General features: G+C 40.9%; 6 protein-coding genes across 22 annotated transcripts in view; 2 read left to right on the top strand and 4 right to left on the bottom strand.

Annotated features, from left to right (window-relative positions):
* The window catches only part of EIF5B (eukaryotic translation initiation factor 5B), a 35,878-nt gene extending 26,718 nt beyond the window's left edge, over positions 1-9,160 (top strand). Inside the window, exons 16-24 of the mRNA XM_027641891.1 lie at positions 1-173; positions 301-462; positions 2,715-2,846; positions 4,103-4,234; positions 4,343-4,419; positions 4,543-4,707; positions 5,668-5,806; positions 6,368-6,529; positions 7,379-9,160. The exon at positions 1-173 is cut by the window's left edge and continues 10 nt beyond it. Coding sequence (XP_027497692.1) covers positions 1-173; positions 301-462; positions 2,715-2,846; positions 4,103-4,234; positions 4,343-4,419; positions 4,543-4,707; positions 5,668-5,806; positions 6,368-6,529; positions 7,379-7,486 — 1,250 coding nt within the window. The 3' untranslated portion in view covers positions 7,487-9,160. The remainder of the gene's footprint in view (positions 174-300; positions 463-2,714; positions 2,847-4,102; positions 4,235-4,342; positions 4,420-4,542; positions 4,708-5,667; positions 5,807-6,367; positions 6,530-7,378) is intronic.
* REV1 (REV1, DNA directed polymerase) overlaps positions 1-68,094 on the bottom strand; it is a 71,664-nt gene extending 3,570 nt beyond the window's left edge. Inside the window, exons 1-24 of one of the 6 annotated variants that reach the window (XM_027641799.1) lie at positions 67,911-68,094; positions 53,024-53,090; positions 52,136-52,268; positions 50,222-50,390; positions 44,125-44,274; positions 41,217-41,929; positions 39,311-39,418; positions 37,694-37,810; positions 32,958-33,090; positions 31,851-31,979; positions 31,036-31,190; positions 30,085-30,204; positions 28,479-28,699; positions 27,294-27,466; positions 24,692-24,794; positions 22,405-22,561; positions 21,838-22,040; positions 19,792-20,025; positions 15,622-15,730; positions 14,358-14,569; positions 14,029-14,188; positions 13,084-13,186; positions 11,474-11,540; positions 716-999 (exon numbers count right to left, since the gene is read on the bottom strand). In XM_027641799.1, the coding sequence (XP_027497600.1) occupies positions 841-999; positions 11,474-11,540; positions 13,084-13,186; positions 14,029-14,188; positions 14,358-14,569; positions 15,622-15,730; positions 19,792-20,025; positions 21,838-22,040; positions 22,405-22,561; positions 24,692-24,794; positions 27,294-27,466; positions 28,479-28,699; positions 30,085-30,204; positions 31,036-31,190; positions 31,851-31,979; positions 32,958-33,090; positions 37,694-37,810; positions 39,311-39,418; positions 41,217-41,929; positions 44,125-44,274; positions 50,222-50,390; positions 52,136-52,268; positions 53,024-53,080 (3,885 nt within the window). In that variant the 5' untranslated portion in view covers positions 53,081-53,090; positions 67,911-68,094 and the 3' untranslated portion in view covers positions 716-840. Of the gene's footprint in view, positions 1-715; positions 1,000-8,601; positions 8,733-11,109; positions 11,541-13,083; positions 13,187-14,028; positions 14,189-14,357; positions 14,570-15,621; positions 15,731-19,791; positions 20,026-21,837; positions 22,041-22,404; positions 22,562-24,691; positions 24,795-27,293; positions 27,467-28,478; positions 28,700-30,084; positions 30,205-31,035; positions 31,191-31,850; positions 31,980-32,957; positions 33,091-37,693; positions 37,811-39,310; positions 39,419-41,216; positions 41,930-44,124; positions 44,275-50,221; positions 50,391-52,135; positions 52,269-53,023; positions 53,091-67,910 lie in introns of those variants that run through there. The other 5 variants (XM_027641809.1, XM_027641818.1, XM_027641828.1 and 2 more) reach the window with 5 other exon arrangements.
* Positions 68,095-95,101: 27,007 nt separating this feature from the next.
* On the bottom strand, positions 95,102-422,445 carry AFF3 (AF4/FMR2 family member 3). 3 transcript variants are annotated; one of them, XR_003527462.1, is made up of 22 exons: positions 422,331-422,445; positions 371,518-371,638; positions 365,399-366,253; positions 269,566-269,610; positions 228,222-228,308; positions 222,732-222,768; positions 216,287-216,338; positions 185,503-185,554; positions 170,538-170,578; positions 140,039-140,204; positions 131,865-132,902; positions 130,518-130,642; positions 126,750-126,951; positions 124,065-124,192; positions 110,864-110,927; positions 108,090-108,226; positions 105,941-106,012; positions 104,270-104,363; positions 100,183-100,232; positions 99,838-100,052; positions 98,231-98,457; positions 95,102-97,635 (listed from the first exon to the last, which is right to left on the bottom strand). XR_003527462.1 is itself a non-coding variant. In XM_027641860.1 (21 exons), exons 1-21 carry the CDS (start codon positions 422,381-422,383, stop codon positions 98,336-98,338), a joined length of 3,756 nt encoding a protein of 1,251 aa, XP_027497661.1. In that variant the 5' UTR covers positions 422,384-422,445; the 3' UTR covers positions 95,102-98,335. The 3 variants fall into 3 exon arrangements, 2 of the variants coding, with proteins under 2 accessions (XP_027497661.1, XP_027497676.1); XM_027641860.1 differs by having other exon boundaries at positions 95,102-98,457; XM_027641875.1 differs by having other exon boundaries at positions 95,102-98,457; positions 170,538-170,575.
* A 60,672-nt stretch (positions 422,446-483,117) lies between these two features.
* Positions 483,118-518,573, bottom strand: LONRF2 (LON peptidase N-terminal domain and ring finger 2). Of its 3 annotated transcripts, none has more exons than XM_027642077.1 (12): positions 517,539-518,559; positions 502,405-502,523; positions 499,173-499,295; positions 497,983-498,144; positions 497,341-497,566; positions 495,273-495,369; positions 494,795-494,909; positions 493,388-493,584; positions 492,679-492,837; positions 489,537-489,699; positions 487,369-487,518; positions 483,118-487,013 (listed from the first exon to the last, which is right to left on the bottom strand). In XM_027642077.1, exons 1-12 carry the CDS (start codon positions 518,287-518,289, stop codon positions 486,855-486,857), a joined length of 2,421 nt encoding a protein of 806 aa, XP_027497878.1. In that variant the 5' UTR covers positions 518,290-518,559; the 3' UTR covers positions 483,118-486,854. The 3 variants fall into 3 exon arrangements, 2 of the variants coding, with proteins under 2 accessions (XP_027497878.1, XP_027497888.1); XM_027642087.1 differs by having other exon boundaries at positions 493,388-493,509; positions 517,539-518,542; XR_003527476.1 differs by lacking the exon at positions 489,537-489,699 and having other exon boundaries at positions 486,897-487,013; positions 517,539-518,573.
* Positions 518,574-540,435: 21,862 nt separating this feature from the next.
* On the bottom strand, positions 540,436-557,956 carry CHST10 (carbohydrate sulfotransferase 10). Of its 4 annotated transcripts, none has more exons than XM_027641713.1 (7): positions 557,604-557,956; positions 554,427-554,512; positions 552,676-552,812; positions 549,787-549,884; positions 546,823-547,057; positions 544,909-545,014; positions 540,436-543,005 (listed from the first exon to the last, which is right to left on the bottom strand). In XM_027641713.1, the coding sequence occupies exons 3-7, from the start codon at positions 552,785-552,787 to the stop codon at positions 542,468-542,470; spliced, it is 1,089 nt and encodes a 362-aa protein (XP_027497514.1). In that variant the 5' UTR covers positions 552,788-552,812; positions 554,427-554,512; positions 557,604-557,956; the 3' UTR covers positions 540,436-542,467. The 4 variants fall into 4 exon arrangements, with proteins under 4 accessions (XP_027497514.1, XP_027497509.1, XP_027497522.1 ...); XM_027641708.1 differs by having other exon boundaries at positions 552,676-552,810; positions 554,315-554,512; positions 557,604-557,955; XM_027641721.1 differs by lacking the exon at positions 554,427-554,512 and having other exon boundaries at positions 552,676-552,810.
* On the top strand, positions 557,127-576,107 carry NMS (neuromedin S). Of its 5 annotated transcripts, none has more exons than XM_027641737.1 (12): positions 557,127-557,466; positions 559,690-559,851; positions 561,467-561,564; positions 565,109-565,230; positions 567,992-568,311; positions 568,450-568,505; positions 568,887-568,937; positions 570,384-570,443; positions 573,140-573,175; positions 573,611-573,652; positions 574,613-574,643; positions 576,005-576,107. In XM_027641737.1, the coding sequence occupies exons 4-12, from the start codon at positions 565,217-565,219 to the stop codon at positions 576,019-576,021; spliced, it is 627 nt and encodes a 208-aa protein (XP_027497538.1). In that variant the 5' UTR covers positions 557,127-557,466; positions 559,690-559,851; positions 561,467-561,564; positions 565,109-565,216; the 3' UTR covers positions 576,022-576,107. The 5 variants fall into 5 exon arrangements, with proteins under 5 accessions (XP_027497538.1, XP_027497546.1, XP_027497552.1 ...); XM_027641745.1 differs by having other exon boundaries at positions 560,864-561,564; XM_027641751.1 differs by lacking the exon at positions 561,467-561,564.
* The last annotated feature ends 609 nt before the right edge of the window (positions 576,108-576,716 follow it).

Here is a 576,716-nt window from a genome sequence, read left to right as displayed (position 1 = left end):
CTGCCTTGTTTTATGAGAATAAGGATCCCCGCACTTTTGTTTCTCTTGTACCTACCTCTGCTCACACAGGGGATGGCATGGGAAGCCTGATAGCTCTTCTTGTGGAGCTCACGCAAACTATGCTGACTAAGAGGCTGGCTGAGTGTCAGGAGCTGAGAGCTCAAGTCATGGAGGTAATCCGGCAACTCTTCCTTGAAATTCATACAGAAATTTCTCCCTTCCCTGCCCCTTTCTTTCTGGTAAAAAATTGTATGTTTGAAGTCCTTAAATAGGGAGTAACTTTTTTCCCCTTTCATTCAGGTTAAAGCTCTGCCAGGCATGGGCACTACCATAGATGTTATTCTGATTAATGGACGCCTGAAAGAAGGAGACACCATTATAGTTCCTGGAGTAGAAGGTCCTATAGTGACTCAGATTAGAGGTCTTCTGCTACCTCCTCCTATGAAGGAGCTACGAGTTAAGGTATGGCAGCTGGTTTTAGTGTACTGGCATTTAAAACCAGGAAAAAATAAATCATCTTTATGAAAAATGAGAATGTAGTAGAGTTCAGCTATATTAGCAGTATCTAAGGGTGGCTTCAAGGGAAAGACAGCACACATCTGGTGTTTTTCTGTGAATGTACTTGTATGTACCTATTGGGGTGTGTGTGTTGTTACGATAGTGGCAAAGAAAAGGATCAAGGAATTATCTTGCAGTGAGGATTAGGATGTGCATGCTTTAATTAGGGATTTGAGCATGTGGCTACATGTGAGAGGGAGATACCCATCTTAAATGGAAACTGGAATGTACTGGTACAGTGACTTCTGAGTTCAAGTTACATCATTAGTGAAAATGTTTTTTTTAGTAACAAAAATCATATACACTTAGGTTTGAGAAAAGTGAACAGGTGAGTTTCTGGGGTTGGTTGGTGAGTGGCAGTGACCAGGACTTCTGCAGAATCTGTAGCCTCCTGGCATTTTTAAGAGTTGTTGGAAGTTTTGCTGCCTTAGTCTTAATAGCCTGAGGAGAGACACTGAAATAAGGAGGTGACACACAAACAAAAGGCTATAAATAAATTGATAAATATATTAAGATTCACGCATACAATTCAAACATGATTAAAAGAGCTGCTCTGATTTTTCCTGCTTAAAAGTGTCTGGACAGGTTTTGTTTAAGGCAAAAACTCCATAGATAACCTAGGTGAATGTAATAGGATAGGCCTTAAAGGTTTGGTTCAGAGGTGTAAAAGTAGTGTCCCTGCAGACTGCTGTAGTCCTTGGTGTTTAATCTAGTTCCATCCTGCAAATGTAGATACTCTTGTAAGTAATACTAATAATTGTGGGGCCCTGGGTTGACGTTGGTGTTCTCCTTCTGCTGTGAGATTGTGTTGTTGCCTCAGAGGTGCTGAAGGATGCAGTATTGGTGCTGAGGTGGAATCCAAGCAAGATCCTCTTGACCTGCTTTAAGTAGAAAGACAAGCCCTTCTTTCCGCTTGGCCGGCTTATCGGCTGTGGGGTGGGACAGTTGCCTTGGCAAATCTAAGGCTTCCTGCTCTGGAGCGCAGCTTTACAGTAATACCTTACAGTAATGGCTACAGAGGGACAAAAGGGAAATGGATGTTTATGCTTAGGTTTTGTTCTCTGCTTGGTTGGAAGCTGGTGAATGTTCTTCTACCGTGAGGAATGAATTGAAAGCGTTTCCACCCATTTGCTTCCCTTTATTTGAAAGCAGGAGATAAATTGGTGTGTGAAACGCCTAGAGACTCCAGGTTTTTTTTGGGGACTGAATAGCAAGGTAACGTAACAGGTTCCCATCAACAACATCTTCAGATGATTTTCTGTCCTTTGGGAGATGGAGCACAGGGTATCAGCATCATGCTGAACACTGGATTTGGGAACCTAGAGCTGGGCAAGTAGATCCAGGGTAGCTGTTGGGGTTTTTTGAAGCAGACAGTGAGAATGCATTTTGATTTAGCTTGTTTATGCAGAATTGTCATCCTTGAAATACGACTCAAATTTTGGGGTGGAGGGCTAAAGAATAGAGGCTTGCAGAAACAAAGTGCTTTCTGAGGAAGGAAGCTGCCTTGCAGTTATAAGAAAAGGATTGGATATGTAAACAAAAGAAATGAAGAAACAAACCAGAAAACACTTCCAACATCGATTTAAAGATCTTCAGAAATAACTGTTTTTGTCGTGCCTTGGGCCATGCCCTGAGTGTGAAGAGATCTTCAGGGTTCCCCTGGATGGGGAGGAGCACCTGGGAAACTGAGCGTGGAACTATGCTGGACGAGAGGCCTTTAGTGGGAGAGTGAGACAGCTCTTCCTGCACAAGCACTTGGGCTGTGTATCAGCTAAGCTTTAGTGCTTTTGTTGAGCTGTTGGCATCTTCCCCTCACTTCGCTGTTGGTTTATTAGCGAGTAGCTCCCTATTGCTGCTTGCACTTTTCTAGCCTATGTTTCTCTTTGGCCCCCTTCTCTGTTTTTAGAGGAATTCCCTGTGCCCTGCCCCCCTTAGCAGTGGTGCAGGAATATCTGAAGGGAGAGGAGCGTGCAGACAGGAACATGCAAATGCAAAGCAGAGGCAGTCACTGATGAAAGATGGGAGGTGCTGGACTTCAGCGTCATGCTCTCAGCTGTGCTTGTGGGTTGCAGTTTCTTCAGCTGCTCAGCACTGCATTGTGTTGCTGTGCTCCATTGACATGAACTCTTTGCTAGTGTGTATAATCTCTTTTTCAGAACCAATATGAGAAACACAAAGAGGTTGTTGCTGCTCAAGGTGTGAAGATTCTTGGGAAAGATTTGGAAAAAACGTTGGCTGGTTTGCCACTGCTTGTAGCTTATAAAGAGGATGAAGTCCCAGTCCTCAAGGTGAGGTGGCTAATGTTGAAATACAACACACCGAGGGTAACTTGAGTTCTCTGGTGATGAAACTCATTCAAATGTTGAGAGCTCAGTACACAAGTAACTGGCTTTTTTGGTTCCTTTAAAAACTGCTCTAATGTGCTGTAGCCTTGTGCCCATGTGAATCTTTAGTGATGAGATGTCTTTAGTGTCTTGACCATTAGCTTTTTCCCTGATATTTTGCTGGGGTGTCTCTGCTGGTAGAATGAGATGTGAAAACAAGTATCATGGCATAGTTTGACTGTTAATTACTGATTTTGTATTTGTAGTAATTTATGCATATATTCTAATTACATTATATTAGGTACGTATCTGCTAGTGGAGTTCTTTAAACTGTCATAATTGCAAAGCTGATTTAAGACTCGTGTAATTTCTATTGTGACTTAAAAAGTTGTGGAGAGGATGTAGCTATCCTAAAACCAAAATTGTGGTGAGATGCTACTGTTCTCCAAAGGCAGGAAATTATTTTGAAATTACTAACACACAAGGTTTCTTTTACTTTTAACCATAGTTTTACTTTAGTCTTCTGTCTACTTATTTGTGCCTCTAAAGGGAGGTTAAACTTTTTGGATGTCCAAACACAGACCTAGTTGCTGGGTACATACAAGAATGTATATAAAGTGTACTGCTAGGAGTGGATCCGTGGTGGCCTCAAGTAAATGGCAACACCCATTTATCTGCCAGAGGAAGAGATGGAAGTGCTTGGGTTTAAAAGGCATGGGCTCTGAAAAATGTGATTTTTGACTCCTCTGAAAGCAGCAAAATGGCCTTGCTGCTCTTGCATCCCGTTTTGTACCCAGGCCTAAAGAGAGTTCAGGGTCCTTTCCAGCTCATGGCTTTAGGAGTCAGCTTTTCCTGTTAATCCTCAGGCAGCCACAGGCATCAGCACACACGGAGTGTTTGCTCAGCCCTGCCAGCAGACAGGGGAGAGTGATGTGCATTCTGCAGACTCCCAAGATGGGCATTTGCTCTGTTTTATATGATCACCTTCTTGCAAAATCCTCAGGTCTAGTTCAGCTCAGGCTTTTCTAATGCCAGAAACAATCACAGTGTCTCACAGGGCTCTGTATGACTTACACTGCAGGTCTGAGTTGGGACCTATCAGTATGACTGTCACATACTTTCACCAGCTCATGAACAGGAAGATTTTGTATCCTGAGGCATAAATAGCAAGAGAACTAAAATTTCCTTTTTCTCTCTTTTATTTTTTTTTTCTTCTAAAGGATGAACTAATACATGAACTGAAGCAAACACTGAATGCAATCAAATTAGAAGAGAAAGGTGTTTATGTCCAGGCTTCTACTTTAGGCTCTTTAGAGGCATTACTTGAATTTCTTAAAACGTCAGAAGTGCCAGTAAGTACTTCTGTGCTGTATCTGATGTTGTTGGTTCTGTGTTTTAGTCACTGTTTCCTTTTGACTTGGCAAGTTTAGTGACTGGATTTATGTGGCTTTCTTCAACAGTATTCAGGAATTAATATAGGTCCTGTCCATAAAAAAGATGTTATGAAGGCATCAGTTATGTTGGAGCATGACCCACAGTAAGTAACTTTGCTTTACTCTGTTGGTAAATGTGTGGTGGTGCTGCAGGAAGGCCCAGTGCCCTCCTCAGCTCTGGTTCTGTGCTCTGTCTGGTAACCTGTTGGGCTCACTCTTCCCTACAGGTATGCTGTCATTCTGGCATTCGATGTGAGGATTGAACGTGATGCACAGGAAATGGCTGATAGTTTAGGAGTGCGTATCTTTAGTGCTGAAATAATTTATCATTTATTTGATGCCTTCACAAAGTATAGGCAAGACTACAAAAAACAGAAACAAGAGGAATTCAAGTAAGTATGAGCAATTGTATTCTGGATGGTTCCCAAGTAAGTGTGTTGCTTATTTTAGTATACATGAAACTGCATTTTACCTCGTTTCCTTGTTATTACTTAGTGATGGGAAGGAAGGGGAGGGTAGAACTATAAATTTTCAAGAATTCAGCGCTCCAGACTAACTGTTTACATCTGAGTTAGGCATAGTAGGGTAGGAGCTGTGAAAGCTGTGCAGCAGGTACAAGATTCAGCTAGAACTGTTATGTAACATGGAGTGTTTTTATTAAGGTTTACTTTCTATACTTGGCTTCTGTTCCTAGTTTCTGACAGATGGGTTAGCCTTGCAGACTAAGAAAATAAAACTGAAGGGATTTGGATTCTGTTGTTTTATATTTATGCAATACCAGTGTAGAGGGCTTCATTCTGACTGCAGTAACATGAATATGCAATCAGTTAAGGATTTATAGGGACCCAAAATAAATTTTTGGAATTGTGTGTCACTGGGTGATCGTCAGTAAACTAAGACAGTCAAAATAAATTAAAATGTATTTCATTTCATATTGATCCCAATTCGAGTTTGTATACTTCATGATTTAAATGTATTTGTTCACTTTACAAACAAAAATCTTGAAATTTTTTGAGTCCTTGTTATGGGTTAAGGCAGCAGTATTTCTATTCCTGTGCTCTTCTGCATTGTTATTATACTGTAAAATTCCTACTCCTTCAGTCGTGGTCTAAGTTGAGCACCCAAGCCTGTTGAAGTAAAATCCATGCCAGCCATGCTTGATTATTGTTCCCTGTAGTTCTTGAAGATCAGCTATTGACTGGAATTAGCAAGTTTGGAAAAGAGATTTTTTCCTGCTTGATTTTTTTTCCCCAAGTGACACTGTTAGAATAAATACCCAAGAATTGTGGGAGAAGGCAGAGGTGTTAATGCTACATACGCTGTTCCAAGTGCCTTTTCTTGTCATCTTCCAGGCACATAGCAGTGTTTCCGTGCAAGCTGAAAATCCTCCCTCAGTTCATTTTCAACTCTCGTGACCCAATAGTGATGGGTGTTGTTGTGGAGGCCGGCCAGGTGAAGCAGGGCACTCCCATGTGTGTACCAAGCAAAAATGTAAGTAAGCACCTCTTCCCAGGGGATGTTTGATCCACCTGGTAATTCCTGAGATGAGGCACCGTGGAATGTTTGCGTGCCTTTCCCCAGTGTGCAGATTTCTGGTAGGAGATGAGGTTCAGACTTGTAGATCAAATCTCTCTTCTGGGGATCAAGAACCTAATTGCTCTCTGCCAGCAGAGTTGAGCCCTGCAGCTGGACACAGGAAGTGTGGCTGGAAGGTACCTGCCTGAGAGCCGTCCTCCTTCCCCACTGCCAGTTCTGTGCTCGAGTAACGAGCACAGTTGACTTCCCCCCTACTTAGCTACCAGGAATGACAACTCCCACCACCTTGAGATAACCAGCTGATATCCCAGATGAGCTGTGGGTGGCTGATGTTGCTGCCCTTTTCGGTATGAAGCACTTGCTGTGCCATGTTTTGCTTTGCCCTCGCTGAGGCAGCAGCTCCACCAGTGCTGTGCTTCCTGCAGCAAGTCTTGTGTGTATAAATGGGAGCTTAGGGAAGGGTGTGTGCACAGGGGGTTTGTGGATGTGTCCTACAGCTGCTTCATTGCATTACAGTTCGTTGAAATTGGAATAGTTACAAGCATTGAAATAAACCATAAACCAGTGGATGTTGCAAAGAAAGGCCAAGAAGTGTGTGTTAAAATAGAACCTATTCCTGGGGAATCACCTAAAATGTATGGACGACATTTTGAAGCAACAGATATCCTCGTCAGTAAGGTAAGAGCAATCTCTGTTCTTGGAGAGGGCTTAGGACAGAGTGGCAGCTTGCTTGAAGTGGAACTGTTGCATGAAGCCTAAAAAACATGCAAGGAGCTTCCCCTTGGAGACTGACAGACACAGTGTGTGTGTGGCATCATTCAGCCAAGTTCCCTGTAGCCTTAGTTTGAGGTCTGTAGTGGTGTCCCTGGAGAGGCCTGAAGGAGTGATGGGCTGCAGCTGAAATACCTTGTAGCTCCCAGCACCCAAGAGGGTAAAATGCTACACTCGCTATTCGCAAACCATTTTGTGTAGCTGGTGCTCAGCAGTCCCCCAGAGCATCACAGCTGGTGTTGGGAATTGTGCAATAAATAGCTGCTTTAATTCTGGAACACTGGACTTGGGTGGGGAGATGATCACTTGCTCAGTCTTTTGCTGTTGGATGCAAAGCCACAGTTCTCCCCACTCCCAACTGCTTTAGTCACCATGTTTTAAGACACCCCCTGCCACAGACATGCTGGGGGCATGTGCCCGCAAATGAGGGGTGAGTAGGGCCTGGGGTAGGGACAGGGAGGGGGTGCTGGTCCTGTGGGCCCTGGTGGAAGCAGGAGACCTCTCCAGTTCTTGCCTTACTGCATAAGGGTGCAATTGTCTGTCCATCTGCAGAGGCAGACCACACAAGGGATGTGATGAGAAGAGAAATGAAGGGAAATGAATGGGATGGTCACACAGTGGCAAACCTGGGATTAGAACGAACTGGCCTGCTGTGCAGACTGATGCCCTTTCTTCAGATTGTTTCCAATGTACTGAAACTGCCTTTAATACACTCACATATGTGCGTTTCTGATGGGATTGTCTTGTGTGTTACAGATCAGTCGTCAGTCCATCGATGCTCTGAAGGACTGGTTCAGGGATGAGATGCAGAAGTCTGACTGGCAGCTTATAGTAGAACTGAAGAAAGTGTTTGAAATCATCTAGATAACTTTTTACAGCAACGGGGAGGCAGGAATAAATGCACTCTTCCTGTTCTAAAAAAGTTACCAACAAAGTCGTATATTAAAGACAGTGTTGGATATATGTTTGGGAGGAAAATATGTGGGTAAAATGTTTTCCATGAGAAACCAAGAAATTTACACTGGTTTGACAGTGGTCAATTTACATGTTCCCATGGTTCCAATGTGCCTGTTCACCTCTCCTACTGCCCTTCCTACTACTGGCTGCTGTTTTAAAGTTTGCCCTTCCTTCTCTCACACCTTCCTTCCACCCTTTGTCCCTCCCTCTCTCCAAAATAAAATAAATTGAATTTTTATTACAGAACTAAAGCTCTTTCACTTTTCTACTGATGAGAGCAGTACTGCAGTATTTGATTAACCAAGCTTCTGCAGACTTTGTGATTCTCGGGACATTTTTGATGTAAGAAGTACTTCTTTATTTATGCATACCTCTTCCCTTGACTTTCTTTTCCAACATTCTGCTTTGTGCCTATAGAAATTTTTTTAAATAGAAAATTAGGCAGTTGGATATCTCTGTATTTGCTTTGTGTGAAACAATGTTGTAAAGCATAGCTGCCCACCTTTTACTGCTTGTACAGTTCATGGAAGTCAACCTGTAATCATTATAATGCAGAGCCACAAATAAAGGAGATGGACAGAGTGTAGCCCATTTGTTTTACAGTTTGCTTCAATAATCATTTTCACTCCATGGGCTGTGGCAGATGTGGAAAGGCCAGGAGGGGCCCTCTTGCCTCTCTCTGCTTGGCAAAATGGTGGAGGCGCATTCCAGCAAAGGTGTCTCTTCCCTCTGGCTGCACTTCCCCCTGCAGTGTGTGCAGGGTGCTGATGTCACCGTTCCTGAAGCACTGGAGTGGCAGGCCAGGTGTTTAGCACGGCACAACTCCCAGAAGAGTTCAGGGCTGGCATCTCTTCTCCAGCTGCTGCTCAGAGCGGTGTCAGCACCTGCGAACAGCTGCCTGCCAGGGCGCTGCGCCTGGGGATGCTGCATCAGAGCTGTTGGGGCATCTGACACCGTGAGACTGAACCAGCTCCGAACTGGATGATGTTTGTCATGACCAGGAGTCAGCCTGTAATCCCAGCATTTTCCTACCTTACCTTCCCCTCTACCGCCCTTCTGGATGACAGCTTGATGTATTCCTACGCAGGCTGTCTGTGGGTATCGTACAGCTCATGCTGACAGGAGCAAAACAAGCACTCTTCAAAAGCACAAACTGAAACAAAATCAAGAAGGATCTTTCACACAGCCGAGATTTTTAGCATTTAAGATATTTATAAGAGTTTAACTTGCAACAAGCAGTTCGATCAGATTTCTTCTGTCACTTAGATTACTTTTTTTGTTGGAAAAATCGGAATGTTATAATTGGGATTGTGTGGACTCCATTACAAAGGAACATTTAATAACTCACCTCCTTTGCAAATGGAATTTAATTTACCAGAAATTTTTTTTGTTAGACTTCAAACTTGCCATTGAAAAGGACCTTTTCAATATGGTTGGTGTGCGGTGCAAATTCCCATCGCTGGGGGAACAGAATTATCAGAGGGAGAAGACTGCATTTATTTAATTGTTAACATTTTCTTTTGCAAACTATGCAATCATGAAAACTACACTAATAAAGTTCTTAAAAACACAGATGTCAAACACTGTGGTCTTGATGTATTCTTGATTGTTTCCTCAAAGGTGGAAGGGTGTTCTTCCCACAGGTAAAAACTCTGGGAAAAAGACTGTGCTACTTTGGTGGCTTCCTGCTGGGGAACTTAATAAAATATGTAAAATACCTTCACTAAAAGACTTAAGGAAGCAGATGACTTGTTACATTTAAGGGCTTGGAACAGGGATCACAAAGAAAGGAAGTATAACTACAACTATCCTGATTTAGCATTACTTAACTGAGTCTTTTAAAGATGGGACTCTGAAAGACCTAAACTAGAAACTAATGGAAACTTAGATAACTTGGTTTAGATAGTGTAGACATGTATCTGCAAATTGATTCAAGTGTTTATATACATGGATCAGATCCCCCCAGCCTTCCCAAGGCTGAACGGTCCCAGCTCTCAGCCTCTCCTGGTATTATGGAAGAAGCTCCACTCCCTTAGGCACCTTTGTGGCCTGTGTTGGGATTGCTTTGTATGTGCAAGTCTCTTGTACTGAGGAAGCAGCACTGGACACAGCACTGCAGGTGTGTCGTGCCAGTGCTGAGCAGAGTGGAACAATCTCTTCCCTTGGCTTCCTGGAGATGTTCTTTCCCATGCATCCTCAGAGGCTCTCAGCTGCCTTTGGTGCAAGGGACTCTCTTCATCCCAGACAACCCCAGGGCCTTACATGCTGAGCTGTTCTCCAGCACCTGGCCCCCAGTGCTGGGGGTGGCTCCTCCCTGGGAGCAGAACCCTTTGCTGAACTTCACAGGGTTCCAGCAGCCCGTTGGTCTCTAGAAGCAGCACCCCCTGCTCTGTCAAATTGGCCCATCTTGTGTCATCAGCAAACGTGCTGAGGGTGCCCTGCCCCACCATCCTGGTCATTGACAAAGATGATGCATAAGACTGACCTAGTGCTGACTATGGGCACCACTTGGGCCTGGCCTCTAATAGACTTTGTGCCCTGACCACCACGACAGGGCCTGCCCACAGGCACAACCTAAAGCTAAAAGCTGCTGTCACTCCTGTAACCTGTCACTGCAGTGGCCTCTGCTCCAGCTGCACTGTCAGCTGTAGCTAATCTGAGTGCAGCAGCTCCTGCCCTGTGCTAGGGGAGATGCTTCCAACTAAGCCAGTGGTGCAAATCCTGCTCCTGCTCCAGTTTGCATTCCAGCTCTCGATTCTACACCCAGGTGGTCCCCCCCACCTTGAGGACTATGTTGGATACTTCTCCACAGCTCTGTCATTTCTTCAGAAAATGAAGAGATTTTTCCTACCACCCAGCTTTTCTTCAAGTGGTCTTCATTTTTTCCAGGCACCTGAACAGTCTTGCTTCTACTGGGCCAAATACAACTGTACGAGGTTGGTGCACACCTGGCAAAAGCAGACTTGCCCCAAAACACAACCTGCAGAGATGCAAACACACCCCCTACCAGGGACACAAGAGCTGGGGCAATTTATTTCACTTCTGCTACTCACTACAACCTATTTTGCAATGTTGCAGAAAAGAAACGCAGGCTGGGAAGAACTGTGGTATTGTGTAAGTGGCTCTTTTGAGCAGGAGCAAGGCAGCAGACAGATACAGCTTAAACAATGCTCCAGGTCAGCTATTCCCTCACTCCTTCGCAGTGCTGCTTTTGGGTGCCTTGTTCTCTGACAGAAGCACATGTGTCCAGAGGCTTCAGCAGACACTGTGTGCTTTGGGAGAGGCTGGGCCACTCTGCTTTGAGTCTTTGAAGGATGGAACTGAAAATGAACTAATATTCTTCCCTCAGCTTAAAATCTGTAATAAAGTCAGTGTAGAAGAAACAAAACGTGGCCAGGTGCACGTACAGCAGCCTCCTCCACATGTCAAGGCAGTACCTCTGTGCAGAACTTTGTGAAATTAATCAAAGCTGCAGCTTCAATAAAAGGAGTTCACTACATTCAAACTGAAGCATCACAAAATAGAATCAGTACAAAAATATACATACAGTTCTTTATTAAACAACTGTAAACACTTCACTGTAAAAATCCATAAAACTTTATAAACAAACATTTTGTAAATAGATTCTATACTACAATAAAAGAATTTTAACACAATTATTTACATGCAATACTGACAAATTTGGCACTTTCTGAAAAGAAATGTACAAAACACTTTGTTGTTTAAAAAGAAATTTGAAATTATAAAAACTCAGGGCATTACTATCATGCACTTTGCAAATACCTCACAAGCACTTATGGCACAGCTAGCAGAGAGCTCCAGGCTCTCATCAAGCTCTTTACTACAAGTTCAGATAACTTTTAATGTGCTTCCGTAAGTTTGTTGTAAAACTACCTGAACATTGTCAAGAATGAAGTCAAATGCCATATTCCAAACTGATTCCACAGATGACTGCATTAACCTGAAGGAAGAAGAGAGTGAAAATTACCGTTACAGAACCAGTCTTTTTTACAATCAGCTTTGGTCTTCACAAGGTCATAGCGGTTCACCACAAATGGTATTTTCATTCAATTCTGGTAAAGCCCTCCCTATTTAAATACACCAAATCCTACATAATGCCACAGACTCCTCTGCCACCCATTGGTGAAATTTCTGGTGTGGGCAGTGTCACAGCAGGTTGTAAACACTCACATTTGGCAGTGCTGTGAGCCTGTGATCGGGTGACCTTCCACCAACTTCATACTGGAGATCAGAAATTACAGGCTTCTGGACCCTCATCCTTCCTTCCTCATTCCAAGACAGAAATGCTATTTCTCTTTTTCCAACAAATGCCAAGAGCGATGGACACAATTAAATAACAGGTTTTGGGGGCACTAACACTGTTTACTGCTAAGAACAGAACGAAATCATGGAGGCCCATGGAGAGCTAAGAGTTACCTCTATGACAGCTGCCACCAGAAGCACATTAAGGAAATGCCCAAGGAAAACAAAGTAGCTCTGCACTCTCAAAATCTCCTTCTAGATCACTACATTGCAGGAGAGCAGAGGGTTCCTACATTTAGAGCTTTAGAGGACGTAACATTGGTATCATACGGACAAGTGCACATCATCCAGCTCCTGATTCCTTGTCCTACACTTATTACAGGGCCTTGCAGAGACACACTGCCATCGGTACAGAGCCCATATACAGGGACCAGGAATGGGACATGATGCTTTCTGAAGAGCTTTATAAAGAATTTACTATACAACATTCATAAAACAGTTCATTGCACTGTGTGTTTTGCATTTTCTAGGGCCTAAAGACTTCCCCATAATACAAAAGCCTGGTGAAGTTTCTACATTGCTGTAGTCTTTTAGGTATTGATTATTCAGTGAAATATATATTTTTCAGATCTAAAACACAGAAAGCTGAGCTCCACAGTTAAGCACCAGTAAGCACTTAGTAAGCAAGTCATAAATGCAATTTGGACCTCCTGACTCATGGGAAGAGTAATAACAGCATAATAACTGTGTAACAGGAATCAATTCAATAAGTTGGAGGTGAGACAGGATCTGGATACAGCAAGAGAATGAAGTCAGGTCTAAGGTGCCATGAAAAATTAACAAAAACAGGATGAAAAGAAGGGATAATGCTGATGAAAACTACATCCTTTGTCTAGAAACAAAAGACTTGCCCAGAGAGAAGTTATGGATGCCCCATCCCTGGAAGTGTTCAAGGCCAGACTGGATGGGGCTTTGAACAACCTGGTTTAGTGGAAGGTGTCCTTGTCCATGGCAGGTGATTGGAACTAGATAATCTCTAAGGCCCCTTCCAACTCAAACCACTCTGTGACTCTAAGAAATACTACTAAGTGCTACCCCAGTTTTTAAATAAAATTTAAGCTTAAAATATTTACACTCATCAGTGGAATGTCCAATGGGCTTGTGGCCTCACAGTGAAGCATCTACTGTATAAATATTAAAAAACCAGTCTAAAATGTCACAACTACTAGCAATCAAGTTACCTTTTCATGTATTTAACAACCAGATCTAACTTTTCCAAATCTTTTTCTTCTATTAGATCAGTACAATACTTCACAACCTGTAGAATGTCTTCTTCCATAGGATCTGTAATACAAAATCATTAAAAAAAATGAGATCTTTTGTCTAAGTATACTCAATATATAATCACAGAATAACGGGAATGTGACAGAAAGAAATTCTGCACTGTCAGGGCCTCAGGGGCCAACCTAACAATTGCTGTATTCCCACATGACCCCCCAACATCAGAAGTTGTGCACATCACAGGACTGCAAGGTCCTGAAATATCTGTCTCGTAGACATCTTTTTCTTCAGTCAGAACAACTGACAGCCAAGCTAGCACTAACCAAAGGGAAAAGAGACTGGGATTTAGAATGGAGTGGTTGTTTTGAAACTTTTAGAATTATAATGTCCAGGGTATGAAGGTCAGATTTCCAAAGATATAAAGGAGTTATTTGTTTCACATAATGTTAAAATTCAAATCACAATGTAGCAACAGTGTTACATTTTGGCACTTCCCTTTTTTCCTAGAGTTCTTTCCAGCATTTATTTTGAGAAAAAATAACCCTCGTTCCTTTGCCTCTAAAATTACATTTTCATAGAAGAGGAATTTCCTTTCAAGAGGTTTCATCCCAGTGGTTGTAATACATGTGAAAAAAAAGGAAAACCTCCAACACAAGTAATAGCAAGGTATAAGACACATGGGTTAAAGACGGAGCATGCAAATTTTCATGCTGTTAAGCAAGACACAGGAGCTGGCAAGACCACAGAGTAACAACTGATAGAAAGAATCAAGTTCCTCCAGGACTTCCAAGGCAGTAAGATTTCAAGATTACCAAGAAAAAAAAAGGAAGAAAGTACAACAAGTCTACTAAAAATAGTTTTCCTTGTGTTGTATGCAAGATTACCACTAGCATGACACCCCGCACCTGAAATAGTTGTGATCCATTCCTTCAGCAACGCCTTCACATCATTGAATTCCACAGCTCCAGCGAGGTTTGGTGCTTGAGGCCTAAACGAACCTGGCTGCTGGTGAGTCTGCAGAGCTGAGGGGCCTGAAGAATCTGAAGTTGATGGAACTGCTTCTGGCTGTTCCAAACATAAAAGTTGATAATGCTCTGACAAATACGGTAAAACCATGTATATATACACAGATAATTGTCTAGTAAGGAATCCAGTAAAGGACGCCAGCTGCATTTGTGAACATGAACTAAGTCTAAAGAAGCACACATAGCTTCACTGTTAGTATGGAAAGTACCTGAGCAGCAGTTCCTTCTTGTTTCAAGAAACCATCTATTAGCTTCTGTGGGCTTCCAGATGTAGCTGGCATGTTTTTTGCAGGGCTACCGACATGTTTGTTTTTCAGAGGACTCTGAATCTTTTTTAAAGGACTGACTGGATTTTTTTTCCGTATTTTTTTCTTATTTTTCACAGTTGTATGCTTCAGGTTTAAGAAAGGATTTTTTGACACTGAAAAACACAGGAATAGTCAGTGGTTGACACATTCAAAATTTAACACTTTTCCATTGAAAGGGGAACTCTGTATTTTCCACAAAAATCTAAGGATCACTTGGGAGAAAACAACCTAGATAAAGCAACCTTAACATTCACATGCCATTCTAAATCCTGGCAATGTTTTAAGTATTTGAAAAGCACTGCTAGACATTACTGTACTCAGAGGATACTCAGCTATTTGTAAGCCTTTAAATATGGAGCATTGCAGTACTTCAGTATAAGCAACTGTTGAAATCTGAAGTCTATTGGACAAATTGCTCAGTCAGAGCACTGTCCCATCAGCGGTTATTAGCAAAGCCAGCAGTGTAGAGCCCCTTCCCCAGTGCTTTTATGAGAGTTCATGAAGGAAGCTGCTCTCATTCCATCATACTCACATATCTGTACTAGTTCACTGGCTATGAAATCAAGGTGTTATTATAATAATGCAGTATTTAACTGGCAATGAACCCAATGACATTTCAACCTATTTTATGAGAAAGCACGTTCACAGGGTATTAATCTTATTTCTTTCTACTGATTAGAAAAAGGAGACCTGGATGATCAGCTCAGAGTAAACCCTTCTGACTATCAGACACACAGTGTGATGTAGCCTATCTCTCACTGCCCAAAACCCATACCAGTGTTTTCAGTTCCAGAGAACCATGAGAACGCTCTCCGAACACAGTTTAACTAACGTAGGTACTGAAGATGCAATACTTTAAATCACAAGACATATCAAGTTTAGATTCTATTCTGCAAACATATGGCTGTGGCTAAGTAGTGCCACAGTCCCCATGAATTGAATTAATTACCCATTTGAGTAAAGCTGGGCATCTGTTTGCAAACTGAGACCACAGCTGGTTGTAACTGACAGTCTGTCAAAAATAAATACAGAAATTCAATTGAACACAGCATCTTCACAGAAGCTTTCTTTAGTTCTATTTTCCAGTTTATTTTTTAGGGTCGCGTAACTGTTTGAATAGTAACCAACCCCTACACAAGACTGCTGTACAGGTACATATTCTCACCAAAAGTGTTAGCAGGTTGCTGCTCAGACTGCTTTTGCCTTTGATCATAGGCATCTTTCAGCTCTGCTTGCAATTCAGCAGGTAGTGCAGCAAAAACCTCGGGGTCCACCTGAACAGGAACAAAAGATTCATTTGATTATTTTAATAGTGAGCAGCACTGTTTGCTTCCCTCTAGGTCACTCACATGAGAAAGGTATTTACATTTTATGCCAAGGAAAAGTAAACGAGATATAACTGAAACACTGTAAAACGTTGTACACTTTCTTTGTATGTTTTACTTTGTAAAAGCAACCATTTTTTCCATCTAATATTACTCTACTTTAATTATTTCATAAAATTAATCTTATGAGCCTCTAATATTCTAGCCATCTTACCTACTGATACTGTATTAACAGCACGTTTAAGCCTAACTCAAAGAACACTCCATTCAAATTTCAAAACACAAACACTGTGACAATGAGACTTTTGTTCCTCCTCTTCTTTTGATACTTCTGTTTCCTGGAAGCTGCTACACAATTCAAAATATTCTTGGAAACAGTCTCACTTCTTTAAGGACAGAAAAAGCCAAGTCCAGCTATGTCTTTAACTAGCACAAAGAAGGTTTAATCTCTTTCTTCTAAAGTTGTCTGTCTCTTGTTCGACTAATAAAACCACAGTCCCTTGCAATTGTCCCAGGGACTTGAATTCTAGACAGGAAATAGTTTGTTGCCAATTGCCAGACACACTCATATGGACAAAACAAAATTTCTTTTATTATCAGTTATCTTTCATCACTGCGTGTCTGAAGGAGGAAATTAGTGACAGGCTAGTCTTGGAGTTTCCCACTGTTATTGGACAGTGTTTTCAGCTCATAATCAGGAAAATCTAATTCAAAAAACCAAACCTATCATTTAGAGAATTAAATCTGCCAGTGGGAGAGTGCCCTTCATTTCACTAGTAAAACTCAGAGATGTGCACAAACAACAAAAAATTAGTCAAAACTGCAATTACTATTCTAAGGGCACAATACACTTTCTATCATTATCTGAAATACTGTATTCCTGACATGTACATATGCACACGAATTAAAATTTTCCTCCTATTTTCAATAGAGATTTGATTTTTTAAAAACCAAAATATGTATGCTATGACAGGAAGGTACAGTGTGCTACTGACATACATGATGTCTAAATTATACAGATCATAAACATGAATGTGCTCCTATAGCACAAGTTAAAATTCATCAATGTAGCACAACCTTTCTTTCCCATTTTTAGAACTCCAACATGTGTGCCAACACAAATTTTTCACCACACAAAATACATGCTAATTAAAGAAGGAAAGGGGAACAATTCTGATCTTGTGCAGAACATTGTGCACATACATTGTGCAGAACAAAGCAGTGTAGTGGAATGCAGCCTATTACATCCAGAGGTGTAAATTGGTTTTTTAAATACAAATTTTATTTAATAAAGTTGTTTTAAAAAGGTTAGTGTTCGCTGTTTAAGCATTCGTGACTCAAGAATTTGGTCTAAATTGGCACTGGTTTTTGTGTACATCACCTACTAATTCATGCAGAAATAATTCACTACAGGGAACTGGATGCACTTTTATTCCCCCTATCACTGCCCTCTCAGAGCGTGACATGTAAAAATTCACTTAGAAGAGCCATCAGTCAAGTTCATATGAGTTCTATACTAATAATTGGACTTTCAGATAATTTACTGTACAGACAGAATCTCCTAACATAGCTTTCACAAACCTGTATGATACTCAGATTATGGGGAACCTTGTTTTATAAATTCATGTATTACCTCAGCATACAGCTACCAGTATTTTTGATGTGCTTATATAAATTTCCTTAGGAAGAATCTATACCACGTTAAGACAATGTGAGGATGAGATGAAAATCTGCCACCACTAATTAATGCCACTACTACAAATCTCATTCATTTCTAAGCATCTGTAATCTTTATTTTTTGCATCCTATGCTTCTACAGAAGTAAGCTGCTACAGAGATATACAGCTGTTCTAAATTTTAAGATTACTCCAGCAACTGATGGAAACAAACACAACCTATCTGGATTCCTTTTACAGGAGAACCTTACCCAACAAGAGACATTTCCCACACATTTTTTAATGAATAAATTACTATCAGCCAATTAACTTTGCACCTAGTGATAAAAACACAGTTCACACAAAAGGAATGAAAGGTTGAAAACCAAACCTAATTAAGCTATAAAAAGATGGCAGGGCATAATTTACATCTGCTGAGTTGATGTAGCTAAAGTACTTCATTTGGAGTGGCTGGCTATATTTCTATACCTGAAACCTAATACCACTTATTTCACTGCATCATTTGCCAGAAAGTAATTCTAAATGTTTGTGTGCAATCACAGAATATACACTCCCACAAAGACTTTAATAGAAAAATATGTGTCAAACTATATTTAGAGTAAGATGGTATTTTTGAATTAAGTTCATGTTTGATTTTAACACAGAAAAAAATCCTCCCATATTAATGAACTGGCTGTAGCATTTTTTTTTCACCACGCCTAAGGGAAGCTATTAAACCATACTATTCTAGGTAGTAAACTTGTACCTAACTCAGAAAATGAAAATTGTAAATCTTACTCCTCTTTTTGTCAATAAGGAAAATCTGAAGTACAAGCATAAAACACTTTAAAATAGATAGTATGGATATCCCTGACAAATAAATAGGAAGTAGCCAATTCTTCTTGAACTATATCTTCAAACAAGAAAGCTGCTCTGCTAAGCTGCATTCTTGGATCAGAATCACAAAATGCACTGGGAGATTGAGACAGAAAAGCCAATGTATTTGAGTGTATAAATTAATGTTTCTAAGAAAACTCCAAAAAGTAAAGCTGTTATAAAAAACCAACAATCGATTTCTGACTACCTAATTAACAGACAGATAAAGCACAAGCACAAACTAAAAGGGATTTCTGTAGAAAGCCATATGCAGTTACAATTTACCCCAGAAAACTGTACTGAGTGGTATGACAAGTGTGGAGGGGTGTAATTTAAAGCACAGTATAATTTAACACACAAATCCAAGACAAACTCCTGTTTAGAGATAGATGTAACTATATAATTTAAAACAGTTGGGGTATGGAAAACTCAGATACTATTTACACACTAATCCATAGGGAAAAACAAACTTTGCAGTTCAGGAATAAAAACTAACAACTGTTTCTGAACCAATGAACTTGAATCAAGGTGAGGAACTTTTAGATATAGAACAAACTACACATTTTTTTAATAGCAATTATGCATTAACTTTTTAGTGAAAACAGGACAGGAATTTCTACCTGATTTTCTCTGGATTCTTTGTCAGCTAAGCAGCATTATTGCCTTAGAAACAACAACAAATATCTCTCTATAAATGTGATTAGGTGATATCACTTCATTTGAGAGCAGCAATGACACAACAAACAAAAATAAAAATACTGCTCTGTTCTAAATTATGCATATGCAAGATTTTGTATCTCTGGGTAACCCAATCTTTCATTTTTTAAAAGATTTTTTTTAATTTTTACACTACATTTGTTCAGCACCATCTTGGATTGAACGGTGGAATAACATCAGAAGCATCATTACCGTTACCTGCTGCCCCATCAGGTCCCTGTTTTGACAAACAACTTTGCACTTCTCTCACCCTGGACATGCTATATATTAGTCCATTTAAAAACTATGGAGATAAGCATGATCTTTAGCCATGACTGCCCTTCTCCCAGGAATGTGATACAACAAACAACCACATCTGCAGAAGAAACTAGTAGAGGTTGGCTTTACCTCATCAGAACATACACTTAAACAGAGTGAGTCTCCCGTGACTAGCTAAGCAGATTTAGGACTGCTTCAGACCTATGGTGCAGTGCAACTCAGCTGCAATGCAGAAAAAAAGGCTCACTGCAAAGCAAACCATAAATGATGAGGCTTTACATTAAACAACAGCAAACCCACAGGCATACTGATGACTATAAATCTTTAATAAATATTGTCATATCATGTCTGTGACAGATAAAGTAACATTTGGCAGAGTTTTAATTAAAGGATCATAAACAATTTTGGGATGTTACAGGTTCTAGTTAATGCTGTTTCAAGAAAGCCTGTTAACTTCCTATAGATGAGAAGTTGTTGTTTACTGACACCATGCAAACATCTTACCTGTGAGAGAGCTGGCAAAGCTATTACATTGATTCCCATACTGGTATTTGGTTCTTGGAGCTCTGGTATTTGTAAAAGCACTGTTCCTACTGGTTGTGACAGAAGTGCAGTGTTACATCCATTTATTGGCTCTTTTTTGCTATCTCCATAACTCTCTCCTTGTTGAATGGTGCATATTTGCTCTACTTGTTCTCGGAGATCAGGTGGCAGAGCTTCTAGCACAGACTTATCTATCTACAAATGTAGAAAAGCTTTTAGAGTTTTCCAAGGAATATATAACAGAATTATTTTAGTGAAAAAATTAGTTATACAGCTCCTGAATTTTTCCAAAATCCCTTACATTTTAACCTGTGTATGCGAACACTTAGGAACCTGACAATTACACTCCGCAGCAGCAAAATATCATTTAAGACTAGAGTAGCTCAGTAAATATGAATGCTCAGTTTTATCTTTTCACAATGTTCATCACATTGTTCATCTCATCACAAATCACAGACAGGGTTTCCTCCACAGTTACTTAGAGATAAGGAAACCCAAATTCTGAGTTCAAATTATACAAGCAACATGCTGATATGAATACTGAAGTGGTATTTGGTACAAAGCAATTAATCTCTTTCTTTATACAGTTCTAGGGTAAATGTTACTGATTTACTTTAATGGTATTATGTATGTTTGCATACTGTCAGACTCTTGTCATAGATTTTGATAATGAAATAAGCTTTTACTTAGTATCAATTATTGACTCTAAACAACTGAGAAGATCCCTCAGTGTCCAGAAGTTGCTGTATACAATGACAGCTGCACCAGTGACTGTATGAACATAACTGACAAGCAGATGCACAGCATAATTTTTCTCACAGGTAATATTTGAGTAAAAACATGTAGATAAATGCCAGTGTTTGCCTGTAAGTTCTGCTGAATAGGACTCCGTAGCAGTGTTAGAACACTTTATACTTTGCCTTTAGGAAGAAGATTCGGAACTTAAGACCAGATTCTGGATTTACAGAGAAGAACCACAAATACCCAGGAAAATCTACTTGCCTTATGCTAACTGAGAGATTTTGATGAAAACTGTGGTATTGTTAATCACTTCAGTTACTCTTCTACGTTCTGTTTGTGTTCACTCGTTCCAAATTTGCTACATATATAAAACTCTACAAATATTTTCTGGGAATCCTGGGTGTAAAATACCTTGCTGCTGCTTTCCTAGCACACAGTACACAAAAAGCAGGGTGGCACTAACCTTCATCACTCCTTCCCTGTACCAAATTTCGTATTATATTCTGTATTATAGTATGGTTAAAAGCAAAAGGAAAGATGAGCATATCGTGCCATAAGGCCACCAAGGTTTTAGAAACTCTACTACACAGCCAGTGCACTTTGCACTTGTTTATTCATATTCCCTCTGTAGCAGTCTGAGTGTACAGAGCTTCGCACTGTTCAGTCAAATTACTTTTAGATCCTGAGCTGGTTTGATTTTTGCATTATAGCAACAACTTTTCTGCCGAAAGCGTAATTTGCTTCTTAAAAATGTATAAATATGTGGAAAAGCTGTTATAAGAGCATCAACAAATGCTTTTACAGATTTAAATTACAGAAATTAAAATGACAGACTTTTACAGAAGAGCAAGTAAATCTGCTTATACCTAAAATACCTACAAAATTCAGTGCAGCTGGTTCACAGCAGACCCTTCTAACAGATGTCTACTTGAATAACATGTGGAAATAAAAGGCTATCCATTTGCTAAAATGTACCAAAAAAAAAAATCCCCCAAACCCTTAGAAATATTTTACTTCAATAAAGATTGTCTTCCTCTCATATAAACAGTATATCCTGTACAAATGTTAAGTGTGCATCTTAACTTCAACATTACTTATTTTATTAAGGTAAAATAGTTTTGCATCAATAACAGTTACTTACTGTGCATCATACTCTACTAGAACTCTTTTTATTTAAAAAGAGCTCCTTTTCAGTCTATCCAAGTAACATGGACAATCCCAAGTTATTACAATACACTGCAGATCTTTAATATTCTCAGGTTTTACCTGGGAAGCAGATGGAACCTCAATACTCAAATTAAGCCTGGATTTTACGCTGATGGGAGAATGCATGCCATTCCATTTGACAGCAGACTCGGTGGTGTTGGCATTAGAATTGAGACCAGGTGTGAGATGGGTACCACGAGATGGAAGAAAAGTGCAGGTTCTTGAATTAGAAGATATTTCGAGGTCCATAGCAGCCACAAATACTATATATATGAAAACAAAATACCAAATGATCATCTAATAGTTAAAAATACTCTGAAGATTCAAGACACAGTGAAGTTAGTTTCCAGTGTTACTTGCTAAAGAGTTTACACAATACATAGCATAATTATAACACTTCCTATTTCAAAGTATCCTTTGTTACAATTAATTAAAAAAAGTTTGGAATAACCTTATACAAATATTTATTAGTAGCACTTTCATTTGCAGCAGCGTAACCCACTCTCAAAAAGTTTGTTAAATAATTTATACTGGTAAAATATTGAATAAGCATTCCAAAGGTTAATCTGTGTTGGAGTCCTTCAGAACTGATCATTATCACACGTGCCAAGTACAAAGCTTACTGACCTTCCTTATGTTCTTCTTCTGAGTGTTTTTTTGCTTTCTGAACATGAAAAAGATCAATAACTGAATGTGATCCACCAGGTAAATGTCCAGATTGTACTGCTGAGTGAGCCGAAGTGGTTTTACTGATGGGAACTAACTGTTGTACCTGAATTCCAACCTAAATCCAAAACATAAATACACTCATTTGAAGAAGTTTAAAATAAAAAAAAAAATAAAGTAAATAAAAAAATCTGTAATTCTATCACAATAGCACTGCCTTCTTTGGAATTGGCTGCTTGTTGTGTGTGGGGGAGAGGACAAATAAAAGTATGCTGAAATACACACAAACGGCCACTAAAAACAACCCAAACAAATCCCAGGATCATCCAGCACAATCCGACAACTAAGAAATAACAATGATAATACCATCTTCTCTGATATAGAAAAGTGCTCTCAACAGGATCATGAAACAATGTGTTTATTATGAAATTTCTTAGACACTAAGAGATATAGAATTAGTGACCAGGAAGTGATTAGTATTAAATCTGGCTACCCACACAAGAAAGCAATGTTTTCCCTAAGGACAATGTATATTATATCCATCACTTAAGTCTATAAATGAAAAAAATAATATTGCTTCACTTCTAGACACGGTTTTCAGAAAGTCTCAATGGATTAAAGTACCCTGGTGGAAGTAGTCTTTTTCCAGACAACCTAATTTTTCATGTAACTTCTAAATACCAAATGAGCAGGGGTTCAAAAACAGGGTCCAACTAAGAATGCACTGGTACATTGTGTGAGTGTATTGCAAATCCTCTATAATTTTTAAGAAAAAAACTGGGCACTTAAAAAAAATTGTATATAGGACTCAGAAAGCATGAAGGAGCTAGTGTATATTTCTACCAGGTCTTCTTCTATAATTACATAGCAGTAATTTTTTTATTAACAGTTTCTTAGTTGCAATAATGGGAAATGACCTCATCGCTGTAAAAAGTTTTTCTTTGTGCTTTTTGTTTTTGCTTTGGAATATTTCTAGGTTTGAGTTCTAGAACTTAAACAAAGCCTCTGGAATATTGTATTTGATGTGTTGAACAGCTTTGCCTTGGGTTTTTTTCTGACTTTTAGGACAAGAGCCTGAGTTCAAGTGTTATGTGAAGTCCATGGAACAAGTGAATGCATTTATCTGCCCAAGTGTGGGCACAAACAACTAATGGTATCAGTTCAGAATCTTTTCTAGAAAGACAGAAAAAAGACACTGAAGCATGGCTCACCTCATGTATAAAGCTTAAGGGGACTAGCTCCTGCACAGACATATACATTGGGGGTGTCTGAAAGGACAACCACTAAGGGATCCTGGATGGTTCTGAACTTTTTTTTTTATAATCTAGAACTGAATGGCCCCTCCAATACTCAAGTGAGCCACCTGGTCAGAAGGAGTACACTGTTTTGCAAAACAACATGTCCAACATCCAGGGGACAGTAACTCTAAATTAGAATCCTCTTAAAACAAGGGTTAAAGAAATCAGGTGAAATAGAATGACATAACAAGTCAGCAAAGATAGCAAAGGAGACAGACAAGAAACTAGAAAAAGACAGGGACAGGAAAATAAATATTTCCTCACCTCCAAGCCAGGGGGCTGACTTTGTAAGGCAACACTGTGAGTCGAAACCCTACTTCTATATCCAGATGACCAATAAATACTCTGTGCTCCATTTTAACAAATGGTTGATGCCAAAATAGACTTATCATGTGTTCACATTGCTATGACAAAACCACTGAGATAAGCAAGACTGTTCTAAAATAAATTACGAATTAAAAGAACCAGCAAATCACCCGCAAACAAAGGCCACACTACGGGCTGGTAACTTTTCTTGCTCTAAGACCTGCAGTCTAGAACAAAATCTCCTCTATCTATATCTCTGATTGGTATTACAAGCAGTATTTATATTAGTTACTTAACTAATAGCTCTGCAAAAGTTCACAGAAAATTCTATGGCAAAATAAAATTTACATGTGCTAATCGAACTGTAGAAGATACAGTCTAACTTTGCTACCTTAGGCTGTTTCAAGTTGTGGATCAATTCATACCCCAGTAAAATTTTTTTTTTTACATCTATGACTTTTTAACCATGTTTTTCAAAGGTAAATATAGCAAACATAGCATGATTGTGTAGCCTACATAAGCTTTGTATTATCTACACTTCTGCTTAAGTTTGGTTATCATCTACCCTGGGGAACTGAAAATTTATGAAAGACAACAAAGAAGGTTCATAAAGAGAATAAATTTCAGTTTTTCCATTAACTCACCCCTCGCATATCTGAAATGTTCAGCTTCATTGTGTGAAACATATTTAGAGTTTCTTTCCCAATTACTTTTGCACTGTCTGTTGCATGGTCTAGAGTCACAGTCCTAAAAAGAATAAACAAACATGGTTAAAAAAGAAACTGTTTCACAATCTTAAAGAGAAGAACAATTATGTACTTATTCCAGAGAGGACCTCCAAGAAAGATAGATCATAATATCTTGGCATACAGAAACTGAACACTGTTTTTTGTTCTGAGGTTCCTTTCTGGTCTACAGAAAAAAAAGCAAGTTACTTACTAATTGAACATTCTCAGTGTGCAGTCCACACGTTAAACTGTCAAAAAAAGTATATATTTATACACGTGCTACCTAGTGAAGCCAGAAAAAAACCTTTCACACAGAAATGCACTCATGAATTTCTATCCTTCACTCAAGCTTGAGTTTGTTCAGTATTATTTCAGCTGTCAATCTTCAAACATCTACAGCAAGAGTTTCAGAAGGAACTCAGAGGGAGATGCAGATAAAGGCACATGCATGTGGATTACAAACAATAAAGAACTCAGATTAATGGTAAATCAAGTGTCACAAAATGACCTGGTTGTTAAGTTTTACAAATTGCCACCTGAGAACTTAGCAGGGCAGCAGAAGTGCTTGGTTGTTCGAGACAGGTAAGGACAGAATTTCAAGTGGCTAATCAAATATATGTGAGTGATGTAAAACTTCTCACTGAGGTAACCCATGCAGTTTTAACTCTGATGGGGTGAGCTTTATGGATATAAGGTGCCATTCTGATGGTGTTACTCTATTTTTTAATCTGTTAGAAACCACAATGAAAAGCAAGTAATCTCCAGAAAGGTCTAGTTCTGCCAATATGAAAATGAAAATGCTTCCTACTGAGAGCAAGATGAAGATCCCCCTAAGCCTTAGATGATAATATTTTTAAGAAAAAGGGGATCAATATCAGTGTGAGTCTAAAGGCACGCAACATTCCAGAAGAATATTTTAAAAAGGTCTATGCTGTACTATCAGGACTTGATTTCAAAGATGCGGTAAAAATACCATTAATGCCTCAGAAGCTGAATTTTTTTTTCATTTTAAGTGTGTCTGCAAGTCTGAATCCTTTGTAGTACTATGACTATTATTCTAGGGAATCTTGACCTGTAGGATAAGAAAACATAGCAACTCATTCACCTGTGAGGTGAAGGAGCAAGAAATGGGTCATGAGCTATAGCTACAAAGCAAATTTTAAACCAAAGAGAAAACCCGGACACTTGAGGGAACACCACTCTGAGATTGTAATCCATTTGCTTGGAACCAACCTCTCGTTTACTCTACTGCTGCTAAAAAGCTTTTCACTGGACTGAACAGAAATGCTCTAACAAAGACAGGAATACAATACCTATACCATCAAATAGCATAACGATAACATCATCCAGTTTATCAATAAAAAACAAAGATCAATCAGAAATAAAAAATGGGTAAGAATAACAGCACTGCTTGTGGAAGCTGAAGCTCCTACTCCTTTGACGGTAGCCTATCAACTGACTACCCAGGCAGAGTAACTGGCTTATCCCACTTCCCCACAGACGGGCAGCCATTACAGGGAGCATCTCAACAAGATCAACAGTGCTAAGGGGAGACAAAGTAGGAGAGACCTTATCACAGGGATAAGGATCCACAAGAAAAAAAACAAAGGCACTTCTGATAAGGAACTTACAACTACGTGAAAAGATCTAAGTGTGAAGGTCAAGAGACATGAACAGGTTGCCTGCCTGAACAGCTGAAATAAGGGGCACAGTCCTTGACCTTGAGATTTTGAGATTCAACTTCCTAAGCTCCACTTTGAATCTTGTCTTTTCTAGGACCAAAAACTTCTCTGCAGACTTACTGGTAAAACAAGAAGAAAGACAAGATTCAACTCTAACAAACTGGTTTGTACTAAGACAGATGACTGCAGTTCAAGGTGTCGGATGCCAGTTCCAGTCTTCAGAATCCTAAGTGGCCTCTCAGTCTTCTGCAGCAAATCATTCTGCAAATACTGTCCCAGCACCCATGTCTAGAGCTGGACAACTACTGAACTGTCAGACATCCTTCTTGACAAGTACAAAGTGCAATTTTCTTTGAGAACTGACTCCAGCTGTCACAACCAGCATGTGACCAACAACCTATCAAGGAATAGCAGAAAGCCTCTCTGGGGAAAGTACCCAACGTCACACAGTTCAAGGAGAGAAAGCAGTATGCAGCAGCAGAACCTTTCAACTTGGCTGGTCACTGGAAGAAATAAAAATGCTGTTGTGTGTGTGCTGTAGTGCAGGATGTAAATATGTCTTCTACAAGCACTACAAGAAAACCTCCAGCTCAGTACTATACTCAGTACCTGTGGAAAGGTACACCAACAATATATATATGTACATATGTATTACTGATGACCAAAACACCACATATGTACAACCCAAACAAATAGGACTTTTGATACTACTTCTTATTTCACTGCAAGTTTGATACACAGACATAGGTATCAAGAACTTTGAAATTTCTGTCCTTTCTTCCTCTAAATTTTGGTGCCCAACATCCTGCAGAAGTGTGTTCATGCCTAGTAGTTACCTGGCAATATTATCACAGATTCCATGACCTCCATATTTTGCAGGCTCCACTGGTGCTCCAGCCTTTCTGACCATAATTTTAAGGGTCAATCGTTTACCCTTCATACCAGCAGCTTCAAGCCTACGTTGGATTTCTTCGGAGAGGCTGAGAAGGAAAGCTTCTGCTTCCTTAGGCTGAAGAGAAAAAACAACAGGTTTAGGTAATTAATAATTTTCAAATATTAAAGGTAAATCATTAAGGGTTAATACAATCCAGACTGTGTAAATTGAAAAGAGCAACCTGATTCACTGGCAATGGTCTTATTTAACTTCAAGTGTTTTGTTTACATTGTAGGTCGCTGAAGTTAGGTGAGATGGCAGATTCCTATCCTAATGCTGAAATACATGTACAGTAAGTCCTTTTGGAAATAAGTTTTTAAAAATTGTATTTAGAAACCCCAACACAGAATTCCAAGTCTAACTTTTAGCACAAACCTAGAAGATGAAGAGTGTAGGGCTTATAAGGAAAATCTTTTTCTCCACAAGGAAAGTCAAGCAGTGGAACATGTTGCTCAGGGAAGTTGTTCAGTCTTCATTCTCGGAGATTTCCAACGCCAGACTGGATAAAGTCCTGAGCAACTGCTCTGATTTCATAGCTTCCCCTGCTTTGAGCAAAAGGCTGGACTACACAACATCATGAAGTCTCTCCAAACCTGTTGACTTTTATCTATAATTCCTATAAATACTCAAGTTCTCAACAAAAAGCTGAGTTACTTTTTAAACACAATTTTGTCAACAACACTCCCCCCACCCCGACAATACTTGTAAGAAGTCTAATAAAAATGCTGTACTGGAGCAGCTGGTGATTGTTTCAGCCATTGGTATCTTCAAATAATCAGCATTTAAATGAAAGAGAATGCTAGGTGCTGACAAACCTACTGCAGTTCTCTTTTTCTGTACCAGACTTGTATAACGAATGCAGAATAGCCAGCTAATTTTGTGCAAGCTTCTTTTCAGTCCAATACTTTTGCAGTCTCTCCTCCCATTTTATCGTTTGGTCTCCTACTTCTTCATTTTCCTCATTTCTATTTCGTGGCTAAGATGGTGCTCTAACAGATCAAAGTGTAAGTGAAAATAATCAGAATATGAGAAGACTCTTCTACAGCTGAAAGAAGTCACTGCAGAAAAGAAGCAATTTAGAATTTACCTGTGTAAACCTTATTCCATAGTTGATTTCTGCTGAAACAGATTTTCTTTCTTTTTCTGTACGAACAGGTCGATCATCCAAACCACGACAAAATCTGTAGAGCATTTGCCCTGTTTTTGGACCAAATTCTTTTTGTAGTTTTGACATCGAAGCACACTGCAGATCTCCACAGGTTTTAATTCCCAAAGAAGCCAGCTTAGATTCCATTGTCCTGCCAACTCCTAACAACAAAGCAGTTAGTTCTGTTAACCCTATGCAATTCAGAACTAGTTGAGTTTTGAAAAAATAAATTTTTTCTTTTTAAATCTACACTAGGTTGTGTCAGATTAACAAATAAATATATACCATACAAAATAAATTCAGCTCCATAAAACATGGTTTGAATGGAAACTTTTGCTGTCTTCACATTTATTTCTTTAATCTGTTTCATATTTTAGTTTTGGATGTCATACTGCAGCAAGTCTCTTTATTTCTGGGTAAAATGTGAACAACTCCTACTTGCAAACTGTCTTGACAAGGTACTGCCTGTTACAGGTTATATAGCTCTGAATCCTCACAACACTCAGTCCAAAGAGAGTGTCCAACATGTAATATGTTTTCCATCATGTACAACTGATTTAATCTAAAAGAAAGCCAACAAATATTTTGACCACTGTTCCACTGCTTCCTGGGTAGAAAAATAATATTTCAAGTAGAAGTGATAGCATACCTGTATTACTTGTGCTTTGAATTACCAAGCACTGGAAATTGTAGGTATCCATGGCAACAGCACATATGTAAGTGTGATAAACTGAAGTATATTTCTGGGTTTGGAGAGGTGGCCTGTTACTTCCAGAAAATAGTAGTCCTATGTATTCACACTACCAAAGTCAGCAAAAATTAGAAATCTCAGGTAATCAGATTCTATTTTTGATAATCTGTTTCTCTGTCTAGGTGGCATTATTGATACAAACACTAAAAAGTTTTTACTATGAACCTACAAGTGAATTCTGAAAGCTTTAAATCATTCTGGAGAAGAAATACCTTCTGTAAGTTATGCCAAAGAGAAGAAATGATACTGTGCTGTAAATTGTGTTAGGCCATGGAAAGGGTTACATTAAGAGAATTTCTGGTAAACCTGCATCTGTCTATGGATGTTGTTCCTACCACTCTTCCATTTCATTGTCTACTGCTGCCTATTTTTTACTGCCCTTCTTTCTTTTTTTCCTAAATAGGTAAAAATACTACTTTGAACATTTAATACTAAATATATGTGTGTATACATGCAGGCTGAGGTCAGCTGATCACTAAAAGCATAAATGAGTGCTTACTCAGCACTCTGTGCACCATTCCTGTGTCCCATTACACTGCATATGTGCACTGAGTAACAACACAGAGCTACAGAGGCCAGGAAACACTTTATGTTACAACTTTATATTCCTGAACAATAAAAATACACAAAAAAGCCTGTGTTCATACAGTTGTATTTTGTATATCTTTACTGTTTATCACATTTTGGATCATAAATGTGCAATAGCATCTAAACTTGTTTGATCCAGAAAGCAGATTCGTAGCTGAAATTGGTTTAATATCAGGAGGCAAAATGTCCTCTAAAAGTCAGGAGTACCTGGAAGGCTGGTAACAAGTTGTCCTCTGATAAAATCATCCACTTCTTCAGGTTTTAAGTGATAGTGTCCATCTGGTTTTGCTTTACGAGTTGCCATTCTGGCCAGCAGAATATTGGAACCTGTAAAAACAAAATAAACCACATCTGTGGTAACTTCTGTTGATTTTCTAGTAGAATGCTGCAGTCCAATACTCAAGAAAAAATGCAGAAAGTATAGTCAAATTCTTTAACTTTAACAAAGAATTTAATGAAATATATTCATCTATATATTTGCAGTGTCTACTTCCAAAGTATAAGCTAGCAGTATGTGTTATTCAGCAGTGAAACTATAGTGGTAGCTGCAATTGCAAAGTCAGTAAAGGAAGAATTCTGCTTACAGTCATGATTTTCCACAAGTGGATTACATACACTTACAAGCACTCAGTATAGGTATTTACACATACTCAACTCTAGTATTAATTAGGGACAAAAACAAAAGAGAAAGGAAGGAGCCAAGTGAAAACAAATCACGAAAGTCTTTTCAGATGTGTGATTTCATATACAATACCTACTACAAATCACACAGATCCTTGCTTTCAATACCTTCTAATAATTATGCGAAATCACGTCACCTTATGAACTCTTGCTGCTATGTCCATCAGGAACACAATTTGTGCTCATTTTTCTATTTGCTGGAAAAATACAGTCACATTTCATAAAAATAAATGCAAGAATATCATACAGATGGAATTTTAGCATACTGTTTAGATAACAAAGGAGACATGATAGCGATTTTATACATTTTTGCTTAAAACTTTCCACTTATGAAGATTTTCTTGCATTTTTATTCACACTAATTTAATGTAAATGGCAACATCTTCCAAAAACACTTAAGAGTTCTAGTAAACTTACACAGCTTTGATACATTAACAAAAGCAGTCACTGCTTGTAAACAGAAATGAAGTTACTTACCCATCCCAACAGAAGCTGTGCATTTAGTTTGGTCTCTGATTTCGGTGCGGATAGCATTTGCAAATTCATCAGGAGTCAATCTGGTCTCTGTAAGGATTTCAGTGATATCTACTAGTGCTTCATCACAACTGACTGCTTCGATGTTATGAGTATAGCTATCAACACAAAGTAAAGGAGGTGAAACACCAGCAACAGCTCACCATCTGTTAAAACAAATATGTAGCAAATAAAGTCTTCCCTTTGTGGTGGCATTTCCCCGCTTATTTTGTATCACACATTACTTAGACATTAAAAACACTAAACCAGTAAACTATAGTAATGTTATTAACGTAGGACTAATTTTGACATGCATCATGATTTTAAAGGAACAGCTAGAAAAGTTGAATATTTATTTTTCATTGACAATAACAAATTTTTAGTTTTTGTTCAAGTGCATTTTAAACCAGAAAATAGCTTCTAATAGATGTTACTCCAAGAACCTGTTCTTAAGTTACTCAAAAAACACCTCTTTAAAGGATCTCACAACAAAGCAGGGGATCTGCTTCTCGTGGTGTAATCAGTAAAAAATTTAACTTTTTGGAAGTCAGATGTTGATTGTTTACAGGATTTGACGTCAAGATAAAAGAATGCTCAGAAGCATGGTGCTCAAAGTAAAAATTACTACAAAGGAAGACCTCAAATAGGAATAGGTTTATTGAAGCTGAAGAGTAACATGGAGATGAAAATATAAATTGAACAACAGCATTCAGCAATGGCAAAGAAAATAGGCTTGATAATCCTACCATGAAAGATCACATAAACAAACAGCAAGTTACCTTGCTAATATTTCATATACTGTTCGTGCAACTTCTTTGTACGCATCAAAATCATATGAAACCGCTTGAAGATTTGGACACAGCTTTTTTGCTTGGCCAAAAAACATTCCATTCTTTATGCCAACTTGTCTGAAATTAAATAATAAAAAAACCTCAAGTAAACATAGCGAAAACTTTTCCACAAATTAATAGGGAATATTTTCAAATTAATTATTTGTCTTTTCCCCAAAAGATGGGAAATGGAACTCAGCCTAACTGCTAGCAACTTAATAGGTAATAAAATAACTGCAAACAGAGCATTTGAATCAGCTGTGTAATATTCAGCCATGGAGCATGAACAACCTGCCTTTAGGCAAATGCTGAGGACAAAGACACCAAAAAGCACTCCTTGCTATCTTCTGCCTCAAATTAAAACCACACATATGCTACAGTGACTAAGGTAGCTGGATCTTATATTCCAAGGTGCAAGCTTACATAATTAGGCTCCTGTTAATAAATAAACTTTAACTTTTTGAGATATAAATAGAAGCCTGCCTATCCTAGCAAGCTCAAGAAAGGTTCCAATGAAGAAATAATTTCTGGAGTATTATTTCCATCAGAGAAAAAGACTGTATTTCTAACACTGTGCTTGTATTTATAAAAGTTGTTTCATACTCTAAAGATTTATGTTATTGGAGATGCTCAGCATAGTCTCTGCAAGGAATGCTTTTAAGTTTAGTAGTCACACTTTCTGTCTTATTTTAAGTAAAACCTTCCGTATGTGTCATTAATTCTATAAAATAATGCAATTTTGATATAAAGACATGGAGATAACATTATGAAATCAACAGCATCACAGTGAAAAGCATAAGGTTTTCTTTAATGGGCTTTATTTCAAGTAACATGTAGGTTGAGAGCTATTGAGCAGCATGTAAAAAGAAGCATCATCCATAGGGAAGACTTTCTGTTAAATTCTAACCACCTAACTACTAATTCTAACTACAACGTCGAACACATAAAACTTCCTCTCTAGATAAATTTAAAGAAACTAACAACTGCTATTTTTGGACATCTTATGCCTATCTGTATGAGACTTTTCAAGCAAACTACTGGGTAACTTTTACCTACCTGGCTTCATAACTACAGGAAGCTATTTCAGCCATGGACAGAACAGTGAGATCAAAGTCAGCTCCATTTAAATGTGCGGAATCCGGATGCTCCCAGACTGATGAGTCCAACTTATCAGGTACTTTAATTTCTGCTGGGAAAATAAAATTTATCTTTACGTTATTTTTCCCAAGAATTCAACAGAATGAATGTAAAGAAAATAAAAACTATGCATTTTATTTTACAATTTCTATACTGTTACCTATTTATGAAGAGGTTCTCAATTCTATATTGATTCATATCATGGACCAGAAAAAAACCAAGACCCCTTCCCCCGTAATGTCTCTCTGCGGATAGGTCTGTACATACTACTAAAAAGAATATCAATAGAAAATTCCATTTCTATTTTCCCCCAAATTACTAGATAGCAGCTTGTTGGTGACTACATACATCATACTGTAAAGTAAGAATGATTAGCTTTAGTGACTATAAAAATAATCAAACACCTGTGACTAACTGCTACAACCATAACCTGTAAACAAATACAAGACACTAAAAAATTTACCAACTGCTTGGCTAAACAAGAAGACTTAGTTATGTTCCTTTTTACAAAAAGCACACCTATCACCAGAACACTGAAATTGCACACAGAATAAAAATCCACTTTTTATCATACTTAAAATTATTTTTCTAATAGTCTAAATACCAAAAGTGATTTTTAAGAAGTGAAATAACCAGAATGCTAACTAGGTTAAATGCAAAAACACTGGCTAGAAACTTATATTTCCTTTAACACTCTTATGGAGATATTAATTAAAAGAACTTCTGCTTTTACTTACTAATAATTCTCTTATTAGGATATGTCAACTTCTTTCAAATATCACCATAAATTTATCTCAGATTGAAATGACACAATTATAAATACTGCAACCCCAGACTTTAAATGAGACAGACCGACCCTAATTCTGTAAAACTTTACTGCCTGTTCTTATATAAATTTTAAAGAATCTCCAGGCCCACTAGGTACTAGGTACTAGACAGAATTCCACGACACTGAATAATGGGAACAAGTAAAGGATTTTGCATTTATTTCTATCTGGGTTTTCACAGTATGTAAACCTCGATATACTTGTTATACTCTAAATACAGATCAGCTTTAAAAAAATTAATAGATGCAAAAACTATTATGCTCTCCCAAACTCCCATTAGAATCAAAACAACGAGGTATCATACAGAAAAAATACTTCTATTTATTTAAAATGAAATCCACTATGCAGTTCTTTTTCATTACCGTAGTCCATTGAATACCACACACCCTTGTAATATAGTAAATGGGGACTTTGTTCTTCAGAGTGCCACCATGCCAAACTGTATTCCACAGGACTAACAACTCACACACTGACAAGCTGACTGAAGGAAACATGGTGCTACGTGCACATACGAGTAGCTATTAAACCAGAGAAAGTGGTGTAATGAGTGAGTGGAGATAGCTGGGGTAGAGCCTGATTCATGTGAAAAACTGCTTTTATTCAGAATTTCTGCTAAATTTCTGCACCTTTTTATGTCTTAAATATTTTAATGTATGATGAGCTCAATAAGTTACCTAAGATGTCTGCAACTGAAAATTAGAGCAAAATTATGCCCCAAATAAAGATAAGAATGACAAGAACAACTTCTTTAGTCCATGCCTTCCTGTGCCCTGGCCTGAGATGTTGCTGTCATCTTGTCTATCTTCACTGGGTTCGTCGACTTTTTCCACATCGCAGCAGAGCAGATCCCCCCATGAGCTGATGGAGTCACTTCATGTGAAATTCAGGGCAATGCAGAACACATTGTCCTCAATAGAAGGCAAGGTAGAGAACCTCTCATCAAAAGCTGGGAAACTAGACAGGCACATGGTGAATGTGGAGCAACGGATGGAGAAATCAGAGGCCAGGACCCAAGTCTGTGAAAAAGAAATCGCTGAGAATAAATCTGTGACTAATATGATGGTTTAAATCTGCTGCTCTTTAGAAGGAAAAGGGAGATACTAGGGTTGAGGGAAAGGAAGCCTAGAAAACATTCACATCTTGGGCATCCTGGCCATGGAAAAGAGACCCCAAACTATGAATCCTGATCAACATATGTTAATCTTTTTTCTTTAGAACATGAATGTTAAAGATGGCACGTAAGTAGAGAAGTAATTTCTACTACCCCGAAAGCCTATCTCCAATTTGGCGACTTAGGGTGAGAATGACAGCAAGCTTTTAAATTTAAAAGTTATGCATTTTTGGATGAATTAATACAAGAAAAAGAAAGTATTTCATAAAAGAGTCAAGATTCTATTGGCACTAGATATTTCTCTTGCAATGCAGATCAAAGCCAAAGTATCAGTATCACTAAAGAAGTAATTTACAAATAAATAAAAAAAAAAAAAGTAGCTGAAGCAGCAGAATTCAGTATTTGGTCAAAAGTGATTCATAAGGATTTGGGGTTTTTTGTTTGGTTTCTTTTGGTTGTGTATTTTTTGAGGGGGTGAAGTGCTTTGTTTCTGTCTTTTTACTTGGTTTTTAATTTGGAACCTTTTTTCAAATAAGCAAGACCTGGAGAAAGCAAAATCAGAGAATACCTGGAAAATATGAAGCACAAAAAACCAGTGGGTTCCATGTTGAAGCATGGATGTAAAAATGTGCTCATGTTCTGTTGCTCCCAACTATCTTTTCATCTCATTTTATAACACGTTCCCATTGTGTATGTTTAATGGCCTAATTTAGCATTTGTATTTTTGATATTTTAGAAAAAGCATTTTTCCATGCAATACATGTGCCTACTGGACCGTGTATCCCTCTGGCATGGCACAGTTAAACATATGCTGTGAAGGGTCAGTGGTGTTTGAGAAGCCTAATCAGCAATTCCACCTTTTCATCTAAGACCACAACTAACTGTAATTTCTTTGCCCCAAAAGGAAGACAAGCCATGTACTTATGAGAATGCAAGCAGAAACAACAGGTTGGGGTTTTTCTGTTGATAAAACCATTGCACATGGAGATAAAAATTAACAAAGAGACTAAAAAATATTATGGACTGCAGCTAATGAAATAGAGACTATAAAAAGAGTGGTAGGAAAAAATCCTTTCACCAAAACAACAGGCTGCACAATCAGCCTAAGTATCAAGAAAGAAAGAGCTAGCTGCCTGCCTGTGTGCAAGCCAGTGAGATTGGATGCTGAAGTTAAAGAAATGAATGTGTGGATATCCAGAAAAAGCTGCCACAGTAAGAAACTGAGCTTGTTACACAGTGAGGTTGAACTCTGTGTAACCTTAAGCAACACATACAGTAGAAGAGATACTACTGAATTTGTGAATCATAAAGAACATCCTAGTATCAGCTGAACTTCTGTAATTTCACCACCTCACTCTCCAAACATCACTTGATTGTATTAAGTCACACCCTTATCCAGTGTAAGATCCTAATAAAAGTTAGGTAGTCACTGTATAAAACTGAACCACCAATGAATACTTCATACACAAGCTATACTACAGAAAATCCAACTCTAAAAACCACAGCTATTTCTGCCTGGTGCATACTGAAAAGTCCTTAAAAACTTAAAGGTCAATGGGTTCCACATAGATATATTCTACCTCAGTTTTGAAGTGTTCTTAAACTACAGCAAAACCACAAAGAAAATGGCATCACTTCCAGTAATATGTTGCTTCCAAATGCCTTAAAAAAACCCCAATCCAAACTGGAAATTTCCAAAATACTAATGTTTCATGATCAACCATGGAAGAACAACCTGCCTTTTCCCCCCTCTTGTATCACCAAAATAACTCACTGAGGTGTAAACTTTATAACAACAATATTTGTTATGACAAGGTTGGTAAAAACTGCATATACAAAGGAGAAACTCAGCATCCAAATCTTAACTGAAATTAAATAGCAGCTGCCCCTTGTATACACACTTCTACCAACCTCGTGTTAAAAACTAAGCTTCAAGATGATTAAACAGAATGTTGTTGGCCACTGAAGTTGCCAATGTTTAGCAATATACTTTCTCATACTAAATACAGTTCAGGCAGTATAATAATAAAACTTGTTAATAAAACTATGGTTTGTTTACATTAGTACACTACTACTTGAGGACACAAAAAGTAACACATTTCTAAATTACTGCAGGCAAGTATGGAATTCTCAAACTACAGTAGATGCCCTGGTTTTCAGGAAACAAAGTACCGAACAAACAGAACTCACGGAAGTTGCACAGACTTTCCAAAAACCTAAAATGCTCTAAGGACCACCCAAATTAACTCATTGTACACAGATATTCTACACATGCAACTCAAAAGCCAACTTCAATCAATTTCTCACTGGCCATATGCTGTTGTTTCTAATTTCACAGTAAAAAAACTGTAGTAGATTTTTAAAATTTATTTTGTACATTCTTCTCTATAACTAACTTTCTGAGAAAAAAAGTGATCCTGGACAATCTGTATTTATTTCTTATTTTAAATAACTACTTAACATTCATCTTAACCTCAATGGAAGTGAGTAAAACCTAAAATTACCCTAAAATAATTTACCCATACTGAGCAAAGCTAACTAACAAGAAGTCATGGCACTGTGCTATTCCTGAGGCCACAGTGCACCATGCTGTCCAAAGGTATTTCTTTTCTGAAATCCCCCAAATGTATCCATGGTGCACTTTATTAATAGTTTTTAAGGAAAAAGTCTTTTATAACAGCAGTTAAAAACATACAGACAGACAGACTTATCTGTACCTGCTTTGCCATTCAATAGCTTATTCTGGTAATATTGCTGTTCAAGCTGGGGGTTTGCACCAGGGCGCAGTGGTGCTTTTCCTGCACCTCTGTTGCTAGTGACAGCTACTGGCTTTCCTATGGAAAAAAAATGCATATACTTAAAAGTCAACATCTATAATAGCTTACATTTTAATAACAGCACAACTAGGATAAGATCATAAAGCCTTTTAATTTATTTTTTATAGTTTCTTTCAAGCTTATATGCTCCTACAGCATTAAAGAAGAAACAGGTATGAAAGTGACTTGGAATTGTGACAACAAATCTGATGTCTTAATTGCAGTCACGTGTAAAAAAGAAAAGTTTTCCAGGAGTGAAAATACAGCTGTAAGAGTCTGCCTCTAGTAACAAGTACAAATGGAAGCTGTGAAACTTCACCAACAACCTAATGATTCACTAGTTAGATACAGCAAATATCGTACTGATTTTAAAAACTTCAACATGTTTATTAGCTAAGTAAACCAGAAGAATACCAAAACACTCTGTTCCACTTGTTTAACTGTACAAAATCAAATCTTTAGAAAACTTTTGACTTTTCTGTAGTATCAACACCTCCATGGTGTTTTTAATGGAAGCTAATTTACGCACTGGAAGTTCTGGCAGACTTCTGTGGAACAGAAAAAGTATTTGCAGAAAAGTCCTACGTTCTTTATATTCCAGTAATGGAATTTGAAACTTGGCAGGAAATAAGGTTTTAAAGTTCCAAATGTAGCAGGAGTATCTTTTTCCTGCCTTTGGACAGAAGAGAGCAGAGGAATCATATGTACAGCTTACTCTTTTTCCCAAGGTCTGTGACAGTTGGGTGTGAGATGGTCACCACCGCATCGAGTCTTCAGACTTGTGCATCACTGAAATCCAGTGTTTGCACCGAACAACTAGGATCTCCATTTCTGAATGGTAAATTTGTAATAAACAAACCCACCAAAACTTGCTAAGGTGCTCCACTAACTCTCCTATGTCCTAAGGATGATCATACAATTCAGGCTTCTAAACGCCTTCTGAATTGTTCAGCTTCAGGTCTTATAACACTTCACATGTAAGACAGGAAAGGGAAGGAGAAGCAAATTTTCCTTGAAAAATATGCATCAGGTAAAGAGACAATTAATTCTCAGCCTTTACCTTTCCACTTTCCTAGTTAAACAAAGCTTCCTAAACCACTTCAGGAAAATTATTAGGACATCTTTTTTTTTTTTTTTTTTTTAAAAACAGAGAGTGACCAAATCCCATTTTTGGTACAACTCAAATTTGATCTCTGATTTCTAATATGGTAAATACAAGACTCAATAAGATACGTGCAATATCACAGAGAATAGTTACTACAGATTTTACTTCTCTCTTCTTACTTTAGATACTGAAAGGAGATAGCAAGGAGAGTTCCAATTCTCTCTCCACTTGGTTTTTGGATTGTCAGAAAGTAAACGGGACAGAAACAATAAGCAGATATGAAAGTTGCATAGTCTGACTATCAAAGACGTAAGAAAAATTATTAATATGCAAAGCTAATTTTGTAAGTGTACAAGTTTGGTTTTTTAAAGGCTCAACTGAGTAAACTGTGACACACAGAATTAAGTACTGACCTTTGAGATCTGGTCTATTTCGGATAGCCACAGACACAAAGAAGCAATCCATATCCACGTGCATTATACAGCTCTGTGGCTTGGCTGAGCTCGCAACAGACACATTACCTAGTATGAAGATATACCAATAGAAAGCTTGAACCCTAATTTATACACTTTGTTACTACTCACAGTAGTCATCAAGGACTATTACAAGTTTTTACCACCTCTAAATCATAAGTATTTTTGTTTCCTCTCACCAAGAAGGTATTTACTCTGAGAAAGGTAAACATAAACAGTTCACAAACAACCTAAACAATGCATTAAACTTAAGAGTTTCTATTTTATTTTGTTATAATTAACACCTTCTACCTAACAAGTTCCCCCAGTCCAAGGAGGTTAACACATGTTGTGGGCACTGGATCTTAATTTCGCCATGTTAACACTGAATCTGGAAGAGAGAATTTTACTCCTTTTTGTTCATCAATCAAAAGAATTTTTGAAAAGATAAAAATAAAGTTTAGTTGCACTAAGAGCTACTGTTATTCTTCATGAAACACACCAAAATAAGTTGAAAACCTCCCATGCATTTGGTGCTGTACCTATACTCACATGAACATTCAGCAAAGATGAGCGAGATACCTCCAGACTGAAAACCTTACACGCCTGAAGCACTACAAATACTTCCTAGAAGTTGCAAGTCTGCATGTCTATGTTGCTGACTTATTAGAGAAGGCAATAGCTAACAAAAAAATCTTAATCTGAACAATGCATAAAGTGCAACAGTGAAAAAGACTTCAATACATCAAGTGACTGTTCGCTTAACATGTGAGTTAATTACTGAGTAATCAGAAAAATGCTTTCCTGTTTTAAATAATGTACAATTTGAACTCATTCTTTGAAAAATAAGGACTATCTGATAATGGGTGTATTTACAAATAAAGTAATCAGGTTAAGAAGCTGCAACTTGTCAACTGAAATACAGGCATTAACTATTTCAATCATCTAGGCCAAATCAAAGAGAAAATAAAAATATATTACCTAATACCATATTTTGATTAAAAATATACATCTAGGTAGTTTATAAGGTAACATGCTTGAGAACTGGGGTGTCTTAGCACAAACACAGAATCAGTTAATTGATTATCTAACAATTCTTTTAGATGTGGCAATTTATCGTCAATATATTCGTATGATTACAAGCGAATATTTTTACAGTACAAGAGTTGGAATCTCTTTAATGGTAGACAGCTAACCTTTTAATTGAGTAAGACTGTAAACAAGGGATTCTTAAGATGCAAAATACTTTATCTATATTTGTAACACTTTGCCTCTTATGAATTACACAAGTTTTTTCACTTCGGCCCTTGATGCAATAACATAAAACAATTCTCTTCAAGGCAGGTTCAGAAGTCTCATATGACACCACTACCCATTTAAACAGACACAGAGCTATATAAAACTCTTACTATCAAAAAATTTTTAATTTTAACTCACTTCCAAATGTTACTCATCTTTTAAATTTTCATGCTGAACAATAATATTTTTTCTTCTGTTTTTTCCCTACAGATTTTCACACACCAACTACAGACTCGTGTATGTTTAGATATAGATAGATATATATTAGTATTTTTTCCCCTTGATCAATCCACATATTTGGTAAAGTCAGGAATAGTATTTCTATGAGAAAGAATTCAATATAGACCAGAGTATCACATTAAGTCACATTTTAAGTTAAAAAAACCCAAACAAAGCCAAAAGCAGTTGGATCAGTTAGTTTTCACTGCATCCAAGTCAGCAAGTTTTTCCAGATAGTCTGACTGTAATATGAATATTGAATACTAACCTATGTAGTCTCATTTAGACATTTAATGTACAAAGATATAAGGCATCTTCTCAACATAAACCTCCTTAAACAAGTATCTACCTGTGTCAGTTTTAAGTGCAGACCTGCCTGCTTTCCATTTTTTTAATTTTTCCCTTCCTGGAAAGACACCGCTGTTTTTTCTCTGCAGGCTGTTGACAAACTCTGTCAATTCACACTTCCACGTTGATATATGATGCAGTCTTGAACGTGAATAAAAATCAGAAATAAAACTACAATCTGAAGGTTTGGACACAGGTAAGGAAGCTGCCTTGCTAGGAGCAGGTACAGAAGTGCTTTTTGTGCTTGAAGGCCCCTGAACAGTGGAGTGGTGAGCACCATTTATTTTAGTATTACTGTGCAAAAATGAAGATGAGGATGAGTTACTCATAGTCCTGTGTGGACTCCACGAAAAGTCTGTATTTTTGTTGCTTTGCTGCAACTGCTGCATTGTGCAGTCTCTAAAGTCAACCATGCCTTTTTCAGTCTTCCCCTCCTCCTGCACAGGGCCTGGAGAGAACCTGCTTGCAACACCGTTGCCGGAGGGCACCAAGCAATCCTGTGTCTTTAAGGCACTGGTAGAAGTGTGTGTGTGTCCGTTAAAAATGGCAGTGCTGTCTTTATGAGACTGAATCCCATTTTGTTTCCGTATGGGAAGAATCTCCTCCAGTTCTGTAAATCCAAAATCGTCACTTTCTTCTTCCTCTTCTTCATTCCAGCTACTTATTCCATTGGGTGTGATCTCATTTTCCATTTCGCACTTTTTAATATGATTTCTGAAACAGATACAATGATTAAATACTGTATCTTTTATAAATAAAGGCACATTTACAAGTCATTTCAAGTGCTAAGTATTTATGTTCCTAATCATTCTCGGTATATACTTAAGTATTTTTTACATTCCAAAGACAATTATCTCAAACTTTGAGCCACATCCTCTCAATGGCACAAAATACTGTATAGCCATATCAAAGATTTTGCAGATTTCATCTATTATTAACAGCACTACCAGGAGTTTACATGAGAGTGACCATGTTCACATTAGAAAAGCTGCTGACAAGGCCTTTAATTTGGCAAGAGGTCTCCAACTGGACTGCAATAATTATTTATGTGTTAACAGAACTGTACTACCATGCACAGCATGAATGCTGCAGGAATATGCAAACCATCAGAAGGAGTTGTATTTTTATCAAAAGATGTGATTTTCCTTATCTAGTTACAAACAAACAAGAAGAAAGGTATACACAAAAAACTCTTTTTTAGAGAATTATTTTCACAGAATCACAGAATATTCTCAGTTGGAAGGTATCCACAAGGATCATGGAGTCCAGTTCTTACGTGAATGGCTCGTACAGAGATACCACCTAAGACTAAGGCATTTTTTACGTTTTTTCCTCAATGAAAAAAATCAAATATGTTCTTAGCTTTTGATAAAAAACAAACAAACTACTTTCCAACTTTTAAGCATATAAACCAAAGTATTCTGCCACAAGTGCACTGAAAATTTACATTTACTCTGACAGTGTAAAGACAAAGCTTTCACTCAAAAAATTAACTCTGGGTATTAAAACCAAAGCTTTCAAGAGTTGTACAAACTCTTGATCTGCTGAAAAAACCCAACAAACCCAACTATCACTCCCAACTCCCAAAGCTAGCAATTTAAATACACAAAAAGAGGTGGGAAATAGTTAGCTATCTTGTATGGTAGTTAAACCAGAAATCCGATTACTTGTGACAACAATTTGGTTAAGATTATCAGAAACATAAATTATATTAAACACATTATTTTTGAGGAGTTGCATGGTTGAAAATAGTATATTCAGTGGCATATACTCAGCATCAGTGGATAGGGTAGGATTTTAAACTCATGTTTTTCAGACTAAACTGATAATTTCAGAAGTCTGAATATTCTCGTCATAGAAAAAAACTTTAACAATGCAATAATAAGAGGTGATGGTGATTGTACCACTCATGGTTTAAAATACTGGTATGAAATACTGCTCAGGGTATTTATTTTGTGGGACTGATTTTATTTTTCCTAAATGTAAACAAATCCCACTCATGTAGTAGAGTCTCCTCAGCATTATGCATAACTGGATTTTAAATAAATCAGCTGACTGTGGAAGAACTCAGTACAAATCAGAAAATACAGTATCTTGTACAGTATCCTTGGCCCAGTTTGAGCAGTAGCATTGAACCAGATGACATCCAGGTATCTTTTCCAACCTAAAACATTCTATAATGTTATGATTCTTGCCTCTAAAGAACAAACATGTACTTCTGAAAAAGGTGCAGGAACCTTTTTACGAAAAGAAAAAGAAATCCAGAGAAGAGTTCAAGTGGAATGTTTCTTTCCAAATTCCAACTCCTCTGCCAGTTAAAAAGTTCCACCGGTGCTTTCTGTTCTAGTTTCTTTCTCAAGGTCTTAGGCCTTTTAGGACACTTTTTTTTTATATTGTAATTTCATTTTTTAATCCATCTTCTCTCTCAAGCGTGACTTAAACCTTGCTGTTAGCATATGTAATGTATGCTGTGACTTTTTTTTTTTTTAATGACACTAAAGAAAGAGCTTAACAACTAGTATACATTTATATTCATTCCTAGGCACCTTTAGCAAAAGTAGTCAAATGATACCAGTTTTTTATTTTTGCAATAAAAACCTACTTTTCAGTGTCACTAGACATAATCCTTTAATGTATGCCTGTTGCCTCCATACAGATATATTATATCCTAGGACACCTAGGTGATATTATCATGCAAACTGTAGTCCACAGACTAGAGACAAGGCTTGAAGTCAAGGTAACTGTAGCTCTGCCCTCAACTATATAGCTACAGCTTACTTTTAAATTTCAGTGCCTCAGAGCTTCCCTCATAAAGCTGAAATGAACTTTAAAAATGCTATATAGTTATAAATGCAAACCCATCATGGGTGAATGATGAGCATCTGCATTGCAGGATCTAAAACACTTACACCCTGTTGAGATCTTTAGCTATATTGCTTGGACCTGGCATGGCATCTTCAGGTTTGCATATGCTGTTAAAGTTGAGACCTTTTTGAACACTTGACTGCTTGGTGTAAAGCTGATAGGGAATGTGCGAGAGGAGACGTCCAGCTTTAATGCTGAAACAAAAAAAAAAAGGAACAGGTTACTGTCTAAGAAATTTTTAAAAAAACCCAACCTTCTATGCTAAAAAAAAAACCCCTCACGTGCAACAAACTATTACTTTGGTCACTACCTTTTGCTGTTCAGTCGTACTTGCAGTTCCTTCCACAACCCCTTTCCCACCTCTAACTGGATTGAACTGAAAAGTAATTTGTGATGTGGTGACTGGTACTACAAAAGATATTTGCACAGTAATGTTGTTCTCTTGTCTACATCCATTTCTCTTTCCAACTGACACATACAAAGCACACAAAAAGCTTAAATATTTAATTTAAACCCCAAAATAAACAGTCAAAAAAGCCATGATGAGTGGTCCAGGTTATTCCACCTGAACAATGTTGATTGAGCTCTTTAGCTTGGAACAATGCGAATGCACATGTTCTAACCAAATTTGGGTAGAATTTGAAAAAAGTCAGCTAGGATGTGGTTCACTATTAAAAAAGAACTACTTTTTCCATTCCACAGGGCTAATTACCCCTTCTTGTGAGAAAAAACACTGATGCAAGCTAGACAGAATAATTTCTAAACACACTTTCCATAAATATCTACAGCAATCATTCCAGTTATATCCCGTTGTGTTGCAATGTATCTCCCTCTTCTTTTTCTTCTTCCACTGAAACTGCAATTATATTTAAGTAACTGCTAAATTCCTTAGGGAAGTCACACACTTAGAAGGGATGTCATCTCAAAAATACACAACAGTATTGTTGCTGGCAGTAGTTCACTTCTTTGTATACAACTCTTCACACTGAACACTGAGTCAGAGATGCTGAAACTTCTTAGAGCAGAGGAAGCTCTCCCATATCAAAGCAGATTAATAGTAGTACTTAGTTTTGAAGATACAACTGGATTCAAACTTTTTAAGAGAATTTAGCTCAGTGGCAGATACTGTTCTTCAATACCTGAATTCTTTCTCTCGGAGATGTGCTTTTTAACTAGCTCAGATCTGTACTACTGCCAGGGGAGCTGAACAGTAGAACAAAAGCCCTTCGGAGCTTTCTTGCTGCAATTAGAGAAGAATATAGTGGGAGATCACATTTCCCAGTTAGATAAATTAAAACTAGTTACGCATATACAAAGAGACCTGGTAAGGTTTCTCTGGAAATAGGATAGTAAGAACAGCCTCAACAACTCACCAATTAAATATTGTTTGATACATACATATATAGCATTCATAAAGGAATATAATTTACATTTAACATTGCCAAACAGAGTTAAAAATACACAGGTAGAGTTCAAAAGCTTTCTCGTACAGAAAGTAGTGATGCAGCAACTAACGCCTGATTAGACTTTTTCTCCTATCACGTAATATTTCAAAATAGTTGCTGCAATTTCAAGATGATTAAAAAGCCCACATTTATTTAAGAACTGGTTCATGACTTCAAGATTTTAGCTACTGGAATAGCTGCATTACTAGATGAATCCACAGTTGTTTTTTACCAAACTGTAATTAAGATACAGCAATAGGAATCCTATTTTAGATGTGTCATTCAGTATCTTTCCCTGTTTCACATTCCCTGGATCACAGAACTCAATCACTGAAAAATTTAGGTTGAAAAGGACCTCTGGGGGTCTCTAGTCCAAACAGTGATCAAAGTAGGGTTATCTTTGAAGTCAGATCAGCTTGGTCAGGGCTGAGTCCACCCAAATGCTGAGTATCTCCAAGGGCAGAAATTCCACAACCTCTCTAGGCACCTGTTCCACTGCTTACTCTCTGTTACTGTGAAAAATCTTTTCCTCATACTCAGTCAAAATTTTCTTCAGTGCAACTTGTGACTATTGCCTCTTGTCCTTTTGCTGTGCATCTTGAAGATCTGGCTCCACGCTCTCCATAACCTCCATACAGGTAACAAAAGGCAACAATCAGATCTCCTCCTAGTCTTCTCTCCAAGTATAACAGAACCAGCTTCCTCAGTCTCTCGATATGTATCATTTTTCAGGCCTCTATTCATATTAGTGGTACTCCTCTGAATTCACTGCAGTTTGTGAATATCTTTCTCCTACTGTGAAGCGCAAAATCAGACACGGAACTCCAGATGTAACTTCAGAAGTGTTGAACAGATTGGAAGAATCACTTCCCTTGACCTGCTGGCAACGGTCTTGCTAATGCAACCCCCATATGCTGTTAGTGTCTATCTCCACAGGGGCACAACTGCTGCTCCGTGGTCACCTTGTAGTCCCCCTGGATTCTTGAGTACTTCCCTACAAGGGTGTAAGTGAGTCCCTAGCCTGTCTGGTTGCATGAAATAAATTCTGTCTCGTGTTCAGGATTCCATATTTTATTTTGTTGAATTTCATCAAGTTTCTGCCATCCCATTCCTCCAGTCTGTTGATACTCTCCAAAGGGCAGCCCTGCTCTGCAGTATAACCAACTGTTCTCTTCCAAGTCATCCACAAACTTGCTAAAGGTACTTTTCAGTGCATCACTAATGTCCATGTTTTAATGAAGACATTAAACTGCATGTGCCCTCGGTATCAACCCTTCAGAAATGTCCCTTGTAAGCATTTGCTAGTTTGACTCTGAACTGTTGAGCACTACTGTCTAAGTGAGGCAGTCGAGCCAGTTCATCACTCAGCTAGCAGCCCACTATCCAACTGGTTATCTCCCCAGTTTGTCTTAAATAATGCAAGAGGGAATTGTGTCAAAAGCCCTAGTGCAGTCAAAGCAAATCTACTGCTCTCCCATTGTTCAGTCACCTCACCCACAGAAGACAACCTGGTTGGTCAGGCATGACTTGCTACCCTAGACAGAGCTTTCAGAAAGGTATCTTCCATTCTTCAGTGACTGTGATGACGCTGATCACACTGAACTTCCCTAGATTCCCTGTAACCTTCCTTTGCTTTTTGAAGACAGTGTGACATTTGCCTTTTATCCGGTCTTCTGGAAAACCTCATCTGATTGCCGCGAATTTTCAAAAATGACAGAGTGGTATAGCACTGGTATCAGCCAACTTCTTCAGCTCCCTTGGGTGCATTTTATCTGGTACGGTAGAGTGTTTCCTTAAGTGAACCGTAATTTATGCTTCATATACCTTTGGTAGCATTTCTCTTCTCCAAACTGCCACTAGACATACAGGCCTTCAAGGTGTGAAAATAGACCTTGTCACTAAACACTGAAGAAAAGGCAGCATTGAATACCTCCGCTTATTCCATATCCTTTGTCATGAGGTTGCCCCACTATTCAAGAGCAGGTCTGCTCCATTTGCTTCCAATATAGCTATAAAAGCCATCTCCTTCCCCTTCAGCTTACTATTTCCCCACAAAAATTACTGTGCCAAAGTAAAGTGGCATCTCTTTCAAAAGCTGTACTTTTCTAAGACTGATAGCTTTTATTTATTCAAGAGTCATACCAGACTAATATTTTTTTTAATTATTTTAAACTATTTTCTTCACATTTTTGTTAGATTAACACAGTTCTTTACAAAAAATATTCACTCAATTTGAAAATCAAAATATGATGCTAATTAAACCGAAATTCTAGAGCTACTTGCATTTAACATCAGGTTTATTGGAGTCTGACTTCAGACCACAGTTCATATTAAGCAAAGCTTTTAATGCAGCAATAAACTTCAACATATGCCTTACCATGCTTGGATAAGTTACTCTGAATAATCTTATCTTAAATAGTTCCCACAGTGTATTCCGAACTATTAACATTTTTGGTGGTTTACATTAATGTCTTGGTGGCTCTCAAATAAAAAATGAAAACAAAAGCCATTGTAATAAAGTGTTGTGGTAAGTTCATTAATCTTTGGAAAGCAGACAGATGTTATAGTGATAAGCACCAATAAAAGACAGGAATAATTCATTCCATTATAAGCAAAGAATTCAAGTCACACGCAGTAAGTAAGGAACATGGCTACAGAGTCAAGAAGCAAAACCCAAGTCACTGTATTAGCAGTCTGCAACCTGAACTCAGTCTTTTCTGTTCAGAGAATGTGGCAGGTACCATAGTGAAAAGAGACAATATGTGATTATGTGATTATGTAATTAAGGACTAAATCATAATCTGTGCACATAGGAAAAAAATCAAAGTTCCACAGACAAACAGAACTTTTCATTTTGCAATCTTGGATGACAAGACTGAATATCTAATGACACTGCTTTTACCAGCAATTTGTGACAATAACATTTTAGGGTTGATTCTTAACCAAATTAAAAAAGCCCAAACTCACCATATTGCTTACAAGAGAGCTAGAGAGGGGCTTTTTACAAGGGCATATAGTGACAGGAACAAGGGGGAATGGTTTTAAACTGAAAGAGGGTAGGTTTCAATTAGGTATTAGAAATTCTTCACTGTGAGGATGGTGAGACACAAGCAGGTTGCCCAGAGAAGTTGTGAATGCCCCATCCCTGGAAGCGCTCAAGGCCAGGCTGAATGGAGCTCTGAGCAACCTGGTCTAGTGGAAGGTGTCCCTGCCCATGGCAGGGGGGTTGGCACTAGATAATCTTTAAGGTCCGTTCCAACCCAAACCATTCTATGAAACTTGGAACCTCTATACCTACAACACATATTTCCACCAACTGATCTAAAGGGGAACATAATTTCGTATGCCATATACAGAGATGTAGTTTTTAACTACTGAGCATTCTTTAACATTGTTGAAGAAAAAAAAAAGAGGTGATGATTGTGAAATTAGCTTCTATTCCAGATTCTGAGATGAACCCTGTTCTACTGAGACAGTTAATTCCTTGTTTCCTTGTGCCCAACACCCTTTATCTGTCTATAGTCTGTTCTTCTGACTTACTCTGGAAGCACCACCTTCCAGAACCAGGTGATGCAGAATTGAACACAAGACATCATCAAAGAAAATTTTAGATTTCATACATTAGGTTCTAGCAAGTCTCTACTGAATGTATACAAACTGATTTTTCCAACTTGGTTAAAAAACCATAACAAGCTCTAATGACACCAATGACAACACCCAAATCTTTCCAATAAAACCACAAATACAATAAATTTTTCAAGTCCTTAAACTCAGGGGTGAGGCCCTAAAACTGTTTACAAATCTATCTAAAATCTCTTTGAAAGAAAAACTTGTAATTTCTGACTAAAGTTTAAAAAAATTACCTTAAAGATACATGATATGAAACAACTGAATCCAAAGGACTGAAAATGAGCAAACTGGAAACAGGAACTGCAAATAAGATTTCCCAAGTACATATGCAGAACAGTTCCCTGCGTGTTTCTGCAGGTCATCTAGGAAAGAGGCTAGTCAAGAATAGTGTGACACTGACAGAATCATTTCCAGAACATATTCCTGCCCGTTCCATTTCCCATAGGTTCCTCAGATGGAAGCAGACAGATACAAACCAGATTAACTGCTCTGAGCTTGGCTACCATCTTTTCAAGGATCTAAGGACAACTTAATTGATCTTATATCTTCCAGTGGAGGAAACAAAGAACATAAGTTCTTTGTAAATAAAATGTGGGGTATTATTTTTTATTTTGCTTTGTTACAAAGTCACAACATAATAAATGTTTAGATGCATTAGTTACAATTTTATGAAAATGCTTTTCAATTGACATCCTTCTTTATTTACAGATGAAATGACACTTACGCAATGCACAAAGCAAAAAGTTAAAAACCAATCACCTAATACTTATTTAACTGAGATGACAGCTGGTCAGCTGGTTGGATACTAAATGGAATCACTAGGATAATGTTCAGTTTCCTGATATGCTTGAGACTTTTTGACTGTTCTTAGTGAAGTTTCTCACGAAACAATTCCCAAGAAGCAAATCTTCAATGTAACAGTGATATTTTTACAGTTGTTACAAAGACAGATTAATTTTAAACTAACCCATAATCTCAAAAGGCAATCTTCTGTAAGGTTTTTTTTTCAGATTTTTTTTTCTCGCCCAAAAGGAGAAATCTCCAAATGCAATAGACTTAAACTCACCTTTCCATGATCCACTCTGGTCGAACTACTTTTTCTCCTTTCAGTTCTTTTATTTTGGCATTTGGAAGATTGGTGGCAATGATGTGAGTTGTTTTTGATCTGGAATAGTACACATGGTATTGACCTCCATGTAACATCATTAGCCGTCTTAATTCATCAGCTGAGGGATCTATAAAATTAAACCCAGAAATATTCCTGTTTTGTGTCAGCAAATACAATAAGAAAATCAACTTTAATTCATAAATATGATGCCACAATCAGAAAGAGTGAAAACCACTGTTTTTCTCCTGAAAAACCTTACAAGTTCTTTGAAGAACAAATCAGAAAAACATTTTTTAAGAAATGTAGAAAACTGTCTTTTTTAAAAGACTGATTCAAAATGTAAACATTCTACTTGCTATAGAGGATTGTCCTGGACCTTCCCACAGTACGTTATGGTGGAGGGCAGGAAAAAATAAGTAAATTTAATCATAACATAACATCTACGTAACACCAAATTAGATTAACTCACATATCTTTTCACCAGAGTACGAGAAACTAGTTTATATCCAGAAGTAATAGAAAATAAATACTATTAAAAGGGTTTAGCAAATTTTACTATAAAAATTCTGCTTTACTGAAGCAGTTAACTCACTCTTTCCTCACCAGGTTATTCATGAATTGTTTTTGGGAACAGTGAATATCTTAAAAACTAACAACTCTTCTTATCTCCTGAATAGTGTTAAAAAGGGTACTTCTTCTGCAAGCAGAGGTTGGGGGAGGAGCGGGGAGAAGGCAAGAAGTTTCAGCTTTGAAAACGTTTGCAGTGGTGTCACACTGGCCCCAAAAGGTTTGAGTCAGTACAAACAATACTTGAATAGTGAATCTAGCTTAAGGCACTAAAAAAAAAGTTGATCAATACAGGAAGGAAGAAAATGTTTTTAAAGTGTACAGTTACAATTTTTTCCAGTGGTATATTGTCAATTCTCAAAATATGTCTAACATTTCATTTTACCTCTAACTTATAAGTAAAAGTAGCACACATTTTCTCCAAGTGTTATCTTTCCTACTCCAGCCTTTTGGACAAATGTCTTGCAGAGCTCTATTTAGGCACTTCTACCTTGAAGAATACACAAATGCCAGATTTTCACCAAAAAACCTGCCCGTACTAAATAACAGATTCAGACATATTAGTAGTTTAACATGTCCACCTTAACCTATTTCAGTCCGTTTGAGCCCTGTGCTTAAACCAGCATTAATCCATATCACAGAAGCTGTACACATCAGTTACATAACAGTCACAACATTCCTGGCACAGATCCTTGGAAAAGGCTTCTGGGGAGTTTAAAAAAGGCTATTAAGCTGCTTTACGGAACCCAGGAGAAGCATGAACTTAAGTAGGGTAGATTAAAAACCTTATTCCAGTTAACATGCCCTACCAGTCCATCACAGATAATGCATATATGTCTTACATCTTCCCTTGTTCCTCCTTCCACTATTAGTGGGTTCTCTGTCTCAAGCACTATGCCACTCTGAGAAAGAAAACCCCAATGTACCCACCCAAACAAAGATTTAAAGCATGCAACCCAACCATCAATATTTTGGAAAATTAAAAATTTAATATATGTAGGAATATGGAGTAAGTTAAAAGGTTTCATTTCAAATAATAAGATCATGGAACATGGAAAAATCTACTCCTATTTCTAGCAGTCATCTCTCACGTAAATGATTTAGTAAAGCAATATTTATATTCAGAATGTAATTTTATATTGAAAACCTTAATAATGAAAAACAAAGGAATATACAAAACATATACAGTAATTGTCACGTATTTTCTTAGGTGCAAACTTACGTATTTTACAGTTTTTCACTCCTATTAGGATGATAAACATTAGAACAACACAAAACAGATCCTCAAAAAAAAAAAAAGTTCACCTGTCAGGCCATTGACGTAGATGGCGACTCCACTGAAGATACTTGATGCATTTCCATCCCTCTGCTGCTGTATGACTGAATCTGACCGGAACTGATCCTCCAATTTCTTAACCTTTGCCGACATGTACCCACCCTAGTTTTTAAGTTAAAACACAACCCATGAGGTTACTCTTGTTTCCTAATGTTTACATACAGAAACTGGTCAATTATAAGATTGGAAAGGTAAGCAGCATTCCTTCATATTGAATTTGGTTGACACACAAAAGACATTCATTTTCCAAATGAAACACAGCAAATCCTCCACCATAAACTCTTATCTAGATAACTGCATCTTGTTACCAACATGGTAGGATTTATTTCATACTTCTTCTATCTTTTTCCTATAGAAAAAGATTCTATCTATATAAAAACTTATGGAATAACAAGAAAGAAGAAATAAGGAGATAATGCAAGTTTGGATGCTAAATTGGGGCTCACTGCCTAGAGAAACAATGTAGTTCTATGTATTTTCAGTTCTTAAATATACATGAGACAGTAGTAATTTATGTAAATTAGGTGCCTCAGTTATTGTCTGTCCAACTACAGAATGTGGTGGAGACAACCATAAATAGTTTTAAAATTACTTAGTGTATTTTTTTAAATGGTGATTTAAAGCTATTCAAGGGTCTGCACTTACTAATAATGCAATTTAGTGGATTATTGTGAACAAAGACTTCAAAACTTCGTAACTCAAAAATTTCTTTTGAACTTAATTATGCATTTTCAAGCAAAGCAAAAGCATTTCATTTACAGCATCCCTTTAGCACATATAAAAAAAATTGTAAAACCCTTTTAACCACAGTGCCATTTACCTCTTTAAAAAGAAAAGACACTTTGTTTTGAACATACCCATATTCCCCATCCATCGCCCTCGGCAGCCCGTTTCCGCCATCCACCCCGCCTCATCCTGAAGCTTCTGCATAGAAAGAACAATACTTGATCAATTAAATGTTCAGCATTTCAGGCCATTTACAGATAATCAAAAATATTACATTTTTTTCAACAGGCTTCACTGAAGTATGTGAGTTTCACAGCCAATCTAGAGATGCAAAAGTGCATAAAAACTAATTCCTCAGTTTTGTAGTAATGCATACTGTAGTTCCTTCTATGTATCAAAACCCACACATGTACATTTTACTGTATTCTCTCTGAACACAAAAAACTCCTTACAATGTTCAGTTTTCAATACAAATAATTAGATTCTTCCTGTTCACCACACATCTTCCATAAAAAAAAGGAGTAATAAAAGGTTCTTAAACACAACTGCTAACATTCATGCAAAGCATTGCCCAAGTCATAAACATTCTTTTATTTCCTATTTGATACCATATACATGGTATGATGCAGGTAAACTCCTCCTGGTATTAGAGACTGGATTAATTTCACCAATGGATTTACAGCTGCTTATAAAATGTCCTAAGACTTGCTGCTCCAATGCAATACAACACACAAAAGCAAAAACACCAAAGGCTGTGTTACGGTCAACAAAAAGCCAGTTGTTTAAATGACCTAGGAAGATCTATAGTTAGGTTTGTGATGTGATTCTTCGGGGCTTTTTGTTTGTTTGTATTGCTTAATAATAAATAAATAAACACAACCAGCCAAACTGCAATTTTCCTTTATGCAAGACACTTATCCCTGGACCACGAGTGGAACACAGCAGTGTCCCCAGATAAGCTATTAGTTGGTTGGAACAGAACTCTTGGATAGAAAATGTTTGGACTGTGGCCAACTGTTCCCTGCATCCAAGTGATTCACATTTACTATAGCTGCTGTAACACTGATTTTAAAATATTGATTAATGATGTAATAAGAGGTCACTATTACAGAGTTGACCTGTAAGAGGCCTGCTATTAAATCTCTCGCTTTCTAACCAAACTCATTCTCTAAACAAAAAGACTATTTTGTCTTTTAGGTCTATCAGCTCTTAGAGTATGAGGACAGGACTCTGAAATTTAAAAAAAAACCCAAAACAAAACAAAAGTGACTGCCATAAGTGTCCTATTTCATTAAATATTTAATTTATATACCCTTATCTTCCATAAAAACGCAACACATTCTGGTCATTTTCCTGTCCAGGCCTTCTACTGCCCTGTTCTGGAGACTGCCTCATTTATTGTATTAAAGTTCTGTTTCCTATGAACCTGGTTGAAAGTGAATTCTAGCTTCTCTTAAAACCCTTTTGTCCTAGAGCTACCAAACAGGCATACTCTGAAAACCAGTTAAACCATCCTGGATTGCAGGCAGGTTTGACTGCAAAACAAGACACAGCAGCAGAAAAAGTTTTTGTAAGTATGATCGTTTTCATGGACTACTGCAAATATGCCAAATTAGGTAACCACGGAGCATAGTCAAAGCAGGTACAACTATCTTGAAAAGACAAGATCCTGTTTTATGTTTCAGGACCTCTGCAAACACAAGAAGATCATGATGCACCCGGTTCTATTCTTATAGTTGTTGTAGCTTGATACATAACCGACACACATGTATGTAATTATGAAGATTAATCACATGTCAAGGAGATGAACTCTACACCAACAACCACAACAAAGCAACCCCTCCTCAGATTACTGTATTTTCTCTCTAGGTACCTGCCTTTCTTACTCAGAGACCTATTTCCAAGACATTGGGCCTTCTGAAATTAACTTCTAGTGGTTTCGATTATATGTAATAGATACCACAGAACTCTTAAGAAGCACTGAGAAAAATGAGAGGAGATGACCACATAAAATACAAAATTGACTTTTTTCCTGTAGAGGACAGTATATACTGGAAATGGCTTGATGATTTCTTTCCTATTGAAAATTTGCATTTTTCCACAGCTGAAGTCAACTTTGACATCTACCACTTCTGGCTAAGAAATTCTTGAAGAAAAGTGCAAGTTCAAAAAAACCCCATCCATTAATGAAGATGTCATCTGTTTTTAGATACTACAGATATCAGTGTACGAGCTCATAAGAGACACCACAATTTTAACTACTAATTACCCTTTCTCTCTCTTAATAAAGGATGACAAAGTGGCTACAAAAAGGAGAGAGGCTCTGTCTTCATAAGGAGCCACACGGAGAGGACGAGAGGCAACGGATACAAGCTGCACCAGGTTTCTTCTTGACATAAGAAAAATATTTTTTGGTGTGAGAACACTCAATCACGGGAACACAGGGACATGGTAGAATCCTCATCACTGGAGATTTTCAAGTTGCAATTGGACAGGGTGTTAGATAATCTCATCGAGGCTTCCTTACTCATAAAAAGTTGGATTAGTCTTTTGAGGTCACTTCCAATCTGGGCTGTTCTATGATTCTATGTCTATCAAAAAGACCTCATACAAAAATAAACTCTTACTCTGAAAAAGGCCAAAGACTGTATGAAATGCACACTCTGAATCCCAACTCCAATCACCAAGAAGATAGGATTTGATAGGTAGTTAACTCTGACCCCTAATCAGGCAACCTCCTGCTTAAACTAAACTGAACTAACTAATGCCTGATAAACTGAAGAACTGCCTTCATAAGGGTAAGCTTTTCTGAAATCTTGAAACACGTTTAATTTTTATTCAGGACACAGAGGAAGAAATATCTCTAGTCTAAAAGCCATTAGAGCTGAACAACACAGCTAGTGAAGGCCAATCCAAATAAGAATCATGGGTATGTGCCTAGTTTGATTAAAATCAGAAATGGGACAAAAAAAGCTACTTTAGGTCAGTGTGCCAAAAACATGACAAATCAACTGCTCAGAAGTCGTCTTCCTAGAGCCTGAAAAACTAGAGAAACTAGGCTGTAATGTCTACTGAAAACATCTAATAATGATATACCATTTCCTTGGTAGATGTGATTTTTTATTTAGTCCACTTAAAGTCTAAATATACAAGTTAGGAATACAGTGCTTCAGTGATTACTAGACGCCTCTGGCTCAAGTCTTGAGGGTCATGGCTTATTTTCTTAATGCTGATATGAAAGAAAACCAGGGAAACTAACTTCTCCCTTTGTAGTTCCAGAAACTGAATGATGAGTCAAGGTTTCTAGAGACTACAAAGACACCTCATTGCTAAAGACTTGCACTTACAGTGCAAATTTTTCCTTGAAAATGAAGGTAACCTCTACAGCTGTGTGATGGTTTCACTCTAGGCCTTCCTGGAGACCAGCCTGTGACCAGGAAGGAACTAGGAAGGTGATCACGGAAGTATTCCATGCTATTCCTTTACGTAACTGGAGGTATAAATAAAGCCAGCAGGAGGGACCTTGCTCTCTTCCTTTCCGGTGAGGTTTGAGAACGGGGGGTCCCTGTCTCGGTCTGGCTTATCTGGAGCTGAGGCCTACAGTGACTGCTGTTATCTGCCACGCGTGAGGGGAGAGTGCTGGGCTGTGTCTAACCATCCTGCTTGTTCAAAGGGAAGTGGTGAGATTTTGCTAATTTACCTTCAGTTGTCTGGTTGCTTAGATTGTGTAGACTTTTTTTTGGTCTTAGTCCCTTTTTTTGTCCTTTTCCCTTCTCCCTTCCCGTCTCCCCTTTTGGGGAGCTATTTAGGATTTCTATTGTGGTGTATAGCATTCTCATTGTATATATCTGTCTCATATAAATATATATATATATTTTTTGCTATAGCTTTGGCTGCTTAGGTCGGTTTTTTTTCCTTCGCTCTCTGGGAAAGCAGGTCCTTGTTGTCGGGTTTCGGGGACTTGGTGGGAAGCCAGCTCGAAACTTGTACAAGCTGCCTTGCTGAAATCTAAGGAACAAATGAGCATGAGAGATATCTTGCACAGGATACGTTCAATCAGAGGAAAATTTAAGCAAGATTTTAAATATGCTCACTGTGTCATGAAATAAGAAATGCAAGGAAGGTATGATACTCCCTCTACAGGAATCATGATGAAGGGATAAGTAAGAGAAATGCTTTGTAAAGAACCCTTGAAGTACGGGGTGGAGAAAGTGTGGGTGACTGGAAATCAAGATGGGACTTCAAACACCCATCACGAGCAGGCCAATTTCAGACAAGAATTCATTTTCCTTGTAGTTCTTTCTTATAGTATCTAACTTGTTTCAGAACAGTTTTCTCTGTTTTCACAAATTCAAGAGCACAAATGTATAGAGACTCAGTGAAAGTGAACCACCAGTTACTAGTTTTTAGGTTATTTCTAGAGCCTGAAAGACAAGGTACACAGCAACCCTCTGCCCAGAGAAAAGCTTTCTAAATGCTCATATTCTGGACCTTTGAATACAAAGAAATCTTCAGCAATGAAAAAAAAAATCCCAACAAATTCTTAAACTCCACAAAAGCCTAGAAAGACAAAAATATTTCAAAGGAACAGATTCCAGGTTTTCAGTGCAGGAGAAACAACGTTTCAAGAAAAAAAAAAAGGTCAAGTTAAGAACTCCTGCGGTCAAAATTAGCGTAATTTGGTCCTGTACCTCTTTCTAGACCACGTACAAATGGCAAAATCTTATCACTCTATCAAATACGGTTAATTAAAATTCAAATTTTTACTGGAAAATCCTTTTCAAAACCAGAGCTAAAAAAGAAGAGCTTTGATGCTTTGTACATCAGTAGAGGCTAGAAATACTCAATATAGCCAAAAGTATGTAACATCCCTTTGCATACTGCTTCACAGGCCTAGCATTATACTTCCCAATCCACAACCACTTAATCCTCTTAATAAAGACTGTTAATCAAAGCCAGCAGATCAGGTAATGGAATGAAATATTAAGTGTACATTTTATGAATTCTCTAAACATGCCTGCATGTGTAGAAGAGTTACAGAGCAAGGAACAGAGATGTGAATGTTGACGTTAGTATTTGTTTTAATCTCATCTGTAGCCCATACAGTCTCATGCAGGAAAGTTATTTCTTTAAAATACTCTAAATTCAGGTTGGTGTGATTGTAAGACAGTGGCTTTCCATTATCCTGGGCAGCTGGGATAACACGGATAAGGGACTAACCCAGACCAAACCATGTGTTGTGGGGAAAAATGGTTGGGAATATAGAATGCAGATCTCAATGACCCTGCTAGAAGTGAACACGGATCCTCACAGGCTTTTTAGTTCTATATCAGTACCAGTCCTGCCCAAACTTGAGTTGTTTCTGCCATACTCTTCTGCAGTGTCTTTGCCAAGTACATATAGTGCAGAGGTATTTTTGCTGCCTCTTCAAGTAGCCAATTTGAATCTGGCAGAATATACATTTCATAGCTCTGCACTACAAGAAAGTATATCAATTATTTCCAAAGAAAAAATAAGGCTGCAGTGTGACTCAACAAACAACCCTCCCAAAGTTGTGTCTAAATACATGGCACAAATAATGTTTCATTCAGATAATCTAATTTTAGGTAACTGAAAGTTGCATGAAAGTATAACATGTTGCAACAGCTACTCTGCACTTCTGACCAGAGTAGACATGCTGTCACTGTCCCCTAATGCAAAAAAATTTGATTTAATTAACATATTCACACCCCACAAGTCTTATTCTTGAAGGTGTTACTAACAGAAATATGGGTGTCTCACGCCACAGATGATGAGTATCAGAATCTTTTGCTTGAACTGTAGATTTGACCCATCCCAGCTCAGCAGGGCTTAAAAGTTGTTTCCATCAAGTGGGTATTTTGTGGCTTGTTTGAGTTTCTTACATCTACATTCCAGCTCCCACATCAAACTCACCACTCTACTTGGCAGTAGTCTGCAAGCTCTTTGAGGAAAGAACTAACCTACATGTTTACACATTTCTCAGCACAAGAGAGTCCCATTCTTGGCTGAGTCTTCTGGAAAAGAACTGCTGCTACAGGGTACAAAACTGTTTTCTACCACATATTGAAAAGTTCAGAATCCAGCAGATGAACTCACACAAAAAAAGTTCAAAAGCTTTTTTAAAGATACTATATGCTTAAATGCCTGTGATTTTAGAGAATTCAGAGCTAACACTGTACTGCAAAGCAATTGAATTTTATTCTAAGTGGGAAATAAACTCTCAGGGTGAAGTTCCTTAGAACGGTTGAGTCAACTTGATGGTTGACTGTCACCAAAAGGGACGGTTCTGCTCTTCAACCTTTGCTGGTCTAACAGGCTTTATGCCTTCATCCCAACCTCTACACTGCTTCCAAGTTCACAGGACCCCTATGTTCACATCGGTGCCACATGCAATTCAGCTCACTAAAAAACCCAGAAGTATGACATAAAATTACTGGTTAGTTAGTTTCCTGCAAGTTCAGCAAGATGAACTGACTTAAAAAAGCTTAAGACAAAGCCAAAGCAGACAGGTCAGAAAAGAGAAATAGATGGGATCCTAATATTAGCCATTAAAAAACAGCTAATAGAAACCAACTTTCAGGGTCATGTAGATACAGAGTCACAATGAGCTGACCAGAGCTGCTCATGTTCTTTTCCCCCAACAAACCAAGGGGTAAGCTACCTTACCTTTTCCATTAGGATAAGGGTTTTAAAGAACATTACAAACAAACAGCTCCCCATTTTAGGCCACATATGCCCATATAATAAGTACTCCCAACTACAAGCACCTTATGTTACAGGGTCAACCAGCAAGTTCTATTCTGAAGTTCAATCTTTGATGATATTTTAAAGCAAGATAAAAGAAATTAGCTGAAGGACACTTGCAACAATAGCTGTCGTCAAAAACACCCAACACCACCTCCATCTTTGGTGAGTAAACCTAAGAGTATAAATTAGGAAAGAACAAACTTTAAAATCTTAGGCAAATCAAATATTAGACACAAAACAATCAGCACAAGAAATTTAGATGTAGCATTTTTCTAAGATGTGAACATCCACAGCATTTGCTAGAAAGGTGAAATACCATACAACTCACACAAAGCATGGGAAACCCCCAGTCCTTCAGAATCAACTCCTTCTGTGCAGATGACTATTCTAAAACTGTGTTCTGTGTGCACTTTAATTTGAGCTTGGCAGCAAAGAAATGATACTCTGACCTTCATTTCAAGCACTCCCCTAGAAAGAGATGCACGAACTCTTTCCTAAACTAATCCAGTTTCCAAAGTGACTATTTTTGCAACTCAAAATGGTTTTTATTTCCAATCAGTCTGGTTTACAATCATGGACTAAATACTTTACACACAAGTAACAACTAAGAAATATCAATTTCTTTTGCTAGCTAAACGTCACAATGACATAAAGCAGTTGTGCAGCAGGTAACCATCTATATGAGAGTGGTACAAAACAGAAGAGTTTATATCTTTTTACAGCTTATTTGGAAGTCCAGGGTACATGATTGTTTTAGTTGTCCCAGACTGAGGAAGCATGAGCAGATGGTCCAGAAACCAGTATCACTGCACAGTCTGCACCAGCTTTGAGCACTCTCTTTTCAAGATATCCTTTCTGCTTTTATACACGGCATTTGAGATGGCTAGTTCTTTGAAAAATAGCAAGACAGATTCAATTTGAGACCAGCTGTCAATGTTTCATTCCCCTCTAGGAATAACACTCAGTAGCAGCTCCAGTCCATTTAGAGGTTGTCACAAGTAGTGGTTTAATTTGGTTAAATTTTTCTTCTGCTTACAGAAAACTCTGGCCTTCAGTTTCAATGTTTCTGTATTTCTCAGTAAAGTCATGACCTCCTCAGCCCCTTCAGAGTTCCTCAGTGATGACTGGCTTTTCATCACAAATTTTCATTGCCATATGTAACCATGTAGCTCAATTCACTTTTTAGTTCAAATATCACCTCTGACACATCTGCTCTCACTGTCATAATACACTGGCAAGTTTCAGCAAACTTTGATTGGCTTCATGATTTCTTTTCTGTGCTTGCTTTTGGGGCTTCAAACTCAAAGAGGACTTTGCACATTCACTGTCTTTATGCCATCTTCTAAATGCCTAGAATGCAGAATAAAATCCATTAAGGAAAATCAGAACAAGAAGCATAGCTCATGGAATTAGGACTCTCTATAGCAAAATAGTAAATGGATTGTAAATCACCAAAAGGAAATTCTCTCTTGGACTTGAGTATCTGAAACAATAAATGAGAGGAGTTTATACATTGGGTAGTTTTCCTTCAAGTCCCTAAGTTTATCTATCTATAGTATTTGAGAACAGAGAACTGTGTTAATTCTTTTCTTTGGAAAGGAGGACTGGGATCTTCATTTTCTACCTAATAAACCAACAGAATTTGTTCAGGAAGTTTTTAGTTTGTGCACCCAGTCTGACAATCCAGTCCTACAACTCCTGTCTTACCCAAGTAGCCCATGCTGAGGTGCAGGTCAAGAAGTCAGCAGGTAGCATAATTAAACCACGATCCCTCCTCCCTAACAACAAGAAGAGTTGCTGCTGCTGCTGAATGATTTAGGACTTTCTAAGACTTCCTAGAAACAACTGAAGGAAGCATCCTTGTAAACCTAAAGAAAAACTTAAGTCAGGAAATGTGGGTAAGTGGAGGTAAGACTATTAAAAAATAACTTGAAAATTTTCATGAGGTGATCAAAGGAAGGAATCTGTGAACATTCTGAATTTATTAACATCAAATTCAGAGGAACTGTGCTTTTGAAAACCTCTGACATATACTACCTTTAACTTCCCCAGACTTCAGCCTAGCAGACTGATGAAATCCTTCAGAAGAGAGTACATATTTTTGATCAATTTTACGTATTTGTTTGGCTATACACACGTGCGTGTACACCTGTGTGCACATGTATGTGTCTATGCACACAATACACCGACCTTTGCTGCTGACCAGTGTGATTGCTCACTGCCCAGATTACCCACTTTGGCAACAGTGAAGGGCAGAGAAACAAACCCACGCTGTGGGCCAGTGCGCTGACTAACGCAATGAGAAGGCAACCGAGGAATAACAAGACCAAGGGCAAGGTGCTGCACCCGGGCTGGGGCAATACAGGCTGGGGGATGAGCAGATCAAGAGCAGCCCTGAAGGACTTGGGGGTGCTGGTGGATGAGAGGCTGGACATGAGCCAGCAGAGCACACTTGCATTCCAGAAAGCCAATCATATCCTGGGCTGTATCAAAAGCACCATGGCCAGCAGGTCAAGGGAGGTGATTCTGCCCCTCTACTACACTCTGGTGAGACCCCACCTGGGCACTGCATCCAGCTCTGGGGTCCCCAGTACAAAAAGGACACAGGCTTGTTGGATCAAGTCCAGAGGAGGGCCACCAAGACGATTAGAGGGATGGAGCACCTCTCCCATGGAGACACATTGTGAGAATTGGGTTTGTTCAGCCTGGAAAAGAGAAGGTTTAGGGGTGGCCTTATTGCAGCCTTTCACTACCTGGGAAAGTACAAGAAAGAAGGAGAGAAGCTATTTACAAGGGTAGGTAGTGACAGGACAATGGGGAATGGCTTCAAACTGACAAAGAACAGATTTAGATCAGATATTAGGAAGAAACTCTTTACTGTGAGAGTGGTGAGGCACTGGAACAGGCTGCCCAGAGAAGATGTGGATGCCCCATCCCTGGATGTGTTGAAGGCCAGGCTGGATGGAGCTCCAAGCAACCTGGTCTAGTGGAAGGTGTCCCTGCCCATAGCAGGGGGCCTGGAACTAGATGATCTTTAAGGTCCCTTCCAACCCAGGCCATTCACTGATGAACTGGGTTTTTTCAGGAGACATGCCCAAGGCAGTTGTGCTTTATGGTCAACCCAATGCTATCACTGAGCAGGCATTGATACAGCCCAGGCTTTTCAGGGAAAAAGAGAGATACAGGCGTTCACTTTGCAAATGTTAGATGATGTCAGATACCAAAAAGGACCATCTCTCTACGCATACACGGGCAGGAAGCCTCTAAGAACTCAATAACTTTACCAGCAAAAGCACTGATGACTAAAGATTCAGTATTTAAACAGACAGATTTTCCGTTCATAGCAGCTTTTGAATGACATTACTTAATTTTAACTGACATTGCATAGTCAAGTTCCCAAGTGTTTTTCTGAAATTGTCTTTGAACCTCTAAAAGCTGCAAAATCTTTTTTGAAGTAAAATCTTCACAACATATGGCTTCTATGCTTAACCTTGAAGTTTTGAGTTTTCCATGTCTTTTTGTTAGTTTTCATCAACTCAGAACAAGATTAGGAAGAATCAGATGAAACTAGTAACTGGAGAAATCAAAAGAAATAGAAATATTTTTTCATCTATTGCCTAGTTTATTTGTAGATTCTCTGACACTGGATACCAAGGATGCTAAAAGTCTATATTAGTTGAATAGATAAATGGAATAAAAAGACATCATACTTTTTTTAAGGTAACAAACTACAGAAACTAGGTAACAAACTACAGTATATAAAGGGAAAATATTCCAGTATGTTTATTATTACTGAGGCAAACTTCTGAGCTGATCCAATATATTTCCAAGTTTCCTCCTAAATACAGAGAAAGATAAAAAGACAGAGCACAGTGGTTCTGTGTTTTCCAGGAAAAACACAGTTTTAAGTTCTTGGGACAAAATAAAAATGCTTTAATTCTTTAGGATACTTAAATTAAACTCAAACCTGAATTGTATTGTTGGCCTAAAATGGTTTTAAGTTGGTATTTTAACTACCTCTGACATCAAAACAACAATATTACACTACCACTTAGTGGAGACAGATTGATACAAAATGGCCACAAAGCACAAACAGCTTATCCCAACCCAATACAACATTTGCAGAACTTGGGTTAAAAATCAACACAGAAGTTACAGGAATCATTATGGAGGGGCAATACTTAAAATTTCAAATCAGCCAGAAATTACAGTGAAAAGTCAGACCTCTCCTCCCATACTGTTTTATAAAGAAAATTATTGGAACCACTTACCAAATCGTACAATTTCAGCAGGAAAACAGAGCAAATAGTGACTGAAAAGGCACTACTAGAGACTAGTGCTCTAACGTTTCCTGAAAACAACAGGCAGATTCAGAAACCAGGAAGAGTATCTTTTCAATACAGATCATTATTTTAGTTCTTTACTTCAAATGGGAGTTGCATTCAATAGCACAGAATGGTAAAATACATTCACTCTACTTGGAAAACTGCACTAATCATTTACCTTACATGCCACAGGGTCAGGGGCTTTGCTATTTGTAAGAATTATCAGCAATTTCATGAATTCCTTTAAAAAGCAACAGCTTCTAAGTTTCCAAAATGATGTAAGTGGAGTGCAAACACTTGTCCAAGAAGCTGACTCATCATGCCCTGAACTAACAGCTGATCTGAGTCAGCTCAAAAAGATGAAGTCATGAACATGGTGGACAGAATCTTATTTTACTTTCGATATTCTCTGACAACTAGAAGTTGACAAAAATACTAGCAACAGTCTCCAGGATCCTGCCAAAATACACCACCTACCTCACCTTGCGAGAAGACTGTCAATCTCTAATTCAATACAGAAAAACCTGAGAGCAGTTCTTGACCCTACTCTGTGTGGCTTCAGCACTGCTTTGTTGCCATTTGGTATTCAAACCAATCCACCTGCATTTGCAAGAATGACTTTTCAAGGTACCTGAGCAGTGTCTTCTAAGCAAAATCAGCTTTCTCTTTTTCAGAATTATTTCATAAAACAAGAAGCTGAAGAGATGTGCATGAATCGAGGCAAACCAAATAAGGAGGTTACAACCAAGAACTCCTTCACGCTGGGATCTGGTTAAAGTATTTACATGTATTGGGGAACAGAAAGCAAAACCAACAGAAGAGTTAACCACAATATGGCTGAGCTCTACCTATGCAAGCAAACGAACCACCAGCTTAGCACTACTGAATAGTGCTGGGAGACAGGAAAGGAGTCTGTCCCCATGTCTCCTGACCACAAAAAATAATTAATAAAATAGTGCTTTCCCCAAAACCTAACACTGAAATTCAGGGACCACCATCTGCCCAGGCATGTAAAGCAAAGAATATAGAAGATACAATCCTTGCTGTGGATATACCAAACTAAAAGCATCTCCTTGAAGAATTTCATGGTCACAGAATCCTTAATTACAGTAGCAGCAGTTCTTCAGTCAGTTTTGAAATAAAGGCCACAGAAATGGAAGATATCATTACATCCCAGAATTTAAAGCTGTTTCGCACACTCACCTCTCTTCTGCTGAAGACTGAGAAAGAAAAGGGTTTCCTAATTCTGACTTCTATCTTATGAGTTCTTTACTCATAAGAGTAAAGAACCACCAGCTACTCCCCATGAAATACGGAAGTGAGGAGATCTCAGACACGGAGGCTCTCTTCCCTAAAAACGTTTGTGTCTCCAATTCAAAGGCTGTCTGGTTTCCCCAACAGAGCAAAAAGCTGTTGTTAGGGTAAAGCCCTACAAGTATCTCTCTTAAAAAAACCCACGCTTCTGAAAGTATAATATGACACGTCTGAGAATTCCTTGTGACTTTTTGCATCCACTTAGATTTGCTCTTACTTCCAACTTTTTTTGCAACTCTACAGCCACTCCCGTTTCTATTTGTTTCCAGTTTTTCCTCATTTTGCTATGCTTTGGTAAACACACGGCACTATCACCAAACTAATCTACATTGTATTCTTGAGGAAGGGTTTCAACATTTGGATATTTAGGTCCCTATTTATATCTATACCAGGCAAACATGCTGCTAAGAGCTGACAGAGATCTCAGTGATATTAATATACCCCCCTTTGATTAACCCAGAAAAATGTTGAATAAAAAAAAAATCATTCTTCATGAAATAAACAATAGCTAACAAATTACAGAGGGAAAGCACACAGCAGGGTCAGGCAAGTTATTTTTCCCTGCTTGTCCTGAACAACTGATTTATTAAAAAAAAGGTCTGTGTAATCACGTTAATTTTTTTCTTAATAATTTTTTGCTACTTAAAACCGGATTTCATTCTTATTTTTTAAAATCTCTCAAGTAACTGAAAGGGATGGTAGAAATATTGAACATTTGCAACGAAACTTCTTTCAAGACGTCATGTGGGTCAAGGGATCAGAAACGAATAATCAAAATTGGCACCCAGTTACAACACACTATCACTGCATCAGAACAGACTGTAAGTAAGAGTATGTATGCAGTATCCAAAAAGATGGACTGGTTTGAAGGGCCCATTACTGAATGACTTAATCAAGACACGTATACTATACAAAGGAAAATATACAACCAGTTTACTACTGAGGCTGGAAATATTCTACTGTATTTTTCTTATTAGAGCTTTGCTTTTAGAACAACCTTTCCTAAACATCAGTGAGTCACGAGGTGGGTGCTTGCACTGTGCCTCTACTAACACTGTCCTACCAGTGACCTCCAGCAGTGTGATATCTTGGGATTATTTACTAACAGGGATTTGGTACATTATGCATTGGAAGAAATGGACTGCATGAAAGACCAGTATGGTGGGAATGGGTAATACCCACATGCCTGAGGCAAGATGGCAAAGAATCTGTCGGAGATTTGTATTTCTGTGTTAAATACCATAAAGCTTAGTAAAACGGGACTATTCCAGAAATAAATTTTAACTGTAAGCTCTTGCAACTAGTAGTAATCAGGCAACTCTTTAAACCAGTTCTATGCAAGCAACAATTGCATCTAAATGAATAATGAATTTAGATCGTAAAATTACAATCCTCTGTGTTTACTTCTTTAGACTACGATAGCAAATTTGAGGCTGGACCTGGATTTCAGATCAAGATGCACAACAAACATCAACTCATCCTTTCATTAAGACAATCATTAACACGAGCAGAACATCCACAGCCCTGTGATTCTAAAGACTGTAACATTAATCTTAAAGCATCAGAAATAACAGGATATTACAGCATACAACACACAGGTTTTCTACCAAAAAAACCCCCCAATAAACGTGCTTGTGATACTATCTTCCTCCCCCTTCTTAAGGTTAACATGACATTACCACGCATTTCCCATCAGGAGCTTCTTGCTCAGTATCACAGGTCAAGTCGGTGGTAACTGTATAGCAAAATGCACCACAATCATACGGGGAAGGGGTGAAAGAAGCATCAGGGAACGCATCTGTCTCTCGGTGTTTGTAAGCACGGGCTTACTCATCAAGCACAGGTCCTCCCTCTTCCCTTCAGCACACCGGTTATACCCAGCACTATTGCTCAGCAAATACAACTTGTCACAAACAGGACGGGAAACCGCAGGCAAGGTACACGCTGCTACATCGCGGGGAGCGTTCAAGAGGGCACGGCCGCGCCAGGGCTCGGGTTTTCGCTCTCCTCCCCTCCAGCCTATTTCCCTGCAGTGACCCCTCGGCGCTGGCAGAACGCTGTGACACAGCCTCGCTCGCCCCGGCTCTGCCGGGGGGGGACCCGTGTTGTGTCTGCGGCGCAGGCCCCATGTGACAGATACAGACAGACACGCACACAGACAGACACACGCACAGGTGCGGGGAGGGGCGGGTGACCCGGACACGCGCACACCTGGCGCGCACCCGCGGTGTCTCGCGGGGCGGGCGGGGGCGCGCCCAGGGGTCCGTCCCCGCGTCCCCCCCGCCCTCCCCCGCGCGCGCGCGCGGGCAACCGAGGCCCCCACGCGCCGGTTACATAACGCCGCGCGCAGGCCCCCCTTCCCTTCCCTTCCCGCCCCTCGTTCCCGCGCCGGGAAAAGAACAGGGAAGGCCCAGGCCGCGGGCCCAGGGAGGGGCTGAGACAGGGCAGCGGCTGCGGGCCTCGCGCCTGCCTCTCCGGCTCCCCCTCCCTCCCTCCTCCCCTTCCTGCTCCCCGTTCCCGAGCCGCCCCCCCCACCCCCCCCCCCCCCCCGCCGCGCCGTGAGGAGGAACGCGCCCGCTCCGGTAGCCCCGCCGCCGCCGCCGCCGCTCACCTTTTGCCGCGTCCCAGACGCACATTCCCGGGGGCGCCGCCGCCGCCTCCTGCCCTGCCGGGCCGTGTGTGCTTCACATCGCGGCTCCCCCTCCGGCACGGACGGACGGACGCACGCAACCGCCGCCTCCCGCCCGCCTTCTTCCTCTTCCTCCTCCTTCCCAGCGCCAGTCGCCCTCTCCCCCCGCTCTCCCTGCCTCCTTCCCTCTCCCCCCCGCACGGTGTCCCCGGCACGGCCCCTCCTCCTCCCTCTCCCCCCCGCCCCTTCCCGCGAGCGCGTCACGGGAGAGTCTCGCGCCACCAACCCGCCGCCGCCGCGCGGTCAACAAACGGCGCGCGCCAGGCGGGCAGGGCCGCTGGGCCAGGGCGCCCCCTGGCGGGGCGTCAGCGCACGGAGCGGGGCTGGGGGGCGCGAGCACCGCGGGGCACGTGACGGCGGCGATGGGCGGGGCGCGGCGCGAGCAGCTCTCGCGCCTCTCCCCGCGCGCCCGAGTGGGCTGCGGGGTGGCGGCGCCCCCTGGCGGCCCGACGAGCGCGCCGCAAGCGCAGGCGGGCGATTGGCAGCGGGACGGGAGCGGAGCGCAGGGGGTCGGTGTGCCCAGCACAGCCCGCACCTCCCGCTTACGGGGGTCGCTGCTCAGGGAAGAAGCGGGCGAGGAAGGCACGAGTTGGGTTGTGGTAGTACCAGCGTCCCTCTCCCGGCCTCGACCCCGGTAGGAGATGGCGTGAGGGGGGTCACGGCCCGGCCCTGGCCCTGCCTCGGCTGGGTCCTGGTGGCTGAAGTGGGTCTGAGCCAGGTTCAGATCTCCGCAGCCTCACTCCTGAACGGATTCCTTCCGCAGGAAAAGGGCCTGCTTGTTCCTCTCGCTTGCTGGACATGGGCCTAACACCCACTGGCTCCTCGCATGTGGTTATGCATTTTTATTTACAGAAATACAGAATCACTTAGGTTGGAAAAGACCTCCAAGATCATTGATTCCAACCTTTGACCAATAACCACTTTGTCAACTAAAGCACTGAGTGCCATGTCCAGTTGTTTCTTGAACACTTTCAGAGACAGTGACTCCACCACCTTCCTGGGCAGATCATTCCAGTGTTCAACAACCCTTTCCATGGAGAAATTCCTCCTGATGTCAACTTGAACCTCCTGTGGCACAGCTTGAGGCTATGTCCTCTTGTCCTGTCACTGGTTGCCTGGAAGAAGAGACCGACACCTGCCTGGCTACAACCTCCTTTCCTGTGGTTGTACAGAGCGATAAGGTCACCCCTGAGCCTCTTTTCTCCAGGCTGAACAACCCCAACTCCCTCAGCTGCTCCTCATAAGACTTGTGCTCCAGACCCTTCACCAGCTCCGTTGACCTTCTCTGGACACACTCCAGCACCTCAGTGTCTTTCTTACAGTGAGGAAGACAAAACTGGACACAGTACTTGAAGTGTGGCCTCACCAGTGCCAAGTACAGAGGGACAATCACTGCCCTGGTCCTGCTGGCTGTGCTGTTGCTGATACAGGCCAGGATGCCACTGGCCTTCTTGGCCATTTGAGCACACTGCTGCTCATGTTCAGTGGCTGTCGACCAGCACCCTCAGGTCCTTTTCCACTGGGCCACTTTTCAGCCTCACTTCCCCCAGCCTGTAGCACTGGATTGGCTTGTTGTAACCCAGGTGCAGGACCTGGTACTCGGCTTTGTTGAAGGTCAGACAATTGGCCTTGGCCCATGGATCCAGCCTGTCCTGCCCTGTGCAGAGCCTTTCTACCCTCCAGCAGATCAATGTCCCACCTAGCTTCGAGTCATATATGAACTGACTGAGGGTGCACTTGATCCCCTCATCCAGATCACTGATAAAGACATCAAACAGGACTGGCCCCAGTACTGAGCCTGGGGCAACATCACAAGTGATTAAGAGAAGTGTCAGGGTGCTACCTGTTCTTGCCTGGTAACTTTAAAATCCAGTGTCCATTTCAACCCAGTCTGATGAAGGGATCTCAGACTCACCATTTTGAAGCTTTACAAGTTTCATTAGAAAGAGTGGCAGTGATGTTGCATGAGAGCTCAAGGTAACTCACCTGCTGAGCTTTCTATTGACAGCCAACGTATTCCAGTGCCAGGCTGGTCACATCATGTGTAGGCACTTCTCCAGTTCTTTTCCAGTTGTAGCTCCTGGGAGAACATTTGAGATACTTTGAAATGTGTCCATGGGTAGGCTGAGAAGAAGGGAAGGCCAGTTGTGGGGGAAGGCATAGGGTATGTGGACATCCTTGTATAGGAAAGGAAGTGTAATAGTGGTAGGAGAAATAAGACAGAAATCCTTAGGAAAACCAGCCTTATTAATTGTGCTGCTTAGATAAAAATTATTACTGAGTTACTTGTTCTAATTCTGTTATATGCAATTTGTTTTATAAAAAGCAAATAGCTCCAGTCCTACAACTGTGTTTACGTAGATCTGCTAGGAGCCATCACTGATATTAGACAAAATTCCATTTTCTTAGAACCACATCAGTTGACCCACATGGGCCCAATTCCAGGGATGCAGTGGTACATGTCTGTCACTGTAAGACAAGGGCTTATGTGGAACCTTATTTTCTCTCCCTGCATTGCCAGAGCAAAGCAATAGTTGTCCTATTCTGTGAAAAATGTTACAATTTCAAGTATTTTTGTGCTCTACACTGTGCAATAAAATCAAGACCTTTGTGCACGTTCAGACTTTCACCCATGGCTAGTTACATACTGCTCAAGGTATTCATGTAGGATAAGAAAAAGTCGAGTTTGGGTCTGCATAGGTCAGTTGACCATCAGCTGTTTTAGCCAGGGAGCAGTTTCTTCATTTCACTTGGAGAAATACTTATAGGAAACCTCCTAGCACCTTCAAATATTTGGCTTTCATTCAATATTTCAATGAAACTCCTCTTCAAAATGTGGGTGTTTCCTGCTAGAGGGAAGCACCAACTAGAGTTTTGATCAGCTTTAACCTGCCATATTTTGGAGACATTGCGGCTGGCCACTTTCAGACTAATTTCCTCAGCAATTATATCACCCCATCCCCTCAAAAAAAAAAAAAGTTCTGAAAAACACTTTCTTCAGAAAAGAAATATATCTGTTTCACTGGGCCAGCATTTTCCACTTTTTCTGAGAAATGTCTCTACTAATCCCAGTCCTTGCCAGTCTGGAGCAAACTGTTAAAGTATTGCGTGACTGGATGTGTGCATTATTTTTTCCTTACAGAGCTATTTCTCTAGGGGGCAGTTGTGGAGCAGAAAGGCAGAAAGACAAGTGGAATAGGGATTAATTTAAGTTAGCAAGAACAGCTTTAAAATGGTTAGTCAATGATTATATTTTATTTTTAAATAGAAACTGACATATAAGCAAATTATAAGAGGAACCAACAATTATTTAGAGAGGCATATGGGGATAGCTGTTTTGTTTTGTGAAATAAAGCTGGGGTAAGAGTTACCAGCGAAAAGCCTTGAAGTAGCCTTACTATACTTTCAGCAAAGAATACATACAGTTACTTAAAATAGGCCAATATTAGATTAAGAAGAAACAGAAAAAGGAAATAATGTCAAAAAGAGAATAAAATAGGGAAGTTTAGGAAAAGGGCCAAATATTAACAATAGTAAATTATTTTCTCTGTCCTGTAACACCCTCATGCTGTAATGCATCTGCACCAGTGAGCTCCTGAACTGACAGAGAAACATCTTAGGTTATAGTAGCCAGACTGGGAACCGGGTCATATGCTTATTCACTGGTAAATATTTACAGAGTGAAGCTTGGCTCAAAGCGTGCTGACTTCAGTAGAAGAATTCTTGCTGTCTTCACTGAGTTTGGAATCCAGTGTGAGGCTGGGGAGAGAGGCACTGTATGTTCTGTGGGACTGCGTTCTTAGCTGGGCCATCTCAGCGAGGTCAGTGTGATTGTTGAGCAACCTTTCCCTATAAATCTCACTTTCTGAGTCAAAATCTGCTCCAGCTTACAAAAAGTATGTCTGATATAATTTCAGTAGCTTCAACACAAAGGCATTTTCAGGTGAAATACGAGAGGCTCAGTGTCATGCTACTTGCAGCCTAATATGGGAGGCGTGACTGAGCCGTGACTGTGGCTGCTGTGGCCTCTGAGGGCTGCTGTCATAAATATAGGACAGCTCTGGGTCTCTTATTGTGAGAAAAGGTATGTAAAGCCACCACCAGATCTCTCCCCATACTGATATTTTTGTGTATTCTTTCTAGTCTCATGTGTCAGAGTGACGTTGGGCTGTCATAGTACACACACATGAGGGTCAACAGAGAACCAATCTTCTGGTATTCCACAGAGAAAGGAGAAAACTTAGCTCTGGCTATTCCATTGCTTGCCATTTTGCTAGTGTACAGGTAGTGTACTTCCAATTGCTTGGCTCTGCTAGAGCCAGCTGATCGTCTAGTAGAAGGCATCTCGCCACCCTCATCCCATTTCCAAACAAAGAGGCTCCATAAGGTGAAGCAACCAGTTGCTGCTCAATATTGTCCATAGCAGTCACCTGCCAGCCGATTCTGTAGCCCTTACTCTGTGACAGCAGTCCCTTGACAAGCAAATAACCCATTGAGAATGGCTACAATGGACCTTTCCCTTGTTCTCTGGTAGGTAGGTCCTTACTTCTCACTCTGCAGTTTTCCTGCTTGAGGGGCTCTTGGAAGCGTCATCTGTTCGAAATTCATGCTGGGGGGGAGACTCCTCAACTCAGGTTTTCAGCAGTAAATGCAGAGGTGTTTTTTATTCGGGCAGCGCAGGGATGAGGTCAGAGGGCACTGATTTCACCTCAAAGTGTTGACTGGGCTCCCTGGACCCTTTCATAGCAACAGGTTCAGCCCTGTAATTCAGGTATTTTTCTCCGCCCAAGCCACGGGAGGCTGTTCAGCACAGACGTGCATAATTTATTCCCGAGCACACCCAATTCTCCTGCTCGCGAGTCGCTCCGGCTGTGGCCGCCGCCGTGGTGCTGTTTTACGCGCAAACACGCGTGTACACACGCACCTCCTGCAGCAGCCACCCGCATATCGGGGGATCGGCACGGGCCAGCCCTGTCCCGGGGCGGGGGTCGGCCCAGGCCAGCCCTGTCCCGGGGTGGGGGTCGGCCCAGGACAGCCCTGTCCCGGGGTGGGGGTCGGCCCAGGACAGCCCTGTCCCGGCGTGCCACCGGGCAGCAGGACGGATGCGTGGCTGCCCCTGTCGCCGGCAGCAGCGCCGCACGGGGAGGCAGCGGCTCCGCTGGCGTCTCCCGGCGAGGCGGTGCTGCATTGCGGGCACATCCCGCCCCGCCCGCCCCCCTTCTCCCGCTTAGAGAGCCCTGGTGACACCCCCGCCGTGCCCCTGTCCGGGAGGTGTCGGTCGGAGAGCCACAGGGAAAGGAAACGTGCTCGTCTGCAGTTTCGCGTATCTCTCGCAGCGTAGAGGCAATTACGAACGGCAGAGACACATTTCACAACTCCTGCAATGCTGTACTAACACAGCCTGCTGTAGTGATGCCCTAAATATTGACATGTAAAAGCTGCAGGATTATTGCAGTGGTTTCCTGACCAGGCACCATTGTTTCATGGTAACCAGTGAAACTGCTATTGTTAAATTTCATCTGCAGTGTTTGGTTGTAGCATCGATATGTTATATATCTTTACCTACACCTACTTTTTAATCATGATGCCAGTTTTCATTAGCTCCTAAAACATAATGCACTTAGATATTTTTAGGTGCAATATATGTTTTATTAAAATTATGATTAATTAGTTCTGCTAAGCAGAGCTGCTCTTGCTCTTTCAATAGTGAAAGAACCTAAGGATTTCTAGACAGGGATAGAAATCTGTGTCTTTCTCACATGATTTTTAAACATCACAGAAAAAAACCCAGCCGAACAAGAAAACCCAACTTCTGCAGGATAATCTGCACTTGCAAACAATCTTTTCTTTTTCTCAGCGTGTTACTAAAAACAGTTCTGAAAGGATAAAATAACATAAAATCAAAACTTGCAGAGAGCAGCAGTCTGCATTTGGGCCAGGCTTTAGGGGAAATGGCTGTAGGGCTCTTTGCACAGAAGGCATTCTCAAGGCAAGAATAAAGACCCAGGTAAAAAATGGTGGGAAGAAAAGCAATTATGAAAAACAGACAGACAAAGGAAAGGCTGTTGGAAAGAATCAGAGCCATCAGAATCAGTTAGCTTCAGGCATTTTGCTAATGATGGAGCAATATGGTTGTTGTGTTCCTGCTGCAGTCCACAGGACCAGTGTTTGAAAGGAAAGTTGTCACCAACAGATACTTCTCCTGTGAGTTCAAACTGCTCGACTAGGAAGAGTAAAAAATGCTGGCATGTGAGCCTGTTCCCATGGCTTTATTTTGCCAACCTACTTTACCCCCAGTAGTCATTCTGGAGAGGTGCAATAGTGTCCAAAATGGAGCAATGCGTCAGGCCTATTTTGTACAAAGTGTGAATGTACTGAAGAGTCTAAAGATTCCTCCGTCCTCTTTTCCTCTTGCTCATTACTATTGGTGGGTGTAAAACTCTTTAAGTGGTGCAGATTCTGTGGACGCAGCTGAATGGTGAAGAATCCTCCCCCAGTCATACAGCAGGGCTGCATCTGCCCTTGGAACTGGGAGGAACATATAAAAATAAGTTTTATTTTGGCTAATTTCATGCTGAAGCAGTCTAGGACACTGCAGTGGAATTTATTTTAGATGAAAATTGCACATCTGCAAAGATTTCTACATCATCCCGATACTGCTCTGGTATCTCCATTTCAGCAGTTCCCTCCATGCAAAATTGGTTTTGTGAAGAGCAGATATACATGAGTGGATTGCCATCTGCAGCACCATTTATAATGTATCTGAAACTGTGGCTCTGTACTCAAAGATATTGTTAAATAATAATATACTATCCATATATAGATCCAATGTGTGCCTTTATTTCACTGACCTTTTATTTTCATTGTCTTCCTAGGCTAACACTCACTGATAATAAGTTTTGAATCTCTGCTTCAAAGAGAAGTTGAAATTGAGTCCTTGATCTCATTTGGTGTGATTCTTACAGTTTCTTCATCATTCCCAGCTGAGCTGTGAGCATTGTTGGACACAGACGTTCTCTCAGAGTTTTGCCTAAAGCAAGTGCTTGCTACAACACAGGACAGTCTATTCAAAACAACAAAGTTACCATTAGGCAACTGGAAAAGACCTCAAATCAACAAAAAAACCCTAAGCAGGTGTATTGGATCATGATAATATAAAGAACCAGCCCTCAAGCTGTGTCTCTCACCTAACTCCCCAGTTTCTTCATATTCAGAAATGTGGTTCTCTTCTCCACAGCAGATAGACTCCCTGCTGACTGCAGGACTTTGCAGGACCTTGTTCAGCTGTTTGCAGGTTGCACAAGAGGAGAGTTCTTACTCTCTGGAATATTATTTTTCTGCTGTAAACTCCAGATATTTGTGTTAAGGAAAGGGAAAGACTTTTCTCATACAAGGTCAGTTACCTCCAATTCTTCTCCCTTTTTCTACTTGGAGTCAGTGTCTTCTTTCTTCTCAGAATCATTTGAGATCTTAGTTATATGGAAGTCTATAAATTTTACTTCCATTGAGTGCTGTCAGGGGTTTTCTTTATTGCCACTGTGATCAGGGATTTAACGGACGCCACTGGCAGCATTCAAACAGACTTACATATTCTCTTCTCTCTGCACAGAGGGCCAGGCATTATTGCTGGGGCTCTTTCTCTGTAAAGCCGTAGCAGAGCTCAGCTTCTCCGTGGTGGAGAAGTGTCAGTGTATTTTTTCCATCTCTCAGGGTTTGAGGTACCTGAATAACAGTGAGTACCATATCTGGAAAAAAAGTTACAGATTCTATTGCAACTTGCAGATAACAGGCAGGAAGGATCCTGAAATACTTTGGAAGACAGAGCTGCACTCTGGCATAGCTTTGCATGTTATGTCTCGCGGTATCTTGAAGAATGCGAGTATTGAAAAATGCCGTTGACATCAGTGAAGTGGATGTGGTGGATTTAGTGAATGCAAATACAGAAGATGCAATTGGAACCAGGAATGAAGGATTGAATTAATTTCTCCTAATTTAGCTACCCAAGGTTGAGCTAGCCTTGAATGTGCCTGTTTCCACTGACTGTACAGAGACCCTAGGGTGACTAGCTCATATGTAAAGGTCCATGCTCTGATATTAACTATGACAAATCTTACTTGCAAAAATCAGTCTTGCATATTCTTCTCACTTTTTTGCCATGCATCATGGTCTTCTTACACTTTATCCTTTGGCTATTCTGGGCTACTGGGAAACATACTGACAGCTCTTGAGAAAACAGCCTCTTGGGTGGGTCTGGCCTACTCTGGCTCTCAGCCAGTGTGGAGTCCCAGAGTCAGAATTGCCACAACACTTAAAGAAGAGATAAACAAGTAGAAAGTGGATAGTAACATGAGAAAAAGAGGACAGCATGCCATCAGGATGAAATGGCGTGAGTGTTACAACCAAGCTAGTAGTAGAAAGCAGTAGAAAAAAAAAAGCTTCTGCTGAGACTAGATGTAGGAAAAAATCTGGAGCATGTTTGTGAGCCAGAGACTAGTCAATACAGGTTTGGGGTTTTTTTTGTGGTTTTGTTTTCTGTTTGTTTGTTTTAATGTAGACAGAGGCCTCTGCAATTCTCTTGGAGAGAATTTAAATTGCTTCAGATGATGAGATAGAACAAATCATACTTTCATTGTGGGGACATTGGAATCTCCTTCCCTTTTTGCAAAATTCCTGTCTTAAATTCATTGGATGCAAATTTACCAGAAGGGAAAGCAAGACTGAGGGTCTAAATGTTATGATAGAGAAGATTTTCATAAGTTCCAGTGAATTATATAATATTACAGATGCATGCTGCAGTCACACTCCTGAATTCCAGGCAGTTCTGTGAGGCTGCGTGCTGCACAAATCATACAGCTGTGATGAACAGAAACAGGTCTAAACCAGATTTCAGGAGTTTTACTGTTTAAAAATGCCGAATATTGGTTCTTCTGGAATGCTACCTCTTCAGACACGAAACTAAGTGAAATTTGGCTTGGAGATTCATTCTTTTATTAGAGACATGAGACTAAAAGGAAGACTGTGAAAAATCTTTCTACTCATGCCTGTGATGAATTCTTCTGACTTACATATTAATAAAGAATGCCATGAATTAGCAAAACTCTTTTCCTACCACTCTGTCCTAGCTGAACAGAGGATATGAGTGTAGTATGGAGTGAATGCTAATTTTTCCACGTTCAGTTAGAGGTAAAAATTTTTTTTCAGAAATGCTGAGCATTTAAAACTCCAGCTGATTTTAAGTGTGTGAAAAGTTTGGGATAAAAAGTATTATATCCAACCACAGCCAAGGGCAAGTTATTTTGGCTGGGTGTGCTGGTTTCCTGCCTGAGAAAGGCATAGCACAAATTATTTCCTCTGACATTTGTAGTTTATTAAGGATTTATCTATGTTTTGCACTCCTAACTAAAATCACCATATGAAAACACTATAAAAGGCAGCAGCAAGTGTTGTTTGAAACCAAGCTTGGTCTTTCTGAACGCCAAGTTCAGAAAATCAATGAACTTTAAAGAAAAAATACATCATTTTATGTGTGGACCCTAAAACAGCTGCAAAATGTTACACTTTCTGAATTAACTACTCTGTGGTCATTTTCCACATGAGTAAATTATTAAAAAATTTGCAAGCAATGCACGAGTTGTCTAGTTCTTCTCTTACCTGAGTGTATCTTGGATAGGCAACTGATAATACCTCAAAAGTGTGTGCGATGCTTTCAAGGGAGGACCAGAAAAGATCATCCAAAAGATTGCTCACTCCAGGTAATCCAAGACATTTTTTTCCTTAAATGACAAACAAAACAAGGCAAAGGCAATAGACCAGCAAGTCAGGCTTGCTAATGCTAAGACAGAAAAGAGTTTCCAAGAGAACGCCATGTGGCTCATATTTCAGCACAGCGTAAGGCTTGCCCATAAACACTGCTTTAAAAGCATCAGTGCTTAGCCTGCACTATTCTTGTGTTCAGAGCTGGGAAAAGAGTGTCTGTCCCTAGCTGACCCCTGCTTCTTACACATACATCTGGCCTTCCACGCCTGGGACATTTCCTGAGAGGTTTCAGAACAAGTTCATAGAATCGTAGAATGGCCTGTGATAGAAGGGACCTTTAAAATCATCTAGTGCCAACTTCTTGTTGTAGGCAGGGACATCTTCCGCTAGACCAGGTTTCTCAGAGCTCCATCCAGCCTGGCCTTAAACACTTCCAGGGATGGGGCTTCTACAACTTCTCTGGACAACCTGTTCCAATGCCTCACCACTATCACACAAAAAAATTTCTTCCTCATATCTGATAATATCTGATAGTCCTAATATCTTCCTAATATCTAAATTTGAAGCCATTCCCACTTGTTCTGTCACTACCTGCCCTTTAAATAGTCTCTCTCCATCTTTTTGTATTCTCCTTTCAGGTACCAGAAGGCTGCATTTAGGTCACCTCAAAGCCTTTTTTGTGCTGGCTTTTCAGAAATTGCACTCTTGGGCTGAGAGGAAGTTGATATTTTTGCCTGTAGGGATATAGCGGTGCTGGTTTCTATGTGGGTGAAATCTCATTTTGTTTCCATGTTCCTCTTTCTTTTTCTGCTTTCTCCATGTGCACACATGTGTAGACACACACAAACAAACACACACAAACAGGACATGGTGTGAGGAGGAGATGTGGCATGTGCCTCTTCTTCCAGGACTCATTGTGGGAGCTGTGAGGTGGGCAGCGGAATATGTGCTGATTCTTGGTGTAGGCACACCAGGTGGGGTCTCTAAAAGCTGCAGCAAGCCCACCTTGGTCTTGGATCCCCATTGTAAGACACTTGCCTTGCACTGTCCTCCAGCATGGGGCCTGAGCCTTGAAGCCATCCTTTATCTCAAGCAACCTCAACCTAATTTTTGCTGAAGCTAACCCTTCTTTCATATATGAATGCAGCAAGTGGCAAATCCAGGCAGCATACTCTGCCCTAGGTGTGAGAAGATCCTGTGGATTCCAATGTCTCTGCTCCTGTGCCTCAGATGAGAACTGTGTACGTGAAATCTCCACTGGTTGGATGGTAAAACTGGAAGCACAGAAAAGCGATAAGGAACAGTGCAAGCAGATTCAAAAGGAATTTGCATCATTTAGTTGATGAGCCAGCAGATGGCAAATGCTGCTTGGTGTAGAAAATGAAAAGTAATTAGTCTGGGAACAAAGAGCAAATGTAGGGAAAGGGTGTTACATCCAGCACACTGATCAGACAGAGAAAGGGGTTACTGTGGAAAAAAACCACAGAGACACTGTCACTTCAGTGCACAGCTGCAATAAAAAAGGCAAACAAGACACTAGATCGATGGAACAGTGAGCTATAATGCACCATGAAAGAGGCAATACAGTCCTCTGGAAGATGGTTATTAGGCCCCTCCAGACTACTGCATGGAGCACGGGTCACTGTCTCAGGAAGGTTATGTTTGGAGAAAGGTGCATTATAAAGCAACTAAACTCTAATGGTTTCAGTGATTTCAGTTCTGAGGCAAAGTTAAGAGGCTCATTCTGAGGTGTCAAAGAGACCTTATAGAGATTTAAAAATTACAGTAATGATCAGTACAGTTACCAGACAATACTCATAGTAATACAAGATTATAAAAATTAAGGAAGTGGTACTGAGCAGAGAGCAGAAACTTCACAAACTGCTGCACAAAAACCAGGACAGTTACCTTCTGACTGCACTGAGTTAGCTGAAGTGGAATAGAGCTTCAGGAACACATACCTCAGTCAAGTGAATGATTCACAATTACGTGGAACTGTCCTGTGGAATAAGCAGGAGGACAGTAAAGGTCCAGATAAAAATAGGAAAATGATTTAAGGGAAGAATCCCTCCCCAGGGATTTAGGGGCTGTTTTAATTTGGATTCAGTTCGAGCAGATTCCAAAACTGTATCTATTAACCTGCTAATAGAATGAACAACCTTTATACACAAGTCATAATGGATGTAGGTTCCCCCAAACCACATTCAAAGAGGAGAAAAGAGGAGGGGGAAGCTAAATGTTGCCCTGCCTTCTTGCCGGGCTAGATTCAGGTCTAATTAAGACAGAGAAAAGTTGTTGGGCTGATGCTTATGAAAAGTTGCGACAGCAATAGGCTAAATTTGAGGTCAGCAGGTAATTTACCAGGCTAGGGAAGGAGGGAAAAACTGGAAGCATGTGTATGTGCAAAAGAGGATGTAAGCACTAAAATTGCAATTAAGCAGGTTTCAGGCACCAATGCCTACCTAGAAAACTACCAATGCCTAGAAAAATTGTGCGTGGTTGTGCAGGCATTAGAGAGGCACTTGGAGTAAGTTTACTGACATGTACTGTGGTGCAGATACAGAAATGCTACCACTGCAGCTGGGCTGAGCTGGATGGAGCCCATATCTTCTCCTTAGCCCTGAGGTCCTGAAGCTGGTAGATACGGTTTAGAGCATATGGATTAACTACATGGGCCTTGACAGGAAGCCAAGGCTCCTTTCATTTAGCGCCATGGCCAGAGAAGACAGTATATTCCTTCTGTTTGGGGTATATCATCAGGATATAGGAGGTTCATATGCACAAGCCTCCTAACAGAGAGCTTGCTACTGGATTAAGTCCTGATCAAGCTTTGCCTTTTCTGTAAAAGGGAATGCAAGACAGGGAAAAGGAGCAGGCAAGACTGAGCTTGTTTTTGGGATGAAGTGAGGAAGGTAGCGAATGCTGTCACTCCATGTCTACAAGGCTGCAGCTCCACAGTTGTAGCCACCCTATGATAAAGAAAATTGAGATGATAACACCTTGTGCTGATTAACTACAGGTGGTGCCATGACTCACTAGTGGAAAAATGCGGGTTTGAATTTGCTGACATTGTTGCAGCTAGACAAAGGTTTTCAGTGCCTCTGAAGTTTATGTGGAAGTGGGGAAATAGAAATTGTGTAGTTCATGTAGACTGATGATCTGGCCTTAAAGTGAAACTGCTTGCAAAGGAGATAGAAGGACCTCAGAGAAAGATGTAGGATAATCTACCCTTACAGAAACCTAATTTTAATTCTCCCATAGTCAGGTACTGGCTTAAATTCTAAAAGCCTGTCTTTTTACTTTTTCCAAAGTTTAGCATAATTGTTCTGACTGGATATTCCTGTGATCCATATAGCCATCCAATCCTTCTTTGAATCCTGCACTGTTCTTGACCTTAGTGCTTCCTGTGGTGATATCTTCCACTGTCCAATTACACATTTTGTGAAAGAGAATTTCATTTGATCAGCTTTGAATACATGAGGTCTTCATTTCATTGAATGTTCCTTTATTCATCTGTTATGTGGCAAGGTAAAGAGAAGTGTCAGATACTTCTTCTCTAAAGTATTTGTTATTTTATCTCTCTGTGTGCCTTCTTATGTGCCTCCTTTCTGAGATAAACAAATCTCATTCCTTTCAGTCTCTTCCAGTGATAGTCTCTGCCTCTGCCTTTATTCCTCCCACTCCCCAATTTGCTCATTCTCATTCTTACTCTCTGACCTCCACTTGTTTCTGCAAGATCTTTTAAAGCTTGGGAAGGGGCATGAACAGTATGCCAGAGGAGAATTCAGCACTGACTGGTATAAAGGAGAATATTTTCTGCATTATTCACTGTCTCATTCACTGAGTAGCTGAACATCTAGTTAGCTGTTTGGGTTGCAGCTGTACCCTGAGCAGATGTCTTAGTTGAGTTGTCTGTACTGTTTTTTAGACAGTTGGTGCTGAGCTCATCACCTCAGACCTTAATCACTGTAACCAGCTCCTCTCTGGCATCTCTAACATTCATGCTGTTTCATTTCATTTGGCAGATATCTTGCTACCCAGGAAGTCTGCATTATCCGGTAACCTGACCTTATCTCACCTTCCTAAATCTTTTTTTCTACCACATTAAGAAGAAAGGTCTTACCCTTAACTGAAAGAGGCCTTTTCATTGCTTCTTTTTGCTATCTGTCTGCTTTTATGCCATCCTTAAGCTCTTCATGGCTTCCTTTTCATGTGTTAGTAGTTTTGACATGCATTGCCCACACTGTCCATGCTGTCTCCATGTAAGAGCTTTTCTATGCTGATCTGCAAGACCATCCTAAAGTGTAGTTTTCTGGTAATACCTCCAAGATGTGGTGAAGGGTAGTAAGGCAGGTTCATTTGGAATTCGTGTGTGGTATGTCTGTAAGATGTGCCTAGATCTGAAAGCACAAACAGCATGTTGAAGGTGGAGCTCCCCTTGATATTTAGCAGGAGGTGTACCCCTTCCAACCCCCTCAACACAGCTTGATACATGGAGTCATAGCACAATCGAAGCCAAATTGTGCCTTCTGTGTCAAAAGAACCACATCTACTTCACCATATATGTGTTTGCCTGTATGTGCTAAATGCTCTGGTATTGTGGCCCTCATTTTCTGGCTATACTTCCTTGCTCGTGGGGATTGCTCCTTGGAAAAGTCGTAGATAATTCATGTCACATTAGACAGTGACCTCCAGGGCTGTCGGGGAAGCCAGGCACTAAAACTGTTAAATAGATTATCCCACTTTCCATCCTGTTATGACTCAGTGCAGAAAGCTTTCTTAGAGTTCTGGAGCTGAAGGTGTCTCTCCCATGCAGCTCCTGTGGGCTGTGTTTTTTGTATGGGAGGTCTGTTTGCAAAGTTCTGTGTTCTACTACTAAAACTCCAAACATTCTTTAAGCAGAAAAAGGAATGACTTTCAAGTGTTACTTGTTTTGTGAGCCTACTTCATACCAAGCTAGCTGTGTTGGCTAGATAAATATGTCTTTCCTATTAGTATGTAATATTGGAAATTAATAAATTATCACAGCTGTGAGTGAACTGGAAGTTGACTGAATGTTGTTCAGGAGGTATCTGAAGAATATTATCTGGGGAAGTGCCATTGAGAAGGATACATTGTGCTGAAATCCACGAAGATTTTGTTTCTCTATTCTTATATGAAAAGGAGCTGCAGTGGTATTAGGATCTGTCCAGTTTATTTTAGAGAGGGCAACTAGAATGGTGGACAATTTCCAACAGTACTTAAAATTGGGAAGACACCATTTAGTGGAATCTTTTTCTTACTTTAATAACACTTTAATAAATACAATGTAATCTGAATGTCATCTCTTCATTATGAGCCAGTTGGGTCTGACTCTTTTAAATTGGCACTTGTAAGGCAAATGGAAAAGTGAATAGAATAGCTGAGCTGAGGAAGCAAACCCAGTTGGGTCACTTCTGTTTCTTTGGTGTAAAATTTTCAGAAAGCATGCCTGATAAAGGTATAATCAAAAGAGAATTTTGGATTGCTTTCAGGGTTCCAACTGCCTTCCATCTTCTCAAAGCACCTATTCACGCTTTCACAGGAGCTTTATGAAAGCATGTGAAGTGGGTATCAATTTACCCTGTCTTATGCTTGGAGACAGACCATATAGCTTTATCCTCTTCTTGTGGCTTTGTCTGGATGATGATGATGAGTTTTGTGAGACTGACCTAAAGCAGCAAGACAATAAAAAATAAATTTTTGTGTATACCTCATTCACTGTGTTTAAGCTTAAATCCTCTACTCTTGCAGTGTTTTGACTCAAACAACTTCATACATAGCAGAGGATTTGACTTGATTTGATTAGAAACTATTAGCTCGAGCTAGTTACAGGACCTAAGCCTAGATACTTAAATCCCTGCATAGTCAAAATTTATGTTCTGATGAAGCAAGAACAAATTGTCTGCTCCATCTAAACCTTTTTATTAAACTTCTATTCAGCATCATGAAGAGAGCTATAAAAACAATCCACTGAGTCCAGATTGGCCAGGGTGCAGTAACTTGTGGAAGCAGATGACACCTTGTTTATGGTTTTGTGTCCTTGAAGTTTAAGCAACTTTTATCACTCTTAGCTTCCTCTTTTTTTTTTTTTTCCCAGTTCACCAGTGAGCTTAGGATGCTAGTAAGAACTACTCTATTGATCACACCAAAGGACCATTAAGACTAGTGATTTTTTTTTCTGACTGCTGCTAGTATGAGATGTGCAAAAACAACATAAAGATGGAGCACACATGCTGTGGTGGAACAGGCCCCAGGCCCTTACCAGAGGGTATGCTGTGGCTGATGTTGGGACTGTGGAGCCTATTTTGGGAGTTTGATTTTCTGTAGTTATTTTTCAAACACCAGTATTAAGTATGTGGCCACAATATTCGGCTTGGAGTAGGGTCTCTTCCTGAGAGAGGACCTATTTAGTTTAAGAAAGGCTTGCTTTCAGGCTGTGACAGATAATCCGCTATATTGACCTGAAAAAACCCAAGCAAATAGACAGAAAACCAAAAAACACTGAAACTATTGCCCTCTGGCTCCCCTGTTTCCTAAAGGATTTGCTCCGTACCCTGAAGAATACTTGTAGGAATGTACTTCGCCTAATCTGGCAGGGTGGAAGTCTTGTCTGAGGCCCTGTATCAGGCGCTTGGTGATTTAGAAGGGACTGGAAATTATTGCTCTGCATCGGGACTAGTGCCTGGATCCAGGAGCTCTTCCCTCAAGTGAAGGTTCATTCAAGCCATACAGATCCCTCCACATAGTACGTAGGGTGGCCTGGGGCCTGACACATTTGGGGCCAGGCACCTGAAATGATGTATCTTGTTACAATGCCTAAATGCTTAACTAGCATAGCTGCAAAAGCTTGCTCTTAGTACTCCTTAAGAGGGCAGCAGTGAAAGGGCTGGGGATATCTCTCAAGGAAATCTGTCAAAGATGAGTACCTTTTCCCCAGTGGCTTTACAAAACAGATATACTCATTATGCTTAGTGTCCATTCTCTCTGCTTTACCTGGAGGGATTTGTAAATCATAAGCTGTCCATAGCACTGTGAGGCTAAGAAATTTTTTTCTGGGGAGCAGAAAAAAAAGGAAAAAGAAAGATCTGTATCTATAGGACTGTGTTCCCCATTATTTTAAACTGGGTATAGGCATATGTACTGTACTCTCAAGTCACAGTTCTCAACCTATGTAACCTTAGCTTCTTATAGCTGATTTGTAATACTGGTTTTTGAAAAATGACTACAGAATATCAAATCAGTACAAATTCACACTGTCAGAAGTTGCAAAATGGTCTTGGGAGACACTGTAACGGTACCTCTCTACTGATCAGTAATTCTTTATAGGACAAATTTCAAACTAATAATCTCTATCCAGGCACTTGGGTAGCCTGGCTTTAATCTTATGGAACATCCAGACATACTGGTTGTTCCTATTCTTAAATCAAAGAAAATGTAAGAATCACATTATTATGAATGTGAGCCTGATGCAAATGAAGTGAAGGACAACAACAGGGTCTGCATTTCAGCAGGACTTGTTCCGATGTTTCCTTTTGTGTTTTGTCTTATGGGCTTGCATGTCTAGTGAACAAGATCACAGCCGTTTCAGAATAGCAAATACCACGGCCTATGCATACTTTCCTCAAATTAGGAGCAGAAACTCCCCTAAAATGCAAAGTTTCCCTCTATTTTTTCCCCTTTTTTTCAGTACACATATTCCATCTTCAGATTTGGAGGTTTTTTTCTGTTTGACTTTGCAGTTGGCTTGATATCATTCAAAGTGAAGCCCTGGGGCAGAATTTTTAGCAAATAACAGTCAAAGAGCTGTGGTAAATTCTTCATTGCTCTGTGTCTTTAAATCAAGATTGGGTGCCTTAATAAAAGGTTAGGCTTCTCTTCATCAAGTTATTAGCCTTTCATAAAGGAATCCCTTGATGAAATGTTATGGCTTGTGTTTTCCTGGAAAGTAAGACTAGATCATCATAATGGGCCCTCCAGGTCTTTAGCTCAGTGGTGCCTGATTTTTTTCCTGACCTTGAATTGCACTGAGAAGAGGAAGTTTAAGAGTAACAAGTCAGGAAGTAAAATTCTGCATGAATATTTTGCAGGATTTCCATCAAACTCCTGACATGTTCAGGGAGACAGGCAGTGCTAAAGCAAGGAACTCCATTAACTAGCAGAAGTTAATGGAGCTGTGTATGGTGCATAGGACTGAACCAGCATTGGTGTGGGAGATAGCAGTGGACTCACTCTGAACCTCAGTTGTCTTGTAAAACACAGCTATGGGCAACTGTATTCCTGGTGCAAGGTATGTCAGCTCCTCAGCCACTGCAGGCAATGCCTGGGGAAGCTCTCTCCATCTTCGCATGATGGCAGTGCCTGGGGAGACTGTTCTTTACCTGTTTTCCTGTCCTAACTGAAGTAGCCTGGCAGTGATTTGGGGCAGCGATGCCATGTGTCAGCCCATCATGAATCACAGCATGTCATAAGACTGAACTTGTTCCTGAAATACATTCCCCACCCTCAGTAGCAAAATCTCTCCGTTTTTGTGCTTGAACATGTGATGGTCACAGTCCATTAAAAGCACAGGTTTGTGTATGGTGGTGAGTCATGAAAGTGTGGAACATTGTTTAGGAAGGTCATTTCTTCTGGCCTGCACCTGAGATGTTCAGGCAGTACCTGCCCCAGCTGTCAGATGCTGCTTGGGAAAACAGGCCTTCCCCAGTAAGAAGAGGGAAAATATTCAGCCCCTGATTCCCTAGGTATTGATCAAGTAGAAAAGATCCACAAGATGCTAAAATGGTCATGTTAAAACAGCAGCATTCAAGTTTTGATGTATGTATGGAATAAGTACTTCTAAGAGATGGTAATCCTATGTGGGAGGAAGATGTAGGAATTGGGAAATAGTTGGTGAACAATGTGCATGTGTGTGTGAGGATAGGGGAAGGCAGGCTGGAGAGTGACTTGGTACTTGCATTTCTTGTGGATTTATCATAATAGTGGCCTATGCATTGTGAATTGCTGCTCTGCAACTGCTGAGATTGTGGCTGTCTTGGCACTACTTAGAAATGTCAGTGGCCTTTAGGTACAGGGGCTTGTCTCCTACATCTGCATAAAGAAAAGTTTGGATTGGTGATGTGCTCATCCTGTGCCTCATTAGAATGTAGTAGTGACTCTGCTCTCCTTTCCCCAGAGAGCGGCATCTTTCCACATCTTTGGTTCTGCCAGACACCCCAGTTAAATCTGGTACCCTGCTAATGAGATCTGCTTTGGTGACTGAGCCTTTCCTCCTTCCTTGTAGAAAGGTTGCAAATGAGCTCACCCATGAAGGAAGTGTGGATAAAGGTAGGTGACTTAGGCAGGAGCAAAGGCGACTGCAATAGGAACCAAAAGCTGCAACAGAAAACCAGGCAATTATTTCCCTCAGAAAAAGGTTTAAGAAAGAGACAGATGAGGCATAATTGAGACAGAAGGATGTTGAATTCATGGTTTATTGTCACATTAAAAAAGTAATATTACTGATGAATTAATATTTGCTTTTTAATATAAAAGTGCTTATTCTTACAAATCCTTAAGGCTCATTCTGTTACATTACAGTAGGATTTTTCACCATCCCAGAAACTGTGCTACATGAGTTTTATATGAACTGTGGACATAGCAAAATCTCCAAATGGTAAAACAAGTCATTAATAATTTCGTTGCCTTTGTATGCATTAATCTGTTTAATTGTGTAACATAATTTAACATGAAAACAAACAAATGAAAATTTTTTTTGTATCTTCTAGTTTGACTTGGAACTGATCCCTGAAAGATTTGTATTTTGCTTGAGTGAATGGAACAAATACAATTGGTTCTGAATCTCAATTTTTTATTTGTACAGCAAAAGGGAAGGAGTGAGAGGAGCATTACAGATGTAGCATCTACCTTATGTTTCTTACTAAAGAGGAAAGGAATGACTACAAAGCACAAGTACTGTTTATATGTGATATATTTATTTTTGTAATGTCCCTATGTTGTACTTTTACTTAGGTAAAGCTCCCACTGAAGTCAATGTGAGTTTTGCCTGAGGGAGGAATAAGACCAGGGCTCTCACGGGGAACATTTTACATTAAGTAGTTTATTATGTTTTTGTCTCACAATGGAAGAATGAAATAGGTGGAAGTTACTAAAGCTCTTGTTTGTATTGATCACAAGTGGAATATGATTTCTGGCATATACTATGTTACACACATAAGAGTATACCACATTTATTTGTAATCATAATCAGAGCTATATTAGTTGGATGGGCAGTGAATATGCTATTTCTACTTAAATTTTAGGTATTTATTCACTGTAAAGACTTTTTTTTTTATAATAATTGGGTCAAACTGCAGCAACTAAAAAAATACCTAATGCAAAAGATAAAAATAATTTAAAGTATTCTGGAGCAAGGGGGGAAACGCTAACCGATCTAATAAATAAGGCAGTTTAAAGCATTTGTGACTGCTACCGTGATATATGTACATACTTTACAGCATAAATTACTGTACAGAATACTCTGTTTATTAACCTGTGTAAACAATATTGCCTGCTGTATGGGGACCTATTGTGGGATTGTGGTCAGCAGAAAGAGAAAAACTGCTGTAGCAGAGTGGGGGAGGTCTCAGGTAGCACATCCTCAGAGAGAAACATGAGCAATATTTTATGAGCTGCAAACAAAGCCATCCCAACTCGAATAATTTTACAAAAAACCTGCTGGCGTTTGTTGCTGTAAATGAAATATGGAAATGAATCTCTGTGGTTTGTTACAAAAGTAATTCTAGTCATAAACTGGTCTCTGTGTACCTCATCTGGCCAGGGACAGTCACATAGGAGTTCACTGTGTGAAAAGGGGAGATGGGGAAGAGTTGCAATGCACCAACATCTCCCCAGGCACTGTCTGCACTGCCAGTGCACCTGTCAGGAGGATGGTCAGTGGCTGGATCCCACACTGGGATTGCCACACTGTCTCTTCAGCCACTGGTGCAGCATGGGAAATTGGCAGGGGTCTCTGTGATTGTTGCAACTGGCCGGAGAAGTAATGACAAATTTAAGCATCCTGTTATTTTGCTGACCCTGTACTGTCTTTTACACCTATTTGTTTCCCTCACCCACCCTCAGCATTGTTTGGTTTTGGCTTCTGCATTGTGGCAGCTCCATGGAAGAGAGTCTCTGTAGGACTCTGTAGGACTACTGCAACATAGCACTGGTCAGCAGGCACCACTGCAGTCTAGGTTTCCATAAACAACATGCCTATGAAGGCAGGGAGTTGCTGAAGGCAGGGAGTTGCTAAAGGCAGTAAGTGTGTGTGCAGCCATGATTTGTTATACCTGTTGTTGTCTCCATTTGCCATGGTCAGCATGGGGCATTGTCCCTGCACAGGAGGACCAGGGATTAGCCTTGGGCAGTTCTCACACTGCCTGGCTTCTCTGCTTTGGCTCCTCTGCTTTGGTTCCTGCCCCTTCTGTTGCCATCCATGGAAAGAGACAGCCTACCAATGGTACTGCAAGCACATCCTGACCTGGCTGCTCTGAAGCTCTCAATGTACCACTGCTCTTTCTGCCTCCACTGACACCAAGGGAAGGCAGCACTAGGAGTTGGTAGAGGACTGCTGGTCTGCAGGCAGGCCACAAGCTTTAGGTGTTCCTGTGTAGCCTATAGGCTGTTCATCATGGATAAAATTGTCATTTTCACATAGTGAATTGAAAAATGACGCTGAATTTCCATAAAAAAGAGTAATATTGGCCTCATGTGGGCTCACAGCCAATCTCATCTCTTTCATCACCTACAGAGAAACTGTTTCTCCTTCTTTAAAGGAAGCCAGCTCTACTTCCAGGCAGCATATGGGAAAAGTGCCTGCAAGTGTTTAGTAAAATGTAAAATATATTTCCTTGATATTTCAGTAATCTTAGTAGAAGAAAGATGCTCAATCAGTTCTCAAGGAACTACTTTGGATTTAGGCCCAGTGAGTTACAGAGTGGTCAAGAGATGGTCCAAGTCTAAAATGTATGCTTGAAATAGCTCAGAAGGAACAGTATTTACTCCATACCTATTTTCCTGCATATCTGCTCTCTCCCAACACGATCTCAGCCCCATCCTGCCTCAGCGCATCCTACGATATTTACCAATTTCATCATGCACTCTTGTCAGCAACAGGTATGACTGTAAACCTGGGGTGGGATTTATGGCACCTCTATATCTGAACTCATCACCTAAATTCCCTTTGTAGCCAGTGGACAGAAACAAGCATTTCTAGGGTGTGATTCATTGTGCTTATTTCAGACCTTCCGTACAAGACAAAGCGAATCCCAACTTCTGTGTTTAAATCAGGACCTTTTTTCCTCTCCTATTTCACCCTCTCTTCCTATTTAACAAGGCTGTTGTGTCCTTAAGAGCCTAAAGAAGGTCGTTGCACAGGTGTGAGACCCCCAGCTCCTGCTCATTCTACTGCAGGGCCATAAAGTGGCAATGCTTACTCAAGCAGATCAGTAACACAGTGTCAGGCCAAGGTGTTGGGCCTGGAGATGCTGCTGGAACCGCTTCAGCTGCACTTCTGTTTCACACAAGGTATTTGAGTCACCAACACATTCCCCAGATTAATGCTCTCCCCCATCTGCTGCCTTTCCATGCAGAGGAGAAGAGCTGTCAGAAATTGTGCATGAAGTCATCAGCACCCACTGTCTCTTCCTCAAGAGGGAACTGAATTCTCTTGCTAGGAATAATGGGATGAGGTGGGTGCCACTCCCACAGGTAGGGTGGGAATGAGAAGAAAGCGGAAAAGTCCTGAGCTGCTTGGAGTAGCTCTGCACTGACTTTCACCTTTTCCCTGTGACTAATTTCAACTCTAACTTGTCCTGCGTGTCACAAGCCCAGGCTGGGAGATGGAGTTGAGGAAGAAAATGTCTAGAACTGCAGGACGGTCCCCAAAGGGACCTTGACATCCACAGGGACCTAGACAGACTTGAGGAAAGGACCCATGTGACTCTTATGAGGTCCAACAAGGCCAAGTAGAAGGTCTCACATCTGTGTTAGTCCAAGTCCCAGTATCAATACAGACTAAGGATGTACGGATTGAGAGCAGCCCTGCTGAGAAGTACTTGCGGGTGCTAGTGGATGAGAGGCTGGACAGGAGCCAGCAATGTGCACTTGCAGCCCACAAAGCCAAAAAAGCATGACCAGCAGGTTGAGGGAAGTGACTCTCCCCCTCTACTCTGCTGTCATGAGACCCCCACCTGGAGTACTGAGTCCAGATCTGCATCCTCAGTACAGGAAAGACATGGACCTGTTGGAGCAGGTCCAGAGGAGGCCATGAAGATGGTCAGAGGGCTGGAGCACTTCTACAAAGACAGGCTGAGAGAGCTGGGGTTGTTCAGCCTGGAGAAGAGCAGATTCTAGGGAGATCTTACTGTGGTCTTTTCATACAAAAAGGGAGTTTATAAGAAAGGTGCAGAAACATTTTTTACCAGGGCCTGTAGTGACAGGACAAGGGGCAACAGTGTTCAACTGAAAGAGGTTAGAGTTAGATTAGATCTAAGGAAGAAATTTTTACAATGAGGGTGGTGAGGCACTGGAACAGGTTACCCAGAGAAGTTGTGGATGCCACATATATGGGAAGTGTTGAAGGCCAGGTTGGATGGAGCTTTGAACAACCTGGTCTAGTGGATGGTGTCCCTGTCCATGGCAGGGCGGTTGGAACTAGGTGCCTTTCAACCCAAACTCATCTATGATTCTATGATAAATCTAAACTGCAAATGAAAATACCCTTTTTCAATAGAAATATATTCCAAAATGGTAAATATCACCTATGTCTAGCTAGTTCCTGCAGGAAGTGTTTCCTTCGATGTCTGTCGATAGGGTGAGAATTCCATATCTAAGAATGCCAAGTGGAGGAGCAAAGGTATTTAGTGCTAAGGAAGGACTTGTTAGTATTGACTGAATAACATGAACCACAATAGAAACATTTTGTTGATTTGACTGATGTTCAATCCTTGGTGAAGTGCTTTATTGATGACTTCTACATGTAATGTGTCAGAAAAGAGCTGAGAGTTTGACTTGGGGATGCTGGCTAACAATGGTGTGATTTGGGAAGGTAACTACCATATTATGCTCCCAGTGCATCTCTTCCCCGTTCAGTTACTCGCAATGTGCATCAGACACATATTTTCTTATGAGAGACTTTTTTTTAAATGTTTTGTTAAGCAACTAGTTCTCTCTGCAGTGCAGTATTCTAAGAGAAAATTTCCATTGATTTGAAGTTATTTGAAGCTGGATTTGGAATAACAAATATTTGAACCCTTCTGAAGCTGTTACGAGAAACACACTTTGTACAAATTTCTTCTGCAGAAATACAAAGTGGCTGAAAGCCATAAAAAGATGTGAAATTCTTCGATGGCCATGCAGCACTTGGCAAACCTATGCTGTTTGTCCCCTTATGTATGCTTGTAATTCTTGCTCTCTACCAGGATCATAGTTATAGGTACTATGGGAATGGCAATTTCACCTAGCCTGTGACTCCCCTCAGCACTAAGCAAAAGTTTTATTCACTCTGGTGCTTACATCAAGAGCTTACACGGTATTTAAGGATTTTGAGGGTCTTGTAGCTCTGGACTCAGGGGCAAAATTCATCCAGTGTACTTAGCAGTTTTTTCCATAGCTCTTCTACAGCACTTTTCTTCTGAGGATACAAAGTGATTTGCAAACATTAATTAATTTTCATAAAGCCCTATGAGGCAGATAAGTGTTAAGTATCCCCGTGTTAGTATATACGAGAAACATGAGACCTGAGTGCCTTATCATCCATGTTGTTCACTATATTCGCTCCCAAAAAGGGAATAAGTGCCTTGGGACAGAGGAAATCCCCCCTTTTTCCCCTAATTCTGTTATTTCCCTTGGACCCTCTGGAATCCTTCAAGGGCAGCAGCGATGAGGCTGGGCTTCAAGCTACGATGGGTGAGATTCAAGCTCACAGATTGAAAAAGCAAGTGAGCCTTCCTGTATTTGCTGCTGGTTTGGGGGGCAAAAGCAAGGCCCTTTATGCAACCTGTGAGTTACTTGCTCTGTTCTCCAGCACCTCGTTTGAAAGGTAGCTTGGACTGCCAAAGTATCAAACACCCCTGAAAGTGCAGGCATACTTGTGGGCTACCAAGAGCAACAGAGCCAGACAGCAAATGGAGGGAGAGGAATAGCCCCAACTGAAGAAGTAGCCCCAACTGGATCCCACCTGTCTCACTGAGGAAAACTGTAGTCTTTTGAAAGAACAACAGAGCCCTGGATGCTCTAAATCTTAGTGGTTTTCCTCTATGTAGCTTTAGTCAGGTTAGCACAAACAGGGCCTAAAGTGACTTTCCCAGTTTGTTAATTAATCTTAGGAGCAATTTACAGCACAGCAACCAGCGATGCTGGAAATGGAGTCTTGGCCTTACTGAGGGCAAACGGCAGCTATATGAGACACATCAAAGTAGCCAAATTTTCATGCTAACAATATTGGCTGAGAGACGTTGTTCTGTATTTTTTGAGACAGATCATCCAAATGCTTTTCTGAAAGCATTCTGACAAATTTTCTGTGGTTACATGCCTTCCCAGCCCTTGGTGCACAGTACCAATGTAAAAATTATAATCATGATACTCGTCAGACCAACCAGGCCTTTTTAAGACATGAAAATCAGACTAATTCCTTAGTTTCAAACACAGTGAGTTCAAATATGTGTACGCTAACAAAAATATACCAAAATGAGAGGCATGTTAGGTCTGCATCAGCCAAACTTTGGTTGTTACATTAACAAGTCCATATTCTTCAAGCATTGTTTGTATTTCTAATGTGCCAGGAGATTTTATTCTTCAGTTTGAGGATTCTCCCTGAATGGGGGAGGGAAATGTTGCTATCGCTCTGAAAAAGAAACATTTCTTACTGACATGTTAAGCATTAAGAGGATTATGTAAAGGCAAGGCATATTGCAGAAGGAGATGTTCTCAATATAGTTTTTACTATGAACCCATGACCCACCAGAAAATTTAGGAGAGTTAAAAAAACATATTGCTTTGACAATCTTTTAATTTTAAAAAATCTTCTAGTAAAAAGATCAAGGAATTCATCCACTGTTATTTACATAAAATTCAACCTTTCCTGCCTAAAATCATGAATCATTTAATGTCACATCTGCAAGATCTCTTAGGCAGATGCCATTAATCCAAGTCATTTTGCAAATTCCAATTTCATTTGGATTAAAAACTACTACTAAGTCAATGAATAGTATATACTGTACATGCATTAAGGCTGGTGACTGCTAAAGTCTCTTGGGTAGATAAACTAAGTACAGATTAGCCAGGTCTAAGTATATGTTCTCATCTAGGGAAGAAAAGATATCCTGACATTTCAGTGACGTAGATTTGAATCAGTAGCCATGAAAAATGGTTGAACATTTGTATTACAAAAGAGATACTATGGCACAGTCCCAAAGGTGCATTTTGTATAAATTAATTAGCTACACAAATTATTTTGACAACAGCTACTGCACTTCTGAGGTGATATGGCTGCTCAGTGATGAGTACTTGATGATCAATGGTAGGCACTAGTCATATCCTTCATGCCGAGTGACTTTTATGACTATTTAGATTTACAGTATATACATATGTGTATCTACACTTAGGGCTTGATCTTCTTAACCTCCTTTACCTATGGTCCTCTGTTCACTATAATCTCTTCCTTTGGAGCCCTGTGGTATTTGGACAAAAGAAATAGGCAAACAAGAGGTTTGGGTATCCTGTCGTGTGACAGGGAGGACATGTCTGACTTTTGGCCACAATTGAACCTCTGCATATGCTTTGTTCTTACCTGTCACTCATGCCACGATGGAATACTGTAAAGGATTAAGGCCAAGGAGTCTGTATGATCTTGCTCTCTGTGAGGATCCTATAGGCTGTTCTGCATTTGTCACATCCACCTGCAATACCTAATTCCTTTGAATCTGTCCCATTTCTTTACCAACCCTTACTGCTTCAGAAGCCTCTGTAACAAATTTCTCCTTCCAGGCATGATCTGGAAAAGCGGAGACTGAGGGGAGACCTCATTGTGGTCTTCAACATCCTCATGAAGGGACTTCGAGGTGCAGGTATCGATCTCTTCACTCTTGTGACCAGTGACAGGACTCCAGGAAACGGCACGAAGCTGAGTCAGGGGAGGTTTAGGTTACTTATCAGGGAAAGGTTTTTCACCCAGAGGGTGGTTGTGCACTGGAACAGGCTCCTCAGGGAAGTGGTTACAGCACCAAGCCTTGACAGAGTTCAAGAAGCGTTTGGACAATGCTCTCAGACACATGGTGTGATTCTTGGGATGTCCTGTGCAGGGCCAAGAGTTGGACTCGATGATCCTGATGGGTCCCTTCCAACTCAGCATATTCTGTGATTCTGTGATTCTTCTGGATTTGTATGGAATGACTTCTTACTTTCTCAAAATGAACCTGGACATTGCTATGGCACAAAGAAGCCTGCATATTCCCAGACTTTTACAACAGACTAAAATGAGTCATTGTTTTTCATGGAGCCCCAAAGAAAGACAGTCTCCTCTGGTCCTATCCAGAACACACTGAGTGTCTCAGTGTGAAGAGCCTAATATTATTCAGGTTCTTAAGGTGGAGCATATGCTTAACTGGACCAGACCTAAAAGTCACATGCAGTTTTTCAGATCAGGCCCTAAGAAGATCAAATGAAGTGTTTGTTGTCACCATGCCACATTCAGTCATCTAATCAGCCACAACCCTCAGGCAAATAGCCTGAACAGAAGAGTATTCTAAATAACCTTACCAAAATAGTATAGCTGCAAGAAACCCTATGGAGAGAAAGCCAAAGTCTCTAATCCATTCATCCTGTTGAACCACCAGAAATTAAGGCTCAGCATTCTCATCAGACAACACAGATGATGCTCGCACAAACACTAAAAACCAGTGTGTTTTTCCATGGAAACAATGAGTATTCAGCCAAAATAATTCAATATGAGAACAACATACAGGAAAGAACAATCATCTGCAAGAATCCTTAATACTTGGAAATGTTACAACAGAACAGCATTAATTCTTGCATTTCTTTGAAGTTTCTTGACATATTATATACATATAAAGAGTTCATCATGATTAATAAAAATATCCTGATCTTAGTAAAATAAACATGCTTCAAAGTTCCATATTTGAAACTCAAATGCCACATGTGCAAGAAAACTAAACTCCATTTAAGGCAAGTAATATATGTCACTTCTAAAATTTCTCAACATTAAATAGCAGAAAGGGCTCCCAAAACCCCAAACTTATCTGAAGATAAACATCATAGGCACCGTCAAAGAAAACAAAAGCTAATCTAACTGGAATTTCACTTTCCTGATCTGAGGGGAAATTCCACAGTACCTTCATATGGTATTGAAGCAGCTGACAGAATCTGTTGCTACTAGTCTAGTATATCCTGACAGACTTCCACAGCTGGAGATTAGGCAAGTGATAAACAGAAAGGCACCGATCAAGTTCTCCACGATACTTGTGACAAAACAAACTGTGTTCCTTCTGGGATGGGTAACAGCCAGGGTTAAGAGTGACAGGAGGACTCAGAGGTTGTGTATTTTGTCATTTAAAGGCATGTATGTGTTCACTCTTAGAGCCAGTCACCCTCTAACACTCAAGTCCATACTAAGAGGTGACCACAGCTGAGCTCAGGACTTCTCTTGTGGGGGAAGTATCTGAGCACTGATGGGCACATAAATATTGTCCCAGGATGTTTTGGGGCTGAGCAGCTCCTTGGTAGCTACCCTGCTGAGCTGCTCCAAAGAACACAGTGAAGGCTCTGAGCCTGAGCAATAGCTGGAGTTATGCTGAGGAGCCTCGCCAAAATCACAGCTATGTGGGGCTCAGGGTGCTCACCAGCCCACTCTTTACATACAGCCTGTGCTACCGAAGACATTTTACTGAGAAATCATGCTGCATTGTTTGGTACCTTTCTTCAAAATGTAGCTCTTCAAAAATGGGGGAGATAAAAAAAGGCAGCAAGGACCATTTAATCAACCATTTATATCAGTAGCTACTTCTACCTGTATCTTCTATTGAAAGTGTCTTTTGTACTCAAATTTCCTTAATATGTATGTAAATGAGATCAGGAGACAATAATGAAAGGGTCTAACTAGTGACTCAGACAAGAACAGTCCATTGGAAGTCACTGGAGCTGATGATTTGAGTAAAGGCTGCAAATCTGATTGCAAAAAAATTATATTTCCAATACAGAAAAACACCCCTAAATATGTGAAAATCACTTAAAATGAACAAAAATGCACTGAATGCAAGCACAGTTGATATGAACTGGCCTTGACCTCAGCTGACCCAAATTAAACTCCAATTATTGTGGGATTAATTCTTCTGGCATGAAAAACACAGCCTGTCAACAAGAACTGAAAACATCCCATAAATCAAGAAGCGTTAAAACCTAGTTGAGGATTATGCATGGAGAGTGAGAGGATTATGATAGGAAACAGTTCTTAGCCTGATGAGCAGCAAACTCAGCTTCCCAGATAAAGGAAATTGCATGTAATGCTCCCATACAGCTTGGAAGAAAATGCTGCAAGCTTCTGCTAGATGAAAAAGATATGGAAGTCAAAATCTGCAGGATGGAGCCTTCCCATGGAAAGCCAACAACTGTTATAAATATCTGTCTCTGTGTGTGTGCAGCTGAAATTAACACATTTTCTTTCCTAAGTGGATTGCTGTTTGCCATATTTTTTCATTATCTATTTACTGTCAGTAACAAAATGCAATTTTCCACTGTCTCTTTTAAGTTCTTGCTATCAGCATATCTGTTTTCAGGCCTTTTGCTTGATACCGTAGGTTGTACTGTTGGTGAGGAACTGAACGAGAGATAAAGTTACTTAAAAAGACAGGAGATAAAGAAACGCATGCAATTTGTTGAAACTTATTGCACATGAAGGAATGCCATCTTTGTCTGACTTAATGGGGCTACGCAACTCCTCTCTGTGCTCCAGTGGAGAAGTAACAGGGAGATGGCACATTAATACTGAAACTTCTGTGACGTGCCCATGCTCGCAGTAAAAGTTCTCCATGTCTATAATTTGCCTTCATTCATTCCAGTTCAGGAGAGCCCTTGTGTATGTGCTTAAGCTCTGCTGAAGTCATCAGGATTTCAGTACCAGCTTAAAGTTAAGAATCTATTCTGAGCTTTCCTGAATAGGGATCTGTGCTTATTGCACTCGGCTCAATCAACCCATGAGATTTTGGTTTTTGAGTTTTTTAGTACAAGAATAGAAAGGGTATGTTTTGTGCATCAAGGTCAGTTCTTTATAGTATTTCTAGTGTATGAAAATGTTTGGACAGTGATGTAGAACAAACAATTCATTCTGAAGAGACATCACTGTATATTGTACTGCCGCACACATACATGTCTACAGTCAGAAAAATTTTGCTCAGTATTGAAGAAATATTCACCTTTGTTTGGATCAATGCTGTGGCTGACTATTTCTGTAGCACAGTGTCCAGAATAACTGAGTTATCCATGAAAGGTATACTGTCCATGTGAATGGCAAGCAGTCATTATGACAAGTGAGCACTATTCCGCACCCAGTGAAGTCCTTGCTGAGTGTACTGAACTAAATGCTCCATACTGCTGTGCAAGGTGATAGGTCCCATCAATGCATCCAAATCATTAAAAAAATCTGCAGGAAAAAAAAAGATTCAGCATCAGAAGAGTGAACCTTTATTTGCTACTTGTCACCCTTTAATAGATTTTATTCTCTTGCAAATTGAGTCAAGCTGAACATTTCATGGGAATGAAAGTTTAGCGCTGGTGAGATTAATTTTAAAGCGCTGTGGTTCATGATGTTACAGGCTGATGCACAACAATTTTCTTTTTAAAGAACAAAACAGTTCTTCAGCTTTGCTTTTCAATAATTTCCATTGAGTCTTGATAAAGCAAACAGATGCTGGGCAAGATTTATTCTGAGATTAGGGACAACTAAATCAAAAAGTCTACAGACAAGTGTCTAATGATACATATGTGATATGCTAGATATTTAAGCTACCGTGACAGAGAAACAGAGGCCTGTACAACATGGTAAACTCAGCCTAAGGAGTAATTTGGCTAACTAGACACTAGGCATTAAAATAACAGAATGGTTTGGGCTGGAAAGGACCTTAAAGATCACCCAGTTCAAACCCCTGTGCCATGGATAGGGACAATGCAATACTCTCAGGCAGTTGATATGTACAGCCTGGACTGGAGATCTAACCTAGGATGTACAGGAGACAGAGTGGCAGTGCAGGTATGGACCCCTCAAATGGCATTGGGTGGCTGTGGTTAGCCACATGGATTGTATCTCTGTCTCCCTTTCAGGGTGAACTGAACAGCACTCTGAACTCTGCTGTTTGTATTGAACAAAGCTCCATCAATTGCAATGGGAGATGAGCCCCCCAACTCACAAGTACACACCTACACTTAGGTGTCCTGTTTTGACTTGAATTCTGCCCTTGTCCCTGCCTTAAATACATAAATTATCCTGAAAACCAGGGAATGATTTACCATCAAGTCAGATGCTGAGGCACGTGCTCACAGAAACTATTTCAGAAGAAAAGTTTGCACTGAAGAGGGAGTGAAGCACCTCATTGCCATTTGTGTACGCTTTGGATGGGGGGAGGGCTAGGGGCTGTTCATTCCTTCTGCAGAAAGAAATTCTTCTCCTGCTTTTTGACGTGGTCTGGCTAAACACATCTCATCCACGTCCGCGACTTTGGGGGTAAGAAGCTCTTTCTCTCCAGAATGACACAGATGGCAGTGAGTGCCACCCACAGCTATGTCTGCAACTGGTCTGTCACAAGTCCTGGCCACCCAAATAAAGGAAAAAATTAGATTCTTCTAAGTGAGATAGCAGTCAAAATTACCTTTTTGGGCTGTTTTGGAACAGACTATGAACAGACCAAAGGAGAAAAACACCCCTGCATCCCTACTTTGCAGACAGGTTTCCTATCAAAATAGTTATTTTCCTGATCCAAATCATGTAACAGTCTTCTAAAATAGCCCATTGCCTTGCCTTGCTCACCTCTGTTTTCCTTGGCCAAGTTGTCAGCCATCTCCCAGTAGTCGTAGCTGTGAAGGATGCTGTTGGTGATGCTGACGTGGTTGGCGGCCATCTGATGAATGCGCTGAGGAATGCTGATGATAGGAGATGGGGAAGGGGCCCCTGTGCTTCCCTGGGATCCTACAGAGCTGACTGGAGATGGGCTGGGGGACATAGGTGATGGAGTTCCTGTGCTCCTAGAAACAGATGTTAATACAGTTATTTAAAAGGTGTTGGGATTAAAATCACCAGAGTATCAGACTACACTGCAAGTAAGAAAATATGATTTCTGACTGCCAATCTGATGTAAGTTTCTGTGCAACTTACTTTCCACTGGTACCCCAAGGAGACGGGTTCTGTGCAGATTTTGATGAATTCTGGAAAGGAAAGAGTAACTCACAATGCATATAATTTATATAAGACTACAAAATGAAAACATTAAAGAGTGTAAAAATACAGAAATGTAAAGAAAATGAGGCAATTGCATCTCACGATGCAATAAATCCAGTCAGCCTTTTTTTGGTATTGTGATGAAGCACTGCTGCAGAACAGACTTGAATCATAGTCTATTAAACATCCTGGGATAGGGGCTGATTAGGAAGACACATTAGCTGAAATGGAACTTTTCCACAGAAATCCTGGGAATTCAGAAAAGTGATGTGAGGACTCTGTGAAGTTTAGGCTGGAATTTCTTGTGATGGAAAAAATCAGAAAGCTTTCCTCCTACTCTCCTGCCCCCACTGACAAATGTCATTCCTCTAGGACCTTCAAGACTGCAAGTCTGCTCAGCTTGGCTGACCACAGGGATGTGAATCGGGGCTCCCTCAGCTCGGGTAGGTGTTCTAACCACAAGGCATAAGAATCTCCCTCACCATTGCTCCTCTTGAGCTGTTTCCCTTGGTCTGAACACAGCAGCATTCACAGGGTCAGAGAGACTGCCTGTGTAGACTAGTGGTTTTCCTAGCTGAAGGATTCCCCCCAGAACTCCTCAGAAGGGGACATTAGATCATTTAGTGTATACCTGGAGTCATTAAGACTCTATCTGGTATACTTCCTTAGACTAAAGAATTTCATTGCTTGCGGAGAGACCACCTTGTACAAGCACTGCATATACAGAGCAGGATAAATTGAGGTATCAGCAGTAATGGAGACTGGATACATAAAATGATTCTTGTATTTAACCTGCAAGAGCTGAGGGGAATTTACTCGCAGGTTCCTGCCCACTTGACTTGTGGAAAAACTCCTCCCCTCTCTCAAGTGCAGTGACTGATTTAATCCTGGGCCTGTGAGACAGAAGGATGTAAAAACCAGAAGTCTAAGAAACCAAGCTTTGCTAGTCCATCCCATCCACAGCCTCATATTCAGCAATGGCCAGGCTTTGACTCTTTAGAGGAAAGCAACCTCCTTGCATTCTCCCCTGAAACCGTGCATGCAGGTAATTGTGTGCTGGAGAACAACCTTCCCTTCTTGACATCCATGGGAGAACAAGCAAAGTCCTGCAGCTTGAGATCTGTTTATGGATATTGTTTTAAATGCAAGGCTGCAGGTGTTGTAAACTGCAGGAGTTACAAGCAGTAACAGAAGTACAAAAACTCTTGGTCTCTCAATGGCTTAGGAAGGAAAAACGGTAATCAGACGTTCATGGATTTCAAGCCAGGAGTAATCCCCCAGGGCATGTACTCTGCAATTTCTGCTTTCCACCAATCATGGAGCTTTTACAAGAAGCTAAATTACTTTTGAACTTTATTTTATTCTTTTTAGAGGGATAGCTAGCGATATTGAAATCCTAAGACACTATTTATCTTCCTTGTCCTGTGTCCTATTTTAGTGTTTTAGTGTTTTGCAGGCCTCATAGTTAGAAAAACAGACACTGTTTCTCAGTTTTAAGACTGAATTTTCCTAACTTCAGTGCTGGCTTTTGGATTTTGTTGGTCCAATGCCAGCAAAACTGCATGTCACTTGGTATTATCAGTTCCACTTCCATATGCACAATGATTATATCCTCTCTTAATCTGTTCTGCACTAAGCTGGATATATCTCCTGAGCTTCTCTTCGAATATGTTTGTTGTCTCGCTTTTGATGTGTCCTCTGAATTGCCTCTTGGGTTCTCATATCTTTCATGGGCACCCCAACATTGGCTGTATTTTAGCAGTGATCACACCAGTACCATGTGTGCCCTGGCATTCTTCCTGCATTTTGACACTGGCCTTCCACGTCTCAGGTAAATGATATGAGAAGTTAGCTTTTGGGTTTTTGGAGGTTTTTTTGGCAGGAATGGCTAATGTGTGAAAAGAAATGGAAAAGTTTTCATTTACCATCCTAAATAGAACCAGCGTGGGAATCCTTGGCATTTGTTCTTCCTGCAGAATAGTTTCATTTTTTCCCCCCTTTCTTTTCTGATCTGTCACAGAGCTACTGGCCTTCATCTTTCTAGTGTAATGGAAACTGAGTATACTTGCAGAGTTGGAGGCAGGAAAATACGGAAATCAAAGTAGAGTCAAGGATACTTCCACTGTACATGTAACCAACCCTGCCTTACTGTACAACTTCCCCCACATCTTTTTTTCTCATGTTTTAGGTATATTGTCCAGCTTTATCTCAGTTCTGCACCAGAAAGGTGGGAGTAAGGATTCGAAACAGTGTAATGTTTCGAAGGGACCATCTCTTATCCCACTTTGCCTACTGCTAACCGTTCTCCTGGTTTCTTTATACTTTCAAATGTGCCTGCCCCCTGAATATCTGTGCCTTCTTTTTAATTCTCTGCTGCATTAGTTTTTTTTAGAATGGAAATAAAACACTTAAAAGGAGATTTAAATAATAATTTTTTATTTTCTAAAGGAAAAGTGTGTCTAATTTTCCCTGCAAACGTGTGTGACAAGGTTTAAAATCTTTCTTTGATTGATAATATATGTGGAAGTTCTTAATGCAGTCAGCATTTCATGTAACTTGGTTTTGAAAGCTTTTAGATACCAAATATGAAAGGAGTAGAGAATTGGCTTGTTTTCCACTGAAAATTATAGCAAATGGATTTTTTTTCCATTTTTACTTTCAAAGGTGAGAATACTTTCTGATGTGAAACTACGCTATCATTATATCAGCAGGAGCTCTGAAAAAAACCAAGCTCTTCTTGACTACAGCAGAGTGTAAGTCCATTTTATGTTTTCTGTGGAACAGTTTCTGTCTGCTAGTAGGAGACATTTTACATGGTTGAGAGCCTGACCATCCTTTTCTTAATGCAGCTATTCTCTGAACTGGTAAAGAAAAATAAAGTACTGTAATAGGCACATATTTCTTTCCCCTGAAATCAAGTCATTGTTAGAGAAACATAACATGTTGAGTTATATATCTTGCAAAATTTTTTAAGCAATTACACTGACTTCAATTTCTATTTGACAATAACGGATCTGTCAATTCCGTTCACTGTCTTCACATGTTCAGAATCTGGTCATGAGCGTTCGTGCTTGTATTTGAATTTTTTTATTAACAAAATGTCAAAGGATAGATGTTTTTCATTTCGAGATTCCTCAGTCTGCAAAAAAACCCACTAGATGAGCCCTGGGTTCAAAGACTGTTCAGGTCCCCCAAAGCAGTTTGTCTTAAAGTACTTGTATGTTCATACTTTTTTTAAAAATCAGGATGATAAAGGCTTATTTTTGTGTTTGTACATCAAACGCTGGATGGATTGACTGCTAGGTGAGCTCCACTTGGAAGGTTTTGCTCTTGACGTGCTTTCCAGGGAAAGGTTGCCTGTCAAAATATATTAAAACACCTTGAGGGACTTCTGGTCTTTTTCAAAATAATCAGTGTTTGGACTTGGCAGAGAGCGAAAACCAGAAGCAGGGGAAGCAAAGTAGGAAGGAGAAGCCAACAGTGCTGTGTCAAGTACATGGCAGGTGGTCTTTTTGCCCTCTGATGCTTCTGTACAACTCCCACTGAAGACAGCGTGGGCTGTTTGACAGTTGCTTGGGTAAGAAGATGGTCCCACTGCACTGTTCTACCTATTGATCCTGCTAAGTGGAAGCCCTGCACCTGAGGACTGATCTAAATCAAAGTCTTCAACTCACAGGTAGCCTAGTGGGAGGTGTTATCCTAGAGGGGATTCTCAGAGCAAAATCTGCAAAACCTATTCACAACAGAGCAGGACAATTGACCAAGAATAATCTGAAAGTACCTGTTTGTTAGTACAATACATTTATCATCCTTTGTGAAGGGACACAGTATGTATTTTTCAGAGAGGGGCCCTTGTGAAGACAACAGACCTGACTAGAGATCAGGTGTTGCCATGGGAGTCTATGGTAAAACACCACTGACTTCACAGGGGAAAAAACTCAGCCCAGCACAGCTACTGTTTTAGTACAATGCTCCGTCCCCTGTAATGATACATTGATCTAAACCCATGCCATAAGTAATGCACCTTGAAATACTCAATAAGCGCTTTTGAATACTTGACCGCGTGGTCTCTCTTGAGCCGGAACATCCTCCAGTACAGAAGAGCCAGGCAGCGGTAACTAGAATATAAGGGAGAGCAGAAGGTAAAGGGTGACCCCTAAACAGAAATCCCAAAGGATTGGCAAGTGTGGGAATGCCCCACAGTAACACCACTTTCAAAGCAAAAACCTAGTGTGTTTTGCTTTTCCTTTGACAGCAGAGGCCTTATTTTAAAAAAACAGTATTTAGTCCTGGAGCCAACCCAGAGCAGCAGAAGGTGCCTTGAGTTTGGAAGTGCAGATCTCTCCCCACCTCCCCGAGGCCAGGAGCCGCCCAAACCTCAGCGAACCCCTTAATCAGCAAATTGCTCCTGAAAAAAACAGTGCCAGCCAGGGTTGCTCAGCCTGCCAGCCTCCTGTCCTGAGAGCCGGCGGTGAAATCCCGGCTGTGGCCGCTGGAGGACAGTGTCTCCCCAGGAGAAGCGGGGCCGGGAGCGGGGCGGGCTGGCAGCCTGCCCGGCGGGCGTCGGGAGCAGCCGGGGGATGCGGCGGCCTCGCAGCCTCCACCATCACTCTCCCTCTGTCACCTTCACAGGTACAGCACATATGCAAATGGTGTCAGCTCATCTGCTGGCTGGCAGACGGTGAGTTAAGATTGCCATTCATCGCCCAGAGAAGGCTCCGTCTGCTTTCCCTCGCGCTGACCTTTCTGCTGCTGAAACAGATGCAGCAGCTCCCTGAATTTGGATGTGGCTCCTCACACACCGAAGCACTCCAGCAGTTCTCAGCAAGCCTTCCTAATACGGCTTTAAATATTCTTTTTTAACCATTCTTTAGTCATTCTCCCACCTAAGCGTTTTTAAAGCAATTGCCATTAATGCATTCTGTGCGCCTGCTGATGACACAGCAAACCAGTGGCAGAGAAAGGGCATTAAAAAAAATAGTAACTGAATATTTTGTTCCTTTTTATACAAATGATTAATTAGGGCTCCTTATTTATGGAAGCTAAAGATGCATTTCATTTGGATTTTTAACAGATGGTTAATAGATGTTAAAAACACACTTGCTGATTGTAAATGTCCACTTACTGAGACTCACTAACCATGTAATAGGTATTTTATGTATTAACTACATAGATATTAAATTAAAATTTGATTTTAATAACATTCTACTACTTTACTAGCAATCAGCAAGCATCCTATAGAATCTAAGGTGCTTACATATATATCTAGAAAACTCAATTTAGCAGATAATCTAGGAGGCTTAATTATCCCCATCACCATATTGCCCTTCATATAACATAAATATAATTTATGATTATTGAGCCTAAAATGTCAGCCACAAAACAACTTAGTGAGCTACTGGTAAAAAAATACATCACTCATAAAAACAACAAACCATCAGGCATTTAAAAATTAATTACACTGACATACCATAGCCAACCTGTCACAGTCAATAAATAAGTATGAATTGCTTATATACAGAGACAGAATGCAGACCTGGTACAGTGATACAAGGGCTGGACCTTCCCAGAGCAGAAAGTATTCTCTTAATTTCAATAGAGAACATCATTCTATCTGGCTGCGTCCAGCATCTGATTTTCAAGAACTGGCTTACTGCAGAAAAGAAGCCTTTTGAGGAAAGCTTGATCTACTAACCATAATGCTGCCAGCTGTTTGTCTTCTGGCGTGGCGTTGGGGCCTGAGTGGGTTTTTAGTCTCACTGCATACCTTAAGCAAAAGGGAAAAAGCCAATGTGAGTTAACTGAGACAGCTTTATATCACTGATTAGAGAGCTAAGCTGGCCAATGTAATTTGGTCTGCCCCTTATACGTATTTGCTTAAGTTACCAGACATACATATGTTTCTTCTGGTTGTGCTTCAGAGCTATTTTGCCATTAGTGTGCCTCCCTGCACACTTTGAACAGCAGTAACTCCCTTGAACATCCGTCAGTCCAGAGGGGAGCACCTGGTGAGGTGACACTGTCTTACCACAATAACCTCTGCTGCTGCGGAGACCCAGTTACACAGAGTTCATGCAGAAAGGTTTTCAGAGCATTTCAAGGCAGACAGCCTGCCTGGAAGCTGGTGCTGACCTCACCCTGCCAGTTCTGAGCGTGTCTACCCCGATTTGCTCCTCCAAGCAGAGCGCAGCATAGGGGGAACATGTGGCTCAGAGCTATTTTTGCTCATATGACATTACATTCAGATTCTATAAATATTAAACATCCACAGAGGTAGCACTGCTGTTTCAAGAGTGTATGTGCTATGCAATCACAAATTGGTTTCTGGAAATCTCAGCTTCCAGCTGAATACCTGAACAACAGACAAGGTTAGGACAACACAGAGCGCTTCTGGGCACACTTCCAGAAAAATACCTGTTTCCCATAATTAGCTGCTTGTGATTTTTTTCTTACCTTTGCTTTCAGACTTTAATCTTGATATCTGTGCCAAAATTCAGCATGAACATTTTGTTTCTACAGGCATACCTAGCAAACCACTTATTTTTCTGAGCCACAGAAAGTGAGATCAACAGCAATTCACACCACAACACAACCACAGCTACACATATTATTGAAAGCTATGGATCTGCAAGCAAAATTCATTTCCAGAGTTAGGATCATATATTTACTACCATGAGAAAAGACAGGGCAGACAAGAAAGACAAGAAAGAGCTTTCTGCCTTTTGAAAAAAAAAAAGAGAAGAATTGCAGACATGGGAAAAAAAAAGGAAGGGAAGAATTGCAGAGATGGAATGTACTATTCTTTTACAGAAAAAAACCTATTTGATTTTGTTCAATAACCTCCTAGTTAGAAAGCTGGCCTCAATGCACTGAAATGCATCAGAAGACAACCCTAAGTGGAATAAAGTGCCAGTGGAATTATTAACATGCGAGAAAATTTTTGCATCAACACTAAGTCCAAAATAATGCAATTGTTTTAGAAGCTTCGATCCATTATGAATATTATTAAAAATGCAAATATGTTACTTCCTATGAACTTAATCCTGATGAGAGCTGCATGGTTGACTGTCCTGAGGAATGATGCCGTGGTCACTGACAGTGCAACTTTCTCTGCTAGTGTGTCACTCTCTTGCAGAGAATCCCTCAGCTGCTGGGATGATTTTGATCTTTGTTTTCTCTACCAGCACTGCCAATAATGTTAATGGTCAGTACCAACTGTAATGGAGAAAAGGACTTTAGAGACATATTTTCTTCATAGGGACTGTGGATGGGACAGAATTCTACACTGTACTGTTTGGAGAGCCATGAAGGTGACTAAAAGTAGGGGTGGCTTTAGGGTGAGCTGAGCTGCTTTTGGGACTCCACTGGCTACATTAGGAGCATACACACCAAGTGGACTTCGAGTGTCCATTTTTCTATCCCTGTTGACATTTTCTTTCAGGTAACCTTTAAACAGCAATCTTAAAACACATTGCAAGATTTTTCAAACTACCGTTCTGTGAGAGTGTTTTGTTATTATGGATTACTATTTTTCTCTCTTCAGTAGTTTGGGACTTACATCATGACACTCTTGAAGTAATTTGCAGCTCAAGTAATATGAAAGTATTTGGGTGCCCTTTTTTTTGGTCCATTTTTTTTTAAAGTTTTTTTATTCTTCAAAGTTTCCTGATTTAATTTCTAAAGAAATCACAGATAATACATATACATTACATATGCACTGACCAGGCACTTATGAGGATTTCACTTCTCCCCTTTTCCTGTATGTAGGAAACTACGTGATAATGCAGATGAGCATGTTTACACAGAGATCATCAACCCCTGAGACCATCTCCTCCCTTTCCTACCTGATGAGTTCAACTGTTTCTGAATACATGGTATAAGGGGATTTAGATTCCATTGGGCCTTGTTCCATTGCATTTCCACACTCAATAAATGATAGCGCTGCTTCTGCATAATTCAGTGCCTTTCCAAACTTCTCCACCTAGAGGGAAAAAATAAGGACACAGAGAAATAGTGTAATCATCAAGATGTGCTTACATTTCATGGGATTTTCTCAACATAAATTGTAAACTTGACACAAGTTGGTATATCTTCAGATTCACAATCTTTTTCTGGGAGAAAGCTAAACCCCATCAAACTCTGTGTATGAGTGAAAATTATGCAGAAGATACAGAAAGCAGAGCTGAAAAAAGCTCTGAGATATTATTTGTTCAACACTTCTGTGTCCAAAGAAGGATCAGGTCTGCCTAGGACATTCCTGACAAGTGTTTGTCAAAGCTTTTCCAGTGCTGGAAATTCCACGAACTCATCAGGCCTTTTGTTCAAGCTTTCATTAAAAAAGGGTTTCACACATCTTTGCAGATGTAATTTTTTATCACCCAACAAAGAAAGGTAAATGAAACCCTGAACTAAGAGAAGAAAACTAAATACCTTGACTACTAACTCATATACAAAGGCTCATCTCTGTTACCTTGTCTTCTTTATCCCTACCATTTTCAGCACTGCTCTCCTCTTGTCAGGAATTTGCTTTCTATATCCTCCTCTTTCAGGAGGATATGCTGCTCCCTCAGCATCTTCTGAGATCCTCCTTCCTTGTCCCATTTCTTCTCCTATTTTTGATACTTCTTTGACTCTGTGTGTATATTTTTGTACTTATAGGCATATATGTGCATATATCTGTCCTCAGTGACAGTGTATATGCAAATATACACATGATGTTCATATGTGTACACTTACATATCACTTATCTGCTCTCAGAATTTCATTTTTGATGTGAAAGGAGAATCATACTAATACCTCTCTGTCCTGACTTCTTTCTCCTTCAGTCACAACTGCGGTACATAAAGCCCATTAATGGACTGGATGTATTTGGCTGAAATCTGATGCACACAGTGAAAGGTTAATGGACCTTATTCTTTTCCAATGGATAAAGATTTTAAATAGTAACTTTGGAATGGCACACTGGCTTCAATCTATTTTAGGTTCTTATATGACTCCCATTGCGATCATACCAGAGAACTTCACAAACTTTTTATTGTATTTCTCTCCCTGATGCTCCAGTGGAGGTGGAAGTGCTATTATCCCAATTTCACAGATGGGGGACTGAGGAGCAGAGAGACTTAGAGAGATTTTCAGGGCTGCTCACTCTAAGTGCCTATTTTAAGTAATGCAGTGCCAAAGTAGGTGGTGTTGAGCCCAGCAAGGTGATTCAAAGTGCCTGAAGGCACTTTGGCAATATAGCATTTCCTTCGGGATGCCTACACAGCCAGAGAGGGAAAGGAAGTACCTGCAAAGGGCAATTCACAAGGTGTAAGTAAGGTGCTGGTCCACTGTCTAGGGAAGCTGAATGTGGAGGATATTTCAACCACCTAATACTGATAGGAAGCTATTCAAACTGTGTCTAGGTGACTTTCATGCAGGAAACTTCTGGTAGAGCAGAGAATAATGCTTGCAACTCCTTTTTCTGGGAGTCTACCATAAAAACATTTCTCTCCAGGCTAAGAATTTCCTTTGCATATCAAGTGATCTTTTCCATTCTGTTTAAAGCAACACACTAAATTGCACCATTTGTACTTCTCCACAATATTTTCTGATTTAAGACTCACTTTAAAGTAATATGGAACTGAATAAACCACGGAAATTTGTGCTAATAAACTCAGGTAGAGTGTAAAACGCGGTGTTAGTGTCCTAAATTAAGGGCCTGCTTCTGCTTCCATGGCCTTTTTACATTCTGCACAGCTGAGAAAAAAAAGGAGCAGAAACAGAGATTCTGAGCCACCTTTCTTCTTTCCTGATGCTCTGACAGCAGTGTTTGACTGACAGAGCAAGGCAGGAATGCAGCTACTCCCACCTGCAAGACAACCACACTAATGCAGGGTTCCAGTCCATATACTGCCATCTCAGAGACTTCATGTCGCTGGCTTATCCATGGTGCTGGAGAACACAGCCTTGGAGAAAGCTGAAGGATAGCTAAGCAGAGCTCTCCTGGAGCCCTGTATACTTTCTTGCACCCATTTGTCTGGAAAGATAAGTTTAGTGCTCCATATAACCTCAGATTCCCCTTTTTCTTACTGGCTACATTTTTAGACAGGTCAAAGCCAGGGCCAAGAATCTGTTTGTTGCAACAATACTTTGTGTGCTAGGTGTTCCTCTAGGGTTGCACAGGTTCCTTGTGTGCTTCTGATTATGTCCAGAAACATCTGCCAAGAAACCAGGGTTCTTCTGGCACTGAAAAGCCAAAATTCTTTAAAAAAAAGTACAAATACCTCAGCCACCAGATCAGATTTGGGGATGCAATTATAGGACCTAGTCAGCTACTTAAACTGAGAAGATAGGCATGTGGATCCCTTACACAGCCTCCATTACTATAGTTACTAATTAAAGCAAAGGGATAAACAGAAAGTTTTATTTATCCAGGCCTTTATCTCAGTAAGTCATTATTTGTTAAGTCATAGTTTATTGGGCTATGAACATTTGATTATATAAACATTTCTTAATTTAACAAGCCTAGCCATCCTTATAATAGATTTTATAATTACCCCAGCAATACTGTGCTGATGAAGAAAGTGCATCACAAAAATAATTTGCAGCAATGTAACTGGAAAGAAAATGTTCTCACCATTGCATCTGCTTTATGCTTCTTCCGTTTAGCTTCCTGCATAAAGTAATCTGCATTGCGTGGCCTATCAGGGGAAAATAAGAAGACATTTTATTATTTTCTGAAGTGCAGAATATTTTAAAGCTATTTCCCCCTTATTTTAAACCTGATTTGCAAATATTTTTTATGAAGAAAATACACTTATTGTGTAACCATGGATCTCCTATTTTCAAATTGCTGCCTGTGGAGACAATAGCATTTATGGCTGTTCTCATTCTTTAGAAGTCAGTGATTCAAAGTAAAAAAAAGCTAATAAAATGCATTTTTATGGATTATATAAACTGCTTCCCAAATTAGTGCAGTTCTGATCTGCGAAACGGATGTAAGCATTAAGCGGAACAAGATATTCTGTCTTTTTTTCTCCCTGGTGCCTGCTTACCTCTTTTTCTATTCCTCTCTGTACATTGTTATTTGCCTTGGCTTCACCCTCCCCTCAAAACAAGTGTGTGTTTAATCTCTCCACTTTGAAAACACACATTGAACCTGCTTGCCTCCACAGCTACCATCTCACTCTTCTCCCTCTTATCTGTAAGCATGCTGAGAGTGCTGTTTACTTTTGCTGCCTGGAGTTCATCTCCGACTCAGTGCTGGGCTGCCTGCTGCAATTCCATTGGCGTTCCTAGTGCCAATTTCTCCACTGATTTCTCCTCAAACAGATCTTGGAAATTCCATCCCTTCCTTAACCTACCTAACCTGCAGGGCACAAATTCAACTTCTCGCTCTGTCCTTAAATTCACAAGTCCATCTGTGATCCAGATTTATCCACTCCCATTCAAACTCAAAACAAACTGACATCTCCTTGTCACCCCCTCAGTGAGCTCCTCGTGGCTGAAGCAAATTTTTTCATCTCCTCCTACAAGCTCTCCCTATGGCACCTTTCTCAGTCACTATGGAGAACAGCCATTTGCCAAGTCATTTCAGACTGCAACCTTGTATCTGTAGTTGTTGCCTCTCATAAAAGTCTTCACATTTCCTGACCCTGCAGACTCTTCCAGTCTCATATACGTGGGCGGTGACCTTCTTTCTCTGCTCAGATAAAACATGTCCTGGTTCTTCTCAGCTTATACTGTGGTTAATGCCACATCTTCCTCTCTCTCAGAGAGGGAAGTTTTACCTTGCAAAATAGTTTTCTCAGTATTGGTTAGAGTGTCTTCCCTTTGTCCTTATCTAAAGAAAATGAGATATTCCTGAGTAGTCTGAGTTCTGATGTTTTTACCATTCATCTGTTGTACATTAACTCCGATGAGCAGCTCAGCTCCACACAGCTAATCACTAACTTCCCTCCAGTGGGATGGGGGAGAGAATCAAAAGAGTAAAAGTGTAGAAGAGTAAAAGTAAGAAAACTTGTGCACTGAGACAAAGGCCATCTCATGGAAAGCAGAGCTTCAATGTACTTGACAGTGACTTAGGCAGATAAATGCCATCACTCTGAACATCCTCTCTTTCTCCTTCTTCCCCCAGCTCTTTCTGGCTGAGCATGACACCATATGGTGCAGTCAGCTGGGGTCAGCTCTCCCAGCTGTGTCCTCTCCCAAATCTTTGTGCATCCCCAGACTGCTTGGTGGGGTGGGGTGAGAGGCAGAAAATACCTTGAGGTTGTGTTAGTGCTGCTCAACAATACTAAAGCATCTCTGTATGATCAACACTGTTTTGGTTATGGATCCAATACAGAGCACTATAGGAGATATTACAAAGAAAATTAACTCTATCCCAGTCCAAACCAGTCCACATTCGTAACTACTTTTTTTCTTTGAAATTGGGATTTCTCTGCACATGTGTTTAACAACATGTTTTGTGTCAGCCAGAGAAGATGCAGATCTAAAAAGTGAAGTCAGAGGAATGAATGAGTAAAACTTTCTTGCTGATAGCAGTAAGAACATGCTCAGATTCGTAACTGAGATCAATGGGGGCACAGAGGAGCCTATTGACAGAAGAGCACAGCCATATAACTTCCTTAAGAACACAAGGCTATTTGGCAGTGTGTTTACATCATACTGTTTACTTAAAACAGTATGATGTGCATACTGTTTTAAGGACATTTAATTGTATCAGAGAAGGTTAGTCAACCTTATTTTGAAGAGAAGAAAGGCTAAATATAACTAGATGGAAATAAAATTCAAAGTCTGCCTGCTTTAGAATGATTTCTGTCCTAAAAAACTGGTTGATATGAAAAACAGTTCCTTTGTTCCAACTTTCTATAAAATATTATTCTCTGCAGAGTGAAATTTCACCCCAGCTCACTCTACCTAGTAGGTCAGCAAGGAGACTAAAGACAGGTTTGTGTCCCAGGATCTCATAACCTACTACAGTTGCAAATACTTCCTGTGTGCAACAAGATGCTAATATTATCTTAATAAGAAGAACTATCTGAATTTGGTCTTGGTCAATTATGAAATATTACACATTGAAACAGTGTTAGTTAGATACAGAAAAATAGCTATGTTTACAGAAACACAAAAGGAATTCTTAAAAAAATGTTCCGTCTCTCTTTGTCTTGTACAATGACCTAGGTAAGATGATTTACTATGAAGTACAAAAAAGCAAAGCAAGGCAAAGCAACAAACCAGTGGTCTCATCTATCTGAAATGTTCAAAGTGATGAACCTTTACATGAGCCTTTCAAACTCCGGTCATTAAAATACATCCTTTGCAACATTCTGTCCTAAATATCACCCAGCACTGTATGTCTAATTTCCTTCTTTGAAGCATGGCAAGAGGCTGTAAAAACAATGTGAGATAACACAATGTAATTATGGTTGGCTTGTTTATAAGTTAATTGTAAAATGATTTTCAACTTGCAGCAGGTTTTATTCTCCCACGTTATGATTAGCAATAGGGGTATTAGCATGAATATGAACATTACTGAACCGAGAAGCCTGCTCTGAGGGCCCCGCTGAGGGGTGGGTTAAGTGTAACGCAAAAACTGAAGTCATCAGTTTGTACTAAGTCCAATTGTTGTTTGTGAAGTCTCATATAAAAAAGAGAAGCTATTAAAATGCCATGTTAAAACAAAGCATATATATTCTCCATGTGAATGTTTAGGTATTTCCATGGGAGAAATACGAAACTGATTTAGAAATCAGGGGATGCCTAACAGAAATTAGGATGCATTGGGATAAAATGGATAGATTATCATTAGCTTTTTAAACAGAACTTGTTCAATAGTGTTAATAAACATGCCAAGTCAAATTCTGGTATCTTAATTCAATCTATGAAATACCATTCTTCAATTTATCACTACATCTTAATAACCTTTATATTCAGATACCTAATGTGCACGTTGGGTGAAAATGGGAAGCCGAAATGCCCTATAGATCCAATGCATGGTTTTATACACTGTATAAATTTCTTATATCATTTTAGTAACAAAATAATTTAAATTATTATGCCATGAAGTAGAAAAAGTAGAAGAAAACCTCTCTTCTATGGGCTTCTTGAAGATAAGAGGTTGCCTCAGCTCATGGACATATGAACACATGTGAGAAAACTGATGTATAAATTAATTATTCAGGATAGCTCTTTTGCATACTGCACATTTTGTATCTATGAAGTTCACAAAAAATTGTTAATCTTATTCTGATTTTACAGACTCTGAAGTTATAGTGACCTGGTGACCAAGAACCCATCTCTGTCACAAACATGAAGGTTCATCCAAATTTCCTCTGCAGCTTGGCTTATTTAGTTACATTGGTGTTAATCTCAGACTGGAAAATTTGCAGGGAATCTCACTGGAAGCTTATTTCAGATCCTGTGTGTTGTTGACAAGAGGCATTTGGAGGAGAAGCAAATCTGTTTTCCCACTGAAGACACTCAGAAAGGTCTGTGGCTAAAACTCTTTTCAGGTCTTTGGTCTCAACTTTGCAAAGCCCCTGCAGATGACAGCCTTGCTACAGCCTGAGAAGAGAGAGAATAGAAAAATTTCTACAGGGTTAAAATGGTACTAGGATATTGGTTGAACTGGAGTGGCTGTGAGGAGCAGAAGCAGCACTGGAATCTCTTTGTTAGGTTTACTGGTCATGAATGTAAACTGAAGTCCCAAGGAAAGTTATTCAGTGATTTCTGGTTTTCAGACAATTGAGTCAGGCTCTTCTTGTAAGTTATTTACAAGTGTATGAATCTATTGAGATCAGCACTGTCACTCCAGACTTACAAAGATAATTCAGACCTCTTTAAAAAAAAAAATTAAAAAAAAATCTGACTTCAAATTAACAGGTAGAAACAAGTGTTTTATCTCTATTAATAATCTTGACTGTACAAGAAAGTCTTTTGTTTCTGAATATCTGATTGTTGGTACTTTTAGAAATATAGTCCTCTTCAATAAAGCCAAAAAGGAGTTCTAATACACTGCTCTAATGCATCTCATATATCTCTCTGAAAGGCAAGAGAAAGAGCGTAAAGCATCAGTGCCAACTAAGTCAGGCCGCTGGTGAATTCTCCCTGGGATCAAGTGTCATTATGTGAAACTGGCTGCTCTCGAGGAGAATTTACCCTACTACGTTGATTGGGGAAAGCAATCAAGTACCGCTGGAACCATTTCAACGCATTCTCAGTCAACACTAGCCAGTCACCTAGGCACTGCAACAGAATCCAGCCTTTTACAGAATAACCCCCCCACGGCTAGATCTGATAGTACAAACAAGGCCAGGCTTCCTTTTCAGCAGTGGCATTCAAACCATTTATGACTTTGACAAGGGCAGCCTCAGTAGCATGGCTGGGGCTGAATCCAGGATGAAATTTATCAAACAATCCGCTACTGTCCAGAATTTCTCTCACTTGCCTTGGCACCACTTTCTCTGGGAGCCTGTCAAAAACCAGCGGGAAAGACAGCATTTCCATTGCTTGTTATGTTGTGCGGGATCCCAGCATGAGGTGAGATGGCTGTGGGCATCGTAATTACTCCCCTCTCAGAAGCAGCTTTTCAGAATTTCCAGGCTGTTGAGCTCCTAAGAGTGGGGTTACCATTACCCAGGTGAATTGTTTTTTGTGTATGTATGTTTCTCTCATCCTATTTAGCTCCGTGCCATTACAGTGCATCTCTGCCCCCTTTGTCTTTTGCTGTCTTCTCTGAATTTAGTTTACTCCAGTTTAGCAGATAATTGCAAAAATGTAAACTCATGCAGTAAAATAAAGGGGAGAGAATCAAACAAAGTGAATCAATAAAAGCCTTACTTTGTACAGTAATTTATCAGTATCTACTGCAAAATAATCTCCTTGGAACTCAGAGCAACCAGTGGTATTTAGAGAGTATGGTGTAGGTTAGACTCCAATATACAATTTTAATTATAACTGCATTCAAACCAACATTTTTCATCTAATTTTTATATTTTATATGAACTAAATACTAAACTATAGCATTTTCTGCTTCATTTACATAATCTACCACTTGTACGTTATTTCTTACTGTCGTACGGTGCTTTATGAGGATACATTAAAAAAAACTAATAAAAGTTCAATTAAACATCATAAATGTAGCCAAGTGCACATTTTAATACCCTTCAGAGATAATACTGCTGAAGTGTTATAAAAAACCCAACTAGTGCTTCCTCAGTGTACAACAATTGCATGTAATAAAAGCAGTTTAAATCATAATTCTAAATATAGGACCAGTTTCACAACTTTAGGAGTCTAAACACTGAAAAACTGGGTGTGCTGGAAAGAAGTAGAACAGCAAAATGAGTGACTTTAAAATTTGGTCAGAGCTGGGGCAAATCAGAAGAAACTGGCATAGCCAGGGTAAGCCTATGTCCATTTTTGAAGCTGTGGTGGTATGCCCTGAGCTTTCAGTCCAGGAGGAGAAGAAAATCCTATAAGAGGAAGAAAACCATGTAAAGTGAAAGGCAGGGGTACACAGCCTTGCCTGTTTGCTGTTTCATACCAGGACATGTGTCAGGAGTTTGTCTATCATGCTGGGTCACAGACAAGGGTGTTCTTCTTTGGGGTAAACAACAGAGCTGAGTGGGTATTGCTATACAAAATACTGTTCTCCCCTGATGTATCACGGCCTCTTGCCCATTCCACAACTTCAAATAAATGCTGTTTTATGGGACACAGCAGTGCTACATCTGAGGTACGGCACACACACAGAGCCCGTGACGCTGCACCAAGTGGGTACCCAACTATAGGAGTCTCATGCTTGCTCTGGCAGACCCAGCAGGTCTGGAGGTTCACCAGAGGAGCATGCCAAGTGGAGAGGGACAGGAGAGTATTTCTGAGCCATTTAAATGATAGTACTATAGGCATTTCAGAAAGACAGGCACAAAGGATCTGATTGGAGTCAGGCCAAATGTAAGAAAAATTTACTCAATCACACAATTACACAACATCTTGTTGGGTTTAGTATAACAAGGTCAATAGCTCAGATTAGATGAATAGATGAATAGTACACATACCTAGGGAGGGAGTTATTGTTGCAAAAAATATCAGACAAAATTAAAGCCTCACATCTAACTTAAATGAAATGCAGAAGGATAAAATAAGTGGGGACTCCTATTTTGGCAAAAATGCAAAATCCTCCAGACTAACCATCTTAAAGTAGTGAAATACAAGAGAAAGAGTCAAAATCTACTACAAATTCCTGGGTATGAACCAGATTCACAACTTATAGATATCCATGCGAAATCAATATCTAAACTAAAACACGCAAGGGCAAAGTGTACGAGTTAAAAGAGAGGAAAGAAAGAAGTATTCACAATAGGGACTTTTGTCTCTTTCAATGTATGTTAAATAGATATTGTGAAATAAACTAATTTCAGTTGAAGATAGAGTGAAAGCTTTTATAATCAGACCTGGGGAGAAAGGGCAGGACTACAGCAGTCCAGATCTATTTTGTTTTAAAACTCCATAGAATGATGCCTTAAATTCTTAAGAAGCAGCTGAAAACCAAAGGCAGAAAGACCTTTCTGGGAGAGGGACTACCTGGCAGCCAGCTTTGATGTACCCAGCTCTGTTGAGGGAGAAGACAAGGTCTGGGTGAAACTGCTGGGTGACATGAATGGGATATCTACACTGAAAGAAGCAGGCGATCCTGAAACAAAGACTTATCCAAGGATCCTGTCTTGTCAAGCCTGCCTAAGAAACTTCAGTAATCACAGGACTTGAAAGAAATCATAATGAGGCACATAATAATGTAAACAACTGATAGGGATTTTGGGAATTCATATTCCTCACGGGTGTTAGGTTATCATAGCCCCTTTCCAGCTCCATGACTCATTGTTTGTTCTGAAGATGAACAGGGTATTCCCAGGCTAAAAATGATTTTGAATAGTCTACCTGTGATTCTCTAGATTAAAGAGGTTAGGATCATTTGCCTGTGTGGTTTGTTATCTCTGGCAGATGAAAATATACTTTACATGTTGAAGGAATGAGCAGGAAAGCTCCCAGGCTTCCCTGGGAGATCACAGCCTTTGCACCCTAGGGCCATTACAGTGAACCTTCTAGCGCAAAACGGAAGCTTCTGGGTAATTATATTGTGAAAAATGGACTTGAAACACATTCTTCAAATGTATGTAAATACGTTTTCCACTGCCACGGGCACAGCAAAGCTGTTTTGGGAATTAAGCCTCAAATAGAGGCATTAGAATATCTCGTACACACCACATCTGTGAATCCTGGAATTGAGGGTGATGAAAACTCACACCTCCCTGTGAGCTAGCACAAGTAGACAAAGCCCCAGTTACACTGGGATGGACTTCTAGATATCAGAGGAGAAATCAAACCTCAGGTAAACAAGCTCTGTCAAGTACCATAGACATGGTAGAACGGCAAACACCATGGAAGTTAGCTGAGACTTCCGCATATTCAGCATGAGACCTAGACTACTCCAAGAGCTGCAGGGTTTGGAGGGTGCTCATCATCTGCTGTAGGCATCTGCTCATTGCTCACCAGTTGTAGAGGTGAGGAAAGACTTGGAAAGACTCGTGGGAGAGACTGTCTTTTCCCATCCATGAGATTCAGCTCTGCTGCTGGGACTTGGAGGAGAGTTTGCTGAACCTGATTAGAAGACCCTTGTCTTGCTCGCTATTATGAATCATTGTGGACTGAAGATATTTTCTAGTCTATCTGTAGAGTAAGAAAAAGCTACATCAAAATCAATTAATGCAAACAAATCCTCCTTCCGGAGTGACAAAATTATCAGACACTATTTCAGATCTAAGTCTGTCAGTAAAAACATTCCTTGGCTACGCCTGTGCAAGTGAAATAAGCAAGGATACCAGCTTTATCATTTGATCATCCATGCTGTGTAATTGCTGATACTCACTCTCCCTGGCATAGTTTTGAGCTCAGTTCCAGACAATGCCTGAGCACAGCTGGGGGACAGCACAGGCCAGGGACTGTTCTCAGGAGGCAGTGAATGTTCTTTGTTTTGGGGAGTGCAGACAGTTTAATCATACAAAGATAAGCAGTGCTGAACCACTTGCCCACAGGAACAGAGGAGGAGCATGATGTAGCGTTTAAGTTCAAATGAGGTCTACAGGTCTGGTTTTCCTTTAATGACAGGGAATAGTGGCTATAAATTCTATACCCTCTGAGAATCTCCTGCCAGAGCTGATTAAGCATCTGTTTCCCACCAAACCAAGTGTCCCTATAAAGAAAGGGGGTAGGTGGTCTTGCAGAGAACAGGTAGCTTAATTATCTAAGCATGGGAGGCAGTGTCTGGCATGGGAGACACTGGCATGGGAGGCAGTGTCTGGCACATCTAATGCTATTTTATCATAGGCAGGGTACACATGAGAAAATTCAGTGCCACAAGTAAGAAGGAATAAGAGGGAGACTGGGATAGTCAGATGAAGTCTTGAAATCCCTCAAAGCCAAGAAACTGGGAGCAGACCAATGTAAGTATATGAATTTTAAGGAATTTAGTGTAGTAGACATTGGTCTATCTGACCAGTGATTTTTTAGATTGCTGATGAGAAGAAAGAGGAGCCAAGCTCTGTTCCTTAACTGTGCTCCTCAGGATGTGTTCAGCACTACAAAAGTTTCTCTAAATATTTCAGGAGTCCCTGGGGCATTTTGAGCAATGCAAAGTGAAATCACTTCCAGATGTTGTATGAGAATCAGAACCCAGGAGCACCTTCTCCCTTCCACTCTGAGGAAGAACAAGGAAGAGGAGACTTTTGAAAATGAGACACTTGGGGTTTCAAGCCAAAACAAAGAGATGTGCCAAGAAGTTGTTTTTTGAACTCTTCATGAGCTCTATGCGTAACACCTTTACAGTCTGAATATTTTCTGGGTATATGGTTTACTGTCTGACAAACAAACATAGTAATTCTATCTCACCACAGGATATGTCCCTTGGACAATGTAAAGCTGGTGGATGTGTGTAGCACTGAAATCCATAAAGGTGGTACAGACATTCAACAAAACATGAATTAAAAAAAAAGCTGTAGAAGAGGTATTATCTCACTCCTCTAAGGCCAGAAAAAAAAGAAAAATAAATATAAGTGAAGAAAACCCACACCCCAGGTTTGAAAGAATACCCATAATGCAATAAAATAATCCTGAGGAGCATGTTCTGATTTAGACATAAGGAAAACTGGGAAGCTGGGTACACTCTGCTCTTTTTTATACCACATATGCAGTATTTTGAGGAAGGTGTGGGACTGTGCCCTTGAGCACCCACAGCATGTCTGTGCTTATCCCTTCAAGGACAACAGACTTATTTCCTAAATGCAGTTATTGGGAATTCTATCATTCAGTGAAATTACAGCAGGAATCAATTTGGCTTGAAGCATTACTATGTAGCCTTGAAAATGTTCTCTTCATGGAGTCAAAAATGGCCAAAAATCCAGGAAATCTTGTTAAGAATTACCACTGAAAACAGCACAGATGTCACTTACATATAAGGCATGCTGGGTACCTCTAAGCATATCTAGATCTATCAGTAAAAAATGGCAAACTAGGTAAAGTAGAATTTTGCCTGTCTTTTGAAGACTGTTAGCTATATTTACTGTTCTACTGCAGTCTATGTGTATACAGTACTCTGCCAAGCAAGATACACTTTTTATTGACCTACTTGTGTTCCAATTTATTGCTAGTGACAGCTGTTGTCAATGATCTGGAGAAAATAAATTGAGAATAAAGGAAAGACACACTGATTGGTTAAAAAAATAGTTGTTGTTTTAAATCAAATATAAGGGATTTAGTCTCTTAAAAACTTCAGAGTCGGATTAAAATTAAGACTTTAAAGCCGTGGCTGGATTACAGTAATTCAGAACTTCATGGATTATGAGATGAAATACTTCATAGGCATCATTTTGGACAAATGGTGCCATTAGGATTACTACATAATTTAGACCTACTGTACTGCATTTCCTCTGCTGTGGCACTATACGAATTTGAAAGGCACTGGCTGCCATGTTTAATTTGATCCTTCTAATATGTGAGTCAAATTTGTTGGCATATAACATTTACAGCCAGTCTAATGTGCTACATTTCAGTGACTTCTCTGCACAGTAATTTCAGAATCAAGATCTAGTACAGCTAGTATTCTGATGGCATATGCCAGACACAGGTTGTGGATGACAGATGTAGTACTTGACAATGTCCTTCCTCTAGTTAGCACAACAGGCATTTAACTGTTTCTGGGTTTTAAAGACAAATTAAGATATATTTGATTCTGTGTTTTATCTTATTTGGCTTTTTTTATTTTTTTAAGTGTCTACAAGTTGCTTGGGGATATTTTACATGGAAGGCACTATACACCAATGTTTAATTGTATCTGTCTGAAAAGTTGAAACAGTTTTACTGGAGATGCCTGCCAGAGAAATCATTTCTATCACTAATGGAGAAAGCAAGTGATAAAAGCCTCTCAGATGACAGAGATGCTGACCAAAGCAGATCTCCTATGACAGTATCCTAGGGGGAAAATGAAACAAATTTTCAAACCCCCTGGTTTTTGTCAGCATCTTGAGGGAAAAGCAGATGAAGATACAATAGTTCTGTTGTAGCTGTTTCTGACTGTTTCTTTCTAATCCAAAGAGATGAGCACATCCTATTGACTTTTGACTCTGACACCTTTCTGCCTTGTATGTACATATTTAAACTGCAGAAAAATTAAGCAGCTGCAAGTAAATTACAGATTATAAAGCATTTTAAGAGATATGAAGAGTTAGGCAGTACTTCTAAACATTGTTAAATAAACATACTGAAAGAGTTAAAACCATGGAGGGAGGTGGAGTAAGAGGAATAACAAGGATATATACACAGGGGAGAGTTTTTTCCAAAAGAGGCAGAAAAACTGATTACATTTATTCAATTTACATCTGCTTATGACTGCCATGAATATACACAGAAATTAAGCCTTCTTTTCTTGACATGCAAGCCAGTTACATCCTTTTGAAGTCCACAGGAATTATTTGTACCTTATAGTAGGAAACCTGGTTTCTCTTTATGAGAGGCTGCTGCCTCTCTAGTTGTCCTTGAGACCAGACAGTGTGAACAAACATTACAGTTTGAACAACAACAATAATAATTGTTAATATTAAAAAAAAAACAATTCTGGCAGAAAGCAGTTCCTGAGAAAACAAGGCTGTTATCCCAAGATTTCTTTTGGTATAAAGGAGTTAGAGATGTTGTGGGTGAAAGTCTGGGAGTACGAAAACTATGTCAAGGTCATGCAGCTTAGAGCTCCAGGCAGTTTGAGGCCTACCTTGAACAGAACCTCTTCTACAATAGCCAGAAAAAATATCAGTATTTTCAGGCCAGAACATTATCAGTCAAAAAGAATGTGAATTTTCTAGATACTAGGATTTCAACCTTCAGTTTCCCCATTTTACCTTATCTAAATAATACTATGTCCTAAATGACCTTGGGAAACAAATTGGCAATTTTAATTTACCAAAAATAAAAGAAAGACAATTACAAGCTTAAAATATTTTCAGAGAAGTAGCCAGGGATGTGTGAAGGATGCAATGGAGGTGAGGAGGGCCAGGTACACCTCCAGGTACTCATGCTTACCACTGCTGCTTCCTGCTCACCCTGCCCTTGCAATACCTCTAGCTGAGCAGTAGTAGCAGCAGCTGTCAAGGCTCAGAAATGCAAGGTTCCTTATGTCCTCTCCCCTTGCTCCAAAGGGTGCACAAGAAGGTGCCCCTCTCACCCTGCCTTGCTATAGTTATGATACATTAATAGTCTGATGTGTGCATAATTAATACCAGTGCCACAAGGATACTAATAAAATCTTAATGGCCCTGACCTGCCTCATGTGGGGCCTCTCCCTCTGTCCATGGGCTAATGAAATCCATTTAAGCTCAGGTCTGGGCCTTCACTCCCTCTCCAATTCACTGCAAGCGTGCCCTTTACAGCAGTGCTTGTGCCTGGCCATGTCCTCCATTGGCCTGGACCCTGCCCTGGGCTTTGCCTTCCTGACTGGACCTCAGACCTGCCTTGTTACTATGCATGCCTGGCAGTCCCCAGGCTGTGTCTGTTGGACTTGATCCTGACCTGACTTCCTGGCCTGACCTTGGACTTGACTCATCACCATGGAAGTGCCTCAGGATCTTAGCACTTGGTTGAACCTGACTCCACCTTTGGGCTCGCCCTGCTCACCTGGCTTAGGTGTTGTGAGACTTGGACCCCTGCCAGCTGCATTTTGCATCTTGGCTCTTGGTGCCCTATCCTTTGGGAACACCCAGTCCTCAGTGCTCCCTGATGATGAGGGACTTTTGACCAGAGCTTGCAGTTATAGGACAAGGGGGAATGACTTTAAACTAAAAAAGGGTAAGTTTAGGTTAGATGTCAGGAAGAAATTTTTTACTGTGAGGGTCGCAAAGTACCAGAGCTGGTTGCCCAGAGAAGCTGCAGATGCCCCATCCCTGGCAGTGTTCAAGGCCAGGTTGAATGGGGCTTTGAGAAACCTGGTCAAAACTGGGTGACATCCCCTACTCGTGGTGAAGGGGTTGGCACTAAACGGTCTTTAAGGTCCTTTCAAATCCAAAGCATTCTATGAATCTGTGATTCTATGAATTCTACTATTCTATGGTTAGAGGCTCAATTTATGATGAAAAACTAAGGAGTTTATATAGTATGTTTCATTCATTTCTCAGTGTACAATAAGTCTTACTAGAATTTTGGCCACATCTCAGTTCCTGTTGGACAAATTGTATTTTTCTCTTCTTAAATGCAAAAAATGATATTGTTTTAATTTTAAAGCCATTTGTACTTACATATCATCAAAGATAAGCTTTGTCCTTCTGCAGTCCCTGGGTGTGCTGGACAGAGGTGACCAAGGCTGTGTTTGGGACTGTGGCTTATTGCAGAGAAGAACATTTTCTGAATTGATGTGAATTGCTTTCTAGACAACAAACAGCAGGTAAGACATTGAGGAATTGGCTACTAACTTAAAAAAATTACAAATAACAAGAAAACCAGAGTGTCTTTGCACTGTGTTGTAAATTAGAAGTTAGTTTTCCTACTATTTGAGCAGGAAGTATGTACAAGTGTCCTATCACTAACAGCCAGGAATTCACAGATATTGGTCAGAGCACTTTGTAAAGGGCTTGAATTTCAATATGATAAAGAGAAGAAACTAAGCTGAACTATTAGTAGCTATCAAAACACTCTGAAACACAGTAAGTGAAATTATTAAAGAATAGATCTGTTGTAGTAATTTAGAAGATCAAGTTATATCTCTAGCTTTCAGCTTCCAAACCAGCATTGTCCCTTGCCTCAGGAGAGCGAGAACTTACACGTTCAACTCGTTTCATGCTGCCCTGCTGATGTACTTGTGTGGTATGAATTTGTAGCCCAAGGTCCAGGTTTCTTTGTGCTCTGGGCTCCTGATCACCTTGAAAGACCACTTCTTTGTGCTGCACTGGAAGAATATGTCTTTTGGTAGGGTCTCATGCATTCCCTCAGCTGCAGCCCTGTCCTTCAGGTGGCCTCCTGAGCCCTTTGTTCTACCAAGTGACCTGCTATGCTGGGCTACTACGCACTGGTACAGTGCAAAACAGAGGGCCCCAGGTTGTTTTTGGTTGATAACCACTGCCAAAAATCATTGTTCTTTGTCAGGTGACAGACAAAAAGGCACCAGGGAAATGGGAAAAAAGCTCAAATGGATAAAAGCCCACTGTGGGCAAGCCTGGCTTGCAGTCTTTGACAGGAATTTGAAGGATCTGCCAGTTAGGTGCCAGATGAGAAGATGGGATAAAACAAAGCTAACTTTAACATTTATAGTTCATGAGCTCTCATCTTCTACATGGCACATCCAGATCAGTTCAGCAGGCTCAGATGAATAACCAGATACATAAGAATTTTATTGCAAAGGTTGTTAAATGTTGACCAAATGGAGCATTGCTAGGCTATGCAGAAAATCTCAGTGAAATGCATTTGATAAGGGTGTGGATCATAAAGCAATCACCCTTTACTTTCGATTTCCAACACATTTGCCTATAAAGGAATTTAAATTATTTTCAAGATACCAAGTGAAGGATCATATCATTGTAATTCTGAATGGGTTATAAACATCTAAATTTATATTTTAGAAGTTAAAATGTTTAAAGCTTTGCATTTAATGAATGAAAAATAAATAAAGAACTATATGTTAAAGGCCTTTTTATTGGAGTATTTTATGTATTAGTTTATTTCAATTTACCAAAAGCATTTGTGAGATATTCTTGAAACACACAATTTATAACTTTTTTTTTAAAAAGTGTTCAAAATTAATATTATATTTACTACTTCCTCCTCCACTCTCAAAAAAAAAATATATTTAAGTATATGCATATATACTTAACAGATATTGTGGGGCCATTTATCACCACAGCAAAAGTGGCTGGAAGAGACCACTGCTACAACTCAGGTAGACTGTTTACCTAAAAGTTGCTCAGGCACTAATACTTAGGCTTTTGAAGCCTCTTTTATATCAAATAACAAATATTACAAATAGATATATGATAAAATATATGAACAGCTTTTGTAGCAAGGAGAGGAGCATGGGCAGAAGAATGCCCTTACAGCCTGACTAGATGTTTCAGCAGTGGGCATCAAGATGATAGAATCCAAACTGCTTTTTCTAGGAATTTCACATAAAGCAGAACAGTGTCATGGGGAGGATGTGACAATATTATGCCCTTGATCTTCTACCATCAGTGTCCTGTAGGCCTGAGGATATGGTATGATTTTGAGAAATAAGAGAGAGAGAGAGAGAGAGAGAGAGAGAGAGAGAGAGAGAGAGATGGGAATTCCCTGAATCAAAAGAGCTAACAGGCTCTTTATTCCAGCATCCTAATCACAGAACTCATGCATAAATGGGGGCAGCCATCTACTCCTCCCTCTCTGTGCTCTGAAGGAGTGGCCACCATGCAGTGTAGTAATACACCCTTATCTGGAACAGTGCTCTGGGCACATTTAGCATGAGCAAGACTCTCTGATAAGGATATGAATACCTGGGCTCTGATGGAGCTGAGTTGTGAGGCTGGTGCTAAGCTGTTCGCTGGTGTAAGTAGGATCTGAGAAAGTTTTTTCTAAGACAGGTAGGAGAACTTGTCTGCAGGCACACTCATGGTTAAGGCAGTGGCAGCCCTTATACAGTAGGGGCCTTATGCACCACGAATGTAGGGCCTTGCATCATGTCCAAGCAATGCTCTGGAGACCGACAGCTATTCGTTTTGGGCCATTAGCTTTTACCTTTTGCTTATGTAGCCTTTGTTATTTGCCCATTTTACAGCCTGCCCTTTTTCCTTTCTTCTGTGCCTTGCTAAGCTCCAAGCCAGAAAAGATGAACTTACAAAATAACATTCATTATTACAATTTTTTTTTTGCATAACGTTTTGCAAAACTATCGTAGACTGCAATACAAAGTGAAAAATATACTGCTAGGCTATATATTGTGAACAACAGCATACACTTACATTGAAGTCTCCGGGATGTGGCTGCGACTGGATTTCACCCTTTTGCTTTTTGCTGGAGGAGATGGAAGGTAATAGACTGCTGCCATTAGGTCTGCTGGAGGAAGTTAAATCATCGTTGGAGTATTTGTGTTTTGATGCATCAGAGAGGGGAGAGACGGGTGACCGAAGCATTTTCTCATTTTTATTTATTGGTATTGCCAAGCTGGAAATGGAAATTACAGTAATGGAGTGTCACAAAGCTGGCTTTGAGAGAAGTAAATGTTTTATATATTACCAAAACTTTGAATTTAAAACCTGCTGGCAGGATAAAGTCTATTGGTATCTGGAAACAAGTGTACAGTGTTGGGACCAAGAGTTCATTTACAAATTTGTATCATGTTTCTTCTCTTTCCCTTCAAGGCAAATTGTAATTCTGGAGTTAATATAAAGTCCGTATCACAGTACTTGAAAAAAAAAATACAGAGATAAATGGCCACTTGCTCACCATTTCTTAAGGGATAGCTGGAGACGAAGATTAGGCTCTGAAGTGTAAGTTCAGGTTATGGGGCCCTATTTCACCGTTACAGGTGACAATTTATAAGCCAAGGCAATAAAACCATATGTGAGCTAAAACAGGAAATGTGTTTAAAGATGACTGGCTTGTTTTTGTGCTCACTGCCCAGCCTTTGGTAGCACTGTTTATACTAATCTAATACAGATTTTGAAGACAAAGAAAGATAGGCTGTTAGTGCAGACAAAAGGAAGCATATGCAAACAGTAGATGCAGAGAAATGTGAGCTGCTCTGTCTTCTAAAGCAGAAAGCTATAACACAGACAGTATTTTCAGCTTTCATTTGTTCAAGAGAAGCTTTGGATGAAGAGAAGTCAGACCATAAAAATATGCCCAGAAATAAACTTCAGATGCACTAACTTGAAGAAAATATTTAGCTGAAAATCTTAAAGCAACACACAAAAATTGCAAGTTTTTTAAGGAGACAGTTGACATTAAGACTAAAACTGCAATTAAGGTCAGAGAGACTATTTTAACACTATACCTTTCCCTGTCACATTCCCCTTTATTCAGACTATTACTTTTTATGGACAATTCTCACTTCTTTATAGTTACTGTATCAGACAATATACACTTAATGGAATTGCAAAAAAGAATACAGTAAGAACTATACTTCACCTCTGCACATAATTTCAGGGAACAGGGCTAATTAAATGTGCTCTTATCATACATTTGTCCATTTATCTGGCAAGTCTTTAAAAACTAGCTGTAAAAGAAGCCATGAATTGTAATTCAGAACCTTTACTGTTTCGCAGCACGTAGTACCTTTAAAACACTGTGTCAACTGTTTTGCTTTAATGACCGATGCTGTTTACAAAAGCAAAACTCTGGGTGTGTAAGACAGACAACTGTGCCTTTCTTCTCCCTCTAAGAAAAATAAGATCTTTAGCACTATGTTGAATGTGCAGGCTGATACCGTAATTTCTTTTCCTCTTTTCAAACATAAACCCATGGCTTGGCTAACCATGTTTACACATCACTGTCAAAGTGGGGGCCTGAAGCATCCAAGAGAAGCCACAGCTCTTTAGAAATGTACCCAAGCCTCAAAAGCTTGGCCCAGAGCTTGCGAGAAGTAGCTGCAATTTGTAGTTTCAACTGCTCACCTTCCACATGGCCTTTGGCACGTTGAGTAGGGCCCACCTAAACTTACTGTGAGCAGTCAAAGCACAGCAGCACATTTTCTTACACTGAGAAGCCATGCAACCTGCAGCAAAGGACAGTCTCAGAGCTGTCATCTGCTGGAAATGGACAGATTGTGGCATCTCATATAGGTGCAAGATATTTGGGGTATCTCTGCCTGACCCTGCAGCCTTTCTTGTCAAACAGGACCTTACTTAGTCTGCACCTCAGGCTCTAATTCCACAGAACAAAATGCTCATGTCTGTAGGTGGTTTTGCTCCTCCCTTTGCTACCAGACCTCAGCTGTGCTGCCAAAACTGTCTGGGCGACTGTACTGGGAGATGAATAATAATAATTGGGACAAAAAATCCCCAAAAAAACAAAACGAAGGAAAAAAAGAAAAATAAAATGGAAAAAGAAAAAGAGGAAAAAGAGATAGAAAAAGAAAAAAGGAAAAGGAAAAAAGACAAAGAAAAAGAAAATAGGAAAAAGGATAAAGAAAAAGAAAAAAAAAGGAAAAAATAAAGAAAAAAGGAAAAGGAAAAAGGAAAAGGAAACAGAAAAGGAAAAGAGAGTTCTGGTTCCAAACAAGTTTCCTGAGTGTATTTACAGGAGATCCTCACAGGCATCTCTGGTGGTGTAACTGGAGAGGGGATGTGACAACATGAACAGCTTGCTGTTGCAAGAGTACCAGGAGGTCCTGATATCTGCGCTGTTGTTTAGCTACAGCCTCGGTAGCCCTTCCTCAGCTGTGGGAATATTAGCATTTGATATCATGTCCTACACTAGCACAAACCACAGAAACATCTTGGAAGCAGAACAAATCAGGAAACAATTAGGAGGCAAACATACATTTCAAACATTCTTTGTTTCTTTAATATACTGTTGTTACCAGAAGAACTGACTATAATGTTAAGAAAAACACATATTATTGACCTGCTTCCTGCAAGCACAGAATTAACCCTGTGACACAGCAAGCTATGACAGCCATGCTACTCTCTGAAAATGAATGCAGTGTAAAATGTGACACTGCAGTAAGAGGAATGGCATGTCTGCATGCTGTCACCCACAATAAAGCAAACTGTTCTGTGTATTGTTTTCACTATATGAAACGTATGTGACATGTCAGCACAAAGAAATTGAATGCATATTTTTGAATAACCACTATATATATTAGTTTTTGCCATGATTTTTTCCAGTATTAATGACAAGAGTTGCTCAAGCTCATCAGTGATATGTACAATAGAAAAGCCTACTATAAAAAATACAAGTATTTTCTTATTTTACAGTAGTTTCAGCCCAAGAGATATCCTGATACTATCAGAAAAATGATTTTAAAAAAAATACTGATGACCAGCATTTACCAAGCAGCATGCAGCTGAACTCTGAGAAGACGCATGTCTAAGTTTGACTTCTGGAAGCCTCCAGAGAAACTCAAGTGTGATTGCTCTGACATTGACAGGGGTCTGTGTGCATAAACCATGCCAGCAAGTGCTAAATATTCATCTTTTTTTTTTCATGCCCTACATCCTTTTAAAATTTCACCTTTTTAAAAGTCTAAGTTCCTTGTCCTAGAGCACTTGCTAATTACACAGAATGGAATGCTTGTAATCTCAAAAACAGTGGATCTCAAATATATTCTGGAAAGGATTGCAGGCATTGTTATGAATATGTTTTCAATGTTTTCCACAGAGCTGATACATAATTCTATGTATACAGTCAAACTTTAAGCTTGAAACTCGCAGCACTATAAGGTAAGGGCTATAAGATGGTTGTATATGTGAACTGGTACCTACAATACAGCGTTTATGACTATGTCTCAGACAATCACACTGCTCTAGCTATAATTACTCATTCCATGAGTCTCACACTTGAGCTCACAACTTCTTTGTGCAACAGGACAAAAATGCAAGTACATGAATATGTCAGGAGCTACTAACTTGTTCATTAAACCGGAACAATGGAGACCGTAGTGGGTAATTTTTCAACATAAAATATAATAATTAAAAAATAAATCCCAATTAAGTAAAAAATAACACACAGCATTAAACTGCAACAGTTTGTACAACTGAGTGATAAATAAGAAGGGAAAGACTTACCTATTTTCATTCATATTGCAGTGATTTGCTGTTGTGATGCTGTGGGCAGAGGCAGCTAATCGTGAAGAACTCTCTTGTTCTAAGTGAGTTTTCTTGATGTCTCTGCACTCTTCCTCATTCTCACACTGAGTGAAAAGTAATAATTTTGTAGGTTTTGGATTTACTACAGATCCAAAAGTATTTCAACAAGTCAGGGGCTGGTATTTTCTGTCATTTTGTTACAATGATAATTTCTTTGAGTGTATACTAACATGGATCAGAGATGATTGGTCCATGTCTTAAGAAAATAAAATCTAAAGAGTCAGTGTGTAAACAAATGAGAACTGTATAAAACTTGAATTGTTTCCACCACTTCACCACTTGAAACAGGGCTGCTACCTTTCAGATACTAAAAAAAACCCCAAAAATGAAGTAAGATTAAACAACAGGGAAGACTGCTTTAGATAAATGGTCCTCAAAAATACACAGATCCATCTGCGCATGTACGGTAGCTCAGAGGGCAACAGACGACTGCACAGCAAAACTGTCTGGAAATTGAGCAGATGGCGATTTCAGTTTGGAGTCACTTTTGGGGTCAGATCAGTACAAACAGACCAGAAAGCCTGCTTGGTGGGCAGCTGTGGCCATGAAGCAGAGGGGGTTTTCTCCTTAGCACCAGAAAGTGTGTGGGAGAGATTAGGTGGAGGGGTGGATGTGATCAGAGGGCTGTGCTCACCTGGCTGCTGTGACAGTGCTGCTGGGGAGGGGGCAACTAATGGACTGTGGTCCCACTTCTACAGAGCCCTGAGGGAAAAAGGGGCCAACAGGGCGTGAGGGAGGCAGGTTCCAGAATCAGGCTGGTACCAGGTTTCCATGAGTGAACCCCCACAAAGCCAGGGCTCCCTGCTGGGGCTGAAGGGTTTGCCTCTTGCTGACAATCTAAGGGGAAAAAAGATGCTGCCTCTTCTTTTACCGCACACGCAGTGATACCATGCAGACGATGTAGATAGCTGTCCCTTTGCTGACCTGAGCATCACTTCCAAATGCTCAGTTTTTTAAGAGAAGCCTCATGAGGGAAAACTATCCTACTAAAAATGCAGTGCTTTCGCTAAGCACGCAAAGGCATGTGAATGCTGTCTCCAAGGGGCTGTGATCCCTCGTGATCAGGAGTTTCATCACCTCCTGGGATGGCAACTCCCCCTGGGGTTTGGCCAGTCCCTACGTGGAGAGCAGGGACAAATCCCAGCTCTGAAATGCTGTCCTGGAGAAGACACTGCCATCGAGCACTGGATGTGGGCACAAGTGATGCCTGCCTCCCACTTGCTGGAGGCTCCCCTACCCCTTCTAATCGGTCCCCCAGAAGCTCACCTTGCGTTTCCTTCTAGATTTCGGTAAACCCTTCTCTGCGGGGGGTTCAGCACTACTACCCTGCGGGAGGCTGGCCGCCTGGTTTGCTTCGGCGCTCATGGCCAGCGGTTCTTCGGGCAAACGCTCTGGAATCCTGGACAAAAGAGCCAAGTCAATGTTGACCCACAGCGACTTTACCTCATCACTGTCTTTCAGAGGAGACAGGAGCTCATTCCTACCGAAAGGAACCAGGGTGTAAAACTGTTCCTCCAGCTCCTTTGCTATTTCAGTACTAGTCCTGGCATTAATTGAGCCAAAGGCACTGCAGCCGCCGTGGGGTTTGCTGGCGGTGCCGGTCCCCGCGTCCTTGGCACGCTGCTCGGACCCGGCTGCCGCTGGCGCCTTGGGCAGCGGGCGCTCCTCCCGCTCCGACTCAGAGCCGGAGTCAGAGGAGGATGAAGAGGATGAAGACTCGGTCTCGATGAACTCCTTGGATTTGGGCGCCGTTTTGCTCGGCCCCCGGGCCCGACGCTTCTCACCCGCTGCAGCTGAGCGGGGCTCCCGGCGATGCCCCGCTCTGCAGCCCCCGCCGCTGCCGGTGCCGCCGGGCCGGGCCCTCGGCGCCTCACCGGCAGTGCCTTCAGGGAAGCTGTGGCTCCGGGGGGGCTCCTCTGCGCCGGGGCACTGGGGACCGTCTCCGGCGGAGGTCCTCTCGGCTCGCCGCGGTGCCTTCTTTCCCGCTGCCCGCCTCGGGGGCGCGCCGTCGGCAGCGAGGGGTGACTTCTGCCGGCTGCCCTTGCTGCCGGGCGCTTTGCTGGCGGTCCTGGGCCGCGGCCCGTCCCCGGCGGCGGTGGCGGTGCGGCTCTCCCCGCTGCGGTGCTCAGCCGGGCCCTCCGCCGAGGCTTTCTCGCTTTCCTGCCGCTCGACTTTCACGCGGCCGTAGTAGGGATGGGCTTCCAGCGCTGGGCCATCTTGGTGGGTTAGGATGGGTGCTTTGTGCGTGGTAACTTTATTCAGCCACTTGTCCAGCTGCCACTTGTTGGACGACGGCGGCTCGGGCTGAAAGCCAAACAGATGGACACGAGCTTAGTGCCGACACCCTGCTGCCCCCACCCCGGGGATCCCTCAGGGGCGCAGAAACGCCGTGTCCCTCCTAGTACCACAGAGATTTTCCTCTGGACCAAGAGCCACCCCCAGTCTACAGCAACCCCTGGGCACTGGCCCTGTGCGGCAGGACAGGGCTCGTGGGGCATGCCTTGCAAGTGGGGATGTTTTTGGTTTCAGAATGGCATTGGAAAAGAGGATGGCTTCTGTGATTCGTCATTTCCCAGGGTGATTCACACAGCACAGTGGCATTGGCTTTACTGGGAAACACTTCTAAGTTTCCAAATAGAAAAAAAATGTAATGGCGATAGGAAGAAATGAAAACAAGGCAGAGTACAAGGGAAGACAGCTAGTAGGAAAGCTAGGGACATGTATTCTGTGTCCTGTGCCATCACAGTAAATACAGAAAGTATTTTAAGAAGCATTTGGTGGGGAGTTGGAGGGCTAACCAGGCGATTTATGTAATCTGCCTGGTGTTGATGTTATAATCCTCTGAGATCCCACAAACATTTGTTGTGTGGTGGTGCTGTCAAGTTCTCATTTTGGGAGTATTGTGCGGCTGTTAGTTTTTCTCTTCATTTCTGTCACAACACCATCACGTTATAAGAGAGCATCTAAAACATAATGGTGTTTGGACAGTGAAGAAGTGGGATAATCATGATTTCAAATGTAACCACAGCTCAGGTGATGTTATTTCTGAATAATATGCGACTGTTTTCTAGTGCTTCTTGCAATCAGTAATTTGAACGTAATAAAATGAAGAGGAAAGGAAAAAAAATCAAAAAGAAATAAATGATGGAGTAGATGGCCAGCCATAACCTAACCTCACAGAAGTGAAAGTGAAAAGTCTCCTAATTTCCTCAACTGCAACCAAAATTTGATTCACTAGGCTACTGCATATGAATAATCAAAAAGTGTGTCATAAGTCAAACATAAAAGCCATCAGTGCTCTGTAAGAAAGTTTGCTCAAGAGAGAATATCCACAGTATCTAACTTAAAAGAGTCTCTTACTTCTTTTTTAAAGTAGATGCCTGAGGGCAACACAGGTTTTCTGCACAGCCAAGGGCGCCTCCAGAATCACCCACTGAGGGTTGTATTCACTCTACATGGAGCAAAGGCTCCTAAAATAAGCAAAAAAATTAAGACATCGAAATTCATATGATAAGAATATTCCTTCTAGCAAAAGTGTCTAGCTTACTTATTATTGAGCTAGCCAAAACCTATGGGAAGTTTGCTGGATTGCCTAAAGTTTATTTCTTTTAAAGCACACTCCCTAATATCTTACATGAGGAATTTCTTTCCTGATTTGTAAATCTTGAAAATGGATGGTCAATATTTCTCTTGGATGAAGCTGTATTTTTACAACTCTTAACTCTTTCTCTAAAGTGAACAACACTTTTTTTTAATTGTTGTTGAAAACACATATAGGTTTGTTTGGTGCCATTCATTGTGCACATACTGAATTTACTAGATATATAATAAAAGGTTCTATATACATGGAAGTCTTTCTACTGTTCAGGTGTATTTAAGAAAAAGGACATACACCAGAAGCACATGGGGAAAAATATACCTCTGCCCATAGTATAGGTCAGAGTGAGTGTTGCTTGAAAGTTCAAAAAAATTCCAGTTTTTATGTTACATCCCATTCTGCTTCTTTATGTACCTTGTAATTCTTGAAAACAGTGGTTCACCAAATATGGATTTCAAGGGGTCACAGTAAACCAGCAGAAAACAGTGATTAAGTGCTACACTGCTATAACTTGGCAGTGCAGTACTTTCCTAGAGTGGTATGTCTGCTATTTAGGCAGAATAACTATAGTCCCATCAACCTATTAGCCAACTATGAAGTCCAATAAAAAGGATCAACAGTGTTGCCAGCTTTACTGATTTTGTCAGGAGTTTCAGGTGCACTTTTGCGGTTTATTTAAAGAAAAATTTAAATCCTTGTGGCTGCTGGAAAAAATCCTTAAGATCTGTCTGCTAAAAAAATCCCTTAAGATGCATCTGCCAAAAGCAAAATGCCTACAGCCTATCGGGTAAATTAAAAGAATCCAAATTTAAAAAATCAGAATTTTAAAACTTTCCCCACTAATTTTAGGCCCTGGTGCAGTTTTGGAATATTTGAGATTGTCAGTGTATATGAGCGATGCCAATTCATTTTTGGAAATAATTTATTCAATCGATTGTTCTACCTGAAAATTACTGTACTTTGAAATCAAGTAAAAAAAGAAAGTACCTTGTGAGGGAACAAAATCATGACAGCCAAGAATGAATATCAGGCCTGGTAAAAAAAGGGATTGGGAACATTCCTTTGAAAGTTTTTGCCAGTCCATTTTACATGCCTAATTGTAATAATCTGTGGGAGAAAAAGAAAATCCCTAATTCTCCACTCCACATCATCCCTCTTAGTATGTTACATACCATTTTATGGAAGAAAAGTTGGTTTGCTTGAACTGGAAATTTTTCAGCAGCACATAAGGATGGAAATGAATATACATGACCAGAGTATTCTGATATCAGAATGTTCTCTGCCCTTTGGTTTTTGTGTCATGGAATTGGGCTGCCCCCAGGGCCTTTTAGAGAACTGGCCAGATTTAAATTGGAGTAAAGTGCCCAGTAACAGGAACAACACTCTGTGATCAGCTGACTTGCAATTAAATATAGGCTTGGCATGAAAACCCAAGCCAGGAAACTTAACAGGACACAGATAGTTTTGGGGATCAATGCACCACAGACATACACATGTGCCAGGCTTCATGGAGAAACAGAAGGATGTGATACATTTCCTTAAACGTGGGTGGATTCATCTGTACAATACAGACACCTATATCTGAGCAAGTCAACAAGTTCCTTCTCCAGTCAGTGGACTGCTCTTGTAGGGTGTGAAAAATTCCATCTTGAAATAGACATCTGAAATAGACCAGATCAGCTGGGCCCCAAAAACGTCTTTTCTTCGCCACAGACTGTAAGGGGAGGCTGAGGTGATGAGCAGATGTAGGTATCTACAGCAGAAGTGTGCAAATTTAGGTGGGATGACTCCCACACGGCGTATCTACATATCTCAGATCTCTTCAAGGCTGCAAGTGCAACCAGAGGTACGAGTGGCATACATCCAAAAAGCAACTTTTGTCAAAACACTATCCAGAAACACTTCCTGGGGTAAAGGGCTGTTAAACAATGTCAGTGTAATGGGGTCACTCTACATTTGTGAGGCACCTAAGGTGTGGCTAACATGGTAAACTTGAAGCATGACACCACTTTCACTCAGATATTAGATAGCCTATGTGCATGGACTTAGCCCACTCTGGGTAGGACTGAGCTATTTGCCATCCCTGCAGTCTACTCTGCCTATTGTAAATCCACAAATTCACATACGCATTTAACCTTATGGTAACTTGCTTGGGCTGCCCTGCTGTCAAATACTTCATTCAGGGCAATTCCCTTACAAATCTGGTGCTTTCTCGTTATATTTAAGGCATGGACGGCGATGATGATGATGACGAAGAAGATGATGGTGATTCTTCTTATTATTACTACTTTATTGATACTGTTAACACTGTTGCTAGTGCTTTAACAAGTTAGAACTGGGGATTCCCATATGTTAGGCACAGCACAGTTATACTCTATGAGGTGGTTCTTGCCACAGAGAGTTTTCTCTGGAGGGAAGAGAGAGCGTAGTTTGTAGTCTTACTCAAAAATAGTCCACAGGACAGCTCAAGCCCATGAATCCTATTTGCAAAGGTAGAGATAGTGTCTACAACTGGTCTAGTGGTAAAATCCCCTTTTCTTTTGTATATGTGAATCCTCAAAAAGGAGGAAGAAACTTTATTGGTTGTGAACTAGTCACAACAGCAGTCTGTAAAGGACACTGCAATCTGCTAAGTGGGGCTGGTGGGCTCAGAAAAGGGCATCTTTGTCTTCTGGACCGGTTACTGTTGAGTCTCCACTGATATCCTTTGTCCCATGTGATGGCTTCTCTGCTTCCTTCCTGCCCATTTTCCCCTCTTGTCATTCCCATAGTGGGAATTCACAGTTGTATAACCAAAGCCAGCTTTACTAAAGGTCTGCAGGATAATTCAATGGAACAAAGAACGAAAACTCCAAATTCTCAGTTTTAGAAATGTAGCTCTTTCTATAGATTTGACACCAAAGTTTTTTTCTACCATCTGAAATAATTGCAAGGACAAGACGTCATTGTTTTCCAGATTCCTCATTTATGACGTTAATTAAGGTCATTCAAAGAATTGATTACTTCAGCAAAGAAACAGGAGATAGAAGTCTCAGTCCCTTGTTCATAATTTTAGGTTTGGCAGTCCACAAACGTGTAACTACTCACAATAATGTTTGAGGCACCTTATTTGTCCACATCACTGAAACTAGTCTGAATGTTGTCTCCTGTTCTAGCTCAGACATTATTCTTAGTTTACTGCACACATAAAGTGTAGACAGCTGAGCTAGTCGCTACAGGCTCTAAATAGTCAATGGAAAGAAACAGACACTTTTAGGGTGCAATTCATCTAACCTACTTTATATGTATGCTTTACAATAAGCTGCTTTTACACTCTAGGCAACTGCATTTAGACACCTGAGGACCACTTCAAGATCTCAAAATGAGGTGAGGAAAAAATTACAGAAGAAATGAAACAGCAATTGAATTGTTATATAACCTCATATGCAGAAGATACACTGTCCTAGAAATAAAAATCTTTGAGTATATGCATGTAATATTTCAGATTATGAGAGAAAATAATGGTTTGCAGATTTCTAGATTAAGTTCCTCCCAATCTGGAAATATGGAGCACTGTGCTGGAGTACTCGAGTTCATTGTACCTGAATTTGCCAGTTAATGCTAAATCAAAAGCAAAGATATATTTACTTTTTTTGTCTTATGCAATAGATTAAGTTCATTTTAAGACTAGTTCTGGAATTGAGTCTGCTACTTAAACTTAAGTGGACAGAACCTCCCTTCAAAGAGCTTCCAAGGACCTGTCTCTTTCCATTTACTGGTTAAGAAACTGGCATGTACTTTAGAAAGATGTCTTCACTGGGTGCATAAATGTAAGTTAAAGCATTTATGCAAAGCTGAAATGACTTCCAGTCAGAGACATCGTGTAAGCACATTTGAATTGGTGCCATCAGTCATACGATAGGCCTGGGAAAGCATTTGCCCTTGGGGAAAACACAGGTATCCCACTTCCCTGGGACACCCTGACCCTATCCATGTGTGCCATCTCCCATATCCCATCAAGGGATGAAAACGCCCTATGAAAATCACTGTAGCCTTCACATTTTTGGGTAATTTACATTTTTGTATATGCATGTTTCATACAGCATGTCCTAGAAGACAAACCGCACAAACATAATGCGAAGAGACAAGCAATCTGTTGGAGTGGTGCAGCTGTTTCGTGACAATGATCACTGACAACTCAGGCTCTGTACAAAAGTAGTTCCACAGATCTCGAGAGGATATGTATAAAATGCTTAAGAGGAGGCACTTCCTCCATGTTTCCATGACTCAATCCTCTGCTTGACTTTATGAAATCCATGACCTGCCTCAGTTAATTAACTTCACGCATTCCCAGAGGAATTGCTGCTCTCGAGTCCAAGCAGCATGGGTAACTGCCTAGATAGTAACCACTCTTCCATTCCTGGGTACAATGCTTCTCCTCCTTTCACCTCATATTTCCTTCCTCTCACAATGTTTCCTTCTCTTTCTTCTCTTTGCCCCTTTTATTCCACCTTTCAAGATCCCCCAGGGAGAGGAGAGACTAAGCATGAGATCTCTGCACTAATTCCAGTGCGGAATTAGGCAGAGAGAAAACAAGGTCTTAACAGGTCAGATGAGAAAGCTCAGAATGGGAAGTAAGACATGGGGTACCGCAGGGAGGGCAACAGGTAAGAAAGACTGGAAGGAAGAGAGAGACATGTAAGAAAGGGACAAAATGAGAGGAAAATTAACTGGAAATGGATCTGAAAATACTGTGAAGGAAAGACAGACAGGAAGATAAGTGCTAAATAAGGAACAAAAGCAACAGAACCTGAGAAAACTATATTAAGGATGTTTCTGTGAGTGCTGCATTTTGCCCGATTGGCTCCAAATAACCAAGGAAAAGATGAGGAAAGGTTTGCTGTTTTTTCAGTGTCATTTTTTTTGGGTGAGAGAATAGGTGAGGTATAGTTTTGGGGGGAGGACTCTGGTGATTGGATGCTTTATGCGGAGTAGGAAAATTCATTGACTGTATTTCATGTGTATTTACAATCTTGCCACTAAATTTTTGAATATTTTTACATACATTAATGTGTGTGATGTGGCTGTGGAGTTCATGGTTTAATTCTAAAGGTGTGTATTGACGAAAATATGTAGAAATGTCAATCCTGGTAGAAAAGCAGAGCAGAGAAAGTAGCTTTGTTGTGTCTGTTGATCCTTCTGTAGAGGTGAAAGCAGGTGGTGTCAGTACTGGCAGCTTAATTGTAGTTTGGCTAGGGCTTGTCTACATGTGGAAATTTTCAGTACTAGCTTTCAAGATGACAAGTTTGGACTCAATGTTTTGCACCATGAGTAATTCAGTTTAGTCCATTTTGGAGGTGGATTAAAATAAATCACACAAAGGCAGCAGTAGGAGAGAATAATTCGCTTATAGAGTGAGGCAAGGGAAGTGTGTGAATGAAAACTGTTTTGCTTTAAAAATCCACCTGCAAACTGATTTTATAACAGCTTCCTGCATGGCGAAGCCTTTAGTTCCCTTGCAGTACTGGGAGCCCACATCAGGATTTAAACACTAAGCAAGTCATTGCTATGGAGGCAGAATTGCATAAAACTTCAAGCAAGCTGTGAGCTTTGCAAGGTGGTCCACTCATCTCCAATTTAAGCAAAACATCACAGGCTTATTTCTTTCTTCATTTTTGTTTTATATCCTTTAATCTGCCCCAGGATCCCCGGCCACTTGCATCTCACAGCATGCCAGGAGCAGGATACCTGGGCCCTTCTTTTCCATTTTTTTGTATATCTCCCCACAGCCTCCTTATGTTGGCTTGGCTGGGAAAAGGTCTGAGTGGGTGTAATAATGGAGTGCAAGAGCAGAAGCCCTTACCTCTGGGCTGGAGTAATGCGAGGGCTTGCTGCCGTCACTCTCGCTGGAGCTGCTTTCACTCTCTGAGTCAGACTCTGAGCTGGTCTCGGATTCACTGGAGCTGCTGCTGCTTGACCCCTTGCTGGAGAGTCCCGAGGCTCGGGCATTGGGCTGTGGCACCACCAGGCTGCCAGCCCCACACACAGCCCATCGGGGAGGGAAGAAAAGAAAACAGGAACATAAAAAAACCCACATGTAAAAACCATGGTGTTTTAGGGAGCATACCTCTCTGAATGCCTGTGAGCTTGTCTCTGCTGCTAACGAATGGTGAAGTGAGTTCAACATTACATTGCTATAATTGGGGGGGAAATATGGGATTACTCTCATATCCATTCAAATACATAGCTTTTGCCATTTCTTCTTCATCTGAGGGAGGGTCACGTTTTTGCTTTAGCTTGTCTAGACATTTTAAGATATATTAAAAATACCAAATGTTTGAAAAAACAGAGTACAGAAAGCAATTTTGCACTGTCTAATGAACACTCAGCACAGAGGTGGAAGCAGGAGATCAAAAAGATGAACAGTTCAACTGAGTTGAACCCCACACTACCAGTCATAAGTAGTAATAGCAATAACTGTAAAAATAACCATAATTATACATCTTCACTGGAGCTTCCAACCCCCATCTTCTGTTTTGCACACTTCTTCACCTACCCATAAACTGTTTGGTTACCTGTATATACCATCTTGATATTGACAACTCAAAATCTGAGATTCTCAGCTTACAAAAACTTGAAGAGCTCAGGGTTGTGTTTTTGCATGTCACCAGTGCAGTGCTTCCTAGAAGTTATGTTTGCATGCAAGTGTTCGTATTTTCAGGCTTGGCAGCAGAAGAAATGTATGTTTTCCTGAAATAGTTGACCATGCATATTAAAAATATCACAGTCATAAAGACCTGAGTGTGAAATATCTTATTAAGTCATCCAGCTTATTCCCCAGGCAATGGATGATTGTTCCCTATAGCAGGGTGCATTTTCTAGTCCAATTTGATTTTAAATTACTTGAATGCAGCTTTTACTTTCACCCTTGGGAAACTTCTCTGCAAACCAACTCAAATTCCACTGTCAGAAATTTCTTCTACATTCAACCTGAAGTTGCCCTTTTAAAATTTACTGTTGTTAGTTATTATTTCATCCTATTACTAATAGTTACTATGATAAATTATCCTCCTCCCTTTTTGCTTTCACATTTTTGCAGACTGTTTTTCTGCCCTGCTTCAGTCATCTTTCAGACAAGGCTTTACACATTTATGTCTTCTGATCTTTCTTCATAAGTCATTATCTCCAGGGATATGGGATCATTTTTACAGCTCTTTTCTGAACTCATTCCAATTCATCTATATCTCTCTGATAACAGGGTGCCCAAAACAGAGTGCAGCAGTATAGATGGGTTCTCACTAGAGCCCTACAATGAACGGCTATTACCTTCCTGCTCCTTGATACGTTGCTTCTGTAAACATATATCCAACCTGTGATGGAATGTATAGTCCATTAACACCCCTACCTCTCTTTCAACACTGCTTTCTCCAGAATTCCTCCACTGATAGCTACATTTTAGATTATTTGCTTCCAGGGAGATTAGCTTGCTTTTTTTCTTCATACCAGATCTCATTTTCTTCTTTACCGCACAAGCTTCTAGCTCCTTTTGATTTATTTCTCTGCCCTCGGAGGTGTCTGCAGCAACTTCTAATTTAGTATCAAATACAAACTTAATTAAATGGTTATTCACTTCCTTTTCCAGCTCATTAATGAGATCGTTAAATAAACCCCACATGAAACAAGCCAGTACCCTAATAACCATTTCTTCCCAAATCCATTCACTGGTGTTTATCATTACCCTTGTTTATGCTCCATCAGTCCAATATTGTGGCTAATTCAATGTGATCTTGGAGATGCATTTTGTGAGAAATAATATCTAATAATTAATTACAGTTCTGCTATGTTGCACCTAATGAATTGTCTTTACCTGCTAATAGTGCTTTTCATTACAGAAAACTGAAACCTGACACCTGACACAAGCCAAATATGACAGGCAGTTTCTGGGGCTTTGAAAAGAGGCCAGGCCATCAGAGATGCAGCTTCAACTCCATGATTCCCCACAGCTGCACACTTTCTGGCCCTCTTCCTGCCTCCCCTAACATATGCCAAATTTTCCCCTCTGGACTACCTGTCTTGCACAAGCCAACACTCCCACAACATTGCTTTTACTTGCAGCATCCCCTTGCTAGGAAGTGGCACAGCTGCCCATGGCTTTCTTGCTCCAGCAGTTTCTGGTTGCTTGGGGAATCATGCTGCTGTTGGGGAGCTTTCTGCACCCTTTAAAGCACAGCAGGGCCAGGCAGTACAGAAAATCTCACCTGTGATCTCACCTTACTAATTAAAAGCAAGTCAAATAAACAGGAAAGGGAGGAGCTGACATCCATTTTTATTTTTGAGCATTATTTCCATCCTCGGAACTACCTGATGGTACAGAGATGGGCAGTCGTAAAAGCTCATGCTCCATCAGGATGGCTCCGTGCTACTCCTGGTTGCAGAAGTGCCTGCCAGCTCAGGGGAGGCAAGAGGTCTTTCTTCATGCACAGGCATTAAAGGTTAAAGACTTTAAAAACTTGTCGTTATTCATGACATCTTTTGTCTACCCATGTAACCGTGGTAAAGACAAGATTTTTGGGCAGCCATTTGTATAACATCATTAAGGCAGAGAGGTAACTGAAACAGAAACAGGTGATAAGCTTGTTAAAAAATTTTTCCTTCCTGCAGAAGGAAAACTGGTATTTTGTACATAGCTTTGGGACAATGTAGCTTTCCACTTGTACAGGTTGCCCAGTAAACTCTACATATAAGCTGCTAACTTGTATTAACAAGTCAATCCCTTGCTAATAAAATATTAAGAGCTGCATAAAAGCCATTATGAATAGGATTTGTGGGTTTGAATTTTTTTCTTTTTCTTTTTTCCCCCTTAAGAGAATATGAAAAGGTAACTGCCTTTTCTGACAGTGTAGCTTAGGGAATGCTTTTGACACTGTCCAACTCTGATGGATTTCCAGTCCTCTCCACAATGGCATTGTGACCTTTGCCTGAAAAGTTCTTCAGTATCACAAAACATCTGCACATTTATGCCCTGCCCTTAGTGACTGTGCTTTTAATTTTTAAACCATAATTTTTATTTGGCATTTACTGAAGTATTCAGAATTCCTATATAGGAGATAAGGGGGGAAAAGCCCCATGGTAATATTTCTTTCCTGCTGTGACATGAAATGTTTTTCTAGGCTGCTGAATAGAAATTGTTACTACAGCCATAGATATAAAATATAACTGTTGGACTCTTCACAAACATCTGGAAATCTATGTTTGCTGCTCTAATGGTAGCCAATATACTACAAAAAATAAGCATTATAATATTTTCCCATTCTGATAATACTTAAGTCTCCTGCCCCCCTTCTACCTTTTCCATTTTTAAATATAGCATATTCTTAAAAGGATCCTCATTATACCTAGTGACCAGGGGTAAAATCAGTTATATCTTTCTTCATGCATTTTTATTAAAAAGCAACCTTTTTTCTAATTGGTGACTTCCATTTTGGACTGCTCTTTCTGAAGGATGTAAGCAAGATCATGCAGTCGACCAATTTACATTTTAATGACTATGGCACATAACATTCGTGCATATTTTGCTACTGGCTTATGCCCCAGAATTAATTACCACATCACAGAAATTGTATTTTTATTTTACGGAATTAAACAACAATTTGGGTAAGAACCACTTTTCTTTAAAACTCTTGATCAGAACATGCACTCTCTGACTTAAGGGAGAGAGTAAATACCTTGTGAAGCTGCCAGAAGTTCAGAAATGCCTTGTAAAGCTGCCAAAAGTTCAGTAATAAGATCACTTAATAACCAGCACACCACCTGAAGTTTCTGATCAGATATCTCCCATCATCCTGGCTACATGGAACCTGGGCAACTAAATGCTGTGTAAGTCTCCAACAGCTTGTTTTCCTGCACTGTCTAGTGGTCAACTGACGCTTCTTGGAAAAACTGCAAGATACCTCATAGCCTCAATTTTTCTCATATGCACATAGGTTCAGAAACAGAGTGATTTGGGGAGATTAATACTTCTTTCCCACTCTAACTAACTTGTGATCCAAGTTGAGAGGTGGAGCCATCTCAATCCCTGGAGAACCTGAGAGGTTATTTATGATGGGACCTGTTATTAGCCCCATCAGGCTGCATGACCATGGCCAGCCTTTGAATGGCACCAAGGTGGTTTAAACATTTATCCAGGAAGGTGCAAGTGTTTGCTGTTCAGTTAGTGGAAACAGATTCCCAAATCAGATTGCTTTGCTGACCCTCAGGATACCTCTTTAGGTTAATCACGCTGTATCCGAGTCCTGCTCTATGCTTCATATTAAGCTGCTGCTTACAGCTGCACTACTTTCCATGGTAATAAATCATGGTGTTCAGTACTGGCCACAAGAAGTTCCCAGGCAGCTAGGCATATGCTGTATTGCAGGAATTCAGTCTCACAGACATACGGCATGGGTAAAGCTACAAGTAAAATTGATGCAGTTCTTTACCAAACTGTATTTGGTAACAATATGAGTTACAATATGAAGGCACTTTATACCTACTTTCCACAGGTATGAATGATTATCAAGAATGCAAAGCAAGAGAGAATCAGACCTTGGAAAAATGACTCAGCCAAGGAAACATATCAGAGTAAGCCTCTGAAATACTTTTCCAGCTGCAACAAAGGCTACGTAAACGCTCAAAGAATCATAGAATCAATAAGTTTGGAAAAGACGTCCAATATCATCAAGTCCAACCTTTGACCAAATACCACCACGCCCACTAAACTGTATCATGAAGTGCCACATCTACTCATTTTCTGAATGCTTCCAGGGATGGTGACACCATGACTTCCCTTTACCACTTTTTTAGTGAAGAATTTTTCCTAATATGCAACCTGAACCTCCCTTGGCACAACTTGAAGGCATTTTCTCTTGTCCTGTCTGTCGCTAGTTGCGTGGAAGAAGAGGCTGATGCCCACCTCACTACAACCTGCTTTCAGGTAGTTGTAAAGAGCAATAAGGTCTACCCTGAGCCTTCAGAGTAAACAACCCCAGCTCCCTCAGCTACTCGTCATAGGACTTGTGCTCCAGACCTGTCACCAGCTTTGTTGCCCTTCTCTGGACATGCTCCAGCACTGCAATATCCTTCTTGTAATGAGGTGCCCAAAACCAAACATAGTACTCGAAGTGCGACCTCACCAGTACCAAGCAGGGGGAAAATGCTTTATATTTTAGAGTCCAGTTGGTCTGGGTAATTTCACTTTGCAAGAACTATATCCAGAGCTTTCTAATTAGAAAGCTCACTGATATTGTAAGCTGTATTTCTTTTTGTGTCTGGAAATGAGACACTACTTATCCAGTGTCATCTGCATAGCTCTGATCATCTAAACTATTTTTCTTCTAAATTTCACCCTGTGGTACTATCCATCAAGCACTGTGCAACTATCAAGGGGGTCTGACTCCCCATAGGAGAGAGGAATGCAACAATTAGTGAGAAGAGCTGACTTGAATAAACAAATGACACTGTTAGGGATCACATTGTCAACACTGAGAGGTAGGCACGCAGAAGGTGATCTGAATTTGTACACGTCACAAACATTTGAGAAAATCCTAAGAAATACCATGAAATCCTATGAATACTTATAGTATTTGGAACACCCAGAAAATCTATCACTGTCTGAAAGATCAAGGCCAATTGTGGGAAAACAATACTCTGAAACAGACACCAATCCCTTGGCTGGTATAAACTGTCATAGCTCCATTGGTTTCAATTAGGTTACACTGATTTAAATTTGACAGTAAAACTGACCAAGACTCTGAAATGATATTTCAAATTCAGTGATGAAAACATGTTTAATGATTTAAAGGAGCTCTGTTGGCAGAGCCACTCTTTTTATTGCAGATTAAAGTATCTGAAGCACCTTCCCTTCTTCCCTTGGAGCCAACCTAAACCCCATCAAACGTCTTTTACAGAAAACTCTTTATCCTTTTGTTGTGATAAGCAAATTCCACATGGTGCTTCCTCAAACCACTGATTGAGAACATCATGCCAAGATCTGTATAATTATCTCCACTGCCTGGCACTGAAGATGTTGCATGTCTCCCCTGCACACAGAAGGGATTCCTGTATTAATAATTGTGAATGAATCACAGAGTCAATGGAAATGCCCACTTCTTGCTGCTGCCTCTGTGTATTTTTCAAATTCTCTTCCAGCAAAGACATCTGAAACATGCTTACCACGGGAATCTATCTGGACTTGCAGATCAGGCCATCCCAATATTGTAACAGAGCATATGGGGATATTTTCTGAGGCAACTGTAGAATGCCAAGAAATAGCACCATAAGGACAGCCTACAGAATAAATGTGGACCTCATCCATTTGTTTCAGGACAAAATCATGCTGAGAAAAGGGAAATGATACCATAAACTCTAGAATATGCACAAAGTCCCTTCCAACCCAAGCCCTCCCATGATTCTACGCTTCTATAGTAAGGAGCCTCTGCTCTAGTTTTAGGTCTGCCATGTCAAGTCTGAATGACCAAATCAATGGAACCTTACAGGGCTCCAGCTACCATCTCAGTCATACTTTTGGGTATGACCGAAATTGCCTATGTTCAGTGTGTTAGATGTCCTTTGTTACTCTTTAAAAGACACTTGGATATCTTTGTTCTGAAGTCAGTATGAAAGTAACACAACTTTACCTTTTGTACCTTTGCTAACCATGAGCATGAAACCAATTAAGTGTGTGAGTTCTTTACAGTTACCAATTGCAAAAATTACCTATAATTCACTAACGAGAAAAGACAGCTAGCCCTGCCATGGTCTGCTGTTTGGGCCTGAATGCAAAAAAAATGAGGCTGAACGCTTCTCTTTCTCCAGGTAAACGATTTCCCAGGAGTCTTTTAATATCTTTAGGAAACAGAGAAATGTTTTCATACCTCATTCCTGTAATGGATGAGGTATGAAATGGGAGTCAGGATGAGTGAGAGTCTGGAGGTTGTTTGGCTTGTCACAATATATAATGCTTCTGTGAAAGCACTGCATTACCTTAGCAGCACCACCTTTGCACAGCACAGCTAATAAAGCACAGCTGCCAAGAACAGAGTTCATAGACTCTACCTATATTTTAACACTGTCCTTGGAAGTTGCTTAAATAGTTTGTGCTGACAAGACTACAAGTACCATCTGATAATGCAAACTGAAGGTAAGTCAGGTCTCTCTGAGGAGAGTCAGGTGGGCACTGTGCAATTGCAGCTTAATTGTCAGAGTAGTCACCAAAGAAAAACAAACTGATAGGAAAGGCTGTTTAGAAAAACAAGTCATGAGGCGCATGCACACACACATAAAAAAAACCCTCCAAAAAATTCAGTCTGGCATGGGGCATCTACTTAAGGTCTGGTTGGTAGTGGAAGAAGGAGAATCACAGCTCCTACCTTGAAGGAATACAGTAGGAAAGAGAAAACCACCAAAAACACCTTGGCTAAAGAAACCCCTCCTAAAATAAAATGCTACATAACAATTACTAGTGACATCTCTGGATAAATCGCTCTATCAGGAGGAGCATGTGCCAGGGTATCTGAGATGAAAGAGTCCAGTAGACCTGGAGCAGCATTAACGTGGGGATGAAGTGATTAGTCAGCAGGCTGACAGCTGTGCTAGGAGCCTGGTGCCAGATTCCAGTGTCTGCTTTCCACCGCTGCCAAGTGTTTGCTTGTCACTTCAGATAAATGGAGCATCAGCAGTGTTTTATTTGACCTGCTCACAAGAAAAATAAAGCAACTCTGACTTCCTCGGTGTGTTTGTTGTTGACCTTGCATCAGCTGAATATGAGCAGAGAGAACCCCGGGTCCAGGAAAGTTAACTCTTTAGTAAAAGAGGAGTGATAGAGTCTTTTTAGCCTTGGTCATTTAATTAGTCTCTTAATGGCTCAAAGTACAGTGACTTAAAAAGAAAAAAATGACAGGCATAGACTATGTGTCCTGTATTGTCCTTAGAACATGGCTGTGGACCAATGGCCTGAAGAATGATGAACAGCTTTGAGAACAGTCCGTGAACAGCCACCCTTCTGCTTCATGTGTGAAATCAGGAAGCAATCTCTATGGAGACTTTTTTTGAGGAGGAGGGAGGGTAGGGCAGAAATAAATTGTAAGTGGATAAAGTTGTTGAGAAGATTCATATAACGCTGCTTTTGATTTCTACCTGAGACCAAGGGCAAATGGCTTTTGCATGTTTTACTTCATAGGTACTCCAGAACTTTAATTTTTCTTTTCTTCATTAGTTTGGCCACATTAGGAACTTTCTAATGAAAAAGAGAGATCACTCTGTTGACTGGATGAGGCCAGTTAGTCCTTCTAGGTGGAAATCAGACAGTGTCTTTCAATCATGCATCTGAAAGGGAATGCAGAAGACACACTTTTTTGGACCTTTAATGCCCTCAATGTGTGAAGGTTCTCCTTCATGGTGGCAAAGAGTGACACCCATACTCCAGAACCAACATTATTTAAAGGATTCTCTTGGAAGACATACCTTTTTGTCTTCTGTTCAGAACAAAAGGCCCAGAGAAGGTGCAAGAAACCTAGACAGACTTTGCAAGAACGAAAAAGGAATCCTTTGAGCACTTGTAGATATATAGTACTAGTGGTTGAGATTGTGGTGAGGCATCTTTTTTCCATATCCAATAATATAAAGCTTTGAATGTTTTTCTGGCATTCATTGATGAGTAAGTGCATTCTGGACACTTCTACTTTCCAATCTTTCCTCTTTTCCACCTGTCTCTCCTACTCTCCTCCTCACTTGAAGAAGGTCCTTTCCTTGCTGCATCAGGTGTTGCTGCATACAATTACAAATGGAACATGAGTTGATTTGCCCAGAGGAGGTGAGGTTACTGAGGCTCACAGAAGAATGTATCACTAGACATGAGCTCTATTCCACTTCCCATTACATGAGTAAAAAACATGCCTGCATTTCATTGGTTTGCCTGATAAGTCGGATACAGAATAGGAGCTCAAGGCTCAGCTGTAAGAGGGTCTTATTAGAGTGGGCTAATGTATGTGAAAGTAAAGATGTTATGAGGTTCTGCACAAGTTTTTTTGGTTGCAGGGATGCACAGGATCTTTGGTCACTCAGAGTGCTGAATCCTACCACCGGCAAAAAGACTACTGGATCAATGGCCATTCAAGAGAGAGGAAGAGCTCCACAGGGATCTGTTTCAGAAAATTTTGATGTCACATATGACAACAGAAGGAGAGATCCTTGTGCTTTAGCGAAATAAAAAATTAGGAAGTTACACCTGGAATAGATGAAAATGGGAAGAAAGGCTCTAATTTACGGAGGGGCAAACAGAAACACAAAGTGTAAAGAGTGATAACGACTAAGGTGTGTTTTAAGCTCAGCTGGGTGGTCGCCTGAAGATCTCAACCAAGCCAGTTTTCTCACTTTGTAGATAAATAAGTCATGTGACTCATACAGTCAGGACTCTGCCTATTGTGTAGGGCTTAAAAAGACTAAAGAAGAATGCAGCAGAATTAAGCCAAGGGGGAATTGGACCCTCTTGGTCAGATCTTGATATAGCTGGCTGGTGAGGTAGGGGATAGTGAGTTTGTAGGCATACAGTTTGTATGTCCTTAACTTATAAGGGGACCTAACTACTGCCTAATTTCAGCACTCAAAAGCGCCCTCTGGAGATTCTTACCTCTCTTGATGTACTAGAAGGAATCTAAGATCCTAAGAATTGCTTAAACTGTGTGCTTGATATGCCCAACACCTTGTGCATTCTGATCTGTATGGGAAGCAAAGGAGGTTTAGTTCAGATTCCTCCTCCTCATTTTTCTTTCAGGGTTCAGTCACCTCTCTCCATTTGTCCTAAGGACTGGGAGTGGTAGCCAATACGAAGACCTATATCCACTCTAAACTCAGTACTCCACTGTTTCATTAAAGCACTATCAAAAGCTGATCCCTTGTCAGATTTAATGATATCAGTACCACCTGTCTCAGGAATCGATCCTCCACTAACATTTTGAAGGTGATTCCAGCAGCTTGGTCTTTGGTAGGATAGGCTTCAACCTGCTGAGATAGATGTTAAAGATAAAGGTAATTAAGCATTGCAACAAATTAGTGAAGATATGGAACATCGGCCACAGCAGTTTCAGAAACCAGGCATAGGAACAATGCAAAATATTCTGTAGAGTGGCATTAACCCATCATTTTCAAAATGTTTCATCAGGGGAATTTGACACCACTTCTCTGGAAATTAGTCTGGGTGTTGCTTTTTTGGTCTCATTTATGTCCTAAAACATGAAGGATAAATGTACTTCTATCCAAGAGAACAGCAATTTTTGCTCGAGAGTGACAGCTTCATCAAGTCACAGAAGAAAACCACAGCAGTGCAGAGTAGAAAATCTTCATTTGCACTGGCCTACCATCACCTTATTTCAGAATTACTGTTAACATAACTCATGTTGTGGCTGGGCATTGAAATGAATAGCCTTCTGTAGTCTTCAGACACAGTCACACCTCGCTTCAGCACAGCAGTCTTTTGCCTCAGTCAGCAGAGCCCTGGATATGGTTCTGCCTTGCAAGACCTCTCACTAAGCTCTGAGAGTCCAAATACAGATGAACTTGTGCAGATAAAATTACTAACTACCATAATGACTGTCTAAATGGGTGCAATAAATTTCAGCATGAGACAAACTCTCTCAGCTTTTACTGACTCTTAATGTTGCTGCTGCCAGCTTTAGTGTTACTCTTTGACTCAAGCCACATTCTGTTGTCTCCCAAAGGTCTTTTCGGCCCGTCAGCTCTAATCAATATGCTGCCTTGCGAAGGAGCTTGTTTTAAGTAGGTTTGCTCACCATAAAGAACCATATAAAGAAAATTTGACTTTTCCTCCTTGTCAGTATATATCACTCCCTATGCAGAGCAGCATTTAGATGGTCTGTTAGTTGAATCCAAGTGCTCTCTTTTATATGTTTCAAGAAATGACAAATGCCTGGAAAAAATGCATAGTTGTTCTTTAGAAGACATTAGGCAGACTCAGGAAAGGCAAGCAGAACAGCTAATAAAGTCCAGAATTGTAGCAGAGAGGATGTTAAAAGCTAATTAGTTTGAGATTATTTGAAGACTTGTAAAAGGTTCTTCTGTTCTCCCTTCTGATGTAAGCACAGCCTGTTTTCTGGCAACATCCCAAACTATTTTAATATGTTTTTAGAAAAAGTTGCCCAGGATATGCTGTTTACATATTATTGACATCTTAACTGGTAATAAAGGATGTTTAAAATTAATTTTCATCTGTTGAGTATTTGCCTGTGGTGCAGCCTTAGGTTTTCAGGGGTTTGAGCCACTGGGGGAAAAAACTCCCATTCTGATCAGGCTCAGATTCTTGACCCCTTATTCTGGTTTAGTAGTATTGTACTTTACAGCTTGAATAAGAGTACCCAGAAGTGCTCCTGAAGAGCACAAATGGTCTGCTAGTGAGGGTAGCAGGACCTGACTGTAACCCAGCAAACACAGTTTGCAGATCCTTGATGAAGGACTTTGAAGCAGACAGCCATGCGTATTAGTAGCCTTTGCTGTGCCTTCCTCAGATATAATGTGGCCTGTGAAAAACTATGAATAAATACGATATGCACAAATATATAACTGTTAAGAACAGTTATAAAAATCGCCCTTTACAATTCAAAGGAAAAATGGAATGTGAATTGCATCTTTTTTTTATGATGTCATCCATGGAAAGCAAACTTCGCGTTTGTTCATGCACACACAGATGCTGAAAGGAGGCAGAAATAAATTTCAAAGTAAATATAATTTAATTTGCTGTATTAATCTAGAATGTGGTACCAAAGTGTCTGGACTCAGTGGCTCCCTAGCTGCACCTTCCTGCAGGATGTTATCAATTGTTTATGTCTGTGAAATATGCTACCAACTACTATGAAAAACACTAGAACTGTATGATGTTTTAATAAAAAAAAATTAGTCTTACACCATGCTGTGTCCTGATGTAGTTAAAAATATATCTTCCAATATACTTTTCAATTCATATCTCACTTGTTTTGCTGTTCATTAACCACCATGCATCTTTTTAGGTTTCCTATGAATTTACAGTATCACTAAGGCATGCCTAGGTACCTTTGCCTATTCTTAAATGCATCTTTTGCTCTCCTTGCCTCTCCCAGTAGGGCAGAAAGGAAATGCACACATGATAGTGGGGAGAGGGTGCAAGGACAGGGAGAAATATTGCTCATTGGTGCTGTTTCTCCCTCCCAGTTGCACAACAAGCTGTTGCTGTCCTCCCTCTGTGCTCCCAGGGTAATAATCCCTTTCTGGCACTCTGGTCTTACTGCACTATCTGAAACATGCCTCTGCCTGCTTGAGGTATTACATGGTCTGGGATGTGCTGTGTGAAGTGGTAATGAATGTACCTTTAGCAATGTGATTCAGCACGACTGTTAAAGGTGTAGGAGTCAACATGTGGTGCTGCTGGGAATTCAGTGCCCAGCTGAGGATATACATTCAGTGCTTCTTTAAAGTGTATCACAGCACCTGCCTGCAGCTGGGAAACAGCTGGGGGAAAGTGGGAGAGTCTGCACAAGAGCTTTGCAGGGAAGATGAGAGACAGAATTCCAGGAGAGTACAATTTTCCATTGTCAGTGCAGCAAGAAAGTAACTCGGAGATTTTTTTTTTACCACCCCAACATGACTCTAAATGCTGCTAGGCAAGCTTCAGCTTGGGGAGAAAGATCAAGTGTTGGGTCTTTGCCATTAGCTTAGCCACTAGGGGAAAGAGCTAGATGACTTTGTTGATAACTAGCTTGAAGACCCCAGCAGGCCTTCAGACAGTTTTATTAATCATAAAAGTCATTAAAAATGGCCAATTCCTCAGGGGCAAAGTAAAAACAAGACTTAGGAAGAATGAATCAGGGCAGGCATCTCCCATTCCTAAGAGTGCTCTGTTCAACATTCTATGTAGGGAACTGAAATGGAATACTTAGGAGTGACACTCCTGAGCAATATAACCTAACGCTTTCTCAGGGAAGGGGCAAGTTTCTTTATGGACTTGGATTGCAACAAGGAAAAATACTGATGGCTTTTGTGTAGAGCTGGAAGCCACTGAACTCTCAGTCAGTTGACTCAGAGGTTTGCATGTCACATTCGGAACCACCAAGATAGTTTTTCCCTTTGCCTTTGCACTTGGCCTTTCCTTTCACTTTTTTGCTTTCCCCTTGCCTCTCCCTGGATCCAGGTCTGGGCTCCCCAGTTCAGAGGCATGGAGCAAGACCAGCAAAGTGCCATGAAGATGATTAAGGGATGGGAACATCTTTCACAAGATGAGAGGCTGAGATGCCCAGGAGGGATAAACACCTGACAGGAGGAAGTAAAGAAGACAGAGCCAGGATCTTCTCAGTCTTGCCCAGTGACAGGACAAGAAGCAAAGGGCACAAATTGAAATACAGGAAGTTCCATTTAAATATAACAAAAATATTTTTTTGCTGTGAGAATTGTCAAACTGTTGAACAGGTTGCTCAGAGAGCCTGCAAAGCCTCCATCCTAGGAGATATTCAAGACCCAACTAGACATGGCCCTGAGCAACTGCTTTAGCTAATCCTCCTCTGAGAGGAGGCTGGACTAGATGACCCCAAGAGATGCCTTCCAGCCTCAGTCATCCTGTGACCATGTAGGACTAGCTCAAGTACCACAAACTATGGTGCTAGCTAATATGATAATGTGATAATGTGGTAATGTGGGCACTGAATGATTCCTGAGCTCCACCTGGTCATAAGCATCCTGCTGTTTTGTGTTTAAAGCTCACTCGGATGACTACGTAAGTCACTGCCCCAACTTGAATGAAGTGTAGACTTGGCCTTGGGCACCAACACTACAGCTAAAATGTGTCAGCTGCATATCACATGTTGGCAGTTTTACCCACTACTCTATCCTCTTGCAGTCTACTCTATGCCTGTCAGAGTAAAATGGACTCAGGGGGTGTTATTAGGTTCATTTGCTGCATTTGGTATATTTTACAGCAGGTGGAATGTGCAGCAGCAGCAGTCTCAGGCGTTCTTCTTCCAACATTTCTGGATCTGTTTCTGAATGCGATCAGCAGTGTCTGAGGCAGCCCATCAGGTTATGCTTTATTTATTTAACTGTACTTTACAGCACCTCCTTTCTTCAATAAAACTGTGTTGTTAGGAGACTGCTTTACATTTTTCTGGGAGTATCTCTCAAGTGCAGTTGTCTAGCATCACTGCCCAGAGCAGCTGCTGACAATGCCAATGCACCAACAGCTGCAAAATCCCTCTTTTCTGAAATCAAGAGTAGAAAAGATCATCATGAAATAATGGACTAATGTGGCCATTCTATCTGTGCTGTTCATAAATTACATTTTGAACCTGGCAATTGCAGGGTAATTAGGAGGAGAGTAGCTTTCCTGCAGGAACATATATTTCCCATTCTGCTTGTCTGACACACTCCAGTTTAATTTTTTCTTTGTTCACTCAGCTCAGAGAATGGCAATTATGAGAGGTGATAGCCTAGCGGCAATTTTTGAATCATAAGAGACTTAGAAATGAGAAAAAAAAAAAGGGACAGCTATCACTAGTAATTAAAATAATTTTGAATTAAAGGGATTATTTAAATAATTGCTTTTTTACTGTAATTTTCACCACATAACCTATCCTTATGAATTACTAATATAGTGAAATAACATCACAGTGGAGAGTGATCTTAAAAAGACAGCTTTCCTAAACATGTTACCTCATCAGTGAGAGATAAGTAATGTTTGGGCAGACCTTTCAAAATGGTAGGTGATGCCATGGCTCTGATCACTAACAGCTATGGAATTTTTAAGCCCTCCTTCCCCTTTTGGCCCTGTCAGAGAGGCACAGGAAACAGAACAGGAATTCCCATCTCGGGTAGCCAGAAGAAGGCTTCACATTATTAAAATAGATGATTTCCTTCATCTAAGAGCCTCTGAGGAGCATAAATTACAAACAACATCAAAGCAAGTGAAAAGTTTTAGAGCAGACTGTCAAAGACACTGCTGGGGTTTCCTTGGTAGATTCTCATTTTTAAGGAGTCTCAGCAATTTACTTTCTCAAAACAATTCCATATGTCTGTGGAATATTTATTGTTGTTTTGATTTTTGTTGTCAAGGGTTTTAAAGAAACAATATCACAATTATTTAACATGGGGAATTAAAGTTAGACAGAGAGTGCCTGCAGTAACAAATTACTGGGATGATCTCATGGACTAAAATTTCACAGACTTGCTCTGTACTCTCCAGGGCCAGACTAGATACAAAGAAAAGCAGTATAGACAACTAGAAAATAAGTATAAGCCTGATGCTGTACAAATAGAGCAACTAATTATTCATATTGCCATCACTGATTTTACAGGATGGCAGGATTTTACCAGTGTGGCACAGTAAGAGGGGCTGTGAGATACATTGTCTCAGATGTAGAACTGGGAAAACTGTTTAATCCATCTGATAAAAAGCACAAAGGCCAGCTGTGGTCTTAGAGTAAAAGTCATCAGGGCAAGCTGTGAACCAATTCATATTAGCTTCCTAACTTAGGGTAAAGAAGTCACTATTATTTGAAAAGGCATGGAGATACTACACACTGACAAGGTTATTAGCTTGTCCTGAGGAGGTGGTGCCTGCTGAGTGTGGGTTTTAAGTGCTTTCCCTGAAGGAAAAGGTTGACATTAGTCACAGGGACACGCAGTGTGCAGGAGGTTGGTGTGTCACACCTCACCTGTAGTTCCCACTTGCAAGGCCATGGGTATATTCAGCAGCAATTTACAAACTGCACACCTGGCTGTACTGACCACATCCAGGAAACAAGGCTCCATCTATCCTATGAAATAAGCAGGAAAAAGGATGGAGCTATGAGAACCATCGCCACCTCTTGGGATCACCAAGCAGGAGATGCCAGTTTTGAGCTCAGCAACCATGAGAAATAAAAATCCTTAGGGAGAAAGGACAAGTCTGAATACTTTCTTTTCCTTTAAGGGAAGGATCCCTCTTTATTTCACAAGTGTTTGAATGCATGGGTGTTTGGGCAAAAGAGGAAAAAAGGAAGAAGGTGTTGCTTGCAATGCTAGCAACAAATGCCAGATTCTTAAATCTGTCATTTACTACCAGTGAATTATTCCAAAAGTTATTTGTAGTTCTTACCTAGTAATTATTCAAGAAGTATTTTCATAAATGTTGCATCGATAATTTAAAAGTTGCAACAGCATCTGACTTCTAAGAGCAGAAGAATTATCATACATGATAACTATGTGACATGAGAAGGAAGTGCTAAACTGTGCATCACTAGTGAGTTCACTCTGATGGGTATACTCCCCCTGGCTGAACCATAACAGCATCAGTCCTCCATGCCCCACTGGCAAGGACTGAAGATTACAGTCTTCGATTGCCTTACTCAATGCCTTATGCTGACTTGAATGTTTGTGAGAAGCTTGGTTGAAACATGAACTGGCTTCTCTTCAGTTTTTCCTGATGCGAAACCAACTGGATGTAGTTCCACCTCATGTCAAGCTTCCAATGTAAAGCTGATTACCTTCTGCATTGAATATGTTTGTTTGAAAACTCAAAGCTCTGATTCATTGGTTCAGGTCTTGATCGTGACCTTGATTTGACAACTGTGTTGTCCACCGTTAATTAGCTTGTTGTGGTTCTGCTAATGTGTTTTACATTTGTTTGCTTATTTTTAGTATACAGGGCTGGCTTATTCATTCTGATAGTAACATGAGTCATGTCAACTAAAGATGTATGTAACTTAAATAAGATAATTCCAATGCATGTGGCCCTGCAACCAAATAAATAACTTTATCCCCAACAAGGCCATATCAAGATTAAAACAAAGCTACTAAAATGCTGTCTCAGTAAGCAATAAAACTAAAAAAATCTCAAGGTTGCAATACTACCTTTAACAAGCTCTCTACCAGGTGCAAGACAAACCTAAGGCAATCACTTCCTAACGAAGCAAACCCTGTTTACATCTCAGCTTTGGAAACATATGTTGTTAATTTTAGAATCAGTTGCCATGTGAGCTTGGTGTCACTTCTAAAAAAAAACCCCATCGCTTCTAACAAAAAAAACCCCAACCAACAAACAAACAAAAAAGTGTGACTTTTGGGGGTAATTATTTTTTCAGCACAGGTGTAGAAAGTGCATTTGAACATCCCGAACATTCACAGAAGCTAAGCTTTGACTCAATTAAACTGCAGCCTACGACAATTTGAAAACGGTATCAGAAAATCTATTCTTTCAGGCATGGTATGGCCTTAATAAAAAGTAGTGTAGAATTTCTTAGCTTAACTGAGGCTCATCTTTTCTCCTTCCAGATTTTACCTTTCCTCCATGATGTCCCTTTTTACACTGGCCAGACTACCTGCATTTCACCTCTTCTTCATCCTTGCAGCTCTTGATTAACCAGAGAAGTGACTGGTGGGTCAATGCAGTTACAACAGAGTTTGCAGCCACCAGTGCTTTCCGGCTAACCTCCCAGGTAAACAGATGAACACCGATGCATGTTATCTCTGTGGAGCTCAACTCCAAAGCAGCCAAGGAGGGTGTTGTGACACTGTAGTATGCCTTCTCCATATAGGGCAGCGGGAATTAATTGCCATATATTCTTTCATTTAATCAGAGAGTGTTTTTTCTTAGTTTGCTGTAATATATTTAAAAGGCTGATGGGGTAAATGACTGATATATGAACAATTCAAACCAGATCCACAATTTACTGCTGTTCCATAGTGATACCAGAATTTTGGTCATAAAAACAACCCTAATACTTTGGGTAATTACCTATTCTAATCAACCTGTAAGACCTAACGCAGGCAGAGGACAGCAATATAAAGTGGACAATGACAGAAATCTGTCATGGCTCTCGTTAAATGGTTAATGATGCATTTTGACCAAATAGAATAATAAAATACATTTCTTAGAAAATAATGTGGTGTTGGCTCAGATTAGCTAACTATATTGAATGCTGAGGCAATCATCTGTTTCAACAGTGCCCTTTGTCTGCACACATAAAGAATATGCATGGGGATAATTCAAGGCTCCAGGAGAGGGGCAGATGTGCTTGCATGCAACACAAGGGAAAAACTCCTGGATAATCAGGTGCTGACTTGGTGCTTTTCATCAAGATTAAATCCCTTATAATAATTTAGGAAATACATATATTTTTACACAATACTAATAGAACATCAGCAGTCTGAGGTTAAAATTTGGTGGCACCTGACAAGCAGATAATATGCTAATACAGACAATGGTATAAAAAGAGAAGCTGAACCAGAGGTCATAGTACATCTCTATCACTTAGAGAGTGATAATCTCAGAGAAGCGTTTAGGTTTTGCTGTCTTCTCAGATTGTTCTCTGGGTCTGCACAAACAACTCTGCAGTTTTTGCTTTCCTCTTCAGCTTTATTGGAGAGAGGTGCTGTGCTGTGAGTCCCTTCAGCAGAAGAAGAAGGAGGAAAGCTGAGGTTGATTTGACAGCTGGAGGAGCCAAAAATTAGATTCTTCTCAGAGCTCCACCTTTCAACATTCTTATTTCAAAAATGTAGGTTACAACTTTCATGTTGGAAGACCAGCACTCTTATTTTTCTTTACACTGTAGCTCTTCCCACAAGTCCTGGGAGGTGTTTGCATGAAGGGTGTTCGCACCAAAAAGTTTCAAACTGGAAAAATGAGTGTGCTTGTTATTAGGTTCAGCAGACTGGGAATCTGCCAGGCTTTTACAAAACTGCTCATTTTCTGAGCCTTAGCTCTTTCACTAGTGGTTTTTTTTAATTTTTTTTTTTTTAACTGAGCACAGGACAAGCTCTATCTTATTAAGTGAAAACAATAGGGTAAGAAGTTGGAAATTGCCAGGAAGCCTGGGAAAGACCGACACTCAGCCGAGATTTCATTCCATGTTTTCCTGTTGACCTCACAGGCTCTCTACACAAGAGCTCTGAGTACATTAAAGAAAGGCCACAGTCTCATTTGGTCCTGTGAACATTGGCAATATGTTATGGGGACAATATACAAGCTTGAAAGGGAAAAACCGCAGCAATGTCCCCATGCCCTGGAGGTTTTGTCTGGTGCAATGCTGTTTAACCAGAGCACTGTAAGGTTTTAAATGGCCATATGAGATTTATAGTAGGTCATGACCAGATCTCTTTTCAGGGCAAAGTTTGAAAAGTCCATTTGTCACAAAATTTAAAAAAAAGAGTCTGGTAATTCTCCAGGGTTTTCCCTCTTCCTTCAGGCAGCTATTTTTGCCTGTTCGGAGTTCCTAAACCCTCCCTAAGAGCCTTTTAATGTGGGAAATATTGTCCTAGTGTCTCCTATCAAAGGAATAATACAGAGGATACAAATATTTACAAACCAACTCTAAGTCCACATGGTCAGTGTCAAGCTTATTAAGTTTTAGAACAAGGCACATCATGATCTTAAAAGAAGTGGCTTTAGGAAATCAGTACTTGAGGGCACTATAATCAAGGAAGAGCGATGGTTATCGTGGTGAGCTGAATGGCACAGACAGAACCCCCCATGCCCAGCTGATGGCGTGGCCATCCCACTGTGGGGCCGGCAGCCAAGGGGCAGCCCTGGCTAGGAGGGGGCAGTGCTGGCCCCCAGCTGCTGCCCAGCTGGGCTGTGTCCCACCATGTCTCAGCAAAAGGTGGACACCGGCGTCCGTGGGGCATTGGGCTGGCCCCCCAGTACAGCTGTTTTTCTGTTGTCCCCCTTAAACGATGGGGTCCATATGTGAGTGATGCTTGGGTACCCTCTGCTGGGCTTCAAGAATGACACTGCAAGCAGAGGGGCTTGGTTCCTGCTGTGTAGCCCTGAGACTGGGGGCAGCTCAGGGACACTGGTAGGGTACGGGGGTTCCAGGGAGGGCTCCAGGTACCTCAGTGGGATCAGGGGGGGTTTGAAGAATGGAGAAAGGGCAAGACTGAGCAAGCAAAACAGCAAGGCTCCATGACATGCAGCCAGAAGGAAAGGAAAATAGGAATGGTAAGCAAAGTCCCATAGGGCTGCTAGGACCCAGGGTCTAGCTGCCCTCTCGCCACTGCCTTCCCCGCCAACAGGCATCACCTTCCTGGGTATGAAACAACACAGACCTCCCCTGGTATGCCTGGCGCCAGGGTCAGAGCAGATCCTCGCAAAAGCGTATTAAAGTGTCTTAAAGGATCATTGCAAAACAAGAAATTTACTTGGCAGGTCTCTATGACTTTTCTGGGGTGATTTTTATCTGTTGTGTAAATCAGAATCATGGGATTCTTTAACCCTGCTCCTGTTTTTTTTTTTTTTTTATTTGACAAATTGTTCATTTAGAGCAGTTATGCTTGATTGTGCCAGTAAATAATAAGTGAGAGCTATTTGTGAATTATTTGGCTGCTAGATTTCCACAAAGAAGGGCCTATTCTCTTCTGTGTGAATGTGTGTGTGAGAGGCAGTGCCTCAGCATGAAAAAGAGTTTTGTGCCTGAGTCAAGAATGAAAAAACCCTTTAAAATCTTGATAGCAATCTAACACAGAAGATACACTCCTATGCAAAGTAAATTTCATTAGATATAAAATACTTACCTTTAAAATAAATAACTTTCTTTTTTGCCGAAATGACAGAAGATTGCAGACTATATTTAAGATAGCATGTGTCATGTTTAAATCACCCCATGGAAAAATACCTAATTTAATTTAAGTAATTTCTATTTCTGCCTTTCAAAATGATATAATTTTCAGGTTATAAAAATGTAATGTCTGAACTTAGTTTCTTTACGCCTAGTTTTAACCCAGGCCTAATTTTACTTCTAAGTTAAAAACACATTAGAGCACACAGTCATAATATGATCTGGCCCCTCTCTGACTGCAAAAAGGGCAGCCTACTATAAATAGAATCCTTGAGAGAAGGAAGGCCTTCCATTTTGAGAAGGATTTTGAAATTTCATGCTATTCCAGTTTGGAACAAAGCTCTGCAATTCTGAATTTTCCCATGAAACAGAACCTCAAAAGCAAGCAATAACAATGAAAAACAAAGCAGAAAGTGTTTGTTCTGATAATTCGTAAAGAAAAAGTCACCAGACAGACATCCTGGAAATGCTGAGTGAGAAAAAAAAACTTGTAACTTTGGAAAATGAGCCATTTGAGATTTTTGGGTCTCAGTTTACATCAAAAAAGCTCTAATGGTTTGGGAGCCTGAATACTTTCCCTGCAGCCCTACTCATCAGATTGCCAGTGAGGGTGTTAGGGGAGCTGGTAAATAGTCAGCCTGAGCTGAAGTGGAACCTTAACCAAATCCTCATGTCTAAACCACACACTGGGTGTATTCCTTTAAAGTAATTCACTTGTGCAACCTTTGGAAACACAAATAGGTAATGATGTGAATTTTAAAAGATGGAAGTATTTCCAGGGTCCTGGGGTACCCTCTGCTGGGCTTCAAGAATGACACTGCAAGCAGAGGGGCTTGGCTCCTGCTGTGTAGTCCTGAGACTGGGGCAGCTTGGGGACACTGGTAGGGTACGGGGGTTCCAGGGAGGGCTCCAGGCAACTCAGTGGGGTCAGGTGAAAATGGCATCCTCAGCAGGTGAAAACTGGGATAACCCCACCAAAATCAGTGAAGCCAATTTCATGTTGTACTGGTGAAAATCTGGTCACTGAAGTTTAAAAGAGACTCCAAAGCGTACAGTCAGTGTAAAATAAGGATCTTTGCCAGTGTGCACCAATCAGAGCCACTAAGAGAACTACCATGGGACTCAAAAGCAATTATATGATTTAAGCTGTCATTTCATGCAGAATAAAACATATCTCAATCACACTAAACCAGAAACTTGTATTTTTTCTGTTTACTTTTCACATTTACCATGAAAAAATGCTCCCTGCTGCCACAAACTACATGGGTAAATGGAAAGGTTTGCACGCAAAGCCAATCTGTCAGCATTGGCTGAAAAGTGTATAAACATACCTCCTTCTCCTGATGTCTGCATAAAAAGACTTTTCACATGCATGGAAAAAGTATTTCTCCTTAATCAGCTCAAGCCCAACAGCTAGGTATAGCATTCCTTGCTCCCCAAAAACTCCCAAAGATTTCAGTTTCGCTTCTGGGTATATCAGAAATGTGGGGTCAAATCCCTACTTTGGCAGCACTGCAGGGCATAGAAATTCTCCAAAAGTGGCCTTGCTTCAGTATCTGAATTTCAATGCACTGTTCAGAAAGTAAGCAAGCAAGAAGGGAGGTTTTCATAGAATCATAGAGCAGTTTGTGTTGTAAGGAACCTTTAAAGATTATCTAGTCCAACCTCCTTGCAGTGAACAGGGATATCTTCAACTACATGAATCTGATAATTTTCTCAGAAGTTCTGGATCTGAGTCTTTCCCACGGCTTTCTTAGCCAAGAACTTCTGCAGAGGTACTACCAAACATGCCTGAAACCTTTCAGCTATGATATTCAGCTGATAAAGCATTGGTATGAGATTTTATGGATCACACTGAGCTATAGGACCCTACTGGATTGCTGGTGTACCTTCACACCAATGTATGTGGAATAGCTAAGTGGGAAAAAGCTCTTCCATCCTAAGTGCACCATCTAATTTCACAAATGTTCCAGTTTTTCTCTGGAAGGAAACCCAGGCTGTTCACAGATCACACATTTTCTTTAACTGAAATGCAACAAACCTAGAACACTGTGAACCATTCCTCAATGACAGAAAAAATCCAACTCTTCTCCAAGTGGAAAGGAAAGTATAAAAGTTTTCCTTCAACATACATCAAAATCAAGACAGTCATGAAAAAAGGAGGAGATATCTGGATGGGACTGCACAGGGGAGAAAAGTATCTCAGATTAAAACAATGTGATTCCTTGCAGGAGCATTTCAGGCCTGATTCAGCCACAACTATTCCCCATAGTGAAATCACAGGGCACCTCTTTCTTTGTTACAACTCATCTTACTTTTTTTTCCTGCAAAGAAACTGGACACAGTTCTGCATCTGTGTAGTATCTTCTCTACCCCTCAGAGAGCAAAGGGCCAGCCAAGGTATAGACTGTGTGTTGTCCCCACTGGGGCCTCATCAAGACTGAGGAGTCCCTTGCTCACCCTGGATGCAAGCACATCTCTTTTATGGGACTGGCTTCCTGCAGAACATGATTGGTCTCACCCAAGCAAACCAGGCCTCCCATCTCCTTTTTGCCTCCACTGTTGCCAGGGTCAGAACAAAACCAAGAGCATGGAGAAAATGCTATTGAATCTAAAATTAAAAAATACAGAGGGCAGAAGGCAGATAGCCGTATCAGTGACAAAGGCAAACCTTGAAGTTCAGCTGAGATTTCTAAGCTACCTTTGCAGGAAGGCAGGAAAAACCAACTGGAGCAAGCATGTCATCATCCTTGGAGCTGATGCCAGAAAACCCTGTTGTGCCTGGCTGAATACTGAATCATTAAAGCTTGAATGGGGGATCTCCTTCCATCTGCTGCATGGACTGCTGCCTCACTAAAAGGGAACTGAAATTTCTCCTTTGCATTTCTGCACCTGCTCTGGAGACTCCCCAAACTACAGCTAGGACATGATTCACAAACATACAGGTGTCAAAAGTCTCAAGCTAGTGTCATGTAACTGGACCAGGCTGAGATGTTGCTGATTGCTATGAATTTTCAGCTTTTCTTAAAATAAGATGGTAATGAAAGTGTGGTTATTTCTCTGAACAGTGTGGCTGCTGGTTTCCAGCTCTTGGTAACCAGCTGTGTAAACCTGAGCTCTCTTTCATCAGACTGCCAGGAAATAGATACAAATGTATTTATAAGATTTCACTTTTTTTCAGCATAGCACTAAAAATAGCACAATAGTATAGGATTCTCTGTTCTCTTATCCCACTGCTGAAGTAAGAAAGGCATAATGTTATCAACTAACTGTCCTCTTACTTCTTCCAATAAAGCAAGTCTTGGCTACCAGAATTACTATCAAGGTTAAAATCCCTTTTGTTTTACAACACATTCATTGCCTAGGGGGACTTTCATTGCCCAAAGGGAGAAAAATGTTCAAATCTCATTGAAATATCATAAGTCATATAAATAATAAGGAAAACAGAATTCATTAACAAACTGACTGCCCATAGCTATGTACTGATGATATATGGGAGTGGTGTTCAGAGTGTCAATTCCATAATACTTTAAGTCAGTGCTCTTTGATCCACACTTATGGAGATGGACAGATAGGTTAGACAAGATTATGCCCCCAACGGTCATAAAAATGTAGACATTTCCCAACTGCAAACTGATTTTTCTAAGACAATTACCTGCATAATTTAACTAGATGGCCACATATGCCTTCCAGGTTTCATATTGTTAATGTTTGTTTTCTCATGGATTGTTACTGTTTCTCCTACTCTCACACTTTTTATTTTTTGCCTCAGATACACACATTAAAAAAACACTCTTGTCCTATGTGATTTATTCCCAAGAAATTAAATTACATTTTTATAAGCCTGTGTTACCACAAATGATAGCTGAAGATTTGCAGAAAAAATTAATTCCTGGTCTGTTGCTGTGAAGCATCCTCGCTAGCACTGTACTGACTCCGTCTTTCAAAACCAGATGGAAGCAGTCCAACAGTATGATTAACTTCTTAGTCCCTGCAATTTCCTATTGCTCTACTTGCCCTAGATTTCAGGATTGACCTCTTGCTTCCCTGCAAAATGCACAGTTGCTCAGTTTGATAAATCACATGAATACTTTTTTGATCACAGTTATCTACTATTTACTACATACCCAGAGAGGTTAATCATATGCTGAGGCACTTCATATTCTGCACACATATACACTCTTCTTCCCAATAGCACTTTGCATATTCTTCATGCTGCCAGCCAGCAATGGGACCTGTTTTCTCCTTACTAATATATGAAAGACCACAGACCTACACCTTGCCTCTTTTCCCTTTCACATTCATTCTGTAATTATTCATACACTGATTCTTAAAGACCAAGGAAGAAAAAAAAAAAACATGAGAAATTACTAGTCAGACCTTTCTTTTAGCAGATAGATATTTTTCAAAGTATAAATGTTTCTGGAAACTAGAACTGTTCGTCTCCCCCCAGATATCTTTGGGGAGCCATTGAGAATGCATGAAGTTGCCCATAGGGAGTTGGGAGATGTTAGGCTGTCATGATAGCAAAACACCATCACTTTCTTGAATAAAAAAATACATATTTTCTTTTTCTTTCTTTAAACCTCAAAGGAATTTCAGTATTTAGTAGGGCTTAAAATTGCTACAGTTCCCTGGGACAGCCCTGCTTCACCTGCTTGTGCAGCAATACATCCAAATCACATCTGCCATGCTATGGTAGAATAATTCTAAATAAACACCAACAACAGCCAAGGTATGGGAAAACATCCAACAGCTAACAGGCGAGTGCTACAGGTCTTGCTTACAAATTAAATAAAAGGAAATGGAGTCCCAGTTTTACAGAGATACCTATTCCTTTTCACTACAAGCCATCTACACAGCCTTTTCTTCTAAAGCCCCTTTTCACTAATTCACCACATTCTCCAATACTGGAAATAGTATCCTATATACAATATGTGTCACTACTCTTCCACCTTCAAGTTCTGTAACTATCATGACTGAGAAATTCTAGACCATTCCAAGTAGCAGCCACCCTTTGCTACCCTATACTGTGTGAGAGGGCTGCAACTGTGAGACACCAGCATTTCCAACATGCCTCACGTAAGGCATAAATGATAAATCCACATAATCCCTGTCACAGGTATTCTTTTTTCCTCTCAAAGATAATCCAGAAAGCTTAAGCAATGTGCTAAAGCTATGAGAGCTGCATGTCTAGTTCTGTGGCAGTGAGCACTGTGCACGTATGCTCTTCTCCAGCCAAGTTTTTTGACTCCTGTGGAGCCTGTGATCTTAGTTCTGTCATTGTCTGCTGGGACCCAGATCAGCTATCCCAAGCCAGGGCTTCCCCTCAACTGTCACTGGTTGCACAGACCTGTCACATGAAGCCTTTCTGGCCAGCCAGCTAGCTGAGTCACTTGCTGATAAGCCGACCACATAGCTTCTCATGTGGAGAACTCTCACGATGTAAAAGGCTATGTTATCAAAAACACCAGTCCAACACAAACATTAGGTATGTGAGTGACATGAAGTACATGAGTCTTTTTGCTAGCTGCCACTGCACTATTTACTTACTTTAGGGTATCATAAGTTTAACTGCTTCGCATAATCGCAGCTCAAGCAGATACTTGAGAACAAGAAAACTTTGGCACCATCCACCAAAAGTTTTAAGGCTGCTTGGACAGCTGCCTTCCCTGCCTTAAGTGATCTATTAAAAGTCTAAATTGCCTCTTTTTGTTGCCTTAATACTTTACAGGCTGTCCCTCCCCAGGCCTCCTCACCCAAATAATCTATCTCAATGTGGCTTTGTCTAAAGAAGAGCCATGCTACACATCCCACTGGACTAATCACCAAGCCTCTGGCTGCTTACAATATCAGGGGAAAGGACTGGATTGTCCCAGGTCAACCTTTTCTATTTTCCTTGCAGCTGAGTGCTAAATGGATGCACTCACCCATAAGAGGCGATGCAGCAGCACCTCTGCTTGCAAATGTGTCTCCCCCCACAGATGTGGAGACTCCCCTGATTCTCATCTCCCCAAACCCTTCACCTCTCCAGTAGACAAGGGGGCAAATTTTCAGCTCTTCAGGGTCTTGAGTGCTAGTGGCCGGTCTCATTAGGGTAAACCAGCTCATGGCTGGCACAACCTGCATTTTGGTGTCCTAACCGTGATCAGACATGGACGGATGAGGCCTGGTTACATGGAAATGCAAAGCGCTATCCTTTCTGCCTAGACCGAAACTCAGACAGCCTGTATAGTTCACCAGTCATCATGAACAGGGCTTGTCTACGTTGCCAAATGGATGTTCTGAGATGCCGCCTTCTGTCAACAGCACAAGTAAATCTAAAAGCTTTCATAGCTGGTACTTGAGAGTTGAGGTCTGGACGACATGTATATATGAACCAGGTGCTGAGTGTAAGCTAGCAAGTTGGGCTCTTTACAGGGCTTATCAGCTGGGAAGGGCAGGCCTGTCAGCACAGCCATGTGGCTGCTGGGAGGAGCGGGTTCATACCTTACATGCCTGCACTGAGATCCATATGGGCAGAGCTAGTGGGGTCTGCCTGCATCCTCCAGCGTAAGTACACAAAAAGGAGAACAGACTGCGCCTGTGAAGTAAGCACATCTCCAAGCACCACCCAAGCACCACCCAAGCACCACCCAAGCAGTGCAGTAGAGGACTTATCTTTGCCTTGTAAATTCAGTGGTGGTACAACACTTTCCTCTAAGCATTCAAAAGTCTTCAGCAGAACCATTTGGCCTACACTCCAGCACAGAGAAATAAAAGCAACCGGGGGAATAAAAATGCCCTAGGACCACTGTAAATCTTTACTTCATGGAAAATCTTATCTTGCACATGAATATGAGCTGTGAGTAAATTTAATGTGTGGATTAAGTACTGTGCGGTCTCCCTCATGGTGGGCTTTTCAGCCTAAAAAGAACAAAAGAATAATAATGAGTGTTATGTTTGGGTATGATTGCAAACAGCTGTAATTTACAGCTGGACATTCTCCACTGCAAATGTATCCAGCAAGCAAGTGGTTCTGGGTTAGTGGAACAGGCTACAAAAAATTTAGCTTTTAACTTCAGCCTTAAGGTCAGAGTTCTGGAACCATGGGAGTCAATAATAAAATCTATTTAGCTCAGTGGGATTAAGCAGGTTTAAGACCTGGCTTAACCACAGTGCTTACTGTTAAATAACAACAGAACACACTGAATATTTTAGTTACAGACATTTTTATTCATTTGAAAGCCATTCAGGCAGTGGGTATGAGAGTCAGACAACTGAAAATATGCCAGCACTATACCATTAAGGTATATGAGTTAAGATCTTGCTCTTCTCTGTCCCAGAAACTGAGTAATCTGTAGAGTTAGACCACTTTACTGGAGAGCACAATAAAATTAAAAACAAGCTGCGCTGTATAAACACCGAAGGCTTTTCATGAGAAATAAAAAGCTAATGGGGCCAGTGCATCTTTTCTGACCAAATAGTCAGTGCATGTGCAAAGCAACCTGTCTTCTGGAAACAGAAAAGCTGTTTCAGTCAAGCTTCTGGGTCACTAATCTTTGTGTTTGCACATAAATCTGCTGGGGGTTACTGTGTCATTCTGAAAACAAGACTGAGTGTGATACACTACAGAAATCAATGCCTACAAGTTTAAAAACTCTTTTTTTTTTTTTTTCTCTCCTCTTTTAGTTTAGCTGTTACCTTGTTAAATAGAAACTGAAAGCAGGAACTGCAACAGGAACTGCTGGAGAATATTTTTTTAAAAAAAATAGTGGGCAAAATTACTGAAAGCTTTACATAAGCTGCCATCTCCCTTGGTACTGGGAAGTGTTGGTGTGTGACTGGGAGCTCTCAGTTGCTACTAGGACACAACTAATGAGCAGCAGTATCACAGGCATCTTCCCTTTAGCCAAAAAGAGACAGAAGCTGCTGTCACAGTGTGGGATTTTGGCCCCCGGCCCTCGCTTTTGCTTGCTGCAGTGAGGTTAGGGGTGGCAGCAAGGCAATCCCCAGGGTGCACCCCCAGCCCTCCTGGCACCCCCTCCAGAAGCCGGAGGAGAAGGGTGCCCCAGCACCGAACTCTGGCAGAGCACATGAGAAAGCTGTAGTCCCTGGGCATGCTTCTAGGGGCAGACAGGACATTTATCTGATGATAAATACTGAGGTGTGATGGTTAACACTGAAGCCTTTTTGCCCTGTGGATGAGGGCAGTCTGTGTCCAGCTCCCTCACCACCTTCCATGAGGCAGGGACCACCTGTCCTTCACCACCACTTTTCTTCCTAGGGGAGACAGAAAGTGAGCTGCAGGGTTTGGGGCTTGTTAGTTACCTCCAGGGGCACTTCTTTAGAAATGTTCCTCACTCAGCTCAGGGGAAGGATGCTGAGAAAAAAATCCCCATGTTTCCTTTGGTCATGGTATTGTCCCCACCAAGAGCAAAATCTGCTTTGCCTTAGGGGTGAGTTTGCACACCTCCAGGGAGAGGGGCGTAATGCTGACTCCAACTCCTCTTTGTTTCACATTCATTCCAGTTACAGCAAATACTTCTGTGCCCTACAACCGTGCCAGCAATTTCACCAGCATCCCATACATTTCACTGGGGAATTTTTTTTTCTTTAAAGGAGGGCAAAAAATTCTAAACAAAACTGTGTTTGTAAACTTGGGAAGGGAAAGTCGATAATTTTGGCGGTCTTAGCCTCTGAGCAGAGAGAAATGTTATTCATCCATGCACAACATATAATTCAGCCTAAGTGACAGGCTCTGCTCTGGAGAAATCCTGGCCTGAGCTGGCTTCCAGAGTCAATTACCGCTTATTCCCAGGGAGGCGGGGGGCTGGGGGCCAGACGGAGCAGAGGGGGCTGCCAACAAGGCATGGGGAAATTTACTCTGTGTCAGCCTGCATGACACAGTACCTCATTTGTGGAAAAATGTAAATCTGCTAGTTCTTTTTCACAGGCACTAAAATGTACAGTCTCTCCTCCCCCTTCCCTCCCCCGTTTCCCAAAACTGGAAAAGAAATCAGGACCGTCTTAGAAAGCTACCTTATGTTTCAATCAATCCTCTTTCATAAAAGTCATTTAAGGTAAATACCTGTGCAGACCTACAGCCCAACTATAACATTTACTATGGCCCAAATCTTGAATTCCTCACTTGGACAAGTTTCCCACTGAAGTTAATGGATTTTTGCTTGAAAAAGAGCTGAGTAGAGTCTGAACACTGTCTAAGGATTAGATCCCCTGCTTATCTGCCTGGAGCACTGCTGCAGTTCCAGAAGAAGTGAAAAAATTAATTAAATTCCTCCAAAATACCAATCCCTTAAAACTTAAAGGGGTAAAAAAGGGCATTGTTTTTGTGCGTAAAACATATAGAGAATGTCATCAAAAGAAGTGTAATTCCCAGTGAAAGGATTTGGAAAAAGTCAAAAGAGAATATCTCGGAATAAATGAAGTACTTATTGCTGAAAAATGAGCTCAGATATATCTCAGCAAACTCTAAAGCTCAGAATTTACTGCATCATTCATGCCTTCTCCAGTAAGTTTCTTATCTCTTGTTTGGTATCACAACAAGGCATTCTGCATACTCTGTATGAAATACAACAAGACCGTGATTTTTTGCAGTAATAAACTCTACACATGCATGACAAATCCAAGCATGCAAAATGTTTAACATCCCAGTTCACAGATACTTTGGGGACAAAATCCGATTATGAGTTATATGCCACAATAAATAGGGCTCAACGTTTCATAAAGCAATTTATAGTTCATAAAAATGACAAAATGTACCTGTCAGATAGAACGCGGAGAGCAGATCTCTGTGCTGCCTGCTGGAAGAAAGGGCAGAGATGTTTATTTTATATTCTGACTTGAAAATTACGAGCACAATCAACACTTTAAAAAATGCGTTACACACATTTTTGTCATGTGTCCAAAATGTTAAAGTACAAGCAAAGTAGCAGAGAGTCTATAGTCAAATGGGCATTCCAGCCTAGTAAATGTAAGAACACTTTGTTTAAAATGCCAAAACCCAGAAGATTGTCAAAGCACTGCATGGTATTTGAGGTCTGAACTACTCATTTACACAATTTTTTCTGCAGGTCCCTGAAAACTTGCCAGGGCTCGGTTCTCTGCTTTCCCCTCTCCCCACTTCTGCACTCCCACTCCCTCTCCTTTACCATTAGTCTCCTCCCATTCTTCCACAGAAACAAACATCACATATTTTGTTCCATTTGCGATGAATTATAAATTTTGCAAAGCTTGCCAGAGCTGCTGCAGACTTCTCATGAGTGCTGCCATGTTAATCTGCTGGCAGCGTTTGCCTACACAGTACAGGATTGACCTGTTGCTGGTTTGCTCTTCAGTTTTTGCCTAGTACAACTCTTTCAGTGGGGTGGGGAAGCATGATGCTTTTTCTTGTGTTAACCAGAAGGTCTGGGAATAGAAATTGTAGCCTCTCAAGTTTAATAGGACTCCCAAGCCTATCCCTGAGCTAGTTTGCCACTTTATTATTATTATTCTTTCCCCTCCTTCAATCACTTCAAGTGATGTGATTCATGGCTTTGGCACAGTAACCAGCTGCTAAGCAAAGATGAAATCCATAACATTTTGAAAATCCGCCTTAAAGCCTTCATTCTACTTGGAGCTGTCCAGAGTGTCCTCTTCCCAGCTGTACCTGTCCAGGCTGTGCCTCACATGGCACAGAAGGAACACAGAGCTAAGCAGTATGGAGACTCAAGGGGTGGGGAATTAAACATCGATTTTCTCATTGCAGTTACCAGTAAATACATTTTGAAACTGTTCTTCTTGTCTTTCCAGGCTGGGGGCTGCATCCTTATTCCCAAAAGAGGTAGATGGCTTACAGGCATCCTGCTCAGCACTAGAGAGCATGGAGGTAACCTTTCTGGATTGTCAAAATGTTTTTGACAGGTTGCAAAGGAAAAATTGATAGAACCTGATTTGTGGTTGCAGTTACGTTGCATTTAACAGAAAAGGTGTGAAAAGATCCTCAGAATGGATCCCTGAAGATCTGACAGGAGTGGGAAGAGTTTCCAGTTGATTTTTGAATCAGTTTTTCTGCTCTGTGAAGTTTCTGGAATAACTTGTGCCTCCTGGGTTCCCTGGGGTGATGTAGTTTGCCGTGTGCCACATATCAAATTGTCAGAAGACAGAGTGGCATGGCTTGCAGGAGGGTTTTTCCTTAGTGTTGACCTTCTGCAGTGGGCAGAGAACCTGTGGGAAGGGCTTGGAAGGTCCTACCAGCTCAGCAGGAGTGTGCCCATGGCATGAACACACTGTTTTTAGTGTTAGGAAAATAATATGGTGAGTCTGGTATTTTTCACTGTTTCCAGTAGGTCATACTATTTGCATGCTCTTTAGATACACCACCATCCATGCCATCCGGCCACTGAGTATGGGGCAGTCCTTAAAGAGAGTTGCCACTCTCCAGTCCAATGGGGTGGTATCATTCTTCCTATCTCCTCCCCAAAAGGCCTCATTAGGACAATTGCATCTCACATCTTGCACACAAGCACAGGAGAGACCCAGATTTTAGGTTTCAGAATGACTTATGGCTTAACCTCTTCTTTAACACCCTAGGTCAACACAGGTTCCCCTCCTCCCACACCTAATCACCCTCACTAGCAGAAGCTATGTGCATTTTGAGTTTCAAGTTGTGCAGCTTTGATGCTGAGGCTCGTGCTATGTTACACTTTTGCCTGCAAAACTCAGGAGCCTCCTCACACTATCAGAGCCCTTTTCCATGGCCAAGTTGTGCAGACACCATACATTCAGGTCACCCCTCCTTCTCCTCTTCCACCAGCAGCCAGGGCTAGTCTTTTCCTCACATGCAGCCACTATGTGGCAGTGCTGTTTAAGCCGCTTACCATGTTTCTCACTCTTGGCTCAGGTCATCACAGGTGCTCATGTGGTTGTACAATACAATAGGTTGGAAAACTGATCCAGCCAAAAAAGAACAGTTTTCCCAATTTACCACCCCCCCCCCCTTCATTTTCCCCTTATTATTTTTAACCTGCATCCCTTTTCTGAGCTGTTTCCCCAGGGAAAGGATGTCACATCACAAGGTGCAGTGTGAGAATGGGAATGGGATCATGGGGGTAATGCAGCAGAGACCTTTGCTGCTGACGTATGGTCATGTCCATCAGCAGGGTTGCTTTCACCTGACATCAATTCCACTCCTGTCTGGAGCTGCAGAACGCTCCTGGAGCAAGGCACATGGTGCCTGTGGTAGCCAGAAGGCACTGAAGGAGACAGTTTGCCCCGTAGCCACAGGCTTCATGGACATTGCAGATGTCCAGGAAAGCAAAAATGGACTTTGATGACACTGAAAGCCCCTAACATGGGATGTAGGGCTCATATCACTGTTCTATTTCCCTAAAATCCCTAATTTTGAGAGGGAGAAGTGCTGGATACTTTCTCTTCCAGGCTTGAGGAAAGCTGCCCTCAGGAGGGAAGGGGAGAAGACTCTTGTGCTAATTGAGCCAGGATACAGGCTCAATTGGTGTGGGACTGCAGGGTCAAGTGCCAATCTTCAGTTTCCAGCTTGGTGCATCCAGTTGCTGACAGCTTTGAAAAGATGATTCCCTTCTGGGCAAGAAAGTGAGTTCAGATGACAGGCAGGGCAGCAGAGAGAAGTGCACAAATGCTTTTCAGTGAGATCATTCTACTTTTTCAATTACCCTCTCATTTTAAGTCCTTTAATAAACATCCTTCTTCACCAAGATGCAATGCAGATTGCATGGGGTGCCTCAGTCTTTGCCTGGTGGTCACACATTCTCTAAATGAGACTATTGATTTCTTTCTTACAGTCAAAATACAACCGTGTTTGATTGCATATTTGTGTGACCCCCTGAGTTGGTAATGGCCCCATTTCTAAATGATGGGGGAATAAGATCCAGTCACAAGTTTATTCTTCCTCCCTGGAGAAACAGATCTATTGCCTGCAATGAAAGGCAGTTAGCAACTATCCAGCAATTTTAATTCTAGCCTATATTGCTTCCCTCTCCTGGAGAAAGTGAGCTGTTGTAATTAAAGGTAGTTAGCAGTTCCCTAGCAAGTATAAATACTTGCAGCCACTAATTACAGTCTGCTCTCCTGTTCCCCTGCCACAAGACTAGGCTGCTCAACTTAGGGGGAAATATGTGCCCTCACTTCTTGCTAACAGTTTTTTTGTGACCCCATTCAAATTCATTCCTGAATCCCCATGGAGGGTAATGACCCATAGTTTGAGAAACTCATGACTATAGAAACAGCTTTTTGTGATTTATTATATTTATAATATGTTGGTATTATCTAACAATGTAAGCAAAAGGATGGTACTTAGTATCATATACTGCCTGCCTATTTTTTTAATAGCTAGATTTTGATTGTGCTATTTAATTTGCATTTTATTTTACATCATTAACAACTTTACTGAGGCCAACTCATCATCCATCAAGAAAGATGAGAATATGTTCTACAGTCTTTGTTATTCCTGGAAGTAAGTGACTGTACTGGTTACAGAAATCAGGAATAAGAAATAATGTTGAAGTTCAATATTTAAGACAGAATTTAAATATCTCCAAGACTTATCACTGTAAAGTGCTTTATGGGATATTCTCTTGATAAGTGGCTGAGTGTGTTCACCAGCAATGAACATAATCTTGAATTTTCAGTTCTTGGACTCAGAGGGGTTATCAATGGAGGAAGGTTCTCCTCAATATGAAAATGGATGTTGGAGGCCAACTCACCACATAATAACTTTAATGCTGAGTAGGAAGCAGGGAAGGGAAAAAAATAACCACTCAGGTGACTCAGGTATTTGGGCTAGAGAAAACAGCCACAGTAAATGAGATGCATTATGCTGTTTCACTACATCAAATTGCAAATTACAGGATACTGACTGGTTAAACTTCTCTGACTCCCACCCAAGTTGGTTCAAATACATTTAGGGCAGACTTTCATTGATCTGCCTATAGTCCATTAATCATTCACTAAAGATTCTAGCTGTACCCCAAGACTGCTGGGACAAAACAATTTTTCAGCCGTCAGTAATTATGGTCAGGTTCTCAATATCCAGAGGTTTCATCTCCTTTCTCCATCCCTTATTGCAATGAGCCAGAGCTTGGGAACATATTCAGGTTTCAGTGTGTGTTAAATGAGCTACCAAAATTAGCTTGAAGTGTCACAAGTTGCAATCTGTTGTTGAAGGGAAATCAGAGAGGAAATTGAATACTTTTATTGTAATTGGGACTGAGCAGTGAGCAGTACGGGTTGAATACAGCTATTGAGATGGAGATACAGAAGTTTTAAGAGTGGCCCCCAGAAACCCCTCTCTTTTTTTTTTTTTTTTTGCTATAAAAGATTGTTTCATAAACTGCTGGGATCACAGGCATCTTTGGATAAGAAACAAATGAGAGAACTACTGAAGTATGTTCTGCTGGGCTTGGAAGACTGTCTTGGAGGCACTGCAGGCTGACTGTGGATGCATTTTCCTATACTTCACCCATGGCAGCTTTGGCGAATAAAAGCCAATAAATTCACTGTTGGCAGATTCAGAGATTTTGCTTTCCATTTTGCCTGTCCTGTGGATTAACTGCTGTTATCATGGGACAGCTCTGCTACAGCGATTGTATGGAGTTACACGAGCTATACCAGAGACTTCAGTGAGATGGCACAGGGGTACACATGGTGAGAATTTGAACCATTTCTTTGGTGACAGTGTAGCAATATGTGCTGCCTGTTCATGAGTAAATAGCATTGCTTCCAGAGGATTTTGTTTTCTTCCTTGGGTGGTAGGTGCTGCTCTGGAACTGTGCAGTGAACCCTTTATGCTCTAAGTCATATTATCAACCACCCAGAGTTTTGGATGTCACCGTGTCTTGGACTACAGTTGGTGAGCTGTAGACACACTCACCAAGCCAAGGTTAAGGGAAGATGTCATTACTATATACTGCCATTTGGGAACCAGAATGCTTTTATATCTGTCTTCTTTCACGTCTCACTCTTCATATGTCTTCCATGTTGATTCTGTTTTTATTTCCTAAGGTTTTGTTTGTTTTAGCTTAAGTGCAGTTTATTCCTAAGCTGGCAAAGCCGGGAAGAAAATTTTGTGAAAGGCACAACCTCATTGCATGCTGTAACTTGGGCTATAGGATTCTCCAGAGCTTTTTGTCTGCTTCAGATCTGGATGCTGTTGTGGACCCAGAGCAAAACTTCTGGATAACCCTCTTATGGTGAACCCACCTCAGTCCAACCACACGCACAGTTTTTCACCTTCTGTGTTAAGATGTGAGGTTGGTCTAACTGTTTATAAACATCTTCTTGTGCTAAAGTTAGACCGTTGCCTCTGAGACAGAGCGGCCTTCCAGCCTCATAGCTCCTCTCCCTGTGTAGGTGTTTATAGATGGTGGTCAAGTCAGCCACCGGCCCTGCTTCAGACAAACTCAGCTCATTGCACGGGTATCTTTCACTCCAAGGCATGTTTTCTGAACATGTTAAGCACCGTTCTCCCTCATCTTGAAACCTTGTCCAATTTTTGGTGTTCTCCTTGAAGAGTGCAGAGCTGCACAGCATTGCAATGATGCTCTGTCTCATCAGGGCTGAAAACAGGTTAATGAAAACCTCTTGCACCTACAGACTTGCCCTGTTTAAATGCCCATGACTATCTTGTGGCCACAAGAAGTTGCCTGAGGAGCTCAGGTCAGGCAATTTATCGTAAGTGATTCCTAACATGCCCTCTCTCACTGCATTATTCTCTACTACTCACTGTTCCCAGGGGCTTTGTTTGAGGATTGTCTTCCAGTGTGGATTTCTGGGGGATTTAAAATCACATGTAAACTGCGGCTTGAGTGTTTCTCTGTAAATCTGCAATATAAATGTATGAATGTGATTTTCACTGTCTGGTTCATATTTTCATAAGATTTACAGGCTGTAAGATTTAAAAGGGCCTCCCTTCCTTCCCATTTTGGAGTTGGTTATCATCAGAGCCACATCTTTTAAGAAACTGTAAAACTTGTTCTGGATTTCATGATTTCTCTGGGCCTTTCAACACCTCAGTACCCATTTTTCACCCTGGAGTTTTATTATTATATTTTTGGCATACATTGTTCTTTCTCTTCTGCTTTGCTCATTAATCCCTATTAATCTTCAGTGGCAACACAGTCTAGTGACTTGAACGTGGCACCTGGGAGTGAGAGACCCAAGCACTAATCCTGACTTTGCAGCTGACTTGCCATGTGTCTTCAAACAAGCCGCATCTCAGTCTCAGTCTCCCTTGTCAGTTCTACAGAGACAATAATTCTTGCTTAGCTCTACCTAAATACCTCTCAGGGGCATTGTATTAAGCAGTTAATTCTTGTTAAGTGATTTGGATCTCCAAATTGATGTATAATCAGCATGGGTATTAACCATACAGAGAATTTTTCAGATCTGTAAATGCTGAGTCTTCTGTCCTGCATCTGTTCAGATTTTTCCTGCAGTCTGGCCGCAACAACCATGCAGGGTTTCAGTGCAGATGAGTTAACTTTAATCTTTTTCAGTGGAGATGAGCAGAGGAAAAATCCTTGGTATTTTACATTAATAAAACGGTTAATTTCCAATGCCACTGGAGGAAAGTCTCAGTCATTGCAAACAAAGCAGCAGTTACCTTGGAACACCTCCTCTGTCTTCACAGAAGTAGTCTCCTTATCCAGGAAAAAGTAACTTGGTTGAAGTGCTGCTTGCATTTAGGATATCGCAGACAAAAATTGCCAGTGTTGTGCCACAGGCTTTACAAGATTTACTGGGAAGTCTGAAAGCTCAGAAATTAAAGCAGGTTTTTTTTTTCCCCCGCAAAAGTCCATATATGTGAAAATAGGTGAAACACAAGCCTAAATTCCCCAAATAGTGGTAACTCTTCCCAGGGATGTGCTATGTCAACCACCTAAGATGCATTTGCTACTATCCAAGTATCTGCTTGGATTGTGCTAGGAAATAAAAAAGAAGACAGGGGGTAACATCCTAGGTTGATTGAAATCAGTGGCTAAACTCTCAGTGACCTCAGAGGAGACAGATTTCATCCTAGATGCAGGAGAAATTGTGGCAGTGGTTCCTTAGCCTCTTTTTCTTAAATGCTAGTTTTGATGGATTGACTGCTGTGTCTTTTTACTTATTTCTCATCATGTTCTAATATAGCTGCTACTTTCTTTATAATGTCCTTTTCCCCTGCAATTTCTTTTCTTCATTAATTTCTTTTTTATTCCCTTAATCCCTTTCTCCTTTTGTGTTCATTTTGTTTTCTGACATGCTCTCAGATGCCTTTTTCTCTGTGTCTGTTGCATCCATCTCTGTGCACCACATCTCCTCCACACAGCTTCTCATGCTGACACTACCCCAGCCCGAGCTGAAAGGCCAAGGGGAGTGAAGTGAGCCTGACCTTCTGCCTTGCAGGAAGCAACAGGCAGCTCCTAGAGAGGCTGGTAATCTGTGTTTGTGTGCACGCATGAGCATGTGCCCACGTGTGAGAGAGATACAAAACAGGGTGCATTCTCCTCTTACAGCTTTTAATAGCTGCAGTATTACAAATGGCACTAATTTGTGCTCTAAATTATTTGTGACTGCTGGTTATTTAACTGTTCTCTTAAAGGCATGCTGGAATGAATTTGCCTGAAGGCAAACAGACGCTCTGCGGCCACGTTTGAGTGGCACGTGAGCTGGAGGGCTCACGAGAGATGGGGACAAGGGAAAGACAGCCTGGATATGTGGGATTGAATCTTTTGTTATGCCTCAAGTTAGCCAACAATTCTGAATTGATTGCACTGGGATATGTTCCCACCCCAGTCAAAACAGATGCTCGAACAGCAATTCCAGTTTACAAGGGGAAAAGTTCTAACCAAAGGCTTCAAGAAGATGAGGTTAAGGATGTTATAGTAGATACAGAGAGAAACTGTTAGTCTTGGGAAAAGGTGATACCAGTGGAAAAGGGCAAGCTTTGGAGATCTACTAAAACTTAGCTTAGTCACAACATTCACATGAAGAGAAAAGGAAGATGCTTTGGTACTTTATGTTTATTTTCCTGTTTATTTTTAGAGGTTTGCTATTAAGGAGCATGGAGATCAGAGTGCTGTGTTCAAATGTTCCCAAATTTTGGGCACGTCCAAGAGCCAAGTTGATCTCTAACCTTTTTCACTGTCATTCATGGTGGTGGCATTCAAATTTAGAGCTTGATCCTGCCTGCCAGACATTGAATCTGACTTTGTAAGATAGTCAGTGTTGTGAGCCAAGTTTGGCAGGACAAGACTGAGCTCTTATTTTGTTTCATCTGACAGTTTCAGTGAGGTAATCTTGGTCTTCTTGTCATGCCTTGTGGAAGTGCAAATTTAGATGTCACAGAGATTTTAAAATAAGAGCTGGCAAACCACAAAAAAGAATTTGGCTCAGCTGGCTTAAATCTTACTCTGGATTCTAGCGAAGTTGGATACCAAAAGGATTGCTTCTTTAACACATAGGAAATAATAGACTTGCCTGAGTTAAGTAAGGCTGTTACAGTGGCTATTCCTCCAGTTTAAAAACACACTCACGTTATAGTGACAGGGTGCTGAACAGAACATTTGGATTAAATAAAAAACAACCTGAAGTGATGGCTGTTCTTTTATCCAAAACTTAATTTTTCCACTTTTGCTTATCTTTGATTTGTGCAGTTTTGGTTGCAGTCAGATTCTTATGTAGCCAGACTTTATAAGTGTTCTGTGCTCAGTGGAGTGAGAAACTTCTCATCACAAAGATTTTTTTCCTCCAAGTTTATCAGGGTATTTTTGGAGAGAAAAATCATTTGCAGAAATAATGCAGGCTCTGTGCTTTTTATTTTTTTCCAGTACTGAACGTTCTCATCTCCTTTTTTCACTAATTTTCCCTTCTGATCAAGCATCAATTATTGCACTGAAGAAGAAGGGAATAAAAGGGAGCACAACAATAAAATGACTTAATGTGGTTAAAATATTTGGACATGGCATATGTGAATGCAATTAGCACTATCTAACAGTAGTTCTAGTGATGAACAGGGTTATGCAGTGGTGTGTTACAATTTTTCCAATATAACTCTTCTCTCTAGACATACCTGCCTTGATGCTCTGCTGAGCTGATCTTTGACTTCAGAAAGTGCTGTCCTAACAGAGGTCTTAAAAAAGAAAGCTTTACTTCTTTTTCAATTTGTTTCAGAATTCATTACAGATGCCTTCACATTAGCTGGAATATTACATTTCATAGGTAGAAGTACTGCTTCTAAAGACTCTACTAAGAATTATTCCTTCTGGAAGAAGGTAGATGCATGACTGTTCATTTCAGGATAATTTTCATCTTTCTGTTGATTATCAGTCCATATCCAGAAGTGAGAGGGGAAAGTTCTACATATTAAACAGATTGTCTTAACATACATTCTTACTCACCTGTTTCTGAGTACCACTAAGGAAATGAAACAAGATTTTACGATTTAAAAAAATTAATAATTTCCTAATGCTACTTATGTAGGCACATGGCCACACCAATTGGCACTGACCACATAGATGGACTTTTGTCCTGTTGCAATGACAGGACAGATCTGGCTTGTCTGAAATGTCTGTGCTGCAGACAGTCCTACCAGAAAGATGCATTTCCAGTGATGAGCCTTGGTAACCCTCAGGGCATATGTGATGGAAAAGAAATGTAGGAAAAGAAATGGGGAACTGTGGGTGTAACTCAATTTAACGTCAGTTTTCATGGCTCAACCATGGCCAGGGTGATGATGAAGCATGGACAGGTCTCCCAGGGCCAGCAACCCACCCTCACTGTCCCTAGGCTGCCACAGGGGGCAACCCCAGGATCCTCATGAGGGCACCAGGCTGGGTGGGCTGCCATCACCCTGTGGGGCTTTGGGTGGCCAGCCAGACCAGACTGACGAGACTTTTATGTTACTGTCCTGAAACTGTGAACTTTCTTGAGGCTGCTCTTCCCCCGAGGTCTCCTGTGAAATCACATGGCTTTCTGTTTGCCTTGGCTTGCCTGTGGAGGGGCTGGTTTTGCTCACACCACTCAGACCCCACAGGGCCAGTCTGTACCTGTCCCTTTTGAGGAGGGCAGCTGCTTGCAGGCAAATGCTGCCTGCTCTCTTCCTTCAGTGCAGGGCACATGAGCAAAATCAAGGAACCTGAGAGGATTGATTGCTGACTCCCTGTGCACTCTGTGGGGGGGCATTTTTAGCTCCCACATCTACCTGCTCACACAGGAGCATAGTCATACTACTCTTTTTGCTTTGGAAAAAAAAAAAGTATTAAAGTTGTGTCTTCCCTTTTGAGATCAGCCGGGGCTGGAGTGCAGAGCCATGTCCCTGGGAGTGTGTTATGATTGCTTCTTCAACTTCTGTTTATACAATTTTACAAAATTTTGGCAGGAATCAAGAGCACATACCAGGGTGTTGGCTTTTATGAATCCCATGGGATGTGAAAGTCAAGCTGACTCGATGAACTTTGGTTACATATTCCACACAAGCACAATGACTCTATTTATTCAGACTTGGCAGCCAGAATGCAGATTGACTCTGTGGGTAATAAATTTTCACAGCCACAAAACTTCAGCAGCAACCAACCTGATCCTGCACAGAAAAAAATGCATACAAGGAAACAGACTTGGGTTGCAAAAATATGTTAGATTATTATTCCATGTATGTGTACCAGTCAGTTAATTTATTTGGCTATTGAGTGACATGAATTGCACAAATGATGCCAGGGATCTTTTTCCCCTTAAAAGAACTACTTTCTACTACAAAATGTTCATGTTGTAAAAGGACAAGTGGGGGGGAAAAAGAGAATTGTTCATATTACAATTGACAATCTCCTTTTAATATTTCACCCAAGACTGATATAAGTTATCCAGTGACCTCTATGGAGAAGAGTAGCGTATATTATAATGGGGACTGTTTCATGTGCTATGCCACACTTCAAAGAACCAAAAGGCAATAACTACTACAATTCAGCACTCTGAACAATCTTAAGTACAATTTTGACACCTTCATGCTACAAAGCTTCAGATGCTTTCTGGGAGAGATGATGATGAAATTATTACTCTATGTGTTATAAATCAAAATGAATTGGCTCTTTAACTTGCAGATTTATGTTAACTACTTTGGTATCTGTTAATTGCATGCTCTTCAGATATTGATTGAGGATTAAAAAGTGTATTTTCTTCAATCTGTGTGGTGTAAAATATGCCAACAGGAAATTTTCTCTCTGCATATTAGATCCTATGATCACTGCCTGTAAAATTGAAATGATCAGATTAAATGGATAAACTATGCTCATTAAAGAGGAAAAATACATTTATGTAATTAAAATTAAGAGACTAATATGTGTGGATAATATAATTACTGTGGGTGCACACATACTCAGCTCAAACCAAGCCTCTTTTTCTTTTCCTGGGTCTGTGAATCTCACTACCTTAATTGCTGGTACAGAGGGAAGGGCTGGGAATGCTTTGGCCACTGCAGTCTTGAAGCACTTAATCATGTCTCTGTCTTGCATTTGGCCTCCCTCATCCATGGCTCACATTCCTTGGGTCAGTCACAGTCAAATGCTAGCTCTGGGAGCACAGAAGCACCTTTGCATTGCTTCAGAAACTTCCTGTTTGCTGCTTGGCAATTTCAGATGTAAATGCAAAATCTCCTCCAAAGTTTTCAAAGTCTTTCCCCTAAACTTCTCCATTTATAAATCAGCAAAATGAAAAGCTTCCCAGATTTTGTACAGCTCACCTTCAGCTCTTTCAGAAACTGGACTACTTGAATGAGTCTGACTGCTCAAAGGTTAACGAATTACATGAGGAATATCTGGGAATGCCTCATGTACTGTTCCTATCCATTTATCTTTGGTTTCTTTCTTTACTGTTCCCAAGCTCAGGAAATAGGAGACTAAAGAGCCTCTGAGGTAGGAAGTAAAAGGAAACAAGTTCTCCTACTGACATTTAAACACAGATGCATGTTCCCATCAGAGCGTTTGATGGCAGAGAGGGTCTGTGTTATTCTTTTTTGGGTCTATTTCCTGCTAGGTGGATGAAAACGTAGTGTTTTGTTTATCCAGCAGGCATATTTATTTAGGACTGTTCTTTAAGCAAACCTGCAAGTCTCAGCTAAGGTTCTGCAAAGCATTTCATAGAGCAGGAGCCAGCCTGTGCCTCTGGGAGATTTTTGTAGGGTCAAGTCAGAAAAAAAATGTGACTAGGAAAGGGGACCAAATAACTAAGTAATCTCCAAAGGTTGCTCATGCTAAGGCCTGTGATGATTAGAAGTGAGTAATGGGATCTCAGCCCTGCTCTTTGCTGCACGGGTGGCAAGCTCTGTCTTGGCTCTGCAGAGCTTGTTTGAGCACCGAGGTGAAAGACCCAGGCTGTATCAGCTGCAACTTAAAGCCCTGCTTTCCGAGGGGAGACCCTGCGTAGCACACATAACACTGAGCAATCCAAGCACATGGAAGATGTTAAAAATTATAAGTCATAGTGCAAAACCAAAGGCACCATGTGCGCATGCCTGAATAGCACTAGTTTTCCACAATCCCTTCTTTGCCTAAACCTACTAATGTTCTTTATGCACAATAAACACTTTCGCATGTCCTTTTCTGCTTGCTATGAAGCAAACTAGAATTTCATCTCTCTGGCTCTGCCAGCTTGTTCCACTCTGACATCCATTACTCAGGATCCCATCTCCCTGCCTGAAGGACAAACCATCTCTCCTGGCCACTAGCTCGCCCCTCCCCTCCCACTCAGCCCCTTGCTGCAAGCACCACGGCATATTGGTGTGCTATTGTTATTCTTCAGACATCCCGTCCGTCCCTCACTTTACTTTGCCCTATGCTGTCTATGAGCTGTATTTTAAACTATCTAGACAAGCAGGAAGAGTAATTAAATGTGAAGTGCTTCAGGATGAAATACGTTAAACAAAAAGAAATTGTATAAATATGTAAATAATCAAATCTACATGCTGAATCTTCTTAACACTAAGAAGTCTTGCTCAAAATAGATGAAAAAATGGCTTAGTATAAATATTAAAAAGTTTTGATTTACCTGTTGTTTGGAATATATTGTAAAATAGAGACATCTAATAACAAGAGTTAAAGAAAACCCTGGAAGAGCTTCATGCCTACATACCTAGAATTATTTGTCTAAGATCCTGAATTACAAGTCTAGATAACTCTAGTTACCCATGACTGAAATAATCATATTTGAAACTGGCATGATTTAACTCCAGCCAACAACGAAGTACCATGCAGCCACTTGCTCACTCCCCCCACCCCAGTGGGATGGGGAGGAGAGGCAGAAAAAATTATAAAGCTCCTGACTTGATATAAAAACAGTTGAAATAAAATAAAGTTATAATATTATAGTAATAATTGCAATAAAAAGGGAGACAACAAAACGAGAAGAAATAAACCCCACAAAAGGACAAGAGATGCACAGTACTATTACCAAGCATCCAGTGACAATGCCCAGTCCACCCCTAATCAGCGATTGGTGCCTCCCAGCCAACTCCCCCCAGTTTATGTACTGAACATGATGTTCTGTGGTAAGGGAAATCCCTTTGGCCAGTTCAGGTCAGCTGTCCTGGCCATGATCTCTCACCAGCTCTCCAGCCTTTTGTGCACCTGCTCACTGGGAGAGAATGAGACAACAAAAAGTCCTTGACTTATGGTAAGCACTGCTCAGCAACAACTGAGACATCAGTGAGTTATCAACATTATTCTCATACTGAATCCAAGCCACACTGTACCAGCTACTTGGAAGAAAACGAACTCCATCCCAGCCAAAACCAGGGCAGAAAACCATGTTATATCCAAGTCTGGATCCATCTGTGAGATGCAACCAGGGGCAGTACTGCTCTCGTGTGGTGAAGGCACAGGACATGCATTTTAGGGCAAGAAGGAACCAAAGTGGCTCTTGGCCTCTCATCCCCAACCAAATCACCCATGCCAGTATATTGAGAAAGAGAGAGCATGGTATAGCACTACTTGGCATCAAGGCACTCAGCTGGTCATGGGAAAGTCAAGATTCAGCCTTATTCTACTGAGTTCTTAAATATTTAGACAAAACACAGCAATCATTTAAGGAAAAACTGGGAGACACCTCCCAACAAAACCCAGCTCTCCTGACACATGGAAAACTTCAGATGATGTATCTGCTGCCAGTCAGGTAGTCTGGGGTCTTTAAAACACAGGCAACTGCCCTAATTACTGTGTTACAGAGTGAACCAAATGCACAGCCAAGGCTTTTTCTCAGTTCCCTTCAGCTTTCTTAGCAAGCATGGACCACGCAGAGATAGAACCAAAAATACTCAGAGAAGAGGCCAGGGCTGGGGGGATTGCAGAGGCAGGTAAAAGATAAGCAGCCCAGCAACTAATCCCCGAGGCCATCTCATGATTGCAAAAGTTTGGCTTGAACCCTTAATCCAGAATTCCAGTTTCTCCCCTCCTTGGCTGGTCTTTAAAACAAAACAAATTCAAATCAGAAGGAAGCTGATACAAAAACCTTCTGGGTCACATGAAGGTAATAAATCAAGAGCAGTGCAGACTGTTCCCTACCAATCCAGCAGTTAGCACATGGAGGCTGGCTCCGAGAAGCAACATCTGTTACTCCAGTTACAGTACTGCCATGTATTTTGATAACCTCTATGTATGTTTTGAAAAAGCACTAGCAAAATATTTGCAGTAGCTCAGTCTCGACATGAAACATGCTACAAGTGCCATGCTAGTTGTCTGGTTCTTACCTGGTCATTCTCTTCTTCATCACTGCTTAACTTGAGGTCATCTTCTAGCATTCTGGAAAGTAAGCAGTAGAATAAATTATAACTTATCAAAAATGCTTTAGATCTGATGTTTTATCAGAGCTACTGTAAACATTTAATAATTTAAATAGAAAGGAAATATATTTTATCCCAATAACTCTGTAACTGTGACACTATAATTTTTTCTTATCCAGTTGCTATCAGCTAACTTCTTAATAAATTTCCTACTATTGCTGCCTAAAGGAAAATGTTTACTAGAGTAATAATGGACTTTGCAAAGATTCTTGCTATTACAATCACTGACAAGCATTTTTTATATGCTAAAAATAATATTTTTGATGCTGACAGGTCAGTAATCTTTCTGCAAGGAAAATTTTTCTCCATTTGGCTTTGAGTTTACAAAACAGAAGTAGATGTTTACACTGGCAGTACTGCAGCACAAAATAAGGTTCAGTGATGTTTCCCAAAGGCCACTTTTACTTTATTGCATGTTTGATGCAAAACTGACATTGACTGAAACAATTAAAACTAAAATATATTGTCTCCGCACAAGAGTATCCACAAGGATTTCACTGTCATGTAAACATAGAAAATAATGCAACTTTTCTAATGGGGATTTCATTCTCTCTTCCCATATCCCTTCCTCAACTTGCTTAAACTGGTTCACAGAGAAGAAGAATCTGGTTTTCCCTCCATGCATTTTTTTTTTTAAGCTAAGGTTAAGCAACCAGCATTTAAAGGAGTTGAAGAGGTGCAAAGACTTCCCCCAGTGCTTAAAAGATCTTCAATAATGGGACCTATTTTTGAAAAATACCTCTGTAATAATAGTAATAATTCAGAAAGTTGCTAATTTTTCTTGCATTCTGGGAAAAAAGAATCTGTAATTTCATCTCGACTTCAGAAGAAAGCTTGGTGAGCAATTCAAACACATCCTGTGACGTGGGTGGTCCCCGGAGTGTAAATATCTCAAGAAGACATATGTAGTAATTTCAAACCACCTCATTGTACTTGTGCCTAGATCTTCCAAGAGTATGCCTGAAAAGCATGATTCTTACATGGGCAACATGGTGTGCTGTGTCTTAAAAGAGCGCTGAGACGAACCACCCTCTCCTCAGCTCCTTGCTATACGTACAGTCCCTGCTTGTTGCTGCTGTCACAGCTGCTTCCCTATTTTCCCACGGCACCTTTCGGGGAACGTAGGTGTATAAGAACAGGACTGGGGGTCAGAGCAGAAACTCCTGCTAGTTCATCTCATCTTGCTTTCCCCCCTCCCCCCATTTCCTTCTGCTTGTGCCAAGATTTTTCTTCTGTAAAGTCAACACACTGAATTCAGCAAAATCTTGTTGCAATGCAGACACCTCAAATATATAGGACACCCACTGAGTTAGAGGGACTTGACAATCTCACAGCAGGACTTGCTATGTTTTATCTGGAAATATGTCTGCTGTTAGGAAAAAGTTTTCTCTGCCATCTCCCAAGTCAGCAAAAACTCTGATGGCCGTATCAATACAGCCACTGACCCAGCTAACAAGCCCTGCTGAGAAGTGGGCAAACAGGATAGGTATGATGACAAAGGATATGGCTCCCAGAAACTAAACTAAGTCAGAGAGGCAAAGCTTCCCTGTAAACACTGCAAGATCCACACTGGCTTTGGCTCCAACACTTACAGGGATTCAAACAACCTTATAATTGCTCATCTTTTTAGTTAGATCTCAGGGATCTCCCAACCCTGAGAAAACAGAGCTTGAAAACAGAAAACTCAGATCTGATGTTGGGCACTGGGTGACGAAATCTGCACTGATAATGATTTAACCAGAAAGAGGTGTGCTTATTGTGTGAAAAGCAGAACAGACAGGGTGTCACTGTCTGCTCTTCGCTCAACTGTACTTCGTTGCTGGCTGGAGTTAAATCATGCCAGTTTTAGTGCATGAATGTGGTAGTTAAGAACAGTATTTTAGATTTAGCAATTTCGTTCTTCTCCTAAATGGAGGCTGGCAAATAAAAAGCGTATAATGAAATGTTCTAGATAGTTCTATGTATTTATTAGTGTCCTGGATTTTTGTATTAACATTAAAAAAAAGTGTTTTGCAACCCTGTGATTAGAAGCAACTAGGATGATCTTCGAAGCCTTTGAGTTGTGTGGAAGTGTGCACTAAGGAGTGCAGTCAGGTATCATCCACACAAAAGAAACAAGAAACCATGGCACTGGCCCACCAAACTCTCCTTGCTTGTATGTTTTAGTCTGTCTTTATTTTCCCTGTCTGTTTCTCATTTCAGAAGGACTGCTCTCCAAGAAAAGCACTGCCTGCCCGGGGCTCATGGCCCCTTTTGGAACTACCATCAGCGTACAAACAAGCTCCTAACACTGGGGATAGGAAAAAGCAAGTCATCATAAAATGCTTGCTTGCTTTTTTTCCCTGGAGTGGGACCTGGTCAGCCTGATCCATGTATTTGTCACAAGGATGTATCAGGTTAAGACAGCTTGCCAGTGTAGGGGTCTACCATGTAAAGGCAGGAGCTGAGCAGATATAACCTCTCTGCCTGAAAGTCTTCACGGCTTCCCAGACTGCTTTCACTGTCAGGGAGGCCCTCAGCCTTCATCTACAAAGCTACAGCCAGAGCAGGACACACTGTCACCTGGCAGGTAATGCTGAAGTTGTCCTGGAGAGGGACACTCTCCGGACACCAGAGCAGCTCTCACAGCCCAGGCTGAAGCATACGTGGGGTGAGGAGGGCACATTTGTGTTATAGGGATTCCAGTTTGCAGTAAGAGTCTTAAGTAGGCTAGATCAATTTTGAGTATGGATGCTTTTGAGGAATGTTTCTCCTCAACAGCTTGTGAAAATGATGATGGTTAAAAGAAAAAGCCCACAACTGGACCAGGAGGCCCCACTTGAAGAGAAGGAGAACAGTAGAGAATAAAAATACTTTAAGCTCACAAGAGGTATTGCATTAATTTGTGATTTATCTGAAAAGCTCTTTGGCACAGATTCAGCATTGAATGAGCTTTGGTACACCCTGTGTTAGCAGAGCACTTTAGATCATGTTTAAATCAACCCTTGCTCAGGACAGGATTTTTTTATGTATTCTGGCAAACTAGTACAAGGATGGACAAACATATACAAGCTCATGTGCAAACACAGCCTTTTCAACACGGACTATTTATAGCTATTTTCTATAACACCCTTTTCAGAATACACAAAATCCAGGCCAGTAAGTGACATCATCTATGAGCTTTCAGATTTTTTCAAATGGACCTGGCTTTGACGTATTCGGACACTGGTAAGTAAATATAACTTCATAAACAAAAGCTAGAAAAATGAAGTGGTACTCAAAGCAGCTCTGAAAAACACACACTACCACTTAGGGCTTCTGCACTTGAAAAGAGTGCATACAGCCAGGAAGTCAGTTTGCAGAACCTAATTACACATTTTTAGAGAAATCTCTGTGAGGTCGTGGAGGTAGCGAGGGGTGGAAGGCTGAGGAGGGAGTGCTCACTGCACTCTAGTTAATGCATTTCTTCCTTTCTCCACAAAGAATGTGACAGGTAGAGGCATAATAAAAGGAAATTAGGATGAGTTTGGGATATTGAGAAATGCTTCAACAAGCCAGCTGGTTTCTGTCTCCAGTAACCAACTAAGTGGTTGCAGCCTGAGGTGATGGGCCACTCATTTACAGGGCAAAAGAAGGGGGGTATGTGGGATTACTTACATGAAATGGAAAACAGAAAGTCATCTAGAGGGCACTGATACCCAACATCTTGCAATTTCAGTGTGACTGTGTGTCCAAATCTCCTGCATAGCTTATTAGAAAGCCTGACCTGTTTTATCTGGGAGCTGCTTACTGCATTGGCTCAGTGGCGGGGTGGCCATGTGGGGCACTGCAGAGGGACCCTGTGAGACTCCTGGTAATCCCAGCACAGCAAAGGGCCAGGAGTTGCTCCTGGTCAAAAGTACATGGGATGGGAGGTCATCGCAGGCAGCCCGGGAATCGCCTTGCTCAAATGGAATAGTTGATTTGTAGCTTCACTGTTTTGTTTGTCTGTCTTTTTTCCTGATTTGTTGTTGCTGGAAGGTCAAGTCCCAGGCAAACATTATCTTCAGCTCCTGCGAGAGTCCAGAGGATAGCAGGAAGAAAGATAGTTTCCCCTCTGGGAGTTAACATCAGAGTAACAAGTATGAAGTATGAGGTTGGAGCCAGGGACTAGGTCAAAGGTTTCTGAAAGAGCTGGAAGATTCTCCTTTTGAGAAGAAGGAGCTGCTGAGGAAGGAGATGTCGCTGGTGCAGTGTCTGGGGGAGGTGGTCTTCAACAGCCAGTTGGGAATCCCTTGTCACATCTGGAGCCAGTCTGAGACCCTTCCAGCATAGCCCTACTTAACAAGATATCCATTTTCTTCCAGGGTGAAGAAATGCCTCAAGTCAAGAATTATCCTTCATGTCTGCTGGTGCACATGAAAGAAGCAGTAGGCACCATACCTTGTATTTCACTTTAACCTCTGATAAATTTCGCATTCCTTGGCCTAATGCATTCTTTCCTTCCTCCCTGCAAATTACTTACTGAGGCATAAAACTCTCAAGAACTGCCTCTGTGGTTTTATTGTTAGAAAGATTCCCTTTTGGCACCTCAAGAGAGGTTATACAAATGAGGGACAAAACTCTCTTCATGCCCCTCTGGTGGTCTAAGCTGCTATACAAGATATGGTCTTTCTTTATGATAATTTTGATAATTAGAACAACAACAAAAAAAATTAAGATGGGAAAGGAAAAATATTGGTAGTAATTAAATCATTAATACTAGTGCTTTAGGAGAGAATATGCCAAGGGTTTGTAAGCCTGGGGCACAAATATATATATGTTGCAATTGTCATTGAAATAAACTCAGAAGTCACCATCTTTGCAATTTGTGAAAAATCTCATTAATGTGTTAATCTGATCAAGTATATTGTTCCATTTTAATTCTAGGCAGCATCTCAGTCAGAATAACATGTTTATTATGGAATTCTGTGATTTCTGCTCATTATATAGGAAAGGAACTTCAGTAATGGAAAAATACTTTGATTTTAGCTGAAAAGGAACCCCACTAAGAAAAGAGTTGTGATGAAATACCAAAATAAAATAACTACATGCTCATTCGAGTTTACGCTACCACGATGTTTCATTCTGAATGCTTTTGGAAAATTATCTTATTTTTCAATGCACTATATTGGCATTTTATTTTCTTTCTTTCCCATAAATGCACAGTGACCTTTCAAGAACCGGACATTAGTTTTGATATTACCAGAAACCCAGAAAGAAAATAGATACTATTCTAAGTAGCAGTATGCTAAAAGGCTTTCAGACTGGCCCCAGATGTTTTATGTCACAACTGATGCGCTGATATAGAAGAAGAAAAGTATTCCTTCAGGTTGTAGAAAACCTTCCTGGAGGCACAGCACCGTGCAAAACCTTTAGCTCTTGTCCCCAGTAAAATGAAAGAGAATACCAGGTGGGAATATGCTGTTCCTTATGTTACTGGGATTGTTTTAGCTATGAGTGCTCACGTACGAAATACGACTTAAGCTCCAACAGGACAAATGTACCTTCAGTTTCTGTCTGTCTTACGCTGCTTTCTAAAAGAGAAATACAAGGAAAAATATGCTTGGTAAGAAGTACAGAGAATTCACAAGAAACAGATGAACATGTTTCTTTTCTTAAAAACAAAAGAGAGAGAAGAAAAGGGAAATGAATGTTCTTGCTATTACCTTGGTTACTGCACATAACAGATGGCCAGTTATATTCACTACTTACCTACAGATATTTCAAATATCTTTGTTTACTAATCCTAAATGTAGGAGTGGCTGGTTTTATAAAGTAGTAATTTTTAATTAATTAGATTCTGATTGCTGAGATTATTTTTCACTCTAGTGCTATAATTGATGCCAATGTTTCAACTTGAAAAAGCTCATGCATTTATATTATCCAAAAAGTGTAGTATTTATTTGTATTTTATAAGAAAGTCAAAAGGTTATGGATTGAGGTAAACAGCTAGATCAAGAGGATATTTTATAAATGCTGTGATAGAGCTTTTGGCAGGCTTGTACGACCTCTGAAAGCACTGCTTTAAACATCTAAAATTCACTCAAAATATATGCTGTTTAAGTTGTAAAAATTCCCCAACAAACAGTTTGTGCAAGTTCTGCTCCATAGAAACATGTAGGAAAACACGATTATATAGAATATCGTCAAATCTAATTAAAAACAGAGAGAGAAAGCTAGTAAAATCAGGCTGGTGAAATATTAATGTACTTAATGCTGGAATGAAGCCTATATATCAATGTGAGATTTAATTCCAGAGCGCAGAATTTAAATGCCTGAAAAACGGACTCAGTCTATAGAAATAGAATTAGCAATTCAAATAAAAAATAGATACTCTGAAGGAAAAGTTTTCTGTCCTTGGCTTGAATCCATCTAGGCTGGTCTACACTACTCTCCAAAACCATTTAAACTGGCTAAATGCTCTGCTAAATTCCCATTACACTGATGGTCTCATCAGAAATGCAAGGCACTCCTCTCCGAGGGATACAGCCATCACTCTCTCCTATGAGCAGAAGTTGAAATAAGGTTTCTTCTCCAGCAGCTGCCCCAGTGAATGACTGTGTTTGCCCTGGTGATGTTTCCCCCCCTCTAAAGAAAGAGTGAACAAATGCAATTGAATCATACCCTGATTTTTCTAACTCCTTGTCATGGTGGTGAGAAAGTGCCTCACAGAACTCAGCACTTTCTGAGAAGGATGTTTGGGCAAAAGGACCCTGAGTACCTCCCTAAAAATGAGAGAAATGCAGAAAAGCAGGGAAACTAACCCATGTGAGCCCACTCCCTGAGCAAGGGAGCCACCTAAAAATGCATGAATACTCAGAAAGAGGGAAGAGTGATGAGCAACATACGGGCAGCTCACGCCTAAGTAGTCCAATCACTGAGGGCTTACCAAAGTTTCATGCTAATCATGCTCTGTGTGACAGGAGGAAACACATTTGGGGAATAAAAATTTTGAATGGGCTGCTCATAATTTTCTAATCCATTTCTTGCCTCCCTACCCCTGCTCCCCCAAAGCTCTACAGCGTGTGATTAGCAGTTATTTACTAATGCTCTCCCTCCGATTTTCACACAATAGCTGATGCTGCCATCCAAAAAATATTAATTTCAAATGCAAAATGAAAGAAGAGTGCATGGACTGCACTTCTGCCTATGTGTCAGCCATTGTGGAAGAAATCTCGGGGAATTTAATGTGTCTGAGACAGAACTGCCACTGCCAAGTCTCCTCGCTGAAGGTGCAGCATCTGATTTTGTACTCAGTGATTATTTCCTTACAAATGGTTTCTCACTGCCTAATCCCCAGCACTACAAGCATCTGTCCTCATGCTGGAGCCATCATGAGGATGCCTCCAGAACACACATTTGTATTCTTGTGCTCCCCTGCAGATGAACTCAGTCATCTGTACAACACATTTACCAACGTTCATATCCGAGGCCAGGGTGGTGTTTATCCCTATTTTGCTGGTGGAGCAAGGGAAGTAAGATCATTTAGTCTAGGGGTTCTCAAAGTTTCCTGCATTGAAATGAGAAGTGTCTTGTATCATCAAAGCAATGGGGAAAGCAGCAGGTCCACATCCCTGTGTGGTCCTCTGGGTCCTGCCTTGCCTACCAGAGCCTCACGATGTATCCCTGTGCCATGGTATCCTGCTGGCACTCACTTCCAGTTCTCTGTTCACTTCCATCTTACAAGCATTTTCAGAATTGCAGCTTCACAGGGTACAGTCCCCACTTAAAAACAGAGTCACGGTGACACTCCTTGTTCTGTAATATACAGAAACCAACTTTGAGTTGGTTTCTTTCAAGCCTCCTTTGTTTAAGTGAGGCTGTATTATTAAATTACCAGATTATTTGATAACCTGCTCTATGCCCACTGTTTCTTTCTACGTCATCCTCCAAAAAGTTCCATAGTCTGTGAATATAGGACCTAGTTGTGAACTCCTCACAGAATGAAATGAGCTTTGGTTGATAAGGAGTTGTATTTCTTTCCTTGAAAGTAAAATACTGAACACAAATAATTTTGCTCTTATGTTTCAGTTTCTTAATGGTATTAAAGGAAGCCTGTTTGGGCTCCCCTAAAACATCGTGTGCTGTAACAGGGGCCAGGTGACCTGTCCTTAAAACTTAAACTTTCTTCCTTAGTCTTTTGGCTTATGACACAGCATTAACTGCCTCCTGGGATTTACCCCACATTTCAAGGTACATCAAGATGACCCTAGATTTTGCTAGCCAGTGGTCTTCACATCTTTATGGCAGCATAAGATCTGAGGCTTATGGATACTTCTATCAGGATAACTGATTTTAAATAACTTATTGTCTCTAGACACTGTTCAGCTTCCTGTTTTTTCTCATGTAAAAATTGTTACAGCTTTAATATTTCCAGCTAATAAGGGGATATTGCTAGAATTTCTTTATTGCTGTTGTTCTTTATATATCTTAACAAAACCCATATTCTCATTTTCCTTGAACTTTCCTCTAGTATCATCCACTCTTTTTATCCATCTTCAGTATTTTATATTTTCTTTTTTAGACTGATTGTTATGTTTCATGTACATGTATTCATGCTACATATATTTTAAATTTCATGTCCACTGCTTTTTCATTTCTAATTACTACTTTTACTCGGCCACTGAAGATGAACTAGTTTTCAGCAAAGCTGTTTTTTCCTTTGATTGTGGAAATGCAGCCTCTTGCTAACTTAACAAACTCTGCTTAAAAAATTCCAAACCTCCTTGTTTCTTTTTCTACCCCATTAATTTCTGGTCGACAATTTTTTATGCTTTGGGACACCAGCCTTTCTTTGTTGGGACTGTCCCTTATTTTTCTAGCTTGGACATAATAAAAGCATGATCTGCTTCACAGACAACCATGTGCTTCCCATCCAGTGACTAATTTATCTTTACTCAAAGCAGGGGTGAGAATGTCTGATGAAATGTCCTCAGTGCTAGAAAAGAGCAACAAAGACCATCCACAACCTTCACTTCAATTTTACAGCTGGCTGTACTGGACCTCTGGTGATACCTTCCAAACTAAGACCTCTGGAATCCACCTGATCCACCCTTCCTTTGTTTTACAGGTTGGTGCTGAGGGAGCAGCTTTGTCCCCTCTTGTAATAGGAATTGATATTCAGTTGATATTCTGGCTCTGGGATGAAGAAGAAGATTATTTGATACCCCGAGCTGGAGCTTTTCATGTCAAGAAAGGCTAGAGGAAGGGAGGAAGAGGGTAATTCGGTTCCTCCCAAAGGCACATGGCTGACTGGCTGACACAGAGAGGCTATTGCAGAATATATACATGGCACAGGAACATATGGGAACTATACCTCCTCCATTCTCTCTCCAACTCCAGCCAGTAGAAGCACATCTGTGAAAGACACACCAGGACCCCCAAAGTTTTCAGCATTTCCTTTCAAATACTTTTCCTAGCCATTTCCTGGAAAGTCACTATATATATTTTACTCAGTCCTGTCTGCAATACTTATAGCTTCATTTAGTTTTAATATAGTTATAAATGGGCTGTAGCGGCCTGCTTTTTTTTAATAACTAAGTAAATGAAACCCTGTCTGTAATAATAAATGAACTATCCATCTGGGAGGCCTCCAGTAAAAATTTCAACAGGTATTTATTGCTCCTTTATGTAAACAGTACTCTGGACAATACAAGTGATTATACTCTCTGTCAGCCCTGTCAGGAAGGAGACAGTATAGTTTTGGACGAGGTTCCATAGCATACACACTGAATGTAGAGGTTTATTTGACTAGATGGAGAAAAAATAATTAAAACAAGCAAACAAACAGACAAGAATCCAGTTAGCTACTGTGAAAGAAAGCATACCATTTCATTTAATGATAGAGCTGTGAGGATAATCTATAGAAAACTGGCAGGTCCATAGTGCTATAGACTTCTTGCAACTCCAGATGCTTCAGAGACACCTCCCTAAACAATCCCACCCCCTCAAAAGTGGAAGAAGTTTCACTATAAAATCAACACTACAGAGGCTTTAAAATATATTGTGCCCCCATAGGTTCTCATGGTATGGAAGAGCAGTGCCTCGGAAGAATCCCCAACTGGAGTTCAAGAGACTTAAAACTGTGCTATCCATCCCTGGCGGTCATCCCTTTCTCTCATGGACACTGTTGTTCACACACTGGAAAGGGCAATAGCACTATGCTTTTCAAGTAATGAAATTTTAATTAAAAAAAATCTCATTGCCAAAATCATCTTCATACCACTATTATATTCTGGCTCCTAATTACACACCATTACATTCCACTATTGTTGAAATAATACAATGTCAGAATATATTGTCAAATAACTAATTCAGCATGTGGCAAGAGAGGGGAAAAAAAAAGAAACAAGGGATAGAAAGACCTAAAAGCTCATATATGACCAGGGTGATGTGCCATCGTTTGATGCTGAGGAGTGAGCTGTAGAGAGTTCTGCACATTAAGTATGTAGGGGCTGTTGTGATTTTTGCCAAAGTTTCCAGTCCTCAAATTTCTGCAGAAATGGGTTTAAACCTCTCCCATGAGCAAGGTTTTCAGTGCCTTTCATTTTCAGCCAAGCTAGACATGGGGAAAAATGCATTTTTTTCCTTATGAGGCAGACTACAAAAGGCAAGCAAAGCTCTCGGCCGAACGCCAGGAATTATTCTGCCCCATGGGGCAAATGGATTGCTGCTCGTTATGGACACCTGCAGGCTGCAGGCTCAGCTCAGAGCATCGGATACCGCTGCTCGTGAAGGGACTACATCCATGGCCATGGTGTTTTCAACAGCTTTACTAAGCTTAGCCCGCTAACAAACTTTTTAGGAGACGGTGCATTAGTGATAGTATTCTCTTTACTCCTCTCTGCTTTTGATGTATTGCAGGATGCTGAAAGGGGAAAAGATAATCCCAACAAGGCAGACATCTCCAAAGTGATAGCAGTCCCACCAAAATACAGGAGTTTTCGAGTTTGCCTGAGGATAGGCTGAGGGAGGGAGGGAGGGAGGGAAGAGGCTGCTAAGGCAGGGCCAGGACATGGGGCATAGGCTCTGCAGGGACAGGGGAGCTAGAGACAGGCACTGGCACCTGGGGCGAGCTCGTGGCCATGAACTTCACTGCTGGGGGAAGAAAATGTGTGCAATCTGCAGTGGTCAGATAATTCCTTTGCTTCTCATGGAGGTGCACTGAGGGATGGTTACTCATGTAGGATCCCATTAATTCAAATCGTACCGTGCAGCTCTGGTCGAGGTGTGTGCGTGGAGTGGTGTGTGGGGTGGCCCCTGGGGTCTGATGGCACTGAGCAGTTCAGTGCTTGTTTCACTTCAAGATAACCCCTTCTAGTATTCAAAATGGGAAATTCCTCTTCCTTAGCAATAATCTCCTTTGGACATTGCAAGAGTGGAAATAGTCAGCTGAGGGCTGTTCCTTTGGAGAGAAGATCTTTACTCCCAGCGTTCAGATACTGCATGTGCTGTGCAGAAATACACCATCAGGACTCTGATATATATGTATTAAAAAAAAAAAAAAGTATTTTTTCTTTAAAAACAATCTTCAGAAAAAATTATGAAGATAGCTCTCAAACAGTAAACCACACTGTATCTCCTTTCTAATGTCTCTTTTTAAATATACACCAGGGAACAACTCTCATAACTCACTAGACACACCCTATCTTATGAGTTATAGGTCAGTCTTCTATGCACAGAGTGTGTGTTGCACTTCCACGCAACTTTATGAATTTTCCATCCCTCATCATTCCTATTGTGTCAGAATATCTATTACAAACTCTTGTTTGCAAGAAGGGCTTCTATTTTCTCCTTTCATTTTATCACTGCTATTAAATTTTCTTCTGGGCACTAGCTTAGCATGCTGACAGTACCATGCTGGCAGTTTCTGAAAAAAAGTCATATGCAAAAATCATATGTCAGGGCTGTAATGTCACTTGCAAAGAAACATCCTTTTTTAACTAATAGGAGTAGTGTATAAAAATGAATTAGACACAATTGTATTCTGATTGACGAATTCTACCACCCAGCTGCTAACTACCACAACCATCTTGTAAAAAATAATCATTTGGAAGTCTAAATGATGTTTGACAATGCTTACTGCCATCCTAAATCTTTAGAAATGTTGAATCATTTTGAGAAAAATGTCAACAATAATTTTTCATGAAGGCTGGAACGTGGACAAGACTCGAGAATCTTGTGTGAAGGATTTAGAGCTGAGGAGAATTTTCTAACAAACAGTTTAGCCTTCGAGAAGTGTGAGGACCAGCCAAAATGCTTGGCAATTGCTAGATTTGAGCAATGCTTTCCCCTAAATAACTTAAGAAGTTTGAATTCTATGTAAAATGATTAATTTCAATATTTCTGAAATGCTACACTTTCATTTTCTTCTTTCAAAAACTATACTTTAAAATATGCTTGTATCTAGTACTGTAACAAGGCTGCCCAAGCACCCTAGAGTGAGGTAACCTAAATTAAATGATTAGCCCTGAATGTATTTTTTTTATTTTGCTGAGAAAATAAACACAAGTATTTTTATTTTCAGTTAACTCACATGATTTTATTGTATCAAACAAAATATCAATTACCCATGATGATTCAGAAGTTAATTTCATTCAGTTTGCTAAGTCCTGAACCTAGCCTTGTTTTGAGTTTCAGATGGACCCACAAAACTTACTGACTTCTTTCATTTTTTCCCACTCATTGGCAGTTAATTGAAGCTTTCAGTGAAATATTTTTTTTCTGTCATGAGCTACCAGACTGCCATCAATAGAAGCAAACATCGATAGCAGCATTGTGAGCAAGTGTTGGTATGAACCAGATTGTTAAATGACTGAAATGGAAGGATTTGTATTGCTGAATTTTTAGTGGATCTACCTATGGCCTCCACCTTTGAAAAAATGGCTTTAAGTACCACAGAATCACAGAATATGCTGCACTGGAAGGGACCCACAAGGATCACTGAGTCCAACCCTTAGCCCTGCATAGGACCATCCCCAAGAGTCACACCATGTGCCTGAGAGTATCATCCAAACACTTCTTGGACTCTGTCAGGCTTGGTGATGTGACCACTTCCCTGGGGACCCTGTTCCAATGTCCAACCACCCCCTGGGTGAGGTATCTTTTTCTAATATCCAACCTAAATCTCCCCTGACACAACTTCAGGCCATTCCCTCAGGTTCCACAGAGAAGAGATCAGTGTCTGCCTCTCCTCTTCCTCTCATAAAGAAGTTATAGGCTTAACTTGTTATTATTTGATCTCAGATTGAGTTCAATCAAAACAATCATTATTTCAGAAGTACTTTTGGGTGTAGAAATAAAATATGCAGGAGTTAACACTGACAGAGCTGTGGGTAATGGGTAATATCTGTTTTATATTTAGGTAAAAATAAACCCTACAGATAATAACATGATAATTTAGTACAACTGCAAATAATTTGTGATAAAATATTATGTCTATATTATGAAATATATATTTAAAAAGTCATATATACAAGAGATGACAACTTCTAAAGAATTCAATTCAGTAGTTTTAACCATTGTTAATGGTCAAAAGTGGATCGTCTGAGCTAAATGTATTGGGTTAGTTTCATCATCGGTGTCACTATAGTGAAACTGGTTTCATCAGCAATTAATTTATCCCACTCTATTATATTCAAGGAAGATGATTTTTACTGATAAGAGGAAAAAACTTCAGATGTACATGTTATATCAGGCACTTAAATATTTTTAGTGCTGACAACAGCAGAGAAGGCTGATAAAAATACAAAATAAAACAGGTAAAATGTAGGAGACTGACAATAAAGACCTTCACAATATTTAAATAACTTCTCAGAAGTTCTATAAATGTGTAGACTATCTCCAGCAGAGAGTTTATTAGTCTAAAGAAATCATTGTGTATTTTTCAGTGTACTGCAGAAATGTTTTTCCTGTTCCAAAGACACAGCAGCAAACAGCCCTCATTACATCTTTTTATAAATATCTCATGCTTCAAGGTTATTTGCAATTGAAAGGAGTGCCAGGGAAGAATAGGGAGTAAAAAAAGAGGTCTGCCTGAATTTTCTTATTGATACTTTTTCCCACTCTTCCTCCTAGCTGAACATCAAAGCGTGAGGACTTACTCTCTTTATTACCAGGATCATTAGCTAGTATGAAACAGGACCCATCCTATTAAGACAGCTACCAATTTATTGTTGGGCTGCATTCTACTGCACTGTTTTCTAGTTAGAGAGCTCTGTGCAGCTACATTTCCCAAAACCCTATGATGCCAAAAGTAAGCCAACCCATGATAATTCTCATTCAATCAGAGAGATGAAACCAAGGCAAAGATATTCACTGTTTTTTAACAAAGTCACGCTGTTCAATCAGATTCAGAACTGGGAAGGAAACTCCAGATCCTGATGAGAAGACATAGGCACTGCCTCAGAAGTACCCATGACCCAACATCTTATGCAGTTCAATCTCTGCTTCACTTTTGAAACCTGCACTAGGAGGAAAGAAAAAAGTGAAAGAAAGCCAAAGACAAGGTGGGAAGATGAAGATGTGCCAAAACAGTCCCTTTCTCCATACAACAATATCTCTTCCATCAGAGGAGCACAGCAGTTACTGGAGAAGAATATGTCGACACTCAAGAGTCTGTAATCCTCTGGCAAACACACATTCCTGCCTGAAATGGGGCAAGTGGGTTTTATGCAAAGAATGCATTTATTCTTCTGTAAAATGTTGCAAATACAAAATTAAATTGACCTATTTTGGTATTTTAAATCAAAATTTGACCATTTTAAGCTACATGTGAGAGATCATTCATTCTTAACAGGGATTTGTTATATTGCTTGTTTAGAGTAGGATTAAATAAACTTTTATCATGCTGGGACTGTTAACTCTTGACGTTCTTTACTGTTACCTTCATGTAGTTATTAACTCCTAATAGTCTTAGGTTTGGGCTGTAATTGCTCCTTCCATTAGTTTTTTTGAGATCTGAAACTGCACTTAAAAGTTCTCTTTAAATACTTGGGTTTTGGTGGTGTTTTCCCTCCATCTTGTAAAAGTCAGGACAATTCACTGTTAATTATTACCATGAAATACTAAAAATACATTTCAGCAGATCTGTGAAGGAGCAGCAGATACATGCCTTCTGCACCTCGGCCTGCGACCACTGGTGCTGTGCATGGGATGTCAACCACAGCTGGGATGATGGTCCTGACTGCCTGTAAGCTGCAGGGGGTCTGCTGCCAGCACAACATTCCGTGGGGGGACCAGGTCTGTCCTCGGCTCAGCACTGGTGTGGCTCTGCTACTAAGCAGGCAGGCAAGCCCACCCAAAATCAGCCAAAGCCAAATGCCAACTCAGTGGTGTCCTTTGTCACAGCGAGAAGGCATACGTGAAAATTAGCTTGGAAGGATGGCCATGTCTTCTGGGGTGCTCTAGGGTCTGGGGCTTGGGAATGAGAAGGAGTGCTGCCCTTAGCTTGCAGCAGCCACCCTTGCATGCGTCCTGGGGCTACTTTGGCTTTTGAAGCAGCTGAAATACCAAGTGTGGAGACTTTGTCCCACAGCCCCAACTCTAAGGCTGACAAAAGGTTAAATGGGGACACAAGATGTCCCCTCCTCCAGCTGCTTGCAGCTCAGGGCCAGTCCCTGAAGAGTTCTGGGATGGTACTCAGGGCTGGGGTGAGGGACACTGTCACACATTGCCCAAGAACCACACTGGGGGCTTGAGAATGTTGAAGACCTGTGTGAAAGCACAAAGGAGTGAGTAGCTCTTTAACAACAAACATGGATATTTGGGACTGAACCCCAGACCACAGCCTCATTTTGCGAGTTCAGGCACAACATGAGCCTCTCTCACAGCTTTGCTCCAACACTGCTCCTGAGGTGTGAACCACCCTCTGACACCCAACACCAAGAAGATGTCAGGGAGCAGGCACTGGTACACTCCTCGAGGCATCACTCCTGTGCGCTGGCAGAGAGAGTGACAGTGGCCACACCACACTGGCCCTGAGCTGCTCTCCCTCCTCCAAGGACTGTGCTTCATCCGCTGTGCGAAGACTGAAACCGAGGAGGAAAGTACATTAGTGAGAACTCACTCTGTGGTTTTAATTATTAGCATCTTTGGGGCTCTTCAGATGGTGATGCTACTGTATAACATTAGCTCCCTGTATAGGTAATGAATGTGAGCTGTATACTGTGAGCATCAGAGCATCAACCTCAAAGAGATTTAAGGGGAAAAAAATAATACACACTGAAAAATAAATATATGCAGCTTGGGACATGGAAATATGTCTTTTCTTTAGAATGCTGATTAATGTTGCATCAATCACAACAAAAATAGCCCCGAGGGCTCATTTTACTATTTGCAAAAGGGTAATAATGATTAGTTTTACCAATGTGAGTAGCAGGCTTTGAGGGGGATTGTATGTTCAAAAGAAATACTAATGACATGAAGAGGTCATTAGTTTGGGGACATTCTGTTGGACTGGCACCAAATCTCCTCTTACTCTATGTAACAAATCATAGGCAAAGAGTGGACTTTCACCTGTGCTTCAGGCATATTTGAAATTACTTAAATGAATATAATTGCAAAGTAATTTTATTCCACTGTTTTACAGCAGTTGTCCTACTCTGCCAAAGGCAAGACCAGCGAGCCCTTGAAAGACAGGAGGCTGCTGAGAGGGTTATATTTTGTCATATTTCTTTACTTCTCTGCACCAGAGGACTCACCTCATCTCATCGAACAGCCCATCATGGTAGACAATCACTATGAGCTCCACCACCAGGCAGGGAACCCCTGGCACTTGGTGTGAGCACCTGATGAGGTGCTAACTGTAGCAGGTTTGTGTGACATTACTATTGTCCTAGATGTAATTTCCTACACCTTATTATCACATAATAAAGGCCTCTTAACAACCAGGCTAATCAAGAATTAATGAGGCACTAAAACACTTTAAGGAACAATGACAAATTTAAAAATTTCTCTTACGTGTTTTATTTAAAAAGCAATTCAGTTAACAGCTACTGCCCTTACTTTGGAGTCTTGGTACTTATTTAATGTATCAATTGAAAGCTTTTATTAATTTATCAGTTATTTACTTATGTGAGGCTGCACATAACCTAAAGAGAGTAAAACAGATTTGGGTTCTGCCTGCCTCCCTCACGTCTGTCCACTTGTCTGCTCAGGCACTCCCCTGCTCTCACATGGGAAGCCTGTTTGCCCGGTGAAGTACCACACCAAAAATGGAACAAAGACAGCCCAAATTAACACTACTGCCAAAAAGGCATTTTGCATTATCTCTGGAAGATAGACTGTAATTTCTATGGTTTTTTGTTGTTGGTTTTTTGGTTTTTTTTTCAGGAAAGGAGGGTGCACTTCAATGGGTAGACATCCTTGATGGAAGTGTTTGAGAAAGTATGAGTGAAATAAGTGGGGAAAGAAAGTAGGGGTAATTTATGCTACTAAAGGATTTCATATCAGTGACTCAATGCTGAATTAAAGCCTGAAAATATGTGCCTTTACCATCAGCCCGGAAGGGATAATCAAAACAAAAACATGTTCAACTTTGATTTATTTTTTAGAACTTCCTTCTGTGATGAAAGGGTGGGGGAGTTTGCTGAGAAAATCCCCAAATAGATCATTCTGTGACAGATAACAGTTATGATTATTAATTCCACTGCTGACATTGAAATTACACTGATTCCCAACATAATGGATGAGTAAATAGCACATCAGAAATTCTCAGATGCTTTCACATTTCCTATGCAATCAAAAAAAATGACTCCCTCATTAAATAATACACTCTCAGAAAAGGCAATTTGATTAAATAAACCTATCTGTCAATCATGCCTAAAGTTATAAACGGAAAACATTTTGTAGCTAAGTAAAACTTTTCTCCATATTAATCTCTCTCTCTTATTTTAATTTGTTTTTCTTGTGTATTTCTTAAAAGAGAAGGAATGGAAAACTATGTCCCTCAAAGGAAGATTGGGGCAATACCTGGGCACCTGACAAAAGAGTTATAAGTTATTCTTTACCATGAAGCAAAGATGACATGATGGAGAAATCACGGGAGAAAGAAGAAAGGAGGGAAATGATGACATGCACTAATCCAGAAACCTGAGCTACTGTGGGCGTATTTGTGTATCCCTTGTTACATATATGACTTTATTTCTCTTCTGTTTCTCAGAAGACATGGAGACATGTTTCGTGAGGAAAAAGTGGAAAGGGAAGGGCCAGCAGAAGTGAAAAGCAGTAAGAAATGAGACTGCAGGTGATGAATCTTTACAAAACCAGGGCTGGGGTGGTAGGAGAACAGCAGAGAGGGTGCAGCAAGAAAGAAAAAGGAAGGAAAGAAAATCAGGAGTGGTGAATGGCATGGGATGGACAGCAGGTAACAAGACAGGGAAAGACAAATCAGAGATCATCCTGAGCATTGGATCAAAGGTGCCCAAGGATACCTGGAGAGTGGGCACGGATGTGAGGCTGCAGAAGTGCTCTCCAGGTTTGTGTTACTGGGATCCCCTCTGCCTCATCCACAAACTACCCACTACCAAAGCAACAACACATATTCTCCTGTAGCAGGAAATGGCCACACATTACCCAGTTGCATTACAACAACAGTGGGGTTAATTTTTTGTGCTATTTAATTTCATCAATGCTGTGGGCTGGGGAGAGGGAAGAGTTGTGTAACATGGTGTGATGGGTGGAAGGTCTCTGAATATCACTGTGTCTGGTGGCCAAAGATAGGAAGGGGGTCTGGTGGCTTCCTCTCCTTGTGTCTGGGAGGCAGCAGCTTCTTGGGACATCAAATATTTAATTAACTGAGCTGCAGAATTGTAGGATAAGATTTATACAGTTCCTTCCCTGATGGAAGTGTGTCAGCCTGGACGGCGCTGTTCTTGGTGAGTCTTTAAAGTTAACACAACTCATACAGAAGATATTCTTTGAAAAGAACCAGAGATTTATTTGGATAAAACTCTGAGTGGATGACAAGTGCATGCAAAGAAATAAGATGTGATTTTAATTTCTCTCAAGTAGGAAAACATAAGTGGCTTGAGCAAGAGGTATTTGCTTTCCAGCTAGGCACCAAGGCTTTTATGTTCTTCAGCACGCAGAAAGAGTTGTTCTTCTCATAGTGAATTCATAGGTCTGCAATATCATTGAGCCAAATGAGATCATGCTAAAGATATACTTGGCCATTTCTGTTAGATAAAAATAAATCAAAATAATTTTAAAAGGAGGGCTGTTGCTTTTTATAATCTTTCCACAATGCCTGGAGATGATGGTTATTAAGTCATCCACCTACTGTTGTCTGAAGGAAATATATGCAAATTGGGAATAATATCGATATTATAGGGTCTTCTACAAACTTAAATTTTAGCATCCAGCTTTGTGCCCATCTCTCATTGTTCATGTATTATATATGTCTTTGTATTTATTTAGTCTTATGTATTACATAGAGTAATGGAGCTCCTAAAATCCTGGCTGACAAGTCTTCTTTTACTATACCACTGATTTTCCCTTTCTCTCTATATTCCACTGTTTCCCAGGCTTGAGAGCTGGAAATTTGGTCCTGACTCCTGCCTACTCAGCATTGGTCACAGGAGGCTGCTGTGGCTGCTGCAGGGCTTAACAGTGGCATCAGCCAGCCACTCTTAGACAGCAATGAAACCCATGGAAAAGGCTCAGTGAGAGGTTTCTTTCTCTTGAATACAAAGCCTGAAAGAGTAAACGTCTCCAGGGAGGAAAGGACATCCCTCCTGAGCTGACTGTTCCTCTCCTGGCCTCGGTGCTGGACTGCTCACTCACTGGAGCTGTGCTGGGATTACTGCGCTGCAGGATGCGATGGTCAGTGTGCTAATGGCAGCTGTGAGGGATGTGGAGAAGAAGCAGATCTCCACCCTGACAAACACAGGTTCTTCTTTTTTTTCCCCTCTGTCTTTCATGTGCAGTCACTTTTTCAACACACGCAAGTCATCCTGCTTTACTGAGATTGCTCACAGTAAAGCATGCTGCTCTTGGGGAAATGTTTTTTAACTGAACTGGAGATGGACAGCACAGCATAAGCACCAGTTTAGGCACCCACAGGAATTCTTGGTCTTTCAAACAATAATGCTGAAAGAAGTCCTGCTGGAAGGCATCATGCTTGTCTATAATTATTTATGACATCAAAACCTTGCTCTGTGACAGAGGAAGACCTAGGATTTTTTAACAGTTTGTGGCAAAAGACTTTATCCTTTTCCTTCCACAGAAGTCTACAGAAACTGCTGTTACTTACAGTGATTGCAAGTATTAGAGTTTGTGTCTCATATTACATTTTTTGTATAAGTTACTGGAAACACATGTAGATTTTATGTGAGCAGGAACGTTAATTTTTTCTTAAGTCCAACAGTTAAAACCAGTACAGACCAGAGTCATGACAAATTATTTTTGAGTTTACATTCTGTGATGTTCTGGGGGTCTCAGCCCCAGACCTTCTCTTCGCTCTCTGCTGTATTTGGCCTCCATCTGAACTACATCAAGACGGGTCACACATCTGGGTTGCCTGCCTCATCTCCCTAAGGGACTTCAGACCGGAAAGCCCCCTCTACCCCTGCATTATAAATGCCACAAAAATTGGTCATCAAACCAGGTACAAAAGGGTAATTTGCTTATCCTTTATCATGCTACTAAATACTTTTAAGAGATTATTTTTGCTGATTTGTCTTTGCTTTGATAGTAGGAAAGCTGATGTGAATGTATAGGATTTGTACCCATAACTGCACTAAATTCTAATGCAATTAAATACACAGTAAGTCCACATGTTTATCAGGTAACAGATCAGTTCTGTTTTAATTTAGTATGCCTGATCTATCACACCTTCTGGAGTGTATCTCCGAAGAAATATGTTGAGAGATCCCTTCTCTCTGCCGACAATTGCTTACAGTTTATGTCATGAAAGGTGGAATCAGCACAAATGAATCCTGACAAAATATCTTACAAAACTAATAAAAATCAGCATGCAGAGATGCCAGCTGTAATTGCACTATTTTGCCATAAAAGGTCTGTGGGACAATCAAACCATGCGGTTGTTTTTTTTTCTTTGGAAAAACTTAGCTTTTATCTTTGTAAGTCAATGGCAGAGTTGCCCTGCTTTTGCAATGATCAATAAATATAACCCTTTTGAATCTCAGGAACAATATACCTAATCCAAACCTTTGTCCTGATTCATCTCCAGCTTTGATAGCTTCAGTGTGTCACCCTGCTTGCTTGTCAAATCTATCATCAGTTCTAAATTGCCGATAAATATATTCCACATCTCTTTGGGGAGATGAAGCTTGTCTGCATGCTAAACAAAGAACAGAATGCAAAAAGCCAAGATACATGCTGAGATATAATATTCTCCCTTTTAAAATACCACAGGTGAAATAATAATGTGGAAATATTCTTACCCCAAGGAAGACAGACTCCAGTTGTAGCTTAGCAAATCAAAGACCAGAAAACTTGCTTGCAATAACATCCTAACAAATCCAAAGAGTTACTTTTTCCCCAGTTAAAAGATATCCACACACTGACTTTTAATCCAAATCCAGAGATTAAGGCAGAAGAACTTCAATAATTTGTTTAGTTAGGTATGAAAAATAATTCGTCATGAAACTGCCAGCCTGCCACTATAAAGGTTAAAAAAAATCATAGTTATTCATGGCTGAAGAGTAGGGCTTTTCCACACAGGAAAATTCATCATCATTTCAGGTTTCAGTATCTTTTTGTATTTTGCACGGCAAATAAAAAGTTGTCCACCAAGTCTGAAAAGTCTCTTTTTTTTGGTCACTCTTTGGGAGAAACAGGCGTTTGTTTAGATTCCCTTAATTTGGTCTTCATAGTCATAAAATAAATTAACATCAAAATGAGGGAGCTTCTCATTCAAAATCTCACTTTCTTGTTATTAAAAAAAATTATCTGTGCATCATCAAAGTAGAAAGCTAAGGCACTTCAAATTCCCAAATCTTTGCATTCCTGGACAAGCTTTAGTGTTCAAACGTTAATAGGATGCCTGCATTAAAAAAAACCAAAAAACAAACAACAACAAAAAAACTCCACAAAAAACCAAGAACCAAAACAAAACAAATCCCCCACAAAAAAATAACCCTAAAAAAACTTGGCTTGTATTCAGGCTCAAGAGTCTGTGAAACAGACTTTTTCCATACTATGACCTCAGTCTTAGGATTTCTCTTTTGCGAAATATTAGTTATTTTTCTTGGCAGGTGGCCAGAACCCTATATCTCTCTTTCTCCCCCTCTCGCCGTCCTCCTCTCCCCACCCTCCAGGCACACACACTCCTCTCCTCTTCCCACCACCCAGTGGTTCAGCCCTGGGACGAGGCTGATGGGACATAGTGTGGAGAAAAAAATCAGGTTACGACACCCTGGAAGTATCAAATGCTCCCAATTGCTTTTCTCTTCTTTTAGACCCATTTTGTTTTGTTGCCGTCCCCAAAACCCCTGAGGGAAGCCAGCAGCCCCCCGCATCCAGCAGTGGTGGTGCCCCCGCCAAGCATCAGCCCTGGCAGGTTTCAAGTTGCAGCCGCTTTCGCCCAGGGTAGAGATTTCCAAAATGTGTTACCCTGGCAACCAGGAATTTTAGCCCAGCAAAAAACACCACCATGCACACCACAACCTCAATGTGTGAGACGCTGAGCTTCCATTTATCATTTTCTTCCGAGAAAAAAAATAGAGCGGGGTCGATGGTGTCTGCCTTCCTGAAGGCATTTCCAGTGAAACAGCCTTCTTCCCAGGTATTCACATCTCCCCATTTTCCTGGCAACCTCTCTTTAACCACTGTATTCTAAGCAAATATATAATAAGTATGAAATTCCTAATTAGTCCCTTACAAATGACAAAGTCCAAGGAAAACAGTGCCTAAGAGAAAAATAATATGCTTTTGGTGCAATACAGGAAAACATTTCCTCAATCCTGATGATATTTTAGCCAGTTAAATTACTCAGCTTTATTCTAAATGACATTAAATGAACACTGGTGATACAGAAGCATTTTTTGACTTGGTATAAAATCAGAAACAATGCCCATCAATATAGTAAGTTTTCCAATGGGACAAAAGCTGCTGTTTCAGAGTGAAGGTTTCTCTTGTATAAAACCACTTTCCTCTTCAGCTTTGAGCCAAGGGTGGCATCAAAACGAGGACAGCTTCCCATGGCTAATTATTTTTCCCTACAGTGTGCAGAGTACAGGCAGATAGTAAAGGTGAAGGTGCGCCGGTATCAAGGGTACTTAGTAAATAAAACTCTGAATAGAGCAATAAGGGTGGTTAACTCAAACTATTGGCTATATTTGGTAAAAGAGAGGGATAGAATTTAAACCCAGGACAGCAAAAGCCCTATCTCACCCCATCTAAGTCAAACAAGACTCAGTAGTACTTTTATTTAGCATTCACCTATCCCCATTTCTGTTGACATCTCAGATAATGCTTTTTTTGGTCTGACTCGAAATCAACAGAAGCTAAATTTTGTCCCAGGAAAACCACAGCTGCAATTAAGGTCAGATTGGGCTTCCAGGTGTTTTCTTTCTAAACCAAACAAATCAGCTCCATCTCATCTGCTTTCAGGGAGATCATATTTTTAAGATATTTTTGTATGACTTTAGGCACTATTTAGAGATTTTTTTTTTACTTGTATCATCTTTGACTGCTATGTGTCTATGTTTTTTACATGGCAAAAAAGAAAAGGAATTTATTCTTCCTCCTTAACTTTGCAAGCTTTAAAGACAGATTCAGTAAAGATCTGTGTGAGCAAAGGTCTTCCAAGAAAATGTCTTTATAGCATTTGAAGAAAATAGACATCTTGGTATCAACTTACAATAGGGTTTTTTGTGAACTATCAGCAGCATTGTACACTGTAAACTCAAAAAATCTGTGCTCAGAAAAGGTTAGGAATTGGCAGGAAAGGTTCACATCAGTATCTTGACAATACCACAGTGGCTCTGATGCATCCAACAGGTGAAATCATTTTGTTTCTGGGAGTGGGAAGTTATGGTGGAATTATATTTTTTAATAGTCTATATATTTAATATGCAGAGAAACACCCTATACGTGGACTGAAGGTAATTCTTTAGGGGACGGGGCAGAAAAAGGAACTTTTTCAGGGGACTTTGAAAGCTGAGGAGGGTGTTTTAAAATTTTAGTTGTTTTCGCTGGACTGGTTGAGCAGAGTGACAGTCTGGCAGTGTTAGGGGTTAGCTTGGCAAGCCAAGGCTCAAGTAAACAGGTGGAATAGTGCAATGAAGCCAGCCTTCTTCTTCTGCCAGCAACTTAGTTGATGGATAAACACCAGACTTTCACTTCTACAGTTTTCAAGACCTCCATTGCTCTGAAAAACACTGCCTTCATTCATCATTCTAAGGAGTTTTTTCCTTTTTTTTTTTGAAATCATGGACTGTACAACTTCTCTCAGAAACATCACAGATGTACATTCAAAGCTATTGACACACTGATGTTTTCAGAAGCAATAAATTTCAAAAATTAACATAAAATACACCATTTCATATTGGTTACCATCCCCTGGAAGTTGGGCTTCTCAGCAGAGCAGCATCATCTGTGGCTCATGAGAGGGTTGATATACTCCATGACAGCCTCTGATAAAGCCTGTGGAGTTACTAAAAGAGGTTTCACCAAACCATTGGTTGATGTATCTTCTGCAGATGTCCTTGTCACCTAAAATGTCCACAATCTGAGTTGTGGAAGACTGGGAAGTTGCCCCGGTATCTTAATCTGAGAGCTAAAAAGTGGATTACATCCCATGAAAGTTTGGGCAGCCCTTTTTTGGGAACCGACTTCCTCACTAGCATGGATTTCACCCTCTCCATTGTCCTCTAACCCCATCTGTTAGCTATTTTCTGGTTCAACTGACTTGAACCATCAGGGTCCTTTTGGCAAACAAAGAGAAGGATATTGAAGATTTACCCATTGGACGGGTTTTCTCCTCTGCAGCTTGAATGCTTTGTCCCTTCCCTATTTGCCATCCATCCCTCCCTCCAGTTCATCAAGACAAAAGCCAGATCCTTCTAATTTAAATTGTATGACCTCTCTCCCAAGATTGAAACTCTGGATGGAGAGGTGATGGGTCAGGAGTTGCCCCTGCACAACAGGTCTGCAGGCACATGGGAGGGGCAGCATCTTCTGCTACAGCTTTCTCCCTACACTCCTCAGGTACATTTACCACTTACTACCCAGGTTTGTCTTTGAAAACTTAAACTACTACTCATTTCCTTTAAGGTTTTGGGTGAGTAATCCTCAGCCTTTTTTTACAGCACATTACATTTTTCAACACCTTGTACAAATATTAGTAAGACAGTCTTCATGGTGGTCTAATTATTTTAGATGGGGGAAAGCCAAGGTTAACTTAAAATAACTTGCACTGGGCCTTTCAGTGAAGTGAGGGGGTATTAAGGCTACTCTTCTTTCCAGTATTCCACCAGGTTGCAGTTCATATCACAGTAAGACTCCCAAGGTCATATCACACAATATTGTAAGTTGGAAGGGACCCATAAGGATCACCAGATCCAACTCTTAAGTGAATGGCCCATACAGGGATCAAACCCACAACCTTGGTGTTATTATCACCATGCCCTAATTAACTGAGCTAAGCTGTTGCCTGAGAGACTTAAGGTCAAGATCACACATCAGCTAGATGTGAGAGGCCAAGCTCCCTGGGGGCTAAGAGCGGAACAGAGCACTGATGACACTCACTCAAGCTCACTGTCTGCATTTGGGACTGGTTCTCTCTGTTCTCTGCAGGCACTTTGTAACCCCTCTGCCTCAGACTTCCCACCTGCAGAAGGGGAAACCAGCAGGAGTTTTTGGCTGTTTATCCATGAGTCACTCTGAAGATACAAGGGGCAACACAGAAGGGAGGAAGAAAGAACCAACAGGTGACAGCTTATACCACTACAGATGTGTCACATCAAGCAACAACAACAGCCACTTTCTATTTCCTTCCTGAAGAAGAATCAGGGTGGTGAGAACAATGAGCAAGTGTTGGATAGGCAAGAAATTGTAACACTAATGTCTGCAAATGGGCAGCTTGGAAGCTGCTGAATTTAGTAGTTAATGAAGATCCCCCTGAGCAAACCATTCTGCAAGTGATGCTGGGGACCAGTGCAGGAAAGGAACAGAGTCAACATCTATTTCTGCCTGGCAAAAGCAAACAAGCCAACACACACACAATGTGGTCGTTGTGGTTCTCAGAGAATATCAGCAAAGGATAAAACCTGCATAACTGCCATAAATTATAAAAGCGTCCCTCAATCTTGGTTAATTCTCTTGTAAAAAGGGAGGGAAAAATCTGGAGCAGCTCAGCATGAAAACAATTGTTGGAGGGTTAATAAAGAGACAGCACTGAGGTATCTAGTTGCTAGCCCTGATATCATTAAGTAAGTGCACTAGAAATGTCGAGGTAAATGCATAACAGTGAATCACAGTCAGGCATGATTAACCTTGGGTAGTCTGAACTGGAAATCATTTACAAACACAAAGGTACTGAAGAACATCTCAACAGACATCGAAAGTCATTCCAAGAGCAGGAGTCATGCTGAGTGCTTTGTGTATGCATGCCATTTTTTAATTATTGTCATATTTTGCACGTGGGAGGATGGAAGATCCTAGACCACTCACTCATGGAGGAGTTTCTGTGGCACTGCAAGGTCCTTGGAAACATGTGTCCTGGTTGGAATCACTTTGCCTTGCACACAAGTTTTATAAAATTAAAAGTTTTAGTTGCAACAATCCAAAGCTTACTGAGAGGACACAATTTTTGCCAAAGAAAGACTAAAATCCTATAAATTCAAATATTAAAGAACCAAAGAGATCTCTTTCTTTATTCATTCCCCACTCCTTAATACAGTCTGTAGCCCTCCACACTACAACTGGTAAAACCAGGGGGGAGAAGGATTTTAACAAAAACTAGGTGTTTTTAACAAAAACTGTGAAAGTTCTCTGACCCTTGAAAATTGACCCTCTTGTCATAAAACCAAAAGAACAAAACATTGCTGGATATTTCTGAGCAATCCTAAAAGTTTAGAAATGATCACTGAAGCTGTAACCATATGACCCTTAAAGAGCTAAATATATACTGAGTACAACAACAACAAAATCCCTTCAAATCCACAGTTCTCATAGCTTTAAAAGCATTCAATTACAAGGGACATGACAATTACAAGGAACATGAATCAACTGGGGAAGACTCCAGACAGCTTTACACCTTTGTATCTTCTACTGCAATTCTTCAGTGCCAACTCAGGTGATTATTGTGCACGCCAAAGTGGTGAAGGCCATAGGAATATTGTGCAAAACGACACAGCTCTGCTCAGATTTCCTTCCTGCTTTCTCATTAGTTTCATTCTCCTAAATCCATCTCAGTTATCCTTAGCATTGTAATAACTGCCCTTATTTAGCTGCCTCATTAGGATGCTGCATCAATTAATGTGCATCATCTAATGCATACTAGTTTCTTAATGTTTAATATTATTATCAGTGGAGAGCTGTATCATACCAAGTCTGTCTAGGGAGTTAATGCATATAGGAAAAAAACCCCTATGCATAATGCCATTCTGTATGATTACTGTACCCAAACCCCTCTGAACAGACCACCACATGTCCTGCATTCTAGGTTTCTATACTTTGGGAGCTTACAGGTAGCACCTTTGGCCCTAGTGCTGCAGGTCTCAGAGTTACATTTGTTTTTGAGGACCTGGAGACCAGTGGACAAGGCATGAGGAATGTCTTGAAGCAGAGATGTCATGTATATGCTTGGTGCACAAATGCCTCACTGCCTGATTCAGGAGGGTAATCAACCTGTCCTTTGAAGCTGCATAAATAATGTTTGGATGGAGGTAGTATATCTACACCAGGGATGAATTAACTGCCATTGAGTCATATAAACTTGGCTTGAGTTTGTGGCTTGTAACATGCCTGAGGAAAATAAAAAAGACATTTTCAAGAAAGAAACATTAATTTACTCCTCCCCATCTTCTCTGTTATTTTCCTCTAGGCAAACATGACTTACTTTGTGGGATTTTTTTGTTGCTGTTTGTTCCATTTTCACAGGGAAACACTGATTCACAGTGAAATGAATTCACAGATTCTCCTGGTCAGGCCAGAACGTGCCATCTCTCCTATATCAATGTTGCTCCTTTTTAGCACCCCCGCCAGGAGGTGCCAACCAGACTCCTTTGACACTCAGGGGAGTGACACTTCACAAGAACATGCAGGCTTTTCTACTCACAGGGACCCCTGGCAGCATTCACGTCTCCTTGCACACCCCTGTGGTTCCTAGCTGGGCACTGCTGGACCTCTCATCCAGCTGCACAACGGCATAGCCTTCTTCATGTGTGCAAGGGAAGAGTACATCCCATACTGTGGACAAACTGAGCACATGCACTGTGTGCCTGTGTGTGCCTGCACTGCAGGTCCTTCTGCCTGTGCATTGTGTACACAGGTGCGAGTTGCGACACCATCAAAAGAGCAGAGAAAGTCTGTATCCATGACTGCCTGAGATACCAGGGATAAAAGCCTGTCCTAGAAGAAGATGGAAAAGAGAAGAAACTTGTGGAAGACCAAGAGCAGGGTAGCATAAAGAGAACTGAGGCATTGGTGTGTGCCTACATATCCACACGAGTTGCATTCCTTCACTATAATGCTTATGGACCCAGTCCTCTACTGACTAACACGTCCACTTTAGTTTGTTCATGGCTTTTACTTGTATCACTCTCCCTTCTTTCTTGTTTTCAGTGTTTGACCTCTGGTTTTCTCTTCTGCTGTTCTCACTTTTGTATCTCTTTCTGAAAACGTGATGTTTGCAATTCTTTTTTCTACTTCTTAGCTGTATCCCCTCTCTCATTTTCTTCCTCCTCTTTTGGCACAGCACTTGCTGGTTCCCTTCCTCTCATCTCCTCTTTTTTCTTCTACCTCCTTTTCTGCAGAATTTCTTTAACTAGAGGCTCCTCTGCTTCTTGAACGCAGTCATTTATCAACAGTAACCAGTTGTTTCTACCTCTAAAAGTTGTTCTGGGAACCAGTGTATGCTGTGGAATAGCCTTAGATATACTAACAATTTAAAGATAAGCATTATAAATATACTATATCTGGTAGACAGCACAGTTTCAGAAGGTTGTACTAAGATCTCTTATTAGGCAAGAAACCTTTCACACTAGACCAGATTCGGAAGTCTGTTCTATCTAATACAGCCCACCATATGACACAGTATGTAGTCTCAAACCAAATTTGTAATCATACTGAGGTGTATCTCGGAACTCATATTTTGGGTTCAGAGATACCACTATTGTGGGTTCAGAGATCGCATAGGGTCCCATAAAAGAGCAGAAAGGAACATTCCTCATCAATAAAATACTGTCTAACTAGAAAAAAACACTTTGGAGGACAGCTTACGTTTTACATATTGCTAAATATGAGCAAAAATAAATATGTTCATTTCTCCAAAATACCTCCAGATGGCATTAAAACCCTTCTTCTTTTGGTTCTTACTGCAATATTATTTTAAAAAATGATAATTATTAGAATAATTCTTTAACCGTTCCCAGCAATCATACTATCAGAAGGCATAAGGCTGCTAATGCTTAATTCATTTAATAAGTTTGGCTAAATATGCTTGCACACTATAATTACATTCAACAACACAATCTGCAGGACAAGCCATTTCTTACACTGTGTCAAATCTTTTTCTAGATTCATTTCCAGAAGATTTTTTAATGTGTATTTGCAGAAGAAATCAAAACATCTCACAATAAATCACTGTTATTGTACCTCCTTCTGTGAATACTTTTGGCCATGTAACAAATGGTGACACCTTATGAGATTTACATGATATAATGTTCTGAATTTAAATAACAGGAATCAGAATACATAAATTATGGACCAGACACATTCTAAAATTCACATGACTGACTGTTACAAGAACTTCCCTCCCTCAAATGGGATTAAAAAGGTGAATGGTTTTGCAGAAATTCATAGTGCTCCTGCCTGGTAGTTATTAAAAGAATTCACTTATCTCGCTCAGTTTGGGAGACTGTTGCTTTTTTGTTTTTTTAACTTGCAGCCTATCTGTTTCATAGACTGGTTTATGTTGGCAAAACAATTTAGTCTTTTGTATACTAGAGTTAAAAATGGTAAAAGCTTCTATTGTTGCACTAGAGTGAAGGTGAACGCTGATATATTACAAGTGCCTGTTCCCATCTATTTCTCGACTTCTTTTGTTAATTCAAAAACATCAACAAAATCGTGAGAGACCAGAGATAACTGTAATTGGATTTCAAGTAATTCAGAGGTGAAGCTGCAGACTGCAGTCTTTTAAAATTACATCAGTACATCAAAGGTATATGTGACATAATGTTTTTTAGCAAGTGTGACAAACTCCAGCAGCATTAAGGTAATGCTGAAGTAAGGTTGTAAAGGCCAGCCTCGCACACCGACAAAAATAATCTCATATCTATTCAGTGTGATATGGAACCATTTCAATTGCAAAGATCTCTGACTTACTAGCATGCAAAAGTTATAGGAATAATTAATGTTTCGTCATTATCTAAAAAGCCGGTTTAAGAAAAGCATCAGTGAAACAGATCATTTTAATGAAAACAAACAAATTCTATTTTTCCCAACAAATCTGATAAAAACACAGCTGTCTTCTCTAATTTTAAACGCAAATGTGACTTACGATGTATGGGTTGCGCTTTTCTCTGGGCTCTTTGGCTCTACATCACTTTTCCCTTTAAAAAAGAAGAAGAAAATGACATCAGAAATGGGTCAATATGGAAACTGCTCAGATGTGACATGTCAATGCTTTATTCATTGCTATCACTGACCACTCTTGCCACACACACACAGACGGCTGTGGAGGCAACTACAGGGCTGCAGGGGCACTGCTGGAGCATTTGCAAGCAGGGGGTCAATCCTGACTTGACTTTTCTTGTCCCTGATACATATACTCTCTAAATGTCAGGCAGAGAAACTCCACAAGAGAGGCTACTTAGAGGACACCGGATTTACCAGGGACAGCAGACTCTAGAGCAAAGGAAAGGATTTCTCTAGGGCCCTACAGTTCTGCTACTGAGAGTGTACTCCATACAACGTGCACTTGCTCCAAAGCCCTACTCCAGGAACAGTAACTATTTCATACAAAGCAAAACAGCATCAGCAGGAGATAGTAAGGCAGTGATTAGGGCACAATTCTGCCAATGGATATTTTCGTTCACATTCTTTTTGACAGATAAGGATGTGTTCTTTCGCAATTGTAAATTGGGGGCTCGGGAAGCCCTCTTTGCTATGTTGTACATTTCGGCAAAGGCACTCAGCGTCAGAGGTCAGGTATCCAAATGCTTAAGAACGCTCAGAGGCCCAAGGGATGCTTCTTCACATTTCCTTATGACTCACATGGGTCCTGGCATGTTGGTTTGTTATGACTCCCATACTAGGTCCAGAATTATATATCTGCCCAACACAACTTAGTTACACAGCACAGACAGGGGGAGGCAGGCTGCTGGCTCATGAGGTGGTACTGCTTCTGCTAAGTCAGGCCAAATCCTTTGTCCTCCTTTCTACCCCCCACCCCCTATCAAAACACAGGAAGGCTGATGTTGTTTTTTGTATTTAATGTTCTCTGAGTAACCCAAGAAAGCTGCACTTCAGTGTAAGATTTCCGTTTAGCTCTACCATGGATGAACAGGTTATGCCACTCCACTTGAATCACCTTGAATTCTGGACCTAGTGACTGTGCAGCTGCTGCTCCTTGTGTGTCACTGGATGCTAATGGCTGTCTATACATGAGTTTATGTTGCCTAGCAGACAAGGAGTCACAGAGGTTGAATGTGACTGGTTTACTGATGGATGTGTTTTTCTCCATTACCTTTTAATGAGCTTTGTTAAACCAAAATCCACTGTGCCTTCTGAAAAAAATATGAGAAATGCTTATTTTGGCCAGGCTGTAGTGGTGTTGCCTGATTTTCTGCTCATTGAATTGAGTGGGTTTTGCATCAAGTCCTGGTCGACCAAGTCCATGTATGTGAGCATTATGCATCATCCATTTGCTGCTGATAAAGTCCTCACCTTCAGTAAGGGGCACCTCTGGAAAACTTGCTGTTGCCCTCAGAAGAGGCAGGATTTTGCTACCAATGTTCTTCCATTGCTGTACTGAAAGAAGCTGAAGGACTTAGTCTAGACAGTGACCTTCTGGAAGTAGGTGTCTTGTAGAGGAGGTTCTGAGTATTGCAAACACTTTTAGATCTTGTCCTCCCCCCTCTGGAAGGGTTTGTGTGTACCCAATCAAGGTGCCTAAACTTTATTAAACAGGATGGGGAAAGCTCTGGATGACTTCAAACTCACTGATGCCTCTGTGGGCCTCTAGAGAAGCTAAGCACTTTCTGTAAGAGGACAGCTAAAGGCACCTAAAATTTAAGTATGAGCGGGGCATCCACATAGGACAGAATACATCCACTCCATAATCTCTAGGCTGCTCTTCACTTTTAGCAGAGACCTCAGAAAGTATATCCAAATGATAAACTCGCTGGCTAGAAGGCTGTTGCTACAGTATGTGTTTGTCAGCCTTAGGGTGCCTGGAGCACTGGAGCTCATCTGCATTATGGTAATTTGGAACAAGAAACCAACAGTAACAGTTGGCATATATTCAAAGATTTTCTATTTGTAACTTAGGCTTTTTCTAAGTCATGAATTATTACCATGAACACTGGTTTGTTTGAGTGTGAGAGGGAATATGGATTCCTGAGTGCTCTGCCAGCAGGGTTCACATTAGTTCTACTTTCAGCAATATATGTTAATGCAGCAACAAGGGAAACAGTATATGTACTGTGAGGAAAGAGGAAATGGAATCTCTGTGATTTAGCCAAACTGGATATTAATGAATTACCCTACACTAAGCATTTGTAGCTGCTTTTATGCTAATTGTCACTTAACATACTTCTGTGTGGAGGGCAAGGATGAAGCCTGTACAGATGGTAAAAACTCATCAGTCCAGCCTATCAGAGTAGAAAATCTGGCCATTAATGCTTTATTTTATTTAGAAATTTTAAAAATGTATATAGCTTAAGTATAGTTGAATATCACAGGTATGGTACAGTTTTTGTTTTTGGACAAGCATATGTAAAAGAGAATTACCTGTCACAACAACTTCGGTTTTTTATACTTAATCTTGGCCAGACTAAGATTCGCTCTTCATTTTTATGTAACCTGCCAAATGCATGCAGGTACCATTGTGGAAGACTGGCATTTGCCAAATTGCTGAATCTTCTCTAGATTCTTCTGGCTTCTTCTTTTGGGCCAATTAGTGTCATCCTTTGTTTTTCTTAGTCTTTTTGGAATTAACAAAGAACATGCTCCCCACCTTGCTACGGGATTGCTGTTAGCACACCTTATTTCAGGTGCTAAGTGCTGTGTAGGTCTCCTGAAACAGGTGTGTCTGTGTGTTGGTGGGTGTATGTGCACACATGCCTCCAGAAAACACACAGTGGAAACCATCAGTACACAGATCCTTACCCACAGAGCTGGCAGTTCTTTGCTAGTTTCTACCTCATCTCACGCAACTTCTTTCCTAACATTTTTAGATACAAGTAGAAGATATGTGTCCAGATTTCTCGAATTTCAAAATAAATTTCAAATGAACTTCTGTAGGATTTCCCTGCTGAATAGTGGGTGGCCAGAAAAAGACCTCTCTCCTCTGAGTTGGAATTTTGTGAATCACTTAACCTAACCAGGACACGTTTCCCTTTCTGGGTAACAGGGATAAATAATATTTATTGTGATGGAGTTGTATAACTTCAGTCATTATCGGATTTTTAATGCTTTGATTTTCTTGTGGGGGAAGGGTAACAGAAATGCAAATGTTATCCATGAGAAAGACAATGTTGGCAGTTGCAGTAAAACCATTGCAAATGACAGGCTCAAGAGCCACTCCAAAGAAGACACGGTGCAATGGGAAATAACAGCTAATTAGGACTCTGAAGATGTGCATTTGGATAACACAGTACATAGATCATTAGATTTCTTTTCCACAGAGTAATTTGCTAGTATTTCCTCACATCCTGTACTGGGTTTGCGTGGCAAGGTTTTGGTAATGGGAGGCTGGATACAGGGGAGGCTACTGTAAGAAGCTGCCAGAAGCTTCCCCTGTGTCTGATGGAGACAGTACCAACCAGCTCCAACACAGACCTGCTGCTGGTCAAGGCCAAGCCCATCAGCGACGGTGGTAGCACCTCTGGGATAACAGATGTAAGAAGGCAGAAAGATGCTATACAAAAGCAACTGCAGCCAGAGACAGAAGTGAGATTATGGGAAGAAACAGCTCTGCAGACACTGAGGTCAGCGAAGAAAGAGGAGGAGGAGGTGCTCCAGGTGCTGCAGCACAGGTTCCCCTACAGCCTGCAGTGAAGACCACGGTGAGGCAGTCTGTCCCCCTGCAGCCCACGGAGGTTCATGGTAGAGCAGAGATTCACCTGCAACCAATAGGGGACTCCATGCTGAAGCAGGTAGGTGTCCAAAGGAGGCTGTGACAGCATGGAACACCTGCACTAGAGCAGGCTCCTGGAAGGACCTGTGGACCTATGGAGAGAGCAGTGTAGGCCTCTAGAAGGATCTGTGGACCCGTGGAGAGAGGAGCCCATGCTGGAGCAGGTTCACTGGCAGGACCTGTGCCCCCACAGGGGGCCCAGAGTGGAGCAGTCTGTTCCTGAGGGACTGCACCTCGTGAAAGGGACCCACACTGCAGCAGTTCATGAAGAACTGAAGCCTGTGGGAAGGACTCGTGTTGGAGGAGTTCGTGAAGGATCTTCTCCCATGGGAGAGACTCCATGCTGGAGCAGGGGAAGAGGGTGAGGAGTGCTCCCCCTGAGGAGCAAGGAGTGTCAGAGATAAGGTATGATGAACTGATTGCAGCCCCCATTCTCGGTCCCCTTTACACTGGTGGTGGGGAGGAGGCAGAGAATCTGGGAGTGAAGTTGAACCCAGGAAGAAGGTGCTTTTAAGATTTATTTCTCATTGTCTTACTCTGATTTCACTGGTAATCAGTTAAATTAATTTCCTTGAGTTTAAAGGAAATTAAACTCAAGTCTGTTTAATGGGCAAACTCAAGTCTGTTTAATGGGCAAAACTTGAGTCTGTTTTGCCCATGATGGTAATTGGTGAGTGATTTTTCCCCACCCTTACCTCTACCCACGAGCCTTTTGTTGTCTTTTCTCTCCTGTGTCCAAGTGAGGAGAAGAACGATAGAGCAGCTTTGGTGGACACCTGGTCCGGGTAAACCCACCATGTATCTGAATAATTTTTTCTCCAAATTTCCTTTGGGTTTGACACACAGGACTGGTAAAATCTATCTCTCATTCGAATGTGTTTATTTGATGTCTTATTCCAGCACCTCAACAGGAATCCTCATGAATACAGTCTCAAAGGCAGTCAAACTCTCTTTGTGATGTTAGGAAAAGTGTCTGAGTGTCCGACAGTGACCTGAACTTTTGGTACCAATGAATAAAACGTTTCTGCATTGGTTCAGCTATTCTTTGGTTTGGTTTCCATCAGCCAGTCAGTACCGAGTCTGGCTTCTGCACAGCTGCAAATATATGCTGATTTTGCTAAACAGGATGAATGAGGAGATAAGCAACTGGAGGTACTATGGTGTGGGAAAGCAGATGGGGGAATTGGAAGTGAAGTGGAGTCAGAGACTGCTGGAGTAAAGAGTAGGGGAAACTTTTAAGGACATGGGATCAATTGCATAATCTACAGGAAAGTGAGTTTCATTAAATCTGCAGAAAAACCTATTTTATTCAATTGCTGAAAGAAGGAAATATTCAGCTATGACCAAAGCTGGCCAAGTACCATGGCCTCTGATGTTATTGCAAAGCCCTCAGCTCAGCTGGTGTGTTTGTCACGCTTGTGCCTCTGCCTGTGTTTGCGTAGCCCTCTCTGTTATGGCTCTTTTGTGCTTCCTTCTCTCATTACTGTATTCATTATTTTCTGACAGAACCTCATCCCCTTTGCCTTTTATTACTTCCTTAGTGCTGGTACTTGAACTGATATCAAACTAACGCCAGCAATTAAGTGACACCACTGCATGTTTCTTCACAACATTGCCTTCCACATGCTGACCTTTCCCCAGTGAAGAGCCACACTTTTATAAAAGCCTACATCTCCCAGCCTTGTCTCTCTGGATGTCTTTTCCCTCATGCAGTGAGTGACTAGACCCTTTCAAAGCCCTAGCTACCAGCTCAGGGCCCTAGCTACCAGCTCAGGGCCCTAGCTACCAGCTCAGGGCACTTTTCGTCTTCAGTCACAGCCCTGCAATTTGCAAACAGGGCTCTGTGTTGTCTGACAGGTCAGGAAGCTAGCAAAATAATTCCTCTGGTCGCAGTCATTTTATGTGGAGAGCAGGATAGGATCATGTATTTTTAATATGCAAGACAACATCAACAACCGTCAGAGGTGTCAGGGGAGAGGATTAATATTTTGTTTTGCAGAACAATTCAATCTTCCCTTTCAATACAGCTGCTAAGTTTGTTACCGTAACTAAATGTAATTAAAATGCTGCTGATCTGCACCATGATTTGTAAAGTGGAGTCCACCGAAAAGCCCTGACCAGAAGCTAAACAAGCAAATATCGCTTCCCTACCCACAATGCTAGCCAAAAAGATCCATGGCCATATGGTCTTCAAAACATTATTTGGTGTTAGTTTGCAAGGATTTATGTAGCTTATTACTGTGCAGTGGCCACAAAATATACCATTGCCTATGAAACATAAATGATAACCAGTCTTCTTGCAGAATTTTCTTGCAGTCTGGATCTGGGCCTGCAATTAGGTCAGCTCTTTTCTGGCTTTCCAAAAAAAGACACTCTTTTGCCCTTTCAGTCTTTCTCATTTACGTAATGAAATGGCCATAACAAAATTAATACTTTTTATTCTTCCCAGGCCACCAAAAGATCTGACATTTTGATGGTCACTCTTCAGTTTGGTTCTCCACAATCTGCCACATAGCTGAGTACTGCCTGCTGAGGCTCTGCACTGTCCCAGTCTGCTACTAGTCCCTTGCTCATCAGTTGCTTCTTTTTCATAGTCATTGTCACCCCTCCCCCCAATGTAGCTAGAAAATGAGTTGGTACTTACTTGTATTGCTGTGTCCTGTAGATCCCTGTTGTGATTCCTACAATAATAACAGAAAAATGGTAAGGTGTGTTATTTTACAGCAATTTTTAGCTGCAATACTTGCTTGGACATTACCTTAACAATACAAACCGCATTGATGATTGTTCATTTGGTTTCAAAGTAGTTTTCAATTACAAGAATAAATCCAATATTTCTTGGAAAATACATTAATTCTAAGGCTTGTAAACTTATTTCACAACAACCTTTTAATGGTGCAATTCCTTGTACAGCAATTACGACCTTCCTGTTCACTATTCATTTATTGATCAGCCAAAACTTGTCTATTATCTTCTACAAGTTTAGATGAGAAGAAAAAGGGAAGACCAATATTGTTTCATGGACCATTGGATTCCTGAGGTGGTAGCACAGCTGGTCTTTTTTTTTCTCATGTTGACATTGACAGCATCAGACAATGGAAATACAGACTAGTTCTGCGTCCCTGAGATTACAAGGTCAACCTTGTATGACAACAGCAATATCTGTGAATATGGTGCAATAAATCAGACCATTGTTTCCTCATGTGCAAATGTTCACTCACTGCATTTTACTCACAGAATTTGTTTGCATTCACAAAAACATAAAAGAAGCCTATAAATAGAAGGGAATGCAAATATAAACTATAACAAAAATATATTTAAATTAAGGGAAAGAAGAATGCTATGGATGACAGCAGGGAAGGTATCCTGTATATAACTCTGCTTCTGAATAACCCAGACACACAGAGGAATGACATCTTCTATACATGCTGCAGTTACAACTGCAGCTAAGACTACTCAGAGAGGCCAGGCACCCACAGCAACACATGTGGTCATTTTTGGTGAGGAAATGGGCTCTAGACCAGATCCCTGGTCCTCAGAGGCCGAGTGATGAGCCAAACACACAGATCATCAAGAAAGGAACTGCAAGTCTCCAGAAAGCTCAAGGATGCTCTGACTTGGCCAAGATGAGATTATGCTGCTGAGTCCCTCAGGAGCACACCTCAGGGGCTTGGGTCCCAAGAGCTTCTTGGCCTCTCTAAACAGACATTGGGTGGACTACAGGATCTGAGGTCTTGAAGGCTCAGCTGATCAAAACCCCTTGATCTGCACAATTTGCTCTGGAGTCAAGGCTCTCCAGACTGCATGGCTTTGATCTGTAATTTTAGTACTACAATACACATCAGCAACTCACTTCCATCCTACACACCTGTAATGTGAGATGTCAAATTTCTGGGCAAGCCCTAAGAATTTCTACCTTCTACTGCCATATGAGAAAATCTCTACCATGTTTCACATGCCGAGAATAATTTCTCAGTAATGTGAAACTGGGCACTTTTGACAAATTGAGTCAGTTTTTTGTGAATGTTTCTGATGAAGAGAAATTAAAGCTGTTTTTTTCTGAATGTAATCTTTAAAAAGTCGAGATCAGTTTGCAGCGGTGATATAATGGTATGTACACTTGAATTTAAATGCTATTTTTGTAGCCTGTCACACTCCCAATAAACGTAGACTATTAGAGCATGTTCACCCTCATATTTGTAAAAGTGTTTGCAACTTCTAAACAAGGATCTTGCTTACTCTTTTACGTTTTCATTAACCTCCTGTTTAATTGCCTAGCACAGTATCTTAACTCTGCCATTGGTTATGTATAGTCTAAAATTTAATATCAGCCAAACATGTAAACTGTACACATTTTCACGTTTCCTTTTAACCAATTCTTTAAAATTTGTTGATTCTCAACAGATTAGTCTTAATGATAAAGGCTAATACAAATATCTCATAGAGAAATACAGAATGCTCCCACTGAGGTAGAAAAAAAGTATGGCTTTATGTAATCAAAAAAAAGCTGAAGTCTTCATTTCTGAAGATTATTGCCCAGTGTATTTCCTCCAGCTTGTTTAAATCAACAAGAAAGGAAAAAGTAAATTAATTGAGCATGTAAAGAACAACATCACTATGATAACTTAGCTTCTGCTGAGAATAATCACCCAATAACTTTGTGACAAGACACCAGTTCACCTGGAGTGGGTAAATTAATTCTCAAATAACAAAATGATGATCACATAATATCACATATACATAACCGAAATCAAACAGAAATCAAACACCTGATCAAACCTTCAAGACATGAAATCACAGTAAAAATGAAGAAAGAGAGCAAAGCGGGCAGCAGAATTAACAGTACTTTTTCCTGCACAAGAGAACTAATACCTGAAGATGAAAGCTCATTTGCACAAGCATCAAGTGAGCTCTTATTTACAAATTTAATTATTCATTTAAAGTTTATTTAATAAGATGCTTTTAATAAAATTGCAATCATGAAATGCCTGATCATTTGTGCATAACGAAGTGTGGCAGAGATAGGAGAAAGGAAAGCACACACAGCCTATCACATCACACACTGATTCAATTTTCCTTAAGCTTTGGAAAATAAGAAATAAAGAGACTGTCATTGCCCATTCCTAGTAAATTCAAGAGTACAAATTAATTCCAGAGAGAAAGAAAATTCAAAATTAAGGATGAGAAGTAACTTTATGCCCTCCATTACATAAAGGACAGTTCCCTAATGGTATTCTTCCAGCAGCGCTGTACTTGGAAGACTACTGGGCGCTGCCACATGTGTCAAATCTGACCCAGACTCTCCTTCCAGAATGTGAATCAATGCAGACCGCCCACGTTAATGAGGTCTGATTTCATATAGAAGTGTAGCATATGCACATATATCCCCTCCATCAAATCAGCATATAGTTATAATGATGGATACAGCCACACGTGCAGTTTCAAATGTGCAATTCTGTTATATTTGTGATATATAAATCTCGGTTATTTAGCTTTTATTACTAGACTGATTTCAAAACCAGTCTAGCTACAGTTGCTGTGGCCTTTGCAACTTTAATAGCCTAATTAATAAATTTCAAGTGTCAAGCTGTCAGATCGCTAATTACTTGAGTTGCAGGTTAAAAGCAGTGTGGCATGTATGCGAACTAATGATGCTGACACTCAGTTCTTATGGACAGAAAAGTAATTATGATTTGCACCCTTGCAACAGGGTAGGAGTCCTACAAGCTTCTTTTCTTCCCATTCCCAAAATGATGAGTATCTTTATGCTTGGAAACTGTCTTCTGTTAAAAGGGATTGCAGTCTACTTGCTTCTCTTGCTGGAAGAGTCATTGCAAATGAATTGATCTCTCAGTACTGACATTAAGACTGAAAAGGAATTCATGTTACCATGCATGTCTTGGAACTAAGAGATAAAGCATATGCCCCAAATTTAGCCTTTCAGTCTCTTTGGTGGCCTTGGTCACTACTTAACTGACAGGCCCATTTCATCTGAATAACGCGCGATCCACAACAGTTTGGTGTAGTCCTCAAGCTTTAAAAAGTTGGGACAGGTATGTAGTTTACTTACAGGAAAGCTTCTTAAGAGTTATGGAGACATCCCCTACGAAGTCCAATAATGATTTTACACCACACTTTGTGAAAAGCAACAGCTAGCTTATGAAGGTTTAAAAAACACGTTTGAAAAATTAGGAAACCATTCTTTGCATTTTGGAGCCTGAAAAGCAGATGTCTTCTAAAATCCATGACTGCAGATTCAGACTAAGCCACAGACTAACTTTTAATTATTTTAAAATATTTTAAAATAGAAACGGTGTCTAAAATTAACATAATCTATGGTCAGTAATACAGGATTGTTCCAGGACTGTGATGAGTTTTTTAAGGTACTTCTTCCCCATCTCACACAAAGCACTCTAATTTCTGACCATGCAGACCACTCAGACCACAATACAGTTCTGATGTTATTATATGTACAAAAGTATGCTTATATACTGCTAAATGAAATCTTGTCCATCCTAAGCTTAAAAAAACAAAAAAAAGAAATTCTACTTTGATAAGAGAAAACACCTTAAAAATGATCTTTAAAAATGAATGGTAGATCTCTGAAATGGTTCTGCAATATAGAAAATTTCCCAGAGAAATGGATGAGCCGGTAGACAGAATATGAGAAAGTCAATTATCAAGCATTATTCACATACGTTTGCTCTCTCATCTGTGGTTCTCCTACTCCTATATTTATCACAATACATTTAGTTGTGAGGAAGTGCATTCACGATGGCCACACACATACTCTGACAGGTACATGTATGCACCTTGCCTATGCACATCTGTATACATGCCATGCAAGCACATAGTGTGGTGGTAATTGTGTCAGAAACTGCAGAGCTGCAAGCACTGCTTCACTTTGTCACCCCTATCTGGCACTTCACCTGCTTGTGAGCTGCTAATCCATCTATTTCCTACTGGACTTACCCTAACCTAACAAGCCTCTAGCCCGCCTACCATCTTCAGTCATCTGTCTGCCTTCAATGAAAAAATTGTGAGTTATTTCCTTCTTTTTCTTCCATAAAATGCCAGAGATATTTTGGGTTACACCCCTGATACTTCAAAATTGTGACACTCTCATCCATGGAAAAGCTGTTTTACTGTAGGCAAATGAAGTTTTCTCGGCTTTCTGGTTACAATTATTCCCTGGACTAAATTTTGCAGAATGGACTTAAAAGTTGCCAAAGGAGCTTGCATTAACAGGAGAAAGACTATAAACAGTATCAATATCATCTTTCGAGCTTGAACACTTCATGAAATATGCCTGTGACATCTAAACAGTATATGGTGATACAACGTGAAATTTATTGGCTCTTGCACGGGATAGCCGATTTCATTCCCTCCTGACTTACCATGTATAAATAATGTGGTTTCCCCAAGTTCGCGCTGATGAGCTTTATCATGCCGCACTGTATCTTCCCTGGGATACATAACAATAGTGGAGCTAGTTTTAAGGGACCATCAGCAGGACCAGTGGCTTTGGTCCCCTGAGGGAATCAAATACTTCCCTGGCAAATGCTTCCATGGCCCCTCTGGGCATCATGGCACTGGGCTGCCTGCCTCTCTAGCAAAGTTGCCCACTGAAGTTGGGTTGGTGGCAGGAGATGTATGGCCAATCCTCAGTCTCCAACTACAGAGGCCAGTGTAAAGGCCACCTCAGACCTCAAAGGCTTCAACAAAAATTTCAGCTAGTGAAGTCAAATGATGCAGGAGCAATGGGTGCAAGGGGGAGCTTCCTGACTCTCCACAGCTGTATGTGCCCTGAGGCAGGAGCTTCAGCAGGTGCCCACAGAAAGCACCACATCTGGACATCCCATCCGAGACACCTGCAGTTTTGCCTTGCGGTGAGGAATCTGTGACCCACACATTAGCATCAGTTCTGCTGCCAAGAGAGATGCAAACAAGACTGTATAGCCTTCCTGAGGCTGTAAGCAGGGAAAAAGCAGGGAATACTGGCACAAACATATGGAGAAGATCAGCAGCACAGCATCAGCCTCAGCCTAGAGACCTCACACACTCAGTCAGGGCTTGTGTAGGACATATTGTGAGGTGCAGGAGGAATGGTTCTACATGATGCGGCACATCTTACCTTATTTGAGAAGGGAAACTTGCTTTGCTCTGCCTTTCCTGGTGTGTGAATAGCTGACAGTGGTGGAGGCCATGAATGGGTCATCTCCTGAAAAACAGTATAATTCAGCAAACTGTGTTTAGAAAGTCAGTGGAACAGGAGACAATGATAGCATATCAGTAGCAAGAGTGCCTGGGTAGTGCAATATTTAAGTTGTTGCAGTTTCTAGGAAATGCCCAGTTTTCACATAATCTAGGCACTACATGAGCTACAATGATTTTTACACACTCTTGAGAGTAGTTATTAAGCACTGTTTCATTTTCCCAAATAGATAATGCATCTCAAGTGCAAGAAGTTTGATTTTTCGGACAATCTGCAAACACATTTTAATCACACAATGTATTCTGGCTATAAGACTAACATGAAGCATGGGAATAGAAATTTCAGTTCATGACCAAGTAATGGGGTACACACTATGTGCTCACCACACAATAGATTTCATAGACAAGGTCAGAATAATAAATGCTTAGCACTTGCTCAAAACTCAATTCCTAAAATTGCCTTTATCATTGTGAAGGAGTTGAATAAGTTTCTAACCACAATGTATTTGTGCCTTTCAGGACACAGATATGTGGCAAGCCCTAAACTAGATGTGCTGGACTCCGTCTTTGTCTCCTCCCTGTGTTGTCTTGAGGGACATTTTTTAACACCTAAGAGACAGGTCAGCTTGACCTGACTTGTATGCAATCATCCTTGACACAGCTTCAGGCAGCAGGTAGACACATGTTCAATACAGTTATCATTCAAGCCTGAATGAGTTGGTCTCCAAAGCAAGGCCGCTTTTGGGGAGGGGTAAATTAAACACTTCAGACAAGAAGTTCGTTAAGAGAGAGGCTTCATATTCCTCTCTAGTGCAGGATGTTAAGGGATGCACATGTTTTTTTGACATGTTCAGCACTAACAGCCATAATATTTGGTACACAGTAACTTAATAGAATTAATATGAGAAGTAGTGCCAAGCGTGACAACCCTGAAGAGCTGGCCCATACGTTTGAAGAGCTCAAGAGCACATAACATCCTGCCTAAGCAGGGGGCTTGCTGACACTATCAAGAGTTTGCCTGGCAGATGCTTTACTGGGTTATGCTACCCTTAGCTGACTGTGGAATTGTTTCTCAGTGATATTCCAAGGAGTCATGCAGACATCCACAATCAGCCCCAAAATAATACTGGAGTTATATGTCTATGACTCATTCTTTTTTAAAGAGAAAATGTTCTTGTTTGGAGAAAAGTGCATGTGAGTCTCTTGCCCATCCTTCATTAGCGCTGATGGAATCACTTCCTGACCCAACATGGACTGAGCTGTGGCATTTTTTACATAGTGGAAAGTCTCTGACTGTTCTGCCAATAAAAGGATCAGGCCTTTCAACATGGTTTATTAGTAATAAATGTCACCTTTAAAGCACTCTTGATAAACAGTTTATTTCCTAATAAAAACTGCATTCTTTTATTTTATTTGAAGCTAAAAAGTTACATGATTTATTATACGACTGTAATCTATGTGCATGCCTCTAATCAGAGCATCATCTGGTTTGCAATTTCTGTATCAGAATTGCTTTGCTTTTCAGTTCTTTGAGGCAGATCATTCATCTTATGACTTCCTTATCTGATACGTGCCAGCAATAACAGGATATAGTAATTTTTAATATACAGTAACTTCTTAAAACTCAGGCAACAAAAATCATAGGCAATCAGATTGTTGTTTGCTACAAATACCTGGCACACGTGCTGTTGTTTGCAAAATATTAAGGAATTACATATCAAGAATTTTTCCAATGGTAAGGGTTTATGACAATAAATTAACAAAAAGGAGATTTGCAATGTGGATATTTAACCCTAAATCTGTGACTAAAAAAGCATAATTTTCACACCTGCTTTTCTCTGCTTTTTCTTTACGAGACCATTTGCTTACTTTGTAGAAAATGTAATGTTGTGTATATAGACTAAAGGTGTTTCCACCGGTAAATCCTGTTCCCAAAAAAGAAGACTTTTTCCCTACAAGTTCAGGTGCTGAGCCCAAGAGAATGCATAGGAATGACTATGTGTCCCTTTCTTCTGAAGGGCAATGCTTCACGTGATCTCTGTCAATTGAAGAATGGGAGCAGACAGACTGGGAACATCTGGTAGCTTTGACCTAAAGTTATCCTACTTGTGAAATATTCTACTCAGTACAAATGATTTCCATTTGCTCAAGAAGCAGTTCTTCCAGGTTATATGACTGGTGACCCCCACTGTCACCTTCAGGGAAACATCTTCTGAGAAGTCTGCTATATGCCATGCAGAAACCAATCTGTTACAGCAGAAGAGCTCCTTCCTCCCACCTTGCCTGCCTGAGTCTGACAATGATGCCTTCATCCAGGGAAAGGACCAGAGGGCTGATTAAAAATAAGGGTGACCTTTTTTTGACATGTCAAAATCTTTCATTTCTTCTTTTCCCCAAGATTATTTCTCATCCACACTTCAATGAAAAATAGCTAGCCTCTCTTTTTTTCAGCTAGCCTCTCTTCTTTTTTAGTTTGAGTTGTGGTATATAATAATGCTTTCTACATAATTTAAATTTTATGTAACCCTTTCTGACATAAAGATTTAGTAAGACCACTGATATCTGTCAGGGTTAATAATTGCCATTATCATGAATAGCTGAATGGAAATTTACTAGAATAATATATTGAGTTGTGATCATATGGTGTATTTATCACTACACTTTGAAATTCAGACAACTAGAAAATTAAATTGAATTAGGAAAAAATAATCAGAAAACTACCATGAAAAATATCCCAAACTATAGGTTGTCACCACTGAGGACTGGTAAGATTTAAATGTACTAAAATATTTTTTAAAAAGAGAAACATTAAACTATGTGCACAGTCTTCTTCTGGTTGCCAAGAACAGAATCTCAAAAATCAGGAGAAAGGATTTAGGTGTCCAGTAAGTGTCAACACCTTGCAAGGTCAAACAGAAACAACCCCAGAATATGTTGCTGTGTGCCAAATCTTGGGATCTTAAACTCAATCTGAAGATATTTGAGACAGATTAAAAACACTAGTGGTGGCATATGATGAAATCAAGATCAATTTTTTCAGTACACTGTGTTAAATGTTTGAAAATGCAAGCCCAAATGGCAACTATTTAATTAACTAAACAGAAAAGACTCAAGCTTTAATGTTAAAATTAACTTTCATGCACAGCTTCTCTTCTCTGCTTAGGTAACTTGCCTGTCTTTGGAGTTTGGGTTTGGCAGTGCTGGTAAAAAGCACCCACTGGACTGAAAACTGTTTTGAATTGACTGACAAAAATTTAAATGTACTTAAGATCCTCAGAAGCTTCAACCTGGTGTTAGAACATTGATTGACACAAAAGATTTTTGAAATTAGAAAGAGAAAAAAAGCAAATCAAACAAAAAATAAGTCAGAAACACCTGGCATCAGAAAATGTTCTAGCCACTACAAGATAATGGTCTAATTTAAAACCAATTTAGGTCCTTCTTCAAATTTGATTATATTAAGCTTAAAGTCCTGAACAATGTTAACTAAAGAAGGTACTGACATTTGGGGTCCAGAAGTGGGAAAACAAAGACTTTTGGATCAAAGAAGGAAGCCCTGACTAGACTGCTTAAAAAGACATGTGAATGAGCATGTGTGCCCAACTGCAGGACAGCTTGCTTGAGATGACAGTGACTGCTCTCCTTCGCCTGCAGCCAGATGCACAAGTCTGAGGGGCAACTCTGAGGCACCCTCTTTGTTTTTTAACACACATTTCTCCTTGTGAGGCTTGCAGTGATGTTGTTTTACACAGACATCTTGGTAGTGGGGTGGTGGTGGTGGTGATGGCATGTCTCATTCACACTCATGCTGTAACTCTACAATTCTGCAACTCTACTCGTCTCTACTTGCAGTAAATCAGTTTTCAGCAGTCATACATAAATGTCCACTTTTACAAGCTATAAAGGTCCAAGCCTAGTTAATCTTACTCAATGTGCCAACTTGGCTTTTCTTCTTACTGCAGGGAAAACCTTCAAATAAAGAAATCTATAGTATTGTGTATCCTTACTCCAAATTCAGTTTCCGCAGCAACAATTAAGTAACCAGACATTTCTTGTGGATTAATGACTGCTTGGCAGTGTTTTGTTTGGGGCTTTTAACCCTAGCTTGTAAGTAATTTTTCAGGAAAAGTACCATGCAGAGGTAAATAATAGTATTCACTCTAGACTTAAGGCAATGCTATTTGTCTAGTGCCATCAATCTTGCTGTGTGGCACATGATACCAGGAATGGCTGAACTGATTAAAAAAAATTTTGATTAATAACAAGTATGGAGATGGGTATCATCTAGATTTAAAGTCTAGCTATATTTATAAACTTGGTGTTCATTCACTGCCAAAACCAGAAATTATCACCGGGTCATTATGAAAATTGACTGTTTAATCCTCCTCTCTGCTTGTGCTCACCTAGCCAATTTTTGATTAATAATATTTTGTATCTCCACACATGATGATTTAAGAAATATTTGTAGCATCTCATACAGGACCCTGTCAAATACCTTTTGAAAATTATTTAAGCTGACTCAACTTCATCCACTGTTTTACTGACATGTCACAGAATTATAGGAGATTCATGAGACACAATTTTCCTTTGCAAATATTCTGCTGGTTAGCTCAGGGCGACTGGAGAGGATCTGTCTTTGTAGTTACCTACACTGAAACGCAGATTTTAGGGGAAGCATTAGATATGTTTATTCAGTTGGAAGTCAAGGCAACGCAAAGCTAATGCAGAGCTTTCCAAGACCCTTTAGCAAGTGATCACAGGACACAGTTTGAGAACCTCTAATCCAGTTACTCTCTTGTCTTTCCCTTTTTTTTTTTTTTTTTAACACAGGAGACTTTTTAACTGCTGTCAGTTGGCAAATATCCCTTTCAGTTCAGTGAAGCTACATTGCCACTAGCTGACAACATGGCTATAATTTTAGTGTCAAACACCCAAAGCAAAGAGTCTGGCGATGAAACTTGGAGACTATGTTGAAGCTGACAGCATTTCACTATGGTAAGGTTCCTATCATGTGAAAAGCCAATTTTCTTTTTTAAAAATTGGTTTCTGTAGTATCTGCTTTTGCTGTAACTTTTCTAACCCAAACCTCAAATATACACCTATAAAATGGAAAGATAATGCTGTTTCCTCGTTTCTCTATGTCACTTATCTATACTCAGAACTCTTCTTCTTCCTCATAAGCCCTGTAGTTTCCCTTGAGCAATTAAAAATTTTCCACTTTCCATTTGATTGGAAAGTGTCATTATCTTTTTGATAGCATGTTATTGAGAACCACCACCACCCAACAAAATAACTTGCCATTTTCCAGCTTCCATTGTTTCCTGTTTTACTTCTTTTCTGTCCACTTATTTGGGCAGGTTTTAATTTATAGTTAATATTTATGTCATGTATGATGCAAAATGCTTTCTAAACTTGAGATAAGAGACATGTGTAGTTTTACCCACTCGCTAACTGAAGGAGGAAATAAGGGAATGATCACGAGATCCCTGTCAAGGTGCTGAAATCGCAGCAAGGACACTGAGTTGGGTACCAGTTCAGCACTGAACCTCAGTCAGCAGTTCATTGGTTTGCCCTACTCCTGCTAAAATGATTTCAAGGAGTCACTCTTTTCATAGCAATCTACTGCAAACACATTCTACCACATTTCCTCTTTGGCACCATCCCAAGACTCTTCAAACGCCCTGTTGCTTTCTGTAATATGAATTCCTTTCAATAGGCTTCATTGGTATAACATCCAAAAATATATGACAGTCCACGGGACAGTGCTTGTCAATGCTTCGTTTTTTGTTCTAAACAAAGAAATAAAGGTAATTGTATAGCTTGTGATTGTGTCACTTGTGCTGTGCTTGGTTCTTTAGACCTGCACAGATGGTCATCAGCAGAAACTGCTTGATATAAACAGGATTCTGTGTGTGAGTGTGTGTGCGTGTGTGTGCGTGCACTCACATGCCTGTGAGCTGGGAAGAAAGAAAGAAAAAAGAGAAATGAGGCCCATGGAAAGGGAGAAGGTAAGAGATTTTGCAGACTGCAGCATTAAAGAATGTATTCAGCATTAAATCTCCAGGTATTTTGTATCTACAGAACTAAAGGATTCCAAATCATGAACATTTGCAATGTGAGCTGTGGATCAATTCACTAAGAAATCAGAAATGTTGGTGGAGTAAGTTTCTGTTTGGAATATGTTATCTCTGCTTTAGTGGAACCATCCTGCAAATAACCTGCAACACTTAGTCAAGGTTCAGCAATCTAGGACAGATAAATGTAAAAGAAGGCTACAGCTGCTTACTTATCAAACTGACTTATTTAGGTCCTTCACTGTATGCTTATAATTCTTTACCACAGAGTTTTGCAAATTTTTATTCATTTTCTGGGGGACTAAATGAGCCTGTAAGTCTAGGAGAAGCTATAGATACCCGAAAGAAATGTGGTTTGATTCTAAGAGCAAGTGTTAATTAGTGTATAACCTATGCCTTTCTTTCTCATATCAGAGCTAAGGACAAAAAAATTATCTCCTACTAGGAAAGGAAGAAGGTGTCCCTTTACAGGTAAACCATACAACAACATCTAGAGGACTTCCTTAAAATCTTTTAGTCTTCACTCAAATGCAAATGCAAAAAAAAAAAAAAAAAAAGACAAAATTTCTCCTTTAGTCACAACAATGCATATCTGTTCTTTGCTAAGAAGCTATGTTTTTAGATGAATGCATTGAACCATATGATACAACAAACCGTCTGAAAACCAGCCTTGCCCGGGCAAGCTGAGATGATGTGGTTAATCAAGGTACAATCTTTATTAGTACATTAACCTCCTGCACCCAAGGACTATGGATTCTAATTCCTGAATTGCCATGCAAGACTGATACAGTTAGTTTTCTAGTCTCAGTTGGCAGCAAGCTAACAGAAGTGGCTAATGAAGATGAATAGCTGCCTCTTGGGAGTGCGGGGAGAAGAAAGAGGAAAGGAAAAGACCTAGGATACTTCAAGGTCCAGATCTCTGCACGATTTCAGATAATAATGAAAAAGTACACATAGCCGACATTTTCAGGGACTGTAACAAGCATTTAATTCTGCTAACAAAGCAATGGTAGTGGCCTCAGGGTTGCTCTGAAAACATTTCAGAAGTTAAAACAAAGACTGTTGAAAAAAAAGACCAGGACATTGGTCACAGTCTTATTCTGGTTTTGATGATGATTGTATTAAAATGGGCAAAAGAGCACAGAAAAAAGTGCCCAAAGCTGAAGAACAGACACATTTACTAAGGAAAACATCTGCGGTTTAGAGAAGACAAGAATACCATCACGGTAAATACTTATCGATACTGAAATATCTTTTCCACAAATGCATGCAATGTTCTAATATAAACATCCCTTTAATCCAGGCAAAAATACACTGCTAAATGCATGGAGGTCATTGAAGCAAGTTTTGTGGGAGAAAAAATCTATTATTTTTTGAAACCAGACAAATTTTTGAAGTTTCTTATTTTGTGGGAGGCTGGAAGCTTTCTGCTAGGTACATCAGTAGTCCTGGATCACACCCTGGACAGAAGCTGAAATAGCAGGTCATTGGTTTGGTCATAGCACCAAGCCTGACATGACTTCAAGAAGCATTTGGACAATACTCTCGGGCACATGGTGTGACTGTTGGGGATGGTCCTGTGCAGGGCCAGGAGTTGGACTTGATGATCCTGATGGCTCCCTTTCAACTCAGCATATTCTGTGATTCTGTGATTTCTTTCTCAGTTCCAGTCTTTCATACTCCTGAAGCCATTTTAAGAGGACTGGGGGTACCATAAAGACTTTCTTGGTTCCTGGGAACCTGACGGCTCATACAAAGAGCTCTTTTATGCATCCACAGTGGAGGTTCACCAGTGGGTATGAATTGGTATTTTTAGCTCAGCTTGCTCAGCCAACTGATTATGTTAAGCTTCATGAACTTAGAGGTAACAGAGTGATGCCTGTGTGCTCTGTACATAAGTAATGGGCAGACATTACGTGAAGTAAATACCTTGTGTTTGGGGTTAAAATTTAAGATGCTACCAGAATGTCTTTTGGCTAACATACCTGTGAAGGCTGCCAACTGTGACAAGAAGCAAGGAAGCTTCTGTTCTCTACTACTACAACAAACTTGCTCAGTGTGAAAAGATGGTAGAGAGGGTAAGAAAAGACCATAGGAAAAAAAAGTCAGAATTAAAGTATTACAGGTTAAAATGCTGTCAAAATGTGGCTCTATAAAGTACAGCTCCAAGAGGTTTTGCACTTGTGGCTTCTTAATGAAATTAGATTAAATAAATGTACTCAATTTACAGGTGAAAATTACACCCAGGCTGGGACCTCAGACTGCAGAGCTGAGCATCAAGACAGGGACTCTTCCCTTTTCCCTGTCATAAAACAGAGAGGTTCTGCAAGGCAAAGTAGTCTGTAAATCCTTCCTGGACAACCTTGCATGGATGTGGCTGACTGCAATTAGCAAACAATTTTGTTTATGATGCTCTGACAACGTGGGGAATCTATTCATATGCAAGTCATTTATTCTGAATGAGATTAAGAAATCAGTTTAGCACTGTGTGCTTCAGTGTACGTGAATTCAACCATCTGTTCTCAAGGTTGCGCGTGCCTCCTAGATCTGAATTGACAGGAAGATGTTAAATCTTGATGGCTTGTATTCTAGAAGCAGTACAGTGGCACAAAGTGATGGCTGAAGCCAACAGACAGCAGTTAAAGCTAAGAGTACAGAAGTGTACAGAATTGAACACAGATTCATGTCTGGAAAGGAAGAATATGATATTTGCATAAGTGTCTTCATGGGGGGAAAACTTCCTCTAACAAGACTTGTAGAAAAACTTACTGTCAGGTCTCCAAAGGTAAAGGCAGAACCTCTACTCAGCTCAAGATGATGCCTTCAGGATTCTCAAGAGATGACTGAAAAAATCAAGGTTGTTCATGCTTAATAGAGTTAATGTATACAAAATTTCCAAATAGGTCTCAGTGGAAACTGTTGTCAGTTCACAATAATAGAAAAAGATGAAAATCACCAACTTCTTTAGTGATACAACATACATACTTCTAGTATCATGAGCCAGTGGAGAGAAGAACAAAAAGGCAAAGTGAAGTTAGGAATAAAGAAAAACTTCTCATGAGCTGGTGGTTTACTCCCAGGACGCAGTGCTATGGAAATGCCTATCTTCATCTCTTCAAGTTGTAAGATAGTGAAAGGATGATTTTCTGAATGATACGCTTCAGCCAAATACAAGATAATGGGCTCAAGACAGGGGAGAGGGGTTGCAGTTATCTGGTTTGTCACACAGTTCAGAATGCTAGTCAATCTGGATGATAAAATACATCATTCAGATTCACACCTAGAAAACACAGAAACAAAAGTTTCTTCTTTCCTTATGAGTAATCTATGGCCTATAGTTGTCCCCTGCTACTTTTGATTGTACAGGTTCCAGATGCACCACAATTAACCCTGGGGATTTAACGAAGGGGTCAACACAATGGAGGTATCTGCCCTACACTCTCGCTATGGTCAGCAGAAAGACAGACTTTAGCATGGGGCACATCAGTGGACCTAAGATCTGGAGCATCCTCTGGAAGAGTGGGGAGAGGGTTGGAGGCCAGTCCCTTGCTGTGTAGAAAGCGAGCAGCATGGTACCTCTGGGAGTCCTTGCGAGGGCTTTATGCCTCTGCTCACCACCATGTTCTCAGAAGCCTGTGCCAGGAGCACAAACCCGCACTTAGCATTTCTCCCTGCAACACAAGGGGTGGCCTTTGCGATGTTGTCGAAGGCAGGCAGAGCCCATTTGTTTGCCTCAGATGTCCCTAGGCAATCTGGCATTTCTTGTTAAAACTCATTTCAAGTTGTGCTTCTCTCTAGCTGCAAAAACAGTCATGGAGCAGTGAAGGAGACCATACTGTAGCTGTTCAATTCACACTTGACTAGTGATTATATTAAGTCGGTTCTTCAAAGCCATCATTGTCTCAAGCTCTGTCTGCTTTAAGCCCTGAAATAGTATTTAGTGCTTATTATACTCATTTCATTTGCAAGGTAGCCTGCAAACCTGAATTAGGCATCCCAGGTACCCTTGTAATCTCTGTAAGTACCATAATATTATTATGAGTTGAAACACATAAAACTGGAACTAAGGTTGAAAGAATCTTGAGTCAGAAAATCCCTTAAGAAAATCCCTGTTTTGGCACAAATGGCACAATGCCAATCTGTGACTCCACTTGGAAAAAACAGAACAGGGTATGAAAATATACACTAAAGTCTTAACGCTACTCTGAAAGCATGTTCTAGCTTCATCCATTATACAATTTATTTCATTAAAAAGTAGAGTAATACTAGTATCTTATTCATTATTGTTGGCATTGTCTGCATAAGAAATTTGCATCTATTTAAAAAAAAAAACAATGATTTTAAACCACTTTAACAAAACCCAAATATATTTAGATTTATTTAAATTGCTTAAAATCAAATTAAGTGAATGGAAAATAAAATAAATAGATCTTTTAAACAGTTTGTAAGCGCACTGGTTATGAAACAGCTAAACTTGAACTGCTGAAGCCCTAGTATGCACAGAAAGCATACATGGAATACCATATCTTGCTGCCTCACCATTTCTAGGTATCCTCTGTCGATGTTACACCAGACTCTCCGTAAAAAGACAGCTTGGTTTTACAGCTAGAATGATATGAAAAAAGATACTAACAAAAGTTTTTACAACTCTCTAAAAATGCCTCAATACATTTGCCAGCAAACAGTAGGTGATTATAAAATTATAGGCTGCATCGTGACAGAGGTATGCAAGAAAGTAAGATGGTTACAAAGGCTTGTTTATTTTTTGCTCTTAACTACACGATTTACTTATCCACTTTACAACAAAATTAACACGTTTTTGCTGATGTTTAAAAAATGGGGATGTATGTGTTTTCTTTTTTTTAACCTCATAGAAATAATGTGGAAAAATTAAAGTAATACATTAAGAAAAAGGAAAGAAGACATACCATTACTACTGTTTAATTATGCTACCTATTTTTAGAGTGCAGAGAAACAAAAATAACTGTCTTAGTATTGGAAATTTAAAATATTAAAAGTCACAAAAGGTTGTTTTGTGGCAGCAAACACTAATTTATTTTGATTTCTCTTCATGAGAAACATCAAATTCATTGAAATGAGAAGGTTCCGACAGCGTCTATGTAGCAATTAACGCCCACTTAAGCCTTCAATGACTTTTCTACCCAAGCAAGCCCAGCGTGCACCGTGGGCATGTGGCCCCCTCTGGCGTGCACCGCTGGCATCCAGCCCCGGGGTGGCCCCTGGGCATCTGGCCCCTAAGGGGCAGCTTTGCCGGCGAGGACTGCGCCCTCATGGGAGAGAAGAGGGAGAACCTCGGAGCACACAGAGGCTTGGCGGTCCGGTTTGGGGGAGGGGTGGGATGTCGGGTGGGATGTCGGGTGGGCCCTGGGGGTCCTCGGGTTGGCAGGAGGCCAGGCAGGGCAGTCTCATATGGAGTGTATGGTCTGTCGGGGGTGATCAGTGTGTGGGACGATCTGTGGTAACATGGTGGGGGGAGGATAAGGTCAGGGTGGATAGTGGGGGGGTTGAGGGGTCTCGGTCAGGCTGGGGCCTTGGGAAGTACCCGAGCCCTGGGTGGGTGTGGGGGTTGGAATGGTTTGTCTTTGGCTCTGCTCAGGTTCAGTATGTCTTGGATATATTTACTGCGTCCTGAATGGATGGTCAGGACAAAGGGATGTTCCTGGGTATTTCCCTGAGATTGAGCATAGATGGGTGGCAGAAACGTAGGGGGTGAATGGCTTGCCCCAATCCGCTTTAGTGGAAAGAAGCCTGTGTACCCCTTCGCGGTTGCGAGCTATGCTGGCAATGGTACATGCCTTCGGTGGGGTCTCCCATGCCAGACAGATCAAAACCACAGGGTCAGACACAATACATCCATGGGCAGGATGAGCTCGTTAGCCTTCTGGCAGTCATCCTAGGAGAAGAACAACTCTAACTCCAAACCCGAGCAGATTGAGCTCGTTTAGCCCTGTAAGGCCATCCATCTAAGAGAAGGTCACTCTAACAGATGTAGGTCACTCAAACCTACATCCTGAGGACCTCGCTGCCACCGTCCAAGCTCGCTCGGCCCTGGCAGATGAACCTTAGGATTAAAGGGTGGGTCCAGTTCTGCGCATGCTGCCTCTCACCTAAAAAACCCACTGTGCAGGCTCAAAGGTTTTACCCACATTCACAAAGCCCTGTAGTGAAGTGCGAGGGTCGAAACGGCAGGTGAAAGGTGCACTGGAAGCCACAGACTCAACCCTGCATGCAGGTGGTTCAGGATATTGGTCATTTGAGACTGACCGGAGATGACAGTCTCTTGGGGCAGCACCCTGAATGACCAAGTACCCTTTTCAAGGACAGCATTGCTTGCTCCACTAGGAGACGGGCCTAGAAAAGGTGGCCTAAACAAAGCTCATCTCCACATTTCACCCAGTTGGTTAACCACGGCCAATGGGCATCTTCTACTAATGCGGTCACACAAAGATCAAGAGACAAAGGCATACACCTGCCTCCAAAGGTGTAACCAAACTGACTCTAGCATGCTGGAACATCAGAACCATGCTTGATTCTGCGGATAGTGGACACCCTGAGAGTCGCTCTGCCCTAATCGCCCACAAACTATCATGTCTCAACATTGACATTGCTGGTCTCAGTGAAGTCCGCCTCCATGAGGAAGGCAGCCTTAGAGAACACGGTGCTGGTTACACACTCTTTTGGTCAGGTAAGCCCAGAACTGAAAAGCATCTCTCAGGAGTCGGTTTCATGATCCAAAACTCTTTTGTTCCTAAACTCGAAAATCTGCTGACAGGTCATTCTGACCACATTATCTCCCTATGCCTTCCACTACACAACAAGCAACATGTTGTCCTCTTTAGTATATATGCCCCAACTCTCCAAGTTGACCCTGCCAAAAAAGATAAATTTTACACTGACCTGCGCTGCCTTACCCAAAAGGTTCCTGCAGATGATAAGATCATTATCCTTGGTGATTTCAATGCCAGAGTAGGAAAGAACTTTGAAGCCTGGAAAGGAGTATTAAGCAAGCATGGTGTTGGAAACTGCAACAATAATGGTCGGCTTCTGCTAGAATTCTGTGCGGAGCAACAGCTCACCATCACTAATACTATCTTTCAATAAAAAAATAGTCTGAAGACAACGTGGATGCACCCCAGATCTAAGCACTGACATCTCATAGATTATTTCTTGGTGCGACGGAGAGATGTTCGCGATGTCCACCATACCTGTGTGATGCCCAGTACAGAATGCCAAACAGACCATCGGCTTGTGCGCTGTAAACTTAACTTCAATCTTAAGTTCAAACCTAAAAGGGGCACTATCCCAAGGAGGAGACTCCAAGTTAACAATCTCCAATCAGCCACAGTGAGAGACAGATTGCAGGCAAATCTTCAAACTAGGCTCGAAAACCATTCCATAGATTCTATAGATCCCTCTCCTGAAACACTCTGGCACCATATTAAAAACAGCATCCTGCAATCCTCTGAAGAATCCTTAGGGTTCTCCTTCAAAAAGAACAAGGACTGGTTTGATGAAAACAATCAAGAGATCCAGGAACTGTTGAGGAAGAAGAGAACCGCTCATCAAGCACACCTTGCATTGCCTTCCTGTCATGTAAGAAAAGCAGGCTTTTGTCTCGCATGCAGCAAGCTTCAACAGAAACTCCGTGACATCCAGAACAAGTGGTGGATCAATCTAGCTGAAAAAACTCAATTATGCGCAGATACAGGTGATCATAGAGGATTCTATGAGGCCTTGAAAACAGCATACGGGCCCACATACCAGATCCAAAGCCCTCTACTCAGTGCAGATGGTCAAATGCTTCTGACAGATAAAACCTCAATTCTGAATCATTGGTCTGAACACTTTCAGACTCTCTTCAGTACTAGCCGTGTAGTCCAAGACTCAGCAATTCAGTCCATCTCACAACAACCGGTGAAGAATGAATTGGATACTGCCCTCACTTTGGGAGAAACTCTTAAGGCCATACAGCAGGTGAAAATTGGCAAGGCAGCTGGGGTTGATGGAATTCCACCTGAAATCTGGAAACATGGGGGCCTTGCACTCCATGCTATATTTCACAAGTTTGTACTGTGCTGTTGGGAACTAGGTGAACTAACATCAGACCTTCATGATGCAGTCATCATCACTTTGTATAAGAAGAAAGGTATTAAATCGGATTGCTCAAACTACCGTGGTATTACTCTGCTCTCCACTGCTGGCAAAATCCTGGCAAGAATACTCTTGAACAGACTAATACCCACTATAGCAGAAGGAATCCTACCTGAAAGTCAGTGTGGTTTCAGAGCCAACAGGAGTACCACAGACATGGTGTTTGTTCTCAGACAACTGCAAGAGAAGTGTAGAGAACAGAACAAAGGTCTTTATGTAACCTTTATCGACCTCACCAAGGCTTTCGACACTGTGAGCAGAAAAGGTCTGTGGCAGATTTTGGAACGTTTAGGTTGTCCCCCCAAGTTCCTTAAAATGATCATCTCACTCCATGAGGATCAGCACGGCCAAGTAAGATATGGCAATGCACTTTCTGAGCCCTTTTTAATTAAGAATGGTGTGAAACAAGGCTGCGTTCTCGCTCCTACCCTATTCACAGTCTTCTTTAGCATGATGCTCCAAAGGGCCACAGTAGACCTCGATGATCAGGATGGTATCTACATTCGATATCGTACTGATGGAAGTTTATTCAATCTAAGGCGACTGAAGGCCCACACCAAGACCTTAAACCATCTTGTCCGGGAGCTGCTTTATGCTGACGACGCCACCCTTGTCGCCCACACAGAAGCAGCTCTGCAGCGTTTAACATCCTGCTTTGCAGACGCTGCTGAGCTCTTTGGGCTGGAAGTCAGCTTAAAGAAGACAGAGATTGGAGATTACTACACTGGTAAAAGAGTACTGTAATCAGGAATATTTGGGGATCCTGGAATTAAGGTGGATTAAAATAATCTGCATGGGAAAGGTAACTCTGCATCCAAAGGGTATATGTGGAGAGAAGAAACAGTGATCTAGACATAACTCAACTAATGAAACTCTGTGTTCAGAATATCAGACGTAAAAACTGATACAAAAAACCAGCACAAAACTGGTCCACTCCCACTGATGAATTACATCAGCCAAAGGGAACTCGCGTTACACCAAGGCAAAGCAGACTGGTCTGCTCGGGGGTTTGCCAACTCTTCTGCAAATAGAAACACTCATAATACCTGTGCACCAGACAGACAGAAGTTTTAAGACAGAGCATATTATAAAGTGTGATGAGAAAAGATAAAAACTGTACTTTCAAATTAATCCTTTAATGCCAACTAGCAGTAAAGCTTTTAGTAGAGTCTGTTTGGTTTTATTGATAGGTTCAGTGTGTTGAATCTCCATCCATATTTTAGCCTCAGTGCCTAGATTCGCATTGCCGTTAGTTTCTGATGCTTAATCTCATTAGTGCAGCTATTTGTACTGATATACCTAGTAAGGTTGCTAACACTACCTTAGCTAAGTATTATTTATTGTATCTGTATATACAACAATATTAACACAGTCAAGCATCAGCATCAGCACTTGAGGGCACCATTAAATCCAGTGTTCAGCAAGAGATTTAATGATGAATTTAATAGTATTAAGTAGGAAAAAATGCCCTTGGCCTTTACATTCTCATTTAAAAACATATAAAAGAGTAGTAATTCGGGCAGTTATACTTCTTTCAAAGATTTGCCTTTAAATCATGCTCAGCAATATGAGATCAGCTGTATTTTGGCTGTTATTGTATCTTGACCAAAGACAGAAGCTCCTGGCCCATCAGAATCACCAAACTGTTGGTAAATTCAGCTCAAGTTCCTACAACAAATATGTGTGAATTCCTGCTAAAAGAACAAAGACTGGTGAAAAATTAGCATGATGATTCTGCCTGTGATCTACACTACAGAGACTTCTGTTAGCAATGAATGTAAGCAGAGTTGTGAAATAAGTGGATATTAGATTTTTATCCATGGAATATAAGTAGGTTAGAGGTTTGGGGGGTTTTGTGCAGTAGCATGCCTGCTGATTTTTTTCATAGCTTTTAGCTTCATTTACCTTGCTTTTTTCCCATCTCCAGATGTCTGTTACTGAATCATAAAATTGTTTAGGTTGGAAAAGACCTCTGAGATCATCATCCAGTCCAACTGTTAATCCAGCACTGCCAAGTCCACCACTAAGCTGTGTCCCTAAGTGCCATATCTACACATCTCCAGGAATGGTGACTCAAGCACTTCCCTGGGAAGTTTTTTCTAATGGACCTACTGATGTTCTCTAGTCCATTAACAAGAGAATTTCTTTCAACAAAGGCACGGGAATAGCTTTTTTTTTCTGTCTTTGAAACAAATGAATCCTTCAGGTCAAAGAACTAGGGCTCAATATGAACCAGAAACTTCCTTTATACACTGCCCAGTCAAATCTGTGTCCTTACATTCAGTTTGAAACCACCAAGTGGGAGGAAGAAAAATGCTGGAAGAAAAAAATGTTCTCTCTATTAACATTACCAGTGACCCGAGGGTCACCTAAGCACCTGTGAGTTCTTCTCAAGCTTGGAAACATATGTGCAGGTTATCAGTTACTCCATATCTAGAACCCAATTTAGATCACCATGAATGAACAACTGTTCAGTCAAAGGCGTTTTTTAACATATTTTCAGTGTCTGTCATGAAAAGTATTGTACACTTATACTAGCAATATGAATACTGACAATTAAAAGATGACAGTAAAACCATCATACTTGAATTGAACCCAAATTTTACAAGGTTTTAAAGCAATTTTGGCATTAAAGACAATATGGTTCAAATCAAAATTGTACTTCCACACACATGAGTAATAACACTTAAAACTAGATCCTTAGCAGCAAATCATGCAAAAACAATATCAAAAAAGGTCCAAGTGACTGCTTATGAGGGAACATTCACATTTTCCTCTGAAATTTCCTTACTTGTGAATAGTTCTACTGACGCAGATACTGGGACATTTTGCACAAACTCACTATACAGCATCTCTCAAAATAATGCATCTAGTTTAAAGCATGAGTTATGCAACCAAGAAAGGGACAGGCCATTCTCATTTCCTCACACATCCAGAAGTGCTGGATTACATACAGAGTGTTAAATACATGTGGATGTATTTGATTCCACAGTGCTTTCCAAAACAAGGGTAAAATATTGTAGACATTCAGCCATATCACTGATGAGAAAAAACCATACAGGGTACACAGTTCACTGCACAACAGAAAGGGGACGGGGAGTAGGCTAAAGGAAATATCCAAGGATGAGAAGAAATCCCATTTCTTATCAGATAAGCCCCCAGGTCTCTGATGTCATTTCAGAACATGGGTCTTTGGCAATTACAGATAGAGCTAACATACTCAGACAATGAAACATATGCTTCTCAGTTTATTTATTTCAGAAAAATGAACCAATGTTCATGTCATTAAAGTCAGGACTCCTGAATCCACATTCATACTCTCATTTTGGTGCATGAGACCTTGGGTGGATACACAGCTACGGTTTAGTTTATACATTTGTGTGTGGTGCATAGTAATACGCATATTTTGCACGTTTACTTTGGATAACGAGGAAGTAAATTTTAAAAAAATATCTTAAGTGGTAAGGTTTGCTGAGAAAGTGATAGTACAGGTACCAAGGAGCTGTTTTCTCTTGCAATCGAAAATGAGATTTATTTCATTTTTTTATCATCTCTACCAGCAGGTATTCCAGTATTAGGCATTCCTGAAATGACTTTGTAGCACTTTGACATCTTTGGATGAGATACTTGTGGTGGGTCTTTCAGAGGCTCTAAGCTTTCCTTCTGTCTGTGGGCGCTCAAAGACAACTCGCATTGAAGTCAATGGAAGCTGAATGCCCATAAATAGTAAGAAAAAGTCATTTCACTAGTGGCAGTAAGGCTTTAAAAATGCTTGAGTAAGCAAAATTCCCTCCTCAAGCTGGCTGCTAAAATGATATACTATTAAGAGACTGAAAAGGTTTATGTAGAATTTGCTCTGTTGGTTAAATAATACTTACACAGGTTTTTGCATGCCGATTATGTATCAATTATTGTATAATTGCATCATTACTTTAATTAGATTAAACTGCATAATTGGGATGTCTAATTACAGACTGAGGTGGAAAAAAGGTAACTTACCTGACATTAACTGTGGTTCTTGAAGAGGGGCTTCTACAGATTTTGCTGCAGGGGCAAGCTTCTGGTGCAGGAGACACCAGCTTCCTCTACAGTGTCTAGACCTGAAGTGGCCCCAGGTGTACCAGCTCCATCCAGACCTTTTCAGGAGCACCAGCAGTAAGGTTGTGATGAGGAGGGCATTTACCACTTGGTACCTCACCAGTGAGGTATGTCAGAGCACTGGGCTCCAAGTCAGCATTGAGGGAACATGGGTCATGGAGTCTGTGTAGAAAACTCTTCGTGAAAAACCAGTTAGCATCAAGGAAGCTGCTTCTCTCCTCCAAATGCCTGTCAACAAAGATCCCCTCCTTGGTAACAAATGAGCTGTGTTTTAAATACCGATGTGGGAGCAGAAATCTTACACAAAGAACAACAGGGGGACAACTTGATCAGCACTCTGATTTGCCACCTGGAACTTGGGACTTGAAGTAAACAAAGCATTAGGAAGCAGGTATGAGTACCTCAGCAAACAGAGACCAGTGGTCTCACTCTGGAGGATATTTATGGGAACTAGTCATACAGTAAAAAATTTACATGGACAGGTCTGCATAGGAATAAATTTGCTTCTAATGCTTTCAGACTGGACACCTGAGCAGTTTTAGAGGATCACCTAAATGTGTCAATCCCACACATGTTAAATGACTTCTCATCTCCATCTGTGAGTTAAATGACTTCTCATCCCCTTCTCATCCTATGCTATGAGTGAACTGAGATTCTGGGGAAGCAAACAAGTAGAAGGCTAAACTGATGGAGCTGGAGATGGATGTGAGATCTACAGAAGTCTCTAAAACTATCTACAGGCTGTGACATGATCTAAACACAACATTTCCAGTGTTGCACTTATTGTGTCTGGTCTTTATTGAAAGCTTTCAGAAGAATGAATGCTATAGGGCGCTGATGTTGGTAACATGCCTCTTACAAGTCATAGCTATTTTTTAATCCACAAATCCCTGCAGAGCCCTGAAAAGCTGAGTTGATTGGGTAGGGCATTTTATAGATCGTGCCAGCTGGTGGCAGCTAGAAATATGCATCGTCTTGAAAGATGTGTGTCTGCTTGCTCCCCAGGACCCAGATAAAGTGTCTCTTGGCTGGAACAGCTCAGGACTAGTTGCCTGTCATCACCTGAACAGGCAGTGTGCAGTTTCATACCTGCCAGTGAGTTCCAGAGGGAGGCTGTCACTTCACCTCTTGAGCTGATCACCTGCACATGAGCATGAGGGGAGATACTGTGGTAGTTGGAAGATGAGTCAATCCTGCTGCACGTCTGGCCTGCTGATCAGCAAGGATAGCCTTTCTAGAGAAATGGGAACCAATGGATCTACACTGCCGTTGGAAACCACAGACGGAATTTTTTATAAACCAGTGAAATAATAAACAACATAGGTATGGGGCATAATGCGGTGTGTGAGTTGGAGTCTCACCTTTTCTTTTGTTCTGGAGTGCCTTCCATTTCAGTAGTTGTCAGGTGAGAAGTAACAGCTTTTTCAGTGCTCACAGGTGTGCTTGTGTTTTCCTGTGGCACTGTCTTGGTTAATTCTTTAATCTAACTGTGGGTTAAGAGAGAATTCTCAGTCTTCTGCACAGAGAAAAACGAGGTGATTAACTGAGCCAACTCAGCTACCAATGTCAGAAATTTCCCATGAATGAAACAATCATCCAGTTAACCTGATTCTAACTGATAACTGAGTTCACAGGCCACGAGGGAATGCAATCACCTTTGCAGTGGTTTCTATACGAACCAAAGGAGCTAACAAGAGACCAACTGGTAAAACTATTCAAAAAAATATGACTTTATGTATAAACAGATAATAAAAATGACGCTGATTCCCCAAACTCCTTTCTTCTCTGAAATGGACAGAAGGTTCCTCTGGACACTGGCGACACCTCTGCAACTACAGTGAGTTGCCTCCATCTTAACAGTCTCTTCAAATTGATCAGAGATGGGGGAGGAAAGGAATTAGACCAAGCTAGTCAGGTTGGATACTCATCACTCACTTTTATCAGGGTCAGCCAGTGGTGCAGAGCAGTGGAATTGTTACTGGGAAAACAATGCTGTTTTCACTAATTATGTTGGAGGAACAGAGCTGAAGATGTTGTATGATTCAGGGGCCCAAATATTAATGCAAATTGTGTTGTTAGAAGCAATGGAAGAGTAGTGTGAGGCCACCCTACACCTTCTCTTGCAAATTACAAGGAAGCAGAAAGAGTGCAAATGGAGCCATGTGATTGTTCAGGAATAGCCCAGTGTGTTCCTGGGGCGAAATCCATGGGTAGGCAGTTGTTCCAGAGTGAATAGGTAACTATCAGTTTCAAAATGTTGTCAAAATCATTTGCAGATATTTTTTAGGAAAGTACATTGATTGATTGGGAGTTAGACATTTTGGCCTCGGCAATTTCTTTTCTTCCATTTGCAATTTCATCTATTAAAATTTTACAGAATTGTGAAATTAATTATTTGCACATTTTCCTTTAAAAAGGGGCTTTAGAGCACAACAAATTCTTATGTCTGTTTCTAACTATTCTACAGCTTAAAAAAAAAGAGAATTAACTTCTTTCATGTTTCTTTCATTCCTCCCCTCCGGAGCACATGGCTTTAGAAATAACTGCCCTGATACCACATGCCAAATTATATCTTCCAAGGGAGATGTTAGACAAAATCCCATTGACTTACTGGTTGTTGTTATGTGGGTGTGTACCAAGGAACAGCATTTATAAAGGCTTTTAGCATGCCAGCTTTTATCCAAAACAGCTTAATTAAAACTTGATACTATAATAGTACTATTTGCCCCAAAATGAACAGTAGCAATACTGACTGCCAGTGCATTAAATCTAGTTAATGAAAGGAATTATAATACACTAGTAACAAAGGTATGAGGGATAAGGACAATACAGAGCCATTTGCTGCATGCAGAGGTCTGTGGGAGCTCCTGGTTCCCCCTTGCCTGGTGTTGGCAGCCCCTCCACGTGCTGTGGATTCATGTGAGCCTGCGAAGGCATCTGGGGATACACGTGCCAGAGACACCCCTCTGCCTGGGGAGCACGTAATGGCCCTGGCAGACAGCTCTCCAAATCAAAGAAGCTTGGGAGGAGTGGTAATGAAGGGAATAAATGCTGGCACTCAGGAAAAAAAAAGTTATTTTGTTGTGTGGAAGATATTTGTGAGTGATACTGCCTGTTATTACCAACTGCATTTTTCTGAAATAGATTTGCCTTTTCCAGCTGAGAATGAAGTGAGGTGATGAAGTCAGCTTGGTCCTGTAAAGCGTCAAATCTTGCACAGCCTGACCCAAGCTGAGGCAGAACTGTCCCCAGATTTGGAAATGCTAATATAGTAGACTTTGCAACAGTACCACACTGAAGCAGGAACTGCAGATTATGTTGAAGAGAGGAAGAAATGAGTTTGAAAGTGAATTCTGTAAGTTTCCCAGAGCATCCTAGGTAGCCCCTGCATGTTGTTGTTGCTGGCTTTTTAAGCCTAGCTGTCATAGGTCCTATCTTAAATACGCCACCACTCAAATTACTTCTCTGATTTTGAATCTCAAGTGAATGGAAACACATGGCTCCCTGCATAAAAACAGATTGCGATGAAGGGGGAAACTAATGATTAGCACTAATGAACATGCTTCAGCCTCAAATTCAGTTAATAAAAGATCTATTATATTTCTCCAAAACTTAACGGATGAAACCTCAATCAAGAGAGATCCAAGGAAGCAGAATAGGATCAATAACAGAGCTAATTTTGCAGAATTAAGGAGCAACATGAAGATTTTTAACGAGGAAGCAGACACCTTTGCAATAACTGCACTATGATATGTTGCCTAGCAACAAGATATAAAAATGATGTATAACGCTAGTAACTTCTTTCACATATGAAAACAGCACCCTACCAAGACAGCTTCATAATGTACTCTTACAAACTAAAAATCCATAGAGACCATTAAAGCCTCCATCTTCTGTAATACACTCTGTTAAACAATCATGTGTTTTTGTTAATGCAGTAAAACACTGAATTTATTTAATCATTACCCAATGATACATCAGCAGGAGCAAGCAGGAACATTTCTATTTTAAGCCTGTAGAATCCATCCCAAGATATCACACTCTGACAGAGAACAAATGCAGTAAGCCAGACTCATGCAAGGTCCGGGAGAGGGAGATGCACTTATGGGGGGTGAATTAAAATCACCTGCTGCCTGATAAAAAAATAGCATTATTGGAATGCATGGGAATGAACTTATTGCTTTTTTTTCCTATGACTTGTAGCTTAACACAATATTGTTCACAGAGTACCTCCTACTTCCAAGCTCTGGAATGGTAGAGGTGAGGAGGGTGGTAGGGTGTGCCAAAGAGCAGGTCATTACTCAATAATGGCTGCTAAAAGTAGTACTGTGAAGATGGTTTGACAGGACAGGGGGAATGAGGGGACTGTCAGAGGGTGAGGTGCTGGGTGCTGGTGGGGCCATCTGCAGCTCGGGAGGCAGGGGAAGCACCTGGCACCAGCAGCTCCAGCCTCAAGCGGAAGCAGAGGCAGCACTCGCCAGCCCAATTACTAAAGATGGTCCACAGCCAAAACACAAGCCCTGCAGCCAGAGGACCGTGCCAAGACATTGGGTCCTCATCTCTAGGAGGGCTTGTGGAGGGACAGAGGGAGAGGGGATGTACCCTGTGTCTTGGGGACATTCTCACTTTCCCTCTGAGGCATCGCACTCAACAAAGCGGTGAGAAGAACAGCCTTAGCAAAACATGGCAAGCAAAACCAGATAAATAACTCAAAGTTTAGGACTGGTAATGTGTTACAAGGCTTGTTGAGAAGTCATCTCAGACACGTCTGGGAGTAGCCGGCATCTGGCTTTAGGGGCAGTTTTTGCTCAGTTCAGCATTACACAGAGAGGAAAAGAGAGACTTTGTTTATCTGCTATGAGCAGGCGCTTTTCTCAGGTTATCACCTTGCGTTGTTCCTGAGTATTCATGGGGACAGGCTAGCTGTGAAACAGCCCTGCAACCCAGTAGCAGCATGGTTCCTGGGGAAAAGGGTCCACTGGTCCACTCCTCCCTTCCCAGTCCCTGTTGAATCTCCCTGCCTCTCCTTTTTTGAAAGTTATGTGCTGAATATTTCCAAACCCTGGAATATTTCCAAACCTGGAGATTAGCTGGGATACATGTTATATATGTCTGGAAATGAAGCAGATGAATACAGCACTTAATCCTTTGATGATCTAATGCCTTGAATTCTAATCTTTGCTCTGCCACTGACTTGCTTTTTTACCTTGAGCAGACTGCAACAGCTCTCTATACCTCAGCCCACCCATCTGTTCAAACATATCTGGCGATGTGACCCTCTCCAGCTGACCCACATTTTCTGGGAGGGCTGCGAGTCTGCATTAACATGTAATTAGACACTAGGAGATTTTCAAATGAAAACAATAACCCTGTTATTGCAAAACCCCCCCATAAATCATTCTTTCATTGAACTTTTGAAAGTATTAGATATATGTAATGGATCATATATTCCACAAACTCATCAGTGCCAACCAGAACCAAAATCCAAATCATAGGGATTTCAGTGCTGGGAGTGTGGTGAATTATAGGATCCCAGGATTTGTTAGGTGTAAATAACAGAGACCAAACAATTGAGCCCAGGTCCTGGGTAAACAGGGAGAAAGTAACACAGAGAGAGGGGAGCACAAGCAGGCACAATTCTGACCCGCTGCCAGGATAATTTCTGCTGCAAGCCTTTGAAGGTGAAGTGTTGAGAAAAATTATAAAGTCCCATTCTTCATCTAGTACTGGAGACCTGCAAAAGTCCAGTGTCAGGAGACAAACGTGATCAAAGAGAAGCTTGTGTGGTTTCCTTTAATCTAAGTGAAGGCCAACTTTTGAGCTGCAACAGAGAATCTCACTGTAAAAGGTCTTATTCTAGGCACTTATGCAGATTAAAGGTAACTGGAAAGATGGAGACATTGGCAAGATATAGAAAAATATATAAATATGTAAATGCATAAAGGGAAGTCAAGTGTGACTCCCTTTCCTAATTGCCTAACATGATTCCCACTAGATGCATAAATTACAGCTCCTATTAACACCACTATGAATAATAATCAGTTTACTTTCTGGTTTGTATCTAAATATACTTTCTATATGATTTCATCTTTTATTCAGCTGCTTAAAAGCAGAACGTCTAATTACAGTTCCTATTAGTCTAAGTTATTTTTTTTTTTTTGCCACAGAGCATGTGTGATGACTGCTTTTCTAAAAACAGGCAGAATTTTTTAGCATATGGAAAAATCATGTTATTATTAATACATTCCCACATGACTCTACGTTTCAATTTCCTTAATTATTTAGTCATTGCTGATTATGTCTTTTCACAATTCATTATCCCATTTCCTGCAACGTGGGCATTTTATTCATTAAGTGTCAAAACGAAGGGCCTGACCTCCAGGAAGATAATCAGGAAATAAGTGGCAGACATAAAAGGTCTGGGTTTCCCTTAAGTGCTCACTTATTTCGGTAACTGTGCCATGTTTTTAGTAAGCGGTGATAGAATTGAAGTGTTGATGGTAATTGCAGAAGGGCGCAGGGCTGCCAGACTGCAGGAGCTCTGTTTTTCCCCACACGTGCCGCTCACGTCAGCCGACGGTTTCTGCTGCGCAGTGACAAGAACGGGGCGGTCTGAGGCGATGCGGTGTCACTCATTGTGTAACAGCACAGACCAACGCTGCCTTTCAAATATTTAGTGCCAGAGGGGCTGGTTGGCACTCCGCTACTCAGATCAACCTCAAGAGTGGGGACTCTGCAAGCTATCGCTGGCCTCAGGTGGCTCCTGCTTCTCAGGAGAATTTTAGGCCACACTGAATGTTGGGGGTAAACACTGCCCACTTCCTCTTGTTGAAGCTGGACCTCTGGTGAAGCAGCAAAGCCCCAGCCAGCAGCCCAAGAGGCACAGTGAAAGGTCTCATTTCCAGCCTAAGTGTTAGACCACAGGGCTGGAGAGGGATAGCCTCAATGTTTCAGGCCAGGCCTTATGCTTTCGCTGGATTAAAAACAGGTCCATGCTGAACCCAGATGCAGAAGCACATGTTTCTGGACTTCTGTACAAGCCTAGCCTCAGCCACTGATGGGTATATCAGTGTCTTAAAAACTGAATGCTGATGGAAAAGCACCTGCCTGTGTAAGCAGTGCTCCTCAGCTTCCTGGTTGCTGAGCTTTCTGAAGAAGCTCAGGAGACAGGCGTGTCCTTTCTAGATTTTAAAAGCCAACAATGTAATGTGAGGAACAGGAATGTGACATCAGCACTCATCTTTTCCCTCTGCCATAGATTTTCATCAAATTCTGTCACATCAGAAATAGCATCATAACACAGTCAAATAACAATTATTCAGTACATACACACAGTGACAATTACAATAAGAATGCGAAGATGATTAAATTAGCTGTTGATAATGTCTGGTAATTTTGCAAAGTTGTGACTAAATATTTGCAGTATTTATAATATACAATGCATACATATGGATATCCCCATATGTGTGCATGAATATATATAAATGGCATATACCATGTTTTATTGATGGGGTTTCCATGAGCAAAAATTAATTTGAAAAGCTTAATTTGAAAAGCTTTAATCAACATCATATTAATAGATAGCAGTTTCTTAAATAGCCTCATAGCTAGACAAATACTTTGCCTAATACCATTTCATTTTCTGCCAGCTGCATGTGATTTGCTTTTGATCTGGCACACACTTCGTTATACATTATTAACGAGCCAAACAGCGTGCCCCTGGAGTTAGCATCCTGCCCCTGCTTATTTTTTAACAAATTTCCCCTTTTATTTCGTCCCACAGTGATTAATAGTTTCAGCTACTGGCGGTACTGTTTACGATCTGAGTCAGTGACTTCAGATCATCTTAATCTCCAGTTAGGCAGGTTTTAATTTGCTTACAAGTTTTTATTTATAGCACAGTATGCTCTCCATTTCATACAACAACAAAACCAAAACCTGCAAATAGCACTCAATTTCTACTTTTAATGTTTCTGATCAACTTTTATGGGAGAGAAAAGCCCAAGCAACCATGAAACAGAAACTACAAAGGCAGTTGATACTTATTTTTCAGAATTGTCTTGGGTTTTATCCAGTTGTCTAGAGAGAACCTGTTGCCTTCCAATGTCTCTCTGCAGCCAGATTATTTCTGGTCTGGATTATTCTGTACCCTATCGTTGTCTGTAACAGTGCTTTTAGATGACTTGCTTATTAAAGCAGAGTCCTCTGGAGCTTATAAAGTCCTTACTTGCAGAATCCTTTTTTGTGGCATGGCTGGCAGAGAAGCAGCTTTGATTCGTCAGTTAATATTACAAATATTTCCAGCTAACTTTAAGATGATGAAATGGGTGACCTCTTTTCTGTGTTGTTATAGCAGTTCAAAAGACTCTTCTATTAAGCCAAGTGCCAGACCATTATTGTTTTTTATTGTGCTGTAGTTTTGTCTAATATCAGAGGGAAATGATTTGAGGCGAGAGATAAAACAGCAAATGGATTTAGTTATCAAAAACTTTATGGGATCTTAGCTTGCTGCAGGAGTAGTCTCAATAGGTTTTTTGGGAGGATTTGTATGTTTTTCTAAGTAAAAACTTTATACCCATCACAATGCTATCCATCACATGGGCAGGGCCAAGGACTATGGGCTGGAGATCTAAGTCTGCTTAAACAAACATTGAGCAAGTCAGAGACAAGGTGCCCAGCCACGAGGACGCAGAATTGAGGTTACAGGGTCAGTATCTGCTGAGCCACTTTCCCAGAGCACTCCCTTTCCATAGGGTCACTCTATGGAATTCTGCATTTCTAATGCCTACAGATTTTCTCTTTTGATTCCCTTTTGCACCGTAACGTAATAAACACCAGACTTTTTTTACATGGGAGAAATAAAGGGCAATATCTAAAGTTTTGCATAAGGGAAGGCACAGCAGTGAAGGTCGCATGACCAGTTTAAGAGATTTGTGGTTGATTGCACAGGTAGGGAGTCAACTCTTCACTGCTCTGGGGAGCGAGAAAATTGAGATCCTGGTCCTCTGGGATGCAGAAGAGATAGGTAAATGACAGGATCCACCTGCTTCCTCCTGCTGGTCACTTCTCCAATATTGTGCTTGCTTTTTTCTTGCATATATTTTTAACTTAGCAATTTTTCACCCTCATTCACCTGTTTCTATTCCTTAAGTCACACTGTGCATCCCATTATGGCTCCTGAGCTTGTCTCCCTCATTGCTGTGATTTGGATTTCCATGGCTCACTTTGACAGATACTTTTTCATATTCCTGATCTGTTACCAAAGGCAGATGATCACTGTGGATTCTATGTTTATGTCCTCCAACTATCTTTTAAGCATTGCCAACCAAACAGTTGGTGGGTCAGTTATAACCTCACGATACTGTTACTTGTTTCTGGCTTTTTTCCTTGTTGAAAAGTTTCCTATTCATCATTTCCCAACAACAAACCTTTACCCCTCTTAACTTTAGTAAAAAAAAATTAGCTGTTGATTTTGGTAAAGATACTGGGATCCCTCTGTAGTCAGTGAGGAGAGAGGCATCTTCAAAAGATAATTTGTCCCATCCTCTCTCCTGTGGCTAGACAGACTGAATTACTGATGCAGATTAGATACCTATCTTCAGATAGGTGAGATAAAGGTGAGATAAATTCCTTCTCAACTCACCGAGTGACATTCACACAGTAAAAAACCCCTTATTTTTAATGCTCTCATTTACTCTAGACTTTGGTAAATATGTATAATTTTACATGTCATGCTTAGAACAATGAACATGTTAGCAACCTCACTTCCACAAATCTATTAGTAAACTATCAGCTTGTGTAGAACCAGAGAGATGCATAATAAATGTTGTAAGAACAGCTTTAGGCACTGCATATTAATAGCTGTGGTAGGATTGACTTGCAGAGCCTTGGTTCTACGATCAGCAACAAGATAATTAGTAAAATTATCCTGCAAATTCATTATCTTGATTCCTTCCACTTGTGCATTTTATTCATTACATATCAAAATGAGGAGCCTTGCCTCCAGACAGATAATCAGAATGTGTCAGACACAAAAGGTCTGAACTTTCTTTAAATACATTTTGGTAGGTGTGACCTTAAATAGTCTCCATAATAGCAAGGAATTTACAGTCATTATTCCAAACAGAAGAAACACTGTAATTTTTCAGAGAAGTGCAGTTGTGCATTTTATAGGCTTTCTCACATCTTAATGACAGATAAATGACATAAACATTGGATAGTTCATGAATGTAATGATTTCTTTCTGGCTTAGTCTGAATTCACCTGCAGAGCTGTACATTGCTCCCCATGCTCCTTGTTCTCTCACCACCCAGATCCATGAACCAACTGAGCTACACTGGGACTCCCTTCAACCCACACACCCAGGGAATTTGGGGCTGAAATTAGGGTGCAGGAAAGTTGTGTGGGCTGATTTACGTAGGTCTGTTGTCCTTCTGTGTAGATAGGACATAACCAGACACGTGAGATCAAAAGGACCTCTTGGCCACCACCAGTTTAGATGGAGTCAGATGGACCAACAGTGCATTCTTACACAAACCATCTCATTTTGCAGATCTATACATGTTTCACATTTTAGATCTGCCTAGAGGTTCTTGCATTTCTCCTGCTCAGAACTAATGCAAAGCATTTAGCTTTCAGTGCTGTGTCTGTTTTGCAAGGGGTGCTCAAATTGAGCGTCTCTGACACTGAACTTGGGGCTGGGTGCCTGCTCCTTCAAGGCTCTCACAGGATAAGCAAACAAAGTAGGCAGCAGTACAAAGGTGATTCACAGCAGGAGGCTGACTTGTTGCACATCAGAAAAATAGTGCAGTGCTTGGCTGGACTGACACTGGATTCAGAAACAGCAACAGAGCAGTGGAGAAATGAGTGGACATGAGCTGGAGGAGAATGGCTGGGATGGTTGGTGTATGATCAGCTACATTTTCCCTCTTACTTCTGCTGGCTTCAGCACTTGATTCCCCTTATCTTTGTCTCACAGAACGCTCCATTTCCATATACTTTAACACACTTTAAGTTACAGGATTCTTAAAGTGCTTTTATTTTGGGATATGAGCTTTGTAAAAATGCAGTTGCCAAACCAACAATGCTTCAAAATCCTTGTTTTGTATTTTAAAGACACCTAAGTTTTCACTTGTAATACTTGATTTTATCATTGCTGCAGGAAAACTCATGTGTAGAGTGAGACATGGCCTTAAAAATTTAGTAAGAGTGGTATCTTTCGTGAAAAAAATTGAGGAAACATTGCAATGGATCATACAATTACGGTAACACCGTAACTAGGTACATCTTGCTGGCCACAAATCCTGCATGATTCTCAGGGTGTACTCTGCCTACCAATATGATGGCTCTTAGCCAAAATACAGGCATTTGAACAGACAGAAGATGCAATCATGGATCAGCCCATTTCTGCATGTGTTGAGCTTGCTAGTACTCACAGTAGTTAGCTGGCATGACTTTTGAATTATCTTTTACCAAGTAAAGTGTGTGAGAAAGGACACAGAAACCAAAGACCCCAGGTCTGTGTGCTGAAAAATCCCTCCATCTGTCCATCCAAGCTGTGTGGTTTCTGCTGGCGAAGAGGGACAGAGACTGGGGTAAAAAACTAGACTCCTGTTGGTTTGGTTTTTTTAAATCAGAACTCACTGAAATTACAAAATACCAAACCAAACCAAACACAAGAAAGAAAAAATTCATGAAAGCATAGATGACAAGATATGGAAAGGAACATACACCACAGAAAAAATAACTGATAAGGAACATCTTTAACAGAAGGGAATGTTTGATGATTTGGGGAATCTGCCTATGTATAATTTATGAATTCCTTATGGTTGTTTTTTACTGTGTAATGCTTTACACTCCATGTACTAAGAAGGTAAGGAAAAGAAGTTAATGTCTGTCCATGAAAAGGTTGATAGCCAAAGATTATCAGCACCTGAATAGATCTTATCCAAGGAAAACCAAAGGTTAAGGAGTCATGTTTTTTTTCCGCGCCTCTCCAGAGGGGTCTAGGTTTGGATAGTGGAAAATCCCACACAAGAGAAAAAAGACAGCAGATACTAATCCTGGGTCTTAAAAAAAAAATCACAGAGCCTAAGTGATTCCTGTGAGACTCCCAGGGCCCAGAGACAAAGGCAGCTTGTTTAGGAGAAGAGAGCCTGGGGGCAGCTCTCTTCGAAGGGAGACACCAGGGAGGATGAAAGATGCTGCTGCCAGGGAGGGGAGGGAGAGAGAAAGCCAGGCTGAGCCTGGAAGACAGGGTGGAAATGTCATCTTCAGATGCAAGGAGCTGAGGAGTGACAGTAAAAAATGATGGGGAAATTTAGATGAGGAAAAGCGTGCGGCTCTTTTATTGCTTTGTCTAGAGATACATGCTGCTTCTACAGCTAACAGAGAAAAGCCCAGCTACCTATTTTTCTAGAAAGACTGAAGAACCTGCACTGGTCACAGAGCCTGGACAATGTGATGCATACAGCAAATCTGGGTAGCCTGCACTCACTCCCCTCATCCCTGTGTGGGCCCACGGATAACAGGATGAAGACTGTCCATCTGCTTGGAAAAAGTCTGAAGTGCCTGAAATGAAAAACTGAGCTCATGCCCCAGCTCCCAGAAAAAAAAATTTCTTCAAGCATCACCTTCTTATACTATGAGGTTATTGCAGCTTCATGCTTCCCCATCTGATGAACATGAGAGAGAACCAGCTGTTGTGGCAGCAACTATATTATTTAGCAGTCTATTCTGCTGTTGATGCATATATACCTGGTACCTATTGACTATAATGAGAATTATTCTGACAAACCACAAGGAGAATAGGCCTTTTAGGATTCAGTTCATATTAAATGAAACGTCTAAGGAAAATTACCCTCCTTTTGTCCATGCTAAATTATTCCAGCTTTTCATTAAGTTTTTAAGGGTTGGTATTTTTAGCAAAAAATAGTTTTCAGTGACAGAAAAAAGTCACCCAGACAAATGAAGAAAATATTTACTCAATTCAATAGGCATAATTTTTTCTTTTGGTGCTCAATTCAACATCAGGATCTGAAGTCAACAAAGGTTGGATCAGGGTCTACAGTTTTTTTAATTGGGCTTTTCTCATTTACACTAGAGTATGTTGAAAATACAGCGCTATAATGATCCATTACATATGCGTACGTGCAATACCAGAAAAATTAATAATGTCTTGAATTTGCTTGGTATTTATTCAACATTCATGAGTAAATAACAAATAACTTGATAATACTAATGAAAAGAATCTCGTGGAAAACCCACACAGCTGGAGAGAAACTTTTTTACATTCTCTCCCACTTTCTCTCCCACTAAGCTGTTGTCATTACTCTGAATAGCTTATTCCCCCTCCGAGGGTAAAGTGACAGGTTTGCAATTTCTATATAAAATTGCATGGTTTTTAACTGAAGTTTGTGTGTAAGTCCTTATACATAGGTATGGCTTTAAGGACAGTCAATATTCTTGGAAATATATATATATATATTTAATTAAATTAATTCTGTTGGCAAAAATTAGATTTTCAGAAATTGTCAGAAATGTGCTGGTTTATCACCATCATCATAATCTGTACAGTATACTGTTTGGATGGCTGACTCAGAATCCCATCATTTAAGGCAACATTAATAATTTGTGCATAAAATAACTCCATCTTTTCCAAGAACCTCACTTTTGCATCACACCTGATAGCATTTTACTTCCTAAACTACTAAATCCAAAATAACTCTAAGAATGACACAATGTACCATACACAGTAAATGGCATTTAGCACTAACCACGAAGGACAGACACTATGGCATTTTGGTTGGGGAAAACTTGATCAGTATTCAGCCAGTCTCTCTTAAAGTATCCTATTAACAGCACTGCAGAAAAATGGCTGTATACGTTCTTGAATTTCCTTCAAAAACAAATTTTACCTCTCACATTTTCAGAGAAAAAACTCAACCCAATATCTCCCAAGAGCAGTGAACTACAATAGCAAAAAGATGCCAGAATTAAAAGTGTTAGAGATTTCCAATCACCTTTTTTTGCAGTGTAGCTTGTACTGTATTCTCCAAAGTCTTTGAGTTTTTTCACAGAGCCAGAGGAAGCCTGTACAGAAAATTAGACTGTGTGCTGTACAGAAAATTAGACTGCATCTCTCCTAACAGTGATGGCCCACAACTGTGTGTATCATTAAATCACTGACACTAGCATGGTTTTGACTGGGGTCAAAAATCCCTCCATGCTCGGGGTGTCTCCCAACAAGGCAGCATGGGTGAAGCCACTCTGCTTCATGAGTGGCTACAAGAGAGTTTAGGTCTTTGGGCATGAGCCATGCAACACCAATTGGCCTCAGGCTAAGAGAACAGTTATTAGTCCATTTTACTTATTAGTACAGACATTGCAGTGGATTATTCTTGAAAACGATTTAATTTCCTTTTATTAGACTCCTCTTTTCTCCCACAATTTCCTTAAAGTCTTTCTGCCAAGCAAAGCATGTGTTGCTCCTAAAGATGATTAAATAAGATTAACAAAAGAGTATTTGTCTCAGCCCCCAGATGAGGAAAGCTGCCTCTCTCAGACATAAACTGGGAGCTCATGCATCCTAGGTCAGATGAAAATGCGACAGTGGTGGAAGAGTCCCCACTGATCATCTCCAGTTGTGGAAAGCTGGGCACCAGAGAGGAATTTCCTAGATATAAGAGAATGTCTATTGAAAATATTTGTGTAGGAGACAGGAAAAGGTGCATGGATGAAGTACATCTGTAATGTCGGCCACTGAAACACACATCTTGATCTAATGCGGGTTTTCAGAGACACGATTTACAGTGGGGATGGCAGCAGGTCTGTCCCTCCTCTACTCTACACCTATCCCTGGAAACATGGCAAAGAAAATGGGAACATTAACTTGGGTGAAAAATGTATCATGTAGCAGCATCTACTTCTATTCTCTGATCGGTTTGGTTCCTTAGTGCCTATCTAATCAAGGAGGAAAGCACTGTCACCATAGGGTATACTGGAGGATGCTGCTGTCATCTCAAGTTACACTTCCTTTGTGACTTCAATTCTTTTTGAGTGAATCTTATCAAGGGGGTAGAATGTAGATTGTTCTCTAAAGGTGGCAACTGAAGGCATCAAATCTCAGGCTCACAGTAGTGCAGATACTTGCTATTGCCCAAATTTTATTCTTCTTTCATCAGGACTGGTATCACAGATCCTTTCTGGTATTATTATGGTATTAATTCTGTTGGCCTCAGAAGATCAGTAGCAGGGATATATAAAATGAGGATGTCTTTGGCCCTTTGCCATTAGTAACAAGGAATCACTTCTCTGTATTGGAACAAGACGGTGATTGTGCCTTTTTTACAGCTTTGTAAAACCCTCTAAATGGAGGGAAAAATTATTAAGTATTTTACTGTATTTTTTTTGCATAGCAGAGAGGCTAGGTAATTCATTCTGGATTCTCTCTTGCTTTGTCAAATAACAGAGTGTATACATTCACTACAAAACAGCAATTTTGAAAATTAATTCCACCACATTAGTACTATAGTGTTTCATTGGGTCTTTTATACTGACCTGCCTTTCCCTAACACTTTCGAGTGGCATTAGTTGTAAGTCTTAGTCCCATGTAAGATTTTCTAGCCTGATTTCCTATTTCCACTAAACTATTCATAGTTTTTACCTTTTCAAGGTGGTATTTTTTCATTGATACCAAGATCTGTTATGTTCAACTTTTAAATATACAGCATATTTCAAATTTCAGACTCCTTTGAGACAATATTTTCAACAAAAACAGTGACAGCAGCAAAAATCCAGCTATGACAATTTGGGGGGCAGCTGATGTACAACTGATTTATGGTTGGTTGACATCACCACCACTGTTAGCAGAGTATTTTAGTGCCATTTTACATGGTGTTCTGTACTTCAGACTCTATATGTTAAGGGCCAGGGAAGCTATGTTTACATGTCCGGGCTTAACATGTTGGCTCTGAAGGTTTATTGACAGTTGAAAATCACAATGTGGGAAATAAAAAGGATGTGCCATTCATGGTGCCCAAGCCAGGACCAGTTACTGTTCAGATGAGCTGATAATAAGTAACAGATCATTAGAAGAGGGACTGTGATGATTTGAGAAAGGCCAAAAAGGGACAAAATCTGTGAAAAGTAAGCAACCTCCCCCCAGCCTTTTGGATGGAGAAAGAGGTAACAGAGAGACCCTGGCTGCAGCAGACACACAGAGACAGTCCAAGGCACCACATACAGTTGGTGTATCCTAAAAGCTGTCATGGTGTGAGGAGTCAAGGGGATGGTGGTGTACAAAGGTATGGGTCCCCTCTAGTTACTGCAGCTTACATGGACAAAGTCAAAATATCTTTAGCTCTGGTACTGCTGCTAATTTTGCTCTAGCAGCACGAGGTACTGCATGGAATGCTAATTCTCACTGAGAAGCTGGAGAAGCTCCAGACAGAGCTTGCTGAAGCTTTGTGGTGCTGCCATTCACACCACTAGCTGTACCCAGGCTGGCTGGAGGAAAGCTGACATAGGTACAGTGACTGCAATAGAAAAGATACTGTACAAATGAACTGGATGTATGGTGTGGTAAGAAGGGCAATGTTAATAGCTGAGTATTGGAGGTTGGATTAAATGGCTCAAACTATGTCTTAATGTTTCTGGGATTTACTGCTTTGGGTAAAATGACAGATTTTTCAAACACTCTTGGGTATGTATGATTTTTCATTTATTTGAGTAAGAAAGACAAGAAGAATAATATTGAAGAAATGCAATTAACAGTATACATGAGCCAAAATAATGCTTTAATTGCTTCAAATTTAGGATACTAAAAGCAAAGCTGTGCTGTGAAAGTTCTGAAAGACTGCAATGAAAAAAAAGTGATATTTTATGCATCTGATACATTTTTAATATGATTCTGACACTTTGGAGTACTTCTGTATTCAATGAGACTAATCAAGTGTCAGCAAACTGGGGCTGCTTCTAAGTCTCCACACCTTCTGCCTCATCCTCCATCTCTATTTTGCCTGAAGTTGGCGTGTTCCTCCTGCAACTTTTCCAGGAGTTTCCCACCCAGTTCCATAACAACAGCCAACCTGAAATTCTCCATGAAGGTGCTGCCTCCTCCTCTCCTTTCCAGAGTAGCCCAGCAATTTCTTTCCAGCAGTGAGACTGCAATGAAATGCTTTGCTAGTTCAGAGGCAGTTACTGAACCAGCACTGAGCAGCAAAGTGGGTCTCATTCCATGTGTAGGGTTTTCCCTTTGCTTTGGAAAGCAAGAGTAGTGTTTACAAATATACTGCTGATTACCGTATTTGTGTTCTGTAATTCTTCACATGTCCAACTCCATCAGGAGCTTAACTATAGCCAGTGGGATTTTACAGTCATTAACATTTACAAGGCAGCAGTTCACAGTTGTTGAACTAACAACTTACCTCTATGAAACTGATTTTTCTCTCCTCTAAGTATTGACACGTGCTCCACTGACTGTGATGCTTATTCACAGTGACAGTGTGTTTGGTAGGATTTCATGTTTTCACGGGATATGTCTTGTGTAGACAGTTTATAATTTACCTCTGCTCTTGTTTTAATTCAGTCAGCTGATGGAGTGCAGCTGATCTAACAGCACATACGGCTGTTTGTGTTTGAAAAAAGGCCCTGAATATTTGATAGGTTGATCCTTAATGCCTTCTGCTAAAGAATTAGTGAGACTGGTAATGAGCCAAGGGATTCCAAGTGGGGAAGGGAAAAAATACAGAATGAGATTCTGTTTCTATTCATTTTTTTTTATGTTGTTCAAATAAGAAGTACAGTGCTTTACATACTCTGATTAGACTCACAGGGTAGAGAGATTCAAGCAAATCATTCATCAAATCCATCACACCTAAAGTGTCATGTTTTCATTAAGTGGATGTCCTGTGGCCATGAGGAGTGACATTTGCAAGGTAATTTGCAAAAGGGTGTTCATCCTTGGACAGGAGGTTCATGGCACCATGGAGAGTTGTCCTTCACTGGGACGGATGTTCACAGCTAGAGTTCCTGTCCTTTCACTGCCTCCCCAACTGCTTTTTCCATCTTCCTTGAAAGAAACTTATCTGTTATCCACCCCACACCCCATCCTGTCTGCCCACTGCTCCATGCCATTTCAAAGGAGGTGGCTTCTTCTGTGTTAACTGCTGAGCTTGGTTTCTCTCCAGTCCTTTCTCTGCATTCCTGTTGCTCCATCAGCTTCCTACTGTCTCCTCATCCTACAGATGAACACTGTTTGCAGGCTAAACACTCAAAGTATGTTGGTCTCTCACCAGTTCAATGACACCTCTCATGTCAACACAAAAAATCCAAGGAACTCACAAAGAACATCTCCAATAATTAAAAGCCCAGCTTGCCTGTGGGTTTCCTTTCAGCAAAGCTACTGTAACTGTAGGAAATCACAGTTAAGACTGTAAGAATAGCCAGATCAATCTCCAATCACTTACCTTACAAATCAAGAGCTGCCTGCACTTGACACACTCCCTTACTTCTTAAATCCATAGCAAAATATACTCAGAATGCATCCAATATTGGTTGCAACAGTTAACTTAATAGAGAGGTAGGACTCTTATTGCTCCCATTTTTTGAAGGTACTACAGCAAAACAAATGTTCACTCCAAACTCCACCAATTGTAACAAAATACATGGTTCCACACACTAATATATTCAAATAGAAATCAGCCAAAATTACTATCATAGAATAGTAATTCTATGGGTTGTGTTGGAAGCAACCTTAAAAGACCTTCTAGTTCCAACCCCCCCTGCCATGGGCAGGGACACCTTCCACTTGACTGGGTTGCTCAGAGCTCCATCAAGCCTGGCCTCGAACACTGTCAGAAATGGGGCATCCACAGCTACTCTGGGCAACCTGTTCCAGGCCTCACCGCCCACAGAGTAAAGAATTTTTTTCTAATATCTAATCTAAACCTAGTCTAAATTTATTTTCAGTTTGAATCCATTCCCCTTTGTCCTGTCACTACATGCTCTTGTAAAAAATCCCTCTCCATCTTTCTTACAAGCTCCCTTCAGGCACTGGAAGGCTGTAATTAGGTCATCCCTAAGCTGTCTTTTTTCCAGGCTGAACAACCCCAATTCTTCCAGCTCTTCCTCATAGGAGAGGTGCTCCATTCCTCTGATCATCTTGGTGGAATGCCTCTGGACCTTCTCCAACAGGTAGATGTCCTTTCTGTGCTGGGGACCCCAGAACTGAACTAATCTTGCTTAGCAAGCCTGTGTTTTAGCAAGGAAGTGAACAGGTTGGCTTTGACCACGTCTCAGGAACTCACATAGGAACTCCTCCACGCACGGTAGCATCAAGGATATTTGTGTAGTCTTAACTTTTATTTTCCACTTCAAAGTTTTCTATCATGTCTTCTACAAACAATGCAAAAGCTCACAAGGAATTGCCTTTACATCTACTAGCAAGTAACAAGGTTTCTATCTCATGTTTTGACATAACATCTGTAACTTGGTCTTAGTGGACTTATTTACACTGAAGGCTCTCTTGGGAGTTTCTCTATCCTCAATGTGTGTGCATGTAGTTGTACAGAGAAGTCACTGTACTTCAAAGAAGTTGATATAAATTAGTGCATGGGGTTAGATGAGGTTCAGGATTCCTGCAGTGATTATAAACTCAGCAGGAGACCTCACAACAGCTCCAATCTTGACAGTGTGACTGTGTGAACCTCCTTCAGGACTGGAAGCAGTTCTGCATCTCAGTTCTTGGGGGCTTTCTCTGGAAGCTGCAGTTTTGTGCAGAAGGATCTGTCAGTTTACAAAGTCTACAGAGCTTTGATATATTTGGTAAAACAACATCAAAAAAAGGCTAGACTTAAGTTGTGGCACCCTGTGTTGCACCAGACAGCAAAAAGACTATAAATTCTTGTTTCAGTTAGTGCAAAATAAGATTTGGTGATTTTAAACCCTGACTAAACTGATTATGCAGCCCAGGTTCAGATGTTATCTCCAGCCATGGCGATGTTCCGAAAACAGAGGGTGACAAGATCTGCGCACAAACCAGCACTTGCCCTTCCCCACCTGCTGGGTGGAAGGGAACACAGAGAAGCAGACAGAGCAGATCTGGATTACACTTTCTACTGCCCTTGGTCTTGACTGAGGAAACATGGACATGCCATGGAAGTATCTGTTCCTTGGAAAAGCCACATCCTGACTTGTCCAAGGAACACACTACCTAGAAGGAGAGGATGTTTTCTGCTTTGTGTTGTGCAAGAGACAGCTAAAACAGGGTGCAATGTTCCTTAAAAATATGAATTTTAAACATCATCTTCCTTTTGCTGATGCTCCATACAGTAGGACTGGTTCTTCCTATAATAAATACATTTCAGCATGCCAGCTATCTTTTCTTAGGGGAACACAGGTATTGAAGCTCCTGTGGCTTTTGCCTGTCTGCCTTTGGGCACTTGTATATATTCTTCCTATATTCTGTCTGAAAAGAAGCTAAACTTTGTCTTTACTATGTAATAGCATCTCCAACAAAAAACATAGAAATGGCATTCCTTACAAACAGTCTGTTTCAGAAAAGCAGAAAATCTGTGTTACAACTTCATGGATCTGTTCGGGACAAAAAGAGGGCATGGGGAGGGCTGGAAAAATCTGGATGCCAGTAATTTACAAAGTGAATAGCAAAGACTTGTTATTACTGTGTCTGTTTTCACCAATTAGCAGTGACAACCACCACAGCTGATCTGGATGTGTATTGTGAGACTATCTAGGCAGTGCTTTTGTATCACACAGCAGTTTCCTGACATAGAAAATCCACTTTTCAGTACAAAAGAGAGCAGATAGATATATCCAATCTGAGAGAGGACTACGAGGGACAGTACAAGTGGAGCTGAAATGTGCAGGCATGAGAAACAGTGGTACTGCCCTGACCTCACCACTGGTTTTCCACCATGCTTGAGAAAAAGGAGGCCCTTAAGAAAGGACTGGAAGATAGCTATGGAACTTATTGGGAAAGTCTTCAAGGTTCTTCCCAGATCTCAGAGGAAGCATGGGAGAAACTCATTGATGTAAAACTTAGCAACATTTTGACAGGGGCTGGTATCACTGCGTAAGCGAAAGTGGGATCTAACATGTTAGCATGGACTGGTAGACTTGAGTCCTCAAAATCAGAGACAAATAGCTGTACTTGATGTGATAGAGAAGGAGGTGACATTGGTGAGATGTAAAGACAAATGTTTTTGGGTAAGATGTTAAGCTAGGAAAATGATCTGCACAGCAGCACGAATCGAGCTGGGTAACATTGCATTTGTCAAAAACAAGGGAAGGATGCTGCAGCAATCAAAGTGTGTAATGAGAATTTTGGACCTGAGACTTACACCCTTATGAATATAGAGCTTCAGGTAGAAATGCTATATATAGAGTAACAGCCTGCAAGATTTATGTTTAATCTTAGACACAGAGACATGAGGGAATTTCAGAATAGTAAGCGATATCCAGGTTGCAGACCTGGAGGATGAGCAGATTGGAGAGGGTGCCCATCAGCAAGCTTGATAAAAATATTTCTTGAGGAACATGCCAAAGGGAAAAAAAGAGAGAGTAGCAGCTGTGTTCACAGGTTTGGAGATACACCTTACCATCTCTAGTCATACAGTGCATTTTTCTTCTCAGCTGGGGTCTCTCACATATCCATCTTTCTCTGTGTGGAGGCAATTACGTCTCCTCTACGTTTTTCCTAATTGCATGACACAAATTGCAGAACCTAAAGTCAGCTTCTCTGACTTCTAATTTTAAAAGCTTTGCATAAAAAAAGGGGTGTCTGAGCCTTATCACATCATGAATTCATGATATCTGCTACTAATTTGTGACAAACAAGCAGGACTGTGGCTAAGGCTTGTGGAATATACGTTTCAGTCTTACAAAAGCCTATTTTGTAAATGTTAGCTAAGCAAAAACTCTGCCAGTGAAGCCATAAGCAATATATCATCATCAACTGTCAATAAACTCTTTGTCCAGCTTAAGAATTAAAAGCTGCATTTAAGATATTGAGGGAGAATGGAGAAATGCCTTTAGAAACAACAGGCGTAATCCACTACTAATCTCTAAACCAAATATTTGTGGCCCTGTAGTTTATAAATTGTCAGAAATATTGGGTAGTTGATATCCAAGAGGTGGAAGCGCAGACAGTAATAGGGAGGTTTTATCATTCCATCTACCTTCCTTTATGTTTTAATCACTATTAGATCAGATTTATAAGCATTATGAATTACTGAATTATCATTTTTGAAAAAGAACCGAAAAGCCCATGAGTTAAAATATATGGAAAAGTTTCACTGTCTGGAAATTTGTCGGCCACAGAAAATAATCACTATCAAAGTCGATTCAAGCCAAGACATGTCTGGATGTATGTTAATTTACTCCATGAAAATAAACTAGAAATTACTAAGATAAAAGAAATAATAATGAAATATGGAAATAAGTATGGATTTTGCACACTGTCATTATATAATGGACATAATGAACATAATGACATTACATAATTAAATCCAGGTGGAAAATGACCTTCCTAGACCTCCCTTCAAAATTAAGATTTTTGACAGTCATGATTAATGGAAACATGCACTTTGCATGGTTTGTAAACCTGAAACATCATTGTACATTTCAGTTTATAATTTATCCCATTATCTGCTTCTCCATGCATGAAGGTCAGCTGTACTGGCATAAAGTAGCAGTGAAATCTACAGGCTTTGAAACATTGTTCTCACAGATTTTTCAGTTATTTTTCAAGAGAAAATAATTTTGCCTACTTTTTTCTTAGAAAGATGACAATCTAAAAGAGCAATATTTTAACAGCAGTAACTGCAATATTCTTGATATTCTCTTGGTTTTTCAGAGTAAACAAAATGGAACTGGAAAAATGTGGGTTTTAAGGATTCCTACCCGTAATATTTCTTCAATGCAGCTGTTATCTCCTGCTCCACTGTCCTGTAAACAAAATGAGAAAACAGTTTGTTTATATTTTTAAAAGAAATAACAAATAGGTCTGAGGACATGGTTGTCACATGAAATATATTTCACCCTCTACTGCAGTCTCAAAATGAGGGCAAGTCCTTCCAGCATCTGAGAAGTTGCATTGTTTAAAATTCTCAAATTATTCCCCATCAGCACAACAGGAAGATGCAACATTTGCAGTCTATATATGATTGCAACATATTTTATAAATTTATAAATTTATAAATAGGATTTTGTTTACATCTCTCCACATCCTTTGTGAAGGAAAGACTCTGCAGTGACACTGCCTATGTGAAGTCTGACCATGTACAGGGTAGAGGCACCTATGTTGTTGAGGGGACACCTGCAGAGATTACAGCACAGGCAGCAACACTGAGCTTGAACACAGCTGTTCTGAGGAACTATCATTTCCCAAAATGCCAACCTTAAACCCACCTGTACACTGTGGGTCTGAGGGTGCAGACAAATTCGGCTCTCCCAAATTTGTCTCACTCCAGAGCCACTCTGGAGAGAGGAACTGAGAGATTTGGCAGAGCAGCTATCCGCCCACAGGAACCATCCAGCCGGCACCTCACCTACATGCTCAGCTTAGTTGTTTGTTAGGACCCAAACTTTTGTCAGCAAGGACAAGGAAGTGTGAGACACCAGCCTCCAATAATTATGCCCTCCCCACTCTCCTGCCTGCCCTCTGCCCAGTTTGCTTGCTCTGCCCAACACAGCTGGGAAGAGAGGGCATACCTTGGATGTGATACTGATGCTGAGGGGATGCCTGTCTCCTGCAGCTCTCCAGAACACACATGTGGCTGCTGCATCCAGCAAGTTTTCTGGGGATTTACTTCACCACATTAAACTCCCTGACAATTCCCCAAAGAAAGGTTTTCTTCCTTTTGCAGAACAGAACTAACTCAGGAGGCAGGGGACTGGGGCTCGAGGTCTTCCCGTGTGGGAGGAGGGGACAGAAAAAAACCCAACCTGATTAATTACTGTCCCCAAAAAATGAGCAGAGAGGTGAGCTTGGTCTTCTTTCATTTTCAAAAAACACCCGGATGTTCTTAATTTTCAGGTGTCCACCTAGATATATAGCAATGCAATCTGATTTTCCAAACTGCTGAACTCTTCTCATCTGGAAATCAGACTTCTCTATGACATGTGTATTTATGCACCCAAAAAAATCACCAGGGACTTTAAAAAATGAATACCTCTGTGCCTACTGGCATCAAATGATCCCAGTTTGTGCAAATCCTGCTCCTAGACACCTTCACCACCACTCCTCAGCCTGAGCTGAGCGACTGAGGAGGTCTGGATCTGCAGCTGCTTGCAGCCCACCAGCTGTAACCAAGGGCAGGAGAACGGCAACCACGCATATGCATGGGAATAGTTTCTGGTTTTAAATTTTTTGTGGCTATTATTTCACACTGATTCATAGAAAGTCCTAAGTACTTTGTTGTCTTTTCACTCCTGCTAAATCTTTGCTGAATATGGCCCTTGACTGTTAAACAAATGAATCGCATTAACTCTTTTTTGTGCAACTCAAGTCCATCAGCTTTACAGTTCACCAAGAATTACATTGCTGATTTCAAAGGCAAAGGAACTAAGCATGCAATAAAGTCAGCCTTTGGAGAATTTCTCATATCTGATGCACAAATGCAGAAGAGAAGCTGCAGCCTGAGCAGATAGCCCAGTTCAGACCTCAGTCCTGTCCCCGAGAAGCTGCATAGCACCACGTGCAACCTTCCTGCTACTGGAGCAGGGGAACAGTGTTCATGTTGCCAGTGAACCTAACAAGATGGAAAGAAACACAAAGATCTTTGGATATTTAATAATTTAAAAATTCATACTAGATAATTGCTATTTCTCTCTTCTCTTTTTTCCCTTTCTGTCCCCAAATCCCCTTCTATTAATTTGTTATTCCACTAACAACAATGTTAAGTTCTCTATTCAAGTCCATTGCCATCTTACAGAAGGAGGGATTAGATGACTTACTGTCTTATGCTGTATACAATGCATTGAACATACAATAAAATAATGACCTTTATTTCTGTGTGGGGATAAAACTACTGAAGGTAAATTTGGCATGCTATTTCAGACTAGGTTTAGAAACAAGCTTCTGTTGCAAAATTAAGTAACTCTCCTAGAAGTGTAAATAAATAAGTCTTCAAATACTCATCAGCAAGAAATTTTGCTTTCTATCACCACAGACCTAAAACTTTAGCTATTCTTCCTAGCCTATCATCTCTTTGGGTAGGAAGTAAAAAACTTTTCACATGTCTCCCTCAATGCCATCACAGAGCCTTTCAAAAGATGAAAAATGAGCTGGAAACACAAAACCAAAGACAAGATACGCACGACTGAAACATTATTTGGAAAAAACCCCTAAACTTTTACATTTTCCTCTTTGTTCTTCATCTTTTGAGTGCTAAATATAAATTTTTAAATTTATTTTTGCTTCAAACACTTGTTAGGATCCTAAATTTACTGTTGATATCAAACTTTCTAGAAAAAGGTCAAGGCAGTTAAGAAAGAGACCATGCTCTACACACATCAAGCAACTTCAATTTGATATGGCCTGGGGCCATTGTTGAGTTTTTTTGGTCATGATATCATATAGCACAATGCAGAATATTATTGTGGGACCTAAGATATGTCTGAAAAGGGTCTGTAGATGTTGGCATGGAAAAAACTCCCCAATCTCACTTTAAAAGCTCTTCCCCACTACATCTCTACTCACATTACGGAGGAATACACATTGCCCAGGAATCTGGCAACCTGAATTAAACTTTGTGGTCATAGTTTAATTAAGAAAATTAAACAAAAGCTGGAAAATGTTTATTGAAATCTGAATTAAAAGAAGAGATTGTAATAACTGCAGGGAACAAGCACCACAGAGCACTTGATGTGCTATTTGCTTCAGTGAGCTTGCCTGATCCGAAGGCTATTGCGTCAGTGCTGACTGTGTGACGTGAGGCTCATGTTGGCAATGCTGGCAGGCTGTGCAAGGCAGTCCCATCCACCCCCTCAACAGCCACAGCACACTGGTACAATAAATGTTTTAGTTACTTTAAAAAAATGTACAATCAAAACAAGACAAAGATTTTGAGGCTGCAGTTGCCAACTAAGCTAAGCAGCTGCTCCCCTGTATTTATTCTGACACTGATGAACCCGTCTCATTTATTTCCCTTTGTGTTTTGCAATCTGTCATAACAAACTTGCCTCACTGAACCTCCAGTGGACCATCAGCAAAATAGCAGCAAGTCTTGGGGAGCTGTCAGGGGAAGTGGGCTCCAGTCTCTTCCCCCTCTGATGATGCTGTGCCCATTACCTCCGTCCCTCAGTCAGTATGGCCTGGGACACCAAACATCTGCACACATGGGTGGCTGGCACGCAGGCTGGATGTGAGGAGCTGCTGCTGAGGATGACAGCAGTGGCTGCTGAAGAAATAGCCAGGAGCATCGCACTGCTGATAACTCGAGCAGCTAATTACCATGCAAAGCACAGAGAACTGTAAGAAACAAGGCTGACTAAAGGCTACATCGAATTCTTGGGAAACAGGATGTCATTTCAAAAAAAGCTACCTCTGTACAAATTTTATTTCAGAGCATTAGTTTTTCTTCCCTTACCAAGAGCTTTCACATGGAGATATATAAAGAAACCTCTCTGAAAGGAATTGCCTCTCTTGTGATACTCTTCCCTCCTTTCAAATCTTTGTGTTAGGGAAAGAAAGAAAAATCTTCTGCAAGTATCTATTTCCATTTTAGCCTAAGAGATTTTTATGATGCAAGCTTTTGGTGCTTTTATTATTTGGACTGTACTAGGTGGTTTTTTTTCAAAGTATCCAGAAGTTATTGGATTTTTGTCTCCAGTATCAATTAGGCACGATTATAATCTCCAGAAGCCTGAGGTACATACTCATCCTCTTCCACTCACAGTGGGAACCAGGCTGGCTGTGTCGGTGCTTGAACACCATCGGCAACAATCGGCATGACAGCGGTCAGCACACGTGGCACCTTGGGTGCCACATCTGCCCCAAGGGCAACTCTCATCCCTGCTGCACAGGCATGGCACAGCATTGCTCCTGCAGGGCTGCGGAATTTCCCCAGGAGCCTAAAGGGAAGCTTCATGCAGTGAATGCTGGTAGCCAATAACCTAAATCCATGGTGATACAAAATAGGGAGAAAAAGGGGAAAAAAAGCCCATATTGATGGACCTTGATCTGAAAGCATATTAGAAATGCTTCTTTGACAGGCAAGACACACAAACACTTGCACATATGTATATATAACACTTTCTATACAATGCATTTCCTAGAAAGGAATTTCCAGTACGAGGAAGATAAATAAACTCCTTATCTTTCTACTTATTCATACGTGCAGCTTCTGCCTGTTGGGTTGTGGAGAACCATTACGCTCACCAAAGTTTCCCTTTGATTATTTCTCTAAAGAGACCGTAACACCTCCAAGTTGTGGAATAAAATGTTGGAATTTAGGTTTCATGCATGAGATCAGAGATGTGACTTGCGGGGATTCTGTAGAAATACAACCAGGTTGTATAAAGGAATTTTTTGGGAGGTGTCATTTGCAGATGTCCAGGAAGAGTTTTTAAGACACTCAGAGCTTAACTTGTTGACTTCCTTACAAGTGCTACATCCTCCAAAATGTTCTTTATGAAGTGGTAGCGCTGAACTTGCACAGGCTCAGCACAAAGTCCTGAAAAGGCAGGGTTTTGAACCCCAGGAAAGCTTAAGGTTTAAATTGAAGCTGGTTAAAAGAACAGATCTCAAACGGGTTAAAATCTTACCTTTCTGTCCCTCACAAAATGCACATTTTTTGCAACGTGTTTTCATTCTGAATTGGGGGGTGAAGGGGCAGGCACCTCCATGTAAATTTTATTCCATTGGCTGTGTTCCTATTCAAAATGCAATTGTGTCACATCATTCCCTTAAAAACAAAATTTTAAGAAGCATTCTTCAATTCAGTTGAGAAATCAAAGTTTGATCAGATCAAAACACTTCAATGGTAAATTTTAAGAAATACAAATATAATTTGAAGTCACAGAATAAGATATGGCCTAAATCAAGAAGATATTAAACCAAAATATAAAAATGCTTCTTTCCAAATTTGGTGATTTTCCACTTCAAGAAAAAATTTTCTTCAAAATAGAATGAAAATGGGTTTGGTTAAAATCAACATAGATGCAGACATTTTCAGTTTTGATAACCTGGAACATCTCATAGGAAAAGGATGGAACAGGAAAAACTTTTGAGCAGAACAAAATTAAAAATGGCATTTATCCTTTCCCACCGCCCCCCCTAACAAGAAAGGCATTTCCATCTTGATGGGTGATGTAAGAACTACCAGCAACGTTTCCATCTACTTTAAGAGGGTTGGACTTCAGTGAGCCATAGCGTACTGTAGTCACCCTCATTTCACCAGTTGGCATTAGCAATGCTTGTGCCTTAAATGCAGAAGACTCCTCATCTCTCCCTGAGGATGCAGGCAAGCAGGGCTCCGTTTTGTAGGGTTACACCAAGGAAAGAGACATGAAGCGAGAGCTCAGGAAGCTTGATTTTCTGTTGTTCCTGATATTTGAAAGCTTTACTTTGCACTCGTGCTTTGTCTTTCTACTAATTGTACTGCCAGTGGCCATGGTCTGTTGATACAGTAGTTTTCTTCTGCACTTTGCATTGCTGCAAGTAGGACCTGTTTCACTTTTACTATGAGGAACTACTGACACTTGAGACACAGAGAAGTGCAGGAGGGAGATGAGAAAGAACAGCTGAATTCTCCTCAAGGTCTGTGTCAGAAAGTGTTGCACTAATTAAAGTCATTAAATCCATCTAATTTGCAGTGAATGTTAATAAACTGTTACCTTTAATAAACCCATCTCTTTCGAAATGAAGCCTTCATATTTATTATAGGGGTTATTTTTTCTACCAAGGGATCTTGCAACACTGTTCTTGGTTCAAAAGGGAAGAGGAGTAAGTTTAACAAAGATTTTATTTCAGGAAAAAAATTAATAAAGAGTAAGTTATGAATGTCATCTAGCTTTACTTTAATGAAAGTATCTGGCTGTATTAACTGGGAGCCTCACTGTAACTGGAATACCATGATGCCCATCTTGTACTAGGAACAAGAAGACGTTCTGGCTAATCAAAGACAATGAATCCAAAATTATCTGTAGATAGAGAGAAATGCCAAATGATCCAAGAGATTTGCCATGCACACTAGAAAAGAGAAGCTAATTGGACAAGAGCACGTTTTGCTCTTAATGAATGACACACTCTCAGTGAAGCATCCTAAGCAGCTCCCCCACTGCCATGGCAGGACAGCAGCTTTTGGAGGGCAAGACCCTCCAGAAGGAAGTTCATAAAGGAGAGGAGATCATAAAGCCATAATCCAGAGCACCACAAGCCTTAGGCTGTGCTGGCCCTTTATGTAGACCTGAGGTTCAGGCTGGTGTCTAATTGAAGATGGATTTACTGTGGATGTGAAAGTAAAAGCATTCACCATATTGTAGTTTTTTTTAAAATAGTAGGGAAATTATGTTAAGAGTGTAACTCCACCAATGCATACCCATGGCCTGTCCCAGACCTTGAGGCACCTCCTGGTCATGTAGCACCTGACCTGAACTAAGTGTAGGAAACCCAGGGCCACAACGTGAAGTGATGCTGAAGAGCCGTTGTCTGGATGGCTGCTGGGAGCTTCACTAGAGCTTAGACACCTACAGCCCCGTTTGGAGGGGATTTAGAAGAGCTGGGTCAAGTCGTGTGTTGAGAGGTCATCTCTGATGAGATGGTCTGAGTCAAAGTCTCAGTGCCCACACAACAAAAAAATCAAGATAATTAAAGGCCAAGAACCCTTCTTAACCCTCTCCACCCTCTCCACCTCTAAGGGCCACTGAACAATCAACGGCTGGAGCTGTACCTGTAACATTTCATCTAGTAACAAATGATTGGGACCCTCAAATGAAACCTACTAGCACAACAGTGGAGTGATTTTACAGGCTTTTACATTATATTAATAAAAATAAAATTCCAAACAAGCCACAATTACACCGTGACCCAGAACAATAAAAGGGAAGGGTAATGGAGAAGAACTGCATTGTTCTATTAATAAAATATAAAGGTTTTATTGTTATTGGGAAAGATTGATTTTATCAAATCAATACCATGTCACAGCATATTAATGTTTTTCTTTGCTAATTAAAAAACAGGGTCTGATGTGATTACACTCTCTTACTACTCTCGTGAAAAATATAATGGGTTGGTAATAATGGAGATTGCAACTTGCACTTTTACTTCTTGCCACATACTTCATCCTGGGATGTGCTAAATAAGTGACCTGTGCTTTCAGTAAAGTCAGCAGGAGCTGAAGGTAATTGACAGATCTGAAAATGCTGTCAACGACCCCCTGAATGGACTCTACAACCCCTTCTTCCCACCCAAAAATTAGAAAAAGCCAGCACTGTATGCATGCTCTGTAACTGTATTGAGTAACTGCTGCTTGACACAGTGGTCTGTTTGTTGGAAACTTTCCATTATAGACACCAGAGTCTTCTGGTTTTGCAGCAAGAAAGGCTCTTTAGTGGAGATACGGGCTCCCCTCAGCCCATGCAGTCCTCCAACAGCCCACCCAAGGACCCTGCCCTAGGACCAAGAGATATCAGCTTTTCTCCCCATTATATGCCTGTCCTCCTTGCTGCACAGATGGCCAATTAGTGTCAACTGGAATGCTGTGTTTTTAGTGATGTGGACATTTGTCCGCTAGGACCTGGATTGAGAGCAATCGATTGCATTTAATATATTGTCTGTGTTTGTTTGGGGAGGATATATAACATCTCCATAGCAGCAACAGTTGGAAAAACAAGTATTATGGAACTGTTAATATTTTTGTGAATGTTAATGTGAATTTAGCATCAGCTAGTATAATACTCAATAAATTAAATGGATTATTTTGCCAAGAGATCCTTTAAAAGTGTTAATTAACAATAAATCAATAAAAACTATTCAGCATGAAAATCAATTACATCCCTGTTTACATTATTTAACTACAAACATTTCTGTTTTGTGTGCTTGTAATTAGCAAGCTATAAAAGATGCCATAAATAGGCACATAATGAGAGGAACTGTTTATAAATGATAATTGGTATTCGTTCCCACTGAGTTAAAGGGTATGTGATTACAAGCCATTGTGCAGAAAGGGTTAAACCTCTTACAGACAGAATGTTTTATAGTACACAACTCTGCAGAAATCTCTCCCACGAAAGGCCCCCAGTGGAAGAAAGCTCTTGTACGTGAGTGTTGATGGAAAGAGTAACATCTACCAGGTGTTCCTTAAAGCGTATTTACATGGATTTAGAAACAGCTCATGGGGGGGAAAAAAATCTACCCTTTGGGCAGTGATGGAGGGAAAAAGAAATGGAACCTGGCACAAGGAATTCAATATTAATGAAACATAATCATACAAAAAACCATCTCTATAAAGTCCAAAGGGAAGATATTAACATTGAAATGCTACTAAAAATCTGGGTGATGATCCTGTTAACAAAGTTGAGGACAGGACAAAGGACACAGGGCAGGTTTCTGTCATGATTGGTAACAAAGACACTGCTCTACCCCATACCTCCCTCAAAGATTAGGGCCAAAAGCTTTCACAGAGGGCTACAAGAGGATTACAGGATCTTCAAGTGGCAGCCAAGAGCCCAAAACACTGAGCAGCAGCCTGTGTCTCCAGAAGGTAACACTGGATTATTTCTCCTAACAGGCTGCTACACAGAGATGAAAAAATTTCCTGGGGAGAAACAAACTCTCATTAATCCCTACTGCTGAAAGTGGCCTTCTGAATTTTAGAGACTGACACATCATCTAAACTTACATGGTAAAAAACCCCGTGATCTGGACACCAGAGCAACATTTGGCTTTCTGCTAAAGCCTTTTGCTAGTCTAAGGATGTCACCAGCATCTGACAGTTTTGGCTTTGACAGTGTCTCCTCCCCAGCAAAATAAACCTCAGTCTTTCACTATAACTGCTTTCATGAGGGCAACAAGCGTCAAGAACCCTTGACAGAGCAGGTCTGAAGTACAGGCAGAGCAGAGAATATATGGTGATAAAACCAGTGGAATTAAATAACCTATTTGCAAATTCAGAGCTCAACCTTTTTTCTACCTTGCCTGGGCATAGGTCATGCATATTTCCTCTCTTTTCTGGATCATGACTTAAAAGTGAATTAATTTTGGCCTGAGACACTTACATTGCACTGCTTTCCCTGATTTGCACAGAATATAATTGGTTCATCGAACATATGGACCAGAATTTAGGAGTTAGAAAAAAAGAATCTATTATGTGTAAGGAAGAGAGCATCATATGGTTTTGACAATGATAGCTCAGTCTCATTGCTAAGAATGGCAATCACGGTTTGGACAACTATTTGTCCAAGAGGAATATAATTTGCTATTGAAAACCCAAAGCATTATCAATGAAGATAAACAATTGTATGCATCTGCATCTTTAAATCAATCCATTGATGCCTCTGGTCAGCTCAGGTAGATTCTCTTAAAATCCACATGGAAGATGATAAATAGCACAATTCTACAAGCTGCAGTGAAAATCTCTGCAAAGTTTTATTGTGCTTTCAGCATTCCTGAAAGTCAAAAGAAAAATCCAGCTATACTGTAGTCACTGACAGACTGATAAAAACACACTCACTGCAAAGCTACTGAAAACAGTACTCTCTGAAGGTATTGCAGTTAATGGGACACAAAAAATTTCAAATGTCAGTGCTGAATGTCTTAAAGCTCAGGTAATAAGTTCTTTCCAGTTAAGAATGTACATGACACTGTGTATACATCACAGCACACATACATATACACCAAGGTATGCATATGTATGCATGTATGTACGTATACATCATACAAAAAACCTTTTGTTTCCTGAAAATGCCCAAACTAACCAAACAAGTGCCAAATCTTATCAACAGTAGCCTTAATGTGGGAATCAATAAATTCAGCAAATCTATAAAGTTTCAGAATAGAGAAATACTTTTATTTTTCCTGTCCTGTCTTTCCTCCACATCTCATCGATTTTTTTTTTTTTACGACTGATTCACTTCAGGTCCATATCAGTCCTCTCTGTTGGGAGCTAAGTAGAAGCCAGGCACTGCTATGCTGCCTTACTTCCAGAGGTGAGGATACTTTCACACTGTAAAACCATCTGCCCCAAGGAGTGCCAGCTTCCCATCATTTGTCCCTGCTTTACTCTGGGCTCCATGACAGAACTCTACTCTTTGGGCAATCACAGAGACCAGGAGCAGGATAATAAAGGATGTCCCAGGTTTGGGGAAGGGTTGTAGGTAGCTCCCAAGTAGTTGTATGCTACTAGTTAACATTTTTTGACAGAAGCCACATTCATTCTTTGGCTTGGAGGACAAAAGGTTGGCTTAAAATGATCTTAGTTCTTTCTCTTTTGGATTTCACTTTTCTTTCCATATATTCTCAAATTATCCCCTTTTAAAGAGGATATTGCATCTGAACATCGTAAAGCTTTCTGATTTTCTTTTTGCCTGTCACTGTTACAAGTAACAGTGAAATAGAGAAAGAAAATTTAAAGAAAAAGTGGCTTCAGCTTTTCCAGATTTTGTGTCTTTGAAAGACTTTGCTTGTCCTTCCAGTAGAGTACACATTTCCCATCTCCTGGCATTGAGCTCTCCCACACAGGTAATGGTTAATGGAGCATCACTTTTAAAACCCAGAAATACAAAACTGTACAGAGAACAACTACTGGCCATGATACTCAGGGGCTGTAACCACTTTCTACTGTTACATTAACAATTTTCTTTTTAATACAGAAAATGAGCCACAAGTCATTCTATAACAGTGCACTGCCATAGGGGCATAACTGGTTTATGGACTGCAAAGCTTTGGTTGGTGCCTACACAGAACTGCTCTCCCAACAGCCTTAGTGCCAAAAAGTTATTTTAAATCCTGTATTTACCAGGAGTTGTGCACATGCAACATACAATACAGTCAGGAAAAATAAAAGGAAGAAACGGACAGTGATACTGGAGTTTAATTTTTTCTAGGTTACAGACCAAAACTAGTACTACAATGTATGAGAGGGGTTTGTGAGTTTTCTCAGAAAGGTTATGTTGCCCTTCACTTTGGTTTGGGTTATTTCCAAAACATTCACTGGAAAGCTTCAAAAAGCCTCTTGGACTTCCATATTTATTTTTTTGAACATATGAGGTGATCCTTCACTTAAACCCAGGTTATTTTATCTCTGGAGGAAGAAATGTTCAATGTACCCCCATTTCATTTTAAATCGAAGCTACATGGAGAGAAAATCCCTAATACTGCTCACAGACATTTCCATCTAGGTCAAGTACAACAAATCTGCATTTTTAAGCAGCAGAGCCAGCTCTTTGTCCCTGTTGAAAATGGCAGGTCTTGTGGCACCCTGAATTATAACAACATATATAGGAAACAAGATTGCAGTTGGAAAGCCTTTGAGCTGAGAAGCCACATGCTTGCCTTTTTTATGTGATCTTGATGAATTTATTTCTGTGGCTTTTATTCGTGTTTCAGGGTGTTGAATCCTTTAAACTTGTTAGTATTTTCCCTTTTTATTGTTCTCTGTTGCCTTTCCCTGTTTTATTTTATTCTTTTGTTCCCTGATGTAACTGAAGGTAATGCAGTCCTGGGCCCACTACTCTCAGTCTCTTTGATCTGGCAGTGGATATCAACAAAGAAGTTATTTGTTCTCAACACATTAAACCCTTCTGTGTGGCTTTTTAGAAATTCTGTTATGCAACTCTGATAGGGCCTGGAACAAGTTGTCAGGTACCAAAAGGCAGGGGAGCACAAAGACCTCTCCAAAAGCTATGAATGGTGTCATCTTGCTGTTTCACTTTAAAGGTGGCTCACAGGGGTTTGCTGAATAGGAGTCGTTTGACAGCAGACATCTGAATTTGTATTGCAGACTCTAAGACACCTTTATAAGAACTTTGAATATCTTAGTTGAGTCCTGAGGATCAAAGCATCCTATGTAATAAACTTATCATGGTTTACTCAGGGAGATTTTCAGCATTGGTAACAATGGCAGCTGATTTGTCTCACATAACAACCTACCAATGGAATATAAGGGTTGAGATCAATACTTTAATTAGCGAGATAAAAATCCATCTGAAACTCGGGAATTATATTAAGGTCTCATAATTTACTTTATAAACCATCTCCTATAATTTGAAGGCAAGCATGAATCAAGCATTCCTTGAAATACATTAAATTTTGATTTTTCAAGTCAGAATACTAGAATAGTAAGTAGAATTGGCAGCATAAATGAATATAATGCATAAAACACAAAAAGCTTTTGGCTGGCTTTTGTATACAGCATTAGAAACAGAGAAACACACATTATTTTACAGTGAACTGCATTAAATATATTTGTTATGGGTTTGAAATACTCCAAATTATTTGTTTTGGATGAGAGAAGATGCTCTGCATTTATGATATATGATACCACATTGTCATCAATTGTCATGCTTTGTTTATAGGACTGAATAATTTGTAATCATCAGATTACTATGTTTAGTCTGCACTCTTTTTTCAGAGAGTGCGTTTTAAACAGATCAAATCCTTGTATCTTTTATTTATTTGTTTGTTTATGAAGAGAATGATGAGTGGCTCATTCTCCTGAGAATTAACTATTTGATGAAGGGTTTGGAGTTTCAAGTCCTGGTTGTTCCTGGAGAGGAGGGAAACGCAAAGCTATTCTTGGGCTCTGATTTTCAATTGTGTGCCCATATTGCCATATAGGGACACCAGGCAATAACACCAGAAAAAAACGAAGATGCAAAAGGCTATGCATATTCTACAGGTTTCCTTTAGCTTTCTGGCTCCCTTTCCCCAGCCATACTTCCAGTAGCATTTCATGCATATTTTATGTGCAGATGCTACTTCAAGTCACTTGTGGCCCAGTTAAAATTTTAGGGCAGGTAGAGGATAAGGAAGTACTCCAGAACATGGATTGCTCTGTACTATTTGCAGCAACAGGTATTTTGTGAGGGAAAGAATGAAATGTTCTTGGCAAAACACTCTCTTTTTCATGATTCTTTTTCTGACAGAGAAATACAACTATGAAACAAGATACTCTAACATGGATTGCACGCAAAGACTTTTAACTGTTCCTGTGGCAAGGAATGCACAGCCCTGGTACTCAGAAACTGGTTGGTCACTATTGCCTCTGCCAGAGGGCTGGTGGAAAAATCCCCACTAAAGAGCAGTCCCTACCTAATTTAAATTTTATATACACTTATACTACAAACACAACAGGATTTTAAATACCTGCAGTCGGCAAATCAGTCAACACGTATGGGCTGAATGCCTGTAACACTTTATCCATGGGGACTGTATAGACACAGCAGTCCATTTGCACAGCTCACCTACGGAGGTCTCAGGTTTGGCAGTGTAACAGTCACCTCTCACTCACTGCCCAAGATACTTTGTTGACAGCACCCATATATAAACTCAAGATAAAATGGAATTACTCATTCCTGGAAAATAATCGCAAAATCAAACCACTGTCTTGTAAAAAGTGTGATATTGGTTCATTTGCCACCCAGAATATCCATACCTCCAAGCTAAAGAAGAAAAACCCAGCAAAAATGAGACAGAAGCCAAGCTTACATTTCCATTCTTATCTCTCTGTACCAATACTCTCTCGGAAGTTCCTGCTTGCATAGCAGCTGCTGAATTGCTATAGTTTACTGTCTGGCATATTAAAATAAACTAGCACTGATTTTGGCAATTTGCATAAACAGCTGATGGATGTCTACAGCAGAAGCAGAAGCTCTTCATCTGTGCCCACCTGTGCATCAGACCTCTCAGGCTGTACAAGCAATAACCACAGCAGAGATTGCCATGTGAATATACCCAAAGTCAAACATTGTGTCTTATTAGGGTCCAGAGCTTGATCAAAGCCACAAACATAAAAGATGTGACTTCTGAAAGTGGCATATCCTGCTATTTGATCAGATGGAAGATATTAAATCACAGAATCACAGGCAGCCCTCTGATGATCTTCGTGGTCCTCCTCTGGACTTGCTCTAACAGGTTCATGTCTTTGCTTTGCTAAGGACCCCAGAGCTGGATCCAGTACTCCAGGTGGCGTCTCATGAAATCAGAGTAGAAAGGGAGAATCACCTCCCTCAACCTGCTGGTCACACTGCTTTTGACGCAGCCCAGGACACAGTTGGCTTTGTGGGCTGCGAGCACACATTGCCGGGTCATGTCAAACTTCTCGTCAACCAACACCCCCGAGTCCTTCTCCTCAGGGCTGCTTTCAATCCATTCATCTCTCAGCCTGTATTTGTGCTTGGGATTGCCCTGACTCAGGTGCAGGACCTTGGACTTGACCATGTTGAACTTCATGAGGTTTGCACAGGCCTACCTTTCAGACCTGTCAAGGTCCTTTTGGATGGCATCCCATCCCTCCAGCATGTCAGCACACAGCTTGGTGTTGTCAGTAAACTTGATGAGGGTACACTCAATCCCACTGTCCATGTCACCAACAAAGATGTTTAATAGATGTCTTGACTGAAAATAGTCTGAAATAATCTGCATTTTTCATGCATGTACATTACCATGAAGGCTTGCATAGCACTTCACAATCTAGATATACAGTGGTATTTCTAACTTTAGATACAGAATATGGCTACAGTTCTATATGGGCAACACTGTATTTTTAGGGAAGATGACAAAGAGTACATTGTGCAGCCTAAAGGGTTGGAATCTTTTTAGGTAGGTAGAATGTAATTCCCCCTGAAAATTACAGTACCAACTAAAAAAGGAAAGTCCTAACAAAACCCTGCCTTAAAAACATACAATGGGTATTCTGAAAACAAACAGGTCTGTCCACAAGATCCCAGCTTTTCCAAACCAAGCTTGCAGACATCAAGCTGATTTCTCAGGCTTAGTCCTTCACAAGACAGGAGTCAGGGTATGGTCCACCCTGTAGCGTATTCCCAGGGTTTTCACTCACAGCAGCTGGACCCAACCACAGGGTGCTACAGAGAGGAGGTTTATAAGAACTCGTTAGGAGCTCTCCAAACAGCTGATGTCCAGAAATACCTCTACCACACCTTGGGAGGAGAAGTAGCCAAAAGTTTCTGTCTGCCCATCCATTATGAGGACATAGTCAGGTCACAGTGCTATGAAATGTTCCTCTAATTTATTTGCCCAAATAACATGAAATAGCAAAAATCTGCTAAACATATTGGTGGGTGACGAGCAATTTCTTCAGAACTCAAAAATATAGCTGAAACTGGGATCTCGTCTTCCATCTTGCACATGGAAGAATCAGTATGAAACTGCAGAATTAGATGTAAGGAAATACTTTTTTCTGCATGATACCTGCTTTACTGTCAGCTGGACTTCCTGTAGGGTATGGAGGATGGTTTTGGAAAGCAGAAAGAAAATTAGATCAAACATTCCCCTCTCCTATCATAATGAACAAACAAATCTGTACGTCATCTTTTACATGTTCTCACAAAATGTTAACTGAGCAATAGTAAACTCCCCACAGCAAGGTAAATAAAATCTTTGATTTCTTTCACCCTTAAGGCTGGATATCACTGCTGCTGAGCAGATCTACTACAGGAAGAGTGGAAGAGGGAAGGTAAATGAAATGATGGTTTCTGCTCAATAAGGTTCTAAAATCTAATGTTTGATAAAAAAGCAGTATGTCTCCTGAGACAAACCATAAAAATACAATTATTATAATAGTGTGTAATTTACCAAAATATTTTGACATTTTTCTAGATAGTCTGTTTTCTGGAATTTGCATACCTCTGACTCTAGAGTATAGACACGTATAAGCACTGAAGAAGGCAAGACAGCAAGTAATTATTTACTGATTAAGGAGAGGATGGGCTTGAAGTCTGAAACATTAGTATTCCTATTTCACTCTCATCCTTCCAGAGGAGAAAGGAGAAGACATGAAATAGAACGTTCTCAACTCATACAGATTCCTAACTCATGGCATTAATCCCATACATTTCCCCTCTTTGCTCTTTTGACTCACTGCTGTCTCCCAGTATGCCCAGGTCAGCCATACTCAACCCACAGTTACTTTACAGAGGTGGTAAAGGTTACACAACTCAAATTTTTTTTCACTTCTAAGAGAAATGAATCCAAACTCAGCTAATTTGTATACAGCTGCAGGCAATATAAACATGGCTGGTTAGAATCCTTTATATAGTATAAGCCTTTGTACTCCATACTTCATGGAAGTTAATAAGTAGGTGTCAAACTCTGAATTAAAATTCCCTGAAGAGGACACAGCACAAAGGACAATAAAAATGATTTTTAAATAATCATAGGGATAAATAGCATCCACTTCTGACAAATGTAAGTGCTGGCATAAAATGTTATTAGGCTACAGAGATTTTCTTTTGTTCAGGAAGTATGTTTTATTCTCAAGCACTGTCATTCATCATCCTAATGAGCCCTCAAAATGTAAATTAAATAGCAAGGACTGATTCATTCAAAAACATCTTTGTGCTGTGCGTTAAACCTTTTCTCTACTTTTGTCCTTACATATTAGTTCATTCTTTCATTGCAAAATAACCCCTCAGCCCTTGTATACTATAATGGCCAAGTTCAAGCAAAGCATATTTTCAGTAAACACTGTTTATTCATTGCTACTTTTGGTACAGTAATTAAAAAACAAAACAAAAAAAACCCCCACAAAACCACAACACTTCATTTAAAAATGTTGTGCCCCTTAAATTATATTTGACCTGGAAAATCTCAGAAACCTGTGTATGCATGCGGTTTTTGTTTTATTCAGCGTCACTTAGTACAGGGAAACCCTCAGTGGAAAAGGATTAGTAGAAATTTCAAGCAGCTCTAATTTACAGGACTGAATACATTAATGATTAAGCAAACACTGTATTTTTGGTAATGGCAGAAAAAATAAAAGGATCCAGGGTCATAAGCTGAATTAGTTCAGATTTCTTGTTATCTGTTGATAAGGACATTACACATTCTCACCTGGAATGCAGAAAAGAGGTTTCATACTTGACCTGAATTTATGCATGAGCACACACTCAACAACAAGAGCAATGAGGAACAGCACTTCTCTGGAGCCAATCCAAACAAAAATATAACAGGAATGGAAAAAAACATAGCAAAAGCATGTCTGGTTTTGGTATGATTACTCTTCAGTTATCTTGTTTCCTTCTCTTTCCCTTCCTAATGCTTCTGTAAATCATCTTCAACTTATTTTGGGTGTAAATATGTTTCTGTGTGTACAAAATGAAGATAAAAATATTAATAGAGAGAGCAAAGGTTGCCTGATGACAAGAATATGGTATTAAACTGCATATGGAAGATTTAAAAGCCACAATCTTCAGAATAAATTACGTAAAATCTCAGCATTCAGTGACATTATGCTTTTATGAGGTCGAAACGTTGGAGCGAGACACCAGGGGTTACAATAAAACCATCCAGCTGTGAAAGAGGTAAGTACACGTATGGTGTCTTGCTGCCAGGGATCCAAAAAGTGGTGCTAGACCAATACTCCTTTTATTGCAAACCCAGGGAGAGATGAGTGATGCATTGGTGTAATTGAGTTAAGAGAGCTTAGAGACAGGGTTAAGTGTTACAACTTTTAGCTAGAATATCTTTGATGACAGGTGACCTTTTGAAGGGGGTCTTCTAAAAAACTTAAAATGATGATTTATGAAAGTTCAGTGAAGGCTCCATACTGCAACTGTTAAAAAGACCATACATGTAATTAGGTTAAACTCCACTAAGCAGAAAGAAGAATAAAAAACCATCAGGATTACGGTATGAAATATTATCACTTAAGAAAATTAAGCATCATGAACCCTAGCTGAGAGAACTTAATAGACCATCTATCATCTGTCTTTGAGTGCTGATTCAGAAATCAGACGAGCACAACTACAGTGATTGATTAAAATAAATGCATACAGTATAGTAGTTTATAAATGAAGACAGTAATTTACAAATTAAGTAAAGACTATGCACGCAGAATAAGTTGCTGAAGCTGAAAATATATATGAAGATACTTCAAATATACTCAGCTTGTAGAAAAGAGTCGCATAATGCAGAAGCTATCTGAGTTTATACTTTGCTCAACTATCTTCACAGACGAGCTACTAGATGAAAAGCCTGCCTTTCACATCCTTGTGCACATACAACACATCTACCTTTATTTTTACTAACCATCATTTTCATGAACACTGATGTGTTTAGTACCTCTTATTACCTAAGTTTTTTACACTCAGTCAAAACACAGATCCTTGGATGCTATGTACTGCTGCAAATTAGAGTCTTTCCAGTCAGCTGTCCAAAACTAAAGCCAAAAGGAACAGAGATTCCATAAAAATCTTCCTGTTAGACATCAGGACACCCAAGAAGCTAGAAAAGAGAAAATAAAAAATGAAAAATCTTTATTCTGACTCTCTGACAACCAGAAAACAGTGCATTTCATTATGGTATTAAAAGAATACTGCAGAGTCACTATTTTAAAGATCATCCACAATACCACAATTTTAATGGCATAATTAGAAAGGAACTGGGTGTTGCAGATATTGTTTGTTTCTTTTTGGATTTTGGGTGGGTTATTTTGTTTGGGTTTTTTGGTGGTGGTGGTGGTTGGTTGGTTGTTTTTTAATCAGTGTTCATTTGATTTTTAAAATCTAACAGAAATAGCAACTAAGGAAAAGTTAATGGAACTGATCTGCCACTGAGCCTTCTTCCAGAGATCCTGGCTTTCTTCAGCATCACTGAAGCCTCAGTTCTTCCTGTAGTGGATGAAGAGGCTACCTGAAAGTAAGCCATCAGTGCTGTACAGAATTTACAACCTCTGCTCTTCCTTGGCACCTGAAGCAATTTAAAACCCCAGAATAGATGCTGCCATTTGGGACCCAGGTATAGTCCTGTTATGCAGGATTCATTTTGCTGACAATGACGACAATGTTGACAACAATGATGGAAATGAAATACATCAAAACACGAAGGAAGTAGAAGAATTAAGCTCATCTGGGGAAAATGTTCTCGTCTCCCCTGAGCGCATGCATCCTGTTCCTTGGCCGGTTTCATTTGCTGCTGCTGGCTACATGGGACCTATTTGTAAGTCTGACTCTGGCAGTATTAACTACAACTCCTCCATTCACTTGACAGTTTTCTAGATTGTACAGACTCCAAAAATGGCTACTATAGAGGGCATTGGGCAGAAAAGAGAAGGAGTGAAAAGAAAAAAATCCTTTATATAGTGCAGTTTGGCAGCTTTTGCTATACCAGAACTAACAAACCTCCTCCTAATATCTTTGTAGAGCACAAAGGAGTTAGAAGCAAAACCTGTCAAGAATGGGTAAAATGTGAATGCTGAAGAAGAAAGAGATTTTGAGAGTGCTGAAGGATGTAAATGGACATTGAATATGTCAGACCCGTTTTTCCATACTAGATTTGACACTGCACTCTCCTCATTTTTCCACCCTATGCTTGCATTTTTTGAAATGACTGCTCACAGAATTAAAAACAGGGATTCTGCTTCAAATAAGATGCATGTAGTTAATTCAGTGATAATGTCTGATATTCCTTTGAAATAATTTTAATATGCTGTCTATACATGCCATTTTCAGTGTATCTACACTTTATCGAAGACTTTCTGTAAGTCAAGTAATTGTATGAACACATATATGCATGTTCATGCTTGTAAGATATTGCAAATACGTATTTAATAGATCTTAGTACAGTCAAAAATATATGCTGCATTATTTGAGAAATAGTTCATGACCATATAAAGAAACATCAAATCACAATGCATGGGAAGGAAATTAAGATTGTTATTAAGATTACCATTACCAAAATTGAGCTACTACTTTAATTCTGAGAGCTTCATGTTCAAGTAATTTTGTTCAAACCAGAGAAGTAAGTAGAAGGTAAGAAGTAGGTTCTGTCCCCAAAACACTTTGCCATTAAAATAGACACAGGGAACATCATGCATGGAGAGGAACAAAACATACCAGTGAACTGAATGGACTGGGGACTGGCTTGGATTTGTCAATCTTTCTATAGTTTACTTTTAATAAATAAATATCTCCAGTGGATGCTGCAGGCTACATGAATTCCCTGGAGATCCTGAATTAGGAAAGAGGGGTGATCTTGTGGGTTGTTTCAGTAGAGTTGCTCCATTGTCCATGGTGACGGAGAGAAGTGCAGGAGACACAGTGTCCCTGCTGGAGCAGAGCATTCAGCTCACTGGGGACAAGGCTGAAGAAGAGTACAGGAACGGGCTTCTCAGTGGCTTTGAGGGGGAAAAGGAGAAATGTAAATTTAATCTGGTAGACAAGAAATGGGCTAACATTGCCAGGTGGAAGGTGGTCTTTGTGAGGGGGGTTTGCAAGAGCAGAATGAGACCTTGTAATGAGCCAGGAGAAGAGAAACACCAAGCCAAGAAACTGGCCAAGCTGGACATGCTCTGTGAAGGAAGGACCATTACAAAGCATGGATCACAGAGAAGCAGTGCCTGGGCTTGCTCTCAGGGGCACAGGATAAGAGGTAGGGAAGAGTCAGATCTGTGCTGCAACATCTCCTGCTGAAGCACATCAGAAACCTCTTTGGTTTTTCTGGCTGATTTCCACTTACTGCCTGACAGATTAGGCAGGTTTTTGCAAACTAATAAAAAGTATAGTTTCGCTACAGAGCCATTAGCAAACTGAGTCTCTGATATCTCCACCTCTGAAGAGCAGCAGGTCAGTCTTTGAGCATTATTTTCTTCTAGACATGACAGTACATGTGGCAGAATCTGTCCCTTTTTAACGTAACACTGATAAAAGCAGAGGCATTTCTAACTATGGTTGTGACCAAGTCCTACAGTCATGCTCATACATTCATGCATTTCATTAAAAGGTGATGCATGAAATCACTTGGTGTATTTGACTCCTTTAAATACCCTGACAGAGAGGTAGGTAAATTATTGTTTCCTACATAAGCAAGAGCCATATTTGAGTAGACACATCCATGTGTATTCAATTTGTATGTATGCAATTAAGAGTAATTGTTTTTACAAATTTAATTATATGACTCTTGTACTAAATATTTTGCATGGAAAACAGGCAAGGAAATAAACAAAATGGTATTAAATTCCTATTGCCCAAAGGCTGTGAAAAACAATCTATACCAGGGCTTTTAAAAATACAGGCAGTATTTTTGATAAAATTATGTGCTAGTTCAAGGGCCTCTTTTCTTCTTCAGTGCACACAGTCAAGTCTTCTGGAATTCATGACCACTCAAAGCCTTTAATGAAAGTTGAGCACATTAGTCAGACTAACCTAATCGCTCTGTCTTTGAAGATAAACTCAGCTTTTCTTGCTCATTCCCACATATAGGGAAATGCAGAAACACTAGGAATGTCATCATCATGTAAGACACTTGCTATTAAATCTATTCTCAATACAAGGCTGACCTGAGGTATGTTTCAGAAATCTTTCTCTTTGTCTGCTTTAATTCATCAGAATCCTTTCAGGTAAAACTACCACATTTATACATCAAAACTGCATTTTTAAAGTAAATCTGTCACTTTTAAGGCATGCGTCTTTTCAGGAAAATGTCAGGGATGTTATTCTTGGGTGTCCTTCCGCCCAAGAGGCCAATGGAGCCTGAACAATGAAGCAAACAAGACAGCTAATCAATAGCAGTCACAGCACTATTTTTTATCCTCCAACATCTTCATTTTCAACTCGGTACACATCATTACAATAGGAAAACAGGACAGTCAATCTCCATTAGGTTCAAGCACTGCACGAAAGAATTAATTTGGCTGCCTTAAAAATGAAGATACAACTGCATTCCCTTAAACCTTTTAAATTTATTTTAAATTCACAGAAAATACTTGGATAGGCAGATTGGCTAGATACGAAGGCAGGGGCATATTGACTTGTTTTTTCCTGTTGGCAACATGTATTTCTTACAGTGATAATTTCTCTCAGCATTGGAATACATCCTGTACATTTTCTTAAGGCTTTGGTATAAAGCAATTTCACAAGTACCTGTGTAACTAATCAGATTGAAGGTTCACGATGCCAATTTCTCAGAATTATGTCAGTGGCACTGAGTCTTGTTGCTAGCTCTAAAAAATATCCTTTAGATTTGGGATTTTCAAGGAGCCCAGGGATTTAGCTGTCCATAAGCCATTCAAGTATGAGTGAAGAGGTCCAAACTCCCTTTGGCTATTTTGACAAATCCATTTCAAGTAACTACTCATTTTCACATTTAATTTGAGTTCAAAGCAGTCAAAGTTATGATTCTCCCCCCCCTCCACACTGACTGCTTTCAGTATCTGGCACCGAACACTGACCTTATGTCATTCGCACATTTATGCATATATGCATAATAATGCACATGCAAACACATACAGGCAAAACCACTGAAATGGTCCAGCATATGGCAAGAACCTTTGCTGGTGCTTCAAACACAAATGCTGGCACTTGCCACAGAGGGAACAGAGTAGAAATGAAAAGCGCGACGAGACTTCTAAGTCTCCCGCCCCATGTCTGTTAACATCCTTTTATTTCCTATACTTACCAGAGAACATGTACAAAACTATTTGGTCCAATACATCCTTTCAGCACCTGACATGCTAAACTGCGGGGGGAACATTCTTCATGCAGCCAGCACCAAAATAATTTTGTGTTCAGGGCTATTTTGAAGTAAAACTGAATAGTCTTACTAATTATGATGTGATTCTTCTTGGTCAGACATCCTGATTTTAAATGCAAGTGGAGAAATCCATTCATTTATAAATAGTCTCATGTTTTAAAATTTCAACCAATTTTGGACCTATTGGTAAACAGATTTTTCTATTGTTTTGGGGTATTAAGTGATCAATAGTCTAAAGGCATGAACTCTCAGAAACAAGACTTAAGAAAAAATGTGAGAAATGTTCCTGTCAGAAAATTTATTCTAGATATGCAATACCTTCTGGTGATACTTAATTTAAAAATTTCAAAATATACTTGATTTTCAGCAGATTTATAACTATGACATTAGGGATATAAGACAGAAAAATAGGTCAGAACTTATCAGTGCTTTGGAGGAGCAGAACACCAAGAAAGGTCTCTGGGAAAGAGTATTGCAACATTTGGAGAGTAAAGCTCCATCACGTAACAGCCATTCTGAACATTTTTTAGTCTATTTTCCTTCTTTTGTCCTCTGGCAAGTTTTGTCTCAATATTAGACTCAGCATAACAATACTTGAAGGTTAGCCTCATGTACTCTCCTCCTTATAGCTCCAGGACATTACAATGACTTTCCCAATGTTTTTGAAACTTCAGGATAGTTATCTGCTCCCAGATCTTTCTTCCATAAGGCAATTCTATTCTAGCTATACAGCTTGAAACTGGCTTGTGTTTTGGGGTTTTTTTGCTTCCAATATTATATATTCCTGTTATGCAAAGAAATTATCGTCGTGATTAACCTGCAGTCTACATGAAGTTTATGCAATGACTAACTTTAAAACCATACTGGTATTTTAGTTCTCATCTGGGTCAGAAATTTTACTTAAAACTTTCTGGGTTTCATACAAATTCTGAAAATGTATTTTAATTATACTGTCTTTTGAAGGAAAGTGATTTTCTGGTTTACACAGATGTAATGAAGCTATGGAATTCTTTTTCTCGGGGGAAAATTAATCTTTTGGCAGGTCTTATAGAGGAGGAAATGTACAATGAGATAATTCTCTCTGGATGATTTAATGATTATCAAGGGATGTAGCTAGAAAGGAATGAAAAAAACCACAGAAAATGTTGGATTTTTTTAATATTAGGGTTAGACCTATGCTTTACTGAGACTCACTGTGGTATCTACCAAATGATGGCCAGAGCTTGTGATGGGTTTTCACACCTTTTGGTCTACATCCTAAAGAGTTACAGGGCCACTGAGCCTTTTCTTTTTTTTGCTCTTAACAGGAGTGTTGGAGAGAAGTACACTTCCATCAAGGAACCACAGACATATATCATTAGTTCTTGCTGGTGGCAGATTGTGTTTCTCTGTGAACGATGCCAACGGAAATTAGAACAGACTTGTTTGAGATAAGGATTGAACAAAGTGACAGCTGAAGGAGTGACGACCAAGTTAAAGCACTCACGATCAAATATTTTTTTGGTGAAGTTTGGTGAAGAGTGTTCAAGATTTAAATCTAAATGTAGCATCAATAACATTAAGGTTGTTCAAAAATGAGCACATTTTCAAACTTCAAACTACGGTTTGTTTTTTGCCAGTTTCTAAAATTTTATTCAGTTCTCAAATATTCTGCTACTGGAAAGGTCATTCTTCTTCCGAGATAAGGAGTTTCACTGTTTTATATAAACATGCAGATGCAAGCACCCCCTCTATATGCATTTCGATTTTTTTTCTGCACAGACGAGTAACATGGGTGATGTTCAGCACACGGTCAGGACACGAAACAGTAGGAAAGCTGATTTATACCTTGAGTTGACCACTTAGCCTCCTTATCTGCTCAGAAGGGATAGCAGAGTCTCATGAAATATTCTAAGATACATACTGTCTGTAAGACCATCTTTGACAAATCCTGGGACAACTATGCCACAACTCAGAGCACATAAACATGGTATGGCGAAGCTGGTATAGACCTAGGGCAAACCTGCACTACTCGGCAACTGCGGAATTTAGGCTTTCCTGACCATCTCTGTCCCAAACATTACATTGGTTTAGTAATACCTGTCTTCCAAATTTTGATACAGTGAGTTCCTGTCAGTTTAGCACAACTGAAAAAATGAGCTGTTCTCTGCTGTACTCTCTCCAAGGATTGTTTCAGTGAGATCCCCCAAACTGGAAACTCCACATTGCCCTCAGTAACTCCCTCGAATCTTACCTTTCTCAGACATTTTTTATATGTTCAAAGTTTTCAGGGATAAGAGAGAGAAAATTTTCTCCCATATGTGTGCATAATATTTGTTAAGGTTTGCAGGAATTAGATCTGTTAGTTGGATCAAATATATAACCTGTTGTGTACTATTTTATTTTCTTTCAGGTCACTCATCTCTTCTACCCTTGTATCAAAATAATTGGTAGCATTGCATGCTTCAGAAACATCTTAGCTGTCGCACGAAGTGGATGTCAACAATATCAGTATAAAAGAAATTACATGTTATGCTCTTTCAAATGCAGAGATGGTATGAAAAAGAACACACAGTGATGTGCTATGCATCATTTAAAACCAGACACACTTCTCTGCCAAGATCCTTGTCACTGACAGTGTTAGATGTGTGGTTTTTCTCTTTCTACTTTTCTTAAGGTTTAAACTTAAGGCCTTTTGGTTTTGCTTTTGAGGTTTTTTTTGAAACAAAGGTCACTTACTTAGCAACAGATAAATAAAAATTCAAGCATCCCCAGAAAAATCAATAAAGGTACTAAAAATCTAAGTTGATAATAAATTTTTGTTCCCCTTTCACATAGCTCAGGAATGTCAGTATTTACTGGAACCACTGTAATATCAGATATTTCAGAAGAGTATTGATTTTGCCACTGAAGTGTGACTAAAGGGATAAATAAACTGCTCTTGGGGTCAATCGATTCATTTATCTTTGCTGTTATTTTATAGAAAGTCAAAGTGGCATAAACTTTGATAAATAAATGTTATCATGAAGAAATACTATCCATACAAAGATTTTGAGAACAATGGGAAAATATCTACTCTACCAGGATTGAGCTGAAAAATCAGGATTATATTTATGCTGCTTTGAGTACTAACAATGAGGACAAAATATGACATTTCACTGTTGATGCACACTGCCTAGTTTATGATTCTTAATGTGGTTTGGTGAATTAGGATGAGTATCACTGTATGTAGAGTAGAATACTCCACAAGATAGGAAATTCTCACATGATAAGAAAAGGAAAGGAGAAGAGCCTTTATTTTTGTATTTGCAATGAATCTGAATCACATTTGTACTGATGCATTCTGCTATTTAAAAAAAAATAAAAAATTTGGTAACAGCTCACATATTCATGTTGGCAAGTAATGAGTGTCATGGGTTGACCCTGGTCAGCATTTAGACACCTACGAAAATCGCTAAGGGTTGGGAGAGGTCACACAGGTAAGACAGACTCAACATGGGGATAATACTAAAGTTTATTACTAACAGGATAAGAGCTAAAGAGTGAGAAATAAAACAGTCTTAAACACACTTTCCAACCACCCCTCCTTCCTTCCATGTTCTCCCTCCTCCCCCTGCATCAGTGCAGGGAGAGGAGTCCACCCACAGGGCAACAGGTCTTCCAAGTCTGCTGTCCTGTCGGTCACTCTTCCATGGGCTGCAGGGGGACAGCCTGCTCCACCACGGCCTTCACCACAGGCTACAGGGGGTGCTAAAGCTCTGAGTCCTTCCCCTGTTCTGTGGGGTCCCTCCCACGGGAAACAGTCCTTGATGAACCTCTCCAATGTGGCTCCACCCCTCTGGGCTGCAGGTCTTCCATATCTGCCATCCCAGAGGTCATTCCTCCATGGGGTGCAGGGCGTCTTTACACCCCGATGGGTTTTCATAGGATGCAGTCCTTCACGAAGGGTGAGCTGTACCAATGTGAGTTCCCCACAGGGCCACGAGTCTCTCCCCAGGAATAACCTGCTCCGGCGTGGACTTTCCTCTCCACAGGCCCTAAGTCTCCTGAAGGACTCCGCTCCACCCTGGGCCTTCCATGGAGGGCAGCCTTCTTCATGCATCCACCCACTCCAGGATGGGCATGGCTGCACCACGGTAGAGCCACCCCAGCCTGTCCTGGCTCAGTCGGGCTCAGTCGGAGTGGCAGGGCCGCTCTGCCACTTTGGCCCAGCCCGTGGCCAGGGCGGGCCCAGGGGGTGCTGTGGGGCTGCACTCCGTGCTTCAGCCCCGGTCCCTTTGCAGGGGCTGCCGCTGCCTGCTCTGGGCTAGGGGCTCGGGTTGGCCTGCTGCTGCCCCCCCACCGCAGCGAGGGAGGTGCAGGGCCGCCCGGGAGCTACGGTCAGCTCTGCCCTCGCTGGAATTTTCTTCTGCGCAACAAAACTTTTTCTTAAATATGTTATCACAGAGGTGTTACTAAAACTTCTATTGGCTCTCCTCCTGGTCAGCACCAGGAAGTCTGCCCTAGAACCATCCATCATCAGCTCCAGGGGGAGAAAAACCACATACACCCATGAAAATAAGAATGTTCTAAAGTGACTTTGTGCAGTTTTAATTGCAAGCAGGATAACAGCTACTTCAAGAAGTCACAATGATATTATAAAGATTTCAGTGCAAAAGTCATGCAGAGCCTGCTACGATGTTATTATGATGTGCGTTTAAGGTACTAAGAGAATATTAAGACAAAAATGAGATTTGTGTAAGACATAAGAAACTGCGGTCATTGGGAGAGACTGAGTCAACTTTTGTAAGCCTATACATGTAAATTAACAGAAAAAATGCAATGGCATCAAGATAAAATGACAGAGAAGGTGTATAACCCTTTTTTATATGATACCTAGGCAGTAGGTGGGTGTTATACATCTGAATTGAAGTATTTAGAAACTATACAACTCAGCTCATAGCTTTGCCCTGCTCACAGTCCCTGTGAAGAATCAAATACTTTCTGCAAGCAGTTCCTCTTCCAAGGTCTCTGTATAAGAAAGACCATATGAATCAGCCTTCATGGGCACCTGCTTTGGTCTTTTGACTATAAAAAGAGTCTATGTTAGTCTGGGACATGCAAATTTTAAAAATTCCAAGTGAAGAGAAATGAACCCTACGCAACGTATCAGTGATAAGAAAGACAACCCAAATTCACCAAAATGAGAGACCAGTAGGTAGTTGTTCAACAAGTGAAGTTGCCTTTCCCATGGTCATCAAAATAAAATAAAATAAAAATTAAAAAAAAACCAAACCCATCAACCAACCAACCAAAAAACCCCAAACCAACACAAACCAAACCAAAAAACCAACCAACCAAAAAAACCCCCCAAAACACCCAAACAAAAAACCAGGGACACACATATGGTTTTAAGCTTTCAGCAGTTTTAAATGGTTGCGTGGGGTTCAATGAAAACATCATTGACAAGACTGGAACAAATCTCTCCGAGTCTTTTTTTCTTAAAATCTAGGTTAATGACTTCTCAGAAGCCTCCTAAGAAACCCAGGGAAGAGCACTTGAAGAGATTACCACCCTTTTGCCAGTGGAAAAGCACAAGGTCACTCAGAACAATCAACATTTCTTAAACTGAGCTAGGTGAAGTTTAGGTTGAACATTAGGAAGAACTTCTTCAGAGGGTAATTAGCTGTTGGAATGGACTGCCCAGGGAGGTTGTGGAGTCACCATCCCTGGCAGCGTTTAAGGAAAGAGATGGCACTCAGTGCCATGGTCTAGTTGACATGGTGGTGTTCAGTCATAGGCTGGACTCGATAATCTCAGAAGTCTTTTCCAACCTAACTGAGGTGATTTCACCTCAGTTTTAGCATACTAAAACTTGCAAGGCAGTGCCCCACTCTCCCAGAAGAGCAAGTATTCTGAGAAGGGCTCCTTATCTAAGGTACCGCATTTACAGTGGAGATGGGGAGAGGAAGAAACAATGAAAGGCAACTTTAGGAAAACTTTACTATGAATGTCCAAACAAGTCTACTGCAAGTGGTAGAGGTGCTTTCTTATGAAAGAAAGAGGTTAGACACAGAGGCTTTTTAAAGTCTGAAGGACTACAAAAGCACAGCTAGCTAAATAAAAGGTTAAAAGGATTGTGTTAAGTGGTTAATGGAAAGAAACTGAAGGGCATGAAGAAAAGGAGAGCTAACAAAAGCTGACAACTTAATAAACAAGCAGGTTTCCTTTTGGTTTAGCATGTAAACTTCTATTGAAAGAAATACACTGGCACATTTCAGAGCTGTGCTTTTTGATCTCCATGAAACAAAATTTGATTTGGCATTTCAACTGGGATCTGATAAGTACCACTGTACCTCAGTCTTGCAAGATAGCCCCTGTGGCCCTCCTGAGTCCTTCCACTCTTGCTGTCTAAGGTCAAAGTAAGGTAGCCCTTATGTATCCTACAGTCTTATGTAGGCATGCCATGGACAGGTGAGGGCAATGAGAGCTGAGCTTCAAGTTTCTTCTGATGACATCAGGGCTCCACACACCCACACAGCTCTTTCCATGACCACCAAAGAGCCAAAGGAGAAGATCCTTGGTGTTGTTCACCAGGCAACTCTAGGTTTTATTTCCATCTTTTATAAGTGAGGCTAAAAATCCTAACATTTTGTAGGCTTTAACAGTGACAGAGCCTTAATGAAAGCCAACGAAAGCAGCTACTGCTTTTGGCTACCACGTGGTAAACTTCAGTGGTGTACAGGCAACCTTCCCTTGCAGAGCAGAGGTGACTACCAGACGACACATGAATTCAGACTGAGAATTCAGGATGGGAAGATGATGCTCTACTTGTCAGTAATGAAGACCAACTGGCATTAGGGTCCACTCATAAAGACCCTCTTGGTGAAACATGCCTCAAGAAAACCATTCACGTGTCTGAATCTGGCCAGATGTATATAACTTCAACCTGCTGTATCAACCAGGGCTGGGTGCTAAAGAAAACCAACTACGACCAATCTTTATGTATTCACCTTGTTTGGAGACTAACAAAGACCAGCTTAATGTTGGTCAGAAGCACCTACTAGTATTTTATTTCATTTACACTCATACAAAAGGAGACAGAAATATTGTGACGGCATATGTGTGTTTTACTGTCTGTCCTGCCAGTAACAGCTGTGAAGTGGTGATTTATTTGCTCCAGCAAACCATTTATTTTCCAACAGTAACCAGAAAAAAACAGTGGAGATATAACATTTCCCATGTTCCAGCAACAATATTCATGTATGATATACAAATATTTTTCAGATATTAAAGTATATATGTAGTATAAATATATTTCAGTATGACTTTCCTTCCCCTTTTTTTTTACTGCCCACTAGTTAATATATGACACAGTGTATGTTTCCTCTGGCCTGGGATGTTGTTTTGGCTCACGAACTGGACAACGATAAAACTCTTCCCCTTCTGTGACATTGTTCTGTGAAGATCATACATATGTTTGGGGAAGGTGGCAGATCAACCACACCTTTGAAAGGAAAAATCAGTCCCACAGGCACTATATGTGATATTACTTCACTGCTGTGCTTTGATATAAACCTGGCTTAACACCAACAGATTGTCAAAACCTTGTTGTTGCAAAGCTTTGAAGCAGCAGCATGTTTGAGCCGAAACACACAGGACAGGGAAAGCAACTGACTCAAAAGAGGATAGAAATTCTATTAGCAGAGGGAGAAAAGAGCCGCAGCTGGTCACAGCTCTGCAGATGTGCCCTGGAATGGTGGCTGAAGGATGGTGGAGTGAGGTATGGGCACAGGCAGGCTCCAGGGAGACTGACCTCTCCCAGCAATGGGAGGTCAACCTCCCTCCTCAGCAAGGCAGATAGCACATCTCTGGTGACTCCCACGGAAGAAGGAGCAAGGACAGTGAAGCTGCCTTGCCTAGGTTGTTTTGACATATGCTATACCCATCAGTTATTTTTAAATCATGTTGTTTGACAAATCTGCTGAATTCATTCACAGTTTCCGATTTGCAATCTGAGTTTCTCTGTTATTTCTAGGAATCTATGCAAATGGCAACATAATGTTTTCTGGTTTGCTCTATATTTAAAAATCTCTACAGGTCATGACTCTTCTTATGTATCTGTTCTATTTGCTGGCAACTGTCTTAGACAGTAATAAACAAACTAAATAATTAACTAATCCACTTTCTTACAGTTTAAGTGATGTATTATTTAAGAGTCCAGGCATTAAATTCTCAATCCTAAAAATATGCCCTTGGGACCACTTTTTTTGAAGTCATCTGCAAAGTCAGGCAGGTGTACAAATGCTTGAAGGATCAGATCCTAAAAAAAGTTACCTTTATTGTAATGGTGAGCAATAATCATAATGAATATGTTTGGTATTCTATCTTATGTTACAATATAGCACCTGTTCAACTGCCATCAGAGAAGTAATTGTATTTCAGTGTTTGTATTCTTTTCATTTGATAAATGAGTTTATTTTATACATTTGCTTTATGCAGTGAAAGAATATTAAAGCAGACCTGGTTAACATCATGTTTGGAAGCATAAGGGAATTGTTCTTTGGGAGGTTTCACTCCTGCCATTATGTATTAGAAAAGCTAGATGAACATATGGTTAAGTCAATTTAAATGCACTTCTAAGGAACAGATGAACACAGCTGTATCAGTTAAAAAACAAAAATCCCCCAATCTTCCCTTACAAGCATCATTGGTCTGTGTTACCACTACGAACACCATTTATGTTATCGGCTTGAATTCTTATATCCCAAATAGCAGAAAATCAATTAATTGGGAAGCCTGCTGAACAATACATATTGTTTGACCAAATAATAAAAAGAAGGACATCAAGGATCTGGCCTTAGTTACCAGCAGAACAGCACAAGGAAGAATTTTGCTCTTGTATACAGATTGCAAAACCCATGGCAAGTGTCCAAGTTATTTCGCAAGGATGAAGTCTGTTCTCAGATCCACTCAACTGGCCACACAGAGGTAGGACTTATTTTGGCTCTTTCTTTCTTTGATATGGTTGGGGCTGGTTTTCTTTTAGTTTGCAGCAGTGTAAAGGCTGTTTAACTTCTTCATAGTACCTCCAGAACCTGAAGAGCTCTTCATTCCTCCTGGCTATTCAGATAAACTCTCCCCTTCCCATCCAAGGAATCACAGTATCAGCACAAATTCAAGATAAAACTTAACTGTTACTGATTCAGCTTCCTGGAAAAAACAGCACATTAAGTGGCAGATGTTACTCCACTGAATGACATCTTGTGTTAAAATGTAAATATTCAGAGCACTATTTCCTCCTGGTCCCAAGTTGATTCTAGGAATCTCCTAAAGCATCTTTAAAAAGCAATGAAATTCAGTGCCATGACTTCAAGGATTACAGTGCTTTCCACACGAACATACATACAACAGACATACAACAAACTCTGGCTGAACAAACCACAATTAAATATTTCAAGAGAAGAATAAGAGGACAAGCAAAACACTTCCCTCCTCAAAACCCAAACCAGTCCAAAAGAAGCCCATCATGTAAAAATTATTCTGAAATGCATACTTCTTCTGGAGACAAAGTGTATATAAGAAATACAGCAGGAAATTAATCATCTAAAGCTTGCTTTGTTGAGTAAGGGCTGCAGTCCCCTATACCAGCAATCCTTGCTAAAGGGGAATTATCTTATTCCTGCAGAATGTCACTTGCAGGTGGTAAAGACTCACTTACATTGAAACATCCACACTCACATCATCTTGATTCACATGAATCACCGGAGAGAAACGTGCACTGAGAACATGTCACTCATCTGGCCTGTTATAGCTGTCTGCTTTAAGCGAACTGAGACCGACGAGACCCTGTATCTCTCCTGTGACAGCGAGGAGAGTCTAGACAATTAGCTCAGTGAAATCTGATCAGTTGAATCCCATCTTTACAAATCACAGTGGAAAAGGGGGAATGAGATGGTTCTTTGTGTGGAAAGATTTGGGCAGTAACTTCAAAAAGTTAAAAAAATCAATCCCCAGCACCATGTAGGACAAGCTGGCTTACCAATTTACTGGCCACTGTTAATCCAAACCCCACCAAATCAGTATGACATCGCAAGGCATCACATGTTAAATAAATATTATGAATAACTGTAGTTAAAAAAATGGCTGCAAGTACACAAAAAAGTATTAAAATACTAGTTTTAAGTGTACTTCTTAAGACCTTGGTGGAAAATGAGAGCTTACTGGGATCCTTAGCTTTTAACGCAGAGGGAAGAGGCTATAGAAGCCTAAGTAGAAGTTCACTTTGGCCAAGAAGTGCAAAGCATATCTATGTAAAACAAGGCTCAAAAGATCTGAATATCACAGATTATTTATCTGTCTTTTCTGGAGCATCCAAACTCTTTGCAAGCTGCAAGCTTTCCCCCTCACCAGCCATGCAAATTCCTGACCTGGCATTGGGTCTTCAGGTCCCACTTGTAAATCAACAGCTTTCTAGATGCATGTTTGCAGGTGCCAACATTCAATACCCTATACTGCTGTGGACCTGAGGAACTCTGCCTCTCCTCTGTGTGTTCTGATCTGTTTAGAAGATGGGCAGAGGAGACAGGAAATGAACTTTATTGGTTAATTTAAGTAATCCAAATAATTTACATCAGTTGAGTAGATCCCACTGAAATGATAGTATTTTGCTCAGGCATTTAAGATGATCAAAGCACACCCAGTTCTTCTCTCCATGAAGAGGAAGACTGGCAGTTCACGAACTATTCATTACCAGGTTGGCTGAACACCTTTTCCAAGTATGTGCAAGTCAGATGGAGTTAATGGGATAATAATCATAACCATGTTTGCTGGCCTCAGGTCTTATTCACTTTAGTATTCACAGAATAATAGAATCATTTAGGCTGGACCTAAAGACCTCTGAGATCATCGAGTCCAACTGTTAACCTAGCACTGCCAAGTCCATCTCTAAAGCATGACCCCGAGTGTCATATCTGCATGTCTTTTAAATACCGCCAGGGATGGTGACTCAACCACTTCCCTGGGCAGCCTGTTCCAATGCTTGACAACCCTTCCAAAATTTTTCCTAACACCCAATCTAAACCTCCCTTGGTGGAACTTGAGGCCATTTCCCCTAATTCTGTCATTTGTTAGGTGAGAGATGAGGCCAATCCCCACCTAACCTTCCAGGCAGTTGTAGAAAGCAATGAGGTCCCCTCCCAGGCTCCTTTTCTCCAGGCTAAACAACCCCAGCTCCCTTAGCTGGTCTTCATAGGACTTACTCTCTAGACTCTTTACCAGCTCCATTGCCCTTCTCTGGACATGTTCCAGCACCTCAATGTCTTTCTTGAAGTGAGGGGCCCAGAACTGGACATAGAATTCATGGTGTGGCCTTAGCAGTGTTGAGTACAGTCATTGCCCTGGTCCTCCTGGCCATACTATTTTGGATGCAAGCCAGGATGCCACTGGCCTTCTTGGCCACCTGGGAACTCTGCTGGTTCATGTTCAGCCGGCTGTCAACCAGCACCCCCAGGTCCTTTTCCACTGGGCAGCTTTCCAACCACTCCTCCCAGGCCTATAGTGCTGCACTGGAGTTGTTGTGACTGAAGTGTAGGACCTGGCACTCGACCTTGTTGAATCCCATACAACTGGCCTCAGCCCACCAATCCAGCCTGTTCAGATCCTTCTGCAGAGCCTTCCTGCCCCCCAGCAGATCAACACTCCCATACAACTTAGTGTTGTGAATGAACTTTCTGAGGGTGCACTTGATCCCCTCATCCAGATCATTAATAATGAGATTAAACAGAACTGGCTCAAAAATTGAGCCATGGGGAACCCCAGTAGTGACTGGATATCAACCAGGTGTAGCATCCAGTAGGCGTTCCTTCATCTTTCTAAGGTCTCTGGTCTCTTTTGCTGCCTTCTCCTCTTCTTTTCTCTTCTGTGCTCTGTTTTCACCTTCTTTTTTTTTTTGTATTTCTAAGTCCCCCAAAACAGTCTTTCAGGCATAAATCTAATCTTTACTTATTATAAAAATTGCTGAATCAGAAATTGTCAGGAAATTTTGAGGTAGCTTTTCCACATTCTATGGAACAAGCAGATCTATGTACTGACACCATAGCAGAAATGCCAAAACGATGGTATTTATGCCTCTAGAAGCTATGATTCCATAATTCAGGTTATATTACACTGTGTTTTTATAACACAGTTTGTCTTCAGCAATGACAGTTATAAAGTTTTGAATAATAATAGACATTTTTTAAAGACTATACTAATCTCTTATCTTCTTCCCATTTGTTATTTCCCTGTCCTGCCTGTTACTGTAATGTAATAGTCATGCATTATGGACATAAAAGACTCTATTCCATCATGAGATGTGCACTTCAGATAGATTATCTGTACCAACTTTTGCCAAACAAATGAAATAGCACAAATATGTCCAGGTCCATTGTGATGGGTCTGGCTGAACCAGAATTTATTTCCCCATAGTAGCTCTGCATCGGTACCTAGAGGAGTGTTGATAACACACCCATGCTTTGGCTACTGCTGAGCGTAGCACTATAAGATTCAATCAAGGGTGAGATCCTGGGAGGGGGACACAAGTAGACCAGCTGACCCACACTGACCAAGGGGATATTCCATACCATATGACATCAACCCAGACATAAAAGCTGAGGCAAGGAGCAGGACTGGAGGCACTCATTGTCTCTGATGGCTGCCTGCTGACGACTGTACGTGTGCTGGAGCTCTGCTTCTTAGAGAAGTGGCCGACCATCGCTGCTGATGGGAAGTAGAGATTAACTGTTGGCTTGTGCTTGGTGAGCGCACGCTGCTTTTGCTTTCTTTTTTTGCATAAATATAAACTGCCTTATCGCAACCCATGATTTGTGTTGTTTCCTTTTCCCACCTTACTCTCTCCCCTGTCTGGCTGGGAAGGGGAGGGATAGAGTGGCTGGGGGGGCACCTGGCGTTCAGCCAAGGTGAACCCACCATACCCACTAATCTCCTATGCCCCCCCTTCAAAAGTATAACTTTCCTTCTGAACCATATGGGACAAGTGGGCCTGGGTGGTATATTGCCCATTGGTGCATACCCCACCCAGACCAAGGAGGGTTGAGAGACTGGAGGAAATGCCCTGGAACTTCAGCATGGGCCTTATTCGACACAGATGCCATTTGACATCTTTCTTTCTTATATCACCTACGCTTCAGTAAATAGGGTCTGGCAGCCTGAGGCACGTTATTTCCGAGGGGCCTTGAAATGGACACTTGTATAGGAGACACACAGGCTCAGATGGTCAACAGTGATCCAAGCAAACAGAACAGATATGGATTTTAATAGTATTTGTGATCTGGCAACTGGAATGCAAGGACTTGATGTAGGCCTCCCTTATCACAGGTATTCATATTCATACATTCATTCCGTGTCAGTACAATTCACAACTTGGACATCTGAGTCTTCCTGCAGTCCATCATATAACGTACAATGAGACCCAGAAGTGAATCAGTAGCTAGTGAGGTGGACAGCAAGCTCTTTACCAAGAGAACTGGGTCCTTGCCTGCCAGCTGCACAACCCCTCCTGCCATCAGGCCCACGCATGGCCACATCATCTCAGGTACAAGCACTTTTCCCCTGCCTACTCTGCACTTTGTAACCTCTGCCCTGCCTACATCTCCCTGAATATGCTCCCTCCCACCTGACTGAAATGCCTGAATAATTACATTGTGGGCTACATGGTATAATCCTAATTCTTTGCAGCTGTTTCCAGTCCTTCTTGTTTCTCCCTGTATCATGGCTAATTAATTTTCTATTAAAAACCAGTCACTTCTGAAGGATCTGTGGAGGCTCAGATTAAATGCAAAATTTCATCCTCCTTCATGTGCCCTTGATAAAGCCGATTTTATAGCCCTTATGTCAGATGTTTTGGGCACTAATTGTGCCTTTATTTTACTCAGGTAAATAAATTTGCAACAGTTTAGGTTGTTTCGGAATTTTTTCTTCTGTAAAGTAACACATACCAACTGCTGTGATTTTATTTTCTTTCTTACCTTTACTGGACTATATTAGATACAAACAGACTCATTACTGTGAAGTACACAAACCAGAAAAAAAAATATTTTCAAGTTTAAGTCCCATTATGAGGATTTTTTGAGCATACCATTAAGCCTTATAGCAGTACCAAAAAAACCCATACAAATGCATAACTTAACAAAGTGTAATAGACCAAAACAAAGCACAGTAACTAGACAAATTAGAATATGCAAATGCAGCTGATACAACTAAATGATCCAAAAAGGCCCCCATACCAAAACCAGAGAGAATCCAAACCATCAACAACCCACAAAGTCTAGTACTTAGACCCAGGCACCTCAGTCTCTCTGCTACATGGGAGCCTGGGATCTTCAGAGGTAACTTTTTGTACTTTGAAGTTCCCAGTCCCTACCTACACACGCTGCATCCTTTTCACCACTGGATGTGCCAAGATGATCAAAATTGGGCTGCTGTGCTCTGCCCTTCCTCCCACCATCTTCGTAAGTATTTCCATGCTCCTTGTCTTGAGGAAAAGGGATGTTCCCCAGTTCAGAAAATGCTGACTTGGTCTGTAACAGGATTTTGGTATCACCTACTGTGGGCACCAGGATTGCACTGAAGCGTCTCAGACACATTTCACTGAGGCTCTGGAGACATGGCACACACCATACCCCAAAGCAAAGTCCTGTAATGGGCTTCCAAGCCTGCTATCACCTCTCTGCTGGTCTCACCATGTAACAAATTGTAGGGCTGGTACCACAAAACACATGACCTTCAGGAGAATGGTGCTTCCTTTTACCCAGTGCCTCCACAGCAAGGATGCCTTGTTAAGGTTAGGGAACATGGTGCCAGCAGTCTGAAGAGCTACTACTGCAGATTAAAAACACCCAGTGGGGACAGAAACAGAGCCATCTGCCCTTAGGGAAGGAGCGAAGCTGGCAGAGGCTAAGAGCATCTAGCAGACAGACAACATGGACTTGAAAACCCGATAGACTAAGGAGAGACTGGAAAATGAGCTTTCTCTTTTCCAAGTGAGTGCTCTCACTTCTGACCTGTTACTGAAGAGGGAGTGAGTGAAGGGGAAAGATGGCAAAAGAGATCATCTTTGACAGCTTTTCTTTGGAGGAGCTCGCCAGGGTCTGTGTGGATCAAGCAAGTGAATTTGGAGTAACCAGGTGCACCTATCTGCAGCTCAGAGTTAGAGGCACAAACCTTGAGGAGAAGAACAACCCAAAAATACAGCCCTCTTTGTAAGATTTCCATATGACCAGCTTTGGTAAGGCTTCTGGACCCTACTCCCAGACACAGGCCTCTCCATGGATTGTGCCATCTAAATGTAATATATTGCTACTACATTGACAAAACACAGTATAAAGTAACAGTTATTAGAAATGTAAAGTGCAATGTATAAAAAATGTTGTGTTCTCCTTATTATAGACAAGTAAATTTTAATTGGTGGAAGTGATCAGTCTATAAAATTTAACTTGCCATAAAGTTAATACTTAACCTAACAACATGGTATTATTAAATTTTCAGTGTGGGAACCACTATGACCTGTGGAAAACTATTTGCCAGCAGACATAAAGATAAGTAGTTCTACCTTTAGCTAAAATTTTATGTGAAAAATACAATAAATAACTTTTTTGTTCTGACAATTTAGAGTCTGTAATTTTTTCAAGCACTGTCCAGCGAGGCAAGTTTAAAACAGACTGGAGTTTTAAACTGTTAGAAACTAAGCTGTCTATAGAAATATACAACAATCAAAATCCATCAGGAGGTCAGCTTTTTAGATATATACAATAGCAGAACAAATCTAAGATGGGATAGACAGAAAATATCGATTTGATTGATCTCTAACAGTACTCTCTGAAAAAAGTGCTCATAGTGATATATTGCTATGCATTCAAGACCCCTATTTTAACTATTTTCCTTAATTATACTGAGGTTAGACGTTTTCAGTCTTCTACACATATATAGTATTCAAGGCAGTAGCATTTGTGAGTTATGTGTTGGAGACAGATCTGAACTTCAGACTCCATAGAGCACAGCGAGCACACCTTAACAATTTTAATTGGCCACGATATCACCAAGAGGTCAGCAGTAAAATCTGTATCCCAAAGTTTATGGCTGTCATTTTATAGATTTTGATTTAGGGTTAGTGCTCGCACAGCAATTAATGATCAAACTGTGATATTTAAACTACCGGTCCCAAATGCAGGTGCTCTTTCTGAGCAACCGGAGACTGTGACAAAACCAAGCAGAAGGTCACAACCTGCTTTTCCATGCAGTCTTTGTCCTCTCCCTACAGCTGGAGGCTGTAATCCTCACGGTGTTTGCACTGGATGTGTGCAAACACAGATCTCTCGTGTCCTCCATCCGCCTATGGTGGCAAGGACCAGATGCATTGTGACCCAGGCCAGGTGTTAGAAACGGGGAGAGAGAGGAGCTAAGTAGGAAAACCTTCAAAAGGTTATGTTCATGAAGACAAATGTTGTGCAAAGGGTCATAAATGCGCTCTCATGGAAACCCACAGATAGAAAGGACATTAGTCAGAGCTTCTTGGTATGGTGCATTCACCATCATCTACCACCTGTAATGGAACAGCGTCCTCGTATTTCTCCTGACACTGTTATCCTTCTTAATAGGGATTAACAGCCTTTCATGTTATTTCCTGTCTAGGTTTCTCGTGAACTAACATCCCCACATCAGATACTATATTAGCCAATAATAAGAATAAATGACAGACTGGGTAGTTTCTTGCCTGACAAGGGTGCTGCATTATCCCACCACACAAAGAGTACAAAGAAATTTCTGGGGTTTATTTATTGTTTTGGCTATTACATAAAAATATTACAGAAATAAAAACTCTGAAGAACTAGTATGGTGTGGTATTGCTCCAGTCATAATGTGCTAGTACACAATCAATTCTTATAAAAGCTTTTCTCTTTCAGAGTAGTTTAGTTGTCCAAAGGGAATAAATAATTTACTGTTTGTTCTATCTGGTACTTCTCTCCTATTATTTTAAAAAATTTCTTCTACTTTGCATTTACCACATAGAGCATTCTTTATTTACAATCTGACCATTTAAAATCTGTTAACTTTTTGAGCACATAGAGGTATGTGCTCACTCTTGGTTAAGTGAGCTCACCAACAGGACACTGACGGCTTGACAAGAGTTCAGGTATTTACGAAACCAGTAATGGACTGCCTGGATTTATTTTGATGTAAATTTTCACAGTTTCCACATTTTCAAATGAAAACCATTCATAGCTTATAGACACAGGCATATATTTTTAATATACAATGAAGCGAAGCTGGATGGGGCTTTGAGCAACCTGGTCTAGGGGAAGGTGTCCCAGCTCATGCCAGGGGGTTTGAACTAGATTGCCTTTAAAGACCCTTCCAACCCAAACCGTTCTATGATTCTGTAATTCTATGATTCTTAATATAACTAAATAAAAGTTGGTGATGTCAAACTGGTTCACAGCTGGCTAGACACTACCCCACAGTTGACAGAGTCATCAGAATACTCTGCAGAGAAATGCTGGAGAACCTTGCCAACACTAGAGGTGAACATGTCTACAAGAGGGCTGCACAGTGTGGGCCAGCAGATACGAAGATTTCTTGGAGAGGAACAACCATAAATGCTCAAGTACCTCCATTTTTAGCAGAGGAGATAATGCTCTAGGCATTTATTTAATGCTTCCATCGAGAAGATTTTTTCCTATTTTCACAGATTAAGAACTCAGTATTTCTAAGAAAAAATACAGTGTTTCAATTTGAGACAGATCTTAATTTATCATTAAGAAAAAACCTTTGTCTTCCCAAATGTCTGCATATTTAAAGTATTTGAGGAATAATCTTAAAAAGATCAGAATGAAAATAAATGTATGAAACAGCACAACACTTGCCTGTATTAGTGGAGTCTTCAGCTGAGAAACTCACAATTTAATTCTTACTTTTAAACTGTATTTTTCAAATCAGTTTACTGGTATGGGAGAAGCCAGTATTTACGAGTAGAATGAACAGTATTTAGAGGATCAGATTTCCAATTCAAATTTTTGTTTCACCTCCTCCCCAAACAGATAGGTAGCAGTGAATCTAACTCCTGAGAACAACTGCATGGCCTGTGTAGCCTTTCCTCAAAATCTTTTAATGACAACATTGAAGTCACTCATTTACTGTCTTTGGCATCACGCAGAGATTCTGAATTGCATTCAAATCTTAGATGTCACAGTGTTTTAAAATAGCATGGTTACTTGATTGTAAGAGGGATCTACACTGGTGCATCACTTTGAAATGGGCAAAAGATGCATTAAACTCTGTTCTAAAAATGTTTGCTATGTTGGCCTTGCTGTTGGTGTGATTCCTTTCTAATTTCTGCTCCGGTGATCACTGGTGACTCTCCTGGTCATGGTAAGTGGTCTCTAGGTACATTTGCAGTATGTTCATTGATGTATTTTTCAGCTAAAACTCTGATGAATACACACTGACCTGTGAACAATTTTGAGGGCTGACACTCAACTGTTGACCCTTAAAACTCTGAAATAACTACATAAAATATTTAAAGACAGGAATGAAAGATAACTCTCTCTAAAATACAATTTAATGACTACTGGGAATTAAAAAATAACATATGTGGCCACCCTAAAATACAGTGTCATCACTCCAACTCCAGACTGAATATAGCAAAATCCTACTGCTAGTACTGGAATGAATACAACACTAGATTTAGATCATTATTTCCTCATGACATTGCAAAATCCTTACTGCAGTGGCTGAAATTCCTGATCAGTTTTATGGCCTGCCTATGAGACCACAGGTCCAAGTCACAGCGCTGGACAGAACCTTCGAACTATTGCTTTGTTTTAATCTGGAGGTTGGCAAAGAACCATAGAAATGAAGGTTTAATATATTTCATCACCTGAAAAAGAACAATTTTGCTCTCTAAGAATAAAAACCTGGACTTGCTTTCTGCAGCTTATTGACAGGAACATCATGCGTGGATCATACCGCCCAAGGCCTTACTTCATGCTGTTTCTGCAAGGAAATTCAGTAATTTATCTGTGAAGTCTTAGGAGGCCTGGGTCACATTCTTGAGACAAGGGATTGAAAATTTTAGGGTAGAAATGTTTGACTTAACTAAAAAATTCAACCCTGGCCTTCACAGAACTGCTGATAAACTTATTAAATTGTTTAAGGTGAAAAGAAAATCAGGTATACATTTACATTGATAGCAATCTGTTTACCATCAGCCCCACTTTTAGCACACATTATGTATGAGAACCAGGCTCAAATACACTCACTAACTTGATAGATTGCAAGCAGGGATTTGAGCCTGGGTCACCATACTTTTTCTCTCTCTGGTTCACTGCATGTTTAAGTAGGGTGCAAAAACTGAGTATCTCCCACAGAACTAACTGAGTGAGCCTGGTCCTGCTGTGCATGTTGTGTGCTGACTAGAAGCTCACTGGAGAGCTACATTTAGATCCATCCTAGTCCAAACAGCAGCAAGGCCAAATTCCCATGCCACAATGTGAAGATGGGACATATGCAATTTCATCCCATTAAAGCTGTTCCGCTTTTTCCACTGAACACTCAATACTCAAAAAGAGAGGGAACAAGTAAGTAACTTCCTTGCTTTACGGGGAGTTCATTTGGGGCACAGGATGCCCATTCTCCAGGGACCAGTCTGCAATGAGAAAGTAGAAGAGCACCAAAAGGAAGGGTGGAAAACCCTTCTCAGTCCTCTCTGAAGTATCCTACAGGTTTGCAGTCACACAGTCTTTCAAATGCTTTTAGGTAAAAGTACCTGTGCCATCTCTTCCTCACCTCATTTTATCAGCAAAATAATTTGTCAGTGCCTTTGCTTTCTCAGCACAAGCATGTTCTGCAGTAGCATTTTACCTTTGCGTTGGAGTAGGATACTTTGTTCCAGTAGAAATAATTCCCCTAGTTTTTTATTCTGATGAAAAAACCCCATATTTTCAATTTCAGCTAATGTTTAAACAGCTTTTAATATATTTTTATTCGGCTAAAGAACTGAAGCAAAGCACATATAACTTACTCAAGGCCCTGTGCCCCCTTTTTTTCTTTCCTACTGTTGCTGATCGTGATGATAGCAGATCTGAACCCTCTGAATTTTAAGCAAAACAGATAAGTTAATGGTTATTTCCTGAACTGATTCCCTCCAATTCACTACAACAACTGTCTAAAAGTAGCCCAGGAGCATTACAAATTGTATAGGAGTTGGAAGAGGGAAGGAACGGAGACACTGCAGAGAGGTCTGCTTACCACCAGCAGGAGTTAACACTGGTTCCTCTCACAACCAAAAAATAATTTTTAGTTGTTATACATATTCAAGAATGCCTGAGACCACACTTGTAGGCACCCACATGTGCAGGACACTCTTGTCTCCAGGAAAAGCATGCCTTCCTGGAGGTTGATGCCATCTCAACATAAACCTCCCTGGATTTGATATTTCTGCACTCACTTCTGACTATATCCCAGCACTGTCAGTGATGCTTGACCTCTCCCAGAGAAAGTGTCTGGTAGTGAGACACTTCCAATTTAGCTCCCTGAATGCAGGACTTTTGTTTGCTTCTGCTTTTTTTTTCTCTTTGTTTTAGAAATTTCAGAAAGATCATCCACCTGACTGTTGTCAAATCCCAAATTCAGCTCTGTGAACTGATATGGGCATGGTAGAAGGGAAACACTTGTGTTTGGGACTGAACAAAACTTCAAAAGATAGACTGAACAGACTGAAACAGAGATACTAATATTAACTATGTCCTCAAAAATGTTATATCCATTTTCTTAGGTGATGAAAACTTTTTGTCATCACACAGTGTCCCAGTGTAAAGGTAGGTGCTTATTCAGCAAACTTCTTATAGCAAGACATACAGTATGACAAAGCTAGTATTTAATGACAAGAAAATAATCATATGACTTGCTGGTCATTGCAGTCGTCTGGATGAGAAGAATTCCAATTTCTGATTTCCCTTGCAACAAACAGTTAATGAACAGATTATAGGAGAGGATCAAAAGAAGAGAGACACTCCAAAACCTTTTCTTACTTTTCCTGAGGTATCCTATGTATATACAAGCACATATGGATTGAGAGCAGCCCTAAGGAAAAGGACTTTGGGATATGGAAAGATGAAAATTTACATAGGAGCTGGCAATGTGCACTCACGGTCCCGAAAGCCAGCTGTATCCTGAGCTTCACCAAAAGCAGCACAGCCAGCAGGCTGAGGGAGGTGATTCTCCCCTTCTGCTCTGCCCTGGTGAGACTCCACCTGGAGAACCGTGTCCAGTTCTGGGGTTCCCAGTACAAGAAGGACATGGACCTGCTGGAGTGAGTCCAGAGGAGGGATGCAAAAATGATCAGAGGGCTGGAGCATCTCTCCTATGAAGACAGGCTGAGAGAGTTGGGGTTGTTCAGCCTGGAAAAGAGGAGGCTCAGGGAGACCTTGTGCAGCCTTTCAATAATACATAAAGGAGACCTTAGGAAAGATGGAGAAGGACTTTTTACCAGGTCCTGCAGTGACAGGACAAGGGGTAATGGTTTTCAACTGAAAGACAGTAGGTTTTGATTGGATATAAGGAAGATATTTTTTCCTGTGAGGGTGAGACACTATGAGATGGTGAGACACTGGAACAGGTTGCCCAGAGAAGCTATGGATGCCTCATCCCTGGAAGAGTTCAAGGCCAGGCTGGATGGGGCTTTGAGCAACCTAGTCTAGCAGAAGGTGTCCCTGTCCATGACAAGGGGAGATTAGACTTGATGATCTTTAAGGTCCCTTCCAATCCAAACCACTCTATGTGTCTAGCCATACACATATGAGAAACATACATTTACATTCATGTATATATACATATATTTATGCATCCACTTACATGATTTTTGAAGTGACATAGAATGAATCTATTTTTAATTAGATGTGGACATAGAACTCTCTGACAAAGTTTGCTACTTGGGAGTGGAAATCAAAGAGTTTTAGTCAACTCTGTTCTTTCTAATGCATGTAAGGAACGTACCAGCACGTCTCCCACAGATTTCTGTCCTACTGGTGGTCACTGATGTAGTTCCCGAGGATCACATATAGGCATGTGATGATCTCAGAGTCAATACTTGATTTCTTTTTTACAGCACTCATGTGGAAAGATTCATCTGATCTATCCCAGGAGAATGATGGCTCACTAGGGCTTCCCATATAACACCACACGGATGCTACTTTATGACTATAACGCTGCAGAGAGGTCCTAACCAGCCTTACCAGCTGTAGCCTTACTGGATGTCCCTTCTGGTACCCAATGAGCATTACTGCCTTGCTGTTGCAGCTCTTTAATTCATCCTGTCACTTTCTCCACTATTATGGCTTTGAGATTTTATTTGCTGCAGGCAACAGAGAGCTTGCACAACAGTGTGACGTGAAATGTAGCACTAGGCTGCTCGTACCTACTGCTGGTGCGCTGCTCCAGTCCAGCAGCAAGGTCTGCATGTGTTTATCTCTTCAGTTTGCCTTTTCAATATATTTTCTTGGCAATCTTGACAGCTGCTTCTGCTTCACCATTAGGCTGAGGGAGATGCTGAGAAGGCACGATACGGTTGAAGCCTGCTGACGCTGTATACTTCTGACATGCAAACTAAGGTCCACTATCCACAATAACTCTCTCTGCAGCCCTCCTTCTCCCAGTCAAACTCAGCCTTATGGCTGTCAGTGATAGAAATTTGCTTCTTTTTTATGAAAGGGATCCATTTCCAAGCCATCAACAAAAGTACTCTGCATTCATTAGGGCAGGAGGGGGAAAAAGAAGACAAGACAAGCTGTGGGATTTTGTTTAACCTTATTCCTCAGGGGTACCAGCCTCCTTACAGCCACCAAACAGCAGACCAAGTGCTAAGAAGCTCAAAGCAGGACGGCTCCCTCAGGGAACCAATGGAGTATTTACACAATGAGGCTGCTGACAGCCTGTCTGTATTAATACTGCTTAAAACAGAACTTGAGATGCTCATAGAGCACAGGTTGGTAACTTAGAAGAGTGAGCTAACAGTACTGAAAAATAAAGGGAAAACAGAGAAAAAAAGAGATGCTCTCAAAAGCATCCTTTTTGCTGAAACACTGCTAAATATCACTAGATTTCAGGGCCTATGGCACAGTCAGAAAATGAACTTCTGAAAAACTGCACTTGTTCAAAATACAGCATGGGACCATTTCTTGTGCAAGAAGACCTACATCCCTAACAAAGACCTAATGATTCAGCAGCCATTGCCACTGCTAAAGGAAGGGTCCTTGCACCTGTCAAGTGACATTATCCATACCCTCATAAATGACTTCACCAGTGATGACTATGCTGCAGGTGTGAGTGTGCAGGCCCTCCTCTGGCACCCTAACTGGCACTCAAGAACATTCTCCTTTTCAATACTGTGGTCAGCATTATCTTCAGGGGAAGAGGACTACCTGTCAGAGATGGCAGGGGACACTCTTAGACAAGGTGCATAAGTGAACTGTAATTTTAAACAGCTCTGCTAGGAATACAGCAAAACCTCTGTTGTGTAACTTCTGTTGTCCTCTGAAAAAGAGAGAGGCCTTTCCACCAAGACACACCAATAGATGCCATTAGTTCAGGCAAAGAGATTATCTCCGGGCTTCAGTTTAGTTACCCAAGACTAGAAGAGTGATCTGCTTCAACTGGGTATTTTTATCTGTTGAGCTCCAAAAGCATTAAACCCATACTGAATGTAGAAAAGACAGAGCTTTAAGATGCTTTTGTCTCAAATAAATGACAAATGCTACCGGAAGTATGAAGTACAGCATTCTGAAGGATGATATTACATTTCAATTCCTCTGTCAGTCAGGGTTCCTTCATGATGAGAAGTGGTTTATAAATTTAAGGCAATATGAAAACATTATTTTTCTTTTTTTTAATAAAAAAATAGGAAATACTTAAACTTATTCTCTTTTGCATGGTTACAAGTAAAAACAATATGCATAAATACTGTATGGGCTAAAGGGCTATAACAGTGCCGTGAACTTATCTTTTATTTTGCATGGTGATTTGTTGGGGTTTTCTTCCCCCCCAGTTGCTGCAAGTCATTTTATGGTTTTATGTTGCCTAGGCAATCTTACAGTTTTGAACCTTTCATCTTCTGTTCTGCTTTAAAACTGATCTCATCATAATGGCAATTTTTTTTTTTTGTCATCTAGGTCATATGTGTCATATGAAATGTGTCGTATCATTAGTTTATTCACTCTCTTCTCTGTACTGCTGAAGATGAGCTAAATATACCTAAGACAAAGTCACCATGCTGGGAAGACAACAAAATTAGAGCACAAATCTACAACCAGTTTTCCTCAGTTTCAGGTAGGAGGACACATCTCACAAGGTACAGGTAAAAGGTCACATCTTGTGAGATCCTTCATCTCTCATACCTTCAATCCCCCTGACCAGAAGAAATGAGGCTGCCTTGCTTGAAACTAGTGACTCACCCTTCCTTGAAATGCGGTGTTTAGTTCATGCTGTCCAACCCTGGGCTGTGTGAGAACTTGTCAACTCTGAGGTCCCAACAACTGTGTCTTGACTGAAGAAGACCTGCTAATGCCCAGTTGTGTAACATCCTTTGCTTAGATTTTTAAGCACCACTAGTGTTTTGATTTCTAGTGGAAAGAAAAGTATGTAGGGAGTAAGGAGGCCACAATATGTTCCAGAAATCCCTCTGAAAACTGGCAAATCAGGACTGCGCAGTGCCTGAGGAGTACAACTGCCCTACAGTTAGGACAGAGACCAAACGAGAACAGAGTGAAGAGTTAAAATAACTAGAAAAATGATAAAAGGCATGTGTGGACTTCCAGATGAAGACAGATGGAAAAGACTTGAATGACTTAGCTGAGAGAAGAATGGGTCACAGATTATTGCAGCAAAAGTCAGTCGGATGCTGCCATTTGGCCTTTCCTACAATACCAACACAAGGGAACAGTTGATGACACTGAAGACAGATTTAACTTTTTCTAGGTGAAACATAATGAAACTGTGGCATTCACTGTCACAAAGTAATGAGAAAAGCCTGGAGCATAGCAGGATTAAAGATAGACAGGATCTTTATATAGGTAACGAGAACACGTTCTGTTACCTTAGTTGGCAAACAGAGTTTTCTTAATGAGAAGTGTGAAGCCTCACATTTCAGTGAATAAAGCTACTAAAAAACTCAAGACTGGGGAGGCAGTACTCCCCCTTGGCTTATTTTGGGGTTATTTTGAACTTCAGTGCCTTGCCTTGAGTCCAGAGGCAGGATGCTGGACTGGAGGGACAGCTGGTCTTGCCCAGCACGGCAATTCCTATATTTCAGTGTTTATATGTAAAAAGTAACAGCTCAGTTATAACCAAAACAAATTGGAGTGAGATAAGTTGATAAAGCAAATCCAATCATAGAGAAGAGAGAAAGTGTTATGTGTATGCAGTAAATTCTTGTACAGAAAGAAAATAAATAAACCCAGTTAAAGTAAATACAGCCCAGTAAAACTGAATAATGTCCATAGCACTCAGATATAATTCTCACAAATGAAGGTGTCTTTCTGTTCCAGCAGCCTGTGCTGAGGCACATAGAATACAATATTTTCTCCAACAGCAACAAGCAATTGTCACAAGACTATGAGGCATTTTTCTGTTCTTTCTGAAATTCTTAAAGCAGCAGGTCTGGACTGGGTGAAAACACTCTTAGCCACAGAAGACTGCTTCCCCAGCCTGTGCAGATTGCTGCAGAGCCTTTGACGTCAATGGAGCCATACCAATTTATATCAGCTGAGGATATTTATGCTCAGTGATAATCTTCAGTATGATGGTGTGTCTCCTAAATAATTTTATTAATTCTTATAATTACGTTCGTTCTCAAACCTGATGCTAGTGTTTGAATGTAAGAGGGAATCACTGAAATTTAATTTTATAGATCTCAAAAGCAATTTGTTCACATTTTCTGAGTTGCAAAATAGGTTTCACTCTCCTCCCTAATCAGTTCAAACAAATCTGGGAAAGAGAAGAACCACGCGGTGTTATCTATATTTTCTGGCTTACCTTGCTTCTTCTTATTAATTTTTAATTAAAAAATAGCTACGTGTCCCCCCACACTCCCTGCTTTAAAGGCAAATCTGCATGTCACTCATACAGGATATAAGCTCAGTCCCCTGGGGATTCTACTTATACTTTTTTAATAATTATAAATATTTATTATTTAATCTTAAAACTAATCAATAGATTTAAATTAACTTAAATTTGTGGATTACTTTTACTGTCCAATTCTTCATCTTGAGACTGGAGACATCATGGCCAAAGGAATCTTCAATATGCTGCTGCTGTACATGTCTGAATAAAATGACATAATCTAAATAATTAAATCTTGGAAAAGAACCTAGAACAAAGTGGTGAAATGATGTAACTGCGTCCCCTTAGTTAGTGATAGGCAACTTTTTCAAGTTGAATTTCTACTGTATTCCCTCATATCCCTTATAATCACTCTCCCATGTAGCACTGGATGAGTAAAAAAAAGGGCTTTGCACAAAGAATATTGAAAATACTGGTCTATGTCTTCTGACAGCAATCTGCAACTCCTGTTTCTCAGCTCTCGCTTTGACTAAGTGTAACCTTAGCTGTGAACAAATTACACTGCAGATTTGTAAATTCTGAGATAAATAGAGGGCAAGCAGTACCAAAATTAAAGAAAGGCATTACAGTGGTTTGAATGCACAGTGCAACAGCACCACTAATTTCGTCCCACAAACCAGATGTAAATAGAGCAGTCAATGACAAGACCAAAACCAGGCAGTGAAAAATCTAGGCCAAGCCCAACAGCTTCCACACTCAGAACAAGAAGTCTGGGGTTTTCCAGAACCCTATGCCTGCTGTCTGCCCAAACATGGTGGGAGAGCAACTCTTGATGACTGCTTTCTTGCCTTCAAAATTGATAAAGGTCAGATTGACTGACATCCTTCCTGGAGTCTAAAAAATGAACAGAACACTGTTTTTTTCCCTCCTTCCTCACAAAAGAGATTGGGAAAAGCAAGTGCTTGAGCAATTACTTTCCCAAGAATCATTCTGTGGCCTTCAATCAGCTGCCAGCCACTCCAGGGTGACTCACTTCACTAAATCGATTTCTTTTCACAGTGACGCAACTCAAGTTTTCCACGCTGATGTAGTTCTAATTCACAAGAGCCTTACTGCAACTCATGACATGCAAGGTGGCAAGTGTAGCCCCTGTGAGGAAGCTTTGGAAGTGAGGGACTGCCACATTCCATACACTCCTGTTTGTTAGGATTTCAATGCAGTTATGGATAAAATGTTGGAACCCACCTGCACTGTATTCTGTGTGTTGGTCCTCTGAATGCTGCATAATATATGTGTCAGCTAGCTGGAAGATTGAAAAATTTGATCCCTCCAGCCCAGACTTGAGCCAGGAGTACTGATGGATGCTCTTGGGCCCACAGAGCCAGTCAAGAAGCAGTATGGTATCCACTGACACTGTGTACTTCATGTAGACCATCAGGATGGAAGTAAAAGCTCCTCTAGTGTCTCTGTGTCCATTGGACTCAGCAAAAAGAGAGAGGCCAGGAGAGGATTTTGTCTTCTTTCCTTGCATGGGGCTGCTGGGGAATCTCAGTACCCTGGTAAAGCCCCCAGAGCCCAGTGCTCTGTTATCAGGGGAGGGACAAGGCTGGGAAGAAAGAGAAGGACATTCTTGTGATCTCCATAGCTGCAAATACTCTTTTCTCATCTCAGTGAGAGATCTTGTTCCCTGTCACAAGGGACCCTGGATGAAGACTGCATTGGAAGGGTGGAAGAAGGCAAGGGAAGGAGAGAGGGAAAAAAGACAGAAAGACATGTCCAGTGCTGAGGGTCTTTGCTCATGGCAAAGATGGGGAAGAATAGCGCAGGGACTTCTATGGGAGTTCCTGTAGTCACTTCAATGAAGCAGATGAGCATGGACATCTATGCAAAATCAGGTCCCCAGCATCCACTGCCTAACACTGCTGCTTGTCCTGTTAAGCAACTCTTTTATTTGGGCAATTAAGTGGAGAATGTTTTATAAAAGATACCAGACATTTTCAGGCAGAAGCAATTAGCCAAACCGTGTCAAAAGTTGGTCTAGATTCAGATACAGATGATCAACGACAGCGCTACTTCACAAGTTCAAAGGCTTTAGTATTTGCAGCTACTATGCAGCTACAATGCAATACAAGTGTAGCCTTAGGGCTTTTGTGTTTCTTTAAAGCATTAGCCATTAGTAGGCTAAGTTTACCACTGGGATACAGAGCACTGGCCCAGCAATGCAGCTTGAATGTATTTATTTTCCAGTCTATGGTTTTCAAGTACAGTGCATCACTTCTACAAGGGTTTAATGAGAGCCAAGAGCTGTACATTATAAGCAACAAATTTCTATTTATAATGGAGTTCAGTTCACATCAGAGAATGATTTATTAGCTTTCTCAGCTTTTACTTGTATTTTTCAGCAGAGATCAGAAATTTAGATTCAGGGCTAAAATTCACAGCATAGCATCAAGGGCCCTGTTTTCAAAGTCATGATTTTTTTAATCTTAAATTTACAAATGTTCCATCCAACTTAAGGTCTGTCATTCTGAGGAACAGTGAGTATCTGCCAGATGCTCTGGACTGCTTCATTAAAATGAAAGCATTTAACTTCTAAAAAAAAAAAATTATCTTTGAGAGCATACCTATTTAGTGAAAAGGGAGAACGAAGGATATTTGTCTAAATAAGTAACTCTTGACAAGATATTTATTATCAAATTACTGTCAGTAACAACAGAAATAACAAGAACAATGTCACCAGCCAGTGAAACAAGGTCTTCCCTTAACAGCAAAAGGGACAGTGTCCACTTGTTTGTAACCCGTAAGTTGGATGTAAAGTACGACTCATTCTAAGATCCATGAAGCTTCCCTTGTAAGTCCAGCATGCTTGATCCCAACACAGCTGGTAAACATCCACAAAAAGCTGTCTGTTAGGGTTAAGAAAAATGGCCTAACATGATCACTGGATTATTCCAAGACTAGCCCTTGTGCTGAATGGTATAGGACCAAAAGGTAGGAAGAAAATCAGAAAAAAAGGTGACAGAACCTAGAAAAAACTGTTTACTATCTGGAAAATTTGCAAGGCAAATGTTTCCCACAGGTGGAATCATAGAAAGCTTGCCACAGATAACAACATTTGACAATGTTGAATTTGAAGCACTATAAAATAAGTTCCCACTGGAATAAATTTTTTAATAAAACACTTAGAATAACATCAAAAGTTGAATATTAGAAATATAATGCCACAATGTACTTTGAATATTAATTAAGGCTGTTTTAAAACCCCCACACATCCTCTTTCTTACCATCTAACTGAACTGAGTAAGAAAGAAAAATATAGAATACTAACAAATAGCATATGTTGGTTGTGATAGCAATATTAATGTACTATTTACCAGTTATTTATTTTATCCTTGCCCAATCCATTTATTTGTGGTTGTTATGTAAGGCTACACTTTACTATGGAAAAAAAAAAATTGAAAAGTAAAAAGGAGTGTGGCATTTTGAGTTTATGCCTCTTTCTGCAACATCTCCTTGAATCCACTTCTGCTTATTCATGGTTCTCTTCTGTCACATGGGCCTGTTCTTGCTAGAAAATTCTGAGGACAGCAAGAAGAGAGTAACTCGAGTTTACATGATCAGATGAATTTTTTCTTCCTCTAATGGAAAAGAAAGACATTAACTCATCCCTCTCTTTACATAGATTTATTATGTTCAATAATTGTCTGTTATTATTGCTGTACATTGTAATCTATTTCTAATGAATCCCCCTTGGTTATGGTGAATGAAGTCTTGCATAATAAATTCTAATCTGCTAGTCATTATCTTTGTTAATATTTTACGGTCTACATTTATTACTAAGATTAAGAAATAGTTTGCACAGTGCTTGGTATTTCCCTGTTTTTAAGTGCTGTCTCTTCTAATCTCTTTGAATTTGCCTTTGCCTACTTAGATTAGTACCAACCACACCAGAAACATCGATGTTTTCAGTCTTTTTTAAAGTCTTCTGCTGAGAAACACCAGTTACAAAATTCCCACATATTTTTTTTAGAATGGGTGTTTCTTTCTGTGCCATTTCAGCTCATCTGATTGATGCTGCTTGAGTCCAAGCCTGGAAGCAGATGCATGAGACTGGAGCTGACAGGCGCAAAAGTGGCTGCACACAATCACATCTGGGCATTCTCCAGCGATTTGTCTTTCTCAGTTCTGGAAGACAGGGATTTCTTTGGGGAAAGTAGTAAATCTGCTCAAGTTGTAAAGTTGCTTCCCATCTACTAGTTAGAGGAGTTTGGAGTGCACTCTCCAGTCTCCTATTTGTAATACCTTTTACAGTTACACGTCTTGGCATAGAGATAATAACTGGGGAGCTATTATCAGTCTTGTATTCTCATTACAAAACAGCCATTGCTGGCTTGATGTGAGTTAGCCACAGAAGAATCCATATTCTGCATTAGAACACTGAGGGATACAGTGCTCAGACCCCATTTAATTAGATGCCTGGTAAGAGTTTGTTTAATGTCACGCCCATGAGCATTACTGCAGTCAAATGAGGAAAGGGACCACTTCAGTTGGCTGAATAATTCCTGGACAGTGTTATGTGACTGAAGAACTCCCTTGAGTACTTCATTGCACATCCTTATGTGGTGGTGAACAGCTCTGAACAGGCTGTCAACTGGGCTGGATTTGGTAGAAAGGACCAGCAGTGCCTTTGCCAAAGCTGTTAGTGCCTTCCACAGTCTTGTTCAGGCAAAGGATTAAGGGTCCCCTCACAAATGCTTATTGGCATTTGGCAATTAGATTCAACAATTAGAGCTGGCTGGTAAACTTCTGATGATAAGCAATGGAAAATGCTGATTTGTTCAAGCCTTTAATAGGAACGTATTGCGTTCGATTAAATGGTTTTGGACAGGTTCCTTAGGGTACAGTGGTAAATGTTAAGGCTCTGCCATAGAAAAATAGTTAAGTACTCACCAAAGGCCCCACTCTGATTTATTTGGGCAGAAACTGAACTTTTATATATTCAGCAAATATCTGGTCTGATCTGATAATGTGTATTAGCAAAAGCATTCTGCCTGGAGGGAGGCAAGAATCTCTCCATCACAAAAATCTTTAAGAAATCTCGAAGTAAACTCGTACCATCATCCTGCCTTAGTATCTGTAGGACACCAGGACCACTCTCTGTCCACTTCTAGAAGCACTTCAATGAGTCATGTAGTCCATACATAATTTCTCCTGGATGTCTTTCTGAGACGTGATCTGTTTTTCAGAACCCTGCTTTTTTGTGGCATTTGTCAATGCTTTTTATAGTGCTGGAAATATTTTTTGTTTTTTCTTTTCCTAATCTCTCAGAAGAGATAATTTTCTTCAGTTTCCATTGCTCTATCTAATACACCACGCAAAGTAGCTTTTCTTTCAGCAGTTCTAAAATGTTCTTTAATATGTGGTCAATATACCATTATTCCTATTACATGCAGTATGTTCTTCATAACTGATGCCCCATGACATTATTAAACCAGTGTGAGAAGATTATATTGAATAGCTAACTACTCAGCTGCATCTTCCATTACTGGTGTGTTGAGTCTCTGTCCAAGTTTACACACTGCACTGAGAGTGTTCAAAGCAAAGTGAAAGGACAAAGGGACAGGCAGCAGGCCGGGACAGCTAGGAAACACTGGCTGTCCTTCAACATGCAAAATAGCTATCCCCAAAATTTTACATGTCAACGCTAGTTTACCATGGTTATATGAATGAAAAGGAATTAATGAGTGAGACGACTCAGGCTCCTTCCCACACTTCACTGGCGACTCTGATCCCTGATTTATGGGCAAAATTCACTATGTTGAACTCAATCATCACTGAAGGGAACAGAAAACACCTGGCAATGGAATCACAGCTTCCAGAAGTTGTGCACAGCTGCCTTTTACTGCACTGTGGTATGTGCAAATACGCTAGAAAAGTTAGCTTTGAAAACAGCACACAGCAAAACTCTCATTGCAGCCATTTAAGCAGTAGATCCTCCAGATGAAGGAACTTTTTTTTCTAGTAATATATGACAACCAGGTTAAGAAGCTCCAAGACTGCTAAGGCCTTTGGATACTCTCATAACATAAATGGTACTCAGAACAAAATTGGTCACAGTTGCTTCATTGATGGAAAAAGGTCAAATCAGAAACTAGAAAAAATCAAACAAGAAAGACAGAAGATAGCAATGTGTGTGGAGCCAACAGATTTTCCCTAACATGGAGCCTTCTCCAGGACTTGAGATTCATCCATAAGGTCACAAGCTCCTGAACTGGCTGGGAAATCATGCTTGGTCGATTACCACAATTCAAGTAGTGGTATCCTCTTTCAAGAATAAAAAAAAAAATCCAGTAAATTATTATCAGTTTTGCGGTGCTATCCTCATTCCACAGGAAATTTGACAAACATATGAAGTACATAAAGATTCAATGAAAATCCAGAAAATAAAGAGTATGTATTTTGAAAGAACAAAGTAAACACAACTTGTGTATTCAGGAAAGAGGGGAGAGATGACACAGAGACAAAACTGAGGAGAAAGAGAGAGAGGAGGAGAGAATCACCACCCCAAACAGAAAAAGTGAACCAAAATATAAAATGCTAGAGCTGTTAAACTTCTGAGGCAGGGTATACACCAGGTGGAATGTGAGAGTTAGGAGAGAGATTTCAGAGGAACACAGAAGTTTTCTAGTCCCTTTGGAGTAGGGAAGAAAGACAGAAAAGGGAGAAACATTACAGAAAAAGAAAGAAAAAGAAAGGAAGAGGGATCAGAAATAAAGAGTAACAAAAGTAATTCCCAGGGAAAACAGAAACAAAAGAGGAAGAAGGTAGAAAACTAACACAGAGAAAAAGGTGAAAATAAATAATTAAAGCGGAAAAAAGTCACTCATACATGTGCAAACTGAAAGCTGTTTAAAATACAGTTCTAAAGTCATGAGAAACATCTACCAGGAGACATCAGAAATATATCTGTGTAGGGGAAAACTGAGAAATTGTCTTGCAGTTGTGAGATGAACATGAGGGATATCATTGATAGCCATGGGAAAGAGGACAGCACATGTGTTTCTATAGTCTTTTGAGATGAGTCTCATATTTCCCCCTCTGTGAGAATAATGCTCTCAAAGGTTGCACATATCAACATAAGAAGAGTATGCAGATGTGTGCACACGTGCACACACAAAGTATAGCATTTAGAAATGCTTGGAGTGGTTCCAAGATAGTTGAACAAAATGAGACTAATAAAATACAATTAAACATTAATTACTGTAACTATCAAAAATAATTGACTTGTACAAAGCACAGCACTCCTATTAAAAAGGGACCTAAGGGTAATAAAAAACATATACTATTCTGTATAATAATTGCTATGAAGCAATTAAATTTATAGGCAACTGTTAAAATTCTTTTGTGACTATGTGAGCACTGGACATATTTGGTCCAAAATTGTCTACTATAAGGCAGTCTTGTTATTAATAAGGAGCAAACATTACCATTTAAAAATAAAACCAAAGATGCACTGCTGTTTGAGATAGATTTGAAGTAAAACTGGATGGATCTATCATAAAAATGCTTCTGTGTGTCCCAACAAAGACATCCTCCTTCCATCAGCTTTTCTAACAATCTTTTGAGCATGAGAGAGACAGAACTGGCAGATGAAAGCAGGAGAGCTGAGATCTTCAGCTGGCATGAGGCTGTATCACTTCACTCACTTCCTTATGCTTTGCTGATTTTTAACAGTGAAGGAAAGAACTAGCCTCAGAGCAGGTAGAACTGGGGGGGAGAGAGAGACTGCTTGAATGAAGGTCACAGTAAGTGAATGAGAACCTCTGTAAAGAAGAATATTTCATCGACAAGTGGGGACGAAGTGGAGCAGTAGACCAAGTCAGTTTGTGCCAAGGGCCCCCCTACTTGAATTCCTGTGTGTCTGACTTTAGACTAGCACTTAGTCTACTCCTTAGAGTGCCCATTAGTGTCTGGAGTGCATTAGATGTGCTTCTAAAAAAAATTTTTGGGCTGCTTTCATTTGAAGGGAACCTAGTTTGCACACTCTGACACTGTTCTACAAGATGAACCAGAATCCGCTAAGTAAGGATGACCAAGAGATTGACCTCAGGTGCAACTCCCGATGCAAAATAGGGCAGTAATGCAGATGCACCTGAAAAACAGTTTATGCTTTTTTATTTTAACTTTTAAGGGCCAGGATAGGTGTTTCATTCCATTGTGAATAGCTTGTTTTCTTAGTTTGCTTTCAAGAAAATATAACTTGAGTATTTACATGGAACTCGCTCTTCTTGAGTTAGTGGCACTGCCAATAGCAGGGCATAACAGAAGGGGCAATGATAATGATTAAGATTGCATTCGTCTGTTTTTGAAAAAATAAGTGACAACAACACACTGCAGACAGCACTGCTGTGCATCTGTCCTTATTCACTGTGTTGCCTTCTTTCCTCCTTTACTTTGGTTGCAGCCAAAACTTGTTATTTGGCTGTTAATCTCACCTCTCTCATTTAATCCCATATATTCTATTAACTTGGAAAGTTTTCTTCTAGTATACATAAATAAAAGATTTGGAACAGAAACAGACAAAATTCAGAGCACAGAAGTTCACTTTCTTGAGCCTATCCTTAATCAAGGAAATTGGAAGTGCTGAAAATCTTAGAAAGAGGAAAAAGAATACATTTCACATATTTCTTAGGCTCCAGTCCTTCTCTGCTCCTAGTTTGTTGGCAACAGATTGATAAATTAGTGACTTCAGTTGTTTTGAGAAAACCTTGGCATTCTTACATAAAACTACAAAAGAGGAGTCAAGTTTTTAAGGCAGATGTAATGTATCATTGTGAGTTGGTGGTGATGCCAGAGCATGAAGCGTATTTGGCATATGGCACCTTCACTTGTTTTACAAGAAAAATAGTAAAAGTAGCAAGGTAAGGTCACTTGAAATTGTGAAGGAATGACACTGCCATTTGAGAAATTGTGATTACTGTGAGACAGTAACATTGCTATGTTCAATTTACTACAATCCACCAATCAAACTTAAATCTACCAACCAGTTCTTCTTTTAGAAAATTCATTCATTCATTCATTCATTCATTCATTCATTCAAAGAGAATCTGCCACCCCAAAAGCCAAGTGAAGGGGCTAAAAGGATCTTGGTTTCAGTTGTGTCTCTTGGTCTCAGCGATAGATCACATCAAATTATCAAATGAAATCATATACCCTATATAATATAATATAATATTAGAATGACAAGAAGGTAAAGACAAGTCTTTTTTATTTCAGCTATTCTCCCCAAATTTTGCATGTCATGCTATGCTTTCTGGGTATGCAGCAGGTTGGGCTGCTCCTATGCTACAAATATTCCTCTTACATAACCAATTAATCAGCTAAAAAGTCAAAGAAAGCAACTATTTTTAGTATAATATTGCTAGTCATGCTTCTGCAGGGTTATTTTTTGCTTTTAAATAAAAGAACTTCTTCATTCTGCAGTTCTCTCCCATCAACGTGTGGGACTGTGCCAATTCAAGCAACATTTCTATATAAAGAACCCTGATTAATGATACAAAATTCCAAGCAAGCTTTATTGTCTCAGTGTTGCTACTCAAGCTGCTTGCATAGTTTCTGCTAAAAGATTCAGGCTATTCATATATAATACCTAAAGTGGTTTTCAGGCTTTGGCTGTTTCAGCCCCCAAAAAAAGAATGAATCAAAGAATTCTGAAGAAAAAAATATAATGTTATGCAAAACTCCATGATTTTTCACTAAAAAATGTTTTTAAAGCAATTTTTTTGCTAGCTTTCATTCCTTCTGGATATGGACTTGGCTTTTTAAACGTCTTCTGCCAACTAACCAAAGAAAAGAACAATTACAAACTGGCCTATGGAGCCAATTCTCAATTGCTTCAATCTGGAATGACAGAGTTTAATTCAAACAGAGTCTTTAATTCTTAATTTTGAAAACAATTTTTAACATCTGTATCCCCAAATCCTATATTAAAAGCGAATCAAGGTTGTGAATTATGAAGCTGCAGGAACTGAAGTGCTTTCTTTGTTGATGGAGAGAAGACAGAGTGGTAAAGCAAAATGATTCTGAAAAATCTGAAACCCAGAATGAAAAAAATAATGTTAGATTACTTGAGCTCACATGGTTCACCTAGTTTCAAAGCAGAACACTCCTCCTGAATATATTACGCTTCTACCTTAAAAATGATGTGGCAGTTGCAATTCCTGGGTCAGGAATTAGTGCTGGATCTGGTTGACCACTACTGGTGTCTGGTGGGGAACTTGTGACTTTTGTTCCAGACCAGCCTGGGTACCATAGATCATGCCTGTGTCATACTTGGCCACCCCTTGAGGAAACCTGGCTGTCTTACACTTCAAATGACTTCAGGGATACCTACATGGGAACCCATTTTGCCCTCAGTGGATGTGAACTGATGGACCTGTGGATGGAGAGGAGAGAAGCTCTGGGTGATACAACAGGCCCACTCTGGTCCCCAGAGTACAGGGCTCTGGCTCTAAGGTCTTTTTATTACGTCAAAAATTTAAGGGTGGTCCATGTCTCTGAGGGATGGACACTAACAGGAGTGATGAGAGCACTCCCCCTAGCCTACAAAAAAGCACCAACAAAACCAGCCCTACTTATGAGCACCACCTCATCATTAATAACATCCACATGCATAAAACCACCACAAAATAGAACAATTATTTTTTTCAACATTTATTTTGTTTCTCCTCTAGGATACAGATAATTTTTTAATAAAGGTCTGTTTTTCATAGAATGCTGTGGTCAGGAATGTATTGCAGCTTTTTTTCATTCAACAAATGATTCTCAGATTAAATGTGCACCTGTATCATTCCTAAATATTTATCTACCACATAACTTTTGTTTTTATTAAACATTATCATCCACAGCCAAGTGAAGAGAATTTTTCTGGTTTTATTTACATGTAAGCCTGGATTTAGATATAGGAGATTAAGTACGCTGGGGAGGAAAAGAACAATGGATGGCGACAAGGGCAAAACAATTGTTTGAAGCTACAACACAGTATTTGAAAAGCAGGACCTCACCAAGCACAGCCTGCAGTTTTAAAAGGACCAAATGGCTCCCATTAGGTTAAGGGTAACTTTCACACAAAGCAAGATGTGAGTGGCAATGGATTGTGCTGTCTGGCTGCCAAGATTTATTGAAGATAAAGGCAGCAAGCTAAATCATTTTCAGGGGAAATCCACCTCAGGATCTAGGAAATTCTTGCTGTGTCTGATGTGTATTCTACATCAGAAGCACAAGAGATGAGTTAGTCTTTGAAGAAGAGAGCAGTCCGTACAATACCAAAGAAGATGAGCAGCAGAACACTATGATAGCTCTGTCAAAACCAGAATTTTCCTGCTAATACAAATCCCATCTGGCAGGCCGGGCGTGTATGCCCTCCTCATCCTGCCACAACCAATTGAAGCCACAGCTCAAAGACTATCACACCAGGCAATATGCAATTTTGTAATTAGTGGTGTGGAAAAACCCAACAATCAGAAATTCTCTGTTTTCTCAGTAGCTGTTGTTATTCTTTTCCCAGAGCAACTGGAGACAAATATCACTTTCAGCTATGTTAAATTCTTAAAAGAAGAAGTGAGGAAACTCCACAGAGTGCAATGAAAATGTTTTAAAAATGCAAATAAGGACTGACATACAATAGAGAAGAAGGGAAAAGCTTTTTCCCAGGGAATCAACTCCATTATTGAGTGTAATCCCAATACATTTACAATAAACCCATTTCCTCAAACAATTCCTCTTCTTTTGGAATGACCCTTTAAAAATACCTATAGATCACCGTAGTGTTATATTAACAGTTTTCTCTATGTGATTAACCTAACTGTATTATTGAAATACGTTTAAAATGTATACACTTCCCACAAGAACAGGGCAATAATAAAACCCCTGTAATGTGGGGAAAGTCCTGCATATCTGTCTTAATCTTACCAAATTTAAACCTGCCTAACCCAAGTATTGAAGTATGTTGAAGTCATCATCATCATCATGGCTAGGTTTCACGAACGAAGATTTAGGAAGGCTCTATCCACGTTTGTTACAAGCGCTTGTGCATTGCAAACTCAACTTCAATCTTAAATCTTAAATCTCAAATTCAAAACTAAAAGGGGCAGTATCCGAAGGAGAAGACTCCAAGCTAACAATCTCCAATCTCCAATCAGCCACAGTGAGAGACAAATTCCAGGCAAACCTTCAAACTAGGCTCGAAAACCATTCCATAGATTCTATGGATTCCTCTCCTGAAACAATTTGGCACCATATTAAAAACAGTGTTCTGCAATCCTCTGAAAAATCCTTAGGGTTCTCCTTCAAGAAGAACAAGGACTGGTTTGATGAAAACAATCAAGAGATCCAGGAATTGTTGAGGAAGAAGAGAACCACTCACCAAGCACACCTTGCAATGCTATCTTGTCATGCAAGAAAAACAGCCTTTCGTCTTGCATGCAGCAAGCTCCAACAGAAACTCCGTGACATCCAGAACAAGTGGTGGATCAATCTAGCTGAAAAAACTCAATTATGTGCAGATTCGGGAGATCACAAAGGATTCTATGAGGTCCTGAAAACAGCATACGAAGTATTTTGAAGTATTTCTCTTCAAAACACGCAACATGAACAAGGGAGCTTTTTAAATCCATGATTAACCAAAATATTATTTCTTCAAAACTAATTTATATTACATTACTGCTTATACTGAGCAAAGATACTGCATGTCAAATTTTACCAGTGTGCTAAAAGTGATGTCAAGAAAAAATACCATCATCAGGTTCATTTAATGGATAAAACACGGAGTGAGCAGCAGCAGAGATAAGCACCCTGAAGGCTGTTTGGTTTGTCACAATGCGCACATGCAGTAATCCCTGACAGTCCTCCTTGGTAAAGAGTACGCTTTTTTTTTCCCTAATGTGGAGCAAAGCTGTGGTGATTGCTGCTTACTAATGCATTAGGCTTTTAACAGTGTAAATATGAAGGCAGTAATTCAGAGAACAGTAAACTTGAAAGACGTAGCAGACATGTAAAGTTAATTTGATTTGCAGCATAATCAGGAGCAGAATTCTCTTGCTTTCCCTTCCAATCTACATCTGAGCCCAGAAAAATCAGATTTCGGACTTCCCGTTAATCCAAGCAGATTTCACTCCCTTGTCTTGTATGGAAGTAAGAAGAGCCAAATTTGACCCAGATGTCCTTTGGGGGAATCACTAATTTTGCTTCCCAACTTGTCTACATTACACTGCCATCACCATTGCCTTCATTTGTTAACTTCAAGAGCATTTCCAATATACCAGGCATTTTCCAAACAAAAGCAGATGCTGTCTGGATTTAAGACTCCTAAACACTGAAGTCAGGAAGACAACAAGAGGTAAGGTACCAGGTAATACAAAACCACAGAATGGTTACAGCTCAAAGGGATCACTGGAATTCATCTATCCAACCCCCCTGTAGTATAAGCACGCACTTGAAAAAAACTCCCCAAAAAATAATTTCAGTCATGGCACAGCCACAGCCAGCCAGCTCCTCTCCTCACATCAGATGATGCCATTACAACAAACAAGTCTAAGTGTGCTTCTTTCATTACTGTTGGCCAGTTTAAAGCTCAATAGCTCAGCTCCTCCTCCTTTGCTATAAGAGGTGATCTCCATTCCCTATCCCAAGTATTTCATGGTGGGCTCTGGAGATCACAGTCACCGCAGGTCATTTCTACATTTGCATTTGGCCTCCACAGATGGGCAGGGCCACGTGGGGTGGGATGTCGAGGGTGCATAGAGAGAGAAATGCTTGGTGTGGGTAATGGAGACAACTTCTTGTAGCAAAGGAGGAGGGGGCTGGAGCTACCTGGATCTAATCTGAATGGCTGCAGTGAGGCCAAGCACACAGAGCTGCAAGTTAGGGCCAAGACTGAAGCATTTCCAAGGAGAAAGTAACAAAAACACTCATCTTTTTACCATGGGCATAAACTCTTTCCAGTAGTGTGGAGAGAAAAGCACAGGTGGGATATATGGTGGTACTGTGCATCCACCAATTGGTACCTCAAGCTTGCTGCCCAGGAGGGGCCTCTTAGATATGGATTGATCAGAAAATGAGCTGGTACTGCTGATCCTGGACAACATGAAGCCAATGCTGAGGGACAACGGAAGCTCCTGAAACACAAAACCTGCTGCCTTTCTCATCTTCTGTACCTCCTAGAGCACGTACACTATAGGAAGAAAATGCCTAGAGTTTCTGCTTTTCTCCCTCCACTGACCCAACACACCTTTGCCACAAGTAAATAATTTGACTGCATGAATTTAAGCTTCTGTGAGGCAGATAGCACGTGCACATCCTCTCAGTTATTACTGATATGGTTTACAGGGTCAGCCTCCAAAACTTCTGTAGTCAACACTTTGTGATCATTCCCAGTACAAAAACTCACACATCTACCATTGCACCTGATGCAAGACGCACACATAAATAGAAATAAAGCAAAGAAAAATGTACATCTGTACATGTGCCTGTTAATGATTACACAGGTATCAAAAGATAACAGGGTTAAGCCTGTAGAATTTTGCCACATTCAGATGCATACAACATGGCACAGACCTTTTCAACAGAAAAATGTCAGATAGTGAAGTCACTAAAATAGAAGGTTGCAAAACAGAAAATGCAGATAGCCTTGTCTAATTCAGAAGCATCATCAAGGAGGACAATGACACTGCTCCAAGGGGACTGTGAGGAGGACAGTGCTGGGACCATTGCCCCAGAGAAACATAAAGCCTATGTGAAGAGACAAGGGTCTCTCCTGAGATGCAAAAATCAAACTGTTCCGTATGCATGCTCTCCATCCTGCTCTATGCAACAGAGATGTGGACCTTTGAGAAAGCTGCTAGACAAGGACTGAGCCTCTGAAACGAACTGTTTGTGGGTAGTTGAGGAGATGGCATGAGAAATGAGATAATCATGGACAGGATCTGTGTGGAAAAGAGTCCCTGGCACAGTAATCAGGAGGAAGCGTGAACTGCTAGGCATGTTTGACAAATGAAGGACAAGCATTTGCAAAAGAAAGCACATCCTTTAGCCAGAAAGATTTGGTCTGCAACGTGGTGAGATGACATGACAGAACATTCAGGTAGTGCTTTTAAGATGCCATGTGCCAAAGCTGGAGCCGGAGCCTTGCTAAATGAAATGTAGGAGCCCAGTGCTATGCTTATTAAGCTGTGATGGTGCTATCAACCTCCCTGCCTCTCTGGGACACCTACAAACAACTCCACTGACCCACTAGGCACATACCACCCACTCCATTAAGCTGTTGGGAGAGCCTGGCCCCCAGGCAAATAGGACCAGTGTGAATGAGCCCTCTGCCCTATACCTGGCTGTGAAGGTAACTCCTTTTGGGTTACCCCTACTCCTCCCTTGCCTGCACTGCCTTGGGCTGTCACAGGATGTACTCCCACCTGGGAGCCACGTGCAAACTGCTCTAGAGCTGCATGCAGCTCAGGGGTCACAATCAACTAACTGTGGCATGACACAAAGGAACAGAAATCCAAAACCAAAAGTGGGTATATCCTTTCACCTGTGTAAGTACAGAGACTGTACCAACTCCCTTATACTATCTAGAGCAGGTGGTATCTGGCAAGGCCACAGAGTCTGCTCTGGCAGGGAACAGGTGCTGCTGTGGGAGGGTAGCAGGAAAGTGAGACCACCCCCCCTGCAGAAACAGGGTGGAAGGCCAGGGATGCGCATCCCCACTGCCTTGTTGCAAGAGGTTTTAGGAGGCAGCCCTGGCAAAGGCCTGAGCTGCACTGTCTCAGCACAGCTCCCAGGTGGGCACGGCCATCCCAAGCAGAAGTTGGCTGTTTGCGTGTGCGTGCATGCACATACACACACACACACAATTACGTGACTTCAGCACAATACGCATTTTCCAGCACAAGGAGAAACGAGATCTCCTGCATTGCAGTGCATGTGGCATTTCATTCATAAGTTTTTCCAACCAGAAGACTTGTCACATAAACAAAATCAGTGTGTGTATGTCATTCTACTGCTTCTGGATGCCCGGTGAGAGAAACACAGCAGAACACATGCTACTTATCAAAGTCCTGATGGGGAGGAAGGTACATTGTTGGCATCCTCTAAATATACTCCATTTCTGCTACTTTCTCTGCTCTCAGTGACAGTAAACACCATTTGACAGAGACCAGAACATGCTTGCTGTTTTCTCATCTCCAATCCAGCCTTTTTCTAAAAAAAAAAAAACCCACAAACAACCATGGGTGAGATTTTCAAGAGCACTCTTGCTGAATTCAACCTCTCTTTGCTCACATTTGATTCAGTGGGAATTGAGGCCAGTGCTGAACCTTTTAAAATTCTTACCATGTATTTACATTATTCTTTTACAGGTTTATTTTAAATAATAAATGTGTATAACATATGCTGTATATATGCAAAACACACTTTCGCCTTTTCTGGCACTGAATTTTACAGATAATGATCCTTCAAAACACTTGCCTTTGTAAGCTGAGAAAATGTCTGATACATAGGGATTGTCTCCATTTCATGAAGAAAGGAAGTGAAGGAAAGGAACAGGACAGAAACCACACTGTACTGTGGAAAAGGTGATCAGGAAATGAAACAGATGGTCTGAATGGTATTGATGAATCTTTGGCTCATCTATAAAATGCAACATTTTTGTAAAACACTACTTGAAATTACATGCATTAGGACTTTCAGTGAAATTATCTCTTTCAACCACAGGTATCTGACACAGACATAAGTATGTTTCAGATTACATTAGTTCACTTAAGAGGAAGCTGTTAGAAGTACATCCATACTTGATAATAACTATGGAGGCAGTTTTATACATACCAGCTGGAACAAGGCAACTTGAATTAATAATGTACATTTCAAGCTTCAGCTACAGCTCAGGGGCTATCTGAAGAGAGAAACTCCTGTTTTCAGAGTGCTGCAGTCTGTCTCACAGTAGTACATTGCTCTTGAAAAACACTGTGAACCTTAGACACATCTCCCAAGTGGGGGTCCCTGGGCCCGCTTGAAGCTGGTCTGGTTTCTTACTAGACCACATGGTTCCCCAAAAGCTCTACAGGATATGGAATGATGCTACTGGGCAGATGAGCTGGGAGCAATCACTACTGGGCCTCCAGATGAGCCAGGGACTTTGGGAGCTGCCTGTTTCTTAGTTGGAGAAGCCAGGATATGCCAATGCAATATCTACATTGTCAAGGATTCTGAATAAAAGCACAACAAATTTTTGAAATGTCAAAACTTACTGCTAACTAGAAACTTCTGGTTTCACCTAGTCCTCTCTTCAACCAGATACCCTTTTGGTACTTTAATAAGGTACACAGAGTCTGATTTGAGATGGGGATTTCTGTTGTGCTCTTGAGGAATTATTTGAGATTTCCATACCTTCTTCTACTCAGTGGACTTTTAGATACCACCCCTTAAAAGGCCAAGCTGATCACATCAAATGCAATGAACAGAACAAGTGCTGCCACATAAAGAGTCAGTAAACCACCTGCAACCACTTGTCACAACATATCAGTACACCTTCACCATTATTCACAAGTGGTTATGAGTGTCATACCTGGCCTTAATACCATTACCAAAATACACTCCTACACACGCTGTGAAAAAAAATCACATCAATTCTATGTCTGCCCAGAAAATGACTGAAAGATGTACCATTTGCAACCCCCTCAAGTTTTTTGACATACCTTACATATTTTTTGAATGCTCTCAAGTTCCTTTGACCTTCAGATTCCATATATTGACTGCTCACTGAAGTTAAACTTGCTCTTCTCAGCATCCTGCACCCGCGCTCATCCCTGACAGAACTTCTGTCATCTCTTGTCATTAGCTACAAGAGCAACTCTCAAAAGTAAGCCCTTTCCACTGTTTTGCTGCTTATCTCTACATTAGTATTAACTGAATGCAAACATAGATAAAGAAGGGATTTTTATAGATGCCCTAATAACAGAAGCTACTTATTCACTGAGTGTAAGCTTTCTTAAAACAAGCTCTGAAAGGATCATTTCCTCCACCTCTCTCTGCTGAAGGGCTGCTAATACTGCTAATTCAGATGAGATGATTTTACCCTTGCCTGAATCCAGCACAAGTTTCACATACTCTTGTAGAGGGATTAAACAGGTTTAAAATTATGTTTAAAAAACCTTCTCACAACTCTGTTCAGGGAAGGGTGGATTTTATCCACTTCTCTTTTTTTAGTCCTTGTTTATATGTATATTCATGGGTTTTGATCTTGTCAAGGTTACTAGATAGCCTTTGACAATTTTGTAGCATTCAACATTTTTGGAAAACATTACCTGAGGCAATATATATTGCAAAACCAGACACTCTCTCAATCTTCTTCCCTCTGGTTTAATTTAAAGGAAGTTTTGATGGGGTTGGATTTATGTGTTATTGATTACAAATAAACATTTTGTTTCCTCCTTTGGAAATTTTGTTTTTTGCTTTTCTTTGAAACTAGATGTTTCTTTTGTTTTCTATTTATGAAACCATTTACAGAAAATGATTACTCCATGTATGGGTCTTTGGTGGCACATAGAGCTTCTACAGATATTATTTTAATTAGATTGCTTGGTTCCATTTCATTTTTAAATATCTGTGGCAAGGACCTTGTGTTGTGATCTGCTGAATGGGAGTGAATGTCTGCTGAGAATTCTTCCCTTCTAGAAGTAGTGTATTAATGAGACATTTTCTTAATAAGAGCCTTGCATCAAGTCCTGTAATCAGAACACAAGAGACATCTAAACCAGCAGAAACATTCATTAATTCCAGAAGTCACCATTTCTGTATTACATTTAAATATTATTCCAAAAGCAATTTAACCTTAGCAATGATTTGGGATAAAAGGATGTTTATGTATTACAGATAGAGATACAGTTAGTCAAAGTTATTGTTTCATATACCAATTGTTTTCCTATCTATAAGTCCAATCTTCTTTAGAAAGAAAAATCCAAAACCTGGGCTGCAGTGCATTGGGGTAAAGAAGCAATTTAGCACAGGAGCTTAAAATTGTTAACTGATTATTCTTCAGTTTGCCCTAACCAGTACTGAGAAATTAATCGGTGCCTGACTTTATATAATAGATTAAAATAATTCTAATTTAACACCTGTGAACTCATTATGAAGTCTTTCCAAGCTGAGAAATAAGTGTGTTATTCAACACTCCTGACACAGTGGTGCAATATGATCACACCATCTCCATCCAAACTCTCTGAGATGAGAAGTCTAAAACATTAATTAAAACAAAACCCAGTCATATACCTCATCATATTACTGTAGCTAGAAGATAAAATCCTCCTGGGAGATCAAGAGACTGATCTACAAACCATTAACAGAAGTTCTCCTTTCTGTGTTCACTAGCCAATTGTATTAACACTCCTTATGGAATTAAAAGCAAGTAAAGATTAGACAACTCAGAAAGGTGAATCCAGGTTTTTTGGATCTACATGCCATTATTTCCAAAGCAAGACGAGCATGATAACGGAAATATGTTATATTAGTGTTATAAATAGCATTGGATTAGGTTACTGTATAGGAAGTTTATATTTTATAACAGGTGCTAGCATACATACAATAGGTAAAGTAAAAATTCATTTACCTCAGTATGTAAAGAATTTTTATCACCAGATTTCATAAGGGTTATCTACTTGCATCTAATTCAAAATTGTCTCTATATTAATTTCTTTCTTTTGTCTTTCTTTGCTTTTCAAAATATTTATCATTTGGGCTAGTATGCTTAACATTTGGTATTTTCTGATAACTTGTTTCAGTTAAATCCCTTAAGCCAACTTCAAGCCATGAAGAAAACTGAGCAAATATAGTTTACTGCTGTTTTCTGAATGGGGAGAAAGCCCTTGAAACACTGGTAAACATGGTGAGCACTTTTATTGGTGACAGTTACATGCTCCTCACTCGAGGAAACTACAGTGAAAGCGGTTTAGAGAGCACACTGAAGAACAAAGTACAGTATTTCCCAAAGTGTATGGATATCCACATAAAAATACTGTCTAATACACACAGTAAAAGAAACTTCCTGAAGTATGGAGTATGTATCTGCAAACCCACCAGTAAAATACATTTCTCAGCTCTCAGCTCTACAGCTTCTTTGATGACCAAGTCAATCAGCTGCAGAGCAAAGACTTATTTTCTGCAAACTTAATACTGCCTGTCAGTCTCTCTTACACTTCTCTATAGCCATCAAGGTTCATTTGAGCAATCTGATTTGTGCATGAGGCATTAGAGATCAAATTTGCCAGTGGTACAGAGTCTCCTTTGTTTATTCTTTACAGAATAAAACAACTACTGAAATGACCTAGAAGTTCCCCTTCTCTCACTCAAGAAAAACAAATTTCTTGGGAATAATGGGCCTGATTCTCATTATCACTAAACCATGTCTCTCTTTCTTCATCCTGAAAGGGAATCTCTTTACAATGAATGCAATGGATTTTAAATTTCAATTTCTACACTAATTTTAGGGGTCCTTTATAATGGAGATAAAAAGCAAGATAAAGGGACCTTACAATAAATAAAAATAAGGCCGTACATAGTTCATATTGATCCACCTTCTTCTCACCTTTTGGGTTTTTTTTCAGCACGTCATGCTTAGGAAAATAATGTCTGAGTCAGGAATTTCAAAATTAGACCTTCAAGTATGCGGGGTCTGATGGTTTTTGGTTTCCAGGCTGGCCACCCATCATCCTCCTGAGCTCCTCCCCACTTCAGCTGTGGCACTCCCTGGGTCATGCTTCTACAGCGCAGAAAAGAAAGTCTCAGTCTGAGCCAGACCCACAGAAACTGTCTTCACCTTAAGAGTAACTAAAACAACAGCAAGAGCTGCCAAATCAACACAAAAAGCAGCAACCCTGCTCCTTGCAAAAACCTCAGAAAGTTTCACTTCACATCAGCAGTGGCCACTGGGAGCATGATGAATCGACAGAAGAACATCAGGTCAATGCCTACGGATGATTATTTAGTTTTCCACTTTTTGAAAAAATGGCCCCAGCCTTCAGATGTTAATATTGTGCAGCAGCAAGTGCTGCCAGTATTGATGTGGGTCCACCACTCTACACACCCTTTTCTCCAGCCTCATGGAAAATGAAATACAAACTCCCATGAGGGAAGCCAGCTCTCTCCAGCTTTTCCAGCACTGCTACAGGAGTTGGTACAGAACTAACACCAGGACACTGACACAGTCAGCAGTGCATTCCCTGTGTCTGCAGCCCAGCCACCAGTGAGGACAGAAATAACCATCTGAGTCAGACTGTGGCCAGTCAGTAATGTAGCAGTTAGCTTTTTTTTGGTTTGTTTTAATCTTCCCTGCTAGTTTGTACTGTTCTTCCCTTCCATCACCCTCTTAACAACACACAAAGTGAATTGATGGATGCAATTTGCGCAGCCAAAATGCTGTGACTTGATTTACTAAAAAATATTCCAAAGGCTTCTGCTGACTGAAATACAAGTTTTTAAAATGACAATTAAACATCGGTTTTCCCCTAAAGCTTAGCACAGGATTTACTGAAGTGGGACCAAAGGCATACACTTCCCTTGAGTAGCTTGTACCTGTCTTGTCTTCCACAGCTATAGCATTAGGTTTCCTCTGCCTGATGTGGCATTTGGGACTACTGGCTGCAAGAAGCAACACTCCACCTTGGAAGGAGAAGGAAGCCACTCTGATTTAGATGGAGGACTCCAAACACAATGACTTCTGTAGTCCTTCCCTCTGTATTAAAGAAAATGGCAATTACTGTTCACTCCATGTACTGCAAATACTGATGCTCCTGGAAAGGTGCCAGTGAGTTCCCTCACAGCAAAGTTGAGGCCTTTTGTTTTAGCTTGACCTTGATCCAAAACCCATACAAAAATATATTGTGGGTTTACCTCAATGTTTTCTCAGTAAACGTTCAATAAATTAATCACTTTCTAACTTCAATGTTAATTATTTATTTTCATTGTCACTTTTTCTTTAGGAAAAAATGGATGCATTAAAGAAAGGAACATGTCATCAAATACACACAATGCAAAATTCAAACAGAGACTTATGACTATGAAAGCACATAGATGGGAAATAGTCAATTAGGGTTTAACAATGATACAGAGTTTAATTCTGCAAGATATCCTAGATTTCTGATGGGAATACTTCACAAATGAAAAAACTTTTCAATTTAAATTAAATTAAATTTCCAATTAAGTCACAGAGAGTTGTACTCCAGCAGGAAAACCTGCTAAAAATCACATATTTCTTGGCTATGAATTAAACATTTAGTATAGCTCAGTCTGCAGCGACCCAAGACAGAAGGACAAAAAATACCTTCTGGGTTCCCCCCACTTCTATTTTAAACCATGTGTTTTATAATGAAATGTTTCTGGCATCAGTTTAAGCAAGACTTTCTTCATCATACAGAGATATATCTGTAAAGTTTACTTCAGAAAACAAATCTGATAGTCAACTACTTGTGTCATAGAGTTTGATACATTCATAAATATTTAAGGTATTTCCTGCAATATGCCCATCAAGTGACACGCCAAAATAGCTCCTAAGACTTTACCATGAATTAAAAATGTGAAAGTAATGGATTTTCTGGGTTGGTAGCTGAAGTGAAAATTGTAAGAAAAACTGTTCTCATTTGAGCTGAATACTTTTGGGTTTGGTTTTTTTTCTTCAAAAAGGAAACAAGGAATACTAAATTAATAGTACCACCTTCCTCAAAACAATTTATTTGATTTGCAACCAAATGTTTTGATATCATAATAATTTTATCCCTTGAAAGAGTAAGAAACCAAGGAAAATTTTTATATGAGGAAATTGTTTCACAGTAAAAATCTGAAATGTTTTACTTTGAAATTTTGGAATTAACTCTTTTAACATTTCTATTTTTTTAATTTTCCCTAGTTAAAGCAGTTAGTTCTGTTCATCTCTGCACCAACTGCTTTGAAGAATCTACTATTCACAACAGAAAATTAACCTAGCTCAATAATAATGCCAAACTTTTTTTTAAAAAACCTCAAAGCTCACGAGAAATTTATGAGAGCCAGGACAATGGAGCCAGGACTTCTCCTTTTGTCTTTATCTACACAATAAAAATATTGTGCTTTTTTTAGAAAGGACCGAGAGCAAACCTGGTATTTTGAATTTTTAACCTACACTGATATAGATTTTATGCATTACGCACTTTTCTATGATCTGTTATTTTTTGAACTTTAGCTCCAGAAGTCATGTAGTTGTGCAAATCATCTGGGAGGAAAAAATTCATGTTATGCAAGGAAAAATAAATCCCTACAAGCATCCTGCAGTGGCAACGATGACTAGAAGATAACCAACATCGTAAGAAGATGGAGCAGCTTATTGGAGGTGAGTACTACGGTGTTTCTGTGTGCATCTCCATCAGGGAGGCAGGGCTGTCTACTTTATCCTCAAATGCGTCTTAAATGAGATCAGCAAGGACTGGGTATGGTTTCTTCTCCAAATTCCTGGCAGAACACATTTCTCAACCATGCAGATTTTGAGGTGTTGAGTATAGGGCATCTTTTTCTTTTATATTGGCTAATAGACTGTAAGTTACCAGACAGCAGGAGGTGACATCTATAATACATCTTTAAACCTTTTCTCTGCCTCAATAAGAAGACCACATCTCCTCTATTTTCACATCATGTCATCTAGAAGGAGCAAAGATTTTGCAGCCTCAAGTGCTTTGAAATGCTATGCATTGATCCAAATGCAGTATCAGACTTCTGTTTTCATATGGAATATATTTGAAAATATTTGCCAACACAAAAGTAAATGTTTTTTATGTAATAAGGAAAAGGCATAAGAAGTCAGAACAGACAGCATCCCCAACAAGATGTCTTTTAAGAAGATTTTGTCACTGAAGTGTGATTACTTGAAGTATTATTATAGTGTGATTTCACAGTGTAATTAGTATCATATGCACCTCTTCTACTAAAGTACCCTCTGTAACATATGCTGAAGTCATAAGCCATAATTCACTGTATTCAATTTTGCATTTACTGTGTCAGCAAATTTCAGTGACATAATGCTACAGAGCAACATTTCTGTATATTTATTACTGTAACCACGATAGTAAAGTACGAAGACACCTTGCTAAAACCTATAACCTCTTGTAAATGGTACTTTTTTGAGAGGAAAAAAATCCACTAAGTGAATAATATGCAATTCACAGCTACAGGTTCAGTGACTACTGTTCAAAACTACAGTAGTTATTTAGGTATGCAATATGCTTGGCACAGCAGCAATAGAAAACAGACAGAGAAAATGAGGCATTTATTTGACTTACTAAACATATACATGCAAGCTAACTGCTCTACATTCCCTTGTTGGTTGATGGAGAGGTTTACATGCTTTCAAGGATTTATCTTAGTCTAAATGGACATTTGGGAAGGTCAGACTAATTGCATCTAAAAGCAATTTATTTATTGCAACCGAGTGCAACTGTCACTAGTTCACATGACCACATCTGTATTACAAACATCTAATGGCAGGTCCACACAGAAGACATGAAATGGTTAAAACAAAAAGTCAGAGAAGAAAAATTTTAAATTTCCACTTTAGTGGAAAATCGAGACCTTCCTCACTTCTCCAGTAACTTCATTATGACTCTTGCTTTCCTCCCAACTATACTTCTCATGAAAACATGCATGTGATATAGACAAAAGTCCCAAAACTCCTTTTTATATTCCATCAACAACAGCACCTGGGCTTCCTGACAGGAGATGAAATACCTTTCTAAAGAAAGTCATGCTCAAAGAAAAATATGGGAAACCACAGAGATTCATAGCCTGCATACAGGCTAATGGGAACAATATATACAGCTCAAAAGGATAAAACTGGCCATGACCAGACATCTTGGAAAGTTTAGAAAAATAGTAAACTAGGAGTCTGTAAATTCTAAGAGAAGATATTTATTCCAGTGAGGATGCGCTGCTGTCATCCACCATGAAGTGGCTGCACTGGCAGCAGACAGGCAGTGGTACCACTGGTGAGCCCTACTACAGTATGCTTTGCCCATCACTGGATAAAGCACTGTGTCTTCCCGCCTACCTACTACACATGCACACCATTCCAGTTCCCTGCTGGAATCGACTGCATAATCCTCTTTCTGCCCTTTTTTTTTTTTTTTTTTAAGTAAACAACTACTTGTGGACAAGATTTCTGATGACTCTCCCATGTTATCCATGCCCACGTTCTTATTCTGACCATCAATTCTTATTATGACCATCTCCATGACATAGAAGCATATTCTTCTACTGAGAAACAATCTATACTTACAGATGTACTACTTCAGATAGCTTAACTTTGGGATAACCTTTGTTTGTAAGTAAGGTATAGTTTACCTGCATTGTCTCATTTTCTCATGATCTTGTGTTTCTTTTAGCTATATGCAAGACTCCAAGGTCAAAAGTGAAAGAGGAAAAGTTGAATTGCAGAAAATAAAGGGAGAATCCTTATCTTAAGAGAAGAGCTGTACAATCCGTTGAAGTCTTTCTGTTTGTGGAAGCAGAAGAAAATTGCTTCTCTCAATAAAGAATGGCAAATTTTGCACATTCTTTCAAGACCTATTCCAGCTCTCACTATATTCTGGGGCTATTTTCACTGGTTTCAGTCATGCCAGATAAGGCATCAAAAAGTTAACCAAAAGAGGAGCAGGGCTGAAATCTGTTTAAATTTAGTGTTGCCTAGATCAGAAGAAAAACAAGGCATAAAATATTGGTGTGGAAACAATCCAGTGTGAAACAGACTATTAGTCTGTGATTGTAGGGAGACAATAAATGTTGCATTCAAAAGCCTTTTAGCACAGAAGTTTTAGTATCAATAACTTATGTCTTCTCTTTATTCTGTTTTCATTTCCACTGCAATTTTTAGCCAATTTTTCATTATGCTATGAAGCATTCTTGGTCGTTTTCTCTGTTGATTTGCAACAGCATTGCCTCGTTAACAAATTACTGTAAGAAATTGTGTGTTCAAAAAGGAGGCTTTTTATCATCCTTTTATAATCTTCTCACTCTTTCTCTTCCTTGCTACTACCAAAATATTGAGGAAATAGAGTATTAAACTGTGTGGAATTTACAGACTTCAGTTATGTACTGGGCTCATATATGGAAATGAAATAATTGAGAAAGGAAAAATAAGCTTCCAAAGTGTTTATCAATTCATTATATTAATGCCATCTGTCCCACAGCTATGATGTCAGACTTCTTTTTCCTTCTTCATTAAGGCATAGTTCGTTTACACAAACTGCTGCTTAAGATACTTGCTGGAACACTTAACAGCTCCCTCATTTGTTTGGTACTTTTATAGGACTCTTGTGCTGGAGCAGAGGTACAACAGCTTGCAATGCAGGAAAAGAAAAGATAAAACTACCCTGCTGTGCAGATTTAGTCAATTTTCACTGGCTCTCACACAGAAAACAAATTGCAACCCCTCACAAAGAGTTCTCTCTCTGCACTGGCAGCCCTGACAAATGCAGACAAAAATGAGTAAATCAGGCAACTTCACATCAGGAGGAAAAAAATGGCTACTGCTCCAACAGCTGCTGTCATAATTAAGAACAGATTTCATCACTAAACTCTTGCTGGTTGTATCTGCAGCAAAACAAATACACAGATGTGGCACATTTGCATACCAAAAATGTGTGCCATGTAGCTGAAACAAATTTGCTTTTTCAGCTCTTAAATATTCACTTTTTAATATGAAACAATGGGGGTGGTTTGCATGCTAATCCTCTGTCTTTGCTCATCAAACCCATTCAATCAGTATATGAAATATAATGCAACACTAATACCTATTAAGTCCACATTTCAGTCATGCAATCCAATACCAAAACTTCCTATCATGTCCAAGAAGATACAATCTTGAATTGCTTTCTGAACCATCCTCAGGCACTTCTATTTGCAAGTGGCATGACTTAAAAGGAAGATAAAAAGGGGAAATATGAGAACTACTTCTCTTAATCATGACATGCACAAAATTTATTGCCCTTTCATTTATCCACATATTTTCAAAGGTCACCTAGCATCATCTAGTAGAGAAGAAATGCAACCCTTTCAAAGTAAAAAGAGTATAGCATCATGCCCTGTGAAAGCAGTGTTATTATTAATGCAACAGTGACTGAACCCCCACAACTTCAGCATGTCCATCAGAAGTTGCATGCAGTATCTCGAGAGCCTCTCTTACAACACAATGACACTCTAGCTTCTCTCGTCCTCACTCCAAAAATAGATCTTTCTTAGCTATGGCTATTTCATAGCTAAATAACCTAGCTGGTTTTACGCAAACTGTCATAACGTTTTTTTTTAATTGTTTCCTGTCTGTAAATCTGTGATAATTAAGGAAAGAATGTGATTATAAAGGTCCATAGACGGTTTAAAGAGCAAATCTGCAGATCTGCTGGTAACTCGAAGAACAGTTTAGCCTTAGATGTATTTTAAGCCATTCAGTCATGCAACTATGCTTTCCTTAGTGAATAGAATTGAATTTGTTCAATTTAAATCCCTCTGTAGAATTAATTTGTTTATTTTAAGTACTGTGCAGAACTAGATGATTAAGTTGGAGTACAGTTATTTTTCAGACAGACTGATCAAAGAAGCCTGAATACAGCTCTTACTGTAGGTACTCAAACCTCCGTGTCCTCAGTTCTCTTCCTCTGGTACTCATTTCAGAAGCTGATTTGCTCTGTATTACAGGCACTGGGATTTAAAATCTGCAGGTTTTAGAGATACACATCTTTACATGGAGGGGCTGGGACTTGTAAAGAGTTCCTGCAGATATCTGCGTGGACATCTTCACATGCTTACAAAACTAGGTTATTGCTTGAGAACCAGTTTCTGGAGAATGGACACCTTTATAAGGCAAATAATTAATGCCACTGCATCATCAGTGCTATTTCACAGAAGTATATAACTAGCTGCAAATGGTAAATGTCAAGATTTTAACAGCAAAACAGCAAGCAAAGAATTCAAATGAAATCTCCATTAATAATGAAGGGGCTACACAGCCAGGAGAGCAGAGTGGTGCTGATATGTACGCTTTTTTACCATGTACATCTTGTTTGTGTTTTGCAGGAAGAGCCTCCAGACAATACAAGAAATTCCCTCTAATCTTCCAGCTGTCGCTACCACACTCACCCAGTGTGGCAACGCTGATGAGGCAATTTGTGCACCCCCCAGATAGCACCAGAGTGCTTTCTATTGCTGTTCTTTCCATATAGAGAACTGGCCATGCTCTTCACAGAGTGTGGGAGATACTCCTGAGGAGGTAACACTACCAGAAACCGAATCCAGGTCTCCTGAACCTAACCAGCACTGCAACTCTTTCCTCTTGCACAGGAGGAACCAATCCTTTTCTTTCTTGATTTACCTGTCCATTTAGCAAGGGACATGAGAGGTGCCACTTGAAGACATCTATGATGCCAACACTGGATCTTACATGCTGATAATCTTACGTACCCTTAAAGTAAATGGGCATCAAACTTGCTGCCCACATGCACAAGCAGATGATTCTGCATCTGCAACTTTGTGTGCACAGAAAAAGGAGGCCAAATTAGGACTTCTGCAATCAAGGCTGAATGTGTTCCGTAAGCAACATTCTTAGGCATATTAGAATAAGTCCTGAGTTTGAACCATGAAATACCTTTGCAATGAAACTTGTTGGCCTGATGTCTTAAAAACACAATTTTCCAGATCTGTACATAACTTTATTATTTGTTCTTTCATAACAACGTTTTTATCTTGAAGAGTAGCTCTTGAAAACTGGTTCTTAAAAAGGAAAAGTTAAGGGTTTTTCCCAACTTAACAGCGAACAACATACAACAATAAACAAGTAAGTCCTGGATTTTGGGGAGAAAACAATATCAAAAAGACCTACTGTGTGAATCAACTATGTTTTTGCATATCTCTTAGCTGTAAATTTGCAGTGAAGTGACATAGGAGTAACAGCAAGAAGCCCATTTTTGTGCACATCTGGATTCTGTTTTGGTTATCGAGTCCTCATTCCTGTTTGTCTGGCAGATGTTGTGTGTACATTTTTAAGATGAGTTTGCAGAGGTTTCCAAGGGAACTCAGGGTCTTGGTTTCTTTTTTTTTTCCCCTCCTAGTCTGTGGTTCACTTTATCATAAAGGTAATATCAGTCAAATGTTCAACCCTTTTCCAGCTCCTTTTCTTTTTTAGGTAGTAAAAAAGATAAAAGAAGTAGCAAGCAATCAGAAAGTGTAGCAAAGGCTATATAATCAGTGAATTTCCTTTCCTTTATGGATTTAAAATTATTAATTTCTTAGGAACCGGTAATCTCTGCAAAGCTATCTCCTTGCAGCACTTAAGTACAGCGTTTTTCGTTACATTAGAGCAAACAGGATTCACCCAAAACGGTGGGCAGGTTTTAATAACAGAAGTCAGACAACTGAGCACAGCTCCAAGACACTCATATAAGTATTCCCTGATGCATGCTTCATCAACAGTAGTCGGGGAATTACTTTGTTTTTGAAGGACACAAGCTCGGGGATTTGGGATATGTACAGTATAGATCTATTATTCCAACGCTGTTTGCATGGAAGTCAATGAAAGCTTAGTTCACAACTTACTTATAAATTAAAATCCTCAAGTTCTTAAAAATGTTAATATGTCTAAACTGTTTATCAGTGCCAAGTTTGTTTTGTTTACATGCAAATAATTAAAGACCAAGGTGGAGGTATGGGCTAGTCTAATCTGGACATTTTTGTCAGGTCTCATAATTTATATGCATTTTGAAATCCGAAACAAATATTTGATTGCAAGTTATTGGGTCGGAGGTAGCCTTTAGTCGCCAGGTATTGTTGTTATAATAGAAAAATGATAGCATTAGTTTAATGTATTGTAATAGCACAGGGTAATGATCCTTAGCTCAGTAGTACTGAAATACCTTGACAACAGCAGTTGAAGTCAATGGGAGCATTGCAAGTGCATATAAAAGTGCAGTCTGCAGACCATTAGGCATAATTTCATCATGTCTTTATTGGAATAAAAATTGCACTTAAGCTTCTGCTGTTGTGATGGCAATTTAGAAACACTCTATTTGCATACGTGAATTTTACAAAGACCCTCTGTTAAACCAGAGATTAAACTACTGTTAGGGTGTGTGGACACTGGGAACTTACTTGTGTCTAGTAAGAGACCAGCAAGTAAAGAGGTAAATGCCCAGTGCCGGTGGCAGGAGATCAATTTATACCTGCAGAGGCCATGGTCCCTGTTACATAGAAATGAAACATACCTACACTTTGAGGTGATCTAGATACCATCTTTTCAATCTCAGCATTGACACCCTAACAGAGCAGAGACATTTAAAGAAATCTGCTTCCCCTTGAACAATTCCCCAGGTCTATTAGGGGAGAAAGGAGGTCTACACACAAACAGCCCCCCTGCAAACCACACCTCTAAGGGTACACTGTGCTAACTCATGTATTCATGGTTTTGCACAAGGTTTAAAAACAGATACAGCTCTGCTAAGAAAAGTGTCCAAGCTATCACATAACAGTTTACCACAGCCTTGACTGCACAGGGAACGTACCACCTGCTTGTTAACAGCAGAGGTTGCAGACATCCCTGGGAATTCCCAGTTGGACACTGAGAAGCATCCTGACTCATCTCCGAGGGCAGTTTGTGGCTGCCACCAGACAGCCCTGTACAGCCCTCCTTTCCACAAAAACCCGTTTATGTGGCTGTGGATTGATGTAGCCCCTGACCCAACTCTTGGTTTCCAAAAGCAACACAAGCTGTGAAGCTTGTCATCCCTTTCCTGGTGTTTCATTTTTTCGGAAATGTTGTTTTATTTTTTTACTGGAAATAAAAAAAGCCAGAGAAAAACTTAAGTAATTTACCATTTTTCTGAAGCCTAGGGAGAAATAATGGCTGTTAATGTACTAGCTGACTTCTGTGAGAGGTAGGAAAGAGAACACCATCCTAAAAAGTCTTAACAAAAAATGTGGCTTCAGAGAAAAAATTCTTAACAAAATGTTTTGCATTACCAAACACCAAGAAGGCAAAAAAAATTCCTCTGGAAAATAGCCTTATGCCAATGTCAAAATCATGACAAGACAGAAATAAAAGAAAATTAGGCTAAAGTAAAAAGAAAAGGCTTAGCTTTGTGTGGTCTTTGGAGGATAGAGAAGATAACTGTCAACATCTTCATCATCGGGACACCAGCTATTTCTACCAGGCAAAATGACAAGCCCAGTGACCCCAGACTGGAATATAGCACGAGGCCATTATGCATGTCCCCATTACTTGGTGGAACTACTTTCCATTTTTGTATTTCAGTAACACACTTCGGATAGTTTAACACCTTGTGCCTTGAATCTCAGCCAAATGATGCCAGCAGCCAGGAGTCACCAGAGCCTGGCCAACAATGCACAGCACCTGTAGCATTGCCAGCCTTTGCCGACTTGCTGTAAGCTGTGTTCAGCAAGCAACTACAATTTCCAAGTCTGACATTAGCTCGGGAACAACTACATGCTTTGTGCAATGGGTCAATTTTATTTAGGGGGAAAAAAAAGATAAACTCACACCACAGCTCTTCCTGGTTGATCTTACCAAAGTAAAAAAAATATCCACCAGGAAAGGGTTGTCCAAGCTCCTGAGCTGGCTGCATAGTGCTACTGCAATTCTCTCATCCCATATATGAGGACAAAACCAACTAAATGCTATCAGAGGGCTGCCAGCTCCATGCACAGAAAGTCAAAAGCAGGCTTGATTACATAGGAAGGCATCAGTTTGTTCTCACATTCACAGTATGTCATACCAGTGGGGAGAAAATGGTAATTAGTGTGAGCTCCACATCATTTGGTTTAGCACAGCTTACTCAACGCAAATGTCTTCATTTATTTTCTCCCCCTGTAAGGCCTCCGGCTCACACTGGTGGTGCCCCTCCTGTCTTACTCTGCACAGCTGCTCTATTCCTTTCAACGGATCTCACCAATGTACCCGAGCCATTCAGACAAATTCCTTCAATGTCCTGTCCTTTTCTCAGACAGAAGTGTCCTTTCAGCTCCAAAGAGTGTCCTCCATTATCATTAAAGGAAATGCAGCGAGTCCTCTTGCCCCTTTGGAGCCCTTTTGCCAGTCTGCCTTCTCCAGCAAGCAGAGTACCAGACAAATGCCTCCTGTAACAGCCAGGCTGTGCTTCACCTTCTCCATACCCTCCTTCTTACCTCACTCTTCCTCCCAAGTGTGGTCTTTGCTCATCCTATTAAGACTTCCTCCTCCCAGACACCATCAATGTTTTTCCATCTGGGTACTTCTCTCAGCATTGTCCCTATCTCCTTTCTTCAGGTGCGATAGGTTAATTTACTTTCCAGGCTTCTGTTAACCTTTCCTCTGCTTTTCCAGGGCTGATAGGCTCTATCACAGGATACCTCTCGCTGTGCACTTGTACAACACCTTGCATAATGAATCCCGACCCCGAGCTTTTCAAAAACATTATCAGGAATTCAAGCTTCTTGTTAAACCCAACAAAAAAATCACACCACTGTACATATGCTGAAGAATAAGCAGGAAAGGAAGAATACACAGACCTGACCTGTCCTCATGGCTCTTTGCACCATCCTGCAATTTCCCTCTATTCTGTGCATTTAACCCTCAGTTGCAATCATGCACCTCAAAAGCCTACCTTAGTCAAGACAGTCTAATTTTTAATCTGAGCATATCACGGTTTAATCAAAAAAATTTTGTGTGTGCCTACTACTTGTTATTTAATCTGTGAAATCCAGCCTGTAAAACCTGTTGGTGTAGAGATAAGCACTTTATTTAATATCCAATTAAATGTGGTCACCAGAGAAATCACAGCTTATGCAACTTTATCAGAAAAAGATTAATCTATTTCAGGCTTAACCCAAAATGTCATAAAAGAACTCATGAATTTAGATAGGAATCCACTTATTATCCAAAGACATTTTCCTATTGAGCAAGAACAGTCTAAATTGCTGCCTATATTTATACTTGGTTAAATCAAATTTCTGTACTCAGTAGCTGTCATTGATTTTTAGGACAATTATCAAACAAAAATGATGAACAAACTGCAGGAACATTGCAGAGTCTTTTTCAACCCCACAGTAATCATTAGAAAAAGCACAGCCTGCTCATTGATAATGCTTTAATGGCTCACAGGGTGACATCACCACATTCAAATGATAGTCACACCCAGAAGGCAGAACATTTTTTTTTTAAGCATTACAATTTACCATTTTAAAGTTAATTGTCTTTTGTTTGGTGCTTAAAAACACACAGGCCATACTGAAGTTACTTTTTTCATATCATGTGATCATTCCCAAAACTATGATTTTAAATAAGGAGGCAAATAGTTAAATTTATTTCTTTAAATTAAGCAGACTTTCTTGCCTGTCTAGAAACGGATATTGTTCAGTTCATTAGCTGAATTTCCCACAGGGCCTGAAAAGGGACATTCCATTTCTATACTGTTTGATTCGTCTAGCTGACTTATTTTTAAAAAGTGTTCTATATTGAAATTATGGAATAATAATTATTTGGTTTCATCTTTCCACATTAATTATTACGTTTAGTAAGATGTGTATTTCATAAATAGTACAAAAAACTTGTTTACAAAAAAAAAAAAGGTGTACAGGTGTATCAGCAGATGTAGCAGAGCTGCTGTTAGCTGCTGGGGCACAGCTATTTTGATTTTTGTCTGCCAGGTCAGCCTGCGGGCAAAGAGTTCAAGTGCAATGGCTAAAAATCAGTATTAAACAGAGATGCTTAATGGCCTACTTAAAATGAGTTCAGTGATCCAGCCTCACTCCACTGAGTGCAAAAATACCTATCTGTAGTCAGTGCATAAAACGTATCATTTAAAAAAGCTACAAGAGTGTAACTCACACCTGCTTACAGCAAATTTGCTAAACTGTATCTCCCACTCTGCTCTGTAAATTCTTTCATGGTACTCTAGAGATACAGAGTTAATTTGCAAAGTTTGGCATGAATGTCAATTTAGTACAAATTTTGCAAAAAAAGAGAGGATGATTTACATGGACACCATCTTTCTGTCACTGAATGGCAAACCTAACCTTCACGAAAGAGGCAGTGGATGTCCATTAGTCAGCCTTGCTCTGAATACACAAACATTCAGTCTAAAGGAAACAGCAGCTTTATTTTGAGAGCCAAGCTCATAGACAAGAAAATGAGAGTGCCAAATGCAATCCAGTCCATTTCAAGAGAAATTAATGAGGCCTGCATTTGGGTCTCTTTTAGAACAGATGAGAACGCTGCCTGGGCACCACACCTGAGAAGGCAAGAGAAGGTGAGGACTGCTTATTATACTGGTACTTTGCCGACCCCACAGGCCCCTAGATGCTGGCAGCAGCTCCCAGAGTCAAGACGTCTGTCCCAGATCTTGTCTGGCCACAGAACGTGCAGGGACCCACCAGTCCTCCCTGTCCAAGCTCACTCAGCCACAAAGGCTTCGCTCAGCAGAGCTCTGACAGGAAGCGGCAGCAGAAGGATTTGCTTCTCTGTGGACCTTCAAAGATTTGTGGCAGGTACTTTCTAGTTGAACTTCCTCTGTGTCAGCTCTTCATCCCGTGCTCTTTATATAGCAGCAATTAGCATATCTGAGAAATCCCCATTTGGCATGTTTTATGGTCTCTTCTCTGTATTGAGATAGTTCTGTAAGTTATGAGCAGAGATATGCCATAATTCCTAATGTACAACTGTCAGGAAATCACTCACATAGATTTATTCACTGAACAGTTGGTGAAGAAACTGATTCTGAACAGGGAGCTAGAAACTATAATTACAAGAGAGAAAAAAATTACTCAAGCACCTCAGACTGGTCAAGAAGCTCCTCTGATGCTCTAAAGATATGTCCTGAATTTAATAGATTAATGCAGCATAGTTTTTCTGAATTCAAATGCCAACTGCTGCCACCAATTGTTATTCTGTATTACTATTGTTAACTTTCTTCAAAGTAATAATGATTTCAAAAAACAACCACAAGCATGACAGCTGCACTTCTGGAACAAAACAAAGGAAGACTGAAGAAAAAAGACCATCTTCCCTCAAGCAATATCGTCTTGACCAAAGGAAGTTCGTACAATGTAGAAAAACAATATTCCTCCCTGTCAACCCCCGGTCTTGCTACCACTTAATGCAATGGCAAAACCCCTATTAATTGCTAGTGGAGGATGCGCAGTGAATAAGTCAGATGCAAGCGGTAAAACATAAGTGACATAATCACTCAGAAACTGTCTCTGTCTGAAAGCGACCTAAATGATAGGAAGAAATACAGTGAGAAACATTAATTCAGATTACTTATGCTTCTGGGTTAACTTCCATTTCCAGCACAAAGTTATGGCAGAGTTTCATGCGACACTCTGCAATGTGGCAAGTTGTAGCACAAACATCGGAACACAGAACTGGGGGTTCAGTCTCTGCAGTTTTGCACTCTGATTTGACATCAATTCACCCGGGCTGTTCTTGCTCTGGGCCTGTGGCCAGCCACAAGTTTGTCCAGCCTCAGTCTGGGGATGGAATAAGGCGTACAATCTGGGTCTGTCATTCCATCCTGTACCCCAGCCTACCACATTATTTTCCATCTGATCCCTCAACCTATATCAGCAAATGAGGTCAAAAGAAGTTGGCCTGTTCTGCCAGCAGCACCATCATAGAAAGTGACCCCAGCCACCTTCACCCCAGCTAATCCCTCTGTAACCAGATTTAAAATATTCTTTTCACAGATGTCATTAATGCTTACGAAGAGCTCTGAAATTCCTGAATGCAATAGATTACAGTAGTAGAAAATAAAAATAATTTTTTATTTATTGATGAGAATGCAACTGGGTGTTATCAGGAGCGCTAATCCCTTTGGGGTGGTAGGGGTGGGGAGAGAAAGGACTTGCTGTGTTTCAGAAAATGTCAGTTCTGTGTAGAGGCTGTTCACAGACTTTTAGCACACCCTGTGTGAGTGTGACGTTTCACTTCTTCCACCTCCCACTGAAGCTACATCTACACATAAGCCCAGATTTGTGCCTATTGTGATACTGCTTATGGGGGAAAAGAAGGGTAATGCGCTTTCCTCCTGAGACAGTGATTCACATATGTGAAGGTAGTGATGCCCACTGCCTAAATTTTTCTTCTCATGGGATAGGATAAGCTTCTTTAGAAACAACCACAGTCATGCAGTTTGATTCTTTTTTCAGGGATGCACTCTGCATGTAGGGCCATTCCTACTTGGGAGCAGGAACAGCATGGGAAGGATGGGTGTTCCCTAAGGCTTCCTCATGGGAACAAACACACTACAGAAAAACAATAAAGTTTTGGTTCCTGCTTAGCCATCTCTAAGCTACTGAAAGATCTTTCATGCAGACTCTACCATAAATTACGACTGCTACTCATGGTATTTTTCAAACTGTCTCACATTGCACTTGGTCGTCCTATGAGGACAAACATTTAGACCGTGACTAACTCCTTTTTGGTGGGTTTCCCAAATGAATAATTTCATTCTTTCCTCTTCTGTCTCCCACATAATTCTTTTCTCAGACTCCTCCACAGTTATGGAGCTCAGTTCATTGTTATGTCCTCTCTATCTATGTATTTTTAACTTTTCCCACAGGCTAAACGATGACAATTTGGTGCAAGGAAGACTATTCAGTTTCTGCTAATGGTATTTTTTCCAACTGTCACGTTGCACTTGGTCCTCCATCCCATGCCTTTTTTCTAGACAGCATACTTCTGTTCTGGACTGCTACTTCCATGAAATCAGAAATTAGCCAGCTAATATGTTTGACTGTATCAGATGTCTCTGATAATATGTTTTCTTTTATCAGATGTCCCTGGGATTGTAATTAAAATTGGAAAAGGCCTCTTGGAAAATATTGCAGAACTGCCAAATCATGGCCATTTTACATATGTTATATTAATACTGGGTTTGATTGCATTTCTAATCCATAATCTCACAGCTGTCTTCCCCTTTTCTACTTCAGGTCTCAAAGCTGCAGCAGTCACATAAAGTTGTACCTGCCTCTGTATCTGACCGCAGTTGTGCAACTAGCTTTAAATAAATGCAAAATTAGATTAGCATTATGCTGCTGGTATTTGAATACTAATAACCTCTAGCATGTGCAAGAAAAAAAATCACCCACAACATCTCATTTCAAAATAGTTACAAAGAGAGAGAGTGTCTTCCATCCCATCTCTCCTTAAACATCTGTTAGCCATAAGAGTTAACAAGAAATACTCTTGGTTTTCCTTTCTTTCTAGCTATATAAGCTTAGCCTACAGCCACTTGCAGTAAATGCAGAGGAATACAAATAGCAATTTTTGGTTTGGGGGGAAAATGCTGGTTCTCAGTATTCCTGACCGTGCTGCTCACTGGCTTGAATGATTTTTGTGTATTTATCTTCTTAATAAAACATGGTGTAAAGCCACTTCATACTGAGCCTCCACCGCTCAGAGAAACATGCTGGTGGGGAAGGAAGAAAGTGGACATGTATGAGTGAATTTGGGAAAGGAAATGCTTAACCTAAATCGTGTAAGAAACAACCTCAGCCTTTCTGGTATGCTGGTTTTGACACATGAAGTAAAAAAGGTACCATATTTTAGAACATGCAACTGTTATATATAAAATACAATTAAAGAGATTTGGAACTAAATGAATATGTAATGTACACATTTCTTTACAGATGCATTTTTCTCCAGACAGTCCGGTGCCTGCTTTAATTTGGAAGCTATCCACTTTCATATAAAGTTAACCAAGACTGACAGGAAATCAGACTCCTACGTTATTTATCTTTTCTGAACTTAAAAAAAAAAAAAAGCCTTCTGTTAATTACTTTTCTAGGAAGCTATTTTGTGATACCACAGGGATAGATCTTCAGACAGATTCAGAAGTGCTACAGAAATGACAACTTTACGACACATAGTGTGAATAAAGTATGTTACATGCAGATATTTAAGGGTATATTTGTCTTCATTTACTGTTAAGTGAATATGTGACCAAAAATAAAGATTTTAACTGCTTCTTGCCTGGCTGGATGCATTTACAACAATTACTAGAGATCTGACCTCTTTGACCTTATACATCAAGTGGCACATATACATTATTTATTTAGCTGGAATTTAACAGTGATCTGTGAAGCTCGCTTTATTTTCCTTTGGTTCTCTTGCTCATCAGTCATACCTGACCCCAGTGAGTATGTTCAGTGGTGACACTTTCATTCTGATTCATGAAGACTGGGAAACTTCAGAACAAAGCAGTTAAATAATTTTCATTGTTGCTTTTTTTTTTTAAATATCCTAAACCACCTTGCAGGTTTCTGTGAAGACAAAGAGTAGACAGAAATGCCCTACCTTGCTATAATTAGTGGAAAGGAGAATGTGAGTTGGCATTAATATAACTGCCCTGCAGGAGGAACAAGGGCTTGGACTCCACACCTGACTGCGCAGTGATACAATGCTCCAGCGCTGTGCAGTGTGAGGTCTGGGAAACAGAGTGCATCTAAGTATTTCCCCAGTAATCTGAAGTCCACAGCAAGGCCACCCTGTCTCTCTCTCTGTACCCTAACCCTTTCTAAGTGCTCTTCTGTTCAAGAAACCATGAAGCAGATGGGGAGAAGATGCTCAGCCGCAACCTTGCACTGAGGACAGCTTCTCGTGTTGGCTGGAGTACCATGCAGCTCCTGCAGCCACGTCCAGAAAGGACTGCTTTCTCCAACTGCTGAATACCCTTACAGGCCTGTTAGTAATCCATGCTAACGGGGGCAAAGGCGGAAAAGTGATAACAGTATCTTCTCAGGCACATTTCACAAATGATGTCTGTTAGACTGCTTTGTTTCTGGTTGGGAGGATTTTTATCACATGCAGTTATCATCATAAGGACTACAACGGATTAAAAAAAAACAGACAAAATGTGCCATTAAAATCTGGGGTTTTTAATTCCAGAAATCTTATTTCCTTCATCAGTAACTTTAGTGCTTACTACAAGGAACTAAAAAAGCAATTATACATGGTTGTGGACATTTTTATGCATTCTCTCTTGTATCAGCTCCAGAGCTGGTTCATAAACCAAACTATCCACTCTGGGGGGTTAAAACAAAAAGGCATGATGAATAAATGTTTCTCACAATGAATCATATTCGTACATCAATCAAGCTATCCTTACCCCAAAAGTGGTTGCTTTTCAACTTTTGAAAAGATGGAAAGGCCAGTTTTATCAAAGGGAGTATCCGACTTATGAAAGATCCCAATGAACTGAACTGAAATATTTTTTCAGTAATTAGAAAGTAGCAACCTCAGAGAAAACTTGCAAAACAGCAGGTGCAAAGATTAAGGAATTCTCTTGACAATCGTGAGTTTACATTCTATTTCAAGATATTTTTCTCTGATCATAGTCATCCTACCAATGAAAAACAAATAGGAACAAGAGATTCACCATAATCAGTCCATACAGAAAAGTTTAGAGGCTATGATTCTATTAAATTCTTTATTTTCAAAAACCTATAGATAAGTTTAGCTAGTATTTTCCAAGAAAAAAATATACTGACAATTAATTCAAAAGAGAAACTTGTTTCACTGAGGGTAGAAGCAGCATGGAGCTCTAAAAGTAAAGGCATCTAAACAGGATTTTCCCTCTACAAGAGCTGCCATGGAAGAATAACCAGAGAGATTAGGCCCACTGTGTTCACTGGAGCTGCCTGCACACAGAGTTGTTGCGTGCCTCAGTGACTGCAGAATGCGAGAAAGGCAAAGGCTTGAGTCACAACTTGAAAACTATACCAAAAAAACATTCCTTCACATTGTGGTCTCCACTGTGTTCCTTAAGAGCGTTTCCAACACTACTCTATTTAATACACTCTTTCTTTGCAGTTCTACTCTGTTGAATTCTCCTACATAAAAACAGGCAGTAATGCACAGCCCTCCCACAGACACACTCGAAGGTCCTGAATAACTCACAACTAGCAGGGATCTTTGCACCACACTGCTCTTGTTGTGCAGTTCTTCCTGTTTAACATGGAAAAACATCCTTTATTTGTGGGGAAGGTCAGTGCTACCATTACAGGGATGAATTGATCTGTGTCTTCTTGCAAACGCAGCTTGCTAACTCGTTCCCATGAACACCTGGGAAAGAAAACATCTACAACTGGCTCATACTTACAAGTACTCGAGTGCCATGATTGCTACCTGGCTTCTCAAGCGCTGCAAGTTCTTCAATGAAGTCGATAAATCGTAGAGGAGTATCAACACACTTAATTCTGAGCTTATGTCTCCAGCCTCTTTGGGTACATCCTGAAATGGTGCCGGAAGAAGTCTGGACCGTTTTGCTAATGCATTCAATCTCTCCCTCCCTTTTTGTCTAAAAGCATCTTTAATTACTCTTTTATTTTCATTTCTGCCTTTCTGGGACCAAAATGAACAGCCTGGGAAGTAGAAAAGAAAAACCTGGATTCAGCTCTTAGTCCTGCAACAGTTCAACAGGATCCGTTGGAGCCAGAGGGATGTGGCATTGGGCCTCTGAGGAAAAGCACTTAGCTCTCCTCTAAACCCTTTTCCTTCCTCCTGAGACACTGTTTCACCTCTACTGCCCCATAGATCCAGGTATGTGGTAATTCCAGAGGAAGCATGCACTGATAATGAGTATCTTCCCTCTTTAGTTTACTCTGGACCTTCTGTTATCAAGTAAGATATAGCAGCACTTGTTTTTTTCACACATGAACTTCCACTTTCAGTTTTAAACTGGAATGGAACTGCTTATTATATGTGCTATGCACGAAAGCTCTTCTTAAAAGAGACTGATTTTGAACAAATTACCAACATTAAGGCCAAATGTTGAAGAGTTTTTTCAGATGGAGGAAAAAGTTGTAAGGTGTCTTTGCTTTCCATTAATATGTGGGGACAGAGCTGAGAGGTAAAAAAAAGACTGCAGATTTAAAGGACACTTGCCAGCGCGTGTGCCAGATACTGATAGCTATATATAGCCCCTTGAAGGAGAATGACTGCAGAGAGTATCTTATCCAGGCAAATAGGAATTTGCCTGAGTAAGATCAGGGTAAAAATGAAAAGAAAAAAACAAACTCAACATTTAATCTATTGTGCATTTCTGCTGCAGAAGGAGTTGTGTAAGTACTCTGTGAAGTGAAATAAGAACACGTCCTCATGATGACCTTATCTACATTTCACATAAATGTGCTCCCAAATTTAACAAAACCAAATCTTCCTTTTTTACCATTAGACTCATAGTCATTCCTGAACACAACCTCTATCTCCTTGTTCCATAACCCTTAAGAGAAGTAAGTAAAGGATAATAGGTAAGGCTTCTTCAACGTAATAAAAAAGCAGCATGCAGCCTCTAAAATGAAATTTGAAAACAGAACTCAAATATAAAGAACATGATTTGCCATTCTTGGTTTTTCTTACTGTTTCACTCAAGAACATTGTAGAAAAAAGAGGCACTTGATTTCTCTGCCTTTTTTCCTCTATACCCTCGTATCAAATTTCTCTTCCCTTTTATCCAATACAGTGGGTACCTAAGCAATGTAATTTATAAGTAGTTTAAAATGTGAAATAGCAGTACTTGAGACGATGAGCTATCATTTCTACAGAGCAGTATGATAATTTTGGAAGGACCAGGAGGTTGGGTATGGATTCTAATTAACACTGATGTACCTTGGTCCTAAAGATTAAATTCCCAAATGAGTAACTGCTACCTTTCTACACACGTCTATCCAAATTATTCTCATTACAACAATTAAAAAAATTTATAAGCTTCAGCCTGTGTCAAGGTATTGAAGGCTTTCCAAAACTGATTAAAAATATTATATGAGGTATTGAACTGCATTAAAAATCAACCTTTTTCATGTATTGAAAAGTAATGGTCTATAATTTGTATTCAACTGATTTTATTGCCAGTGAATAATAACTGTACTGCAGCCAACTCTGTGCCCTGTTTCTCTGAAAACCTCATGGGATATACAGAAGAGGAGTTTGTATCCTGCTGAAGACACACACACTTTGTATGATACTCCTTATTCTCCAGTTCTTACAGGGAGGCTTAACTTGGTTTCATTATGTATTTATTTTTCCATTGAAGGTTCCTTCAAACTGGTAAACACAAATGAAAGTGCATAGGTATCACAGAATCATAGAATGGTTTGGTTTGGAAGGGACCTTAAAGATCATCTAGAATCATGCCCCTTGCCATGGGTAGGGACTCCTTCCACTAGACCAGGTTGCTCAAAGCCCCATCCAACCTGGCCTTGAACAATTCCAGGGATGGAGCATCCACAGTTTCTCTGGGAGACCTGTTCAAGTGCCTCACCACTCTCACAGTGAAGAATTACTTTCTTATATCTAATCTAATCCTACCCTCTTTCAGCTTAAAGTCATTACCCCTTGTCTTATCACTACATGCCCTTGTACAAAGTCTCTCTCCAGCTCTCTTGTGGGCTCCCCCTTTAGGCACTGGAAGATGCTAAAAGGTGTCCCCAGATCCTTCTCTTCTCCAGGTTGAACAGCCTCAACTCTCTCAACCCATCTTCGTATGAGAGGTGTTCCAGCCCTGTGATCATGTCTGTGTTGCTTCTCTGGACTTGCTCCAACAGGTTCACGTCCTTCTTATGTTGGGGACCCCAGAGCTGGACACACTACTCCAGGTGGGTTCTTACAAAAGCAGAGTATAGAGGGAGTATTAGATATACTGATAGATTCTGGAAAGTACTATAAGCTAAACATATGTGTACAGAAACAGAGGACTCAACTTGGATGCATTAGTAAGTGGATTTGTAAACCAGAAGATTTATAACAATATATTCTTATTCCCTCATTTTCTCTGTGGATCTTGAAATTGCCCAAAGTCACATGATGTTCAAATTAAAACTGACACATCACACAGAAGTGCTCATCACTTCATGTGCCCCTACTCTGCAAGAGTTGGGGAAATGGTCATTTCTTTCCATTCACTTCTCTACTTGATCAGGCTCAATAGCTTCTCCCCTGCCCCTTGCCCCCTCCAATTTTTCCTCTTTTTAATCTGCTTCCCCTCTTTTTAATCTGCTTCCCCTCTTTGCAACTTTTCTTCTTACAGCCTTCTGCAGCTCAGTTTTCAGTTCTGTTAGGCAGCTGCAGAACTTTTCTAGGCTAAGTTGAAAACCATAGGCTTCGGACCATGGTATCACTATGAACACATTTTAAGAGCTGAAAGTAAAAAAAACCTGTGTAATGACAAAATTAAACATGCAGACAGAAAGCAAAGGCTTTATTATAAAAGTGGCCCAGAGGGTGGCGATCAGTAGTGCAAACTCCTGCTGGAGCCCAGTCCCCACAGCGAATACTGGGGCCAATACCGTTTAACACCTTCAGTAATGACATGTATGATGGAGTAGAGTGTACCCTCAGTGTGTCTGGAGATGGTACAAAACTGGGAAGAGCGACTGATACGACTTTCTGGTGAAGGTTGTGCTGCCTTCCAGAGGGATACTGGCAGGCTGAAGAAATGGGTTGACATCAACTTCAAGAAGTTCAACAAGGGAAAACATAAGTTCCTGAACAGGGGAGGAATAACCCCAGCACCAGTACAGGCTGGGGGCTGACTGGCTGGACATGAACTCTTCAGCAAAGGACCTGGGGGTTCTGGTGGACAACAAGGTGACCAGGAGCCAGAAACACCTCACACTAGCCCCTAGAGCACACTAACTGCCCTATCTAGCCCATTGCAGCCACTCACTCTTTATTTTAGCAGACAAAAAGCTTCATTTCACCATCAGCATTCCAGATACCCTACCCCCAAGCTCCCTGCCCCTGTCCTTCTTCCTATATTCTCTTGGCTGCTCTTAGGCAGCTTTCTGCCACTCTCATTTCTGTCTCCATGTAGCTTCCAGGTGCTGCTGTAGCCTACTTGTCAGCCTGCTTTCCCTCATGATCATCCTATATGGCATGGCTACTCTTCCCACAGTCACTACGGATACAAGGCCTTTCCTGGTCCACACCCCAAGCCTCACCCTGAAAAACAGAAGCCTCATCTTGCCTGCAAATATTCACAGGATCATGACAGCTTTTGTGCTGAAAGCAGCTTAAAACTTCTCTCCCTAATAGGGGACGGTGAACATTTGAAGAAAATGTATGAGTTTAAAAGCAGAAATTTAAGAGGATGATGGATGAGGCAACACCAACTGAAAAAACTTTCAGTTTTGGTCAATATATGAATCAGCAGGTCAGCAGTGCCCCAGCAGCCAGGAGGGCCAGTCATGTCCTGGGGAGCATCAGGCAAAGCATCACCAGCCGGTTGAGGGAAGTGATTGTCCTGCTCTGTTCTACACTGGTGCAGCCTCACCTTGAATATTGTGGCAGGTTTACATGCCACAATATAAGAAAGACATTAATCTATTAGAGAGTGTCCGAAGGAGGGCAATGAAGATGGTGAAGGGTCTTGAGGGGAAGCCGTATGAGGAGCAGCTGAGATCACTTGGTCTGTTCATCCTGGAGAAGAGGAGGAGACTGAGGGGAGATCTCATTGCAGTCTACAACTTCCTTGTGAGAGGAAGAGGGGGGGTAGACATTGATCTCTGTGGTGGCTGGTGACAGGACCAAGGGGAATGGCCTGAAGTTGTGTCAGGGAAGGTTTTGGTTGGATATGAGAAAGAGGTTGTCTCTGCTGGAACAGGTTCCCCAGGGAAGTGGTCACAGCACTAGAGTTCAAGAAGTGTTTGGATGCTACTCTCAGGCACATGGTGTGACTCTTGGGGATGGTTCTGTGCAGGGCTAAGAGTTGGACTTGATGATCCTTTTGGGTCCCCTCCAACCCAGCATATTCTGTGATATTCTGTGAACATTTCTCCCTGTAGCAATACCAGTGGGTTACCAATTTCAACTTGTGCCACTTGGGATTGAAAAAGGTAGAACAAAGTAAACATCAGGGTAAAGGAAAAAAGCTGGCCAGTTTTATCACCAGGACTCTCAGCTCTCTTGACATTGTCTTGCATTGATCTTGCAGATCTAAATATTGTCTTTCATTAGCTCCAGTTTCAAACCCCAACACCTATAGTACCTACTATTTGTCTTCGTAGTAATTTGTCCATCATTTTTCATAATATTTATTTTTAACCTACTATACAATGGCTTTTGTCCACCTCCTTCAAATTCTGTTAAATGTTTATTTTATGTTATCAAATACTGTTTTATTAATACTGCATCATATAAAATCTGTGAAAAGTTGGCGATACTTTAGTGGTTACTCTGCAGTCCACTCTCTCCTACCATAATCTACATTGCCATCTGTATCTAAACAAGTTTAAAACTATCTCAAATATGTCTACATGTCTAGAAACTGCAGTATAAACTCACTGTTATGCATCAGCATGGATTACATACAACAAATGAAATCTTTCTTTCCTGAGGTAGGTGAATTTGAATGCAAATGGTAAATCCTGAATTTCAGACAAAAAAATGATTGCCTATCAAAACTACTTTCCAAACTAGTCCTTAGAGTATTGCATACATGTAAAGGGGGAAAATGCAAAAGAGCCAGATATTTGCCACAGGCATCCTTAATTCTAACAATATTTCCCACTTGCACATAGAAGCACAAGTCTGAAAGACGCAATAATAGCTAAATGGATATTAGTATCTGCAATTACCTGATCTATCTGCACAATTACAGCAGTTTGTGAATGCTAAATTTGTGTATGAAATCTGGCTTAAGAGGCTAAACAACCCCTTTTTCCAGAACAACATATCACCTATGTGCTGTTTGGAACTGATGGAATTTTCACTTATAGAAAAAACACAGAAGTAATTGCTTCCAGAGAGATTTCTCTCCCAAACTAAACCAAAGGGGGAATACAAGAGTCAACTCCATTTCTGAAAAATGGGCATTAATAGGCCAGAGAACTCTTTCAAAAATTAGGTTTTCCTCTCCTTTAACAATGCCAGAAACAAAATTTTAAGACTAAAAACATAACAAGACACATCATAGCTGTCAAGTAAGAGTAAACAATCATTGTCTCTTCTCTGAGAAAGTCACAGAGATTCAGTCAAATAGTCTTTTAGTCCTGTAAATACTATGAATTTTTAAAGTCATGGGAGTGCTACCAATTTGCATAAGAGGATGATGAGACCATCATTGAAATGGCATACAGGCCTCTGAATACACCCCTGGAAAAAAAAAAATCACCCTTTATTCTGCCAAAATTGGTCATTTCCTCCCCATCCAAAAAGACCAAACAGAAAATCACAGTTGAAGTCATAAAGCAAAATGTCCTACTGGTATAAAATGAATGTGAAATAATTAATGTAAAGCAGAAATCTTTCATATTTACTGTTGGTAACAGAAATGTTGTCTAGAAGCTTCTTCAGACACTTTTTCGTACTTGTAGCGTGGGTCAACCCACTACACCGGGTTTGTACAGATGGTAATTCAAGCAAACCTCAGTCTTCTCAGAGATTGGAATGAAACATAAACTATGAACTAAAAGGAGAGTTTCCTTGCTGTATTCTCATCTATTCCACAAATTTCATAATGTTTTTCACAAATTTCATATTATATAAGTAATTTTCTTAGATTGTGAAACTACTTTGACATCGAGGGTAGCAGAACTACTCCTGATCATATGCACTTCATTTCATCTTTGCCACAGAGAAATAAGTCAATGAACAGTAAGAAGCAATATACCTGCCTAGAAAAAAAAAATCCAGATTTCATATGTGGATACAAAGAAAAAAATCAGTGAAATAACATATACTGCTAGAAAATGTGCCTTTGTAGGAAGTGTTATGGTCCTGATGACAGCAGGATCCTGATGACACTGTTGAGATATATTTAAATTACTGTGAGGTTTCTACTTGCAATTTACTATGTCAATGTTACCAAAAAATTTCAACATGCAAACTAATATATTAAAAACGTGCAAAAGAAACAGGTGCAATAAGGCATCATCCATCCATCTACAGAGGTATGTCATAAGAAGTATAAAAACACTTACTTCTTCTTGCTTAGGAATGCTGAACTTGGCTATCTTTGACTTGGGCCTGGCCGAATCAGGCTTGTTGGAAGGCACTCCCCTATATGATTTGGTCGTCTCTGCTGGTAACTTCAGCTTTGGAGACTCATCAGGAGCCTGGTCTTGACCATCCATTGGCCTTACGTAAGCTGTTGGTTTCTGCTGACCGAGACTGGGCTTTGAAGCAAGAGAGGGTGGGAAGTTTTGGACGCAGTGCCCACTACCATGCTTTGCTGGTCTCTCTTGTGCTTGAGTTCCTCCTTCTGAGCTACAACTGAGCTTTGCTGGCTGCTGCATTCTACTGATGTTGTCTCCTAACGTGGCCCTCAGTGAGCTCTGCTGGGCGGTATTGGAGGAGGAGGAAGAGGAGGAGGACGAGGAGGAGGAGGAGGAGGAGGAGGAGGAAGTGGAGGAAGAGGAGGTGGGACTCGATGCATAGCGTTTTAGTTTCTCCAGATTGGATTTTTGGTTCGCCAACTTGAAGTCACCCTTGTGTGACTCCAGCGACCGGTGTCCATGTTTGCTCACTCTCTGCTGGCCATCTGAAGCGGCATTACGCCCAGTCTTCTGCCAGCCCATTGTAGAACTTTTGCTCTGCTGGGCAGCTAGGGATGATGGTTTGGAAGAAGTAGTGCTTGAAATGGGAGGAGGAGGTGGTAGTCTTGAGTCTGCAATAAAATGGTCATCAGGCTTGGGGAGAGACGTCTGAGGAACGCCAGGTTTTGGAACCCCAACGAGATGGCTCTGGTTTGATCGGTCAGTTAACAAGTCTTTCATTTCATCATAGTTGCCCAACGTATTCTGGATGCGATTGGAAAGCTCATCCCCCTTGTTAGTCTGCAAAACAAAAATTGAGTGTTCTGCAACAGTCAATGTAAGAAAACAAAGTTCCCTGCATGATTCTGCTGAAATCCTTACTGAAGTAGCACTGCCTTATTCAGCAGCAGCGTTGAGGGATGAAATCGAAAATCCTTATTGTCTCTGAAGACACTTGTCAACATCTTAAATCTACCCTGAACTGGAAAAGCTATAAAGGGCCTTAGAGTATATAAAAAAAGAAATCTATCACTGATATCATGCCGTACTTAAAGTATATTACCTGGAAACTGGAAAATTTATTATTGCAACTACACAGAATGGTTTGGATTAAATCTGACCATGATAAAACTTTTCCTATAGCTCAACGCAAGCTCTCCTTCAGCCATGAATGAAAACACTGCATTCCCAATTTCCTTCTCTGCCTGCCTAAGTTTTCATAACCATCTGGGAAGCCACACAATGTCCCATGCAAACACTGAACAAATTCATCAATCTAAGCCAGCCAAATGCTATAAGATGACTTAAAAACAGTTTGTGGGAAATGAGAAAAGTACAGATGATTATGTCCCTTCTTTGAAAATGCTCTGACAGGATGCTCATTCCAGGGTACTCTCTTCTTTTAAGGAAAAAGTAAACAGAACGCCCACCAAGTTTTTCACATTGCTCAGTATTTGCTGTGAGTAGCAGAGGGAATACAGACACTCTTCCTACCCTTTAAGATTAATTATTGTCTTAAAAATAACCCATTTACTTCCTGACTGAAAAGGTAGAAGCTTCACAAAGAAACAAAACAAGCAAATAAAACATACTGGAAAAGATTGAAGACTCCTGCTTTAAAAAGCCACTGTAAGCAAAAGAGTGTATCATTAGCATTTATGCAGTAGGGATTTTTCTGAACCCTGCCAAGATTCAGGCGTGTGATGTCCTTTACTTTACATTTTCAGAGGAAGACAGTAATGAGGAAGTGCAATTCTCCTTTCTCTCTTCTAGACATGGAGTCTGAATGGGAAAACTCCTACTGGTTTCAGAAGGCCAAGCTTTCATCTTGAGACTCTCTGTTTTAGAGGAAAACAGAAAGAATGAGAAAGAAGGGAGAAAAAGGGACTGGAGAAGATCCCCCTAAAGTTATGTTAAAAAATATGAAAGATGTAGCGACCACATCAGTTACTCTAGAAAACCGGAATATGTAAGGCAAGGTAGGTAAGGGTAACATCCAGTTTGGAACAATGTTTTTTTAGGGTTTCCTAGTAGGAAAGTTAAACCAAAGCAAAAACGCCCCGTAAATGAGTGTTGTGATTGCCAAATGCAAATTTTCAGAGGACTACACTGGAAGCATTCTTAAGTCAAACAGTAGAAGCAGTCCTGTTTTGCTTGAAACTTTTGCCCTCAAATTTCAAGGACACTACCTTCTAACTTTGTAAAATATATCCCAGCTAGCTTTCTGATATATATTTGTTACTGTGCTAATAGACCTGAATATATATCAAAAATATATATTGAAGGAGAGTGGGAAGGGAAAAACTCAAAAGTGTTGCATCCAAAACTTTGCTTTTCAAACTTGGAATAAGATGGTTCAACCACTACAGCCTGATCTTCCCTCTGCACATACAGCTGTTACTATCATAAAGACAACAACCTGCTATGGAGAGAACTATGAAGCATTAATTCACAGACAGCAAGTGATTTAAAAAAGGGTGTTCCTTCACTTCACAGGAATCACATCAATATCCTAAAGAAAAGGAAACTATTAATGAGGCTTCAAAAGTAGGAAGCATCACATACATCTGAAAAGAAAGAAGGTTGGAGATACACTCAACATGTCTCCTGGAGTCAATAAAACAACTTCTACATTTGGGCATCTCCTTGGCCAGCAGAATTGTTTTCCAGAAGACATAGGAAATTTTCCTTTTTCCCAGTGGATCTCTTCTATGTTTCCTGTGGATTCTCCACCCTGTGCAGATTCCTTGTAGAGAAATATTTTTCCAGCTTCCCTCTATGGAGGGAGATCTGTCCTTGGGCCTGCACTCAGTCTGATTCAGCCAGTGTGTGTATTAGGTTTGTTTCCCTGCCAGAGCATGGCAACAAGGATCACCAAATGGAATGGGGCCCCTGGCACCCACAAGTCTCCTACAGCATGGATAGCTTGTGAGGGCAGTTCTCCACCCCGATGCCGCTAGTTCCATGAGCATAAAAGAATTTGTGCGCAAGTTTTGCCCCTGAGAAATCCAACTTCCCTAAAAGAAGGTTTATTTTTTTCTAATGGCTGCTATTTGGATGGGAAGGAAATAAAAGCCTCATTGCAGATTATCTGTAGACTATCACTAGCTCAGAAAAGCCATCAGGTTGTCTTTTATATGGATGTGGTATGACGGTCACACATAGACATCTTGTATTGACAGATCCCAGATAATCACAAGAATAATCCCAGATACCAGCAAACTGGTATTACAGCATGTGCTGACAACTGGTCTGTGTTGTTTATCCCTTCAGGACACACTGGGGATAATGTGAGGTGAGATTTTGTTTGGAGCTGATCTCATAAAGAAGAATTCACCTAAATCTCTTGGGACCATGATGGGATCTGAGGTAACCTGCTACGAGCTTTAGTTTGTCCTACTATTTGCTCTGAAACATTGCTGGCCTTATTTAAGCATTCACATAAGGAAAACATGGTCACAAAATGAGAACTAGGAAAAGCATTTTGTCCAAACATGTCTAACTTAGAGTCCAATGCAAGATGAATCCATGCATTTGAAGATGGCAATATCCAACACTTCTAAAAATAAACCTGATGGCTGCCCAAAGGCCATCAGAATTTTTTTCCTCATTAAAAATACTTACATGGTTAATGGGGCAAGATATTCTGTCCAGAAAATATCCAGAACTAATTTTCTATTTTTCACATCCCCCTCTAAAAGAGATTTTAAGTAAATGATACTGGATTTCCTGTAATCCTTCATAAAGGGTTGCTATGGATACTTTGAACAGGATAAGGGGCAACCCAAAGAGTCAGGATTTTTAAGAAAATTCGATGTTACAGTAGTAGTGATACATGTCAAGGTGAGAGAGGACATAAGATTTAAGAGATTTCCAGTCTGCCTTTGATTTTCAGATATGGCCTTCTGAATGGCATATCCTTTGGCTTTAACTCATGTTTCTCAAGCTGTGCAGAGGAATACTGAATTTGATCAGAGCTTGCAGTGAATGTCTGCTATAATTTCATTCTCCTTCAGAAACACTCAAAAGCTGAACATCTATAAATGCACTAAGAATGGGTTTCAGTTTTGCTTTTGCAGAAAGGTTTCCTCTTTTGCAGTTAGCCTCTCTCCACAATATGCCCAAGCCACATCTCTGTCCCCCACACTGAAAGTTCACAAATGCTTGGATGAGTTCAGACAGCCCAATGGTCCACTGCCAGTGTATACATGACATTCGGAGAACGTCACTGATGAAGTTTTGATGTCTAATACTACCAGATTGACTGGTCGCTCCAAGCAACTGTGGCTGTCACACCAACAGAGCTGTGAGTTATAGTGCTGTCCTGGGCTTTGCCTTTCGCCATGTTTCCTGGACAAAGTTAGCTGTAGGATGTATTTCTGCAGCACCTTCTTTACATGATTATCCAAAAGAGGGACATAGTGTTCAAAGATAAGAAGCAAGGATGGAGCCATTATTCTGATCACCCAGTAGGATACCCACTCAGTATCCTCTTTGCTTCTAGAGCTGGTAATGATTTTTCAGTCATTCCTATTAAAGTTGACAGAATTAAACTGCGGTTTCATAGAGATGCCTTCAGACATCGTAACTCAGAAGCTCTTGGTGTGTCCCTGACATCACGCCTGTGTCATGATAGTCAGTACACTGGCCCAGAGGTAATAATCAAAGTGCACAAAATATTCCAACTGTACCACTTTTATAAGTAATTTGAGCTTCAGTATTACCAACCTGAGGCACCACAGACAAAACAGTAGTGGGGACCCAGCAAAAGGCCAGGTCCTTTTTGTGCATGGTCTATTCAACTGCACCTACCAAATGGAAAATCATTAGGTCTTCACTGAAACAGAGCCCTCAAGAAATACCTAGTCACAGCTGACTTATGCTTTTCAGGCTCTCTTCCATGGATTAGCCCTTGACTGGTCTCACAGTAGACTTTTTCAAGTAGATCCTTGAGGAGTTCAAGACATTTGCCATGGTTTCTAAATGTCTTTGTAATGAATCTGAAATTTGGGCAGTTGGATGTCAGCTTCAAGGCAGATAGAGCTGTGTTCCATCAAGGGGCATGGTATGAAAGTGGCAGATTTTTCTTTTTTATTAGGGACTAAATACAAACAACAATCTGGAAGAAGAGCAAGCTAAAAGCTGACCCTGAAGCATGAGCAGAAAAATGGAAGCATGGAAGTCAAGTGCAGAAGCCAAGTGCCAGGTCCCAAATATGTATCATGGAAAGAGGAACCAAAGCACCCAAAGCATCAAGGATAAGTGATGCTGCATGGAGGGAAAGACTTCACAATGTGGTGGTTGTAACAGTAACTTGGACGCTACTGGAAAGGCACACCAGACAATACATGATGATGCTTTGATGCATCCTGTCAAAGTCATTGGTTTAACTGGGGAAGAGAAGCAGCCTCTTTAGGATACTGCTCTCTGGTCCTGTTCACAAGGGCTCTGTTTTCAGCCTTCTGTAAAGTGCAGAAGATCCTGCTTGACCCTTCTAACATGGAGTGAGAAAAGACGGTTGTGCCTCATCAAACTAATGTTACCATGAGAAGCAAAACAGGGAGCTGAGACTCCTAAGCTACTTCTGCCTTTGGTGAGGGCAAAACACGTATAGCAGATAAATTTTCTTGGTAATGTTTATAGAAAAAAAAAAGCGAACAGCAACATATTTCACTACATTAACCTTGGCCATGGCATAATGCTTACTGTACTGCTTGACCTTCACCCACTATTCTTACACAATTGTTTTCTTCTGAGTGTTGCAGAAACAGGGCACCGTCACCTTCACCTCCTAGCTTTAATTCCATCTCAAATATTGTTAGGATAGTTCTAGTTTATTTCACTCTTGTTGTTGAATACTATAAGAAGCTCTATACATCTGCATATATATATATATATATATATACACACACACACATAAAATCCGATTCTCAATGAATCATGCATATTCTCTGGGAATTTGGTGGAGAGGGTACTGACACCTGGACAACGCCTTCTGCAGACTGCATTTTTGAACTGTGGAATAAATAAATTAAAAAAGAGTCACACAGCTGGGAAGCATCTACCTTGTATGGTTCACTGAAGAGGGAATAGCTCGTGTTAAATGTGCCATCCTCCTGCTGGGCCTCCTGATTTCTCCTTTCCCATTCTTTCCTTCGCAGCACATTTCTATCTGGCTCATAGACACTGCAAGAAAAAAAAGAGAAATAGTTTTTTAAGAGTTAAAAATTAGACGGCAACATATAAACCAGTGTGCACTTAAAAGTCAAAAACTTTTGCAGACAGATGGCAAAAATAAGCACCAACATGAACCAGATGAATGCCAGTTCAAGTAGGCTGGGGAGGCTCAGGTCTCTGGGAATGCTAGTGCTTTCTTCGCAGAGAATAGATAATTTAATTCTTACAGAAATATAAAAAAGAAATCACAGGGCAGGATCCAGTCTATGCAGAACTTCTCTGCTTGAAATGTGATAAAGGAAATATCTAAGCAACTTTGACAAAGACTGAAAGTACTCTTAAGGCACAGGGTAATTACAGCTATGAGTAAATAGAAATTATGAACATATTTCCACTTATGACATATCCTCTGAGTGTTGTATGCTCCTTTTTTTCACATGGATGTGTTTCTGTAGTGATTCTTTCATTAACTAGCTCCCTAAAGAGCTGTTAAAACTATATGCTGTAGTGGTTTCCACAGTTAGGTTGCTTCTTCTGATCTCTGTAATCAGCCAAGTTGTGAAACTACTACTAAAACAATTCCTCTCTCTGATGGATTTGACACTACCACAACTTCAGAACATGAATAAATGAATACTGGCACGACAGTGCATGTATGGTTGGTAGAGTGTAGCTGGAGAGAGAATAAAATCACTGCATTACACAAAAGAATTAATTTTTAGAAATTAACTACTTTGGCTCCAATACAGACATTCAGAATAATTTTTTTTCTCCCCTCCCCCTCCCCCTAGAATTCTAGTTTAATGCATGACAACATAAACCAGAGAAGCCACACAGGTTTACACATTTCAGTCTGTTATGTTTTATTCTCCTCACAGAGAAAACCAATGTGTCTAACAAAGTTTATGTGTTATTTCAGGACAATGTGCCAAGTATGCTGATTGCCTGTTTTGCTTAGCTCAGCTAATGCTTTTCTTCTGGCACTGTAAATCTGTAAAGTAGGAATATATATTAATGTCATGTAAGTGCACAATGTGTTAATAAGAAAAACATCTTCTTGCTAACCAACTTCCCAGTTAGTAAAACATATGTTGCATTGGCTACCCACGTGATGCTACCTAGTATGCCTAAGGCAAGGCAGCCAAAAGGCCAACAGTGATCTGATTCTAATTCAAGACTTGAGGGAGCTAAAAATACACAGGATATGTTAGGCACTATTAGTGTTTAAAAACAATGCCTCAGCAGTCACCAAAGGAACACAAAATCTTGTGTTTGCTTGTTAATGCTGCTAACTTGAACTGGACTGCACAGTACCCTTCTGATGGGTCTGAGGGGCAGATGCCAGGCTCTGAGCAGGGCTCTCAGACACAGGGGTTTATTGTAAAGCACAGGGTTTCAGTATAGCAGGTTGGAGACAGCATCCAAATAGATATCTGTTTAATCCACTTACAGGTGGTTGAGGTTTTTTTGGGTTTTATACCATATTTTTCATGAGCAATATGTGTTATTCGGGCCAACACGCTCTCCTTGGAAAGCAGTGTATGAGGTAGCAATAGTAGGGGTGGAATTTTGGAAAATGCCTTCCTCTAGGAAGAAGGGGATAGTGAAGGCCTCCCCATTGTGTCCCTGTGCACAAGATCATCTGCTACACATGCTGCCAAGGCCAGAGGCAGAGCAGTTGCCACTGACTGCTATGTGAGCAAAGGTCTTCAGTTACTACATCATGCCACTGAGCATACTCCCATCAGCTAAGTCAGTTAGCAACTGCCTCTGTGTCTAAAGCAGACTTTCTGCCACAATGAATAGCTGTTGTTAGGTTGGGTTTTTCTGGAGTTGCAGGGATCGGGTTATAACTTCATCCTCAGCTACGTGACCCCATCTGGAATCTCTTTGCTCTTTGAGATGCTTTGCATTTGGACTTTAGCTTGCAATTAAATAGAAAAATGGGCAGTTTCCCTGAGATTAATTATAACACTGGTCTCTACCCAATTTCTAAGAAGTAAGCAAGTGCAGCATCCTTCACTAGGTCTCGTACAAATTTAAAAATGCACTGGTGTGCTACTCCTGAAATGGAAGGACATTTTTATCCCTTTATTGGGTGGAGACATACTTGATGAAGACATACAAGTCACCAGGTCTCTGAACCCCCTTCTCAAATGAGCTCACTGCTGGCAATGCAATGCACAACCTGCAATAATTCAGAATGATTATGCAAATGGCAGAACTGTGTGACAATGCCTAACATGCCATCTATAAGCAGTAAGTTAGGAAGAGCTACAAGTTGAGAGTTGTGTTCCTTCGGTAATACCAGATGGTAAAATGTCTAGCATTTGTTAGGCTGTTCCTTATTTGCATGAACATTGTAGCAATCACATTTCCTTGAACGTATGTCACCAAATGTATTTATTTGTTTTGGTTCAAGGAGAATACTGCCAACTGCTATAATTGTCTTTATTGCAAACACTTCAGTTAATGGAAAACAGTTCTTTTTAATAGTTTTCTTCTCTATTTTTTTTAATTTGCAATTTAAAACAATCCCAAAGGTACATCTACTTGTTAATCGTTTACAGCATGTCATTTCCACAGCTCAGACATGAAGAACAAGCTCGTGAAAATCTCATGACTTTTTCTTCATTGGGGGATATGTACATATGTGAGTGATATCTGCATATATATGTGTAATATCCATGCTTGTACATCAGTTTATTGATGAAGAATTTTGCTAGTATGGGCCAAAATGTTGAAGCAGTTTCGTAAGACTTGGAAACTAAAGAACATGCAAATACTCATCTCTCAGAAGTCACTGTCATTTATATTTGTTTCATACAGGTCAAATTCCAAAAGGGTGAATTTAAATAGTTTTTATATGGTATACCATTAGTTTTAAAATGCTGCATCTGTTTCAAATTCATTCTTAGAGGACACAAACCAAAGCAAAGGAAACAAGTCAAATACTTGCAAAAGTTATATATGAATAAAGGTTGTATGATAGAAATTAAACTATCTTAGATTTGGCACACTGCTTTTTTTGATTTATCTCAACCCTAAGATCTGCCAAGGCACACACTGGATTTACCAATTAATTGGGTTTAAATACCAATGTCTCAGTCTCAAAGCACTTTCAGCACACCATCACCACCATATGGTCATAGCTGTCGTACCTTCTCTGATTTTTCCAGGATACTTTGAGTAATTTCACTCTCAGATATTTGATAAATCAGAATTCCAATGGATTTCCAAATTTCTCAGAGTATGTATGTTCAATAAGTTTTGATCTGTTGTGATGCCTTTTGGAAGATCACCTTGATGACTACCCACTCTTTGGTTGTATGCAAGGTGAGCAGTCTGAAGAGAAGAGCCTAGGCATGCTGGTGCCTGATGGGAGAGCGGTAGTGACACAAGTCTCCCCACAGAAATACTCACAGCTTTATTCACGCTACTCCTAACATCAGAAGGAACCATTTCCTTTAGTCCTTAATTAGAAATAGAGATGGCTCAGGGGACAGCCTAGGAGCAGAGCAATAATTTTACCTGAAAAACCTGCAGCTGGATTTAATCTCCTACAAAGTCCAAAGAGTTATGTTGCCTCAGGCTAGGCTGAAAGTAATCATATAAAAAGCCCAAAGTTTTAAATGTTGAAAAATCTCCTTTTCTTTCTTTCCTTTCTATTTTTTTTAAAGCACACTATTTCTGACTCTATTTACCTCCCTCAGACATCACTTCTTAGAGCAGCTCAAATAAAAAGGTCTAATCTCCATAATGAACCGGGTGGAGACAGTGCACCAACGTATCCTACCGTCCTTCTGTTTTAGGGAATGCCCAAATTTGCATTCAGAGGAAGATGTCCTTTTCCACAAATGAAAGCACTGCACCTTCACTGAGGAATTACACGCCTTTGCAGGCGTATGGTGTGTATTAACGATGCTGCCTGACCTTTTCAGAAACCACAAAATTGCTGCATCACTACGGAGAGATTCAGGAAGGGTAGTGTTATTTTGTTACAAGATCACCATCCTTATAACAGCTGGCATCTTTGAGGCTGTTAAAGACATGGGTAGGTAAATTGAAAGTGAGATTGCTGGTACTCCCCTTGCCTGGCATCAGTTTATTTTCTGGCAAAGGAAGGGGGCTGTGACCTAGGCAGCCCTACCAGCATGACAGAGGATGGTGTTACCACATGTATATGCAGACCTGGCTGCAGTTTCTGAACTTATCATTTACAGCAACATGAAATCTCGCCTTTGCCTTTCCAGATCTTCCAATATAATTTTCCAGTCCAAAGATTTCCAGTATTTCTGAATTGTGAGGGTTTTGCTATACCCACATACACAGTCACCTTCCTTCTACCCTCCCTCCCCCCCCAAATATTGTGATATAAATTTAGCTGGTGTAGCTTGTTTATTTGCAGTTAATGTTTACCCAGGAGACTGATGTCCTTCACCCCAGCAGCTACCCATGGCACTTAGAATAAAACTTTCAGAACCTGAAGTCTAGACATACTAATTACAAAAGCAGAGTTGATGCTTCACCATTCAACTATTTCTTAAACTGGCAAACCCACAGTTCCTGTGGGCTCCTGGCAGGTCTTTGCTAGCGAAAGGGCTGAGCCTCTTTACCGGATTTTATCAACCTCCCCATTTGTTCCTAAACTGACCCTTCTTCTTCTGTAATCACAATAAAAGGCTCCATCAAAATGCCATGAGATTACAACACTCACTCCCAGTGTCATGGGAACGACACCATCCCCAACCTGCCAGGTGCAGTTCCTGAATATCCCCTGGGAGCGCAGAGTGCTGATCTTGTTCCAAACAAAAAAACCAAAATCCATCCCAGAAACACAACTCATACCATAAGTGACTAAAAGATATGTGCACTTCAAGAACAAACCAGACCTGTGAACAAGTTTTCTGCAAGGACACATACATCTTTGAAATTAAATTTTAGCACACAGTCATTTTTGAATTATGAACAAAGTTGGAACTGCTTCAAAGCCATGGAAAACAGGCAATATTTCAAGAAAATAAATTTTAAAATGGTCCACTATTATTCTGAACATTTTTCCACAAATTTTAATCTGGCACACAAGTCAATATACTAAATTTCAGGCTGAAGTGAGGGCATTTTCTTAAATATTTAATAGTCTAATTCTCCCCTGAATTACTACATTTATGCCAAAGTAGCTAAATAGAGTAAGTCAAAGAAAAAACTTACACAACACAATAAAAAAGCAGTCCAGCCTGGATTCAGGACAGTGATTTCAAAACTCAATTCAGAACGGAAAGTGGATTCTGAATTTAAATATACTACCATTCCTGTATCCCTGCCATATTTTAAAACTTGAAACAACTAACCAGCCTGAAACCCTGTAAAGGTAACAGTCCCCAACATTTTTAGAAAATAGTCTTAACTCTGATGATTTAATTACAACAGGGTTATATTGCTTGTTGAATTGCTGTGCTTAACATGAAAGTGTTAAAACATTTAATGCCTGTTTTCTCTTTCACTGTTCATGTCCAGGGTTTTTGCTGGCCAATTTCTTGGTACTGGTTCCATTTCCAGCTAAGTATAACTGATACCTGTTTGGAAATTCATTGATAATAGGGTAGGGGAACTTTGAGAGATGGTAACCTTACATTTTTGAGCATTAAATGTTTTCCCTAATCATATTTGAACTATTATTTAAATTACGACAAGGGGGCTGCCTTTGATGAACAAGTGCCATAATCAATGAAATACCTTCCTAAGTTTCAACTAGATTTTTTAGACTTTTTATCTAGCTTAAACAGCAGAAGTTAATTTGATGATTTTTACAGTATTTTTTCCCATTTACAAACAGGAATGCCATGGGGTAAAGCAATTACTCTGATTTACTGTTTTCACTTTGATTGAACATAAAGATGTAGCAGGGTCTCAAAAAAGCAGTAACTTAACAAACTGTGCTCCAATCCACAGACAGATAAAGTACCTATTTTGCTATTTCAAAGAGTTTACCTCCAGGCAGCAGCACAGAGCAAACATCAATCAATGACATGTGTCTAAGATGAGATTGATGTTTACTCTCACAGCTTTTCATCTTACATCCAATAAATTATTTTTCCTTCACCAAAATGCCTGGTTAAATTTCATTTTTCACTTTGCAGTATCAGTTTTAAAACTTTACCTTCCAGCAATTTTAAAGCTAGGATTCATTGATGCTTCAGCTTTTACAGCCTGTTTATGATTTGTATTAGCCATGAAACACTACCAACCAAACATGAATACGATCAGGGGGAGTTGAGCTGGGGCGGCTGCTTGCACGGTGGCAGGTGCAGGCTGGAAGGTGTGAGATTGCTTTAATTATCTGCCTGGAAATTCCATGTCCAAAATGGGGAGCTATATTTTCAGGGGCAGATATATTACATCCACCAAATGAATGAATATATACATATCATATCTGCAAAATCAGCACTGTAGCATTTAAGTCAGGTCTTCTGAGGGCTAACACTGGGCAACTGGAAGGAACCAAGGAAAGGTTGATTGTGGGTGCAGTTATTAACTTACAGGCACTCACACTGGGCATTCAAAAAATGTATGAGTGCTTTGCATGCAACCTGACTGAATTTTAAATATATACTGAAATACTGAGAAAATCTAGGGCTGCAACTGAGACTGGGATCTATGTTGTTGACCCAGAGCATCATAACAGTGGAATGTTAAAAAAAAAAAAATCCAGTCTAGTTCAACACTATTAAGAGCACCTCTTCCAGTCCTGCTACAGATAAAACATGCACATTTTCTTCCCTCTGTGAAGTTTCGCCCAATGAGAGAAATTGAGACATAATTCTAATTTATTTTTACTTTCAGGAAAAATAACTTTATCACATGATAAAAATCTACCAGTCCATACCTACAGGATACACAGATATCCAAACATATGCCATTCAGTATTAATATGTAATCCTATGTTCAACACCTTACTATTGTCTAACACTAAAACTGCTAGCAAAAATACCTAAGATGGATGAAGATCTAGTAACAACACTGTTACTAGAAACAAAACATTACTATTACTTTTAATGTTGTACTGCTCTAACAATACACTCTTCGAAAGTATATTCACAAGTATAAAATTCACCGCTGTTAATCATCTTACACCTGGAATGACTGTTTCTTTTTCTTCAGAATCCAAAATTATATTTAAAACCTCCAGAAATTAAGTGGAGATTTTGGCTGCCAAGAAACAGATACTGGAGATATGACAAAGTATTCCTTTTGTATCCTCATCTCTATTTTCCAGGTGGAGATAAAAACGAAATCAAGACTGAAGAGCACAAACCTGACAGACCACAATGAAGCCCCTTTATTTCTGTTAATTTTACTTTTATGTCATAACTAAAAAATACAACAGAATCACAGAATGTTTTGGACTGGAAGGGACCTTAAAGATCATCTAGTTCCAGCTCCCCTACCATGGGCAGGGAGACCTTCCACCAGACCAGGTTGCTCCAAGCCTCATCCAATCTGGCCTTGCACAATTCCAGAGATGGGGCATTCAAGCTTCCCTGAGTAACCTGTTCCACTCTCTTGTCACCCTCATAACAAAGAATTTCTTCCTTATATCTGATCTAAACCCACTCTCTTTTCAGTTGGAAGCCATTCCCCCTTGTCTTGTCACTACATGCCCTTGTACAAAGTCTCTCCCCAGCTCTCGTCAGTCCCCTTTAGGTACTGGAAGGTGCTGTAAGGTCTCCCTGGAGCGTCCTCTTTTCCAGGCTGAACAAACACAACACCCTCATCCTGTCTTCATAGGAGAGGTGCTCCAGCCCTATGATCATCTTCATGGCCCTCCTCTGGACTCAATTCAACAGGTCCACATCGTTCCTATCCTGAAGACCCCAGAACTGGATGCGGTACTTCAGATGGGATCTCACCAGAGTGGAACAGAGGAGCAGAATCACCTCCCTTGACCTGGTGGTCACACTGCTTTTGATGCAGCCCAGGACACAGTTGGCTTTCTGGGCTGCAAGTACACATTGTCAGGCCATGCTGAGCTTCTCATCAATCAACACCCCCAAGTCCTTCTCCTCAGGGCTTCTCTCTGAGGGAATCAATGAGAAACCTTTTTTTTCTGTCTAACCTAACAATGCTGAATTCCCTGGGCTACTACAGAAGGCTTTACCTAACTTAGTGATGTCTGTATCTGATGCAGTTCCTTCTTACATTCCTTCCCTGCATGAGATGTCAGACACAACTCCCCACTTGTCTGTGTATCTCCAGAATGACTTTTACTTTTCACTGCATCTTTATGCATGGGAAACCGTTCCAGTTACGATCTGACAAGCCTGTGTGGTTTCCTTCCTTGATAATACTTTTTTAGGCTCTTTACAGTCATAATTAGTAAAAAATTATAGCATTTTTTTTATTGCCCCATCTCTGTAGAGGATATGCACACATACGCAAATTATTCATACAGTCTTGGTCAGACTGAGTGGTGCAATAAACTGAATTTACTCCTATCACTGTGTGATTTCTAGGGATGTTCTGAACTTTTAAAATGTAATGAAAAAATTCTGGCCTTTTAAAAATCTATTTGACATTTTGCAGTAAGTGTTTAATACTTTATTTAAAATGTTTGTTGAGCTTCCTATTGATGTGTTTGCTGAAAACTGGTTTTCAGTCAATAAAGATTTTCAGTGCTAGTTTCAGTAATAAAAAAATTAAAACTTAAAAAAAATTTAACCTAACAACACCTAATAAAAATTTAAAAAGTTTCCTAAAACCTAGCAAAATCTAAATGAATTAAAAAGTCTCCTAAAAATTGTGAAAAAATATGTTTTGCCTCTATGATATTTTTCTTGAGAAAAGGTCTTTTTCAGAAAAAAAACGCCTCCTTGTACCCATTTTTTTTCAAGTAATAAGTAGCCTATTCTTTCCAGGGGGCTCTGTACAGTGGACCATCCACTCACAGCTAATTGCAGGACTGGTAAATACACCAAGGTATACTTTACATGGCACACACAAAGCTTGCAACTGGTAGGAAAATGTTACCATGCAATTCACCCTGGTGCAATCTGATGTCTAACCTGAACCTCCCCTGGCACAGTTTGAGGGAGGTTCCTCTTGTCCTGTTGCTGGTTGCCTGGGAGAAGAGGCACCTGGTTACAACCTCCCTTCAGGAAATTGTAGAGGTAAGTGATAAGGTCACCCTCCAGCCTCCCCTTATCCACGTTAAATAACCCCAGCTCACTGCTTCAAAGGACTTGTAGTCCAGACCCTTTACTAGCTCTGTTGCCCTTTTCTGGACATGCTACAGCACCTCCATGTCTTTCTTGTAGTGAGGGGCATGCAAGGTGTGGCCTCACCAGTGCAGACTACTGAGGAACAATCACTTCTCTAATCCTGCTGGCCACACTATTGCTGATACAGGTCACGATGCCATTGGCCTTCTTGGCCATCTGGGCACACTGCTGGCTCATGTTCAGGGGCTGCCAACCAGCACCACCAGGTCCTTTACTGCTGGGCTGTATTCCAGCCACTCTGTCCCCCGCCTGTAGCACTGTGTAGGGTTGTTGTGACCTAAGTTCAGGACCCATCACGTCACCTTACTGAATCCCATACAACTGGACTTGGCCAGCCTGTCCAGATGCCTCTGCAGAGCATTCCTGCTCTCTAACAGATCAGCACTCCCACCCAGCTTAGTGTCATCTGTGAACTGACTGAGAGTGCACTCAATCCCCTCTTCCAGATCATTGAAGAAGATATTAAACAGAACTGGCCTCAAAACTGAGCCTGAGGGAACACCATAAATGATCAGCTGCCAACTGGATGTAGTTCTATTCACTACCAGTCTCTGCTGAGTCTCTTCCTTACTTCACCAAGAACTGAAAACTCTTTAATTTTGTGGCCACTATGCCCAAGATGGCTTCTGATCAGCACACCTCCCAGCAGCCCTTCTCTGTTCATGAACAACAAGTCAGCAGTTCATAAACAGAGGGGCACCACCCCTGGTAGACTAACTTATCAGCTGTGTAGGGAATTTACCTTCCACACACTCCAGGAACCTCCTAGACTGCCTCCTCTCTACTATGTTCAGTTTCCAGCAGACATCCATCACGTTAAAGTCTCTCACAAAAACAAGAGCTAGCAATCGTGAAACATTAGCCAGCCTTTTATAGAAGCTTTCATCTGTCTCTTCATCCTCGTTGGGTGGACTGTAACACACTCTTATCAGGATGTCTACCTTGTTAACCTTCTCCCTGACTTTCACCTTATCATCACTATTCTTGAGCTCTGTAGAGTCAAAACACTCCTTAATGTACGGAGCCACTCCACCACCTCTCCTTCCTTGCCTATCCCCTCTGAAGAGCCTAGAACCATCCATGGCAGCACTCCAGTCATGCAAGTCATCCCATATCATTTCCACGCTGGCGACTACATCATAGTTTCCCTGCTGCACAATGGCTTCCCGCTCCTCCTGTTTGCTACTTATACTTCACGCATTGGTATAGGTGCGCTTCAGCTGGGCTATTGATTTCACCCCCAACACTGGCATGCCACCCCTAGGCTCACCTCTATTGAGCCTAGTTTTATGCCCTTCTCCCTTCAAACCTAGTTTAGATCATTAAGGCCAGCTCTAAGAGCAATTGGCCACTACACAGGCAACAGCAGTGTGTATTAGAAAACATTCCTGGCATAGAGGCAAAAGGAACAAAACTTCACAGGCTTCCATGGATGACAAAGATGAGTAATTTTAAGTTGTTAAATTATTTTGGTGCTGCTAAGAATCCCTATGAAACACACAAGTGAAAGATACACAGAGATTCAGCACCGAAACGTTCAAGCTGTGAAAACTCTTGATTGTATTTATGTTCTGATTTTAAATCAATATTCGAAATTATCTGATGTCCAAAGAGTACCAAAATACAGTCCTGAAGTACAGGACACAGGAGTGCAGCCTTACATAGTATTGTACTTTCATGGAAAGCCAAAGCACAGTATTTCATTATGAATGTGTCAGCTGTTAATAACCATCAAATCTATGACTCATGAAAATGTCTATACATGTTTTATTAACAAAGCAACATTTCCAATTTACTCTTACCATAATGGATAATGACTGAAGGTTCATCAAGGTTAATCAAGAAAATGATGTAAATTTTATATTGCATTATGTTTCACTTGGTTTAAAATGGATCTTCAGCAACAATCTTTTTTATGTGTTTAATTATGATTTACAGCATTATAGAAACCACGCAACAGCCCCATTGTGAAAAAAAGTTATTAACAAGTCAGTGCATAAGTCATCAGATTTTATGTATTCACAGAAAATCACTTCTTGGGATCTTCAGCGGACAGTCACTGAGTTTGCTTTCTGTAAAAATAGAATTTATATGTTTGGAGATGCCTTGTTTTAATTTATCTTTCCTTCAGATTTTATAGATAGATGGAGACCTTATTATACCATTTTATATATGGCAGAGAAACCATCACTACATACACATAAGGTTGAACAGAGTTTTAAACAGATCTATGTTAGAATGTCTACATGATAAAAATAAATTTGGATGACGTCAATAATTGCACATGCAGATAAAGCAACTAAAGAAGTTAAACCCTATGTCAATCATAGAAATAATAAAAAAAATCAACCTCTGTAAATGCCCAAATAATAAATTCACTAAAATCTGTACTTTTGTTCACATGAACGCACAAATGCAGCTCACTATGAGAAGAAACTGCAACTGTTTTTAGCAATAACTTGCTTGTATCAATCTGTAAGCATAAAATCTAATTATGGGGAATTATGAAATTCCATCTTCATTCGGCTCAGTTGAAAATATTTCAATAGAAAATGGAATGAGAGATATATATTTACATATTTAGATATAAATATAAATATAAAAAACTTAACTCTAAATCTATCTGTCTACTACCTCTGTAGGCAGCTTGCTTTCACAGAACTAAAAGGACCACTGTACGAAGTCTGGGTTCAAGAATCTAAGAAAGTTGTGGCTAACTTTTTATAACTGTAAGGTACAAACAATGAAAAAACTGCTTATATACAGGATGTTTCACTCTCCTTTCACAAGAAACTTGTAGTAGCCAAACATATTGCACTGTACCATAAAGCTAATTAACTTCTCTAAAAGTCACTGTATACATTTAAACTAGGAAAAATGCAAATTCCTTCCCAGTTCTTTGTTGTGAAAATGAAGAATGTAAACTGAGGTCTATGCTTGACCAGACAACAGTATCACCACATATCCTTGGAACCTGCACAAGAAGAGTGTATAGCACACAAACGATTTGAGTTTTAGTATCTTATTCATTATATCCTGCTTGCTCTGTTGCAGCTCTGTCATATCTTGACATGTAGCCCCAAGGGATACGCAACTAAGATTAGGAAGTTAGTCAAAACCAGTATACCATGCATAAGAGAATAATTTATGTCCATCATGGTTGGGCTTCACAAACGAAGATTTGGGAAGGGTTCTACCCACGTTTGTTACAAGTGTGCTGGTGGCTAAAAAGGCCAATACGAGACAGGGACGTCTGGTTGCAAAAGGCACAGCAGAAAGACTCTTTAGGTGGTATATTCTGCAAGGTACGATTCTTCCTGCATTGTCTTTTCTCCTGCGTGCTTTCTCAAAAGCATCAGCAGCGTTATAAATAGTGTGTCTCCAGACCTCTCGATTAGAGGCCAGAGTAGACCAGTTATGGTGATCAGTAAGGCCAAGGTTGAGATGATGTTTCAGGGAGTCCTTGTATCTTCTCTTCGGGGCTCCTCTCAAGCGGCAGCCGGTGGCAAGTTCACTATAAAGCAAAATCTTAGGGAGGCGGTGGTCCTTCATCCTTGAGACGTGTCCTGCCCAACGCAGCTGCGTTCTCAGCAACATGGCCCTCAATACTTGTGACTGCTGCTTGTTCTAGAACAGACGTATTGGTCACATAATCTGACCAGTGGATGTTTAGGATTGTACGGAGGCAGGGTTGATGGAAGCGTTCTAGGAGTCGCAGGTGGTGGCGGTAGATGACCCATGATTCAGATCCATATAAGAGAGTAGACAGCACAGTGGCTCTGTAAACACTGATCTTTATACTTTTCTTCAGGTGTTTATTTCGTCAAACTCTTTTATGAAGCTTTCCGAAGGCACTATATGCCTTTGCTAACCTGTTGTCTATCTCTCTGTCAATCTTACCATCCAAGGAGATGAAGCTACCTAGATAATTAAGCTGCTGGACTGATTTGAGCATTGATCTGCCAATGGTGATATGGAGATGATAGAAGACTTCCTGAGGTGCCGGTTGATAGAGAACTTCTGTCTTCTTTAAGCTGACTTCCAGCCCAAAGAGCTCAGCAGCCTCAGCAAAGCAGGATGTTAAACGCTGCAGAGCTGCTTCTGTGTGGGCCACAAGGGCGGCGTCATCAGCATAAAGCAGCTCCCAGACAAGATGATTTAAAGTCTTGGTGTGGGCCTTCAGTCGCCTTAGGTTGAAAAGGCTTCCACCAGCACAGTATCGAATGTAGATACCGTCCTGATCATCGAGGTCTGCAGTGGCCCTTTGGAGCATCATGCTGAAAAAGACTGTGAATAGAGTTGGTGCAAGAACGCAGCCTTGTTTCACACCATTGGTAATTAGAAAGGGCTCAGAAAGTGTGTTGCCATATCTGACTTGGCCGTGCTGATCCTCATGGGGTGAGATGATCATTTTAAGGAACTCAGGGGGACAACCTAAGCGTTCCAAAATCTGCCATAGACCTTTTCTGCTCACACTGTCGAAAGCCTTGGTGAGGTCAACAAAGGTTACATAGAGATCTTTGTTCTGTTCCCTACACTTCTCTTGCAGCTGTCTGAGAACAAACACCATGTCTGTGGTACTCCTGTTGGCTCTGAAACCACATTGGCTTTCAGGTAGAATTCCTTCTGCTATAGCAGGTATCGCTGCCGGGGCCGGGAATTTATGTCCATATATGAACAAAAATGCATACATGTTAAGATAATACAAAAGTTAAAACTTTCATATCCTGTGACTGGTGTAATGCACATAAGCTGCTAACACATGCTAGTTCCAATTCATTTGCCCACAAAGACAACTGTATCATAACTCATGTGCACCTTCAGAGCTCCACAGAGAAGCACCCATGCACTTTCCCCCTTAAGTGACACGCCATGGGAAGTGAGGTATTTTATCTTCATTACAGAAAAAAACCCACAACATTTCAAACACAATTTTCAGTTTGTGCCTCCCTTAACACTGTGTTTCTGCTCAAGAAGAGTGGTGGTGACATGGCCATACCACAAACCCAAACCGAAATGTAACATGTCAGGAACACAAAACCCTAAAGGTAACGTAAGTGCAAAATAAGCTCCTGTGTTTTAACTTGCACATACACTGCAACTGTTCAAGTGTCTCACTCTCAAGAAGGTTAAAATGCCTTTAAATACTTCCAAATCTGAAGGAAATGACATAAAAATGACAAAAACCCTCTCAGAAGCTTGAATGGTTGCAGTAGATACAGAAACCACTCCATGTCCATGCAGGGATGGTGCCAGAGAGGCAGATGCTGTCTGTTGGGGGGGGGATCAGCCTGGTTCCAGTCCAAAGCAGGGAAGCGAGTGACCTGATGAAGTTGGATACATCATTCCCTCTTCTCTCTAACAGCTGCCTCACCCTGACTACTTTTTCTTAGCAAATGCTAGCTTTAACAAGAACAACAAAAGCTTGAAAGAGAGAAATTTTAATTTTTACTGTAAACTTATTTGGAGCCTGAGTTCATAAAAAAAAATGTATATTTGTATCACAATAAATTATAAGGATATTATTTACCTTTATAGTGTAAGGTGTAAAATTATTCAGTGTTTCATTTTGAAAGTGTTAAGAGGTATCTAAATTCTATATATTGTTGTAAAAGTACGAGACAGTATCTAAATTCTATGTATTATTCTAAAAGCACGGGTTTGGGAGATGTACAATAACACATTTTTTTCCCCACCAAAAGCCAGCACATCTCTGCATGTCAGAGAGGTGATGTTCCTGCAGTAGGCTGTAACACAAGTGAACAGTGGCATTACTCCACCAGTGTTACTTGCTTGCAGAAACCTGGTGTAGCACTGAACAGAAAGGCGAAAGAGCTGCTTGCTGTCCCCTCCAAATCCTGCTGGATGGGCCCACTGTGAGAAAAAATGACACAGATGAGGGTGAGAGAGCATAAAACTAGACATCACTGGTGAACTTGGTTTTTATCTGAACCCAAACAAACCACGGTAAAATTCACACTTGGTAACTGCAATATGCCAGTGCAAAAAATTAATAGAAGCTGTTATTAGCAAGAGAATATTTAGTTGCTAGCATGTCATGTTAACCAGAAAACTGCTACTACATTTAGCCTTCCTTAGAATTTCCTAAGCAGCAATGTTGATACAGCTTCTCAGTGACAAAGAGAATGGCAGAGAATTACTTCCTTCTTGATTATGGAAAGCAAAAAACTTCAATAATAATACTCTTTCTTTTTTTTTAATACAACTGAAAGAAAATAAACTCAGTGAATTTGTTCAGTTTTAAATTTGGGACTGTTTCTTGGAAAGCTGTGAAATAATAGAACCTATGTCCTATTTTGCTGTGAACCAAAACATTATCTCAGTAACTCAATGACAAAAGTTTGTCAAAGAGTTCTGAAATTTTTCAGTAATTCTAGACAACATTGTGCTGTTCCTGGTGTGTTCCACTAAATTAAAAGGAAATGATTAGTTGGGCGGAGATAAGTATCAAGCTGAAGGTAATATTATTTAAAGCTAAGAAAACAAACTTCCTGTGCCATGTGCTCTAGGATAACTCTGCTTGAACAGGGAGGTTGGACCAAATTACCAACCTGACCCATCCTGTGACTCTGTGATTCATCCCCAAATGACCCGCAGCTGGGGACCGAGAAAATGCACACACACTGGCCTGGGGACCTCTGCTGTAGGAAAGAGGAGGTGTAGCCCAGAAAAGAGGAAACAGATGGATAAAAGAGTGAGGTACGAAAAGGGACAAATTGAGTTTGCCTGGTTTAGAAAAGAGAAGACTGGGAGACACATGATAATGATCTTCCCACCTATAAAAACTTGCTGCAGAGCAGACAGTGATGAATTGTGTTCTCTGTCTGCTAGGTCATGCGACTTAATTTGCAGAAGAGGCGATTTAGATATGATTTCAGAAATGCTATCTAACTTAAAAAGGAGGGCTGCAAGAAGCTGGCTGTCAACTCCACAGCCTCCTTCATGGCTTCTTTATCTCAGAACAGGTTGATCAGTCCTCCCCCAACCCTATCCCCAGCAGCAGACAGTTTGTTCCTTCTCAGACAGGTTCAATACACAAAATAAACAAGAATGGAAAATCTTCCTTCCTGATGAGCAACAGTGCCTCCTCACATTATTATATATATCCTCCTTCATATATACCTGCCTGTTAGCACTTACCCAAGTAGGACTTGTTCTTTGCAACAATCAAGACACTTCACTGGGAGGAACATAGAGACTTACAGACGTAAGTCCCTATGCAGCTGCTCCACAATCTTAAGGGACCCATGTGTGCCATAGAGGTTATATTCTCACCTGTTAGGCTGGCCTAGGTGCTCTTCTCCTGACTTAGAGTTGAGGGGTGGAAGAAAGGTTCTATGCAGCCCAGTATTGGAATAATTTTTATTTGGAATAATTTGTGATATATTTTTTTTAATATACGGGCTAAAGGACAGAGATATTTTCTTTTCTTCAGTCACTGAATTCAGAAACTGATCTGCAAGATGTGAGAGTAGGAACATCTTTTCCAGCACCTCCAAAGCAACCATGCTTAGCTGCTAGAGACATGCAACGCAGACAAAAGGAGACAGGAAAAAACCACGATTTTCTAAAATATCTTGCACTGGTGACCAAGAACTTAAAACGATCTCTGACACTAAAAATTCCAGAAGGTCCTCCTCGTGGCAGCTTATATTTGCTATCAGAAGTTTACTTTTGATCCTTCAAACTCTTGTGGGGTACAAGGGATCTGAATCCTCTTTTATAACAACAGGAAAGGCAAGGGGTGAGCAAGATCACTTAGTGACCAAATGTCACAACTGTTAGCATCCCTTGTTGATAGGCAAGCTGAAAAAAATTATAACTCCCCCTTACCCTCAAAAGAACACATTTTTTACTCTTACAAGCTTTGAAAAAAAAAATCAAGAAAGAAGAAAACAAATTGTCTGTATGGTGCAGATATATTATACTCGATTTTGGGATCTGATTAACTATTTTCTGTAATGTGAAAATTATGGCATCTTCTGTCACAAATTATGGTAAAGCCTTTTTTTTTAACTTATTCAGATACTTTTTTCTTACCTACATGGCATTCTATTATGTCCATCATAAAAAGAAAATCCTGTTGGCCATATTTAGTTGTAGAGACAAATGAATGCTAAGCACTTAGCAGTATGTTACATTTTTTTTGAAGATGCACTTGGGAGAATCAAAGTATTTTATTGCTCAATAGATATTTTTCTGTTTGTAGTTGCATTTCTGCAAACTTGGACCATTTGAAATGTTTTATTTCTGAACATACATAACCAAGAACACTGACTGGGGTGATGTTGTTAAGTATTCAAACAATTCCTGCACATCACTTACAAAAAAATGCCTTTGGGTAAATATCTTTGCTCTCTCTTTTTCTTTGCCTTTCCTTTGACAGTGCCCTTATATGACATGTTCTTAGAAAAAATGAACCACATTTGCTCCATTTACTGCTTAACAAAAATAAAGCATGAAAAAATGTTACAAGCTATAAATAAAATCATCTAGTATTTGTATTGAACTAATTTGTCAGGAGTTGAATAAATGTTAACTATACAGCTTTTTAAAAATCAGACTTGTTAATGTCATTTTTAATTCAGAATGTTACACTGTAGATGTTCTCCATTGTATTAATTTACACCTATTATTACAGCCTCCATTATTAGGTTTACACTGGAACAGCTACTTTGTGCCACTGAAATTTGCTTAAAATAGCAGAAACAATTACTAATTAGAAGGGCATGTTTACTTTAATTATATTTATTTCCTAGTCTAGTTTTATATGTAGCACACTATGAAAGCGTATGATTCAATTAGCCAAACCCATTTATCTTAGGCAATTCCTCAAATGAGTACTGCTTAGAAAGACAGCAAATTCATTCAGCACTACTTTGCCTCATAAATTTCATATGTGACACTAATAAATACATATGGTGACTGGGTATCACTTTCTAGTGACCTCAGTGCTTTCTCCCATTTTTGCTAATGTGTATTCAATAATTGTAGATTACCAGAATGACATTTTATTTAAACAACAAGCACAACTGTTTTAATCAAAGATCTTAAACCAGTGACATGGAGAACTGTCTTTAGCATTCGTAAGCTTGGAATCACCAGAAGATAAGTATCTAGCTCATTCAGTTATCCGCACAATGTGAAACTACTACTGATACTCATCCACTGATATGTACAGTTAGTCTTATGTATTACACAGTGTTCAATAAATTTGCAAATCAAGTGCAATTTAAACTTCTTGGGAATAAAAAGTTTATGTCTTTATCCCTTACAAATAGGACTCTGAGCTTTTCCAGTGAAAGTTGCATTATCTATCCACTTGCACAGATTAAAAAGGAGGAGAGTCATAAAAATTCTTTACGAATTACTTCCTTGAAGCTCATTCCTAGCATTATGTTTTAAATCTGAAGTGAGGATTTTAAAAAGAGTTATGTTTCTAATTGATAGTTGCTGCTCCTAGTATGACATACTGTTGCTTTCAAATAATATTATTTCAGTACTTACAACAAAATTCAGTACTCTGAAAACTAAAACTGAAAATAAAATTGTACAAGTAGGGGGGGACCATCAATGAGTTCTATGTCGCAAGGTGCTCTGCTTCATTCAGCCATCAAGGTTAACACATTTACACTATCTCACTGTCACAACATGGGCAGAGCATCTGTATGGCACTCAAATGGGTGCAGTCAATGAGCTGATGCTGTCAAAGTGGCTATGACAGGGCTATAGCTTCCCAAACAGGGGCAATGGTTGCCTGTGGAATGATCTGCAACAGCTCTGAATATCAAATGCTGCCTATGATCAAATACATCAATTTAGATCATCATGCTTTGGACTGCTTGGGCTTCATTTTATACCTTCCATCACAAAGAGAATTTGTTCCTAGTTAAACTTCTCTTTAACATATAATGCATAACAAGAATGATGAAATCTAAACATCTAATAAGAATTAAACCAGTATCTTCTGTGGCCAAAGATCACAGACCCACCTTCTCCTAATCCACTGCAACAGAGAAAAGAAAACAGTGTATAAATAGAAAGCCTCATGTAATTCAGAAAAAGCTGCTATTAAAAAGTCAGCATTTTAAAAAACTAACAGAGATATATCTCAGCTGAGGCAATTATTTTGTAGGTTAAGAGGAGAGAAATAGTGCCGCAATTGAAGATTCATCTTCACAGGGGTTCTCAGGAAAGTCAACGCAAACTAATTGAGGGAGTGAAGCCAGTTCCCAGTCAGACGAACATATATTATGGCAGCTTATCCTTTCTCCAAAGGAAAAGGGATCAACTGCACTGATGTAAGATCACTTTGAGGACAGACCAAGCGTGTTCACGCAGAGGTTTAACACACTTTAATGTACACAGGCTGACTTCAAGTATTTAGTGCCTTCTACGTTCTGGTGTCACCTTTATCCACCCCAGGTGGTCACTGGTAGCAAAGGCTCACTTAATGGACCCCATCTCTGACCTTACACTAATAGCATTTTTTCTTTTATTTACATATGGGGCACAGGGAAGGGGAGGTTATCCAAAGTGCACTGACAGTTTCTAATAGCTAACTATCCTTAAAAACGAAGTGTAAGATAACAAATCTAGTCTGAGTTATAACTAATTAAAAGAAATGAGAATTGAAAACAAATGCAATTAGTCAAAATTTCTGAACAGTGCCTTTATTATAAAGTCAATAATTAAAATGAAGAAATCAGTGTTTTGTAACATAATCAAGCCCGTACACAAGTAATTTCTGGCCTTTCCTCAAGTGTCATGGTTTTAGTTACCTCCACTTCCAGAAAATTTGGATTACTATAAATGCTGGGTTTTTTTCCAAACAAGAAACTGATGAAATGGACCTAGTTACCCTTGCTGGGACACGGTCAGGAAAAGCTGGCCATGGTATGTTATTGCTGCTTCTACAGTTAGGCTATTCCCTCTGCAACAGCAGGGAAGAGGCATAAGTAATTAAAACTGAAATTATGCTGATTATGTTATTTTGTTGAAGTCAGAAATACACCTAGTTGTATGGTAAGTTGTAATGTATCTGAGTTCTAAAGTGGTAGAATATATACATGCAAAGTAAGTACGTGCCTTTTAAAAAGGGGTCTGTTGTTGCTAAATTAACTAGACTTCAGAAAAATTTGAGTTTATAGGAGAAGTACAGAATATGCTGAGCTGGAAGGGACCCACAAAGATCATCAAGACCAACTCCTGGCCCTGTGCAGGACCATCCCCAAGAGTCACACCATGTGCCCAAGAGTATTGTCCAAACACTTCTTGAACTCTGTCAGGCTTGATGCTGTGACCACTTCTCTGGGGAGCCTGTTCCAGTGCCTGAATACATTGATTCACTCTAATATTTTCCCGCTGATACCCTCTAATATTTTACTTTCTTGTAACCATGGGCTGGCTCTTTTGGGGTTCGTTCAGTATGATTTCCCCAACCCCCAAAAGGGGTTTTCTTATCTGCAACAATTGACTGAAAGCAGTGATATTGACCTTGGTCTAATTATTTTTGCTCCACCACAGCATATTTTGACACAAAAAACCCCATAGAAAAGCCTAACATTTTCTTCAATGCTCGCAATGTTGGCCAAGATCAGAGCTTTTTGATTACTTTTAGCCCACATCCAACAGGTAATAAGCTCACTGAGTATGAAGCAGCACACCAGCTCTGCTCAGCCAGCCAGGGGGGCACTCTGCCTTGTTGGTGCAGCTGGGAACCAGCTGCGGATGGACCACTGCATTTACACTCTTCTTGTCCTGCTCCTCTTGCCCCTAAAAGATTGAGACGTGACTGTCTTTTCCAAAAGAATAAGGGGATGATCCAAAGATATTGCATCCAGTGGAAACCCACCAGTGCAAACAGAAAGACAATACATGACACAAGTCATATGTTCCTTATTACTCCTAGTAGAAAATAACACTATTTTGATGGATAAGCAATAATTCCATTAAGCCATACCTGTGATCTGACACTATCTAAAAGGCAAGGCTGCTGCCCAGGGAGCCTTCCTGGTGCCCACTCCTGCAGCTGTTGTGCAAAAGGCTTCAATTAGTACTGACCTCAGCATGGGAATATTTCTCCCTAGGCAAGAAAGGAAGTATCACAGACTTAATGCCCTTCTCTCCCCAATACCGCAGTGAAACCGCACTATGGAGGATTCACCTCCCCCAGACCCGCTTGGAGAATCATGAAGCAGCAAGGTAATACAAAATAAAACAAAGAAACCAATTTCCTGACTATTTGCAATGCACAGGAACTACACCGCAGTGTGTGTGTGCACAAGCACACTCCCCTCTGCAGGCTTGCTAGCTACCTTGAGGCAATGCTGCTTCATACACATGCTCACACACAGACACCTATTCAGACATACACAGCTGCACATTATGGACAACATCGGGGAAAAAATACAGAAAACTGGAAATTACAATAAACTGAAAGATATACTCGGGGTCCACAAGGATCCTGAATACCAAAAGAAATAGCAAGGAAAAGAAAAATGGGGGGAGTGGAATATCTGAAAAGTAGCTGTATTCAAATACTCCCTACCCAAACTTTTTTTTCTCTAAAGTTATTACATTACCTTCCAAAGAGCTAACACTTTAAAAACATAGACCCACAGTGATAAAGAAGCTACTGAAACATAACATTCAGGCTACTCAGTCCACTGGAGTTAAGATTACTTTTATTCCTGATTTATTCAGAAGAAAAAAAAACAAAACCAAACCAAACCAGATTCTTGTACACAGATGGTGGTCACTTTAAAACAGATATGTGTACGCATCGTAAACCATTAACAAATCTCCTTTTACCATAAGATTCTGGCTACTATGAAAAACTGGGCAAACATGGTAGACTCAAATGATTAATAAAGCAAGAATTCATCTGAATCAAAAGGTGAAGCAAGCAAAAAATGATGAGCAGAAGGAAAAAGCATCTTAAAAAAATTACAAGAGAGCTAGTTTTGGATTTAAAGGCAACACCAAGCCTGCCAACTTCTCAAAAAGGCTGCCAAGAAGCCAGATGCCATAACTGGAAGGATATTATCCAGAGTTTTACATCTGAGTCTCATGAGTGCCTTTGAAAAAGGACAAAAAAAGGGATGCTGGCAAGAGCTCAACTCTTTAATTTCTATCCCCACCCTAAATATTTATTTAAAAGTTAAATTGAAACCATTGCAAAAATTAAAGACAGGATGAGTAAATACAATGTTAAGTATTTACAATGACCCACAAGGGCAAACTAGCCCTACTAAAGTACTGGAAAAATCTCTGGGAACATGCATTAAAAAGGTCATCCCAAACTCCCACTGTGAGCTGAGCTTCAGAGAGCACTTGGAGCCCTTAAGGAAAGGCTTGTGATGACTGAGTTTACAGAAGTGGTGCCTGCCCTGCAGCCAGGGTGGGCACAGGAGGACTCTGCGTGGCTTCTCTCCCACCACGCAGAGTAGGCACACGGCTGGCCCCGATCACACGATGGGCTGAACCTGTGCCACTGTGGGCCCTACCTGTGTCCCAGTGCAAGAAAGCTCAGCCCATTAAAGGAGCTGGCACACGGCTGACAAGTAAGAACAATGCTTTTGTTTGGGCTATGCTGGAGGCAGGTTTGATCGTATCAGGGAGGAGATGTTGCCTACCCCTGAGACAGACACCAGCTGTAGTCCACCATAACTGTTTAGATGGTCTACAGCTTTCTCAATTCTCATACCCAAAGAAGCCAATGAAATGAGGTAAGCAAATAGCCTGCAAGTTGCAAGGTGCAAAAAACCCCAAGGAGGTGAAGAGTATCTAATCAGTGGACAGACCAAAGGTTGACATCTGCTCTGCAGCAATGTCCCCTAAAGTGTAAGGCAGCACTGACAAATTGGATCCAGCTTCTGTAAGTGATCCTATTATCTGGAATTTTACAGTGAGTGAAAGAACATTTACACAGCTCTCTACAGAACCTGAAATCTCAAACTCTGATTTTACATCACGTAGCCCCCATTTTGTGAGGACATAAGCACACACATTTAAAATACCTGAATAATTCCATTTAAATCACTGGAATTCCTCCTATGCATAGGGTCCATTTAGGTCACAGTCCTGTGCTGTTTATGCAGAAAAAAAATTGGTACCAGATTGATTTGTATATCCTGCCATCGCTTGGCACTGAGCATTTGTATCCCTTGATGCTAACTGGCATCTGTCAAGTACTCTCCTTTAAAAATTATTCAGTTGCATACATTTGTAATATGCAACTGCATATATTTCTTGGGTAAAGAAAAGGCAGTTATTTTGATTTCTGCCACAAAATACAGCACAAGTGTAAACTATGAACTGCAGAACACAAAAAAATGTAATGACTTTTTCAAATACTGGCCAAGTAAGCAGTATTTTACGAGACAAGAAACAAATGTTCCAGTCAAAACTGCAAATGGAAGTGACCAAGCCTGCACTGGACTTGAAGGAGCACAAGATCCATACCCAAGACTCTGACACATTAATATCCCATCTTACTAAACATGCTGGCTCTGTCTCTCCTTCTGGACCTTCCAAAAGCTCATTAGGATTCAGTAGGGCTTTTGAGATTTATTTTCTAAAGAAAACACCAGGTAGTGTGCAAAAAAATAAATTAAATACTGAATTAACCTAAATCCTCCTTTTAGCCAGTTCAAGTCTTGTTTATAATGTGCACACACCACTTTGCATTTACCATGAGGCTCCTCAATTAGTTCATAGCCAAGTTAACCTTATATCTCCCAGCAAATATAATTCATGCTCATTTTATACAACACAGCATTCTGCTGGCTATTATCCATCATTTACAAGTGTTATTTGTCTATAAAAATGACACTAAAAAGTTGAAAAATGATTCTGCTCTGCCTGCTTCTGGATATATTTTAACAAATGATACCAATGCAAAAGGCTCTAAGTCATGTAAGAAGCAATTAGTCAAGGAAGCCATAAATATTTTTTAAAAAGGATATAAATGATTGCTTGCCAGATAGTAAAAGCTCTAAAGGTTGCTACATAATAAAAGATTGAACCTATACATACATATCTGAGTAACTTTACCCTTGTGTGCAATCCCATTAGGATGAAGAAGGTTACTCAAGCAAGTAACATTATCCAGGTGTTTGTCCTAAAACAGTTAAAATAGCATTCTTCATTATTTATCATTAATGAAGTTAATCAAATTCAGCAGTACTTACTCACACATGCATTAAATAGAAACCTGAACATGACATGCATATTTATGGAACAGAGATTGAAAGATCATTATCTGCAGGGAAGAAAATCCAGCAAAGAAAAGGATGTGTAAAATGTGTCTGTTATCTTATTAGAACATAAACTGTTTTGCTTTAAACATAAATATTTATTTTAATTAATTCGATTAACCTAAATAATAGCTTCCACACATGACAACTACAGCTAATGTATGAATTTCATAATTTCTGATGAAGATGTAGGCCACAGTCATAACTAGCCATCAGCCAACTGGTTTAATTCCTTGGAAGTCAATGGAGCTCTACGAATTTACACCACTGTGTCTGGCCTGTAGCTTCCCACGAAGTGCATCTCTTACACTGAACTGAAATATAATACACTGCATGTCACCGGAGACCCAAAAGAAAAAAAAAATCAACTGTTCTACTTACTTTGCAGTTCACAAATAAGGTGAGCATTCTCCATTTTCATCATAAAATTCTGAAATTGCACCTAAGAGGTGGTTGTGGGTTTTTTTTTATTTAGATACCTGTATACAGATTTAGAGGCCAAACAGATGGGTTTGGTAATCCCAGAGAGAGAAAGAAGGATGAAAAACTTTAAAAGTGCAACTATCAAATATTCATGCCAGTGGCATTCTGTATCTTCAGTGAAGTTCTTGCTCTATATATGGAATAAAACCTATGCTTAAGCACATGAATCCACCAGCTATCAGTTTTGAAAGAGTTCATTATAATGTGGGGGAAAAAAACTCTAGGTTGTTAAATATACAGCAAAATATATTAAGAAAATAGGGAAAGAAGACATATTTCTGCATGTTCCTTGGCCTTTAAAAATGACAGAACAATTTTGTTTTAAAAACAATCTTATTGTTCAAACATCTGAAGAAAAAACAGTACATTACCTTCAATCATATTTTCAAGTTCTAAGGTGATTTTATTAACTCCTTTTTATTGCACAGTTTAAATATTCTAATTGGCACACAGCACACTTGAAGTCACTAGATATCCATTAGACTTTAATGGGTTTGAAATGGTCTACAGTATTACGGGGCTGGCAGACCTACTGCAGTCACATTTACAATGATGCAAGGTAAGTGGGGCATAAAAACACAATAGTTAATGCCACTGCAAAAAATTAAAAAAAGCTTCCTCAGTTCCTTTGGTGGTTTTCCACAGGCAAGGACCAGTCTCCACAAGTGCTGATAACCAAAATAAGGTCTACAGGAGAGCGTAAGCAGGATGAGAGGAGAGGAGCAGGTCTGCAGAGCAACACAGCTGCTGCCCAGTGTGTGTGCTGGGGCTTCCTTCCACTCCATGAGCTATGTATCCACCACAGTGGCTTCCTATATGGGACACTTACCCAACACATACAGCAACTGCCCTCCCTGCAGGAAGTGTGAGCCTTTGCACACACCAACCGCAGAGGTAATCCAACTTCCCTGCACTTTGAGACACCACCAAATCATGTGGGAAAAAAAAGGAAAGTGATGCACTCTCCACAAGAAGGCCTAGTCTCCTCCTTCCATACCCCCCCACAATCACAGATAGAGAGCACTTATGTGACTGATACGATTATACATTTATGACCAATGTCACAAACCTTGTTTGGTAAGGTAATTCTTTTCCATAAAAACTGTCCCTGCAATGTCCCACACAGGGACCCAAATTCTGATGAAAATAAGAAGTTTACGACTGTGAGAAGCATGAAAGGAAGACAGAGATAGTCTGATATAACTATTCAAGGAAAAAGTGAGGACTGGGCAGCTTTGCTTCTGTAAATGAGAAAGCCCTTCCCACAGACACAGTGTAGCTGCATAAATGAAAAGAAAATCTGAGTTCCATATGATAATTTTAAATTTAATTCATCTCCATGTGAGAGGTTTAAAATAACCCATGTTTTATGATACTTAGGAAATATTAATAAAAGCCTACAGAAATCTGGAGATCTGTCTGCTACTACATAAATAATTCCCCTGACTCTACTCCCAGGGAAGTGCAAAGGCCATGTGAAGATTCATCCTCTCTTTCCTTCTTCCCCTACCCAGCTTTTCAGGACAATTCAATGTGCAGGAATAATCATGTTCTTCACCAGATTCCTTTACTGAGTCAAAATAACTGATTCCACACTTTTAATCACAGAATCCTCCTTTTATCCTCTAATTATGAACCAGTGTCTGCTGAATAAAGCAGCATTGCTTGTAAATATTTTCAGGCACAAAGCAAGAAGCAAAGCCAGTTGAGCAATTTGGTAAGAAGGGAGGGGAAAACATCCTGAATCTTCCATATTCCTGAGTTCCAAGTGATGAGACCATTTTTATTTGGGTGATTTGACACAATAAAGTTTAAACAGTAGTTGCTTAAGTACATCTAAAGGTTAAACCTTCAAGCAGCTAATCTGTATGTAAGAACAAGTAACTGTCAAATACTTAACCTTTTGCAGATTAAAACTGTCTGCCTAACAGATGCGAAATTATCATTGTTGTAATTGTCGTAAGTAGATATCTGAGCATTTTCCAGAGATAAGATCTTTTTTTTTTGAGCAGTAATTTTATGCCTCAGGTCACCTGCATGTTCATGGCTGTGATAAAACCACTGCTTATACGCCAGGACTTTATAACTGCTGTACTGGTTTCCAGCACCAGTTATTGGTTGTAACAGGCAGTTTTAAATTACTATAAAATGAACTTGTAGGGTGACTGGAAATATTTTATTGTTCAGTTGCTGGAAGTGGTTGTATAAGTGAATTTTCACAATAGTATGGTCAGGGCATAGGAGAAGAAAATGCTTCAATTTCTGATAAGCTGTAAATATTACTACAAAATATTGCTCTTTGGCAATATTTGATAGAAATACATGCAGTTACTAGAATATGCCTAGAATGACATTACATTATGTTGATCAGTTATAAGTATTACAGATATAAGAGAAAAATGTTTCTAGTATGATAATGGAAATGGAATTTTTTCCCATATGCTACTTATATATAGCAGAGAAAACCAGCTTGACACCATTCAGCTATCCTGTGCAGACACATATGTTCATACTTGGGTCTAGGTTTAGGCCCATGTCCTGCAACTAGACCAAGCATTTTCATCTTCAGTCACAGCAAAAGGTAATCATTAGACTGTCCAGCAACCAAGTCAACCTGTAAACCCAGAATATTACATTTAGACATGCAGGGTTTGTGGATATAGACTTCGTCTTGGCTCTTACCATGCTGCTGAATATGTGTTGGGAAAGGCGGCCTGCCTCAGACTGAGGTCCAGTCTCCACCTTCCTTTTCCCTTCAACTTTTTGTAGTTTTTTATCATTTTAGCTGTAAATATGAGGTATCAGGATTTTTCTGGTGCAAGATGCTGCACCAGGTCCAGCACAGGCACAGCAACTGCCCTTCACGGACTCCTCTGGATGCCACTCCCCTCATTTACTCCAGCAGGAAGTCTCTTGCAAGCATGTGTTTGGGGCTCTACACCAGATATTCAATCATACTTTTTTTCCCCCATCTATCAGTTAAATACAGTTTTGAAACAAGAAATACATATCTCTTTTTTTCAATTTCTTGTTAACCCACGTTTGTTTCACAGATTGATGTATACTGCATGGTCAGCAGGGCTTCCTTTGGAAGCAAAGTTTCAGACTGTGGTGTCTCCTTGTCATCTACTCTCTCTTCATGGCTGTTACTTTGAACCTGCTAATCGGTTTCAACCAAATCTGACAGAAGTTTCAAAAAAGTCCTACTGAAAATGAGCAGCTGTTTACGCAGTGCTAATAACTTGGTCCTTATCCGTGCCAGCTGATGGCAGCCAGCTGTGCATCAGCACACAAGCCCTGTTGAGTTTAAGCACAGCTCTGAAACTGTCCCAGATCTGGGTCACTGAAGAGGAGCATGAGAGAAGATGCCATCTCTGTTAAACAGTTTATGCAGTGGGACTCCTGGGTTACAAGTATGGTGTAGTTTTGGTAATTCCACTGTTCAGGGAAGCTTTTTTTTTTCCTATCTAGATAACTAATAATAATAATAATAACAACTGAGTTCTAGCAACTGTCAGTCAGACCCTACAAGTATTCAAAGCTCAATCATTAAAGACATAAAAATGAGGTTTTGAAGAGCAACAAAAACACCACCAACGAGCATTCATCCTCTTGCAAAGTACTCTGTAAATGACCCCAGCACCCCGACTCGTCTAAAAGGGAGATGCAAAAGTTGGTGCGTCACCACCACCTGTATGAGAGGTCATTTCCAGGACAGAGTGAGGCAATATGCACCGCCCTGCACTCTGCATCGATGCAGTTTCCCTACAAGTTTATTTGCGAGCTGAACTTGAGCAGAGAATGTCAGCTGTGCCATATTGTAAAGTGGATGTGTCATGTGGATTTATCCATACTTTGTCCATTAAGTCACCCTTGGGAATGAGCACTAGTTAGAACTCTCTGATAGATGCAAAGGGTTTTTATACAGAGGAAAGGAAAAAAAAGGAATACAGTGATTCCAAGAAACTGGAGGAAAAAAAGAGAGGTTATTATCAGCACATTGAAAGGCATCTGAAATACAAATTATTTTAAAGCACATCACTTTATATATCCTGTTAATTACATGGTTAATATTATGGAATCTGACAACTCCCCACAGACACCAGGACTACTGATGAGTTCCATTTTATGTTAGAAATTTCTCTCTTCTTGTGCAGAATTACCTCTTTAACCTCTTTCAGTCCAATAAATTCACATTAAATTGTGACCAGGAGTGACAACCTTGGGAGAGGACTAACCTCTCCCTCCATCATATCATTTTAGCCTCAATCTCAAATTGGTACAGCACTACCATAGCTATTAGCTCAGCTCTTCTTCTGCCTCCTGAGTAGATGAAGCAGTATGTCTAATTAATTTACAATCCTTAAGCACAAAGGTAGCTATCAGCAAAACTACATTAAAATCAACTGCCAATAAGGTAATTGTAAAATCATAATTTTCTGGGATGTTTTTACTAAATACCATCTTAGCTTTGAGGCTGACTGTTTTCCAAAGTCTAGCCTTACAGCTACATGAAACTCAAATACTTCCTGCATTACAGTATACCTTGCTCTGTACAAAAAAAACCCAACCCAACCCAAACCAAAGCAGATGCTCTTTAATACAATGAAATGCAATTTAAAGCCAAGTCAATAAGATACTAACCTCTTATCCTCAAATGAGGACTATGCTATACATCATGGGTTAGAAGTTAAAAATGAAGAGAACAGTTCTTGCCACGCATAATTCAAAGACTGTTGTCAAAAGCTTGCTATTGGTTTTATTCAGCTGGTAAAAGCTGTACAGTATTCTAAGCAGCTCAGACAGATAGCTTTTTTAGCTATTCAGTTCAGAGCCAAATTTTCCTGAACAGCATAAGGACTTGATTTTGCTAATGTATACATGTTGCACTGTACCCGGTTCCAGAAATAACCCACGTCCCTGAATGCAGGCTGGGGTCTAGGTAGGACACATGTTAACAGGCAGATTCCCTATTTTTCTTTGCACTCAGAGAGACGAGACACAACCAGCAAAAAAAGATTGCTGCACTAAGAAGCCCTCTGACAGCACAAAGCTCTGCTGCTGCCCAGCTCCCTACCTACTTCTCACTGATGAGAAAATACTGAATATTGTGGGTGGGAAGCAAGGGCCCCGCTGCAACACAGCAGCAATGGGCAAGATTCTCCACTGAGCTCCTGTCATCCTCATGAAATTCTTGTTTTTGCTGGAAACAAATAGCTGAGGGACATGAGGGGCAACTAACCTTCTGCAGGCAGCCATCCTCTCTTCCCCCTCTTGAACCTGAGCAGAACAGAGATGAGGTGTGAAATCTGAAGTCCCCTTCACTCCCCCATTTTCTCTGGTTGTCAGACGAGTGATGCTTGACAGCAAACTGAAGGGTGTGGGGAGCCTTTTTTATTTTCTCATTCCCCTGAATAAACCCCTTTCTGTAACCATGCCACTCCTGCATGGTCAGGGGCAGCAGGAGAGGAGCTGAACTCAATTGCTCTGAGGAGCTGTCAGCATCTCCCATAAGGAGGGCAGGTTACCAGCCTCTCAGAGCCAGTTATGAGGTGGTCAGGCCTCAAGCAACCCTCATTTCCCACTGTCACATTCCTGTACACCGTATCCTCCTTTCCCCTATGGCTGTACCTGACCAGCACAACCTAGTCCTAGACTTGGTCCTAGTCCTTCATGGTCCATGGAGCTCATGTAAAAGACAGAGAGAGGAAGTAGCATGCTGGACCAGACAGAGACTTCACTGGGACAGCCTAGAAGTGTCTGCAAAGGCACAGATGAAGCCTTAGGTGTGAAATCCTGTACTGTTTGCTTGGTGTTGTTTGGTGTGAGTGGCCCTAAGGAATGAGCATCTGCAGGAGGAACAGATAGAAATGTTCCTGCTGACAGGAACAGAACAGGATGCTTATTTGTCCCATCTTCCTTCTGGAAAGAAATTATCTGCTAATGCCAAAATCTGTGTACCATGCTTGTGCCTGCACCAGGTTGAGGAGTATCAGAGAAGCTGCCAATTACAGATATAGGCTATCTTCAAAATTTGGAGAGAAGCTGTTAATTTTGACTGCTCTACCCTATAGTGGTACTTCTCACTCTTAGAATAAATGCCCAGTACAGGCACTACGTTAGCTGTATTTTAAATCTGTACAAGCAAATTCAGTTAAATAACTGCGCATATGTGTGTAATTTTCCACATATCAATGCCAGCACCCTGCAGACTCTACAGCAGGCTACTCAGTTTACATACTCATGTATTTTGCTTGGTCACATATAGGCAAGCCCATAGTTACTGATATTCTTTCAGAAATCTGACCTGCTGTCTATTGGGAATTATTATAGGTCTCACCAGAAAATGCTGGATAGAGGATAGTTCCTGCATGAGAGCATGAGGACACGCATGCCTTTACCCTTATGTACTGCACATGCCGGTTCTCCAGGCACATACCTGGCAGGTGCAATCCAGACCTTCATTTGTCACTCAGACACCGGTAATGGGCTCTCCAGAAATACTCTAAATAGATTAGATTAGATGAGAGTTATCTTCTGTCTTTTTAGACCATCTTGGCATTAACAAAAAAAACTGGGTATATTTTCCAGGCAAACATGCTTTCACTGAAAAACTAAAAGATAGGACAAATGTTCCTGTCTCCTCTGAAATAACATTTACCAGTTCTTGCTAGAGAGAAGCAGCTGGCTTCAGTTAATCTGGTGGGGTAACAATAAACTTAATAAATGCAATGACATTAAGATCTAAACCTTCTTCTAAAAGACTTGGGTACAGGGATGAGCTGCACAGATGGGTGCAGAGTTAGGTACCCAGCTCCCAAAAAGAATGTCACTGTGCTGCATTGGGTGCCAAAGCTTCCCATAGGGAAACTGAGGAGAAGCTGGCACCAAAACAGACAGCTTCTCAACATCCAGAGGCTACATTGGGAGCTAAATCCTACACTGGCCAAAGGAAAATGTCAGAGAGAACTTACTGTTTTTGCTGTGATTAGACTTCAGTGTGAAAGCAGGACTCACAGCATGAGTGGTCTCTTAGGCTTTTAGGTCAGGCAAGAGGGGCACACCTCTCTTTGAGAAGAAAACCAAAGGACGCAGCCAAGCACACTGTTTTGCCAACATTCCAACGGTTAAAACACCAGCATAAAAAATGGGAAGCCCAGATCCAAGTATCTCCCCAGCATGGGGTTCACATCCACAGATTCAGTCTGAAGGAACAAGCTCAACTTCAGGTCAAAGTCTACTTCTGTAGCCTCCTTCACCACCGTCCCTGAAGCTTGACCCACCCAGTATGGATCTGGGAATGGAGAGATCATGGGACCAAGACTAAAGTGGTCGAAACATTCAGCTGGAAAAGGGGAGTGCTGACTCCCCTGGGTAGTATCATCCCAAAGCTATATAACGTGTGACATGCAAGCAGCACAGTGTGTGGCCATAGAATATCTTGGACTTTTCCAGACTCTTATGTATTAGGCTAACGAGTCTGCTGATCCCCAAATTGCTTCTAGACACATGTAGTAGCAAAGCTGGATCTAAGTCTAAATGTGCTTCTGCCAGAAAACATCATCATCTTGGGTGCCTGTTTGGGTCATGTGGGGTTTCTCGATCATGTGGTTTGCTATGTTAATTTTCCCTACATATGCACATAAACCACTATGTTGAACCTTCCGTAAAGAGGTAAAACTGAAGTAAGGATCTGCTTTGGTGGCACACCACTAGCTAAATTAATCTCCTGGCATAAACTTGCACTGCTTGGTTCAATGAACAAAATCAAAATCCAGCCTCCAAATAACAGAGGAATTTCTGGCTGATGTGTCAGTTGCTAAGCATATTAAATGACACACATAATGAAAGTGATTTTTAGTGGTTCAGATAGGACACTAGTGTGCTAGCACTGCATTCAGCTTCCAACCTAGGTATGTCTCCAGCCTGCTAACAAGCATACTTTGTGGATTTCTTGATGTACTTTGATCTTCCAGAACTGCTTGCTTTTTCTTTTTACTGAAGACCTAAGATTCTTCTGTGCTCCCTTAGTTAGTACTCCCCATAAGCAATGTCTCTTGCTTAAACTGACCGAATTTCCCAGTAATCACACACCTTAAATTACAGACTTCAGGTTAAGATGCATCACTCTATGAAGTACTGTACAATGTGCAATCTACTGACTTTCTATCCTCCTTAGGAAACACAGTCTCACAAATAAGCCTGGCTTACCTCTCTCCTTTTAAGCCTGTCAGGTGCCCATGCCCACAAAAAAGGGGTGGCTTACATCCTCTGGGAAACTTTGGGCATAGGTACACAGCCCAGGCAGGCAGAGATCCCCAAGTTAACAGAAACCAGAGCAGGACTGTCACATATAGCACCATGCAGCCCTATAGGTTCTGGTTTAGAAGAAGCATAGCTGTACTCACATGACGCTGAGCCCGAAATAGTTACTCTTTCCATCTGAAAAAACACAACTATGGACAAAGCTGATCAACTCAGATGTTCTTCTCTGTGAACACAGCTGAACTGCTTACAGACCCACTGACACAATGTTCAGAGCAACTGGTGCCAAGTATCACAGACCATTACTTGAGGTAAATTCAAACCCACTGATAATAATAATAATAATATAATTTGTTTTTATCATTACCCACCGTGTTTTTGTAATGCCTGATATGGTTTGAAGCTGGCTCCCTGCCAAGTCTCCAAACCTCACCACAAGAGTTCCCCCCCCGCCCAAACCTCAGGGAGAAGAGGGAGAAAAACAACCAAGAAAACCCGAAACGAGAGAGAGACAGCTAAAGTGATATATATAAATATATTTACACTTATATTACAATTATATACAATTAAAATATATACAATTTCACAAGGGAAAGGGAAGGGGGAAGGGAAAAGGAACAAAACCAAAACTATATATATATATATATATATATATATATATATCCCAATCAGTAGCTCGAGATCTAGTAACTAAAGAGTTAGCAAAGAAAATATATCCCACCACTCTCCTTGGGACAACCGAGAGTCGCTCCGGAACGATCGCCGGCAACCTCCGCCTCCCAAGGTCGACAAGGCCTTACCAGGCCTCGCTCCCCAGCACGACAGACTCAACAGCAGGGAACCTGCACCTCCAAGCTGTCGGAAGAGAACAAAGGCCTTCCCTCCTTTCGTCTTATAGTCCAGTTTACGTAAAAGTCGTAGGGAATACTGGGTAAATCTGGACCCTTCCTTGGTTACAAACTGGTCACCAAGGAAGGCCTAGCCCAAACTACCATATGCCTTTCAATGCATCGAGTCCATATGAACTGTATGATGTCTTGTCAGTAAAATTATGCAAATTAATTTTGACAGCCTTTCTCTGCTCTGCTCTTCTGTGTCCTTGTAATGTTTTTTTTAAAACAGAGATTTTCTTCAGAGAAAATAGCTCTCCAAGCTCCTGTTGCTACGTCTCTACCTGCAATGTCACTGAACATGTCATATCCAGGCTCTACTTCATCCTCCGCTTAACAAGTCCACTGTTATTTTCAAAGATCCTCTTTTTATCATTACGAGAAGGTCAGTTTCTGTTCACTTGAGTAAAAATATAACTGATACTACTTTTTGAGTGTTAAAACTATGTATCACAGACTAAGAAAAGCATGACGTGTACTCTTTTCCTATCAGGAAAAGACTGATACTACAGGTACCAAAACCTTGACCTGAACACGTCCCATATTTGGTTGCATTACTTTTGCTTGATTGTTGAAACCTAAATCTTTGCTATATCATATTCATGAAAGTGTCATGCCTTACTATGTCATTGTGCCAGAGACTCATTAAAGATCTACTCACAACTTCCTTCCTAATTTATATTTCTTCTATGAGTTGCTTTGATTTGAGAAACCTCTTTTGCAAAAGGAAAAATGCCCATTGTTTGGACTCTAAAAGGAAATGTAGGTGTTTAATTGGTGGATGTGGTTTTCATTATACTTTCTCTCTCCACCACAAACCCTTTTCATAAATTGTGACAAGTCTTTTGGCAGCCTGCTGTATCAGACTGTAGGTAGCTGACTTGATAAGCATGTCGCCCAGATGAAGAAAAACATGAATTCCCTCCAACTTTCTCAGAATTGCTAATTAGCTTAAAGGCAGTGTCCTTAATTGGCACAGAAAACCACTGTGAGAAAGTCCTAAGGAGACACAAGACTGCAACTCAATAGTATCTAGTATCATTTGACATGCTTTCTGGTTTATTTAAATCAAGTTAGCATCTTTGCTCTGAATACAGTCCTTATTTAAACACAAGTGCAGTTGATTTACAGTCCAGTAAAGTCCTCTGCTTCATTTCTGTGCAGCCCGTATCATGATGGCAAAGGCGGCTCAAGAGAAAGTAAAGAAGGAGATGTTTTTGTTTTTACAAAATCAGTCACCTACTCTTACAGCACTGAGGTCCTTTCCCCCTCAAATGAATACAGAGGTGGCGATAAAGAAGCACCACTCCGGTCTCTGTTGTGATTCTCTTCCTCCATTTCTCAGTGAGGTTCGTTCCTGCTTCCACTTGGACCAAAATAAAATCAAACCCTTGTGTACATGCTTGGTGTTTCCAATAACCAAGCGGCAAGGAAGCATTTATAATACACAAGTTGCATATGGCTACCTTGTTTTACCTTACTAACGTAAAACTTAGTTGACATTGTTTATTAAGGGCAAACCATGCCTGACCAATCTGGTGGCCTTCTATGAGGGAGTTACAGCAATGGCCGACATGGAAAGACCGAGAGATGTCATCTATCTAGACTTCTGTAAAGCCTTCGATATGGTCCCACATAACATCCTTATCTCCAAATTGGAGAGACATGGATTTCATGGATGGACTACTCAGTGGATAAAGAATTGGCTGGATGTACATAGCCAGAGACTTATGGTCAACAGCTCCATGTGCAGGTGGAGGTAGGTAGAGGTGGGTCCCTCAGGGCTCTGTCTAGGGACCCATGCTCTTCAGTATCTTCATCAAAGACACTGTTGAGTAAGATCGAGTGCACCTTCAGCAAATTTGCACATGACACAAGCTGAGCAGTGCAGTTGACATAACTGCACTGGGATGCCACGAAGAGGGGACTGGAAAAGCTTGAGAAGTGGGCCCAAGAGAACCTCATGAAGTTCAATAAGTCCAAATGCAAGGTGCTGCATCTGGGTCAGGGCAATCCCAGATACAAGTACAGACTGGGAGAAGAAGTCATTGAGAGCAGCCCTGCAGGCAAGGACTTCGGGGTTCTGGTGGATGAAAAGTCAGACATCAGTAAGTAGTGTGTGCCCACAGCCCAGAAGGCCCAAACATCCTGCGCTGCATCAAAAGAGGAGTGGCCAGCAGGTCAAGGGAAGTGATACTCTGCCTCTACTCTGCCCTCATGAGACCCCACCTGGAGCACTGCATCCACTCTGGAGTTCCCAACACAGGAAAGATGTGGACCTCTTAGAGAGGGCCCAGAGGAAGGCCATGAAGATAATCAGAGGGATGGAGCACCTCTCCTATGAAAACAGGCTGAGAGCGCTGGGGTTGTTGGAGAAGAGAAGGTTCCAGGTAGATCTCATTGAGGCCTTCCAGTACCTTCAAGGAGCTTACAAAAAGGAGGGAGAGGGACTTTTCATATGGGCAGACAGTGACAGGACAAGGGGCAATGGTTTTAAACTGAAAGAAGGCAGGTTTGGATTAGATGTTAGGAAGAAATTCTTTAATCAAAGGGTTGTGAAGCACCGGAGCAGGATGCCCAGAAAAGCTGTGGATGCCCCATCCCTGCAAGTGTTCAAGGCCACATTGGATGGGGCCCTGAGCAACCTGATCTAGTGAATAATATCCCTGCCCTGGTAGGTGTGTTGAAACTAAATGATCTTTATGGTCAATTCCAATCCAAACCTTTCTATGATTCTATAATTCTATGATTTTCCAGCACGGAAAGATATTTGGTGCCAAGTCAGTTGGCCTATAGGGCAAGAAGCAACCCCTGGCCCATTTTAGTACCTCTGCTGTAGCCTGGAGTTCACTATTTCTGACCATCCTCAGAGGTGGCAGAACAAAATGCAATCGCAGCATGGGACTACCAGGCTCCAATCTCTCCCTGCTTGAGATATTCTGACCTCCACAGCCCTCAGGAACGTCCTCACACACTGACAGCTCTTAAGCTAAAGCTCTCCTTCAAAATCAAATGTTTTGATGGACACTGACGGGGTACTCAGTATGCTGATGCCCTGAAGTGGTAAGAGCATTCACCTGACACACACAAAATCTTCATGTAAAGAAACTGGAGAATAGATTTGAACTTCTGAGGAAATAGAGGTATAACTTGCAAAAAATGCCTAAGTTAACAGAAAGAGCACCTTTATGGGTGTTGGGTTGTTTATACTTTCAGGGTTGTAGCACTGCTTGAATGAGTACAGGCACACTAAAAAATGATGCTTAAGCTTTAGTACCCCATGTGTCCCGCTCCCCCTGGATATGCCCTAGAAATGCTGATATGAAAAGAGAATGTCAGCAGTTTTGCCAGGACTCCCAGGCAAGCCAGTTACGGTGGAAGCCTGACATCCAGAAGACCTGGAAAACTGCCAGTTTGTGCACAGCATGTCCATCCTGTATGCCGGCATTCAGGTGCATCAGAATTATTATGCATGTGCAGATCACCTGATTTATTGCCAGGGTTTATTACCAGGTGCAGCAAGGTCAGCAGCATATTCAGAAAATGCTGGATTTACTGCACATACACAGGACATCTGTGAGCGCACACAATCACCTTTTCTCCTGAGACTTCCTTGGAGGAAATATGGGAACCATATTCAAACTTCTGGATTCACTTTGGTTCTGTACTTGTCTGCAGACAGAGACAGACTTCTGGGATAAAGTAAATGCAGCTACTTTAGCATACTCTTAGTGTGTATTGTTAGAAAACTTGTTTATACTTTCCAATCCTCCAGAGACAACTGTGAGCGGATGAGGGCGAACTAGCAGCATTTCAACAGAGCCAGCCTGCTTCTCTACCAACCAGCAAATACATTAGTGCCTAATGTTATGATGACTTCAGCTTTAATAGATGACTTTTCTGCTGCCAACCAAAGCACAGTATAAGCAACACTGTAATTTTATTAGCTGTTTTTGCATGTGAATGTGCGTTGAGCAAAGGAAAATACCTGAGTTACGTATTTGTTCAAAAAATCAGAATTCCATTTTCTTTAAGACTTTCAATGAGAGGTACATTTCCAAGTAATTTCTGAAAGTGGGAATTAGGTATATTTGACTGGCATTCAGATGTGGGCTCCAAGACTCACTCTGATCCAAAGCAGCAGAACTGGAGTAGTATTCCATAGTAGTACTGTAATAGGTATGTTTAATTAGTTCCCATTGGTGCCACATGTAGTCTGATGAGGTGCTGACTGCCTTAAAGAATACCCAATAGTTATCAGCATGTGTTACTGAGACTTACCTTACCTATCTACTGAATTCTTTGGCTAAGGGCATTTTTCTGCTGCTATACATGCCTCAGTTTGCACAAGTGGATTTCACAGATGAGAGCCAGCTCCAGCTGAGGTGCTGCAGCAAGCAGCATATCCCAGGCAGGGTGCTTTGACAATGAGGCCCTTTTCTTCACAATTCTTCACTGGTTCCCACTTTCCTCAGCATGAAGGACATTTGTGGCCTATCCTCATCATTATGAAACATCAGTACCAGAAGTTATTACAAAAAGTCTGACGCCAGTCTTCTCTTGACCCATTAAGGCAATTCACTCTCCAAGTTTCCAGCTAACCCCTTCAGGGTATTCCTGTGCTGTCACTCATACTTGGGAGGAGTCCTCATAAACACGTTCAAAATCACTTCATTGTTCCTTCTGAGGTTCTTAAAAAGAAAGTTCTTGGCTTTCCCATCATGCTTACACTCATGCACTTGGACGCAGTGTCAGGCTCATGGCTTGCTGTAACCACTGTCTATTTGAATTATTAAAATACTCCAGTCTTTTTTTGCTGACCAGTTTTGCCTTTATCCATAATTTTCCTTTGCCTGTCACTGTCTGCAAAGTTTTTGGTCCCGTAACTGGTTGTGTGTCCCAAGTCTCCACATCTCTTAGTACAGCAAATCTGGGTCCTTATGTAGATGCAAAGTGCAATGGTAACACACCTGAATAACAACAGCAACAGGCAGTAGGGTAAAATAACACAGCTGCCACTCTACTACGGAGTCAGTGCAGAGCACTAGCCATTCCAACCCGTCAATGAAATACAGTTACGACGGGAACATGAAGAGTTTCATTATTATTTCTATTGGGGTAAAGAGTTAGGATGTTGACTCTTCTGGGAAATCTTCATTGTAATTTATTTTCAAAGCATCAATGCTCCAGAATTAACTGCAACTTTCATTAATTGACTATTTTTCTTCCTCCTTTTAACCCATATAACAATTTATTACTTTTCTTTTTTTTCAGCTATATGTTACTTTGCTCTGTGTGTGTGTGTGTCCTAGAACTCATTTTTCTAGTTACTTTGACAAACCTGACATCTTGCAGCTGTTACACATCTTGTTTCAATTACATCTCTAGATAAAAAGAATTCTTAAAGCCTGAAGGCTGCAGATGGCTTCTCGGTGAGGGGTTAACTCCAGCTTCGTAATAAAGCCTTTTGGGGGTCCCTTTTTTTGGGCTGTTCTCTTCAGTCTGCTTCTCTTATGCTCTTCTAATTTTGCTATCTCACTCACTATGTCCCATATTCCTCTCTTGTCACAGGCAAGGAACTGGAGCACAAGTGCCCATCCATCCCTACCTCCTTCCCACCCAAAGGTGCCAGCAGGGATGGGGAGGGGAAGACAAAGAACCTGTCACTTAAACCTTATCTCCACATATCATGCAGGCTGCTTATGGCAGGGCACAGCTGAATGACCACAAATCAGTGGAGTGACAACTCGAACCACCACTAATCCCTAATAAATTCTGGACTGTCCCACATATTTGGGAACCTCCTGACAACTGGTGATGCTCTCAGCATCTGGCAAACCACTTGTGTCTAATTGGGTACCCTGAGATATTTACACTGTGCTTAATGGTTACAGAAGAGATTGATCACCCCATTCTTGATATCTATCCAAAAAGGGTATATAAAATCCTTTGATCTTGCTAAGACAGCAAAACATGTCGAACCATCAGTTATGTAAAGGTGGTTGTTATTAATTTGAATACTGCACAGAGAGGAAAGAACAGAAGTACCATATAATGAGATATATTAAGACTACAAAAGAATTAAGTGAAGCTGTTACGTTATGAATCATGATTTTATTGTTTAGCAGTCAGCTCTTGATGTAATTCAGATAATAATGAATGGGCTAATTCCTTCCACTTTTATTCAGGCAAAACTTCCATTGACTTCAAAGAGAAAGTTGTCCAAGTCAGGACTGGAGACTGCTGCATCTATCCCATTATTTGCAAATGCTTTTTTGAATATAAAGTGTTCCTTTATAATGGGCTATTGCCAATAACACTAACATTTACATAATGTAAAACTCTTACATAAGAATCTTTCATGTTCAAAAAAGACTTTTTATTCTTATTGCAAACTGCCACATTAAAAGTTCTTCTGCTAACCCTAGTATTTATTAAAGTATAGGAACATATGGACTTTCTCAGTGCACCATTTCAACCATTTTTCTTTCTGTTCAATATTTTTATTTCATTTTACCAACACTTTTTTATCAGGCAAATGCATTATTTATTATTAGCAAAGAGATGATTTATTATTGCAAATATTTCTTTATATCACAGAATAGTGCCAAAAATGGGAAAGTGTGCTAAGCCTTGTTACATTTTAACAGATGCCAGGAGTATTTGAGGAAACAAATTAATAAATAGTCCTACATCACTGTTTCTCTCACTCTATAGTTCTGTTTATAAGTTAATACTCTATAAATGTTTCAAATCGGTACTTTTAAGTAACTCCTAAAGCAATGACTCAAAACTTGAAAAATGGGCTTAAGCATAATACTTTCTATTTTGATCAGGGCAGGACTCTTCAGGTTTCTGACAAAACCACAATTTTTTTCTCTGATTATGAAGTATGCACTTCCATCTGGAACTTATTTTGATATTGTGAATCTTAATGCCTCAGAAAAGCACACAGAACAATGGATGGGCACTACTTGATTGTTTTAAATTGAAATTAATTAATTATGAAACAGCTGCAATCATCTAAATTACTTATTTCCCCTTTCAGTGAAAATGAATTTACAGGCATTTGCAAAGCACACAAAAATAAAGAGAGAGACAAGGAAGTCTATAAGAAGGGAGGTCATGTAAAATAGTCTATGATCTGTATTTCAAGAAAGTAAATAATTAATAACTCCAAGGAAGCATATTAGGGATTGCTCATTCTATTATACAGACACACTGAGCAGCAAAATGCTTTAAATCTCAACAACAAATACAGTACAAAATTCTGTATAGTTTACCTTTCCAGATAATAATTTTTTCAGCTGAAAACAGTGATCTTTTTCACATTACAACCAGACTGTGACTTGAAAGAAGCTTCTCAGTCATTTAGTCAAGACAGATGAGCAATGAGTGTTAGAAAAGCTACCAAGGCATCAAAAGATCTACAGTCAAGGCCATTAAAGAATAGCTAATCTGCTCTAGTTCTAATTCTCTCCTAATGGGTTTCCTTAAATGTGCTTTACATTAGCTGTAATTAGTTCAAGATACTGCTACTTATACCCTTCTAAGAACAACAATAAAAAAAAGTGTTGTATTTATACCACTTGGTATGTAATCATACTCGTGCAGCCATGCACCCAAGTTGGTAAGTTCTTATACAGTGCAAAGCCTTGAAGTGCGTCAAAAGCCAGTGCAGCTCTAGCAGCAAAAGCATTTAGCTGCGCTTTCCTTTGTTGGGGTTATCTCAACGACATTTCACCTCAGATGTTGCAAAGTCATCTGTACTAAATAGCCAGGGATACATTAAGCCACATAATCATGGCTAGGCTTGACGAACAAAGATTTGGGAAGAACTCTACCCACATGTGCTACAAGCATGCTGGTGGCTAAAAAGGCCAATAAGAGACAGACAAGTCCAGTTGCAATTAAGCCACATATATTGGTAACATGTACATTTTTCCTATCAATGCTATGGGTTTGGAATAGATTTTCACAGCCAGTGGCAGTGACCAAAAAAACAAACAAACAAACAAACAAACAAACCCAAAACCCTTGCCCCTTTTATGTTAGAGCATGAGTGGGTTTTGAAGGGATTCACTCCTTCTTAGAAAAAGGAAACATAAGAATCTGTAAGAAGGTTCCAGGGAGACATATTAGCACATTCCAGTACCTAAAAGGGGGCAACAAGCAAGTTGGAGAGGGACTTCATACAAGGGCATGGAGTGATAGGACAAGGGGTAGTGGCTTTAAACTGAAAGAGAGTGGGTTTAGATTAGGTATTAGGAAGAAATTCTTTACTGTGAGAGTGGTGAGGCACTGGAACAGGCTGCCCAGAGAAGTTGTGGATGCCCCTTCCCTGCAAGGTCTGTTGGATGAGGCTTTGAGCAGCCTGGTCTATTGGAAAGTGTCCCTGCCGATGGCAGAGGGATTAGAACTAGATGATCTTTAAGGTCCCTTCCAACCCAAACCATTCTATGATTCTACAATATAGGGTGAAAGGGACAAAACTCCACAAGCTAGCTGCAAACTCACTGGCAAAACCAGACATAGAAGGCAAAGTGGTTATACTCTTTCAGATCAGTTGGGATCACGGTGGTTTTCTTGCAGGGAGCCTGCATAAATGGACTAGCACACAAACACCTTTTGTATTAAGAAATTCCTGACAGTCTTCAGGCCTAACTGCAAAGAACATTGTGATACTGATTTACTCTTTACACTGGTTACATTTTGTTAACCCAAGGTCATCATCCTGAGAAAATGCTACCCTCTCCTTGCCAAACAGATGAAGAAATGCACGCGTAGCTTTTATTGTAACTTTGTCCTTTAAAACAGTTGATGAAATGACAGGTTCCCTGCCTGCCTATGTCAGAAACAAAAAACGTAAAACAGTGTCTTCTTTTGGATGCATATCAATATAATTACCTTCTCCAGAGTATCTCTGTCAACAAACTGTTCATTTTTGCTGGACTGAGGTTCAACCACCTACTGCACTTGCTGTTGTAAGACAAAGGGGCACAAAAACATTAAAATTACATCATTCCCTCCTAAAATCGACAGACCTGAAACACAAACCCTCCTGGTCAATCACAAACAGTCAATGATAGAAAGAATCAATTTTGTCTTGGTGCATCACTAGGAGGTACACACAATTTAGCATCATCAGAAAAAAGCTAACTGTCCCCCAAAGGAGGTTTAAGGACATCTGCCAGTACCTGTACATCAGAACAGGCTCCCCAAACCCTTCACAGTGACCAAAACAAAGAAGGCAAGGACAGAAACAGGCAGATAGGTAGTTGGAGAGACCACTGCTGGGATGACTTTTGAATCTGAACCACGCAAATGCATACTTCACCAATGTTTCTTCCTCCTGATCCATCTCGCTGTCATATTTGCATTTTTCATACCGCCATAGGTCATCGTAATACCTGTCACCTAGACTGCACCATCATGGCAATGCATGAGCTAGGGAGGACATGAGTTTCTTCTTAACAGATTTCAACATGCAACAAGAAGTGATCACAGCTCAAAGCAATCAAAACATACTCAGCATAAGAAGATGCCACCTTTATTCTCTATTTGCCCACTCCTGCCATGTAGTCAAACCAGGCTAAGCCACAAACCACTCTTTCTTTGGTCTAAAACATGTGAAAACCACACAGAAAGACCGGGTTACATTAAGAAGTTGTGCAGCTTTGTCAGATATAACCCTCTTATTTTTAGTTTTAAGTACTTACAGTTGTGGATCATCTTTATTGAGAAACAAAACACAGTAACAAAAAGCTTCTTAGCAAAGATTTCTAGTCCCTTCTGCATAATTTTAAGTGTTTCCTGACTGCTGAGACCACCACTGCTGCATTGGAACTAATTTATTTTTTAAAAAATACACAAAGGATCTCCAAGGATAAGTTTAAATTGCATTCCTACTGTCATATTTCCCAAGGTACATCCATATCCAAGTCCTTGGTACATGCATGCAGGTTTAAATCTTCCTAAGAGGATAGAACACAGTCATCTTAAGTCACTAATACTACTTTTTGCTTGCTTAAGGTACTAGGAAAGTTGAGATATCAAGCTGTAAGAGAGGAACACAGGTTATGCATCTTTATTTTTGAAATTATACAGAAGCTGTTTAGTACAGAATATTAATAACTGTCATCACGTTCATTTAACTGTCACTACAGTTCATTTACTCTTTAAGTATAGATCTGTAGGTACCCACAAATTATTCAGAAACTATATAGATTATTACTGAGTATTCAACTACAAATGTCTATTTTTGCTCTCCTGGGGCCTTAGGCAGCACCAGCAAGTACAACCAGTGTCTTAATACTGATTTTAAGAGATAGAGGACTAGCGAGTAGCCCTACTGGTAATGATGTGAACACAGTGGATTTGGCTGGCATGGGGACCAGCGGGCTCCCTGGGAGCAGTCAGCAAGCAAATCCAGCTCACAGCAGCAGCACTGAAACAGTAATTCCCACTCCCCAGCAGGGCAGGGTTTACGAAGAGCTAGTTCTGTTCAAAACCAAAAAAGCTTTCCCTTTTCCTACTTTCAGTTTTTCACAAAGAACTTGGGGGTTTTCCCTGGAATTAGCCTTAATGCTAACCACCCCATGAGTTTCCTAGAAAATATCCTTTTGAAACCTCTTTTCGTGACAAGGCCACTTCACAGTTACAACCTGATCAGTCTGTCAGAAGTGACATCATCTCACAGAGAATTTAACCTCCCTGATTTCCAGCTGTATGTGGTATCAGTTTTTCTTCATTTCTATAGATTTTAATTTATTACTCCTATTGTTAAAAATGTTATGACCAGACTGTAAAGTATCTCTCTTTTTATCCATGCTTTGTTGTTTCCTAGTCATAAATATGATGTGAATGGATTAATCTGTTATATAAGGTTAAAAACCTTGCAATTAAACAGTTGCTGTCTTCAATGAGAGTGTTGTGGAGTTGAGTATGATGTCATTGCTAATATACAGATGACAAGATGTTCCCACAGCTAGTATTTTTTGGCTTAAAACTTCCACTAGTTTTAAGAAACCTGGTATTTTCCTCAAAATATTTACATAAAATGGGAAATGCTGTATGCATCTCATGCCCTCTTCTGAATCCTTCTCCAATAACCCAGTAAGGTTTTCGCCTCAACTTCTGATGAATGTATCCCCAGAGGAGCACAGATCTACAGGTCTAAGCATCAAAATGAAAGCCCAAAGGACTGTTCATCTCTAACATCACACAATTGGGCACGGGTGCTCAAACAGTACTCAGGGAAAGAGATGAAAACACATCCACTGTCCTACTGGCATATCAGAATTTTACTTATTACACAAAAACAAAGCAGAAGTTTAAAAAACTAATTATTCTTTAAAAAAAAAAGGTAACTGAGTACTGTGAATTGCGGATGATGGGCCAGATTCTCATCTGATATAAAGTGACAAAGCCTCTGGATTCAGTAGAGACTTAAAGCAAGAGAGGAGGACATGGTACATTACACATAGCAAATGGGCATTCACACGTCACAGAAGATGTGTTTTTAAAATATTATTATTCAGCTGATGTTTATAAAGTATTATGACAATGAAAAGCTTGCTCCTCTTATTATTTATAATGTTTTAGCACATACAATATGTTCAGTGCTGTAAGAAAAAGAAACTTAAACAATAAAAGCAGTTCCTGACCCAAAAGGCTTCCAGCCTAAAAAACAGGCATCAGGAAGAGAGAACATACTGTGAAAGCAGGAGAAGGGAACAATCTATAGTTATCATTTGTGTTATTGTTTGCTCACAACTTATAATCATCACAGAAAGAACAAATTTTTAGACAGAATCTCAATGAAGGGAAGGTGGTAACTGTGAGGTGAGACTGGGAGGAAGGCAAAAAGGAAAAAACCACAGAGAGAAATAAGAAGGGGACAAAGATTATTTCAAGCATTATTGTTTGAAAGAGTTCAAGAGCTAAAGAGAAAGAAATAAGGGGCAAAGTCCAAGACACAGGCTGAAGTAGATGTGTAAAGGAGATGGGAGATAAAAGAAAACACTAACTTAATGCCTTTTTTTTTTTTTTTTGTGAGAGAGAGGTCTTATTGCTGAGTATTGTCTGTAAAAACGTTAAGCTGGTCCAGCCTGTCCCATACTGAGAGAATGGCTGGAGTGACTGTTTTCCCCCAAAATAACAGTAAGGAGCTATCTGAAAATAAACGTCTTGATCTTCTACTTTGACTGAAGAAGTATATGTGGAAGTAGCTTTCTAAAACTGTCTCTAGTAAACACTGTGCAACATACGGAAAAAAATCTTGCCTTACACAAAATGTGGTGACTAAAAGCTAGACAACCTGGGATCAAGAAGTTACAAAAGGTTCATTTATAAGACTGCTGGATGTCTGACCAGTTTTTGTTAATAGCAACTTCCAAACAAAACTCTCATTGACTTCAAATGGAGCAGGAACAGACCCAAAGATAGCAAATGAACTAATAATTCAATATGCGGTCTGTAAAACACACTGGGCCATCTTATACTGTGGCATTTGATATTGATCTCAGCTTGGAAGCTATACAGCTATACATTTTTTACATGACTATCCAACCCCTACAAAACTGATGCTAACTCAAAACCTCACAGAAGTATCAGATAAGTACCAAATAAACCAATTACATACTTGGTTTCTTTTACTTAAACAAACACGGTTTCATTTGTGGCTAACAAATATCGTACATTCAAAATTATTTTCTTGTTTGGTACAACACAGTAAGTGCTTTAATATATCTGCTAATTGCTTTTAATGAACGGGGAACAACTCCACCTACATGTGTTATTTCACCAGCATGTGAGGAGAGCCTTTACTAACTGGTCTTCACCAGGGCTATCGCTGTGCCTGAGCACAGAGTTAAGGAACTGGCTGAATGTTGGTCTAGATTTGTTACGTAAGGCAAATAACACAAATGCCTGTAATGCAGAACTAGTCCTGGCACTCATGTATAGTGTGTCTTCTGCTGCAAAAGAGGCATATAAAACACATCTGAGATTTTCCATCTCTTTTTGTCCAGTGTAAACAAATGCAAAGCTGTAAGGCACTGGAGAATCCACACCCTTGAGTCTGGACAAGTAAAACTACCCATGCAGCACACAAACAAATGCGTGGAGAAAGAAAAACAGGAGATGGGCTGTGGTTTGAAGTCATTAGTGCCCTGTGCTCAGGATAACTGTGTTAGTCAGGAGTAACAACACCTTGAATTAAGTTGGGCTGATCACCCCAAAGTGTTCCAGAAAAAGCTTACCAATGGGCACAACTTTTGTTTATGCCACAGACTGGCATGTTTTCTTAAAATTTCTATTTGAGTTTGTGCTCAGCTTTCACTATTCGAATTATGGTTGTTTTCTGGGAAGCAGAAGTGTTATTGGCATCAACGCAACCTTGAAAAACTACTGTTTAGTAAAAAAGAGATTACAATATTCTCTCATTGCAGTTTACTAGTTAAATGCTGTCTTATAGCCATTATGTGACATATTACATTTTCTATGCTATAGCAAAATAAAAGACATAGCATGTATTAATTAGAGAAAAACTTCATTAATAGTATAATAGTAACAATCAATGAGAATTGATTAGCATGCTGCTGTTCATTTGGAAACCCCTTCTGATTTTCCAAGAATATCTCAAATCAAAGAAAGCACTTTGGAACAGCACATTAATATTTAATTACTGCACTTTTAAGCAAAATGTTCACCAAATACTGCAAAAAGTGGATTTTCAGTCATAAATTAAGTGTGCAAATTGCCATTATGGCTACATTCAAAAGAAAAGAAGACAACATTCATTCTTGCTGCAGAGAAAATTAAGTCTCTAAGTGTTGCTCTTTGCCATGAAGTACTTTCTATCTATGTAGTATATTTTATTTCCCTTATTGGCAACAACTGCAGAACTTTGAAGGCATCCTCACAAGCCTTCAGAGCTTAACATTATCATAACAGCATTGTTTTCCTTAGCGTAGTACCGAATTCAAACCAGGTTTCTGGAGAACGTCCATAACCTGCCCAGTGGTGAGCGGGCAGGACAGCAGGAGGGCAGCGTGCAACAGGCACCTCACCTCCAATGGGAGACTGACTGAGGGCCCCAAGGCACTGATGGCCTTCACAACAGACTTTGGAAGGCCTCACTAAGCAAAAGTAAGTTTTTATTTATTACTGCTTGTACAACTTTTCAAAACTGACTATTTTGAACCATTTGCCAAAACAGCTGCTTCACAATGAACTTCCAGCCCATGATCCCAAATACTCCAAGCTAAAGCCACTCAGCGTAACCTAGTGCCCCAAAAGGACTCAGACACAAAACAGCAAATACCTGCAAAATCCCTGCTCCCCCCTCACTAGGCACTGTTCTGGGCACTTGTGGGGTTCAACCCCTACAAAAGGGTGAAAGTTTAGCAATGAACATAGGCCTGCCACTACATAATGGCTTTTCACATGCTTTTTGAAGCCCTTCTGATGAACTCAACTTCTAAACTGCAACAACTATAGAGGAAATAAGAGCTACAAAACCACAAGATCACCTGCAAGTCAAAACCAGGTATTTTTAAGCAGATAATTTAGCTTGAAAATGGTTCATGCCTTTTGGACCTGTACGGGAGCTTCATGGCAACCAGAGTCATTTGAACGTGGTTCCACAACAGTCAAAAAGCATGCTAAAAATGTTATGAGAAGGAGCATTTGCCAGCCTAAAGCCCTAATGTCCCAGAGTTACATCATTAGTTTTTCAAATTCATTATTAACTCAAATAGCTGGCTTGTGGAACAGCCTAATGGACGGCCTACTTTTTCTGGGAAAAGGAAATTCCCCTAAAGTTTGTCTTCATTCAAGAAGAAAAGGAAAAGCATTCAAATGTGTAAAAGTATTATTTCTCCCGTTCTCGTTTAGTAGAAAAAACTGTGTAATTTAATCGTAAAACCATGCATACAGACTGTAAACTTAAAATCAGGCCAGAGATAAATGTTATCGTTTGGATATAAACTGCATATTAGTATTTATAATTGAAACGAGGATATAATCTTGTGTCATAGGCAGAAATACTATAACTAAAAACTTGTATGGGGTAGTAACTAATTTTGTATTATATGTACTCTTTAAAGTTCCCACAGTAATATAAAAGTTTTATTAGGCTCGATATTATCAATGTATGCATTTATAAGCACCCATATTATGCAGCGCAAGCTGTTCTCGTCATCCTGAGGTCCTTTTGTAAGAAGCGGCTCAACAAACGGGACACGCTGGTCCGGCTTATTTCGCTACACCTGCCACCGGGGACGTACGCCGGCGCTATCGAACGCGCACCCTACTGACAGAAGCTACAGATCATGTATCAAGGTTTAAAATAAAACGCACACCGGTAACTGATGTCAGGCAAAAGTAACCTCATCACCCCGCACTCCCGACCCGGCCGGCCGAGCGCGCACTGCGGGCGCTGCCCCGGCGGAGCGCACCCCGCCCCGCCGGGCACACACCGCCTGCCCACGGCGCGGGGGGAGCGGCGGGGCCCCGCCGCATCCCACCTGCGTCCCACCGGGGGCTCCCCCGGCATCGCGTAGCACCGCGGGCTCCCATCGCGGCATCGCCCTGGGGGTCCCGGCGCGGCCCGGGGGCTCCTCCCCGCACACCGTGTGGCTCCGGCGGTGAGCGGAGCGCGTCCTCCCCACCCCGCGGACCCCACACGGACCCGACGGGAGCCCGCCGCCCCAGGGCCAAGCCGGCGGCGCGGAGCGGCGGCCGCCCGGGGGCAGCGTGCTTCCCGCAGCAAACTCCAGGACTTGGCAGAGGCAGCAGCTTGGGGAGGTGGTGCGGGGGGGAGGGCAGCGCTTCTCACCTCCAGCCGCTAATGACATTTCTAGAAATTGTTTCCCCTCCTCCCTGGCAGCCCCGCACCAGCCGCTGGGACGGGGGTGAGCAGGGGGAGGTCAAGGGCATGCAATGGGGGGGCGCAATAAAGACAGTCCGGGAGGGAGTTGCAGGGAGTAGGGGGCGAGGAGAGGGTGGTTTTAAAGGGGTGTGCAGGAAGAATGGGTGATGAGCTACGGGAGTGCAAACCGGGGTACCAGAGGCGGGTGAGCAGAAGGTACTGTTGGGGGAAAAGGCGGCAGAGGGGCGAGTGCAGGAGACCTCCGCCCTCAGCCAAACACCGCACTCACCTCCTGGATCCACTCTGGCAGCCAGGGGATCGGGGTACCCTTCCCTCTCCTCCTGCCGGGCCAGCAATGCTGGGAGAGCAAGTGGCAGGAGAGACACCTCCCGGGGTACTGCACCCTCTGCTAATGCACCCGCTGCCCCAGTTATTGCACCCTCGAGCCAGTGTACTCCCCTTATCACACACCCACTATTACTGCACCCCACATATATTCCACCTCTCTAGGAAAGTGGACACCCATTCCAAATTATTGCACATCCCCCAGTTATCACAACCCTTTAGTAACCGCACATCTCCCGCAGCCCCTCCGTCCCCGCGCCTGGGGGGAGCAGGGGCACCACTCACCATAGAGAGTCCAGGTCCCACTCCTGAAGGAGAGCTAAGTCGAAGCTGTCCATGGTGAGCGATGTTAGCGCCGGCGCGCTGCAACCACACGGCGTCCGGGGCGCATCGTAACTGCACCGCGGGCAGGGCGAGGGCGCGGAGCACCCCCGGCGCTGCCGGCGGCCCCTCTCCGCACACGCGCGGGCAGGGACGGACCCCCACGGCCACCTTCCTCCCGCTTCCCCCTAAAAGGAAAGCAAACACGCTCCCCCCCCCCCCCCCCCCCCAAAAGCGAGCACACGGTGCCACTGCTCGTGTGCGAGCGGCGCGGCTGGGCTCGACTCGGCTGGGCTCGGCTCGGCCGCCGCCGCCGCGCTGCGCTCCCGCCCCGCTCCCCCGCGCCTCCTCCCTCCCACCCGCGCGCCGGGAGCGCGGCCGAGGCGGCGCCCGCCCCGCGCACGCTGCGCCCGCGCAGCACCCGCGCAGCACCCGCTTGGCGCGGGGGGGGGGGGGGGCGGCACCGCCCGCCGGGCCCCGGGAGTTTGCGAGAACTTGCACCCCCAGTGTAGGGTTTGGCCCGCCGGAGTTGGGTTTGGGGTGGGGGTTTTTCCCCGTCTTCCTCGTCCTCCTTCTAGCCGGGTGCCCTGGGGTGGGCCACAGCGCCCCGACTGACGAGCACCTCATGCGTGGTGTGCACCAGGACGTTCGGCAGAGAAACACTAGGGAGAAACTGTGGTATTTATTGTGGGATGCGGCCGTGGCCCCCCCTGCGCTGGAACCGGCCCCCCACGGTGCCGGCCCCCCCCCCCCCCCCCCCCCCGAGCACTCTCCACAGTCCGGGGTTTGGGGTGGCTCAAGGCCTTTATACAACGATTCCTCATTAGATGTGTAATAAACTGCATCTGTGCAAGTCTCCATCTCCACGCAGGTCCACCTAGAGCTGCGTAGCTCATTAAAGGTCCCTGGATTGCATGAAACCTTTAAAAATGAGTGATCTCTAGTTAAAAATACAAGTACCAATCATCAGCGTTTGCCACCCAAAGCGAGTCAGACGCCTCACGCTGTCCATCCAGCCTGCGTGAGGCACTGGCTGTGATATCTGGCTGGCCAAGGGAGGCAGGCGCTCCTTATTTGTAGTTGCTGAATCACATTAGGAGAGGTTAATGCACATTAAATACTTTCCAGAATGTTGAGCTTTTCAGCTAAGCAGTGAGTAGCTGCCAGAGAAGTGCCATGTCATCGCAGACGGGGAGAAGAAATGTGCAAAATCTGTGATGAAAAGAGGGGGCTATTCATGCAACAGCCGCCAACGCGAATATCTGCAGAGCAATCCCACACTGGGAGATCCCTGCTCCTGGAGACCAACCCAATCCAGCTGGCAGCTGGCTAGGGACACCCCGATGTGCGTGGCACCCTGGCAGCCCAGAACAAGAATATAGTTGTTCAGGCTCAAGTATTTACGCAGGCTTCTCGTCTGATTTTGTGACTATGTCATTTGTTTCTGAGTTAGTTCGATTTAATTTAGGGTTGGTAATCCTGCATGGGCTGCAGCCGCAGCTTGGGCTGCAGCCGCAGCTTTGGCTGCAGCGTAGGCACGCTGCAAGGGAAAGGTTTGAAAACCCCTACAGTTTGCACGCAGCTTTCGGCAAATCATCTGAAAGTCCCGAGCCACTCCAGAGCTGCTTCTGTTCCCTTGCACAGCCAAGGTGGTGCTGCCTCCTACTGCCAGAAGTCCCCCGACCCCTCTGGATGTGGCACATCTTTGCCCTGGATTGACACACAGGAGCCGGCTCCTGCCAGGTTTGTCTCCTCACCTTACCCGGGGGAGGCAGAAGGACATGTCCCATTTGAGAAGGCTTGAGGCACTCCCAGTCTAACCAGAGCAAATAAAGATGAAAATGAGAAAAACTCAGGCCAATTCAGATGCCAGGCTTGGTCCAATACTAAATGGACATGTAAACCCACCTGAAAACAGATTTTTCTGTCTGCTGAAGTAAAGCTTACCATGGCTGAAAGGTTGAGCTTGCAAAGCAGATAACATTCTCAATAAATATATTAGTTATGTGTGAAGGAGCGAAGGGTAGCATATTTACTCTGACCTTTTCAAGACACAGCCTGTGCTGCCTCACTGTTCTTATTTTAAGGGAAGTTGTGCAACCCATATTGTAGCATGGCACAGATTCTTTCCCTGGGACCCAGCTTACACAATGATTTGCAGAAGTGCTTAAATCACCCCTGAAATAGTACGTATGGCAGGGCAGGCTTAGGCTGTCTTTATGGACTAAATTGCTAGAGGTAGACTCCCTTTACATCAGCACTGGAGCAGATCAAAGGTCGTTCTGTAAAGCACAAGGTGGACTGCAATGCTCACAAGTGGTAGCTCACAAACACGTGGAAACCTGGAAGCAAAATTCTGTAGTCTAAATTCATCATCCAAACTGAGATCAATAGAAAAAGTAAACAAACAGCATGAATAGCACTGAGTGAATTAAATTTCAAACAGTAATACATAATGATAGCGACATAGGCAGTATGTTTTATGTTTTTAATATGTTTTAACACAAAAAATTATTATTTTTCTTTTACATTTCTTGCATGTATATTATTATTGTGGTTTTCTTTTCTTTCCCATCATGGCCGTGATTCTCTTCTCATGTGGAGCAGAGAACATCAAGACTAATTGCATTGAAATTAACGTCAATTGAAAATCTCAACTGCTTTGGTTAGCTGCCAGGTGCTGGATGTTTCCCCTTTTTTCCTCTGGCCCTGGTGGCATTTTGGAAATTCCATGTATGTGCGACCTTTAACCTTCTCCCCCTAATTTTGCTTCCTGGCTGGGCACGCTTGGGACTTTGCTGTGCTCCTCTGCTGTCTCCTCAGCATAACACTGTGGTTGGTTCCTGTGGCCGGAGCATCCTCTGTGCTTCATGGTCTCATTCACTCAAATGCTTTCCGCTTGCCAGCCACAGAACAGTAACCTCACCTGCTACTGTCTTATTTAAAAATGTCCCATCTATCTCCAATGCATTCCATGATCAGAACAGTAACATACAATAAATTAATGCAGACTGTTTAAAAGGACTTCAGGATTGTGGCTGAAGGAACTCCTTCCACACTGCCTGTTGCAACCCACAGCTTCCCCACAGCTACCAGCTCTCCCCTGTCATCCCTTGCTGTGTGACTTGTCAACATATTTTCAGCTCCTGTAGGGAGTGAATCCTACCTCTTTATGAAAGCATGGTGTTATATATAAATAAAAGTATTCTGTGTGCTATCTAATCCTGCTTGTTGTACATATATTTTTAATGATTCATGTAGACATTACTTGCCCTCTCATTGTACTCTTTCCTCTGTTAACAACTTTTCATTAAGAATAAGCAAGCAACTGTGCCCAGTCAAGCAGACTTTGTAAGAAGAGCTGAAGGCCTAGGAACAATGTGTAATTCAAATATCTTACCTAAAGATTGCATGTATCAGTAAAGCTGAACATCGTCTTAAAAGTTGGTATCTCCCACTTCTCAGACTCTCTGTCATAAGTGTGGCATAGCAACATAGCCTGAGGAAGAGTTAAGATCATTTTAATGCAACATAAAATAAGGGGGAGGTGAGAAATACTATATTCTTAGTCAACATCCTCTATGCAAAATATCGCCATAGTATCTCTTTGGTATGACCTACCTTTAAAACGTGAACCCAGCAAGAAATTAATTGCCAGAGAATTCATAAGACCTTAGCTGAATGCTTTCAAAGAAGAGGAGAGGAGTTCTAGAGGTGACCAGTGCTGACTTTAGCATCAGTACAGTGAATCTCAAAAATGTGATTTTCTACATCTTACCCCACTTGTGATACACCAATGCATTTGTGGTGGGACATGGGCAGTACCTTTCTTTTTTGCCTGTGAATTTCAGCAGTTGCTGGGGCAGCCTCACAGCCATGTACGCAGAGTGTGGTCCAGGATTAGACAGTGCATCTTGCGGTTTCAGGGACAAAGTGAGGGCTGTTACCTCTCACCATGTCTCTTCAGTAAATCTATGCCTGCTCTTGTCTGAACATTCTAATCCATCAGCAATTCCTTCAGAGGCCAGACCTCTGCATTACTCGAGGAGAGGGCTACTAAGCCTAGTCACACATTTCTTGGTGTGCAATGTGCTTCTAGCTCTCATTGCAAGGCAGTCCTCCCATGGCAGCTCCATTAACTGCTCTGAGCTCTTGTATAGGCTGGCACAGGACATATGTGGTTCCTCAGTGCATGTTTACACAATGCCTCGACACAAATCTCTTCCAAGGGATGAAGAAGCCAAGAAGCATTATTTAGTCTTGCTGCTTCAGCATTTCATTACCATTCTGAGTAGTACCTACTTCAGATGGGCACCTGCTCCATAGGGGCAAAGAATCCTAAACTAGTGCTGGTTTTGCAGAGTCAGTGTCTCAGTGCTTTAGAATGTGTTTTGTTTGTCCGGGAGTCTCTAAAGTAGTCTAATGACTATAGTTTATAATAGGTTTACTATTTAAATTCAAATAGAGTGTTCCATTATAATTATATACTTATAGGCTTAATTGTAAAGAGTCTTAAATGTAGTAGTTTTTCGTAACCTAATAGTTTACAACAAGGCAAACCCACTGGATTATTTACTGTAGCCACCTGTATATCACAGCCTATCCAGTTTCACTGTTTTTCTCATACTGAGCTCAATAACTTGCAGTTTGAGCAGTCCACAGTTTAGTACTCTTAACATAATAAGATGTACATTTGTGAACAATTTTTTACTCTCTAAATAGCTTTACTTTCCTCCTGTATCTGTATGTCTTTAAGCTGATAATATTTCAATAAGTCAGTGCTAAGTTCCAGCACTATGGCTGGTTTTGCTTCAGCAGAGAGTGAAATGAGCTCTGAATTGGGTTTCCCTATTTATTTAAGCTTGCAATCTGCTTTGAAATTCCTTAGGATGAAAGTTGTGTTTATGTCTGATTGCTAACGTATGCCTAACCTTAACTCTGACTCAGCAGGTGTAAGTACTCCTTGATTCTACGCTCTTATACACCCCTTTATTGGATTATTATATGCTGTATTCGTTAGGTGGCTCTTCTCTAGTCACTACAAAAGATGCCAAAAATATTGTGAGTGATTTCTCTCCTGCAAATATCATCACATTCTATTTATACACTGTAGCTTCTGAGATTTGATAAGATCAGAGTGTAATATGGCATGGATACAGATGCTGTCAAAGTTAAGTTAACACAACATATTTCATCACTCTCCCACTTAACATGCATAATACACAAATGGTTGCAAGCTATCGCTCTTTTAAAGAAGCAAAATATATGGATTTAATTTTTAATGATTTAACTTGGTAATTAATCCAAATTATTAGTTAACAATAGCTAAACCAGAGAACTATAATGGATTCTCTGGATAATGGAAATATTTATTATTTTAATAAGTTGCATGGCTGGAAGTCTAAGTCAAGTCTTAGTCTACTGGCCACATATTGCTCTTGATTCACACACAGGACCCCTGTGGAGGTAGGTGGATGGCTGTGTCCCCAAACAAAGAAATATAAATTGCTGCTTCCGAGTACTGATGACATCATCTATCTTGTCAGCTGCAGAATTGATCCATCTTGAATTATAAGCCAGGGCTGAAGGAATTATGCCAATTAGAAAGACAGAGATTTTTTTTTTCTGTTGTTTTTCTCTTTCCTCTAGTTTTTTACCCAAACAAAAGGTTTTGAGACCTATTTATATTATGAAAGTCTTTTTGTCACCTGAGCCCCAAAGAAAGATTTAAAAAGAAAATGTAATTGCTGAACGGAAGTGCTGTGAGGGCTGTTTCAGGCTCAGGGGAGGGGAAGGTCAAGTTTTTAACCTGGAAACAAAAGGACTGAACCCAACGCTATGAGTGGGTTTTCCCTGGGGTCTGGGTTGAACAAAGCCCTTTTGCTGGATGGTAGCTTTCTCGGCGATGGGGAGGGCACGACCTGCTGGCAATGAGCATGACAGGTACACGCCATCCTCCAAAGCAGAGCCCATTGAGGGGTCTTCAGGTTGGGGTCAGGCATGTGGGGCAGCGAAGAGGATGTCCCCAGTGACAGCTCCCTATTACACATGCCTGCCAGTCACCCCCCAACAGATGTCAGGGGCCATCACACAAAGTGGCCAAAGGATCAGTGGATGGAGGCTCAAGCTGGTCACCACTGCCAGCAGCACACAATGCCCCTTGGACCCGAAAGAGAAAGGTTATTAACATGTCCCTCATCTTTCCTCCAAAAATTTCTGAATTTGTGAGAGATGTCAGATTCTGTTAAGCGATTACTATGTACTTCCTTTTGTCTGACATTCCCACCTTGTAAACAGCTTTAATAAATGCCATAATTACAATTCTCAGTGACTGCACCAGTTTAAGATTGCATCGTTTCAGAGCATCTCTTGGAGCAGTAGGTCCCTGAAGAAAACCTCCACGTGACCAAGGTTGCTGCCTGGCAGCCTTCGTTGAACAGGCAGAGGCAAGCTGGAGACAAAGGCAGTGGTGCACAGCACAATCCCTGCCTGCCTCCACACCGTGCCAGAGACTGTGCATGTTCCCCATCTCAAGCCACTGCCTGCAGCTCACAGACAAACCCTGAGCAATGCCAGTACTGAGAAATTAGCACTGAGGAAAGATTACATTAAGATAGATAGATAGATAGATAGATAGATAGATAGATAGATAGATAGATAGATAGATAGATAGATAATTTGGGATAATTACATTTACAAACCAAAACAAGGAGGAGGCAGGTGATCCTTGCTGAACAATCACCTGTGTGCTTTCTGGGTGTCTCGAGTGCTGCTGTGAGCTGGGATTAGTTACCAGCAGCCAGGACCTGCTGTGGGGCATGAGGTGGGAATGGAATAAGAGCCAGCATGCCAATCCCATTCTAGCCAGCTGTGGTCCCCAGGTCATCTTCTCCTGGATCTGAAATGGGCTGTCCCCGCTTGCTGTCCCAGACAGATCACCCAAACTGGGCTTGGAGGTTGCTACCTACTCTTCTCCAAACCTAAGTGAAGGTGCTCAGCTCAGGATACAGGTCCTTTGCTTCCTGCTTCTTGCCTTTCATGGTAAAGGTTTATTAGATTCAAGGAAATAGTTCAGCACGGTCATCTGGCAGGTGTGGATGTGGACTTCTCAGGGGGGTTACTCCTAGAAAGGGGCATCTGATGGTGAGGAACAGGAGATGAGAGTGGTAACGATCTGCCTGGGTGACAAGAGGACTGTACAGAAATAGCAGGCACTTAAAACTCCACAGTTTAGGGTGGGATCCTTTCATCATTGGTAACATCTCAGAAGCTGACAAAGGACTTGCCATGGGTGCAAGTTAACCTATCATTGTCATGTTGAAATGTGTTCTCTGCCTTCCTCTAACAGCTGCAGGCGCTGGTCAGTTCCTGGGCTTGCAGGATTGCTGTTTGGATCCAGGATGGCCCGTTCAACCTTCCCTCACTAATTTGAAACTTGATGAACTGTGTGATCAGCAAAGCCCCAGAAAATGTCTCTCAGCTGAAGCCCTCATTTCTAGGCTACCAGGACCACCATGCAGGAGAATGTTTTGTTTCATGAGGGAAAAGGAGGACCTTTTCAAAAGGCAGTAAGGTGTTTAAAGCATTATTTCTGGATGTCTTAGTGGGTTTTAATGTAGAAAAGGTTGTATATCAAAGTTAAAGGTCACGGACCTTAGAGAAATTCAAAGGATTTTTCAAGAAGAGGTTAAATATATTTAAAATTTATGAGTGTGCACCCATGCAAATTGGAAAAGGAAATTAAACTGTATCTGCAGAAAAGGAAAAATAAATCTACTTACATATGATGTAATTTAGAAAGTCAACTGTAGCTTTGAATGATGTCTGAACGAAAGGATAAGGTAATGCTGAGGAAAGCTTTATATTTGGGCTTAAAAAGCCATGTGGGGCCATAGGGAAAAAGGGTTTGCAATATATGTGTATGCTCATTATAAAGAGTTTCCAGTAGAATGAAAACTACATTGAGCTAACTTTCAGCTAAGAGAGGAAGATGCACAAACAGAGAGACCAAGCACAGCTTTTTCAACCTCATCAGTGTTTTCCGCACCACACTGTTTTCTGTGCTCCACATAACTGATTTGAAAACTTACACACTGATATTTTTTCCTAAGTCTGGTTAGTACTTGGGGATCTCAATTTCTGCAAAATAAACTTCTAGTCAAAATAACTAGACTGAGAACAAAGGGGAAAATGATGAGAGATGTAAAGCAGAAGGAAACAGTTTCTGTGGATATTTCAGGGAGACACTTATAGCAAGCAACAAGAGTAATTCACAATATTTTCCTTTAAACTAAAGGTGAAAGCTGTCTGTGTTTCAAGCCTGGCATGGCACAGTGTGTTACAATCTGTGTGCCACATTAAAAGAGCCGGTGATTTCAGCTCAATTCCTCATGAGGAGGCACTCACTGAGCAGTGCCGAACAATTGGGTCCCTGGGTAATAATTTTATTGGCGAGGCCAAGAAGGGAACGGCCGTGGAATTAATATTGCTGCACTGTGCTGTTCCAATTCTGAGGGCGAGAGAGGACTTTGCTTTATAATGCTGACACCACAAATCCCTTAATGAGCACTAAATTCACTTAACAAAATTCTAACCCCCTCAGATTTCTGATGTAGCTTAGCATGTCAGCTTTACCTTGGAGTTTTCTGTGTTTCTATGCCATCAACCCAAGCATCCATAAAGCCCATATTCCTTTTTTATTCACTCTGTTTATTCCTTAGTATATTTACCCTTTTATTAAGAGCTTCCACTTGGTTAAGACTTGTTCAAGTATAAGCTCAACAGGAAGCATTTTCCTTTATACTGTAATAACTCTATATTGTTGCCTAGAGGGTGACAGAAAGTAACGTAAGATTCATAAAAATATAACTGTCTGAGCCAAGTAGATAGAATTATGGTAAGCATTAACCAAAGTGTATTTCTCTGTCCTATAGGGTAAAATCAGAACATCTTAATGTTTTCTTTCTTGGGTCACATAATTCTGCAAAAGTACACCAAGAGAAATGCCAGACTGCTTCTGCTTGATCATTACGTTCTGTACCAGCCTTTCAAATAGGTTTGCAAATAAAATTACTTTATTTCATTATGTGTCATTTTACATTTTACCCATGCATCACCCCACTGAGACCGTTTGGTTTAAGGCTTTTTTTTTTTTTAAGCTATAAGCAACTGGAATTTTAAACTCATTTAAGCTGTAATTCAGGATGCTTCTAGTAGCCCCTTTTTGTGTTTAACCATTAAAGAAGTACATTGATAGAAAAAGAAAAATGCATGTCTTATCTTTATTCATTTTTTTATCCAAGTAATAGTAAAAAAATCCAAACCTCCAAAAGGCACACTGCTGGAGAAACTTTAACCCTGTTGGAATCAGCATGGTGGTTTCTGAACACAACTTTTTTTGTTTGTTTTCTTTAAATTGGATGAGGGAAGTTTAGGCATGCTAACTTTCCCTTCCAAGTCAAGGAGGGTGAAACAGCCCATACATCTCTCACTCTCCTACAGTGAGGAGGTGGCTGAGCCACATCCTCCAGATAACCATGCTCCTTCCTCCTGAAAGAGAGGGTCAGCATTTTGGAACTGAAATCCAGTAACGCCATATGTTCTGTGTCAGCAGCTAGACCAGCTCCATTAGCATCAGCAATAAGCTTTTTGATAATGTCTTACCATGCTGCAGAAGAGCTACTCATGTAGAGCAGCTGTCTCCTGCAAAGAGGAAGCAAAATTATAGTAGCAGCAGGATAAACACCGCAGGCAAAGTCATGAGGTGATATTTGTTAGCAGTTGCAGGCTGAGAAAGAAATCTCACACCTTAGAGACTGAAAGAATAAAGGATGAGACGGACTGTTATAGTATTTTCATTATTTCCTTTCCTAATTTAGTCAAATTAGCAAGTCTTAAAAAAGGTGGAACCACGTATGGTTGTGTTGAGAAGGTACAGCAGAGTGTAAAAGTCTAGGCTATTTTTCACATCTCTAGAGCTGAGGATTCTGATGTTTTCTTTGTTCTGGTTGCCTAGTAATAATTTAATATTTTTATTTCTATATTTATTTTATTTCTTAAAAAGCCAAGAGGTGGAGGTATGTTGACAGACTGGAAAAGGAAGCTATCATTAATTAAAATTATTTTAAGTCCAAGATTAAAATAGTGCTCCTGCATATAAATTTGCTTCAATGAGCTGGACTTGCTGTAATGTTAAATCACTGTATAAATTAGGAAATGTATCAAACACACTGACTGAGGACTAGATGGTGCCACCAGTTTAGATGGTGCAGATTCTGTTTTCCCTGTATCCTTCCTGTGTGCACATGCAGCTTAGATGCCATTAAGTAATTATCCATTTCTGGTATAAATTACCTTTTTTCTCTGAAAAGGGACTAGTCTAAAGTCCGTGAAAATGAGTGAAAATTTCTGAACTATCTTGAGTACAAGTTGGACCAGACCCAGAAGGAATCAGAGTATGGAAATTTGAGAGGCAGTAGTTATCTCTGTTGTTTGCTGGTAGAGTTGGAAGGCAAATCTTACAAAGTACTATGCAGCATGCAGTTCATAATGTCTAATATGTGCATTCACTATCAGTGAGCCTCTGAGCAAATGTATTTTCATCTGAAAAATCAAGCAAGGAGGAAAAAAAGTTGCTATGGAAGACAGTGAGATATTAATGAAGTTTTGCCTGTTTATATCACTACTGTATAATCACAGTGAGTGGTGGCAGACTTATATCCCCAAGTATTCAAATTAAATTGTAATACTGACCCCTATCAACCTGGCTTATCAAAAACCATGCTCTTCCATCTACTTGGTGACCTGCAGTAGGGAGAACCATGGCAATCTCTGCAACAACAAGCAGAGCCCTTGCATGGAATGCAACAGACAAGGAGAGGGGTTCCCATTGGGATCTTTATATATCCCACTGCAGCAGCAGTCCAAAAGACACTCTCCATTCCTCTCCAGAGCCAGAGTGGAAGGCTGTGCCTGGCCCATGCTCTGCTGAGACAGAGGTCAGCAGAGGAACCATTATGGCTAATCCTGGGGCCAGAGTCTGCTGATTTACAACAAAGACTACCATGACTTATGTCATCTGTGCATGATGCCCAGGTGACCACCCAGGTCTTTGGAAGAAGTGATCTATGACTTCTCCATCTTGCTCTCTTGCTTATAATAAAACACTGTCTGCACGGAGGTGAGGTAACTGTTCCTCTTCCCTCGCCCGTAAATGAACATCATGCTGTGAGGCAGAGCTTGTCTGTGGGAGGGGAAATCAGAGGGCAGGAGGGAATATGAGCAGTAGGATTCTGGATCTTACTCCTGCACATCCAGCAGTTCAGATACAGAAAACTAGAGGCAACACACAGTCTGCCAGACCCTTTAGAGTAAGGCTTCGGAGGCCTAAGGCTCACAGGGCATCTGCAGTGTCAGCTTCTCGAAGAGCAAATGGAGAAGAGAAAGCTATCCTTGTTCCTGGTGTGACATCCCTCATGACTACCTTTTCCAGCAGAAGTGATCTGCATTCCCACATGGTCTGCAGGGCAAGTTATAAAATAAGCTGGAAAAAATCTGAATGAGACAGCAGAGCAGCAGAAAACACTGACAAATGTACCATAGCAGAGCTGTCGGCAAGAGCTTCACCTGCTGTTGCAGGATTGCCTTTTTCTCCAGCATGACATGGAGATTCCCAGCCAAGATTAAAAAAACAGGAAAAACATTACATCCTGACAATACTGATAAAATGAAGGAGTTAATATTGAGTAGCACCGGGACTCTTAGTTCATGCAGGAGCACACATGAAGTAGTTCAGCTAAGCTATACCAGAATATTCCTGCATTTCTTGTACAGACAGGAGGTGATGAAGACCTCACAGAAATGCGTATAGACATTACAGTTACATAGATCTAGTTTTATGCATAACCTTTATATTAGTGTTCTGACTACAGGGTCAGCCTGTTCTGCCCTGTCTCTTTCTGTCCCAGCTACCTGTAGAGCAAGGACTGCGTGCTGTCCCGTGACAGAGAGGTGTGAGATAGTGTGAATCCTTACATTTGTGGCCACGATGTCATGAGGTAAGGCAAGGACCAAAGACTTTGCTGCTCCCCTCCCTCCGTTCTGCGGAGGACAGCTGGGACAAGGGACTTGATGGGATCTCTAACAGCCTCTGGGACTGGCTATCATGTTGTAAGCAGGGACATATATTCTCTAAACTGTTTATTTGCATGACTGCAGAGAAAGAAGAGGATTTGCCCCAAATGCCTCCTTATTTATGTTCTCTTCTAACTGTTTTATTATGCCTAATTTGTCTTCCTTAGAGAATGCCTCTTATCATGTGCAAATTCTTTTAAAATTATTATACTGACACAGAAATAATAGATTGTAATCTTCAGTAAGAGGGATGTTTGTATTTTTGAAAGTGTTATGATTTTAGTTGCTTCTCAGTGGATTTTTTTGTCTCCTGTTATTGTATTGCAACATACAGAAAGGAAAGGGAGTTCTGGCATTCATTAGAGACATCTCATGATGAAATCCCAAAACCTAGTCCCTGCCTAGGACACTGTAGTCATCAGTACAGATAGCAAAACATTAAAAAGCTCTTAAGTAAATAATGACTGCAATGATGATATAGTGGGAAAAGGAGTAAATTTTCAATTCACTAGGGTTAATAGTGGTAGGCTCTGTTTTCTAAACAAAGATTACTACCCATTCTCTGGAGCACACATACACTTAATACACAAATGCAACATTAAAGCTGAGATAAAGAGGCAGATAATACTGACAGCAGGAAGCTCTGTCCAATGTAGCGTTTACAGACAAGCTTCCACCACAGTGTTTAAACCCTGGGCTTTGGCACTACTGTGTTTAAGCCAAGAAAGCAAATCAGCCACCTCCACCTCCTAAGCCAACCTCAGCACACTTCACACAGCAGAGCTCTGACTCTGAGGAAGTTATCACCTCTCCTGGAACAAACCCAGCTAATGGCTGCTCAGAAAAGCACTTTTTTTCTTTAGCTCTTAAAAGACCTTGATGTGTAGCAGTTTTTATCTCACAGCAACATTCAAAATGTGTCTTTTCCAGGTGAGGTTGCCTATGTGAATTTGCAAAGGAAGGTATCAATGCCCTACACAACTCCATGTCCTGCCAAGATCAGTATTGGGAGGGAGGACCTGTATTCTTCTTTATGACATTCAATGTCATTCTGTGTGCTGAGCCCTTTTTTCACCTTAGTGAAAAAGAAATGTACTCGAGGAAATGAAACTCATTTAGAAACACCTTTGTTTTTACCATGGGATCCACTCTTTTCCTGACAGAAAATGCATCCTCTCCCTACAAGTGAAAACAAAAATACTGAAGAGCAAGGGCCAGAATTGAACCAAAGAGTAATTTAAGATCAAATGAAAGGGCAAGTGGTAAAATTTCATTAATACTCCTCCCACTAAACCACTGACCCTGCTGTGCCTCTCCTTCTTCATGAGAGAACAGTATGGAATGCCAAGGGCAGGAAACCCATCTCTTTTTCTCCAAAAGAAGATGCATTAAATGCAAAACCATCAGCAGTTTCATTTTCACTAAACAGAAAAACATCTCTTTCTATCTTTCATAGTTATTTAATGTCCCTCCTTTATAGGTCAGCCTTCAGAATCATGGCACAAATAATTTTACTGACTATCTGACTGTCATTCACTTTAATGCAGTCTATGGTTTGCTAGTTGATGATAGCTTAAGCGGAATTTAATTGGTAACATATTGTCAGTTGAATTAGAGGCCATATGATAGAAATTTAAACCTTGGTAATTTTTGCATAAAGAACAATCTGTCAACAAATCACAGCAAGAAAAACATCCATAAATCAGTTTGTCAGGTTTATTAGTAAATGCAGAAGTTTTTTCGTCTGGTTTGACTAGAGCCTCTCTTTCCTAGCAGACAGAAAATGTTTCTCTAAATGCAGGTTACTTTGCAGGTGTGCAGATTTTATGCTTCTTGTGCACAGGGATGTACATAAACATATACAGGGCTGTATGCAATTGCAGAGCACTGCAGCTAATGACCTAGACAGCTCTTTCAGCCCTGTCTTCCCCTTATTTTTGGGTAGATACCCCCTATCAGGTACACATATACACCCCAATCCGCTCCCCCACTGTACATCTACTGATAGTAGTTGTCCTCTGACAGTAGCCTACATGTATTAAGTGGAAGCTGTCCTCTACCATGCAGGTGCACAGGCGTCTCTGTGTTGGTTTGTGTCTAACAGGATTAATTTTTCTTAATGGTCAAGAATCTGTGAAGTAAGGCACCAATTGAACAGATATCCAATGGGCATCATTATGAAAAAGATGGGAAATCACCAAAAAAGTGTCCCATGAATATTTTATTTAAATGGATGCCTTATGTATTGCAATTACCCTTGGGTGACAGAGACTGACAGAGCATGTCTATCAGTCACAATAAAAATTGCAGGATGGTCTGCAGCACCATTCGTAAGCATGATATAAGGTACCGTAGTTGTTACAGCAGCATAATGTTCCTGTGCAGTAACAAATATACTACGCACAGACATGCACATAATTAAAATGATGCTCACTGGCTTGCTAGCACCGTTTGCCAAAGAATAAGTTGCAGGCAAGTGGATTTGCATACAAATGAGATACTGTCAGAACAATAATGGGACTTTGATAAGACCACATACTCATGTCATTAAGTCACTTCAGTAGCTAAGGAATATTTAGTTGGCATTAAACGAGGATAAAAGTTGATCATTTTCCCTTCCCCCAAAATTAAAATAAAAGCCAACAAGGTACATCCACTTAAAAATATGAGGACATTTTTAAATTGAAAAGTATTGCTGTTAATGCTATCTTTTAAAAGTTTTATGGTGCACTGTGGAGTTAAAATTGTAATTTTAACACAGAAATGAAACCTATTTATTGTTATAAGCTATTGTCACTGAGACTCCATGTCACCTGCTTGCTTGGTAAGCACAGCTTCAGTATGGGGTATGATTTTAAAAAAATAAATAGAACTTTTAAACAAGACATTTAAATTCATGCTTGTATTTAGTTTTATGCTTAAGCTTAATAAAATCAGCATAGATTAAATACCTACTGAAATCTTCCAGTGAACCAAGAGCCTCTGAATCCTCCAATTTTTTGCTGCACTCAGAGACCTCTTGTAAATGTCTGAACTTTGGACTTGATCCAGCCATGCTGAAATCAATGGGAATTTTTCCATTTACTTCAGTGAGAACAGGTCCTTTGGGAACAGTCTGAACTGAGATGCAATGCTCTACTTAGCTGCTAAAAAAAAACCCCAAACCCAGACCTTTTGGAAGACCATCTTATGGCAATCTCAAGGTCTGTACATCTATGTGTTTTAGAAATCAACAAGCTTACAGTCATTTAAATGGTTTTGTCTGTATATAAGCAGAGGAAAAGTTAAACACTGTGGTAAGAAGTTTTCAAAGGAGAAGCCAAGACATTAAAATGGTCTTTTGATGGTGGGGGGAGACCTACTACCTCTTTATTGCAGGAAATGGTCTTGCAAATTTGCTAACTTCTCTCCTAACTTGAAAAATGGTGTAGGAGTCACTCAGAGGAGGGTAAAAATTAATATTAATGATTTCATTTGACAGGAATGAACTCATTACCATGCACATTTCCAACGTTTTTCAACAGTTAATTTTAGCTGCTGAAAAAGACCTCTCCTGCTAACAGAAAATATGGTAATTTCACATTAAAAATGTGTATTAAGAAGTCTTTCTTTGCCAAAGTTACAAGCGCTTGACAGGGTTTTATAAACCACACTGAGCATCTCATAAACTTTCAATCACACATTATGAGAGGACTAAATAATCCAAAATTAAAATCAGTTGTCTGATTTAGTTTCTGTAACAAGTAATTTTTTTTAGGTACTGCTATTATGACAAAACAACCAAGACCTATGGAAGAAATACATTGGCCCGTAAGACACCCAAGATTTTTCTAAGAAAGAAAATACAACATTGCAGTATAATAACTGTTACTCCCAGCAATAGAAGGTATACTATTTGATTTACAGGTAGAAGAATTAGCAGTTATAAAAACTAAAAAGTAGCTGATGTAAGACAAACTTACATTAATATAAATGTACTCATTTAATCTCTAGCATGTTGAGTCTTGGGCACTACCTTTACACTTTGCCAGCAAAACCTGTGTGTGGCTGCTGGTGGGCTTAAGGAGTCCTGAGAAGCTGTAGGTGATGCATGAGGTGTAGCTCTTTCGTTTTTGCTCGAGAGACAAACTCACCTGACAGTTTCAAAGATTTTGAAAGAGTACCGCTAACAAACTGGCTATTTTAATCTGGAATATCTTCCAAAGGAGTGTTCAACACTTTTGAAAGGCACAGCATGAAGTCTTCCCCTGTTTGCTCTGCTTTCACCAGGGTAGCTTGAAGGGATGGAAAAACACACCAAATGGTGGGGCTCATTCTTCCATCCCAAGTTGCTCCCTCTCCCCAGCCCTGATGACCATCCTCCTCTGGCTTTGCCTCCCAAAAGCTGTGCTGTGTAACTCTTCACTTACAGAGCCTTCACTTACAGGGCAAGTGGTGCAGGAGCCCTCTTGGTGCTGTGTGTGAGCTATGTGCTGATAAAACAAGGCAAATAACTCCCTCCCAGTGCTGTCAAATCCACAAAATACACAGCCTGCAAAACAAAGGAGATTGCCTCTATTTCCTTTCATTCTAATCTTCTTTAGGGCTATTTGTAACAATAGTAGGCATAACAGTGCCAAACGCAAATGTGATTTCCAAGTTGGAGTTCCTTTCAGGAAATGGATTAGTTCAATTTTCCAGATGTCAGACAGGTGTGCAGTTAAGTATACACTGGAATTCACTTCTGGTGATTAACACTCATAATGACTATATGGCTATGACAATCAGATCCGTATTTTCAAAACCTACCATTTATTTTTCTAGTACATTTACTTCACTTATAGCCACCAGCTGAATCCAGGATCAGCTAGAAGGAAATTGAGAACCAATTTATTATGCTTGCACTGTTTGTACAATATTCATCATCACTAGAAGAAAGTGACTGTGAAAAGGAAGAGTAAAGAGGTTTTACACCAATACAGAAAGAAATGAAAATGTGTCATTCAATTCCCTGTGGGATTGTCAGGAAAAAGTTGAAAGAAAATGCAATCAAAATTTCCCCTTATTACTTGCACCCCTTGACCCTTTGCTTTGCAGAAGTCATTCACTTCTAGAGCAATCTTACCTCCAACGCTACAAAAATGCCCTTCCCAATCACCCTCCCAAAAAAACTTCAGCATCTGCCAGTGGTTTGGACTTGGAGTTATACAGGTCAGTATCTTTGAAAGGCTGCTCTTGCAATGAAAAGTAAAAATAGTAAAAGAAGTTTCTGTACCAGCTTCTCTGATAGAGCAACCCTTGCTCATGCTGGCTTCTCACTCTACATTTTGAATGGGCTGAAACTGGGCAGAGGAATTATGGGTCAGGACTCTACTCCTCTCTCAGGGAGAGCTGATCATGGAAATAAAAAGTTTGTTACCGTATCTAGATTCAACTCAAAGGGTTCATCTTCTAAGCATTTCCGTATACCTTCATAATACTGGATAGAGTTACCACATAGTCAAAACTCTTCAAGAAATTAATTCATCTATATGAGCTAAAAGCAAATAATGTGGAAAAGCAGTTCTTTGTGGCCTTCATGCAGCAATAGATTTGGTTTCAAAGCTGGTGTGCTTGAAGTCATGTAAATGCTATGTCATATGTGTGAGTGACTAGTGCTGTGGTTTATCTGTACTGGTATAGATCCCAAAAGTATTGTTCACTATTGCTGGTTAATTAGGTGCTGTTAACAAATCTATAAACTGCTTTGATCCCGATTTGGTTTTCTTGCAGCAGACATAATCTATCTTTAGTCATTGTGGATAGGCAACAAGGTTGTGACCACTCTATGCAGCCAGATATAGTGCTATAGTCACTGCTGAGAAGCTTCAGTGTAGCAAAGCATGTGTTCATCCTAACAGGGAAGTGAGGGGGAAAAACTCAGATCTTATAAGTAGACCCAAGAAGGAACCAGAAATTGATGGAAGTCAATTTGGCTTGGTAAGTATGGCAAGTATTTTTCCGAGCTTATTAAGACTACTGAGATCCTGCTGAGTCTGTCAAACAGTTTTAAATCTGCTTCCAGTTCCAGGCAAGCAAGTCTTCCTTGGGCTCTTTCTTGCATGCTTCTCTCTTTCACAAACACACCTACACAACATCTTGCTGGTTGTCAGGCTTCAACAGCCTTTTCTGAGCTTTTAGAGTACTGTTCTGTTTTGTGGATGCCAAAATACCTTAACTTGACCCAGTCCCTCAGTTGGTTCTTTTAAAATCATACTACTGACACTTTAACAAGGACCTTTGTATCAAGACCAAGTAAAGACTGCTGGATGCGGTTGTTCCACTTTGCAAATTTTGTGCCGAGATACTGCAGTAATTATACTTTTTTTTTCAGTGGACAGTCTTAAGACTTACCTGACAAAATACCAGACAGAGTTAAAAGAAAAAAGCAGAAACATTTCCTTTTCAAATTTAAAGTAGACATTAGAAAATAACCTCTTCAGCTATTTTTCACTCATTTTTGTTAATTTTTAGGATAGTGTCAGATGAAACATGGACTAGTTCTTTTCTGAGTCAGGCTCCGTGAGAATGAATTAGTGTAGGTGGAACCAATAATAACTCCAGGGAACACTGTGAAAGCAACATCATATAAAGGTGCCTCGACACCTTTACAGATACATTACAGGTCAGGTCTCCTTCATTATTGTTGCTTCCTTGAGTTACATGAGCAGAACTGTGCATGGAGTGGGCTCTCATGTCTCAGCATCAGCCCACCTTAACCTCAGCTCAATGTACTGCCTTGTTGCATGAGCACAGCATGGGGGACACTCGCAGGCCTAGATCTCAATGGCTGGTCCAGATTGGCACAGTTGACTCAGGGGTACCAGAACAATCCAAAACCTAACAAATGCAAGGCTCACAGAGAAAGGGGATTCCCTCTGTTGAACATGGGCTCTCACTGGAAAAGGTGGACAAAGGTCTCGGAGATCTTGAGAGAGACTGGAAACTTGCCCACTTTTCCCAGCCATATTGAGAGGTGCACTTAAATGCAGCAACTCTCCCTATGACCTTTCCTTGCATGGTATGCCATCAACCCTACACCTGCAGTGTCACCACTAAGGTTAGCATATGAATTCAACTGCTTTCCAAACAAAATGCTTTACTGGGTTGAGCTTGCCTTCAGTAAAGCACAGGAAGGCCTAGCAAACCAAGCTGTGGCTCCAAAAAAAAACCTTCTACGAGCATGTTGAATGTTGCATTGGCTTTTAGACTGTTTTGCAGTCTGTGAACATAGACAGTAGTATAAACAGTTGTACTCAATGATCTTAAGTGTCTTTTCCAACCTACATGATTCTATGTGTGAGGGGAAGGAGAAGAAGGTGAGTAGGAAAGATGGAAAGGGAAAGCAAGGTTATGGAATAAATTTGTTTAGCATTTAAATAGCACAGTGATGAATATAACCTAGACAGGAGAAGCCCATGGGGCTCTTCAAGTATTTTAAGGTGTGAACCCACTTAAATGGTTCACTGGAACACATTCCCAAATGTATTTTTCTCTTTAGCAAAGAAAAACAATGCTAAATACTGAGGGTTTCTAATGAAGTCAAAAATTTTAAAAAAGGGTTCATTGTGCAAGTTGAACCAATGCAGAATGGTTCAACTCAATTCTTAAAGCAGAATGGCAACGCCAGTGATAATTAGCCAGAGAAAGGAGTCATCAGGTCAAATTTACATCTCAAACAAACAAACAAAAAATCTTACAAGTTTTGCAAGGTTCTGAAATAATCAGGATTTGGTAGTTTGGGTTTGTTGTTTTGGTTTGGTTGGGTTTTTTTTTAAATTGGGCTAACTTCCTCCCATTAAATCAATTTTTTCACTGACTTTCCTGGAAGTATAATCTTGAGAGTTACAATTCTTGGAAAGTGTTGGAAAATAATTAATCTATGAGGTAACAAGGCACAAAAAGAGACTATGAAAACATAACTGTTCTGTGCTACACTTTCCTACTCTTTGGTAAATAACTTCCAAAGATACAGGAAATGTTTAAGTGTTTCCAGTTGAAATTGAAAGCCATCAACTGAGGAAGATAATATATATTTTTATTTAAAAATGGGGCATACATATATATATTTAAAAATGAGACGAATGGACGGACTGATAGATATAGATGTAGATATGATTCCCCTTCTAAAGTAAGTAAACAATAGCATGATTCTCTTTGGTAGGCTGATTATTCACATTCAGGCATGTTTTGCCAATGCTACCTATGGTTTGGAATAGTCTTATTTAGCTATAGATCTGATTTGCAAAACATTTATTATACTCTTTTGCATCAATGATTTTTTAAAAATAAAAGCCTTCCTACTGAACTATGATCAAACGAATATTGTCAATATTGGTGTTGCCATTCAAAGTTGTTCTACCTTAGAAAGTGCAACTGCTTTTCCCTCCATTTTTCCATCAGGGAGGCTGTTTTTGTATGTTCTCACATTCATTCAAAACCATAGTTCAGACACACTGGCTGGCTGACCCAACACCCCATTCACTTTAAAAAAAAAATGCTTTCATGTTTGCTTCTGTAGCTTGGATCTAAGTCTTTATCACTTTGCTCCTTTTATCCTAGTGGTTTATTTAACTTGACAAACCGTTGGGGTTTCTTTTTTCCTTTTATTCAGTACAGTTGAGAAAACCCTCTTACAGTGTGTCAATTTTAATATTTGCTTACTTCACCGATACACAAATGAGTACATCAAGGTCTGCCTTTGGGGAAGCAGCAAATACAGTTGTTGATGCTGTACCACACAGTGCTTGTAGCAGCCTCTGGGTAGCTGGGCTCAGGCTAATAAACTTACCTGCTCTCTCAGGCTACTCATTTCTCTCTCTTCTTCATCCTCCTCCTCATCTTCATCTTCCTGGCAAGACTTGACACTCCTGCTCAGTGAGCTGGACTCATTCTAGTCTCACAGAAAGGTTTATAGATCAGTAAATGGGATACTTTCGGAAATTCTTTTCCACCAATCTCCAAAGTGAACTAACATTGCACTGGATAGAAGGCCTCAAAAATTAATATCAAAAAAATGAGGGTTCACTGTATTTCTTTTCACTACTTATTGTTTCTAGTAATTGAGTAGAGTTGGAATTTTTCTTAGTTCTGTCTTCTAAAACTGAATTTTAGAAGTGCTGAACTTGCTATTTCCCATGGGTGGAAAGGGGTGGAGTTGCAAGACCATGCCTCAGAACATAGGGGCTTGTCCAGCTTCAGCTGGGTTCCCAAAAAACAAAGTTTAAACTTTCCAGTGAGCCCTCAAAAATTTCCAATAAATAGATAGGGACAACAAGACTTAGCACCCAAGGGGAGGATACATTAAGCAGCACTTTTTTTTTTCCTTGAAATTGTGATGTGGAAAGCACTGTAGAAATGTAAAGTGTTACAGTCACAGCTCTTCACAGAAGCAACAGGGTCACCTGCCTTTCTGCTTTGAGGCAAAACACACAGCTACAATTTATGCAGGGCCAGGAGTTGAACTCGATGATCCTTGTGAGTCCCTTCCAACTTGGCATACTCTGTGATTTGCTTTTTCTCTGTGGCTCCTGCAAAGACTGTTGTCATATTTTATACATAGAACAGACATGAACATTTATAAATTGGCCGTGTAATCAGATGAAAATTTAGTATCTAGTCATAACTTTACATGGTCCATATTACTGATTATTGCCATAAAGACGAAAATTCAGGAAATCACTAAAGGTTTTATTTTTGAGATATATTTTTGATATTCCACTCATGAATTTTCCACTCTATTAAATGTGTAGCTTTCATTATTCACTTTTCTTATCTAGTAGTGTAAAATTTGTGGAAGTATTTCTGTAACAGAAACCTAAGCGAGCTATAGTTTCAAGACATTCTTCAGTGGAGAGTATTTCAGGGTTTTTACTGGTTTATTATTTGCCCCTTTATCTCATCATATCAAAATTACAAAATTGATCCACATTACATCAGGCAACAGGATCTAATGATTTTTAAGAATATTTATGTTTTGCAAAAACTGCTTTGGTTATAGCAAGAAAAATATTTACAAAAATAAAGGTACATGCAGGTCAAGTATGAGGTTTTGTAAGTGATTACTAGCTAGAATAATGCTACCACCATCTGCAGAGACTCGCAATTCTTAGAAAACTTCGGAACTGACATTGTGGAGCAAATGTGTTACAAGTGACTCTGCAGTCAGTGGAGAAGCAGTCACACACACATATAGTTGTGTATTGTGCATGAGCACCTATAAACACTTGTGTATTTAGGAGATCTGGAACTGCATTTATATAAATACTTGTATATTATCCTTGCTTGTAAGCCTGTCTTTTTTAAGAGATTAGGATGAAACTACTATAGCGGTTTTGTTTTGTCATCAGAAATTCTATAACGTGCATAACATAATAATTTATGAAATTTTACCTTGATTGAGAAAATTTCTGCTTTTGAAACCTGGATTATGTAGAAGTAACTAATTTTTCTCAATGGGATTTTTTAAAAAATGCTTTTTTTGATTGCAACAGTATGAGATGTTGATGTAATTTAACTGTGGATTTCTAAGGGGGGTTTTACTGTCTCAGGTAGAGTTGCCTATTCTTGAGCAAGCAGACTATTATACAACGTTATGTTTTGTGCTACTGTGTGATGAAATGCTATAATTGATATAGGTCTTTACCATATTGACTGTCATACAGTACAATATAAAATAAATTACCAGAAAAGAACAGCATTTTTCTAATCCTAAATGCTTATATAAGGCATTTTGAATTGTTGCATTTTAAGGAAGTAACAATTACTCTTTCCATATTCACTTGATTCATGAATAGTGCAGTTTTCAAGCATTTATATTTGGTTAATAGGGCTCAGAGAAAAAGTCCCATAACAAATAGTCAAGTGGCTATAAACCAGATCCTTCCATTCTGACAGACTAATTAATCTGGTCAGTTTTGAATACCAGTGTTTGCCGTGTGAGCAAGGCAGCATTCAGCAGCCTCCAGCTTCAGTGGTCACCTATAAATGCTCCCCAGTTGCCCCAGGGCTTCATGCTGCTCTCACCAAAGTCAAAGGCAAAATCTTTAGTGATCCCAGCTTTTAGAAAATCAAGTAGCATTGCCTCAGTACCTGCTGCTTTCCCACAAAAAAAAATAAGATGGGAATTTGCTCCTCAAAATCTGAATTACTGAGTTCCTAATGACGAGTGCATGTGATTTTGTCTGGCAGCAGCCTGCCTTCCATAGAGTGGTTTGGGAACCAGAGTGGGAACCTGACCTCCTCATGACTCACTTGGCATGAACGAAATGGGCTGTGCAGAACCTTCCATCCTCCTGGGGCCATACCATACTATATCATATCAATTGAATGCATAGATGTTAAATGATTGGGACTGAATGGTCATGTTGTAGTGTGCTGAGGTCATGTAGTGTGTTAACAGCTCAGGTTTTTAAGAAAATCTACAAGAAAATCACATCCAATACAATTAAAACCCAACCAACCAACCAAACAAACAAAAAGCGGCAGACAAAAATGCCACTTATGAAACAACTACTGTAAATACTGGAGAACTGGGATTTTCAAGAATTTTTTTATTTTCTCCAGTTCACAAACAGTCTTTCTCAGAATTCATGCTGCAGGTCACAGCAACAGGCTGGTAATGTTTTCCCATTTGAACAAAGCATCATGTACTAAGGCAAAGGAAGCTTGTATTAAATTCCTATCATCCTGAGAACACAGCAAATTTCTAGCAATATGCTACCAGGAATTATACCAAAAAAAAACCCAAACATAAAATCAAGCTATAATTTTTGCATTTATTTATTTATTTTCACAAAATTATCATAAAATTTCATATCACATTATGAGCAGCAATTTCTGCTATAGAAAAGTAACAACCTAGAGCATCAGATATTCTCTGGTGGATCTTTCAGACTCAAACTTGCTTAGCTTTTACGATTAGACAAGATCAAGACTACTTAGACAAGGAAGGCCATCTGTTTTCAAGGATCCAGCTGCCATCCCTTCAGACACAACTGTGGACTCCCGCAATTTATTAATCCCAGGATAAACCTGTAAGTCTGCAATATCATTATTTAACTTCTTTATACCATTAGCTTGAACATTTTATCAACTGCTGTGCAGGTAACAGTCAAAAAGCTAAGGAGATTTGTCAACCTCAATAATTAATATCTCCTTTCTTTTAAGTTACTGGGAATCCAGTCTCCAGTTTAGCACAGACTTAAGCACTTTCTGTCAGTGGGCAATTTGGAGGATAAGATTAAAGAGTGGAATGTGTTTTGACCCTTTCGATACCTGGGACTTGTGCTGAAGATGTTACCTGTGCCAGTTTGTTTTTTAAATTGGTCCATACATTCACTCACATATGCACACACACATGCATGAGCACAAACACACATGTTGCTATTTTGTTATTTTTAAGTTTGTCATTTCTTTTTCAGAAAGGGGCCAGATGAAGACTCCATTCAAGTCAGGTGAAATTGGTTTCAGTTTGTTGGTTTTTATTTTTAAACCAAACAAGTCTGGAGTTATCTCAGCCCTCAGAATTTATGTGCTGGTTTTAAAAGTGAAAAAGGCTTTTTCTCAGTCAGACAACTCCAAATTGGCTAAGTAACTGGATGGATGTTAATAAAATTTCCCTTTCATTGGCAAAATGATGGTGTTTGGTCCCAAGTGGAGCATGATAAATCAATGCAAAAGCTACTTTTCTGAGAAAGTTATAAGTAACTAAAAATAAGGGTTTAGAGTGTAAGTGCCATGTTAGTTGTGGTTTCAGAGTGTTACTGTTAGCAATCCACCTGCTAAAAGCATATTTAACAAGATAAATAAATAAACCTTTTTATATATGCACAAGAATATAGTTGACAATTCCAGCACTATTAGTCCTTACAGTGTACCTTCCTGAGAAGCTCTGAAGTAGTCTCTCATTCAGGTTTCTCACATAATTATGTGAGTTATCAAAACTTTTTGCATGAGCAGAGCTGGTGTTTGTGCTCTGCCATGTCTTCTGCCTAAGAAGACAATGGGAGAAAAGGGTGATTTGGGGATTTCGATTTTCAGGCTTTTAATTTCTGTGTCTTCCCAGATGTCTTTTTAAAGAAATGGAAAGTGAGCATTCAATAGGGTAACTTCTGTCTAATTCCTTCAGCCTCCCTGGCCTGTATATGGGTGAAGCACTCAATCTCATGTAGCTGCTCTTACTGCCACACTCTTGGCTATCCCCTCTCTGCTAGCCCATCCTCCTCCCCCACCCCTTTTTAACATGGTCAGAAGTCATCACATATTCAGGATGAAAAAGGCAGGGCACTCTCAGTGTCTACAAGGGGGGTGCCATGGCTGAATCTTTAATTAACAGCAGATGGTAGCTGCACCTTTGCAGGGAGCTGATCATCTTTGCTTTTAGATCATCTAAGCTGCTGCCATCAAGTGCTTGGTTCTCTGAAATAATCACAGAATCATTAAGGCTGGATGAGACCTCCAAGATCATTGAGTCCAATTGGATGTAGCTCCACTCACCACCACTCTCCAGGCCTGGCCACTCAGATAGTTTTTAACATAGTGAAGAGTGCACTTGTCCAAGCCATGGGCTGCCAGCTTCTCCAGGAGAACAGTATCAAAGGCTTTACTGAAGTCCAGGCAGACAGCATCCACAGCCTTTCCCTCATCTGCTAGGAAGGTCACCTTGTCATAAGAAAGAAGATCAGATTGGTCAAGCAGGACCTTCCTTTCCTAAACCCATGTGTGCTGGGCCTGATCTCCAGTGGTATGTCCCCTAATGATATAATACCCTAATGGTATATCATGCAGCACTGCAAACAGTAAGGGTTAAAAATCTTATATTTTTATTTGATTCCATTAAGGACTCTACCTACTTGGTTTGGAACTATCTTAATTATATATTCAACTTACTCCTGAAACAGTAAGTGCTAGAATTCTTTCTCCTGTTCTCTTTCTCTCTCTCTTTTTCTTTGACTGTCATGTAGGATTTTACAAGAGTCCATGATTCTGGGAACTAATGTTTTGGATGAACTTAAAATACTGAAGAACTGACTGTAAAAAAAAGAATGAAAATCTATATTGATAGTTAAGAATACTTCCAAATCCATATCAAAATCATTTAATTTGTGGTTAGTTCACATTGCTTCATGTCCAGTTTAATACAGGACAACATGCAGCAATTGCCATAGGTTATGCTGTAAATCTTTATTAGCAGCAGGGAAGCAGCCTTCATACTTTTATATGTCATTTCATGATATCAAACGTTCTAAAAGGTTTTCAGGTAAACTCAGTAAGATTCAACAGATGTACTGTGATGCAAGAACATCTTACAAACCATACTGCATAATCTGTGTTATTCTAATAATTTTGGACACTTTAATTTGTCTGTTTAACTTGTTATCAAAATATAGTGAAAAAGAAAACAACCCCTGAAGACATTTAAACTAGAACCTAATTCACTTTGATACAAAGGGTTAATTTTAAGGGATACACAAACTGGCCATGATTGAAATTATAGGAACACTGCTGCTGCCCGAGTGCCTAGATACTAGGAATGGCTGACCTGGAGGTGTCTGAACCACCCCTGAACACTAGCCAGATAATCATATATGACTATCCACTGATATAGTCATATGGGAACAGCCCCAGAGCACCTGACAACTCTGAAAGGGTTTGATAATACCCAGACTGGACTAAAGAACATATCCACCTTAGAGAGAAAATAACTGTGGTGGAAGGATGCCTGAAGAAGACGGACTTCACCTCTACAATCTAACTGAGTTGGTAGACTAAATGTGCTTCTTGCAGAATGCAGTGAAATAAGCCATAACATATACAAGGAGGAATACCGATAATGTTCATTTAGTACCACAACCTCCATTTAAAGCCATCTGAAAAGCAGGGAGAGGAGCTGGTCTTTGTACAGAGACGTTACAAAGATGATCTCCAGATCCTCAGCACAGATGATAGGTTTTGAGGACTACAGGAGAATCTTGTGCCTGTATGGTGATTAATCACAATTTTTCATGTCCTTTTCAAAATACCACTGGATCATGTTGCTGTGAGAAGACAGATTGCAATCTGTCAATGACTGCTTTAAACTTTCTCTCCAAAGTGTCTCCAATGGGTTCAGTATTATAGAAGTGATCTTCAACAGGTGCAAAACCAAGAATTTTTCTGGTGCTCAGAGCACCTTAATAGTACCTTTATATTTACCAATCCAGTATCTTATACATATACCTTAGAAGGTGTTGGTCAACGTAGCTCCACTGGCTTGCCAAAGCAGTGTTGATTTACTCCACATAAGCATCTGACTTGGGAGTCGAAAGAGCAGAGGTACAGTCAAGCAATCTTGTTCCCAGGTAGGTGTTTTCTGCTACCACCCAGTAAAAGTGCTAAAAAAGCACTAGGAAAGCTTATTTGTTTTATCATTTGGTGATTATTTTGCCTGGTAATTGCAAACATCCTGTGTTAAGTCTGACAAGAATTAACTTATGCTTTGGCAAATATTGGTGCTTTCCTTCATGTTCCCCCCGATAAAGGTAGTCTGACTTTGATAATGCTTAAAGTAGTCATAGTCTTTGTTCTTCAGAAATGATAAAGCATTACTAATTCTGAGTTTTATAATACTACAATATGGAAAGACAGATTTTATCTTAATAATGTCTATATTATGATAAAGAACCAGCTACATGACAGGAAAGTGAATATTTCAGTTCATCTACAATTCTCCATCACATCAAAAGACACTATATGTGAGAATGATATGCAAAAACTTCCCATTATGCAGTTTGGAAACACATATATTTATTCCAAAGGAATCGGTATTGTTAAGAGTAACCTCAGTGGTTGATCTAGATAATGTTTCACAGCCTGAACTGATACTTTAATTACAGTGTAGTAAGATACTGATCTTATTTCTGTACATCTTCAAAGATATTTCTGTGAGGTAGATGCTGGATATAAAGAGCTGTTCCTGATATAAATAATAACACAAACACTATCCCTCCCAGCTATATTGGGCCACCTAAACTGTTGTTAGTATTAAATGGAACCAGTGACAAAATAGGATAAACTCAACAAGAATTCTATCTGCAGAAAAAGGTAATAATTTCTGCAAAGAAACAACAAATCGAGCCGAACCATTCCTCACCCCAAAGAGAGAATTAGTCATTCATTCTGCATAGAACAACGTAATAACCAAAGTTCACCACACTTTCCTGTACTAGATGTGAAAATACAGAGAATAGACCATATTCCTGCTTTTGCTTAATATGCACATTGGTAACTGCATACTCATATTTTATATATCCCACTCTCTCACATTCATTCATATAGGTGAAATATATACTCATATGTATTTATGATGGGCCCGATTCTGCCTACCTTGCTCATAATGGGAGGCATCTTACCCTGCAGTAGTCCTACTGAAGTCAAGCAGAGATAATGCTCTTTAATCTGAGTATGGGTGGCAGATTCCACCTATATATAGCACATCTATATTTATCTCCATTTTAAGTGGTTAATTTAGCTCTGTATCGCTGAATTAAATATAAATTATCTGCTAGCACAAAAGCAGCTTGGGAGCAATTACAGCCCTCTGTCTCCCCCCACCCCAAATACGCTAAATATCAATGTGCAATATGCAAATCCTAGGGGTTTTTTTACACTAACCAAGTCAAATTCTTAATACCAGACAAGAAGAAAATCATAGCTTAACATATTCCAGTAGATGTAATAAATAATGAACAGCACTAACAGCTTAACATCATAAGGAAACAGATGGAAAACTTCCCTCCAGAGATCATTGCATCTAGTATTAGAGAATGAGTTTCTGGACGTGCACAGGGTGAACAGTTCAAGTCTGAATTACAATGAGGTTGGTAACACTTTTTTATCATAAATGTAGGAATTTCATGTCTTCCTTTTAGAAAGTACTGCTATTATAGCACTCATCTGTTTCACTGAAGACATGAAAAGCAAAAGGCAAAATCTTAAGCTGCTAAAGCGTGCACAGCACAATCAAATCAAGATCTCACTCTGGGAGTACCTTGACTGGGTTTGCAGAATACAGCAGGGCTGCAATGCCATCATCTGTCCAGGAAACGAAACAGAACCCAACGTGGAAGCCAACTATTCACCTGAAGTGTTTATCTACACTACTGAAAAATGTTATTGAGGCAATAGCTATTGTATTTGTAGGTCAATGTCTACTCTATGTTTTGAGAATTGTAATGAAACAATGTCCAATCTGTTTCTCTGATAGCATTTCCTTTTCTGCATCAAGTGACTTGTCTGTATGTTCAAAGTACCTGCAAAAACAAGGAATGGAGATTTCTCTGGAAAATGAGGCACATCTGTTTAGTTTGAGTAGACCATTCTAGAGAAGTGAACCAATTATCATATTTTTCATGGGGGGTTTTTTTGGGTTTGGTTGTTTGGGTTTTTTTCATAAGTGGTGTCCAAATAACATATACACACTAAATCACTGGAAGCAGCTCAACTAAAGCAAGATTTCATGCTTGAATCCTTTAGCTACATAGTCCTCAATGGGTATTTGAGCCCGTGGTGTGGTTTACCTAACTTTCTAATAAGAATTTGTGCACGTCTGTACTGCATGGATTACAACTGATCCTGCCTCTCTCATCTGCCATCAGGAAGGTCTCCAACTATGGTGCAAAACTCTGCCCCTAGGCAGATCCTCTTTCAAGTGTCTATTATAGCAGCATCTATTTGCCGTGTGTGCAACTATGCCTCATATAGAGTTTTCTGCAAACTAATGAAGCTTTTCAAGAAGAAATTTTTCTCACTGCTTCCTTCCTCCACCCTCTTAACATCCACCTTGACCATTTTATAGACCACAAAAAGAAGCCCAAAAGCTAAATGCTTTGTTCCAGGTCTCAAAATCCATTTCAGCAGAGCGTGCCCAAGCCAGCCCAACTCCCGTCTGCTCTCTCAGCTATTAGACAACATTGCTTCCAGGATCAGATGAATGCAGAGACCACTGCTTTCTACTAAGGCTGAAGATATACAAACATCATTGAAACTTGTATTGATTTTGAAGCCAAAACCTTTAGATGACTAAAACTCTGGGGCAACTGTAGGGTCAGCCAGAACACCTTTGGTAATAGGGTGAGGAGCGGAAGCTGATATTCTCCTGACAAACTAGCTAAGCTTATAAATGTTCTAGCACTCATTACGTTATACACAAGGTTAGCCAATAATTTCAGGTTGCTGTTCCAAGACACAAATTGCTTCCAAATGCAGGACTATACGGAAATAAATGGAAGAGGTCCAATATTGGAATGTAACAGACACCCAAGAGTTATTTCAATAACAAGACTACTCAATAATTTTATATTGCACAGTTTGATACCCAGTCAAATAACTCTGCAGCACCAACAGTCCATTGCAAATGGAGAGCTAGTGATGTACTCACAGAGCCTGGCTATAAAACAATGAAATAAGGAGTGGAAAAACAACTTTCCAAAATAATAATAAAAAATCCCCACAACCCAGAGATCTTCTGGGATGCTGGGACAGCTAAAAAATCTCTCCTCTCTGTGCACGCCTGAGCAGCATCTGAAGAGATGCAATATGCAGGGCTGTGAAACACGTAAGCTGCTTGCAGACAGAGTTTAGCATTTCCCTCCTGCCCCATCATGGGAACCTGCAGTTGGCAGCTGCAGGTATGGGCACAGGGTAGGAAGCTGCTGAGGACAGAAAACCTGCTGTGAGCTCCCACAGCCCATCACCTCTCCTGCTCCAAGTGCTGGACAAGGAGACACACTGTGGATAGGAGGGGAAAAGGGCCAAAACTGGAATTTTGCCAATAGAGTTGAAAACAGGCATCCAACAAAAGAAGTTGCCCATTTTCTCCATGCCATCTCACTGGCAAGAACAAGACTAACAAGCCCTCATTCAGGCTTTCACCCTTGCTTTCCAGTTTGTGTTACCCCATCTCCTTCTGTTAAAGAAGTGTCCTGGCCAAGTGTAGCTCCACCTGGGGATAAAAGTCCACCTCAGTGCCTGAGAAGCTTGGAGCCACACCTCCTAAGGGAATGAGAGATTTATAGCACAAATTTCACATAAAACTGAATGCAGTCAGTGAGCTTTGTATTAAACCCTGGCGTGAATTTCATGATCATGTCCAAAATCTTGCATAATGAGGTAATTGATTAGGATCTTCTTAAAGTCCTATCTTGCTTTTGACCTTCACGAGGTTAAACTAGCATCTTTTCTGTGCTCTTCACTGAAGGCCCCAGAGTGGCTCCAGGTCACCATTTTCACCACCTGCCATGCTTTTTGGTGCATCAACTAACTTAGAATTGCATAAAATTTCTTTCCAGTTTTCCCTGGTATAACCAGCTTTGTCTGCCAAACAAATTCTGTGTGGGACTGCTGCTGAAAACTAGGATGATAACCAAATAAGTTCATATGAGGGGAGAAAATGTGGAACGTGGTGAGAAGTAGCATGCCACTTTGATGCTGGCAGCACAGATTTGCATCTTCCTCATGCTTCCCCTGCATTTACCTCCATTTGGTACTATCTCTGTCCCCTCTCATTGCTTTTGTGCAAAGATTTCCTCACATCCTTGGTAGTTTTGAACAAGAAATTAAAAAACAAATCTCAGAGGCTTTTTCTTTACCCTTCCCCCTACAGTTACTTACTTTAATTTTCTTTCTCTTGCAAATTCAGAGGCTAGCTAAATTTTTTAAGTGCCGGTTTGGGGACTTTGCAGGAGATCCACAAGAAAGTCATGCTTGGGAACTTGTCCAGAAACCTTGCTTGGCACAAGAAGAAAAATTTCTCCCGATGCATTTGAGGCTTTTCAAGGAAACCACATATTTTGTGTCTGAGGTTTGTTCATGATCTTTCTCTTTTCCTTAAGCTATGACACATTACCTGCAAGTGGCTGTATTTGTCATTTATTAACTTAAACCCTTTAAAAGTGAGGTACTTTCTCTACAGCTTTGGGAAGATGAGGAACAGGGTTGACAAGCGGGAATGCTAGGCTGAAGGCTGAAACAGAAGACTGCATCTGTTATGGGAGGGATCTTGGTCCTAAGCAGAGCCTCGTATCACCTGACTTACTGAGAAAGTGAGGTTTAAACCACTAACCAGGTGGATTTACATCCTCCAGCATACATTACTTTAGTCAAGTGTGGACGCTGTTAGGCTGTGGCCACAGGGACTGAAAAAGCCAGGTCAAAGGCCGAAGTCAGAGGTCATCCTCATGTGAGCAGTTTCTCTGTGCCCGAGTGCTTGGACTGGTTCCTTCATTATTTTGCAAAAAGATGTCAAGAGGCACAAAATGTTGAAAAAAGCAAAAGAGAAGCCAGCAACACTAACACATATTTTTCTTTAAAGAAGACCAAATCCAAATAAATTGAGACACTAAGCTGTGAGCCTTCATCATGTGCTCGGGTTGGCTTCATAAACTCAAATCAATTGAAAGTATTTGGCAGCCAGTAAGTCACAAATAGTCCATACTCCTATTAATAAAAATAACTGCCTACAGAGTTCTCAATTTTCAAAGCTCTTTACTATTACTATCATTAATATTAAATATTTATGTTACCATATGGGCCAGAGGGAATAGTCAGAATCAGCTCCATGTAGCACTAGGCTTTCCACAAGTGTGCAAGATGTAAATATTAGTTCATGTATGTATTTACCAGTTGTGTTACTTTCCAGCATGTCTTCCTGACCCCCCTTGTTGTTTCCACACAGCTGATGAACACTGCAAGAAATGCCCAACTGGAGAAGGCTAAGCACTACAACCCTCCATCCACGCTGTCAGTACTGTTGTTCACCCATCTCCTCTCATCCTCTCCCACACCCCCTCAGTGACAGCCTTAATAATGTCATTGCTTTCCAGTCACACCTCTGCCATTACAGTCTGCCACACTCCCACAAACCCCCACCCTCCACGTCTTGCTGGGGACTCTGCTACCATATGCCACAATTGATTTATTAGTCCAAATTTCCCAAGGGAGCATGGCGTACCCATCTGATGCCCCTCATTTGGGCCTCTGACTCACAGGTAGTGGAGCAATGTGTGAAAAAAACCCCATCGCATATTCTGTTGGCAAAGCGTTGCCCGTGGTGCATGCCACGTAAGTTTCTCACATTCACTACTTACCCCACTATGCCTATGGAATAAATTATGCTCCAGAAATTTGCTGTCAATGGCGTCTTTCAGATAGTAGCAATGAGTAAGATAAAACCCGCCACCTTATGTCAAGTTGCACTCATCGAATACAGATTTAGTAATAGTAATACTTATCTTTTATGTAGCACTTTACATTTTCCAGTTGCTGCTCAGAGATTAATTAATCACTTAGACGTATATAAGCCAGGTCTAAAGCACATATTGGAGGATTGACAGATGCCTGCTCTGCTGGGAAAGCACAAAGGTGACTGCCTGGCCTGCACAGGTATGTTTAGTCGGAGTAAGCCACTGTGAACTGTTCGGATTTAAGTAGAACCACAGGGACTCTGAAACTTTGCATGCCCTTCACCTGCTGAGAAAAATAAGTGTAAGCAAACACCAACCATTCTGCCACACATCCTCCAAACCCTTTCTTGCAATTAGAGAGTTACTGTCTCCAAGGCTGGGAAATGTGAAACAACAATGGATGGGTTTGCATCCCACTTTTCATTAATGCTCGCTGCCTGTGATGCCCCATTGAGAGCTCCCTTTGCCATGGCTTAGATGTTCTTTCCCCTGTGCCCTCTCAACCCTTGCTGTGCATGTTCTGAAATCCCTCCTTGTGGTGGAGAGGAAGGTGATGTGTATGACAGGGATGTGGGAGAAGGTCCTCACCATGCAGCCATGCTATTGACTGACAGCACTCTTCCAGCATGGCTGCCCAGCTGCTGTTACTGCTGTTGGTGAAGCGCTTCAGACATACTTTCTGAATTAAGCCAAGCCTGGATAATTGGGAGTTGGAACCAACTCAAAACATGAACCAGCAGATGAGGGATCATGTTGTTCTCTGAATTGCTCGTTGACAGTGAAGAAAAGCACTTGTAGTGGAGTGCTGCTGCCATCCGGACGGAAGTGTTGGCCAGCAGAGCCACTCACAGTTTTGTGAGAGCATCAGTTTTCGTTCCAAACTGGTTTTGTGTGGCTGTCCTTGCCCCAGACTATCCCTAAGGCAACACAAAGGCGTCTTGGGGACTCACGATGAGGACGTGCCCAGAGCTACATCTTAGCTTGTCATAAAGTAAAAAAAAATCCACCACCAAACAACCAACCTGTACAAGAAAGCACTGACATTTTTATACTTAGGGACTTTCTTTTTTGACATCCACATTCCTGGTATCTTCAGAAAATGTAGGGATGCATTAATATGCGCATATGGGATTACTTCTACCTTTATGCCTGTCATGCACTTGCTATGTGGAGAAAAATCTTACACTGAGCATGCGGAAGATGCTCAGATGAGCTAAAATTGAAGCTTTCATGAAACTGCAGTGCAGGCCTTGAAAGCATCATTTGAATTAAGAGTCAAAAGAATTTTAAAATTAATAAATACAGAACTTCTTTTATTTGCCTTTTAGTTTCTGAATCCCTAAGTCATAATTTCAGGATATTTATACTCAGCCAAAAGGACTGGCAGTCCAACTGGTATTTGAAGTGAAAGATGAGATTCTTCCACAATCAAAAGATTCCAGCAACTGAGATTTTTTTTTTTAAGTCTCAATTAGCCAGAAACTAGTAAAAAGACCTGGCAATACTGCTATGAGACATTAAGTTTTCAAATTTTTGACACTGTGCTTGTTTACATTTGTATTCATGTAAGTTTTCTTGCATTTAATTACAATGACACTTTTGTCATCCACAAGTGCTTTCCCATGTTACATTTACTGTCACCAAAACCTCTCCTGGGCTAGAGACCATGGAAATGCCCCAGGGTCTTAGTGGTGGTCAGCGATGCTGGTGGTGGAAACTGGTGATTTGGCACTGAAACCAATGTTTAGGTACCTTAAACTGTGCTGTAAAGAGACTCTCCAATGCTCCAAGCACCCTGAGGTACCCTGTCGTCTCTGTCTCCTTTGGTTGCCACTGAAGAGATGTATCTCCTCCTCTTTGCTGAGGCTCAGACAGACCTACTGTGCAAGTCAAAAATGTGAGTCACTGAGCTGGCACATTGCTTCTGTCTTGGTATGTCTCCCTCATCTTTGGAGCAAGGTGATGAGTGTATGCTGCTGCAACATTAAAAATGAAAAGTTAGGTGCCCAAAAACCACCAAAGAAAAATGCTAGATTGTAAACATAATGCAAAGTCAGCCTCGCTGTGCCTTGAGTCTCTCCTTCTGTTTGCTTAGCCCTGACTAGGTGTGATTTAACACTGAGACATGGAGCCTGGCTGTGACCTGACCTGTGGGCATCTGCCTGTGCTTTCCAGGGTGGGAAACACTGGTGACCATATCCCAGTTCATCCCCTGTGGCTCTCAGGAGGGCACCTGAGGCATTGCTTTGCTCTGTGAAGGTGAGCAGCTCCTGAAGCCCCAGGAGGTTATGCACCAGTGCAAGTCCACAATGCTTCACCTGTATATGCTGGCTGATGCTTAGCCCCTGATGTCTTGCAGGAAGCACAAAGGGCCTGATCTGGGACACACTGCACTTGCAGAAGCTGGCCTATAGTACTGTCAAACTATCAGATGGCCAGTTTTGTTTTTTCATCGTGTAACTTATCCTTTGTTGTATCTGGGCTTTCGGAGGAAAAGCAATTATTTTTTATGAACTTGCTTTAATCACAAGTGTTATTGTGGATGGAGAATTAAAGTGTGCATGCAGTCTTGTGATGTGACAGTTTTTCAGAGTCAGAGCTCCAAATCAAACCCCCTTAGCTTGTATTCAGAAATGACCATGTTGTGACCCTTTTTTCATGTACAAAAAACAACCAACCCAAAAAAAACCCGCAAAAAGCATAAAAAATCAGAGGGTCACTTTTAAGAATATCTCTGTGTTTCAACTATGTTTAGCAGAAGCAAATGTTTCTTCCATCTTTTTCTCCCCATGATGAATATCCCCCCAAGACTGACAGATTTTGTAAAGTCCTTATTATCACACTTCACTACATATCAGGATGAATGAAGAGAGCTGTGCAAACACTGCAGATATCTTTTCTTTATTACAGCTGCAGCCACTCCCCAGAGACATTATTAATGTCCATGGCTCTCATAGAGAAGTGGTGTATGCTGGCATCTGATTGCTATTCAGATCAGCATCCTCCCTCTGTCTGTCTGTGAACCAGCACATTAGTAGGTACATAAAGGGCTCTCGCTGTGGGCTGGACAAGTTCCTAGGGCCTCCGTCATGAAAAGATAATGGCAGCAAGATTGCCAAAATTTTGTGGAAATTGTGCTAAGCCAAAGCAAAATAAAACCCAAGGTAGGGGATACATTTTTCCTGGGCAATTTATTATTTATCACTGCTTAGCAAACCCCTTTGTTCTTGCTTATGGCAGTTACTCTCTGTTTATAGCTCACTTGGGTGTATAAGTCAAAAAAAAGATATACGATGCTTTTTAAGAATGTAGGGGTAAGTCTCGTTCCCTGGACCAAATCCAAGCTTGACAAGGGGCTGTTACATGAGCAATGAAGGTTAAAAAAAAGGCAACCCACAAAGCACACATCCACTGCTGCCTTGAGCTTTCTGCAGGGAAAAACCTGATGTGCGAAATCAACAGCCAGAAGTATTTCATGGATCAGAGGAGGCTGCTGTCCTGCCAAAAGCAGAGCTGCCGGTTTTGAATTACACATTGGATTGTGGGAGGAGCAGTTAAGCAGCCAATAAGGGCAGCACCCATGAACAGGATGCGGGTGAGAGCTGCGAGTCTGCCTTGTCTGCGGCCAAGGAGCCCTGTGTGGAGGACAAGCACCCACCACTCCAGCCTCATGCCATCTGCTTAAACTCATGATAAATGAATCTCTAGTAAATCAAACCCCATAAAATCCTACTCACAACCCTATACTGTTTGAGCATGAAGCAGGCAGCATGCCCACTAAGTGTCCATTCCACCAGGAAACCTACTAAATACCTATCCTCTTATGATACACCTTGGCACAGTCATGTGTCGAAGAAGAAAGGAAAAAGATGTTTAGCAGTGAAGACCTGAGCTAGGATATTTGATTAAGGCAGGAAAACTAGTGTTCACACAAGAGAATCAGAAAGAGACAGCTGCTTAAGGAAAGAGAAGAATGTAAATGCCCTGCTATCTTGTTCTGAACCACATCACAGGTAGATGGGGCTCCATCACAAGAGCAAACCTCCAGAATAACCTACTTCATGTAGATATTGCAAGATAAAAGTAGTCCATGGCTACATACAGGCCTCCTATGGGCATGGAAATGCAAAAAGGGGCCAAAATTGTCATCTAGTGACAGAGCCCACAGTGATCAACCCTGAAAATTGATTTTTCAGAGAAATCTGTCCATATACATGGGACATGCAGAACTGTGATGTGAACATACAGCCATGGTCCTTATAGGATGCAGGAGAAGCCCATATCCATACCCCTGCAAGAATACATTCAAAATGAAACCAGGTACTGCAACTGCAGCAGACAGAAGGAAATATTTCATCGTCTCTATTGACTGATGCCACGTGCTCATTGTTTAATAGTTTTTACAACAGGCCTTCAGTTGGCACATACATCAAGAATGAGAAAAACTGTAGTATCTTCTCTTTTACAGAGCCCCCATGGTAAGTACTAACCATGAATATCACCCTGGACCTGCTTTGTCTCATTAATGTACATAGGAGAAAGCCAATTTCTGGAACTGGTTGGCAGAACAGTATCTTTGCCCAGCTCTGTGCATCCTGACACCAGGGCTTCACATAGTGTAAAAAACTCCCTGTCTTAACACAAGCACTGCCTTTCCCCTTTGCCTGCTTCCATGGCCTGGAAAGCTCTGCCAGCCTCAGTGGAGGTTACCTGATATATTGCCAATGCACCTGCTTTAAGAACTTGTCACTGCCTGGGGCTGCCCTCCTAAGCCCTGTACAGACGTGACTTCCCCTTTTGCTTGCTTTCCTTCCGAAGGAGGATAGGGAGGCACGTTGCTGTGAAGATTTCTTTCTAGCTGTTCTAGACATTTTGCAGCAAGAGGAACTGTCTCTCATTGAAACAAATCTGAAGGCTGCAATGAGCTGTGGCAATGACCTGATTCTCTGTAACGTTGCGGGCTGTCAGGGCAGAGATGTAGACAGCAGCTGCTTCAGAAGAGGGACTCTTGACTCACATGGAAGATCCAAGATAGGTATCTTCTTTTCAGTGACTTTTTTTCCATGAATCACCATGAACCTGACCCATTTTGCACCAGTATAAAACTACCTCTTCCTCCCCTCAGCGTAAGGAAATATGGTCCTCATGGGAATCTTATGAAGATGTTCAGGAAATCTGAAAAACCTATTTTGTCTGCTTTGTGACAAAGATACATTGCCTCTGGATGCTACCAAGAAGAGGACAGAAAATCAAATTAAGGCTATTTTCATTTGCATATCCACATCATGGAGGAAGAACTGCTTTACTGTGCAGATGACTGTGCACTGGAACAGGTTGCCCAGAGAGGTTGTGGAGTCTCCCTCACCAGGGATATTCAAGAACTGTCTGGATGCAATTCTGTGCAATTCTGCGCAATGTGCTCTAGGATGACCCTGTTCGAGCAGGGAGGTTGGACCAGCTGACCCATTGTGGCACCTTCCAACCTGATCCATTCTGTAATTCTGTGATTCTGTGATTTGCTTTTAAAGGCCTTGTGAATCTCCTTTCCTTCTGGCAGGAAGCACAGATGTACAAATGTGACCTCACACCTGAAGATGACAGGTTTTGACAGAGTTCCTCTTATTGTAAGTAAAGACCTATCCAAGTTTCCAGACAGCAACAAGCAACATAGAGATCAAGGTGTTATTTGCTCATAATATAAATGAAAAAAAACCAAACAAACACTGAGCCCTCTTGGAAAATTATTTTACTCAGAGAACATGCATTTTCATGGAAAAGTTTTATTCACTAGGCACTTCAGTACAATTACTTGACCATGTACAGTGAGGATGAGTTGCACTGAAAATTGATACTTTCCATAACGGTATCTCATTACCAGTGATTCATTGGAGACGTGCTGCTGTGATAATTAGTGTTTTATGGGTGAATGGGCCACACATTCTTTAGGTAGTCCACTTCCCTAACAATGATTTATTTAAGTGTTTGGTTTCTGATAGTCATATAAATAAATACATGGTAATGGAACATAGCGACAGCGCTTCAGTTGACAGGTTTCTGTGTCTTACCATAAAACAGCTGAAGAACCAAATCTGCATATACAAATCCATAATGGTTAGGGGCTTTTATGTGGTTTTGCAGGAGCAGTTTTGACTGAATGCACAAAAAGATGCAAATTTCTCATCTCCTTCAATTTTTACCTCCCAGGCTGGCTTCAAAGCTTACTTTTTAACTTACATATTTGGAGAGGCTGATGTTGGATGAATGAGGACTGCGATGCATCTGTTGACAGCCTGTGCTGTTTTGGAGGCTGGTTTCCCCCTTCCATTCCATTAACACACTTTGTCTGTGAAGATGCTGTGCTAGATGCTTTGAGCAATGCCCTACCAAACCAATACTGTGGGGTCAGTAAAAGCAGGGATTTGAACACTAGCTGTAGTGGGCAGTGGGGCACAGGATGTGGCACATCCTATCCTGGCTGCTTCTGCTCCATTGGCAAAGGTCACCAGTCCCAAGAACTTGTCACTACTGCTTTGCTGAAATTACTACCCCTTGCATTTACCAGCTGAGCTACCCCATGTGAAAATGAGCCAGAAATGGTAGGTCTCTGCTAAGTCATCCTTTGAGGTGGGCAGGGGTTAGGGGTTGTTCACAGCAGCAGAGAGCTGGTAGGTCCAAGGGCAGCCAAACCTGGGAAATTTTTTGTGCAGAACTGCTGCAGGCAGGAAAAAATAAAAATAAAAACAAACAAAAATCAGCTGAACCAGCAGCTTGGCTGGTTTTACTTCCCTGGCCTTAGAGCTCCCCTCTCCCCCCTTGGGAGCCCCTGTTGGATCAGAACCTGTCTGAAGGCTCATGGGACAGGGTGCAGTGAGCGAAGCTGGCACAGCTCTTCCACTCTGTCATTCTCTGATCACCATGAGACAGCCAAAATAAGGGCTCACAAGCAGTCCTCATTCAATCAGCTCCAGAAAAAAAATGCAAATAAGCTGAACAACAACAACAGCAAAAAACCCTGGAATTTTTCTGGTGCAGTTATGGTGCCTATAAACACAACTTGGGCTTCAGTCTCACAGTTTATATAGCTTCTGGAAACTCCTGAGACATGCGTAATCTCATTGAGCAAAATCCTAGCCCCACATAAGTAATTAGCAAAACTCCTATCCAATTTGATGAGCAGAATTTTGAGCACCATGAGCAGTTTTTGCTTAAATCCAGAATTCAAGCATGAATACATAAAATTAAGATAGATTATTATAGCTGTAATAAAAAATATATACAAGTGCATTCATATACTTAGAAAAAGGAAATAAAGGAAGGATATTTGCTAATAGAATGCATAACAGTTTACATCTGCTAGTATAGTTGCAGGGAATTAGACCAGATGTTGAAAGTCTGTCATCTTTTATTTTGAAAGATATTCTTTCAGTGTATATTATCTGGTGTGTCAATTAAAATATGTTCGAGAGTAAATTTCTTCCTCAGCATTATAAACTTACTGTGACAGGGTGGCTGAGTCATGCTTGTCTGAATCACTTCAGATTTTCTGTGTTCCTTCAGCCAGCCTTAATTCCCTGCGGACATGAAGAGAGCCAGTTCCTTGGTTGTGCCAGCTGGGAGGGCATGATATGGCTTTCAAAAGCTGGCAGGCAGTGTGGGATGTCCTTCCCCTGAGTTTGTCATCAGAAACCTGTGTGCTCCCCAGGGACAGAAAGCTGTTTCTTCTTGAGGTGAGACTGGTAGCAGGCTCTTTTCATTGCTTTCCATTTTCATTTTCATTTCCATTTCTTTTCATTTTCTTTTAAAGCATAAGATGTCTGGTGAATGTGCCATGCCCTCTGACTAGATGGAGGAAAGGGAGCAAAGCAGGAGACTACCTATTTTAAGAAAGGTTAGATGTTAGTGCCCTGCACCTCAGCTCATGATACCTGTGTATCTTTGAGAGTTTCAAACTGTGGGACTCCACACAGCCCACTACTTGGTTTCTCCCTAAGACTCAATACTTTAAATGGCACTTTCTTGTGAAAAACAACTGTGCTATTAGAGCAACACACAGATAAATCTTACAGAAACTTGAAGAGAGGTGCTGACCCAAACAAAGATTATTGTCATACAGACCTCAAGGTAGAAGCATGCACGTGCAGACACATGCAAGACAGCAGCACAGCAAGGTCACTACTTGCATATACTTCCTAGGTGCCAAATACAACTTTATCCCTTTCAATAGCATTTTCCATTATTTTTTGCATCACTAGCAGGGGAGGCAAGTGGTGTTTAAGAGATGGAAGAAGGGTGGCTGTCCTGACCACCAGTCTCAGCAAAACTGTGGATGTCTTTAAATCTGTGCTGGGTGCTGGCAGCTGCTGGGTGGCTCCAGCAGAACTGGCTGCCCTCCTTGCAGGGTCACCTACTTTGGGTCTGCTGTGTGGGGCTGCTACGTGCCTAAGATCTCCTTCAGCCGCCAGTAATGAGGCCTGACAATCTCTCCCAATAGCCCCTGACTCAGCAAGGGAGGGCTTGTGTTATATCTAACCTCAACATTTTTGCTGAAACATTGGCCCACTCCTAATTGTCTCCTCACTAATAGGCATGAAGGGCAGATTAGCTGTCTCTCCTAAGGCTAAACTGCACTGATGTCTTTCAGACTTGGCTAATGGATCCTGCTTTCTTGGCTCTGCCTTTTCCAGTGGTCTCTTCTGAGTTGTCTCCAGATAGGTTTCACCTTTCTTCAAGTGCAGTACCCCATAACCTTCCAGCTGAGACCACATCGGGGATGAACAGAGCTGAAGTGTTGCTTTACATGTTCTTACATACGTGTAGGAATATGAAGTTTATTTTTCTCATTACAGTATGACACAGTAGACTCCTGTTCAGCATCTCAGATTTATTTATTTGCAGAGCTGATCCCTCTCTGGCATTTGCCATTAGTACTTTAGACATTTCCCTGTTAAATTGCATTTTTTTTTCTTTTTCATTTTTTAGGTGGCCATGTCTTACACACATCAAGCCTTTTGAAGCCTGCTCCCAGCACCACAGAGGGTGCTCACCCCTTGCTGCTGTCTGTAAATGCAACAGGCTCATTCTCAAGTCCATCATCGGCACCATTGGCTGTACTGCCGAAGACACTGAGCAATCACAGGGCCACAGCAGCCTCCCGCAGTGCCTTCTTGATCAAAACTTCCATTTTGATAATGAGTTAATCAAGGTTACTCTCTGAGTAGTATTTTTCCAGCCTGTTTTGTGCCCACCACGCAGCAGATCTGTCTAGACCACACACTTGCTCCACTTGCCTGTGAGCGCTCTGCGGGAGACGTCGTGACCAGACATGCATTTGCTTCTGTCAGCGAGATCTGTCACCCTGTCACATAAAGAAATAAGACTAGCTTGACAAGTCCACGTTGGCAGCTACTCCTTCCCTGCTCCCTTCCAGGTGTCAGATTATTTGTTTCAGTATTTTTTGAAGGAACTAGTGTTGCACTGATGGGGGTACACTTCCCCAGAGGTTGCTGCCCTTGCCTTCAACGACAGGAACCCTCCTCTCCTTTTACAGTCCTTCAGAAGATGTGGCAAGAGCTCAGCATTTGCAAATTCTCACAGAAAATCCCCAATGGCTCTGAAATTTTAGCGCAGTCCCCCTCCTCTCTTCCCTAGTTCTTTTGAGCATCTTAAGATTTAGATCGTGAGGTCTGGATGAGCTTGAAAGCACCATATTTATTTAGAAAGTACGTGTTAACCTGCTGCTTTGAACTTGGTTGGAGGGCTTGTTTGTTTTCAGTGTTATATTAGTTACATAAATCTCTTTTTTATGTTTCTACATGAAAACTTTGCTGTCAACCAAGACTGTATACAAAGACTGAGTCACTTCCTTTGAGGCATACTATGTTAAAACATGGGATGAGTGTCTGAGATCTCCATTTTGTGGTGAAGAGCTAAAATAAAGAAATCTTCCAAGAGCAGCTGGCAGAAAATATTTGTAATGAGAGCTGCCAACTACCACAGGAAAGTGGCTTATTTATGCAGGGGCACCACTGAGACAGACTGAAGAGACAGACTGCATTGGATTTAGAAAATGAAAATCACCCAAGTGGACAAGGCTGTAAAAACTATATAATATAAAAAATGAATCTTGTAACACAGCAGCACCTGCATCTGGCAGTCTTATTCATGCCTTTTGCAGGAGATAAACCTTCTTGCTCTATCAAATAAACCCCATAATTACATTGGTTAAGTAGGATATTAAGTGGCATCATATTAAGCCATTACATGACCCTTGTCATCATCAGCCCTGCCAGGCGGTGAGGAAAACTGTTGTTCCCTGCTGATTTCTCTGGGTATCTATTTAAACATACTGTGGTAATTAGAAACATCTAAATAAAGCCCTGCCCAGGATTACAAGAGCTGAATTGAAGAAACCTTTCTTTCTGGTGGCTACAATGCCCTTACCTGCTGTTGTTGTGTGTGCACATGCATCCTCATCAATGTCCCTCATTTGATATGATCCAAAGCTCTACGGGGTAAGAAAGCAAAGAGGTTCAAAGGCAGCATCCTTTTCCTCTTCCGATTAATAGAGCCTCTGCCACTGGCAAAGAGGATCTTTCCACAGGGCTTGAAAGCCAAATGTGCTATTTCCCCCTGCTTTATTCCTTTATGCCTTTCTCTGAAGGGAAACCTGCAGGTTTCAGATCCCAGCTTCATTCTAGGCGTCCTTCCTAATTACCTGAACTGCCGTCATTAAATGCAGCACATATATTGATCACTATCATGAACGTTGCCTTTCTAATATTCAGCGACTGTGAATCAAACAGTGTCGCAGATGTGGATTTCAATGACAAGCTATATCTGAGTGCATCCCACAGCTTTCTCTTCCTTGTAATAACTATAACTGAATCAGGAAAAAAAAAATCACTCAAGTTCCTGTCCTTTAGTTATTATCTAAGGTAATATGATTAGCTCAGGAACACTACTGGGCATCTAGTCCTGGGAAAAATTTCAGCTTCAGGTGGGAGAAACCCCTTGCTGATTATGAAAGGTGTTTGGGAACACGCTTCCAGACTGGATTGCTTCCCAGATTTAGGAAACAGATGGCCTAGAAAGGTTTATGTTCATTTTTCAAAGCACCGGTTTTAGCATTTGCCTTTCACTTAATTGTGTGTCAAGAGAACATTTCTTCACTTCCCACAGGAAAACCACCACAAAAGGATTTCCAGCTCTGTGCTGTGTTGCCATCCCTGCTTTTCTCTCACTCACAGGATTTACCCCTCTGATGCCTGGGTTCAGATGCTGCTGTGCTTTCCATCAACTGCAAAAATTGTTCACGAGCAAGCTCACAAACAAGCCGTACTTCAAGGCACTGTTAAGTAATTATAGTGGTAGACACAGTTTGTAAAAGTGTATTAATGAAATGAAAAATTCAGATATATTAATGATCTTTGTCAAAAGGGAGATTTAAAGATTTTAAGATACTTAAGGAGAAATTGAAATTGTCCATTTCAATCTCAAAGGCAACCTTACGTTTTACAGCGAAGGGCCAAAGTATCATGCGTTGAGATATGACATTAATGCAAATGATTTTGCCTGAACAATTTGACACAGTTATGTGAAAAGGGCTTGTCTGAGAATTATTTTGGTCTATTTAATGCATTGCCTGTTAACAACCTATTCCCTTGTTTCCCTCTTTCATGACTGGCTTGTATCCTGGGTTGGGAGGATCCAGTTCTAGCCATGAGGTGGTCCAAACCTTATATTGCCAGGTCCTGCACTTGGATTAAAACAACTCCATGCAAGTGCTAAAGGCTGAGCACAGAGTGGCTGGAAAATGCCCAGCAGTAAAGGACCTGGGAGTGCTGGTGGACAGCAGTTGAACATGAGCCAGCAGTGTGCCCAGGTGACCAAGAAGGCCAATGGCATCTTGGCTTGTATCAGCAACAGTGCAGCCAACGGGATCAGGGCAGTGGTTGCCCCTCGGTACTCAGCACTGGTGAGGCCACACTTCGAGTCCTGTGTCCAGTTTTGTGTCCCTTACTACAAGAATGACATGGAGGTGCTGGAGGCATGTCCAGAGAAGGGCAATGGATCTGATGAAGGGTCTGGAGCAGAAGTCTTATGAGGAACAGCTGAGGGAGTTGGGGTTGTTTAGCCTGGAGAAAAGGAGGCTCATGGGAACCTTATTGATCTCTACAACTACCTGAAAGTATATTGTGGCAAGGTGGGGGTCGGCCTCTCTCCCAAGTAACAAGTGACAGGACAAGAGGAAATGGCCTCAGGTTGCACCAGACAAGGTTTATACTGGATAGCAGGAAAAATTTCTTAACAAAAAGGGTTGCCGGGCATTGGAACAGGCTGTCTAGGGAAGTGGTGGAATCACTCTCCCTGGAAGTGTTCAAAAAACATGTGGATGTGGCACACAGGGACATGGTTTAGTAGTGAATAAGGCAGTGTAAGGGTAATGGTTTGACTTGATCTTAAAGACATTTTCCAACCTTAACAATTCTATGATTCTATGACACAAACAACTACAACACTTGGCCAACACCTCCCCCTGCATACAGAGGACATCTTCTGTGATCAAGAAGGGCCACACACCACTAAAGCTTCTCAGTGCCTGGGCATGTAATTTTTCCATACAATTGCCTAGATAGGTGCACAACTGCAGACTCCCAGCCAGCTGGGGTGGATGTGTGTGTGTGTGTCTGTACATTAGGTTATCTGTTAATCCTCCAGCCTTTTTAGAACAGAATAGCTGTTCCAAAACAAACACGCTCCAATAGCTGTTCCAGAATAGCTCATCAGGTGGCTTTGCTTTCCTGAAAAAGATTATTTCTCATGAATAATCACTGCCCTCTGGAAATACAGTGGCTTTTCCCGAACTAGCATGCCCTAGTTAGAACTACTCCCAAGCAACTACTGGGAGATGATGTATTCTGTAGTAGTTATTATAGCAAATTTGCTCAGGTGGAGAAGGTCAGGAGAGGTGTTGACTAGAAATGCTCTTTGACCAACTTACCCAGAGGTTAAGGAGCAATAAGGAGCAGAGTGGAAGATTTTACCTAAGCACTTGCCACTGGCACAAAATTGATGCTGAAAAAAAGCAAAGTCTATTTTTGTCTCTTGTCATCTGCACCTCAATCACAGTACAGAATTACTCTGGTCCAGCGATGCCTGCTCGGAGAAGGGCCCATATTCATTCCACCTCCAGGGTTTCCATTAACACAGCAGTTACACTGTCATTTGGGCAGAAGGCCCTAGTCAAAGCACTGCTTCATTTGATCTGCATCTGTCCTAAAGTAATATCCCTCTGCCCTTTCCATTCTGTTTCCCTGTGAGGAAGCAGACTGCTGTTTTTGTGAGGAATGACTGCCTCCATTTGACAGCAGAATATTTTGGAGCAATCACACTGAGCAGGCACGCTGCTGCTATGAATTACTGTCTACAGCACATTATGGTGACCTCCCTACCTTCCTTTTCCATTTCATATGAGGATATAGAAAGGAAAGGCACCCTTGTGTGCATCTTAATCATTCAAATATGGTGCTTTTCAATGATTCTTTCAAGGTAACAGAAAGCAATTTTATTGAAAAAAGAATGTTCAAATAACATGGATCCTACTCTCCCCTTGTGTTTGTAATGGTGGAATTTACAGGTAGCCCCTTTATTTCTACGGTGTTGAAAATTTGGTATTCCAAAGGTCCCAGTTTAAAATTTTCCCTTTTTTTAACCATCAGATTTTACTGTCAGGGTATCAGGTTTACCATTTCATAACCTCTCCCTAAGGAAATATATGGATCTGATATTGTAATGGATGCTTTTACTTCTACTGTCAATTTTACACATTTTCCCCAGTCTCTGTGTCTTTTAAGATAAGAAAAGGCCCCAGCTAGGAAAGGAACCTATAACACAGGGAGTTTGCCATCCTCTGCCAACCTAAGAAAGACAAAATTTTGAGGTTTATTTATTTATATTTTTTGCTGTAGTACCCTGGGAAACCATGAACCAAACCATGCACACATCCCCAAAAAACCTTCTAATTAAAACATCTTGATTTGCAGAGGTCATTCTTTGACAGGGAAAATGTTGAATAGTCTTAGCATCTTTAAAATCTAGGATTCTTATAACTAATTTAGGAATGAAAAACTGTTATCTCAGGGGTTTTCTTTTGTAAGATAGATGAGAGAGATATTATGTAGGGAACATTTATTCTGAACGACCTTATGTTTTCTCTAAGGGAGAAAGGATGCTCAGCTCTCAAGTTCTATTTAGCTATTGTTAATGATAACAGTGACCTCTTGTGGATATTTCTAAAACCTTTTCTAATTCAAGTTATTTTAACCTGGTGGTAGTTTTGGACCTGGTTTTTTTTGGGTATTTCTAATACATTTGTTACTGTCAATAAAAGAATAAACAGTTTCTCCCTTGGCCAAGTTTATGACTAGACCCCTAATTTCAGTGTACCAGATCTTTAAGTTACAAAGGAAAATAGTACATATATTGAAGAAGAAGAGAGTTGTTTTAAAAAAGAAATGGATGGTCTTCAGGTTTATTAATTAAGCATGATACTGTATCCAGAAGTCACAAACAGATTTCGGTATTTCCAATTAAAGCTGTTGCATCTGTTTGAGCAAAACAAACAGATTGCTTGCTTGTTTTTCCTTAATTAAAAATGCCACTGACCATTAAATTGGCTTCTAATGAGTCAGTAATAACTGCACCTGGACTAAAAAATTTGTCTTGTGACTTTGGACACAAAAGATATATATTCAGACTAGCGTCACAGGGTATTCTGTACCATATGTCTCTTTTTGGTTTCCACTTTAGACATGGGTTTAGCCATTCTATGGCTTCTCAAAGTCATAGACAGACACTTGGTCTGCAATTAGCATTCATCGATGTTTTAACTCAAGAGCCTGAGGTTTATACCAAAGCGGCTGAGTCTCATCTACACTTAAGTGACTGGTAGGTTTTTGCAGAAAAACGTTATGAATAAACACAGGATACCAACATCTCTTTCATTGAATCACAAAATGGTTTGTGTTGGAAGACAGCTTAAAGATCATCTAGTTCCAACACCCCCACTATGGGCAGGGACACCTTCCACTAGACCAGGTTGCTCAAAGCCCCATCCAGCCTTGCCTTGAACACTTCCAGCGATGGGGATCCACAGCTTCACTGGGCAACCTGTTCCAGTGTCACACCACCCTCACAGTAAAGAATTTCTTCTAGGTTAGTGTCTAACCTAAATGCACTCTCTTTGCCGCTCTTGTAAAAAGTCCTTCTCCATCTTTCTTGTAGGCTCCCTTCAGGTACTGGAAGGCTGCAATTAGGTCACCCCAAAGCCTTCTCTTTTTTTAGGCTGAACAAACCCAATTCTCTCAGTCTTTCCTCGTAGGAGAGGTGCTCCATCTATCAGGTTGAAAAGTAATTATGTGGCTGGAGATGGGAAAAAATACCTAGTGTTTTTTCCTAAGGACCAATCTTGGGAGAAGCCCCTCCTATTTAATAACTCCTGAGGTTTACATAACTATGGAAGTGTTTTAAAAAGCTGAAAGACATCAGCACAGAGGAGGACAAGAATAATGTGTATGAAGACCCACAGGACTGAACTGAATGGAAATGAAATTCAGTCATGCAAAATATCTTTTGGAAGTAGCAATGAAAAGTTATTTGGAAGATAGGAACACAAACTTGGAGATGATGAAAGGAGAGAAAGAAAGAGTGAGCTTATGATGATCATCAGTGGCACTGGAATCCATTAAGGAGAAGATTCAGTCTTGAGGGAGGTATGTCCTATCCAGGTGGGGAAATATTGGAATATAATATAGTGTGCATTTCTAGGCATCAGGTTACCTGAAGTCACAGGAATTCAAAAGAGGATCTAATGCAGGGATGGGTTACTCTGACCATCAGGGAAGAGGAGGAAGCTATCCTATTCCTGCCAGCAAAAGGAGGGCTGATAAAAGTTATGGTTGCTCTGCACAGTTCCAGTTGGGCTGGAGGGCATGGAAGGGAAAATATGCAGATCATACAACAACCACTGAGTCTAGAGGCTTTTGCAGCCTTTGCTTTGACCAGTCAGTGTTTGCAGTAGGGGAAGGATCAAAGTCCCACCATCGTGTGAGTAGCCTGAAGGGACCACAAACAGAATGATATGTAGCAAACAGAAGAATAGACACACCTTCCATATATATCATTGGATAGACATAAGCAAAAATTTATATTGATGTAAAAAAGCATCTGTTTCATGAACAGCAACTAAAAGGAGCATGCACTTGGCTGAAACAAGCAGTCATTTGAAATGTGAACCAGGATTTGCTAGTGGACTTTTGGTACATGCTGTCAATCGCAGTTATTAGCAGTGAATGATACCAATTGTACACAATCACCTCATATTCAGAGGACTTACAGCAGAGAATACGTAGCAAGTTATACAAAGTGCCACTGTAGTTGCTTCCTTTATCCAGGCACCACTTATTAACACAAATAAAAATTTCCCCCCCCACCTTGGCAAAAAAAAAAGTCATAATCTAAAAAGAAAAGGGAAAAAAAAGCATAAATTTATCTTCCTGACATTGACTGTCCTCTGTAGCTTTTTTCTGGATCCTGTGAATTTTAACTGACTGGTAATGAATTTTTCCTTTTCTTTACTTATACAGTTAATTCACAGTGAAAATACCATATATATATAAATATATATTCAGTAAAGCAGATAGCTGATAAACAGCCTAACCACAACATACTCATATTATTTTTTGTACACATCGTACTGAGCATTGTGAAACTGGGACACACAGTACTTAAAGCATTGCATTACAATAGGAAACCATATTCCATTACCATTTCACATGGGGGAGGAAGGGAAAAAATACACCGTTCATTTTGCTTGTTTTTCTTTTTCTGTAATTACTTCTTAACATTCATCACTTAATATGATTTCAAAATTTCCACAGGTCTCAAAACCTCTCTCAAGTTTCAGAAGCAGCAGCAGCCAGGTGATCACCATTTCATGTAGGCAGTGTCACTGCCCCACAGCTTTTGATTGAGCCTTCTTGTCATTAAACCAAGTCTCTGGCCTTCAGATGTTTAATTAGCTTTCTTCCAAGTGATGCATGGTCATTTACAATAATGTAATTGTTCTCCTGGCCAATGTCTGAGACATGAAGTTCTCCTTGAGAGAGGAGGCTGAGGCAGAGCATCCCTGTGATTCCTGGGCTAAACTGCTCCACCAGTGTAGGACCAGCATCAGGGTGCTGCACCCCCAGGCAACCAACACTCATTTATCAGAGGAGCATCACTGTGTCCCACAGTTCAGCAAAAGGGTAAGGACTGTGATAGTCCAGGTGAGGGGGCAGGAGGGATACAATGGCAGGATCCCCAGGTTCCTGCCTGGGAGACTACAAAGATAGAAGCAGTGATGAATACTGCTGTGGTCACACTGGGTCAGAGCAACATCCAGACCCTTGCAGTGTGCTGTAGGATTAGTCATGCTCTGAGGGCAAAAGACAACATAGAAGATTTAATACTAAAACAAGTAGTTCCCAGGGCTCTCAGAACCATCCCAGCCTCATTTTCTCCATATTTGTTTCTCCTTCTTGATCAATAGCCTCTAAAAATACAGATTTCTCCTTAGCAGGAACAGTAATTGGAATTAATGTCTCTCTCCTGTGCTTGGTCAACAATTTTCATCAAAGTTACAAGAACCGAGACTTCTCTATCACTGAGAAATCTTGCTGAAATCACCAAGCAACTTAAAATTTTGTAGTGGGAAGATCTGTCCCTCCAGCTGTGAGGCCTTATGAAGTCCCACTGTTGTCACTGCTGGCAGGAACATCTGGAGCCCTCTAGAAAGATGGGAGGGATTATTTCATGTTTTACATGCTCTGGGTATATTTTAACCACAATAATAACTAGTGATTGCAACATAACACTGTCTCTGTCAGTGGTTGTTATGGTTCAGTCCCAGCAGTTTGCAGGGGCAGGATAATGTATTTACCTCCCAGGAGCTGTAGGGAGAAGAAGCTGGTTTCAGTCATCTGGCATTGGGTGGCTGAAAGCAGAGGCACAGCCTTACACCCAGGCAGGGTTTCCTATCTAAAACTCTAGCAAGAGAAATGAAGCATTAAAAGGAGCCTCAGTGTCTCTTTCCAGAAGCAATAAGGATCTGAGTTTCTCTGATGGCTGCTAAGCAGGATGTGTTGATGCAGTCAGGTTCACAGGGCTCTTTCTAAGCTTCTTTCGGGAATCCACAAGGGACTCACGGCTCCAAGGAGAAGGGATGAATTTTCCCAAAGTACAAATATTATACTAAAACTCCCAGAGGAACGCAGAACATACAGGCAATAACTGTCTGCACAAATGTGCCTGGGAAAAAATACTTGCATATGTACAGCCCTCAAAGGCACAAAGTTAGGGACAGGAACAGAAGTCAGTGGGACACAGCACAGCGTGGAGGACCACTGTGGGGCCCTTCTCCCAGGTGTCTGGGAGGGTGGCAGGGTAGGGTCAGGGTGAAGCCCTTGGACTGGCTTGGTGCAGAACAGGCAGCTGCCTTTTTGCCTGTGCCTTTTTGTAAAAGGCAAGAGCTAAGCAGAGGTGAGAGAAGAGAGGGTGACAAGTCACCTGGTGTTCCTGTTAGTTGTTATGCAATGAGGGGAACTGGGTAACCAGTGGTAACCAAAGTAAAGGCTTCATGTGCTGGCTGTATGTCATGGTTCAATCCCAGCTGACAACCAACACAGCCTCTCACTGCCCTCTCCCCGGTGGGATGGAGGTGACAATTGCAGGGTAAAAGTGAGAAAACTTGTGGGTTCAGATAAAGATAGTTTAATAGGTAAAGCAAAAGCCATGTATGCCAGCAAAGCAAAAGAAGGAATTTTTTCACCCCTTCCCATGAACAGGCAGGTGTGTTCAATCACCTCTAGAAAAGCCAGGCTCCAGCATGTGTAATGCTGACTTGGGAAGACAAAGCCATCACTCTGAACGTCGCCTCATTCTCCTTCTTCCTCCAGCTTTGTATGCTGAGCATGATACCATATGATATTGGGATATCCCTGTGGTCAGTTGGGGTCAGCTGTCCTGGCTGTGTCCTCTCCCTACTCCTTGTGCACTCCCAGCCTGCCCGGGGGTCTCGTGGGGTGAGGGGCAGAACAGGCCTTGACTTTGCCTGAGAACTGCTCAGCAGTCTTTAAAGCATCCCAGTGTTATCAACACTGTTTCCTGCACAAATCCAAAATACAGCCCCACACTAGCTACTGTGAAGAAAATTAACTCTACCCAAGCCAAAACCAGTACACCATAACAACAGCTACACACAGCTCTGCGACTGCCTGTGTTGTTCAGGAGGGGCTGGAGTGAGTGAGGAGTGCAGTGACTCAGGCTGGGATAGCAATGAGATGGCTTAGCAAAACCACCCAAGTTCTGGCTTTTTTTCAGACTCCCCCTGCTCCTCTCCTTACCCTCAAGTTCCTTTGTATCACAGAACAGGAAAGAGAAAGATAGACAGAAAAGGTGTAGGGAAAGAAGAGCAGGGAAACTTGTCAAGGGTTTGCTAGATTTGGAAGACTTCAGAAGGAAAACATTTTTATAAATCATAGATTAATAGCATCATGTAGGCTGAAAAGACCCTTTAGGTCAACACATCCAACCATTATCCCAGCACTTCCAAGTCCACCACTAAAACAGGTCCTTAACTGCCACATCTGCACCTCTTTTAAATATCTCTATCACTCCCCTGGGCAGCCTATTCCAATGCTTGACAATCCTTTTGGTGAAAAAATTTTTCCTAATACCCTGTATAAATCTCCCTTGGTGTAAACTGAGGCTGTTTTTTCTTGTCCTCTTGCTTATTACTTGTGAGAAGAGACGAATCACCACCTTGCCATAGTCTTCTTTCAGGTGGTTGTGGAGCACAAGAAGGTCTCCTCCTGAGCCTCCTTTTCTCCAGGCTAAACAACCCTAGTTCCCTCAGCTGCTCCTCATAAGACTTTGTTCCAGACCCTTCACCAGCTCCATTGCCCTTCTCTGGACATGCTCCAGCACCTCCATGTCTTTCTTGTAGTGAGGGGCCCAAAACTGAACACAGGATTTGAGGTGCAGCCTCACCAGTTCCGAGTACAAGAGGATGATCACTGCCCTGGTCCTAGTGGCCACACTATTTCTGATCCAAGCCAGGATGCCATTGTCCTTCTTGGCCACCTGGGCACACTGCTGGTTTGTGTTCAACTGCTGTCAACCAGCACCCCCCAGGTCCTTTTCCACTGGGCAGCTTTGCAGCCACTCTGCCCCCAGCCTGAAGCTCTGCATGGGGTTATTGTGACCCAAGTACAGGACCCGGCACTTGGACTTGTTAAACCTCATACAATTGGTCTTGGCCCATTGATCCAGCCTGTCCAGATCCTTCTGCACAGAAGAGCCTTTCTGCCCTCCAGCAGGTCAACACTCCCACACAACTTGGTGTTGTCTTTGAACTGACTGAGGATGCACTCAATCCTCTTGTCCAGATCATTGATAAAGATATTAGACAGGACTGGCCCCAAAACTGAGCCATGGAGAATCCCACTAGTGACTGGCAACTAACTGGATGTAACACCATTCACCACCACTCCCTGGCCTCAGCCATCCAGCCAGTTTTTATCCAGTGGAGTATGCCCATCCAAGCCGAGGAGCTAATTAGTCCAGGAGAGTGCTTTGGGAAACAGTGTCAAAGGCTTTACAAGAGTCCACAGCCTTTGCATCACCACTAAGAGGGTCACTTTGTCATAGAAGGAGATCGGGTTAGTAAAGCTAATGTAAGAATACTTTGACTAGACCTTGTTCTGCTGAGGTTTCCCTCTTATCCTTAAAGGCATGGCTGTACTTGAGGAAGAATATGGGAAGCAGCCTCAGCTGCAAGACTCACAGTCCCTCTGGCACAGTGTGATCACACAGGTCTCTCCTGCCAGCCCTCGTCCCCAGCTGGTACCGCATCCAGCTCATAGCAGAATCAGCACTACTTACAGCAGTCAAACCACACCAGAAAGTCTCCAGAATCAGTTCTCTTTTCCTTGTCTTGTGAATAGCTCTCTCTCATTGACATGCTTTGGATAGGCTGGGAGAGAGGGGAAGAAACACATCAAGCTGCAACTGGTGACAGAAATGTGGGATCCAGAGGAAGGGCTGAAGAAGAAACTAGCAGGCAGGACGGGCCCAGCTCTGGACCAGAACAAAGCTGGCCTGTGCAGAATGCAGATGCTGAGAGCATCTCTGACTCTCCCAAGTATGAGGTAACAGCCAAGTATTCCCACAGTGCCTAACTCATAACTCTAGCGTGGTCTGCTGTGAGCTGATGCTTATAAAGCTCAGAGGTGACCTCTCAGCTTCCATCTTTCAATGGCAAATTGAAGCATTTGAGATGCATGGTTTTAGTCTGATTAGCATCTGTATTTTGTGGCCACTTCCCTCACAGACAGCAGAAACATCTACTTCTTGTGAATGCTGCAGGCTGATTTCTTTCTACCATGTGTTCTGCATTGCTGTTTGGCTTTCTAAAGCTGTGGGCAGAGGAAATGGCAAAATTACCTGTTGAATAGAAAAAAAAACAAAAAAAGGCTAAAAATATTTTTCTATCACATCATGCAAACTCTGCTGCCAGCACAAACATCTCTAACTCATTCTGGCAAAGACCATCAATCCAGCTGCCTTTGGGGTTGCCTGGCTGCTTGTTCAGCTCCTGGTGCCTCCTGTTGGTGCCTGTTGTATCTTCCAATACAAAAGCTAGGGAGAAGCAGGTAAGATCCTAGTCCAAAATGAAAAGTAGTCCTTTACACACCCTCCAGACACCCTGTGGACATCCGCACCAAACAAAGGTGTGGGTTCAAAAAGGTGTTCATAAAAATACAGAACTGAGATCTACTGAGGGCTCTGAAACACACAGACATCACATCTGGCTTAGGAAGTCTCTTCATTCTGGAGGCTGAGAGACAAAGTATTACTATTACCCTGTACTCCTCTGAGTTTTGGCTACTGCTGAAAACAGAGCACTGAGTCAGACAGGCTTTTATTCCAGTCCAGACTGGTGGCCTTATGCTCCTTTATGGTGCAGTGTACTCCAGGCCCTTTGGTTGTCATCCGCCCTGTATGCAAGAGCCTGGGATTGTATGCTGTCCTCATTCAGTGGGAAACATGACAGAGGCAATTCCCTTAGGACACTTTTCTGTGATTTCTTCCAAAATTTATCACCACTTCTCCAGTCCTCTACTCCTTCCCGTTCACACACACCTAGCAGACCAAGACCTTATATTCCACTTAGGGAGATCAAGCCAAAATACTGTAAAGCCCTGCATACATGCTTCTCTAGGAGATGCCTGCTAGGGTTCCCTATGCTAGCCACCAGCGTCCTATCCAAAGCCAGCTGGAGCCAAACTGCTCCCCTCGCAGTCCCACCCCTGGCTGTGCTCACCCCACACACACCCAGGGGCCCTCATTGCAAAACTTCTCATTACCTAGAAAAACAATCCTCAGGGCTATGCCTATACAAGCAAATTAAGAAGAGCTGAGGAAAGCTTTAGGCTCCTGCCAGATAATGTTACACCCCCTTTCTCCTCACCTCCTTAAATTTGCACAATGCAGGACCTATTCCCAACAGGTAGTTTGTGTGAAGTTGCACATTTTGGATGGGAAAGAGGATTTAACACTGTGGACACACACAGCTGCTCTTTGCCAAGAGCGCCTGTGTCAGAGAACAATCTCACATACAGCTTATGAACAGAGGCAGAGCCAAAAACGTCTGGTTTCCCTGTGTTCCTTCTTCCACCTTGAATGAATGCAGGCAAAGCAATAGCATCACTGGCTAATCCTTCCCTGAGTCTTGTGCTTCCCCCCTCCCCTCGATGTGTTTTGATTTGCAGTGGCTGTTGCTTGGTTTCTGCCCAGGCGGGTGCATGTCGGACGTGAGCCGTGCACTCCTGTTCCAGGACCAGCTCCAAACCAATACGTGCTTGCAAGCAAACCCACTCCCCATTTGGGGACATATGACTCAAATAAGAGCACAGAAATATTTAACTCCTCCATGCCAAGAGATTTTCCAGCACTACACACAAAAGGAACAGAGTGCTGAGCAAAAGGCAGGCTGCAATCAGCAGCTGTGTCTAAAGGGGAATAGATATCACTGCTAAAAAAAAGATCTACACCCAGGCTGTCTTACAACCGGAAGAACATCAACTCTTACCAATGTTTTAGTACATATTCTCCAAGAGGAATTACCTGTTATTACTCATAAAGACAAAATGAAGAAGCCTTTGCACTGTATAATTAGCACATATTGACAATATTTGAAAGGATCTGGCCAAAGCTGACACTTATGCAGAGTCAATTGCTGCTAAGTAAACATGAAAATTACTTGCTTGAAAGGACCATCTGGTAAAGAGGCACCTCTGTGAAATGAGAAGCCTGCAATTCAGACACACAGTTCTGAACACAACCCTGTAACTGTCTATGCAGCAAACAAAACATTCAAGAGCATGAAGAGTGGGAGGCACACTTTTTTTACAGTTCCTTTATTTAGAAAAGTGTGATCAATTTGGGCCTCTCCAGCAACAGAAAACATACCAGAAATAATAGTAGTTCTGAGATTGGATATAACAATACAAAACCAAAAATGAAGGGAAATTGTAAGATCTTTGCGTACAATTAATTTGAGGAATGTGGTGGTACACAGTGGTAGTGAGGTCATAATATTGCAGGATTAAAGAAAAAAAAATGCCATGATTATACCACATTACTTGCTCAAAGTCAGAGCCTCCCTCAAATTCTGTATAAAAATTTGGAAAAGGAAAAGCTTTCCAGGACATATAGAAGACTCAAATTAAGGTTTGTAAGTACACCTGGTGTGGGGGCAGAGGCGACAGAGAACTGATTCATAACAACAGTGAACAAAAGAATAAAAACTTACTCTATCTTCCGAAGTTTTTCCCCACATACACTTAACCTTTGGGAATGGTGCACCTTAAGCAAATGAGACTGGATACTTTAATATTAGCCATTCATCTGGTATTGCTCTGGTCCCACGACAGAGCACACTGCTTGAGCTTTGGGTGTTCCCCTCACATGTTCTCCTGCACTCCAGTTCCAGCAGAGATCAAGGAATGAAAGAACCAAGAGGGGAAGGAGGCTGGAATGGAAGCGCACATGGCACACATACTCACTGATTTCTGGTTCAGGGTAAGTATCTTCTGTTTTCTTTGAATACCTCAATTTGAACCTCAGTTTCCACTGGCAGTGAAATTTTAGGGTCTATATCCTTTGGGTCTTACATCCACGTAAGACCAAGTAAGACCTTCGTTTACTTAAAACGAAGTTGCTCTGAGAGTGCTCCACGTGAAGAAGCACCCGTTGATGTGCCTGTAGAGAACAGTATCCTTTCCAGATGCTACAGCATGTTTTCTGAAAGTATGGGCGGGGCTCCAGGCAGCTACCTGAGGGTGTCAGGAATGAAGTCACCCTTTAGCAAAGCCGGCGATGCAGCTTAGGCTCTGGTGACATGTACTTGAGAGGCAGAAGCCAAATTTACTTTGATAGCCTTGTTATACTTCTTGATATAGAACCTGTTCTCTGTAACAAGAGACTCAAGACTAATTTAACTGGAACTGCTGAAAGACGTGTTGGTGCCAGGTTCAGATCTCCATACAACCTCATGGCGATAGATCTCATCTGAACACTACAAAACAGAGAGAATGGGGAAATCTCATTGGTGCTGGGGTCCTTGCTAAGTAGGCTTCCATTCCGGCAATGGATGGTCTTTCTCCTTCTGCCCAAGCCAAGTAATTTCAGCTAAGAGAAAATAAAGCTGGCATGGAGCATTTAGGCATTTTTCTGACACTGACTCCTTACCAACAGCAAGTCCATTTTCTGTTAGCCAACAAGGGCAACCAGCCAACACTGTGAGGTGCCTCAGCCACCAGCAGAAAACAGAAGGTACTTGTTCCAGGGCAGAGCTGAGCTCAAAGTTGGATCTCTCTCCTCTTATGATGAAGGACACCATATTACATATTCCTCCCTCTTTTACTTTAAAAGTAACTTTGTTTCCCTGCTAGATCTGGTCTGACATGAGTCCTGCTGCCTGAACCTGCTCTCTTCTTGCAGCTTTGGCCAAAGAACCGGCAACTGCAGCCACCAGTCAGCAAAACCTTCCTGGGTGTTCAGTTTATTTACCTTTTCTCTCTTTTCTCGCTTGAAAAGAAAACCAGTGGATCAGCAAGGGAAGAACAAGATCTTGTGATGAGAAGGGGCTGGGAATCAGAAGAAATACCTAGGACAATGAGCAGGGTGTCTCCTGTGGGCTTCATGAGCTGAAGTGAGGGTGGGAGGATTTAATGCTGTGGTGAACATGAATAGGTTGATGGGCTGAAGGGACTATGGCCACTTTCCATATACCATCCTAAAGATGCCATTCTCAGGTTTGCACAGACACAAGACTGTAACTTGAGAAGTTTCAGCTCTGCCTCTGGAGCATCCTGAGTAGGAGAAAAGGGACCAGAGTTGTTTCTCTAACTTCATCTGTGGTGAGGTTAACCGGCCTGACCCCAGGACCAGTTTCTGTGCTGAAAACCCAGGTCCTCCCAGGAGCATGGCTCCAACATGGCTGTTGCACAAAAAGAGCAGCAGAAGTTTATGAGAAAAAACGTAAGCAACATTTACAAGTAAAGACATTTCTTCCATGTATGCAGGAAGTCCCAAATTTAGCAGACAAGGCAGAACCCCACATATGGCAGAACAGAGCTATAAAAGTTGTCAGCAAGTGATATTCATCTCCATTTAGAAACAACTTGTTCCTACCAAGTAATGTAAATGCGACTGAAAACATGCTTGTCTTTTAGCTGCAAGTGCAGTATGCATTTCTTAGAGGAACTAAGGAAAGTGCTGGCATCGATTCACTTTTTTGCACCTCACTTGATAGTATCAGATTTTTTGCTCCAGATTACTCATCTTTCTTATTCTATGATTCAATAGCCAACAGCTTCCAGCAAGTGCTGCTGGAGAGAATTAAGTAGCATTATTTTGGTTCCTGGTTTGATGAGGCAGAGTGATACATATAGTACAACAGACCACTAGGGTCTCCACACTCTAAGAATGGCATTACTCAGGGAAGTAGGCACTGACATGCTGTCTTTCCACAGCTCAACATCTACTAACACAGGACATGCAGGTTGAGGAAAAAACTATTTATTAACTTCATGCAGTTACTTTATTTACTTTTGTTCTCAAGTCTCAGGGTGCACAAGGATCTGGGTTATAAAAAGGAAACCTTGATCAGTCATCTTTCCCCACCTCCTTCCTTTGGTGAACGATGTTTCAAAAATGCTGTTGTCCAGTGTACCAAAGCAGCTCAAGCAGCATTTACACACACTTGCAAGCAAAAGAGCAGTCCTGTAACTGATGTTTGTTTGCTCAGACATTCAGTGAATGCAGGCGCAAAGGCCAAAGTCAATCCAACGCCGAAAGAAAAAAAAAAGGCTAGTATTTACAAAAAATACCTTCACTATGGTTTTGCTCAGCACTTGCAGGCAGCAAGACGTAACTGAGAGATGGGATATTCCCTGCACAATGTGGCTCAACTTTACCCTCACACAACTTCATTTTAGAATAGAACATCCTGAGTTGGAAGGAACCCACAAGGATCATCACGCTGCTGCTGCAGCGTGGCCAGTGTCCCACCACCCCCTGCAGTGGTGCCAGCCATGGCCAGCATCTTAGTCTGAAACATTGCCTCTACCTTGCAACACCGTGAAGGCATTTTAATTCACTGGGCTTAGACAAAAAAGCATTTTTTGTTCTTCATTGTAACCACATATTTTTTTTGCGTTTATTATATGGGGCCAGTCAGGTCATGTTTAGGGCTAAAAAATAACCAAGAAGCTACAAAAGGAAAAGCCCACTTCATGATCCTACCCCATCTTTGTCACAGTTCACTTCTGAGGAAGCTAAAGGTTCATCTCCTCCATCCTACCTCCTCCAAGGGCCTTTTCCTCTTCCCCCTCACCCTGTATTTTGGGGACCTCCAGCTCCCCTTCAAATCCACCCCTAACATTCACACCCACTGCCACAGGCTGCCCTGGGTCCCCAGCAAACCCCATTGTGCCACCATCTCTACAGCCTCCCCCACTTCTCTCGTACTGGGGCTAAAACCATTGCCATGCAACTTACGAGCCCCAACATCCAACCACTGCTTCTCAGATGCCATTTGCTTCTTAAAACCTCATGAGGCCAATGCCCAGCCCTTGGGCTCCCATAAGGGAAATCAAACTATCATCCCCCTTCTGACGGCAGCACATCAGTGGCTTGTTTCTGCTCAGACCACATTTACGACAGCTCTAGCTCTTAATCCTCCAGTGATAAAGCTTTCTCCATGAACTCACACACTTATAAATTCAACCTGGTTTATTCCAAATATCACATAAATTAAATACATTTCCCATGAATATTGCAAATATACATGAAATGAACATTGCAATCTTTAAAAAAAGTTTTGGCTTTGTTTATGCAACAAAAAGTGCCAAATGTGGTTAGAACATGAACTTCTCCTGTATTTACTAGATACAAAAAGGTGCAGATTAATAATTTATATTTATACATATGTACACACTCCATTTAATTTCTAGCTTTAAAACAGTAAAAAATGGTTTCAAGTTTATCTACATTAAACATACTCGTTTACATCTGGTCAGAAGCCCCAGATAAGAGTTGATACAATCATTTCACAACTGCAAAATTAAGGCGCTACCAAAATACCAGTTCCACTGTGTAAAATGTAACAGGAATAGAGAGTGTACAGCTTTCTATTTATCAATTTAAAAGTGGACTGGAGAACAGGGAAAAAAGAGCAGTAAGAAACATGACAAGTTCTACAGGTTAGAAGTACAAAGAGATCTTGATGACTATCAAATGAACATATTAAAATACAGTAGATAAAAGGCCTCAGTGGCAAACAATTAGTATGCTTCTGAAAGACAAAAAAGGTTAAAATATATATATCATTTTGTAGCTTGAAATTTTACAGGTGAACAACAGGTGTAGAGGTAGAGGGATTTTTTTTTTTTTCTTTTTGGCCTCTTTACGATGTATAAAGAAGGGCCACATTCACCACAGTGAAAAGACTCATCATATATCCCAGCATCCTTGCTTGGACAGCAAGCAAGAAAAGTGTAATGAGCTAGAAAGGCAACGAATCCTGTCTATCTCTTCCAGGAGCTCAGCTCCAATGCTTTCACATGTACCTTGGCGACAAGTTACACCTAAGCGTAGACTGGCTGTAACATGGACATCTCCTCTAGAGAGCAATAAGATAGCTAGCTTTTCCTGTGAGGTACTACTGGATGCTGTAGATATTATATGGCAGAGGTGATTTGGTAAAAATGAAACTGGTACTTTCCCTTAGAAAGCAAGTACCACAGGGCAGTGGTGATTTCATTTATTTATTAAAGCTTTGCTATTTGATCAGCATTCAATGTTTTGGAGGAAAAGTCAGCTTTGGGCTGCTAATATGATTATTTGCATCCATACACAGACAATTCCCTTGATATCATTTATCCAAAACATCAGTCACTGAAATATTCACAAACCGCTTTAAACCTTGACTAAAAAAAAATCCCTCTACAGTTCCGCTTTCTTTTCAATATCAATCACTCCATTAACTATGCAGGCCTTCATGAACACAGTAATGTCACTTCCCATGTAGAATGTCTTTACACATTACAGAACAGCAGTAAACAACCTCTCTTTTTCCATAAGGTTTTCTCTCAGAAGTACCTCAAAAGTAGGTATCTTGAACAAATCACTTTTGCAAAGAAGAATATTAACATTAACATTTACTGAGGCAAAGCCAAGACACTAACTAGCACCTTGATATTTTTTTTCTTAAATGCACTCCTATCTGTAAAATTAAGCACATATAAGATCAGGGACCAGCAATATACAAATACGATTGGCATCCTCTTTCAGCTACACTAGTAATACTCAAAACTAGGCAGACACACAAACAAGCAAGATGAGTGAGTCTCGAAGAAATACACAGCATGGAAAGGAATGGGAAGAACAGGAAGCTGAACAGAAAGGATTGCAAGATCAAATACAGTCCATCTTCTGGTCCGAGAATTAGTTTGTGAAATCACCTTTCAGTAGCTCAGCTGACAGTGGGCTGAAGACCTACTGACTTCTGACATTTCCTCCCCCACTTATGTAACCAGTCCTTTACACTTCAGTGAATTCCTCTTCCTCATCTTTAAATCCTGGAGGAAATGCATTTAACTTGAATTTTGAGTATTTTGGTGGTGGTAGCAGAACTTGCAGAAGGCTACTGTAGAGGTTATGACATCATTGGTTGTACATTATGCACTTCACAATTCAGAGAATATACTTACAAACTACTTAAATAGAAAAGGCGTGTTCAAGGTAGAGGCAGTTACAGTACATTCAGGGTATGTTACAGAAACCATTTGTGGTAGCCATTTGCTGAAAGGAAAAAAAACTCTCAATTTTTGTTTCCCAGACCACACAGGTTATAACTACAATACCCAAAGAGAGCAGGTAATATATCTCAATCACGGCATTTTAATGCAGTCTTCTTCCAGAATTCATGTGCAAAGTGGAAAAAAAAAAAGTTTAAATACCTCTTCACTGACAAATAAGGACAAAAGAACTAAAAAAGAAACCAGGCACTTTGACCATGTAGGTAAGCAGCCATTTCTTCTTACCAGACTTCTGCACATGAACAAGTCTTTACATTGGTCTTGCTATGCTTGCAGCACATGGAGATTCAAGTCAATTTTTTTTCCCTGTTGGTAGTATCAGTTCTAGTTATAGGAAACTGTGCCAACTGAATTGGTAACACTGAGTTATTTCATTGGCAGTTGAGCTAATATTGATCATTTGACTGACAAGCGATCAATTTAATAGCTATCAAAATTAGATAATAACAAAATAATACATAAAAAATAATCAAAGAGACAAATGAAGGTTAACACCTGACTTAAGCTTGCATTGAGATTTGCCTTTATAGGTTCGATTTGTGACTCCTTTCACGGTGTTACTGTGGACTGATTCCCATCACATACAGCAACTGGTACTAAACTACAATACTTTCGGTTTGAAACACGTTCAGTAGAGATCACCTCAATGTAACGGGAGGTTGGCAGGACACTGCAGGAAGGAGGGAGATGGAAACCTCCCACCTTTCATCCTCGCTGGTCCCACTCACAGAGCAGGTGCTCAGAGTAAACTGCAGCATGCCTCCCTCCTACTTGGGGTGAAATCATTATTTCACAGCAGTGTTTATCATACTTCAGGGAGCGGCTTGATTTGAATTTAGCGGTAAGACCAGCTAGGATTACTTTGGTTTTTCTTTTCAAAGAAACCAAAGTACACCTTTCCAAACATTTTGTACATACTCATTCTGCTACAACACATAAATCACAAAGGAGGGATTACCTAAGGCTACTTAATAGTATACTTATTCAGTAGCTATTATTCTTTCTTCCAAACATCCTCAGATGCCTTGACCACAAATGCTTAACCTGTTTTTTCCTCAGACTACTATTTGCTGAAGAGAGAGAGAGAGAGAGAGAGAAAGCGAGATGTGGGTTTATGACAGAGTGCCTTCCGATTCACTGACAGACAGTAGCGTCAGTTATAGTCTTCATGCATACTTCTGCTGGGCAGCAATAACTCCTCTTCTGCTCACTACAAGTCTAGGAAACACCTCTTCAATCCATTGTTCAGTTTCCTTTTCCTACCAAGTGAAAATCCAAATCACATGCAGGCCAATGGTGCTACTCTAGTACTTAACTCTCTTGCAAGCTAGAAACATCAACTCTATCGCAGTACTTTGAAGCAATTATCCACATCTATCAGCTACACTCTAAATGTAGCACAGCTTCGTAGAGGCTCAGTTTTCATCAGGATAACAGGAGAGTGTGCAAGGTTTGGTGAATACCCAGGATAACAAACTGATGCAATTGATGGATGCAGGACATAGTCAGAAAGGGCTGCTTTTTTTTGAAGGAATCTTTGAAAAATACAAAAACAACCCCTCCCCTTTGCCCTCCCCTAGAACAACTTATCATGAGATGTTTTTTCAGTGCCCACTCAACTGAAGTCCATGTTATCTGGGTCTTTTGCGAGTCACAAATATCAATACGCGTCTGATGGCAATAAGACGATCTTTAAGGGAGGTCATAGCCAATATAGCCAGCTGAGCTCTGTTTTCCAGAGGCAGCACTGCCAAGAGCCACCAGTACCAGGCAGGACCACTGGGGTTGCTCTGCAAAAGAATGGAAAGATGTATTCACCAATTATGTATTCACCAGCACTGCCCCATTAAGAACATCACCTTCCTTCTCACCTTGTATTTGCTAAAAAAGTTACCACAAAACAGTTCAAGCAACAATTAACACTTAATTGCAAATGTTCTCTTTGTCTATATATACCACTAAGAACTTATTCCTTCAGCTATCAAGTTACACAGATATGCTGTTTTCCATGCTTCATGCCAACAGACCAAAACTGAGTAAATAAGATTTAGAATGTACAAAACCACAGCAAAAATCTGTCAGAAAACAGTCTACTGTAAAAATCTGGTATAGAATAAGGCTGTTTAAGTAGGAAGGTTCTATTACCTGTGGCTCTGGTTCTTTTCCTGGCATGGACCCAAAATGATTGAGAATTTGCACTTTCATATTGTCTTTAAGTGAAGTAAACCAGGCAACAGCTTGATCATAAACTGAATCATGAAGACGGACAAGTTCTTCATATTCTGGTCCTTCAACCTTATTGTTAAAAGAAGGGAGATGGAACAAAAACAGGTTTGATACCGTGGAGCCCATATGCTTCCCCAGAAGCAAACGAAGCAAAATAATGCAGTGACTACAGCTGTTCAAATGCCCTTATCTAAACCAACTGTGCCTAAGTCTCAGATTTCAAACCTGTGATGCTGGAGTTTTTTTACCCTCCCCTAAGTGTTCTGAAGTGACATTTCTTGGAGCAGTAACTGCCCTGCTAATATCCATTCCTAAATAATGGCACAACAGAAGATTCTGCTCTCTAATCCTGCGACATCATATTAATCATCTCAAACCCACAGCCTTGAGTCCCTATCACAGAACAACCCTTAACAGTGGTATATTGTCTGGCAAGACAAAACAAGCACTACTGCCACCGAGCACAGAGATGGGGAGGTCTATGGCCCTTAAGAGACCAGCAGTATTCCATAGAAGTGTTAAGGCCATGGTAGGACAGCCAAGGAGAAGGAGGAGGACAGACACCTGAGCAGGCAGGAAGCAGGGAAAGTGGATGCTTTCCCAGTACCAGAAACAGCCATGAAGAAATACACCCTCATTGAAGCAAAGAGTGTTTTAGTTGCACAGCCCTAACTATCAGCTAACTAAGGGGAAAAAAAAGCATAGGCAAAACCCACTACAAAGTGGTGATTTGTGGGGGCTTTTTGAGTTTTGATTTTTGTGGTTTGTTTTTTGTTTGGTTTGTTTTGGTTTTTTTGGGAGGGTTGTTTGGGTTTCTTTCCCCTTTAACATGTACATATCAATGGTGTGATTTCAGCTATGCTACTCAGATGCACATCTGATGTAGCTACTGTGGATGCCTTTCACAGTTGAGGAGAAACAGCTCTAGAGGGCAATTAATCTCATCTTAAGGTAGTTATCTAAGAACAGATAAAACAGGCATCTTTGGACTGAGATTTCTCACCATCTGATATAACATGAATGTAGGGTGCTGAACACAGACACCAGTCTCACTCGAGACAAGGTAAATCTCACTGATTAGGAAGAGGTGGGTCTCTGGCACCATCTACAAACACTGCCTTGATAGCTCTGTTCCACCACTCTTCACTGGGGATTTAAACACAGCAGAGCCCTCAGTGTGAGCAGACTACCTACTCCAGCCTTTCATAGGCAGAGACACCTCCATGAGATCTACCCTTCATGCCCTGACAAACAACTGCATCATTCTGCACAGGTTAGAAAAGCCCTACTAAGACTTTAAAGACTTTCACTTCAACTATGAGAGTGAGCTAAAGAGCTGTATGACCCAACCAACTCCATCAAACTGGCATGAGATTACTACCAAACTCGATGTTAAGAGCTATCAGGGTTTTACAGACATGGTCTGAAGATGATCCGGGAAGATATTAAGCATGGCCAAAAATTCACCCTTTGGCCAACATCCATCATAAGCACCTCACTTGATGCAGGTTTTCTAAGAGGACCTGTTTTTAAAAGCTACTCCCCTCTCTGCGTTTCTCTGCTCTCAGTCAGCTCTGACAGGGGTTTGTACATGGCACAGTTAACTACATGTCACTCAGAACTCCATTCTAAGAGCAAACCCTCACATTTACTTGAGGACCAGTTCTGTAAATGAGAGTCTGGAGGACATAGGAAGTGTGCCAATTGTCTGTTCAGTGCAAGAGAACAGTCAGTTCTCTACCAACAGGAGCATGTGCTTTTAGAAGACTTTAAATTCTGTACCAGTTTTAAAATGTTACTCCAACCTCACCTACACATTCATGACAGACCTCAGCATCTCAGAATCTACTCTGAGATCCATGAGGGGAGTGTAACACTTTAAGCAGAGATAATTATAAGGGCAGGAAGGAAGAAAGGGAAAGAAGAGACAAAGTTTGTTCCACGGTTTTTAAAATAGAGCTTTAGTGTATTTGTAATGATACTGTGGTTTGAAAATAATGCACAGCTAGCTTGAAATGCAACAAGGAAAGGCTATTTAAGTGAATCCAGCAATACATGGGTATGAATAACTTTGCACCATAGATCACCTTTTTATCTTCAAGATACTCGATGTTTGCTGTGTTATATCCATCTCGTTGGCCATGGCTTAAGACCCTAAAACGACGGACACCAACTGTATCAACAACTGAGCGTCCATCAGGAAAAAACTTTACGTCCCTGATCTCTAATATACAGCCATGATCTGCAAATCTGAAATGACAGAAGGGCATAAAAGTGGAAGTCATCAACACGTGTTTACAGACATCAGGACAAATACTGGGCCTAACTGAGCACTTCTTATTTGAAAGAGGATCCTGCTTTGGTGACAATACATTTCTGCTTATTCCCATAAGCCACACAACCCCCACCCTTTCTGCCTTCCCTCAGAGGACCTGGACAGCAGTATTTTCAGGGCATGTTTGTGGGGTGGGATGGTTGGAAAGGGACAGGAAACTAAATAAAGCATGTTTCATGCTGGGAGTTGCCAGCTGCTGGTGGCAAATTCACCTGGTTTGCAAAGAAAACAACATGGGTAAAGATACCATAAGGAAGCCCAGAAACTGAGGAACAAATGTGAGGGCTATCTCCCTACTCCAACGTGTAAGCAGAGGATTGCAGGCTTTAGAAGAAAAAGGCTTCTATATACCAAGATTTTTGTTGCATCTGTTTCCATAAACAAAAAAAATCAAAACAAACCCAAAATACTCTTTACAAAAGCACATTTGTATCTATTATATTTAAAGTAGGCCCAGATTTTAATCACACCCTGGAAACAAGCATGCAATAAATTTTTACTTTATCAAGATTACCTACTCTACGTTTGTGCTGTAGTGATTTCACTAGAGAGGGTGATTGCACAATGACTCTTCACCACAATACGTTTGCAGCTCTACACCTCAGCCTACTGCTAAGCAGGAGAAAGTACTGTATGTATCTAGTCTCATCTCAAGATACCAAATCCCTGCAGGGTGTCATAAATTCTTTATCAGCCCTTGTTTTACCAGGGCTTGGTCATTTCTTACAATGGAGTGATGAAGAAATTACTTCTGTTTCTGCTCTACCAGAAATTGTGGGTTTGTGAGGGGCAGAGGGGAAGCTCACCACTGTGGACAACTGTTCTCTTCCAGCCACTCCACAGGAAAAAAATCAGGACAAGCAGGAAGAGTACAGCTGCAAACAGATAAGTCTTGGTGCTTTACCAGTAGGATTGATTTAAAAAAAAAGTGAGTTTATTAGTTTATTACAGTAGCATTATACTAAACACTATTTAAACAGCTACATGACAATTGTTTTTAATTAAGGATTTTAGTGACATTCACACTGGATTTAGAAAATAATACAGAAGTGATTATTTTTTCTTTTTTGTTGTTCTTTGAGAAGTTACTTTTGGCTAGAAAGTGACCTTAATCAAAGAGGTCAAGAAAGCACCTGGAGACGGGTATAAAATGTACTGATACATTAGAAGTTTATATTCTTCTCCCAGCTTTAACTTAAAATGGAGAAATAAAACAGAGGAAGGTAATGAACTGAACGTGTTTTGTCACTGTGTTTTTCAAGGGAGTTATGTATCCATGTCTTAGTAGATGAGGCAAAACAAGTTTCCCCACTTGTATTCCCAAGTTGATTTCGCAATTTTGAATAAACAAAAGAACTTCTTTACTTGTGTAAGAAGCTGCAACAGCCTGCTAGGTGTCTACAGCTACAGGCTTTCTTTGCTTCAGTGTTTGATTTAAATTATCATGCTCAAAAAGTTTAATTATTTTAGTAACTTAAAACAGACCACACACAGAAACCTAATCACACTGGCTGCATTTTAAAATATCCTTCATAATGTTTTCTAACAAACCAATTATTGTGTTTTGGGGATTGTAAGCCCTTGGCCCTCTGTATTATACCTGACTCCAAGTAAGTTTGGATCTTCCAGAAGCCTTCATGGATATAAGGAGAGTTTCACTAATGTCCTAGGGTCATTCTGTCCTCACTCTTACAAGTATTTGCTTCCACGAAATTGGTAACAGACCCGAAAGGAACTGTGGAGCACCAGCTGCTGTTGGAACCTTAACTCCAGAGTGCAGCACTGACAACATGCCAAATGGCATTGCAGCACAGCCACAGCTGACTGGAAGCTGTAGCATCTCCTGTATTCCTATAGCCACCTTACTGTCCAGTCGGGGAGAAAAATAAAAAATCCTCCCCAAGAAACCATGAAGTGGACAAAGCAAGGCTGCCAAGCCTCAGTATGACTGCCCTCCTCTCACCTCCAATGATGATCACTATAAAAATGCTGCTCCAGAGGATGCCTGTTTAATGTGTTCTTAACAATTCCCATGCCTGTCACCCATTCTACAGCCTGCATCATGCCAACGTATCTTCTGAAGTCAGTACCTATCACTTCTCATAAGGCAGACCTCTCAAGACCACCTCGTATTTCTCCAATGAGCATAGTCTTATCACCTTCACTCAAAAGCCTATTATCTGTAAAGTACATAAAACTTGAAGGTTTTCATAGGATCATAGAATAGTTTTGTGTTGTAAGGGACCTTTAACTGTCATCTAGTCAGTCTCTGCATAGGAAGCTGGAAACACATCAATGTCAGAATTCACAAAAATGAATTAAAGGTAAAATCGTATAGAAAGACAATGTAACTCGCTCGCTCACTGCAGATAGTTTAGACATTGCAACACGGAGGTAAAGACAAACGTCAAAATTCAACATTCAGCAGCAAAACAGACTTCTCAGCCAAAGGTATACTTTGTCTCATTAAAATGATACCACTCATGCGGGAAACCTACGGGAGGTCTGGATTTTTTACCTTATTTTTGGTTTGTTTTGTTTTTTAAACTGAGCAGACAGAGGAGGAACCTTATACAGTCAGCTTTCACTGGAACAAACAGGCCAGCAAGCTTTCCAACCACACAGCCAATTAAATGCTATTTTTGGAGCCTGCAGTAGCAGGATGAGTTGGATTCTTGCTATCCATCCAACAGGGGAGCAGTAAAATTACATCTTTGTGTCAAAAGGAATGTTTAAAGTACAGAACTAAGAAGTAAGCGACTTTAGTATTGGTTCACACAGGACTGGAAGGAACCACACAGTGGTTTGGGGAGACAAGTATACTGTGCTGTAGTATTTCCTTATCATCACAACAGCCTCTGCAACAACAGGACATTCTTAGTTCATCTCCTTACCCTTTTAATTCATCAGCTAAGCACATGCCAAACTGCTTGGTACCAGTTTCCATGCATCTTCTTATCATTAGGCGATAACGAGGTTCAAAGACATGTAGCGGACAAGGGATGGTAGGAAAGGCCATGGTACACACGAAGATGGGAACATCTTTATTCAAACTGCAAGATAATTGTTTAAAAAAAATCACTTTATTTTCTGGCTACTGCTATATTCAGCATGAACCCTTAATACAAGACTGATTCCAGTGGTTTCCTTAAACTCATTCTTCATAAATGTATGTCTGTTAAAGGTTTGTCATTTTTACAAGACAAATATATTTCAGACTCTTTCAGTTTATAGATGGCATTAAGATTCACAAGTCACTGACAAAAACTAGATCCTTGAACTTTTCCTGACCTGAAGTATAATCCATTCATAATTTGAATTCTACTCCCAGAAAAACCCTATTATAACTTTTAAAGCTATTATATTGTTTCAGAGGAAGAGGCAATTATCTTTATTTTAAGAATATTGTTGCGCCTCTCCAACATCCATGGATATGTTACTTGTTTATCTTCAATAAATATGTCAAAAATACAAAACATCTGGCAGGTTTGTTTACGAATTCATTCCTTTTATGCATTTTCATAAGCAAATGAAGCTTCTTCAGTAATTTAGATTGAAAAATACAGTTTTATAACAGCTGTCAGTAGTATAAAGAGAGCCTACTTTGACAATTCCTTCATTTCTTCCTCATAAACTTTCTTTCTTTCAGATAACTCCTCCGGCAGGTAACGGACTATCAGTTCTTCTGTAAGGACGGTCTTCTTGTAAGTTCTGCTTGCCAGAAACTGCAAGGAAGAGTCAACTCTTAAGTCTGATAACAAGAAGACAGGTAACATCTCTTCCTCCCAAGCCATCCTTTCCTAAGGCCAAAGAACACATTAGTTAGGACCATACTGACTTCTCATCCTTTTCAGCCTTAGGCATTGAAACTTCCACTTCAGGATATGTGGTTCACTCCAGTGTCCTTTTACCTGTAACCCCCCATACTCTTTTTTTGGCAGAAGTTGTACTACCAGGAAAAAGAGGAAATCCTTCCTCACTTTTGCAGAAGATACATATATTTTTTTCACCTAGAGCTGTCAAGTTACTGGCAAGAAATACTCTAAGAAATATCATGTCTGCAGGAGCAGAAGTGTTCACCCAGGAGTGACCATTCCTCATTCACCACAGGCAGATATGCAGTCTGGAGATGTGGTATGAACAGGACTATGGCTGGCACTCCCCAGGCATGAGCCTGACATGATACTGGAAGCCTCTATTTCTTTAAGAACCAGCAAAACCCCTTGTCTTCCAAGAAATACCAAATATATCTTGGAGAAAATGAGGTCTGTGCACAGCTTGATGCTGTTGGTAATACTGTTTTGTTCTGGTTTCACAGAATCATAGAATAGTTTGGCTTGGAAGAGATCTTTAAAGGTCATCTAGTTCAACCCCCCCTGCAGTGAGCAGGGAGAACTTCAACTAGATCAGGTTGCCTGGAGCCCCAGGGATGGAGTATCAGCCACCTCTCCAAGCAACCTATTTCATTGTTTTATCACCCTTCAAGGTAAAAAATCTCTGCCTCATATCTAGTCTAAATTGACCCTCCTTTAGTTTAAAACTACGACCGGCAACAGGCCCCACTAAAAAGCCTCTCCCCATATTTCTTATAAGCCCCCTTGAAGTACTGAAAGGCTGCAAACAGGTCTCCCCGGAGCCTCCTCTTCACCAGGCTGAACAACCTCAATGCTCAGCCTGTCCTCGTGCTCCACCTTCAGATCATGTTCGTGGCCCTCCTCTAAACCCACCCCAACAGCTCCATGTCCTTCCTGCGCTGAGGACCCCAGATCTTGACACAGTACTTCCAGTTGGGGTGTCACCAGAGTAGAGTATAGGGGTAGAAATCATGTCCCTTGACCTGCTGATGTGGCTCACAAGTAGAGCACAAAAGATCCCCACACAGATGTTTTCAGAAGAACACAACTTTGTCATGGCTAGGCTTTACGAACGAAGATTTAGGAAGGCTCTATCCACATTTGTTACAAACACAACTTTGTGCAGTTTTGTTAATTGGGTCAAGGACATACTTACTTCTGACAGCTTTTCTTTGCAGAGTGGGCAAAGTGGATTATGGTCAAGGCAACGCTCAAGGCATTTGAGGCAAAAGGTGTGTCCACAGGGTGTGGTAACAGGTTCGTAGAACAACCTTAACATGAAAACATGGAACAGAGAAGCTAAGCTGCCAACAAAAACAATGCAGATTCCCAAAGAGTGAAAGGAGTGACTACTCCTAGCCCTCTCTTTCTTTCCTGCTTTTGTATAAAGTATGGGTGACAATTTTATCTAAGGATATAAGATTTTCATTTTTAGAAGTGGTAAACAATAGAGAACACCATACATAATGGAGAAAACTGAATCTGTAAAGATTCACCAGATGTAAGTTTCAGCAAAAAGGAACAGAGTATTGATTTAGATATTCTCTCACAAGTTTCTCTTCTGACACCATGAAAACTTTTTTCAGAAGCTAGAAAGGCTTTCTAATATTAATTCCAGGTCAGCGCAGTCATACCTCATGCAGAGGGAACACTCAAAGTCTGATGCATCCACCAGAGTTGTTGGTATCTCACTTGAAGTGTCGGTGGTGTTTTCAGGTAAAACATCTGCATCTAAGTAGTTTAGAAAATTATTAGAGTAAATATTTAAGTATTGTTACATTTTCAGATGGGTTTTAGGCTGTTTTTTCATAAAGAAAAGAACCTGATTTATGTCTTTTACTTTTTAAGTTTTATTCCAAACAAACATATTTCCCATCTGAATTTTAGGTTTTTTGACAAAAGATCTTTTGGAGAACAGAGGATGATGTCTATAGCCAGAGAATGCACTTTAGAGCTGAACACCCATTATTTGCTTCTCTAAAAATGATTGTGTTGTGTGGGTTTTTTGTCTAGTTTTTAAAATACTCTGCTATTGCTTTCCTACTACTATCAACCACCTCCACATCAGCCAGGCCAGATGTTTTAAAGTACATTAAGTCCAGAATTGAATTTGTTTACATCCAGTCAACATATTTCATCAGTGTTTATCACAGATTTCTCAGCAGGGTTATTTTTTCTTACAAGTATAAAAAGCTTACATACTTCTAGACTAGGCTGCTGTGCAAATCCCACATTTCAGACAGCTTAAAGTTAAAGGACTACTGGAGTTGCATTAGCTAATACTGATTCTACTAGCTCAGCAATCTGCAAACACAGAGGCAAACACTTCACTTAAAATTCTGCCCAGACTGATGTTTTGGGGGTGCTTTATAGCCCTGTGGTGTTAGGGTATGAGCTTTAAACTTTACATCAGCATTATTTAAGCTCTGAAGCTCTCAGCTCCAGCTTTGGATGACATTTACATAGGCAATTTCTGCAACTTCTTTTACAATTCATATCTTTGTTGCTCAGTGACAGTTGCAACAGAGCCATGAATGGTGCCTTCACACCGTTCTGTTAAACAAATTTTTGACCATTTAAAAAACCCCAAAAAGCTCAGCTTTTTATGTTAAGTTAAACCGCTAGGAGATTTTGTTAAATGATAGCTTATGCTCAGCATCTGATTTACCTCAAGCACAGACAGGGTAGATGGTGTGTGGCCTACAAAGAAAAACAGCACTATCTTTAACCTACATCTCACCTGTTAGCATTTAGTAATAGCAAGAACTAACTGTGTTAATTCTGCAAAAAGTAACATGGCACTGGGACCTAGCACAGACAAGAAATTAGTGGTTATGGGTAAAACGCAATCTCTGGCCTTTGCTGGGAAGATAAAGGTGGGTCAGATTTCACAATCTATTTACTGAGTCTGCAGTTCACAAGCAAGTACACGGTTTTCCCTTCACAGCAACATGATCAGAAAATGGCCATATACTGATCATTTGTAGAGGTGGCGGACAGACAGCAGCACTCAAAGACTCTTAATATTTCAAGACAGAAGTCAAACTAATCAAGGTGGGGGTTGTTTTTCTTTTCTTTAAGGGAAAAAATGCAAACTAGTACAGAAGCATTTTTAAAGTTTCTTTTAACCAATCATTCCACTACTGTGAAATACTGCCTTCAGCAATTTTAGCCCTGAGTACTAAAACCACTCTGGAGGTCTTTGTTAGAAGCCTGAGTAGCATACCAATTTTAAGCACAGTTATCAAGTAACAGAAAACTGGGTGGGTTTATTACCCTTTAAAAGGCTTCTTTGTTTGCTTGGAAAATTTCATGTAAAGTTGCATGAGACCGTTTCTGATGCCAGTTAAAGATCAGTTTCCAGGTTTACTGCATCTTTCAATCATAAAGACAGACAATGAAGTTCAGCTATAGCTGAGACCTAGAAAATGGAAACGGCACTAGCAACACAAAGACTAAACTGTGAGTGGGCTACACGTTGGAAATGGTCCATTTGAGAAAGAAAAATACAATTTTCATTCAATGAACTGAAACTGCTTTGAAATAAGGTAAATAGGCTGTTACACAGACAGAGAGAACAAAATATCATTCCAATTCCAATAAGGAATATTTCATTGACACCTATATAAAGGGAGGAGTAAAAAAGTTTATAGTTTTTCAGTATGTGCAAGAGAAATTGCCTTTCTAAGCCACAACACAAACCTTTTTTAGGAATCTTATTGGGGACATCCAAACTCTGTAAATCCCTCATATCACTGGACAGCTTTCTTTTTAAGCCAACCCCAGGTAAACTGGAGAGAATAGCTCCCAAAGACTTCTTGTTGTCTTCAAAATAGAGATCCAGAACATGATGGGAAACAGGAGAATCAGTGCTTCTGAATACATCAGATTCTTGGGACGGGGTTTTTGTTAACCTGAACACAGTATCCTAAAACAATTAAGAACAATTACATACAGCATGAGACAATTTTGCTTTGCTTTTTTTCTATTAGTTTTATCAACAAAAGATCACTGCAGTTGCATGAAATAGGGCCATTTCTCTCCCTACAGTTCTTGTCTCTAGAAATTATGTTCCTGTTATACTAAAATCCTTAGTGGAAAAAACTTGCCCAAAAATACAACTGATCCCCACATGAAGGTATTACATTGCTTTCTGAAGAAAAAGTTCCATTCTTTTATTCTTCTGAGAAAGTACATCCCCATAAGAGATACAACAGCAATGGAGAAAACAGGCTTACCATGAAAGTAAATGCCTACATGAATGCAGACAAAGACAACGTCACACAGATCAGACAGATCCTTGAGTTACTTTTGGTACTTTTATGTTGAAAACTTTTGTTTTACCTTTGAGGACCCAGCAACAGAGTTATCTTCCACAGCTGACTGTGTATTTATGCTACTCAGAAATGCAGGTTTCAATCTTGTATGGGATGTTCGACTAGAGAAAGGTGCTGTTAGACTATCATGCACATTTTCAAAGGCTGGGAAAAACATCTCACACATTATCTAGTCAATTAAGAGAAAAAAAAAAGAAAAAGTAATAATTACAACATAGATATTTATGTTTGTATAAACACAGATGCACAAACTTCACAGCTTCTAGATGCCAAGAAGCTTGCAACAACCAGGACACCCTGCATTTCCCAATGCCCATGGGAAACCTGAATGGCAGTCCCCACCACAACCACAGTCACATTCCAAGGTGCTCTTCAGGTGCCCACCTCATTCTCCAAAGGCTTCTGCTCTCCAGGAGCATCCAGAGCAGCAAAAAGGCTGTTGCATCCTTCTCCTGACCCTACCTTATCTCTATTCTGACCCTCAGACCCTGCCTTCAGAAGTCTTCAGACCATGCTCTCCCAGCTGGTTAACAAAGATGTGTTTAAACATTCCTCATGCCCTGCATCCATGTTCTCTATCCTCAAGCAGATTAAACCCCTAGCTAAAAGCTGTGCAGAGCTAGTTACCCCTCTCACCAATCCCCACCAAGTTTGCCAAATCCTCACTGCATTTTTATAAAAAGTTGCCTGTATTGACTTTCACAGAATACCTGATGGTGGTTGGTTAGCACTAAGTGTGTCTAACTTCTCATAAGGGACAAACTGCTACAAATACCACAGGATTTTTCCAGGAAGGGCAGCACAAAGCTTCCCCTTCTCAACTCTCTGCCACTCCCCACATAAAACTGATTTTCTGATGGTACTAAAAGTAGCAGCCTCAAAACTGTGCAATCCAGGTGCTTGTGTACCAACCTACTCGAATTTGGCTGACACACTACAAGCATAATTTACAAACTATAGCAGCCAAACCTACAGATTTGTGGTGTAATTCACAAACATACAATTCCTCTAGTTGAAGCATCAAACCAAACCCAAGAGGTGCTTCACGTAGCATAATGCTAGAAAGATTCGCTAGGGAATCTACTGAATCAAATTATCATTTGGCTGTTTACTGTCACTTGAAATAACATGGATTTTACTTGGCTGTAGGAGTAAAAGAAGCACGATGGCCAAGTAGCCAGTAAATATTTTTTATACCTTTTGGGCTTCTTTCTTCATTGAGCTCCATTCAGGATTTAAGGCAACACAATAAAGAAACTCCTTCAATGCTTCCTCAGTCCTTTCCAATCCAGAAAGAGCTTTTGCTTTCACATAATGGCCCTGTTCACACAAAGGAAACGTACAAATCTAGAGATCATTTCTGAACTTGCAGCAAGACACCAGAAACAAACTTGAAAGTTCACATCATTCTGCAGGTCAGAACAAGATGCTTTTTGGGTAACAAAAACGCACGTGACTGAAGGAAATTCAGTCCCTTCTGCTGAAAAAAGATTCCCCAGGAATCCACTGCTGCATCACCCCCTGCCAAAGGCATTGCTCTTTTCCTCAGAGGAGACCTTAAAATGAGAAAGTATATTTGTCTCCCCAAAGACAAAGTCTACTACACATCCCACTGGGCTTGGATACACCAGAGAACATTTCACATACCAAGGCAAACTTAACAATAATTCAGCTGCATGGAAAAGGCAGTGATACGAGGAAGGCTGGAGGTGGCAGCTGAGGGAGTTCAGGACACTCACTCCTCCTGGGTGTCTTACCAGGACAGAGGTGATTTTTCACATATTTTATTTGGCTACAGAAGACCACAACATTATGAATTTAGGGCAATTTACCAATGCTTAATCTGAAACTTTTTAGCCCATCCTACCTCTCCCATGTCCTGGGAGAGGACATGGCAACAGGCATGGTAGCCAGCTTGGGAACAAGTACCACTTTACTCGCTACTAATAACAAGAGAAGAATGTCTCACCTCTGAATTTCCCTGTGGATATCAAACTGCAGTTCAAATCTGACTACGGAAACTACTTCCTTCACAATGAAAACAAACTAAGTGTACATTTAAACATTTGCCTCTCACTTATCAGATAGAAGTGTGCTCTGGGAGTCCACCTCTGACCTACACGAACATCTAGTGAAAGTACAGCTTTACTCATCTAAGGGACTGGCTAGATAAGCAGATACACTTTTCTGTCCTTCATTCTAATGCCGAAAGATCCAGTACCGCATAATCTTCCTGAGCAGCTAACTCCCTCATTCTTTCAATACTGCCCTCCAAGTTGAGACCTGTTAAGATCTTTACCTTTACACTGTTGGGTAGGAGGCTCGTACCAAAAGGAAGTAACAGGCACTGCCTAGGCCAGGTTAATAAGCACAATATCATTTGTTGACCTGAACAAGAAGCCTCAGTACACACCGGCCTCTCCAGGTGACATAATTTTTCTTTTCCTCAATGCAGTAAGAGAGGTACTGTAAGACCTGACCCTGACCTTCTTACCTTGATGCCTGCACAGCCCCTGTAAAACCTGAAGAGAGGTCTTAACACGCCTGCCATCTCTGTCAGCATTACTTTCCTGCACTGGGGAGCTGGACAAGCTTTTTTGGCCTCATCCTTTGGAGCCGTAAGAGCACTGTCCTCATCCAACCTGCCAGGAAGGACTGACCTGGGCTGTCTACAGACAAAGTACCTAAAGATCCAACACTGGGAGTTAGGCCCAGGGAGCAGAGGTCCCTTATACTTCAGAGACTACTGCTGCCACCTTCCCTTTCTTATTTTCACACAGTCCTGCAACTGAAAACTCCTCCCTGCCTCAGAGAGTCTATGGACCTGGTTTTCATAGCAACTGAAAAGAAACCAACTTATCTATGCTGCAGTGACTACAGCATACCAAAGAGCTTCACAATAACTTGGCAGGTCTTTAAATTTCAACTGTCAATAAGCCAAAAGGTACAGGTAGGTGAACGCCTGCATCCCAGGAGCTACTCCTAGAATTACTTTTATTGTTTGGTTTTGGTTTGTTGTTTTTTTGGGGTTTTTGTAACTACACAGCAAATGTTTGAGCTAATCTCTGTCACTGGATGAGATTTTGCAAGATACAAAACAAAGCAGATGCCCAGAACTCCTGGAGAACACGGATTCTGGATCAGCACAACTTATGTGGATGTCCTCACAAACACAGAAGCACAAGTGAAGTACGTGTGAGACACTGCTGGTTATGCCATGATGACAAATTTCATTTTCAATTAACATTCTTCAGAGATGGGATTAATAAAACCTTTATCTGCCTACAACTGACACACATCACATTTCCACAGATTCAGGCAAACAGAGAAGACACTTCAAGAAAACATTTGAACATGTGTAATTCATCTTTCTCCCTCAGCGCAGAAACACAGCCAACGCCACCCGAGATGGGATTCCTGACTTCATGAGAAATTATCCTAGACAGAAAGGTAAACTGGATGTCGGGTAAGATTATGAACTGCCTTCCAACATTAAAGATTTTAATGGGTGACAAGACACACAGCTTTCAGAGACTCACTGCTTCTGAAAGCACCTCTCTGCTTGCCCCGTGTCATCCCTGGCTGGAAATGAGCACTAGCTGCAGCCCCCTTTGCTGAGGCAGGCAGCCAAGGTGTTTATGCAACTCCTCCTTAGTCTCCACAGGAAGCCAAGGTCTGCCCTCCCCAATCCCCCATGTCACCCTCTCTCCAGAAAGCACCCAGAGGCTTTATTTGGTGTAAATTGTGCTGCAGTTTTGCTGCTGAAGGGAGAGGGACTGACTGAAGGTGTAATCCCCTAGGTGGGGTGAGTTGCTGGACATCTAGTCTAGCCTCGGGCAATGGTAATGATGGGCATTTCTGATGCTTGCTTCAGACTGCCAACAAACCAGTGCTCTTTGTAGCACTTCCTTTCATTATGAAAAAAATCCCAACCCCTCTATGAGTCACCATGACAGAGGTGGAAACCACAGATATGAAATTTTAGGATTAAAGAAGGGGGAAAAAAAAATCCTGAAATACAGTCTGAGGTACTCCTCAGAAAGACACATTGGCCAACAGCCTGTCAAGACCATTCACTGCCTTGGAACATCATCCCAGAGGGACCTGCAGGGCCATCCTGGGCTTCTGGTGCCTTATAGATCCAATTCTGCTTCCAGGTTGCAGCACTATCTGTAACAGACAAGAGGCGCCAGCACAAACAAAACCACATCCCTGCCTGCCCACTACCAAAATACCACCAGCTGGAGAGATGCTAAGGACCTTCCAACTTGTTCTACGAAGAATTGGCTCTCATTAGACATTTTCAGCCCTCTTAATGCCACAGTGTTTTTCCGACAACACCCTCAGCAGCCACACTGTCGCCAGCACAGAGAAAAGCCCAAGAAAAAGGAGTTTTCATTTCGTTCTTTACAGCATGCAAACACCGTACCGCAGGCCAGTGGGGTTTGTTTCGGCAGAGGACATCTGCGTCGTGAAGAGCTTGCTGGTAGTTTTTCATCAACGTACAGAGTTCTGCCCGCTGTGCTATTAGTGAACACTTGCAAGGAGCTGGAAAACAAAAATGATTGCATGGAACTTCATTAAAAGAAGCACTAGGACATGCTAAATACAGTAACCTTATATCCAGCCACAGTAACTTAAAAAGCATTACTGCACAACGATTACATTTATACCCTCCTGTAAAGGAAAGAAAGGTCAATTCCTTCATTCTTTCCTTCTCAAAATATATTCCTCTCAGCCTGGAAGCAACCTCTGTGTTTTATCTAGCAAGACAGCTTTCATATTCACATACAGGATGCCACCTGCTCTTTCCCTCACCTTGCCTACAGGACATTTCAGAAAGCAAAAAGTGTTTCTCCCAAACACTCTTCAAGTGTTTCTCCCCTCAATGAGAAATCACCAGCAAAGGACTTGAAAGAAATCACAAATGCAGGACTTCAGCTAAAACGTTCCTGGAAGCCATTCATTAAGAAAAATGCATGCAGCCTTCACACTTCATATCCACTTGCCTTCCTCAGGGCAGGCAAACCTTTCATGATCACACACCTTGCTTCTGTATCCATAAATTCATGAATCATTCAGTTTGCAAGGATTATGAACTTCTCAAGTATTATTATTTTGTTCTTTCCTCAAGCCTCTAGAACACATTTTAAGCTGGAAATCTTCCTCCAGCATAAAATTTCATAGAATTAGAGAAAAAAACTGGCTAATCCGCACTGAGTTGGTCCACCAGGACCTCCAGCTCTTTTCTGCAGATCTGCTGTCTAGCCCAGCCCATCCTGTTGCACAGGGTTATTCTGTCCCATGCTCACCTGCATTTGCAATAGGCAAGGCTGATCAGCCCATGCCCAAGGTTGTTGGTCTGAATGGCAGCCCTGCCCTCCAGCACATCAACCTCCCTCAGCTTGGTGTCGTGGACAAACTAGCTGACAGGGCACTCTTGGCTGCTGATGGAGGTTGCTAATAAGGTGCTGAGCTTCGTCAACCCCATTACCAACACCTGAGCAATGCCACTGGTCGTCCAGCAGCTCTGAAGCCACGAGACACCACCTCATGCCTCTGATGGTCCAGTTGATTCTCCACCTCCCTGCCACTACCTCCCCAGCTTGGCAAGAAGGACATTGCAGCAGGATGCAGTAGCAGCCTTGCAAAACACACGCTAAGTCCCAAACAATGCTCTGCTTTTGTCCACTAAAACAGTTACCTCATCTTAGGAAATCAAATTTATAGGAGATTTATTCCTGGTCACTCTTGACCTTCATGTGCTGGGAAAGGCCTCCAGAGGGCTGGAAGCTGGCTGCTGGCAGCTAAGTGCAGTAACTCTTACCAAAATGTGAACTGGTTAAAACTGTCAGAACTAGTAATAAACTTTACAAAGGCTCCAAGGTGTTGAGAGATGGTATCGCATTTTTACAAATTTTAAACTTCACCTCCAAGCTAGCTCTCTCAAGATTTTTCCATCAAATGTCATCTTTTTCATGTCCTCACACAGGGTTTCTGTCTCCGTACCTTTCCTGTTCTCTCCAGCCTGCTTTGCTTCACCGTTTGCATCTCACTTCAGCCAGAGCATCCTAAACACGTGCTCAATAAGACCACATTGCCAATACGAAGCCTGGGCACGTGCACATGTGTGCATGGACAGAGAGTAAGCACAACTGCTGCAGGTGTCACCACTCATTAAGTTCAAGCACCTACCAGGATGGATGGCCAAATATCACATCCCTCTCCCACCTCCTCCCCCCCTCCCTTTGCTGGTGCTACCATTTGTGCAGCAAACCAGGCTCGCATGGTTGCACTGAGAACCAGAGCAAAGAATCAATTGACCGAATGCTAATTCATTAAAACAAATAAATAAAAAGGTTTAAGAGGATCAGTTTCCCCTCAGCTAGTTCACTGCACAGCCACACAAATATGAGTGCCAGGACAAGGGATGAGAAGGAAAGTTAACAGCAAGGAGTGCTGCTGCCTTTTCTGGCTGTAGCATGGACTGACACCAGATATACTAACTGCAGAATGACATACCAGGGGTGATGCTGCTCCACTGGTCTCAGATGGCGACAGCTAGAGAAAACACTTAAAATAAGGAGGTCTGCAAAAGCTAGTTCAAACTGGGGTTCTGTGTGGTTTTTCGTTTGATTGGTTTTGTCTTGGTTTGCTAGGGTTTTTTCAACTATTACACTTGCAGGCTTCTGCAGCGATCCACATTTCTAGCTCATAATTCTTAAAGACTACAAGTTGAATGCAATTGAAAGTAATTAACCGAAGATCTTCAGAAGCAAGTTTTCTGTTTCTTTTAGCAGATGCTCAAATAGGAAATCATTTAACTTAGCTACATTTGAGCAGTGTAAAGTAAGAATGCATAGTCTGTATTTCCATCATTGTATCTGCTGTACGGTACCTGTGTGAAGAGTTTGTTGAGGGGGATAGGGGCAGTAAGCAGAGGTAGGTACCTCAGTAGGCAGACAGGGCCCTGGGTGGGGCATTTTCTGGCACCACAGAGAAAGGAAGTACTGTGAGATTAAGGGGCAAGGCAAATCAGCTTCCTGCTTCTGTTTACTACCACGTTTTGAGCACGCTGATGCTTCCCTGCACACTATTCAACACAGTTCATACATTCAGCAGACCCAGAGAGAGAACAGCTTCATCAGCTCTTTTTCAGGATCTTGTCTCTGCTGCAAGACTTCTAAGCAAAAAAAATGCCAGCACACAGCACAACAGTGTAGCAAAGGCTGCAGGTCCTCCAGAAGCAATGTTCAAAGGGTCTCACAATATGAAAGGAAACAAGTTACTGAAAAAGAAAAAAACAGAACCACCCCGAGGCAAATCAGAAAAGCTATGTGTGTATTCAGAGCTTGTGCCTCTTGTTCACTGAAGACTCAGTCAGAAAGTGTAAGGTGTGGCCTATCTTAATGAGTAATCGGTAACTGGCAAGGAATGTTTAGTTAACTGAGAGAAAGGATAAAAAACCCCAACAAACCGAACAGCATCGCTGAAGAGAGCAGTATTTATGAGACTGTAGCATAACAGGTCTTCTAAAATGAAGCATCTAGACAAGATGCCATAGCTGGACCGGTGCCCAGCCACCTCCATTCAGGCTCCCACACTCCCAGAGCAGGCAGTGCAGCCTGAAATCTTGCCAGCTCTGCACCCAATCCATGCATCCCTTGTTCCCACCCTCCTGCTGTCAGCAAGACTGTCCTGGGAAGATCTTTGGGGGGTCCACAACTGGTCAGGGCAACGCTAGATGGACTGAAACCTCATGTTCTTTGTCAGTGGAAGTGTGGCATCAGCTGGCTGACTCCAACTTAGGGTACATGTGGAAGTGTACACCACAGGATTATGGTGATTATAATTAGTCACAGAAGGTGGACGGAGAGGGCTTGAGGACATACGGAGTTTGTGAACACTGCTAGATGCCAGTATACAAGTATGACAGTATTCAAGGCCAGGCTGGAAAATGCCTTGAGCAACCTGGTCTAATGGGAGGTATCCCAGCCCATGGCAGGGGGGCACTGGGACTGAATGATCTTTAAGGTCCCTTCCAACCCATAACATTCTATGATTCTATACTATAATAACTGTCAAGTTTATTTGGTTAAAAAACCAAACCAAAAAAAACCAACAACACACAATAAATAAACACAAAAAAATGCACAATAGTCAAGTTTGTTTTAAAATAATGTACCCACTCTTTCTTCTAGAGGTAAAGGAGGGGGGGAAAAGATTTTTTTTTAATGAAACAATTTATTATTTCAGGCCAAATTAAAAAAGAAAAGCATAGAAAATGTTACTGTTTCCAAAATACCAACAGATGGCATTTCCTGAATCAAACTCCTTCTGGGAGTCTGCAGCTGCACAGCAAAATTTATGTCCTTGTCAGTATCAGGGATGCACTGCTGAGGCTCCCAGGATCTGTGGCTCCGGGCAGCTGGGACACAGAGACTTCCTCTGAGCCACAGGTCCTGGGAGCCTTCCCACGCTTCTCCCTCCCTCCCTCTCAGCTTCCCAGCATAATCCCACTGCACCACACAAAACTGGCCCATGTAGGGCCCAGAGCTGAGGGAGCTGAGTGGGTCTTTGCCTCTTGAAATTTCCTTTGGACTGCCAAATATTGCCTGCCCAAAGTGTGGTTGTCAGCTTGGATTTCTCCAAAGTGGTTAACTTTCCACTCACATCACCTTTGTGCTCATCTGCAGACGTTTGTTACATTGTGCTTTTACTTATGCAGAAGCTAACACTCAAAATTACTTTTACAGATATGCCCAAGCATTCAAGTTTTTAAAAAAATTATGCTGCTGAGTTCGAGAGGCTGGCAGGAGAACATGGCTCCCCAAAATCTCCTTGGGCCAGGAAGGGAATTAGAGCAATTAAGAGAATTTTGCCCAACTGATCAGAGATGATAATAGAAGTTTTATTGTAATAAACTACCACTGAGATTTCTTCCACGAACTCAGCAGAGAAAGAACAAGCTTACAGTTACTAGAACTCCCTAATCCTCCTTATCTGACATTTCTTCCTAGAAAATCGCATCTTGTTCAAACCTATTTCAATCCTAAGCGTATTTCCTGAAGGCATGAGCAGAACTGAAACAGTCATCACAAACACCTTTCACTCTTGCTTATAAGAGTAAGTCTGCACAGTACTTCAGGGGAAATTTTTCCCGCATTTTGAAGAAACTTCTGCCCTAGAGAGATAAAGAAATCTGGCTTGCTCTGTTATGTTATGCATTCAGTTCTGAACAACTCAGTATTGAAAGCCTTTTCATAAGTTTGGAAAATAATAGGAAACATATATTTTCATTTCAATGAGAAATTCACAAGGTTTAGTAATTAACTGAACAGAAACTAGTTTTTCTCCCCCAAACTTTATGGAAGCATGACAAGTCCACACACAAAAACTGGATGCACAGGGTTGTTTGGTAGAGGGTGAGGGTGGCACAGAGAAAGGGCCACATCTGATAGAATTAAAAGAAGCAGTAAAGACATTCAAATAAAACTTTATTTCACAGCGAAGATGAAAACCAGGATCAGTTTCCCAAACCTGATTAAGGGGGACAATGAAGATGACCACATACTTGAAATCAGCATGCCTGTTTTCTCAATAATCAGTCCACCTTAATTGAATTAGCAACTGGATTTTAAAAAAACCTATGTATTTTCTGAATATCATGGCTTTTCCTCCTTGCATTTACATCACTGGCAGTCTTCAGGAAGTGAAGTAACCAAAGATCCCAGAGGAAATGTGCAAGAGCTTTTAGTCCACAGAGGATGCAATAAGACACCTTTTCCTCTCTAAGTCCACTTCTGCAACCAAGCATCTTTCCACTGCAATTATGAAGCAGGCACTTGCAGACAGTACTCTGCAAGCAAATATAAAATCCATTTCCACTGGATGACCAACACTGGCAGACAGCAGTGTATGACCTTAGGAGCTCCTGAAATAGGCTGTGATGAGGACATGGAGCACAGAGCCCCACCATTCTCTGCTTGGAGACTCTGACACTAGGCAGCAGCTGGTTTGTGCATGGAAAGGCCTCCCTCCTCATCCACACTCACACTGCCCACAACCAGCGTAATAAAACAGACTCTATCAGAGGAGGCAATGTATATCCCATCAAGCTCTACTTCAAAATATTTTAATTTCTTTTACCTTCATGCAGATATGAAAAATTCTTCATGTCTTTCTTCCTTCAGAAGTGTTCATTATGAATTTAAAAAAGCCTCCCTGAGCCAAAGTTTTCTCTCCTGTTACCTCCATGGGAAAGCTGATTCAGACACCACCAGAAAGCCCCAGTATAACTCATCTGCACTATGCAGCTACAGAGCTGGTTTATGCCTGAATGGGATTTCACCTCTGCACCCAACCTAAGCACACAGCATTCCAAAATGAAAGAGGAGAGCAGGCCTTTTTCAACTGGAGTGGACAAACTGCAGTCACCACTTAATTAGCAGAACTGAAGTGGCAATGCTCTCCTCTTGCCCTCCCACCCTAAGATAGAGGACATCAACCCACCTGCTGCTTTGCCCTGCAGTACGCTTACCCATGTGCTCGGTGGTCTGGGGCACAGGAGTTTGACTCAAAGAAAAGGCACTGGCAATAGATGAGCTAGATTATTTTTAGAAAGATATAATTTTAAGATTGAACTAACTCCTCTCCTGGCCTCTGTATTTTGCTGTTCAAAACCCCAGGCTGAAGAACACAGATCTTTCTGTGTGCTGAACAAAATGCTGTAGATTCCCAGCAGTTTTATTTCAGGCTCAGTAAGTCCTCAGCTACATTACTGAAAGCTGGACTGTGGTTACTGCTAAGCACAGCTAATCAACTACTCCCATCATTACTCGGCAGAAACACCGTAATGGAAATTATATGCTACCTAGAAGAAGAGCTGCCACGGAGACAATGCAACTAGCTTTGTACCCTTGATTTTGTGTTGTACCTCTAGCCTCATGAGGCAGAAGCATACCAGACCTTCGTTAACCTACAGTTTAGTCTGCATTTCTGCAAAGCCAATGATAACCTTCTTCCCAGACCAATTAAAAGATGAATTGCAGCAGCAGCGGTAGCAATCCTGAATTCAAGAATGTCCCAGCATACAGCTAAATGTAATGCATTAGATCATTGCTCCCTCCTATACAAGTTCTAATGTTTCAACACTCTGCTAGATGCATGCTACTCTTTTCAGATAAGATAGCATGAAACAACCCCCCCTCCTTGTATTTCCAGTTCCCACTCTACCCTTTGGACATTTGGGCACAGCTTCGCATGATGTACCCCAAGTCCATCTGTGGCCACCTGGCAGTGGCATAATAAAAACAGTAAGTACACAAATGTGTTTTGCTTTATGTGAACTTGCCACCGGCTGCCGCAAGAGAGGAGCGCCGAAGAAAAGATACAAGGACTCCCTGAAACAACATCTCAGCCTTGGCCATATTGATCATCATAACTGGTCTACTCTGTCCTCAAATTGGGAGGCCTGGAGACACGCCATCTATAACGCTGCTGATGCCTTTGAGAACACATGCAGGATCACTCTCGAGGAGAAAAGACAACGCAGAAAGAATCGTGTCCTTGCAGAATATACCACCTAAGGAGTCTTTCTGCTGTGCCTTTTGCAATTGGATATGTCTATCTCGTATTGGCCTCATAAGCCACCAGCGTGCCTGTAACAAACGTGGATAGAGCCTTCCTAAATCTTCGTTCGCGAAGCCTAGTCATGATGATGATGACACAAATGTGATTCATTTTCGAGGCTTACTAGTTCACTCAGCATTTAGTTCAAGGCTGGGAAAGGTTTCCGACCAAAGCCTCAGTCAGAATGGAACTATTATCTCAAACAGCAGGTACAGAAACTGCCCCAATCGAGATACCTACGGACTGAAGTATGATATAACGAGCAAGATTCAAAACCAAAACAAAACACCTCATGAGGTCTACCCCCTTGCCAGATCTCCAAAGCACCCAAAGAAAATTCCTGACCCTCCCACAGAAACAGGGAACTATGCTAGATGTACGTGAACCTGTGATTGCAAGGAGACTCCAAAGACACACTGTGCTTCGAGACAGGCAGGACCAGCCAAGTAGGCCTCCCATGATCACAGTTTAACAAGATCAATTTACAGGCAGATATTCTATCATAAAATGACTTTAACAGTGACAACCTACTTGCTTTCTTTGACACAATTACTACATAAGCAACCATATCTACTAATTACTTTTCAGGTCTTTATAACCTTTGCTTTTTCCAATTAAAGCTTGTTTCAGAATTTCTGACTTTTGCAAAAAGGGCCTTCTTGTTTCTCAGTGACTACCTTACTGCTTCTGTCCTCAAATAGAGCTGATCATGTAATACACTTGTGGAAAAGAGAGAGTACCGCAATACCCTACTAATTTTGAGAGAAGGAAGCATAAATCAGTTCTATAAACGTCTTCTATCAAAAACAAAAGACATTCTGTTATGCTTCATCAAAGAGAAAAAAAAGAGTATGCTGTTTGAAGAGACTTCAAAAATTCTTCAGACTTTCTGATATGTATGTATAGTTCACTCTCTAGGATTGCTGAAATAGTTCAATTATTAATAGGAAGTTACATCTGGGTTACATACATGAAGGGGAAAGGAAAATACAGTTATATACCACTTAAGATACAGTAAGTTACATGAGCAATGTAATCACTTAAAAAAACCCAAACAAAACAACACAAAGACTGTCTATAATACAGCATGATGCCTCCTTCCCTTTGCCAGTGATGTATAAGCCTCCTGACCACCTTGGATGTGGTCTTGCAGCCCTGTAGTGCCTCTGTGTTCAGCAGATCCCCTGGAAGCAGCCAAAAATTTCCAGAGATACAACCACGGGATCTGAGCAGTCAACCACAAGCTCTGTACAAACCAAGAGTAACATGAGCTTCTGCTCCAAAGGACTTGACACATTTCCAGTTGTGTCATATATGCAGTATTTACTACTATTTTTCAAGCACTATTTCAGTAAAAGAGAAGGGGCAGCTACGGGACAGAACTCTGCAAAATATTTTAAGTTTAAAAATAGTACCACTAGGATTACTGCAACAGTCAAACTTTTACACATTTTTCTGTCCACGTAAAACAGAACTGAGGAGTTTTGGAGAAACACTTTAAGTGGATTCCAAGACATGATTTTACAGAGGGATAGGAAAGTTCCTTTTTTAGCACAAATCCTCTAAGCAGCAAGCATCTACTGTTTTTTGTAGCAGGTAATTTCACAAACACTACCTCTCATTCTTCTCCTAAAGTCACCTTCCTTTAGGAGTTACAAAATTAAATATTCTTCTGATAAATTATTAAAATGATTGAACCATTTGCTGTTGCAGGAGTCATGACAGCTATCTACCATGGTTTTTTTGTGGTTTTTGTTAAATGGCTGGTACAGCATCAAAGACTTACTTCTTTACTACTGCAAACTGGAAAGTGTATACCCAAGACCCTGTGAGGAAGGAAAATTTGGTCAACCTCTTTTCTACCACATCAGAAGATGACCTTATCTTTTATTAGCAACCTTCTAGAAATGGTATGCAAAATAAGAGACCACTAAAGTGTACTAAACACACATAATTCAAAATATAGGTACATGTGGAAGCTCTCTAGCAGTTTTCTTTGAACAACGCAACTTTGGTGTGCAAGTGCACCGTTAATGAGTGCAAGACCTTTGAAAACAGCAGAATTAATAAAATGTATACTGTGGAATCAGTCACCTCCGTAAAAACTTAAGCACAACCCTCTAAAGATTAGAGTTCAGCAGCTTCCCTTTACAGATTCTTCTTTGCTTCTTCTGATCTCGACCCATGACTAACACAGAAATCCATCACCTCTCAGGGCTGCAGTAGGAAGTCACCAGGAGGCTGTTAGACCAGTCCACCAAGAAATTCTTATCATCCTTTCACCCATTACCTGAAACAACTCAGAAGCAGGCTTGGAAGAAAAATGCCTGAGCAAGTCATTTTTGAGGCATGGCAAAATGCTCGCCCATACCTATTTTACTCATGGCTGTAAGCACTCAGCGCAACTCTAACAATGCGTAGCTGTAAGTTTACCTACCCATGCTCTTCAGGAAGCAGTGCAACCCCACAACCTGGCATTTATGTAGCAGGAAAATCTACAGTCGTTGCACCTGAATCACTGGAGGTCTGTAGCTCCCGTTAGATCTATTTTCTACTGCCTCTTGGCCTGCCCCACCCCCTTCATTCAATTCTTACACAGGGAGAATTTGGAAGGCATCAGATAAATTTCCATTAATTGCTTGACCACAAAATAAATTAGTGCTGTCTGGCCACATTAAGCTTTCTTTTGGATCAGATCAATTTACGATGAACATGCACTGGGATTAAAAGGGAGAGGTTTCTCCAAGGTCTGGCCAAGAAAGGCAGATTCTCCTCTTTCCACCAAAGCTCAGGAAACCTCCTATATTTTGTTTCTAGAAATGCCCTAACCACCACCTCGTGGGCTAGAGCTCACTGTGCAGCTCTCCATCCCAGGAGACTAGAGATGGAGCATCTCCCAGTGCCCAGGCAGAAGCATCTCCCTTGCTTGCCCTGCAGTGTGCTACCTCTGACACTATGGGCCTGGTACAAACTTGCCTTCTCTCCTTGACCTTTCCTGCACCATCCTTTATCCTCTGGAAACAGAGATCCACATAAAGGACTTAAGAAGAAAAGGCCTCCTTCACATATATATCTAATCTTCGCTGTGTTTTAAAACTCAGATACAGCTGAGCTTTATTTCCTACATGCTCATTCTGAAACCCTTGGCCAGGGGTGGAATTAAAATGCTGAGCAATTTGAGCAGCTGCATGCATCAGCTATCCCCCCTCCCAGGACAAATCTATTTCTGCTCAGAAAGAGCCCATCACATCAGAAAGTAAACACAATCATTTGAGGGTTTGCTGAGCTCTCGCTGCTCTCTGGAAACAGCGAACTTCTCAGGCTTGATAAACTTTGCAGCAGCAAGTAATTACATACTGGAGCCAACATGTCTCATGCAGAAACAGGGTGTCCTGGAACACCACTGTCCAGATACAATGTGTGGCACCCTGTTGGGAGCTAGCCACAACTGCACAGCACAGACCAGGCAAACAAGCAGCTACTTCATCACACCACAGGCGCCAGGGCACAGTCACCCCTTCCACCAAAAGAAGCTTGTTTGGGATTAGGGTCAGGTGGGCACAGCAGGGGTACAGCCCTTTCCAGCAGAGCTGCAGCTCTACATTCAGGCCTGAGAGGCCACCCAAGACTGGCAACTGCAGACACAACCCAGGAACCAGCACTGCTACAAAACAGCAGCAGCAACAGGAGCCACAGGACTACACCACTGGGCTTTGTATCTCTGAGCAAACATCCTCAGGCTTATTTACAGGAAAGGCGTAGGATGCTAACAGGCTTTCTCAGTGCAAAGAATGGCACAGAGAAATGCTGGCTGAAGACATGAGCCACTACCATCCCAACCCTCTGACACTCTGCATATGTGCTGGCTTACAAGTGCACCCTCATCCCGAGGAGAGCTTGGTCTCCTTTAGAGCTCTGTACTTGGGAAAAGCTCTATTCAGAAACTCCCTATGAAGCAACAGCCACCTGTTACCACCTCTGTAACTGGGAACTGCTTTGTAGAAACGAAAACAGAACTAAAACACACTACAAAAAGGACATCCTCAAAACACATTAATTTATCTGAAATCTAACTTTGTTTAGTCTCAGGCACATGGCTTAAAGGATCTGTACGCCTGGATACACAGAAACAACTGTACTCCTCCCAGCCACGTGCCCTACAGAGAGCATCTCCATCAGAGAGTAGCAGGTGAGAGGAAAGAGGGTGCAGAAAGCACTTACTGCACAAAAAGGCTCCAAATCCAAACAAAACAAAAACAAACAAATGCAAAACCCAAAACATCAAAACCAAATAAACTAATCCTGCACATGTATATAATATATTTCAGTTTAACTGACTTAATAGTTCATATAATCAAAAGACAAGTTAAAAGAGAGGAAGCGCACCTCTGATCCCCACACAAATGAAACAAAATTCAGAAAGCTGGGCTAACAGCCAGGAGAACAACATTTGGACAATATTTGATATTATGATGGCTGAACAGCATAAAGCTTGGTACAAAAAGTGATCCAGCTGGAAACAAATGCTTCTTTTCAAGCAACCTGACATGTGTTTGCTTTGAAGCTGTCGTAATTAGATGCCTTTCAATAATGAGAGATCTATTCTAACATCTATAGCAGCAAAAGAAAAGCCAGTAACTCTGTATAAAACATATAAAGCACAGATCACCAAGCTGTGGGCAATTCACCAGGACTAAAAGGATCAAATAGCAAAGCTGATTTTCTTAAGAACAAAAAACCCCACACAACCACACCTGAAACCACAGAAGACTATCGAGAGAACACGGGAGCAACAGTGATGGTGTAGGTCCCCTAGTAAGGACAAAAGAGGAATATACTTGTTAAGAGTATGCTTTTGTAACAGTAACTAGCTGAATCGGAAAAAGTTGACAACTTGAAGGACAAAGACCTCTTCCCAGACCTGAAATTAGCAGATATTCCAGATCACATCAGAAATAAGCGTACATAACAGGAGTCTTTTGTATTTAGAACTGAAGCACCCTGGGAACTAAAATGTAAACTGGAAGACAGAAGGTCACAGTCAAAGCAAGAACTAAAATGCAAACCAGAAGAGAGATCACAATCAGAATGAAAGAAGTCATAGGTAACTGGAAAACTTGCTTTAATATTGCATCACGCAAAGCCAGTTGTTGCAGATGGAGCAAGAAAGTACTCCACAAAAAAACACCAGTAAAAAATTGAACCATGTGTCCTGCCAAGAAACCTGGAGTTTTACCTAACTTTATACCACAATTGTATAATCAATGTGTTCATGTGCCTTCAGTCTCTAAAATGACATTTTAAGGACACCCAGGCCCTTGACACTGAACAGTAGTATATTAACATTTGGAGGTTTTAAAAAGCAGTTATTTTCTCACACATTAGAAGTCTGTTCAGCCTGGAGAAGATGAGACTGAGGGGACCTCATCAACTGTAGACCTCATCATGGTCTACAGTTTCCTCATGAGGGGAAGCAGAGGGGCAGGCACTGATCTCTGCAGTGACCACTGACAGGACCCAAAGGAATGGCCTGAAGTTGCATCAGAGGTTTAGGCTGGATATTAGGAAAAGGTTCTTCACCCAAAGGGTGGTCAGGCAGTAGAACAGGCTCCCCAAGGAAGCGGCCATGGCCCCAAGCCTAACAGAGTTAAAGAAGCATTGGGACAATGCTCTGAGGAATGGTGTGTTTCTTGGGGTTGTTGTGTGCATTTTAAGTCGCCCACATGCTAACACAACTACCGAAAAAGCATGTGTTTTTTTTTTTTTCTTCTTATTTACCCTGATATTTGACTAGAAAACAAGAAGGCAACTCCAGCATGCCAAAAATCAGTACCTGATGAATATGTGGAAAGAATTTCATAACATGAGGCTCATACAGCAGTTTAGCCCGTGAGAAATGGCATAGGCACACACTAAACATCAAAAAAGGTGAAGGGCTGGCAGGTGGGATGCCCTTCAGCAGCAGGAATTTGGATCCATAACCGGGAAGTTACAAAATGTAAGCCTGTGAGTTTTGGATTTCAAAAGCTAGCAAGATACCTACTATTATTTTATTTTTAAAAAGTCTTATTAAGCAATTTTAGTGCCACTGACAGAGTGAGGACTTTCTGAACAGATTCCTAGCATGCTGTGAAATCACAGAAGACAGAAATAAGGACACTGCAAAGGAGTTATCTTGAGACCCTGATGCATAGCAGCCATAGTTGGAGACTGTGCTCCAGGGACAGGAAGGGGAAGGACATGCTGTGTGAGAGCACCAGCAGCACACTACAGTCTTCCCTCTCCTTTCACCCCCATGCAGACACAGCAAAAAGCACAGGCAACAGTGAGAACTAGTTCTTTAAAAACCACTTCAAACACTAATTTAATTGATGAGATGCTACTTTCCCCTGCAGTAGGACCCTGAACCCAAAATATCAGGAGGCTCCACTACTGAAAACTCACTGTAACCACCAATGACCTACATAAAGCCTCTCCCCTCCCTCTGCTTCACCTTCCTTCTTGGACTCTCCGTCCTGCCCTACTTTAATAGATTATTACTTCAGCTAAACCGTGTAATAGTTTTGTAGGGACACTCGGCTAGGACTGAAAACTTGCACATCTAGTTGCAGCAGTGGAAGAAACAGCAGAAGTAATGGTTTCTGCAGCCAGGATCAGCTGTGAGGTGATAATATGCCATATTATCCCATCTCAAACTCTTATTTCTTCAATGCCTATCATGCAACCGTCACAAAAAAAAAAGAGAGTGAGTCAACGACTAACAAAACAGCGTGTTTTTCTACACGACTAAATAAATTAAGAAAAAAAAAAACAAACCAGAGCCATTTATGTAACAACTAGGAACAAGGAAAGCAATTTTACTCAGTGCAGGGAAGAAGCTCATTCGGAGAGGAAACACTTTTTTTTTCTACACATCTCTTTCGAAGATATTTACCCGCAGGATTTCGTCTCCGTTAACACGATGGGAGGCTTTCTGCTCCCTTCCTCCTCGATTAAATCGGACATCCACGATGCTCAGACCAGAGGAGTGGCAGATCCCGGGGGATTTGTCGAGACACCGGCTCTCCCCAGCTCCACGCCCCTCTCCAGGCGCTTCAGACATTCTCGGTGTTGTACCACCCCCTGCGCTCGCAGGGCAAACAAGCCGGGAGCGCGCACGCACACACACAACCACTACTACACGGCTACAACCGAGCGAACAGGATCCACCTACTACTCGGCGCAGAGCCTGAAAACAACCTAGTTTTCATAAACTAAGGCTGCCATCGGTTTGGCAGAGGAGGAAGGCAGACAGTGCCATTTTTATTTAAAGCCAAGCTCCTCAGAGAACACTGCACGCAGAAATCCTTCGTGCCAACAAAGAGGCTACGCTCAAAACATGGGCGGGCTATCTCCTCGAGGCAAAACGCAGATTTATCTTAAGTATTTTGCGCAGTGTAAGATAAAGGAAATTTTCTGAGCCTTTACGCCTACTGATACCTCATTAGGTGTTTTCAAAGACTGTATCTTGCTGAAGGTGCAGCTGCACGTAGGTGAATGAATCCGATCCACACATTCATTTCTTCCACGAAGCCGCGGTGGGGCTCAACATGACCACTACTGCGTATCCTGCACTTAATGATGGCTTCCCCATAAATAGAAAAGTGGGTTTTCTAGAAATACTGCATAATGAGTCATCAGCTACGAGCAGCTAAACACCAGGCACCTTGAGAGCAAGGACAGAAATACCAGCAGAACAAAAATAGCCATTCACTAGGAGGGGGCGGGCGAGAGGAGACCCGCTGGCAGGATTCCTGCTCGTAACCTCCACACCCCCCGCCCGCGTGCCTTCTCCCACCATTCACCGCAAACCCCCTCCCCGCACGGCTGCGGGGGCCGAGGTCAGCGCTGCCCCTGCCTCGCCCCCTCCTCCTCCCCACCGGTGCCACTCACCCATGTCCAGGGCCTGGTTGTACTTCTCCAGGGCGGCCGGCAGCTCCTGGCGCTCCCGCAGCGCGTCGCCCTCGGCGCGGAGGCGCCGCGCCCGGCTCTCGGCGCCGAACCACTTGTGCAGCAGGTTGCCCAGCACCACGTTGACCCGCGGGCGGGCGGCGGCAGACGGCGGCGGCGCGGCGGCGGCGGGGGTCGGCTCGGCGGAGCGGCGCGGGCGGTGGCAGCGGCCGCAGTCACCGGGCTCGGCGCAGCGGCGGCAGTGGGTGTGCCCGCAGTGCAGGGTCACCGGCTCGCACAGCAGCTGCCGGCACAGCGGGCAGGCGAAGAGCTCAGGCGGGCGGCAGCACGCCGGGTCGCCCAGACCCTCGCCCTCTGCCCCGCCGCCGGCCGCGTCGCTCCCCCAGGGCGGCAGGCGCAGCTCCTTGTCGCGGATGCTGAGGGCGACGCTCTCCGCCAGCTCCCGCAGCTCCTCGGGCCGCAGCCGCGCCAGCCGCGCCGCCGCGCCGTAGGCGTCCAGCGCCTCGGCCATGCGGCCGGCCCTGGCCAGAGCATCGGCGCGGCGGAGGCACAGGCCCCGCTCGGGCTGCGGCAGCCCCGCCAGCTCCGAGCCGTAGATCTCGGCCGCCAGCTCGAAGTTGCCGCCGCGGAAGGCCTCCTCCGCCACCTGCAGCATCTCGGCGCAGGGTCCCCCCGCCGCCGCCCTGGCCCCGGCGGCGGGGGGCAGCGCGCAGGGCCCCGGGCCCAGTTCCATGCCCGCGCGGCGCCGCCAGCCCCGGGCCGCCCTACTCCATGCTGGGCCCGCGGCGCTGCCGACTCCGGCTCCTTCCTGGGAGGGGACGGCGACGGAAGGGAGGGAGGGAGGAAGGGATGGAGAGGGGGCGTGTCACATCGCTGCAGCAGGGGGGCGGCTCCGGGAGGGGGAAGGGGGAACAGCAGAAGGGATGGGCGGCGGACTCGCTCCCGACTTATGTAAGGGGCGAACGGCCGGGTAAAACCGCCCCCATCCGGCAGCCCGGGTGCCCTGCCCCGGGGCGGCGGGAGCGCCGCTTCCCTCCCTTCTCCGCTCCCTCCGGCGGCTGCTGCTGCTGCCGCACGTGCCCGCCCCGCACGTGCCCGCGCGCCGCCGCGCCCGCACGTGCGCCCGGTCCGGCGGCAGCTGCGGCCCTGAGGGAGCGGGGCCGGGGGGGCTTCCGCTGTGCGGCTCCTGCTGAGCTCAGCCTCTTCCTTCCCGTTTCCTGGTGCCCGGCATTAACTGCTTTCTCGCAGGCACTGCCGGACCCTGCCCTCCCGCCGTGTGCCGGGACCCCCTCGGCGCTGCCCGCCCGCCGGGCGCGGCCTCTCGGCCAACAGCACCTCACGGGGTGGGTCGGGACACGTCTGTCGGCTGCCGTTTGTTTTTATTTCCCCAGTCCCCGAGAAAGCAAGCAGGTGCTGTCAAATAAATAAATAAATAAGAAAAAAACAAATTCCCAAACCCCACAACTCTCAGGAAAAATCCTTTTCTGTAAGTGGCAGCCTCGCCAGCGCAGCTTGGGATCCGCGAGTCATGCTGAGCGCTGGCTTGTGCATCGGCAACAACAATAAAGATAATGCAGCTGGAAGTTAGTTAATCATGCGTGAGTCAGAAAGGAATCCAACTCGCTCCGCAGGAATAACAGGAGTAAAAAAAAAAAAAAAAAAAAAGGAGTTTATTTTAGACACAGCTGTAAACAAACCGCTTGGAGAAGCGGAGAGCCTGTCAGTCCAACTGGAAGGTACCCACATCCAGCTGCTTTTTGGACTGCAGCTAGACAGTGGAGGGTATTTTCGGCTTAGCCTCTCTCCTGCTAGGCCTCCAGCCCCCAAATGTTGGCCTCTTAGCCCACTTCAGGAAAATCTCATTCATTAACTATTGTACCAAATAGTCTTTTTCCTATGAAAGTGTATTGATTTTCTAAAAAGTATGACATTATCTTTCTTTAGATATATTTAGTTTCTGTCATATACTGAACAGTCAGGCATAACTAAGCATCAGTATTCATGGTGAAATAAGCATGACCAAAGGACCCAGCTCACAGCAAGGAGCAGGACCTTTGTTTCTCAGATCCTCAAAGCCATCCAATGATGGATAAAGGATACCCCCAGACTACCAAAGTCATGCCAGCTATCCTAATCCCTCCAATACCTCTGTGAAACCCTCCCCTTATCTGGCATAATAGATTAGAAACTCTAGCAAGACTGATTCCAGGGATGTTCAGATCAATAAAGAAGCAGGTGGATGATGTCTGTAAAAGTATTGTTGTTTTCCGGAACGGTGATATGTTTGTGGTAAGTTGCTGCGTGACTTACCCATTTTGCACTGTTTGTGTTTCTAGCAGTTGATTCTTTGAGCAATGCTCACTGCTCTAACACTTGTAGTGTCCTCTTTGGCTCATGGTTTCTATCCAGAAGGTGACCTCAGCAGCCTGTCACTATTTCATCATTCTCTTTCTTGACATGTTCACTTGGAATTAGGATGGAATCCCATTGCCGTTTTACCAAAGTCACCTGGGGTCATGATTCATAGGTTAGAGGACAGAAACGGTGCAGCCAGGTATCAAGGACAAGCCATGGCATCTTGGACAGATGATGAAAATGTGGACTCACTGCTTAAGCCACCCTACAGCGTTATTTTCTGGTTCCTATAACCCTGACAAGGAGCAATGGCATTTTTGCTGATTGCTCCTATCCCACCCACCTGGCCATTAGGCTCTTTGGCTGGGAACTCCCCAGCAGCCCTCCTTCCTTTCCTGCACGAGACAGCAAGGAAGTCTGTACTGGTATGCTGCTTTTCCCCATGTGTCTTGGGATTGCTGCATGATGGTCCTTCAGCTCTAGCTGTCCCTTCTGATGGGTGACTCGGGAGGCAACGGCTCAGATGGTGGTATTGAACATTGCCTGTCAGCCCCTCCATTTGCTGCTGTGCTTATGTTAGCTCATGCTGTGCTGGCATGCTGGAATGGCTGCAGTCCTTTCCTCATCAACACTTAGCAGGTGCTTCTAGAAGAACCTACTGTGAAGCGAGGCTACTACTTTATTTAGCAAAGTGATCAATAGCCTCTTGGCACACAGCATCTATTTTTTCCCAAGACATCTATTTGCAAGGAACAAAATTACCTCACTGCTGTTCAAACCAACTCAGTGTGCCATCTTTTCCCTGCTTCCCATGTGCAGAATTGCTTGCCACCTGCGTCTGAACACACCTGCGTCACTCTTCTCCTCGATGTCTATTTTGGGGCCCGTGTTCTTTCACAAGTCTTCTTGCTCCAGAGCATGGTTCATTTGTACATCTGTCTGCACTTTGTTGTTTCCCTATCTGAGCGACAAAGCCACTTTAATACAATTGGCTTTTGCAAAATCGATAAGAATTCACTGAGCTGCAGATCTTGGAGGGATGAAAACGTGGACTCACCACTTGAAGTATTAATAACTTTCAGGAAAGATGGAAGGATTAAGAAACAGCAGGAACCAGGGTTAAAGAAACCAAAGTAAAATTATTCATAATCTATACTTAAGAAGCTCATGCTTCTCACTGAAATTATCAGTATTATGACTACCCCACTGAATGTGACATAGGAGACTCCTGCCAAGAAATTCCAGTGGGACAGGTACTGCATGACATGGTCATGTGGTTTATGGCTTCTTGCTGGATAAACTACAAGCAACAAATTGCAACAGCCACAAAACAGAATGAATTTGCCATAAAGGACCTGAAAGCTGACACCAAAAGAAACACCAAAGTTGGTTTATAACTTTTATTAGAAGTAGCTGTAGCTGTAGCTACTGCATAGGATTGAAATGTTGTCTACCACAGGAGATAAAGGACCTTCTCTTGTTCTCACCAAAACCATGGCAAAACTTCTGCTGGCTTCATCAACTTAAAAAAAACCCACCCAAACCTGTTACCCAAAATTAGCTCCTGTGTGGAATGCTGTTAAGAGGTCCTCCCCGTTAGCAGTGCTATTTTCCTGTTAATAGAACACTTCCCCTTAGGAGTGGCCTCATAACGCTGTCTCAAGCAACGTGTAGAAGTCCATCTGCTTTCCAAGGGGAGAATTATAGGTACTTACTCCACTGAGTCACTGTTACACAGTTCAAAGTTGTCATGAGGTTTCCTTTAAGTTCATAGCCTAATTTTCAACTTCTTCCTGAGGCCTAGCTTCCACAGGGTTTTCTCCAGGGTAGAATTTACTTGAAGCTTGAAGGGGAAAGGAGAAGATGAAGCAACTTCGAAATGACAGCATTTACATATTTGGAGGGCATTTTTAATTTCTCTAACACTTTTCTAATCCAAGGTAGTTTGAAGTATTAAACTCCATTTTGTTTTGATGATTTTTTTTTGAGGAAATCTGTCTTTTATTTTTTCATGATAAGTTAATTAGGATATAATCAGTGCACAGGGTCACATACAGGTACTGTACTAAAATGTTACAGAAATTGTAAAGTCAAAGACACAAAAATTAGGGTACATAATAATTAAGTCTGTATATGCTTATTTAATATAGCCTTCATACATTAACCTGATACGATTTTAATTAATGACATACTATTTTCTCTGCAGGATGCATGCCTGTCGTGGTTTAACCACAGGAAAGAAGATAATTAATGGGCATCCAAATTATAATGTTCTCTCTGGTCACTCTGCAGTCCCCTTGCACCTTTGATTTGTATTCATCATACTTTGCTGTGGTAGCACAATTACAGATTTCCTTGTGTGCTTTTCTATAAAATTCAGGGTACAGCACTGGAATATTCCCAAATATGCACATATTTATATTTTCAGCAAGAGCATGAGTCAAAAGGAATAATAGTTTGCCCTTCAGCAGCTGGGAAGTTGAGGTAAGTCCAGAGTGGCCACTAACTTGGGGATTTAGGGAATGAAATTTCAGAATATGATTTTTCAGATGCGCAGATTATTTCAGAAGTACATCTTCCTTCAGCTGAGCAGCAACTGGATGGAGGTGCTGAGACTTCAGCCTGAGTTTGAGCCTCAGCTAGAGCACTCTGCAAACAAGAGCTATGCAAAATACCAACACCACCACCACCACCCAACGCATGATGTAAATGCCTCACACTTCGGCAGAGAGGAAACTCACAGCAGAGTGCTGAATGCAGTCCTTCCAGCCAGCACTCAACTGCTTTTCTCTTTCCTTAATCACTGACTCATTTATTACAAGCTTTCCAGCTTTTAAAAGAAAAGGTCACTGTATGATTATTACTACTAAAGTCTTTGCCAGCTTAATGAATTTGCCCCAACTGAAAATGCAAAAATGTATTTTTTTTCAAGAAAGCCTTTTTTTTCAGAAGTATTTTATAAGAAAGTTGCAGGATAGTGCCAATGATGAAAAAGTTGCAAAGGTGCTACTTAAAATCTACCAATGTTAAACACAACAAAGATATTTCCTCCCCCCCCCCAAAGAAATATAATATGTTAATCCAGCTGCTGTGAATCGCAGGAGCTAGGATTGTTTCTGGAGATTCTCGTGGTTTTTTGCAACATCCCAAAGAGGGAGATGGGTCTTGTCTTTTCAGAGTGACACATGTATATTGTGTACAAAAGATGTTATTCATAACTACGTCCTTCATGGGCTGGTGGGAAGATTAAACAGCTTAATAATTGTCCAACAAATCATTAACACATCCCATGATGCAAAAGCAGCCAATTAAAGTGTACTACCATACTCCCTTCCAATAGCTTCTGAGATAAGCACTGCTAAGAAAATCCCCTTCCCTAACTAATCAGTCTTTATAGAATGAGAATGTATCAGCTTTTGTAATATATGTATTAGTTCACATTATACACTGTAATGTAATGAGGTGGTATTGTTCATTCTTAAGTAAAATAAACTAAAGGACAGCCCAGTCCCAGTGGCTGTGCTACTTCCTAGCATAGAATCAGGGAATTTTTCAGTCTTATTTGGTAAACATCAGCTTGGATTTTTTGGAATAATACACAAATATTTTCCACTGTGCTGATTCACATACCTGAATAAATATCAAGACTTGTGTTTCTTTCTGTTGCTGGTGCCACCAGGGCTGTTGTCAGGCACAGAGCTGAAGGAGGATGCCCTCAGGTTGAGTGCTAATCTCCATCCACCTCTGGTTACACAGGGTCAGTTTGCTCACTGAGTGGGAGGGGGTTCTGCAAGCAAATCCATGGCAAAACTGGGTGAAGTTACACCTTTATGCAATCCCTGTTTAAACTGTGGCTTAGCAAAGCAGCACTTGCACTACTCTGGACTCCTGTACATGCTTAAGTGCAGCAGCACCTGGCCCAGGGTGAAAGCTAACAGCCCAAGCATTTACCCTGCATGGGTGGAAAGCGCTGTTGCCTATGCTCATGTCACACCAGGGTGTCCTGGAGTTCAGTGAGATGACACACACTCTGGCAAGGGACTCTCCTGGCATCTAGTAATGAGCTCATTTTAAAAAGCAGGATAGCACGCTGCAGTTCATGACATCACAAATCCCTTCTGGTGCCAGCCACCCACATGGGTGGTCATCCAGCTGGATGGTGGCACAGCAGGTGGCATCTCCATGGTTACAGCAGACTTCTATTGGCATCTGGGGACCTCTCCCATTTCTGGAGCCGTGCACAAATATTTTTCAGGGAGATGGTCTGCCTTGGAAATATGGATGGGGAGAAGTTTTTCTCAAGGTATGATCTCTTCAGTCCTGCTAGGCCACCATTTTCTTCTCAGATGTTTTATCTCCTTCATGTTATGCTTGACTTTTGAAACATCATTGATCTTACATCTCTCTTTTTACATGGCATTTTTTTCATCCTGTTTTCTGGCTAGTATTACTAGCGGGAAAAGGACCCATTGAAATGCAGCACCTTGATCCAATTCATAAGGGGTTCCCCTATAGTTTTACAGTGTTGGTGTGACACCATCAGCAAGTCTTCTCTGAGAATGTGTTTGGGAACAAATTTTCTAGAAGCCTGGAGAAGGACATCCTGGTGTTGTGTTCGAGCATCTTATCTTTGGTCACAGCTTCTCATGCCTTACGGGCTGTGGCCCAGGTACTACCCCTATTGATAGAGGTGTGAGGGCTTTCATTTCAGGAGTGCTGCCTGGAATTCACCAAAGGGAAAGCTGGACCTCAGGCATGAACTTCTTTCCCAAATTTAAAATTCTTGGTTGGTGGCAATCTAGCATGAGAAAGGCAAATAACATCGGTTAGATGCACACATGAAATACTGTTTTGCCTGAAATTTTCTTGTCCTGTTTTGATCAATTCTTTACTGTGAGTCAGCCTATGACACATTTTCACAAAAACTCCCAGACGTTATGCTAACAAAATTAAATGTGGGTCAAATGGGAAAAACACTGCAAAGAGCTGACAGTGTTAGGGCAGAAGAGAGATCATGTTCTTACAGGTAGAGAGCGCTGCCATGTCTTGTCCCCCCTGTAAACTGCTGATTGCTGTCTTCATGACCCTGCTCAAGGAATACACTCTGGGAGTCTCTGCTGCAGCTATCATGATTCCTGGTAAGGTGTTTAGCGTGCGTCCCTTACAGACCACCCATCACCTTGAGCCTCATTGCTATCATCAGCTCAAGCACCAAAAACCTCCTGATGACATCCCTGGCCCTAGAAGTCGAGCAGCCTACAAAATGCATAGGCAGGTTGGACAATAAAATCTGGAGAGAACACAGCAAAATAAAAATACATCTGCTGATCTTTTCCAGCCAAGCCCAAACAGGATAAGGCAAGTTTCCACCTTCTAAACAAAAGTGTCTTTTTTTTTCTTTTTTTTTTTTTTGACAGAGCCAATTATTGAAAGAAGAGTATAGTGTTTTTTCATATTTTGATTAAACACTGATTTTGGGTCACCACAGCAGAGCAGGCTGCTACACTGGAAAGGTCAGCCATCCCATTCTACAGGGTGCAGCTGAGGGGGTGAATTTCATCAGCTGCCCAAATCAGGGCATCGCTATTTCTGAGTCAGAACCTCCAACATTTCTACTGAGTGGGCTGGGCTGTGGAAACATGGGCTCAGAGAAGATCACTGGATGGTCACTGGGTGACTTAGAGAAGGAGCTGGCTCCAAGCACCTAGGCCAAGAAGGCAAACTGGATGTTTGCTACTCCAAGAAATGAAAACCCATGTGCTGAGACTCTCCTGCAGCATGAGGAGGATGCTGAGCCACGATGAAGAGTGAGGTTACATGGCGGGGATCAGCACGGATGACAGCTTTAGGATGGTGTCACCAAGCCAGTAGGTTTGGTTGCACACATCTCCCCAAACTCAGCCATCAGGACACAGGCAGGACCACCTGCCTCCTTTGCCAGGCACTGGGGAGGGCAGCAGCACCGCAGCCACATTATCCATCAGAGATATGGCCTTCAGCAAGGGAGCGGCCATTACCTCAGAAGCCAAAAAGCCAGGCAAGAAGGGCTGAACAAAGCTACAGAAGAGTCTGAGGGGATTTCTGCTCACACAGAAGTGAGGCAATAAGATGACCTGAAAAAGGAATAAGAGAGTAACGAACAGAGAGGGAAGAAGGTTTGAACAACTGATTAGTAAATGGCTACCATCAGAAAATAGGCCAGAGAAGAGCAGCCAACTCAGTTGTGGGAACAGCATGGCTGAGACCAGGAAAATGATACAAGAGTATGAAGAGACAGGATATCTTGTTTGGAAAACACAGTGCAGACAGGAATAAAAATATTTAGACAAAACCAGAACATTAGGGCCAAACTGTAGGAAACCAAGATTACAGGTCTGAGTAACAAGAAATACAATAATACAGATGGTTCTGATCAAACAGGTTAGCCAAGGCTAGGTACCCACCAAGGACTGTAATGAGCATGCATCGTGACTTATTTTAGCTGTGGGGAGAAAGAAGCTAATAGCTGAAGCTGTGTTTGGGCTGACATCACTCAGAGGGGCATTGAAGAGGAAAGCTCCAAGGGACAGCATCCTTCTGCCTTAGGACACGAAAGAAAGGGAATCAGGAGACAACGGCCAGAACACTTCCATGGAGGACAGGATGTAACTGCAAAACACATTGGATAGGACAAAAAAAACCAGACTGGGATGACCTATAGTAGAATTAGAGTAGCACATTGATAGCATTTGGAGGTGAAGAGGCAGGCAGGCAGGAAGGGCAGCATTGTGTGACAGCTGCAAAAAGTGGCGTTTACCACATAGGCTGGTAAGAAGCTGAGGGGAAGAACAAGGTAAAGGGTAAAAGAAGGCAGGAGGTGAGAGGCTGCAGTCTCTGGGGAAGGAGAGGCTGAAGATGGCAAGCACTTTTAAGCTTCTTTAGCAGCAGTGCCATGGGGAGATGAAACACAACAGGCTCCTTCAGACACCTGGGATGTCTTCTCAAATGTCTTTTAGCTTTGAAGAAATTAGCAAGATTCCAAGTTGGAGAGCCTTTTGAGCAACAAACACTGGATTCGGCCACAGGACCAGAAAGACGGAAGAACAGAAATAGAAAAAGAAAAGATAACATCCTTGCTTTGTTTGATTGATTATTTTTGTAACCTATGTCCACTGGACTCATGCATTAATTACTGAAGAAAAACAAGATCACATAAGGGAGTTTGCAGCCAAAAATAAGGTTATGTGCATGTAGATTGGCTCAGTCACAACAAAGATAATCCTTTATGCTGCTTTATTCACCATCCAGATTCATTGGGTGTTATCCAGCTAAGAATTATTAGTTTTAAAACTAATCCAGATTTAAGGAAGCCAATAGTAAAACTTCAAAGGGTTAGATCAGCCCCTTTAATGAAATATCTGAATGCAACCCTATCAAAAGAACTGAAAAAGCAAAATGTAGGTATTGACTCCACCGTAAACAAGTGGCTATTTTGTGAATCACCCTGTTCAGGAACAAAAGAAGAACACTGGGAAGTGAATGCCTGTGTAATAATCACCATTGCCCCAGTTAAAACTAATTATTTGGAAAGAAGTTAAGACAAGAAGGAAAAAAACACTTCTGTGATTAATTGTATTTGCAGTGTGTTAGCTAGCATACAAGCAAAAACCTTTTGTACATGGAAAGTACAAAAATAAGTGTAGGACGTTTGTAGCCATTTTGATTCAAAATACTTTTTAATGAATGCAGCAGTGACTAAAATGAGTAAAAACACAAGAGTGTCTTCCATTAGGATATTTAGAATGAGATCTCTTAAAGCTGTTAAGGTTTCCAGTGAAATGTAGTCTGAACAGCTAGCAGAGTCATGCAGAACGGCTTTCAAATGTGTGTGAAGCTCATACATAAAGCTCATTCTTCTATTCATGCAACAACATAAGTAAAAAATCTGTAGTCTCTCAGTCATGGAAATACATGGTACTTACTTCTAAGGGCTATAGGGAGGTGCATTTTAAATGGTCATTCTTATAAAGTCCTATTATGGAATATCCATAGCTGACTGCTAAAGCTGACCATTCATTAACTGATTATCACATGAATAAATCCTTTTCCAGCCTACTCTCAAGCAAACCATGCACAATACGTAGTCTTAATCCTCCCTGCATACATACACACACCTATTTTCTGGTTTTATTAAACTAGTAATCAGCAGGCTACACACCACTCTGATCTGTTATAGCAGTCTCTTCTCCCCAGACTGCTTGGCTCAAATCCTCTGTAAACATTATTTAGATGGTGTCTTTCAATGTCTTTGTTTTTCTAGGTGGGGCAGCAAACCCAATCCTTTAATAAAGCCAGCAGATTTCATGGACCATAGAGTCAGTGTCAGCTAACCAGGTAAAGTAATACAGGCAGGTGTCACTGATGACTTACAGCTATATTCAAGGCTAAAAAGGTGTGCCATATCTCACTAGGCGGTCAACTGGCTCACTTCCACCTGAAATTCAAATTGGTCACTAAGAAAAAAGACTCACGGTGTCTGGAAACTTAATCCTCATGTCTCTGGTTTGTCAGGTCAAAAAGAACAAACAACAGTGTCATTAAGTGTGAATAGATGCAAGTGATTTGCAGAAAGATACAGACTGCTGCTACATAGCTGCAAAATAAAATGTCTTCTGGATATCATGCCAGGGGTTTAGATTTACACCATGAAGGAATAAAAGACACCCTAATGATTCTCTCTTGAATTCCCTGCTAGGTCAGCTTGATTTGATTTTTAAAACAAATTTCTGGAAACAGGGATTGAGAAACAAAACAATGCAATTTTTTTTTCTTTTAATTTATCACTTTCCATTTCTCTTCAGCCCACATATCATGGGACTGACATACAAGGTCAAAGAAGTTGAAAAGCTGACTGTTTCTTCAGTGCATGCCAAGAACAGAGCCTTGTTCCATGAGGATTACTAGAGTGGTGATGTACATGAGAGTACTAGGACGTAAACCCCACTGCTACAAGTCACTCCCAGTTCTTCCTGCCTCTGATGATTGTTGTAGTAAGGTGCAGGATCCTCCACCAGCATCTGTGCCAGAACAGACATCACGTCTAATCTCCTGGCTGTAGTGAACTGAAGCACCCCACATTTGATCAGATGAAGCTTGAAGAAAGTTTAGAGTACAAATGAATAATAAATATTTAACTGTGATGATAATGGAAGGTAAGTACCTGTCAAAGTAATTAAATAAGACCTTTTACCAAGAGCTATGATGACTTCTCCGGTAATGGACCTTTGTAAATTCAGGTCAGGTTTCTTTCTCCTCCCCTTTCCTGAATGTGCACCTGTGGTCAAAATAGAGTCAATTCAGGAGTACAGTTTAATGGCTGTGTGATATAGAAAGTCAGAAAAGATGACTACGGAGTCTCTGTACAACCTGTGAATCAGTCCAGGACAGAGATCCCTAACACAACTTTTCCCTAGCTTCTCTGCAGTCGTTCTGGTTCACAAGTCTCTCTTGGAGTTGTTTGCCCATGTTTGGGTGAAGTTTCACTCAGAGCTTGCACAGCAGCATTAATATTGCCCTGTCTTCACCAGAAATCCCGAAGTACATGCCTAAATAACAAATACTAGGCACAGGAGTGGAGGAGTGGTGACAATGCTTGACTCGCTGCCAGGAGATCTGTGTAAAAGCATTCGCAGCAGGGCAGCTTAAGGGTATTCTGATTTAATTTAGAACTCAAGCATAATTTTTCTTAATTAACTAAAAATACTCTCTTTGTTTCCAAAGTCTGACCCTGGCCCTCATCCCAACCCATAAAATGACCAAAAACCCCCACGACAGGCCAAATAAGCAATAGTGATGTAAGCTAATCATTACCCATTTACAAGGATTTTCTCCATGCACATTTCATTACCTTCACACAAATACCTTATGGCTTCTGCAACTGTAATAGGATTACTAACAGTGGCTTCCCTTCCTACCATACACTGAACATCCCAGTTTCTATGTGGGTGTCAATCAAGGCAATGAGTAGCAGCCATCAAGCACTTACTGTGTTTCTTTGCAAGGCACAGCACATGCACAGTGCCAGTCAAGTGTTCCAGAGGCACTGTCCTCCAGTAAAACTGGGTCCCATAGCAGTAGTGCTCCAGGTTAAAAACCTCCCAGTGAGTCAACAGCATGAGCTGTCAGGCCAAAGGAACTCCCTGACAAGTGAAATTGCTGTTTGTGTTCTGCTCAGCACACCACGCCCAGTCTATGTTACTTGGAAAAGAGCGTGTGAGCAGGAGATCACATTGCCTGGGTACGAAGGTGGTGGTGGTGGTGGAAAACAAGGTAAGAAGGTCAAGAGTACAGCCAAGCAAATGTTGCTTTCTTTGTGTCTAAAAAGGGGGGTTTTGAATGCAAGGAATTCTACAGAGAGCCTTGCTTGTATGCCAAGAGGTTGGAGAGAGTAATGTTAATCAGATGGAGAAAAAAGCTAGCAGCAGATACGATCACTAAATATTCCTTTTTAGTCCACTTACAGTGACTGGCACTTGGCAAGCATTTCACCTTCTGCATAGGTCACTTCATGGAACTACATGTTCCATAGGCTCATCCTCCATATAACTTCTGCTTTCAAGAGAAAAAGGACAGAAAGATAAAGGTAAGCAGTAAGTTGAGGAGAACTATGCTTGCTGCCTCCCTAGACCATAGTAACAGAACAATGTGGATTGTGAAGGATCTCTGGAGATCATCTGCTACAAACCCTGTTCAACACAGGGAAAAACACAGAGTTAGATGAAGGTATTGGAGAAGGTTGTTGTGTACAACTCAGTTTCACCTCCAAGGATGGCAATTTCTCAGCTGTCCTGAGCACATGCTCCAGCACTGACCCACCATTGCTACCTGTTTGGTAGTTTAAGAACACAGTCTGTACAGCTGAGGAAGATACAGTGTACAAAAGGGATGGGGGGGGTAAGTTTATATACAGTGTGCTCACTGGCAGGTTGGTCTCCAGCCTGTGCTGATGCCTGGATTGTTCTGCCCCAGGTGCTGAACTCTGCACTTCTTGGTGAGTTTCAAGAGGTTTCCACTGGCCCAGCCCTCAGGTTTTTCACTGCTGCTCTACCATCCAGCATAGCCTTCTCCTGCCCAGCACACAATTTAATGCCATCCTCAAAAATGGCTGAAGGTGTGCTCTGGCTCATCATCCGAGATCAATGATGAACATATCAAATAATATTGACCCTTTGCATTGACCTTAGGACACTCTTTTTACTATGCTTTGCCACCTGGACATTGAATCATTGATTATTACCTTTGAGTCTGGCAATCTGAACAACTTCTAATCCATCTTCCCACTCCCTCACCCACCCTGCATTTCATTAGGAGAGTCCTGTGGGACACCACATCAAAAGACATTTTAGAGACAAGATAAATGATACCCACTGCTGTCCCCATGTTTCCAGAGCCAGCTGTTCCTGCACATCCAGGCTGACCAGGTGTGACATGCATGTGGTGAAGCCATGCTGACTGGTCCTGACTGGCCACCCAGTACTTCATAAGTCTGAAAATGGATTCCCAGGGCATGTGCTGTGTGATTCTTGCCACCCAAGGGACGGAGAAAGGCTGCTCATCCTGCTGCTCCCTAGATCCTAATTCACTAGTATTAGTCTTTTTCCCCATCATCAGAGAGATCTCCATGATTTTCCACCGATGATCAGCAGCAGTCTTATACTCACACCACCCTCCAGCCCCAAGCATTTGTGAGGAAAACTCATGCAGTGTATGAAGACTTGTGGAGTGCATTAATGCACGTACCATAACAGACTCACAGAGACAAATCCTTCCAGGAATTCAGATTGAGATGAATGGCAGCCCTGGCATCCTTCACAGGGTCTTAATGCAAGTCTTCTTGCACAGTCAGTCCTTTGCTTCTCCTCCATCTCCCACCCTGCTGGATTTCAGTCCTGTTATTTTTCTCTCCCAAGCTTTCCTGAAGTGGTCAGTCTCCTTATCTATGACTATATCCCAGATTCTGTACTGTGGCTCTGGTGCATGCCCTTCACGTATTCACCACCAGAGCAAACTATTGTGACTGGCCCTTAAGAAATACCCTGAGCCCATGCCCTTTGGTATACATCCTTATTCATACCAACCCCCTTTTCCCCAAAACCTGAGTATCAAGGGTGCAAAGCCAAGGTCAAAAGTTCAGTAGCACTGAAGTTAGAGTGGCCTGAACAGGTGTGAATTTACTAAGAGAGATCATAGGAGCTGATCTGCAGAGCCAAGGGTACTGGGGTCACTACATCCATACTCAAGGGGTTTCTGTTCAGCATGGTATGTTAGATGCTCACATGCATCTGAGGAGCCCACTTCTTGTGCCCCAGGAACAAGACATTTGAACCACAGCGTCAAAGGAATGGCCAGTCAGAGCTTTATTTCAAAGGAATGCTCTTGACCCACACTGTAACTTCTGTCACAAAGTGATAGATAGTCTGTGGATAGATAGCTCTGGATAGTCTGTGATTTCATAGCCAACATTAATACCAGCAACCCTGGGCTCCAGGGAAATGTGCCTGCTAGTCCTGGCTCCCTTTCACCTTACAGCAATGCATTATGCCTGTTTCTCCTCCTTCATGGCTGAGCAGCTTTTCTCTGCTTAGTTTTGTCCTTTCAGGGCATGTTTATATGACACTGCCCAGAGCAGGACTGAGAAACTCCCCATCTTTTCTTTTTCCAGCCAGTAATTATTTTTCCAAAATGCCTGTTACCTGCTGCACAGAAGGCCTTAAGAAAGAAAAGCCACCCATTTTGGAGTGTTAGCTGACGTACCTAAACCTAAGTGTCTTATTCAGACTCCAGCCTTGTCTGACTTTGTTTGCAGCTGTGAACAAACAGGGCTCATACATGTAATGTCTGAAGGTTTGTGGTTAAAGAATGAGGAACCTGTAACCAGTGACATGATTTGTGAGAGTCGGGGTTTGGTGACATAATAAGCATCATGCAAAACTTTTGCAGCAACTGCTGGCAGATTGTAAGATCATAATTTTTCTTCATGCAGTTCTCCCCTCTCTTAGTATCCACCTTCTATTTTCTGAGAGGTAACAAAGCAGAACCACAGGCATTTACTTGTCTGCAAGACCTGCTCAAGCCAGGAGCCCCATTTCTCCAGTACAATGAATGAGACATGAATTCTGTGGAAAAAGTAACTTGACAATAGAATGAAAATAACTTCTATGCTAAGAAGTGTGGGCAAGAGGGGCACGGGGGAAGCCCCTAATATTGGCATTTCCCAGCCTTTTGTACCAGCTGTTGCAAACTCATCACTTCCTGAATGTAAATTTCTAGACATAGGCCAAACAAACAAACAAGCAAACAAAACAGCCACACAAACCACCACCACCACAAAACCAAGCAAACAAATAAAAACAAACTGCCCCCCCCCCCAAAAAAAAAATCCACAACAGAAAAAGCACAGCAAATCCCATCAGCTTCAGCATCCTTCACAGGTTCTTAGTGCAAGTCTTCTTGCACAGTCAATCCCTTACTTCTCGTCCACCTCCCACTCTGTGGAATTTCAGGCCTGATTTGTTTTACCTCAAGTAACAGGTGTTAAACAAAGCAAAACTCAAGTAACTGCACAGAAGTCCAGGTTCCCTGACTCTCTCTCAGGTAAGCAGACTACACTAAATCTTTCTGTTCCTTTAGCTCAAGTAAAGTGCCTAGCAGACTCAGTATGTTTCAGAATAAAACTTTACAAAGAAAGCCCTCAACTACATCTTATAAGTTTCAGATGGCAAATGAAAGTACCATTTGCAGTATGGAGCATTAGGTTGCTGCACCGATGACAAACACATACACCTCTGATGGTTTGTGTGTCAGGGAAAAACTAAAACAATGCATCAAATTAAGCTCCTGACAGTATTTGGTGTACCCTGTGTTAGCTGTAAGCACTGGCAGCCTACATGCTAAGTTCACTCTGCATGACTGAACCCAGAGGTTACAATTCTCTTTTAAGGGTATCTGCTGATAATGAAGCCATAAATATTTTAGTCCTGCTCTGTCTCCTACAGGAACTTTTCACCTTTTCTAAACATGTTACAAATACCTTCAGTACTCTTACCCTCATAGCACAAGTTTTGTTTACAGGATTCAGTCATCAATAAAGCTTATTTAATATGCTGTCCCCCCAGCAACAGCTTCTTCATGTCTGATGATGGCAGTTCCACTCTGCAGAAAGTGCTCCTTATTCTCCCCTTCAGGGATGGGAAAGAGGAGGTGGATTGAAGCTTCATGATTCATTTTCTGGAGGGGATACCTGTTTGAGTGGGATCAGAAGAGCCTGCAGCAGTGATGCCTTGTAGAGGTCCTTCCAAGCTATGACATCTGCCTGTACTGTGCCATGCTGACATTCAAGTCAGTCTGGCCAGTTAGAGATGGCACATCTGGACTTAGAGCAGAAGTCTAGTTTTAGCACACTGTCCAGCCTCTCCCTTGGATTAGGAAGGGAGAGAGACCGGGGATCCCAAAAATGAAGAAGTTACTCCATGAGACTCTTTACCTTCTGTCTTGTTTCCTACCAAGTCACTTCGGTTTGTGTCAGACATCAACTCAGACATGGACAGGGGGAAGCACTGTAAGCTTTCCACAAAAACCATACTTTTCACTAAAAACAAAGTCAGGGAATTGACTCTGTGCTCCTGGATCCTTTCAAAATTTGACATTTCTTTCATCATTTCCAAATGTGATGAACAAGAGCTAAAGGTGATGATGCAGGCGATGGCAACATCTCTTCATATATGTATATCTCCAGATATATAACCCATCCCTTGGCATACAAGACTGAACTGAATGTACATGGCTGTGTGAGATTGGCCCCACTTGCCTCTGCTGATCCTTTTCCTCCCAGCTGGATCACCCAGCACACACACCAACCCTGCTTTGCTGTCCTCTCACAGCCACAGATCACTGGGCCTCACTCTGCAACTACATGAAAGGAGGCTGTAGTGAGGTATTGGTCTCTTCTCCCAAGTAACAAGTGACAGGACAAGAGGAAGTGGCCTCAATTTGTGCCAGAGGACGTTTAAAATGAATACTAGGAAAAAAATTCTTCACTGAAAGGGTTGTCAAGCATCGGAACAGACTGCCCAGGGAAGTACTGGAGTTACCATCCCTGGAGGTATTTAAAAGCCATGTAGATGTGGCACTCATGGACGTGGTTTAGTAATGACCTGGCAGTGTTAAGTTAATGGCTGGACATGACCTTAGAGGTCTTTTCCAACCTAAATGATTCTATGATTCTATGAAGTCAAGGCCTCTGCTGCTTGAACACACTGGCACAGCAGCCTGTTATTATTTTGCTTCCTTTGTATACACCAAAATGACAACACAGAGCCTCGGGATAGGAAATCTCCTCCCATTTTCCAGCTTCAGCTGGCTCCTGGCCAACTCAGACTGGTTTGTCTGTGACTGTATTGTCTTCTGGCTCCCCTCCTTCTCTGGATGTGAGCTTCTCCCACTGCTTCATTTGTCTCAGTACAGATTTAGACAGGAATTATACCCCCTCTCCTTTCTTAGGCTGAACACTTTCTGGTTGTTCTGCTCAAATGCCAGCAGCTCTGTATCTCTGCTAATTCCCCCTGGTCACACCTGATGAGAACTGGAAATGAGGTCAAGGCAAGGCCTCTCCGCAGCCTTAGTCACCTTATTCATATTTACTGGCCACTACTGTAATTATTTATCTGGATGAATGCAGAATTGAGCTGTAACTTTCTCACAGCCATGTTACACTGTAGTGTAACACACTGCCCTTCTGGTATACCTATAGCTCAGTTACATACTTTCCAATGCAAAGTGTTTAAAAACCCGAAACAGCTCCAACTAGAAGCTGAAGAAAGAGGCCCCAAAATAACGGAGGTATGAAATCTCTGCCAGTATTACTTTAGAACAGAAGACTGCACAAGACAAATCTACCATGCTCTATCTTAAAGACTCAAATCCACAAGTAAGAGGATTACAATAAAAAAATATCACTATCTAATGAAGTAATTTGTGACCAGCAAGCAATCATATGACAGAGCCTTACATGAAGATAGTAGCAATGCAATTAAGTTGTTTTCCATCAGAATGGCATTTCCAATGATCTACTAAGTCAACTCTAAACCCACAAAAACCAATTGCAATTTATTGCAGTACCTTGCTGTCACATAGAGATAGATGTATTTAAACAGTGTACTGAGATTAAAACCTGATTAAAACACTGCTGTTATCACTGGTCATCTTCCAAAAAAGCAAAATTATGTTTATGCTGTCTAGTAGTCAAGACGAGTAAAACAACACACTGGTACTGCTCAGAAAGTGAGGAAACAACACCTTTGCTCCATCTTTGCTATGCAGTGCTGTAACACTTGATGGGACAAAGGTCTCGCCTATGAGAACCTATCCGGCTTCTACCAGAGAAAAGCAAGCATGTGCATGTGTGCTACTAAGACACCAATGGGAAACCCACCTACACTATCCACTACACTTGACCATAAGGCCAAGAACCCAGGTCCTAAAAGCAGTCAAACAAGATGGAGCAAAAGGTATGTGAAAAAAAAACTGAAAGGGAATGTGGAAGCCCCTTACTCATGCTCCTTTTTTCTTGCTGCAACTCTGTTCCTAATCCCTTTCTTCTCATGCATTTCTAAATCTGTAATCTTAACCACAGATATATACCCCAGTGGGTTTTACAGCAAAGAGCTAAACTGAGAAGATAATGAAAGGAAAGCAGATGCTGGCACACAAAAGCAGCATACAAATAAAAGTCCACTTTGGAGTCCTGTTCTCTCCAGAGTATTTGCTGAGCGTTCTTACTTTTCACAAGCACAAATGCTACAGCATTGCAAAGAACAGTCAGAAATCAAGAGTAAGTGCAGAGCCAACTCTTACTCTACAAAATGCTTAAAGTAGAATGAGACCAAAATAAGTGGATCCAAAGCAAAGATTTGTGATGGCAGACTTCAAATTTTACTTGCTGTAAAACCTTACTGGGAGCTATTCAAAACATAAGAACAAAGATTCCAAATACAGAACAGAACAGTGATAATTTTTCCATAAGTGAACTCCTTCCCAACTCATGAAACATCTAAGAAGTAGGTCATGCAATCTTGATGTTCCACAGTCACCACAGGTCATTCATGATTGATAACAACTCCCTCAATTTTCTCTTTGTGTTCCTCAAAATTATGGAGGACATTTTGTACTTCCTACAGCCTCTTCCACCCTTCTGACAAGAGAAAAATGACGTGTCATACTGTGCTATCATCCAAAGACCTCTCTGGGAAAGAAAACTGAATAAAACAGAAAGGCTGTAGACAAGAGGAAACAAAAAAAAAAAAGAAGACAAAATGTTCCTATGTCTTAAATCACAGCAGGTGCATAACACTTAGTTGTTGAGTGAGCCAGTTGTCCCACAAGAGCTTTTTCTTCTCTCCTTGTATGCTTTCAGCATAGCTATACATTTTTCCTAGATGACATCCATTTACTTAGGCACAATTGGGAGCCCTGGCCAGGTTCTCAGTATTAAATCACTTTCCAGAGCGTGTACAGATGCCCTATGATCCATGTTTACTCTCCCATTTGCAGATTTGCATTTGTCCCTCAAACTGCTCAGAAATTATTTGTACACATTCAGGGCAGGGTGTTTCTGGCAGTTAGGAGTGGGTACTGTATTTCCATGGGTGCAGCCTTCAGGAATATTTTTTCCTTACTTCCTTCCCACCTTCTTTTTTTAATCCTTTCTGTGATTTCAAACAGACAGCCATAGCAGATGCTTCATGCTTTCAGCCTGCCATGTGCATGCTGTTCCATCAGCATCTGCTCCTCTGGCATGCACACATATCATATGGGGGAGCACACTTGCTCCTTTGACACCTCTCATAAAGCTTCGGCAACCTTCCTTCAGCATGGAGTCCAGCATTTCTGGGGGCTTTGAAACAACTGCCCAGGGCCTCTGTCAGCATTGCTCTCCCAGACATCATGGCCTTGCCTGGGTTTTTCAGTCTGGAATTTCTATCATCATAGCTCTTTTTTATGACTCAAAGCAAACACACATCTTTCTTTCCCTTTCACTCCTGCCTGGATTAAAAGGGAAAATGATGATTTTACAGCAGGAAGCCCCAAACAGCACCATTTTGTGCTTTCACCAGCCAGCTGCCACCAGCTGCATGGCTGCAGGCTTAATGCTGCTCATTTCATAAGGGAAACGTCTCCTGCTGCACAGCAAAACAGGCTGCAGGCCTATCAAAGCTGCTCTGGTGGCGATGAGATGAGGCACCTCAGGCTACTGCTACACACAGGAAACCAAGCTGACAGCTCAGCTGCACACAATTGCATTAAAAGCACAAAAATAGAGATTTATACAAGGCCGCACCAAAGCTGGCTGCACACATTAGTGGGAGCCCAGCTCACTCCTCCTCCAGGAGGGAGGCACTCCACTTACCAGCCCAAGCACTGCAGGCTTTGCTGCTAATAGGATCATTTCCTTCTAAAACCTTCCCCAAGGCAGCAGCCCAGGAACATGCACAGCTAACTTGGGCTGAAAGGGAATTTTCCACCACCCACAAGCCTGTTTCTACCTTCCATAAATCCTCTCAAGCACAGGCCACAAAGAATCCACATCAGCCTCTGAAGATGACACATAACAAGTAATTGGATGTGCTAAATATTCAGGAACCAACTCCCAAGTCAAGTTTCCTTTACACCTTCATGTTTAAAATAAGCAAACATTGAGTTTACACCTCCTTCCAGATCCCTTCACATTTCTGTAATAATAGGATGGGGGCTTAGTGTAAATCACTACAGGGCCATTAAGCAGAAAGATCATTCACACTCTCTCTGTCAATTAAGAGATATCAGATACAGGCAGATATACTGACAAGACATCCCTTTTCATCTGAGAAAATAAGCTTAAGCAATCCCTATACAATCACTCTTTTTCTCAGCAAACTTTCTGGAGCACAGATAAGATCAAAGGCGGCTTTCCCAACCAACAAAGTTATTAAGACCTCAAGGAAAAAGTAATGTTGCAGAAAATCCAGAGCTGTCTGATGGTTTCCTTGATCTGAGGATGGAGACACATGGAGCAGCATGTAGCCACTACCCCAGTACAAAGAGGGCAGCAGCTGCGCATGAATTGGAAAATAACATTTTTTTTGTGAGAAATATATATTTTCAGGACATTTTTGAATTACTACTTGTTTGGCAGAGCAGTTGCCAAACTTAAAAATGCATATGTATTTTTAACTACAGAAAAACATCCTCATGGCATGCAGCCAGAAAGTACACCAGTGGTAATGCACCGTGTGCTGAAGTTAAAAGAAAAAGGGACAGGCATTGCCATAAAGTTGTTTCACAAGCAAGTGAACTGTGGATCCATTTTCACAAGGAAGACAAACCCCCACCACCAAGATACCAAAAAAACCCCCAATCAGTTCAATTTTATTAGGAATGTCAAGATAACAGACCTACGGAATACATTTTAATTTAATGTTTGTCTTTGTTAGCTGATATAAGAGGCCAAACTGAGCACTAGCGAAGGGAGTCCATTAGAAACAAGGAGCTCCATATGAGCAGACACAGTAAAACTGTTTCCTGTCTATATTTTACCTAGAGCTAACATATAGCATGGATTCTGTAATGTACAAAGAATTTTCAAGAAAATTGCTGCAACTCACTATTCTTCGACTTTCCTCTGTAAAATGTGGTTAAAATGGGCCAAAGGATTCAAAAGCTGCTCAGGAGAGACAACAAAGAGACAGAGATGCACAAAGTCAGGATACGAATCTGTTTTCTGAAGCAGTAACAATAAAAAAAGAGAAGGAACAATCTGGGCCAGCAGTTCAAACAATATGAAATAAATATCATCTGAAAGTGGTATGCAAATGGCATCTGAACAGGCAAAAGACATTCATGCATGCCACTGAGACTACATTTGTAAAAGCCTTGTGTAGAGTACAGTCAAGCTAAAACAAACCACAAGGACCTAATTCATCTTAACTATCATGGCAAGAGCCTCTTCCCCAACACTGTGTGCTCTGACCACCCTACCTGCACTGGAACGACTTAAGGAGAACTCTGCCATACCTTGGCAAGGACTTTCGTGGTATCCAAGTTTCCTTAAGAGTCACACCAAAATTGTGCCATTGTTACTTCAGCCATGTAAGGAAAAAAGCTCCACACTTCTAGAAAGAAAACATAGCTCAGGAAGGTATCATTGAAAGGAGAAACTCTGCATTTGAATTGAAGAAACGATAACAAGCGTTACAGCCTGAAAAGTGTGGGAACATAGAGAAGGGAGAGCAGTACACACCTCTGCCTAGGTCACTCCATAGCTCTCTTCATAGATGTCCAAGAGAACTCAGTGCAGAGAAAGCTATTAGCAAAAAATATTATTACTTAATATTTATGTAGCACTTTCCACCTGGCAATTTTTAAGCAATCAGTACATTAAGTAATTTACCAAGAAAAATAAAAACATACACTGGCATTCTGTGTGATCAGTAGCTTATGCTTTCAAAGGAAAACAAGTATATTTTATCTTTATTAGAATTAAACTTTAAGGCCTGAATTTACTATACATTATTTACTGTTACATTTTAAATTGGCAGCGAGGTAATCAGTCAGGTCATTAGCTCCAAAATGCATTTAACAGTGCATTTTGCTAAGTTCCCATATTAAGAAAACCACAGAAAAACCTGGAGATGTTAACATCTTTTTTATCATTGGTTAAGAACTAACAAGTTAGGGCACTGTAATTGTTGCTTTTTTTTAAAAAAAAAAAAAAAAACCCTCCCGAAAAATATCCTACCTTCCAGCTTTGCCACCCTGGACTATTCTCATACTGATGATGCCCAGTTAATGATTCTCCCTTATTTCAATTTGTCTTTTGAGATCTTTCTTAAATCATTTCCAGCTCCAACAGGGCTTCCTTTTTATGGGTAGCAGCACATGTCAGCTTGGCACAGCTTTCCTCTTACACAAGTGCAAGATGTTTCCTTGTGTTAATACAGGAAGCTATCAAAGACATACTGTGGCTGGATATAAAAGCAGATTCCATAGCACTGGCCATCATTAGCATTTCTAGCCATCAACATTATGCTGATCTGCAAATAACTCTATTGGGACTATGATTTCAAAAATACAGTTCACATGCTCACTGTGACAGAGCAATTCCTGTATTTCAGATACGTGGTCTCTCTCTCTCTCTCATGGCCTGCAGGATGAGGGGGCAGCACACCAATTTTTCTTGCTGGTGAATTCAAACAAGAATCTGCTCTTTATGAGACACAATGCAAGCACAGGCAAATATGATGGCTGCATCCACTCAGTTCTGGGGTTTTTTTTAACACATAAAATGGGTACACAAATTTAAGTGACATTCAAACTCCTGGCAAGTACCCAAACCACCCCACTGGTAACACAGATGTTGGGCATTTTTGAGTTGAGACATCATGGCAGTGAATCACTGAAAAAAATCAGTGATTCATCCTGTCTTCTTTTCTCCCTTAGCAGTAGGGAGATGGATTTTCAGAGAGGGATAAACTTTCTATTCTCTGAGGTACTGAACATTGAGCAAGGTTGGATATAAGAAAAAGGTAGATGGTTAATCCAAGTAACTCTAGCAGCTCTTCAATATGACATCTTGCTTTTGTGACTTCTTTATTAATCTTAATTGTTAGAAATAAAAACAAGTTATATTGTGTGAGAGCATCTCGTGATTACTATATGTGCTCCCACAAATACAGTGGACACTTTATTTTTCCTTGAAGTTTCCCTTGCAGTTTCATATTTCCTCTGTGTTCCATTTGCATCTGGTATTCTCAGATAACTTACACAGCCAGGAATTAAATAATACCTTGAAAATCAAAAGCAGAATTATGAGGCTCAATAGATCAGTAGTAAGTACAGTAAACACTTGACAAAAATACGGAGACAACTGGGGTCTGGAACCAGTCCCATTTTTAACACCTCTAAAGCGTCTGTCTAATTAGGTTCATTTTTTGACAAAGAAGAGTGGGATTAGATCAGCATTACAGTTATAGCAGCCACATGACAGAACCTAGACAATTTTGTCTATTTTTAGTCCTATACTGGCCTCTCATTTACAAAGCTCATGGGAGACTACACTACTTCCTCATGAGCATGAATCATTATGTTTACCCACATGTCAGAGTTAACCTACAGCGAAACTGCCATCTTTATAAATACTTCACAACATTTCAAAAATGGCATTCTGTCTGGGAGAAGGAGAGCAAGATCACAGCCCATTTATTCTCCCTCTTTTTTTCCTGAAAGGGAGAAGGGCAAAGTGAAACTCTGTATTTCAGATAACAGAGACACCATTCCTAACATATTGCAATGTCATATACTGAAAACATGGTCGGTAAACAACAACTGTAAGCCCCTACTTGTTCATATGACAAATATTTCACTGAAAAATGGAGCAACATCAAAAAGCTAGAAAACAAATGGTCATTCTCTGTCAACATTGCAGCTGGTATTCACGCAGGTTTAGATGAATCCACGAGACACTTCTTCAGAGCTTACCCCAGGTGTCAGTTCAGCAAGAAATCTGGCTCCCGATAACCAAAGAGTTTAAAATCACCTTCAAATCGTGCATAGAGGCGTCTTATGTCTCTCTTGCTAATTCCTGAAAAATACCGCTCTACTTTTGTTCTGTTGTACACTGTTATGCCTGGTGGAATGGTGGGGTATGATACCAGGTGGTCTATGCCGGCTGCTTTCAAGATATACGGAGCATCGTCCTCCAGGGTTTCATGGTGTCCAATCACACTGTATGTGATTTCACAGGGAGCGCAAAGTTCCACATATGTTACCCAATGAATGATGTGGTCACCAAACTGAACATCCAGCCATCGGTGGTTGGGATCACCGAGGTAGCGCACAAAATCCTCAAACTGCAGCCCTTTGGTCTCTGTGCGGTTCTTTCTGTATTTACGAATGATGCCGGGAGCAATTTCATGCCGGTACCAAGGTTCAAACCGAGGATTGTGCACAAACTTGTCTTTAAATGCAGAAATAAGTCTTTCAAATGGATCTCTAACGATAAAAAACTTGAAGTATAAATTCAGTCTAAACAGAGGAAGAAAAAAAAAAGAAATTAAATAATTAAGGAACGTGTTTAGCTAAGTGTTTAAATTCTTTTTAGCATATACTTACAAAACATACATAAACTGACCACACACGTGGCAATGTGAATCCTACACTACTTGGACAGTCTAGCAATATTATAATCAATAGGACTAGAAATACAATTTGTGTCTTCTTACTAGCAGTTTTTGTATATGGTACAAAGAGGAAATAGTTTATCCTAGTTTTCACATTTTATTCAACTGGAGGAGATAAGCTAATCTCAGAACATAAAGAGGAGATAAAAGATGCTGAAAGCTCCAAATCAAAGGTATTTTTAATGCCATGTGATTAAGCTCAAAAAGCAAAATACATAAAGACAAGGGGAGAAGTCCCTTGGTGCAGCTAAATGCATACAGGGGGCTGCATTTTTCACTGGCAGGCAATATGACAAATTGCTGCTTAAGTAAAAAAAAAAATCTACCATTTTATTTACTGTTTTGTCATGCTTTCAGTAATGGCTGACAACATCACTGAAACATGAGACTACAGTTTTCAACAGAATTTCACATTATTATTGTGATACTGTAATATGTAATATTCTGTAGTCAGAGATTAAAATAAATTGAAAACAAAGTTTACCTCAGTAAATAGCTGAAAAAGGAGATTGAGAGCCCAGCCCTCACTGAAATAAGTGGATGGACTCTTTCCAGCCTCTACAAGCACTTAAATCAGTCTTCAGGTTCTCCTGACTTACTCCTAGCCAGGCAGGGCTAGAGGTTAGCAAACTAGATCAACAAATCCACACCATCCCCTCTCTCTACAATTAAATTCTCTGATAAATTCAGAATTCCCAACCAATCCCATGTTATGCATCTCCAGCACAGCTTCTGTCATAAGCTGAATGCAACAACCCAAATCATAATGGCATTCAACTTCAAATATCCTAACGATGGCTCATCCTGCAGATGAACAGTTACTTTTATGCAGGGCTATTCACAGGGAGGGAGAACACATCCACGTTCTCAAGAACTTAGTGTCAATATCTTCTCTTGCACAGTGTCAACACAAGCAAGTGACTCCAATTCCACAGGTACAGCTGTGATAAATGTATTTGTGCCACTGCATGCAACAAACCTTGCACTGAGCTCAACTGGCAGCTGACACATGTATAAGGGGCTGACTCTTCAAAATGGCTTAATATACACAAACCCCCTGTAAGCACATATTTACAAGTGTCCACTGCCATCTTATGTCCTGTTCTCTCCATGTTACCACCCCTCACAGGGATTATATATGGCATAGGCTCTAGTAGAGATGAGAGCAGAGAGAGTTAAAAATCTAGTCAAAGTAATGTAGAAGGTTCTACTGCAGAGTATTTTTTCAGCTCTGAAAATAACTAGAAGCATCCAAACAGGAAGACAAAGTGGTTCAGCTGAACAGACAATACTCTCAGCTAAGAAGCACTAACATTTCAAATCTAATTAGTTCAATCCCAGTAAGTCTGCCTGCAGTGACAATCTTGCCTGTAAGCAGTAATCATCCAAGGCATCATCCATCCTTATCATCCAAGGCATCAGGATGGACCTTCCAACTAAACCTTCCCTTCTGAAAGCCAACTATCTAACAATTACATATGCATTGAACTATGGAAACCCTATATGCAGAGGGAGTTGGTTGGCTCACCTATCTGTATCACAAATTACACTGGTGTTCTCTTTCAAAGCCAGGAGAAAAGTAGACACAGCAACATCTGTGAGGATAATGGAATAGTGCTTTAATACAACTGGTGGAGCAGAAATCCTGCTGTCCTCAATTCCAGATGGAGACTTCAGCTGTACCCCTGACTACTCGTACCACCACTGACTCCAAACTCTGCCCACACCCATTGGAAGCCACCACTTACCGTTTTTTAATTTCAGAGTCACTGAAAGAGGACAAACGTGGAAGGCCATTCTTCTCATGATCATGTACAATATTTTCTGGGATCTCTTCTATGGAAGAAAATGCCCCTAGACAAATCAAATCAGAGAGCAAGTTATTCTTTCAAGGGAAGAAACAGTGAGTAAAAGCAAGCGTGTGTGCCTTTGGCTGACACATTTATGTCTTTCTCTTTTCTGTATTCTTACCATTTACAGTTACTATGTGTAAAACTGTTAAATTATGAGAGATTCTGACTGCAAAGCTAGAACCTGTTAAAATTCTTTCGGGTATGTGACATCCAGATCCAAGACCACGTCTGCATTTCCCCATCCTGAACTTCCAAATAACTACTTATGTATTTGGATGTAAATTACTCCCCCTCAAGTATCAGTCCTGCCTGCTGAAACCACCCAAAGAGGAGAAAGTTGGGTCAACTGCAGCAGTAGCCTTCATCAGCAGATACTGGTACACTGGCAGCTTAAGGCAGAAGAGACAAGTGTTTATGTAGAAACAATTTTCTATCATTATCTGACATGACAACTAGGAAGCTCAAGGTGAAAAGTTCCCTGCTGTTAAGACATGAGTTAGCCTCCACTCAGTGTAGCCAATACATCCCTGCCTGTCCTGAGGCATTCTTCGTGTGTTATCTCCGACATGCTGATAAGAAGAGTAGGTACTTCTAATGCACTCACATAATTTCATATTTAGTACTTTCTTTGTGTGTGGCTTTCATAGGTATTATGACATATGCATGCACATAGATATAGGCATATTTCTGCTCAATTTTTACCTCCAATCCATATATCAAAGATGAAACTAATATTAAAGTTTTTAAACACATACTCCTTGCTACAAAGGTCTTGCTGAGGGACACAGTTCATTTGCCAGTTTGTGACTGTTTCCTTCTCTCTGGGTGCACAAACTAGTTCACATAAGGTACAGAAAACAAAAACTCAAGTGCAGAGCTAGTTGGCTGTTTGCAGGGCGCTTCTAACAAGAAAGCTGGGTTTACAATGTTCAGGTTTTGCCTAGATCTTGGAAAATTATGCCACCTGCAAAACAACAGGAGGACATCAACTGACGCAAATATCTGTAGCAAATTCACTGCCCTGGTCAACAGACAGGCAAGATGGTCTCATGTCAAACAAGGGTGTGTTAAATATGGTCATGTTAAGTTTACATATACAGATAGTGGTACAGCACAAAACCCTGAGGAAATGTGTTATTTTTACTGGCATACCAGGCTACTAGAAGAGGATGGTAGGCTACATGTAGACAGGCAGTGTTCACCATGTAGATAATTTTTGAAACACACTAGTCCCTTTACTCCTTTTTTTACAGTCTTTTATAACATACCTTTGTTGACCAAACTGTTGCCTTAAGCACCTCAGAATCTTCATAATTCTTATAATGGTTCACTGACAGAACATATACAAGATTTCAGCAGTGCAGCCTAACGGCAGCTGCCAAGTTTTAAGTAGCTTTCCTCATGGCTAAAAAACTCTAATTAAAGTCAGTGGCCTTTAGTAGAAATTTCTTATTATTGTTAATTAGGAATTATGACACCTTGTAATATTTTCAAATTTTATAAATTAGGGCCACCCCTTCAAAGATAAGAAACCTACCTACCACATGCATGTGGGTACTCCATCATGACTTAAATCCCTTTTGAGCCAAGTAATAACAATATTTATTTTCACCGAAAAAAACAGGTCTATCTTATTTTAAAGGGATGTTTTGAAAGGACTAGAAGCAACTGTGATGAATGAAAGGCTGAAACTGAGTATCTGTACAGAAATGCAGAAAGAACCCATTTTTGTGTTGCTCCAATTAGACCAATTCTGTTCTCTCTTCCTCCTCCTCAAAGAAACCCACACACCCACAGCAGAGTAGATACCATTTAAAACAATCAAGACTTTTTTCCACTGAGTGTTGCCCACTTTTGGCGTCTGACAAAACAGGATCTTGTGCTTGTCACACACAAATATTCGGTCCAAGACGAATTTGGAAACTGCAGTGTGAGAAAGATCTCTCAATGCAGTGTCTCTGCAGATGTTCCTGAGAAGCTCAAGTCTTTCCATATGAACCAGGGGCTGGCGGATCAGATTTCCAGAAAAAGCTTTTCCAGTTGGCTTTATGAAATGCAGAGGGGAAAGAAAAACAAAAGCGAAAGAATTTAGTTTTCAGATCAAATTCTAAAAAGCCCCAAGTAGTGCACCCTAATGACCCCCAGATTCACAATTAAAACAATGCTATGTATTAACTAAAGGAGTAGCCCACAGTTCTTCCTGTCCTTCCTGTGTTGCTGCTGTTGGTTCTGTACTTGTTGCTTCATATCTTAACTCATTAGGTAGTAGGATACAGTAGTAAGAGCTTTTCCATACAATAATTTAAGTCTGCTGCAGAGCAGGAGGGTCTTATCTGTGTGCATAAAACATGCCTTGACCAAATACTGGAACTCCGACAAAGCTTCAACAGCCCCAAGGAAAGCTTCTGAGGAGTTGGGGACAGGAATTTCAACATAAATTATGTTTTAAACTCTGAGGAGTCGGGGCTGACCCATGGTGTGATTCTTGGGGATGTCCTGCGCAGGGCTAAGAGTTGGACTCGGTGAACCTTGTGGGTCCCTTCCAACTCAGAATATTCTGTGATTCTGTGACCCATGTGTCTGGAAAAGAATTTAGGATAAAAGTTCTGTGTTGTTTTCTAGCACCTGTAGGCATTCAGTGTTTCCATTTATCCAAGTTGAAATAAAATTAAGTGGACAATGAGTATCAGTGCTTACTGTGGCAAATAAAATAAGTAGGCAGAATACCTCTCCCCAAAGATGAATGAACTGTTTCATATGTCTCATTTTTCTGAGACTAAGATAGGAGCCACAACCACCTCTTGCTGTACAATTAACGGGGAGAGAAGAAAAAGAAGATTCTCTGATTAAGAGGTGATGGGAAATTTTAAATTTCTACTGACAAATTTTCACCCTTCCAATAACTGATTCACATAGTTGGCAATCCCCAATATCAACACAGACTAGAGGATGAACTGATTGAGCGCAACTTTGTTGAGAAGGACTTGGGGATACTGATGAATGAAAAATTGGATACATGCTGGCACTGCATACTTGCAACCTGGAAAGCCAAACGCATCCCAAACCACATAAAAAAGCAGTGTGGCCATCAGGTCAAAGGAGATCATTCTCCCCCTCTGCTCTACTGCCACCTGGAGTACTGCATCCAGCCCTGGGGCCCCAACACAGGAAAGACATACACCTGTTAGAAAAGACCCAGAGGAAGGCCATGAAGATGGTCAGAGGGACAGAGCACCTCTCCTATGAAGACAGGCTGTGAGAACTGGGCTTGTTCAGCCTGGAGAAAAGAAGGCTCCAGGGAAACCTCACTGCAGCCTTTCAATGCTTACAAAGGGTTTATAAGAAAGATAAAGAGATACTTTTTTCCAGACCTTTAGTGACAGGACAAGGGATAATGGTTTACAACTAGAAGAAGATAGGTTTAGATTAGACATTTAGAAATTTTTTCCTACAAGGGGAAAGCATTGGAACAGGTTGCTCAGAGAACCTGTGGATGCCTCATCCGTGGAAGTGTTCAAGGCCAGGCTGGATGGGGCTTTGAGCAACCTGGTCTGGTGAAAGGTGTCCCTACCCATGGCAGGGGTGTTGGGACTATATGGTATTCAAAGGTCCCTTCCAACCCAAACCATTCTGTGATTCTAAAATTTCAGGCAGTGTCCAAGCTATAGATGAAAAAAAAATGGTTTTGCTTTTTGTCCCAATACTCCTTAAGGAAAAAATAATCTCATTCTACTTTTTTTGTTTGTCACTCTTCTCCAAGAATGTAATCTGAACAGTTTGTCAGATTGTTTATCTTTCAAAACAATTCTTTTTGCATGCAACTAGAATTAATGCTGTTATTTTACATTTCATGCTGCCAGGAATTCAAGAGGGAATAGTTTTAGATCCAGGAACCTTATTATCCTCTTCCATACAAGTAAAGAAGATATTAAAACTGACTACACAGATCTGCCAGTCTTCCACTGAACAAAGTGTTTTTTCCAAACCTAAATTTCATGGGTTTTACGTACGAAAACAAAAAGTGTCACATTTATATAGCTAACCTACCTTCTATGTTGCATCACAAATATACTTTAAACATAAGATGACTTATGTCATTAAGGTACCAATGCAAAAAAAGTTGGATTTTGCCCACTGTGCCACTGGTCTCAAATTTACATTTGCATAAGGGATTTTCAGAGTTTCCTTGTCAATTAGCAAGTACTACTTTATTGCTGAAGGCACAGAACTATGCATCTAAAGGATCAACTTGTATTGATTACTATTGTGTTCATAATCTACTTTGGAAAAATGCTGAAATGGAAAGCACGAAGAGCATAAAACATGAAAAAGAAATAGAGACTGATAAAAAGAAAACAGAGAGTTTTGGCAGAGGACTAAGAGAATAGACAAGATAAAGGCTTGCCCTCAACAACCACAAACCTGATGGTTATGGCAAGGCAGAATACAAGTAATCCAAAACTGGGCCATTATATCAAAAAAAATGACAAAAAATTAACAAAAATTACTCTCCTGACTTGATAAAGGAGTACTGTAACAATTTTCTCCTAGAAATGGAAACACGGTAAGTTGAATCATTCAGATGAAACAAAACAGGAGGTTACTGAAACAAACTAACTTTGTGAAGTTAAAATGAATTCTGTCGGCTCTATCTAAATAGAACAGTCTGAAAATAATTCATGTCTAGCAATTCATTTTAACAACAGGAAGTCCTTAATCTCTTATTTTCGCCTACTCTTTAATACATGCAACCCTTATCTCAACAGTATGCACCTGGAATTCTTCAGGCCAATGTTTTTCCTCCGGCACATGTACCTCCTCCACTTTTGTCACAGCTGTCAGTATCAGTGACTCTTGCCTGACACCGTAGCCTAAAGAAGGAAGACAGATAAGAGCATTACAGAAGGTGAGGGGAAGGCAACTACTTCTGCTTTACCGCTAACACAAATGAACATTACTTTCTGTATTACGCTTACAAAACGTTAGGATTTGTTTCTGCATGGAAAGGTATTGGACAACACACGAAACAGACTATGAATATTTTAAAGGATGCACACCGTAGGAATTTTGGATGCAATTTCAGCTGAGTTTTACCAAAGATGCCCATTATCTTTTACTTGGGATCTTTTTCTTGTTTGTTTTTTTTTTAAAACAAATTGTGCAGAGATGTTGAAATCTTGAATTCAAATGTTGCAATTGACAGACAATTTGGTACAATTATATGGACTTGTGTGTAGCTTTTTATTTTTCAACAAACTTCCCAGAGCACGTCCAAATAAAAAACTTAATAAGGTTTCTCTCTCCCTTATTATTAGTAGATAGGTTTTTTCTGCTGTAAACTCCTACACTTATCAGAAGAAAAGTGTCATTAAGGACCACCTTTTATTTCTGTGGTGCTCTAAGTAAATACCTCTAACCAGCAATAAATAAAGATCCCTTCTTCCCTTATTACTGGAATGATGGCCTTCCTTAGACAGTACCCTTAATAACAAACTTAGCTGATACTCTTGTTCTCTTTTAGTGATTTTAGGGCAGCTAATATTTTGAGACCAAATTAAAGCATGTAAGACAAGAACCCTTTTCATCTTTTGTATTTGGTATGGTACAGAAAAACTGAAACATAACACAAGGCTGTAGCTTTAGTCTGCACAGTGGAGAAAGATCAAAAATAATTTCAAGCAGATTTCTCTTATTACAAAGCAAAAAATTATTTCTCCCTGAAAATTTATGTACATCCACATTGGACTACTTTTCCCTTCATACATTTTCTTCAATGAATAATGTTTCTTCATCTGCATCCACAGGGGCTTACTGTTTTATGGTTGAGAAAATATGTGTACTCCCTGTGTTCTCTACTTAAGGGAGTACTCTACTCTGCCTACACTGGATTTTAACAAAAGGCACGCATGGAGAAAAAAGTTAGAATTGAAAGCAATGTAAGCATGCAGCCAATCAGATATTGTAATTACTGTTGTGCGCAGACTTACTTCATGGTATTCTTTTGTAAAATAATTTGATTCAGTGGAAGAGCAGGTCAGGTATTTTCATTATCATTGTGTAAAAGCATGCCTGCAGATGCTACTAGTGATGATGGACAGAAACTTCCTCTTTCTCATTAAGAAGTTCCTATTGTTCATGCTACCCAAGACATCGGTAAAAGGCTTAAGCAAAAGAACACTGATTCCTTGATCATCTGCCAGTTTTATTCTATCTGCTAAAAAGATACATCCAAATAAGGAAAATTTCTGACAAGCCATAGTTTATTTAGTCTGGAAGAGTTTCTCCAGGATTTGCCATCCTGTTTGGACTTCCTCCAAAATTCTGTTGGTATATTCAGAGTACATCCCTTTATTAGTTCTATTACAAGCACTGGTATTTCCAACACCTACATACACTTAACCACACTCATGCCTTTGCAGGGCAAGCTTGAGAGTTATACATTTTCTGCTCAGAGAACTATTCAAAAAGGGAGGAAGATTCAGTATAGAGAAAAAAAAAAAGAAAAATGGGCAAGCCAAGATAATAAAAAACAAGTAAATGCAGAGGGTATAATCTAATAATTTATTTTTTTAAAAATACATTTTAATCTTCTTGACAAATTCTGGAGGAAAGGACAACTCAACGAATAAGTGAACTGTGAAACAAGACTTGGTATAGAATGAAATAATGGAAGATACAACTACATAACATAAGGCTAGCCGATTTGCAGATGTGCTAGGGCTCAAAAACAGCTGGGTCCAAGGAAAGCTAAGTTAGCCTACAGTTCTCCTCTGGAAGACTTTCTGAACACATCTCCAAATAGCGGCATGCTGTTTATAAAGGTACACCTGATATATTTATCCAGTTACATAATATGTTATCAAGTTACTGAAACATGGCACCAGTGATGTCAGCGCTTCAAAAATTACACATTTTTTCACATATCTTAGGAAGATGCAGAAACACAAATCTCTTAAGGCTGTCATATCATCACCTTCACCCAAAACTCTCTGTAGGACGACTTTGTAACAGCAGCTGCTTTAGCAGACTGAAAACTGCTGTGTGGTGTCATCAAATGGCTTAAATTCCTCATCAGCTTAATAACATCTGGGCTACTTAAGCTAAGCAAAAGCCCATAAGCTGTTTGCAAGTCAAACAGCAGAGGATAACACTGAATGCAAGAAGCAGGGCAGAGGTGGCTACACAGAGTGCACTGCAAAGGAAATAAAACTTTCCACAAGTTTTACATAATACCTCAGTCACAAGACAAGCAGCCACCAAAGGACAGAAACTAATATCACGTGAAATGAACTCTTCAATACCTTGTGAGTCTCCTTTGACTTTAAGCAGGTAATTCTGCTCTCTTGTTTTGCACATGACATCTACTGCTAGTAGGTCATGCTACTGAAACTAAATGTACTTGAAAAAGCTGACCTAAAAGACAGTACTCGCAAACATGATCCCTTCTGTTCTTAAACACCAAAGAAAAGACATTTTAGTTTTCCAGAATTATACCAAGAAAAGCAGGAACCGAATATCAGCCCTGTCACTTCTAGAAACTTAGTTGTTCTGTTCTCAGTCCTACTGAAAAGTGGTAAACATGCTAAGAGCTACTTTTCACAGAAAAGAGTATTTGTGTGAAACACTACTGAATTTTCTGTTTCACATCAAAGTTGAACTTACCATCTGGGTCTTTAAAAGTCAACGTGATAAATTTGCTAGCAACCATGAACATGAATATCACCCAAAAGCATGCAGCTAGCAGCAGCCACTGGTGGTGCATGTTGTCAGGCATGAGCCATATAAAGTTGATGCTTCCTGTTTGAAAGAGGAAAGATTGACACATTAATTATTTTTGTCCCAGTTTAGAAAAATACTTTCCATAACCAAAATGCAAAAACTCTAATGTGCATGTGTGCCATAAAACATAGCAGTAGATTTCATTTTTACTTTGTGCCTATTCAGCTGGGTTTTCAACCAGTGTTAAGGCTGAGGCAATGTAACCACCAGCTGCTATCACAGGGAGGCTTCGCTCCTCCTTCACCCCTACATACACATTCCCAGCCCCCTCCCTGTGCTGGCAATAGCACTGTCTATCTCTCTGGGGAGACAGATCAGCGAAACCCCTGATTTTTTTACAGCATAGTTTATTTTTCCATTGAAGTAAGTAAGACAGGTCATTGTAGGAAAGGCAGGGAGAATGAAGAAAGCTGCGCTCTCGGTGCTAGATGTAACATTAACACTGTACTTGGTTATCCCAAGTCACCTCAGGACATATAACACTAAGCACCATCCACGTAAATAATGAAAAGGGTTTCCTTGCAGCAGTGCCTCCTACCTGTAGCTGCATCCCTGCAGGTAAGCCTCACAGACAGGACTTCCCCAGGACAGCAGGAAGAGCTACCCAAACAACTGAGACTGCAGATTTAATGTGCAAAGAAACCACCCACAGGAACTGACAGAATCCAAGCAGAGTGAAGATGAGGATACTGCACAGTATTATGAATGCAGCATTTACCCTGCCTCGCAGCTTTAAAGTCTGCTGTACTGCTCTAAGCACTTCTATCCTGATTTTTCAAACTGTAACCCTAATAAATTATTTTTTTATTATTAGAAGTTAAGATTAAATATAAGGAAACCCATGACAAAAAAGTCCCCAGCCATTAAGAGAAATGTATAATTTTAAGCTACATCTTTCACTGAATTTCCAGCTTCTGATGGGCAATACACACAGGGGCTGCCACCAAGTATCTGTGAAAGCTCCACTGCAAAAAACTCCAACAATCCACAAAAAAAACCTAACAGCAAACATCATCACTTACATACCAAAACCTGAGACTTCTCAGGTTTGAATATTTATCCTGCAAAAATACAGCACCATTGTCTCTATTGTTGCTGGAAAGACAGACACCTGAGGGTCTGAACTCAGGTGCTGGAAAGTTAAAATGTAAGTGAATGCTTCCTTTTGAGGACACATGCAACACAACATCAAAACACTTAACCAAAGGGGTTCTAATACAAAAAAATCTCATACAATGACATCCTCACAACAATCCTGTGAGATTTATGTTTGTAGCCTCAGGAAGAACAAAAATCCAAAATCACTCATGCAACTATCAATAGGATCAAACTCACTCCTAAAGTAGCCACGTGCAATTTCAAAGAGAGTCATGTCTGCGTGGTTTGTGATCACAATTTCTATACAGCCATTTGAGTGAATTACCAGGGAACAAGCCATATGCCCTCATTCCCATTTAAGATGCTAAAAACGTGCTGATTAATACTTCTAAGGAAATTTATATTGAGTTTTTCAGTCATATACCAGTATTCCACCTTCAATAACAGAAGTAAGCCTGGTTTTGACGTTGTTTCAGCATGTCCATCTGCAACATCAGTACTACTGCTACAGGTGCCAATCACTTTTCCAACTAGCTTTTGCCTTCCAGCAATGCAAATGTTTCCAGGAAGGGTTCTCACTGTAGCAGACAGAAGTGAAATGTCTTCAGGGTATGTTGAAAGCCTGTGCAGGCAGACAAGCAGACCAAAACAGATTTAGGACCAGAAGGATGTATGCAAAATGGGTAAGAAGAAGAAAAGAACAGAATATCACAAATAAAAAAAAATCATAATTTTTAGCAAGGATAGCAGTGTTCAGGCCTAATTTTATTTTTTCAGCTTGGTTTTTGAAAGATCCTTTTTTTCCTCCTCTTTTATGGTTTCATTCTCCTATAAGCACCACACTTAGGTAAAAAGATGCATCAACTGTCTTTTGGACAATTACAGGTGCTGTGACTTCCATGAAGACAATGTTTGTCATCACCTGTTTTCTGATGCAATTCCCTGACTGCCAGTTGAGCATGCATGAATTTCAAAGGACTGACCTCTTTCCAGCTAAGTAGTTCAAAAGTTATTCTCTATCTACCACTGCACTTGTACAAAACTTGCCCTAAGATTCATGCTGACAACCACTAGGTCTCAAAGGCCCTAATTTTTCAGTCTGCCATGACATCCACCGTCTCCCACTTTAAGCACTGATATTTATCTTTCAGAAGTAATGATCATTTGAAAAATTTTCCAGCTCTCACAGATGAGGGAAATTTAGATCAGATATCAAGACACAAAAATGTAGTAATGACATTTTTGCTTTTTAGGTAGCTCTGCTTAGCCATGAGAACCATTCAACACTCAAAAAACAACGGAACCTCAGTTCAAGGCAGCAGACTGACAGAAGCTTTAAGAGGACACTCTGCAGGAGGAAATTTCTTTCTAACCACCAGCTATGGGCTTTTCAGACATATAATGAAAGGTCTGGACCAGACCTTTCTGTCCAACTCAGTATATTTGTTCTGCATTAAGAAGGGTAGAAACAGCCTCCAACATTCATAGCATCCCTGCTAGTCTGCCCACTTTTATAATGGTGATGGATGCATACCATTCAGTAAGGCCTATTGATCTATATCCCCTTATGTAATTTACGTATTGGATTTCTAAGAAATTGCATTAAATGACATGGGAAAAGCAATTAGCATACACAGGACTTTGCTGCCAGGTCCTGTGCTGTAGGGATAGAACATTTCAGCCAAAATCACCCAGAAGCATCTCCGGACTCAGAGAGCAGAAAGGGAGTAGAATTGCAGTCACATCCATAACCACCACCACTATTACCCTTCAATATGTTGATGCTGAGAGGAAAATGTAAAGCAGCTTTGTCTACTTTTTTTTTTATGCACACAGCAACTCTGCAACCATACTTATCAAAGTAATAGTCTTGTCAGAGGATCTCTCATTATGTAACTACAATGCCTGGCACTGTTACTCACTTCCACCATCCTACACTACATCTGTATCAGCAGCTTATCACCGATCTCAAGAAGCAGAACTATTCAAAATTATATATAGGAGTACCTCAACCATTACACTCACTTAAATGCAATGATCAGTATTTTTTTTTTTTAAATAATGTGTTTATGTCTCCCTTTCTGTACCTTCTTTAATATTTTTATTGTTTTCACATAGGGTAATCACACTTCCTGCTTTATTCTGATATTACTGTATTTCTGTTGCCTCTCCTGTTATTTATTTTCTAGTGAATACATGTACTAGCTTCTGTTTTTTCTCTGTAATAGTTTCCTTCTGCTTCCAAAAGTGTCTGTTACTTCTTGTTGTCTAAAACATTTGTTTCTTTACAAGTAGAAGAAGCAAAAAATATGTTGAAGGTGTAGTCCATTTGCTCACAACGAAATGGACAGTGAGTCTTCCAGTTACTCCTTCTCCCGCTTATTACAATTCTACACTTTTTAGGAGCACGAGATCCCCAAAACTCCTCTCTCCACCCATTCCTCTGTCCTTCCCTCTCAGGGCTACTTAGCACAAACTGTCACATAACCCTCAGGTTAGCCAGATGCCAGTTTTGCAAGAGAAAAAAATGGGACCGCAAACACAAACAAGAACCAAAGATCAAGACACAGAGTTGCAGGCTTGACCTATGGCTCACGAGCAATCTGCTACCTCAAATAAACACTCATACTTTGCCAAAGACTGCTGTCTTCATTGGAATGATGGGATAAAGTGCAGAACATTTAACATTAAAACTCAGTGCACGGTCTCTGCTCTGCAGCTTGTGCTGCTTGGACTGGGGCTCCTTGGCAGGACAGTGCCTGGGGGAATCATGACTGGCAGCAGCATGCCAGTAGTCCCAAACTCCCAACTCCTTGCCCATCTGCATGTGACTAATGATGTCATTTCAAGTGGAACTGGTAATAAAGGCCAAACAACAGCTAGCTCAGATAACTAATCCATTTTCATCAATGTCTCCTTTGTGTTATCTTAGAGGTGAGAGATCTGGCCAATTTATTACACTTCCAAAAAATCTTGGATCAAAATCTGTCACACAGGCTCCTTTGGCAAGTTGTGTGGTGCAACTAAACAATGTTACATTATACCAGGCCTTTCTGGAAACTGGTAATTCCTTAAGGTTTTTCTCCTCCCGACGGCACGAACAGGCTCGTGGCTCTGCTCTTCCAGCTCCTGCTGGAGAGGGGAGCCCTCCCTGCGCACGCACAGGTCACCTGTCAGCGGGATGGGAACCAACTATGGGAGCAGCAGCGCCTGCACCGCTGCGTGACCCACCTCGGCCCGGGGCAGGCTCGGGAACGGGACCCTCCTCCAGCCCAGCACGCCGTGCCCTGTCTGACAGACACCAGCTCCCACTCCAGCGGGCACCCCACGCTCTTCACAGCCGGGAACGGCAGCAGCTCCTCTTTCCCCAGCGTCGGGGCTTCCTGGGGGCTCCACTCATTCCGTAAACACAAGGGGGTCCCCCCCAGGAAGCCGGGACACGGCCGTGATCTTACAGGCAGAGGACGAGCCGAGGCAATGCCCACCCCCAGCCCCGGGCGCAAGGACCTGGGCTGAAGAGGCGTGAACTTTTCCCGTTCCGGAGGAGGAAGCAAGGCGGGCTTCTCCTCACCCCCGGTAGGGATGGATAACCCGTGCCCGCAGCGCCCGCCGCCTTCCTCGCCCTATCCGGGGTGCCGGAGGAGCCTCTCCCGGGGACTGCCGGCCGCCAGGCCTCCCCCGCCCGGGCCCCTGCCCGGCCCTCCCCGGCTTACCGGCCCTCCAGCGCCGCTCCCCGCAGCGCCGGGGTCCCGCCTCACTCGGCGGCACGGCCGGCCCGCTCGGGCGGCCCCGGCTGCCGGCACATCCCCCCCCGCCCGGCTGCGGGCGGCGGCGGCGCCTCCCCGGGCCCGCTCAGCCTCTGCTGCCGCCGCCCGGCCCTGCCACCGCCGCCTTCATTTCCTCCCGAGGCCGCGGGCAGGCCCCAGCCCCGCCGCCGGGAAGGGGAGGAAGATGAAGGCCGCCACAGGAACGGCGCGGCTCGGCTCGGCTGCGAGAAGACGCAGCGCCGCACCCGGCCGCCCAGAGGCGGGAGGGGGAGGGATGGAGGACGGGCCGGGCGGCTCTGCCCTTCCCTCCCTTGCCCTCCCGTCCACGCCTCGCCTCGGCCTGGCGGGAGCGGGGCGTGCGAGCCCGACTCGCGTAAATACACCTGTATACGTGTGCTTGGTTTGGTTTGGTTTTTTATTTACTCTTTAATAGGTCCCTAACGCTCATGTTTAAAAAAACAAAAACAAAAACAAAAAAACCCCACACAACTCCCTCCCCCCCCCAACAACAACAACAACAACAAAAAGAACCTTGAAAATGACAGAATCACAGAATCATTTTTGTTGGAAAAGACCTTTAATACCTCTCGTCCCGTCATGGCAGACACAGGGCGGGTTTAGGCTCCAGGAGGAGAGGACAGGTGCCATAAAACATGGGAAGAACAGTAGTAGTGTGAAGGCAGGTGTCTGAGCCCTGCTGTACAGCCCATAGCCCTGCCCGGGCTCCTTTCCCCCCAAAGACACGATGTAGTAGTGCACACACAGTTGCTGCACACATCACTTTGCTCACTGGACCAGAGAGATGCTCACCTGCAGGACTCTGATACCCGTGAATCCCATCAAAATCAAGTGCTGGTGATGAGTCTCTTTTTAACAACTATTTAAACAAGTCCTCTTGGGCACATTTTGCAGTCTTACAGTACACTCTTCCCTGTTAGAGGAGGATTTACAGCCTCCGATCCATGCATTTTCCGACTTGACTACCATGCTGCACTATGCTAAAGCCCAACCAAGTCCAAGGATGATGTCATTGGTATAGATGCCACGGCCAACCTATGGAGCAGAACAGGCTAATGCAAATGTCTTAGCAGCCATGTGTTCAGTGCTATGTTGATGGCTGCTAGCCCTCAGTGAGGCAGCAAAAGCATAGCTTTCACTGGGAACCAATGGCCAAAAGCCAGTAATCAGAAAAACAATTCTCTACCTGACTCTATGTTTGTTTGTAACAGCATCTTGGGACACCACATTCTTGTGCCTCCCTTCCTCTACCTGTGAAGTAGAAATTGTGATAAGTGACAGTTACTTTGTTGGCAAAGCATGTTGGAAATCTGTGGCTGTCACCGGTTTGAGTCTTGAACAGACTAGAAAGTTGCTCCTTTCTTCAGGCTTCAAAGCGATGACTACAACTGCAGCCATGCAGATTTATTAATAAGCTGTCTCCAGCTGTGGAACTAATTCCTGCCAGATTATCAGGCTCAGCTCAAGAATTTTAACCTTTCAAGTATGTTGTTACTGACATGTGTAATAATTAATCCAGTACAAAAGAAACCAATTTTCCTAACTAAGCACAGTTAATAAGCTTTGTTGTCAGTAATTGGGCCTGAAAGTGTCTGATGAAGTTGAAGAATGTGTTGCATAGGCAACTGTACTGTTGGATTATGCAGTTGCTAGTTCAGGCCAACAGGATTCTTGCTACTAATACTGTTAAACTGTTAGGTTTAGTACTTTAAATAGGCAGCAAAATCAACAGTTGAGTGTGAGTTCTTTTTAATACTAGAGAACTTTTACATTGTCAGAGCAATGCAAAGGATTGTTGAGTTGGTGAAAAGTCACCCTCCCCTCTCTGGGACATTCTAGAGTGACTTCTTGAGAGATATGCCTCTGTAACCAATGGAAGTGATGCATCCATTTTTTCTTTAAGGACATGGGCCTAAACCTAAAAAATTAATCTTAATAACATGTTCAGTGTTTATGCCATTAAAAAAAGATTTGTATGTCCTAATAAAAGATGTCTTGTATATCTTCATTCCAGGTTTGACGTTTCTCCTGGAAGAGTCTTACTTGCAAGAGATAAACATTTGCAATTTGGCCAGTCAGGAAGGACTGAGGTGGTACTGGACATCCGAGCTGCAGGAACACATTCAAGCATTATAAGAAGTTATCTGTCAGTGGCAGGCTGTCTTGACTGCTCTTGGTATGAGTTAATTCCAAATAGCATTTAAGCATAGAAAAAATGTTTAAATGAACCCCTGTCGTGGACAAGATAAGTAATCATACATACTGCAGTTTGTACTTGAACACTCCAGCCCAATCACACTGAAAGAATCCTCATTTTCCTTGACCTTCCAAGCTTATCCTATTCAGCAGAAGCCTAGGCTTGCCAATACTGTTCAACTTACACTATGTTTATTTTTCACCCTTTGGTGTTATTTCAGGTTTTAATCCCATGCCAATTACTAGGATTAGTCTTGGTAGCCCTTTTAGTCATGGTTTGTTTCCTTAAGAGCTGACCTTAAGACAAGTCACTTGGTTCTGCAGCAAGTACTCAGGAAGAACAAATCTTATTTAAATCAGGAGGAAGACATGCTTTTCCTAGTGCAGTGCCATTATTAGTGAATTCATCAATCTGCTTCATGACTGTATTTCTGAGGCATAACTGATCTCTAAAGGAGATTTCTTGTGTACAAGTATCTTGCTTTGCAGCTGGTCAGACATGGCACCTTTGGTATGTAATACATTTATCAAGATGTGATAGTCACCAGCAGATTCTTTTTCTGGAACATAAGGGAGCTTATTTAAATGTGGTTCTGGTTGATACAAATTAGAACATATAGAATACTTTGTGGCCTCTGTAGTCATTAAGAAACACATCAGAAATGAAAAAAAAAAATCAGGCCAAGGAATACAAGAATATACAGCCTCATACAGATGTAGGATTTTCTAGTATGGCCTAAATATAATACATAAAGTAGTATGTATTTCCTGGATTATTTTTTATATAAAGCAGTTTCAACTAGCAATGACCTATAAAGTGCATGTCAAACAGAGCTGGTGCATAGAAATGACTGAGGTGTGTGGAAAGAGTGGGGGGCCTAAGGGCTGATATCTGTAGTAAAATCATACTGGCTGCCGTAGGGGCAAGATTAGATCCGTAAGCAGCAAATTAGATGTGTTCATTTGAAGACTAAGTGCACTTCTTATTTCAGGGTAGAAACAAATTTTACCCCATGATAAGTGCCTTGGAATTGTTAAATCTTTTCATATAATTACACCATTTGTTGCCCTTTGAGAAGGACACAAAAAGTATAGACTGAGGTAAGTAGGTCATTAGCTAAAGTATCTAATTTATCTTGCATTCTTCAGACACTAACTCTGAGCTGATAGTTTGAAAAGCAAAAGCAGCTTTGCGGGGTTTGTTAATAGCAATGAACCAAACGTGCTGCTAGGACTGGGCTAGAGGAGCTAAGAACTACATTTAATTATCAAATCAATGTCAATTAAAATTGAACTCAATGATTCAAAATTAATTATATAGGTCACAAAATGAGTGCAGCCAAAAAGCAAATTATTATGTCAATGTATTGAGGTAAGTCAATTCTTTAAATAAAAATCAGAAATAACAATAGAGTTTTAAGTCCCAGTTATGGGTGTTTTCCAAAGTAGAGAAATTAAGAAAATTGACTCAAGCAATTAGTGTTCAAAACAAGTTACTATACTTCAAAGTAACCTGCTACCCTCTTTTAACCCTCTCCTTTCCCCATGGCCTGAATCAGACAGCTGGATTTACCAACTTTCATTTCTCTCTATAGCTGGCAGAGTCAAACTGGCAAGCAACTGAGTCTTAAGTTCACCTGCTGCATTCACCAAGGTACAATTTCCAGGTGACAAAGTTGCTGTGATACTGCAGGTACAGTGCTCACTGTTGCATCTGTGACTTAGACTCCAGTGAGGGCAAGCTGCATATACTCATGCACTGTTCTGTGCCTCAACAGGAGTTGCAAGATTAGCATTGCACAGACAGAGAGTGCCAGAACTGCTCTGGGCACAGATAAAAAAGCAAACCAGGTTTTTAAGAGTTTTTTTTTGTCACTGTTTCTCAAAAGAGGGTATTGGGTGGAGACAGCTGTGCTACTCTAAGCCAATACTTTTCTTTGCCAGTGTTTGAGATCACATTCTCAAATGCTGGAAAAACACATGAGGACAACATGGTAAGACACAGCTCCTGACTGACCTGATACCAGTGGTGCTACATTATCAAGAGTTGGGAGAGCTGTTGTCTTCTGTTTGATTATCACTGCCTTAGAAAACTGACCAGTTTTGGGGTAAGCAGAAATACCTGAAGGAAGCTGAGGGGTGACTTGGGTCATGGGATTGTAAGGATAAAAAAAGAGGTGGAGGCAGGCACAGAACCCGGGTCCCATTTGCTAATGAATGCATGTAGGATCAGAGTATTTTACATTAAGTGGAACAGCTTTCGCAGGGATACTGAGTGCTTAAAATAATTTATAACTTGCTGGTTGGGGCTGGCTCTTAGGAGGTGGCAGTTGTGGTATCTATCAGGAGAAACGTGAACATTTGTTTCCCATATACCAGTAGCTCCATAATTAACTAGGAACAGCACCACTCTCATGAAGGCAAGAAAAAAATGTTTGTGCTACAGCTACTAGGAGATACAAGTCTAGAAGGGTTATCCTAAAATGACAGGCATTGCTCTACAATCCAAACTGAGGAAGGCAAGTCAGAGAGGGCTGGGACTTCACAGCTCTTGGCATGTCCTCCTGGCCAAGGCAGTGCAAAGGCAGACCGTGCTCTGGCAACAGGGAGTCACTCCCCAGGGAGGGCACATGTCCTCCTGCACGGTGCAGCCTCTGTGCCATGCTCCAGACTATGGTCCTCTGGGAGCATGCTCCTCAACCAAGAATAATTTTGGAGCTATTTATGTCTGACTGTTTTCAGTGGAAATTAAGGGTCTATCATTTTACAGAATCTGGTTATTTTGCTGCCTTCCTGAATGAGAGTTAATGATGTTACCATGTGTCCTGTAATTCACCATACATGTTTGCATGACACAATACTAAAAAAAAAAAAAAGGAGAAGGAAGTTCCCCAATCAACATGTAGACAAAAATAGGGATAGGAGGAAGGATTAAGACAGAGAAGTTGGATTGTTTAGAAGAACACGGCCTTTGGAGTTGCAATACTGAGGTCAACAGAATTCTTCAGTCACTGAAACTTATGCTGAAGTTTCTTGCCCTTGAAAAAAAGACATCAGGCCCACAAGACTTAGCTTTGCCTTGATTATCTCTGGTAAATTTTATTTCCTTCAGCTTAATGTTTCCCAAGATATTAGTCCACAGTCAATCTGGGGCTGCAACAATAAAATCTTGTTCTCACTAAGATGAGAACACATGGGAGATTGTCTATTTGAAAATTCCTATTTCTAAAATTAGTGTATTTAACCAGCTTTGGCAACCACCACCAAGAAGAGCCCTGAAAATATGAGGGGCTGGGTAAATAGAAAGTTTTATTGACACAGCTTTCAGCCTTACTGCAAGGAAAAGGCTTGAGAGTATAAGATTATTTCAACATGTGATGTGAAGCTTTGACATCCCTCAAAGTATAACTGATGGTTATCAACCAGCTTCTCCATTTATTCAGCTCACTCAAAGAGCAGTTGATGTTTGGAACTGTGTGACCATCAGCCATTCATCAAACCTTATGTCAGCACTGGCCATGATAGCTCAACCATGAGAAGCATTATGGCTTATCTCCAGGAGTTTCTTCATCTAAAAAGAGGGAGAATGATTTTACATCTTCTTGCTATGTATTCAACTTAAATGAAAGAAGATTAACAAGATGAAATCTGTGTTCACAGACAATCTCTGAAGAGTATTATAATATACTCAGTTACAAAGTACACAGTTAAATGAATAAGTCACTGTTGCTATTGCAATAGGTATTTGATAAATGGCAATACTGAAGGTGCCAGCTTTATACTTCAAACAAAGTAATTGTTGTTTAATGTTTAATGCTCTATATCCATCACTGTAGCGTTCAAGAAAGTATCATGATGTGTTTTTCAGGTGATGTTGCTCTAAATTGCAAAATCTACAACTGAGCTCAAAATGATGAAATGAAATAAAAAATGAGCAAGCCAAGGCAAGATGTGTTTTTCAAATGTGAACTAAATATTATCTCAAAAAGCAGATTTTTTTGGTGGTTCAGGATACCATCTTGTAGCAGAGATCCTACTGACAGGACTCTTTTCTCAGTTCCTTTATAAATATTGTGGGTATTCCAGATCAACTGTATTAAGCATTCCTCCCCTTGCCATCTAACATCATAAATTCTTATTCCATACAATCTTTTTTGAGCATTCAGAGCCAAAACTTTCCTTTTCTTAGGCTGTCAGTTCTTGTTACAGGGCACTAGGTCCTCTGTTCATCTTCAGGCTCAGCTCACAAGAGTCTCTGAAAATCACTATTTCTTTTTTTAGCAAAAGGGACACCCCAACCCTGCATTTGGAAGCATTGCACCATTTAGGCATGTTTCCACAGCAACACTGTCTATTTTAAGTTGTATCACCAGAAAAGAAGGAGGCTGCCATCCATCCACCCACTTACCATCTCCCTCTAGACATTCTGTCCTTTTGTATTTTACATCATTTAACTAGTGGGCTTTCCCTGGTTTGGAAAAAAAAACCAAAACAACAAACCCAAACACCAGAGCATGTACTTTGTTGTGACATCATTCTGGACAAATCCTTGATGAACGCTCAACCGCAGGTATTGATTGAGTTATCTCATGGGTTGCCTAAGCAGAAGAACATACTGCTTCCTTGTCCAGCTGGAGCAACACCGAATAAAATTAAGCCAAGTCAGAGTTCTAGGTTGAAGATCTTTTCAAATGTCTTGACATGTACTAATTATACTGAACTTTCAGCTCAGTGTAGCCCAATACAGCCCATTGCCACAGTACTACTTCCACACAGCACAACCTGGTAGGTGCAAATTGCTTCATTTCAAAGGATTTTACACTTCTCTGTCTCAATGTTGCAGACATAAAATCATGTTTCTCCAAGAAATTAGCCAAGAAACTATCCAAAAGAGTACAAATGTTGAGATTCCTGATGTAGGTTCCTAACTTCCCCATTAGCATCCATTCTCCATTTTGATGCTCTTGGTTAACTTCTTGTCTTTGAACTCCTGCTCTATGAGACACGCTTTTACTGATCCCCTTCAAATATCTACTTGTTGGCGTACTCAACTTTAAGACTGTGGCTTTATATCTGTAAAGTACAATAACACACTAAACTCAGCCTTGTATTCGGCATAAGTTGGCACTGTCATGTTTAATAGAAGATGAGTAGTGGGAGATCTCTGCAGGCTTTGTGGCATGTTTGCCTAATAAACACCCTCTAGTTTCTTCGGCTTTCCTCATCTTTCCAGACAGGTCATGGGTGAGGTATAAAAAGCCCTCAGAGCAGGATAAGGCTTTGTACCAAGCACTGCTGAGCTGCAGAGGGGGAGATGCACGAGGAAGCAGAAGGAGCCAGCTGGGATGCCATTTTGCAGGCTCTGTCCTTGCTGTCTGTGATAACTGCTGATTTCATTGCAGAGATCATTTACAAAAAGCAAGAGAGCCCTTTACCCTTTTTGCCCACTGATGCCAAATTTTCTTGTTATTAATTTATCAGTCACAGCATGTTTTATACTAAAATTATGGGTGTCATAATATTGCTGCTGCTAAATATATGCCAAGCCTCCTTACCATAAAAAACCCTCATTGACCCCCCCACTAAAGCTTAATTTTTAACTCATTTGTGAATCACTGTGGGCACTGAAACTCACCCTATTTCTCTCTCTTTACGTGGGTAGCCCAGGACCTTAAAGCAGAAATTTTATTTGTGCAGTAAAAGTATGGCTCATTAATGTGGCTTGGTGTTGATATATCCATTGGGAGAGCTGCACCTTAGCTAACACCTTTGAAATTAAATGTACAGCAGCAGAGAAAGTTCTGATTTAAGGAAGCTGAATGTGTTCATAATACGACATCTTCATCTATTTGAAATTTTGTTTTTAAACACTTTTCCCATTCTTCTCTCATACCGTACAGACTGTAATAAAATACTATTTTCAGTCTCGTGATAGGTCGTACTGGTTTTTTTTAACAGAACTTGACTGAGTTAATTTTTATCTCATCTTAGTATAAACCTCATGTGATGCAAATCCACAGGCTTCACTGCACCAACGTATAGGCAAAATTTGCTGAAGGAAGACACAGAGTACCCATAGGGTACTCCCTGGGAAAGGGTGAATTAAAGCAGCAGATTGAAGAAGGAAAGGTTCAGGTAGCATCCAGTATTTTATGTCAGGGAGACGTAGATTTTACCCACCTGACGTGATCACACGTCTCATTCCTTATGCTGTTACAAAAAAATCCCACTACTGAACTCAGATATGTTTAAATACTTTGAAAGGGGCTACTATAGAATGGGCTGTGTGGGAAAGAAGTGGGAATTTAAGCAGGTAATGAGTTGCCTGAGAAAGAAAGCAACAGATTGTGCCTTTCTTACCAGACAGGGAAACCAGAGAACCACATCCCATTACAGTGAATAATCAGTGGCAATCTTAATCTGGTAATAATTTCATAGTATTCTCTAGAAAAAGGTAGGAAATATTTAGAATTTAAAAGCATTGGTATCTCATAAGCTAATACTAAAAATATAGTAGCAAACAGTGAATCTATAATGAGTCTCCAAGATCCCGCATTTCTGCCGCATGGGAGTGAGTTGGATGCAAAATCTGTGATAAGCATGGCAAGAGAAACACTGTTGGTGAACAATAATTTTCAGTTTGGTTAAAGTGTCAAAAGATAGAAAGAAGACAGTTAATATGAAAATGTACAGTCCTTCAGAGTATATTCTCTCACTGTCTACCTCTGATGCATTCAGCTCACACTCAGGTCTGCTTTCACATTTCTGTGACTACATTTGGCTTAAATGAAATTACACCAAACATGAACCTGCTTCTTGCTGCCATGAAAAATAAATCACCATCCTCCATTCACTCTAGGATTTCATGGACTCGAACAGAAAGCAGGGTCATTGCAGAATGGAGCTATGGGCTTCTTGGAACCCTGCATCTCCTTGTTACTGAAAGCCTGTGAGGATTTGCTGTGAGAAACCATCATCACAAAACTCGCTGCAATCTGCTTAGCTCCCACAGAGGGTAAAAATTACACAGTCAGAGGGAATAGTCTTTTCTAATACTATCCTGTCTTGAAACTCCCATTTCCATTTAAAACAGCGAAAAGCTGACAGCTGAGTGTCTGCTATAGGAATATTTGATCTCTCCTGAGAGCTTCTCACTCAGATTATTGCCCCCAGAGGGCTGTGATGAGGTGAAGACTTCTGTCTCTCCCAGGAGAAGGAACAAAGGGTGAACTAATGATGCTAGGGTCACTTGGCTCCTCCTACACCTCTTTATGTGCTCAGGACACACAGCTGTGCAGCTGACGAAGTCACATGAAGTCTGGCTCCCCTTTTCTTTGTGAGAAAGCAGGTGCATCTCCTCTCTGACTGCTCTGAAATGTTTCCACTCGGAACAGTCCTGCCGTCATCCTTTTAGTGTGCAGCACAACCATTGAGGGACATTACGAGATGAGGTGGGCTGCTGTGACAATAATACCTTCTGCAGCTTTTTATGTCTTACATCCCACATTGGAGCCATTGCCTCCCAAGCATCTCTAGCACAGAGAATCATAGAATGATTAGGGTCTTGGAAGGGACCTTAAAGATCATCAAATTCCAATATATTAGAAGCTGGAGAACTGACTATGTATTTGCTTTTGCACACCCAAAGTCTATGAAAACAGTGTCTGGGAGGACTCCGCCTTCTCAGACTGTAACCTGTTTAGAAAGCATTACCCTGAGAACTCTCAGAGAGAAAACCAGGAAGTTTTCCATAGTCAAACCCAAGGATTAAATCGGGAAGAACAGAGAATCACTTTCTGTTGTGAGCAGATCTATGTCTTGTCTACAACCGTATCCACTATGAAATTAAGAGGTGGATGGCTTTCCTTATTTCACACAAAGGTAAATGTAGTAAGATTGGCCAGGACTTGTTCAATATGAAAGTTCACATCCCTTCTAATTAGAATGAAAACGTTATTTTCCAAACTGTCACGAGGAGAAATATTTTTTAAACACTCAGCAAGTCCTACTACAAAACTGAATTTTTTACTTAAAATGAAAATCCCAGCAGCTCCTTCACTTGAGCACGCATAGCATCTTCTTTTCTTCCCTCCCTCCTTCCTCTGTATCACCTCTTTCAGAAAAGCGGCTCTGACGGAGAGTTCCAGAGGGCAGAGGACGGGATGTCTAATGCTGGACCTTCCGCGGGCGGGCCGGTCCAGAGGGGCGGCAGGGGGTGGCAGCGCCGTGTCCGGCAGAGGGAGCGACAGTGGCAGCGGTGCTTGGGACCGCCCCGGCGCCCATTGGCTCGGCGGCTCCATATGGGGCTCGGCGCGGCTCCATAAAGGCAGCCCGTCCGCCCGTCCGTCCGTCTGTCCCCGCCCGGCCATGCCCTCGTCACCGCCCGCCCTGCCCTTGCTCCTGGCTGCCTGCTGCCTCTGCGCCCTCCCGCGGGGCTCAGGTACGTCCCGGCACCGGGAGGCAGGGGCGGAGAGGGGGAACACGGCAGAACCCCGAAACATTGAAAGGGTCGCCTCCCCTTGAGGGGCGCCGTCGGGGCTGGGCTCCGCGGCATCCTAACGCTGCCGTGTCCCCGCAGGGTTCCCGCAGCCTTTCTCGCGCTACTGGGACGGTGTGGAGCTGCCCCAAAAACAGGTACGTCTGTCGCTGCCGTCTGACAGCGATGCGCGGTGGACGGGTAGGGCAGAGACGGTCCAACCCGGGACGGGCTGACCGGGAGAGGTGGGAAACGAGACTCGCCCGGTGCAGGGAAATGAGGAAGGAAATGGGCAACGGACTGGGAATACCTTATGAAATCCCTGAGGGAGGAGGGAGGCTGGCGCCCTTTGCTGCCCGCAGAAGTAGGTGGGACAGGTGTGGGCAGGGGTGTGATGTGCATCAGGGTGCAGAATAGGATACCTGGGTAACCAAAAGGCGGGCAAGCTAATAACCAGCCAGTCCCGACTCCCCCAGTGAAAACACAGATCCTAAGGTATGATAGGCACACTGCTAATGTCTAACCTTTACTTTTTAAAGCAACTGGCACTGTGTTTCAGTCAGTGGATGGAAATGTCCAATGAACCCCAGGTAAATTGACTCTGGTAATGTGTTTGATCTCTCTTCCAGACATAGTAATTGTCCTCTATAACCCAGAGCACTGATGTCTGCTGGTGGCAGAGCCTCTGCCAAAGAGCCAGTGGCTCTGGAGAGCAGGGCGAGTTTGCTGGTGTATGTGCTCTCCTTCCTGTGGAGCTAACACAGACCTAGAGAAAGAAAAAAAAAAGTGCTTTTCTTGCCATCCCAGTGGTACCTAACACTGAAGTAAGAAGCACCGGACAGTGCTGCAGGAGTTATAGGTCCTGTCTGGTCCCCTGAGTGCTTGGTGGGTTGATGGGTTTTCTCTGGGGTTCTCAGAGGAGAGGGGAGTGAGAAGAAATTTTCACAGCTCGTTTATGCTCTAGTGTCTCTGGCTCAGAATTTGCAAACACTTTGAAAAAAAAAAAATCAGTATCTGAAAGCTCAGCCCCACTGCATTTGATATCAAACCCAAGGGTCATTTTCAAAGAGGAGAGAAAAATATTTGCAGGATCAGGAAGTATCTGGAAATTTTAAACATTTTGTGCTGTTTTTTTCTTTCTGAAATCTTTCACTTTTTTAAACCAAAACCTGAGGAAAACAGTTCCCAGAGCCCATTGTTCAGGTGTCTTACACTTCACTTCCTTTGGAGCTGTAGTTATTTCTCATCTAATGTGATTGCATGCATAAGCAAACCACCCTCCTGTGGCAATGAGTATGGGACAGTGTATTTCAGTATACAGTTAAAGTTTATAGAATTGATCTCCTGAAATGCTTGTAGATGAAAATGAGCATAGATTAAAAATGCCAAACTCCAAAGCTATTCCTAGAACAATTAGCATAGAAAAATGTATTTTAAATGTAAGAGGTTGATTTAGGTCTCTTTATAGCACAAGACTGTATTGACAATAGTAGTATTGTGTGTATTCTCCTCATATAAAATACTAGTTTTTCAGGTCATAATAGCATCAGTAGATCTTTCCCTGCTCTGAATGGTTTTAGTGAATCTAAATTGTACTGGGATCAGAATCAAGCCTGGAGAAGAGGAGACTGAGGGGAGACCTCATTGCAGTCTACAGTTTCCTCGTGAGGGGAAGGAGGGTAGACAGTGATCTCTTCTCTGTGGTGATCAGTGACAGAGCCCGAGGGAATAGCCTGAAGTTGTGTCAGGGGAGGTTTAGGTTGGGTATTAGAAAAAGGTTCTTCACCCAGAGGGTAGTTGGGTACTGAAACTTCCCAGAGAAGTGGTCACAGCACCAAGCCTGACAGAGATCAAGAAGCATTTGGACAATTCTCTCAGGGACATGATGTGATTCTTGAGGTGTCCTGTGGAGGGCCAGAGTTGGACTCGATGATCCTTGTGGGTCCCTTCCAACTTGGCAGATTCTGTGATTCTGTGAAAACTTGTACACCACATCCCTCCAGTAAATGTATTAAAGTACTGTTTGTTTTTTTCAGATATCCAGCTCTGTTTTGGATCTCTGTTATTCCATATTCAACAGCATGCATAAAAATGAGGTAGGCTGTAATTGCTTTTGTTTCAAAGAACCTGCTCCTTAAAGTTAAAAAGCAAGCCCTCCAAAACCAACTTTTTGACATTTCTCTCCAAACAAATGTTTTAAGGGATGTAGGAGAGTATATAAAAGATTATTTCTTCTTGTTAGTAGTTTGTATGTAATTCTGAACTACATTAAACTATATATGAAATTGCTGGTTTTCACCAATTCAGAGTTCAAGAACCAAAACATTCTCTTACAGCCAGTCAGTATTTAAACCTGAGTCTCACTTTTTAATAATACAGGGTTAACTATGCTACGAATATACATAAAATTTGATCAATAGCAAAACTTAAATCATGCTGAACATGGAGGTGTATGATTTGCTTTACCAATTTTAATAGTCTATTTGAGTGTGAGGGTTTTTTTGTGTTTCTGACTCAGATTAAAAAGATTAAATTGAGGAGTTATTGAGTATAGCTTTTTCGCTGGTGCAATCATATTAGGTCCCAGCTCAATGCCATCTCTGCTTTATATCACTTTTTTATTATCACCACTCTATTAAGAACTTTTTCCATAAAATTCACTCAGCCCCTGGATATGTTAAAAAGGCCAATTTACTTGTGGAGTTTGAGTTCTCTGTTGTCTCAAAATGGGAGTAGATTGTTCAAGACAAAAATAGAAAGTATTTTGACATGCATTTCAGTATCTCTTCTTGCCAGTGTCTTTAGCTTATTATAATTCCAAGCAACCATAAAACTCTATCATATTGAACTTGATTGTATAAAAAATTCTAATATTTCAGTCATAAATGTCTAATAAATATTTTTGAGTTTGGTATTGACTCCTATGCTTCCACAGCTTAGCTAATGAGGGAACATACAGAATCATTTGGTAACTTTGAACAGAGTCCTTTTTACCTTTCAAAAAATTCACCCTCTGTTATGTGCCCTCAAGATTGGGAGCTGAATCTCATAAAATATCCTTTCAAAAATATGACTAATATCAGCTATATATCTGCAATATGATTTCTAGGTGTGGTCTAATTAAAGTGGAAGATTGAATATAAATGTGAAATATGGAAAAAGAACTATGTAAAGTTTTACCCAGCTGATCAAATCTATTACATGAAGTTGTACTTTCTTAGCCCACAAGGAATCTTGTGTCTATGTAAGACTCAAACATGAGTCTATATGTAGTGCACCCAATGAAACAGTTATGAAATCCTACTGATTTCGGCTGAACTTCAACTTTCACCATCATACTGTATTTATGTGAATTAAAAAAAAAATTAGAGTTATAGATTATGTAGAGAATGTAGGTGGTGTTTCAAGAGAAGGAATGAGGCCTAAGCACTATGAAAGGCAAAGTCAATGGCAATTTGGGACTTGAACTCCACCTGGGGAACTTAAAATATTTTGTAAGAACTAAGACTATTTAACATCAATGTCTAATGACATTTACAAAGAAAGCAAAAAGAGCTATCTAAACCTAGCTACATCACAATCACCTCACTGAACATTTACCTAAAGTCAAACCAAGACACTGTTTAGAAGCTCAGTTTTTACCATGTTTTTTCCTCATAGTAACCTCTCACTGTTGTAAATTAGCTAGGATAGTTGGCACTGCAGGCTAAGTCATGAGTCAGTCTCTATCTTTGCTTGGTATGTAATAATCATATCAGAACAACGGTAGCATTCACACTGTCTCTTTGATGTACTCTCCTTCTTTGCATCCTTAAAACACCTTGATTGAGCAAACACTTTTTTCTTCCGTAGTGTTTTATAGTCCTGTAAGTTGATGTCAGTTGCTCTATAATTTGTCTTGAGGCTTGAACCAAAGAAATCCTCTTCTCATACCGTGACTCAATGATCCTTGTGGGTCCCTTCCAACTCAGCATAGTCTGTGATTCTGTGATTCTGTGAAATGTGATTCCCTCCTTCTTGCTCGTATATTTTGTCTTTTAAAATTCTTCCTCTCCTGTTTCTCATCTGCCTGTTTTCCTGTTTTCATCCCCTGTCTTCATGTCCTTGCTCATTTTATGTGCTTGTTTTTCAAGCCCACCCCAAGTAACTAAACCCAACTGCTCCTATGGCACACAAAGCCATCCCATTCCTGGCTGGCTGTGAGCATGCAGCCTGGCAGCCATGTCATGGGCAGGATGGCTCCCAAACCAGGCTGCAAGTTCAGGGCTGTGTTAGATGAGAAGCTTAGTCTGATCACATGAAATCATGGGCAAAGTTTCTATTCCTTGATGTAAGGCTGAGTAGAAAAATGAGCAATTTTCTGAAGAATAAAGATTTTAGAGGAAGGCTTAAAACCAGCAATCATTCTTGGGTTAAAACCAAGGGCAGTCTGAAAGGTGAGGAGCAGCCACATTTTAACAAGGTAAGAGCTATCAGTACAATTCAAGCCTGAGGAGCAGAGCTGCTGCATTTGCTCCAGGGTGAGCTCTGCTTCCCCTACCAGAGCCTGGCTGCATTTTGCTGTACAGCGAGGGAAGCATACTGAATGATGGTAATGAATGCAGTAACATTGATTAAAGCAAGGCTTGAAATCAATCCTTAGAAAGATCTGTTTGCTGCTGTTCCAATATCTGTGATAAGTGTAAGGTTCTCTCTTCTCATGTGGAGTGCACCAGCCTCATCAGTAATAGAGGGTCTGTACCAAACCAAAGAAAAGCTGGCATGTTGATTAACTTACACTGTCTGCTTACAGGAATCACAGATTGCTTCTGCAAAGTTTACAAAGAAGGTATGTAAATGTGAAGACAAGCAAGTAGCAGTGGGCAGGGAAGTATGTCCCTTTCCTTGTTTCTTTTGCTGCTTTTTTTAAAGTCAGCTTGGGGTTTTTTTCAGTGGTTGGGAAGTGATCTGTGCAGACCCTGCTTATACCTAACCTATGTGTAAAGATTTCTTTTATACCTTTTCTAAACCCTGTGAATCTTTAATTTTGGTAATTTAGTATATTTACACTAGACAGAATGGATAAGTTCTTGACAATGCCCTTTGGGCATTAATTTTTAATCAGCATGCCAGATGAATGGGCATTGGGGACTATCAACATCTTGTTTGCATGCTGCTGAAAAAGGCCTGAATTATCAATATTCTAACAGAATGGTACCAAAATTTGTCAACAGATCTATTGAACTGAGTTTAAAGTACTTTGTTATTATGTTTTATTTTACAGGACAGTCATGGGACTCTGGGACGGCCTTTTTTCCTTTTCAGGGTATCTGAATCTCTTACCTTCTAAAGATTCTGAATCACAGATGATATATGTCCATATAACAGGAGAGCTGTTTCCCTTCACCAATTCTTGCTGCAATTGTTTTGAGTAGAGGCCAAATATCCCTTGCTTGAAAGCTGAGGGAGCCATTTGCTTAAAAAGCTCTGATTTGACTAAAAAGCCCCAAGATAATGAGATCTTGTGTAGTAATGGATTACACACATTTTTTTTGTTTGAAGATATGCTGCTGCAAGTGTTTTATCTTGAGCCAAATCATCCATGTGGCTTGTATCTCCAAGACTGTCAAGGTGCACTGATGGTAAATGCATTAGATAAAATGTGCCTGAGCTGACTGTCCCCTTGGCCTGAAAGGTCTGGCCAGTAAGTGATGTCACACTGCATAACAGAGTGAAAAGCCAAAGCAAAATTATCATAATTTCTCTCACGTCTTTCACCCATTGGCTTGCTATGACATGGTCTAATGCCAAATGAGCTGGTTTGGACACACTCTGATTAACAAAAAACTAACTTCTAGGAATATTTTCAACATATTTTAAAAAAATTAAAAATATTATCAAGTAGGTCATATCAGGTAACCAGAGTCCCAATTAACTGTCATTTGCATTTTAGCTTACTTCAAGTGTGTCCAGCCAGGTTCTCTCTGTTTTGGTATTTGTATATTCTTTCTTAGGCATGTGCAATTCCCCAAGGGATTGAGACCAAAACCCTGAATGAGAATAATTAAAGCCAGAATTTTAGCTGTTTGGACAGAGGTTGAATGAATATTTCTCAAATTCAAACATACAACACACCCTGTACAGACCCCCTGATATTTGATATAAGAAATCTTATTGCAGTCTTCTTATACAGTACTCTATCTGCATGATGGTGATTTATTTTGGTGTGCTTATAAATCTGGTATCTAGTACTTCTGCACAGTCATCTAATTAATATATTTTTCAGCCTCGAAATGGAAGAACTATCAAAGGCAGTGGTAAGTGGACATCCAAAAGTGACAAGAATTTGTTCTGATTTTTTCAATAATGATGATTCTCGTGACGGAAGGAGTTGCTGAGAAGCATTACAAACCTAGTACAAACCTAGATGCACATGTGGATGTTTCATATGGTCACTAGGAGATGTCTCAACAGAAATGTGATTTTTAAGGCTCAGAGCCTTAGAGTGTACGCTCTTGACAAAGGGATTGTTTTCTTGTCTCTTTAAGGTTGAGTAAGAAGGAATTTTCATCCTCTGCAAAATGATAGAAATGGTACAGAAACTGTAAAGTTTAAAGACAGAGGGTGTAAATGGTACTTGAAACACAAAAGCTAGACTTTTTTTGTTCAAAGGCACCTTCAGTCACCTAATCCTACATGAGATCTACCTAACACTGAATCTGTACATGCAGGTGGTAGTCCTCACATCATAATTAGGACCTTTTTGAGGGTAAACATTCTCTATGAAGAGCAGGGCTGGGGATGTAAGGGAGGAAGAAAATGAGATCTAATAATATGACCTAGCACTTACATATCCATCTTTGAAAGTATCTACTTAAGGTCTAAGTGAGCTTTACTGGGAAATGGACAATATAGTCAATATATCCATGTACCCTCCTTCAGTCTCTTTTCTTCTAATATTTTATCCCACAATAAAAGATCACCATTTTTGTTTGCAATCTAAGAATTATTTCTAGCTGCTGACTGAAAGGGGTTTGGTTGGTTTTTCTTTTGTTTTGGTTTTGGGTGTTTTTTTGTTGTTTTTTTTTTGGGGGGGTGTGTTTGTTTTTTTATGATAAAACCTGCAAAAAACCCCCACAAGTAAAGAATACCCTTGCTGTATATTCAGGATGAAACTATTTTGGAAAGAAAGGAACCAAAGATTTAAGAGAGTGTTGTAGAGCAACATTGCTACTTGCTTGCTCTGGTCTTAGGCACTGCCCTGGGCAATCTGTTGCTTCTCACAGATGAAAGGAACATGAGGAACTACATGGATCTCTGGTTTGAGCTGGTGCAGCTGTTCTTGTTGTTAGGTCCACATGTGTGTGGGAAGTGTTTCATAGCTCAGTAGCATGTTGGTGTAGAAGCCACTACTCTATACTCATGCCCTAACATACAGTAGTAAATTTTATCCACCGCTCAGCCCCCTGAGCCAACCTTGTTGCAAGATGCATTCCATACTTTCATACTCTAAAAGGTCAGCAGAGTTAGGACATGGAGAAGAGAAGAGCTGTGTGAGGAGGGAGGATTAATGTTTGAGTATAAATAACAGATTTGGGCACTTAACTAGATGTACAGAAGTGAAACTAAGTCATATTCATCTCAACATAAAACATGACACTGTTTTAATTTGTTTCAGAATACCATGGAATATGAAGTTCATGAGTTGATTTACCAGCTTGATGACTTGGTTTATATAAAGAAAGGAAACTTCCCATTGCACTGGTTGTCTATTATGTGACTCAGTTGAATTTGCTGTTCCATGTAATAAATTTGCAATCATTAATTCTTGTTGTCCCTTTCTTACTAAAGTCTGTCCTAGACTTCATTGGGCTATAGTGTAGCATTGCCTGGTGCCAGCTGTAATCAAAGGAAAGCAGTCATCTCAATATTGACAATTTTCAAAACCAACAGTGCATTTTATAACATCTTCTTTAATAGGGTCATAAACTATAAGCTTGTCCTTTTGACTAGATAATGTATTTCCCCAGAATTTCGGAGTATGCATCCTGAACAACACGGTATTAAAATCATCATGGACATTTTAATGATTTATTTCTTATTTTGAATAACTAAGGACTTGAGTGCGATGATTGATGAATACAATGCACTTTAAAAGAAGGGGAATAAGTACTGCTGCTACACACAGACATTATTTGATCAAATGATGTATTTTTTTTCAGCCTTGCCTTATTGGCTGCCATAAAGCACAAATGAGGCACTTTTGAGAGATATTCTGAACATCTGCCCTTTTTCTCTGAAATCATACATTTAAACCTGTGGTGTAGCCAACTGTGCTTGCACTGCATAGACTGTTTTGGTAGGTGGAGACATTTATGGGCACAAGTACT

This window comes from Corapipo altera, unplaced genomic scaffold, assembly GCF_003945725.1.
Source record: "Corapipo altera isolate COAL_440 unplaced genomic scaffold, ASM394572v1 0, whole genome shotgun sequence".
Taxonomy (NCBI): domain Eukaryota; kingdom Metazoa; phylum Chordata; class Aves; order Passeriformes; family Pipridae; genus Corapipo; species Corapipo altera.
The sequence above is the reverse complement of the archived record's forward strand: the minus strand, read 5'-3'. Positions and strand labels throughout refer to the sequence as shown.

Bases quoted from the DNA above. Each gene is read 5' to 3' on its own strand.
- AFF3 (XM_027641860.1), bottom strand. From the start codon at position 422,383: ATGGACAGCTTCGACTTAGCTCTCCTTCAGGAGTGGGACCTGGACTCT. The intron at 228,309-269,565 runs GTAGGAATCCTT...ACTGTTTTTCAG, and splicing joins GCATTGAAGAAATATTACGG to GAGATGACCCATTCATGGCC. The intron at 104,364-105,940 runs GTTAGTAGATCA...CTTATATTCTAG, and splicing joins AAACAGCTGGCAGCATTATG to TTACCGCTGCCTGGCTCTTC.
- LONRF2 (XM_027642077.1), bottom strand. From the start codon at position 518,289: ATGGAACTGGGCCCGGGGCCCTGCGCGCTGCCCCCCGCCGCCGGGGCC. The intron at 493,585-494,794 runs GTAAGTATGTCC...CTTTGGCCTTAG, and splicing joins GCAAAGAAAAGCTGTCAGAA to GAAAGGATGGCTTGGGAGGA. The intron at 489,700-492,678 runs GTAAGGAGATGA...CTGTCATTTCAG, and splicing joins TTAGCTGATGAATTAAAAGG to ATTTGCAGATCATGGCTGTA.
- CHST10 (XM_027641713.1), bottom strand. From the start codon at position 552,787: ATGCCTGACAACATGCACCACCAGTGGCTGCTGCTAGCTGCATGCTTT. The intron at 545,015-546,822 runs GTATCTACTCTG...TGATTTGTCTAG, and splicing joins AGTCTTGATTGTTTTAAATG to GGGCATTTTCTTCCATAGAA. The intron at 543,006-544,908 runs GTAAGTGGTGGC...TCCTCTGTTTAG, and splicing joins GACTCTGAAATTAAAAAACG to ACTGAATTTATACTTCAAGT.
- NMS (XM_027641751.1), top strand. The intron at 568,938-570,383 runs GTAAATTGACTC...TGTTTTTTTCAG, and splicing joins AAATGTCCAATGAACCCCAG to ATATCCAGCTCTGTTTTGGA. The intron at 573,176-573,610 runs GTATGTAAATGT...TTTATTTTACAG, and splicing joins CTGCAAAGTTTACAAAGAAG to GACAGTCATGGGACTCTGGG.